This window comes from Falco peregrinus, chromosome 5 (genome assembly GCF_023634155.1).
Source record: "Falco peregrinus isolate bFalPer1 chromosome 5, bFalPer1.pri, whole genome shotgun sequence".
Classification (NCBI taxonomy): Eukaryota; Metazoa; Chordata; class Aves; order Falconiformes; family Falconidae; genus Falco; species Falco peregrinus.
This window is the reverse complement of record NC_073725.1, coordinates 52,992,724-53,561,952: the sequence shown is the minus strand read 5'-3', so window position 1 is coordinate 53,561,952 and position 569,229 is coordinate 52,992,724. Positions and strand designations below refer to the sequence as shown.

At 40.1% G+C, this 569,229-nt stretch overlaps 2 protein-coding genes across 12 annotated transcripts; one reads left to right on the top strand and one right to left on the bottom strand.

The window, feature by feature from the left end:
• The first annotated feature begins 119,368 nt into the window (after positions 1-119,368).
• Positions 119,369-225,790, top strand: ZMYND11 (zinc finger MYND-type containing 11). Of its 8 annotated transcripts, none has more exons than XM_013296428.3 (16): positions 119,370-119,591; positions 164,865-164,999; positions 182,384-182,543; positions 195,784-195,828; positions 198,619-198,780; positions 207,851-207,928; positions 208,316-208,408; positions 209,870-209,957; positions 211,173-211,228; positions 211,950-212,027; positions 212,568-212,686; positions 214,499-214,706; positions 216,572-216,640; positions 218,462-218,734; positions 219,801-219,986; positions 224,773-225,790. In XM_013296428.3, the coding sequence occupies exons 2-16, from the start codon at positions 164,884-164,886 to the stop codon at positions 224,893-224,895; spliced, it is 1,854 nt and encodes a 617-aa protein (XP_013151882.1). In that variant the 5' UTR covers positions 119,370-119,591; positions 164,865-164,883; the 3' UTR covers positions 224,896-225,790. The 8 variants fall into 8 exon arrangements, with proteins under 8 accessions (XP_027637581.1, XP_013151882.1, XP_005233992.1 ...); XM_055803788.1 differs by lacking the exon at positions 119,370-119,591 and adding an exon at positions 120,674-120,827; XM_055803789.1 differs by lacking the exon at positions 119,370-119,591 and adding an exon at positions 138,751-138,773.
• Positions 225,791-238,003: 12,213 nt separating this feature from the next.
• DIP2C (disco interacting protein 2 homolog C) lies at positions 238,004-563,078 on the bottom strand. 4 transcript variants are annotated; one of them, XM_055805709.1, is made up of 39 exons: positions 562,541-563,078; positions 386,223-386,294; positions 383,551-383,718; positions 374,446-374,556; positions 357,017-357,142; positions 355,968-356,177; positions 349,782-349,913; positions 348,303-348,422; positions 347,116-347,313; positions 336,987-337,078; positions 332,975-333,085; positions 322,435-322,558; positions 321,699-321,808; positions 320,255-320,357; positions 319,835-319,899; positions 317,906-317,999; positions 317,669-317,788; positions 316,738-316,852; positions 312,114-312,253; positions 310,399-310,535; positions 307,928-308,136; positions 307,017-307,131; positions 302,337-302,538; positions 300,135-300,244; positions 299,265-299,345; positions 295,422-295,545; positions 293,657-293,778; positions 290,836-290,947; positions 290,607-290,716; positions 287,723-287,853; positions 277,640-277,808; positions 276,532-276,702; positions 268,980-269,009; positions 267,215-267,276; positions 249,920-249,977; positions 248,728-248,802; positions 247,455-247,629; positions 245,657-245,780; positions 238,004-241,157 (listed from the first exon to the last, which is right to left on the bottom strand). In XM_055805709.1, the coding sequence occupies exons 1-39, from the start codon at positions 562,623-562,625 to the stop codon at positions 240,905-240,907; spliced, it is 4,866 nt and encodes a 1,621-aa protein (XP_055661684.1). In that variant the 5' UTR covers positions 562,626-563,078; the 3' UTR covers positions 238,004-240,904. The 4 variants fall into 4 exon arrangements, with proteins under 4 accessions (XP_055661684.1, XP_055661685.1, XP_055661687.1 ...); XM_055805710.1 differs by lacking the exon at positions 268,980-269,009 and having other exon boundaries at positions 562,541-563,077; XM_055805712.1 differs by lacking the exon at positions 383,551-383,718 and having other exon boundaries at positions 562,541-563,077.
• Positions 563,079-569,229: the final 6,151 nt, after the last annotated feature.

Here is a 569,229-nt window from a genome sequence, read left to right as displayed (position 1 = left end):
ACTCTTACCTTGTTTTGTTGAATAATTATTTTGATAAAACGGATGTTTGTTATAATCTGTTAATGCCTGTTATCAAATGTGATGAATGCCGAATATTTTTAGAAGGGTTAGTTCAGATCCTGAAGTTAAGTAACAAATAATAAAAAGACATGAAAACCCAAAACATTTTTGTTAGCATGAAAGAAATTCTTTTCTATTCTGAATAGGTCTACTTTCACTGCCTGAAACCTGAGATGTCACTTCTGATCTAGGATATGTCACTATTCTACTGATCTTTCCAGACAGACATTACAGTCTGCCCATATTAGAATAAAAGGGATATAGCTTTTATTTTTGATGCAACCTCATTAAACTCCATATACTATACAGAGAGGAAATTATATTTTAGCTTGTGGTTTTTTAGCAAAGCAAATCCTACAGGAAGAGATTAGGGTTTCCATAAGTATTTAATGTAATTGCTTTAATTGCTTAAAAACTTGCTACTGAAACTAGCAACAAGATTTTCCAAAGTTCCAGGGAAAATTATAGGCTCCTACCATTTTAAAATCTAAATAGGATCAACCACAAAATAATAATTGCAGGACCCATGGAAGAGAACAGTTTTTTTCAGGTTTTGTGTTTAGCTTTAGGTGAGAACATTACTGCAGGGATCTTACATGGAAGAAAAATCTTGAGGGTGGAGTGCATTCATCAGTGCCTGACAAGGTAAAGTTCCCACTGACATATATCTTGTGTTTAAAACTTTTCTAACATTTCTGTCTTCTATGAATTCTTTTCTTTGTAGCAAGTCCTGAACTACGACTACATTCTTCTCATATGCGAGAATTGATAGACTGATGGAATACTTCCCTTTTTGATTCAGCTAATTTAATAAAATTCCTGGCAACTTAGTATCTGTCTTTCCATAGTACCTAAGGTGTTATGACTTTGGGAGGTTTGTACTGGAATGCAAAAAAACATCCTCAGTATACTGTGCTGCATATAAAAGTCCACTGTAAACAAATTAAAAATGGAATTAACCAAAAATATTTTTCTGGCTATCACTCTTTTTAAGTGAGAGAATTGACTTATACTGCTCTAAGAATACATGTCCTCAGCTTTAGCTTTATTTTATTCACCTACCTTAGTTATATGATCCTAATGACTATAATGACTCAAAATCTGTGTAGCTTTTACTTCCAGAGCTCAGCTGATAGTTCAGGTAAGCCCATCCCCCTGGTTTCATAGATGAGAGGCTGAGACACAAACAGATTAAATAACAAAAGAATAAACCAGTAAAATAACAATAAAAGAAAAAAGTTATCATATGGAGGGGTCAAAACCTCACTATATGCTGCATTCTTGATGATGAGCTTCCCTGCTGCATGATACTTTGCTTCTGCAAATGTCCTGTAGCATCTCAGGTCTTCGCTTGCAGAGAGATTATCCAAAAAGCCATTCCAGAGTCACGAATTAGAAGACATATCTTCATTTGTTGCCCCTGTCTTTGATAACCTGAAAAAAAACACCAGTAAATTAATCATTTTGATTGCTCTTGCTTTCAAAGCACAGGCAGAAATTCCCCCTTTTATTCAGCAGCTAAGCATTTTTGAAAGACAGTCCTGAGTCCCCAAATGCTGCTTATGTGTTTTGTCTAACACTGCTTATGTGCTTCACCTAAAGAGCTCTCAGCTGTGACGCACGGGCAGCGCTCTGGGCAGCGGCAGAAATGGAGGGCTCCTTCCCCCCAGCTGTCAGCCTGCCATGGCAGACTCACATTTAGGGATGTCTATCATGAATCCTTGCTTTATGCAAAGCAGTAGAGCTTCACCAAGGGCACAAAGAATTCCCAGACCATACAATAGCTGATCGTTGCTAATTAGGGCACTTCCAGAGATGCAAGAGAGAGAACAGAGGAAGGAACTACATCTGGATCTCAGAGATAACAATAGCAGTGAGCACAATAACAGCTGTAAACATCAGTTGTGTTGCCCAAACAATTTTTAATGAGTTTTGGCACACCAGGTGATAGAACTAGCCAGACTATTTCTGTCTTAAGAGAGGCACCTCTCTGCAGCCCTGAGCAAGGACCTAGTGTGAGGTAGAATTCCAAATATGCTCCCTATAGCCTGTTCACTATTCCAGACAGCCCCCTGCTTCAAGTGTTGCCAGTTATGATCCTGTTTGTGCTTTCTTTGTACATTGGAAAGTGTGGCGGATGGTGATACCCTTCATTCTTCAGAGAGAAGCAGCAATACGTTTATTGGTATAAACCAGTGATTTAACAAAGTTTCATAGTACATGCCACAGTGGTTGAACAAGATTTGATGGCAAGGTACATAATTATTTACTGTGCAGAGGACAGGGTCATTCAAAACTGTCAGGGAGACCCTCCTACTGAGTCATGAGGTTCAGAAAGGACCCCCTTGCTTTCTGAACTTCTCAGAGGGGAATTCAGGTGTGGCTAGATCCAGACTTAGTCTCAGACTTGGTAAATGGTTTATATCTAAAGGATTATATGTGCACAATTGATCCTTTATACTACTTAGTTAAGATTTCAAGTTAAGATTCCTCGGGCGCCATGCTGTTGGTCGCTGTTCAGGCATGTACTTTGAAGAACTGTGAGCCAAAAGAAATTAAGTGACTTCTCCAAGATCACACAGCAAGTCGACACTCTCCACATGTATCTGTTAATACTGAGGGTAGAGGCTCGGGCTGTGTTTTTGCTGCTCAGAAGTCATAGACCCTGAAATGGCCACGCACGAAGGGTGCTTTTCCTGCTGGCCGTGTGGACCTACCTCGCCAGTGGGCACCTGGGGCTGCTGCTGTGCCTGCCTGCCCGGGCAGGCAATGCAGAACTAACCGTACATATCACGCTGCACAAATGAGCTTATTATAAAGAGCAGAAACAAGCTACAAGCTCATTTTTCATCCCACCCTATACCTCAGTATTACAATGTTATCTAATTCTTTCATCACTCTGCCCATTAGCACTTGCAACTTGCAATTACAGTTTTCAAATATTGTCAAGGCAACTTAATGTAGTTCTATGGATCAGCAGCCCAAAATCTCTCTCATTGATTTAGGAATTTTATTCCTGTGGACAACATGAAGTAACAAATTTGAACTGTCACTTTGGTCTGTTGTTCTCCGAGTTCTCCATCCAAGTTCTGCTGGATCTCAGTACACAGTAAGGATAGGTCACATGCTCAGCACACATTATCGCAGAACCATTGGAGTATTCTGTTTTTTTTCTGGATGCTATCAAGCTCTAAAAAGCTGGGGAAAATCCAGTCAGTTTGAGATGCTTGGAAGTATTTGCCTTCTATAAAGCTGTTGTATGTGTAGAAGTTGCTTTCCTGGTGGCAGAAAAGGTACTGCATTCAAAAATGCTCTTCTAGAATAAGAAAGAAGGCAAAAAGAGGGGAGAAAGGAGGATGGAAATAAAAAAGAAAAAGAAAGGAAAAGAAAGAAAGTGTACTGGGTGTGGCTGGTGTAGAGTTAATTTTTTTCAGAGCAATTCATACAGTGCTGTGTTTTAGATATGTGACAAATACAGTGTTGATATCACGTCAATCTTTCAGCTATTGTTGAGCAGTGCTTACACAGCTGCCCTGCTGGTGAGCAGGCTGGGGGGGGCACAGCTGGGACTGCCTGACCACACCATACTGCATCATGCTCAGCGATAACAGCTGGGGGAAGAAGGAGTAAGGGGGGATGTTCAGAGTTACGGCATTTGTCTTCCCAAGTCACCGTTATGCACAATGGAGCCCTGCCTTCCTGGAGGTGGCTGAACACCTGCCTGCTGGTGGAGAGTAGTGAATTCATTCTTTATTCTGCTTTACTTGTGTGTGTAGCTTTAGCTTTACCTATGAAACTGTCTTTATCTGAACCAATGAGTTTTCTCACTTCTACTCTTCTGATTCTCTTCCACATCCCACCTGGGGTGGGCAGTGAGTGAGCGGCTGTGTGGGACCGAGCTGCCTGTCAGGGTTAACCCACACTGGGAAGGAGAGGAGAGGAGAGGAGAGGAGAGGAGAGGAGAGGAGAGGAGAGGAGAGGAGAGGAGAGGAGAGGAGAGGAGAGGAGAGGAGAGGAGAGGAGAAGGAGAAGAGAAGGTCAAAAGAAATTATGCACCAAAGTTTCAGAATGGAGGATTTAAGGTTGTCTGTAACTTTCTATTGGCTTTCTGGCATGTGCATTACAATTCAGGCCTTCATTACATGATCATATTTTTCCCCCTGTATCTGCCACAATCAGTGCATGGATATATAATATTTCCTTTTATTTTTATTCAGTATGTGACCTTAGAGATCCCACTTAATTCATGCTATCCAAACCCTCCGCAGAACAGAGATTCGTCAATTTTCTCAATGGCTGTTCTGATGTGCTCACTTGCAGAGTGTTTGGACACTACACAAATGTAATGGATTCATTTTCACAGCACCCAGCTGATGTGCTGCATTATTATTAGCCCTTTTATAGGGACCTAGAGATGAAGGTCAAAAGCTAACTACCTAATTTTGTATTCCAAGCTGAAAAGCCTGGAGCCTAATGGCTAAGGACTTCCTATAGTACTTTCTAGCAACCTACAAACTGCAATTTTAAGACACTTTGGTGACAGTGCCTGCAAAGATGATGAGGGGACTGGAGCATGTCCCTTATGAGGAAAGGCCAAGAGAGCTGGGCCTGCTTAGCCTGGATAAGAGAAGACTCAGAGGGGATCTTAGCAACGTCTGCAACTATCTTCAGGGTGAGTGGCAAGATGCTGGGGCCAGGCTCTTCTCAGTGGTTTCTGGTGACAGGACAAGGGGCAACAGGGACAAACTGCAACACAGGGAGCTCCGTCTGAATGTAAGGAAATAATTCTTTACCTTGAGGGTGCCAGAGCCCTGGCACAGGCTGCCCAGAGAGGCTGTGGGGTCTCTTTCTCCGGGGACATTCAAAACCTGCCTGGACATGGCTCTGTGCAACCAGCTCTAGGAGAACCTGCTTTAGCAGGGGTTGGGCTAGATGGTCTCCAGAGCTCACTTCCAACCCTGACTGCTCCTTGATCCTGTGATTCTCTGAGTGCTTCAGACAGTCCCAAAGAAATCAACATGGAATGCCAGACAGGCATCTACCCCACTACCTTTCTACCATCCTGCAAGGGCTTTCCAGCACTTTCCGCCTCATCGCCACACTGTGCACCCTGTGACCTGCCGTGCAGCCTGGCATGGCAGGCGCAGCCTCCTGCCTTTGACATGATCAACCAGACTTTTGTGGGAGAGAGAGAGTGAGGCCAGACTGAACTTCAGCCTCTGCAATGCCACATATTTCTGCTGTACCCGCAAGGGCCCATCTGCCCCTACAGACTGCTAGCAGGAGAGGGACAAGTCTTTCCTTCATGGTTTCAGATCTTTTGAAGGACAGCATGGGGACAACTTCTCTGGCATTCTAGGCCTTCAAGCCAGGCCTACCAAGGTGACCCGTGTATGTCATCCTGTAGGGACTGGATGCCACCTCCTGCAGGAAGCTTCCATGCTTAGCTAAAGCCAACAAAACACATCAGCACCTTGCATGGTCCCTTGGTGACAGCAGTCAGGCAACCTTCCATGTGTTTTTATGTCCAGGAGATAAACTGCTATTACACTAGCTAGGACAAAACACTTCTGGTCTCCTCAGTCACGTGTGGCTGTAGAAAAAGAAGCCCTCATAACCATTTTTAAATATTTGTTGAAGATTTGCTGCTACCAGAAGCCACTTTCCTCTGTTACCTAAGGCAACCAAACAGAACCACCAAGTCCTGGCTCAAGCCTCCCTTTCCTTGTAGTTCAGCCTTCAGCTCAAAACAATGGCTTGTTTCCTTCCATAAAACTGAGGAAGAAAACGGAGCAAAAGACAAGGCAACCCACTCTCAAATAGGAAAATACTAAATAAACTATAGGACACCCACACTTCCAGCGTGCAGCAGCCTTTTCACTGCTGGCACCCTTCACCACCAGGTTGTTGCAGACACACAAACTCTTTTGTGTCCTCATCATTCATCTTGCATGGCTCTGGTTTCGGGTGTGGCATAAGGAAAGTCTGGGAAGGTCTTTTGGCCAAAATGTTTCTGTGATACATATTATGAAGGGTCCCTAAGTGATTTGTATACCTTGTTGTCTCATCGGAATGTAAGCAGTGAAATGGAGAAGAAACCAGCATAAACTTCATATAAAGGAAGGCACTTTCCCTTTCTAGCATAATGAGCTTGAGAAGCTCCAAGACAGAGCTATATGTGATAATAATTCTAAGAGGAGCAAGGGAAGAGAAGTTTGTGGGTGGAGAGTTGAAAAATGGGATGAGACCAGACCCAAAGAAAATGCAGAGATCCTCACACTCTTGCGTGTGCCCTGCAGCCAATGCAGGCATGTGGGCAAGTGCTCCCTGACCAGCGTGGGGACGGGGGTGGCTCTGGGTGGGTGGCAGGGGCCATGAGCTCTCTGCTGCTTTGCTGTGTACCAGTAACTGAAAGTCTGGAAAATGGGAGCTTAGGAAAACAGGAATGACAGAAGCACGTGGGTGTTTGGTATCAAAGCAAAGATGACTGCTGTTCTGCTTTTCCTGCTGCTTTCTGTTAAAGCATGTCACAGTTGCTTGGAGAGGCTACTCATGGAAGCAGGGGGGCAGGAGGCAGGGAGAGGAGGAGGCAAAGGAGAGAGAGAAGAGGAAGGGAGTGGGGGTGGAGAGGGAGGGAAGAAGGAAATTAAAATGAACAATAAATAGGGTTAAATGTGCAAGTATAAGGAACAAAACAGTGAGGGAATAGCCACCACGGTGATGATACAATTGCATTCTGAGTGTGGAGGTGCTTAAGTACTGGGTGAGTTCTGCCTGCTTGGAGGCTCCAGCCTCAGCACCCTGCTACTAGTGCCAAAAAGGACTTGTGGAAAACCATGGGGGAGCACAGGCGTACGTATTGCTGCCCTGAGCTGCCACTCTGTGTGGGGTGAGTGAGCTCTGTTGGGGCCATTCATTAGTACGGCAATAATTAGAATTCAGTATTAGGTTCTTCACTAAGATTTATATCTGGACCTCACCATAACACCTGTGCACATGACACCTATGCCCACCTCGTGGTTCTTATATTTTGAAATCTTGTTTTTCAGCCATTACGTAAGTTAATTTTGGATATAATTTCAATTTGTGAAAATGGTAAAATAACGTCAATAGATATCCTATAGGTAGATATCCTCAATATCATTGAAGTATTTGTCATGGATTTCAGGATGCTTTTCTGGCATGTGTTCAGAATTCCAGGTTTTGCTAACTATGCATTATTTTTATATTATACCCTGAATATTGTTTCCTCTTTCTTCTTTTTCCTTCTTCTGTGCTTCATGCAGACTCTCTTTCCCCCTCTCTCCCATGCCATTACTTTTTCTTCCATACAATAGGTATATTGAGAGAACACCAAAATCTTCATAATTATTTCAGCACCATCAAGAGAAAAGAGCAATTGCAAGGAAAGAATGGCTAAAATTGTCCAGTCATGGATTGCAGCACACTGAGTACAAACAAAATCTCTAGTGAGTTACCTAGCTATTAAATGCTAGCAAGTTTCTATTGCTGACTGATTTTTCACAACTTTGCAACATACCCAGATTTGGGAAGATTTACTAAGGAATGAAGCCAGGACAATCCTCCAAACCACAGAGGTCCCCTAATTTTTCAGTGGAACAACGGTTTTAATGTGTAATTATTACATGCACACACCCCCACACTCCCACCCCCACCCCACGGAGCCTGTCCCTGTTTAAGAGGCATTTGGACAATGCCCTTAATAACATACTTTAACTTTTGGTCAGCCTTGAAGTGGTCAGGCAGTTGAATTAAATGATCATTGCAGGCCCCTTCCAATGGATATATTCCATTCTATAAATGTTGTAGGCAGCCTCAAACAGACTCTTCAATGGAAATGCAGGTCAACATTCATCAGCTCCAACCACATTACTTTCTGCCAGAATAGCTATATAGAAAAAATATTTAGTTATGCTACTTTAGCCTTATCATCGTGACATTGATGGGCTTTTAGCAACCAAACCAGTTCATTTGCAGTATATTTGCGCTTTTATTAAATGGTTAATAATTGTGGATGTCTATGACACAGAAAGTGCTGGAACTGTTTCTTAGAGTGTTACAAAACAGTATCAACAGTAACAGAGTGTTACAAAACAGAGTTTTATCTACTTTCTGTGTATTCCTGCTTCATTTGATATTGGTGAGTTACAGAGAACTGGAAACAGTAAGTACCTTTATGAGGGAGAATTAAATGTACAGAAATAATGTACCTTTTTGAGGAAGAATTAAATTGAAACAACAAAATTTGCAGTCTACCTATTAAGAGCTTTACAGTTATGCATAGATTTATTCCGTACAGGTTTAAACATGCTCAGTGCCTTTTGAAGACTGCAGTGATGAACCCAGATTAGATGGTAGCTCTAAATAGGAGCAGAATAAGTCTTTTTGTACTGAATCTGGACAAACCGACATCCCTAAGGTCTTCAAGAAAGCAGGCATCTTCCTGTTTTAAGGGTGTTGCATAGAGCGCCATCCTTTGTTTTCACTCTGCTCTGGTTTGATCTCTAGCTGGTATTTCTGGCTTTCAAACTATTGCCATCAAATCTGTGCAGTGCCGATGAACTCAATGAGTTTGCCAAGCACACAATATTTTTAGTCAGTAAAAAATCCACACTGAGTATTTCAACCCTTTATGAACAAAGAATAATAACCTTTCTAAATTTATTTAAAACTTCCCAGAGAACACTACTATAGAGATATGATTATCTAATTAATTCTGTAAGAGCTTGAAATTATGCATAATTATTTATATTTTTCAAATTCTGTATTTTAAAATCTGTTTTATAAACCTAATTAATTGACATAATCCCATTTAATTGCAATTAAATTCTATGGAACTTTTCCATAACGATCAGTATGCTAATTCCTGAAAATTGCCTATTAATTTTACTTTCAGGAAGTAAAGCTTGGCCTTAAATGCCTGACTTCAGGCAAATTCTTATTGAGGAATCATAAATTTCTAACTTATCACTGTCAGTCTGGCCAGTGTTCTAGTGATCTGCTGCCTTTACCCTTTCCACCTCTACAGTAACCCTGAATCCATATGTATGCCTGGTGGAGGGTTTATTTGTTTTAAACCGGTGGAATATTTGTAAATATGTACAGAAGGAAAAAAACCAATGTGTCTGCAGTGTCGTGGCAAAACACAGACGCAACAAGTAGGAAATGGTGCTGTATCTGTAGTCACGATGGAGCAGCACTTTCTACAGCTCCAGGTGCCAAGCAGCAAGACTTCAAGCACTTTCTCTTACTGTCTGTCCCAGTTCTGAGCCCTGGACCGAGAGTGCAGTCAGGGATGGAAGAGGAGAAGGATGCAGATGAGCAGGACTACATGTGCACAGTGTCAATAAGAAGTACGTTCTTCCCATGAAAGTCAGCATCCTGGCTGCTTTTTATGTCCACATGGCAAGCCAAGACTTCAGCCTTCATCATTTGCCCAGTAATACCAAAAAACAGAGCTCAAGTGGTAGACTCAGGTTTTGAGTGAGCTGGTGACTTTTATGAAAGACTACAAATCGTTTTAAAGCACTTTCTGAAGTTCAATGGGCCAAGCATTTTGTACAGATAAAGCCAACGTATTTTAATTTTTTCCCTAAGTGAAGGTTTATATGAAGACATCTGTTAGCTGGCCCTAAAATTTTGCTCACACAGCCTGTCTGAGATCAAAGGAAGGGGTGTAGGAAGATGAAAAGCTGGCAAAAGGGGAATTAAAAGGGTAACCTGAAGTAATATGAGAAAGTTTTGTTGCAGAACTCATTTTCACAACTTCAAGCTATATTAATCCTTCTCAAAAAAAAAAAAAAAAAAAAAGAAAAGAAAAAGAACTGATTTGCCGGATTGCTGACTGCTAGAGGTTATTGGTTGCTGCTTCATTAGTTATATACTGTGTCTTGACTGCCATTTTGTATAGAGTAAAAAACACTTTCAGATGGTCTGAAATATTAATGTGGAATATACCAAGAAACTTCTGCAAAATCTCAGGGTTGCACTGTGATACTAATAAAGAAGTTGATGCAGCTGAGCTTTACTATCCTGTGTATATTCACAGCTACAAGATGTTTGTTTAACTACTTTTCTGCAACACAGTCATCATCATGTTTCATCTGCGACATGAAATCATGAAGAGTCCAACAACAGGCTGAAAACATCTTTGCTAAGGGAGAATTATGTTTGTCTGTAGCTAATGTTAGCACTGAATGATTTTTTCCACGAGTCATTTATTAACAAGAAAATATGCTTTTGAATAACCCCAAACCACTTGTAATTGCAGATTGAATTCAGAGAAAAGTTGTTAATGAAAATTATTACTCATTATACACTTATTGCATACTATAAAAAGTTATTAATAATTTATTTTCTATTTGTTTTAGAGCTAATCTGATCAAAACAGTGAAAAAGAAGTCATCAGTTAGATTCACAAAATACTGGGAGAAATTGTATCCTGTCATACAGCAGTTAGGCTTTTACACAAGCAATGGAGAACATACACGAAACCGCCCTTTCTCCTTAAGAGATCTGCATCCACCGCTCCCACTTTCCAGGTACCTCACTACCCTGTTGATAGTCGACTGCTAACTATAAAATACTAGTCACAGAAATGGAAGTCACTGAAGCACGACTGCACACAGGAGGGGGCAACAGCCATCCTATAAAGTCACTCTTTGTCTCAGTGACAATCTTGGTATTTTATACTTCATACAGAGCAGGGCAGGAACGTGGTGGAGAATGTGGAAACCTTCTAAAAAGAGCAGAGGAGTCAACCTCAGTGCTCTAACCAAGTGTGATGACCCACCTCCAGTTGTACAGAGGCTAACATCACACTCATCTTTTCATTACATCACAGCTGAGGGTGATGCCTGATACCCAAATGAAACATTTTCTAGCTGGACACATGAAAACATTTAGATTAAATTTTTCATAATGAAGAAAGAAAAAAGATAACTTTTTTGACTTTTCCCCCACTGATTGTTTGATTTTAGCAGATCTACCAAAAGAATTGTGCTCACAATAAGCATTTGTATCACTGGTATCTTCCCCAATTTACAAGAGAATTGGAAGTGACCATAAAGAGAGCTAGTGCAATGAGCAATTGCCTTTAGTTCAAGATCACAAGGAACTGAAAGGCAGTCACAGGGACAGCGGACATGGCAGTGTAAATCATCTAAGGGAGGTAGGAGGAAAAGTTGAGAGTATGCGGTAGCTTCTGGCTGGAATTTCCAGTGCTCAAATCCAGATACTGCTCACCAGAATGCATATTCCTTCGTTTAGTAAAATAATTGCAAAAGGATTTTGTCAAAAAGATTAACAACGTTAACAACTTAGCAGCATTTGTATTACAACAGCTCCTGTGAGAACAAAGATCATCTTATCATGCTAACTGTACAAGCAAATGTATCTAATCTGTACAGCTTAGATTCAGACACAGTAAACAAATAAAACAAATGGGGAGACTGGAGAAGAGGACAGGAGGGAAACAGTGATAAGAACACTTAGTTGCATAGACCATGTACATGCATAATTGCTGCTCTATTTATAAACTAGAACTAAACATGAGATATTAATGAGGTTATTAATCCCTGCTGGCCAGCTCCGTAGCCGTTAAAGGGAGGACAATTTGTCTATAAGGAGAAAATTCCTGCACCCCGCTGTGTTGCTGCATGGGATTTTATAAATGCCATGGGGCTTATTCAGTTTCTTAATTCTGCTGGCCCTATCTTCTTGAGTCGGCTATGCAAGGATAGGAGTCATACCTCTTATGGCTACATATTCTTTTTCTTCTGCTTTAACAATTACAGCAACTAAGGGAGTCCTTTCTCACCCCATTCTCTACAAAGGAATGGCTTGATATATCAGGATAGAAAGTACATCTGTAACAGAAGTTAAATGTGGCTTCCTTTTTACTGACGGGACTTCATTTTTAGAAGTAATATAATCTGTTATAATATGCAGCTACGTTACACGGTAATAAGCATATCTCAGTGATAAGAACTTTGGATCAAGATCAGCCAGTCTCCCCCCTTCTTCTCTGCCTCATGAAGCTTAATCCTGATTTAAAAGGCTGTAATTGCTTCTTATGGCACTGGGATTTGCTGTTAACACAGTGCTCCATGCAATGTTCCGCCTTCCATGTGGCCCTCAGCCTGAAGAACAGAGGCGCTGCTGTCCTCAAGGCTGATGCTTCCACTCCCAGGGAGCAGCAGGCGGTGGCTGTGGGGCCGGGCTGAGCTGTGCTGGTGGGTGCTGTGGTGTCAGCGTGTTCACAGGAGGCACACACATGTGCCTGACCGAATACTTTCCTGACAGGTAATTCTGCCTCTGGATTGCCATAGCTGCCTCCCTCTGTGTTGATGCCTGTCTCCTGGGAGACAGAGCTCTCTGTTTTTGTTCGCAGAAGCCAGGACCTGAATCCAGGGAGAAATTAATTAGCTGTTGTTGGCAGCAGCAGTCAATGGGAGGGAGGTTCACCCCCACCTTCCCTCTACCCTTCTTTCATTTCCCACAGTGGTTTTGAACTGCTTTTCCAGGCTGGCATAGATAAAGTAAATCTCCTCCCGTTATTCTTTGCCGGAAAGATGCTCACACCCTGCAAAGTGTCAGCTGTACAGGGAAAGATTAGCTCAGGGCAATGGGGGTTGTTTGTGCCTTATGAGGTGGTAGGTGGGCAGTGAATTCACAGGTAGAAAGAAGATGTGCAGGAACTACAATGTCCCTGCACCCTGTGGGAAAGGGCTGCATAGCCCGTCTCCTGAATAAGCATTGCTCAGCACTGGGATGCTGTCACTGGCTCAGGAAAGCCATAAACCACAGGCCACTGGGAACAGTCCCAGGGAGGTATGAATATGTGCTTGTCCTGTTCTTGTACTTTTAACTTGGCATCTACTGCTGGTCAGATACCAGGCTAGACAAATTTTTGGTCTGAGTAGAGCCATACTTGCATTTTTATGGTCTTATCAACTGTCATGCTAACTTCTGGTATTAGGGGGGTCATCTCAGATCAAGAAACTGGCCTCATAATCTGCCCTACTCCTCTCTCCTCAACTCTCTTATCTGATACCTCTCTTTCAACTTCAAGCTTTTAGGCAATCTTAAAAATTATTTTCCATCTTTGTTTTCACACTGCACTACGTCTCTTGGGACTAGAATGGGAGTAGCCAAAATACTATGAGAAAGCCTTTTCTCAGGCTATTTACAGCTTATCCAGAAGCAGAAAGAACTAAAAAAACTCCTAAAAAAGCAGCTCTCACATGACTGTCCAACCCAATTTAGCAGATAAAAGGGATTCAAATAGCTTCAAGAACTATTCAAACTTTTGGGTGGTTATCAGTCCTGATCTTTATCAAGAGTTTATGGTTTACAAATCACAATCTGTATTTAATGTCACTGTTAGGCAACCAAGATTTGTTTCTTGCTTGTATTGCCTGCACAGAAGTAAATTTTACCCTTCTTTTGGAATACAGTGAATTTTACAGTCAATGAAGAGAGATAGATGCCTAATTTATGCACATTGCATCCTCTTTCAGAGCCATCAGAGATGACACATCGGACTTGGGCCCCTGATTTAAGCAGCTGCTACATGCCTAAGGTTTAGTGTTGAATATTCCCTTCAGCCTCAATGTAACAAAATTCTTGCCTCAAAACAGCGTAAGTCATTGTGGAAAGTCTCAATACTGTGGATCCACTCAACAAGTGAAACTTGATTTTCAGGCCATAAGCAAAGCTACTTCTGAAAAAAAAGACAATTTTCAATTTTCTACATAGTGGCTTTTCAGACAGATGGCTGAAAGGCTGTCCAGAAGGTGAGAAGAGTGCTCATTTTTATACTTCATGCTTTGCTTGGAAGCTAAAAGGGAATTGGTACTGGAGAGGATCCAGTACAGATAAGTGTTTTAGCTTCTATGTTTTCCCTAACAAGAAATTTCTGATCAGATGTAACAAGATCAGATCTAACAGGGTTGTAAGACATCTACAGTCCTCAAGGTACAACACTGGTCTCAGTAAATTGAGTGGCAGAACTCCCATTGGCTTCAGCTGGATCCAGGTTTCTCTCAGATAATTTTGTCAAGAAAGATCTTCTTCCCTGAGGTGTCTTTAAAGAACAAACAAAACATATTACAGAAATTTGGAGCAGTGATGTGATTCTAAGGAGACTCCAAACCCACCCACCAACCAGACAATCGACCCCAAATCCCTGAATCCTATACAAAAATGAGCTTTTGCTCCTAAGTTTTGAGCAGGGGTATTACTGCCTACTCAATAGTGTTGTGGTACCCTTAACTGAATTAACTCTGCTATGGAAGACCTTAACAGAGGCTGATTTATCATATCGAGAAGCAGCTTGCATTGTAGTCATAGCCATCATCTTCAGCCACACAGCTACAAGTGATTAGGAAGAAGAACCGAATGGACTAGTAACAGTATGGCAGCAGTCTGTAGCTCTACAACAAAAGGACAGAATGGGAAACAGCAGTGATGATGAATTTGGGGGATTTCAAGATGAATTACAAGATACTTGGCGGAGTGCAGTGCATTACTTCCTACATCCAAAACTCAGGCTGAAACACAATCTCTTTTTCTGTTAAACTCAGAACTTCAGTATTTGCAGGTAACACTGTAGCTACCAACCAGCACAGCAAGACAAACACAAGGAGGTTATCACTATTTTTTACAGCAGCAGATTTGGGGGCCTGCTGTTTTTACACATCGCATGTGTGGATGTTTCTTTTTTGGTTATGGCATAGTAAAATTATTTTCTGAGCTAAGTTAATGCAAAGACCTCAGACAGTCTCTTTGCATAACATCAATATGTTGAGCAAAAATTATACTCTATGGTGATCAAGGGAACCTGGCAATGACAGAAGGAGTAAATAGGCTGGACAAGGTTAAGTCTGCATTTGCAAAGATCTTCCATTGTAGATACAGCTAAAAGAGAGTGAGCTGGAGCCTGGAAAGGGAGAGATGCCAGATTCAATGGAAATTCATTGAGAATTAATGGCAAATTCCCATTGGCATTCCCTGCCCCCCCTTCTGAGTCATTAGAATTGCCCTGGAGGAACAGACCATTTATTCTGGATACAGGCAGGAGTTTCCAGAGGCTGGGTGGGATTTAGGTGCAGTGGTGGAGAAGGGAGGAGTGGCAAGGAGCCACTGACCATTTCAAAGTGGGGAGGGAATGTAAGGCCAGTATGGGTGATGTCAATTAGTTGTGAAAAGATGGCAACAAAATCAAGGGGGTCATGGAAAGCTTAGGTTGCATGTGCATGTTGAGGAGACAGACATATCCCATGCCTCGCTCAAGAGGAGACTTAATTCTGTTTGCTTTTATGCTGACCCAAGAGAAATCCTTGTCTGAATGATACAAATATCTGTCCTGCTCTGTTTATAGTACTTCCAGTCAAAAATAGCAGGGACAGGAGGGAGTCATGTAAGGAAAGCAGCTTGCTTATGAAAATGGTTTTTTCCTGTTTGTATACCATTTTTATATACACCCACGCACTCACATGTGCAGAGGCACATCTCACAGATGAGTTCTTTTTCCTAAAGAGGCTCAGTAGAGCAACCATGCATAATACTTTCTCACAGCTTTGCTTACTAGCAGTGTTCAGAACAAAAAGCCCGGTTCAAAGTCCATTGGAGTCTGTGGAAAGATGCCCATTGACTTCATTGAGATTTGGATCAGGTCCCAAATCTTTCCCTACTTAGAAGTTGGAAAATAGGATGCAATTCCTCAGCTGTATATGCTGGGCTAACTGGGCCTGAAATGAAGTGCATAGAAAAGCCCGGCATAGCCAAGGTCGTACCTTGCAAATGAGTCTTTTGTTTCTGTCTGCTCACGGATCATTGAGTTCTTCAAAGTCAGTCAAACAAATAATGCTTCTAGTCATTAGATTTTCTGTCCTTACAAGGTTTGGCAGGTCTCAGAGATGTTATCTGCAAGATGTAACCATTTCTGTGGTCATGCCAAAAGATACCAATTTAGTCTTCTACAACAATGAAAAGTAGTCTTTTTTAAAAAAAAAAATGGAGGAAAAAGAAATATATTTTGAAGAAAACCTTTTCAGGTTCTCTTCTGCAAAACAGATATTCTTCAGTTCTCCAATAAGCTTCAATAAAAATAAATGTTTGCAGTTTAATCTTAGCATTAGCACTTAGCTTTCTTCCTAAAGCACAGCTTTATCAAAGCAGTATTGCAAAAGGTTTAAATGAATGACCAGTAGAATCTTTTGCATGATGAGGGATGCATTGACCATGCTGTTGATCTCCTTCTTGAAAATTAATTAATTAACTGCCTTTGTACCTTCTTTTTTCCAGACTTGCTTTCATTTTTTTGCTGTAATAGCAACTTAGCACACTGAAGTTTTGTTTTGGTTTGTATTTAATTGAGACATTAACATTACTACTTCAAGCTTAGAATAGGCATGAATAAAATAATAGGCTAGTTCCTGTCTTTCATCTATGAAGAGATCTGCAGTATTTTGAGGCTTTTTAGTATCAGTGAGAGTTTTCCCATTGATTCCAATGTGAATTTCATAGATTTCAGGCTCAGGAGAAGGGACAAAGGCGGCTTTAAGCTGGAAGTCAGCACTGTTACTTCTGTACCAGAGGAATCTGTTCCAAGTCTATTGTTTCATGCAGAGAAACATTACTAAAGTGACATTATATGTTACTAAAGTGACATTACTATGTGGATGGCATAAGATTTATGATATCCTTAATTATTCATTTAAGTGTTTGTGGGTTGCTCTTAATGTGACAGATGTACACACTTGTCAAGGCACCAGCTGAAATATCTTTTTTTTTAAATAAGGTTATTTACTGCTGGAAAAAAACCCAGATGTAGATAGTCATCTATTTTCTCAGTTTAAATTTCATTCAGACTCATAAGAGAGTTTGTTTAATTTTCTTATATTCATTATATTTTGATGGCAACCTAATTATTTTAGAAAGATTAATAGTTCTCTACTTCCCTATGTTAAACATGAGAAGAGTATTATGCACTAATTATAAGGAGTGAACTACAACTGACGTCAACAAAATTTGTGTGACTGCACATATAATAAATGAAATCAGAGTATTATACAACAGCTGGAAGACAGTCTAAGAAATAACTTCTTGAATGCCATGTTAAGGAACATGCTGACTAACACATTCATTTAATTCAAGAATCTCTACACAAATATTGTTCTTGTCTACTGTCTTTCTTGTAGCTTGGAAAATGCAAATGAACCGATTTCCATGCTCATTCTGCCCAAATGTAGTGATTCATATTTAAATACATCATTTGTACTCTGATTAGAAGTTGGCTTAAACAGCAACAAAGGCTGACATAGGCAGAGTCTGAAGAGCTCAGGGTAGTCACACCTATTGTCACCATGAGCATACAAGTAGAGAAAGGCTGGGAAGGAACCTCAGCAGCAGCTCCAGGATTTTGAAAAACAGGTGAAGTCCAACGTCCTCCTACTTGTTGTGCTCAAGAGCTCCTTTTAATATTTGGGGTAAAAAAAAGAGCACCTTGACTTTTGATCTTTGGCTGCATCTATCCCACTCCTTTCTGGGTGCAATTGATATTCTTTTTTTGCAACACTCCATGAAGCAGGCCCAGCTGTGTGCTAGGGGAGTTCCTGCAGATGGGAATGGCAGGCTCGGAAGCAACCTGTGGGAAGACCATGGAGAAAGCAGTGGACTCATTTCTAGGCTAAGGAATTACTTTAAGGGGACAAGACTGAAACAACATTTCTCCATTCATACATCTAACCTTATAATCTCATAATTCACAAACTTGCAGTGTTTGTTGCAGGCTCCAGTTCTAGTACACAAATTAATTTGCTCAGACATTGGCAGCAGACCTCCCCAAAGCCCCAGTCTATAAGCAAAAACAGAGATCACCAATAACGTCTGTTCAAAGCATAGACAGTAACTATCTAGAAATATAACTAGTCTTCTTTACTGTAAAGTCTTTATAGTCATTAGCACACTGACATTCATGATTCTGTGGAGTAATATGTTGGTAAGAGAGTGGCCGAAACCAAGTGAATGTCATCTGAGAATCAGCTCCTGTTGGACTCACTCAAGAAAATGGAGCATAAATTGTCCATTAATCAAAAGCCATTTGCCATTTGCACAAATCTTTGGTTTGATTGACAAGATTATATTTGAAGCTTATTTTAGCAGGTACCTATTAGTATTCATTATATTTAAAGTAACATCAGGGACCTTTGTTTTCCCAGGCTTTTTAGGGAAAGGTTTTCATTTTTTTGCTGCTGCTGCCCATTCTTCATTTATACCTGAAGAGGATTTACTTTGGTAGACTTTGAAGTTGTTTATGAATTTGATACAACAATCCACTCTGGAAAGAAATTGATAATTTACTCCAAAATGACTTGAGTTTTACATTCCGTATATGTTTTTGCTTTTATTAAACTACACTGTTACTCCACAAAACTGTTAAATATTGGATACCAGAAATCACCGGTGTATCAAAACAAATGAAACATAAGTATGCTTAAGTTGATCTCCCTTTTTTTTTCATCTTGGTAGCCTTGATGAAGCCATCTTGAGCCCCAAAGTTTTAAAATTTTTCCAGGTATATTATATAACTTGAACAAACAAAAGTTTATACTATTTCCTAATTCCATGCTTTCTGCACACTGGTACAGATCCAGCTGGAGCAGTTTGCAGCACTCTTTTTCTGAGCAGCTTGTAGCTTTATGGTGAGGGCATGTTCCTAAAAGATCGGTGCAGAGCTGTAAGCTGAAGACATACTTGAATGTCTTTCTCTTACTTAGGGTTGTATGCTCTGTAGTGCAAAGGTGTAAAAGTAGGAAAAGTACCTACATTTTGAGAAAAAAAAGTTTTACTCAGGGAAAAAAAAAAAAGGAAGAGAGAACTATATGTAGCTCCCCAAGGAATGGTTACAGACTATAGAACTTAAGTATATAGCAGTGCCTCTGTACAGCCCTGCAAAAAGTACTGCAATGCAGGCTGTGTTTTACATGTAACCTCAGAGCTTACTCTTGGTTTGCTCGGGGGGTCTGTGTGGTGAGTGTGACCAGCTGGTGTTCATCCTCAGGTGCAGTATGAGGGTGAGTGCGGTGGACTCCGTTCAGGGACGAGGCTTTAGGTGTTCAACATTAAAGCATCTAACTACTAAGTTTCTAAATCTTTAGATGTATCCCTAAAGCTTCAGTTTCTGCATATTTGCTTACCCCAGAAGGTGTGAAGAAATAAGGCTAACCAACAGGCTAGCTGAAGGGAAAGGGGGCATTTGGGACTGAAGTAAAACTTAAATTGCCTTTTAAGGTTGTAATAATTTGCTGTGTGGTAGAAAAACTTTATTACAAAGCAGTCAGGAATGCCTAGGGTATAATGGACTTTAGTTTTTGTTCACTACTGAAATCTACCCCGTGTGTTAAGCATATCATTTTAATTCAGTTTCTACTATATTTGATTCTTAAATGTTGTCCTCTACTATGTTTCCTATGTGAATAGCAACTTACAAGTTTTTTGTCGAAAGATTACTGCCCTGCTAGCACTGGCAGTCAGTCTCTATTTATCCTTCCAGCAACATACAATCTTTAAAAATTCCCATAGCTACCTGATATTTATAGGCACATTTATTATCCAAAGCATAATTTTACTTGTGGGAAGGCACAAAAATGCCCTGCATTGCAGAATGTCTGGTTTGGGCTTTTTTCCCCTCCAATATTTCTCTGTATTTCTTAATCTTAGATGGGATTCATTCACCTAAGAAAGTATTTGAATGAAATTAGTGGTCACCTTTTACCAGCAATTTAAAGAAACAAGCACTTAGGAAGAAGCGATTCATCTGAACAGTCTGGAAGGTCTAATTCTCTTCAGGGGGTGCCTTTGTCCCATTGCTGAGTTGGAGGGTGCTTAGATGTCATGCCTACCTTTTAAATGGTGATTATTAAATGAAATCAATTCTAGACCATTAATTTACAAAAAAACTTTACATGTTCTAGGTAGTACTCTGACTGATATCAAAATCACATTTAGCTTCTGATTACAAAGATTTAACTCACTGTTTTTAACAGAAAATTTTGCACGTGAGAACTTATTTTTAACAAAAATATTTTAATATAAGGAAAAAAAACCATTCACTTCCAGAGCTAATGAAAATAATGGGTCCATGCAGTGACTTTTATTTGCACCAACATATAATAGGAATACCAACATCTATGCAGTCATTTCTAGGTTTGGGTTCTGGCATTAATTGTGTTCAATTCCCATTCACAGTGCTCTATTCCTCTATTTTTAAATGTGAAAATGCATATGCAGAAATCTAGGTATTTTGGATAACAATAGAATTTTTGTCTACATTAGGAGTATTAACTGAATTGTGGGACATAGCAAGGAGCAGACATGCAAGTGAATGAAGCAAAATTCCATTCCAAACAATGGAAAATGATAAAAAATGTTCCTGTGTTAAGTATGCCTGTCCCTCTACTGGACCAAAACTGGTTAAAAAGAAAAGTAAGAGATGCCTACTGCAGTGACAATGCTAAAGTAAATTTTAGTGGTTCTGCAATGGCAAGAGATCAACACACAGACCTCAGCATGGACATTCTGCGACCTCACTCTGTACTGCAGGAGGGAGAATGTTTTCATTGTCTCATTCTGTTGCATTTAGGGGAGCAAACTTCCTATACACAAAATACAACACAGCAAATGAATTCCAGTCACTGTCTACAACAATGGCATTAATACAAATCACTCTGTTGCCCGTGCACCAAACCACATCTATACTGCTACTTATGCCCTGTGGTAAGAAAGGAAGAAGCAGCCTAAACACTCCAGGGAAGAGTTTCTGGACATTCTGATTATATGGGAAATTCAGTGACTGAAGCAAAACCCTGAATACTTTTTTTTTTAAATTTAATTTTTTTCCTCTGTTGTGAGCAAAAAAGTTGTAGACATTTTGTGCTGCTGAATTCCTCTTGAGCTACATTTTGCAATATATGGGGCTGTGTGCCCTGGGACTCACAAAATCTCTGACCAGGCAAGCAGTGATATAACTCAGATCTTTGCTGGTAGGGGAGGACCACTACAGTGGGTTTTCATCACTTTTCAAGTGATTGTTAAAACTCTCAGCAATCATTACTCGAGAAGCAGGGTACCCAGTTCTCATTTTGCTGTTTTACAAATCCATTAATGTTTCATACTAAATCCAGCAATATTCAAATCCCTGACCACCACCATTCTTCAACAGCAAATGGATGAAGCAAGATTTGCTGTTACCAAGACTGCATTAACTAAACAGACTGATGTACCTTGCCAAAACCCAGGAAAAATAAACAAAGTAAGCATCCAAAAAACCTGGCTGAATTTTGCTCTGAATTACCCTAATGTAAACCAAAGAGAACATGTACAAAGTTTTCTTGCACGTACAGTAGGCAAATATTTGGGTGGTATGTTTTGAGGTGCATAACCAAAATTTTGTTTTAAGTTTATAAAAAAGTCACAGATTTTGCCATACAGATGTAAATGCAGACAGTCAGTGTTCTGGGACACACAGCAGACAGAAAAACTCCTAAAACTCTTGATTTCTGTCAGCTGTCCAGACTGTCAACAGAATTACGGACATTATAAGTTGTATGAATATGTTTCTTTCTCTTAACAATCTTCATACCCCTCTTTGAGGGAAGCACAAACACACGGAACGTGAATAAAATTTCTACTATCTTTCCTCCTTCCAGTCTTCAGAAACTGGGCAAGCTTTCAGCCTGCAGCTGCCTATTAATAACTTTAGCTTGTTTAGTTGCTTTTTCATGCCCATTTAACAAATGCTTCACGCTGGCCTCAGAGTTGGCACATCTGAAAATATTTACCTCACCATTTCTTTTGTTATTGTTTAATCTCATCTAATATTTTCAAAATCTTATTCCACAGGAGATGGGCTAGTTGCCCCACCAAAATATATGATTGATATGAGAATATGCTTGAAGCATACCTAGTTAGCAATTTAGGAAGCAGATTCTTGTTACACTGATTTTTTTTGTCCCAAAAGTTTGTTACTTACCTGGATGTGAGAACTACCATGAACTTCATCATATACTTATTAAGGCTGAGTTCCTTCTGAGACCTGCACAAGGAGATGCTATATCAGCTCATGAGATGGCACCAGCATGGTTCACTTGTTGACTGGGACCTCACTGGACTTCTAAGATAAGCGACTCAGAATGTCTTCAGGATTCCTTTGTCCTATGCACTAAAGCCTATACATAAAAATATTCTGCAAATAATCTATTACATACACATACTTGCTTTTGTTTAGATTTTATTTAGATAATTTTTTTTTAAGGAAAAAAGTTTTTGCTTTCAGAAAGCCTAGGATTTACTTTTTAGACAAAATCTGTTTGCAGATTTTTTGCTAAAAAAAGGAAGCTCCGTATGATGTACATTAGAAATGGCCCAAAGCTACATGACTTGATATTGCAAACCAATATGAACTTAAATTCATTTCTGCTTGTCTGTGAACCTTCAGTTTTGGAGCATGTAGCAAAGTTTTGGATGACATATTTTAGTATTGATAAGTCTTATTAAAAAAATAAGAAATATAAGACCTTATTCTTATTTTAATTCCCTCATACTGAACTATAATACCTACACTAATATTAAAAAAAAGTTGGTTTATCTTAGAATTGTAAATTAGATCTGCCCTTAGAAGTTATTTATCTGAAGCAAGCTATCTCCTTTCTCCTTTTTCTAATCTAGAATATCTAAATACGTGAACAAACAGAATGAACAGGTTGCAGTTGAAGGAAAAAGATTGACTTGCTTATCTCTCAGATCCATACCTGACCCAGGCCATACCCATTAAGGCGACAATCTTCATAGAACCACAGAGGGTGAACAGGAAATTACGAACAGATGACTATAGAAATGTAGTAAATACAGTCGTGGTAGCTAAATGATGCTTCTGATATATTTTTTTTTTTTGGCTGGCTGAAGTCCCATTTCTTCCTTCCAATTCCGTCTCCCTCCCTCCCTTCACTTTAAAAAAGCTTAATGGAAAAGACAATAGAAGTAACAGAATTCACTTAAGCAATAAGTAATATTTTCACAGGGGAAAAAAAAATCAAAAAAGCTACCAGGAAGAAAGAAAAACATTTCAAGGATGCACTTTATGATAACCTCAATCATAAAAGAAACAATAATAGCAGGACTGGGAAAATGAATTTTCACTCAAATAAATAAATAAATAAATAAATAAATAAATAAATAAATAAATAAATAAATAAATAAATAAATAAATAAATAAATAAATAAATAAATAAATAAATAAATAAATATCATGTCTTTCCAGATTGGAAAAAGGCAGAATAGATAAATAATCCTTTCATATTCAAGCCATATAGCACAAAGTGAGAAAAAGGATGCATCCTGACAGATTTATGGTCTAAAAGCACTGGGAATTTCCACATTTTTAATGACATACAGAAGTAACTTAACCCTGGAGCAGGGTATATGTATTTTATAGATATTCCAGAGACTCTTCCAGTACTAAGTGAAACAGTAGACTACTTTTTTTTATTAGCAAAGCAAGAACTGATGCACTTAGGGCTGGCAGCAGTAATATGGAGACACAAAGCCCCAAAGAAAGTGGAAACAACACCTCTAGCTTTCTAGTCAGCAGCCTCAAGTGATTCAGTGTGCGCTCTAGGCACAGGGCTTATACAGGCATCACACTTGGGTGGCTTCAGAAGAGGCTGTGGTACCACCTTGGACCTACTCCCACGTCATTAAAAATAGGCTTGAGCTCATCTGCTTTGCTCTGTGAAAAATGTGATACACATTTCATCGTATAGCAGCGTGTTGGTATCGGTGGATGAGGCTTTCTGAAGCTCCTCTATTGCTGCTCTGACCTAGCTGGACATAAGCTTCTTCCAGGCTGGAAGTCCTTTCAAGGAGGGCATGCTCCAGCAGATCTTTAATGTGGCTGGACCATACTTACCGAAGCCAGGCCTAGGCTCATCTGCATTGACATGGACAGACATACCTTTGGTCCACCTGCCAGCTCGGGGCCTCTCAGCAGTGTGGGCACTATTTTATTTTCATTTTCCTGCTCCAGGACTGAGGAACCAGGACTCAGACCTGACCATTCCTGCTGAGAAAAGAGGGAGGGAAGCATGATAAAATGTAAGCCAGAGATCAGGGGCAAGCTAAAGAAGTGCCACAAAGAGCTGCCTGACAGCAGGAGAAGGTGGGAGCATTGGCTCTGCTCCTGGTGGAAGGAGAAGGGGTTACCAGCACCCGCTCCTCCTGACGGGTGCCCAGCGGTCTCCTGCCAAGGCAGCAATGACTGTAGGTTTTCAGGTCTCAGAGGCAAAAGAAATAAGCTGTGGTTCCACAGTGGCTTTAGAAACTGCGTGCTTTACCTGTGCCTAGAAATTACCCTGCCCACCAGGTCACCTGCCAGGGCAGCTCTGTAACGAGCTGCTCTGCGGTGCCTGGCTGGCCCTGTCCACCAGCTGAGTGTCGCTGCGGAGCTTGGGCAGCCACGTGCAACATCTATCGCTGTACCAGCACAAACAGCACTTCTGGGCTGCACGTGGGCAGAGGGGAGGGAGGATGAGTTCTTCGCTTCCAAAAATAGTTCTTCAGAAGGATAAGCTAACCCTAATGACTTTCAAAAATCAGTACTGCATATGGCAAATAGAGAAATCTAAGGACTTTCAATAGGCATTCCAAAGTGCCACTTAGCACTATAATTCAACTAGCAATTCAATTTTCCAAGGTCTAAATTCAGGATATGATTTGCAAAAAAGACCTAATTCAAAAGACATATGAATGAAATGGAAATGCAAGCGTGTGTGATTCATTCCTTCAGCATCATCATCTTTATAAATGCAGGTTCAAAATACCCAAGGTCAATATTTCTCAGCTATAAATCATGAAAATCAGCAGTAGCTTTGGAATTGTAACAGAGGATCTTGCTGCTTCTTTCAAAAATGAGTTTTCCCCAAGGCATGAAAGGTAACAACAACTGCAGAGATCTGAGTGTCAAAATAGTCAATGGTTTGGTTTTTGTCTGAATCTGGGCTCTCCCATAGAGTCAAACAAGAGCAAAAAGAAAGGAAAAAAATATAAAGCTTTGGTATTCCCATTTCATCATCCCATTTACATTCTCGAAGTTTGCCCAAACCTTACTGCACTGCAAGTTACCTTCATTGGTCCTTTTCCATGTTTTCCTGTCTGGCAGTGAGACACCCTGAGGCTTCATTCTTATCACATACTGGAATTATTGAATTTTAGGATAAATCTATGGACTTATAAATTAATTTCTGCTGAATATTCACTATTTTCTCAGTGCGCTTGCTTTTAAAATTACTGCAACATCCAGATGTAAATTGGAAATTATATTCAAGACAAAGATTAGTTTGGTCTTGAGTTTCAAAATTTGCAGTGGCCAAATTTCATTTTAGTGAATGATGCAGCTGACTTCCCAATTCATAATAGAGTTTCCATCCAATTATTTCTTGGATCTACATGAAAGCAATACTCATTGCTACATATTGTTTTTATGACTGCTTGTTAACCCATCTCTTTTTTATAGTGTTCTGATTTGCTTGCCTGTTAGCTGATTGTCTTGTATAAGAGCTGTATCATTAGCAAAACCCAAGTAATGTTCTGCTCCTGGATCACTTTTTTCTCACTTTACCTGTACAACTCCATCTTAAAAACTTATAAATTCAGTGCTAAACACCATGTTGAGAATGTCTCCGACATCAGCGCTGATGTTGCCTTGTCATTGCTTGTGTCTACTTCATCTGTGCAAGCTATATGCTGATATAAAACCATCATATTGTATTTACTTTCTTTTTGCTTATATAGCCTTCCAAGAAGGAGACTACCAAATACTCCCTTAAAATCTGTAGTGCATATTTTAAGTATTCGTTGTTTGAGGCATCTTTGGTATAGTCTTCTATGGCTAAACTTGTGGTTGAAAACTGGTTAAGATCTACGCTGTTCTTGCTAAGCTTTGTCTTTATTCCCTTTAAAATGCCTCATAGAAGCATTAAAATGCTTCATAAAAAGCATAGTTGGCCTGTTAATTCCGTTGTTGAACTTTTCTCAGGTTGAGCTTCATAATTTGTTTAGCCCTAATTACTTAAGAACATTATAGATTAAGGTAGTAGGCCTTGTGATTTACTACCATCTTTTTCAACATTTGTATCGATTTCCTTACTGTTCATGTAAACCCTCCTGGATTTTTCTGTACTGCTTTTCTTGATGTGATTTTTATTTATTTTGCTTCACATGGAAGAGTTGTGGGCTTGTTGGAGTTTTCGAAAATGTTTTTTTGAAAAAGTTTATTTTGGCTGATTTCCTTTTGTTGATCGAGCTCTGTATTTTCTCATTTACCCATGCTGAAGGACTGCTGCTCTGAAAACTGGATTTTTTCCAGAATTTATGATACTGTGAAACAGAAAGGGACTCAACATGTTAGCATTGATGTCTTCTGATGAGTCAAGCCTTGCTCCATGTGAAATCTTTACTTCAGTTTGAAAATGCTGCAGTAAATAGCACTACTCTTAGTCCATTGTGGTCAACTTTCTCTTTTAGTTTTCAGAGGTTTGTTTTCTTATGTTTCATCTGCTTTCTTATCTCATATAGTTTGTTATCTTTGGTACTGAGGATTATGATCATGGCATATCCAGATATTCATCTAAGTTTTTTTCCAATACATATATGGTACCTGATAGCTTGGTTGGGAGAATTCCAAAGTACTTCATGGATTTCTTCATGAGGAAATATAATTCACGAGCTCCCGTGCCAGAAACAATTCAAACATCTATGCATCATTCTAGTCTGGAAACTCATGCTATATTTGAACATTTATTCTGAGATGTTTTCCCAGCCACCGGGTCTGAAGTTCCTCATTAACCTCTTTGCTGTAGGCTTATGAAAATAAAGTGGGGTTGAAGTTTATGTGAAAACAGGAAAAGTTCTTGCCTAGATTTTTCTGTTTAGTGCAGATTTGTTTTATTTGTTTGTTAATTTCTTTTTTTCTAATATAAATAAAGCTCCCCACAGTTAGATTTAGGTACTATTACAGGAATGGAATGAGACACAGTCAGTCAGTAAATATTTCTTTAATTATTATCTCACCATGTCTTTGACAGTATATTTATCTATAGAGTTTTTTAAAATATAACTAGAAAAAACATAATTTTTGCAGTCAGGAGGTCGTCATATCACAATACACAATAAGAGGTAGCGTGCCTCGTTAGGTGCACCAGCTCTCTGGGGTTTGTTTCCAATAAAGCCTCTGATACTGTGTATTTTCACCCTGAGTTGGGAGTAAGCCTGCAAAATAAACTTTAATCTCTACTTGATAGGAGTAACCAATGTTGCCAGTTCTTTAACTAAAATGTAATCTGGTTTGAATTTAGAAGTAGATCTTACTTTCCTTCCAGCTAGTGACCTCTTAGGCATCTAGCTAGTTGTTATAACCAGAGGTAGGGAGCAGAGGTGCCATTACCATAACCATGTTAGTTTCAAATATTTTATATCTTTTTTTTTTACTATCCTATTGTTGATATGAACTAGGGGTTAGTAGCACATGGTTTTGTTCCTCTTGTCTCTAGTGACCAATTTGTATTTCATATATTGATGTACATGGCAAGAATATACTGCTATGTATTGAACAGAGAGTTAAACCAGAGCAAGTGAGTTAGAATGAGGCCTTTGGAATACAGTTATGTTCACCATATGGTAAGAATTATTATTATGCAATTTATAAAGGTATTGTTTTCAGTTAAAACATTTAGAAGGGCCCTCTTAAAACTCTAGATGCTTTTAAACAATTCATCCAGATTCCTAATCCCTGAAAGGCCTTTTGGGCCATTAATCAAGCCATGCTGGCTTTTGCCCTTCACATTTTTCTTCAGACCAATCTGCAGAAACAAGCAAATAAATTACGCATTAAAATTTATGAGTACAAATTTTTCCTTCCCTCTAACTAATGTGTGTGATTTTCCCTGGAGAAATTCTCTCCTGCATAAGAAAATCAGGCTTTTAAGCAAAACATAGCTCCACTGTCGGGAAGAAAAACAAAACCATTGCTGTAACCATGTTATTTTCAAACATTTCAAAATTTTGAATACTATATTGTTCATATGAATGAGGGCTTAGTAACACATATATCCATAGTTAGCTCCTGAATATTGCAGCACTGTAATAACAGTATGAAAAAAAAATTCATAGGTTAAGTAATTTTTCCTACCAGCAAGGAGATTTTGTAAGTTTGTTCTTTAAAGAAGCCTGAAAGGGAATAAAATTCTCAAAGCAGCAAACCTTTCAGTTCTTTTGATCTCCTGGCAACTGAAATCAACTGCAGAGCCTATGGACACTTTGGTTTCCAGTCTAGATTATGAACAACATTTGCAGAGATCATCTGTTTGTAGGGAATAGACAGATAAACCAGATGCATGACTTGAGAAGGCTGTCTCAGTTCAGATGAAAATTTTCATCAGTTTCTGAAGACTCAGCAAAACTCATGGATAAGTTGTTATTTTAGTCAAGAGTAATACTTTGAGGTCAAAATGAACCTTTTGAAAATCACAAAAATGTGGATGCAAGCATTTTAAACTCCTACTTGATAAATCGCAATGTTATTGCCACTGGAGGTTACTGCAGCATACTTATTAACATAATTTTTATATTGGAATGCTTTTCAAAACCAGATTATTTGTACAGAAGAGTAAGGGCTTTATCTTGGCTTCCAAGAATATATCCAGTGCAGTTATCTGCTACACTATAAATACACATTTTTGCAAGAGAGAAGGCATAATTGTCTACTGCCAGTGGAGTTGATTGTTAGAAGATAGTTATTTTCTTGGGTCACATCAAGACGGAGCCTTGATTAGTTCTATATTAAGCCACATTAGTCTATTGCAGCAAACAGTTGAGCCAAGCAGGCCTTAGTTTTAGCATAATGTATGTAAGAATGTTATCTATATATTGCTAATGTGACTTTCCAGCTGTAGTGTGGAAGGACCTGCAAAGGAAGAACCAGCCCATTGTTGCTGAAATTTCATCTGGTACTTACCGAACGTTTTTAACATCTAACTTTGGTTGTAGGCTCCCAGCAGTAAATGGTCTCACAAAACAGAGAGCTGTGGACTGACAGCCTCTTTGCAATCAACCTGTTCAATGTAATTATACCTTACTGTGCTCCAATATGTGCGTTCTTCTAAAAGGCAGAACAGAGGACTACATTACCTGGAAAACAGCTTTACTGAGATCAGCTGGGTATTATACATACAAGAAATAAAATAACATAATTTAAAAATCCTAATTACAGAATAGGTTAGAGTCAGATCTGCAATATACTGGCAAGTAGTTTTATCCTATACAGCACAAAAGCAGGAAAGTTCACTTTTTCTGAGTTACACAAAAATAGCATTAAAATACAGTATTAGAAGTTATTAGAAAGTTTGTACTCTCTCATTTTATCTTGAAGACAGCTTACCTGGGGGACTTGACTTTTCCAAAGAGGGGGTTCGGGGTGGGTGGGGGTAAGGCTGGATTATCAGACGAATTACACAAATGTTTACTTAGCAGCCAGATACCAAAACAGAATTTAGAAGGGAAATGCACCCTGTTTATAATACACAACTCCCATAAATCTTAAAACTACAGAATTCAGCATGCAACTTCCTCTTTGGTCCTGACTGCTCAGCTCCAGATTTTCAATTTCAAGGAAAAATTGACTTTTTGGTGCAAGGCAGAGGTTTCTCATGTTCCATAACATTCAGAAGAGAGCCTGCTGTGCTCCAGAAATTAGTGCTGCCATTTTCACTGGGACCACCAAGCTGTACTCATTCTATGGACATGTTGAAAAAATGTAAAGGACAAAAAAATCTGACTTAGTTCCTAAGCTTTCACCCAGAAAGAAATTTAATGGACCCGAGAGACAATACGGTTTCATACTTTTTGGAGAGAAAATAGTTTTCAGAAACAAGAGGGTTTGCTTTTGAAATAACTCAGAGGCACTTTGGGGCAGGTTGGGAATAAGGTCTTTCACATCAAAACAAAAAAGAGAAAGGTAAGTATAGCTGAAGAGTTAGATAAACCTCTTTGACATAGCTACATTGTCAGTTTGAGTAGAAAGAGACAGAATTGCAGGTTTGAAAAAAACAAAACCATGAATACCTTCATTTTCTTTCAGTCTGTTTAGATCTGCTTTATAGATTGAAGTTCAGTAAAAGCCACTGAGATTTTGGATCTTTAGTCTAAGACCAAATTAATAGCCGAAATTTTGATACTTAACTCACTACAAGTATTGGATACAAACATTATCTTGGACCTAAACTGGTACTACTTGTTCACGTAATTTAGGGGAGGAACTGGGGGGGTTGCTATTTTGTTTTGTTTGCTTGTTTGAAAACTTAAATATGAAAATTGCCAATGACTGTGGGAATGGGTACTCATAATAGCAGCTTTTTGTGTTTCTCTTGACAAGCTTAATCAAAGTATCTGATTATAACCCTTCCCTTAGCACTTCATGTATTGTCTCCTTGGGAGCACAATAGATGTAATTTCACTCTTTTAGACTAAATGATTTTCATGGTAATTTCTTTGCCATTATCCATCCCACACGTGGTGGTTTTGTATATAAATGTGTCTGACCCATGGCTTCTAACTAGTAGCCTGAAAAAAAGTAGCTTTCAAACATAATAAAAAGGTAGAAGTCACAGCAGAGCTAATAGCAGCAAGTACAGATAAAAATACGACTTGGATACAACAGATTGGCTAAATAGAAGCTGAGTTAGAGGAGGATTATGAGAGCATACCTGATTACTCTTCAGTGGCAATAATTCTTGTAAACATGCAAGTTAACGCTTGCTGGATTATTCTGCATATCAAATATTTCATTTGCATAGAAGTCTGATGTATCTCAGATGTCTCGGTGGAAGATAAGAAATGTAATGTGATTCACTTTTGCCTCTACTATTCAAGTATTACAGATTTGGAAGAAAGTAATGAGATAGATGAAATGTCGAGAGAGCAGACCCTCTCATTGACTGGAGGTCAGTGGAAACCAGTAGTCCAGCTGAAGAAATCTTAGTAGTAAGAATTCTCAGTGTTACTGCTTGAACATATCCAAGAGAATCTCTCTTCTAGTACAAACATTGCCGCCTTCTAAAACACGAAGGCAATGAAACAGAAATGTATAAACAGCAGTACAGCAGTGTATGATGAGATATTACATGGAGGTCACAAAACTTGTTTATCCATTATTCAGGTATGAAAAAGTACAGAGAATTAATCTTGCAAGGACCCTGATTACAGGGGAATTAAAAATTCAGGATTGCCTATACAATGCACAGACCAAGCTCCCCTGTGGAGCAGTTGGCCTGTGCTGCTCCCCAACAGTGCGAAGCATCGTAGCTACTTTGGGGTTCACAGCCAGCACCTGTCTCCCACAGTTAACCAGCTGTATCTGTTCAGTTCTTTCTCTAAGACAGACCCTCACCTGATGGTGAGGCTGGCACAGGGGGACAGATACCCTGTCGAGAAACTGGAGTTCTGAGGTAGCTGTCTCCCTTATCTTGGCTGGAATAGAAACTTGAACCGTTGTCTCCCACCTTGCAGGTGCGTACCATAACACTGATATATTCGGTTCTGTCCCACTGAAACTGTTCTTATGCAAAACACCAAAATAACTGCTGGTCAGAGAGCACTTGAAAACCATGGAGGGTAAGGACGCAAACATGGGCCAGAAGACACAGGGCTTAGCTTCTGCCTCACTTTGGGTTGAAATCCAACGATCTTTTTGCTCTCCTGGGACTTCTTCCCCCTCCACTTACAATGCTGTTGATACTAAATGTTTGAGGCTGTACTGAGCCCAAGTATTTTTTTCCTCTTATAATTGGTCCTTTCAACGAACAGGTAAGTTACCCTTGTCCACTGCACTGGTAAAGTTGCCCTTATTGTGTACCGGGTGGCACATGACTATGAAATACTCAAATTAAGTCAACACTGCATCTAAAATTCCTTCAAGGCCTCAACAATTTGAGAATAAAACCCACTAAAATGTAATGGTCCATGCTCATATGGCTAGAGTTGGGCATTAAGGGTCTCGAGAGAAAAGCATATTTCTCTAGTCTGTGCTAAAAAATGTCTCTTCATTCTTCCTTGGGTGATGTAGCAGGAGCTCTTCAAGCTGTTTTAAAAGCATCTTATATTTTATTTATCTATCGTTGTCATTGTTATTTTAAATTTCATTTCAGTATGTGTGTTTGACAGTTTCAGAATGATGTTGATGGGACAGGTAAAGGGAAAATTTGAAGTTATTTCGATAAGAAAACAAGTTCATTATATCTAATCATTTAACCCAGGAAGTATTAACATGCTTCCATACACATAACACACTCTTTGAATGTCATTCATGCAACGTTTGGTTCCTTTTTAAAAGCTTTTGTCAGAAAGACCAAGTCAGATTTGAAACTCAGAAAATATACCAGAATATAATTTCAATTTACTTTGTACTAACCTGATAGCCAAATCCTCCCTTCCTGTAGAGTTACAACTTACTGTATTTTAGCACTCATGATAGCAAGTGTACCACAAACGTATTCATTATTTTTCCCAAATGCATAACATCTCATGAAGGAACCTTTGCTTTAACACAAGCCAAACCTGAATTCCTTGAAAAACAAGATTAAATGATCCAGCCTCTCATGCATCCTGGGTTTCAGGTAAAGTTGCAGATCATCTTGAAGGAAGCATCACATGGTGAGATCACCTTGGACTGCAGCAGGGCTAATGTAACCTGCTTGCTGTGGGTTGTGTCCTACCCCCAGAGGATCCCTTAGCTCCTGACAGAAGACACGTGCTGGGTGGTACGTGCCAGGTGGGTACTTCGTGCCTCTGATATTCCCAATCCTAATTCTCTCACTGCTTTCCCCATGTTTAATGTGAATCTCTTTTTGTGCCTGTTTCAGTGGAACCACTTACTGTCCATTTAGGCTTGAAGGCTGGAGCGTGGGCCATAGCCAATGCTGCTTTTTGTTTATTCCTGGCCCTTCTCTTTCAGAAGACTTTGGGGAGAGCAGTCCTTGAGCCCACTCTCATGGCCTGGGTGAACACATAGGTGAGGCTCAGAAGTTTCATCAGGTGTCCCAAAGCCCCCATATTCCCATGTGCCAGATGATGGGCTGTCACACTCTAGTCCATAGATGGGACTGTTGTCATGGAAACAAAACTACATGGAAATACTAAAAATAAAGCTGGCCCAACAAGCTTGATAGTTTCTAGGCAGAAAACCGAAGTGAGGGAGCGTCATGGATATACTTAGATTTTAGACAAGCATTTGATAAGGAGGCGCAGGATAGATTAGGGAGAAAATTAAATCAATTTGGCTTAGACCACAATACAATCAGTCCAACCAAAAGCTGGCTTGTGAGCAACTGACAATGGAAAATTATAAATAATTCATTAGGGAGAGAGAAATTGGCTGGTGATGTCCCACAAGAATTGGTATCAGGCTACCTGTTTAAAATTTGGATAAATATATCTACAAAATTCTATCAAGAGTAGTGAGTTATTCAAGATAAATGTAGAAGGCAGGACAACTTGGACTGCTTCACTAAAGTAGAAAATAACTAGTATGTATCCCTGCACTATTTTCTGTGAGGTGTTTGTGGGTGCTTATGAAAATACATGACTAAATTTTTCAGCCTTCACAACCCAAACACTTTGGGCTTCTACCTGTCTGTGGAAACTTTCAGATAAACCTGATTTTACATGTCTCCTTCTAGCAGAATCACAGTAATAGTCTAAGAACTGGGCCTTAGTTTTACTGGATGGACAACCCAAAATTCCTCCACTTATCATTTTGTCACATTCAGAGCTACATTTCCCAGTATTACCTTTAATATCGACCACACCAAGCAGCAGCATAACAGACAGCCCACTGCTGCAGGTCCCTGGGCTGGTATCCAGCCACACACTGAAGAATCCACAAACCCCTTCTCCATCATCAGGTAGCTCAACATACAGTGGCAACTTTATTCAGCTGTGTTAACATGCATGATTAAATTAGGCTCCTGCTAGTGGTGTCTCTCATAGAAAAAGGTAATTATTTTCTTTTACCTTCTTTATAACAACAATATTTTTGCCATCTAGTCTCCCATGCTGACACTTTGACCGTGGAAAGCACCGTGCTAATAAGGTAAATGGACTACACAGAAACATTTGGGATGTTAGTTACCCAGTCTCTGACTCTGCTATTAATCATTTAAGTCATCCAACTTCTGCGAACTTCAACTTAAAATAAACACCAGCCGCTAAATTCATAAATATACCAGCAGTCGAGACTTGTTTACGTTTGAAAATGTGGTGAAACAGCCAGAGTATCTGTTTCATTGGAAATCTTCAAATAGCCACTATTTTCTGAGACAGCTACTTCACTTAACTTCTGAAGATAGACAACCTCTGATTTTTAACCTCTCATTAAAACTATCTCCCCTGTCAATGAACAGTTTTTCAGATAACTAGTTTTATTTTAGATCTCTTCCTCACAGTCTGCTAATTTATCTATTATTCAAGTAACTGTTTTCTTCTGTCCTTTAATTATTTAAGTTGTTGTTCATCCAGACAAACATGCTTTCCCAGATCTCCAGTAAGATTCTATTATAAGCAGATATTTGTGTCTAATCATATGCATTAGTGAACGTAAAGACTTAATAGTTCTAACATTACAACCCTTCTTGGATGCAAGCCCCATCAATACTATTTATAAAATACTTAGAGCTTTCACTTTATCTTTTATATGCTAATTACCTTTTTTGTTAAGGCACCAATCTGGCTGTGCTAAGTACATATTCTCCCAAAAATTAACCTATGGAACCTCAGGCTGAAGACAATTTATATTAGTGAGTTACCACCTTAATCAGAGTATTATTGTATTATTAGCCTAATACTCAATAATGCATTTCTTGTAGATAATTTAAACATGAGCCAATGTCAACTGATTCCCCTGAGATCAAACAAATTAAGGAACTGAAAGATGTAAATAAAATCTATTTATTTCAAATTAAAGCAGCAGCAGAAAGTTTAAAGAGACTTCAATCTGAGACTATTATGCAATTGTAATGCAGGGAAAATTAGCTTAGGAAAAACTCATCAAGAAGTTGAAGTAACCTGTTTTAAAGCAGTCGGTCCAGAAAGTATTGAGAGCACTATGTCCAAGGCTTCGTCAGCTGCAAAGCATACTTGAGAAACTGTTTTGCTATGGTAAGGAATGAGCATCCTGACTGCAAAACATATGAGGGTGGTTTGGGACTGCAGCTACACAAAGTGTGGTGGCAAAGTCTCTACGGGAGGAGAGGGAGAGGCACTTGAGCAAAGTAGAGGCGTTTATATGCAAAGTTATAATGCAGAACACCCAGTCCAGAAACCCCAACACCCCACCCCCACCCCCAAAGTGGGAGGGCTTCTTACTCCAAAAGGCAGGTTTCAGACACCGTAAATGGCTTTAAAAGGCTGGAGACCCTCTGTCTCTGTCTTTGCTGCCAGGAGAGGAGTTTGCTCAGGATAATGTCATTCAAATAATAAAGATTTTTTTGTACAGTATTTGTGGTACTGTTTTTCACAGAATAGATGTGTTCACTAATAGAGAGTCTTCATCCTTTCACTTGAAATTATTGACGGGACACTATTCAGAGGCCCTTTCAACTCCCCAAAAATCCCGCTTGTGCCATTGATAAGTGGGTTTGCTGATGTCTCCATGTGGTTTCAGTGGACCATGGCATTAAGCATACTGTTTATTCAGAGACCCTGATTTCAACTTGTTTTGTAGATCCCACACATCTTCATGTCAGTTATACCTTGGCATGAAAGTAAAATTTTAAAAAGATATCAACAGTGGTGTGCATTTGGATACTGAGAGTAAAAAGAAGTGTTAGACGAAAGAATTTATGGATCGTACTTAGAAGCTAGTATTCCACGAAAGGAAAAGAGAAATCTTAGAGACTTCTAGTAACACAGTTAATTTCAGAACTATTTGTTTGGCAAATATTTTCAAATTACAAATGAAGTTATAAATGGAGTTCTGCCTCAATGGCAGAACAAATTAACACAAAATGTTTATGAATCCTGTGATAGTATAAATACGTATAGCCATAGGATGGTACCAAACCTCCTATATAATGATACATACTTATTGATCTTAAGTAATTATTCTTGTGGTAGGATTTCATTTTCTCCTAATCTTTGGAAAGAACAGGCTTTCCTGAGTCTGAGATAAAACAGTGATGATTCTTCCAACCCCAAAAAAATTTAGTAGACATTGTCTGCAATGACAATTTTGTAGCAGCCTCAACTCACATTTTTGAGATTCATATCTTTGTATAAAACATTGCTTGAGGACCTCAGAACATACAATGATTTTTTTAAAAACTCATCAAGATTTAAACTAGGTATAGCTTTTGCTATATTGATGGTACTGGAAAGTTGCTTCAGACTACACTGCTTAACAGGTAAAAGTCCTGACTTTCAGCCTACCTGTATTCCTAGACAGTCTGGATCTGTTATCTGCCTTGTCAGTCAGATTAAGTAGTACTGACAGCACATTTATTTTTTTTCCTCAGCTCTGATATATTTCCAAAACCATGACATTCCCTCTCAGCCTTTGCTTCACTTAGTTAATGATGATGATTCTTTTAGACCTTTTTCTCCCTGGTAGTTGCCTGCATTTTTTCATGGAGACTAGAACACAGGTGATCAAATTTGCATGCAATATTTCTGCAGGGTCCCAGCTGTGCCTTGCACAAGGTCATTAAAACTATTCTTTCTCTAAAGAAAGTACTCAGCCTATAGCAATCCTACCACTGTGTTTCATTTCTGATGGGTGCGCATAACAACAGGTCATTCTGTGACCAACTAATTTAGCCAAAGTTCTTTTTATTTCAGTGCAAAGAGGCGATAAGCAGCAACAGCCAGAGAACTAGTTTGTATTATCTAAGTACAGCGCACATTCCCATTGCATCAGCTCTGCTCTCAAATTTGCTACTTCAGCACGGAAAAAAAAAACAGTTAAAAACCTGAGGACCACAGTGCTGACTGGAGCCAAACGACACAGAACTCCAAAGCAGACTAATGGAACATGAGAGAGTAAAATCAAGAACGTTACTTATAGCAAAAGCCACAACATGGAAATTACTACGGCGTTTTATCCTCACACATTATTGCACATAATAACATGATGTATCTATAATCCCCAAAAGCATATTAATGTAAATATACAACAAGATATAAAAAAAAATATTACTCTGCTAAGTATTAGCATTCCAAATCCACAGACTTGGATTCAGAAGTGTTCAAACATTTGTCTTAGCAATACAAGTAATTCGGTGTTATATAATAGCTTGCACAAAAAATCTCAGAGGAAAGTGCTATTGTAGTGTAGCAGGATAATCTGTTCCTTTATAAATAGGAAAGCATTTTGAAAATAGCTTCCTTTATATCATGAGCAGTCATGAGTCTAAAAATGGATGCATTTTGGCTTTTTACGCAAATTATGCCCTCATCTTAGAACACAAAGTGATGTAAGTCAGTCTGTAGTTCTCATGCACTTGTGTGATACTCTGAGGTATGTGTATCCAGCATGGCAGAAACAGGTTTGTTTTAAAAAAAAATTATTGTTTTCATTGATGTTTTCAAAAACCTTGTAAGTTTGTTTCCAATTAGTCCATTTTAGGAGAAAATCTAAAACTCTGGGTCTTAATGTTGCCTAAAAACTCTCTTATCAGTGTGCATGTTACTAACAGTAACCCAACTAGAGAGTTCACTGTTGAACTAAAGAAGAAAAACAAGTATTTCTATTTTAAGAGACACATGAACCTCATTGGAATTAAAATACACTGGAAATGTAACCCCTGAAGTAGCAGGAGTCTTTTAAATGGTTTTCTGAAGTTTCAATGGAGCTGCATGTGCAAGGAAATGCACTGTTACTGCAATTCTGTCAAACCCCTTTAGCCTAAAATCCAAGTTCCATGTATATTTTTTGCCAAAAGGGTGGCAGATGACAGTCAATGCCTGAAGCAGAGTTTCAGACCTGAAAACCCTCACAAGTCCCCTGTCAGGTAGGCTTACAACCAACTACATATTATTTGTAGCAGATAAGAACCAACATAAGCCTGAGTTTTGCCCAGGTTGAGGCATACCTATAGTTTCGCTCCGGATTTTTCATGCTTCCTATAGCACAAAAAGACCAGTTTACTTAAGTGCCTGGATCAAACTGAAACAAAGAGGTTTAATCATCTTGCAGTGATGAAGATGACAGTGTTATGAGATACTAGTGCTGTGTGTCAAAACAAAACAATCAATCCCTCTTACCCCAGGAGACCCAGATATTAGTGGTGGGATATTCCTTTGAATCAGCAACTGTCATTTCTGTAAAACTTTATTTCAATTTATTAATTACTATGCTGAAAAGAGAGAAACCTGATTCATAATCCATGCTGCCCGTTTCGAGCTGAACAGCTTACTTTTTCCTACTGGAAAATCTTTCCTCATTGCTTGTGACGTCTATGCTCCAGAACAGTAATATATGGGCAACATTTCACCCTAACCAGTTTTATTCCTGATGTATCTGTAATACCATCGAGCTCACACTTCACAGGACTTTTTAACTGCATCCAATGAATAGTTAGGCAATAGTATATTTTACAATTTTCCCTTTTTAGGCTGTTGCCCTAAAGACAGAGATGGAAGACACGAGAGACAGGGAGGATGGAAAAGAAACAAAGCGAGGAGAACCTTCACGGAAACACAATTGCTCATGTGCACTGTATGCAAACTATGGTATAAAGTGAGTGAATCAAATTTTGTCTTGCCATATCGTACTTCATCAAGAAGCATCACACTCTACAAAGTGTGGCCTTGGAGGAAACGGAGTACATGGATCTTTGTAACAGAGCACCTGGGGAAATGCAATAAGAAGCAAAAAGAGAATTCTGCTGAGGATCCAGAGTGGCTCTGGCTCCTGCTGTCGTTTACCTCCAGGAAGAGTATCTCCATGCCCTGCACGATGATTCAGGATGCAGTATTTGCTGTGGTCCCATTTTACAGGTATGGAGACTGAATTCTGGAAAAAAATGTGAGCAAAAATAATTTGCTCACAACTTGACCCATCCCTCAGAATCTTCCTCATGCCTGACTCTGCTTCTCACTTTCCAAAAACCCTCATTTATTTATTCCAAGAGAAAACTCTGGTATGGTTTTCCATGCATACTCAACTCATCATCTTTAGCCCTCTTTCCTGTGTTTCTCCCCCGTCTCTAGTTACTGACCTCAGTAAATAAACCCTTCTATCTCTCTAACGGTTCCTTCTGTATGTTCTTCAGTGAGTCCCTTTCTTTTTCCATCTCTCTTTGGGGATCTGCTACAGGTCTGTCTTTTCTGTATACATATTTTCTAAGTAAATGTTATCTACAAACATAAATTCTTCTACTTTTGTGCCTCACCTCTACCCTTGTATTATGTCTCTGTGGATGGGATTCATATGTCTGAACGTAGGTATTTATTTCGAAACCCCCCATTGTAGGCTCTCTCTGTATTCTGAAAATCAAGCCAATATTTCAAGAACTGTACAGTGCAATTACACCAACTGCTGAAGAACATCTCTAAAATAAGGCAGCTGAATGATGATCTAACTGTGTTTCTTTCCTTTCACTATAAAGAGCAATATCTACACTGTAGCTATATAAAGTTAGACAGGATAAATCCTACTCTGTTGTCCAAACTCAAATCCTAGTCTCTAACACTTCTTTGTAGACATTTTGGCCCAATATAGCTCATGTAAAACTAATAACCCCCATAGTATTTTTCTGCTTATTTCTTGTGGACAGAATTATCATGAATCTGATCACACTGGACAATAACCTGACCTTCATGTTCTTGAAGTCCTTACACTCATTTTTAAAGCATCTTTCTATCTGACATCTCTTAAATACACCATTTCTGGTTCGTTCACTCAGCTCCAACTGTTATCCAGGCTCTCATCTCATGCATGTGTCATGCTTTCTTGGGCCTGAGTAAATCCCATGTCTCCTCTATACACCCAGAAGACCTTTGCAATGATAATCTTCCAATTCTGTTACTTTATCCATGTCATTAGTCTCCTTCACTGTCTCTCTGAGATTCCTTCCCTCTCTCATATTACAAAAAGGCTTTTGAGGACCTTCCCAGCCAATAAGCTCTTGGTTTTTTTGGTTGTTTTTTTTTTTTCTGATTTGGCTTTGAAGCCAGCCTCAGGCTTTGTTCAGAGCATGTGGCTAGCTTGTACCTGCCCCTTGGCTAGTTTGGTAATGTCCTGGGACAACTGTCCTCTCTCCTGTTGACAGGCACTTATGTGACTTTTGTTGTTCTGCTGCCTCTTCTGGCACATTAGACTCCTGAGTTCTCAGGGCTTTCTGTACAGATCCTAAACCACCAAGGTCCCAGGACATGTGTTCAAGTAGACCACGTTATCTCCTCCAGCTCAGCAAATATGCCGTATTTCAGAAACTTTTCATATTGGAAAGATCCAACAGACATAAGGATTTTGACCAACAGGTTCATGCAGTATCTACACTATGCCAGAACTGATTTATTTATATTTATTTCTTTCCCCAGCAGAAAATATGTTGTACTTACAGAGCATAAAGACTATCAATTTAAAGCACAGTTATAAAAGTATAGGTGATTTGTCCTAAGGCATTGGGCATTAAAGGAAAGGAGGTTTAAATGTTAATGCAACTGTCAGGCATAGAGGAAAGAAAGGAAACCCCCACACGTTTATTTAAGTATTTTAATTTGGATTTATTTTACATTCTTGATTAACCAAATCCAATAACAACAAGAAGCTGCTGTGAATATTCTCAGGTTAACTTGGAAGTAAGGGGATAATACTGCAGGTGGATATTCTAATTTCCCTTGTGGAAGTAATGGTTTTAGTGCATAGCGCACTGAAGCAAAACACGGTGACAGATGCTCTTGAAGTGTTTCTTAAGTGGACAAATGGCCTTTGTAACACAATAGAGACTCAATGTTATTTATCAGAAACTGTGCAAAAGCTGTCATTCAACTTTACCTTGGGGATCTGGAGTCCCACTTTCCTCTTCTGTTGTAAGGCAGCAATTAGTTCTGAAAAATATAAAGTCAGTCCTCACATAATATCATTAAGGTGCTACATAAGTGTTAACAACAATTGCTGAAAAGGCTAGTAAAATGTGCTAATTAAAGGTGAACTGCCTGATGTAGCCAATGCAGCCATCCATTGCTTAGATAGCACCAGCTATCCAAAGTTTGAACTATTGGTTTAAACAATCAACAAAAATTAGTGGGAGACCAAAAGGAAGATGTATCTGTCATATTGGCACAAGGGAGACAAGGTGCTTCATTCCCTCCTCTGTCTACTTCAAAAGCACTATGCTTTATTAACTGGTGTGTATTTCTCCTCCTGTGCTACTTGGAAAGAACTGATGACTGAGTCGACCATATTCTTTTGGTTCTGCAACATGTCTGTACAGGTACAATGATGCTTTCAACCTTGTTACTTCCACTTCATCGCAAGACTTATTCAAAACAAGATAAATTCAAAAGAAAGCGGCATCCTGTTCTCCTCCACAAATGAAACACAGATGATAAACCAAAATGATTATAAGATAAAGGCTGCTACACAGAAGAAATTAAATGAAGTTCTTAAAAGAAATCAGAACATTAAGGCAGAAAAATGTAGAATTAAAATAATCATACATGTGCCTGGGAGAGAAATCACAAAGAGGAAATATCTACTCCTCTTTAAACGTTCAAGCTAATTTAGAAGTAAGAATTATAAAATGCTTTAGCCCCGAGAATAGGGTCACTGAATGCTGTCACAATGGTTTACAGTTGCCCTGGTACACTAGATGCTGTTTTCAAATAAAACTTGTTTGGATTTATCCTCATGGTAATTCTTACCTTTCTGAGATTTTAAAGCCTAGCTAAATAGTGATAAATGTTTTTGTCACACATACAAGGTCCATGTTCTCAAATTTAGTATCACTCAAAGTGTAATTTGAACATGAGTAATAATGTGAGCGTCAGTGCTTTGAGAGTCCTACAAGAGATGTAAAAAAGTAAATAATGGGCAAGTTCAAAGAGAGCTAGATAGGAAAGCTAATTTGTTTCTGATATGACTATAATTTTCAAAGAGGGAAGTCTGTTACAGCTATTTGAAATGCAAGACCAGCTTCTGAATCTATTAGTTTGGAAAGAAAGGCTGAGATTTAATTTAATTCTTGTAAAATAGTGTAATTACTATCCCACAGTTTTTTCTTACTATCCTTGTTGTTTTTCTTGGTGCTTATGTACAAGTAGTGAAATCTAACTAAATTACCTGGATGCCGAGAAACGGTTTGAATCTGGAGAACCACACAGTGCAGCAGTAACTTGAGAACATCTCAATCATGAAGAGAAAACATCACTTACCCTCATGCCACTCAGCTATTGCTGTTTCTTGTCTTGTGTATCAGTTTGCAGCCCTTTGGAAATATTTGAGCTGAGGAGATTCTCAGGATGCAAATTGTGAGCTTGAGCCTTAACTCTTTTTGAATAACATTTTGTTCCTGCAGGTCAGGATCAAGTTCACATTAATTTGAGGGGATTAGGCAGGAGGGGGCTATATACAAAAGCCCCCTGGTGCCAAGATGTGTGCAAGGTGCCTAAGGATTAGACAGGCACCCAGCAGGGAAAGACCTACACACCTATTTGTCTCTCCTGTGGCAAAGACACTTTTTTTATGAGTGCAAAAATTAAGGATGTCTTCAGGAATCAGAAGGACTGAAGAGTTAGATGGTTTCTTGGTGGACCACCCATTAATGCATAGATGCATGAATTGCACCTAAGCTCCTTTTACAGATACATTAGCACTGAAGCAACCAAAAGATGAAACAATGCCTGGATGAAATGCCAACTGTCAAGTCCCCAGTCACAGATCTGCATGCAAAAACAGAGTCTGAAGCTATAGAAGTATATGAAAATATACAGTAGGATGTAGCAGGCAGCAAGTCTCAGTCTGCTGTGCCCCATTCATTCAACTGTTCTTGCTTAATGTAAATGTTTCTCTTTTACAAAAACATAGATAAGCAGCTTCTGAGTGGAGCCCACACTGGCGTCCCTGAGATTGTAGCAGGCTACATGTGAATTCAGTTCTTTAATATTATCATTATGAAGCAGAGTGGCAGAAGGCCAGCAATTGCTAATAGGGGAACAATAGAGCTAATTACAGCTAACTGCGAGCTGAACAGTCACCAGACAACAAAAATTCTCTTTCATTATGGCTGAGTCCCATCCTGAATTTCATTTCAATTCAATCTGCTCTGAACAGGAAAAAGTTGGAGGGTAACAAAATCTTTTCCAAGGCAATTCCTGGAGCAGCAGCTTACAGGTTTTCCCAGCTCTGGTCTCGCACGCTGGTACACGGCAGCCAGGATTCAGTGCCCTGCATAAACTGTGCCGATATCCCGGCTCATCACCCAGCACAACTCTCCCCAGCCGTCATGGAGACACATCCATTTCAGATTTTAAAGAATAACAAGTTGCACCTGAATGACCCTTTTCTGAGCTATGTTTGAACATTCTAGGTGCTACCAGACTTAATGAAAAACAGACATTGGCTGCTAGATGGAGGTCTGTAGCATTTTTTTAAGGGAAAGAAATGGCAGGGAAATTTCATATTCCCCAAGGTCTCAACTGAAATTGTGGGGCTAGCTAAGGACTGAGCTTACTCTTGATATATGGTAGAGTTTTCTCAAGGTTCATCCTAATAAAACAGATCTGACCTTGCTTCCCACTATTGTAAAATGAGCCTGTCACCTCCCAACTACTTCTGCATTGACATACACATCACAGACACAAAATGTTCTTTCATTATACATACAAAATATTTTTTAATTGTAGCAATGTTGAAATATAGCAAATGTAATTAAACACTAGAAAGAGAACGAGTGGTCTCTCTCTACCACTACACCACTAAGTTTTCTCTAGAAGAATCCAGCAGTTTATCTGTTATTACTGATACCAAAAAAAAATATCAAAAATAGTCTCTTGGAAGTCAATCACACTGTAATTCTCAATGTCATAAAGACAACAAAACTGATAAGCAATAATAGCAATACCTTTTTAGCCCTGAAAGAAACACAGGATCAAAATAACAAAGATCTATCTTGGGCCCGTTGGCACAGAAAGCTCCACCATAAGCCCATCCTTTCCTCCACTCAGAGCAGGGACTACAACAAGCATGTAGAAATGCTGGTTTGGCACCAAACACCCTGGTGCTCCCTCTCATCAGTTTGCAAAGCTCTTTTTCACACATCCTGGTTCCACACTGGAGAGCTGGTCCCATATGTGATAATCTAGAGGATCAGACTTACTCCAGAACAGTTTTAAAATCCACAGTACTCCATAAACGCGTCCTCTATTGCAATGAGCCGTTGAGCCAGGAAGGCATCACTCTGTTTTCATCAGAACACTTTTAAACAGACACCTCTTTGCTTGGCAATCCTCTTGTTGTCTCGAGTCCTCTCTCAAGGCCTCATGAGGGACGTTGGTACCACTTCACATTGAAGTGGAAAACATTGTGAATCCCAGAAGTACAGATTCAACATCTTTTGGTGATCAGATTCTTGTCATACACATAACCATTTTAAACCAGCTAATCCACTGGTTGCAGTGGGACTGTTGGCTATGAGAATGACTATTTAAGACAATTTATATGAAAATAGCATGGGAATGAATACACGTTCACCCTCTGCTATCTTTCAGGCCACTGATCACAGCATATGTAACTGACCTTACAATATTTGACCAAATAATGTGCTTATGGCCAATTAAATTTTGGAACATAAACCAGTGATCTGGGAGCAAACCAAGTGTCCAGGAAGACCTGATTTAGGACATTGACCTTTACAAGCTTAATATGGCAACTTAACTGCTTTTCAAAACCAAATGGAAACCTCATGATTCAAAATTTATCACCATCTACAGATGGGTGACAAGGCCCTGGGGAATAGGACACTGCATAATGCAGTAACAATGGAAACTTAAAGTGTTGCAAATTTTCTGATGAATAACCTGTAAATTAGTACTTTCTTGTGTTGGACATGAATGTTATAAATCCCTGTGGTATTTTGAGCAGTGTGGGTTTTTTTTTGTTTGGGGTTTGTTGGGTGGTTTGGTTTTTTTGCATTCGGTACCCTCTAAAGCAGGAAAACTGAAGTTTTCTGGAAAGTTTTCATTTACCTTTCCAAGCAGATAGGACTGCAATTCTATAGCACACATTTTAGTTTAAATAATGTACGCAGGACTTTGCTAATGGAAGACTGCTCTCATTATTTTAAATGTTATTCCAGGTGAATTGAATCTTTCAATAGGAAATTTTGCATTTGTTTTCCTCCTTTTGCTGTGCTCCTATGCCAGGAAATGGCCATATGGCCAAGGTAGAAGATAGCATCTGGAAAACAGAGCAAAAAAGGGAAAAAATGCTGCAGGTCAGGTTAAGAGTCTTGTTCTTATGAAAATGGAATCAAAATAGCCCTCCACCACAGAAGAAGTACAATGAAGTATCTTTCCCTACATTTTTAAAGCTACGGTTTTATCTATATAAAGAAGGGGAAAATTACTGAGTTTATTTTTCTTTGTAGGAGAAACTAGATTAAACAATTTCCTAAAAAAACTAGATCTCAAATTTAATCAAGAGTCAAAAGGATTGCCTTCATTGAGCAAAACAAGCTTCCCACCACCACCCTCCCCCCTTTGTTTTGGGCTGGTGAGTGCATATGAGGTATTTAAAGATGGAAAACAGTTAAAACATAGCACTTTCCTCTTGGCCAAAGCCTGTTAGTTCAGGGACAGAGGGCTAACTTTGACCAGTTCACCTCTTGGTAAAATTAAGCCTTATTTCTTGACTATTGTCTCTTGGGCTAGCACTCATATTTCTTACAGACAATAAAAAGTTATGAAGAAATTGATAGAGCAGCTTAGCTGCTTTTGAATAATCCATTGTGTTTCCAGTTCATCTTTAGGAACTTAACTATACTCAAAAATACTTCTTTGCATACTCTGAGATTGAATCCTCTCTACATAGATTAATTGCATAAATAAACTGGAAATGTAGAGCTCAATGCAGCTTAGAGTCCATGGCAAGGGATTTAAAGAATATTTTTGACCCTTTTCTGTTTCCACAGGGCTGATGCTCAGGCTCAGTGATATGAAAGAGAATGTAACGATAATAATAACACTCACGGGTTCTCTTTTAGCTTCCCACAGCCCAGAAAAGGAAAATGAAGTAACCTGAGATGAGTTTATGTATGATTTGCTTGTACTGAGAGATGTGTCATGGAACTTGGCACACTTTCTCAAGTCACAGACTTTGCTACCACAGTTCAATGTGAGCAGTTTAACCCAATGAAGTAAAAACAATAATTTCCTATTGCTTAATCATAAAATGTTCCTAAGTAGACTACAGATAACTCCCCCAAAATACTACAGAGCAGTGGCTGTAATTTGGATTTGTTAAACCCATGCAGTAAGAAGGCACACAATTCATTGGTTTTCCCAATGAATTGGCATTTCCAAGAACAGCCTCAGATTATGCCCTTCACTTCCATAAACAGAAGAGGACCACTGGCACATAGAAAGTACTCCCTTGGTAGTGTCAACCCTACCTCAGAGCTCTGCTAATCTAGTTTCTAAACTGAAGGAGAAAAACCCACCTGGATTATTATGTAGTTTAGGCTATTTTTGAAATAATCCCTTTGGGACGCTGAAGGAAAATTGCCCTATGCTTTTTGGAAGACAGTATTGTCTCTGAGATCCTTTCCCATTTTAAGAAGTTAATAATCACTAGTGCAATCTCCTCACTGTGATTTAAAGAAAGGTTGGGATTGCAACTACTTGCAAGCCATGGAGAATGGGAAGGATGGGAAAGTTCATCTACGCTTTAATTACAGATAAAAACCTGCTAGCATTTAGAAGACCTTTAACAACGTAGTTAGTACATGAGTATTTCTGGGATATTTTTTTTCTTTCTAACAACTACTAAGTATTCAAAAAGCAGAAAGATCAGTTCAGCCTGCAAGTAAGAGGGCAATGACAGCTCTGTTAATCATCCAGAAGTCATCTGTTTGGGACAGTGTGATAAATAACAGGCAAACTACCCGGCCAGTTCTTGGAAGCAGAGACGCTGATTTGGAACAGTGTGAAAACACAAATACTATCCATGTGCAAACAAATGTGACTTACAGTTTATCATTTATATTTGAGCTGCCCTGAAAATGTCTTTCCTCTTCCTGAATCATTAACTTGTCTGAAAAAAAATAGAATCAGACACATATTAAAGGAGGTCGATAGAAGAAAAACAAATGACAAAAATTAAACAAAACAATAGACTGTTATGTTTCCATGGAAAGGCAGCAAAGGAAAAAAGAATGGCCAAAAAAAGAACAATGAAAGGATTAAACAGAATATAACCAATATTTTAGTAAACAGTGGCATGTTTCTTTTCCCTTTGAAAATGTTTCTCATGTATCAGTAGTTACAGGTCTTATCGTAGTCAAGCTGGGGAGAGCTCACTCTGCTGAGGGCAACTCCTCCCTCCTCGTTACACACTGATAGATTTATTTTGCAAGTTATTTTGAAGATTGCTTTTAATTTCCTAAGGCCTTTTCCATGTGTTCAGAATTATGTTAAGCAAAGCGAAAAAGGTGGTTATTGCCTACTTACACAAGTGATAGGCGATTACTACTGTTATTACACACAGAGCCTGCGTTTGTGGCATATCTGCCCTCACAGCCCCAAAGACATTCAAATCTGAGAGCTCTTCCAAGGAGATCTTTAGTTTACCATTATCTTTAGAGATATGGCTGAGTGAAAATAGATAAGTGGATGCTTGTGTTTATATGAAAGCCTTGACAAACAGAATCTAAGGCAGTTTTCACAAAATATATTACCCCGGTAATTGCAGAAGTGACAAATAGTCTGTAATTGAGAACATCGTATCAGTGGGTAAACACAACAGACAACTGTTGAACACGTGGTGGTGTCAGAAGAATATGAAAGCAGGACCTGACATGACCACATTTACTCTATGGTAAGAGTTTGAGGAACAGGCTTGTGCTACCCACTCTGATTACACATGGAAATCCATTTTTGCAGTGTACTGCTCTGGCTTTCTATGTAACATTAACACAATTTTGAAGACGCAGAGCACAGTTTGCATTTTTTCCACATGCACACAGTTTTGGGGGCTATTTTTATCGCGTATTAAAGCCATAAAATAAACATGATTCTAAATATTTGTAAAATATTTTTCCCATGCTGCATTTATATATATTCTTTTACATTTGATTTCCATTCTGCTGGTTTCCATTCAGAAAAGGAGCTAAAGGGGAGAGAGGATGATAAAAAGCAGATATCATACGACTTGTGGTTTTTCTTGCATTTTACTTTTGTTTTTTGGCTATGCAGAAATAACTCTGGAAATTAGGATATATTTCCTTTAGGAATTTAGATTTTAAAAAAAACCCAAACAATCACAACCCAATGCAAGTTTGTACAAAGGTGATGCCTATTTCTTGTGGGTTGTTTTCAGAAGGATAAAAGAGGTGGGTTTCATCTGCTGTTCTGATAACACAGAGATTTGTCCTGGAAAAGAGAAAATTGGATGCCTCTTAGAAGATCAGGACAAAGGTCATGACCATGGTAGTTCTGTCTAGCATTAGCATAAAAACATGACCACAAAACTCTGATGTAGCATTTTCCAGGTTTGTAACTCCAGTCTGGAGATCAAGGACCAGCCCCTGGCAAATGGTCATAAGCACAGCGAATTCAGAAATGCTTCCACAGTTTACACAGGCTGGCCTTTTGTTTAGAGAGGCTTGAAAAATACACACTTTTTAAGTAAAATGACCTAAACACGTAGGTCTGGAAAGAAAGAGGCTGCATATTACTCCCTGATACATGAAAGCCTTTGTCCAAGACAAAATGAAGCAGCTACTTTTAAACATTTGTTGTCTAAAAGGATGAACGTGCCTCCAATAGATAGCGTTATAAATTAACTTACATTCTTGATGTAATATTTGAATTTATAATAAAAGTTGCTAGACCACAAATCCTTTGCTGGGCACAGTGTCATGCTTAGCAGTTGCTGTATGAGCATAATTATCGTGGTAATTCCATTTAATTGTTCATCTCAGCAGATTAGACTTGGGGTTCTAGGATTTTGCCGCCACAGAAAGCGAGAAAGTCTTTTCTGGTGTAGCACGGGAAGTGATGATTTCTCAGTGCCGTGGGAATCCTCAGGTACACAGATTTTTCTTACATCTGGGGACTGATACTGGTATGTCTGGTTTCTGTTAAATGAGATCACACCCCTTAGCAAACCCGTGATTTTCTGTTTCCCTGTTGCAGCGCTCTGACCGCTGGCCACCGCTTCCCATCAGTCAGGGTCCGGGTCCTGTCACACCGTGCCACCCGCCCGCGCCATGGGGAATGAGCTTGTCCTCTGGCACCTGCTCTGGCTTGTGCTGAAGATTCTCTCATGTTAGAAGAAAGAAGTTAAAAAAACCTTTGGTGTTAAACTGATCTTGAAACACTACTAGGCACCTCTATTTCAGACTTTTAAAACTTGTGTTAGCTGTGAGAGCGGTGGCAGACAGCACCAATACCGATGACCAGTTGCAGTCTTGCTCTGTCCTTAAAGGCATTGAGCTCTTTTTGTAAATTATTTCCAACAGGGTTAGAATTTTACCTAATTTCCTATAGCCAAGATTCTCTAATAAGTATTTTGCTGAATATCTATCAGTGTATGGATGTATGACTTACATACATACAAAGGATTTTATGTTGCTTACCAATTAATCATGTGGAAAATTGCTTTAAATTCACCGCTAGTACTACCTATGCACCTTTTGATACTTATTTGGCCAGAGACCCATACATACTGCTGTACCACAACCACAGCAGGGTGCCAGAGTCACTATTAGAGAGTGTTTACTTAGCAGGAGACAAGGGAGTGGAAGAAAGAGAAGGGCTGTTTCTGAGAGATGCTGCCACGAAATCTCTGCAGTCACAAGCTGTGCATGCAGCATCTTGCAAAAAGCATTCAGCCTCCCAGATTCATGGTAAGGAAGCTATAAATTGCTCAGTAATTCAACTTTGTGAAGGTAGGTTTGTACAGCGCAGCTACCCAATGCCACCTAATCATGACAATTTTAACTTCTGCTTTTTGAATAAAAATACTTTAACAAGAGCCTCCAAAAACCCCTTAACTTCCTTTTTTATCTTTTCCACTGTTTTCCTTATATTCACAAAAAACCAAAAAGCAGTCCCACAGACTAGCAAAAAACATGCATTATAAAATACCTGATAAATGGAACTTTACTATTTTGCAGTTTTTACCAAGATTCAAACCTGTGTGAAACAAATGTAGAAGTCAACTGTCCCACTGGGAAGCCCTCCTAGGAGAAAGCAGAATTCAAAGGCATTTGCTGTGAAGTACCACAGCTCTCAGCAGCATCTCCGAGCACACAGGACTGCCCTCCCTCAGTGATAAACTGGTCTCAGGGTATAACATAACTGGGGATTTCACAACATTTTAGAAGCACAAAGTTTCTGATTTTAATCTAGGCAGATAGCACTTCACATGATTACAGTTCTGATGGAGAGGACAAGGATTAGTGTTTTTGTAACAGTTTTCATGATTTATGTTATCTTACTTTTTTGACTCTCTGATCCTAAAAGGCATCTACAGAGCTGTATTAGCCCTGCTGTTTCCTCTCCCAGGAGCACATATGATCCCTGATCCCTCCCATCCCCACACCATGAGCTGCTGGATGGCCCTCTGGGAGAAGAGAAGCACATCAGGACTGCTGCACCAAGGCAGAAAGAAGCAGGGGTAACTGAAGACAGCCCCAAGATGCTGCAGCACAAATAGGCTACAACAAGGCTTTACCATTGGTCAAACCCTACCATCTGTGCTGCTTCTCCTTCCTCCAGAGACCAGACCACACTTCTCCTCCCCCATCCAAACCCCTCTCCCACACTCCTGAGGGCTATTTAACCACTTAGCAGGAACGAGCTACAGCTGCACATCATCCATGTCAATCAACCCACTGCCGTGGAGGCAAGGCCACAGCTGCAGGTTATCGATGCTGATCAACCCACTGCCTTCATCCCTCTACACTGAGGCATATGGCAGGGCACTCGTCCACGGACTCAGGATGACCTGTGTTCAGGTAACTGCATTTTTCACTGCTGAGCCCTTACAGGAGCACAGCCTGCTACACGATGCAGCTCTTCAGAGCTAGCTCAGACAGTATGCATTGGCCTTCATTCACACTGTCACACCAGCACTGGGGTGCTTCTCACCAAAGCCTCTCACGCAGAGCTGCCACCAAGGGCTGCCCAGTAGCGATGGAGCCTGCCTTGGCCACGCAGCTGGAACCTGGCATGCTCCTCTCCGTTTGGCACCATTTTCTCCTACGAGTTAAACCCCTGCAACCCTCAGTGGTGGCATGAGCTGGTGGGCACTTACAGCGTCCCTTGGTGCAACACAGCCTTGAGACCTCGTCTCGGTTTAACCATGAGCACGGCCATCGAGCTGAAAGCAGGGCTGTGAGATGAACCCATGCAAGGTAAGAAAAGCAAGAACAGAGAGGTGTAATTGCTGGGACATGAGTAGCAGCTCAGTGAGCCAAGAGAATAAATACGAGTATAGCAAGGTATAAAACCCCGGGGGGGTGGGGGGGTGGGGGCGGAAAGCAGGGTATAGGAAGGTGGCAGCTCCACAGCACAAGGACCAGCAGCAACCAACCCTTCCCACAGGGCTGACGTCAGCACTGCCAGTGAAGGCTTGCAGGGTTTCTCACTGGAGATGGTGAGATTTATTAATGTTTAGCCCAGTAGGTTGTAAGTCCTGGCTTTTTGTTGCGTGCATTAGCCAACAGATAATTGCCCTGTCCTCTCAAGTGGGTATATCCCACCTAGAGTCTCTGTCTATGGCAGTAGATGTTGAAGCAAATGTGACCCACTGAGAGAGGTTTGTCACACCGCTGCCTGGGGCTGGGACAGGCTGGGGACTATAGGGACTCCAGTTCTCCCAGCTGAAGATGAGCCTAGGACACCAGGTGCCAGTCACAGCTTTCTTCTCTGCTCAGTGACATGGGCTTGCTGCTAGCTTGAGGTGCTTTCCGTAGCTGGCCCTGAAGCAAGCCTGCCTTCTGCCACATGTTGTAGTGCTGGCAATTCAGTCCCTATCATGGATCCAAGCCACTGCAAATAGATAGGGCCATAAAGAAGAGGCAGAAGAGCGCAGACCTAGCAGCGACATCGCCTCCTGGCTTGTGCCTAGCTGTGTCCATAGCCCTCCTGGGCCAGGTGTTGGGAAGGACTCCGATAACGAATATTTCTGGGAGGTTAAAGCATTGCAAGTGTCACCTTCCCTGTGCCGGCCCAGCCAGTCAGGCTGGGGGTCAGCACCAGAAAATTCACTGCAACGGGGCTGCTACACACTGTGCCTGTTGGAACCCTGAGCCAGCTTAGCCACTTTCATAGCTGACACAGCAGGAGATGATGATCAAGGTACTGCAGAGATCAGAAATACCGTGTTGACCATGAAGACTTGTCTATTTCTGCTGTTTCTCTGCTTAGACAAGAAACTAAGTCTATTTGCTTACTCCCCTACTCTCACAAACTGGACAGATAATCCTGGTTCCAGCACTGCAGACCCTGACCAGATCTGCCTTCCCACGGGACACCTTGCACCAACGGGGGCTCCTTCAGTCTGCTCACAGCTCTTCAAAGAGAAAACAAATGGACTAAAGGTTTAAGCTGCAACCTTGAGAAAGAAGATTGCTTAGTTATTTGCTTTCTACAAAGATTTTTTCATTGGACTTTAAATTAAATTTTACTGTAAATGATTTTCAAGAATATAAGTCCATAAACTCCAGTGCTATACCCTAGGATGTACATGCCCCAGAGGCTGGTACCTGCCAGAAGGCTCAGAGAAACTCTAGTACAGCTAACCACCAGATAACTTTCTCCCCGGTAATTTTTCTTCTGTTGTCTCTTTTCCAAGGAATTAAAAGCTTACTGTTGAACCAGAACGGAGCAAAACTGAGACCGGCCTCTAAGGATGATACAACTGCAAGAAACCAAGTGGCGTATGTGGTGATGTTAGCCTCTCTCAGCAGAGCTGGGGTAATTGCACATGGTCCTTGTTTTTTCATAATGTGAACTAAAATATTCTTGCTTAAACCATTGCAGAAGGCTACAGTGCATCAGTGAAGATGGTCGGTAAAATTCTTTTATTTCCCACTGCACCTGGCTTAGTTTCCACACAGTCAGTCTTCAGGGCTGGGTTGCAGGGCAGCTGCTTCCAGCTGACAGTGGCAACTTCCGAACTCGTGATGCTGACAAGATTCTGAAACACAGGCTGGCAAAGAGCCTACCCTCAGAGCCTACCCTCTTTTGAAACCTCCAGCCCTTTGCCTCAAAGGAATGGCTCTGGTTTTGAACACAGACTCTTCCATCCATTTCAAGGCAGCGTGTGAGGCAGTCACACTGGTAGAGAGGAATACTGTCTGTCTTTCTTCTCAACTTCCATCAGTGCTGATTTTGAAATTGCCATAGGAGTCATATAGAGCCATACTGCTGAGGTTCATGTTCTCTTAGCCTAGTCCAGAGCCGAGTAAGCTGGCCTTATTGTGATTCCCACATGGCCTGTGCAAGGGTTTGGATACTTTATCTTAAATTTTAAACTAATTAACTTTAGCCATACTTGACCTGAGATGCTTGTGTGTCATCTGAATAAAATAGCTTATTATTTCCAATTTCCCATGGGACACCTGCTTCAAGAGCTCCTGTCCCTGGATGATCTGTGCTTCAAGTACAGGGATAGCTAATTAAATAAATCCTGACATTAGAAGTTTTATTCTGGAGAATCTGGTTTACTGCAAAGCACCAGTAAGGGCTAGGAAAATGCTTTTTCTTCAATCTTTGTGATCTTTCTAAAGTCATGAAGTCATCTTTAGAGAAGAGAGGACAGTAGGGAAGGGGATGAGAAGGAACTGCTTAGTGCCCTTATGGGGTGAGGTCCCTTCGCTTACTTAGGCTCCTCCATCTCCTGAGATCTGAGCTTTTTCTTCTGGAATCCGTGTATGCTTCAGATGTTCCTTTCCAAATTCAGGATAGAAGTTATCTACCCTGTGGATGCATACATCTCAGGTACCAGACTGTAAATAAAAAGGCACGCTCTTTGCACACAGTAAGGACATGAGTATGCCTCCATTGACCCATTTAGCTCAGCACCTTGGTGCCAGTACCTGTTGACAGCAGATACCAAGTAAAGATTATAGGAATGGGGCAAGCATAAATCGCCTGCTCCTGTGATGTGCTCTCTTGCCTTCCAGCACTCCACAGTTTTGGAAGGTACTGACCCAGAGATATTTTCCATGTGATCACCAGGCATTACCAGATGGTCTCATTGATTCTTTTCTCCCTAGGGATCCAATCCTGTAAGAGAGTCTTAAAAAAAACCCTCAGACACCTACACGGTACATTTTGAATCTGTCACCTCATAGTACAAGAATAAGGGGGCGTTAATGAAACTAAGAATGGTATGAAAATAATTCCTATTAATCTACACGATCTTTCTGATTTTGTAGATGTTTTTTAGAAATGCTTTTCCAGACTGACAAGCCCCAGTTTATTTACTTACTCCTTGTACTGAGGCCATTCCACACCTCTGAACACCCATCACATTTCTAAGTCCTTTTCAGACTGGGACTGTCCACATGCCTGAGACAACAGCTCAAATGACAACACCACCTCAACAGCTGTAACTCTCAGGAGTGACCCTGAAGAAGAGAAAACATGACAACATCTCTTTCTTGATTTGTAGTTTTTCTGAAAGCTATCAGGTGAGTCTTCAAAGCCCACTCATTATAAGACTAGCGTTTGTAAGGGCACTCAAAGGTACACATCATTAGATCAGCCATTAGCATTGCTTCCCAGCCTCACCTACTGATAGCAGCATAACCACAGCCCTGGGGGAGCTGTGGCTCCTCTGGTGGATTCATCTCACCAGCTGTGGACACCTGCTTTACATCTGTTTCTGATTTGGCCACCAGATAACTCTGTATAGGTAACAGAAAGAAACAGGCACTACCAGGAAGCATTTAATCCAACTTAAATAAGATCCCTTTACTGGAACAACTTAAAATATGCCACCTTCTCTCCACTGACTATCTACTGAATCTAAATGAGTAACTCAGATTTTTAATCGAAGTTTGGTAAGATTAACCTTACTTCTTGTGTCCTTAAACACCTGTGAAAATTTCTAGTTGTCATTTTTATGTGTTTAATGGCCCTTTGCTCACTCCTGCCTCTTGTTTTCCACACATTCATTCATTGGTTGGATGAAAACCAATGTTAAGTTCTTCAGATGAAACAAGAGAACCTTCCCTTTTATATGTAGTATTACACTATATATATTAACATCTACGTATGCATACCATACATAATATATGTACTATACAATATTACAATATAGCAATATTGTGTATAGTATTATACGTTTGTCTTTCTCAGGACTAGTGATGAACTTTCCTCCCTGTTGTCTGTAAGATTAAAGAAACTTGGCTCAAAAGGACTCCTGATGATGGAGGGAGGAATAGGGGTCTACTCTATCCACTGCTCCAGCTTGCATTCATCCAAGGGAAAAATGAACCAATATTTCTGGATTTTTGCCCTACTATAACCTGGAGATCAATACTCAAATGAGCCATCTGCAGCACTCATGAATGACAAGTGAATTCCCAAAGAATAAAAGGAAAAGGGCTTATTCACTACAGATTTTTCAATCACATCCATTTCACTTACAGATTTAAATCATAACCTGGAATTTAACCAATGTTTCTATTAACTTAGCACTTCATATTATATCAATAAAGCAATTATTTTAACTAATAAAGATAATGGAGTATGAGAAAATAAAGAACAACCAGAAGAAGAAAGCCATCTATATAGATGCTAAATTAAAGTTGCAGAGAATATGTTTGTGTGGTTGTGAAAAAGTGGAGTATGAGTCACTGCAGAAGCAGTTCAATGTTACCTAGAGATGAGTCTTAATGGGTTACATGCTCTTAATTCCTTCCTCTTATTGTTTCTTTGTCCTGAAACAAACCCAACAGTATGTCTTCAGATCATCAGGTTAATGAAAGATGTGTGTATGTGAAGGTCAAGTAAGGCCTCTGGTCAAAGAACTTTCAAAACAAAAGCCTGAAGCAATTTCAATTTTTCTTGTGCTTCTGATTTCCTAATGCAGCCAGTAAAGAGGCAATTTGACAAACACAAAGTGCTCAGGGCTCTTTGTCCACAGTTGTCAACTGTTTTTTGCTCAGTAAAAGCCCAGTGGAAAGAACGGGCTTTAAACAGACATTTTGTTAACAGAGAACCTGGATTTAATACATGTGCATCTGTACCCAGTGGTGCTTTTTGCACTGTTCTTTGTAAACTGTAAAACCCACTGATGAGGCATGTGCAATCTGTATGTGGGAGCTCATCTGCCTTCCCCTACTGCTCATGCTTGTAAAGCAACTTCTCTTTAGCAATCAGTAGGGGAACACAATGTAAAAAGGTTATTAAGAACAAACAAGCAGATTATTTTAAGTGTTTTCCTTGCACTTTTCCTAAAAAAAATCATATTTCTGATGCACACATTAATCTTTATGCAACGCTTTTCAAGTTTTATTTAAAAGCTTAAATAGGATTATGTACCACCATGCAAGGGAAAAGCCCTCAACCTAGAGCTCCATGAACAACATTTAAATCACTGGGTTTACGTAACTTTCAGTAGGAAGGAAATAACTCAGTGTTTTGTTTCCTGTTTCTTTTTTTCTAAAATCTTTGCTCTCTGGTTCCATTCGTGCAGAAAATAAAGATACATAAGAGCTAGTCTATCAAGTAAGACTAGTGGTTCATTAAACATACTTTCCTCTCTTCCAATTGTTGAAAATGCTAAATGCTGGCATGAAACTCCATGACAGATAATTATGGATTTTTTAATTTGTGTGGGTATGTGTACTAACCAACTGCCAGGGAAATACCGACTTACTTTCATACTTCAGTGGCATCTATGAAAATGTTCAGGGACTTCCCAGGAGCCCAAGGCAACTTGGAAACTGTAGAGTCTGCAGAGGTTGAAGACAAACTGCAGGAAATGGATGGGCCTTGGGACTCACAGGAAAAAGATAGTCAGGTACCTTCTCATCATTACAGTTATTGATCTTTGAAATAAAAATTAACATGTAAAAAGTGACTGGACTTTTAAGAAAAAGTACACTGGTGAGTCCAGCTGTCGGTCAGATTTGCAAAACCCCTTAAATTATTAAATGCATATTCTTAGGGATACAGTTTGACTTTGCTGCTTCTTGGATTGTTAATGATTAATTTTTTTTGTTTTCCAGAGGAAATTAATTTTGCAAGAGCAAATTGCTGAAACTTGCTTTCAGACCTTCTAGCTCTAGTATGTGAAGGGAGAGACAGGATGGTATCAGGTCGCATCAATAGATGATAAAACCATTATATTTTAAAAATGCTGGTGAAAATCAAGGAGTGGAAATACAAGGGAGTCCATTTTGTGAAAAGAGAGAAGAAAACTGACTTGATCTCTAGGTTTTCTCCTTGCAGACACTTATTTAAGATTTTTGCCAGCCAGAACCATTCAGAAGATTAAGATTCTCTCTGAATATCAGATCTTTCATATATTGTAGCTCATTAAACCTACCTAAAAAGTGTGCACCAGGATCTATTCCCATAGAATAGTGTCCTAATTTTTAGGCTTCTTCTCCTATGATGTCTTTTTCTCTCCTTTCTTCCCGCATGATTCTGATCATATAGTACAATCTCCTGGCAGCTCCTCACCATTGCATGTCTTCTGTATGTTTAATGAGCATCCTCCTTTTCTATCCTTCCATTGTTAATGAAAACAGGCTCTGAAGCATCCCCCTTGATTATCACTGCAGAGTACGTATTTCCAGCCTGTTTTACACCTCAGCCTGTTGTAATTCCATTTAGAAATAAATTTTCAAAACCTGCTTGTGAGAATGCTCTATAAAGCAACGTGAAAAGCCTTATTACAGACACCTCACAGGGTATCTTCCGCTCCTCTTTCTTTCACACAGCTGCAGAAGGAAATTTGAAAGGTCTGACAATATTTGTTCTTTCCAAGCCAGTGCTGGCTGTCACCCCGCTCTGTCTTCACCACCCACCATTCTTCCTTTTGCTCTGGCTCCTATGCAGTTGCTCCCACCTCTACAGCTTTTCTGCCAGCACGCTAAGGTCTCTTCCACTGACAAAATTTTCTGCTGTCTGTGGGATGCAGTTATTATTCCCTTGATTTGCCATCTTCAAACTTTGATTTGCATTTCTTTTTCACCCTCTTTTTTCCAAATGCTTTGATGTTTTTCTATCTGTGGAGAAAACTCACAAAAAGGCTTTCATTCTTCTTTGTCTCATATATTCCACCTTTCTGGATTCTTCCTCAATTTTCTTCTCACTGCTGTGTCTATGTGTTCCCCTCTTCCTCTAGTTCTTCAGATCACTCTCTAACTTCCTCTTCTTTCTCCTCTTCCAAGAAGCTGCACAGCTATTTCTATCATCTTTAAAATCTATCCTTTACTTGCCATTTTTGCTAATTTGAAACAACAAACAGAAAACCCTTTTCACCTCACCTGCATCACATTATCCTGCACCACTAACAGATAGAAACCTTTTAAATACCTTTGTAACTTCTGAAAATGAAGAGGAAAGGTTAAGGCACTTTTACTGATCTCATTTAGGACCCCTGAGCAGTATGGAATGTAGGATTTGTTTCTCATGGTTCTTTTTTAAAGCATGTGTAACAATATTCCTATTTGCTAGTTTGACATATCACAACAACAGTTATAACTCTTTACAAATTGACAGCAATCCCAATGCTTCTGCCCTCCAAACAAGGCCATTCTGAGTTTCCAACTCTTATAAAGTAATTGCGTTTTATACTGCATTTACAATGGAAATGAATGAATTCAGTCTAAAGAAATAGGACTTTTCAAAGGAAATCAGACCAAGGGAAAGTAGCTCTGCCATCTGAGAATTCACACAAAGCAAGCAGCTGATCTTGCTTACATACACTGGGAATTTCTTTTATAAAGGAAGATCTAATTACAACTGGCACTGTGAAACCAAATAATTCTGCTTTGCTGAAAAGTGACATAATTCTTCTGACACTGCTAGCATGGGGTACAACGTGCAGCAGTCCCTATCCTCTCACCTCCAATTAAAAATAAATAAAATATAATAGTATTTTGTTTAATTTTTAATGTCAGAACTTCAGCATTTTCCATTGCAGCGCTGTGTCAGGGAAAAGGTTTAGAGAAAGAGCAGGCCAGGAAAACTAATGAAACCAAAGGGCTTGTTTAATTCCCTACACAGTGGTAATAAACTCAGAACAACGGTATTTATGCTGCAAAGGTATCGTTTGAAGAAATTGCAAAAGGTATTTTTAAAATGTGACAGATGACCTCAAGAGGTAAATCCACTTGAACAAATCATACTCTTTTTAAATAAATGTCATTCTCCCTACTCACAGCAACATCCTCCATTCACTTATCAGCATTTTCTCTAACAATTCAAAAAGCTCTTAATGCTGCCTGCATCAGTAATGTGCCTCATTGCTGGGGGTGTAGGAGATAGCTGTATGCTCTGAAAAAAAGGTTTCTGGCAGGTGAGAAATACAGTTGGACTCTTTGGATTATTTGGGTGGGAAACAGGTGAGGGCTGTCTGCCTGGCCCCAGTCTTGGGACAGGAAAACCCATCAATACCGAAGAAACATGAGGGGAGCAAAATCTACCCCTGCATTCATGAAGGATGAGAAAGGTTCTAGGTAATTTAATCTAGGATCATTTTCTAAATCTCATCAACTATATATTAGAGCCTGATAACCCTATTTAAGATGCATTTTTTATCCCAGTGAGTTGTGACCTTTCTATCACTTGCTAGTCTAGACCATCTCTTTCTCAGGTCAACTCTTTTCACATCCCTGCCATCTTTTATTTAAAACAGACTATTTCACCAACGTTTACACTGTAATTATGAACTCAAATGTTTCCAACACTACACAGGGTCTTTAAACTCATTCAGGTGTTTTCACACTTCACAAGAACTGCCTTGTTCCTTACAATATTTCTAATGTTGACCTCATTTGTGTTTGGTTTGTTGGTGAGGTTTTTTTTTCATTTATCTTACTGCTATAGACTCTGAGAGTTGTTACCCTGTTAATTTACACCACCACCACAAAGACCCCTTTCTAGCATGAAGGTAAACCTCTTGGTGTTTCTGAGTCCTCTCTTTACACTTGGGTTCTTCTACCTGCGCTCGGGTTCTTCACCAAACACTGACTTCCATTCCGCATCGATTATTGTGTCTCAGTTTAAAGCAGCGTGAACAGCAGAGTCAGCCTATCTCTGCAACCAGACTGCTTCTGAGCTGACTGAAAAGCAATCAGGAGCACATTGTCTGAAAAAGTCCAGACTTTAAAGTATCTTCTTGGTCTATTACAGTCAGACCGTCAAACAGCTGTGCCGCATTAACACAAGTGAATTGCAAAAGTTTATATTCTTTCAGGCTGATGACAACAAAAATTCAGTTTCTTCCCCGTCTGCCAGATTTATCAGTCATGAATGACAAAGTGAAGGGGGGAAAAAAGAAGAAAAAAAAAAGACTGAAAAACAGAGAGAAGCCGCTTCTCTCCGTGTTTACCACCGGGCCAAATTCTCTCACAGCAAGGCTCACCCCCTATATGAGAGACATTCGTTCCTGGCAATGCAGACGCTACCTTGGGACAGGGCACATCAAGGAAGGAGCTGCTGTTACTTTCAAGCCTTACACACAATTTAAATTTGAACACCACACTTAAGTCTCTCAGGCAGGTCTATAAAAAGGATCAGTCCACTTGCTGAAATGGAAAACATTTATATGTCTGTTCAGATGCCACATCCCCAAAGAAGCAGTGTGTTCCTTAAGTTTCCTAGTTCTAAATAAGGAAAATTTGGAATGAAATTTCCTAGTTTCCAAAAGCTCCATAGCCTCAAAGCCCACGTGTGCTTTGGCCATGCCCAAACAATACGTCTTAATAGTTCTGAGCAACCAGGCATTTAGCTGATCCCAAAATTTTGCAAATATCCACAAACACTTCTGAGGTCTGATTTGGAAGTCCTGCTCTGTAAACCCTGGCCTGGCTGGATTCGTGCAGCACTTGGCTGTACGCAAGTGAGGGCCATGGATTCGTGCAGCACTTGGCTGTACGCAAGTGAGGGCCATGCTGTGGGATGGGAGGTGAAGGAGAACTTCTCTGCCAGGACATCTCAACCCACCTCTTCTAATTGATAGGCCTAATTCACCATGTCGGAAGATAGACTGGGTTTGTGACCTGGCCTGTGGAAGAAGTGCTTTGTTGCGTGGAAAAATTAAATGTGCATCATGCATATGATGAAAGAAAGGGGAAAGAGGGAAGAGGAAAATGATTTTTCACCTTTACGGTTCATCTGGGACCAAGAGTGCTATTCAGTCCCTGCTCCAAGGAACATGTACACATTCTGTTTCAAGATACTGATGTTCTAGTTTGTAATGAAATATGGTTTTAAACCCAACAAGCGTTGGACTGCACAGTGAATATGCACTTAAAATTACTGCATTTGGGGTGTGATAATTTTTTAAAAAGATAACATCTGTTTGAAAGCTGAACAAGAATTGAGCTCATGCATTTGCGAGAACTTACTAAATAACGTAAGACAGATTTTCTTTCATACAGAACTTTTTTTTTTTTTCTTGAAAAGGAGAACTACAAGTACTACACAAAATGAAATCTAAGGCTGTTAACACTTCCGCTATACGAATAGTGTTTACTAGTAATTATTTGCTTGTAATAGTGCTGGTGTGTCCCCGCTGAAATAATAACCATGCAACTTTTAAATCATATATGTCACTGTCCCTTGTCTCTGCAGCCTTCTTTAGCCTTACACCTTCCTGCATTAGCAGAGCTAGGGTCTTCGCACACAGCTGGCCACATCAGGATTTCAGCCTCCTCACTATGTTATTTTTAAAACTCAGAGGTGTTTGCTTCACACCTGTATCTCAGTTGAGTTTTGCAGGTTTGAGTTTAAGAAGGGGAAAGAGCGACGGTTTCTGCATCCTTATTGCAGCTGGTATGTAAGAATCAAAGTTTCTTTCTCCCTCTTTAGCCCTGATATCTGAGGCTTACAAGTGTTCCAAGGTAAACGATGTGCAATAAGTAGCTCATGATCCATAGTAGACATAGTAATTTGGATCTGTCCATCAGACACGGTGTGTGCCCACATTGCCTTCCATACAGGGAGAAAGACAGACACCTTTGAAGCCTCCAGAAGGACATCCTACTTGCCTAACTCAAATACTTATATTTAGCCCTAATTACATTACAGAAATACATATATATGTAGTTACACATGCAAACATACAAAAAAGCCTTTCAGTCACGGTAAGGAATTAGCTTATTCTTGTAAATCTCAAAATCACAATAAAACCGAACCTGCCCCAGGAGGAGACTCTGTTGGGTGGGGGCTGGAGGAGACCCAGGCTGATGGCTGCAGCAGTGTGCTCTCAAGGCAGGCTGCACTGCCTGGCCAGGGGTCTCCTGCCGCTCCCCATAGACAATATGCACACAAGCAAGTGAGGCACATGGGGTCTCCTTCTGGAGGGGTTAGAGGCATCTTCCTGTCTCTGTTGAAAGCACAGGGAATTTGCACATTTCATTTACGTCCACTAGAAAACTCAGTGGGGGAGATAATTCGTTACTCAAGCTTGTAGATGGATCTCTTGGTAGATGAAGGTTATTGGCAGTAGAAAAAGATGCATTTTGCCACAAAATGAGGAAATAGAATAACCATTGTTTTATACTAGCAAGACTGGACTTCAGTAACTCCAAGCCTATTTATTTGACTTACTCATGCTGTCTTTCCTTTTTCTCTTTCTTTTTTAACCTTATTTCTTTAGTATTTCCACCCAGAATATTTTTCATACATTCACCTGTCTGCCTGTGGATGCTGTCCTTTTCTCTTACGTCAGTTTGAACCAAGGTATCAGTACTCCACTATTTTTTAGGTTTCTTCCTCAGTAGTCACAGGCATCTCTGGCAATGATGTGCTCAGCAGCAAGGTATGCAATGACTCCTCATCATGAGAAGCTGGGGGTGGGATAGGGATTGCAGTCTAAAAACCTGCTGGGAATTTAGCTTAGGAGCACAAGCTCTGCTGAGACCCACAGCTTCAGTGCTGGTGAGAGATCTGGGGAGCAGGAGTGATTTGAAGGCAGGCAATGAGATGGCTTTGAGTACATTGATGATCAGCATTAGTGGAATGAACACCCTTTGAGGGCCCAGGTCAAGCAGAAAAGGACGGGATGAGAAGACGTGGCAAAGGAAGGAAAGCAAAAGAAAAAAATTATGCAGTCAGGCCCACGTAATAAAGTTTCTGGTAATCTCCACCCCTGAACATGCGTCAGCACCAGAAAAATTCATCATAATCATGTAGTAGCACAATGATTCTTCATATTGTATAATAAATGCTGTCAGCTGCACAAAGTGACCACATTTGCAACTCTCGGGGAGAACTGGACTATTTTCTCATCACTAAACAAAGATATACATTGGATAAGAACGAATATGGAACTTGGAAGTATTTATTTAAATTTGTTAAGTGTTATTTTATGGACTTGAAGGGATTTCCTATATAAAAATACTAATCACTGGGGAAAACATTTTTTTTTTCCTGGTAAGTACTCTACACTGCTAAAAGTTTCTGCTAGCAACATGCACAAGCAAATCCAACAGTGACTGTTTTCTTTCTCTCTCAAAGGCAAATCTCTCCTGCCTTTTTCCTTTGTCAACATGACTAGCAAGAGCAAGCCAAAAGATTGAGTTTCCTGAATAATGCTGGTCTTCATTAGGTAGTTCATTAATCACTGAGGACCACAGGCATTACAGTTTCTGTTAGGCAAGTGTCATGTTAGGTTATATGCTAATTCTGGGGCAAAATCTTTAGGACACCTAAGTGTACATGGAAGTAGAGTCAGGCATGCAAAAGCAATATCCAGCATTATTCAGGCTGTGCAGAGGAACAAAAAGTTGGCTTACTGTGAACCTGTCAATACTCTGAATGTCTGAAATGGTCAAATCGTCAACTCAGGTGCAGAAGAAAGCAAATAAATCCCCCTCCTCTAAACTACATGCCCTCTGCCTCTGTTATTTAAGCCCTTTCTAGCCAAAGGAACTAAGCTATCCATTTTAGAATGTGTTAGGCTTTGCCTTGTTAGCTTTGTCATAATTCTCTTCAATGGCAGTTTGCCATTATTCGAGTTCTGAAGCATCCTGAAGCACATCACAAATCATAATACAAACTGTTAACGGGGGTTACTCGATTAAGCACACAGAGGCATCTGTCCCTAAGGCTGTTCACTGTTTCTTTTTTGTTATGTCTATTTTGACCTCACAGTTGTGCTTTTTTAGTTATTATTCTGAGCCTCAATATGAAAATACTTTAGGTATGATGAAGAAAATTCAGTCTCTAAACATTAGATTAATATGTACCACTGTAATACTATATCTTGAAACACGCATTTGGAATAAAATGTACTTACCTGCTAATATAAACACCAGAAATTAGTTCTCCAAATGTATCTGTAGATATAATTCCCTGGATAGACATAAAGGAGTAGAAATGTCTAGAAATCTCTACCCACATGTTCTCTTTAAACCTGTGGGGTTGTCCCATTCCATTGACTGCAGACATTTTCTTATTTTTCTTTCACCCATCCCTGCAATAATTCAGTACTTGAGAGCCAAGGGGATAACTTAACCTGTTTTTCTTTTTAATAATAAAAATACAACTTACTTGCTACATCTGTGTCATAGAGCAGGTATGCTCTGTTTAGAAGCCTTACCTCTACAGGTTTATTAGTAGCAACTTCTAAGGTCAAGACAACTCAGGAGTTCTGTAGTTCCTCCTGCCCATGCTATGTTTCTACTAGTTTTCACTACTTATTACTCATTCAAAAGTCACAATTTTCAGTACCAGAACTACTTACCTCTCATCACCCTTTCCAAAACAATAAACAATTCAGAATTCCTGAATTCCTAGTGCCTTGCTCTTACTCTTTCAAACAAGTTACACTTACTCCCTTAGCAAATGTGCTGCTTTTGCCAAGTAACCACTCCATTTGGATGCAGGATACAATTATTTTCCAGGCAGTTACATAAATGACTGAAAACAGTATCATGAGTCTCACCAAGCTGAACCTATAAACTTATTTCCTAAAAAACCAAAATGATCGAATTATAAATGGAACATTATATTATATGATATGTATCAAATTATAAGTGTGTTATAAATGGAGATAACTTTTGAATCTTTCTAGGCTGTGAGTGCAAAAAAAAGCTAGCCTGGCACTGGTTTGATGTTATATGGCACCTGTTAACAAAGCATCAAAACTCAGTCAGTCACTGGAAAAAAAAGGAAATGCATTTTACCTTTGTCTAGATAACTGCATTTATAACAAAGGTGTCTATCTATCTATCTAAAACATATTGAGGTGTATGTCCCAAGCAAAGAATTTTCACATTGGTTTGAAAACGTGTCTCCTCGCAGGGCACTCTGGATCACAGGTGTCCTGATAAGAATATCTGCAATCATGATTTATTGGAGTCTGAGTCATTACAGGTCTATTATTCAGAAGTAAAAAAATAAAATAAATAATCTGCATTGCGGAACTGATTCAGGACCCATGGTATGGGAGGCATGAACTTCAGTGAGCAGAAGGTAAACATGCACTGTGCAATATGAAAGTACTCAGAGGCAATTGAGAAAAGTCTTGAATTGTGTGGAAACCTGTGTGGAAGGGAGAAATAATTTCATCTGCAGCACTCAGCTTAGCATTTTCTACCAGCTGATTTAATTTGCATTTGCTCTAAATCCCTTTCTTTGCCCCATTTAATACTTCAGGCATAGCAATTTAGGTGTCCATCAAAGCATTGTGCATTCTTGATGCCAGACAGATCACATTTAGGAGTTGGACCACTTACTATTTAATTGGATTTTTGATTCTTTTCCCAAGAGAAAATGTTGTTTTGCTACAGAATGATGTGATCAGGAGTCCCATAATTAGTCCTCCCACAGTCATCAGTTTCTCTAATACAAAAACGTGACCAGCAGACTGTCCGCCTGAGCTTTTATCATCCATTTTGATTCTGTGACCCTACTGTTGTCTCTATGAGGACTGCATACCGGGCTCTATAACTCCCCTTGGCCGCATGCCAGATCAAGAAAAGGGGTGGTTACAATGTTTTGTATAGCTCCATGACCTCTCTGAGGCTAACAGAAAATTGCCAGTGCAGCTGTCAGCTGGGCGGTTTGTGTTTGGCTAAAAGCAAATGTCAATAATAATCAGCATCTGTTGTGGGTCCTACACTACTGGGCATGTCTTCAAGTGTGCAGCACAGCTCCAAGTGAAGTCACTTATTTAGCTGCCTAAATCTGGATCCAAAGTGCCCATTTTTTTGTTGTTGCTGTGGTTTTGCTGTTCGTATGCATGAGCAGTGATGCTTCTCCCTGCCTGTTCCAACCGCCTTGGACTAGGGATGACTAACATGTGGCTAAGAGGAAAAGTTTCTCTTAAAATGATTAAGTTTTAATCCACATTAATTCCTGTGCTACATAATTCTGAACTCTAAGGTGCTCACTCTGCTGCTTATCCTTCAGTTTAAAATCTCATAGAATTTCTTGCAGTTTCAGACTAGAAGAAACTATGGTATCAGTTGGTCTGACTTCTTGTATAGTGCCTTTTGTTAAAGACTTGACCTATTGAGGAATGAAATCAACTGTAGGTAAAGGCCATGGCACAGAAATTACAGAAGACACCCAAATGCCTACAGTGACAGAGAACCAACTAGGGCATATCTGCTTAAATTACCTTGTAGACAGTCCACACCTCTTGGGTAAGACAGGAAAAAAACCCATGGTTACTTCCAGATCAAGAAACTGCACTCAAGGTCAATCTGGAAGTAACCAGCTTGTGTGTCCCAGAGAGTCTCCCACCATGCAGGTACATCCCAGGTGACTCCCACTGCCCTCCAAGCAATAATTCACCATCCCCAGCATTCACAGTCCCAGAAAAGGTTTTATATAGATTCCTGGATCACCACAGTTTGAAAAATATACCAAGAACAGAGCTCACCTTCAGTTACAGTGATCTATTGTTAAAGTAAGGAACAATTTCTGGAGAAATTCCCTCAGTTCCTGTGAACTTCCATTCACCCATGGAAGTCCAGGTAAATGCAGGATAGATCTCTTTATTCTCGTTTCTGGTACCAAGGATGACAATATTACACCTGGGGATGAATGGGAGTAGGTTACTCTTCATATTCAGAGTGCTCCCAGTGCTTTAGCAGTATGCTGTGCTTGCTCACTCTTCATTGCCAGGAATTATGGTTATGTAGCAAGTTGCCTAGACAAGGGTTCCTGTGATGTTTTTAGCCAGTTTTTCTTTCTTTTACCTCTCCTTTGAGGCCAGAGATTCAGAATATTTAACCTCAGGGTAGACTTTCTCACCGTATCTTTCTCATTTAGACAAGAACATTTCCCTTTGTTTCTTTTGTCCTGCCTGTTGAACAGTTACTGCTGACAGGGTATGTACCCAGGAAAAGGAGGAGGCTCTGGGAACCTTCTGAAGACCCGCTCAGGGCAGAGACGTTTGGCTCATGACAGATATCACTGAAATTTGCGGAAAACTGAGCACCTCATTCCTCCAGCCTCCTTTGAAAAACCAGTCTACAACTTTTCTAAACAGCAAACTGTGCTGAGTTCAATCTTTCTGCTGTTGTAGACTTACTCTACAGTGTGAGATACAGATTGCAGACTCACTGCCAGCCTACATGAAGACTATGGAGGGTAGAGAACATGAAAAATCATTTGATATTTAAGCATGACCTGTATTTCTCAAGATAGTTTAAGAATCAGCATCCTGCCAATATTTTATTTATCCTTAGACCTAAAATTTCCTTCCATTTCAGCTTTTTTCTTTTTTTTTTTTTTTTTTTTTAAATATTACAGTGTAGTTTTAAAATGGCCAGTTTGGCTGATTATCAAAAAATAAACATCTCAGGATTCATTTGTTGCCTGAGCCTTCAAAATCAGCATAATAGATTCTAAAGGAAAGTAAAAGAAATGTCTGTAGCTGACTCTCCATCAGTGTGCACATACCAACCTTTAATACCAAAGGAATTTGTTATGATCTCTGTTATTCCTGAGACTGCATAAATTAAAATAATATGACAGCTAAAATAAAGTGTTACCAAATCTTAATCTCTAAAAGTGGTATGAAATATTTTCCAGTAAATAAAAGCAGAAAGAACTAATGATCTAGAGCTTTTAGCATTTTTATGTGAAAGACTAAAATAAACGCAGATTCTAAGTTTTGATCAATAATAAAAACGTGTGGTCTAGAAAATAGTCAGCCTAACAAATGCATACATTAGTCTCCAGCAGAAAAAGTGGATCTTTGTTAGTCAAATATTTTGGTGGGGGAGATTCACTGCAGTTTTGGGAGCGCTGTGTTAACTTCAAAAGAAATGGAACTATTTCTGGCTGTTATTACATGAAATCATTCATAAAGCTAGACCTCTTTGGAAAGAATGCTAAAAATTTCAGATGTCATAGGCCAGTATTGACATGGGCTTTGAAAAAGGATCACATTCAGTGTAAAGTATAGAGTCAAGAGATTTCTTTCCAGGTGTAGGCATTAAGCAATTAATATTTTTTTACTTCTCATTAAATAATGCAATTTTGGAAGAATAAGCAAACTCACCTTTTCAACAGTCAGAAAGAGGACGAGGTTTTGGTTCATGATGAGGCTTTTGTGCCTTCTTTGAGAATCCTCCCTTAGCTGTGCAGGAGATAGGGACAGAGAATAGAAGATGCTTAAACCTTGGATGCTTGCAACCAAGAAAAAAGTCACAATTTTCTCATCTTTTCACTTTGTATTGCAAATAAAAGTACCACTGTTACAGTTTTTTCCTAGGATATGTGCTGATCGTCCCTAACATCCATGTTAGCATAGTTAACTCATAAGTGATTAGGAAGGGGAGACAGTGAGGCCATCTTCTCCAGAAAAACCACTGCATCCACCAGGGAGGTGCACCACAGTCCCAGAGGAAGCCCTCTAAAAGGGACTGTGCTGCTTTACACAGAGGAGGGTGTTTACACAGTCAGGCTTTACAGCCTTCAGGACATCTTCCATTGAATGTGATGGGTACTGTCAAAAATGCTTTGGCAATCTCTGGGCCAAAGTGTTCCTGAGCAGCACCAGTGTTGTACTGAATCTTCTAATGTCAGAAAAAAATCCCCAACCCTATGCCCAGTTACCGTTTTCCTAGTCTAAATTCAGGACACAGCTGAAATCTGTAGCTGTGTACATCACACAGTGCACATGGTGGGAGCCTCTCAACCCTGAGAGCCAGCTGCAAGGGTGGCATGGGATTGTGCATTTGCCTTTGCTGGACCAATCTGGATCTCACAGACACCATTTAGGCATGGGTAAAGTGGCATCCCCTGTTCCCTCCCCCACCCACCCAAAGCCTCCGTACCTGAACAACCCCAGGGCAGTGGGTAGCTCCTGGCTGGAAACATGGGGAAATTAGGGCATGGGGGAGTCCAGGAAATCCAGGTGACATCTCATGGTCTAACAAGATGGCAAAGTCGCCATGATACTGTGCCTAAACCTCATATTTAAAATTTAAACTTTTATGTAAATTAAGTATAAATTTAAAATTATATATAAAAGCTGTACATGAATGTTACACTTCTACTGTATTATCATCAGGTGTTAAGGCATGTTAACATTGGCTCCATCCCTAGATACTGATAGTGAATGTCCACACTCATCTGACCAGTAGACATTTTGTCATGGGATCTGAGATGCTCCAGGGCACCCAAGTCATCTGTGTGGGGCTGGAAGGACCAGTGGCCTACCCATGCCCTTCTGGAGCCAAGGGGGCCCGTAGTCATGGGGCATCTCAGACATTGCTACACACCTATATGTAGGCAGCCGAACTGAACACTGACTGCCACTGCTTTAGATATAATCAAAAACTAAAATAGGTTTTATTTTTAAAAATGTAGTTGCAAAATATTTTTTTCTAAGTCATGCACTTAAGAGTCTTGGAGGCTTTGTCTGATGTCAACTGAACATCTTAGTGAAACTAATTCCTTCTCTTGTCCCCTGCAGTCACTTGCCAATCTTTGCTGCCTTGCCAGATTTTGTACTTTTTGTCATTTGTTCTTGGCTCAGCAGATGAAGATTAGTTTAGAAACAAATGAAAGAGGAGTGAAATGCAGATGCTAAATAAAGTAATGCATGTTAATGGATATCCTACAATTTCTTCCACTTTAGCCAGAATTGTCTCTAACGGTGAATGAAAGGAAGAGGATGGGAAGCAGATGTTTCTACTGTCTGTAGCAATTGATTGTAAATTGGCCTGACACTTCCCCCAAAGAGTTTGTCAAGAACATTTGATTCAGTGAATCTGTCCCAAATCTAGAGTTAAAGCACCAGCATCTCTGCCAAAGTGATCAACTACTTCAGCCTGATGCAGGGAAAAAACAACAACCAACCAATCACAGAAAATATTTCAGCTTCATATAAACACATTTCTTTTGCCACAGGCAAAGCATTAAAATACTAAAGTAATCCTGTAAGGTAGCTACACCTCATATTGATAGCCCTGGGAGTTAGCTATAGACCTCTGTGAATCAAATTTAAGCTTCAAGCAGAGGTGAAAAGAAAACAAAAATTTGGTTCACTCTAGACCATGTTCTGTTGTAAAATAAAACCGTACTATTTCAGAGGAGCTGTCACCTTGGTTCAGATACAGCAGAAGACAGGAATAACAGATACCTCAAAGTCAGTTGTGGGGCATGTGCTGAGCTAAATGGAAGAGGAAAATGAAGAGAAAAAAACCCAAACTAACTGTTCTCAGTTAAATTTTTACTGAAGTTTAGATGTAAAACTGTATTTTAGTCACCAGAACTGGGTTTAACTGAAGGTGCAGAAGTCCTATAATGAGATAAAAGTAGGCTCTAATGTTAGATCTGAAACACAAATCCAGGCATAAAATAGAAGAAAATTATTTTAGTGCAAACAATTATTTTAATGCATAGCAGTGAAGATGAATAGAAACACTATAGCTGGTCAGAAAAGCAAATTGGAACAACAGTCACACTTTCCATACAGAGAACAGAAATAAATACACTCAAAAGAAAACTAAGAACCATATGTCCTCATTTTGAAGGATGAGGAAAAAGTAAAAAAAAAACTGAAGGAAGGATAATAGAGAAGACAGCATGGAAATAAAAATATTAAAGAAATGGGTTATAAATGCTGTTGCCAGCATGTTGCATAATGATCACTTTTGTGGACAAACAGAACTGGAAATGTTGCCCTCTTGCTTTCCAAGAAACTTCCAGCAAGTCAGGAATGTGACATGATTAAAAAGGAGTTTTCTCCCTCTGAAGCCGTGAGTGTTGGGCACTTTATGTACTCTTTGGGAAGTACACATGCTGTGCTAGCTTTTCAACACGTCTCATGTTCTGTCCATTTACTGTCAGCCCTGGGGAATTGAGCAATACGCTTTAAAGATGATGGAACTTGAGAGTTCATCAATTGCAGATTTCTAGAAAGATAAATAATATCTCAAACAGAGTGTGGAATTATATATATTTTTCCTAGGAAATCTGGGAAATTTCAGCCACATTGTATTTTCCTGGATTTTCCTGATCGCCTTTTCTTTCTGAGATAAGAGGGAAAAGGCAGGCTCCATGGTGGAAGGAGGGGTTGATCTACTAAATAAATATTTAGTAGTACAAATTGGTGTTTTTCATCCCCTGAGGTACAATGACTGAGGGAGCTATAATAAAATCTAAAGAAGATTAAGGTCTGCTAATAAAAGCTTGCAGCCATTCCGGTCCCAGCCAAAGGGAAAAGAAGAGATTATCACTGCTGGTGCAGGTGCAAGCATATGTTCTCCCTTCTACTGCCCCTTCTCACCTCCTTGCGAAGGAACTTCTGGCTGGAAAACATAACTCCCTGGCAGGCATGAACATTACAACCAGTAATTAGGGGCTGTTCCTGGACAGTAATTTCATGCGGTAGGCTGTAGTAGCCCTGCCCCTACCTGTAGTAGCTTTATAGTCAAAGAAGTGCCCTCTGCATCCACACTCCTCCGCAGCCCAGCTGTGTGCTCCTCTGTGCATCCCAGCTCACATCCATCTTCATGTCTGGACCAGGAGAGTCTGTGCTGGTATCAACATACCCCAAAATGGTGGTTGTAATGATGGCAAAACAGTCCTGTGGTGGGCTGAAATCTGAAGAAGAGAGCGAAGTCCTGTGGTGGTGGGAAAGAGGCAGTTAAAGGAAGACAGATGAACCAGAGGAGCCAATATGGATGCAACACATCTTAGGATGTTTTTCTTGCCTGGGTGGGAAGAAGGATGCTTTCTCATTATGAAAAATTTCCATTTTCATGGCTGACTTGCCATCCCATAGTGGACTTCCAGTAAATATTAAACAGGACAGGTAGTGGGTTGATTGACATGGATGATATGTAGCTGTGACCTTGCTTTGACGATGTGCAGCTGTAGCTCATCCCGCAAAGTGGTTAAATAGCTCTGAGGAGTGTGGGAAGGGAGGAGGAGTCTGGAGAGGAAAATTTGGATGAAGCAGAGACAAGGAGCAGTGTGGGCTGGCCTCTGGAGGATGGAGAAATAGCACGGACAGTGGAGTTTGGCTGGTGGTAATTTTTTTTGCCGTTTGGTAGTTTATGTGTGTTGCGATATTTCCTGACTGCTGGAACTTAAATTGCAACAAATGGTGCCCCATGTGAGGCAAGCTGATGAGGATGCAACAACAGGTCATTGAGGTTATTTCCATATTAGTCAGCTAACCATCCACAGTGGTAAATAATATGGACTACTGCTGGCTGTGAAGCTGTATGGGATCTGTGCAATTGTCCCCTGCCACCCACCGGAGTAGGCAACTGCATCCAGCCCCTTTTCCAGCAAGATGCCCCAGCCTGTACTATGTCCTGCATGGTGCCTGGGCATCTCATGGTGGAAAACTAATGGGAGTGAGCTGCAGCTATGCCAGGCCAATCTTTACGCTTAATGGCTGGGACAATTGTAGTACTGGGGTCCTGTCCCCTGAACCTGCTTAGTTTGAGTGAGACAAAGCTAATAAGGCTAAGAGGTAGCCATTAAAAATTCTTAACATGTTTTTGGATCACCTTAGGCAAGGTGTGGGCACAGGAAAGAGTAGGCAATGGTATGAGTTAGCAGTATGGACCAGTATGTGCCAACTGCAGTCAAGGCCTAATGATGTATTAATACACATATAGTAAGTGTGCAAGTTTGTTTTTTCCTAGGCTTGGAAGACTAATGGCCCAGGGATTCCTGCTGACAGGACTATGTTGGTTCTGCAAACTTTGAAGAAGTCTCATTAATATTTTTCATAGCTGAAGGGAAACGCTTCAGATAGCGTTCCTCTTGCACAAGGAAAGTAAACATTTAAAACTCGGTCTGAGGGATGGGATGGAAACAAACATGCAAATTTTAAGTCTTCTACAAAACAGTAATTTCACAAAGGGAAGAGTTTCTGGTCAAGCTACTAAACAGCAAGATACTATGCTTTGAGAAAAAGGCCAAGCTGCATCAAGAATACTCTATGAAGTTTTATTTTACAAGAAGTGCCAGTGAGATTTTGTGAATTAATCTAGGATCATGTCTACATTAAGGTTTTAGTCAGGAGGGTGTTTTGTTTCCATTTCCCATGATTTGATTCACTTCATGGGAAGGTCTCGGAGAGCATAAAGAGTTTGCTTTGGAAGTCCAGGCACATTCCTCATGGGCTCCAAAAACAAGGGGCAGTTTAGTCCTGGGGGCCCACCTACAGCTAACAGAGTAAAACACACTGAAGTATGTATGGTGTAGGCACTAAGACCAAATGTTATATGTATCTGCTCCCTGTATCTGCCCTACTTGATGGTGTAGGCATACCCTATAGTGCTTTCTGTCTATAGCCTAGCTATTAGTGTCTTTTTAACATTTTGAATAATAGTAGATTAAAGAGGCAGAACAGAATCTTAACATGCTATTTTGAAATTTTGGAAAGAAGAAAGCCACAAGCATTGTACTATAACACATCTAAAGAAAATTCAATCCTTTCATATTCATAGTGGGGTTTGTATTGTTTATACTTTTTTTTTTAGCCTGAAGTAATGGATTTGGCATTGCATCCAACCAGCAAGCTGCCAAAAATTTAGCCCTAGCATTCCACTTAACTGAGCCATATTTGGCTTAGTCAGATACCCTGTTTGTATATGTACAGTGCTATTTATGTACAGTGCTTCTGTATCTGTAAGACATATAGATTACCCTCATGATGTAATATTTAATTTCTGCAGAAATACATGATGCAGAAGTTTGTGAAGTTGTGCAAAAAGCATAGAGCTTCAGGTATTCACCATTCTAATTTCTCCATTACTCAAACATTTCCACTGAATAGTAGTAAAAATGCTTAAAACCCACCAAATGGATAGTAAGGGAATTGTCAATGGTCATGCACATCTGAAATGACAAATCTTGGAGTTTAGATTTTTATGGCATTTTGAAGTCCCCAGAGGAAGTCACAGCAGGCGCCCCATAGGTAACCTTCATTTCAGTGGCTGCACTTGTTGGTTTTGTACTGACCCAAAGAATCTGCTGCCAACAACTGACAGTTTCCTAAGTTAGTTGTAAACTGAATGAAGAAAAATAATTTCTTTAAATATCAAGGAGTTTCAGCTGTAGAAGCAAGGACAGTCACAGTGGTTAAATAGTCTCTTGTGACTTTCTAAATAAAGGCAAATGCATCACTGAGTTTTATTTCTGTACAAACAGGATACCACCTGTGCATGGCACAAGTGAATCTGCTAGTCAAACACTAAATGCTCACAGAATACATCTATCTGTGAAGAGAGGTGTTATGTCCTATCCACAGGCTCTATAAAATAAGAACTGTATATGGAGTCTATTATACTGCCTCACGTCACAGTGGAAGCATATACTCTTTTATAAGGGCATGATAACACTTGAGATGATAATGATGCACAGTTATTAACATGACATGGATGTACAGTATTATTCTTTATTTCTAAGCAGGAAAAAAAAGTAAAAATAACTGAGATAGACCTTAAATCCTTTACTCCCTTTGCAGATCATCTAATCCTTTGAGTATTTCCCCATCTATGCACATACAGTATTCACAGTCTGGACCCAGGTTACGTGAGCTTATGTCTGAGAAGATGGAATAGTCAAAAGATAAAATCTGATCCAATTGAAAGGCTCTATGTGAAAGGGCAGATGAAAGTGCAGGAGGTGCAGAGAAATGAAAACAAAGCAGAACAATTTGGTTGGAAATGAATTGGTGATGAGCAGTGTACAATGGTTGAGGTGTTGAAATAAGCTACCACACAGCATCTACAAGAAAGATATCCTGTGTGCAGGAGGTCAGAAGAAATCAGATGAGCATACTGAGACTGGGGTCTACTTTCCACCTAATCTGTATGCTTATTTCCTAGTAACAAATGAACCTTTCAAGAAAGAAAGAATATACCCTGGGTTACACTTTTCCAAACAAAGGAGACAGCTGAATAGAAAGCTGGAGGACAGAGTGAATCAGTTATGGCAGGGGAAAGAAAAAGGAAAATAAAACTAGAGTAGGCAATGTGATAAATGCAGTGCAAAGGCAGCCTGACTAGAAAAGTCCAAATGATGCCAGATGACTTATTGAACTAATGTGAATGTAAATAAAAACCAAAGTCACTCTTCAAGATATAAATACAACAGATACGTACATTAATGTTCCCCAGCTGTCGTGCCATAAATAGCATAGAAAAGGTAGCTGGGGGTCAGAAACCAGTGGGAGACATCCAAGGGAAGGATTGAGGCTGAGAAAAGGCCAGACTCTGCAAACTACAAAGAGATGAATTTGAATAAACACAGGAGCACAATACTGGCATCAGGAATGAGCTGTTCACAGGAGGGAAGATGACGGTTCCCCAGCACCCCTTTGTCACCATGTCCCTTGGAAAGCCTCTTCTTACACCAGCACAACAGGTACAGCTCTATACTCTGCAGCTGTTTCAGATTTGGCAGTATCCTCTCAGACAGATGTTTTATCCATAATTCCAGTTTTAGTATTCCCAAAGTGAAGTAAACAAGATTTTGCTAGCTGTTTTCCTGCATCCCAGATCCTTTCATGAGATCTTATGGCTTGATCATTTCACAGCTGCTTTAGGGGTCCTGTAGATTATTACACAAATACTTATTTTTTAGGAGAAACAAGTGCATTAGACCCAGGTCTCAAAAGCTTTGTTTCTTCCAGCTTCCTCCTGTGCAGATTTGACAGGCTGAAACAAATGAGAAAGATGAAGATGACACCACATATAATGCAGAGTGTCATTAAAAAGTCAGAGCATCACCTGTAGCGCTGCAACATCCCAACAGCCAGCAGAGCACAAGGAAATGATGCAACTAGCAAATACCATATGGAGGACATCTCCAGCCCTAATAGCTAAAAGCAATTTATGGTGGTCATTTGGGAAGCAGTCTTCAGCACAAGCCAGTTCAGCCCAAGTGAGGCTCAGACGCCTGCCTTCCTCTGTATGAAGATCCATTTGGATTGGCAGTGATGTGACTCCACTGGTCCACTTCCTTGCAGAAGAGCAGGGCTTGAAAATTTTCAAAATCACTGTGCAGCTTAGGAGCTCAAGTTTTGTCTTCAAGACAAGGTTTGAAAACAAGGTCCAAGTTCTTCCATCATTTAGGCAGCCTGAAAAGTGTTGAGGGGTACTCAGAATTTTGGATGTGAGGAGCTGGGCACTTTTTCATCACTGAAGACAACCAAACACAAGCTCTGAGAAAGCAGGTCCCATTAAAGCAACATGAGATTGCTCAGACCCTGAAGAATCTCACGTTACTGATGGCCTTTTGAAAAATTGTGGCCAAACTGCTGTCTATTTTCTGGCTCATACATCACATAAATCTGGATCTCAAAAAGATACCACACAGAAAGTGTCAGTCTGGACTGACTCCAAGGGCTACATTTAGGCATTTCTTTTCATTTAAATCACATGAAAACAAAGTGATCTCAAGTTGCTATGAATAAAGACAATCCATAGTATGCAGTAATGGATATATGGAAGGAATGTCAGCTGGTTTTCTTTCTTAGGTAGAAACACTTAAGTATTTAAAAATAGATAATACAATCAAGTAGCTTTTATTGGCTGTTAAAGGCTATGTAAGAATAGTTCTATCTTACTATAATATCAATATTGTTTCAGGGAAGCCAGATTTGATTCTGCTCTGTGAGTAATGGTGTCAGGTACACGTTAGTGTAATCCTGAGGTGGTAAAAATGAGAAGAAGCCACACGGCGATTTTAGGGGGCTTTACAGTGGTTGCTTTCAGAGGAATAATTTTCAATTTGAAATGTCAACAAACTTCACATGGAATGATCTAAAGAAACCCCTCCCAGCCCTTTTTGTTTTAACAACTCTACATTGATTAAATTCATCCTGTAAAGGTATCATGTTATACTCTGTAGACTCCTCTAAATTAATTCCTTGCAAAGTAGCTTCAGGCATCCAACGTTTATACCAGTAGAATAACTAGCATATTCCAGGCCAGGATGCCTACTTCACCAAGAAACTAGTGAAAACAGTTTAGCAGTGGTATCAACAATTATCTTCTTGGGAACCAGCAGTGCCAGACACTCAGATTTATGTAACTTCACTGACCTGGATTTTGAAGATTTCAGCTTAACAGGAAACTTTATATGAAAATACTGGTGTACTATATGTCTTTAAAATGGCACTAAAATTATCACCTTTCTTTATTAAATAGATTACATCCATGTTGTTTTCAAAAGTGACATTCCTGAGATCTCCCTTTCGTGGCGTGGTGATATGGCAGGAGGAGTAGATCATGGCACTGACTTCACTCCTGCCAAATAGGCTTGCTGAGGGGGCAATGGATTTCCCACAGGAAGCCCTTGCGAAGAGTTCTCCACCCAAATAGCTTGGGCTGAAAGTCACATTGTTTTGATTCCCAGTTAGTTGAGAAGGACTGGAAACAGAACTCATGCTGCTGAATTCAGCATGGAGAGAAAGACCATTAGTCAGTCAGCTGTGAAATGTAAATAATTTTTGCCTTTCAGAATATCCTCCCTGATTCTGTCAAAATCCATCATGCACAACTGCTTATTCAAGCAAAAGTTAACACAAAGTAACACTACAAAATTGGCCAAACTTACAGCCTAGCAGTGAACATCTTCATTTCAGTCATTCTTCTCAGTACACTTATGCAAAAAGTACTGTTTTAACCATATCAGTCTGTCCTGAGCAATTTTCAACTAAGAAAAGCTAAATCTTTTAAAAATTAGAGGTCCAACTTCTGGTCTCCCAGAGGACAGAGAACTGAGCTGAGGGCAGCTTCACTGGCCTCATGAACCAATTTACTTAATTCTTAATTGCAACCAAGACTAACATTTGGCCCACAACAAGCAAAAAATCGGCAAAGGCCAAACCATATTTTTGTACAAGCACAGGCATTTTGTTGGGTGTAAAACACACTCGCTAGCAGGCACACTCCTTTGAACAGTCTCCTGATCTGCTTCCCAGGAGGGCAATGACCCTTCTGGGAGTCTCCCCTCTGCCATTGCAGGCATGGGAAAGGGAGAAGAAGAATCTGCTTCAAAAATCAGCTGTTGTCTGGGTCTTAAGTTCTTATTTCCCCCTTTGGATTCCCAGGTTGGTTACGTGGGAAGCTGAATTTGATTGTATTTCAAAGATATGAAGTGGTATGATAATGCACACTCGGATGCTTTCAAAGGTCTGGTCCAACTGAAGCAAGAAGGTCAGGCATGTAGTCTTTAAACACTTTAGTCTGCTGAGTTAAGCACATATCCAGAAGTATGTACCAAAACCAACACTGAACATCTGGCTTTCCCATCACTGCCAGACTCCACCAGGAAGAGCATGACCGTGAGTTGTTCTTCAAGATCTTTGTAGATGGAAACTAATTTTCACAGAACATTTGTATAAAACGTATTGATTCTGAGCAAAAACTAGATTTCTTGAAGCCAAATTTGGATTATTTTTTTTTTAAATAAAATAGTAGCATTAGCTGAAAGTTAGAAGGGCTATAAAATCAAATTAAATGTAGAGGCTGTGTCACTTCACTAACAGGAGAAAATGAATGCATAGAAACGTTGAGAAACAGCTAAATATGTTAAATAATTCTTTCAAAAGACAGAAAACAACTTGATCTGCATATCTATTGAGATATTAAAGTTGATAAAAATAATGCTTGCTTTTAACAGGCAGATAAATTGCACTCAGGCATAATTGCAATATTATGTCCATAAAGACAGTCTTCTAGATGTCAGGACTCAGCCTGATTTTAACCTTTTGCTTACCACTTTTATCTTTCTCTCACATACTGGGTTGTACCCTAGAACATCTTCTCCAGTTACTGAGACATTCTGACAGGGGATCTTTACAGAAGCTGTCAAACTTAATGTTTTGGTCAGCGATAGTGAATGCTTTCTTTAATCTTGTGCCATCAGAAAGAAAGCAGCTACCACGTCCCATGTTAGCAGCAAAGAAATGGCTGTTCAAAGTAAATGTGATTGCTGTCATCAAATTTCAGAAAACCACTTCTATCCTGATTTTTATATATATATGATTTTCCTCAATGTCCATAATATATGACCTGCCAATAATCCAGAATGTCATTTTTAATTAAGAATACTGTAGTACTGATGAGCATCGGAAGAAGTATGGTGATTTTTTTAAACAAAGAAACAAGCAATTCACACCATATTTCCTTTTAGGGATTGACTCATCAATTCATTGGTTAATTTTAGAGACAAATCTTCCCTACCCAGTCTTGTATGTCTCTTAGCATGAAAGTAAAATCAGACTTTGAACCCAAATCATATTCTTTCTTCTGCTCAGTCATCTCACAACTCAAAGATGTCTAGCCACCTTGGCAATTGCCTAAAGCTTCTTAGAATCATAGAATCACAGATTCATTTAGGTTGCTCTGTGAACTAAAGTAACCTTCCAGCATCCAACTTCCCTTTATTTTGTGTTCATAAACTTTTTCAGACTATATGTTACAATTCTATTTTAATAAGAGCTCTTACATTACAAATGCCAACAGTTTTGTCACTAAGATAATTAAATGCTCAGGTAATGCTGGAGTTTGGCACAGAACATCTCTTGCTGCATAAAATTAAAGCAATTCAATCCTGCTGACAGACTTCCAAAAATAATCTGCCAAAAGGTCCAACTGTGTCAAGTTTGCCAGTGGTGCTACAGGTAGCTACTATTTGAAAGAACACATACCATGCAACTAAAGACAGGCATTTTCCCCCCAGAGGTGATTAGATTTGTTCTGGGAATCAGATTCTTTAAACAGAAAAATCCAGTTGGATACTCCTTTTCAGCTAGTGCTGAACAACCAGATTACAAAATAACTCTTGTTCCTGACTCCACTGAGGCAAATTCTACTTAGCCACGGATGAGGTGGTGGTGTGCAGGCAAAGTTGGTAAATTAGTATTTATTATGGATTTTTTAGAATGAAGAAATAGTATTTCTACCCGTACTGTAGTTAGCAGCTCCAGTGAGCTTGTGAGAGATCACTTTAGATAGCGGCTGCATGGTAATTCATCTCAGTTGTTTCTGAAAATCATGTTTTTTCTTCCAATTCAGTAGCCTTTGTTAAAGACTGCAATGGAAATCGAAGCCACAGCACCAGCAATACTATCCTGTGATACACAACAGCCAGAGGCCAGACTGTGAGTTTCTAACAAAGGTGACCAACCAGTTATTCACAAAAACAGTTGTGCAGGGTTTAGTGGGGCCATTTGCATGAGGTTTTGCTCATTAATCTCACCCTAGAATATCTCAGGAGGGCAGGAGAAGGAATGGCAGCACTGGGTTACACGTGTTTTTAAGTCTTGTCATAGTGTAGCGAAATCATCATGGTAGGAGGTCTGATATAGAGTAGCTTGGAGGCATTAAGAAAAAAAAAGTACTTTCTGGATATCTTTGTCTTTAGCTCCTATTCAACATGACACATGGATCTTTCAGAACAAGTCCTGATGTTGCACACCACTGGGTGTACTCACCTCATTTTCTTTTCAGGATAAGACAGATGTATTTCTTAATTTCTAACTTTCATGCCAACATATGCTACACCTAGTCTTCTTTATCTCCTTTTCCCCTTATTCACATGCCACTTTTCCCTCTGCTTCTAAACAGCCACCTTTTGGTACACATGCGTCATCCTGCATCCAGGATGATGCAAGGGCTGCTCACCTTCAGCTACAGTCTGGGCACTGCAAGAAGGATGGACTCAGTGCTCCAGCAGTGTCCTCCAACTCCCTCAATCTCTGCACTGGGTCAGGGAGTCAGGAAGAAATCACCGTATTACATTGTAACACATGAGTTCCTAGTACCAAAGCATGTAAATTTGCTTTTTAACCCTGAAAAATACATAAGAAAGCAACAGATGAGCATACAAACACGTGAAAACACTTGGTGCAGAAAGTAAGAGGGAGAGAAAGATGCATCTCTTGCATAAAGCTGCTAGTCTCCGGCAAAAGTGGCTTAGCAATGTATCCTCTATGCTTATGAACAGTGGAACGTAGAAAAACAAAGTAAAAGCAAACTCTTTGGTGGGTTACTTTGAATACTGCAGCCTGCATCTAGGTTCAGCGTAGGAAGTGTTTGAGGGCATCCCCTTGCTTTCCCGATTCCCTGGTCTGGATATTACTGGAGCCAGCCAGGAGTCCTGGTTTTCTGCCCATGGAAACCAGGGGACAAGGAGAGGCATGGGGCTGGGGCACGACGCTGTGCCTCCATGTGTCCTCCAGGCTGGAGGCTCAGACACTACTGCATCCAAAAGTGTGGCACAGTCATCTCGTGCTAGTATCTCTTCCAGAAAGCACTGCAGAAAACACAGGCTGCTGCTCATCACACCATATTCTTTTTCCTTCTTCTGCATAAGTAAGCATTTGTGGCGATCCAACCACTATTACTTACTCCGCAGTGTAGGTACCATAGTATCTAAAATACAGGGATGAGTTCTTGTCCTTTCTTGTTGCAGCTGCCTTGCAGTAATATGCTCTGAAATAGTAGCATGCTCTACAAAGCAAGGGTGTCGTAACCTGTGCATCTTACTTTTAATTAAAACTTAATTTTAAAAATTACAATTTTTTCCTTAGCTTAGATATACAATTGCAATCAGAAATCAGCTACTCTGAAAGTACCACTTTTATGTAATTTGCAATTAAAAGGCCATCTACTTGTGCACCCATGTCAAACCAAGGAGCTTCAAATTCGTCATAATGATGTTCAGCATTTTCTGTTTTGCTTTGGTTTGTTTTTTTCCCAAGTGTTGTGCAACCACTCACTAATTAATCCTCATAACAATGAGAAACAGAAACGTTAAATTTATTTGTGATTGTACAATGAATCAGACCACAGAGCTGTGAGTAGGATTTCTGGGGAAGTGATTCTTAGCCTTGTGCTTAATTCATAGTTTCTATTAACTTTCCACATATAATTCACTTGCTAATTGTGCTCCCAGTTCTTTTTCTTCCCCCCCCTCCCCCCCCCCCCCCAATTACTATTAACTGATTTAGTGTCTGCAATGTAGTCAACAGTTTCCAAACATATAACCAAGAAAGATTATTTTTACAAGGCTGCCTGTAAAAATACATTGCATGTCTGAGATCACATTGAATTAGTGAGGCTGGGAGATTTTAAACATTGGCATGTGCAATGTATTTGGTTTAACTATGTAGATTCGGAATAACAAAGTTCACTTTTTTCCTCTTGCTTGTGGCTATAACTTGTTGCTCCTTCCAGTTACTGAGTGCAGCCTGCTCCGTTAGTAAAACTGGAGTTTCACTGACCATGGAAGTCCTTAAAATTATGGTCTTTTCCCTTTCAGAGTCTGATCCTAGTCTCCTTTAATGATGGATTTTAACCTGTTAACAGTAAAGATAAAACAAACTTCTGGTAATGAAAGTAAGAAGGGGATTTAAGTCAACTATATTGGTATCCTTGTTATTCTCTGATTCCTAGGAACAGTAAGGCCCATCCAAAACTAAAACCAAAATTTTTTTCCTCATACTTATAAGATGACTATATTTATAAATGCATACTATATAGATATACACACACACTATGCACATATGCATTTATACTATATATTTATATTTAAACACTTCTAGATGTTTGCATATTTTAATAGACAAATATAGAAAGTACTTTACAAAAGATCAGAAATTAACTTACTGATTCTCTTAAGTCCAGCTGTCAGGTTATGTCTGCAACTGGCTGTTCTCTTCTGCCATCATGCGGATATTACTGAAGTGCAGAAATACAGTAGCTGTTGGGAGAGGATGCCCCTCAGCCTCCGAGTACTTTGGGCAAACTGCTGTGGCTGCCTTTTCACTTCAAAACTGTCCAGCAAGATGCATAATGCCCTCCATACCTTCAGCAGTTTTACCATCTAGAAGTCTACAAACTAAAAAAAAAACAAAAAACAAAAAACAAAAAAAACCACCACAACCCTAAAAAAAAATAAATCTAAAAAATAAAATAAAATAAAATAAAATAAAAATTTCATTCACTTTCCTGCAAAGCTGTTTTATTGGAATGAAACACCATTTGGGATAATTGTGATATTCCGGGTGTTTATCCTAAGGAAGCCAGGAGCTGAACCCCTCTGGACTGTTTTCTGCTTGTTCTCAGGGACCATCCACTTCTCCAGTGCTGCTCCTGTTTCACACACCACCAGAGACTATGGAGCTGTTATATGGATATATTCTAAATACACTTCTTTCAGTTTAGTGTATTCAATCCTATCTCCCTGTGATTATGCTGCAACAAAATATATCAGTTGTAAGATGTATACAATACAGCTACTTCAAATAGAGTTGAACAAAGAATTATCCATCTAGCTCCTGACTCAAGGGTGTTCTGCAAGTTCTTGCTCCTCTTAGTAAAGGCCTAAAAGTGATAATAAAATTCTATTAATATTTCCATTACTACAAAATCATTTAAAAGTCACCATCTCTCCAGAATTCCCATCTAATGGCATTCAGGTTGCTATAGTTCCCCCCATAATTAGCAGGAAACGAAACTGATGCATCTTTTGGATGATGCTGAAGGAGTGTTAATGCAGTACATGGTAGCTTTTAAATACTGCATTTGAAGAGTCAGTGTGTGGGGATTTCACCCTCGCATAAACACCGATAGATACTCTGAGTAAGTGAATATTTTGTCTTTCTATTGAAAATAACAAAAGAGGGAAAAGTAAACTCATGTCTTTTCATTAAACAAAGGATAAAGTAATGCCTTAGAAATGCGCTACAGACGTGTGGGGTTTTTTCCCCTGGGTGTATCCTAAGTTTGTAAATAGTTTGTATTATTTTTTTTAACACCAGTTAATCTATAAATATCTTTTTGACCTCTGGATAACAGCAGGCTTCATACATCTGCATGTCAAACACTGCAAGTTTTACTTTGATTCACCCACTTTAAGATAAGTCATCATGTGCGCCAGACAGCTGTTTTTTCTCATAGCTTCCCATGTAACCAAAACTTCTGCATAGTTACAAAGCAAAAAATGACACAAAATCACAGAGATATATGTACGTTACTCAGGACTAAATGGATTCTGCTTACTTGCTTCAGCCAAGTGTAAACCATGAAAAAGTACACTAACTTCACTTCTAAAAGCAAATGTCTTGTCAGAGTGTTTCACTCCAGTAGTAAACACTCCATCTTCAGAGTTTTCCTCCTTCACCGAGTATCTGAATCAAATAGTAAAAACTGTACTTTTGTTCAGGGTGGTAAATACAATTTGAAGTAATAGCTCTCTCCGTTACAAAGACTGCTTTTCATAATCTAGATTGTTCAATATAATAAGTGCATATTTTAATGCTAAAAAATTTGCAGCAAAATTCTCACAGAATATAGCAGAGCCCTCTGTATCTATTCTTACATACCTGCAAGCACTTTGTAAACATTAACTTTGATTTTATAAACATGTTAGCATTTGAACAGCCCATAAAATTACACAGGTGTATAATCACCATCTTATATCTATTAAGGACAAGAAGACTCTTGGAAGCTTATGCATTTCCAATTTGGGAACTGCAGTGCCTAAAAATTCAGTGGTTGGGGTCAGAGGATAATTTAAGAGAGCCAAAGGCTGCTCTGTACACTCAATGGGAAGAGTCAAGTCCTTCCAAAGGCCAGTGCTCAATGACTGAAAAGAATTAGGTCCCTCTAAGGGGTGTCCAACAGAAATTGCTTACAGCTAGAAAATAGGAAATGGAAGGAAAACAAGATAAGGAGTGCAAAGATTGTGTTAATTGGAGAAGTGTAGCTAGGAAATAATTTGGCCTCTGCATGGTCTAGAGGGTTGTAACAGAAGTAGGGATTACTTTGGAGAAAGCAAGAATGGTTCGTTAGAATGTAATAGCTCAATTTAGGTGATCATGAAGTTTCAGGAAGACTTTATTAGAGCACACTATTTTGAAAAGCTATTATCAAAGACCTAAATGATATTAGAAATACAGCAAAATGTAATTGGAAGCCAGAAGCAAAACTATTCCATGTGTACCGTGTACATACAAATAAGTACGTAAAACAGTTTGGATTAAAAATAGGTTTGGTTTTTTTTAGAGCTTTCACCAAACTGGTAGATATTACACCTCTTCATCATCTTGTTATGCCAAATAGGTGGAATGTTTAAGATGGAATGCTTAAACTGTTGCCAGGGTTTACTTAGCAAAAAATGCTTTGCCTGTTTTAGCATAAATAATGCTCGCTCTACCACGTTTTCTAAGCAAGGTTGTGACTTCCTTTCATCTCCGGTGAGAGACAAACCAAGAAATATTAATAAGGGTTAATTAGTCCACGTGTAATCTCAGCAGACTCTAAAGCTCCACAGGAAGCCAGAAGCAGCCTCACTGGAGAGAGAACACTTGGGCCCTGTTTGCTGCCAGCATCTTAGCTCATGCATTTTACATGCAATCAGCATTATATAAAAAGTACGGTGACTAAGAAACACGAAAACAATTATTGCAAGAAGGAACATAGGGCCAAACCTTCCATCAAAAGGAGGCTAGAGACAGTTCATTCATTTTTGTCCTTTTACTTCACATTCCTTGTGTTTGAAGTTACACCATGGCTCAATTTTTAGTTGCCCTGTGAAGCCTCTTCCACAATTTGGTGGTTTGGGTAGGCTCCTGCAATCCCCGCTGCATGGAGAAAGACTGGCGTTTTGGCTTGCTTGGCACGTCTGTGGCACTGCAAACCCACAAGGTCATTATGAAAAGGCAGGCAGAGGTGCCTCCTCTGCACCTCCTGCGGAGAGAAATCAGCAGCAGCTTCTGTGTGTTGCATTGGATTCAGGCACCCTACAGTGTGTTACGATGCTATGCGTAAGACTTGGAGACCTGGTCTTTGATGGAAAAATGTAGGCACCTCCCAACTGGAATTGCAGCAGGGTTTTAGCTCTGAGCAAGTCACTTATTTACCCAGAGGACTATTTCTGCAATTACTGACACGTCTGACTCTGCAATCCAAAATGTGAGAACCCAAGACATTTGAGGGTCTCTGAAACATAGGTTACTTGAATGTTTTGTGGATTTCAGACAAGAACTGCTGTGGGCAGACTCTTTTGTTCCCACCTTCAGTGATTTGTCCTTGTCTGTAGGATTTAACGTTGAGTTTGGATGGCTCCTGAATGTCATTATCTTCCTTTGCTTACTTACGTCTTCAATTTTCTTACTCAAGTTTAGTTTTCCATGATGTCAACAGATTGCAGGGAAGCTGCTCTGCTGATCTCCTCATTCCAGGACTGAATAAATAAGTCAAACTTGCTAATGTTACATTATTATTATTATTACTATTTCTCACGTTCCCAGAGCTATGGAGACTTCTGACAACTCATGCAGAGCACAAGGCTGTTAGTAATCTTTCAATACAATACACTAATGAGAAAATTTCTCATCAGATCTCTACAAGTGTATTTTGTTCTTTATAATGTAACGTTGACATATTTGTGGGCTGCTGTTCTGGGCCTGGATGTCAAAGCATATTGGACTTGTACATACAAGTATTCATTAATTCGGTTGGTAAAAATAAGTTAACACTTACCTTCTGTGGTTCCAGTTGTTGATTAGGAATTTTCCATTCCACTGACAGTGTATTTACAAGAAAACATCTGGAAGAATATTGGCATAGATCAGCTGAGGTCATCTCCCTTATCTGAAATCACCAGGTATCTCAAAATCCAGCAAAATTCTGAAGTGTATTTGAAAACAGACCGAGTTCAACTACAGGTTCCTATCCTAACTCTTCTTTAATTTATTAAATACCTGGAAAAGCAATGACTTCAGTCATCTCACTAAATATACAGATTAAAAAAAGGATTTAGTCTGAGTTTAAACTGGCAACTATGGATGTTTCAGCCCTCAGCCATAAACTTCATTTCAGAGTTTCCCTGTCTTTTCACCTTGGGCAGTAACCCTGAAGGGACTGGGCATGCAGTGCTTACCTTAAGTGTATTTATAACATACATACAACCCTTCACAAATACAATGAGGACATAGCATGTTGTCAGACAGGTACATGGTAACCAAAGCCGGGATCTACTCCAGCTGACAGTAATGAACTCTGACGGTGAAGCAGTAGTTATTTCTGTCCTAAATGACAAACTGCCATGTCCTCTTATCTACAAGCTTTAAGGCCTGACACACTCTATTTCATCTAATGAAAACAGTTTAAAATGAAAAGACAAGTTAACATATGCCAGTGGGAATGGATATGGAGCTGTATTTCCCCAGCTAGCCAAGAACTAAATACCGGTGATTTTTCTAACCATGGCAGTGTTAGTTGGTTCATTTTATTTCATATATGTGTTTAAACTTCAAACTTCAAACAAGTACTTGAATTAGCGTCCCAGCATCACCTCTGCTGGACACTTTTCCCAGAAGAAGATAGAAAAAGGCTGAAGTTATCATAAGTAACTACAGCTGTTTGTATATTATATATATATAGTTGCTCTATATTATATATTGTATAACTGTACATAGTTATAACAAGTAGTTATGAGCAGACATTTTACCAAAAAAGTGACAATCACCATTTTTCAAATGGAAGAGACAGTGAAAACTAACACTTTGTTGCTTCTTTCTCCGTTAGGGATGGGTGGTTGTAAAGTAGTGCAGACTAGCAACATCCCTGCAGATGCACCTCACAGTACACGACCGTTACCTTTTCCTAAAGGTAATTCCATTTAATATTTAGCTCTGAATCTGCCTTTTGCCTCTTGTCTAATATTTTTCATTTTCAGTGCTGTAAGGCAGTGACTGCATTTCTGCTTTGGATTTATGCAGTGCTTGAGTCATGATTGGGATTCTTACAGCAGTTATCACTACCACCATTGCATACCCAGACATTCAACGTGCCCTTTCCAGGGGCTCCTCTGTCAGATTAATATTTCCAAAATTCAGCACAAAGGCAAGAGTTTGGCCCAGAGACTTAATTTCAACACAGTATTATCATAAACCATGGGAGTACAGCAAGTCCTAGGAAGACTACGTGCCCTGGTTCATCTTAAAAGACTCACACTTTTAATGGAATTTTATCTTCCCAGACATTCTGAAATTCATTAAAATGAAAAATATCTCTTTTCCATTCCTGGGAGTCATGTATTCATTTATACTTTAAGTAAGGATAGATATTGTAGTAACTGTAGTTGTCAAAAAGGATGACACGTTGGAAAGGATTAGGAATCACAGGCTGCGTTCCTGACAGGCAGCTGAAGAGCTGCAGGGAATTAACAATGCTGGGGACATCACATTCTTTTATATCATACTAGCAGGGACCAAGGACCCTGAAGCGTGATTTAATGACAGAATTAAAACTTTACAAAGCTTCACAATTTCCTTTTCAAAATTGCCTAAGTATTTGACCAAGAGGAGAATATGACTCAGTTACACAGAGGTGAACTAAGTATTGCCACACTTGCCAAAACCAAAAAAGCTTGCCCACATACTGCAAATGAGTGAAGTGTCAGGCACTAGATGGGCAGTCTTCAGACAGATGATTAAAATTAAATGTACACATGTAAGAAGGTATTAAATCCTGTTGGTTGAGTTGCAGGCAGAAATAAAAAACATTTGGTTCAGCTCTTTGTGAAATAGTCCACCTTTTTTAGACACCCACAACGAGATTGAAAAAAAAATAAAAATTATTCAGAAATCAAGAAAAAAATGCTGTCATACACTGTAGCAAAAAATTAATCACATAATTCTCACTGAACATCCATCTCAGTAACAATTCAGTTGATTTCATTAAAACTTTTAGTAACATGAAAACAACCCAGCTGAGAACCTAAATGCAGCAATGCAGCATGGCAAATCACCATGTAAATCATACAGTAAACACCTTGAATACAATAAAAAATTCCTCTACAACTTCTCTTCTGGATCTATCTGTATCAGAAAGGGAAAAATTGGAGTCCACAAAAATGTAGGTCCTGCAAATGGGATGAACAAGATGGTCCAGGAATACTGGGTGGCCAAAATATAAGTCCTTGCATCAGGATATAAGTCTTCAAGCTGTTTTGTTGGGTTTTTTTCCTTTATCTGTAATAGAAGGGGCAAGTTCTGTCTATCCAGGTCGCAGTTTTCAGAAACTCTTCAAATGTTTTTGAAAAGGAGACTATTACTTCAGCTTTGCCTTTCACAAGCTCTACACACAACCACACTTAACCATGAGGTTTCCTTACTGGGACACTGATGTATCTTTCTATCTTCCTATGTCCTATGTGCTCTTTGAATCCTTTAAAAAGATATTGAATCTTCAGGTTTGCGTTATTAAGAAAAACGTGTTTTGTTTCATTTTGCAGATACCAGTGTTTTTGCCTCTGTTTATGTCTGTCTGTTTATGAATATAGTATTTTTGTTTCTATCTATAGATATTCTGGCTTAGAACAAATTTGGCAGCAATGCTACAGAGACGGTGTTAAGGTATTAGCATGCTGAAGTATAATCTACATCCTTCACACATGTCACAACATCTGAATTTGTAGCTCTGAGATTCTGGTGGTTTGAGTTTATTCTCAGTGTCTGGATTTGTACACACTTTGCTGGAGGGACACAATAATACAGCAGTTCTGAATCTGAAAATAGCTTTACTAGGTTTTCTTCTTGCATTTTACATTTAAAGTAACTAAGATTCTCTGTTGTGTAACTTTCATATTTATGTTTGCTAGCTGAGTATTAACAATAATTCAGCACCCTAAAATTGCAATACATGTGCACTAATAATAATAAAAAAATGAGCACAGCTGATAACCTCACTATTTATCTGAAAGATGAGCCTAGATCACAACATCTATATCCAGATCTCAATTTCCCTGTTTTTCTAGTGGTGCAGGTGTACCGCTAGCTTTGAACTTACATCCCATTTAAATAGCCTTTTCATTTGTGTGCATACTTCTTGTTTAACAAGACAGTATAGACATCTAGATTTCAAGAGCCTTATTTTTTTTTTAGGGATTCATTAAAGAAGAATAAAGAATACATTTTTATCAGATACAATGAGGCTGAGCTGAGGAGCAGGTGTTTGGAATGTACACAGAGCAATTCCCTTGCTGTCAGTGTGTTTAAAGCTCACGGTTCCCACCCTGGCGAAGGCGGACAGCGCTGTGCTCTTCGGCTTCCAAACTCGGGTTGCTGATGTGATGGGAAACAGCGAATGTTCTGCTTACAAATTTGGACTCTTCATCCCAAGGGGTCCTGCTAGATCCCAGGCTCTGGGACAAATCCAGGCATTTTTTTCATGCTCTATGTATTTCAGAACAATAATTTAAGACATATGCGTTGACCCGCTGAAAGCCCAGAAGAAAGCTGTTTCTTTCTTGTGCAACTTAAGCAGCCCTTTCAGTCTCCATCCACATCAGTTGCAGGGCTCATGGGGAACCAGGAGGGAATAAATGAAGGATCAGAACATATATGTTATTATTTTCTGTATATTGCTCTCACTGGTTTGTTTATAAGGCTTCTGCCTTCCCAGATTGTATGTAAATATAGATATAGGTATAATAATTGCTTAAAAATATATTATAGATTGTCTAGAGTCTAGTAGACTAACAGAGTTGAAATCAGAGTTCCTCCAGTCTCTCTGAACTGCCTGGCAGTGAGCAATGGAATGAGAAACTATCCTCAGTGACATTACTAGTGGCATTAATACATATAGGAGTAATGACTACAACACTCTTGCTTTTAGACCCTTTTTCTTTCTTATTTCAAATATGTAAACAAACAAACAAAATTAATCCAAGTTTCCCAGATATATTCTTCATGGTTTGATAAGAGCATGGAAGAGGAACATAGGATACAGCAGAGCCATTGTCAGAGAAGCCTGCAATAAGAAGCAGACACCAGAGTTTGCAGAAACTGCAGAAGGCAAGGTATCTTGAGACAGCACATATATGAGACTTCTAGTAAGGTAAATGGTGCATGGCCGGGAGCAAAGTGGGAGAGGAGCTGCTACAGGAGCATGCCTTATTCTGCCAGTGAGACAGTTTGAAATAGACAGCAATTATCTTCCAAAGAAGCAGTATGGATGGGAAAAGTCCAGAATTACTAGGATCACTTTTTTTCTCATGAAATTTCATGATAATGAGGGCAATCAGGACAGGAAATGCCACAAAAATAGCTGTTGCTATGTACTCCATAAAATGGTGCTTTTTGCACTGACCCAAGCCAGGAATTAAAGAATCATGAAGGGAAAAAAAAGGAAAAAAAAATTAGCAAAATTTCTTCCAGCAAAACCAAAACCTGAAGATATGAGCTAATGACCTTATACTACCAAAGCTGTGTTTTAACCGACATTAGTTCTTTGTCACATGTTGGTTTTATTCTGACTTCTAGAACAGCTGGAATAAATCACCCAAGCAGCAACTGCTTAAAACACAAATAAAATCTGATTAGTTGACCTGATGTATTATAGTGTGGCCAGCAGGACAAGGGCAGTGATCGTCCCCCTGCACTCAGCACTGGTGAGGCCGCACCTTGAACCCTGTGTTCAGTTCTGGGCCCCTCACTGCAGGAGGGACGCAGAGGGGCTGGAGCGTGTCCAGAGACGGGCAACGGAACTGGTGAAGGGTCTGGGGCACAAGTCTGATGAGAAGCAGCGGAGGGAACTGGGGTGGTTTGGTCTGGAGAAAAGGAGACACAGGTGACACCTTATCACTCCCTACAGCTACCTGAAAGGAGGGTGTAGCGAGGTGGGGGGTCAGTCTCTTCTTCCAAGTAACAAGTGACAGGACAATATGAAACAGCCTCAAGTTGCACCAGGGGAGCTTTAGATTGGGTATTAGGAAATATTTCTTCACTGCAAGGGTGGTCAAGCATTGAAACAGGCTGCCCAAGGAGATGGTAGAATCAGCATCCCTGGAAGTACTTAAAAACTGGGTAGCTGTGGTGCTTAGTGACATGGTTCAGTGATGGACCTGGCAGGCCGGGGTTAATGATTGGACCTGGTGATCTCAAAAGTCTTTTCCAACCTAAATGATTCTGTGATGTCATGATTACGAGAAAGTATTTTGGATCCTGAAAAAAGTGGCAGTCATGATCACTTGAATTCACAAACTCTCAGCTCCTTCCAAGGTGCAAGCTTATATAGCCCCAGAATAAGTTCCAGAAGAAGAACATTCCTAAGAGATTTTAGCAGAATATTTATGAAATAGATTACTGGAAAAATTATTGTTGTTCATTTTATGTAAAGGAAGTTTATAGGTGTAAACTTGTCTAATTTCTTATATATATTACATGAAAGATAAGTGATTTTTTTAGAGACGGATTGTGCAAACACTCTAATATTTTTCATATCCATTTAGAAAAATAACTCTGATATGACAGTGCCATTAACTTCACTGTTCTCCAGAATGGCTTTATATACACTGCAATAAAAATTAAAATTTATAGTATACATAATGATTGCAGTAAGGTTATGAATTTTACATTTTCAAACATTCACTAATTCCAACAGTATTCATACATACTTATGGTGGACCTTATGGTGGAGTGTCTCTACCAAGTGAACTTGGGTTTAAATAGAAACAAATGACAGCAAAACATTTTATAGAACACTGAGGATTTGTCATGCCAGGCATCAAGACAAAACCAGGGCTGTTTCTCAAAACTACGGGTTTATTCTCCCATGAGTTGAACCTTGATGGAAATCTTTACAAGAGTTATTATCTGTTATTGCCACTTGTCCTTCCTAAAAATATCTGGTACTTCTTGTATGCACATAGAGGACCAAAACCCTTACGAATTTGTTCTGATTGTAAAAAGCACAAAATTGGGGTTTTGGCACAATGTCAGTGGTAAGGAGGATGTTCAGGACAAGCAGAGCCAACATTGACAGGATAAGGAAAAACTAAATTCAATCAAACAACGTTCCAGTCCTGACAATGACAACATTGCAGGCTGTTTACAGCTCACGTTAGAATTTCAAAACTCAGAGAGAGAAAGGAGCAATTCAAATGTCGAGCTCTTTTAGAACTGTGATACATATTTGGAGTTTAAAAGCTGCAGATTTTTATCCAGATTCTGTTCTCACTGAAAGATGTGGGCTGTGAGCCCATCATTTACAGGCATTTCTACCATCCTCTTACCCAAACCTTAACAACATGAAATAGAATCACAAAACCTTTGTGAGGCACATAACATTTAATGTGATCAGCGTAGGGAGCTAACCGAGGGTCAGCCCATCCGTGACGGTGGTAGCACCTCTGGGATAATGTATTTAAGAAGGGGGAAGAAAACCTGGGCAACCACAACTGCAGCTGGAGAAGGGAGTGAGAGTATGTCAGAAGAACAGCCCTGCAGCCCCCCAGGTGGGTGCAGGAGGAGGCGGGGGGGCTCCGGGCCCCGGAGCAGAGGTTCCCCAGCAGCCTGTGATGAAGCACATGGTGAGGCAGCTGTGCCCTCAGCCCAGGGAGCCCATGGACATGACCAGGTGAAGGTTGCCACTTGCAGTCACTTGAGGCAATCTCCAGAGATGATAGGTTGAGGCCTCTTCTTGTAGCCGGCCTCAGGTGTTCCCCCTGTTCACCTCACAGTACAGGAGATACAGGTGTAATTTCCCCAAGGCAGCTGCTCAGGGGTGGGCAGGTGGGGAGGAGAGCCCAGAGTGATTAGACCAGTCCTGACAACACATATGGTGCTGGAAACACCACAGTGCACATGAGCAATAGCATGTGATGACATTAATCATTGCTTTTAGAAGTCTCCAACGGTGTGTCTGAGGTAGAAGGAGGTTCTCAAGCCTGTCACTATACGTCAGAGATTGCAGATACACACCAGTAAAGCCCTGTGTAGCATGGGGGCTTTCACACAGCACTTTTCACTTGCTCCTGCCTGCTCCATCTGCCTCTTTTATGACTTATCTGCAGCCACAGGCATCCTGTGTCATGGCCATCCCTACCCTGGTATGAAGATACTTCTCTGTAGCTAACAGACCGTTACCTCCAGAGAGCTTCCTAAAGGTCTGACTTCAAGAAACGAGGGACGATGTGCCAGGCGGGTTCCCTGTTACAAAGCTCTGAATTCTGAATTTCATAAAGGCTCCGTGTACATGCGTTACAGTATCCCTCAGTCTCCTGGGATGATCAGCAAACTCTGTACCCATGCGGGATATGTTGTGAGGATGGAGCAGATCTCTGCACACCTGCCCTGCCCTACCACTAATGCCACATAAGTAGAGGGGTCTGCAGAGGTGTCTGACCATACACCACACTCAGCTGCCAGCATAACCCCCTCAGGCAGATCATAATGAGACTGTTTGCCTGGGTGTGTAGGTAAGTGTGGCAGGTTTTGGTGACAATGAAAGCACTCAGTAAACAAATGCAATATATGTTCTTACAGTGCCATCTTGTGACACCCAAAAGTAAAATCTGTGCACTCAGAATTGACAAATAGATTTTTTATAACTATTTTTACATGGAACTTGTAAGCAATTTGCAATTTCCAATAACATACTACTGAAAACGGATGCATGCAATCAGTCTTCTAATTAGCTACAGGTCATGCATTACTTTTAGTTTATTCATCTGAAATTTTGAAAATCCATGCACCATAATTTTGAACATTTTTTCAAACAAATTCAATGGCAATAACAAAGTCATAGAGTCTCCACATGCATCTGTATCCCATTTTGGACAAGGATCAAGTCTGGGAACAATGGATACATTTTGAAAAAGCCATGTCAATTAAAAAAGCCGTTTAACTTTTTTTTGTTTGTTTTGCCTTTGAGGGTGGAAAGCTGGCAGAGTTTGACGACTTTGAATGCCCTTCATTTGCTGAAAAGGATCTTTCAGAATGCAGTGTTTCTCAGAAAGAATCAGTCCACTACATTCAACCGATCTCTTGGAAGTTTATCTGGACCTTTCTAGTGGCCAGTGCTTTACTTCCAGCTCTCAGATACTAGTCCCACAGTCTGTGTTGTTCTGATGGCACATTCCTGGTATAATAAAAATATGAAGAACTCCTACTTCGAGAAGGTGGGGCCACGAGTCTTAGTCTGACCGTATTGAAAAGTAACACTAAAACCTTAAACCGGCGTTGGCTGGAAGCCAAAAGAGGGGCTGTAACCTGGGGCTACTGTTCTTACTGTGACCTAAGCCAAGCGATGGGAGACGCTCTGTACCAGCTTCTCAAAATGGTTCAAACACGAGTAGCCTGTTTCAATTTTTTTCATCAAAACATCAGCAAGGCTGAGATGACACTTTAGGTTAAAAATTAGAGTCAGTAGAATAGCAATGATAAAAGGCAGTTCATGAGATTACTGAAGTGAAAAAGATACGGTTTCATGGAGCAGATGCTGACTTCCAAACTATTTTGTCATATAGGACTCTGTGCTTCTATTCTGAATTAGACAAATGACCTGCAAAGGTAAACAGATACACTCAAGAAACCAGTTCCGCTCATCAGGGATCAATGCACCTGGATTCTCTGAGTTTTCAGAGATCTCCAGCTGGTAGCTTTCTACAGCTGCTCCTGCTTCCTCCAAAGATCTTCTTTTTGTCCATTGCCAAAAAGACCTAGAGGTGATACACAGTGAGAAAGACAGTGATGCAAAAGTGTGCTGCCTCTGCCCCACAAACGCAAGTGGAGGGAGTGCAGACTGCTAAATGGAATTGCGGAGGGAAGCAGAGGGGAACTACGGAGCTCAAACACCCTTGTGAAAGGCGCTGATGTAAAGCCCAGACTGGTGAGGGCTGAATGTCTACCACTTGTTCACAGTCCCATTTGGAAGCCCAGTCTGGATAATTTAATCTAGAGATCTTGCTCCCTTTCTATTTTTCAACTAGAAAATTGTTTCGTCTGTATTGTAATGATTTGAGACATCTTTATTTTGAGACCTAACACTGTGGAAAATATAAATTTAAAGGAAGAAACAAAAGATTTACTTATCTCTGCATTTACATATCTCCGGTAATATAAATTTCAATATCCCTGGTTAACTTTTTTGTGTTACTGATGTTTACTTGTATAATACATCACAAGTGTGATTTCTTAGCTGTTTTCTTCTATGCTTGGGTTTGACATATAGTTCCAAAATTAAGTAAACAAGCAAGCCCACATCTATGCTTTAAAATTTTCAGCACACTTTATTGATATAAATAACTTGTAAAGTCATCTATATTTTTACTGACAACATCCACCTTTCCCTGATATGTGACTCGTCATAAAATTTAATATCTGCTACAGCAGAATTTTGTATTTGTCTCTTCCCACGCTTCTGGACATTTAGAAAATTTTTGGTTACTTGATGTCATTTCACTGCAAAATAGGGAATACGTTGTCACATACAAAGTCCTAAACTTTCAATAGAGAATACTTCTGAATAAGAAAATTTTATTCAGCCTTGATGTATGGCATTCACCTCATCTAACTTCGGACATCAACAGCATAGATATTTACAGCTAAAGAAGTCAGTCCAGTGTCTCTTTATAGGGAGTTAAAATATGTTTTGGGATGATGTTCTTCTGATCTTCTTTAGCCATCTACCTGGAGAAGCTGAATTTATTACCTAGGTTGTACTGACAAAAGCAACTGCTCCTCCACTGACTAGGGTAACTAGCTCAAATGTAAACCCATCTTTGGTTAGATTAATGCCAACCCTGCTGTAAAAAGACAATTACAATGCATTAATAACTATCAATTTAAAGAACTGTTCTCAGACTTTTTAGTCAATGTTGTATTATGGTAACATCATTCCATTTTCTCAGGGTTTGTTGCAGGGTTTATATTATCTGCATTGATTGGAGTCTGATATACAGCACAGCCACCCTCTCAAAGCCTTCCCTAAAGCTTAATTCTGTAATCTACAAAGGTTAACAACAGTCACTGCACAGTCTATAACATTTGCCTGCATCTCAGCTAACTTAGAAAGTTGTTTGCATGGTATGATACTGGCTTCAGTAGAGCAGGTGGAAAATCTACCAAAGATTTCTGTTTCTTAGCGAAGAACTCTGTCTCCTACGGTGGGAGGGGAAGGGGTAAGGGAATCTTTTCCTCATTCTTTGGAGAGAAAGATTCAAGCAGATAAATGATGGAAAAATGGTCGAATCTCCTTTTGATCTACTATGAGATCTTGAGCATACTACAAATATTGTTAGATAGAATTTGGCAGGGTTTTCAACCATATTCACTGGTTCACAGAGAAGTATCTAGAAATTCCTACAGAAAAGTTCCGCCATAATAACCAGAATATCAGACTCCAGCTGTGGAATACAGTGGATTTATAGGAATAAAATACTTAGAATTTACTGAATGATAAAAAAAAAAAAAAAAATAAAACACTTGAAAAATTTCAACCCCAGAAACAGTTTGTTTTGTTTTGTTTTTCTGGAAACTTACTTCACTTTAAAAAAATACACCAACCTTCATCTACCATTGTAATTAAGCTAAAACTGTTGCAATATTATGATCCTTATCTAAAAAATTACCAAAATCATCCTCACAATTTGTACAGCCCAATGGTAGTTGTATTGTCTTTACACAGACATCCAGTGCTGAAATTCAGTTTACTAACAACACCTACCTTTATTGATTTTCTTTATGGTACTTTTTGATCAACACTCTGAAAGTTAAGCAAACTTAATGAATTTAGTTTAACTTCTCACTTGCAACCAAAATACTGACCATATTCTAGAGAGTGAGAAACTGAAGTACTAGTGTCTCATCTTTACAAGAAAAAAACTTGAGTCTTCATACTGAGTTAGGAAGTTAAATAATGCAAGGTAACACTGAAGTCCATGCAGTTTGCAACCTTGACATGAGTTGGCAGGTCAAAATAAGCTCATAGTAACAGTTTTTACTTCATCTACTAACCGATGTGAAAACTAAAAATAGAGTTTAGCTTTCAATAGAATTTAATTGTATCTGAGATGATTCAATTAAGTATGGCTGAAATCAATTTTTCCCAGAAAAAAATGCAGCCAGAGTTGTTTAAAAAATTACATTTGTGATGTGTTTATTATCTACAATTCAAGTTCAAATCACCTGATACAATAGTGCTCATAAAAAGATTAGCTGAAAACCTAAGACACAATTAGGAAGATTCTGTCCAATTTCCTGAAATCCAGTTTTTCCCCTAACCTGTGTGAAGCTGGCACAGTACTGCACCTGCTGAAAGTTTTCAGCTGAGTGCTATTTTTAAAAAAAAATCAATAACTGAACTGCTGATTATGAGAAAAACGTGGTCTCCTCTAATCTTTGAGCAGCCTATTTTCCTTCCAGCGCACATGCCATTATCTCAGTAGTGCTAATGGGATTTGGAACCATGTGTCTAGAGACCATGTCTGTCTCTGGGACCTCTCTGAGAGATATTGAGCATTTGCAATTCTCATTGACCTTAAACGGGGCAAGTTTGGGGTTTTAAACACAGCAATTTTTTTAGGTTACATATAGCAGTGTGTTGTGGCAGAAAATCTGGACTGTGAAAAAGAAAGTGGAAACTTTTTTTAAAAGATATCTGAGTTAGATCTTTTGAACCTTTATGCAAGCATGGTCTGTACGTATACAAGTAAGTCACACTGACATAAAGATTGCACTATCAGGCAGTGTTAGAGAGAAAAAAACCAAAAATAAATTACAGTAAAGAAGAAATAATCACAACCCTCTGAAAAATCATCAGTAACATGTTTAATGATTTTTTAAAAAATATTTATTTCTTCACATTTTTGTTTGATCCATCTTTATTTGCATCCCATCCAGTAAGGTCTCCCTCCCACTCCCCACCGCCTGGAATATGAATCTAATTCTTTATGTACTTTCTCTTCAACTTACTTTTCAACTCTGTCCCCAAAGCTCCTGAGATTTCAGTGATTAATTGAACAGAAACTGGAATACTTCCAAGCCTACCTTGCCCTCATTGGTTTGACGATGTTCCTGTGCTCTGGTCATTAGTACAGCTTGACCCTGCAGAACTAACTCAGCCATGAAGCAAGTTAATCAGTAAAAGAATAGAGTTCTTGAACAGAGAAGTTTTATCCTGAGTTCACCAAAGCAATTACGTGTTCATTAATTCTCTGCCAGACACAAAGTAAGACAAATATAGGAAGTATGATCTTCGGAGAAATCATTTTCTGGAGAGAAGGTCAAAACCTAAACTGATGTAAATTGTCAGAGCTTACTTTACTTACATTGAGCTGTTGTGATTTATAGCTTCTGAGGATCTGGCCCTATTATAAGAGGATTCACTATTTTAATTTTACTCTTAATCCTAATAACCAATAGCAAATCCATGCCAGCTGAGCCTTTCTTCAGATCATTAATGAGTTTCCTCTGAAAAAGTGCTTCATAGGACTTAAATTATAAATAACAAATCTGGTGTATCTCAGTTTTCTAGATATATATAGATGCATCTCGTATTAGACAACATGTAAATACATGTCTAGATCCTGAGGTTTTTATGTTGAGTTCCTTACAAATGTATACATTAACTTACTAAAAAGAGATAGCATTAAAATCCCTAGTAATATGCAGACTAAGATTTGAAAGAAAGCTTTGGACTGTATATTTTCTTATATTTGAAAAATAGCTCCTATGAGCATAACTCAACTATGTTGTTCCTGTTTCTGTAAGATATTTATCATTGATTTAAATGGGAACCAAAGCAGGTTTTAAGCCATGTGACCTCTTCATTATTTAGAACGCATTTTTTAAAAAATGGACACTGACTGGGGTTTCCCAGTTTTCAGATGCCCCTTTTGTAACCCTTTGAAGGGGTTTAACATTCAGCAGACTACAAAGTTCAGCCAATAAAAATCTCAAGGCACTATTATCTCCTGTCACTTTGGAAAGAAGAGACCATCTAATCTACCAGCAGAACGCTGACTGTACACATCTTATTAATCCTATGGCTAAGAGTCTAAATAGGAATTGATCTTTATCAGATATTTTTTTGAAATTAAAGCATTTCATATGCTGACCACACCAAAGGTGCTGCTCAGTGTGGTTGTCCAGGCATTGCACTTTCTCAAGAAGAAAAATGTCAAGTCTTTGTGCTCTGTTTCCATCAACGCCCCATTTCACTGTCCTCAGTTGTGCTTTCAGTTCTATAAACATACTTATGTGAGAGAGAGATGAGAAAAGCATTTCACGCTGGACTCAGCTGAAATGCACAGGTGTAGCTGAAAGCATACTGCTTCATGCCGAACCTTCATATCAGATGTGCTCAAGGGTTTACTGTTAATATGAGCTTCTCAGAAGTGTAACACTGAAATGTCTTCACTGAAAAATTGATTATAATTCCTCTAAGCTAAGCCAAGTCAGACACTATATATCTCATCTATAATCATCCTATAAAATATCTTATTATCTTTCAATATTTTTTGCATTCCAGATAGTCAAACGTGAACAAAATAGTGGTGATAGATGTGTCTTCTCAGAAGCTGTTATTATTTCCAAGCTCACCAAAGTGCCCACAAAGAGGTACTTCTCAGATTCTTATCTCTTCAGGACAACGGCATTCATATTGTTTGCAGACACAACAGAGTGAACAGCTGAAGGTGACACAGAAGGGTGTAATATATGCCTGTAGGCAATCACAATTAACTATTACTAACAGTCCTAACAATATGCCTGTTGCGATTCCTTGGATTGCATGTGACCAGCTGGGTTATCTGGTTATCTCCCGGTGATATTCAACATGTAATATTTATCAGTTACTATGCTTCATCCTTCATTTGTGATTAACCTCTTGCAACAGTGTTTGTTAAGGAAAACAGTGTGTTCTGAATTTTAAAGAATGTTTTTAAAAAATCAAGTGCCCAGATGCCCTAGTGCTTATCTAGGTACCACAGTTCTTTGTGCAGACATGAAACTGCATCTCCCAGACAGGTGCATGACTGATCTACAAATCCACGTTACACGCTGAAACAAAGTGCCAGCAGAGAGGAAGTTCACCAGTAGACACAAGCAGTTCTACATATGGCTTTTTGTAGAAGTGTGGGTCTGGATCATCTAATAAAGGGTTCTGCAGACTCTCCTCTATCCATCATACTACATATTTTCACAAAACTTGTAATAATTTTTTCTCTCTCTTCCTCTCTCTCACACAAACAAAATACGACGGCGTGTTTCCTTCATAAAGAAGGATAAAAAGAAAAGTTGGGATTCAATTTTTTAAAGGAACATAAGAGTAAAAGGCATGAGGAAGTACCCAAAGAGGGTTTGGGAAGAAAGACATTGTAGAATAAAATAATGAAATTATAATAATAGTTTACATATAACCCAAACAAAATCCAAAACTAAAGTTGCACGCTGAATTGATATTTCTACATACATACTGCATCTCTTCTCCCTGCCTTTTCTGTCACTGTCCCTAAAGAAAACAGAGTAAGATCTTCAGGGAGGAAAAGCATTTTTCTATTTATCCTTGCAGAATTTAGCACAATGTGGGCCTAATCCCTTTATGGCTTTTGAGAGTTAAAATAACACATAACTCCTAGCTGTCACAGTAGTAAAGTGAACTGAAGCCAAAGAAAAGCCAAGAATATCTACACGGACCACTGCAAATAGGAATCAACAAGTTTCTTGGAGTTCTACCTGCTAATACGTGCCAAAAGTTCATGTTCCTGCTTGTTTATAGTTTGCTTAATGCAAAATTACTTCCATTGGGTTTTTCCCCCATAATATTCTAAAATGACATATCCCTTTCATGCACAGACTAGCCTGCTTTTGTGATAACAAACTGCCATGGTAAAGAAATGAAAGGCCAGGAAGACTGTCTTCCAACTGCAATGTTTGTCTAAGGAAAGGTAGTAGATTACTGAAATTCATTGTTACTCCTCTATAACCCTGTTACATTATCAAAACAACTATTTTAGCTACTTGCCTATAAAGAGTAGGTTAAAATATTTTTTATGTTCCTTTTGCCCCTTGACCATGCCATAAGCAGTCTTTCACAATATTTTTTCAGAAGAAAATATGCATGTTTCTTCCAAAAAATATGTCAAGTTTTTCCCTTTAACAGATGGTGAAAGTAGTTCTTACCATATTTCCTCATCCTCTTAGATTTCTAGCAAAACATTTTGGCAAATCAAGAGGTATAAATAAAGATTCAGATGTTTATTGAACAGCACATAATTTAAATAAATCATATTTATGAATGTCTGGTGGAGCAGAATTGATTGCCAACTTATACCCTTTGGGCTTCAGTTTGTTAACTGACGTTTATCTCGGACTGGAAAACAGAGTGTGTGAATCATTTATCCATTTCTGTACTCTCTCCTTATTTTTTTAAATGTTCCAAATCACTATTTAAAGTAAAAAGCTCCATTACTTTGTAATGTCCTAGCATGTCCAATAAGTTTGGCATCTGGGAATCCAAAATAATTACAGAATAGTAATTCACAAATAAATTAACCAAGTAAACCCTAACTATTCACCCCATTCCCTCTCCAAATAATCAGATACAAAGAAATTCTTACATTGCAACATTGGACTTTCAAAAATTTGGCATCCCACCCTGTCAGAAGCAGGCTGCAGAAGTACAGACCCTCTACTGAACAAGCTCTGAATTCTTGAGGGGTGCAACACTGGCAACATGCTGGACCACCAAACCAAACAGGCATGATTGCTGTGAAAGAACACAAGATGAGCAGTGAGTGATCTTTCAGATGGCCAGACCCGGGGCAATTCAAACTCTGCAAACCATGCTGGCAAATCCAGTAGCTGTTTTCATGTTGTCACCATCACTGCTATTTTTTTCAGACTGACCCTGATGACTTTACTCCCATCCGTACTGTCAGCAACCGATGTAATACAGCATTTGGAGTGTCTGGAAGAAACAGAGAAAAAAACATTTTCAACACATCGGGACTGCCACTGACGTGGCACTTATCCTTGTAGGATAAGCAATCTATAGACCTGAGAAGGAACTGCAAATACACCTCAGTTTTCTCATGTTCTCTCAAAGAGCAGAAAAAGAATCCAAGACTGTATAACTATCCCCACAAGATATCAGAAATAAATCTTAAAACCACATAGTGAATGGATTTTTATACCTTATTTTTATAACTGCGTTTGTAATGGAACTTAGTAGGAAAACCTAGCAGTCTTCTAAGATGCCTATGCAAATAAGGTACAGCTAGGTATTTTAGCATTGAATGATATGTTCATAGATGGCAAACTCATACCTCCTGATGTACAGGTGTTAGTATCCATAGCAAGACTTGATTTCCTTCTCATTTACATTTTGATATACGTACTGAAGTGGATGGAGTACACATGCAGCAATGTCTCAGCCTATTTAAAAATTTATGTGCTGTTTCTGCCTCTGGTATGTGCCAAGTCTGAAGTCCTTCTCTCTTACAAAGCTTTCATAACAGCAGTTAGGTATGTCTCCTTTCTCACCTCCTCCTAACATTCTCCTTCATCAACTCCTGCAATCTCTTATTACATTATCATTTTTATATGAACACTGCTACTAAAGGCTTCACTCTTCCCACAACAGAATTTCATCTTTTTTCCCCTGCTTTGTTTCTGGAATACTTTTTAAAAAATATTTTAGATAAGACCATTTAAAAGAAGATCCACCTCAAAATTAATGTATTGCCATTGGTTGAAGTTGTTTTAAAACTAGATGAGAAGCAATTTTCTCCAATATTTGAATCTCCAACCAGCAAAATTAAATCACATTGTTCGCAGCTTCGCATTGCCAAGCTAAATAGGAGCTGAAAAATAAAATGGTGACTATGCCCTGGGTAGTAACAAATAGAAGCAACTACTAAAAGACATCTTTTTGAAAGTATTTTTAAAGAGTTTAGAACATCATGAGAATCTGATTACCTTGGTTAGCAAACTAGTCCTAGAGTGACCATCTGCACAGATGAAGAGGTCAACACTGATCTTTGTCAAAGAGATCGGAGGAGCACAAGCGCCTGGTGCTTATGGTAAATACTTCATCTAGCAAAGATGCTATTGACGCCCCTTCTCAACAGATTTGAGTTACATGATGAATTGTAATAACATAATCTCAGGTACTGGTTTTGGCTGGGATGAAGTTAATTTTCTTCATAGCAGCCCATAGGATGCTCTTCAGATTTGTGGCCAAAACAGTGTTAACACAGGGATGCTTTAGCAATCACTGAGCAGTGTTTACACAGCAGCACAGCCTTCTCTGCTCCTCATGCTGCCCCACCAGCAAGGAGGCTGGGGGTGCACAAGGAGCTGGGAGGGGTCACAGCCAGGACAGCTGACCCTACCTGATCAAAGGGATATCCCACACCATACGGCATCGTGCTCAGCAATGACAGCTGGGAGAGGAAGGAGGAAAGGGGACACTTGGAGTTATGGCATTTGTCATCCCAAGTCCCTGTTACATGTGACGGAGCCCGGCTTTCCTGGAGATGGCTGAACATCTGCCTGACAATGGGAAGTGGTGAATGAATTTCTTACTTTGCTTTATTTGAGTGTGCAACTTTGGCTTTACCTATTAAGTCATCTTTATCTTAACCCATGAGTTTTCTCACTTTCACTCATCTGATTCTCCCCTCCTTTCCAGTGGGGTAGTGAGCAAGGGAGCGGCTGTGTGGGGCTGAGCTGCCTGATGGTGTTAACCCACAACATCTCAAAATGACAAAATCACTCATTATGATAGAAAAGCATGCCGCCATTCACAGACAGTATAATCAGGTCAGCTTTCTATTTTCAGTGCCTCATCAGTACATAGCATACAGTTCTTTCAAATGAAGACCTGGCTATAGCTATTCATACTTAGGAGCTGGCCCACGAGAATGATACCTTAGACAGTGCACACCAGAAGCACCAGTGCTTTAAGGCCCATAGCTATGGCAGTGAGCTTGAGCTGCCCTTTTTCTCTAAGATGCTCCTTCTTATTTTGCTGTTAGCTGTTCTTGTTTGAAAGTCTCGTGATCTTCCCATCAAACTCAAGCAAAGGGGTTAAGAGAATCATATTTCTGTGCAATGAAGTAGAAAGCGATGGTTTGAAAGCAATCACCAGTTTACTGTGGCAGTACGTACTCTACATTTGCCTGCCAGGCATCTATTTTACATTTTGCACAAATATACAGGGCTGAGTGTTTTGTGCAAAGGCTTAACACCGCCCCCCCCAACCCCCCCCCCAAAAAAACCCAAACCAAAAACAAAAAACAAAACCACAAACTGATAGCTTACAAAATATTTTGAAGGAAATATCTTAGAAAATAGAATACTGACCCAGGTGCACACATATGTTTCTAGTATTGGAAATTATAGATTCAGTCAAGGCCACACCAGCATAATGCTGATCCCCTCCTGAGCAATGCACACTCAGATATAAAGGTTTGTGCCTCCACTGCCTGCCTTCCTCCTTTGAAGTTCACGTAAGTTAAGTCCTTCTCTGCGATGGAAGATTCAATCAGTGAAGTTAAGGGAGCAATATGAAAAGCAGTAAGGAAAAGAGATAAAATGAGAAAAAAATAAGCAAGACAACAAGGTTGGTGAAAAAAAAATTACTCTCCCGTCCTCTCTTTTCTCTGGTGTGTCTCTGTTGACTCTGCAGTTGCTGACCTCTCCAGCGGAGCAGGGTCTCAGGTGCTTCCTCGCTTTCCGGACTGTCACCAATGCTACTCCATGACAGACAGAAAATGAATATGACTATCCCCAAGTACATGGGCATATGCTTGTTTCTGCTTTAAGAATCAGTCTCCTGTCAGGTACAGCATGAGTTGTGTAAGTGATGTGTAAGTGTGATCTGTTACCTCTTCTCTGTTGTGTAAGGCAGAGGACTCTCTCCACACAGTTTCACTGGAATCCAGATTAGGCTGTTACTGTATCATAGAGTTTTATTTCTTCTCACATTCATTTAAGCATTTACAAAAACTTCCCATGGTAAGAAGCAGGCCCCGGCTCATCTACAACTCAGAACTTCAGCAGGCTTTGAAACTCAGTGGAACATGACAGATTTATTGAGTTTACTAGAAAGACAGAATGGAGTTTCCTGTTCTGCCTGGCTAAATCACTGTTGTAAAGTATCAAAAGTGGGCTCCTATTTCTCTTTTGTATGCATGCCTGTAAAAACAACCTCAAAACCTATGAGATTACTTTGCTAGATTTCAATGTAAACAGAAGAACTGGACAACACTAAAGGCCTCACTCAAGCTAAATGTTCTTGACTTCTAAGGGGCTTTAAATTCCCTCTGAACTCGGAGGTGTAGAGTGTGGTTTAACAGAGGGTCCAACAGCACAGATGCAATGGAAATATGAAAGCATAAGGAATCATTCCTGATCATGTTTTTTTGGCTCTCAGAGTTACACTTACAAATTTTGGCATTGCAGGGACTCTTACTATATTTTACAAAGAACATTCAAAAGTCTAAGTATTTACAAATGGTTCTCAGCGGGTAACAGAAAGTATTTTAAAATGGCATCATAACTGGAATTTTCTCAGTGTCTCTTTGCCTGTGTATCATGTTTAAAGATTTAACATTTTTTTGTGGCCAAAAAAAAATGCTATGTGATTTTTTTAAATGTATACTGTTATACCTCTGATCAGATACCTAACTACTACACTCTTCATGGCCTTAATAAATGAGAGTTGGATGCACTATTACTTGATCTGTTCAGAACAAGGTGCTGGGGATCAGAACACTTTTCTTCCCATTTCCCCTTCCCTGAATTCCAGTGATGTTAACTTACAACTTGTTGTGCCTTCTAAATAGTAGCACAAGGAATACGTAGACTGTCTGAAAATAAGCATTATTTACCAATAATAAACTGCAAAATAGGAAGAGATCAGCAATAACTCTGTGTAACAGAAATAATCAGTATGATGTGTCTTCTGCTGTTGAATTAGAAGATTCACACATATGCTCCTGTAAACCACAGGCATACTGAGCAAGTCTTTTGGAGTTCAGACAGCTTCTATGGTTCTAGTAAGACAAACGGCAGTGGAGTTCCACTATCCCCTCTCTACTTCATAGTACCACAGGAGGAATATTATTTAATAATGCCAAGATTTTTCATTATAAGACTCAATTTAAAAAATAAGTAATTTGTTGGATGAAATCTGTCATAGCTGCTTCCTTTCCAGGGCAGGTCTAAGGAAAAGTTTAATCAATTCTGTTTAGCCATTTCAATATCCAAGAGAGACAAAAATGAATATGTGACAGCTGTTGCTATTACTACAGGCCCTACTTTTTCAGCTTCTAACTTTTATTGTTTTCTTGTGAAAACTAGGACATAAGAAGCTTAAGGTTGTCTTAACTTTTCTGACTTACAAAACTGATTTTTATACATTTATGTTCAACATTTCTAATGTTGTTAGTTATGATAGCATGTACATGTATGTTTAAATAAATTATTCAGTTATTATTGTGCTTGCTAACTCAAACATGTCTTGACAAGTTGAAAAAGCTGTTTAAGAAGTTCCTAAATGCTTGAAAATCATGGGCCTTCAATACACAGCACCTATGTGTTTCTATTTTTTGAATGTATGTTGAGAACTAAATAGTAAACAATCAAATTAATGTCTTTCACATACAAATAGGCACTAGACATAATGTACCTAAATCTAGTAATTGTAAACTGTATTTCCATAAATGCACATTCAAATCCATCTCTCATTGCTTGCTAGGCTTGTTGCTTTGCAAACAGTTTGCTCACGTTAATAGTAACAAAATTATTTGTCTAGGGCAACGGTTATGGGAATTTTGTTTTGATTTCAGGGTTGTCTGAAGATGATTTTTTTTTAAGCATACTGGATTCACATATTTTTCTATAAATTGCAGTATGCAGGTAGTATAAATGAAGAAGCGATGTCTGTATGATAAAATAAGCAGTTCTATGGCCTAAGCATAGGCACTGGCACTAGGTCACCAATTTTGTTAAATGGTTGACATCGTTTCTGGAGAAGAAAAAAAAAAGGTTAAGCACGACTTAAGGGGCAGTACAAGCCACACACTATTCCCAATAGGCTGTTAAATGAGAACATTGTATTTCAGAGGTAACAGAATTAAGCCACCTGAATGTAAGCCATGTTGTATAGGCTAGTGTCAGGGCTAGACAACAGGCAGGAACATGTTTTATTTACTAATCAGTGTTGCTGCTTATGATCAAAATAGTAATCCAAGCTTCTATTGAAAAATTTTACAGAGGGCATTTTATTCTGGCATTTTGTTCTTTACTACCTCTTTTTGAAGCCTCAGCTATGACAAATTCATTTAACTTCTCAACGGTGTCCACATACATGATTTTAATCTTAAGTCATTGGCATAACAACCTTCCTGTAGACTTCCTGGTGTAGAAATAGAGCAAAGGCTTTTTATTTTTAATTTGGTCTTCAACTCTTTATTCCTCCTCTAATCCATTCTACTTTACCTTACTTATTGCAACAATATCCTCCTTTCATTAACTACACAAGTTCAGGTTCAACTAATTACCTGGCATGACCATCAGCTCCTTTCAGAGTTACTAAACTACCGAGTCATGTCATATGTTCTCTAGCCTTATACCTCTGGTCTATATTCTTCATTTCTGGAAGGAAGAATGATTTTTATTCTGTTTAAGAGAAGGGCTCACCTTTGAGAATGGTTGGAAACATCTCTTTGTAACACTTTTGGCAGCTCATGAGCTTCCCAATTTTTAAAGTCTTCTTTTATATATTTTTCAGTATCATATTTGATCGGGTATTCCCATAAAGATACTGTAATTAAATTGCTGTCACATATAATGAGTTCAGGTTTGACTTTTACACTTCCAGGAACAGTAAGCTAGAACTCAAGTGCAGATTTTTGTAGGTCTGTATTGTGCCATGTAAACTTAGTAACTGAGACAAAAAACATCGAGACTCCAATACTCCAAAGGTATGTCTCCTTATCACACTTTGTTCTCATGAAGGCATTCAAACGAACTGCCGCCATTACTTTGTGGCAAGTTAATTGCTTACAAAATAGCTCATACTTGCCCAGGTTCCCTGAGCCTGGGAGTTCTGCAGGACTGAGTGAAAATTCTTGCAAATAGCACAATTTAACAATTCAATTAATGTTCCACAAGGGGGTTGTAGATTATATTTTTTTCCTTATGGACATCATGTTATAAAACACTGTGCATAAATCTGTTTTGGTTTATCTTTTTTACCATCATGGGGACTTGAGTTCATTTACTGTGGTAATGAAAAGGTAAGAGAAGTACACTGCTAGCATTATTGTCACCTGTCATCTAGGTGGCCATACTAACCAGTAAAACACAAATGCGGATACAAATTTGGGACACTTGACTCCAGAAGTCACATACGTTAAGGTGGAGAGAAGCCAATCTGCTACCACAAATATACTTTGAGTTTATTCTCCAGTCACTAAATTCCTGGGGGAGGAAAGATTTTACTTTTATAATCCTCGCTTCAACATGATATTCTTACTCATTGGACAGTACTTCCAACCTGACAGAAAGGGTTAATTTGTCTCTTCATGTATGCTTACATGTATATAAAATATTTTGAAACGGTTCAGTCTGTCTTCTGGCTGTTTGCAACAAAAAAATATTTTTGTCTTGGTCTTAAAGGGGTTTGGGGTTGGGGTTTTTTGCCTCTTCTAATTTTTTGAACATCTGTTGGAATAATCTTGAGTCCTATGATTTCCAGAAGACACATACTATCTTTTTTATTGCTCATATGTACAGTGTGCACTACCACCTTATATGCTCACAGTTCAGTACTAGGAGGCAAATACAACTTCATAAGTAAATTCTCATGTTCTCAGGAAACTAATAGATACAATGTTTTGTATAAAACCTCTGCAAAGTTTTCTTATGGACAAAATGAGTCCAGGAAAATAATTCAACCACAGGCTTTTCTGTGAGTCAATTTTTCCTGTTTTCATATAATCAAGTTATGAGTTTGATTCTAAAATGAAGCATATTAAATAAGAGAATTGGAAGGAACTCTGCCCCCTTTTCAAATCAAGAATCCATTTGGCAATTCATATCACTTTTCCAATAATAATATAATAAATGATTACAATGCTTTGCTGCTTGATGTTTATTACAGGATCCCCTTTGAAAATTTTTGTAAACTTCTTGCAATTTCCTGAGTTTTTATTGGCAGAACTGTGTTACTGTGTTGGTCTCTACCAGGTGTACACCTACCATTTTGCAACTTTTCTGAATAGCATTGGAAAAATAGTGTTAAATGTAAGTGTAGTGTGATTGTATAACATCAGTTCTATTGATTCATTTTCTAAATACAATTCTTTCTATTTCTGATATTTTGCAATTTTTCTACTTACTTCATCCACAGATTTCAGAATTAACACTCTGCTTTATTTTTGTTTAAAAAGTCACACAGAAACTGCTTAGACTTTAAAAAGGTACCAACACTTCATGTTTACCTTGATCTTACATAATGCAGAATACTTCTAGTCCAAAACCAGCATCGCTGCATCTTTTTGAGGAGTTGAGCTAAAGCATAAAATGTCTTAAGTCCTGTGCAACTGCATCTCACAGAATGGAGACAGGAAGGAATCAGAAGAATAAATATTTGGCATTCCAATGATTTGGAAATCCTGCTTGGTCCAGAATAAAGAAAGTTACCTATGTTCTGAACCCAGGGTTACCAAAGTCAATGGGAATCTTTCCAGAGACTTCAGTGACCTTCATAGGCTCTGCCCAGCCTCTGCTCCTCTATTTGCAGTTTTGCATACAACAGGCTTCAGAGCTCAAATAAAGGAAACAGGAGCATTTTATTCACATGACGCTTAATAGTTTTAACAACAGTTTTTACACTGCAAGCATGAAAGAGTGCTTGCAGTATTGTTGGCTGCATCCTACTCCCTTCAAATGTCTGTATTTGCTGAGGGACATACTAAATGGCTGACATGGTCCAAGGAAACTTAAATATATGGACCTGCTTTTGAGTCACAAACAGTCTTTAGAGAAGAAATTTGCATAATCCCCAACTAAAGGCAGTGCTTTTTTTTTTCTTTAAAAAAAAAGAGAGAGAGAGAGAGAAAAGAAACACAACATTTATTTAACTGGCACTTGAGCAGGACTCCCTAGATCTCTAGAGACTTATGGGAGAGTTAAAATGTGACTCACTCTGTCCCAACACTTTGGTGCTGTGTTAAACCATTCAAAGGCAACACTATTTCCAAAGTGAATGCAATAAAGTTGTCATCTAAAAGGGAAAATGTTCACATAAATAACTGAGATGAAAAGTAGCATGACCTACAGATAAGAACTGAAATATGGGTATGATAAATCTTCCTTTCTATGTTAACAAATGAACAAAATTAGCACCAGTTCAGCATGAAGAAGAGGCTATAAACCATGCAAATACTAGAAATAAAATATGTGGATTTATTTCTCAGTGTAAAAAATTTAGTAAGTGCAGGTATCAAACACAAAACATATTATCAAGATTGCCCTAAGTGATGCGTGGATACAGTTCAGCATGTTATAATGTGATTTTTTTCTTTTTGTGTTCAGGACTGAGGAAATTCGGTGGAACTTTTTCAGTTCAGCAGTTTGGGATGTTCAAAGTTACTGTTTCAATGGTAACCGTATTTTAGTTATTCTGCTAATAGCTATCCATGACTTTTGAATAGTATGCCTGCTAAATTTAGGAAATATGTCAAAACCCCAAATTATTCTTATTAAAGTTAATAGGGTGTTTATAATTTTTTTTTTAATGAGAAATCTTTTAAGTGATTGCATTGCCATCCACTGAACATAATGCAGCTATTAGATAAGATAAATAGACATATAAATAATATCTATTGCTTGTGAATTATACATAATACATATCCTACATGACATATACATGACAATATACAATCTATTTGTCCCAGCACTCTTTTCAAATCCCATCATTTCAAATAGTGCCAGTGCATAAGTTCCACTTTGCTTAGCTTCTCATGGCATTCTCTTCCAATCTTGTCAGTGTAAGAAGGTTGTTAGTGGTAGGACAATTACACTTGAATATTACAATTAGTTTTGAGCAGATGATTCCTTACAGAATGCAACGAAAATTAAATTGGTGATGCTGGATCAAAACTAATTTATCTTACCCAACATGTTATCTTCAGCTCTGGATAATAGAAGATGCTTTAAATAAGGGGTCAGAACCACAGAATGGCAGATGTGGGGTTTATTTTTTTCCTAGATTAGCTTTCATCTTGGCCATAATAGTTCAAAACTGACACAAATGTTGCTGTTGTTTACACCTATCCTGTACAGCCAATTGGTGACATCTCTAGGAGGTTTATTCAAGCTGCAGATGACATCAGGAGACAACAAAGCTGCAAGCACATCAAAATGGCTTCATGCCAGCCCAGCTTCAGTCTGGTGGGGATTCATAGCTCTGGCAATGTGTTAGATTTGAGAGCAACTCTGTTCCAGAAACAATTTTGTGTAACATCACAACAGGCATAATAATCTGTGTAAGACTGGATCTAATGCCATGCAAAACACTGTGTTCCTGGAAACTGGAGCCTGGGAAAAAGCTGTGCAGAGCCACAGCTGGGTAGCTCTGCATATAACCAACTCAGGTCCACCAAGGCTTAGTAGCTTCAGGTAAGTACTAGGGATAACGCATTAACTCTTTCAGAAACATTTGGATGTCTCTGCTCTACACATGACAGAAGTCTGTTTACTGGAAAGACTTGTTAATCCCAGACAAGTGCCACATGAATGCACGGAACAAGCCTGGGTCCAGCATTACGTCAGAGCTAACGAGCAAACTTTGACCACAGGAGGCTTTGAAGCACAGGGCAGAGACAGAGTATTTCTGCAATAATTAGCTCAAAGCCAGTGCTGGACCAAAGCTGGTCAAGCCTGGCTTGTCACGAACCGACTCAGAGCAAAAGCACTTGGACATCTCTGCATGCTCCTAGTGCATGCTGTGATACCTCCGTTACCCATATATTTCCACTGTCCTGGGATGATGGGCTCCACTTACTTTAAATATAGGGGTTTTTTTCTTATTATTGGCTATATGGCGTTTAATATGATGTACTATTTAATTAGTATTTCCCTGCAATTATGACATTCATAATGTCTCTGTAGAAGGATGAAGCTGGGTTAATTAGCATTGATAATATACAACTGTGGGCTGGCTTCAGGGGTGTCAGGTTGGCCAATGTAGATAAGGTGCAGCTGTGGCTGGTTCTGTTAAGTGGTTGAGAGCCAATGAAGAGAGAGCAGCTGAGGAAGAAAGAGCATGAGCAAGAAGCAAGAGAAGAAAGAGCATGCCCTGGATGAGGTGAGACGAGGAGAAGACAGCAGAGGGACTGACATGAAGAGTGTGCTGGTACGTGATAGTAAAAGACCTTGTTGCAGCTTATTAGTTTGGAGAGTGCTGCGACAATGTCTCCTTAAGTAAAAACTCTAGTTTTATAATTATTTTAATAACAAAAAGGTACTACTTGTTTTCTCATAATCCTGGTAAACTATGTATCTCCAGTCACTGCATCGTCATAAAATAACAACAGATCCTATGTCAGTCTAAATGCAAATTTAAGGTTTGTGGATTTATTGTGCATAGATTTAAATTATTTTAGGTATTACATCAAGACTGGACAAACCTGCGTGAGGCAAATTCGGTGTATACTTGAAAGCAGATGTTAAAACTTTTTTTCATGTTACAGCATCTCCTCTTGTATTGAAAATATAGTAGCCAATGACACAACACAAAGTCTGAAACCGGTACAAGCTCATTCTGTTGTTTTGAATTAGATAAAAAAATATGGAGCTCAGTTTCCTTTGACAGACTGTGCTGAATCAGGCATACAGTTTTCATGAAGCATAATGCTGGCGTAAACACATGTCATATGTCACAAACATATGTCAGTTTACTCACAGGTAAACTTTTTAGGATAAACCTCTATTCCCAGTTGTGCATGAAAATGTAAAGAGAGAACACAGTGAGAAAAAGATGTGTTTTGTATCTTAGCCTACATTTATATTTGACAGGCTTTTCTGGTTTCATTACTGCCAGTTATTACACCCACATGTGAGTACTGGCCATAGAGGGTCAGACCAAAGACCCACCTCCTCACGATGTACTGTTTTCAAGGAACATCTTTAGAAATTCTGCCTGTACTTTTCCTTCTACCTTTTTATTTACACCCTTACTTTCTCAAGCCCCACCACGTCACAGAACTCCTCATCAAGCTCCTCAGAGCATCAGAGCATTGTGGCTAACCAGCACTGGACGGCCAGTCTGCATGGCCAGGGCCATAGTGGGAAGGAAGCAAACCTGACTGCTGCAGGGTCTGCTTCAGTCCTCATCAGATCAAGCCTGCAAGGACAGCACCTCTGGGTGGCATGAACTTGTTCCTTAGCTTCATAGAGCAGCAAACATTACTGGAAGTTCTCTGCTCTGTGTCCCCCTCTTAAGTTTGGTATTTTCTGTTCAGTGCCTGAGGGGGGAAAAAAGGAACGGCATAAGTTTCTCCCTAAGACTCTCCCCTCCTCCAACTGTTTTCAGCTCCGTGGATTTCCTGAGCCTGTTGCTATTAAGGCTTTGTTCCCTTCCCCCCAGCTTCCTAAATTAAATGCATTGCTGAGATTTTTACTGCAAAGAAAACTATGTTGATAAAATTTGCTCTGATGAAAAATTTACACTAATTTTCTGCATTAATACTTCTATGATCACAACACAGCAGACCTGCCTCTCAGGAAACGCATCCAAATTATTTTTGTTTCAGTGAGGCTGGGAGCAGAGCACACAGTAAAGTGGGTTGGCACTAACAACAAGAGACAGCTATGTTACAAAGCCAGATAAAGACTTGAGCACTTAGTGGGTGGGTTTGGTTCAGCCAGGAAGACGGTAGAAAGTCCTGGAGAAGAAGGCTGGGCTGTGCATTCATTAGCCTAACACAAGTCCCACCATGGAGAGGACACAATGCTCCTAGCTCTGCTAAGGGCAGCATTCAACTGATACTTTCACAGTCCTGAGTCTGGTCCCTACAACCTGCCAGCAATGATGTACTTCTTCATCTGCACGTTTGACGGTTGTACCACTGAACCAAGAGAATGAAAAGATCATGGCAAGAATAGAAGGGCATATCCGCACAGGACTGTGCTATTCAGCATTGGAATTAAAACTATCTTTTGTAAAGGAGGAGGGGAAGAGTATCATTTAAATGGGAAATGGAGGTGTATTTACCAGCCTGCATGTTAACAGGCAGGCAGTCTTCTCACACACACAAAAAAAAAAGTATAGTGGACATAGTACTCTCCATACCTTGGGAAACGCGGTAACAGTGAGACACTTGGGGTATTTGTGTCCCAGCCTCCGACTGCTTTCAGCTCAGGGATTCCCTGAGTCATGGTTTGTGTGTCTCCAACCTGCAAGGGGATTTCCTTCCTGTGAACCCACCTGATAGCCCCTTTAATTCATGGCAGTAGATTATGTTCTTAGTTTGGATGCCACTTATTCTGGCAGAACTGTGCTTCTGCTTGTGCAGCTTCTTCTCCTGCCCTCCCAGCCCCTTTCCCAGGCAATCAAACGGCACCGACAAACCTACTGCTTACACGCCCGTGCAGCAACGCTGGCAAAAGCATATAGCACACACGCAGCCTGATGTATTCCTAGGGCAAGTACTTTCTGCTCCAAAGGAAGTAACTTTATCACGTTTTCTTACTAATGCTGCATTAGTGGTGCGGTTTCTTTCCCCACAACCACGTAAGGAAGCAGATGGCCGGACCCCTCGCCATTACCCGCCCCCCCCCCCCCCCCCCCCCCCCCGAGCTACCGGCTGCAGCTCTACAGGCGTCTTTGCCAAGCAAACTCGTTGTTCCCCCCCCCCCGGCAGCGCTACTCCAGGCCGAGGTGCCCGTCCTACGCCAGGCACCCGGCTCCCCGCCCGACCTTCCCGGGACCTTCCCGGCCGGGCAGGGGAGGAATGCCGGAGTGCACCCCCCGCACCGCCCCCAGCCCTCGCCCGGGGAAGGGACGGCCCTGAGCCCGCTTTTTGTTTTAACAAACATTTCCCCCTGCCTATAAGGAAACCCGCGGCTGCCCAGGGCCGGGGGAGGGTGGGATTTCCTTCCCATTGTCTGCCGGGCTCGGCCCTCCCGGTTAACTGTTTAGCGCTCCCAGCGCCAGCTCCATGAGGAAGTTAATGGCCAAAAGGGATCCGCGAAGGGCCCCCGTTCGGTGTCAAACTGAACAGACAAATGCAGGGATCGGGGCTCCCCAAGAGCTGCTAGCAGGGCTGCAAACCTGTATATTGACGAGCGTTCAAAAGTCTTTCCAATGCAGATAAAAATAAGTCAAAACGACAAAAAAAATATGCATCTTTTTTATTCTTAAATGTGTACCCTGAAGGCTACATAATGCGAACTGTTACCCAGGGGCCCTAATGAGGGTAACAAAATGTATTCCAACAAAGCCCACAAACACCCATATATAAACTATATGCCTGTCTTTCTACACTTAACTTGATTTACTGCCCACCAGCTCAGACAAGGTAACGTGGCAGACACTCCCTACATGTTTGCTTTAGGATACCTTGTTCTTGCCAAAATCAAATATTTGTATCCTGAAACAAATATTTGGAGATGGTGCAGACTAGCCTTTACAAATATGTTAAGTACAGCAAATTGTCGGCAAGCAGTAGACACCAGGTAAAAACCTGTAAGGTAGGCAAACCATAAAGCTTCAACCCTGAATATGCTTCCGCATTGGTGAAACTGTGGCCTAAATATTTATTTGACAGCTCTCTACGAGACCTAAAGAGATAAAGAGCTAAAACCTTTTTATACTGAAGATAGCTGAACTTCTGCCTTAAATAAATATTTACAAAGGTAAGGAGAAGGCACTGTGGCAGAGCAGTAAATCTTTGTGCTAAAGAACTTGGGACTGGAATTGGAGCTTTGTTTTGGAGTTACGGCAAATTCCCCCAGCTGACCTATTTGTAGGGGGTACCTGGCTGTTCCAGCTGAAGAATTAAAGATGGTTATGTGTGCTGCCAGCTATGCTTCTCCTCCGTTTGCTTCTGGATGCAAAAAGCGGCGTGCCTTCACCACGCCAGCCTGAGCAGAATTGATAGCTTGACTTCATGGCAGAAACAGTAGAAACCATAAGGACTTTTTTTTCTTACATAAATATAGCTCAGATGCAATTTGTACAGAGAAGGTTTCAAAGAAACCTAAGACAGCCAAGCCAGTAATATCCCATGGAAACTTGGCATATATTTCTATCAAACTTCTTTTGAAAATTACATGCCTTAACGAAACCAGAGCCAAACATCACAACTAAATGCTCAACATAAGGTAGCCTTTCTGTAATTATACTGATGGTAAATCCCTTCTTCCTTAAGGAATTGCTTGTAAATTACATTTGCTTTTTATTAATACAAGAAATATAATGCAGTTAATAAATGATAGTACCACTGCTTGGTATCTGCCCAACTCCTCAAGCACCTTTTGAAAGCAGATTACCAGCACTTTCTTTCCTATCTATTTATTTTAGATCATGTAAGATGTTCTTTCATGCAACTATGTTACTTGCATTTTATTTGTTAAAAGAGGACATAAAGTCCTCATGCAGCAGTCTCAAACAAAATGTGGTTTTAGACACTACTAGAAATCTTATTTACTGAAGACACTGGAGAAACTTTCGCTGTTCAGTGCGCAAACTCTGTTAAATCTTTCACTGACCGGGCACAATGGATGCATCTTTTTCAACATTAGCAGTCCAAAACTATTTTAGCAATACTAACGATTCCTCACATGACTAAAACTATTTGCATGCATAAATGTTTATAGAACTAAGCTTACAGTGTATTTTAATAAAGTATGTCACATTTCTATTCAAGATTAATTAATTGTGAAGTGTTACTTTTTTATTAAATAATTCCTGAAGAACTTCAGAAACTTCAGAATGTATTTGCCTAGACATTTATTAGTAATAATATTTATCTCACATTCCATATAAAAACAGGATAAAATGTACATGTTTTCTTGCTGCTTACATATATATGTGCCTGTAAAGTTATGTATTTCACATTACCGTGTATTTCCCAATCCTGCAGTGAAAGGATGGTTAATGGTTGGACTTGATGATCTTGAAGGTCTTTTCCAACCTAAATGATTCTATGTTTCTGTGATCTACAGGTTGCAACACATAGCCAACTCTGAAACAGATCACTGATTCTGTATGTTTCAGTTTGTTGCTCAGTGTGACTATCTACTTTCAAAGACGTTAACCAGAATGTCTCCAAGTTGACTTCATGGTAGGAGGAATTTGCATGTATGAGGGCCAAAGCAGCAGCACGTTTTTCCTCTGCAATAAGATAGGGTCCAGACCTAAAAGTATGATAAAATACCTATATGAGAAATAGTTAAAGATCCGTTTCAAATGTATTATTAAGAAAAAAAAAAAAAAGAAAGAAAAAAAAAAAGAAACAAACAGCAACTCCAGCAGACACCACTAGAGTTCTCCTTCTCCCAAATATCCCTAGCACCATCCTAAACCCTGTTTACCCCAGAAACCTGAACTGTGGACAGACAGAAGAGGAGAGAGAGAGAGAAAATTCAGACACAATAAAACTCTGAGGGGAAAAATATGTGGAAGGAGGAGGCAGCAGCGGCCTGGGGAAGGGATTGAAAAGTTTCCCCTGGCTTAACTTCTCCCCCCCTGCAGCAGCAGAAGCAGCGCCTGCAGCACAAGGTGAGAGAGACTTTTAAGTCTGGGGAGGAGGGGTGTGTGTGCGGGAGGGGGGTGGGGTGGGGGTGAATTTACAGCCCTGTGGATATTTCTGTGTCTGCCTCCGTGGCTTTGGGGTGCGAGAGACGCCGTGTCTCATGCTGGGTGGATTTTTTTTTAATATGATGGAGGATTATAAACATGGCGCCTTAAAAAAACTACAAAATCATGTACACACTGTTCCAAGGAGATGGGGGAGAGGGGACAGGGGAAGGGCTGGGCACCAGAGGAGGGGGCAATCCTGCCCCGCGGGGTGCCATATGGGGAGGGGGGGAGCAATTATACTTGATAATAAAATGTGTGGGGCTGCGGGGAAGGGGGGGGATGGAAGGCGGGATTTTATTATTATTATTATTATTATTTCATTTTTCGGAGTGGGCAGGATTATCTGGCAGCCCGCTTGGAAACCGAGGAGGAGAAGGGGACGGCGGCAGAGCGCGTGTGATTATTAACGGCGATTATTTTTGTCCCCACATCTTCCCCGGTCGGATTTCGGCTGGGAGGCGGCGGCGGGCCCCCCGCGCCGAGTTGCAGCCAGCCCCGGGGCCGGGGCGGGGGGCGGTGGGGTGGGCAGAGGGGCGCACAAGGGAATCGCTGCCTCCAGCGCTCCGCGCGGGCCTGCAGGGAGCGGGGGAGCCGGGGACTCGCGTGAGAGGCGAGGCCGCGCGGGGTGTGGCGCAGCCTGGCTTCGGCCCCGTCGCCCCCCCCGCCCGGCCCCGCTCTTTCCCCACACGCGGGGCGACCGCTTTGCTCCCCACTCCCCCCCCTCCCCTCCTTTCTGTCACGCACACCCCCGCCGCCCCCGCATTTCCTCGCAGGGCTGGGGGATGTCTGCTTGGAGGACGGGTCTTGGCCCGAGTAATGGCAGCTGCTCGACAGCGCCGAGTCTCCACAGGAGAGAGACGTCGGGCCCCCGCAGGCCGGCCGCGGCGGGAGAGGGGCCATGGCCCCGCTTCCCCGCGGGGGGGCAGAGGAGGGGACGGGGAAAGGGGTAAACTTAGAGCCCCATCCCTCCTCCCCCCGGGCGGCTGCAGGCGGGCTGCGCCACCCCCCGCGGCGGGGACGGCCTTACCGCCCGGCGCTGCCGAGAGGGCCGGCGGGGGACGGGGCCCCCTGGCTTCCCGGATCGCCCTGCTGGCGGAGCGCCTCGGCCCCCGGCACAGCCCCGGGGGCTTCCTCGCCTTCCCTATCTGCACCGGGGTAGGGCGCGGGGCGGGGGCGGGTTGGGGAGGGAAGGGGCCAATTTCTCCGCCGTCCTTCCCCGCTCCCCCACCCCGCTGCGGGTGCGGGGAGCCCCGCGGGCCGGGGCCCTCCCGGCACTGCTCACCCGACGTCCGCGGCCCCGCAGGGCCTGTCCGCAGCCCCGCCGCACTCGCGGTCGGGTGTGAATGTGAACTGTGGAGGGGCTTGCTTGTGGTGTTCCGGGAGGGGTGTGTGTGTGTGTGTGTGTGTGCGCCCGTCCCCCAAACCGCGTCTCCAGATAACTCCCCCGGCTCACTTCGTGAGGTGTTTTCCTTGCCCCCGCCTCAGGGGTTGTCCAGAGGCCTGTCTGCCTCCTCTCCTCTCCATCACGGGCAGGGATGCACGCGTGGGTGTGGGGTTTCCTATGGCGAGGATGGTAGGGAGCTGCTGCGCGCTGTCCTGGCCTGCCGTGCGTTTCAGAAACCATCCCCCCTGTAAAATCCTGATGTTAAGGACTTGGGAAACTTTGTGTGTCCTTTGGGGCTCATCCTGAATATGGCAGACTTCGGGAGTTATTTGTCTTCTGCGAATATGGCAAACAACTTTACATAAGCTAGAGCTGGGGTGGCTTGAGAAGAGGAAAAGGGATGAAAAACTGTTTTAATTTGGTGTTGGTTGGTCTTATAATTGTATAATTTGACATTTTAACACCCTGGAATCATCTGCCATGGTCACTGTATTGTAGGAGTAATAATATTTGTTGTAGTTTTGAGAAGATCCTATTCAGTGGAAAGGATGAAAAGCAGAGAATGCTTTCTTCTCCTAGAAATGCTGAATATTTTTTTTTTATTTTATTTTATTTCCACTTCTGTTGCTATCCTTTGTAGGAAATTGTTTATTTCTTTAGGGGTTATCACTGAGACAGGTGTCGGGAGGCGGGAAGAGTGGGAGTGGAAATGCCAGTTTGTGGTTCAGGTTGCAGTCCCTTGGGTTTTTCTAGTCCCTCATCCTTCAGCGTGAAGGACCTGGCATCTCTCCACATTTTTTTTACTTTTTTTTATTATTATTTTATTATCAACCCTTCTTAGTGCACTACGGAAAGTCTTTAGGGAAGTAGACCATTTGTTGACTGCTGTTTTGTATGAAACTGGAAGTACTCACAAAATAGTTACAAGTACAGATTTATGTTTAATGCCAGCTTTTCCATGCCTAAACAAACCCTCTTTGCTTTTGACCAGATATTTGTATTAGGAAGGGAATGGTTCATGGGCTAGGTAGTGTAACAAAGTACTTTATCTTTCTGATAGTGAGTTTGGTTTTAACGAGTGGGGGAAAAAAAGTTATTGTGTTGGTGACTCTTTGATAGTGCTATGGATGGTGGTCTCTGCCCTCAAGAAGTGGCATCTGCAACCGATCCTTGGTATCGGGTTCAGCACCAAAGGACTGAGTGAGAAAAATCACTCCTCATGAGCTGGGCACTGTGATGGAAGTTACTAGTGATGAAGTCAGCTATGTAAGGGGAGTTGTGAGTGCGCGGATGTTGGGTAGGGGTCTTAAAACTTTGACGATTTGCTAGAAGATGCTCTTCTTCCACAGTTTGGAGCTTTATAGCACTTAATTTAACATGGAAGTGCCCTCCATACCAGTTAAACTAGTGTATTTTTTTTTTTTTAATCTAAGCAAGCACCTGCAGCTATTATTTTTAAATGCAAACATAAAACCAAATTGAGTTTGTTCACCATGAACTAAAATTCTTAGTAGTTTGTCTTAATCCATATGCATTGTGAGCCAGAGCAAGTACTTCTTAACTTTTCAGGAAAGATTGAACACTGCAGAAGCAACAAGAATTTCATGACTGTAATTGCTGTGCATGCAGTATGTGCCTGCTAGGTTGTTTGCTGTGATTTGATGCTGTGTGTCCGTACTATTTGTAGGTAATAGGCCGTCTGTATGCAGCTAGTGTTCAGATTGCCTGGGAGTCCTGCCTGCCCTCGTAGCACAGAGTAGAAGGGATTATTTAGGAAAGACATGAGGCTTCTGCTGGGGAAGAGCCTGCATCACCTTTTCAGCCTAATATCATCTCAAGAACAAATGAGATGGTGAAAGGCTGGGAAGTGTGCTCAGCATTTCCACGTCACAGGTGAATATAACCCACTGGGTGCTCATAGTGATGTGGTGCTCCTGGAGAAGACAACTATGTGGATGGGCAATAAATTTCGCCTGAAGCTGACCTTGAAGTGGCTTAGGCTACATCTAGACTGTTGTGCATTTCTACCAGTGAACCACAGCTTGGGGACTGCTGAATTGTGCTATCTGCAATCTCTGAATTAGGATGAAATACTTCAAAAAGAAATAAAGCAACATTTGAAGATGTTTTCTTAATTTTAGACATCTAAAACTCTCCATAAATGTCTGCATTGTCTAATCTGTTAGAAAGTTGTCTCATTGCACGCAAATTGAGAGTCAGGGCAAATTTTGGAATTAAGAGACTTGTTTTGGGATTGAGTACCCAACTTCACTCGACTAAAGTTCACAAATTTTGGACATACCTGTAACAAGCTTTCATAGTTACTGCCTTCCACAGCCTTTCAGAGCATTTAAGTATAGAAGTGTGCAAGGACTGCAGGCAGTGAATCTGTCCAGTATAAAAGTTATGAAAGAGGGAAGGGTGATGATGATGTCTTCAGTAAACTTCTGAATTTTCTTCTTAAATGGCTTTTTAGCTAGCTCCAGTGTGGCATAAGTGTTGGTAAAATAAGTCTTTTACCCATAGTGTAGGTTGTTAAAAATGCTAAGTAAGACTATAATTTATGCAAGGTATAGGTGTCTCACACCAGTGATGAACTTGGTTCATAAAAGGCTTAGTTGTTCAAAATTACTGGCCAGAGGCATACAAGAGTTTGCCTTCCTTAATAAGGTAAAGTTTTGTTTTTTTGCAAGAGTTACGTCAGAATTGTTGGAGCAATTTTTTTCCCCTGTCTATCCAGTAAATACATGTATATTTCTTTCAAATCCTGACCCGTGATTTTATTAATTGGGATGGGTTTCCTTCCATGTAGTAGGGCTTTCTTTAGCCATTCTTCTTGTACTGATTGCTTAGGAGTTAATCTCAGATCAAGTTCTTTATCTGTATGTTTTTTTGTGTGTTGGGGTTTTTTGGGTGTTTTTAGTCTCAGGATGTGAACACTCCCATAGTACTTGCGTACTACTTGGAGCATGGTGCCCTTGGTAGCTGGGCAGTGCAACGTATGTCATCTTTTACATAGCTCATACATTTTAGTCTGTCAGTGTTGCTTGCGCTAAATGTTGTGAACAAAGATTGTTCTTGTCAGGTTCTGGATGATTTTTGATCAGTTGCATGTAAATTTAGCTCATAATTGGGTTATTGTTCTAGGGTTTAATCTGCCAGTCGGGAGAATATAGCTGCAAAATAGGTAGTTTATAAGATGAGGTAATGATTCAGTTTTGCAGGAATTTCTTAATAAGTTAACTCTTACATTCCTAAAAAAGTTTTCAGTGATTTTCAGTGCAGTGTAAAGTTGCAAGTTCAGTAGTGGTGAAGGAGTACCTCGTCATCTATACAAAATGCAAAACAAGTGTGGAAAACTTTTTCTTGACATAAAGCTCAAATTTGCCATTAAATGGTGGAAAATAACATTTCTGCAAAAAAATCTTCATTCCTGAGTGTAGTGGAGGTGGCTGGAAGTAGATTGATAGACACCGGAGTGGCTGTGTACAGTATAATAAAAACTGTGGCCTCTAACCTGAATGGGTGAACTCCTGTGGCACACAGAGCTGTCTGATTTCAGAGGCCTCTCTACATCATCTCCCTGCGACACCAGGGCTGAGTCAAGCTGATATTTTTTCCCATATTTTAAATTTTAGTCTTTAAACATAGTTTTATCATCTGTTTAAACCAATGTCTGCCATCAAGTTAATTGAGGAAGCCTGAACTCTTGTCTTACTATTTATTTTTAACTACGCTGTGAATATTGAATTATATGAAGAATTTATTTTTAAGGGGTAAAACTAGACAAATAACTATATAATGGATTTTTAACATAATTTTTATTTCAAAAGGAGTAAATAAGCTGCTTGTTCCAACTATACTGTTTCACTGATTGTCTGAAGTCATGCTAATGCTCACAGTTGGCTTGAGATGCTTTTTGATGTAAGATGGCTGCAATCAATTTCTTTAAATACACGTTATTAAAGGGTGAACTAACTTGAATCATAAGCTGTGCTAGAGGCTTATTTTTTCCTTATGTTTCACTAAGATTTCATTCATATTTTTTATGTCTCCTTTTTTTTTTCTCCCTGAGACAAACAGTCTTTTAGCCTTGTGGGCAGGCAACAGCAGGCACAGTGGTGATACTCTGTGACATGTCCATGAACCGAAGGTAAAGCTCATGGTGTCTAATTTTAGGTCAGCCAGCTTTGGTAATATCCTGTCAGAGCCTGATCCTATAGCTGTACCATGTAGATAAATCCAAAGTGTAGTTACTGAGAGTTTTGTGTATGAAGAGACTGGTTTTGATTTTCTTCCAGTCTCTCGTTTTTGCACTTCACTGAAGTGCCCAAGTTTCTGCCATGAAAGTATAGAGATATGTAATTTGAGTTTAAAGTATGTTGTTATTGGTTAAAACAGCAGGATCCTAATATTTGTAATTTCAAAATTACAAAAAATATTTTAAAAATGTAAATAAAATACTGTTACCGGTGTACCAACAGTCAGAGTATCTTTGCATATACCTGTACATTGTATTCAGTGTTGAATTCCAAGATTAAATAATTGCAAAATAAAACATTGTGAATTAATGATTATGATTTTTTGTACAACTCTCCATTGCAATATTTGTTAAGAATTAGTTTCATATCATAATTCTAGCACCAGAGACAGTGAAATCTGAAGTGCTAAAATCCACTTACTGGTTAGAAAATGAAGTTGAACGTACCTACAGAACCACCAGTAACATCCCATTCACCCTTTTTGTGGAAATAGCATTTTTTACATGCAAAGAACTGGTCACGCTGTGTTAATTCATTTTTGTCCATAATAGGATACTATGGATTTGAGATCTAGTGATTTTAAAAAAGAAGTTAAACATTTTGCTGTTTACCTCTCATTTCTCCTATGCTTCATTTTCTTTCACTTTGTTAGTACGTTAAACATGAAACCAGCTTGCCTTATATTCAAAAATATGATTTTAATGCGGCTAACTAAACTATAATGTTTTGGTTACAGACCGTAGGAGTCTGCTAGTAGGTGTAGTACTCAAAAGCCGCATTTTGGAAAGTGGATATTTGTGCTTTGATCTCACGCACTTACAGCATGGCATTATTATCTGGTCTTTTAAAGATAGGTGGATGGGAGTCGCATGCAGTGACTCACGGGATATGGTACTTAGTTCACTAATTTTAGCAGAGCGATTCTTATCTTTCAGCATTAGATTTTATTGGATCCTTTTGGAAAAGCGATGAAGTGAAACAAAATGGAGTTGAGAGATGATTAGCAGAATCCCAAAGTAGATAGAAATATTATACAGCAAAAAATAAATTAAAAGGATGTGAGGTATGTTTATTGCTCAACAAATCTTTGACAAGATCTGAGAAAGAAGAGAGCTTTATCTTTCTTAGCATGCTATCATCCTTTTCTATTAAGTCTCGCACAACATTTATGCATTCAGTAAGACGGGATCTCACACTACAGATACCTGCTTACAATTACAGATGCCTCTCAGGTCAGAAACCAAGTAACAGCAGTCTGCACTGGCTGTGTGTGCCTTCTTACTATTTTCTTGGTGTCTTTGCCAGTGAAAGAAAACTTCCAAAGAGGAGATAGTCTGTGTCTTGCATAACATTGCAGTGCATGTGATCACACACACAAATTAAAGAAGTTTTACCCCAAAATAGTGGGGGTTTCGTTTCTTCAGTTTTCCTTTTGGTCAGTAGTTAATTTTGTTATCAGTATCATCTGAGCTGTCATTGACTTCAGAGACAAGTTTAACCCAGTGTTTATGCATAATCCCCTCTCCCCAGCCAATTACTTAAGATTCAGGTTCAAAATTCTAGAAAATCAAAACAAAAGAATTGCTATTTCATAAATGTAATCACAGGCCACTGATTGTTCACTGATGAAAATTGATGATGTTCACTGCAGAAAATCCATTGTTACCAATAGATTAATATTAATATAATGATAGAGACCTTGATCATATAAGCACTTGTTTCCCATAGGCACAAAAATGCATAGGCCTTGGAGCATACTGATGAATCAAGTTTATTTAGAAAAAGTATTTTTTAAAACTAGAACTTTAGATTCAACTCTAACACTCAAGAACACAGTTACAATTTGTTTTGTCTGTATAATTTTATGTAATGTTCTATTTTTGATTCTTCTACTGGAGTATGCAGTGTTACATAGGCATTTTCCATGCCTTTTGAATATCAACAGTATGACTTGTTATTTTTGCACATACTAAATTTTATGTTGAGGATTGTTCCCATTGAAGTGAAGGCACTTTTCCTACATGTACATTCATTTTTAAAGGAATTTACAGTATATATGAAAAGAACAGAGGAAACACAGATAACATTTTTCTATTTGTGACTTGTAACATTTTTTATGTATCTTAAGTCCTGTATGTTATAGAAAGCCTCAATTATAAATAAAGGGAACTGGTAAAAGAAGAAATACAAAGAATCTTATGGGAAAAGCCAATACCATTATGAGAAGAAAGGTTTATTTTTACATTAGGAAACCTAGGAGACAGATACATCAGAAAACTGAGGATTTTTAACGTAACTTCAAAATTACAGAAATTATGTATGTGAAAGCAAGTTTAACAATCACAGGATTTTAGTTTAGTTTTTTTAATCACTGAATATAAATTGAAAATCTGTGAATTCTGAAAATGACCTTGACTCACCCTCATCCTTGACTCTAGCATTTACCTGCAAAACCCAGGCAATCTTTTTTTGCTCCATGCAACAAAGAGTTTAGAAAAAGTAATGTTCTCCTCACCTTGTGCTTCTGTTCTTTCTTTGTTTTGCAGTTCAGAAATCTCAGAAAACTTTTTTCCTTTCTATATTAAATAAAAGCAAAGCATTAAGCATTGTTGTTAGTTGTTTTCATAGGCACCATGCTGGCACCGGTTTTAGCTTCATATAACTATATTTGAGACTTTAGGATCTTCCCAAGAACCTACTACGTGAACCTTTTCTCAGGAAGCTGGGTGTTTCAGTGTCAGTCATCACATGCATGCTGACATGTGAAGACAGTATGGCACACAGTATTGGCATTGACACTAACATTTTCTTAATAAAAAAGGAGAATTTACAATTTTTTTCACCAATCAAAATAGCTTGCTAAAAACTTTTCTTTGTCTTGGTAAAATGTGAGGAAGAGAGAGAAGGCATGTACAATTTGCTCATCAGTAACTCATGGTGTCTGATCTCTTTATCAGTCTGACTAGAATGTGTTGTCAGGTTTAAAAGTTGCTATATTAAAATCTCGTTTGTTTGCTTGCTTGTTAAAAAAAAAAAAAAAAAAAAAGATTGTTTTATTTCACTGACATATCTTTTTGAAACAAGAGTGCTGATGCATACCTGGAAGCATTTCAGACTGACAGTGTTGGAAGGCAAGAAGCATGGACCCTCTCAATCTGTAATGGCATCTTTCAGTTGTGTAGCTTTGTCATCTTCTTCCACTGACCTGAAGTAAACAGACTTATAGGAAATACTTGTTGTAATGAGGAGATTCTTCCTTTTCCTGCACACTTCCCACTTACTGGCTCCCAGAAGGCTTCTTTATAAAAACCTCATTGGCATACTCCTAACTTCTCGCTGATTCCAGACATGAGATCTCTTGTTATTCACCTTGTTCCTTTTAGGAAATAGGGATTATCAGTGTCTCTTGGTGCCAGTTTTATTAGGTTTTCTAATCCATGCTGACATTTCTTTTTCTCAATAGTTTTTAAAAGTTTTATAAAAATTACCCATTTACAGGTTATCCAAGCGTAAGCTTAATTGGTAGCACTAATTTCTGAAGGCGTGTAGCTTTTGATAAAATTGAATGATTTTTTTTCTCCTATAGTGGTACAGGAAATATTGATAAATATCAGTGAAAGCTGATTGATGGCTCAGATGCTTTGAGTACAGGTGTGCCAAGGAGCCTAGAAGGAGAAAGTGGTTTGCTCTGCCAAGTTATTGGGTAAGCAGTTACAGTGTTTCCTGGGCCAGTGGGAAGGAATGGTATCCAAATTGCTGCTTGGCTCTTCTTTCACGAGAATTGCCTTTCTTGGTAAAACTAGCATGTCACGTAATCCAGAGTCTTGTCGCCAGCCACTGCTAATCTCAAATGTCTCCTAAAAAGGTGTCAAAAATCAGCCAATAGTATGGCTGTTTGTAGAAAGCTATAGAATACTGATGTAGAAAGTATTCTGATGTAGAAAGCTATAGAACACATTTCCCCATACTAGTGCCCTAACTAATAATTTACATTATGGTTTCAGCTTTTACATATACAGAATTTTTATTTGCTCGATTTTGGAATGTTTTAAATTCCATTTACTGTAATAACTGAACATTTTAGCGAATACTGTTAAAACCTACTCCTTTTTAGGTCAAGCCTGTTCTGTCCTCTCTGAATGCCTTGCAGCCTCCCACTGCAGTACGCTTCTGGCATTTACCGAGAGCGCCTTCCTCAGCTGCAGAAAAGAACCATGTATACCTGCCTGTCTGCACAGTATTTGATGGAGATAAGAGACCTTGAGGGGAGAGTTAATGAAAGGCCATAGCAGTTGTCGGTTGAGTACAAATAAGAGCCGGGAAACACACATATGAAAAGAAGAAAGGGAGAGTTTGGCATGAAATGCGCATTAAGAGAAAGTCAAGGTACACATGTCACAGTGTATGTGCGAGAGGATCAGTGTCTTTGCTAACCAAATTTGGTGCAGCACTGTTGACTTTAGTGGAGCAATATTAGTTTACACCTGCGGAAGATTTTTTTCCTCAATATCTGGGAGTGAGAATATATAATGAAGTGTTTATGGATGAGTGACAGGGAGAGAGAGTGTGCGAGAGTGAGAGCGCATGCACACATTTTCAGGCCTGATTGATTATATGAAAAAAAAAACCCTGGAGTTGAAAGAACATTATTTTAAATTAACATTCATTATCTTCACGCGTGAGATAACAGTTCGCTTTGGACCAGATCCTAACACCATTATGTTTCTTGAGCAGAGAGTGCTTTTTCCTTGAATGAGGGTAGTCAGTATGAGAATGGCAAAATGTAGTCAGATCTTTGACATTAAAAATATATGGTTTAGTCACCATATATTAGAATAATACTGTATTATTTCTGTCAGGGAAACATGGATTTTTTACTTTTTTTAATAAATGGTTACATTTTCTTTGAAATGTAAAATAAAAAGTAAGAGAAACCTTTTTTTGGATCTCTAATCTTATGCTTGGAGAAGCTTGCAGCCATTTTAATTCATGCTGCATTCGTTGATCTAGCAGTTAGATTATTTAATCACACTGCAGCTAGGTCATCTACCTATCGGACACTGTTAAGGAGTTCAGTAATATACTTTGGGTTATTGGCTTCTAAATGTCACTTTTGAAAAACAAACAAACAAACAAAAAAGCCAAACAAGCTACACACATCCCAGTTAACTTATAAACAGTATAAAGAAAAACAATGTGAATTCACAGTCTTATCATTCAACTCTTGGTTTTTGTTTTTTTTTTTTCTGTACATAATATAAGTAGAAAAAAATGCACATCATAGCAAACAAAGGAAAAAAATCTGCTTTTGATCTTCTTTGGCAGTTGTTTTGCTTTTAAATTCAGAATTTTGCAACATGAAGTCATCTAATTAGGCAGCAGCTTGCTATTAAATATTTTCATATAAGAGATGTAGTTTGTGAGCATAAAAAAGAAAGCCACATTTTAAAATTATAACCCCAAATAACTTTCTGAAATTAAAAAATACTCTAAAAAATTGCTTATTCTTTAAGTATAATCATGTAAAAATGTGGGAAAAGTGTGTATTTTAGGTATCCAGCAGTAGTGGGAAGCTAATTTCCTAGGCTGTAAGTGCTGCAATAGTAGAAGCCCAGTGATCTAGATATATAAAAAGGGAAATAAATGTGGTAGCAGCTAATGTGTGGCAGTGAAAAGCAGAGGAAAAGATTGCTGTGATGCTCTTAAATGTCCTGTATTTTTGGAGAGGGAGCTACTCACAGTGAAATAAACCACTTATTGGTATGCAATTAGGATAGTATTTTGTAAATTATTTGGTGATGATGCAGTTGGCAGCAGAGTTTTTTAAAGGGTCACCCACGTGCTTTTCAGTTATATTCCCTATAGAGAGGAAAAGGAACGTTTATGCTCTTCTGAGATATTATTTTAGTCTGTCTGAATGCAGGTAGAACGAGAAAGTCATGTTTCATACAAGATGGGAATTGTATTACCCTCTTGTTAAATGAAAACTAAGAATCCAGAGATTCCTTCTGTCTGCGCCTGGATCCCTTGGCTTATTTCCTTGTGCTTTCCTGATGTACATGAAAGCTTTGTCAAATGAGCGGTTATGATCGTTTTAAGTATCTCTCAGTTTACCTTCAGCAGAGAGACTAAACAGGGGAAGGGGCCAGTTGTTCATCTTAATTGCAGTGTTTTCTTAATAAGCAAATTATTCAATGGTTTCACACTCAGACTATTGAATAGCCCCTTTGCTTTATTGTATTAGTCTGTGACAATTTTTGTACAACTTCTTGTTATACTTTAATCTGGGCACTGTAGGATGTGATTACTTTCCTCAGGTAACACTCATATAGATATATATATATGAGGAGTCCGACTGTAGAGGAGGGACTTGACTAAAGGTTTTATGACTGCCATCCCATTGCTGAGTAAACCTCAGGGCAGCAAGGCAGGTTAAATAGGGATCTGATACTTTTGCTCTCTTTCTTTTGGAAGAGTGTTGAAACTAGACCACCGTGCTGTGTCCACAGTGTGTATTTCTTTACTGGTAAATAGGGACTTCGGTTATGGAAGGCAGCTCAGCAAGGTTAAAAAAAGATGGTGCTGAAACCCAGTTGCAGGGCAAAGGTGAATGAGAATTGAGCGATAATAAAAGGAAAAAGTCAGTGTTAACGCAACATACATGCAGGTTTTTTTCAGGAGCTGAAGATGCATATTGAAAAAGGTTTTGGGTGGCTGAATTACTGTTTTAGGAGTTGTCAAGGGGAAGGGTGTTTAGCTACATGGGTGAAGCAGGCTGAAGCCCTCCTGCACAGGGGAGTTAACAGGTGCCCATTGAGTTCAGTCCATTCTGGCGGGTATGGTGGGCAGATGATTATCAAACAAATAAGTGAAGTACGGTATTACAATTCATTGCAGACCTTTTCATGTCTATATTATGAAGCTTAAGAAACAACCGAGCTCTTGACAGGTTTGAAATTACAACCCTGTTTTTGAGCATTTCTTCCAAGTTCCACTGAATTAATGAAATTAACTGAACTGCCAAACTTGATGGAGAACTGCCGATTAGCCATTGTTGCAAGAACCCCACATCTCAGGCAGAATGTGCTGCTTTACAATCACTTTGTCAGGAATTTAAATGATGACCTTTACTTCCTGCATCTCAGGCTACAGCAAGTTGCAATGGGAGGTAGCCTTGAGAAGGTGTTTGCTAATGAGGCCCTATCACCCTTGACAGGTATGCTAGATAATTAAAAAGCGATAGATGATGGTGTAGTACTGCATGTGTAAATTTCATTTAAAGTATGTATTTATGTAGTGATTTTGACTCATCCAAGCCATTTGTATGACACGTTGGCACTTTCCATAAGAGTAAGGATGCTTGACCTCTTGTCCTGGCCAAGTTGCAGTTAGGGTTATTACATTCTGACTACCTACATTTCTGTAAAGTTTCATCTGGATTTTGTTACTGTTGTTTATTTACATAGTAATGCATATGTACTTGGCAGTTTACAAAGTAACAGCACAGGATAAGAAAGTTAGAAAAATCCCTGCTCCAAATTACATTTAGTATTTGTGCAAGAATAAATATTGCGTGGCATGATACAGTACACAAAAAATACAAAGTGGCACATTTGGTAATAGCATTCATAGCAGAGGTAGGTTTCCAGAGTTTATTAAATAGAAGACAAAGTGCAATCCATGACGTGCAAGTGTAAAAGAAGACAGCAAAGGGGTGATGTAGACAAAGCAGAGAGGGGAGAAAACTAGGTAGATCTAAGAAGGATGAGAAAAGGGAGGAGGTGTAATTCAAGAATGCTTTGTAGAAGATACTCCTGCAAAAGCTGGTACACCATGGGTTAAGTTACTGAGTAGTGTGCACTGTTAAACATATGATATATTGTGCAGCAGGAATGTATATAATTCACTGGTAGGAGGAATAATACCTGTTTGTATTGTAGTTAAAACTATATATATATAGTTTTACAGGGTTATTTGGCATGGATTTTACATGTGTATCAACAAGGGAAGGGGAGTCAGTTTATGTGGTGGTGTGTATACATGTCAGCAGGACTTAGGCAATCACAAATCTGCATGTGGCCGTCACGTGGCAATCATCTGCTGGTGTAGAAATGTTCCTCCTCAACATACAAAGGCACATTTTATCCTTTACCACTCAGTCACTCAGGATCCTGCTTAATTTATGGTAGGAAGAGTTTGCTGTGTGTTACTGTAGAGTAACAGGTAGGTGAAAAAAAGAACCCAAGCCACATCCTGTTGTGGAGAGGTGTTCTGTAGAAATACGAACTTCAAAGCTGCAGGCTTACTCTTAAAACTGATTGATATTAATAATCAATGTTAACCTTGAATAGATTTCCAAATGAGTTCAAAATAATCCAGTATTAGACTATATTGCATAACCATAGCGGTCTAATATTTACAAGAACTGTCCCATTGTTCTTCCAAAAATACATAAGCCTGCTTAGGGACACTTCTTCCATAGCCCAGATGTACCCATTTCACACAGATTTTAGAAGTACATGGGAAAAAGTTCTAAACAGTTTTCATTTTCAAAATGCTTTCAAGAAAAATGTTTTTGAATAGTACTTGTGAGTGAAATCATACTTGTCTCAAATAGATTGTTCACAAAAAGAGAATTTGGTGGGGTTTTGTTTGTTTTATTTTTCTAGAAATGGAAAAAAATGGTTTTGAAAATATCTTGGAGTTTGCCTATTAACATTGATGTTTCTTATTGTTAGTTGTTTTTACATGACTTCATTTGCTAATGAAAGTAGTACATAATGTACTATGTACTTACGCAAAAGATTTAGGACAATGCATGTTCTTTTGAAAGTTGTGGTTCTTTCTAATTTTATTTTGGTCTATTTAACTTTTTTTGGAATATCTGTCTTGGCATTGTTTTTGGAAAGAATTTAAACAAAAATATTTTTCACTTTAGGTCACAGATATGTTAAGCTCTTCTCTAGCAGAACTACACCGATCACTTATTCTGACCTCTTCCAGCTCCCGTGTAACCCAGCTTAAATAAGGTTACCTTTCTCCTGGATCATGCCCACTGAAAATGCCATAACAAGTCTTTGTGGTAGCAGTCAGCCTGTCGTGTGTGAGTGAAAGCACTGAAAATACATCCTTCAGCGCTGTGGGGCCGAAGGGCATCTTACCCATTTAGTGGTGTCTGTCTAGTTGGCTCTGTTTTTTTGTCATCTGTCGGCTTTTTTTATGGAAAGAAGCAGGAATACTTCAACGAGGAAAACCATCCAGCACCCACGTGCTGCGCATTCTGGGAATGAGATCCATGTGGCTTCTTACCATTGGTTTTTTGGGTTTTTTTCTTCTGTATCATTTATTAAAGCTGTTATGGAATATCTGCTTAAGGCTAAACGAGTTTGAACTCTCACTTAGCCTCATTAAGGTCTTGGGCTTTGTGTTTACTACTTCTGCTTTCATCAAAGCCACTTCCTCAGAGGCTTTTGCAGGAGATGCATATGTTCTTCTTCATTTTCTGCCTCACATCATGGTAGAATTATACTTTTTAATCAGCAGGTTTTATTTAATCTCCAAATTTTATTTCTGGTGTTCTGCCTTTAAAGCAGAAATTGTTTTTTATACTTTTATGCTGGGGGTTGTCTACTTCTGTATTCACACATTTAAACGCTTCAGGCTATTCATGTGTGTTTTCTGAAGGGTTTAACAGTGCAGCCATTCCCACACAGCCTGTCAAAGTCAATTGGAGACTGTGTCAAAATTTGCTATCAGACTGCTACGATGAATCTCCTGCTGTTACTACAGAATACTCCAGTGCACACAACATTGTTAAGAAATAGTGGAGATGCTGGGGATGACGCTACCTGGAGCTCCATCCCTACCTTCACCATGTGCTGTAACATTACTCAAACATATATATTGGTAAAGAAGTGTTAGAGTGGTTTGTACAAAAGACTCCAGAACCTCTGGTACTTAGTGACCAGGTGTAGTTGTTTAAGTTGCTGTGATAAACTGTACTTGTGCACTGTCACTTCAAAAGAGACAAAGGTGATTTACCAATAGGATATATATTTTTTTTTTTTTACTGTGTAGTTCACATTTATGTTTTCTTTTTGATTACTTTGTTCCCTCTCAGAATTTTTGGAAGTTCCCTGAGTTTTATTTGTATGATTTGGGGGAAACTGAAGTGGCACAGTCTGTATCTCATGTACTTACTCACTGCAAAGATATAAGACTAGTCTTAAGTGAAGGGACATGTAGATAGCTCATTAGTTTGAATATACATGAAGAACTCATGTCTGAAAGAATTCCGGTTACTGGTAAGCGACCTCTCTTTCTATTTGAACTATAAATTTAAACTTTGAACAATGAATGTGCTTAGACTAGTGATGTACTTATTAAGTTAAAAAAAGAACAAGCTTTTAATAGGAAAAAATTATCACAGGGCAGACAGCATGGGATTTCATTAGCATTTATGAATTGCTAAACTGCAATTTAAAAGTCACATTTCTGTCTAAAAAAATTTTCCACAATTGTCATACAAGTAACATTAAACAATGTCTTAGTTTGTTTACTTGGGGTCAGATTTTCAATGGTTAAGGTGATTAAAGTTGCAGGGACTGTCTGCAAAGGCTGCAGTACTTAGCTGCCATTGATCTTAGTGGGACTTTGAATAAACATTAGTTCTGAAAATCCCACCACGTATGGACCTCATCTCTTGTCTTCAGACATCTTTGAAAATCTGGCCCTTAGAACAGTTAACAGCATTCCCTGTGTTGTTTCAGTGGTTTTCCCTTAGCATTTCCCCATTTTACTCTGTGCAGGAAGGTCCATCAATTATAAACAGCATTTTGTAGTAATTTCTGAACTTGGCATTCATACTTGTCAGGAGGGATAGACTAACAGAAGAGACGTGGCCCTGGCTTTCCACATAGTATTGTGGTGCTGTGCTGTAGTAACATAAATAGTTCTTAGGATAATTATTTTCATCCATAGATGTTTAAGTGCTACACAAAGGGGATTAGTGTAATTAGTTTTGCATTTGGAAATGGTAATACAGAGATATGCAGTGACTTGCCTGAAGTTAACCAGCACAGGAGGAGGCTGTACCAAGTTTGGAGCCCTGGCGCTCAGTCTACTTTCTTCAGCAAATGTAGTTTCAGAGTGCTTGATCTATCCATACAAAATCTCCAGACGAGAATCTTCTAAGTGTAATGATTTGATTTGGTACTTAAGCAGTGTGAGTCATGTTCTGGGATGCTGGCGGTGTTTTTTTGTGATATTTCCGTTTCACATTCAGCTTAGGGGGCTCAGCGGGGGCTTTTGGTCTGGTTGCCATATGAAGTTCATCAGGGGTGACAAGCGAAAGCAGCTTAATGTGCTCATGCTATTTTTGCCTGTAGTAGAAATTTGTGATGGGGACTATTTCTGTTTTGCATGAAGTCACCAAAATAATGCATTGAGCTGTAAGCTAACTGGAGATGCCCAGGACTATTCACAGCAGAATAGCCTGGATATTGTTAGTTGTTGGATGTAATTATTTTGATTTCACTGGGGGCAGAGGCTAAAACCCACTTGTCAGACTTCTGAAATTGCACACCCTGGCAATTGTGGTGCTGAAGTTGGGTACCTCCGCTGGGCCTTCCAAACACAGCTTTTTGTGTATTGGTTCCCCAGCTATAAAATGAAAACATTTCAAAAATGAATCTTACAGAGTGCTGTGAGCATAAAAGCATTCAAGGCCGCAGGATCTTTAGTCAAGATGCTTTGCAGAAAAAACACTAGTAGCCTTATCCAGCTGCTACTCACCACAGAGACACCACTTTTCTCTCCTTGCTTTTTCAAAAATGTTGAGGAGGGACACTGGACCATGTTGGATGTGTGTGCTGTAGGTACGAGAGGAGCTCTTGGTCCAGCTTGTTGGCTTTTCTCTGCCCCATCACTTAGAGTGGATTACAGTAAATTTTTCAGGCAGGAGAACAGTCATGTGGTCTGTTTCCTTTAAATTAATTCCTGTAACTTCCTCAGTTGAAGTTTGTTCCTGATCCCACAGGCTAGAGACCATTCCCTCCAAGGATTCAATTAGCTGACACCAACCTTGAGAGCCTCCAAGCTTAGGACACATTTCTCCTTAGGATTCCTTCTCTTAGGCACAACAAAAAGGCTCCCCAGGGAAGACCCAGGATACTTCATGTTGTCTTCAAAGTAAAAGATTCTCAAGTTTCCTCTTAATGTACCCGATCCTAGTCAGAGTTTGATTTAGAGAAAGAACCTGCTTGAAACATGGAGGTCTGTTTGCTGAGTCAGTAAAAATGTCTAATCTTTATAACTTATTTACAGTCTGCTTATATTAATAAGATACAATTGAGATTTGTTGTGAATTAGACGTTGACATTTCTCTAGCATTCTAGGCTGAAACTATGCTGTTACCTCTTGTTGCTTTCTCCATTTTTAGCCTACGAATATCCCATGTATTTGAGTAGCTTCATGTGATACTCAAAGAATCAGTGGATGTGTCTTTGATCAGTCCCTATGGTTCTTATGATCTCTATAAATGTGTCTAGAAGGAGATGGCTATGGAAGAGAGTAAAAAGCCACTTAAGGCACAGACCAATATTGGTGTATACAGCCAGGCTGAGTAAATGCAGATCGGAAGCTACGCTGTAGTTTCTAATCATTAGCATTTGCAGGTGGAAGAACCTGTCATGATGTCTATATTAGATGCGTGTCATGTCATGGCTGCTTTTCAGTGTTTACTGTATAGGGCAAGTATGACCAAACTTGCTCACCCTATGGATTACAGACTAAAATTCCTATATGAATAAAAGCTAACCCCCCCATATCGTATGCTTGGGAGAGTTGAGGGTTCCCGCAAGTGGGTCAGGACTTGTCTCAGTGTTGAGTGCTAGGGTGATGTTTGCTTCAGCAACCCTTGTTAACTTGTTTCTTCCAAATCCAATAATTTGAATTTATTCAGCCACGGCTGCATCAGCATGGCCTTGTTGCCAGATAAATGACTGGCAGCCTCATGGGAACCACAGGTGAAATATTTTGAGCCAGGAGTGGTTCAGGAACTGTGCACTGGCCACCACTGGCTTCAGCAGCTCTGTATGGAGCAGGTGAGAATAACTCATCAGGTTTCTGAAATGATTTACCAGTCATGCTGTCTCACTTTCGTGCTTGTAACAGATTTTGAATATACTTCTCTATGGCATGATTTCCTCCCTGTAAAACAGCAGTATCAGCACTTCGCTATATTAGGCATTTGGAGTATAAATTAGCGGGGAACAGTTGCTAAGGCAAATACTTCCATTTTACTCTGAGGACAGGTCTGCTAAGACCAGAAGCAGATGGAGGTAATATGCCAATACTTCTAGCACTAGAAGAATAAAAAATTAGAAGTAAGAAATTGTGCATATTATTTTTGTGGGAGCAACAGACGGAGAGAAAGTGGTTTTGATAAAAATGAAGGTAAGTGCAAAACTGAAAGGCAAGCAGATTTAATGCACTAAATTGTTTGATGGCTCTGTAAAAATGGCTGGAATTTCAAGTTGATGATACCTCTTTACTAGCAGGAAATGAAACTGTGCCTAAGCCATATAAATCATGAAAACCACTATGATTTCAAATTAGTTTTAAAGAAAGTACTACATTAAAGGTAGCAAATGTTGTACTTGATAACTAAATTAGTGTGATTGTGAAATTGAGGAACTGCTAATAAGTTGTGAAAGAATGTCACGATAAATAGTATTGTCTTCCTCAATGGAATAATCTTCCTTAAAATCTACACCAAGAGACAACAAATCTTGCTAGCAATTCTCTTACTAGTATTCTACTACTATTGCTTTGTTCAAAGGGAATGTCTCCTCTCTGGGAAGACTGGAATGTATTTCAATTTAAATTTCCTCATAGCCCAGTCTTTACTTTTCGCCGTGGCATCAGTAGTTCTGTTGTCATCACTGACTGAGGCATCCGCTGCGACAAAACCTGGACCTCCCCTCATAGTTTTTTAGAGAACTGAATATTGTTGTTCTTACAGACACTGTCAGGTTTCAGACTTCAGCGCAGAGGGTGCTTGTGCTACAGAACATGAGCCCTACACTTGGAAACACCCTCTTGGATTTCTTTCTTGAGTGTAATTAAACAGGAGTGGCTTCTTCAGTGTTCTCTCATTGAATCTGAATACCCATCTTTCAAGAATCCCTGGAGAGTACTATAATCAAAATATATATGTTGAGGTTTTTTCCATTTTACAAAGGTGAAGGCAATTTATGAACTGCTAAAGAATACAGCTATGATAGCTTTTTTTAACTGAGGTTAAGAAACTTCTCCTGGTGTCACAGCACGTCTGTACACTGCCAGGAATTTACCTTGGACATACCTGCAGGAGAGACCTTCTTAAACAAATTTATTTGCTATACCGTTGAAGCTGGCTGTCAGCAGCTGGCCGTGCATTGTCATTTCTGCTTAAAACAGATAGGGGTGGCACATGAGACAGGAGACTTGTTACCAAAATAGTGCAGTCTTCCCGCAGCTCAGCTTTTCTATTTCTTAGACTTTTAGTGGATTCTTCTAGAGTGCTTATCAGGCCAGGCAGTCTTTTTTCTTTCTCAAAAAAAAGTTGCACAGATTTTACGCAAGATTTTCCTTTTCTGAAGAAAAACAACAAGAAAAAGACTGAGAAGAAAACTTTGTATAAGATTTTAAATTATTAAAAATAGTATTTTTATAAATTAATAAATGGAGACATACAATTATTCTTCATATTTTCTCATGAAGCATCTTGAAATGGCAGCTAAAACATTCCCAGTAAAAAGTAAAAAAAATATTTTTAAATATTCAAATTTGCTTTCCAATATGTACTTCTCTTGCTTGCTTTCTTCTAGCTGTTGCCAATTAAAAACAGAAGTGAGTTTATTTTTTATTCCTCATATTTAGCATTTTCATGTTCCCTATACGCACTAAACTTTCAAAGAGATTTTGGGGTGATTTGTAATTTATTCATTGGTACTGCTTTTTAGAAAATCTTTGGGCATTTTGAGATGCTGGAAAATGGGAAATAAAAGGAAGTAAGGACCACCAAGAAAATCAGGCAGAGACAGAGGAAATGTCCTGTATCCCTTTCCCACGACTGCAGGAAACAAGATATAACAAGCAATAGGGAGGATGTCAGGGAGGTGGCCTATAATCCATGAAAATTTATAGCAAATCAGCTGGACAACTGAAGAGTCTCTTCTTGTGGGAAAATCACTAAAATAACTGAAGTCAGCAGAGAAGTACTCAGACACTGTGGCGAAGTAGAACAGCAGCAAGCAGGTCATGAATGTTGGAGTCGTCATAGAATTAAGGGTACAAAAATTGTATCAGTGTGGTAGATTACTTGAAGGAAATTAATTGCCCCTGTTGTTTCCCTTGTTCTTTTTTTGAAAAGAAAGATTTGCAGAAAAATACCTAATTGAGAAGAAGAGAAATCTGACTTTTTTTTTTAATTACAAGTGAAAAAAATTATGTAGTCCACTACTCCTTCTGGATGAGATCCAGGAAGGACAAAGCTGAATTTCGTTGGCAAATTTTTGTAGTGATAATGTGCCTGTTGTGTAGGATTCTGAGTATCTTTACCCTATTTGCAATTAAAGCAGATCTGCACCTTCTAACATTCCAAAATTGAAAAGGCATTTCATAGTATGAGTTACATTTTAGCTGTTACTGTCTACTTCAGTCCCTTTTGTGATTACTAAAAAATCCATGTGTCTTCCAACTAGTTACCCTATATCAACAGATTTTTTCCCTTCAAGAGAAAAAATCAAGTATCTCAATTTTTTTTGTACACTTGTCTGTTTATCGTATAAATGATAAGTCCAATACAAAATGCATATAATTCTTCATGCCATTATGTTATTTCTTGTTTCACCGTCTGCTACCTCCTTTGCTATAAAAGTGCAGTCTCTTTGTAATACACTTTGGATTTTATTTGGAGATTTTTTTTTCAGATTGAGTGATTCAAAGATACTACGTGAGGGAGATGCAATTTATGTGATGTAGCTATATTATTAAGCTGTAACAATGATAAAGTAGTAACATTGCTTTAGGAGTTTGCAGTCATTTTGCTTTTGATAAGATTTGAAGAACTGCATTGCTTAAACTTGTTTTGTTCTTCACATACCATAGAAATTTAATAGTATGGTTCTATACAGATTCTTGACTGAATTATGACTAGATTTGTTTCTTAGTCTGCTTTACTGGAATACATTAATGTATAGATATCAAATATAATTTAATTCCTTGGCAGTGCTGTACATTTGTATTTGATTTATATTTACAAAGACAAAATCTTATAAAAAATAATAGACCCAAACTGCTTGCATAGTTTGGTTTTTGATCTTTCTTCTTATCTGCAGAAACATTACTGCAAGCTCCTAGGCTGATACCTGTGGTAAATAGCTGTTGGATGTTTTGTATTTCTCTTTTGTATTTCTCTACCATCTTATCTGCCTGTTTATCCAGCCACGTAGTCCAGCATCTCTTCCAGAACATGCTTATTCATAAAAACTATTGACTGTTGTCAGGATTGAGACTGGAGGGCTGTAGACAGTGATGAGATGTTAAACTTTGAACAGGTATCTTTGAGACAGCCATCTACCTGATTCGCTGCTCTACTGGAGAGAGTGTTTATTCATCATGGTTATTTTGAAATTAGTTTCTTGATTTTTAGGAGAGAGAATATAACTGGAGCTGAGAATTTAAATGAAACCCTATTTTTCTTAAAACCAAATTATTTGGATGTCATGCCAGAACTTTTGATTTATGTATGTTTCCCATATGCAGTCTTTTACAATAATTTCTGTAATTCCTGAAGTAAAGCTTTGGGGCAGGATTGTATCTGATTCATGACAGTGGAGTAAGGGAAGAACAGGAGGAGAGATGTCGCTTGGGGGTTTGTCTTTGCTATTTACAGATCCTGGGCAAGCTGTGTAACCTCGCAAAGACACAACCACCCCCACTTTAGATTGGGGGCAGGTTTTTGAAGTGCTTCAGAAGAATTAATAGAAGAAGTCCCAACTTCTTTAGGGCACTTAGAACTACACCATAGAAAATGAGTTATCCAGTCAGTATCTTTTCTTGAAAGGTTATCGATGAGCTTTGGAAATTAAATATTTTCCTGGGTTTTGGGTAAAGCTTAGTAACTTAGAGCTAGCTCTGTACCATATGGCAGGTCCAGTACTGAACGTATTGGCCAAATACATCCATTTATGGTTTGAACTGTGGGATTTTGCAGTGGAACCGGCTTGTGGCCATGGGCTGCCTGGTGCAGCAGTGGAGGATAACATTTTCTCTTGGGATTAGCCTCAGTCATCCCACGGAATATTTATTCTGCCAGTTTCTACCTGTGCGCAGCTCCTTTTACCATCCCTATCATCATGCTGCTTTTTGAGGACAGTGGTGCCCTGTTGTCTCCCGTTAAAGCATTTGGCACTCCCCTGCTTGTGGGGACCTGCCCAAGGAGTGCTCTTCATCTTCTTCGGCCCTGTCCTTGTGAGGCCCCTTCTTCGCCAGGCCTGTCCTTGCATGTTTGCCTTTATGCTCTTGAGTGGTGGTGGTGGGCATCTCAAAACCTCCTCCTTCCCTCTCAGACTGCTTTGGACATGCCAGCTTCTGTCCTGGTGTAATTCAAAACCACCATATGCAATTTCCACTGCTTTCTTAACAGTGCCACCGTGAGAATTGTCACCTTTTGCATTTAAAATGTTGTGAGTACCTAAAGTCTTGAAGAGTTGATAAGCTCTTTAACTAATCCAGAGCTTTGTGTTAGTAATTAAAAATATGAGTTGTGCCATTTTTCCTCAGAGCTGAAGGTCACAGTAGGCATAATGTATTAAGAAAATGTAGTTCATGATTTCCCTTTTCAGGATTCTTTTGCAAAAATTGAAATGTGTATGTTTGTTATTAATATTTGTTTTTATAAGAGTTTCACTTTCTTTACTCAATAAAAATAAAATGTAAAAACCACAGTAATTTTAATTTTTCCTTACTTAGAAGTGAGGAAAAATGAAATTCCAGGTGGAAACCAATGGACAGTATCACAGTGATGAATGTATTTTCACTGGAGGTTTTTATAATTTATGGGAGAGTTAGTTTCTCTTGTCTGGTATGATCTTCAGCTTTTGCATTTAGTGGATAAGCAAGGCATGCAGACACCAGATTTCTAACCTTAGGGAGTGTGCAGCTATCTGGGATGTGAAGGTTTGAACCATGTTGGAATAAATACTTAATTATTTATGCAAGTGGCAGCACTCCAGCAGGGCAGCTGAGCCCTCCTTAGCCTGGGCTCCATCAGCTGCTCCGCTGTTGGTGGGGAACACCTCCTTGCCATGAAGGGTGCTGCTGAGGGTTCTGCGAATCCCAGGTAAACCATGTAGTCGAGTGCTTTGGTGAATCACACCTTTATTAGCCAATTTTAACTCAGGTAAATGATTGCAAATAATAACCCAGAGGCTTTACAAATATTTGTTTTGAGTTGTACATCTGTTGGTTATCCTACAGCGATCCATAATGCTTGTACAGAACCCAGGTGCACACTCACAATTGTTAATCGCTTTGCGTTGGGTATTTGGCAATAGGGTAATTCAGTTACTAAAATTAAAATTACTTGAGTTTTTTTAAAAAAGACATGATCTCAGCCTGTTTAGCAGAATTGGTACATACTTACATACCCCTGAAATGCAGCCCCAGCTCCCACTGTACGAGGATCCACCTCAAGTAGTGGGCAACTATCAAAACTCCACCTACCTTTCCGTCATTTTAGTGAGTCTTCAAAATACGCTTTGTCCTCACTGAAGACAAACCTTGATTATAAAGCATTCCCTTGTTAAGTGACTTCTGCCATTCTGTCATATTTTTTTTAATGTAGGGTCAATAATGTTGGTCCAAATTCACCACCTGTAAAGAAAATCTGTCCTGGTGGTGTGTTTAGCTTAGCATTGCTTATACAGAATACTTGTGTGCAAACACAGCAGATATGTTTTTTAATTTTTTGTTAGTGTGCAGTACTTCAGAGAGTTCCCTTGTATCGTTTCAGGTATCACTTAGTCATAAAAAACCTCTTTGAATATACATTGTGGGAGCCTTAGGAGAGTGTTAATTGTGTTCTGCTGCAGTGGTAGCCAGAAGGTCAGGATCTAAAATTAATATATTTCTGAATAATTCCAATTTTGTAGCAAGGTTGATTTTTCATGGTTACTACTCCAAGTATCATGCTAATTTATGGCTAATATATTACATATTTTTCCTGTAAAAAGAAGGATGGCCGTTCCCTTCTCCTCACAGATACAGGCATGCTATCAAAACATTTCTACATTAGAAATAATTAAATGCATTGGTAGAATCTTGGACTTACCTCAGATGTGTGCAGAAACGCCATAAAATTAAGAAAAACTTTCTTTTGAAAGGAATCTATGAGGGATTTTTAGGTAAGATTCATTAATTTTTATTGATAATATATGCATCTGAAATCATTCTGAAAGAATGTTTTCTAAATAATATATTTATTTAAGGAAGATGTGTATTAGCTGAGTTCCAGTCCATTTTTATTCCTTTTTGGAGAACAGTTGAGTATAATTATCTTTAGATTAATCAGTTTTTGAAGTCTTTTCCAATGACAAGTATAGAGAGGATTAAGAGAGAGATTACCAAAGCATTAAGATTTTTTTTCTGGTTGTTTTTAAGAAGGAATCCTTGCCTTAAGTCATTTACAAAATGATTTCCTTGTAAGAAACTGTTGAACAAACAAAAAAAATTAAATCACCTGTAGCAGGGGTTTTGTGTCCTAGGGCTTGGGAGAGATGTACAAGTAGTGAGGATCTGTTTTGGTCACGCATCTTCTTTTCTAACTCTTTCATTCCTTGTTACATGGTAAGGCAGAGTTGTCTTTTTCTTTTCCAATTACAAATGTTGAAATTCTTTTCCTCTGGCTTTTCTTCTGTGAGATGAGCAGCAATAAAGGAGAGGAATAACATCCCTTCTCACATCCTCTGCTACCATTTTTTACTGGGGAATAGTTTTGGGTTTGTTGTGCTCATTTTTCATGGGTATTAACTTGCTCCATACTGTTTTCTAGTTTGACCTTTATTTTATGTTTTGCTTTGGGTTTCATCAGAGTGATGATACAATCTAAATGCAGTTCTGTAAGGTAATTTTAATTGAATGTTTGAGTAACTCTATGTGCCTCTGTAATGAATGAAATTAACTTGATCTGGAGCTTGGAAAGGCTGTCCCATGTATGATTTCATAATTAAAAAAAATAAATGAATGTAATGTTTTATTGAATAGATCTCAGATCGTTTGCTTTTGGCTTTAGGGAACCTAAGTGCAGCCACAGCCTGATTCCTGCTCCTGGAGGGTTTCTTCCAAGCATCCTGTTATGTCAAAAAATTATATGTGACATAGTTCCAGCTCTGGGAGTTACAAGCTAACCTTCTATAGGAATATGCTTTTGAGTAATGATTACTTCTTTTTGTTGCCTGCCTACAGTAGTCCTGGTTTAGTGCTGGACTGTATCGCATCAGACAAGTTTATGTGGGTATTGTTAAGTAGCTCTGTAATAGTATCTCCATTACTTTCATGCCTTCAGGGTTTCTTGTCTGGGTTGTTGGGTTTTTTCCTTTTTTCAAATTTTTTGGAGAGGCCGAAGAATGAAAGAGTTGAGAATGGCTTAGACCATGCTCTAGGTTGAGAAGAGTTACACTAACTTAATAACACAGTGTACAGGTGTGATCTGTTCACTGCTGTTCTCCTTGTTCTTCTGGTACCTCTGTATTGGTACATGTTCCAGTATGGAGGCTGTTCAGTGGGACTGGTTTTAATTTGTCTTTATTTCCTTAACAGAAGTAAGTTCTGCTTATCTAAGCCAATTCTGCTGGCATGCTTGCATCCATAGTTGCATGTGTATAAGAAGGCACAAGCTTGCCATTTTCATTCTACTTCCAAAGTGGCAAAAGTTTCTATTACAACCAGTTTTTATTATAGCTATCCAACAGTCATACCCTTCTTATATCAGCAAAATACCACCCACTAAATGAAACGGCATATTCAAGCATACCTATGTACATGTGCTTCCTAAAACCCATAAAGGCAGAAACAAAGAGCAATCAGTCATTTGAGACATCAGCCAAAGCTGATTTTTTTCAAACGTCCACTGGACTTTGTTTTGGGACGTAGCTGATCGTAAGTGCGAGCCTTAGCTCTTGTCTATAACTCATTGCTCGTGACAAGTGGAAGAGGAAGGGAACGGCTTTAGGTGAGGTTTGCCCATGGGTCTGGCCAAAACCTAGATAGAGCCAGCCGAGATGGTTAGTGAAAGGCTATATTTGAGCAGGATCATAAACCTTGAAAAGGCAGTCATAAATCATAATTAAGGTTTTTTGTTTCCTCAGAGATGGAGACTGAAGCTGTTTACCAAAGGCCATTTTTTTGTCTTTGGAAAGATGTTTAGGAAACTTGAACCGGGGTTTATTAAGCATATCTGTGGGAGACAAAAGAGGGAATTGTTGGTCTCCAGGCAGCAAGTGGCATTGACGAGCTGACTGGTGTGGTCAGAAAGGATATTTAATTTCAAAGGATAAACTACAGGATTCATTTTTTCTTTTTTATCTGAAGTCAAGCTTATCTGGTTTATGCCTTATCTAATTTAACTTGTGAGAACTGTAAATTCAGCTATGTTAAGCAAACTATTTTGTTTAAATTCCATTTTCTCTTTGTTTTAATAAATCTTGGTTTCGTTAGGATTACTGTTGTGTGGGTAATCCAATACAGATGTCTTGAAAGAGTAAAGAAAAACCTGTAACTCTTAAGGAGAGTCGCTGAAGGGGGAAGAAAACAACTCTGGAACTCTCCTTTTCATTCCTCTGTGGTCCTACCGGAGGGGTTTGGATTAAAGTGTTGTATCAGAAAGTCATCTTGCTGCAGTTGAAAACCATAAGAGAGAGCCCAAAACCTGAAGAAGAGCTAAAGAGTCAGTGGTTTCAGCCTATGAAATTTAAATTTTAAATATTTCTAAGTCCTGTAGAGTGTTGGACTACTAAATAGTGTAGAGAGGACTAACAGGTCCTGTCTGTGAGATTGCAGGGAGTAGGCTGGGGGTGTATTCTGTATTGGAAATGACATAGAAAAAAAAATAGTTTTGAGATATATAGTATATGTACTATATATGTTTGAGATATACAATAATATGATCAGGTTGTGTTGTTTTGCTCAGCTTTTCCAGCTTCATAAAAAAAGATCAAGAAATCAGATGTTTAAGAGGAGCTTGTAGTTTTGTAAGGTATAAATAGTGTTTTCAGATAGCGAGGATTTAACCTGTAGAATTCACCATGCAGGTCATATAGTTTAATATAGCGGTCCAATTTTCAAACAGGGCTTGATGATATAAAAGCTAATAACAGTGACAGCAAAGCATGCTTAGAGAGGGGTAATCAAATCTTATGATTTAAGACATAAGCGCATTACATGTGAGCATCTAGAAACATCTCATTCCTCCCTGTCACCTGCAAAGCCTTCTGCAATTAGCAAGGTTCATTGTAACTATTTCTAGCATCTAATTTTTTTGAAGTGTTGCTATTAGCAATCGTTAGGGATAGGATACAGTCTTCTGTATGTTGTCGTATCGCGTCAGACCTTGCACGGAATGTTGCCCTGCTTTTTTGTGCTGCTGTGTTGAATGACGCTAGCATGGTCTGAAACAAAAGAACCTGGTGATGTGGTGGTGCTGCTAGCTGCAAAAGCACAAAATTGCCTGATCCACCATCAAATAGAAGTGAACTTGAATGGGTTTTACATGTTACTTTGGGATTTAATTCAACTCTTTTTTAAATCAGGTGTTACAGTTCATGCAAAAAAACCCACAAAACCCTGCATGCATAAGCAGTAGTAAGGTACAAACTGAATACATGGGAATAGGTGATTTCCTCTGAAATAAAAATAAATGGAAGTGTATTTTATATCTGATTTTTACTCTTTTTTTAAAAAATTTCTGAAGTCTGTTCTAAATAACAACTGCTGAAGTTAAAATATTTTATTTAAAATGCAAAATGAGGGGTATTTACAGAGTTGAATTGTGAGTTCCCCCTTTCTAAATAAAACCTATAGGAAGTGACTTTGGTACTGTTTATTTAGCAAATTAGGGAAGAGTAACATATTTTAACAGGTAGAAGAACATGCTATTAATCCTTAATAAATCACAGAAAGAGATAAAGATGGCTTCCGAGGCTGATGGTTTGAATTCTAGTGTCAGATGAATCCTAAATGTTTTGAACTGCTTTTCCAGCACCCTCTGTAGAGAGGAATCCTTGAAGGGACTGGGGTATCGCCTGTGAGCAGGGTGGCTCCTCCGTGGGCTGCTTACTGGCCCATGGGATGTAGCTGCACATACAGCTTTTCCGGGAAGGGAAGTTGTACCTGTGGTTCCAACATTTTTCTTATTCTACATTCTATTTTATAACTTTGTGTGAAGTTCATAAAAGTCAAGGTCCAATTGAAGGAACCCTCGTGAATAAAGGGAAGTGTTTATTTTAAATTGTTGTAGACAGAGACATCAGGATTGAGAATTTCCACTACTTAGATGTTTGCAGCTTCTTTTTACAGCTGTTTGGAGGTAGTTGCAGGCAGCACATAGAGAAATCAAACTCAGACGAACAAAATACATTTGCTTAGCTGCATCCTGATAATATCAGGAGGGTGAGATAATGGTTCCGGTAGGGATATCATATAGAGGACAAAGGCCACAAAGTTATAAAAAGGGATGAGAAATTTGTACTTTACCTTAAATGAAGGTACTACTGATTTGAAATAAACAGCCTTGTGACCTAGGAGTCAAAGTTAGTGAAAGTTAGCCTCCTGAAATTACTAAGGATATTAATTTTCTTAGCTCAGTTTCTACTTGATCAAGGTGTTGTTGTGAAACACAAGAAAATTCTATGGTTACGCTTTTGCAATTTCATTTTGTCTGGCTAGATAGCCACATTTATAAAAATTACACTTCTTGTAAGAAAAATGAAAAAACGTCTTACACTGCAATTTTTTCCTTAATTAAAAACTCAATCTGTCAAGAAAAAAATAATTGAAAATATACATTATTCACATTGAAAATTAGAATGTATATAAGGCAGTTCCATTAATCAGCCAATTTTTAGAATTGCAATGATGTAACTAGGGTTATAATTGAAATTTATCTGATTATTTTTTATTTTTGAGGGAAAAATGCAGTTATTTAAGCCTTTCTCAATGAAAAACACAACTACATTTATTTTTTTTTACTTTAAACAGATGGGATAAATAAGATATCTTCAGTTATTCAAAGAGGTCCATATGGAAACTGAAAACATATTGATGACATTTTTCATCCAAAAAAGGCAAAGTAGCAGAAAAAGTCAATAATATGGTGGCTAGAGCCCTCAGCTGAGATCTAAGAAAGTCATTTTCAAGCAGGACTTTAGACTGGGTAAGTGTAGGCGTTAGTTAAAAAAGACGGCCTGAGTAGGGGGGTGTGATTTAAGTCCAGCCACATGAACCAGTCATCCTGTTCTCACTTTATCTTCCGTGGAGAGAAATGGTTAATTTTAGGCCTTAATTCATCTGACCTATTTGCGATGTCTGCGTCACAACAAGATGAATTGTTGCACTGAGTAGATCATGTCAAGTGTGAAGGGAGCGTAGAGTGATTAGCTCAGAAATAGATGTCTGCATTTAATCCGTTTTTTCCAATCTCTCTGTGATGTTGGAGGTTACATTAACAAAATAACACTCACTGTAGGACACTGGCTATATGGCTGGAACTTCTACAGGGTTCACCTATGGTGCCAGATACTCCAGATGAGGTGAAGGGATCTAAGATGCATTCCCACACACATCACTTAGAACTGGTGTGTTTCCACAAACCATCTTGGTACCAATAGAACAACATTTTTTGAAGTAGAGAGCTTTTATTAAAAAGATTTTCAGCTCTATATTCATTTTTACTCTAGTGTGACTACTTCACTAAAAGGATCATAAAACAGTTGGACTAGGAGGAGAGTAACCAAGCATGCAGCAGCCTTGCCAAAAGTAGAATAAACATTTCTTGATTTGGGGAGATGAAGTTTCATATGTCCTCCTCTGAGCAACCATGCTATGGAAAGAATATCAGTTTGTTTGTCAGCGTTATTTCCTGTTCTCGAGTTGCTTAATATGCTCTCATTTTTGCAACACAGCACATAGGGAAAAGAGTTCTTGGTCTAGTGGGTCTACTCTTTCTTTACACCAGAAATCCACTCTTTTGAGAAAAGTAAAACCCCAACAAACACGCAGTTACAGGTTGAAAACGCCTAGCTAAACGTTGCAGCAGGTTGAGGTAAAAAATGGTTTCTGTCTGTGAAGGAGGTTTGCGTGTTTCCTTGTTTCCTGCTCTAGCAGGAGACATTGCTCTGCAAAAGGGGGTTTTAATGAAGCTTGTGCTTTTTCCTTTGAAAACCAGATTTTCAGCCTTCCCAGCACATTTTGGGGGTAAATAGCTGCTTTCTTCTCCGAACAGGTTAGGTAACTTTTGTCGGCCACATTTTTTTTCCCAAGTAATTATACTTTAGGGGCCCTGTGTTACAACTTCTACCTTGAATTGTTTTTATAGAGCAATGGGCAGCGCCGCTGAATGTGGTTTCTTGGTGCTTTCCATTCTCCGTTCTCTTCTCAAGTGCTTATGCTTTTGTTAAATGCTGCGTGTTTGGCAGTTACCTACTGTAAACAAATGTTATACGTTGTCATGTGTTGGACTTTTTTTGCCTAATACTGAATATATTTTCCTGTGTGAAACTGCTAGGAAGAAAATACTGTGGTTGTTTAACCTGTATGAAATAGCTGAAAGACTATTTGTAACGTGATCATTAAGTATATTCAAACCAGGCAGCACAAAGAAGAGGAAGAGAAATGGAAGTGCAAATGTAACTGCCTTTTTTTTTTTTTTCCCCCTTTTCATTCTCTCATGGTATTATGTAGATCCCCAGCCAGATGGCTACTGGCTATAAGCTTTGTGTGGACTCACAGGATTTTAACTCCTCTGTTGGTTTCCCATCTGTCATAAACCTTGAAGCTGCAATCCAGAGACTGACATGAATGTCAGTGTCTTCTTTAGCACACTGAAACAGTTGTGCTTGAAGGCTGGGGAAGGAGCACAAATCCTAACCAAGGCAGGACAGTGTCTGGTTTAACAGCCATGCTGCTAGACTGAGGAGTAAAATTTCTTGTGGTCACTTTAAATTAGAGCTTTGAACCATGGGTGACCACTGTGGTGGCAGCAGCAGCAGACAAACACTGCCTGGAAGACTCCCCAAAAGGAGGGGTTTTTTTCTGTTTTTGGAGCTCAGCGGAGACTGTAAACCTAAAATTGGGTTTGGTAGGAAATCTCACATCTAAAAATAAAATAGCAGACTATCTTCAACAGAAAGAAGGTGGTAAAAGTCAGAATCTCTCAACACTGGAAGAATAGATGTGAAAGCTAAAAACAATACTGTGGTCTTTCATCACTTTAAAAATGACCAATTCGGGATTCCCGGCGTTTTTTGTTCAGCATATGTCATCACTTGGACAGACACATTCTATTTCTGGTAATGGAGGTGAAAACAGTGAAAAACATCTCGGATTTCATGGTATAGGGTAGAACAAAGAGATGATCACTTCAACTGTGGGCACCCACCGAGGCCTCAGCATCACTGAAACAAAGAAACCTGGTCCTCAAAGTGAAAGAAGCTCTTACAGTCTTGCTTTATGTCATGTCATACGCAAGAAAGCAAAAAGAAAAATGAAATTAAACCTTTATGAAACAGGCATGAACAAGTAAAATAGAAATAGAGGCTGAGCACATTCTAAACAGTTTTAGAATTAATTTTAGCATGTAAGTGTATCAAAAACTTCTGTGTGTAAGCCTTTAAGGAAGTCACTACTATGATGATCAAGTCTTCCCAAATTTAGACAAGTTTTCTTTACTAATGGATTTGACTATGTGAGAATAAAAGTACACCTCTGTGAGAAAATAACCACTTTCCTAAGAAGCAGCTGTCTGAAATCAAGCAGTCTGGTAATCCAGCTTCAAAAACTCTGTCATGAACAAATTAACCTCTCCGTTCCCACTTTGGGTTTGGTTCTGTAGGACAGGGAGCAGCTTAAGAGGATGATGAAGTGTCAGGTTGTGTTTCAGATGTTTTCTATAGTGCTTGGTGAAGTAGCCTGGAGTTAAAATGCCCCATTTAGCATCAGGCGTCACAACTGGAGTTGTTGCAGGCAGGTGCTTCAGCAGCACAGTCGACCGCAGGTCTTCTGCCTTCAGCCACATGACAAAATAAAATACTGATTGGAAAGACTGCCAGAACTCTAGCATTTCATTTTGTCTATTTCCTGCAGAATATTATATTTTAAATCCAAGCTTCAAGTCACATGCCCTTTCTTGTAACACCATAATGTTATGATACTCTTGCAGTTCATTTTCTTTGGGTTAGGCAGAAAGTTTTTCGCAGAAATCACAACAGGAGGCTATATTTTGTGAATGACATTTTCTGAAATTTATGTTAGATTCATGGTAGGATTAGTTAATTTTCCTGGGCTTTAACTTCTGTTGGTAGCCACAGCGATGGCATACTATTCACTTATGTCCTGCATTTTCGTGAATTTCCTTCACCCTGTAGGGCTAAGTCTCTGTGTCAGAGCTTTGGCTTATTCATCCGCACTCAGGTTGAAGGAGTAAAACAAAAACCCCGCCAAACATTGGCAGTAGAAAACTGAAATAATCTGTAAAACGAAGTCCTACTTCTGCTGACAGAATTATTAATCCTGTGTTTCTGTGTCTGAAGGAAATGTCTGAGAAGAGAACAGTATGGTCCTGTTGCCTTTAATAAACCTCAGCCCTAGATAATGATACAGCAGGAAGAGCTCTTGAGTGTTCAGGAAGTAATTTCCTCCCTAAAGGGCCTTTGCATTCTTCTCCATGTCATCACCATCATCATCAGTGCTTGAAGAAATAGGTTTCAGATGCACCTGCGAGAGGAGAAGCAGAACATCATTTTGCAAGTGAGAAGTATCATAGTCTCGCAGAGCAGCAGAGGGCCCTTTTGTCTCTCTGACCTGTAGTTCTAGCATATGCCATGGACATGCATATAACAGCAAACTGTTGGTCAAAGAGCAGATATAAAATGCAAGTACCATCCTGATGTGAGGTGGATTTCGGTATCAAAAAGGTGTGTAATTCAGTTGACCCACAACTGGTCCTGGAAAAGCCTTGAGAAGAATTCTCTACGTTAAAAAGTAAGACATGTTGTAAGTTGGCTTCAGGTAAGAGATGAGAAGTAAGAGTTGGAAGCACCTGAAAGTAGTAGAAAGTGTATCAAAAGAGATCACGCTAGAGTTCCCACCAAGATAGCGGAAAGAAACAGCTCAACAAATTTGAGACTGCAGTCTGAGGTAGCATGCATGGTATTGGGAAAAATTCTATGTCAGAAAAGCTCATTTGCCAACCTTCTCCACACCATTAGCCACACCAAAAGCTGGTTAGAAAAATAAGTGGTATATTCCTCCTGTTCTTGCTCCCATCTATTTTAAACAACTTCTAGGAAGGAAATGCTACTCTGCAATGATAAGGCAAAAGTTTTCTTGATGTCAGTTGTTACGGGGTTTGCTGCAAAACAGGTGTTATCTGAAGTAATGGCAACATATTGTCATTACCCGACCAGTTTCTTTGGAAGATCTTTATTTCTTTGAATATTTTTTTTTTTGGCTTTTAAAGTTTCTCTTTATAAAGTTTGTCATTTTGAAACTTAGTTTTTATCATTTTTCCACATTTCATTTATCAATTTTTGCAGCAAAGATAAAAAGAAAAGGATCATGATTATACACAGCTGTTTTCCACGTAAGGATTTGTTTAGTTATGAATGCAGTTGTTTATCACTGTGCATTGGTTTTCATGAAAAATGCTGTTCTCACATGTCTCTAAATTGTCCTGTAGGCAAGCTTTGTCCTTGTCCAGGCATGAACATTCTGGGGGGAGATCTGAGGGCACTCTGAAGTAAGAAAGTGCAAACAAAATAAACTACCTGCTTTTTCACATAAAAAAAATGTGAAATGTCAATGCAAAAAAAAAAAAATATCAGAATTAACTTTTGAAGTGGATAGAGATTAAAGCTTCACTAAGGAGTGATGATAGACTTGGTTTGGGGCAGGAGGAGAGGAAAGCTTTATTGGAATGTGTATAATTGGTGAGTTTGGGTACTGCCGATGAAGAGAGAGAGCATATGCTCCAAATACACTTCAGAGTGTACTTTTAAGCCAGATGTGTGTGCCCAACCTAGGAAATACATTCTCTAAGAAAAAGAGAGCAGAAAACCAAGCAAGGTGAGGACCTGGGGAAAGGCTTCCAGTTCTACAGTATAGTATTTTTTTTGTTGCTCTTGTTTTGATGAACTGTCTCAGTTCTGAGATGAACAGCTGGGGGATGTTGCATGAAACTTTCAGGTCCATTATTTCTGATATTAGCCTTGAATTTCAGAAGCAGCATCTAAAGCTCAGATTTTACAATTTGATCCTCTCCCTGCCTTAATGTTTCTTTTGATTTAATGCTGTAAAAGCCTGTAAGCTTTGGCAGTGTTTATCTTTGGCTCGTCTTACCTGCATTACAGATCAATGCATTTTAACTTGTAAATTCTGAGCGTACTTCAGGAGGTTTCCAAGGGTAAGCCCAGACATTTTGGACTTGAAGGAGCTTCAGTTTGGAAACTTTAGTTGGTTCAGAATCACACTTGCTTTCTGTATATAGTATCAGCTTTCCCCGAGATAACTGTTGACAAGGGAAAGTCTCCTCTGGGCTAACATTGATCATGGCCTGACTTCTGGAGAAAAGTGGTCGTGCCTGCATAACACACTGACTGTCAAATAATTCAGTATCTGAGCTGTTTCCGAAGTTGTGTAGTTGTACTTTTATTATAGAGAGGGAGAGGCCGACAAATGGCTTTTAAAGAAACAAGTTCAGGCAGCCTTTGTTTTTGTTAAGGAGCAACAAAAATTGATTCAGCTGCCTTTTTTCAATAAAAATGCAGCCTGGTGGAGGAATATTTTTTACCAACGTGTAAGGTTTAAGTCCTGTGGCTCACAGCAGAATCACAGTTTGCACTTTAAAGATACTGTCAATTGTGTGCAGTTCAGAGAAAGAGAAGAACCAGCAACTTGGAATCTCACGTTACACTGCAAAAAGTCAACATCAACTTATTTTACCATATAGCTTACATAATCTCCAGTGAATTTACATTTTTTCATGATTTAGTGCTTTTCCATACATTCCTAATTCTTTGACCTGGAAAATATCTCTCTCTCTCTCATTGTTTAGTGTGAAACTGACTTTATGCGGAATTACATTCCCTGCTAATATACCATGAAAAATCATTTATTTATGTCATCATACCTTATTTATTATACCTTACTTACAGATGAAGAAATGTGTTGCATCAGTTCAGTTGGGGCTTACAGAATAACCAAGCTCCTTCAATTTCAGAAAGGAAGATGATCAAAAGCTTGCTTTTGTAGAAAAAGCTACTCTTCTCATTGACATTTCTTAGTGTTTTCTAAGATGTCTTCTACCTCTCACTTTTATTAGAGAGAGCTGCAGAATCGAAGTGGCATCTATTTATCATACAAACCGAATTTCCAGCCCTTACCGTCAGCCTTTTTTGGCCATGATTTTTACCCTTTTACGACTGAGTGAGCATTGGAGCCTGTCAGGATGCATAGCTGCATTAATCATCTCTGCTCCCTACAGCCAAGCAAGTGGACAGGAAGCATCTATTTACTAAGGGCTTGTCTACATGGGAAATAGCTCAGACTGCTCATTAGGCATTAACTCCTTCCATGAATTCTCCTCGAGCATCTTCCTGAGGTTTAGGTTTAGACTGCTTTGGAAAATACAGAATTTGGTAGTGGGATGTAGTTAAACCACAGAAAGCCTGTATAAGTGTTCAGCATGGGTTCAGAACATGATCCTGTCTCCACGTGTCACTTGATCTTCTGTAACTGACCCTCTTCATGCTCTTGGTGTATGGCAAATAGAAGGTAAAACGTGTTAGTTCAAGCCTCTTACATCAAAGCATGTGTGTGTAACTTTCTTGTGTGTCTGTGTATCTGTGCATTCATACAGGGGAGCCAGAGCATCGCTGATGGCAATTTGGGTGCTAGTATTATTTGTGCTAACTCCTCAAGTAAACAAATCTGGTGAGAACTTACTATTTTTCAGTGATGACAGGGGACAAGAAGTGTGTAGGATGATCTTTTACACCTCATATGAGCCATCTATTATTTAGTGATGTTGAAATTAGTTATGTTGGACTGTCTTTTGTATAGAAGATTTTTTGAACAAAGATGAGTAGTCTTCTAGAGATGAACTTAAAGGCTGTTTAATACTAGTGTATCATCATCCTGGAAATAAGGGGCTTTGTTACTATGGCAGCTAAAGCTTATCTTCATGAGAAACTTGCATCACTCTACAAGAACTGTATTTGTTAAAGCAGTTCATACTAGTGCAAGCTCCATTGTGGAAACCTCTTCAGTGTAGCTTAATTTCATTAACTAAGCCTTAGCCAAACCACACTAAATTGTTTTTTAATTGAAATTCCATTCATTTAGAAGTCTGCTAAATACATTAATGGTTTATGCATTTTCAGTGGTGCTATAGAATAGAATAGAATTAGAAATGTAATAGAATACAATATTTTAGTTGGAAGGACCTACAACAATGATCTAGTCCAACTGCCTGACCAATGCAGGCCTAACCAAAAGTTAATGTGTGTTCTTAAGGGCATTGTCCAAATATCTCTTAAACACTGACAGGCTCAGGGCATCAACCACCCCTTTAGGAAGCCTGTTCCAGTGTTTGACCACCCCCTCGGTAAAGAAATGCTTCCTAATGTCCAGCCTAAACCTCCCCGGTGCAGCTTTGAACCATTTTTTTCGTCTGTAAACAAAAACTTGTGTGGGTGTTTATGTTCCTATGTAACTTAATTTTGTTACTAGCTATAAAAATATATATATTCTCCATGTATTTAATAGCTATTAAAGGCTGAAATATTAAGGAACATACTGCTTATTTTAAAAGATTAACGTGGAACCTGTACACATGAAAAACTGTATTGAGACAAATCTTTAGCAGAAAATACATTACGTGGTTCAGCTTATCTAGGCCTATTACCTGAAGTAAAACATGATGGCCATTACCAAAAAAATACAGTCAACTGAAAGAAGGTGGTGTAGCTACATTGCTACATAACAGATTTGGCTCTTTGCTTTCAGCCCCTTCACCTATATTACATTCTTTGGCAGCTGTGTTCTCTTCTCCAAACTTACTTTGCTAGATACAGTTCTATTCAGGGATTTCTGCCAGATGGGAAGAGAGGATAGTTTCCTTCCAATTTTTAGGATGGCACTTGCTATTGTCTGTGAAGTTTCAGGCTGGGGTTGGCTGAAGGGGCAGCAGAATATAGGATTACATTGTAGCCGTGTACATATGTCTGTATCAGATAGCAAACAAAACCACTTTGAACGGCCTTGTTTGTGGTGTATGGCGATTATTCTGTCTTTCTCAGCATCTGTTGTTGGTGCTTCATCTTAGGTTTTGTTATATTCCATTTACACTGACTTATGCTTCCTTAGAAATTCTCATTTGGGGTGATGCCTCAACATTTGTGTCAACTTCTTTCTAGCAGGGTGAGTTAATTAAACAAGAAAGTCCAGGTTTGGTTCCAAAAGAAAAAGAGTTTGTTCTACTATTTGTGTACTGATGGTTCAGAATGTCTGCACTTAAAATTCAAGTATCATATGCCTTAGCCTCAGTGAAGGACACTTACTTAATCATTTTGAATGAAATACAATACAAATGAAGTAAATGCAATATAAGGGATTAAAATAGAACTTACACATATGTGTAGTAAAAGTATTCTTGGGGCCTTTAGTTCTGTACTGTCCTTGGCTCTGGTTTCAACAGTGGCTCACTGCCATCTTGGAATGGCACAAGGTAATAGCAAGAGCTTTCTTGTATTCTGTGTACTGAAGTTGGAAAAAAATTAAATTGCAGAATGAAAGAAGCAGAACACTACAGTTTTGTATTCACATAGTCCTGTTTTCTGTCTGTACTGCACTTTATGGAGCTATGCAAAACCTCACCAAAAAGTTGTATGACATGAAGGTTGTAAACCTAGCAATCAGGAAATGCAAAAGGTGGCGTTGTGAGTAACAGCACGATTATGTCAGTTGCACATGTGAAATATTTAGGATAATTATGCTAATAAACATCTCTTTTGAATAGACTGTGTACACCTTAATCTAACAGTGAAATGAAAAGATTTTCATTAGGAATGACACACATTCAACATCCAGAAGTCTCCTGTAGCTTAATAACTTCCAAAATGACAGCATTACAGCATGAACTAATCTCTTCATACAAAGAGGCACACTGAAGAATTTGGTGACTTTTATTAATTTATAGTCTAATTTTCTGAGTTTAGTTTAATTAGCAAAGAAGTTTTTCTTTTTTCATCCACAAGCCTTCGTTATATTTTTCAGCTTCACGAACATCATTGGACACCTCCCTAAGATTTTCCTTGTGAGGATGTGGAAGAGCAGTCAGCAGTTGAAAGTTTACTGCAAAACCCTGGAAAGTCAGCAGAAAGGCATTTGTTGATTTTAATGGATTTGGATTAAGTCCAGAATAAATATCTAATGATACCAAAACCACTTGCTTTTTCTTAAACATTTGAAAATGACTTTGTATGCAAAATCTTTATTTCTAATAACCTATGCTCTTGCAAAAGAGGGTCTCCTGCTACCAGGTGCCCAGCTAATCCTGAATTATGCTCTTAGTATTGCACACTCAGGAAGACAAGTGAATGGTGAGCAAAATGTGGAATTACTCTTGCCAAAAGCTTTGTCCTCATCCTAGCAGCTACTCCCCACACTTTTGGATCACTAGATCTAGAAAGCAGATCTGAAGTTAAACTTTCTCTTGTTTTTCTCCCCACACATGACCTCCGCTGCTGCTCAGTCAAAACATGTTAATGTGCACCTTCCATGTGTAAAAATAGGATAGTTACCACTTCTGCTCTCAGTTGTCCTAGAAGGAAATAGTTTACCTTTCCACTAAACTGGTGATGAAAGATATGTTTTAACAGCAGTTTAAATTGTAAACTATAAACTTGCAGAATTTCAGAGTACAACAAAGACTGTGTATAAAGTCCAGGGACCCAAACTCTACGTTAACTTGCAAACCTGTAATCTGGATTTTAATAGGAGACTCCTATTTAATACAAGAACAAAGCATTAAACATTTGGAACTACTTGTACTTCTGATACATACAGTTTTTATGCTTACTATAAAAAGTTACACTTTAAGAAGTACTAGACCCCATATTATAATGTGCATATAAATATGAAGTTCAGTCTGTGTCCAGGCTTCCTAGCTGCCCAAACTCAGCCAGTCCCACAGCATGAAAGCCACAAAAACTAGGACTGAGCCTGGCTTCTTCCTCCTGTTGAGCCTGAATTCTCTTCACTGTGTGGTGTGGAAGAAATAACAGCAAGCCCCCATACTGCTGAAAGTCAGAAAGTAGCTGCTGAGCAGTGGCAAGGATCAACTCCTTAAACTGTCTTTCTATTGCAATTAACTGCATGCCAAATCTCAGCCAAATGGTGGCTAATAGCAGGGATGAAGTTTAACCTGTTTGACTTTGCACTGAAAGGGACGAGCGCCACAGGTAACTTCACTTACAGCAAAGTACAAACAGAAGATTTAACAAGCTACTACTTGTCAGCTCTTAATTAGCAGCTCCCATCAGAGCAGCAGCACCCAACTGTAATACCGTCTGCTGCAGTGCAAAGTCCAATTCATTAGTTAAATTTTCAGAAGCATCATATTTTGCTTGGACGATGGTATTCAACAGCTAAAGTATGGCAAGATTTGACTACCTTTCAGTTGTTTCTGTCTGTAGGGAGAGTTTCTAGCTAAACTTGGTACCTGACAGTATCTGCTAGATTGGATGCAAGCAGGAGGTCAGGAGGTTCATTGGGCTAAATCCCTAGACATGCTTCAAGGTGATTTTTGTTTATTTTGACTTGCAGTGCAAATTTCCACTTCCATTTCAACTACTGTTGCAACAGACAGCTGTACAGCATTTGATTTGGCCAAGCCCATGTCTAACAACTACTAGCCTTGCTGTTTTGACAGTGAGTCTGGTTTGCCACTGCTGTAACATCGCCACCGCATGGCAATGCACACTTTGCTGTGGGCTTTGAGAAGATAAGCCATGCTGTGTGTATTCACAAGATAAAGCACAGTTTGTTGAGCTTGGTTGTAAGAAATGTGGGTGACATTTAGCTCTTAAGGAAAGTTGTGTACAAGAGAGTGGTATACTTCTCAGAATGTTGTACGTAGGACAGTCGAGAGGGATTTAAAATACGAAATCTTGTAAAACCTGACTCAGATTGCACTGAGGAACAGTTAGAGTTGAAAATTGAGAAGGTAAATTATTTGCTTTGGCCCCTGCACGAGTGAGCGTGTGATGGAAGTGTGTGAGCTGGCATGTCAGCCACACAAAACTTCCTTTGTTAGGAGAATCCTTGTAAACTCTAGGTCCCGTGGATGTCTACAAAACCTAAGACATATCCTGATGATATAAATTCTTAGATTTTTAGCCATCTTTTGTTTGCCAGCCTTTCTCCAAGAAGCTGTATCCTGCCATAAACTTGCTAGCAGTGACAGAAATGGCATGAAGCAAATAATTTTGAATGGACAGGGGATACCATAGTTAAACAAGCATGATGGCCAGCACATCATGTGCAGGAAATTAATGTTTACTTCAGTTTTCAGTTTTTCTTTCCAGGATATTGAAATGAATGCTATAATGGAAGAGGGGAGTGAAAAACATCTTCAAGTGCTTATATGTAAATGTACATTTCAGTGTTGTGGTTTTAAAGAGTCTCTGGAGTTCAAACTTCTTTAAAATGCTGCATGGATGAATCAGCCTCTTTTGGTATTTAACCTCTCAGCCATAGATTCTTACACATGCTGACTCGCACTGGATGTTTATGCTTGTTCTCTTGTGTGCGCACGCACCCACACATAAGCAAATAATCAGGAGTGATAAATACAGATAAATATGTCTCCCATTAAATTTTGAACTGTTACTTTCATTAAAAAGTTGTGCATGTTGAAGCACTGGGAACATTTCCTGTTGCTTGGAAGTAGCACTCCAAAGCATTTTATGAACGATTAACAGTCTGATACAAGTTATCTTTAAGGTTTCATAATAATACAGAAAAATGCTTATATTTTTGCAGGAATGCAGGGAGTAGACGTTTGTGGTTAGTTTTATCATGGAGGAAGAGTGACTGCAATGAACAGCAAGAAATATGCCACAACCTTTTAATCTTTTTTTTTAATGTGAAAAGGCTCTATATTTCATTTACACTACACAATTAAAAGGTGAAAATAATGCTAAAGTGGTCCAGGCTTTGGGTGGAGTGGGGGGAGTATTTTTATATTTTTGGATGTGTGGTATATAAGAACTGCTGTTTCAGTAGTGGAGTGCCAACTGTGTAGTTTAACAAAAGTGCCCTTAAATAGTAAACAAGCAATGAAAATGTATATTCTTTGAAGGCAGAACACCTAATAAAACTGTTTTATCTGACAAAAAAAAAAAAAGAACAGAACATGTATGATTGGCATGTCCCACGTGTGCGAATTCTCCCTGTTTTTATTTCCAGACAAACGAGGAGGAGGCTCAGGCCAGCCTGGTCCCCCAGAGTGACCTCGCAATAGCGGAAGGGCACCTGGGAGGCATGTGCCTGTACTGTGGGTTGGAGTTAGGCCTGGCACAGGGCATAGCAGTGCTGGTGTGCTCCAAGCCCACAAAGTGCCATAAAGATGGGGCAAGGTGGTGGTGGGGAGGTTTGTTCCAAAAGCACACTCCAAAGGAAAGGGGGAGCCCACAAGGTCTTTGCAGGGAGAGGCCTTCTGTCCGCTGGCAGCCATCTTGGGTGCAGCTCTGCAACCACAGGGCTTCAGGAACTCCTAACTACAGTGATCTTTCACTCTCCTGCTCCTTGTCTCAGACGTGGGCTTTTTCTCGCGCCCTTGAGACAGAAGAGGGAATTCCTTAGACCCAGAGGTCCGCCTTTCCTCAGCTGCGCTGCGGGGCCAAGCTGAGGTGGCAGATGGGTTCCCTGGGGCCCTGCCCTGTGCTGGCCCTGACACCCAGGCGTCGCAGGGGTGTGAGAGAAAACCACCTCCTCCCCCCTCCGCCAGGCGCCCTGAGCGCGGCTCTCACATGGGCAGCCATTTTCCAGGCTGCCAAAAAGACCAGTTATTTTTTAAAGTAGTTGGGATAACAGGACCTGCTTCATTTATTACAAAATAAACTGGTCTGTTGTTTCACACTGATATCAGGGTCGAGAAGGATGAGTGTTTGTTTCCTCCTTGATCCTCACATGTGGATGTGATACTGCATAAGAGGCTCCATGTCCAGCCTGTCGACTGTCACATCAGCTAACAATTTTAAAGCAGATAGTGTGTAGAAAGCTATAATAAAAAGAATAATTTCCCTTTTAGTCAGTTCTGTGTTGGGAAAGGAATTTTATGCTGAGGTAGCAGTGCTGTAAAGATTGTCCTTTCTCATGTTAGTGTCTAACCTTTGTGTTTTACAGGTCTATTTTTCTTAACTAAATTCTACAAATAATCATATGTTTGTCTTACAATCAGCAATCAGGAGGTTGGTTTTTTTGGGGTTTGGGTTTTTTTTTTTTTTTTCTAACTTGTAAAGGCTTCATGGTCTGTGAAACGAATGCAGAGGGGCTCACAGGGATGCAGTGTCTTTTTTCCCACTAATCCCAACAGAGACTTTCTCTGAATCATTCTTGGGTGATGCTATCTACTGGCTGCCACTCTTAGCTGTATGTCTGTCATAGTCCCTCTTATCCTTTCCTCAAAAATGCATTCTTGGCCTTTCTTTTCTGTGAGATCCATCCAGTTGTCCTTGCTTCAAAATCCAGTGGTAAGAGATTTCTGAAGCAGAAACGTGGGGTCAATGTGTGACCACACCATGTCTCTGCGAGCACTGCTCTGTTCTGCCCTTCCCTGCTATCTCCAGCAGCCAGAGGTGCCTCATGTGCCTGGATGTGCACATATCACTTCACATAATCTCTTTTATTCTCCCTCCTTTTTTTAAAAAGACGGGCTACATAGTGTTAAGTATAATGCTGTTAAATTGTTTCTTCTCCTTAATAACAGAACATTGCACTTCATTTCATTACACCTGTAGAGTGAGAGAAATACTGGATCTGAAACATGACAGTCCTCCTTGACAAGTACCTGTACATCCCATGGACTTGAAAATTACATTGCTGCAACTGCTACTTGAATCTGGTTTAATTTTTCTGAATTTGAGAGGAGGAACACTTTTAATACTTAAATTTCCATCTTTAACATGGCACAGATGGTGTAATGTTTTTGCATTTTTTATATTATTTTGGGTTACTGAAGTTAATATTCTGCTAGCTACAAATATCTGCGTGCATACCACAGAGTTCATTTTGAGGACAGAGCTCTAAAATAAATTATAGACCTTGGTAGCAGTCATAAATCAGTCATTTTTTTTTTCATTGAGAAAGTGGTGGCACTGGAAGAAAGTTATTTAGTGATCAAAATGCATCGTTAAGCTTTTAAAAAGAGATTCTGTGCCTGTAGTAGAGCTGTAGGCGATTTATGGCTTATCTGTACTCATTGCCTCGAGCTTTTGGAAAATTTGTAAACAAAGCCAGATGCTCATTATGTTCCCGTTCAGGGTTGGTTAGATGGGTAAATGCCATCAGAATCACTTTGGTCCTGTTGGGTTTTAGCATGTTACAGGAAATGGAGTTGCTCCAAAATATTTATTTAAATATTTATTGTCCATGAAAATCTACTTATAGTTTCTTCTCATAGAGTGAATTTGGTTTTAATAGTTGTAAATTATAAAAATAGGAAAGTTACACTCTGAGGACTGTGTTGTATACTAAATGGTGGGTCCATCTTTTCCTCTGTGTTGGAGTTCATGCTTACACCATGTGATGCAGTGAAGCATCACTCGCTGTTTTTAAAGGGTTTTGGGCAATGCAGGAGCCTGTGGAAACATCAGGCTTGGGTAGCTTTTGCTTTTACCAAGTTTTAGGGAACTGAGATGTGAACTATTTGACTTTTCATAACCAGTTTGATAAGTTCAGTCATTTGGTATTGATTTGATAATTTTTACTGGTAGCCTTTTGTCTTCTGTATAGATAATGTGATGTGAAAGGTGTTCTCGTAAACTAGTTTTTGCTTTTTACTGCTCTTTAAGCACAAGAGAACATGCTGCGTACAAATTTAATTGCTGTAGGTTAACAGAATATTCCTTGTAATCATATTTATTGCAACATGACCATCATGCAATCCATTTCATAATTCATTATTAACTTTTTTGGTGTGTTTTTTCTTTTTTTTATCGACTGCAGCTGACCAAGTAAACAGGTCATGGCACGCTTAACGAAGAGGCGACAGGCAGATACAAAGGCTATCCAGCATCTTTGGGCAGCTATAGAAATAATCCGGAACCAGAAGCAAATTGCTAACATTGACCGTATTACAAAGTAAGTGATCCATTCCAAAAAAAGTCTTGATGAGGGGGGAAGGTTGATGTTGTTAAAAGCCGTGGGAAACAGAGACAGTAAACATTGTGAGAGACTGTTAAACAGTTACATGCACTTCTGTGTTACTAATTATCTAATTATAAAAGAAAACCAACTTCGAAACTGGGCACCTAAAGATCCTCTAGTGAGGTTTAATCCATTGAGTCTGAGATCTTACTGACCCTGTATTTGTTTTGTATAAGCAGCTTCAGGAAATATGCAATATTTATAGTACTTGAACTAAGTTAAGCATGCAAGAGTTGTACTCCATAGCTTGGTCAAAATACAAGTAGATTAACGTTTAAGGAGAAGAGGGCAATAAAATCTGTACATAATCTATTTCTTTAGGAAAATGTGATAGGCCAATGGAGAACTCTTTTCTAGAAGGAAAAAATAAACCTGAAATTGGGTTGTTCAAACAAATAAGAAGCCATATTTGCTAAGATTAGCATAGGACACTATTAAAGAAAACATGAGATGTGGAGTTTGCAATGTGTAAAGTTCTATCTTGAAATACCTTCTAAGATAACTTGGAGTAGCCATTGTAATAACAATTGAGGGAGGTTTTGTGCCTCTCTCTGCTTTGTTTGCATTTCTAGGCCAACATGTAGGTCGCATTTGTCAAAGTAATCAATATGAATAATTTAAAAGAGCAAAAGTAACCACTTGGCATCTCTTCAGTTGCCAGAACCAATGTGAACTGATAATGAGGCCAGAGACCACTAAAGGGAGAGTTATAAACAGTGCAGGTAACTAAAAGAAAATCATTATAACTTGGTCCACTGGCAGAGTTTGGAAGCTCTGAGGTGGAAGTGACAGGCAAAACTGGCTTCGTAAGTGGAAGAAGTAACAGTTCAGGTTCTCCAAACACAGTGAACAGTAAACAGGAGAAAGAAAAAAGATGATGTCCCAAATGGATTAGTGTGTACCTGGCTCCTACAACAAATAAAGATTCACCATTAAACTGAAAAGTACCTTCCCAGAGATAAGAGTTCCAAGTGGGCTTGAGAGGGAGATTGTATTTTAGGGAATTTAGGTTGCACTTGAGTTTCAGAATGCTTTAAAGCATACGTATTTGCATCATGTCTCCAAGGAGACAAGTGCATAAACTAATGCTATACACTTTCCATTTTAACATTTCAAATTACTTGCTCCAGGCCATATATTAGCTGCGTTTTTTTAGCTGTTTATGCTCGTTTTATACGTAATAAAGGGAGACAGGCCCATCTAGCTGGGGATTCATCCCACTCTTGTGAGAGATGCCTATTTTAAGGAAGTTTGAATAACATTTAGCTAGGTAAAGTTAGGTAAGACAAATACTATTGTTACAAACAAGGTTGAGAAAACGAGTAATTAGATGGTAGAAAAAGAAGTACTGCTCTTGGTAACTGAAGGGTAGTTTGATTTTTTTAAAAATAGGCTAGATCCAGATTCTATGACTCATCGCTAATCAGAAGAAAAATAAGTGACTAAACAGAGATGCAAGCAGCCCCAGTACTTTGAGAAAGATGTGCAAGGTGTTAGCAGTGAAGAGCAATCTAAAAAGTGCCTGGACATTGTAAATGTTCTACATGCACATCAGTGATGAATGATGAGCAGTGATCTAGTTTCTATTATATGATATTTTTAAGAAGATAACTTTTGACAAGGAAAACATAAAGACATTTGAGTTGCTTTACGGTACTAGTCATTGATGAAGAAACACAGATGACAGTAAATGGGTATGCATGTTACATAACATTCAAAATAAAGCTCTGAAATCATTAGGGCATCAGAATATCTCTTCTTACGAAAACTGAGCAGCTCAGAGATCATTTGGCCAAGTACAAAGATCAATCAGTTTCTGGGCACATGGGCAAATGTATGAATAATAAGAAAGACCAAAACCAAACAGTGGTTCAAAAGTGAAAATTATGAGCCTATGTACATAGTTGGAGCTGTAGGGAGAATTCTCATACTTGGATTAGTAACATTTTTTTAGAACTGTTTATACCTCTTGGGATTGACTGAAAGAATGGCTTTGCATGTTACAAGTGTTCACAAGTAATGATGACAATGAAATGTATGGAAGCATGTCTTACTCCTGAGTAAGGATACAGAAAAACAGAAAGATAATCTTTTTTTATAAATACATGTTTAAGGTAAGTGACAGTCATGTAGTGGATGACAAATGTGTACTTTCAGAAAACCTCACAAGTTGAAAAGATGATTCATGATTTGATTTTTTATTTTGTTTTCTCTTTGATGTAGTTTGAGGATTCATTTGTTGCTAGAGACAAGATGTCCTTTATATTTTGTGACCTGTTAATCCAAACACCTTCATAGCAGAATCTCTGTTGCTGCGTTCTTTGTCAGGTGGTTTGGTACTTTTAGGCAAATCTATTAGTTGGCTTTTCTTGTAACCGACAGCTCGTCATGGTTGTCTCCCTCTTCCTAACGTATTTTATTTCATTTACTTCTTGCTTTGCTTAGTCTTCTGGTGCCCAGCAGAAGCCATTATACATATCAAGGAGCATTTACTTCCTATGACTAGGGAGGAAATGTTTGTAATATAAAAAGAAGATTCGTTGCTTATAGAATATGCAGTGTTTCAGCTCGGTACGTTAAAAAGACAGATATATATAACACTTTAAAATATGTAAAATGTAACCTGTGCATTTTATGTGTAATTGTTAAAAAATATCTGGGGTAAAGAAAGACTTCCAGAAGATGCTGGCAATGGAAAGTATGCAAGAAAAATCTATAGAACTAGCCACGCATTTTCTGTAGAGAACATAAGAGTAGGAGGATAGTGTAGAAGGAGCCAAGAGCACTAGAAGGTACTTCTAATATTATCAGGAAAAACCTATAAGGAAAGAGGCTCTTTAATTAAAAGTATGCTTTGCTTTTTAAATTGATGAAGAGGAAAATCAAGAATAGAAAAATGAGTGATTAGAAGTGATTGAAAACTGTCTTACATTGAGGAGAGAGTTGAATACGCAAGTTGGAGCCTTTAAGAACATAGTAAGCTTACTGAACTTCTGGCAAATATTTTAGAAAAGTCATTGCATGCAGAGAAGTATTAAGAAACACAAGAAAGTTATCTATTTTTGAAGGAATTAAAAATGTGTGTGTGGAAAAACAGCAAGTATATGACACTGTTAATTGGAGTATTATATAAATACTTAGATAAAAGCATTGGTAGGGAAGAGACCACACTGCACAGACTTAATGTCTCAAAAAATAGTAATCAACAAATCGTTATATGAAAGGGATTCTGCAATTTTAGTGATATATGTTGGGGGTACATTACAGTTGGAAAGGTATTTTCCATTGGTTGGAGATAAGCATGTTTCAGTAGCTTGAAAACTAAACAAAGGACTGAAAACCAATGCTAACAGGAAGTAACAGTGTAGTGAATTTTAAGGAATCAGTACTAAAAGTGCAAACTGCCTTTTCAAGAGAACTTTAAAATATATATGTAACTTCCTATATTTGTACATAGGCTTAAGCATATTCAGTGCATTTTTATTTTATGGTAAAGCTCATTTGAAGGCAGTGGTAACATTTCTGTAAAAGTATGCAAAATAAATATTCTCACCTGGCTTATATTGTCATAGTGTATCTCAAGTCAATGAATTATAATAATCTAAAATCCAGCTACTAGAAGTATCTAACATTTTTAAACTACCAAGTTACTTCATAACAAAATGATATTTCTAAGAGTTATTTATAAAGAAATATGACTTATTTTTCTGTCCAGATGATATTGGGATAATTTGACCCTAATATGTCAATTATTTAGATGAGTATTATTGGCATTAGTTATGCTATAAACACTAGCAGAGAAATGGCTTCCCGTATCTTGTGAATTCTCTGTCAAGAGTGCAGCTTGACAAATTGTTCATCCCTAAAAGTGTGTTAAAAATTATAATTATGCTTTGACTTTCTGTTTTTTCCTCATTATTTTCCATCTGTTTTAGATTTCGGGTAACCTCAAAAATTGATTCTATGGAATGAAATGCCTGAAAAAACACTGGAAAAAAGGCATGCATATTTAAATGAGTAGGATAAATTATTGACACTCACTTATGTAGCAGATTGATAAGTATTTCTGTACAGCCTGTTTTTAAAGTTCTTTCTTTGGCTACTCCAGTCTTTCAGTTTCTTTTATAGTGTTTTCTTTATAATTCCCTACAGGTAATTGGATTCCTAAGATTTAATTAACTATTAATTAAATATTTACCCTTTTTATCACAAAGTATTGGGTTTTCTCAGTAGCAATTTATGAACATTTCATGATCTTTATGAATAGCTCAGAGTTCATTATCTATTAAGTTAATGTTATTAAAATACCCAATTGGCAAATACGGTTCTAGAACAATTATTGGCCACTTTCAGGATTTTGTCATTGTAAACAGGTATTCTGATTTCTAAACTATTTCATGAAGACTAATGTGAAGAACCAAAATATAGTTATTTTCTTCCATACTTCCTTCCTCATATTTTTTTTCTCTCTCCCTTTGATGTTTTTCATGATTTATTTAGTTGATTAGCTTCTCTCCCTGTTCCTTATAAAGGCAGTGTCTATACTGTCTTTGTGTACTGTGACAGGAAGAGCCCTGGCACTGTCTGGAGCAGATCTGCTGTGACCACATCACATTGCCTTTGGCTCATGGAATTGTTTCTTTGGCCTTGACATATTTTTTGTTTGTTTTGTATGTGTGTGTGGTTCTTCAGTTCTAAGTGCCAAAAATAATACAGCCCACAGCAATGCTGTTCTTGAACATGAAGCTAAAGGCATGATCGTTTGCCATAGGGCATGATGTGAAGGCATCTGAGGACACACAGCATGCTGGAGCAGTGTTGGAGTGCCTTTGGCAGAAGAGGCCAGTCTTGGCATGGTTTACATCTATGTTCTCTATCAGGAGCAAACTAACCTCTTGGCCATGCTTTGCCTTTTTCACAGGAGGAGCAATTTGGCTTTCTCTAGAATGGAGCCTGAGAATGAGTTAGTTTGGGAATGAAACCAAAAGTGACTCTAGTCCACAGGATAAAGGTATCCCAACTTTGGGGGGAATGAAGCTGATGGAAAGACCGTTAGCTAGGATAAAACTGTCATGCTGTAATTGGAGAATTTGTGTTAGTTTCAAATTGAGCGAAACTGAAACTATCAGTTTCATCACTCAGCTGGTTTACAACATTGGTGATACAAGAAAATGCCTTGTTTTCATGAATAGGTACAAAGACTCATCTTTTTTAATTGGCTTTCAAATGGGATGGTCTAGCACTTGGATCCTAAATGGTCATAACCATTTTTTGTGTATTTGTTCTGTCGACTCATTTTTGTTATATTCTAATACAGTGTAAGTGCAGCTAAGTCAGAACATCTAAAAGAAATGAACAGATCCCAAGCCTATACAGAGCAGACTCTGTCAGTCCCTTGTTAGCTTTGTGTGGACTGACATTAATCAGCATTGATGGGATAGCATGCCAGAAAAGAATTCCTCAGTATGAAAGATTACTGTAAAATGATGAAATTTTCTGGCCCCACATTTGAGATGAAGTCACTAGCAGTTGTAGATTGAGTATGTGACCCTCTCAGTTTGACATTTAGTACTAGGAGGAGGATTTCTTCTTTGTATACCACTCTGTGAAATTTCTCCAGCCAGTCTCTGAGAACAGTTAAAGTAAGGGCCTTTCAAATCCATAAATCGTTGGTTTTTTGTTTTGTTTTTTTTTTTGCCTTAGTTCTTCTGCTGTTCTTTTTCTAGGCTGTCTAACAGAAAACAATTTCTAGAAGCAATGATTAAAGCAAAGATGAGAATGAGCAATTTGAACAGGTAGAGAATCATCACAAGAGAGTATAAATAAGAAAATCCTCAATTTGAACAGATAGGAAATAATCACATAAGTCTATAAATAAGAATATGCAATGCAGTAGCAAGAAAAAATAATGAAAGAATAAGATTCTTACGGTATTGCGTATTCAAAGCTCAGAAACTTGTTAGAAAAAATCTGTCACTATTTATAGTACCTTTGATGAAAATTTAAATCTTCCTACTATTTTGCATGTTGCAACTAAATAGCTGTGCATAAACAAAAATAGTAAGCTGTAAGAATGATTAGGAGAGCAGATGACTGTGGATTTATAACTAGATAATCCTGTTGTTTAACTTTACATGAGCAGACATCTTGTAGCACCTGATATATCTTTGACTGAAATGAAAGCTTAGAAATGTTTTTCTGCTCTGTTGGTTTCTTACCCTTTGTCAAGCCATTCCCCTAAAATATCTGTCCTTTTTAACTGGAGAGTAGGTTTATCTGAAAACAATTTTCTGAAGTAAAATATCCTTCTGTTACACAGACAAATGCATTGGTTGCTTGAGTTCACTTTTAACCAGTGGTGCTGACTCCTTTTTCACATCTTTACATCATCCTCATGTATGTTTTAAATGTGACCATGTGAAGCAAATGGTATTATTCAAACCAGCCCTTCAGAATCTGGTACATATTAATCAAACCCTGGTCAGTTGTACTGTGGTGGAACAGGTCAGTATTGAAGGAGGTGCTCAGGAAAGCTCACATTTAGCAATTAGGAAAGGATGAGGAAGAACAGTACTGTGAAATTTTTGTCCATGCCATGGGTAATTATGCAAGGGTAAGCAAAGCAAAAGTGTGGAGTATAAGGTCCTACAATGAGATGCATGATACTACTTCCTCTGCAGGCCACATAGCTGCTTTTAGTGGCAGCCTGTTATTGAGTGTTCACCCTTGAGAAAACTGAATTCAGTTTGTATTGGGTTGGCTTAATTATAGATATATGCGCTACAGTAAACAAAACATAGAAACATGTAACTAGGTATGACAGGGTAGAAAACTCTTAAATACCTCTTCACTTCTTTTCTGTTACTAGTCAAGGACAAGACATTTCTTTCTGACTCCCCTAAATCAATCTCCTGCTCCAGTTCTTTTACTTTCCTTCTCTCTTTTCCATGATAAGTTTCAGTTGCTTCTTTTAGCCCCAAACCAATGTGGTTTTTTTTCTGTTTTCATAACACTATTTATGTTAAACCAAGAGAATGAACTAAGTCTAGACTTCTAAGGCATGGAAACCCTTAGGCATAGATAGATCATCTGGGGTGTGTGTGGGGTGTGTGTGTGGGGGAAGTCCTCTGTGCATTTTCAGCAACTTATCAATTGATTTGTTTAAAAATCATTGTATTAATAAAACAAAAGCAGTATAAAACTGATCATTTGACTCCCTAATAGAAAAAAATTTAGTAAAAGTGCTATTTTGGTCATACATAAAACCTCTGCATTATGTGTGCATGACTATCAGTTACAAGCATAGTGATACATTGCATAGAAATAGGATGGACACCAAAACATTTAATTTGTTTGATATGTTAATTTTTTATACTGATGGCTTTGCACTGAGGTTAAGTGATGCATTCAGATTGAAATTTTCAGACATTTTCAAAGGTTTAGATATATGCTATAAAGTAATAAAAAGGACACTGAAAACTGCATGTATGCAGGAAAGTACAGGGAATCTCACCAGCTTTTGCATCATAACTGATACACAATTTTGGTTCTAAATTTGTACAGAGACTGACCAGTGAGAAAATACTGAGCGAGCTAATAAGGATTTTTAACATCCAGATTCACAAAAGTCTTGAAAAGAAATTAATTAAGCTAAACACTGATAGTTTATAAGGTCCTTCAGAAGAAATGACAGATTGTCATTGCACAAGGAATTTTCGTAATGGTGTACGTTCATTAAATATCACCTGTGTTAACTCTAGGTAGCTACGCTTGTCATAAAGGATTTATCTATTTTTAATATGGTGTTTAATCTTAATTTTGTTTGTGAGTTCATGATTTTCTGTTTTGTATATTATGTAACTTTAATATTGCTGGTATTTATTAATGGTCCATTTTAAGAGCTGCTTTTAGATATTCTTGACTAAGGAGGATGGAAGCAGGGATGACAGGAAAATATGTAAACTTTTCTTGTAAAAAGACTATAAAGAACCTGGCTGCATTTGCTCTGAGAAGTAGAATTAAAATTTCTGAATTAGTAGATTTGGTGAAGGTGTGTCATCTTGAGTATTAATAATTACTTTTTTCCCATCGAGCTGTTTTGTTTAATATAGGTAATGTCTTCAATTTGTGTAATGATTCTGTTTAATCAAATTAATTAAACCAGTTAAAGGAATACATAAAAAGAAGTCCTGATATATTAAGCAGTGTTGTTTGTCATTTGTTAGGGATAACTGTTCCTCCAACTTGGTACTGAGCCACTGTCCCACCATGTGATAAATTTTAGATACTTTGCTACCTTTTTTTTGCTACTTTGCTAGCCAAAACATTGCTACCTGACTTGCTGGGTTTGCTTCTCAGTGATGGCTGTTGTAAGGCTGATTCAGTGCCTGGTGTAGAAAACTCTTCACCATGGGACTGACAGAGAGATTCCTCCAGCCTTGCCACCTGCTTTACACTAACTACATGGAATGGAGTGGATGCTGTAGCTGGCTGTGCAACCGTTAACACCTGTAGGGGTTTAGGATAAATGGCTATTTTATTGAGGACTAGATCTTGAGGTGAGGCTAAACTTTTTGTGGATTTGCTTAGATCAGAAATATTAATGCATGCAAGTCTAGTTCCTACAGTTCATCCTGCAAAATTAAATAAATAGGTGCTCAGGTGTTCTGAAGAATGTTGCTCGTTCAGTTTTCCTTATCTAATAATTTTTCTCTTAATAATGCTCTTACTTGGTATTGCTACTAAGGCAGTTTTCTTTTTTCATCTCAAAGCTCAAATGTTCTTCATTGATTTAGTAGGTGAATGCTCTGGGCTGAGCGTGAGTATGAGTAGTAAATAAAGTGATTCACACAAACAGCACAAACACATGGTTATTAATAACAGCCATACTCCTTGTTTGGTGTTTGCTAATGAGTGCAAACTCATTTGAACTGTCCTTACTGTGTGTTACTATAAAAACTGTAATGTTCAATGTTTAATACTTTTCTTAGAGAATACACGCAAAATATGAACTCCAGTATAAATACTTAGAAGGAAAGTGGTGGAAGTATAACTGACTTGACAATCACTATCCCCCTTTTTGTTTTAATGAACAGTCTCATGTATTCCATATTTGTGTGGAAGCTGTGTAAGTTTACATGGAAAAAAATACATAACAGGTTACCTTTATTTCTGATTACTAAAAGCAAACCAGTTTACTTTTTATGTCACAAGCAGTAATGATTTTTTGGTTCAATCATAGCATCTTTATAATGTTTGAAAGTAACACTTCTAGCTTATGTTTAATTTCTTTGCTGTAAATAAATGAGACTTCCTATTAGAAGTAAAAGATAAAAATGAGTGTGACATGGCCATTTAACAGGTTGTTACCTAGCCTGAAGTGCTCATCAAGGCTTTTCTGTAATCAGTAGAGAGAGAATGATCTCCAAAGCACTACTCATACTGTCTATTTTAGGCTGCGGTTTCATATTCCCATTCATTTAAACAGTATCATCACCAAAAGCAGCAGCCCTGCCCTGATGGCTTTTCCAATTGGTAATTAGGTGAACATTTGTGTGACAGTGTGATGATTTTGAAACTCAGCCAAGGTAAAACTAATCTGACCGAAAAAAACCCAAAAAGTTTTTGTTACTTTTAACCCAGGTAAGAATGGAAAAATTGGATGGAAGACTAAAAACCTGAATCATGAAAGCACTGGAATGTGTGTTTTTTAAGCATGTTTTGAACTGAGACTCTCGATGTGAGCTGACTGAATATTTCATTTGCAAGGTATTATTTAGGATGTTACATTCTGAGTCATGTGTTACGTGTTTGTCTCCAGTACATCCACAGAAAAGTGCTGGATGGAGCAGTGGCTCTGCATATACATAGGCAATTGTACATATGTGTGCAGTGCCCCTAAATGGTTAGTGCTCCTGTTTGCCAATAGTCCTCAGTGCACATAGGTGTACATTACCAGCAGCATCCCATACAACTTTTTAGGTTGGAAAAATGGGAGTATCTAAAAAAGCCCTTTTTTAGATAAGTTCCTCCTTAAGAAGATGGTAGTAGTTCTGAAAGAGATTTTATGGATAAGGACTGCATTGCTTGGTGCCTTGATTACCTGCTTTTCATGATCTTATTGGTGGGTTACACAATCTTAAGGGCACAGTGAAGTTGTGAGTGAGAATTTACATTACTGAAACAAGAAATTACTTGAGTTAAAACTACCACGGTTTTGACGTAAATGACCCAGGTGATTAAAGTTATAAAAAAACTGTGTGGTGCCTGGGATATCTAAAGGACACACAGACAAGATTACTCTTTAGCTTTGTTTTAGCAGCAGCAGAAGGAACATTAGGAAGACCTGAGTTCCATTGAACTGCTGGATCTCACTGTTTCACTATCAAGTGTGTGCGTCCTTCTTGTTTTATAAAAATACTGCACAAAATCAGATTCAGTATTCATGCAAAAGCTGGATTTCTACACTATGAAGGAGAAACAAATTTTAGAAATATTTCCTACTTAGATAGTGTGTGTGTCTTCAAAATGAATGTTGCAGATGTCAGAGAAAAAAGAAAATTCATCATTTCTCTGTAATTCAGTTTCTCTGTGTCCCACACTTGGAATTTCGGACTGCACAAAATACAGAGTGTATAATCAGTGTTACATAGCATAAACAGCAGCTCTGTCAATGCTTGCATGGTCTGTGCTGATGGTATGTGGATTGCTGTGGAGATCAACTGCAGCCTGTTCATATACATGCATCTCTCTTTGTGAAGTATAAGGACAGAGGGAGAACGTTACGCTTTGGTTGTCTTTATCTTAGTGAATTTAATCCATAATCGAAACTTGAGAAAATGTAAACATATCAAAAAGTATCCTAGAAAACAAGTGTGCTAGTACGTCCCCACTGTAAAAAGTTCTACTTAGTCTCTGTGTGTCTACATTGTTTTCAGCTCTCAGACCAGCTCTCAGTTTCTGGCAAGTAGGGAATATATATTTCAAATATATTGCTTTGAAATACAAATACACATAATGTTTAGCCCATATTTTGTGAAAGTTGATTTGTACCACAGTGCTGTATCTGGTGAGAACAGGCAACCTGCGCTTTGGAATTGAGACCTTGAGATACGACTGTGACTACAAATCTTCACCTGGCTCTCCACAAGGATAATTATTGGATTCCCAAGATTTGAGCCTGTGTATTTTAAGTTCTTACGCTATGTAGCTGTATTTGTTAAAAAAAAAAAAAATATATATATATATAAAAAAAAAAAATTCATAGCCATCTCTTCCATTTATACTTTCAGTATGACCAAGTGACCTATTCCTTGCAAATTAGAAAGTCTTAAAAGTGTGTCGGCCTTCTATAAAACTGCTGTCATACCCTGAATCTAAAGCAAAAGGCATTCCTCACCAGAGGTAGGAACACAATATAAAACTCAGAATAGATTTTTGGCTGCTTTCCTTCCATTTTATGTATTATTCCTTAAGGTCTGTCCCTGAATCTAGGACATTTTTATATACCTGTAGGTAACATTTAAAATTAATGGCAGCCTTTCAGTTGAGTTAAATGGGATGTGCTGTATTTTATCAGATCTCAACTGTGAGATGGGCTCTGCATATAAGGAAGTCTTAAGACCTCTGTTTCTCCCTGGACGAGCTGCTGTTGCCAGCAGATTGCTACTTCCCTTCATATCGTGGAGGGCGGAGACATCCAGCATAGACAGAGATAATTGATCAGACCATGACTGCAGTGTTTGTCACTAAAATTAGCATCTACCTACAGTTGTCACACTATGTGAGGCAGGTATTTCCTATATGTATTTTACTTTAGTTTTTTACAGAGATGCTTGCTGTGTATTTTTTTCAGTATTTTCCTTCTGATGAGTTCAGGTAGCTGAAAATGCCATTCCTTATAAGTCCAGAAAAACTGAGATTTTATTTTTGTTTTTGTAAATACCTGTGTCAGCTTTCCACCTTAAGTAATCTTATTCACTTCCTTCCTCGGCCAGCTTTGTTTTTTGGGCCACAACACAGCTGCGCCCATGTAAACCACTTGCTGCATCTCAGTAGACCACAGTTGACTTTGAGGACTCTCTAGGAGCAGAGTTAGTTATTTATGTACATTATTTTGTGGCCATATATATTAAGAGCTTTGGGACAGGGTTTGGCTTTGTGTTGTCTTGGTACAGCACCAAGCAGGAGTTGTCAGCTGTGTGACAGCTGTAGGCGAAAAGTTCATCATCTGATCCCTGCAAGTGCCAGCTACTTTTGTATCTGTTTTGCTCCCATGGTGATCGCAGCTTTAGAGTCTGCTTCCTTCACACCCCTTAGATCAAAACAAACCCTTTTCTTGAGTTTCAAGGTATGTTGTGAAGCACATTTATTAGATGTAGGTTTTAAATAGAAAGATATGCTGAACACTGGCTAGTTTGAGAAAATGTTTTTGAAGTTTTAGGTGTAAACAGACTGACTATGTGAACTGACAGACTATAGTGCTTCTATAATGTCTCCTGTATATAGGGCAGGCAAATGGTTTAGATGTGGATTCTGGTACTCCTGTGGTCCAGTTTTGTTTAGCAAAGGGAGGTGGCAAGATCCAGTTGTCACTTGGTGCTGGCATAAGTTACAGGAGCTTCTGCACTTTGTTGCTGTGAAGGAGAGAGACTCTGGAAGGCCATGTACCAGGTTTCCCTGCATATCATTCCTCCCCTGTCATTGCAACATGACTCAGGTGGGGTGTGCAGCAGGTGGCTGTGTGGCTCCTGGATGCCATGAGGCCTGTGAAAACTGCTCAAGTCCTCACCTCCAGCAGTGCTGACCCGTTGGGCTGTCCCCATGGTGTCTGAAAGGTGGTCAGGGTTTTAGGATATGTAACAAGAGTAAGGTATATAAACAGAAGAATATAGAGGTATTTTATCACTGCTAAATTTGAAAAGATCTGACTACTTCTTATCTGAAGTGCCAAATAAGTTTAACATTGTTGTTTTGCATTTTTCTGGTTGGTATTTTGTGTACTAAATACAGATGAGTATGCACACACATACACAATCTACAGATCTATTCATGGTTATCCTCTATTGTTCTCATTTAAATTTTTTCTTTTGTTTTCAGACAGGTATGCACATATATTAGCTATATGCACATGTGTATTTATTTACCTGATTCTATTGGCAGGATCTTGTTTCTGAAGGTCAGAACATTTACATATACTTTGGTGGTGTGACAATCCTGAGATTTGTTTTAAGGGTAGGAACGAGCAACCTAGATGCTAAAGATTCTTATCCTTTGCTTTCAAAGTGGTGTGGCAATAATTGAAAACATGCTTTAGTAGGCTCTTAGAAGTTGATTACAAAAAGTGTAATTTTGCTAGATTTGCTAGATTCTTCTATGCTAATGTCAAGGAGGTTTGCGCTGCCAGTTTCTAAATGGAGAAAATACTGACCTATAAATGCTCTAACACTGAGAAGCAGTTCAGTTGCTTCTGTATCCTGCAGACAGGCAGCCTCATTTGGTGAGATTTGGAATTTAACGTGCAGATTATCAAGCCAAACCTCCTCTTTTCATCAGACAGACACTTATTTTATGTAGAAGGGATTAGCACAGTTAAATTGTATTTTGAAATGGTTGTTTCAACCCCCTATCTGATACAGACGGGTTTGCTGATTTAGGGGATTTTACTTTGTCTCCATGTCTTATTCTCACCATCTGAGTGTATTTGCTTTACTGCTCGTGGCTGGCTACATAATAGCAGTATAGGGATTGTATTACACTTCCCAGTCTGTCGATAGGAAGGACTGGGCAAAGGTATAACAAACCCATATTGCTTCAGCTCCCTGTCTCCAAGGTAAGGCTAATCAGCTTTTGTTGAAAACAGCAATCAGGGATTGCTTTAGCTCTCTTACTTGTTTTTTAACTTCTTGGTGCCAGATGCTTCAGTCCATGCAGTGCCAGGAAAAGGCTTGCACTCCCTGGATTACTCGCGTCACGTCTGCACAAAGACATTTCAATATTGTTTTTCCCCAGTCCAGTAATGAGTCTGATGAGGTAGTTAAGAATCCAAACATCATGCTTTCTGTCTGTAGGGTGGAGTTTAACTTATTTTGTGCTTCTGACATCTTTTGCGTGTTGTGACAGTTTTTCATATTTCATTATTAAAGAACTTTAACTATCTTTTCTGGTTCTAATCCTGTGCCTTAATTGCTTCTTAGTTTAGCTGCCATCCTTCTGGCTGAAAAGAAACAAGATCGGATTTCATCCAGACCCTGCCAGTGTTGTTCTATAGTCTTTGCGAATATCTAGCCACCTACACTTTACAGGGTTTAATATAATTAAAAATTTTGGGGGAGGGGGCACTTTTCTAGAGCAATTCTACTCTTTGAAGTAAAAACATTCTCTCTACATTTGTGTGCTTTCCTATGAAAGCTGATAGCATCTTATTTTAAAAATGGAAAACATAGCCCTTGTGCATCTCCAGACTGCACAGTCTGAACATTAACTAAAGTATTTTTCAAAAAGCCACTGGGGAGTTATTACTCCCAGTTTACAGCTGGAGGAAATGAGGAGATAGTTTAGATGGTAGCAGTACTTTCACTCTGGTTGAGAACACAGATTGGATTTGAGAAATGGGCGATTCTGAGCTGTGTGCTCCTTTTCACTAGTGCACACCCTGCCACAGTTGAAATAGGCAGGTTAAATCTCTTAGCTGATTAGAGTTGGTTTAAGGCTTTTTGGTTTGTATTATATATCTGTTCTGTTCAGAGATGTGAGTGAGAAATAATCACAAAATGTGTAGCTTACAGTCAGGACTTGGATTGTAACTATGGGTGATGCAATGCAAAATACATGGTTTCTTCAGCAGGGTGTACTGAAGATTATGGCACTGGGTTAATACTTGGTTCTTAGACCTACAGCAGTTTAGTGTATAACTGCAGGGAAATCACTTCCTTGCTCAGTGCCTGATTTGTTCCATCAGTAGAATGGGAAGGATGATAGTACCTGTGCTGTGTGTTTTGAGTCCTATTAAAGACTGGAAGAAACTGCAGAAGACATGAGTGCTGTGGCTCTTGATAGGGAGGTTGTTAGTACAGAGTTAAAATGGAAATCTGCTGCAACACCAGTAAAGTTAGGATGTGTTGACAAAGATAATGTACTTTAAAAAGCTAGTTTTGTTTGCATGAATATATACATATGTGCACACACACATGAAATACACGTAACAAGAGTATATAAACATATAAGTTGTTTTCTCTATTTCAGGCAGTTTAAAAGCTTCAGCACTTTATGCCTCAGCAAACTAATGGTGTTCATTTGCACTCTGTTTGAAAGTGAAGTAATAGATCTGAGTCTCTGCCTGTTCAAGACCACCTTGGAATCTGGAGAACTCAGAAAACTCAATTAAGTGTTTAATGCCACTTGAACATGCCCGCACGTTGGATTTTGGTTCTGCAGAAGCCAGAAAGGATCAGGTTGGGAACATGAGCATCCACCCAGTGTGGCAGAGAACTGAAGTAATGTGCTTGGCCTTCAATCCTTTTTTCTAGCCAGTATAAGATTCATATGAGCTTGGATCACAGAATTCCACATAATTTTGTTCTTTCTCTATTAATTCAATTATCACTTACTTTTTGTGCAGTGGTAGCATGCAGAAATCAACCAGACTTGGACTGTGTTGTGGTAGACATTGTAAAACATAATGAATGGCAGCATCTGTCTCTAGGAGATTTTACCCTAACCTCCACCCCCCAGCCCCCAAGGATCCTGCAAACATGCTGCATTTATGTAAACGCCTCTGATACCAGGCAGAAATTTATAAATGTCCTGTGTTGCTCTCATTATTGTATAATTTTCTACACAAATATATACTTCTACTCAATCAGAAATTTGCTGTATGATTATATGCATTTAGTTTCCTTTAGAGCGAAACAAAAAGATTAGATTAGCACGAACCAGTTCCAGCAAAAGCTTGAGAGTAGGCACAATTGGGAAAGACCTTTATGCATCCAAAACAATAAGTTTGAAAGGCGTATGCCTTCAAAGAGGAGGGTTGATTGGAGGGTTGGCCACTAGAGTGGTCTTCATCCCTTATTGCAAGTTTATAACTTCTAAGGCATTAAAATTTCCTGTCAGCCATGTTACCAAAAAAACCCCAAAACCCAGAAAATACGAACTGATATAGCTTTTTTCTTTCATGTAATGCTACTGCTTTAAAAAAACTTTCCCTCAAGTTTGCTCCTGATAATAATTATAATTTTTGTGAAGATACTTTTGATGACAGTCACAAAAGAATCATGGTTGCTGGAATTCATTATGAAGCATGAAAAAGATACTATAGCTGACAGCTTTGTCTTAAAGCAGGTAAAATACATATTTCTCTCCTAGGAGACAGGTAGAACAGAGTACCTTGAGAAACCAAAAGGGAGAGAAATTCTGCTAGCCTTCTAACTGTAAGAGAGCTGTAACTAGAAAAATATGTCCACAAAAAAATTGGTTCCAGGTCAGTTCACTTATCTGATGATTGCATGTGATTGCAGCTCTCGTCACTTCTCCATGTGCAGTGGCTCATAGATACGTTCTTGGAATTCTGCTAAAAAAGATCTGAAGTGTAATGATCTTAAAACAGGGAGGTCATCTTTATTTGAGGGAAGATCATTTTATATTGTTTACTGCAAGTTAATATGTGATGTTGGTCTAGAAGTAAATTATACTGGGTAAAAGTCAATATTACACAACTGATTCTCATGTATATACACAGTGTAGATTGTATATGTTTTGTTCACACCAGTGCACTTCATCATAGTGGGGTCATTGTGGTTATCTCAAGAAAAGGAGAAAAAACACTTAGTCTATAACTAGCTGTTGAGTTTTCGTATGTGATGCATAAACTTCTGTTTTTTATACATGTGTTGTACTCCAGAGCATCACATAGATGCATTGGTACATCTCCAGAATCATTCTATAGTATATATGCTATACGAGATACTACGGAAATGCAAGTTTTAATTAAATTAAAGAAGTCTCTTTAGGGGCACAAACGGATGTGGAAGTTTAGCAGAGACAAGCCCAGCGTGTCTGTTAGTTTTGGAGTGTAATAATTTTTTCTGGTAGAAAATTACTGTGCTACTGCTTGTCTAGGTGTGTACATGATAACTTCAAGGGGAAGAAAAGATGATTTGTAGCAAAGGAGTAAATTGTATAAATTTTGAGGGTTTAAAAACAACCTAAAATATAGGCTGTGTATTATTTTAAATCATTTGAAAAAGAGTATTTTTTTTTTGCTGTCACTTTTTATAGTTTAACACTAACACTTAAAGACTTCTGTGCTTTGTGTGCAGGTATATGTCTCGAGTCCATGGTATGCATCCAAAAGAAACCACACGTCAGCTGAGTTTAGCAGTCAAGGATGGTCTTATTGTTGAAACCCTGACGGTGGGGTGTAAAGGGTCAAAAGCTGGTATTGAACAAGAAGGATATTGGTTGCCAGGAGATGAGATTGTGAGTATAAAGTCCTTGAGAAAATAAATCGCAATTTCTGGTATCTTAGCATGAAACTTGTTTTAATTTCTATTTGAACTTATTTATAGATGCTGTGTTGGTGCTTATGAACAGGGAAGTAATGCACTCTTAAACTTTTTTAACCTTTTCCATTCCATAAAGGTTCTCTCTCCTTGAATTCTGTGTTTTCTGCTATGAAACACTGTCAAAGTCCTTTGCTCACTCATCCCTCACTTGTATGTAGTATTCTCTTTTACAGCTGTACAGGAAGACAGTAAATATTGGTATTACTTGAAATCCTCAGATGTCCTCAAATCCCAAAGACGGTATCTTTAAAAAAAAAAAAAAAAAAAAAAAAAGACAACAAGAATTGTTGATTGATCTTGCTTTAATCTGAATCTGAGGAGCAAAGAACTCCTCCCTTTCAAAAGTGCAACAAGAAGTTGTACAAACAGACATGAAAAGATGTGTTTTACAGCTACTTGTGAACACCAGGGCATTCAGTTGGGGATGATTTTCCTAGTAAATTAGTTAGAGGCATCCAGACATTGTTCCACTGGACTTATAAAATAAATATTTAAATTGAGTTAAACAGGTTGAAAGTTATGTAAAGGGAAGAAAAGTATGTTTTCTCTATCTCTCCATAGCTGAGATGGAATGCACTCATGAAGTTAACTGAGAATAGTCCCATAGACAGGAAAAAGCTTGCACAATTCCTTTGCCTTGCTCAGAAGCCTGGTCTCTATATTTACAAGACCACGTTCTTGTAATTAAAAAAAAAAAAAAAAAAAAAAAAAAAAAGAGGTTAGCAAAGCTTTAAAATACTTGAACTAGGAACTGTTGCTTTGGTATGTAAATTACGTTAAATACTGGTAAAAAGGACAGCATTGTCATAGGCATAGGTAATAATTGAAATTTTGAGGAAACCCAGAAAATACAGGAAAATAAATTCTAAGACCTACCAGGATAATCATTGCATTGTTTCAGCCATCAATAAGATCCTGAAAGTGAAGCAACAAATAATTTTTTTATTTGAAGTGAGAGAAATAGGAAGTGGAAACAAGCAGTATCCGTAACAGAAAACATTACGGTTAAAATTATCCCAGTTACACTCATTTAAAGTATTGAAACATGTATTTAATGTACATTGTTTCACTATTAAGATTCTCATTATAATTTCATTAGAAACCCTCAAGGGAGCCTTTTAAGGGTATTTAGCTTTGTTTTTACTATTCTACCTGAGAGTAAACATTTCAAAATTACAGCTTAGCTCTTTTGGGTATTTCTTGTGTCAGTTCTGTCTGTTTAGAGGTCATGTTAACTGTGTAGACTCCGTATGACATAAAGTCTGAGATCTGTAGTTACCTAAGTATTCAGTATGTTTGTTTCCTCTACTGAGAAAGGGCCGGGGGGGTGGGGGGGAGGTAAGATTAAAAATGCCTCATAATAGCCATTTCTTAAGTGGTCATTCAAAAACTGTTCCTGCTACTTATTAGCAACATTTGTCTATAAGATAACCAGCATGTACATTCCCAGTGAGTCATTGGAATTACATTAATTATTTTATCTCTGAATGAAAAGAGTTGCCTTTGACTTGATGGAAAATGCTGCTTAAGTCACATTGTGAATAGCCCTTTGGTTGGAAGTATTGACTGTATTTTCAGCATGACTGCTAATCACTGATGCATTGTGCTGTGACCATACGGCTGATGGCTATCTTAGTTGTTCAGAACACCAGTGTGCACTTGACTGAACAGTTTTATGCAAAAATAGGAATCAGCTTCTGATCCAGGCCATGTTTCAACATTCCCCAGCCTCCAACTTCTTGATCCTTGAATCAAAATGCTGCAGACAGATGAAGGAAAACACACTGACTTGCTATAAAGTCATTCTCTTTGTTCTTTTATTCAAAAATTTTTAATGAGTAACAAAGTGTCATTGTCATCACTCCACATCAGATCGAGTATTCTCCATTCCTCCACAATTGGTGCAAAACCATGAAGTTTGGCATGTTCTCTACATTGGACACACTGGGTAGTTCTACAGATGCTTTGTCTGCACTTGATTGAGATGCAATTTGTAGTTCTTTGTAATTCAGTACTGCTGAGATCTAGTACTAATGACTGTTGAACCATCAGCTCGAGTTACACTTGAGTAAGGACAAACACACAGCCGTCTTTTTGGAGATCCACTTGTAGGAGATAGAACTCTCTGAAACAGGGCTGTTGATGTTGGAACAGGGATTTCAGGCTTATCAAACTTTAGCCCTTACAGACAGACCCTTGATCCAATTGTCAAACTCTCTTTGGCTGGTACTACAGGAACTCGGAAAGCTCATAATGTGAAGCAGAAAGACCTGAGAACTGATCCACCACCTATTGACAGCAGATCAAGAATGCCCTTGGATTTGGCTTGTTTACTGGCACCACAGTGGAAGTCAGTAAGGACCAGCTGTTTCAAAGAGTTAGGAAAGGGACACATTCTTGTCATCCCTCCCTCCATTATTTGAGTATTTGCTTGATGTTTCTTACATTTTTGAAGTTTTAGATCTAAATCTTAGCATTTTAAATCCATATTCAAGTAAATAAATTACTGGCCTGGGCCACGGAACTGCTGAGCACCTGTATCTGTTACTTACATAGATGCCTGACTAGACACTGCCACAAGTCCTGGAAGTACTGGTTTGAACGATGACTGTGGACTGATTGATAAATAGTAACAATAATTGAAAGTATACAGATTATGAAAACACAGCTCTATTTGGAAAAGATTCATTAGATAATCTATGGTGCTTGCTTACGTGTTTCCAAACATTTCCCCTATCCAATAGATTGACATGATGATAGATCTATGCAGTAAGGACACCGTCTCTGATAGGGTTACTCTTAGCCTTCAGAGGGATGTGTTAAAAAAATTATGCTACTTAGCTGTCATTGTTCTACCAGGATGTTGAAGCTGTGGTAAAAAAATGAAGCAAAATCTCATATTTAGAGATATACAAAAGAACAAGCTGAGGTGCAAAGACAAAACAGTTTGAGGGTATCAGGAGGTCCTTCCAAAATGAATATGAAAGTTAATATTCTGAAAAACTGGGGAAAAGAATGATCAGATTTAAAAAGTATGAAATTGTTCACTTTTTCTCTCAGATATATGTGGGAGAAATATTTTTATATAAGTTACTAAGTTTAAAAATTTGGAGTCTGTTGCCAAATATACTGTGTTCCAAGTGATATGTAAGGGTTGTTACCGATACAAGAACTTCGCTGCAGATATTATACCTCTGGTTCTTGTGCAGGTATTCACTTTGTTTGCTTATTTGCCGTCTGTACAGATGTATTGCACATTTTCAGAATGTGTTCTCATCTTACAGACTTCCTTATCATGAGAGAAGAAATTATTTTCAATTGGTATCTAGGATTTTAGTTAGGAATTTTGCATTTTCACAGTTTGTCGATGCCATTATTATGCAATTCAACAAATTCTCTGCAGCTTCTTGCCTTGCAAGGGAAATATCAGTCCTGAAATCTGGTAATGGAAGTTTACTTTCTCTTTCTAAAAGCCTTATTTCTATTTCTCACAGAACTTGCGGAATTTGGAGGCGTTATTTATTATCAACATGAAAGAAAATATCTCCTTGCTTTTCAGGTTTAGGAAAAAAATTGCAAATCAGTGTTGTTAACTATGTTTTCAATGCATTTGATAAAGTAGAAGAGAAATGTAGTTCTTGAGGAAAAGAATCATGACTCTCCTTACCTATTTGTTTCTATTTTCAGTTATGTCATGATTTTTACGTATTTTTATCTGTGTAAAATAGTGCTCAGTCTAATCCCAGTGAAAGAAATCAAATTAAAGCACCAATGTAATGTAGTTTTATGGGGGGGTAAGGTACAGTTCTTAGAGTTAGTCTTACTCATTTACATATTTTGTGATTTTTCTACAGTGTGCATGGAGCTATTTTGAGCATTTAACATACTAATTCTTCTCCTCATGATTAAAATCATAAAACTGCACTGACCCAGAGAGAGGCATTATGAATGTATAATTTCAATGTGCATGTATTCATAAAGCCAAACAATATTGTGCTCTTCTGAGATGGAGATGTGTTAGTAACACGGGTTCATTGTTTGCATCTGAATCCAACATATCTCATAATACTGCTGTGGTTTAAAGTTGGTTCACAATGGCCAAATTCTCTAATGAGGTACAAAGAGTGAGGCTTCATACTTAAGGCACTTTGAACTATTTCTTCACTAACAAAATACATACAAAGTTATGATGCTTTCAAGAAGTTACTCTTTTACAGATTTCTATTTTCTGATCATTTAATTGATTATGTAAAGAGCCAGTAACTCTCCTGGCTAGTTAAGTTTGACTTTGAGGTTTAGTTAGTCATTTTCCTGTGCATTTGGTCCTCTCCATGTCTAAATGAATTCTTTCCAATTCTTTCCAATTTCCAATCCTCTCCAATTCTTTCCTCTAATTCTTTAGTTTAGTGGAGCACGTGCTATTTGGAAGGGTAGTTTGCTTGCTTTCCTGTTTTCAGAAAACATTCAAAATAGAATCTGCTTTTTCCCAACACACCCATGTATTCATAACTTGCGAACTGATTACTGGGGATTTTCTGATATTTTATATCTAGAAAGTACTGGTGCATGCTCAAAGTGATTCCGGATACTTTCAAGTTGCAAGGCTGCCTGAATAATCCATCTCTTCACTCTGTCTGCTTTCCCATCATTTTAACCTTTGTTATAACCCACTGCCAGCACTGTGAGTTTTGAAGGTGATTTTGTTAACCCTAGTGACCTTAGGCTCACACCCAGTAATTATTGTGATTTGATGTATTGCAGGTTCAATTTTGCTAGGATCAATCTATGAGAAGGGAGTATTTTGGCTGTTACATTTCTGTTAATCTAAATTGCTTTAGATTGAACAAAGGCTGGGTTCCTTACTTGCCATGCTTTATTGCTTTTGTAATTATATTGATTTTTCCATGCTAGGTCAGTGTTGGTAGCCAGGAGCTGTTTTTTGAACTGGCTATGTCATCTTGAGTCTCCATAAATATGAAGATAATGGTAAAAAGCTTAAGAATGGTCATTGTGAGGGTTTGAATCTTTTCTGAACGTAAAACACACTTTAAATAAAAAAAAACAAAACCAAACCACAAACCAAAAACAATCTGCATAGCTACCAGTTACTGCTAGCAAGCTAGCGGCTTCTAACTAACTAGGTTGAGGAATGGTTTTAATGTGCATCCCATTCATTTCTGTTAGGAGCAGAAGGATAATATGAAACAGTAATAGTGACAGCCAGTGCCTTCATCTTGAAAGCTCACACAACTAGAGTGCACAAAGAGGAAGAACATGTCACACCAAATGAAGAAAAATCTCCTTCAGTGTTTAAAAAATTCTCCATTTGTCTTACCCATCCGTATTGCCTTTAATCTGAAGTCCTGTGTGAATTCACTGATCCAAAGCCAAGCATAGCCCAAACCGTGCTATTTACTATTTCTAACGTATTGTAACAAATCGAGGATTTTCCAGCTGCAGCATTCCAGGTAGATTCCTAATTACTGTGAAAGTACCAGTGTTCTTTACATTTGGTGATTCACTGATGCAAAGAGTTAATGAATGGTCCTGTGGGAGAGAAAAGTTCAGACTGATTCCATCTCTTATTCCACACCTCAGGGAGAGTATGAGGAGGCTCTGAGGGTCAGGCCACATAACAGTCTGGTCATGTGCGAGCACTCAAGGGAAATGAGCTTCTGGAACTCTTTGAATCTTTCTTTTCTACCTTTCCATCCTCTAAAGTCCCATCATTCAGAGCTTGTTTTGCCAAGAGGCTGCCACCACGTTAACCCACAGTGTGCTAATAGCAATGATTTTTCTTGCAAGTTACTATCACAACAGTGCACTAGTGTAAAATTATTGTAATTAATATTTAAATATTTAAATACAATTATTTGAATAAATGCTTATATAAACAAAAAATTAGCGTGCACTGGTGTAATATCCTGCTGTGGATTTGTGAAAGTTCAGAAAGCAAATATTTTCAAATTGCCAAATCAAAGCATAGGCTATTTTGTCCTTGAGAAACAAATCAGAATTCTGAACTCCCACCTTGTGGATGAGAAATTCTTGCTGTATTGAAGCCAAGACCCTCCTTTGTCTTTGCATTAAGGCAATTAGCATGCAGCTTATGAGAATGGCTTCACTGCTGTTTCAGTGGATTTTCCTGTCTCCAGATGGGTTGAGAGTCATGAACAATTCTCTACATTCCTTTTCTCATCTTGTTTTTTCTCTTTGGGAGTATTTCTTCCCTCTCCTCTGCTCATCCTTATTTTTCATCCCCTAAAAAAAGGAGCTCACACTGTTTGGAGGATCTTCATATTGCTGAGGATGACACTAGTAAAATGCATCTTATTGCATACATCTAAGTGATGATGCTTCTTTTAAACTGGTAAAACAACCTCATCAGCATCTTCATTTGGCTCTTTCAGATTTGCCAACTTGACTTTCAAAAATTCAGTCAAGGTAATGCTGTATTCTTGTTTGAGGCTTTCAGTCACTGTTCTGGAGTTGAGATACTGATGATGTTCACAGATTTTACAAAATTTTTCTTCTGATTGAAAGCATGTTTTGAGGAATGATAATTTACTTACAGGTTTGAAGTAAAATAGTCAATAAAGCTTCCATCTTGGGACTTAAGTTATGCTAATAGACTAGATGACATATTTCAGTCCATCTTGAGTTTGTTCCAAAAACATGCATCTTGGGTTTTTTCCACCTCTTTTGTGCCAACCCTGACCTAGTAGTGTAGTTTTTATTAACTTTTTGGGTTCAAAATGCTCTGCAACTCTGGCAACTGTTTTGAATCTTCCATTATTATGTCATGCTGGTCACTGAATGAGACTTCACTGATGATGATAGGCTTATTGATATTCATGTTCTATTCACAATAAATGTAGCCCTCATGCCACTGACAGCTGAAACAATACCAGCCACACATGCAGCACAGGGAACATGGACAAGAAGTTGAAAATTTAAAGTGTGTAGGAGGTTCAACTGTTGGTTCAGATAAAATGTTTCTGTGTGGAGAAGCATTAACCTAGAAAAATACTACAAAATCCCATGAAGAAAATAAGGCCAGAGAAGCAATATAAACATTTTAAGAAAGAAAAGGGGAGGGAGACCCCCTTTGGGCACAAGTCTTGGAAGGACATTTGGAACTACAAGCAAAGACATGGTTTCTTTCTGGTGTGGATTCATCCTCTTTCTAGGGGAACGAAACCTTCATGCATGTAATGTGGAAATAAAAAGGCATTGCACTGAATAAATACTTCACTGCGTCACTGATTTATCTCCCTCATCAAAATAGCCTACAAACCTCCACTTGGCTCAATCTATGTAAAAAATGGTGATGTTAACAGCAGAAGCGAATCCAGTTTCTGAGGAGATCAAGTTGAAAGTTCCTATTAAGCTTGAACTCACTTGGAATGCGAAGAAACAAAAAAGAATATGTTCATTGGAAACTATTTGCTATTTCTGATATCCTGGAGGAGAATACTTGTATTGTCTCACCTCAAATAGTGTAAACTACTGCTACCCAAACGTGATCTTCTTGGGAGGGAAACTGAGATTTATTCATTACTTCACGAACACAGCTTGTAGGCTGAGGAGATAAGCATGACAGGGGGTTTAGCAGTCATTTTGGCTGCTGGCATGCTACTACACTTATTGAAAAATTTTACTTCTCCTTTAGCTCTGGGAGCTAGAGACTGGCTCTGTATTTTGGGTTCTATCACCCTGAATTGTCCAGAACACAACTGCAGGGTAGGAGAGGGAATAAAAGTCTACCTGTCTTGGCAGGGATCCAGAGAAAACTTTGGTGGTTTCTGCCAGAAACAGACAACTTCTAAGATAAACTGGCAATAAATTAATTAGACAACCTTAGGCTTGCAGACTAAACTCAATGAAAGAAGGACAAAAGTGTGCTGAGAGGCTGTGGAATTCACTGCAGAACCTGAGTCTTCTTGCATCAGTGCATCAGAAGAGGAAGCTTTTATCAGTGAAGAAAATTGAAATGGATTATCATGAGCCTATAAATAGGTCTGTTTGATATGCACTACAGAGAAGGTGAATTTGGTCTGTCTCCTGACTGATGATCTTGTGTTGGTTCTTTATAGAATAAAACTGATTTCTGAGATGAGAGAAATCAGAAACAATGTAAAAAACCAATTGTGAAAATCTTGGCAATAATAAATAAACAAACCTGAAATTAAGCAGATGTCTAGGTAGTTGTAAGGACATATGAACTCCTAATTGCTTTGGATTTCTTTGTGATAAAATATGAGTAATGAATACCTGCTAAGTGTCCTACAGTCAGTTTATGGAAATCCATTTTTTTCAGGTCATCAAAGGAAAGGATCTATAAAGGCAACTGATTTACAATGGATAGATTTTCCTGTCTGTAAGAGCACACATCGTTGTAGCTACCTGCTGTGGTAGTTTTCTAGAAAAGGAAGGAAAAAATGAAGTGAAACAATTTTCATAAAGGATTTCTAGCTGCTGAAATCTTTTTGGCTTTGAAGGAGAGATGGATGCTTGTTTATTTGCTGAGCACTTTTGATGAGCAAAAGCAGTAGGAAAAAAATAAATGCAAAACAGGAGGCAGTGTATCTAGTAAATACATACATGCAAGGAAACTACAGGGGAGAAAATAAGCTTCTTTTGATGCTGGATTTACTCTAATGCATTGCTCTAACATTAAATGTAAAACATGGGCTGATCTAAGAAACTTTTATCATTGTAAAGCAATCATCCTGATCAAGTATGGATCCTGTACAGCAATGACAAAAGGGAAAGAAACAGCTAGTTCACATTTACGTGCTTCAAAGATGGAGTAAGTTCTCTGAGCCATCAAGGAATTAATTACGCCTTCCTCAGTTCGGAGCCTAACCTGTCATTCTGATGAAAAGATAAAAGCGGATTCAGTGGGCTACTGAGAGCAAGTTTACAAGAGGATTCATGCTTGCTAAGGAACAGGTGGAGCCAGGGATGTTGTGGCATGAAGAGAAGGCTGACCCAAAGGGCAGGAGGAGGACTGCCCTCACAGCAGGCACAGAACTCTGGCAAAAAAACATACACAGTATCCCCACTGTGTTTGAAAAAATACTGGGAATGGTGTTCCGTGACACATTATGTTTGTTTGACCCAGGTAGTATTTGATGCATGCTAGTGTCTGAGTGAAAACCAATACTTCTGCCAGAGATCCATGATAAGCTGAAGATTTCTTATTAGCTACTGTACCCGACAAGACATAGTCTGTTTAAAAAAGGCCAGTGTGCACGTACAAGGTGCACGCTAGTCTTCCTCTGAAAAAGCCGTACTCCAATCTGTCCAGCTCTACAGATAAACAGCCACAGTTTGTAAATCTCTTATTACAGAGTAGTTACTTGGAAGTTCAGCAGGATTGCAAAAGCAGTGGATAGGTGGGCAAGGAGAGACTTTTCAAAGCTGAGCACAGTTTAGCATTTCCGTGGTTCTTAAGGACTCTTACAACTGCTCTTGTCTGAGCCTGTTTAAGACTGTGTTTTGGATGGGGCACAGATTCTGGTATTTACACTTTGAGAGAAGTGTTGGTGAACAGACAAGTAATTTCAGTGTGCAGTAGCTATTTACAGCAAACGTGTAAGTAAGAAGCATTTCCTTCAGGTTTTGTGCTGGAGAACGGGAGTGCACATAGGTAGTGCATACCCACAGCAGTTCGTTATATTCGGGAGTCATAAAGACTGCAAAATGCACTGCAAAGTTTTAACAGTTAGCAATAGTAAAGCTTGTGTCTCATCCAGAAAGCTTTGATAGGAACATGCTGCCTGAAAAAGACAGAAAGGAACTGATTGATTAGGAATAGAGAATGTGTTTAGAAAGAAATAGATGCTGCTTTGTTTAATGCGAATGGGGGCATAGGTTCCTGTGACATATTCTGAGACCTCTTAAGGAGACGGCTCGGATATGAGACAAAAGTGATAGTATGGTTGATACACCCATGCTAGAATGCACTGCCACCACTTGTTGTTACAATAAAGGCTTCTCATTTAAAGCAGAAAGTTTGAAATACGGAAGATTAAGTACAGAAGATAGCAATTACTTCCCAACAGCAGGTGATGATAGATGCAGGTTGGAAAACCCAAAGCAAAATTAAAGATGTGAAAAAAGTAATGTGTAATTTTTGTGGGAGGCATTTCTTTCAATGTGTCTGTCTACTTGATATGGACCAGTAGTCAACTTTGTTGGGTTTCAGTGAAGAGTTACTGAAAGCCAGCAAAGAAACCTTAACAGCAGGATCCAAGATTTTAAAAGTTTCCCTCTTAGGTGAAGGTGGGAAAATTGGAAGAACTCTGATATTAAAACTGATGAAGGTGGGGAGAGGAGGAAGAAGTGCTCCTTATGGCTGTTCCCAAATCCTAAAATACAGAATCCAGAACATTTGCCTCAGAAATGGTATCTTCAAATTGGGCATGGCCTATCTTATGAGATGTCAAAGAAATGAGAATCTGAGAAATGGCAGGAACTCATTCTTTCAGATCCTTTTCAGTTTCCTAAGAGGTTATGAAATAGTCAGGAAAGGATTACACTCAAATTTTGGGTTGGTGATCTGAAAATGTCTTGAAATAAATGTGGCATGCAAATACTACTATAAATACTACTATTAATACTACTATTAAATAGTTTATATTTAGTAAATGTATTTTTCTGCCAGCATGGACCTTGCTGCCATTCTGGATTCCACCACTGTGTCAGACCAAAAGTGTTGTTATGATACAAAGTAGGTGAAATACACTCTGTATCTGCTAATACTCTTCCCTTTAGACTAAATGTGAAAAACTGTTCTTTATCTGCTAGACAGCTAGAGCTCTAGGATCTGTTAAAGCATAGACACTACACAGGGCTGACCATGAGTTGCGCACAGGTGTGTCTGAATGAAAAGCCGGTGATCTGGAAGGAGCCGTGTGTGGGTGAGTGTGGATGAGAGATACAGAGAAACACCACAGCAGCATGTATGTAAGAAGCAAAGAAACTCTGCAGAAGGACTTGAAACAGAACACCTGGGGGAAAAAAAAAAAAAAAGTCTAAAGAGTGCTATGGAACAAGTGCCACACAGGAAATGCTGGGAACCATGAGCTCCATGGAACATGCTTTCCTTCATTTGCGTCATGTTGAATTTAGGACAACAGAACTGTATGTATACTGTTCATAAATAAACATGATTGTGCCAAAGAGATAACTGACTTACAATTGTTTTTCCCATCTATGTGATCCTTTTCTTTTTTTTAGCTTACTGGTTGGGTCCAAAGGATATCCATAATTTGGATGGTTTGGGAAATCTAATTCAACAGTATGAAACCAGCAAATCCCCGTAAAGGGGAGTTTCATGAATAGAGTTTTGCCTTTTTCCCCCCCTCCCTTTTCCTCTCTCCGCCTGATAGTAGAGTGACTTAATACCGAGTATCTGGGCTACCATTAAGGGACTTGGAGAAAACAGATTAACAGGTAAGAAATGAGCTATGTTAATGGAATGTGCATTATGAAAAGGCAAAGTGGTCCTTCTAGACAGAGTCTGAGAAGGGAGGTTATAATGTTTTCATGTGCAATGCCTACATGTAATTTATAGGTAAACAAAAATTTACTAATTGTTTTTACATCTTTTTTTTTTTTTAATAATGATTATGGACTTCTGAGGTATGGAAGTGACTTAATACTTACAATTGTGACCTCTAAGTTATTGTTAATTTTACTCCTAGTATGTACTTCACATCTCCTACTTAATGGTATGCTAATTGTACAGCAGGATGTCACATTCTCCAACATACAGATTCCCTATTTCAATTACAGCTAAGTAAATCTCCATTACTAATGAGTAAGCATTTCTTTTCCATGTACATTTGCATTATAATGGACATTTTCTTTATGCAGTAAAATTATTCTTTCCTTGACAACAACTATATATTTTATTCTACAGTAAAGGCTACGACATGATGATTCATTCCTTTCTGTTGGGTTTATCTGTATTTAAATTGTCAAATGTTCTTTCTGGATAGCCTGACATTTTCTGTCCCATATTATTTTTCTGTACTTTCAGAATAAATTTAGGTATTTGCTTTAAGACAACCTACTTAAGCCAAATCACAAAAAAGTAAGCTTATGTGTCGGTCATAAATTAAGCTGTATTTTTGAAATTATTGCATTGTTTCATTCATGTTGCTGAAAAATGTCAACTATTTATGTCAGTGCAAAGTGACCTTTGTGATAAAATGTTTGACTGATTTGAATATAAAGAGCAAGTGACCACAAGTGACCCATATCACTGCAAGATCCCACTCTGCTTAACAGAGCATAGCTCTTTGGCTATTAAATCCAATCCCCCAAACAGGCATTTGCTGCCCTGCTGATGCATCTATCTACGAATGCAACGGGCAGCTGAGTAAAACGAAGGGGAAGGCCTCCTGTTACATCTGAGCTGTGCAGCTTTGCTGCCAAATCCACTCCCTCCTGGGGCTTGTGGCCAGTCGCTGGGTGCCGCTGAACTGCTGAACTTGGGCCACCGGGTGCTGCTGGCGGAGGATTCCCCGTCACCTGCCAGCACGGTGATCCAAGAGGCTTTCCCTGCCCAGCATCAGGAAATAAGGATATTGACAAATCGAGGCGCTGTGGGGGAGATCTTTCCTTCATTCCACATGGCCCCAGGAAAATACATCACCTGTTATACACAATTAAGGAGCGTGAGTTTTATTGATAAAGTGATAGCTTAATCTTTGATAATATGCAGCGAAGTGTACCTTTGCTTTTGGTGGGGCCACTCCCTAAGCAGTAAATTATGTTACAGGGATCTTTTTTAGATGCCCAAAGAAGGTTTATGTATCGAAAAGAGTGCATTAATTAACAATCATTAATATTCTTGACAGTTTTTAAGGTGGCCTGGTGGTGGGTGTGTGTATGGGGAAGAAGATGGGTGTTGGGTTCTTGTAATGATACAAGTACATGGGATACTTTAAAGAAACAAAATGTGGTTGAAAGTGTTAGGTAGCATTCCAGAAACGCAGGAGGAAATGTATGCAACCAGATGTTAGAAGTAACAGATTTCCTGGTCACTGTGCATGAATTCTTTCTAGCCTTGTGTATATCCTGATAATCGGATGGCTTACAGTATAGATACAAAGTTTGTTTTGTTTTTATTTTGAAAGGCCTACGGTATGCAGCCTTTTTCCCAGACAGCAGCAAAAAACAAGGTGAACAATTTTTGCACTATGTGGTTTTGAATTCTGTCATATTTTCTATTCCGTTTCTGTCTTCCATTAGGATAGCTTAGTTTACTATATTAACCACCACCATCATCCATATCACTTCCAGTTCTGAGTTTAGTCTACATTATGTATGTATGTAGTTGGATGATTTTTTCTCTCTCCCGGGGGCTGGAAGTGGTTACTCACATGTTACAGTTCAAGCTGTTACAATGGTCGCCCTTTAATCAGTCCTTTTCGGAGTGGCTGGTGACACCTGGTGGTGTGTTCTGTAATTGCAGACTTAACCGTGTTTGCAGCTGGCGGAGAATTTTGACCTGTCCAACCCCGAGCACTGACAGGCAGTTTGAGCTATTTAAATGAATCTGATCTCCTGCATGAAAGAAATGTGTCGGGAGCAAGTTATGCTCCCATCCAAACTTATGTAAATCAAGAGAAGCAATAACATTTCATTGCTGTTGGAGCAAAATTAATGCTTCTGACCTTGCTATTGAAGTCAATAGGGTAGTTGTTCACAAGGGCTATGTACCTTTTTTATTGTCTTTATTAACTTTTCAAATATATTGCACAAATGAATGTTTTGTATATACGTATGCACTAAATATACTGCATTCAACTAAAAATCTTTTCTGTGAAAAACCCGGGTGATTACATTTAGAAATAATGATGTTTTCAAAACTTTACAGTGTGAATACTGAAGGAAGCTTCTTCTGGTGTTTTATTTAATGTCATGGTTTCTGGCTTGAGTGTATGATTTTTCTTGCCAGCAAGTATATTTCTGTATGTTTATGAAATTCCACATATCTTTGCCAGCATATTTCCTAACAATGGAATATCTGGGATATACCAATAAGTAACCAGTATGAGTAAAAATTAAGAATCCTGGAATCCTGATTCTGTGGTGAAATTCCTCCATAGCCAGGACCTATTGGGGTCTTCTTTGATTTTTATCTGGATAGATCTTTAATCAAAACTGATTCTTTTTCTTGCTTAATTGGCCCTTAACTGCCATCCGATCTTTTTTTGTTGTTTGTTTGTTTCATAAAGAAGATAACTATTACAGTTAATATGAAAGAAATATAAAGCAATACTTTATTCTGATTTTTCTCAGTCTACAGGAAAATCAAGTACATTGACAATGCAGTATCTTTAGTTGTTTCTAAAATATCATAAAGAAAGGGGTCCCAAAGTGTACTGCCACTGGACTTTGTGGAAGGGGAGAGATTTTGGTGAAATGAGGATGTGTTCTTTATAGCCGGATTTGGTGGTATTATTATGCTATTCTGACATATACAGAATTGGCAAGTAAAATTAAATGAGGAGACGTGATAGAAGCTACACTACTAATCTGAACAACAAAGGAGGGCAGAGTTCTGTGTTCAAAAATCATTGCTTAAGGGTTGTTTGTTTTTGTTTTTTTTTTTTCCCCTAAACTTACTGCTCCTGCGGTCCAGCATTCATGGTATATAAAAGCGTAGGCGATCTGGATTGAGGCTGTCCCTAAATCTCTTATATTCATGGGAGCTCTGGTCAGTTGAATTATGTACACAACACAGCTGCTCTTCAGCGTAAGGGGCTAGAAGTGCCACTTCTGTGTAGCACTTCTTACACTGCTCTGTTGGAGGAGTCCTCTCACACAAGGACTTGAATGACCCCAGTTCCCAGGCACGGGAAAATGAGAATCAGATAAATGCCAGTTCTGGCAGTTGGTAGGAATTACTAAGGCCACCTTTACAACATGATGTTAAAAGTAGCTTGATCAGATTTTTATCAAGATAATTTATTGAAGAATAGGAGTAATTTTTTTCAGAGATCTGAACCCATTGAAAATTAACATGTGACATGAAAAGGCATTGGGAGTTTTATCTGAGATATGACAGCTGTTTTGTCTTCTAAGTGTAGGGAAAAGTGTGGCATTTCAGGCAACAAACATGTATTGGTGGCCACTGGCAATTCTGCTTGGATTTAGTACTATAGATTCCTAGAGCAAAATTCTGCCTCCAAATTATATGCATGCTGCTCTCATTTACTTCAGCAAAGCTTGTGCACATGTTTCAAAGGTCAGAATTCGGCCGTTGGGGCTGAATTTTCAAGGAAGAGTGTATTAAAGACATCTGTGCATCAGCAGAACCATATCCTTTGTCTTCTGTAGAACATTTCAGAAATAAGCCTAGTGCTGTTGGGCACTGCAAGTGAAACATTTTCTAATTTTTTTGAATTGCATTGGGATTGCTTCACAGAAACATTTCTTGCAGTAATAGGTTCACTATTTCATTTATTTCTTGTAACTCAACACTTTGATGCTGAAAAGTTGTCAGTTTTAAAAGAGTAAAGATTGGAAGGGACCGCCCTTCAGAAAATTACAGTTGAAAATATACTGTAACAATCAAAACAAGGGGATAGTCCTAGGAAATAGGTATGGTCTGTTGAGGTGCACAAACTTCTGTTTGTAGTCTAATACAGAGAAGTCAGAAGTATTTTCACAAAGCTAGAAAGCAAACCCACTTTTCATTGTGGACAGAGCTCATATTTGAAATTGTTACAAATCAGACACTTGAAAAAACTAAAACTTGGCATTCACTTCTATTGGAGTTAGTATGTATTAAATTGATAAAGAACTTGAAGCATGTAGGTTTTCCCCTGTTTTTTAAACATTATACACTCTTAAAATGTTTATAATGTCTAATTGCTGCTGGATTTCAAGACATATCAATTTTGTTCTTAGTTCCTGCAGATTTTGACAGAATGTCATACCAAAATATTTTGTATTTTTTGTAGGACTGGGAAACAGAAAATCATGACTGGTATTGTTTTGAATGCCATTTGCCTGGAGAGGTGTTGATATGTGACCTGTGTTTTCGTGTGTATCATTCCAAGTGTTTGTCTGATGAGTTCAGGCTTAGAGACAGCAGTAGTCACTGGCAGTGCCCAGTTTGCAGGGTGAGTACCTATGAGATTTCATGTGCTGATTAGAGGATTGATATTCATTAATAGATTCATTAAGGTGTCCAGATGGTCTGGCCAGGTTAATGGATAAAGAACTGAATATTGAAACCATGGTACATACTTAGAGCATCTATACAGAGATACCAAAATACGGTGCATGTAGCAGATGGTCATTTTTGAAGACTTCAGCAAAGTTTACTTATGCATTTGAACACACACAGCATACTGTGTGGGAAATGTGTGTACGTATGTATGCTACGTGTGAATGCAGTATATTGTGAATATCTTCAACATGAGTAAACAAATTGCTGTATAAGATGCTACTGGTTTTACTTAACATCATTTTAATGAATCATAATGTAACTTTTTTGTATTTTGATGACTGCATTCTTAATATTTTGTTGGAATAATAATTTACATTATAGAGCCACAGTCATGTTACTGATGAGGGCAGTATCAAAAAATACAGGGTGAAATCCTGCTTCCCATTTACTTCTGTGGATTCTATTGCTGCAGAAAGGCTAATCTGGATTTCACCCATAGCATCCATATCTGTATTGTTTTTTCTTTAAAACTGCTATTTTTATGAGTATGGTAGGGAGACAGCAAAGAATATTTTTTCTATACTTCCCAAGAATCAGCAGGTATGTTGTCTGCATGTTATTAGAAGACTTAAACATTCTAGCCAAAATGGTGTTTACTGGTACCTGGCCTGGAATCAGCCAGATACTTCTCCTTACTGTTGTCATCTCCACGTCACCTCCCCCCGTGCAGCACATTCTTAGGCTTCTTTAAATGGAGGGAGTAAGGCATATGAATGTTTAAGAGAAAATTATTGCTATAGAGTGGCATAAAACTGCCAGTTGGATTGCTGAAGGGAGAAGAAATCCCATGCTAAAAGCTCAGATCTAGCTTTAGAGCCGCAGACTGACCTTCAGATGATCTGTGCTGCCAGGAGTGTAAGGGTTCAGGTGCTTCATTAGTGTGGAGAAGTGGTTTTTGAAAACTTGTGGATTGTTTTGTTTCAAAGCAGTGCTTTCTGACTGCTGTTACCTTAGAACCGGTTGTAAAAAACCTGTTGCCTGTTGCCTCAGACTGGGAGCTCTCAGGGTTTAGGGAAGTAGCAAGGAAATAGAGCCTGCCTCAAGGAAGTGGAAAGGAATGGGGAAAAAAAAAAAAAAAGCAGTGGCAGGGAAAAAGCAGTTAAGGACATGTACTGTATGTCTCCGTATTGAGTTACTAGTATTTAATTTAGCTACTCAATATTGCCTCTGTTAAAAACAAAAAATGACCATATATAGGTGAATTGCTTTCAGATTTTTAAATAAATCTCTTTAATAGTTGCTGGTTCTTGTAATAAGTTTTGATAGTTCTTAGAAATATTTAAATTTGGGTAAACTGGATCCAGTCTTTTGTTTACCAATAATTTTAGATGACACCTGGTGAAATTAGGGAATGTAAATGGTTTAAGCCACCTTGAATATGAGGTGGCTTATAACATCTAGCTTGTAACATGGAAGTAGTCAGAGAAATGCTGAGTAATCGCATGAAATACGCAAAGGTATGTAGGGTGGTCAGCTTTGAGAACAGTTTGACTTCCATCCTAGAGCCCTGAAATTCTTTATGGCAATGATATTAAACAAATACTTACTTCGGAAAAAAATTCCGTGAAACTCAGACCATGTGCACTGTGTCTGTCTTTCTGCCTATTTGTTCCCTTTTTGTTTTACAAAGGCTAAGGAGAGGTTTTGGGGGGCTCTTAAATGCCTCCTGCCCCAGAGATCTTTGGCTTGCTCAGTGCCTCAGGTGATGATCAGCCTATTTTGGTGAATATTGCCATTTTAAATGCCATGGCATCCTTTTTCCCCCTGTGCTGGCAGCTCCTATTTTCCTTGTAATTAATCCAAATCAGTTCAACCCCTAATTCTGCAAACTTGGACTAAGGAGGCTTGCACAGTCTCTGTAAGCAAAGGAGGACTAGTTTGGCCTGGGAGTTAGTATCCTTTCTTCCATTACTTTCACCCCACCTTCCTAGGAAATGACTTCTCTAATTTAATTTTAAAAGAAAGAGAGGGGCCTATATTAAAAAAACTATGGTAATTTGGAGAGCCCTGGCTGATGTCCAGAGGACATAAAAGAGCTTAACTATCTTGCATAAGGGCAATGGGATTTACTTTGCATTATCAGCAGTAAATATGTACGTGCAAGGAAAGTAATGGTTGGGACAGAAAGATGCATATATTTTCATACTTTATTCTTGTAACTGGACATAGCACTTTTTACCTGGGGATTTCAAAGCTCTTTACAAAGGTTAAGTAAAAGTATGTTTGAAACCTAATATACTGGGAGAAATAATCTAAGAACACTTCATTCTTACGTAAAGATTGCTTCTGTAACGCTGCCAAGGTCAGCAAGCCTTTGGATTACTCATTTCACAATTGCTGCTTGTACTAGTTCAATCAACCTGTGCAGCTTTATCTTGCACACTTGACTACTCAGAAACATTTCATAAAGGACATTGCCAAGGATTTGTTCATAACTTTAAAATATTTTTCCTCCCTAATATTTATAACAGTCCCTTGCAAACCCCTGCAAACCTGAACTCTTGTTTCCCTGCTGGTGTTTTTCTGCCCTGCATCCATAAGCGAGAATGTTCAGTTCCTGGCTATTTTTTTTTAATTTGATGGTACCAATCTGAGTATTTTTTACATGGCATAATTCACAGCAGGAGTCAAACAAAGTTCAATTCAAACCACATTGCAGTGACTGAAAATTTTCCCTGATGACTGATGGACTAATCATTGTCCTAAGTGAAATAAATTGGTATTATCAGCAAAATTCCTGGTAGACAGGTCACAAGAGAAAGACTCGAATGAACTTAGAGATTACATTCCCAACTACTGGAATGGTCCATTCAAGACAGGGTTAATCAACTCGATCTCTGAAGGATGCAGGAGACTTGGACATTTATGGCTGCTTTTTGGTTAGATACAAGGAGAATATTTTCTCCAGCTGTTAATTTAGCACCTAAAGACTACAGAAAGTACAGCAAAAATACTAGTGGGTTTTTTTTGGGGGGAAATAGTTATATACAAAATTCTGAATAGGAGAATGTTGATCACGTGTCAAGGTAACTGACTATTATTATTTCTTTTTTAAAAGAATTTTAGAGAAAGGCAGAATTATGTAGTGTATATATATATAGTATATAGTTTATATAGTTTGTATATAGTTTGTCCCAGAGAAACAGGTTTTGATTTGTGACAAAAAAAAAAAAAAAAAGAATTATTCATATGGTTTCACTTGACTCCTTAATTTTTTACAGTCATTTGATCAGAGATCGATCTTTCATGCATGTGTTCTGCAAGGAGTTATGTCCAATTTACCTATCATAGTGGGTGTTTCAGTATTTCTGGGTTTTATATATATGAAAGTGAAGTAAACTGTAGAGCTCAAGATATTTAATGCTGTGCTGATAAATATTCTACAAATAGGCCATTTCTGAGTTCTGGTACTGTACTAAGCATTTCATGGAGTACATAAAAATACACCATCATGCAGTTCACAATCATCTTTAGACATAATTTGACAAGTGAGAATGATAAAAAGTAGACAGAAGCACAGAAAGATGAAGGTTACTTAAGTAACTCAGGTACTTAGATAAGGAGGTTTTAGGTACTAGCTGTCAGTCAAGATAGTAATGTAAAATGCAAGGAAGGAAGGAAGAGTATGGCTCTATTGACTTACTTTATGGGGTGTTACGGTAGGAGTTTGTTAGACAACTGTATGATGGAACATGTTCTATAAACAGAATTTGGCATAATCACACAAATAATAGCCATGGATTTGTGGGTGAAGGGAAGTCATGGTATGGGACTGATATTAGCACCACATGGTTCAGTGTGCAAAGCCCACACCTGGGGAAGTGTTAGTCCTCAGCAGGTCCCTGCCATTCACCTTGCAGCCACACGCACCCCTGAGTAAATCAGGAAGCTGGCAGAACTGGGCACTGCATAGGGTCTATTTAGTAAAGTATAAAGGAATGTGTCAACAGCAGTGAGAAAACTGGGAAACCTCCACTTAGAGCCTCCTTCCACCTTCTTTGTGCATGTAAAAGCATATTTAATTCATGTGATGCTTCATATTCAGAAGGTGCTTAATGCACCATACAAGTACAAACCAATTTGTGGTTTCAGCTGTAACATTTTCAAAAGCGCCTAATGTTTTGAAAAGTCTCATTGAACTGCATGTGGTTTTGAAAGAGGCAGGCCTTATGCCATATTCTGCTCATGCAGGTGCTTTTCTGTATGCTGCTTTGCACATACAGCGCACTAGTTGCTCTGAGAGCCGTCCTGTGTGCCTGCGTACCTTTCTTAATGGTGCAGAAAACCTGAGGACTGGAGGGTTTGAAGAGGGCATCAGAACAGTCCAGCTTTCGATATGCAGCACCAAATTCCTCTGGAAGTTTTAAGACCTTCAAAAATCCGAGAGCCAGTGGGTAAAGTAAGGAGTTTCTAAACAGCAGCGGTGAACGTATGTTAGATTCACGTGCATAGTTCCCCTCTGCAGATATACCCCTGGAAAGATGTATTGCCTCTGAAAATGGAACTGGTGCCTTAGAAGCATGTATCTGTCATTGAGCAGCCTTCACCTAATCCGTCACTGAACTGAAATGCTGAAATGAAGCTCTTTGATGTACGTATACACATGGCAGTTGAGAGAGGAAGGAGAGGGGGGAAATACTAGTTAATGGGAGATTGTAGGGAAATGGAAACCTCTTTACATGGAGAGCTTGTAATTTAAATGCTTATAGACAGAATGCTGGCACTAACACCTTGCATTTCTTAGAGTTTCACTATTTTTTTTCTCTTCAAATGAAAGATTGCAGCAACTGCAGCACAGTACCGCTGTCCCCCTGGGAGCCGAGAACTGCATGCCAACTTGGGGTGCAGGGGATAGTCACTTCCATCATAAATGGTGCTCCTGCAGGATGGAGTGTTTCTTGGCAGTACCCCTAGCTGCTGCTAACCTCGTGTGGTTCATAAAGTCTTGTAGTGAATTTCTGTGCAATAAGCGTGTCAGAATTGCTAAATAAGTCACACTTGCACAGTGCGATATTTTGCTACCCTCTTTAGCAGCTAGGCAGTATTATTAATCTGGAATATTGAATATAAACAGCAATGTAAATCCAACCTTCAGGTACCAGCCTCTGAGAAATAGATGTGCTGCAGAGAGTAAGGCATTATGTATAAAGTATTTCCTGCACCCATAAGCGAAGAGTTAGGTTGCAGCCTTGGCCTTCCACCTACCAGATCTCATTAATCTTCTACATGAGGATCACTATTGTGAAGGTTATTACTTCACTCCTACATCCTCTGTGTAAGCACATATGGCTGACCAAGCCTTTGAGTTTACTTTGATTCAAAGTAGAAGGTTTGCAGGTTCTCTAAAAAATAGTGTGACTCTAGGAATTGTTCTTGTTGTGGGTTAACACCAGTAGGCAGCTAAGCACCACGGGGCTGCTCTCTTACTTCTCCCCAGCTGCCAGCGAGACAGAGGAAGAGAAAAGCAAAAGCCGGAAAACTTTTAGATAGAGATAAAAATTGTTTAATAAGTGAAGAACTGGAAGAAGAGAGAAAGAAAACACAACAAAAGAAGTGACGCAAAGGCCATCACTCAACACCCATCATGGATAGACTGATGCCCAGCCTATTCTGGAGCAAAAGATGGCTAACCCCCTTAAGCCTCCTCCTCTCCCTTTCTATTGCTGAGAGTGATGGTATAAGGCATGGAATATCTTTTTAGTTAGTTCAGGTCATCTGGCTAATTGTGTCTCCTCTCAATCTCTTGCATACCCCCCAATCTATTCACTGTGGGGGCAGAGCGAGAAACAGCAAAAGTCTTGGCACTGTTCAGCAAGAGCTAAAACATTATTGTGTTATCAACACTGTTTTGGTCACAGATCTGAACCACAAAACCATATGAGCTGCTATGAAGACAATTAACGTCCCAATACAATCCTATGTAAAGTTAATTTATCCTACAAATGGGATATCTGCATATATAAAGATCCTGATAACCTTTTGGGGCTGGATTGAATCTTAGCAGTCTCTTTGAAAGAAACTTGCACTTTAGCAAGTTTTGCAGTAGCGTATCTTAGTAGATCTGACTGTGGGAAAAGATGCACAGTGGATCTTGCCACTTTTACAGATTAACAAGCCACCATCATTGTTTTCATTTCCTAAAAGTAGGAAATTAAAACACCTAATTTTCATTTATGCTTGCTTCTATATCACTCTGGCTATAAAGGGACCTGAAAGTGGGAATATTTTCTTGTGTCAGAGCAATATAAATAGATTTTATGCAAATCATATCCCCTACCTAGTATCTTATTTTCTTGCTTTAAGTGGCTCTAGGTTGACTTCTCTGAGAACACTATAAGTCTTCAAAATACAAACTAGAGTGTTTTTTTATTTAAAAAATTACACATTTTCCATTATAGCTTCCAAAGAACATGTGAGTGGTACCTCCTAAAGCACTAATCTTGTTGAAAAGTGAATGAAGCAGTTGGATTATAACTTGCTTTCTACAAAGGGTGAGCAACTTTGCCATAAAAAGACATTTTGCTGGCTCATAGGCTCCAATTCCCTAAATTTATTACCTTTCAACATTTAGTAGAGGAACCTGGAGATCAAATTTTTCTTAAAATAAATCAGGGTAGGGAATTGAAGGAAAAGTGGAGAAATTCAAGTTTGCCTGAATTGGCAAGTTAATTATATCATTTTCATTGATGCTTAAGATGATATTAATTGCTGACATCAATAACGATACAAAGCCAGCTATCTATCTTTTCTTATGATCTGAAGGATGACTGTAAACCATCTATCTCAACACAGTCTCTTACAAACTGTCTTGCCCAGCAGGGCATGAAAAATGGTTTGCGTGAATTCTGAAATACTTTCAAAGGATGATAAATTCAGAACCATGTCAGAAAAAGACATATAGAAGGACTAGTAAGTGCAAGTGAGTTTTATTGTGTCCTAGGAAGTTTCAGGCTTTTAAAATGCTGTGTCGTTAGCAAGCATACAGCACTCCAGTGCCTAAAATGACAGCAGCATTTCATAATGCAGATAATTTAATGCACATACGGGTTTGCATCTGCAGTAGCAATGTTGGTTTATGCAAAACTGAATGGGTGAATTGAATTCCAGCAGAATGCACGTTCTCACGGCAGACAAAGTAAAACATGAATATACAGAAGGTGATTCACACATACAGCGCAGGGTCAAATTCTGTGTCATTCCAGAGTTCGGAAAGAAGGTCAAGGAGCCATTAATATTATGAAAATAATGCTTAAATGCACTGTAAGTGTTAGAAATGTTAGAAAGACTTGGTGCTGGCCCTTTCCACAGTCATGAGTCTTAGGTACCTAACAGTGGTAGTGTCCTGTCAGTTATGCATACGGTGGCATCTATAAAGGTTTGTGACTGAGCTGGTATTTCAGCACAGTTTGTAATGATTCTGTGCATACTGTCCAGCAGTCAAATGAACAGCTTCATTGGTTGTGCTGTGTACAATTCTGATTTAAGAAGGAGGTAGCAAGTACAATCCTGAGATGTATAGGTTGCACACTTGCTGTAGCGCGAGGTCCAACCTGTGATTTTCAGGGTCTTCAGGGTCTTGCAGGAGGAACATAAGCAGAGGAGACACAGTCAAATCCTATCAATTTTTTTTGCGCTAATGTGTCATTTTTTCTCTTGCCAAGTAAATATGTAAAAGTATTTGCTCTGTACTCAATGTGTCTGCTCCCTCTATATGTTCAGAGTCATATATAAGTAATTCAGTAGAAACCAGCACACTTCTGGTGATTAATAATTCATAAGCCTCATACCTCTTTAATCTACCAGTTATGATATGGATTCTGTTTTTTCTTGCGTTTGCTGAGCAACAGTCATCTGCACAACTATGTGGATCTTGCTAAAGACCATCAAAACTTGAGGGTGCAGGTGTAACTTAGTCCATACAGTTTGCATACAGGTGGTGATGTGAGGCATGAGAAGGGCAGAACTCACCTTGGCACTTGGTGCATTTGGAGGTATGAAGAGTAAACATTTTTGCAAGAGACGTGAGCAGTTAGTGATCACTTTGGGATAATAAACTTGGAACCCATGCTGTTGTTTCACTGTGCTTCTGTTTTGGGGAACTACTGTAGGCCAGAGCAAGGAAGAGATAGCACTTTGCAGCCAGCTGTCGTAAGGCCATGTGGAACTGTGCACAGCTGCTGTGATCTGGAATTGGAAAGGCTGGTTTGTAAGAGCACACCAGGCATTGGCAAAGAACCGCCTTCTCCTTAGCAGCGTGTTTTCTGTATGCAGTGCTTCCCACTAGCCTGGATTGACTTTGAAGCGTGGGGATAAGTCTCTGGACTAGGCTAAGATGAAGGGAAAAGCTCTGGATACTGAACTGCTAAAAAGAAGCAGTCTGTGTTCTAGAATCTGGGTTAGATTTTGTGAAGGAAGAACCACAAAAATCAACAACATCTATGTTTCTTGAGCAGTAAAAATTGCTCTGCGTTTTTACTGGCTAGAGCCTATTTGACTTCCTCCTAGACAGTATCATTTTGCCTAGTAAGCACATAATATGTAGATAGTACAGGATATTCTTTTAAAATAATTTCTTATTTTACTGGAAATATTAATGCCTTGCTATAAAGAAGAACATCAAATAAATTTTAAACTGCTCCCTAAAATGCCTTTCTTCATTACTTTATTCTAATTAGATACTTTTTTACATGAGAGGTTTTGACGAAGTATTATGGATACAAGTGGAAATAAAACCTGTAGCTGAAGTCCTTAGCCCAGACATAATTCAAAGCAACATATATAGTTGTTGTGATGTGTTAGTGTTGCTAATTTCCCAGAAAAGATTATAGGTAAAAAATTGTGTGGTATATGATTCAAAGTTACCTTTCTTAAATAATGTCATGATGCAGAGAAAATTTGTATTGGATGACCTTTGAAGTCAAGTTTAAAATAATAATATGATCCTGTTTTTCTTTTGACAGAGTATCAAGAAGAAAAACACGAGTAAACAAGAGATGAGCACATACCTGCGATTCATAGTCTCTCGTATGAAGGAGCGGGTGAGTCTGAAACAGGGAAGTTGATCGAAGTGTTGGGTTGCACTATAGAAGATGCATTACTAGTGGCCATGTGTGACTGTGCAGGGAGGAGGGCTACAAGAGGGTGTCATTTTATTTACGCTGTCATATTTCAACGTACACTTATCAGGTCTTATTGCTCGAATTAGTATCATTCTGGCAGGAGTGGTTTATGTCATGGGCCTGTGACTCCTCTGAAATGGATATTTTTGAGGTTTGAGACACATGTAGCCTGTCAGACCGGATCCAGTTTTGCCCTGTGTATTCCCCACCTGAAATATTCCAAACTATTGTATTTTTTAAATCTTTTATTTATGTTTTAAGCAGATTCTAAATACAATAACTTATGCTGTCTCATGGTCCTTTCAGGCTATAGATCTAAACAAGAAAGGGAAGGACAACAAACACCCAATGTATAGAAGGCTGGTGCACTCAGCTGTTGATGTTCCTACTATACAGGAGGTAGAGTGACTTGCTTTCTAACTTCCACACTGTTTATGGTGTCTTTTAACAATGAAGATAAAGCTTAAGGACTAAAGCACTAATCCTGTTTAATTCTTCTTGTGATCGGTATTTCAGAATTGTATCCAGCATTGGATAGGGGAGCTTCCTCATAAATAGATAACCGAGTAAAACCATTTTGAGTGGTGCCTAGTTTTTAAACACAGAGTATCCTCAATTTGTTTTGTACTGGGGTTTTACTAGGAGCTGTAGGTAGCTGAAATCTTTAGAGAAGGTACTCTTTATCTAAGTCACTGAATATGGACTTGAGTGCCTATGTTGGTATATCTGGCCCAATGGTTTTGACCATATTCCAGTTTTAGTCATTATGCCCTTGCGTAGGTGTCAACTTTATAAACATCTAAATGATTCATAAAGAACCAATCATTTTGTTGATCATGAAAAAACAAGACTCACTCAAAACATGTTTTGCATTAATTGTTCCAAAAATTAAGTATTAGTAAATACGTTGTCCTTTTTTTCTGAACCAAAAGTCTGCCCATGACTCATGTAAACCAACTGCACATGATCAAAATGAACAGCATATTCATCCTTATTCGTTGCTGCAACTGGATTACTATGCAGTGCCATAGTATATCTTGCCCTTTACAACCCAGAAGTGAAAAGCCTTTGCTTTATTATTGCTATTGAAACACGTGGATAAACGATAGCTTCGCTGACAGTTCTGGAGACCAACACTGCTGGCTGGCTTGAAGTACTGGCGACACTGTTTGAGCCTGAAAATAGGTCAAGAAGCTTTCCTTTCACTGTCACCTTCACCTGCTTCCACAGAAGGTCTTTTGACCCTGATGACATCCTAGAAACTGATGATGTTTTGTTAGATGATCGGAATTCTCATAGGTGTTCTTCACAGGGCACAACTGAAAATGCTGCATCCCTTAGCAGACAAAAGACCATACTAGGAAAACGAACTGCAAGTCAAGTTTGTTACGAGTTTGGAAGACTAAGACAATCAACCTCCATCAGAAAACACTGACTGTCAAGTGAAGATCCTGGAAGTATAAAGGCAGTCAACACTGATTTGAAACTAGCTGGTATTTTAAGGCACAAAATCTTCACCTCAGGGAATATATTTTAATTTGAACAAGTGTTCTGAGCCATACCTTTATGACAAAGCTACTCCAGATTCACCCTGTTATAACCAAGAGAATATTTTTTTGTAACTTGGTCACATATCTAAGCACCTGTTTTACTTCTGGGCGTTTCATAGAGGGACCAGTGCAACCAATGTTCAGGTACTAGCAAACCATGTCAAAGAGTTGTAAGTATTCCTTCTGTGTGCAGGAAAGGCAGTGTCTGATCTGTGTTGCATAATGCAGATTTCTGTGAAAGCTTCTCTGCATTAAACAGGTGCAGCACTTTCAAAGTTTTTTTCACAGTCCTGTGTTTTCTTTTGTGTAGAAAGTAAATGAAGGGAAGTACAGGAGTTACGAGGAGTTCAAAGCAGATGCTCAGCTGCTTCTACACAACACAGTGATTTTCTATGGAGGTAAGATACTACGCTTATCACTTGCTTTCTTTGATTTATCTTTATCTGTAGGAAACTCACAAGTTCAGGATTGAATTTGGTATCAGGTAATCTTAAATGTGGATGAGGTCATTTGAGAGCCCTTAAAAATCAAAGTAAGCTGCAAGAGGACTTTGTAGGGTCTTTTTTGCCCCACCTACTACACAACTATTTCCATCCTCTCTGACTAAACCTGTCAGTAGAAATTTACTCCTTTGCCATGTCTGCTTCTGCAGCCTAAGTCATAAGTCAGTCTATACTGCAGATTTCTGCCAGTATATATATGTTGTTTTACAGTGGAAAGAGATCTGATCTCTGATGGGCTGTGTCAGCAGAAACATGTACTATAGACACGTATTTTTCACTTGTGGGCAATATCTGCTATATTACGACAGCAAATATAGCTACATCCAGACTAGAAATGTCCTGGTGGTGCAGTGTGTGGAGGCACAGCCATCAGAGAAGCTGCCAGCCACTGGGAAGGTAATAGGTGACTGATACGGTGGGATAGTCTGATGGCAAGTGGAGAAATACCACCACTGTGTCCAGAAGCTATAGCCAGGTCCTGTAACAAGGTTCTCCAGAGCCATCACTTCAGGAAGGATGTGATTCTCCCCTGCAAACACAGCCCACATCAGGGAAACTGGGAGGAGGGTGGGATCAGTCTATTTGCAGCAACAGGAGATCCACACTGTCCTTGGTAGGAAGAGAAGAGAATGTGCTAATAGAGAAATGCACGGCTGTAAAGGGAAGCACATAGTGATAAATAGTCTGTGAAGCATTGCTCTGAGAAGAAATACTTCTGTGATTGTACCTGTGTTCCTGTCAAGTGGTGATAGCAGAGAGCCGTGTTTTAGGACAATCAGGGTGTGTCATTAAGACAGTAGCGAAGAAAGAAACTGGATCCATGCTAAGAGCAATTCTGTCTCCCTGCTGCTGCTCCTCAGATGCGTACTTGTAGTGTTCAGTTTAAAAGCTCCCAACGGTATTTTTGCATATAAATATGAAACAGAAAACAAATATAGAACTGATCATTAGAAAATTTTAAGTGGAAGGGTTACCCAAGTGACTAAATTATGTTTTGTGTTCTCAAGAAAGACAAATATAGCATGAAAGTCATAGCATTGACAGCTGCAAATCTTTGTGAGCACTGTGATCATACTGTGATTGTTCATACCATTTATTTTTAATTTATAGCGGACAGTGAACAAGCTGATATAGCAAGGATGCTTTACAAAGACACGTGTCATGAAGTAAGTAGTACCAAGTAACCAAGTTACGGATATTTGATTTTCATTTCAGAATCTAAGAAAATTTATTCTTCATATTACAACAATAGCAGGGGTGTGAAGTTTGTTACATTTTTTCCCCTAACTTTCTAACAGCAGCTTCAGAATTCCTTTTTTTTTTTTTCTTTTTGCAACTAGACTATCATTTCAAAAATACCAGTATTCAAATTTTAGTTTTGAAAATACTCTAATAATACATAGTTGGCCTAGAAATAATTGTACTTACTAGTAAATATATTGAACCTGAGGTGAGATTCCTACCAAATTCTGTAATTGGCATTGAAACATTTCTAAACATTCAGAGGAGACCAAAAAATAAAACTAGGGGAGCTGTCACGCTTTCTCCATTTGTATAGTTGAATTACTTCTTTCAGAATGTAAATATCATTAAATATTTGATGAATTTAAGGAGCTATTCTTTGCACTTTAGCTATAATAAATCATTAAGGTGTATATTAGTCTCTTCCCACTGCCTGTTTTTTTTAGAATATGAATTATATTTCTGCAGCTTGTCTTTCATCCACTCTCAGCTCACCTCAGTTTCACACCTAGTTTTTACAGACGGAAGTAACTCCACCAAATTAGCAAGCAGGGCTGAAAAATTTTACTATTTAAGAGATAGGGATACTACTGAAGTCACACAAATAGGATTTTTTGGGCTTATTTACCTTTTTTTGTTTTTCAGCTGGATGAACTGCAGCTTTGCAAGAACTGTTTCTATTTGTCAAATGCGCGACCTGACAATTGGTTCTGCTATCCTTGTGTATGTTGCTGACACAGACTTTTATTTGTTTGCTTTTCTGTATGAAAGCCTGCAGTTTTGGTGTCATTAATGCATTGAATATTCCATTTCAGAAGGCTTGTTTCAAAAGCTTGGTTAAGACTCTGTAAGCCTAGATATTTTACACAAGTGAAATGTTGATTGAAGTTCAAAGCTGTAACAATATAGGTTGTAAAACTTGGTTATCAGCCAGTTACAATGGTTTCACAAGAAAATAAGGAGCTTACAGAACTAAAACTTTGCTCCTGGATGAAGCTATAAAGACAAGTTTAATTTTTGGGCTGCTTAAGATCTGTTTTCAATAGACAGTTACACCCTTTGCAGACTTTGTATTTTTTCTACTTTGATCCAAGCAATACGTCTAACAGGGAAATGCATATTGTAGGAAGATAAAAATGAAAATAGCACTACATAAACAGCAACCATGTTCTTAAGATACTAGTGTAGTATTACAGCAAAATATTTGTGGGAGATATCAGTATAATACTTCATATCCAATAATAAATGCAACATTTTTTCCAGATACCTAATCATGAGTTGGTTTGGGCCAAAATGAAAGGCTTTGGGTTTTGGCCAGCTAAAGTCATGCAGAAAGAGGACAATCAAGTTGATGTTCGCTTTTTTGGCCATCATCACCAAAGGTAATTTATTAATTCCATGTGCTGCTTTTTACAAATGATACTTAAAAGAATTTATCTCATCTATCATGTTGTAAATCCTGGCTCAGCTAGTTGCCAACATTAGAAAGACTGAGTACTTTGCCATAATTGTTTCAGAAAATGTAAAGCGCAGTCTAACACATCCAAAGTTGCCAAATGGCTCAGAGATTCCCTTTCCACAGTTGCCATAGGGATGTTACTTAATGCCATTTTAATTAAAGAAAGGAAGTGAACTTCCAACTGTTTCTTCAAATCAGTAGCAGCCTGCTAATCCAGGCCAAGGTAAAAATTGGACAAAAATGTACTCTTACTACCAGTAGTATTGACTTTGTGCAATTTTCTCTTCTGAGCAGGCACATTGCAATTTTGTGTTTTGGTAACATAATATACATCACAAATGTTTCTGTCTTACTGCTAGAACACAGAGAGCTCCTGCTGTGAGCCAGTTGGCAATTTCAGAGAATAACTCTTTACTTTGGAAACTTCACTTTTAGAGATCAGCTTTTACTTCTGTCTCCAGTTGTTTGTTCAGCGTTTGGGGAGGCACATGGTTGTTACTACAGTGGATTTTTTTCTCTGTTGGACTTATATGCCTATAATGTGAGCAGAGGAGACATTTGCAAAGTAATTCATGATTGTTGGGAAGGGGGTCTATTTTGGTGCATCCCAAAAGGGCCTAGACAGTTCAGTAACAGTGTTGTATAAGGCTGTTTATTTAAGTTGCTTTTAGTGTAACTAGTGCAGTATATAACATGGTTTTATTTGTTACATGAACTACCAAGATTTTCTAATAGGCATAAAGTGGGTGAAGGATTTTTATTTGTGTCTCAATCACAGAATCTATTTGCAAATACAGTTTGTCTTATGAGTAGTTTTGACATTAAGTTCGCACAGCTTCATACTGTTTAATAAAGTAACATGGCACTTGCGGGATAAGGTGCTTGCAACTTCTTAAACATGCTGATCGAAAAGGCAAAATACATTTTACTGGAGTGCCATTGCTTAGTTACTGTGCTGGATTTGGACAAAAGGCCAAATTCCTGGTTGATGTAAATTAGCGTTGTTTCTTTGACTTCACTGAAATGCAATTTGTATTGCAAGATCTGAGAATCTGTCCACAGACATTTAATTTGTTAGTATTTAATCTGCTATGTAGATGTGCATGGCAGTGACTCTTTTTCTTTAATGTCCGATGTTGCTTGGTATAACCTTTTAAAATGTCAAGCACTGCCCATGGAAGTCTATGAGGATTCTGAAAATATTTAAGAGGACAAAGTACCTCTGGAACCAAGTCACTGGCATGAATTCGGTCCAAAAGAGCATGACAGTCCCCATGTGAGTTCAGTCCTGATAGAGGTCCAAACTACAAAATGTCGCTCTTCAAGGTCGTCATTTGGTACGTTCCTTGACAGCTTTAGCAAAGAGGTCGAAGGCTAAATTGGATTAGCATATGAGCCTTCAGTACAGATGTGTCTGACTCGGAGCGTTTAGCGAGGAAGCAGGCGGAAGGTGTGACTGCTGGTGGTGCTGGGGGGAGGTTTGTGGCTCACCAAAAATGAAACAGACTTGCAGCTGTAGCATCCACAGCTAACAAGTGCTTATAGTAACACAAATGTCTAGTGGTGTGCAGTCTTATTTTATTAAAAATGTGTTGAATATACAAAAATTCTGAGTAAAAAGGAATTGTCAGTGATTGGCCACTGTGAGAAACTGCTTCTGAAGTCAGTTTCTCACATCACGATCCTTCATCTGTATTTAATGTTTCCGAACCTGTCTGTGCTGTGTATTCAAAAGGGCCTGGATCCCCTCTGAAAACATTCAAGATATCACAGTTAACATCCATCGGCTGCACGTGAAACGCAGTATGGGGTGGAAGAAGGCCTGTGACGAGCTGGAACTGCACCAGCGTTTTCTTCGTGAGGGGAGATTCTGGAAATCAAAGAATGAGGATAAAGGGGAAGAGGAGGCAGAGTCGAGTATCTCTTCCACCAGCAATGAGCAGGTGAGTGCTGCCACAATGTTAGCAATCAGAGCAATTTATAAACGTTAGAAAGATTACATATTTTTGATTGGTCTGCTATTAAATTAGCCTTGTGCTCTGTCTACAGTTTTGTGGTGACAAGAAGAGGGTTCAAAGACTTGTTTTCCCTATGTTTTGTAGCTCAGTAAAAGCAAGAATATAGGGGTTTCCTCTTTCCTCGGTTTATTGGATGACCTCTGGGAAGTTTCAAAATGTTTGTCACCTATAGCACCTTGATGAGACAGACCGAGATTTCTAAAGTTAAATAGGAATGTTCAAGTTAAATGTCATGGATATCAGATAGACTGCAACACTGCTTTCTTGGACTCCCATCAAGGGACAGCCCTGTAGCTGTTCAGCCTTGTCACAGCTGGAGCATGTTCGCTTTGGACAGTATTCTACATTACAGATCCCTGAGTGACACCAACCATGACATTTTCAGCAAGTCCAACTGAAGTTAGGTTGAAATGTTGCGCTTGAGAATCATGTGACCAGCAACTGATTAAAGTAATGAAAAATAATTGTGCGAAACAAGAAAAATTATATTGCTTTAACAAAAGTGAAAAGCACAAAGGGCCAAGATAAAAAACTTTGCATTGCCATATGGAAATTCCCTTATCACAACTGAACCTTGCTAGTCATTCATTGTCCAAGAGGGTGTTATATATTCACTGTTACTGACTTGGCCATAAGATTTTCATAGGTTGCAGGATGCTTCTCTGTAGTTTTGGCAGCCTTTTCCCTGACAACATCTTTCTTCATTTAAAACCACTGTGCTCTTTCTAAGCCTGTGTTTTTAAAAACCAGTGTGTTTTGACCCTCTTCCTTTGCCCTTCTGTCAAACAGGTCTGCCATCTAATTTGTAGCTAAGAATTCAAGCTTATAAAACTGGATGTTGCATTAAGGAGATGCTGCTTATTAAAGTGGTGTTAGGTATTTTTAGCCTGGTTTGCTCAGCTAACCCCTTGTAGTCCTTTATTTAATGTTGTGTGTGCAGTCTTGCAACAGTGTATGCTGAAGCAGGAAAACAGTCACACATAGCGTTTATGAAAGATAACAGTGGTATTTTCCCAGTTTTTCAGAAGTATCAGTCATAGGGTTTGAAGTGTTCATTTGCAGATTTTCTGTTCCACCCCAATTGCTCATCCTTCACCTGGTTAGTGCTTATACCTGCTTCACTGGTTTCCCAGATGCAGGAACCTAAGAGCAGCTGTCAAACTTCATGCTCTGCAGTAATCTGCAAAACTCTGTCACTAACACAAGCTAGTGCTGGATGCTTCAAAGACAGGAGTAAGAACTTTTCAGTAAGCCATATACCATCCACTTTGATCTCACCCTTGTTTCTGTTGGTGGAGATTGACTTTTAGTCTAAAGCATGAAGTTTTGTACCCCTCCAAGCATACAGTTATAATGAATTATAGCAAGTCTATAATGTTACCATCTATATATATATATGTACATTTTCTTTATAATTATTGCTGTTTTCTGGCTTCCAGCAAGATCTGTTGCCTTTTTATGGCTCACTGATATCTGAATATTCCAGAATACAAGTGTTTGAACTTGTTTGTGAAATGAAGAAAAGAATGGTTAAGAGTATTTTAGCAAATACATATTGAACGTTAGAACTTGTTTGTGAATTTTATTTCTTCATGCAATCATAGTTACCAGTAATATGGAAAGTTTATTGTATGCACTCTTCATTTAAGACAGTATTTAACTTTATATTTGCTAAATTAAATAATTGCAGATAACCGTAAATAAAAGGTACATCAGAGATGTTACAATTAATGCTACTTATATGACATGGGGTTTGGACTGATTCAATACACTTTTCTTAATGTTCACAGCTGAAGGTTACTCAGGAACCAAGAGCAAAGAAAGGACGACGTAACCAGAGTATGGAACTGAAGAAAGAAGTAAGTTACCTCAATTACCATGTTTGTAGAGATAGCAGAGTACAAGAAGGCTGAAATTTTAATAGACACCCCTTCAATGTCTTGTCACCTTTCACTGATTTTACAGTATTAATTAGGGAAGTTCCAGCCCCATAGCTTGGTCTTCCTTGCTAACAAACATAGTTATACCTCCCACATGCAAGGCACTGGTGTCATCGTGGTAATATTCTGTATCATGAATAAGTCAACAGTCAGCTTACAACTTTTGCTTTGGCAGGAACGAGAAAGTATTTTGCACCATCAAGAAAATTCAGTTTATGAAGTGTCATATCCACCTTTTTCCATGGAATTTCCTTGTTTATCCAGCTTGCACACTGAATGATCATGTAACCGAAGGACTGTATTATGATGCTTGTACACAAGGGGGCAGTTACTAAGACAGCCATAAATCTCCTATTTCCTAACTTTTGAGTACTTCTTCCTGGCTTTGTTTCAGCTGCATCTTGAACACTAGGAAAAGTTGCATGTATGCAATCCTCTGAAGAGGACTTGTGACTCCATTATGGAGGAGGGTTCAGGTGTGTGGGATGGCCTTGGTGCCTGAAATACAGGCAATTGCCAGTCCACATATCTGGACACCTGCCTGCCCATTGTATCTGATGCTGCAGGAGGCACCTTCATCGACGGAGACATTGATACGCAGTTTGTGCTCCCTGAGGCACAAACTGTATTTGAGTGCAGGATAGGGAGACTGCAGTTGAGAATGTCTCATCATTTTTACCGTGTTTTCTGTCAAGCAAATGCTTTAATTTGCTTCATACGTATGTCTTAATGTTTGCCATCTTAGGTCTGCTTATATTTGATCCAGAAGTCAATCACAGTGACCTATTAGAGAGTAACTGCAAAAGGGAATACACGGTCAGACTTTCGGTTGCTGTGAGCAGTGCCCCATCACACAGACAGGCACAAAGTCCACTCCTGAGCAAGTCTGGTGTTACAAGGACACTGTACGCTGTCAAATGGGCTTTAAAAAATTTAAGTTAAAAAACCCCAAATAATGTCCATCTGTGTCTTCAGACACTTCAGATGTCAGTAAGAGCTTGCAGGGATATTATTTCTCTGTTCTAAAGAGCAGGAGCAATTGGTGTTACAGTGTAATAACATAGGCAGCTAAATTCAGAACAGTACACTGCAGCACCTATGATTTCTTTCTTGATAATTATGTAATTACGGAAAGCTTCTGTGGTCATCCAAGACTAGTTCCATATTAGTGGAAACAAAACTTAGATGCTCATTAGCCTTTCATCTTCAAAGCACCTTTGAAGTACTAATCAATCTTTGCAGCAGTTCTATGAAATCAGTGGAGTAGTACAGATTCCAGTGGAGTCTTTTGGGCCAGAGGAAGCCCAGAGTTTGCCAAAAAAATTCAGGCACCTTGGCCACACAGCTACAGTCTCTTCAGGGAGAATGGTAGGGGGGAAGCTCTACAGCAGAATTCAGTAATTCCAAGGGATCTGCAGTAATTCTGCACAGCCTCTTCTATGTAGTACTTTTTGGGAAGCGAGGCTGGTGAGTGTGGCATATGTGCGCATTGATGCCATGCGTGTGCTTCCTTCTGGAGAGCTCCTAGCTGAAGTCAGAAAATCTCGACCAAAGACCCTACCCACTGTCATGCTCGTTCTCCTCAGGGATCCCACATCCCATCATCACTGAAGGTCTTCAACAGACACCTTTTACATTAATTGCACTGGCATTAGTCATGTAACACTTCCTCCAGGGGGAACTGAGAGTTCACTTGTTCTATTTTGATATCTGGGTTTACGAGTTTGTTCTTCTCTGTAGGAGCCAGAACCTGAAACTGAAGCAGTAAGTTCAAGCCAGGAAATTCCCACAATGCCTCAGCCCATTGAAAAAGTTTCAGTCTCAACTCAGACCAAGAAGTTAAGTGCCTCTTCTCCAAAAATGCTGCATCGGAGCACCCAGACAAGTAATGATGGAGTGTGTCAGAACATGTGCCATGACAAATACACCAAAATCTTTAATGATTTCAAGGACAGGATGAAAGCTGATCACAAAAGAGAAACTGAGAGAGTTGTGCGAGAGGCAGTAGAAAAGGTAACACTTGTCAAACACCACCTACACTCTGGTTTGAGGAGAGGAGGAGTGTGGATTTTTTTTTCAAATTCATTTCTATTTTTGTAACATCCATCCTTAAGAAAATGAATAAAAAGCATTTTCTAAAGAGACCACCTAAAAAATAGTCTTTATTATTGCTTTTTAGACCATTTATATACTGACAGACCTTAATTTAAACAGAAAGCTCCTGCTTTTGTGATTCTTGTCCAGTGAAATTGGTTTGTGATCCAAAAACGAAAGTAATTGTTCATTCATGAGTATCCCTTTCCAAAGCCTTTTTCTCCATTGTCAGTGTGATTGTAAACAATGGCATTGTTTAAATGCTATTCATAAAGAATTCTTCTTTTGTCAGTCTTCTGACCTAAACATTGAATAGATTCACTGACATTTGTCTGATATCTAATTAAAATTCACTATCGAAGCCTGACCTGGTCACCTTTCACTGGAGAGGGCAGGACAATTTAGAGGGTGATTTCTCTGACCTCTTTTAAATACTTGTCTTAAAATGAGTTCCCTTCTGAATGAAGGACTATGGAATGAACCTAGAGAGTTTAAATGTTAATTCTGTAGGATTAGGATACCAAACTTTCAGATACCTGAGCAAGGACAAAGGAATCCCACTGACAATGAATACTAAAAGGTATCTCTCACTGAACTGAGGGATGTCCTCTCTTGTATTTTCCATCGTGCCCTTGCAGTAGATTTATATGCAGTTGTAGATTCAGAAAAGAAAAACTTTGTCTAAGATGAATTCATAAATTTGTAAACTGATCGTTGACATAATATACATGGAAGCTTTTCAGCTGGTTTTGTAGATGCCTAGCAGAATAGAAATACAGTGACATTTTTATTTTGAACATTTCTTATGAGATGGAAGTTTTGTTATAACTCTAAAGGAGATAACTTCTTGTTTTCTAAACTGGAGAAATTTCTATGTGACCTCCACCCACATCAGTAATAGAGGTTTAAAGAGTGGAGGTCTAAAGAAGACACTTTTATTCCAATAGCTGTCCGTTGACTTGTTTTGCTGACTTTCTTATGGCAGCTGCGTACAGAGATGGAAGAAGAGAAAAGGCAGGCTGTAAATAAAGCTGTGGCCAACGCACAAGGAGAGATGGACAGAAAATGTAAGCAGGTAAAGGAGAAGTGCAAAGAAGAATTTTTAGAAGAAATTAAGAAGCTAGCAGGCCAGCACAAGCAGCTGATTTCCCAGACCAAGAAGAAGCAGTGGGTAAGTGTCAAAAATGTATTACTAAGCAGAAACGTATAGTGCATTCTGTGGGCCAATTGAAGGTTCGTTCTTCCTTACTTCTAACTGCACTGCTCTTTCACTGGTCTTTCAGCTTTAAGGTTTCCCCCTTCATATTATTGCTTTCAAATTTTCTGAACCGCCAAATTTCAATTGGACGTTCTGATTACTTTCCCTCTTAATTATGTAGTGTTAACATCGTCGTCTTCTTGAGTCCAATCAGATGTTAGCATCAACATATTTTTTTCTAAATGCAGTTTTACCCCATATAAGACATGTTTTGCATTGTGTTCATAGCCCTTTGATCTCAAGGCCCCAGAGGGTACTACACCTGGCTGCATCAATTTGGATTCCCCTGCTAATAATGCTGGTAGTGATACCCTTTTGGCCTTTTCCTCTCCTAGCTTTTTCTGCAGCTCTTTCATGTTCTTTTGTATGTAAGACGTGACTTTTTGAAATACATTTCTCTCCCTTGTTCAGTCCTTAAGCCCAAATCTGCAGCATTGCCTACAGAAAACACGTTTGCATGCCCTTTAGAAAAGTGAAAACAGACCTCTAATTTGCCATCCTATTACAGGCTGCAAACTTTTCCCTGGTTTTGTTTGTGTCTTGCGTTTTCTTCTCAAGTCAGAAGCGTGTGCTTCCACATGGCTGTACAGCATCTGCTCAGACATTGCAAGGACTGTAGTACTGTGCTGCTAGCCTGTAACACAGTACAGGTGGAAACCGTTAGGCTGAGGGGCAGTGCGCCTGGAACACACACACGCTTTGCTATTTCTTTGCTAATTTTCATAGAACACGGAAATTAAAGCCGTCGTTCGGGAAATCACACTGCACTGTAGTAGTAGCTGTCTATGACATGCAGGAGGGTGGCTACGAGATTTGCTGCTCTCCTGAGCTCTGACATTGCCAGATGTGGCTGAGAAGCCTGCGGTGCCTTGCCACAAGATGGCACGCTGGCCTGAGCCACGGGGGACCTGTCCCACGGCCACGATGCCGCCTGCCTGGGGAAGGCCAGCCCTGGCTCCCTGCCGCAGCTCCTGTTCGTCTTCCAGGCCAAAGGGCTGTTTGTTTATGTTCAGCCTCATTAGTCCTTGTTCTTACAGATGAAACGGTGGTCCCTGCAGAGAAAACTGCTCTGTGGGAGAGTGCAATAAATACGAAGGCGAGACAATCGGTTGCTGACTACCACAGTTAGGAGTTTGGGTATGCTTAAAGAGAAGAATGATCTCAAATGCTAGAGCTCCTGTATAGTCTTAATTTCTGTTCCGGGTAGAGATTTTAGTGTGGGTGTTACTATACTGCAGTGCTTGGGTCTCTGTCAAGTAGAAAATTCCTCCCTGTCTACCTGTCTCTGCAGACCAGAGAAGTTATTTAGGTCTCCGACTTGATCAGGTTACTGTGTTTAATGCATCACCACCTGCTGGTGCCTGCATGCGTGCTTTTGCCTGTGGCACTTGAGAGGGAAATTGAATCGCCTTTGCCCGCTATAGGACAGCGCCAAATGAGCTCTCTTCTGTCAAAACTTAAGAGTGGCGCATGTCAGCTGTTGCCACCATTCAGCTGATAGGCAGTAGTCAATCACTGTAACTTGATTGTGAGTCAGGACTCTTAGCTATAGCTACTTTTTGGTGTTTTTGAAGGCAGAATTTATGAAAGAGGCTCCTGAGACTTACTTTCATCTGCCTCAATGTGCCTTTGCCACATCCTTTAGCCTGATCAGAGAGCGCCCCGGTACCACATCACTGCATCTTAAGATCATGTGCATAAAGCCTCTTTTCAAGCAAAACAGTTACAAATATAAAGAGTATTTGACAGTCTTGCCTCTTTCTGTGGCCCTAGAACTATCTGTCAATCACCACCTTAAATGAAGGCATCATACAGGCAGCTGATTTGCATGTGGTAAGGGAGGGAGGGTAAGGATAAACACCTTTGCATTCGAGCTGATGGATCTACCTGCCAACACACAGCCTCAGGCAGCTAGAGTTGGTCCAATTACAGAGCTCCCCAGTGATTTTTCCTTGGGTGGTACTAATGACGGTCCCTGGTGTGTAGTACCGCTCTTGCATGCTGCTATTATGATGATACCTCTTTACCAAAATCTCATGTAATTAACAAACATACTAAATGAGTTTTGGTGGCTTTGCTTTTTAATTAGAAGCAGAGACCTCTGGTTTTGCATAATGCAGATGTCTAGGCTTGGAGAATACAGCTGCTGTTATTCACACTGTATTTGTCATCTTCTCCAACCTAAAAAAGAAAAATAATCCAGTGAGGGTGAAGAGATTGTTTTACTGGTGGTGTACAGGCATACGCGAAGATGCGCTCCCAGCCCTTCAGGAGCCTAAGACATAGTTAAAGAATGTTTTCGTTTGCTCTAACCAGTCACAGTCCCCTTGGCTTAATCAAGTTTTACTTTTATACCCCCCAAGAAACTGGATTTAATACAGATACCTCAAGTGAATAGCAAACAAAAGGAAGAAATGGGAAGGCAGGGATAACAATCATGAGATTATGCAGTTTGATGGCCTCCAGAATACAGGCTGGAGTGCTAGTCTTGACAATGTTTCTTTTTTTAATTTCTCCCAGTTCTTTTATTTGCATATAAGCCTCATTTAAATTGGTGTATAGTTCACTTTAACAGATAATTTTAATTTCTGTCTCTTTCAATTATATTTACAAGTATATTTATTCTAACTTGCAGCAGCTTGATTTTAAGTGAATGACCGTTGTTGGTGATGCGTAGTGTCTGAAGCAGAAACCCAAGTGATTGATAATGTTTAGAAAGAGGAAAACACAAAGAAGAGACGAGGCCTGAGGCCAGCTGGCATTTTGCCTTCTCTGCCACATGTGCTGGTACCAGCTTAGATGACACTATTTTCCTTTTGTAAGTGGAGATTTGCATCCCACACTTATGGCCAGCGTATGCAAAGGGAAGTGCAGCACCCACAGATCAGTTATTCTCTCCTGTCTTAGCTTTTTTTGAGCTCTCCAAGCAAGCAGATGTGAAGCTGGTCTCTGGGCTGAGGCCCATGCTGTATGTAATGGAGAGACACAGCTGTTCCCTGCACCTTTCCAGCGGATGATCCTAATGGTTCCCACAGGCTTACGGGGAGCCAGCAACATGAAAAACCAGGAAAACAGCTCTCGAGAGGACACTTGTTTGCAGACATTTCTACAAATAAACTTCCCTGGAGCTAAGTTATAAAAGTAAAAAGGAGAGGTTCCCTTCCCATGCAGCTAAGGCAGTCTCTTTATCGCTGATGAAAATAAAGGTACCAGTTTAGCCAATGTAAATGTGGGCTTTCTTGGATCTGTCTTTTAGTAGTGTGTAGGGTTGTTGTTTTTTTGTTTTGTTTTAAGGCAGTTTGTTTTGTTTTCTCTGTAATTCTCTGTTTTATTAACAATGCTGTAGCTAGGCAGGAACATAAAAACTAAATTGTGTGTTATTCTGTGGTTTGATAGCACCCTGCACAGACTGTGTCATATCCCTCCCTCTGTTCCCCATCATGCAATAAGCATTTCAGACTGGATTTGTAAAGATATTCTCTGATTTTGAGCAGTCCAAGCTCAGAAAGACAAATCTGAGATCATTAGAACCTGGCTCTCAAGGGCACTGAGTGTAAGTGGTTCCTTTAGCAGCAATGCTACCTTACTTCACAGGATTTTGTCAGAATGATAGTTAATGCTTTTGCAGCAGTGTCTTAAGGGGTATAAAACCACCTGGAGAGAAGGCACATTGCCCATCTGGGTGCCGTACCTCCTTGTTGACCGCGTGTGGTGTTGACCAGCATGTAGATTCCTTTTTTTTAGTTCCTTGGAAGCCATGGGGTTATTGTTGAGGTAGCTCTTCCAGCTACCAGGGAACTGGGGGCATTGTGTGTGTTCCAGGATAGAAATCCTTTTTGCTGCAGCATTCCCCAGAACCAAGTTTTTCTGCAGAAATCACAGTCTGTACAACATCTCTTCCTTCCAGGAGTTTTGTGCTGTCCTGGCAGGCATGACAAGGGGCAAAAGCCTGTGTAGCCATCCTGTGTACGACAGGTCTTCTCTGATTTCTGGAAGACTTGAAGGAAAAGGCACTTTCTTGATCTTCTCAGTAGCAGTGATGTAGCACGAGGTTTTCTTTTCGTGAGATTGCAGTGCTGTCTGGCAGCAGACCCCAATGACTGGAGCCTCCTTGCTGATCTACCCTAAATGAGCTATAACAAACCACTTGGTAACAAATTATTCGTTTCTCCAGTGATGTTCTTGTTGTGACTTTTGAGATCTTCCTAGCCCAAAAGGACCTTCCCCAGCAACCTCTGGACAGGTCAGGCTTGTAAAGAAACCTCAGTAACACCAGTTTTCAAGCTTGCACAGAACCTGTTCACACCAAAAGTGCCTGTTGATTTATCATGTCTTCTAAGAGATAGATCAAGGTGCTATTATACAAATGCAGGGTAAAAGATGGTTCCAGCAATGTGTAGCTGAAAAATGTCATTCCGCTGCCCTGAGAGATGAGTTTTCTTAAACGAGCGATGATTTTTTCAAAAGCAATAATCCAGACTCCTGAAAATAGGAAAGCATTGTGCAGATCTGCTAAAGATTGCGGCTTTACTCAGCATGTGTGAAAAATGCCCTCCTGCCTCGGGATGCCCCAAGCATAAATAAGAGAGAAGTATTGCTCTGCGTGTGCTGGTGCATCCGTGAGCAGGTGAGAACACTTGCGCGTTGGTAAGGAGGGATCCTGCGGGGGTGGTAATCTCGTCTCGTTTGTTCTCTCCAGTGCTACAACTGTGAAGAGGAGGCCATGTACCACTGCTGCTGGAACACTTCCTACTGCTCCATCAAGTGTCAGCAGGAGCACTGGCATGCTGAACACAAACGTACCTGCCGCAGAAAAAGATGAAAGAGTTATTCCTCCCCTAGAAAACCACCCCGATGATTGCTATTCTCAGACACAGCGGTTTTTGTTTCCAAGAAGCCAAAATTGTTTAGAATTTGCTTCCCATTTTGCACCAGCCTTTAAACACTTTTCGTAAAAGAAATTTTGCACAGTAATTTCAATCTTCTGTTTAATGCTCCTCCAAAATTTTGTCAGCAAAATGAATTTAACATCTGTGGGAGCAGGTTACTTTAAGTAATTTTAAACTAGAGGATTTGTTGCATTTTCAGCAAATTTTAAAACATTTTTAGGTTTTACAGAGATTTTAATCTTTAAAAACAGCAGATCTAAAAATAAAAAATCATGCAAGTTTAACAAAAGGAACATTTAAAAACTAGATCTGAATGTAAGAAGTATAGAACTGTTTCAGAAAAACAAAGCATACTACCTTGATGTAACATTTATTTCTTAACCTTGTTGAGCTGGTTTTGTTCAGCTTAATTTTACTGTTTAAAGGCATTATCTATTGGTTATACCAGTGGGTACATGATTGAATTTAGGGAACAGGGTTGACACAGCAGGTGCTTGTCCTGCGTATTTTTTCTTAAATATTTCCCAACTGTGTTTTATTTTCATTATTTCTTTTCAATATATAACTTTTATAACAAAATATTAGCTTTGATCTTGTAGTTAAAAATCACAGGGAACTGGGGTAATCTTTTACTGAGCTGGATCTTAGAGAAAAATGAATATTTAAATTTTGAAGTTTGCACATTTCATCTTTGTCCTAACATGAGTGCTTGTAACAAGAATAAGAAAAGCCAAAAACCAAGAAGAAGCAACTACCTTTATACATACACGGAATTATGAGGCATACAAATTTCTTTATTGTGCCCCTCTTCAGCCTCCCCAATCCAACGTCATTTGACTGCGATCTGGTGTCACCTGGTCCATTGTAACTTGATAATGAAAGGAGAAAAAGCACTTAAGTTTCACAGAAGCCGTTATGTTTGTAGTAATGGGTCATTGCCTAATAATGAGCTCCATCACTGTACTCAGAATGAAGAATAATGCATGTTAATTTTCTTGTATTAAAGATGCCGTGATTTGTAAAAAGTCTGTATTTTGCGGAATGTCTGGATTAAGAAGCATTACCAATAGGAATGGATCGATAGTTGAAAAATTATTTTCTTTTTGTTTGTTTTATATATAGATATATGAATTGCATCCATGTTCAGAGACAATTTTTTAAATAGATGTAAAGCTTACTTAAATAGCTTTTCTTTTAAAGTGTCTCCGCATTTTAGTTTCTTTCAAAGATTGGTCTTAGACTGAGTCACATGCCCATTAATCATCCAGCTATTTTTTGAGAAGTTAGAGGAATAATTTGTAAATATTTATTTAGATCTTTGATATTTATTGAAAGCAATTACATGATGGAACGATGGAAGCTGAAGAATCAGGAGGAAAGCCTTTAAAAAAGTTTTCTCTAGGATTTGTCAGGGTCATTGTAAAGATGAAAATATAACTAAGACTTCTGTGAACTACCACTGAAATCCTGATCTTTTTTACTTACAGTGGTGATATAAGTTAATTGACTAGATACTGCCAAATAATGCCCAATATGTTGCAGAAATTAAGCGGTAAGTTGATTGGAAAAAATAGTAAGTAGATGGTAACTTGTATTACCACAGCTGCATTATTGCCTGATAAATGTGTAATTAACTTTTGTCGCCTCTGTGTTGTGACTGTAAAAGACTTCACAACTAAAAATCAATCTTGTTCGATTACTTTTACAAGTTCCAAAACTTCGATCCACCCCTATGAAAGCAAGTTATTGTGGAAATATTTTTGGTGTAAAATCATTCCAGAATATGTAATATTTAACTGATAGCTGCATGAAAGTAAGATTCGTGTTACTTTGGCTTTTTTGTCTCTGTTGACACGGTTGCACATTTCCAAGTTACTACAGCGTGAAAACTGTGTGTTTTAAAGAAAAAAACAAAACAAACAAAAAAAAAAAGATTGTGGCCTGGTTTTGTATAAGTTTTAGGTAAAATTACAATTGATTGTTTTAGGATTCATGATTTAAAATTAATTTTTCTGCAAATCATAAAGCTATATTAAAGTGTTGAGCTTAGCCACTATGCACATTGTAATTATTCATTGTGGCTGTCCAGTTTATGATGCATTCTGGCATTTTGTAAGCTGCTCTGACTAGCAATATATAGAGTCATTTAATGTGTTAACATTGGTTAATAAATGTATTTAAAAAAAAAAACAAAACACCTTACTGAAAGTGTCTGTGTTGATCATGGCCAGTCGTCCTCACGTCCTTGGGCGGGCACGAGGCTGCTCTTGTACTTGTTGTCACCTCGGAGGAGCGGGGCTGTGGATGGGGAGCTGCGCCTGAGCTTGCGGGGACCTTGCCTCTGACTCGAGGTGAGCCGGTGTGTCCATGCAAGGGCTTGAGCATTTAACGCAGCTCTCGGCACCAGAAGTGAAGCTTTCCAGCCCGCTCAGGGCCAGCAGCCTCCCAGGGTCGCATCCCTCCAGTTCTGGTTTCAACGGCGGGTCCTGCGCGGCCGGCAGCCTGCCTGGGGCTCGCAGACCCCTTCCCCTGTGCTCCTCTGGCCTGAGGCCCTGCTCTGCCTCCTCGCTAGCCCAGGCGCCAACCCTCGCCTGCACCCGTTACATGCTTTATTGATAAAATAATTTTATCTGGAGGGGCTGAGAGGACTACAAATCCAGCTCCAGCCTGAACTGCGGCAGTGTTTCTCTTCGGAACGCAGCCCTGGGAAGCAGTCTCCCCCACTTAAGTTAAAAGTCAGGACTTGCCGCCAGCGAGGTGCCCGAGGGAGCAGAGGGCCCATGCTGGTGCTGCTGCCCACGGGGCATGTCCCACAGCTGCCTCCAAGAGAAAGGCACATTTGGGGACGAGTAGCAGGCAGGGCGGGTTGTCCTGGAGCCCCACCGTGACTTCAGGGCTGCAAGAAAGACACTCTAGGAATTGCTTTTCTCTGTGGCAGTTAATAATTTCCCTGTGGGAATTAAGACCTGGCAAGACCTGCTAGTCCCAGGGGGAAAAAAAAAAAAGTTAGAACCCCATATTGTAAATATTTAGAGATCCCTCAAAAGTATCTAATATATTACTTTGCTATCCAAACTTTTCCGTTCTTACACGAGTCATAGCATTTTATGCAAAAGTGCAAATTTTATTCATTCACCTCAATGAAACTCGGTTAAATACAAATAACCAGCATAGCACATGTATTTTAAATGAATCGTTTACGCTGAATCAAGCCAGCAAGGCAGGATCAGGAGGCAGCGGCGGCCCCTCGAGCTCCCCTTCCCAGGCTTCCTCCCCTTGCGATGAGTGCGGTCAGCGCCGCGCACAGCACTGCTCACCAGCACCCCGCTGGCAGCGATCCCGGCTGGAAGCACTCCCCCCACTCCCCTCCCTACCTGCATTTGCCAGTTCAGGTGTCACCAGTGGGGCCAGTATTAGGACCAAACCAGTTAAAAGCTTTAGAAGTGCCACGGCAGCTTCCCACCCCCACTGCTCAACACAGACCCTCTGTGACCTGCCGTATCCCATCACGTGTCCCACGCTGGACCCTGTCACTTCCACCCCTGCAAAGCCAAGGAATTGTCCTTGCAGTGCCCCAAATCTGCAAATTTCCTTCCACCAGCAGCCTTGGGATGAGCAGGGGTTTCTCTGAGCTGCTTCATCTTCACCGCTGCAGGCAGGGGATGTATCTTGGTGCTTTTAGAGCATCGGTCTTGAAGGCATTATTCGGCTTTTTATTGTTGGCTTTCCCTGGCTGTTATTATTATTGTTGTTGTTATTGTTAACGTTGTTGTTGTTATTATTACTTAATCGTTTTAACTCTGGCTTAACTGGAGGAGCAGTGGTTTCTGCCTCCTGCTTCCTTTAGGTGGAGTGAGCTGCCCAGCTCAGGGCTTGTTTGCCTTCCCAGATCTTAAGTGACGAGTATGTGAAATATGTTTGGGATTTGTTACCGGTAGTTAGGGGCTACCCTGCCAATTGTAGCCTCACTGAGCGAGAGCACATACGCAGCCGGTGCACATGCTTTCCGAATGGTTTCTGAATACTTTCATAAATCAAATTGGCGTGGGGTATCTAAGGCAGAGAGGCCCTTCTTGCATTGTTTTACGTTAAGGAAATTCAAATGCAAGAGGAAAGGTCTATCCGTTTATGAGAATAATAGGTATTTTTGATTTTAAGTGGAAGATGTTTATACCTAATGTAAAAGGAAAAAAGCATCTGTCTTGGACCTTCCAAAACCCAGAAAAAACTGTTATATTTTATCTTAATAAAACCCATTTCCAGATGTCAAAAGGCTCCAAGGTACGTTTAGACTCAGAGTAATGGTCTTTAAAAAAAGAAATGCTGGGTTGCTAAAGGTTCAAAATTATAAAATCAGAAAGAGAACCCAGAGAAAATTAACTTTAAATTGCCCTTCCTGCTCCCCCTGGCCATGCCTGCCCTGGGACCTCTCCAGCCCCACAGCCCTGGAGCTGGTGGTGAAGTGCAGAAAGATGCCCACCGGCATGGCAAACAGCAACGGAGGGGCTGAGATTAAATACAGCATCTGCTTTGCAGATAATTTTTACATAGAAGGGGACTAATAATTGAAGATAACACAGCAGAAAGGGCGAGAGGGTGAGAACGGGCCATGCTAAAAGGCAGAGGGATGTGTTTGTTTATGAAGCCATGGGCTGGTTTCTGTTTAACTCCCTGGAAGTGAAAACTAAGCTGGTGTAAAGCTTCAACAGAAGCAGGGTTTGCCCCAGAGGTGTACCTAAAAATAAACTGGAGTTCTGCATAGATAAGACACTGTGAAGCTGGTTATACAAAATGCTTTACTAGTGTTTGGAAAACGGCTTCTGCAGCAGAAAACAATGTTTATTTATAAAGTCAGAGTACTATTTTATTTTTAATCACTTTGTTAACATGCAAAGAATCTTTTGCAGGTGGCTGAGGACCCGGCTTGCTGCCACGTGAGGTCTCTGCCTCTCCTCGGCCCGTGCTCCCGAGGGATGAGCGTGTGGGAGCCAGCTCTGCGCCGGGGTGGTGCTGAGCACGATCCCACCGCGCTCGGCCACAGCAATGCGCTTTTGTCCCCTGTAACAGGGCCTTCAGGGTGAAAAATGGCTTCATTAAAAGGAAAACGGGAATCGGTGCCTTGCAGACAAAGCTGCTGTCATCAGGAAAGAGGGGTTTACATGGTGTGGGCCACCCACGCACGCCTGGGCTGATCAGGGCACCCCGTTACCTGCCCTCATGAGGGGCTGCAAGAGCTGTTCCCATGGGAGAGCGGCACGGCTCTGCCGTGCTCTCCGGAGGGAGCGCAGCCAGTGCCCAAATGCCAGCAGCACGGGCAGCACGGCCTGGGCAGGGAGCTCTGCTGCTGCCAGCCCCCGGCTCAGCCCCACCAGGAGCTGTGCTGGCTCTTTCGCCAGAAACCCTGCCATGCGTGGCGTATGCGCGAGAAAGAGAATTTCTTTGGCTCTCACAACGCTTGACTAAGCAAAATAGCCTTTCCCTGTCTTTTCACAAGTTTGTAAAGACCGTGAGTGCTGGAAAGGCTTTTCTTTTCCCCCTGAAGATACAAAAGATGTGCAGCTCAGTAATGCAATCGCTTGTTATTTTTTTCCTGAGGATGCTGGAGCCAGCAGCATTTTAACTCTGGGCTCCCTAATGTCGGTGGCGGCCGCGGCAGCAAGCAAGCTGCTCCATGCTAAGCCAGCTGGCGGGGAGTCGGCGCTGGATGTGGAGCTGGAGCCCAGGACCACTCGCCCCTTCCCACAGCAGCGTGGCCGCTGCGTCTCTGTGCAGTATTTGATGGGTGCGATGCTGTGCTTGCAAAAAAAGACTCCAAGCCTTGGAATTGGTATTTCACTGCAGTCGGTGGGGTTTTGGTGCCCAAAGAGGGAGCACGAGCCAGCTCACACAGCGGGTCTCTGCCACCGGGTGCTGGATCTGTCCTGCAGTGCCACACCAATGCGACAGCACTGCCACCAGCTCCAGCTGAGAAAGCTCTGAGCCACCTCACGCTTGGCCTGGTGCAGGAGCCTCCACTCCAAACCTATTGACAATAATAAGCATCAACTGCTGCAGGAAAAACCCACGCAGGGAAAAAGCAGCCAGGAATTCAAGCTTAAAAGCTCCAGGCCTCCCCTGCACCTCTCTGCACAGGGGTGAGCTGCACCTTGCGGCAGGGCTTGCTCCCAGGCAGGACCCCCAACCCCAAAGCCTTCCTTTTTAGCAGGAGTCTCCCAGGGACTCTAGCCTCTGTACAGAATTAGCTGCAGAGATGTAACCTATTTACAGGCTTTCCTGGTAACAGCTTTTTCAGAATTTGCTGATTCTTCATCTAATCTTCATCTCTGCTCAGGACCTCCCTGGGCAGGGGGAACGTTTCCATCTCTCCCGCCTGCTGCAATCACCCCTTGGTGCAGCAAAGTGGTGTCCAAAGCCCCCTGTCCCACAACAACCCTTGGGGTTTTTTATTAAAAAAAAAGAGGTTGAATTTTGATTTAGGTAGAGGAATTATAGAGGAATGAAGGCAGGTTAATTAACAGCTGGGGGCTGGCTTCAGGGGCGGTGGGTTGGCTGATGTGGACAATGTGCAGCTGTGGCTGGTTCCTGCTGAGTAGTTAAACAGCTCTAAGGGGGGTGGAAGAGGAGCCCTGGAGGAAGAGAGACCTGAAAGAAGGAGAGGGAGGAGAGACAAGAAGAGGCCCCAGAAGAAGCAGGGTGGACTGGCCTGAAAAGGATGGAGAAACTGTGCAGATGGTAGGTGAACTTTTGGAACCTTGTGGGGCATTGGTGGCTGTGCTGGGGCAAGGTGCAGGAGCTACTTATTGAAGTTAACCTGGTATGGGTGGTAAAAGCCTTGTTGCAGCCAGCTAGTTTGGATAGTGCTGTGACAGATTTAGAAAGCTGTTTCTGTACATTAGCATTCAGTGCTTGGAAGCAGAAATTGTTGTGACATTTTTATGGTGGTTTGTGCTCCTCCAGCTTGTTGAATGATTGAGTCACCAAGCCTTGAGGGCTCCTGGAGCTTGGAGGGTCTTTGCTAGATGGTGACTGCTATGGCTGGAATTCAAAGCAATGTGTCAGTAGCGTTTGGAAGACAAGGCAGCAGAGGAGGAGGAAGAAGAGGAAAGCCATTCTCACTTGCCCATTCGGAAGCTGCAGTAGGAAAATGGGGTGGCAGTTTGGTATATGGGTAAAATGTGTCCTTTTGCATGTTGGTACCATAGGGCTTTTTAAAAAAGTCACTTTACGACATGGTGGCAGTCACTGGGGACTCAGTGTGTGCAGGACATGTAGCTCAGCTGTAGGATTAGAGACACCCCTTGGGACACTCCTGAGCATCCTTTATGTGGGCCGCTCTATATTCCTATGAACATGGCTTCACAAGGGCTGACTGGATAAAAGACATGCAGAACTGTTTCCAAAGGAGTAACCATGGTGTCACACGGAAGGGCAGGGAGAGATTTGCTTAGTCCTGGGTGACTGATCTGTCTGGCAGCACCCCAGGAGAGCAGAGAACCTTGTGTCCAACCAGTTCATCAGCATCCCATTACAGGGACCCCTCACTGAATGGCCCTGCTGGATCGGAGGGCGATGTGGCTGCCTTGTCCAGGGAAACACACCAACAGCATCAGGGGGAGCCCTTGGCGGGTCCTCACACTTTATTCCAACGTGTTACCCGCTGTCAGCAGCTGCTAACGTCCACGAAGGACTAACACTAACAGTCCACAGGATAACACTCTTTATTAATATAAAATCGTGACGGAGTAAGGTTCAGAGATTGCTGGTGATAATACGGTGACTGCAAAGCAAGCATAAAACAATATATGTAATAGCAGCGAGCATAAGTTAGTCACAGGAAAAATTCCTACCCGATAGGCATCCCTAGGGAGGGGAAGACGGGTTGAGCCTGCTGACTGATCCCAGAAGTTACCATGGGGTCTTCCCTGCCTTCTCCCCTCATTTGGCTGCTTTTTATACCTCCCAGTACATGGCATATTCATTCCTCACACCCCGGACTGGTCACCAGCCCCTCGTGTCTCACGTGGAGCACACGCACCCTCAGACAGCGCTGCTGCCAGTCCCCGCTGACTATGCGTGTCCCCCCAGTGGGGTTTTTCTTATTTGAGGGGAGGGAATTATCTCTGTCTTATTTTTTGACTAATTTGCTGATGATGTCAGTGGACTGCAGCACCTTCCCAGCCTGTCTCCTCTTACAGCCAGAACTTTCCTCACTTGAAGGCTTCTTTCTGCGTAAGGTAGATAACGGTGTTCTTCTCACTATCTGTTCGTGGTGTCTCGCCCTTCCCAGGGCTGACTGCCTTGATTAGAAGTCCCTTCATTCATAGCAACTTAGAGAGTCTGTCAGGTTGTCCTAAATTAGTGAGCACTGCATCAGAGATGGGATTGGGGCAGGGGAGGGATTTTTTTTTTGGCTTGGATTTTCTTTTATCCTCTACTTTTTTTTTTAGCAACCTTTGAATCCATGGTTCATTTGGCTTGGCTCTGTGTTCAGAGCAGAAATGCTCCTGTAACAAAGGACAGAGGAAGTTTTCCAAAGGCTTTTTGTGGAGTGAACTGTGCCCTGAAGGCAATTCTAGACAGCTTTCTTACCATTTACTGAACTAAACTTCACTGCATGGTCACATTCCTCCAGCCTCGGATGCCGTGTGTGAGCTCACTGGTGCGGCAAAGGGGGCTCCTTGCCTCGCCCATCCCCCATGGGGCACCCTGGGATCAGGGTGCTCCTCCAGCCCAGCATTCCCCCATGGAGCGGGGCGCAGGGTACCAGCTCTGCGTCAGCGAGCAGAACTGATCATGCCGAACTTCAGAAGAGCCCTCCAAGATGCTCGTGTACTTCCTAATGGGAACCATTTGAGCACTGCGAGGAAGCTGTGTAATTCCTGCTGCTCTTTAAGGACCCTAATGAAAAGGCTCTCCCTTGGGGGTAAAGTCAATTCATATTCAAACCCGAAGTCAGATGTGGTCTCGGGGATTTTTGTTTTGTTTTAAAGGGTGTGACTGGAAGTGCAGGTCTGCACCGAGGAAGTGCTCTCGATGTCCCCTAAATGCTATCCTTCCTGTGGCTCAGCATTTCCAAATCAAAACTGGGTAAATAGAGCAAATATATTTTACTTTAAAATTGAGTCAAACTGCCAATGAGTCCAAGTGTAACCTGCACTCCTGGTTGCTTTCTCTGGCACTTACGCTTTGTCCCTTGCACTGACACATTGCATCCTGACTTCATTTTTCTCCTGCAGGTGCTCTGGCTTCGTCGTTCTGGAGATATAAATATTGCTGTTAGTTGTAAGCAAAGTGCAATGAAAGTGCACGTGTCTGCCTGCATGCACAGCAAAAATGCAGTCGCGCTGTTTTCTCAGGGAGGCTACGGGCCTATTATGTGAGCCCCTGGAAAAGGGGGCATTTTAACAAAAGCTTTCATTTAAGCAAATCTGGGTTTTCTTGGAAAATTTTCAAAACCGAGTGATCTCTAATAGGCATTTTATTATGACTTAAACCAGCAGTTTAAAGCCTCTTGTTCTGTCAAAAGGCTTTGCCCCAAGATGGAAAAATACTTCCATCCTTTTGCATGAAAAAAAGTTACAGCTGAGACTACACTTCATTTGCTTTTCTCTTTCTCTTTGCTAACCAAAGAGCTGTAGGCAGAGGGAAGGGAAGAGATTAAACATCACCCACTCAGTTTTTGCTGGCTCCACACCCTGGACTGGCAGTGTGGGCTGTGGGTTTGTCAGTGCCCCACTGCGGGCAGCTGCCCCCTGCACGGCCAGGCAGGATGGGCGCCCGGCTGTGGGACCCTGCAGGTGCACAGGGGTGTGTGTCCTCACCCCATTGTGTGGTATGGAGAGAAGGGAGCATGAAAAAAAAAAAAAATCCTTCTGTGGACTTCAGGACAGTATCTGAAACCAAATGTTTGTGAAAGGCATCCTAGAAATGTTAAGGCGCATGTGTGTCTGCAATGGAAAATTTAATTCCTTTGTATCTCCTTGGCCACTGACTTCCTTTGGGCAGTTGTCAGCTCAAATTCTCATCTTCCTCTGCTCTGTGAATACTGGCCGTGCCATACTCCCTCCCAACCTTGCTTCATGGAAACGTTATTTTCTCCTTGCATGCAGCTGCTTTTCTTGCCCCAGCCTTCTCTCAGCACTCCCTGCCTTTCCCCCGATACAGACCTGGGGTTTCTTTTAGTTTCCCGAACCTTTTGGGTTGGGAGAACCTCTGTCCTCATCTTGCACCACATCTGTCCTCCTATCTCCATCCATTTCCTCTCTTGGGTTTTACCCTAAAGCCCCTTGGCTGAATTCAGCAGGTGGTGCTTCATCTGAGCCTCCAGACTGAGCTGTGTCCCAGCACCTGCAGCTGCCTGATCTGAAACGGGCTCACCTGGGTGAGAAAACTAGTGTGCAGGTGCCCGATACCACGGGGTTAGGCAGTCTCAATTGCTTCACCCTTACCTCCACATGCACAACATGCTCTTTTCTGGCCCTTCTACACCAAATGCTCTTTCCAGACCTGCCCTTGGTTCATGGCTTCCTCCACTGGTGTCCTTCCTCTTCAGCCGGGATGCTCAGCACAGCCCTCTTAGTGCCTCTCCCAGCATCTCCAAACCTTTCCCATGTGCTGCCACTCATACCTGGGACCCTGTCGTGGTGCTTCCACTGGCTTTGTCCCCTCCTTCAGACCGCTCCACCAGATGCTCTCTCGTGTGGAGCCTGCCAACGTCAATCCACCAAAGAACAAAATTAAACAAAACGCCCTTGTGCCTTTAGGAACAGCCATTAACTGGCTATAGCTGCACAATATTTTGCGATTTTTTTTTTTTATTAGATATGTTGTGGGATCCCTGCGGCAAAGATTTTGGTGTGTGGTGTTTTTGTTCCCCCCCCCCCCATGTGGAACATACAGAATGCAGTAGTGCCTTGGCTTTGAAGAAATCTTGTCCACGCAGAGCAGAATGACAAGCACTCACAGTGCAGATCTGGAGTGGCACGATGCAGCAGGGTGTGCTTAGGGATCTTATGGCTGGTCTTAAACGCCATGTGGTCTCTAGCATCAGGGTGCATGCTAAAAATGTATAGAAATGGGCTGGTGCTGGGTTGCTGGGTAAAAAAGGGAGAGCTGCTGTTCCGGAGGTGGTGACATCGATGGAGCAGAGCACAGAGTCTTGGGAGTATTTTTGGAGTGGTTTTAAGGTGATACTCCCCAAAGGAGAGCAGACCCACCCCCCCCACCCCGCCCCCCCCGGAAAGGAAAGCCTGTTTATCTAATTTCTGGTAAGCTGCATGAGAGCTTTTGGGAAGGTGGGCTGCCAAATGAAGCACTCCAGATACCAAAAAATAGCTCCGGTTGAACTTTTACATTTTAACCCCAAATTAAATGATTCATGACTACTTTCAGAATGTAGATCCAGGTTACGGTGTTCTTCCTCTTCAAACCTCATCCAGCTTTAAGCAAAAGGCTCTTCTACTAAAACAAAAAATTCAAAGCTGGGGCTGGCTCATACCCTGGGGCCAGAGGGGTCCGCCCTCTGTGGGATGATCTTTCTGGGCTTTACTTCTCGCTGTGCTGCCCACGCCAGCGTCCAGCCCGGACCCCCAGACCCACCTGTGTGCCCAGTGTGGGAGCCATGCTGGGATCTGTATCCCCAGGGCTGCAGGGGGCAGCTGGTGACGGCTCAGGCTGGCTGCAAAAAGCTGTGCTGGAGAAAGTTAGAAGTTCCCCCAAACGCAGCTCTCCTGTGAGTTTGTTCATCAGGTGACTGGTGAGAATTTGTTGTCCATCTCTGTGCATGTGTCCCATTCCCCCCTGGCTTAGATGATAATGGCACATAAAGCAAATTTTTCTGTTGAAAAGCACACGAAAAAGGCTGCATGGCCTTTTATCAAGCTTTTTTCCTGTTCTTACCTTGTTAGTATCAACCTGATAATGAACGATACTGTTCCTATGTGCATGAAATCATGCTTCTAACCCCCCTGCAATTTTTTTGGTTGAGATTCCCCACTAGCTTGTCAGTGTTATAGCCACTGTTTGCCAAAATGATTTTTAAAATGTGTACTTGAAATATTTTGACCGTTTAAAAATCCCTACCACATTAGTATAAAACGCCAAACCCCTTTCTTTTTTAGTAAGACTATTTGTTAAAATTGAATGGGGAACCAATCGCTGTTCTGCCATTGTCTTGGTTCTGCAACCCCTGACTTGCCCTCTCCCTTCCACTATTTTTGGGTTGCACTCTAAATTGTGGGTCTGCTACCCTGCACCCACCTCTTGTGATCAGCAACCTGAAAGTGGACATGGGATTTTATACCCTGAACTTCTCAGACAGGCTACCAAAGACACGAAGACTGAGAGGTTCACCCTTTGAAATCACATTTGGAAAATCAGAGCTAGGGCCGAACCTCTCCTCTGGGGATGCTGCTACTCTGCAGCTGGCAGCCAGGTCTGAACTCAAGGAACTTTTGGAAAAGGCCAGTGGAAGAAGGCACACAACATTTCCTAGAGGTTTTACCTGGTCGTCCAAGGCTTCTGAATCAATATGGAGGTTCTAGCCCCATGTGTGTGACCAAGCAGTTACTCATGGATTTCCACTGGCAGAAAGCTCCAGCAGAGATGTAACACCTGGATCAGTAACTTGCTTAAGCAACTGATTAGCAATATGTTGGCAGCAAGACCTTGCAACAAAAGTGATAAGTGACAAATTTAAGGAGTTTTACAGTACTAATGCTTGTTATTGCTTCTCACAAAATGTTACCAAGCTTACAATAATCTTTACACTTTCAGCAAAAATGTGAACAGTATATTTGAATATATTAAAAAGAATTAAAAAAACATTTCACAAAAAACATTTGTTGCCATATGAAAGTCTTTCAGCAATAAATGCCCACACCAGTATTTAAACATTGTTAAAAGTATAATGATTTGTACTAATAAATTATGCAACAAGAGAGGTAAACAAAATAAAATTACAGTATAGCTCTCCATGTTCCTCCACTGAGCATCCGCAGCTCTCGGAAGATCCATTTTAGATGACTAATTAAGAAACCGATATTTTCAGAGCAACAAAAATAAAAGCTTTTATTTGTTCATTTGAATATAAAACAGGCGTTATCACAGATGTACAAAGCGTACTGGTGGTTTAACATACAAGGTTGCTGTCCTTTGCACATAAAAATTTTTGTTTGAAACTGTGATTGGCTGAGTTACATGAATTTCTCTAACCAGTCACCACACTCTATGAAATAACGCTGCTAACATTCAACTGATAAAAGGGACAGTCTTCCCTTGGGTAAAGTGTCAAGCAGGATTAAATATATATAATAAACAAGCACCATGAGGAATCTGCTCCTGTTTGATTAGTTTTGTGTTTAAATGTTCATTGTGTACCCTCTTTTTTTTGTGCATGTGCATCAAGTTGATTACATGGTTTTGTCTGACTCCAAAAGCACAAGGTCACAAGACAAACATTTTATACATTCTCATGAATGGTTTATCTACAGTACAGTTTCTAATACAGAACAATCCTTCTTTATTGCTCAGTCTGATGGTGCTTAAATGTTTCCTTCCTTTTGCTTGCACAACAAAACCAGAAACTCAGTTTATCATTTCTCTTAACTCAGAATTTAACAACCATGGATGACAGGTTGCAGAAGAGAGCTGTTATTAACTGCGTTTCACAACTGCATTGCAGTTCTTTTATTCTCTACAAATGCAAAGTTGACTTCGTGAAGGTTAAAGTGATGCTTTGAACGACGAGGTTTGTTTTGCAGTACTGAGATCAGCGATAGCAGGAATTCACAAGTTAGTTCACACACTGCAATTATGTTTGTAATCAATCAACATCTTGTCTGAAACCTTACAACAACTTGCCATAAAGAACAGATTTTATTCTTTTCAGGGAGCAGAAAATGAATTTGACAAAATATAGGATCGGTCTGCAGAGCATGAATAGGGCTATTCACAGGACAGTGAAGGCGGAAAGGATGGGCTGAAAGAAAACGCGTCTGACATGGCAAGATGCTCTGTACTGTACATGCAGACTAAAACGTCCCTACCCTTTAAAAAGATTTTAAACACCCAGCATTGAGACTTCCTTATACGTGATATAAACATGATTACATTTGCCCTGCAACAATCTTAGTCATGCATATCCGGTAATGAGAGCCAGCACATGAACGTCATTTGGGACAATAAGAAAAGCATTCTTGGACTGCGGCTGGTAAATCCCACTCTGGATCACGAACAGGTCAATTCAGTTACAACCACATGGAGGAAGGGGAAGGTTTTAAAAAAAGGGGCATGGGCTGCAGGGAAGACAACAGAATGGGGGAATCAAACCTCTCTTTTATCCAAAGGTAGTAAAATGAAGGCAGCTGTGATGCATGTTCTCGGACTCTTCTCCCGCGATGGCCTCGTATCGGAGACCGCGGGACTCCTCCGTTCTTTCAACAGGCAGATCGGTTCCTCTGATGTTTTAATGCGTTTAGGGACTAGTTAGCAGATGCACGATTCGTGCCAAATCCGTTGTAGTGACTGTATGCTCCTCTCTGTTAAGGAATAAATTAAAGACCATCGAAACAATCGTTTCCTGTAAATGTAAACTGGATGCATTGGCCACCGAGCTATATGTCCTAGCTGAGAGGCAAATTGATAACTCTGTGCAAATAACCCCAAAACTTTTCCTTATAGCAATAAAAACACCAACTAAAACAATGAAAAGAATTGTGCAACAAAGTTTTGCAGCTAGACAACAGTGCTATTCCTCAACCTGCCTTTTCTAAGTCTAACAAGTGTATGCACATGCCAGCACGAATATTTATTGTTGCCTCCATGGCAAAGAAAAGAAAATCATTGTAGTGCATTTTTAGTCTTAAATTCATTCACTGCCTTAAAGGCAGCAATAATTCCACTTGCTGGTATCTAGAGGATTCTTTTTGACAGGGATACTTAGCAATCCAGGATTGCTTTTTTTTTTTTTTCCAAAAAATTTGTGAGTAACATTTGATTATCTACAGTGGGAGACACCATGCAAGTGACAAGTACTGCATTTTAAACTTTAAAATCTTTTGTCATTAGTGAATTTATATTTCATATATATATATTTGATGTGATACTATCCACTCAAGATAATACAACACTTTGTTTTTATATTAGCAAACATTTCAAGAGTTTAATATTCTTGAATGTTTTTTCTCTTTTATACTTCTAAAGAGATCAAAATAAATTAAACGTTTTGTACATAATTACAGAAGAAGTAGTTAACTTATTTTATCTTTTTAGTTTAGTACAAAGATATTTGCAAGTTCATTGCCGAAATACACCTTATTTATAAATTTCTTCCATTCTAATGCTAACAGCAAAGGCTCTCTGGCCTTTGGGCTTTCAGCATCTCTGACAGAAAGCTGCAAGATTTCTAATTGAAAGGTGCTACTTTGGGTATTCTCCTCGTACCACTACATAGTTTCCTAAGGTGTGGGATCTAAAATGGCTTAAGTTAGTAACGGATCTGTATTCGTCAGCTTTTTATGACATATCAAAACAAATGAAGAAAACAATTATTTGTATTAGTTGTTTTAAAAGAATCCATTTGGAGGGCAGAATAATAATAAAAAAAAACATCTACTTCAGCTTACTTAATGTAAAATACAAAGCCACATTTACTCAAAAAGCAGTATTGTCCAATAAGCAAAAAAAAAAAAAAAAAAAAAGTTTAAAATGGGCTTTTCCAACACACTGAAGGGCCTTACCCCATAGTCCTTCTTTTCTAAAATTTAGTGGTAAAAGAAAACATTTCACATTTTATTTCCCGCCAATCGTGACTGCTTTTGAAAGTTGTAATAGAAACAGTTCCATTCTGATGAGTGTCAGCATCTTATCTGCACACTTTTTTAGTGGACACCAAAAAATTTTATACATCTATAGTAAAGTCCATGGAAGCTTTAAGGTACAAGACTACATGTTGTAGGCCACATAGATAGGATCTAGCTGGTCTGCCAAAAATCCATCTCGTAGGTGCATACGTTGTTTCTCTCCACGGGAGTTGATAGGAATTACACCAATGTCCACAACCACCACCACCCCTACAATCAGATAGTGTTCCTCCAGGACCACATTGGTGACCAGAGGAACCAGGTCCAAAGCTTCTTGCTCCGATCCATCCAGCTCAACTACAACGACCAATAAATTTGTCCAGGTAAACACCGCACTGGAAGGAAAGAGAAAATAATATTAGCGGTGGGGTTTTTTCGGGTTTTTTTTTTCCCATTTCCTTTTTTATCCTTTTCATTTCACCTTGGTTACTTTTTGTTTCAACTCCTAGGGCTCCTTCTGTATGTTCACCGTAAAGCATAAGTAGCAAGAGAGAACATGTCTGCAGGCAGGGGCAGGAAAACAGCTGCCGCTAACTCTCACTTGTAATATTGCTGCAATAGTAAGTAGTGGGCTAATCGTCACAGAAACTCAAATCTAATCCTCGCCTGTCACGTACGGAGGTAGTAAGCCAACGTGTGCTTGTCTCTGCAGCCAGAGAACTGTCACAGCACCGCTGTGTTCACAAAGGCATGCGTGAGCAATGTGTGGGTGGAGGTGTCTTCTCGGGGGTTTTTTGAAGAGCAGCCAAGAAGAGCAATGGAGGTTAAGAGGAGGCACCAAAAGCAACAGCAGGCACACAATCTGAGCTGAAAGCTCTTTGGGATAAACTCTGCCTACCGAAGGGGTGTGGAGCCCTGGGAACATTTATATGGCACACTGCAGGCTGCACAGAGGTCCCCGGCTGCCCGGGGAGGGGGCTTCCTTGCTTGGATGGTGCTAGGTGAGCATGGCTATGTGCCCTCTGGACTGGGCTGGCTGCTGTCCAGGCAGGTCAGAGCTCAGCACAAAAGAGCTGCAATTCTTCTGGACCAATTGGTTTACACAGAAATAAGCAATGTCTCCATCTGTTTTATCTCAGCTGTGTTTTATTTCTGTTGAATTTAAGGAGACAGGAGTTTTTACATTCCTTAGTAACAGGTGAGATGGTCAAGGGAACATCATTATTACCAGTATCTCCTCTTTACTAAAATAACTTTGTAAGACCCCAGATTTTTGGTTAAGCCTTTGAGCTGAAGCAGACAAATTTTGGTTTTTGCTACTGGGCATCTTTTCTGGCTAAGGATAATGTATTTATCCTTCCAAATGTGGAGGCTGGGAGGGTATGAACGTCTGGTGTATGCTTCCCTCCATCCTCTTCTCCACGTCTCAAATGTCTCCAAAGCCTGTGAAATCTCACAGGAGGTCAGCAGGGCTGAGCCTCCACAAAGAGCAATCTCATTCTGCCTTGCAGGTGCTTAAGACACAGACCATGGTTAATTCTCCCTCTAACTTATTCCATAGCATAAATAATAATATTCTACACATGCAGCTCTTATATCAAGCCCTCTATTTTATCTTCTGTTACCTTAATAAAGAGAGGGCTAATTTCTCAGAACTGTCTTGAGCATAAGCATCTGAAAGTTAGAATATATTAAGTATACAAGCCAACTTCAAAAAGAGGTACCTACCCTAAAGTTAACACTTGATTGAGACAGAAGGGCACTGTTTTAGTCTACTAAGACATGCTGAAGTCCCTGTACTTTGGAAACATATCTTACTTTGCCCAAAAGTTAGCTATGAAAATGTGATCTATGTTGATGATTAACAGAATGGATTTTAGGAGAAAAGTACTTACTATTTAAAAAAAAAATGCATTTTCAGATCCTGCCAAATCACTATTTGATGGAACTTTTATGTGCTTATTGATCTGGAAAACTAATGGGCAGCCAAAGCAAGGCTGTGCAGGCTCATTTTGACTTTGCACTGCTAGGAAATGAATTTTAATTCGTAATTATGTTTTCACAGACCTTTTAGTAAGTTTTGATTGATGCTGGATATTAAAAAAGTTAAGTATCAGTCTGCACAGGGACCATCTCCAGAGAAGTCCTAGAATTTTGATGGATTACTGTACAAACATCTAAATTAGTATTATATATATTTTAACAAAAAATCCTGGGGAGGTTTTATAAAAATATAAGTTAGCACTTGAAACCATGCCTTAAACCTGCTGTTAGCTTGTTACTTGGGAAAGCAATTAATGGCAAGATTCAGGAGCAGGTCCCGAGAACATGGCTTAGGAGTAGTTAGTTTGAGTTCAGAAGACTGATTCCCAGAACTTTCCTGAAGCTTCTATATTATGTCCTAGAGCGACTGACATGCCTAAGAGAGTTTCCATTTAATTTAAAACTCACTTCATATGTCATGATTCTAACTCAACAATGACCACTGTAAGTAAAAGGAAATATTGCCCTTTATGTTCTCACCGGTTGAGATGAAGATGTATTAGCCAGCATGTATCACTTATGAATACAGTAGCTTTACAGTCCTGATGAAAAAAAAAACCTCAAAACCAAAACCCCAAACCAAAAAACTAGGGATGCAGGAAGGCTGCACTTTCTCAAGAAATTCACACCCAACAGGAGGCACAGGAGGTCCAGAGTCAGAGGTTGTTGATTTTGCACTAACTTTTTTCAAAGACAAAAATACTTCTAAATAACTTTTTAGAGCTGATCCTCAAAGACAGAAGTTGTACAGCAGGATCACATGTCAGTCAACAAGTCACCGCTATCCTCAGTAGTGTTAAAGGTTACAAAAATGAGCATGTGTGCCTTGGACACAGAGGCTATTTCTATAATCTAGCAACTGCACGTACCCACTGTCTTTTGTTTGCAACAGGTACTGATGCAGTTAAATCCTTAATGGGTTATTGTAACTGAAACAGCAGCAGCCTCCAACAACAGAGGCTCATGGCCCCGTCCAAAGAAAGGCATATACAAAGTATATATAAAAAGTAATATTTAACTGGCTATTATTTTGTGTTTCACAAAGAGAAGAGGAGCACCTCTAAGAGAAGCTGAAAGAGAAGTTGAGATAAATCAAGGACAGTCAGGACTAGGACTAAGAATGAAAACTCCACGCTGGTGGCTTGAGAGAGCTCTTAGGCAGAGCACTGGTTAGGAAGAGGCTGGGAACTGTGAACAAACCAGATGTTGTTGCTCTGAACTACTGTGTGTCCATTTTCTGCAGGGACCACATCAGAGCAACGTCTAACTCATCGGCATTCTCTCTTCTTTGAGAAAAAAAACAACCCTGAAGACTTTCAATTTTGGCCTTTGGGCAAAGGGTAGTAATAGTATAGCGTGTCTTCTGAAATCTTGCTCACGTGCCTTGCACATTATCACCCAACTGCTGGGAAGAGTTAAGGCACCAAGAATTACTCTCATGTACTTCTACCTCCTTGCAGAAATACACTGGCCTTTTTCTTCAGTCTTCCCAGCTTACCCCAACGCTTTTTTAGTTGCCACTATCCCACTCAGGATTTCAATGATAATGGAAGGAAAAGGATCCTCAAAGTGCTCTCAGTGGTCTTGGAAAAAGGAATATAATTTAAGCATTTTTGGCCAAAGAAACTCACGATGACCATTTCTGCAGGGTGAGAGGGCTACTTCATTTACTGCCCATGAGTTCACACCTTGAGGACACACACATCTCTGACAAACAGGTACTGCTGAACACATCGATTTATGAATCTGTGGCCATCTTCTAACAGAGCTAAATACCTTAATCTGAAAACTCTCCATCCACTGCTGATACTGATCTGACACATTTAGGAGAATTTCACAGCATCCTTAAAGCGTTCACACTGGTCTATATCAGGACACAGAATCCACCGCCCTGTGTAACGGCTAGCTGGCACAAGACCATACAGCAGGGATAACACTCTATGGAAGAGGGAGTAAGGCAAACCCTCAGTTATAGTCAGCCAAGCAATTAACTGCCTTAATTTTAACAGATATTAAAGAAAAAAGCAAGGTGTTTTGACTAAAGAAACCAGTCCAGTCGCTGTGCTTCATTATTAAGTTCACTGCTCCAGGTTACACCTTTGCAGGCAGTATTGAAAAGAAAAATGGAGAGTCACGTCTTATCCCCACTAAATTGCTCTGGCTGTTGCGACAAGTTCACTGTGGATGAAAGGAGAACAGCCGAGCTGAGGTTATATCAAAACAAACTACCTAACTCAATCTTCTGATTCAAGAATAATGAAAAGCAATTTGTTCTCATGTCGGCCTCAAGAAATGATTACCTGCTGTATTCATTTGATGATGTGATACATCGATTAAGACAACATCATTATTAAGTCATTGATTTACTGCTTCAATTTCCATTGTAACCTGGATTTGATCACTGTTTGATTTATTAATAACCAATTCAAAACTAACAGTGTGTTCACTAATAAAATTTATTAGTGTGTTCATTTATTTGAAATGTTTGCTTGCTTACTCCTTCTAATAACAACTCCTAAAGCTTGAACTCATGCCACTTTGCTTTTCCTGGTTAGAATATAAATCTCTAACTCCAAGAAACAGCTACTGACCTACCTGAGAGCTGCTTGGGTCTGTCAAATTACAAGTTTAATCCTTCACTTGTGAATGACCTTACCAGAAAACAGTTCCTCCTTATTAGATCTGTTTGTAGAAAAGTTTCATCCTAAGGACATATTTACAGCTGAGTTATAAATCCTGTGACCATCCTGACAGGCCAGTTCCTGGATCAATTGCAATATCCAAGAAAAAACTCCAGACGTTATAGATATTTCAGCTTTATATAAGGGCCATGGTGTTATATAATCCTTACCATTCTGTGATGCTCTTGTGTGCTCTAATTACAGAGGTTTCAATATCGATCGGATGGTACCTCATCCCTCGTAACTCCATGGCTTCATCTAATGCACCCACAACATAAAGTGCATCATGGCGTTCTGGTTGTGAGGAAAAAAAAAAAATATATTCTGTTCTCCAGTACATTAAAATAAAAAAATGTTCACATTAATAATTAAGTAAAATAAGTATAGCATTTATAAGTTATCCTTGAATTTCTGAAACCCCAAATTCCAGACTGGTAAGATTTTTCCATTACTAAAGTGGGATGCAGAGCAGAACGCAGAAGGAAGGCAGAAGCACTATTCCCATTTGAAGAAGAGAAAGGTGGAAATCTTTATCCAAAGACAGTGGCAGAAATTCCTGTTTTTCTCCCAGGTGGATGCAAAACAGACTCTTTTTATTTTATTTTTTTTTAAGGTGCCCTAAATAGACAATAGGCTCCTTTTTTCTCTCTTGTTTCTTTTGAAAGAAAAAGGATGGATTTGACCCTAACAGTATAGATGATGTTTTTTCAGTAGTTTAGAGATGGTCAGTACTGATGCTTAAAGTGTCTTACAAAGGTGTTTATCAATAAATTAGAAATATGAGCTATATGCCAGATAGCAAATTGCTCATTCAGGCAAATGGCAAGCTCTTTACATTAATGTAGATAGTTGCATGGTGGCAATGCAATGGCAATATAACCTCTACTGGTAATTAAGCGCAGAGACCTTTCTGCACTGGGAGCTAAAAGTGGGAGGAGAACAGGGACTCGGCAAATCTTTGCCAGAAGATTTAAGCCATTTAGATGCTTAAGTTGCAATATCCTCAGAGAATCCCAAATTTTCTCAAGGCTGGACTATCATGAAATGAAAAAAGCCTGTGCAACAGAAAGTAAATCTCTTCTGGAAGATGCTAACATAAGGACACCGGCAGCAGTCATAATCCACAGTGATTACTAGGATGCTTTCAAATTTGATGAATTGACTGGTTGGCCGAATAGCAGCTATTCTAACCGCCCTGCCACCGGGGCCCTGGGATCACTCCTGGAGGCACTTGCAGCATTGCTGGAAACCATCGTGTGCTGAGAGCCTCGCCTGCCGCCTCAGCCAGCCAGCGGCGGCGCACTGTGCTCCGCATAAGCCGCAGGAACGCAACGTCTGCCCAAGCAGAGCCACTGTGTGCCTGGCAGGGCTGGCTGGCTTACGGGTGTACACGAGACAAGGGATGTCATAAAAACAATTAACAAAATCCTGTACCTTCCCGACAGAAACCCAGACACCCTGCAGCTTCTGCTGCAGGCTACTGCTTGTATTACATTTCTGTAACTATCCCCACAGGTTTAAAGACAGGGAAATTGGAGAAATGGACAGCTTCTGTAAATAAGTTTATAACACAATAATTATCAAAGAAGGTGGCTGTCATCGGAGGGATGGCGATCACACTCACAACAAGGCTTTTCCTATTTCCACAGATGTGTTTCTGCAGGTACAATTGCGAGAGCAAATGATGGCATTTTAAGCTGCATTTCCTATTTTTCAAGCTGAAGCACTTGGAACATTAACAGTGCCAAAATGTCACTGGTGGAGGGCATTTGTGGCACCTGAGGTACAGCAAAGGAAAAGCAACTGTCTCAGCAGGGAAATCTTGCCCTCTGTTTTACTTTCCGACTATTTTAACTAAGGCTTTTTTGCAGTTCTACAGATTTCATACACGGCAGGCAGCGCAGACCAAGAGACACAGTGTCAGTCTCAAAATATATGCACAGACCCAGATGACGAGAAACCTCTTACCTCCGTTTGCATCTGTGAGTTCTGTTCTTCTCAGGAACCCCAGATAGCCAGTTCGAGCCCAGATAGTCTGTGTGTCTCCGAAGCTGAGTCGTGAATTAAAATGATCTGATTGCAAAGATTCATCTCCGTAGATGGTAAAATACCCACTGGCATTGTGAGTGCTGTGAACCCATATCTAAGTTAAAAGCAATTATACTGGTATTAATTAAAGTAGCTTTCCAGAACGAAGCATTGTTGAAAATTTTTGATGTGAATGTTTTTATAGCTAGATAATACTATAACGCTTTTTAACACTTGCTGAATTTGTAGCTGACCCAGGTTTAGGCACGGAGACCCCAGTGTGACCTTGCTGCTGTCGGAGTGCAGAGTGGAGCCGTGCCTCAGGAGAGACATGCCGGACTCATGTCTGCGGGGACACCTGCCTCGCAGCCCTCTGGCTCCTGGAATGGCTCAGCTAGTTTGGAGGTCTGCTTGGTTATGGCAATTTTCAGAAAAGCCCAGAGACCACAGTGCTGTTTCCATAGCCTCCCCGCCCCGTTTCAGTGTATTTACACCAGCAGCGCATCCTCCATAAACACCAGACAGATTATTTTAAAGGGTGCAGCCAGGGCCCTTCACTTCTGGAGGATTCATCTCTTCTAACTCAAGGCATCATGGAAATTTTTACAGTTTCACGGTAATGAAATCTTACAGATGAATCTCACATATTAGATTGTCGTTTTAATTATGACTAAGCAAATTCTTCACGTTGTTAATTAGATCCTTAATTGCTCATTGAAAATAGTATTTTTTTTCTCTCCCTAGAAACATAAAATAAATTGGAGAAACATACAGCCTTGCTCAACTCAGCTAATGGGAGTACATCTTTGTGTTTAAGCACAATGATTATAAAGAGAATAGCACTAGAAAACCATCTAGGTGAAATTGGACTAATCAATAAACTGATTTTTTCATGTAAGATTCCAATAGAATTAGTGAAGCACCAAGTAGAAAATAATTAGGAAAAGCAGATTTTTTTTTTTAATTTTTTTAACAAACTTCAGCTATTATTAGCATTTATCAGGTTATATTATTAACAATTTTAACAATTATACAAATACCATGCTGCACAGCTTATATACTATAAAGATCTGTAGAATTCACAACTTTCTTAACTGGGCTTTTGAGAAGACATACTATAGGAAGAAACCATTGGCCCATTGGCATACACAACAATAGCTTTATCTCTGCAATTTAGTTCAGAGCATATAAAGGTTAAGTTTTCATGACTCACCTCACCAAGATGAGAATCTCCTAAGGGTCCCTTTGTTTCTGGATTAGCAATAATGATACGTACTCCTGGGAGGATCTATTGAAAGAAAACATGAGGCAGTAAGAAAGCAGATACCAGTTTATGCAATCATATGCTGGCTCTTCGTCCCCCAAAAGACTTCATTAGAAATAAGAAGAAATCCTTAAAAAGTTAAAGTAGACTTATAACATGAAAAATTAAAATATTCTGTAGATGTAATAAATTCTGAGATATCTGGGAAATGCTACAAACCCTCTTCTCTTTGTGAAAGCTGTTCCATCATGAAAAACTCTTCAGAAATCAAATGTTCACCTACAATATAAAGATCCTACCAAGTGGCCCTGTCTTTCTGAGAGTATATACTAGAAGAGAGAAAAAAAAATGCTAGTCACATGGCACTTTGTCCTGAAACAAAAAGAAAGCCAGCGGCATCATGCAACCTCCCCAGAACAACGGCCTGCAAATGACTTCATGGAAGGGACACTCAACTGCTACAGAGGTGGGCAGGTGTTGAACTCCAAAATAGAAAAGGGAACATCTTATGACCATGAGTCTCTGCAAAATGATGGTTACTGAGAGCTTTGGATGAGCACCCACAGCACCGAGGGTGGTCAGTGAGCAGGCAGTGCCCTGGTGGCTCGGTGCAGCGGGGATGGTACCCCTCCTTTTGCCTGGAGGCAGAGCGCACTTAGACCTCGGCCACGGGCAATCGGCCAGACAGCGCAGCCAGGGACAGAGCTGAGAGCAGCATCCCCATCCCTGTGAGCCAGTCCTGTGTCCTCACCCTGCCCCAACCGCGATGCCGTGATCAGTAGATAGCATCAGTAATCTCAGACCAGTTCTCAGTGGAGGTGGGTCTCCATCGATAAAAAGTGCCTTCACGAGTGGCACATTGGGTGGCTGTTTCAAGAGTGAGACGCGGAGGATGAAATACCTTCTTTTTGCAGGAAAGTAGGAAATGCCTCTTGTGTACAAGAGGGAGGCACAGCCCCTGAGGGAGCAGTAACACACCAGTTACTGCCATCGTGCTGTAAACTCAACAGCAAAGAAAGGTCTTCAGCCTACACAGTTGATAAAGCCCTTCTCGACACTACATGTCAAAATAAACCGAAATGGAAATTTACTGAAAAGATGTTCCACAGAAGGTATCTTTAAATCTTCTTTCAGTACTTACTTTTCCTGACTCCATGAGGGGCAAACTATGTGGAGATCCTCTTTCAACTAAACGAACTCTGTAAAATACATGTAAAAATAATATGCATAATACACAGTTGCATTTATTTGGTTTTCATTAATGTTTATTTCTAAAAGGAAAGGTTAATGGTCACAGAGATTAATGTTATTTTTGGAACGGATGAAGCTTATATCCTGTAGGTCATAATCAGGCCCAATATTTAATCTTAATCAAGACTTAGGGCTGGGAAAATAATGAAAAAATGCTGTGTATGAACATTTCCTTAAATATTAAATTCTTCAGATGTAGTTGGTGCCTTTTATTTGTTTTTGATAGACTTTTGTAAATGGAATTCCATGCACAAATTTATTCACAGGAAGAAGGATCTAAAATAATTGATTTCCCACAAGAACATTATAAATGCCAGGGCACAGACAGAAAAGCATGTGAGCTGAGTGAGCAACCACATTCCACGAGTAGTTAACAGTTAAAATCAAAGTCATATTGAAATAACTAATAACCTGGCCTCGGCTTTGAATCCGCATTTGCAATCTTTTAATTATTTTCAATGGACAGTGGTTGATTAACATTTTAATATAAAAAAATAGTTTTAACGAAAAACATTATTACTGCTGAGGTCAGGCCCTTTCTCTGAGTGTGGCTCTCTGGTCCTTTCTCTTCCTTTCCTAGATAATTTATTTTCCCACTAAAGGAACATGAATGGCAGCTATCCTTCAGTGGTATGGTGGTCTGGACGGAAATTCCTCATTTAACCTTAGAAAAGTACTCAGCAGGTTAGAACGAAAGAGTCTTTAAAGTCCTAAAATAGCTGACGATCTCAGCCAGTAGATGAAGAAAATTTTGGTAACGCCTAGACATTCCTGTATCCTAAGTGAGATAACTTAAAAGTTCTAACAGGCCATGAAACCCTCAAACTTCCCACTCCTGAACATTTTTCATAATCCACTTCACCAAGCTAAATCTGGACTTCTGTCAAAAGAGCTGCTCTTACCTCTTTCCTCCCCTCAGCTGTGATCAGAAAGAAAAAAAGCGAGACAAGATGCCCTGTAAAAGGTAAAGATGAAACATTGCAAGAGAGGAAGACATAGCTAGGAGCAGGTGGGTGGAGAACTAGATCTGGTTAAACTGATCATAAACCTGCAGCCTGTTAGAGGCAGTCACAATAGATCTTGTTCAGCCTGTTTTGAGGTCTTTTATAGGCAGAGTACTACAGTGCTCAGTTTGGGGAAGGAGCGATGAGACACAGACACCTCAGCTAGAGATCCCTTTGGAGAAGAACAAAGCCTTGGGAAGTTCAGCCCCTAACCATAAAGGAGACAGAAAAAGATTATTTTTTTTTTCCTATTTCTTTGCTCCAAAAGTCTTCTATATAAAAGCTGGGACTGTCGAGGTCAAGGCAGGAATAATGAAGTGTTTTATCTGCAGTTCTGGGAAGTTTCTCAACCTTGATGGATGGGGCAGGGCTAAGCCCTGAGGCACTGCACATCACTGTGAACAGCTCCTTACGCTAACAGAAAGAGATACCCAAATACCCAGCAATTTCAGACTGCTTTTCCAAGTTATTTTGAGAAGGAAAGTATGTAAAGTGCCTGCAAGGGGCACTGCCTGGAGCAGGCATGGTTAGGCAGCTGCAGCCTGACCTGCTCTCTTGCAAGGTGTGAACAGCAACCACCTTCCAATGTTTGTTCAACTGCCACAGAACTCCCAGACAGAGCCCGAAGCACTAATTACCACTTCTGTGTGTAACCTGTAACGGTATACTGTCCTTTTTCTACACCGTACTGATCTCTCAAACCTCTGTTTTGTTACAGGAGTGCACACACACCTGTGTGTTCTACAACGTTCTCTGCTGAAAAGCAGTAGGGCCACCACTGGATTCAACTAGAGACACAGAAACGGGGCAGCAGAAACCCAGGCAACAGAGGCTTCACTATAAGGTGTATGCGCAAGGTTAAATGATTGCTACTTTATAAAGGGTATGTCGATATAAGCCATGTTTGCCTTGCTGTTCAAATGGCAAGCTAAATCATAGGTACTTAGGAATATGCAGCAAAGGCTTTAAAAATAATCCTGTGCATATGGAAACAAAAAAATATTGCAAACCCCAGTTGTAATAATGCCTGTATATCTGGCTTTATATATATATCTTTGTTCTGTAAAATCCATATTAGTGTAGAAATAGAAAATGCCTTAAACTGAGTTCTTCCAAACAGCTGACATCTCCAATCTTTAGATCTGTATTTGCAGACAGGTAGCTGCTCTTAGAAGAACCAGTCATCATCTCCACCACTTGGTATCTCCTTTAACAGACACAGTTATCTTGTTTATTACTTACCAACATTTGTCAAATACAGAAAATCTTAAAAAGGAGACAATTTAAAAAACCTCAGCCATAAGCACTGCTAAGAGTGATGGTGTAACAAAGGTCAGGAAGTACTTTATTTAAATTTAAGACTGGTTTAAAAAGAATCCGATTTGCGTAACAGTAGCAAAAAACCTCTGGGGCAGGAGAAGTGTTTGTCAGTGTTGTCCAGCTGCCCAGGGTCACTGCTGGCCTTTGCTCCCTTCCCATTGTTAAGACATGCCTCGGTGAAGTGTTGCTGAACTCCAGGCCTAGCAGAAATCACATATAATAAAGCCATACTACTGGAAATGAATCAACATTCATAAATCTGACAATCTTTTTCTTCTTTGCTTTCAGCATCTGTGCTTCCCACCTTGTTCTTACTATCACTAGCATATTCTTCTGGTTCCCTTCACCTGTTTCCTCCAACCTTGTCTGGTTTTTTAGCACATGACGATCCAGAAGGCGTAATTTCTCAGCTTCCAGTTCTGTTAAACCTCTCCCACTCAGTGCTTTCTGCCTCAATCCCTACAGATTTATCCCAGCAGCGCACTAAACACAGAAATGGCATTTCCTGGAGGCTTTCTGCGAGGGCCCTGTTAGCGCTCAAAAACTTCGACTCCTTTTTAAAAAGTTTCTGCTAAGCTCACAATGCAGTTGGGAACACGCTGTTAAATCTCTTAACAACTCTGAAATAATAAAAGATATTTTGCCCCAAAGAGATTTCAAAAAAATAGAAGTAAACCATTACACTCTGATGTTACCAACTCCTATGTGTATACTTAATTTTAAGTGTGTAATAGTCTTATTAATTCGACTGGGACTAGTACTGTGAATAAATTATGGACATCAGGCAATAATTTTTAAAATTAGTTTTACTGTGCCTCAGCATAAAATAATTCAATTGTTCCCACTCTTCCCTAAGAGATATCCATCCTTCCACTGACAAACACAGACAGCAGACACAACTGAAAACTTCTTTGCTTCCCTCTCGGGTGAGCAGCATCACTCTCGAGGCTGGTCTGGCAGGCAAGGTAAAAAGGCAGAGCACAGGGTCCCCCAGACCCCAGAACACCTCTGAATTACCCAGGTGCTGCTGGCAAAGAAACCCAGGGCTCCTCATAGCCTTCTCAGGACAATGTTAGTGAGCCTTCTCCAACTTCACAGCTATAATGTGCTCCCAGACAGCAGGGGTCCGGCATGGGCAAGTCCTGTTTCTCTGCAGTGCTCCAGCCATTCCTTGTTGGGAGCAAACCCGATCTCTTCCGAAGTGAGTACAGAGCCTTCCCGCTGCCTTCTGCTGCCTTCCAGCCTTGCTGGGAAGGGCAGAGGCGAACGTGGCTGTAGAGCCAGCCTGGGCAAAGAGCCTGAAAATCAAGTGGATGGGATAAAAATGCTGCCCTTGGGCGTGAAAACTACTTTTGCACCTTCTGGTGGTTTGCAGCCAAGCTGAGAGGGAAAACATAAAATGAGTGACCCACTGTAGAGCAGACACAGGGTTTCTCTCACACCAAAATGTCACACTGGAGCAGAAAACATTCAAGAATCGTTGCACTGTTACAAAGCTCTAAGCAGTGATGATACACGGTGAATCTGTAGCATTTATATACTATAGTATAGGCAAGTACGATTTTTATATTTTTTCCCACTGGTTCCTAAAAATTAGTCTTTTTTCTTAAAAAAAAATCTCTAACTGGAGTTGTACAGTTGAGAAAGCTGCCTGTGCTTCCAAATCTGGCTGCTGGGATTTCACAGGGAATGAAGCTACAACACCAGTATGTGCTGAACTTTTTTTTTTTTTTTGGTTACGATTTAATACGTTGGACAGATTTCATCTCCTTTAAATCAAACATTTACTATAGAAAAGCAGGATTGAAATGACTTCAGAATGAAAACTGGCAAGCTGTAACTAACTGGGCACTGTAATCGCTGTGCAGCAAAGGGGATATCGAAATACTGTAACAATGTCTTTCTGCCTAACTATCTCACATGAAACTGCAAGTTTTGTTTATGCTTCTTTTCAGATCTGGTCCATTTGGTGATGAAAACTCTCCAAAATACGTTCTGCAGCCTGCTAGTATTTTGCACTAATCAGAGAGTTTGTCAGCTGAGCTATTAACTATTGCTTTGGGAATCCGCAGGGGCTGAAGCGTGCAGAGTGGTACTAACTGGTGTTACAATGCCAAAACTGGGCAAACCTTCAAAGCTGGCTGTGCTGTGGCTCTGAGAAAGACTTTGGATTCTGTGATTCTAATAGAGATGGAAAGAAGCTGTGAGGTTATCCAAGTCTCGCTCCCTGCCAAAAAAAGACTTCCCTGCAGTGCACTTTCGAGTGCTTTGTCTACTCCTGTTACAGTATCTCAGATGATGGGGCTTCTTCCACTTCCCTTCAGAGTTTATTTCTCAGCTGAATGTATTTTATATTCAGGAATCTTTTTTCCTCTGTGGTGCTTGGCACAAACCGTTCTTAGCTTTCCATTGTTATTTCTAACTAGCTGTCCACGTCCAATTCAAAGGAGTTATTCCGACTGTCCCCTTTCTTTTAAAATATAACTCAGCTAAAGAGTTTATCTTTTCCCCTAACACTTGGTCAAACCCCATATCTTGAACTTTTTCCTTTCCTTTATAGCCATTTACAGAAGCTGAGCCATGGTAACTGCCCTCCTCCTCCTTGCCAGTGTGCCAGCATCTTCTGCTGTTAGCCAGGTTTGGGCACTGAAGCGTGGCACCGTCCATCATCTCAAGCTCCTATTTGTCTGTTTACCCTCCTGTCCCTTCCTCCTGCCCTAAGCGGTCTGTTCTTACACCATGTCACTTTGCAGCCATGCCAGCTTGGAAGTCCAGCTTTTTGGTTTCTTTAATACTAGCTATTTTGCACACTGATTTCTTTCGGTAGCTATTTTGAGATGCTGCCACTCTTGAAAACCTTCAGCAACAAAACCTAGAGGAAACCAGATAGGATGTGATGCACACACAACCTAATATATATTGAAAATTCACTGTATGTAAGTCCCCTCCTTGCCTATAGCCTTTCCATGGCAGAAAGAAACAGCTGATGCTCTTTTTGGTTTCATTCCAGTTCTATTTCTTAAATTTTCCTGCTGATTGTCATCTTATGTTAGCAGTTGAGCTTTCGGGGAAGAAGGTGGGTGTTTTCTTATCCTGCAAAGAACTGATGCTTTGAAAATTTTTGCATATTACACTGGAATAAAAAAGCGTAATATAGAAAGAAGCTGTAAACAGAATCTGAAAAAAATAATGTCACAGGTCAGAAAGAGATTATTTATGTTTACTGTTTCAGTTTTTTGGTTTTGTTTTGAAATGTAAGTTAATTAATTCTCCAAACTGAAAATGCTTTTACTACCACCACCATAAACAAAAATTAAAAGTTCAAGTAGGGTGTTTTGACCACTTTGAGAATTCCATCTTTTTCATTAAGCTGAAAAAGATCTGTCAAAACTGACTTCTGATCTCAATACAATGGTGTTTTCTGGTGAAAAAAGACAACCACCTAACTAGGAATTTTAACTAACATCTATTTGTAAGGCATTTAATGCCAGAGAGCACATATGCTTTCGTGTTGCTATATCCAGAGCGCAGTGACTTCCCAGTTCCAACTCAAATGGCCAGGAACTATTGTCATGACCTATTGCCATCACCAACACCTTTCAGATAGATATATAGATATAGAGATATATATATATATATTGCTGTCTAATGTTGAGATGGTGCCTGGGTAAGACTGATGGTGGGAAAGGGCTGATGCAGCCTGTTCTGATTTTCTATAGCAAGAGGAAAGATGGGCACTGTAGGTAACAGTGGGAGCCTGGACTAGTGTCAGGGCTCTTTGACACTCAAGACTTGCAGTGCATCGTCTCTTTACTCAAATACTAAAATATTTATACATAAACTATTCCAGAATTTACAAGTCAATGAGCTAATTCTACCAAAAATGGAAAAACAGAAAACATAAGCTCTGCCTTCCAAAATGACATACACAGATCAAATAGCCAGATCTGAAAAGGAGGAAAATGGCATTGCTGAACACTTAGGCTGAAGGGAAAATCTAGCTAATGAAGAAGAGTTTCCCTGCATCATCCTGGTTTCCTCAGAGCAATTTTCCGCCCATCACATGACCAATTCAGATAATGGATAAATTCACTGAGACTGAAAAGGGGAGTTTTGGATTGAGGCAAACTTTATAGCCAACAAAATGAACAACCATTAAATGTTCTATATGTCTTGGACGTATTTCAGTCCTGTTAATTCGATAATCAACAAGTTCAGTTAAAGAATCAGCACTAAATCACTTCCTTTAATGTAAAGACTTTTCTTCACTATAAACCTAAATTACACTTCATGTGGCAAATTCCCTGAGGTCAAAAGCAAACAGCTTCCAATCCTTCAGACAGCTGAACAAAGCAGCAGAAAAGGTTACACAAGGATTTAAGATGCTTTGGAAAAACTGGAAAGGGATTGAAATGGGGCAGAAACTCTGGTTCAGGAAAGGGATATTCAAAACTTCATAGAATAAAAAAGTAACAGCAATTTTATCATATAAGACTATGGGAATATGTAAAAAAACTAAGCTATGTTTATGTCTGTTTTCAACCTTGGAGTACTTTAAAATATTCAGCTCTCATCATATGTGAACCACATTGAACTTGCTTGAATTAACTTTTGCACATCGTGTATAGCACAATACGCAACCATGTCAAGTGAACGCTGTGGACTGGGACTCTGGAGAATTTGCTGTCCCTCCTGGCCCCACCTGACACCTACTGTGCCCCATCAGGCACAGCATCACCCTGCTCTGTGCCTCAGGTTCGTATTTGCAAGAACAGGCATAATGCTGCTCTCAGCTGGTATCTTTTTATTTACATGACAAACCTCCCAGGACATGGTGTTTATCACTAATTGTCTTAACAGCACTTTTCATAATCACAGTTGTGATCTGATGATTCTGTTTAATTCAACATGCTTTTTCTACTTCATAATCATCTTTATCTTCCCAGTTCTAATCGAGAAAAAAAGAGACTCCACACACAGGGAAAACTTTCATGATAACAGACTTGGGATCTGAAAACATCTGCATCTAATTGAATTAGTTTATATGGTGTTAAAAAATGATGGAAACAATTTTATCTTCCTTGACACAATATTCATATTCTACATTCACACAATGTAATCAAAGGTGGAATTTCTGAAATCAACTCATCCTCTTTCACTTGCCCTCCCGTCTTGCTGCAACCTTCAGAATTCACCCTGCATTTATTGGGAAGAACTGGCAGAAAGTTTCCTCTCCTTAACAAGCACCAGAGACATTTCCTTTGCATGGCAAACTTCAACACACAGAGCTGTTTTTTTAGTTGAAATAAAACTGCAGATTACCACTCTGAAGAAAAGGTCAGTGGTGCCAGGAGCAGCAGTGCCTGGTACACCTGAAGGGACTGAAAAGGAACTGTCCTTTTCCCAGGGGACTTACTGGGAACCCTGGCTGAGCTTCAGACTCTTCACATAGGTAAGCTCATCTTCTGCAAACAGACACTTAGTATACGCAATATTAAGGATATGTGAAGCTTGAAGCAACATATTAAGAGCTACTGAAGAGAGCTATTTAAGAGCGTATTACACCTCTAACCAATTTAGTGTTGGATCCTTATATAAATATAGGGTGCTTTTACTGTTTTTCAGGGCCCTCCTTCCCAGCCATAACCATTTAGTATTCCTACAGCCAGAGACTCCACTGCCAACAGGAGCCAAACAAGTGCCTGAGGCTAGCAAAGCTGGAGTGGGTCTCCAAGGTGGCAGAGCCCTTTTCCCAGGGGTAACCGCCAGCACAGCACCCTCTGCTGAATTATTTGTTGCAAGAAACTGTCAGCGTGTGGGACAGCAAAGGTCCTGTCCTTCTGCAGAGGCTGGCAAGAGAAAAGGGGAAAGGAAAGAGGGATGGAAAGCACTTAGGAAGCTCCATCTCCTACACCACACCACAGCCTGCGGCTGGGTCTGGCAGCAGCTACAAAAGCTCACTCCAAATTTTACATGTATTCATTCAACATTTTCCTTCCAGAGCAGATGTCTCCATTGTGAAATGCACTCTAAGGTAGCAATATGGCAAAGCAGCACTGTTTCCTCCACTACTGAAACAGTAAACGTACTCTATGTTGATCACTGTCCGCATTTTAAAGAATCACTGTTTAGTGCTCCATTAGTGGTATCTACCAAAATGAGGGAAACAAAGCAAATTATGCTTCAGCATACACTACCTGCAAAAATCAATTACATAAGACATTTTAATTGTAAAGAAAATGAAATAATGAAAATTCCGTTTTTTTAAGACATTCCTGTATGGTTAGACTCATGGCAGACTCTGGGAAGAGAAAGAAAGAAGAATGGGAATAACTTTTTTTTTATATATATATATATATATATATATACATATATATATATATGGGGAAAAAAAAGGAAGATTTTCTAATACATCTTCTCAGAAATGTAAGCAGCCAGCTTGCTTTATCAATTCCCAGCTTCTGTAAGGAGCATGACTGAAAGAGAAGGAACTATAACACCAAAGAAACGCAGTATATTCTGATATGGGAAATCCCTTTTTTAAGAAACAGCATCAGACGTTCTTCAGGAATAAAAATGTTGGTGTATTTTAATAAGCTGAAATATTACTGGGAAATTTCAAACTGGTTTGTCAAAACAAACAAAAATTGAATGATCTTCCATTTAGTTCTTCTACTCATGGCTGAAGAGTAACATGCACATGAATGACAATTGCAAACAATCAAACAAATGTCCAACTGCAGTCCGCTGACTTTCCTGGAAAGCTAGGGCTTTTTATTTTGCCTTTGTTTTTGTCTTACTTGGTACACATGACAGTATCCTCTTTCCCCTAAGCCCTCCAGGGAAATATAACTGGAATTTCTTGATTTGTAGTTAAAAGTATACTAAACCACATCCTCTCTCAAAACCTGCACTCAGAGCCAACTCTCATTGTCCTGTTCCACTGAAATCATAATATTGTAATCCCTTGAAGATGACTTTATCAAGGAAGAAACAGACTTGTTTCAAGGGAGGAAATATTTCAGGAGCTAGTAGTCTTGCCTTAGCAAGCACAGAAATTTGCTTTGTAGGGCTCCCACCCCCCTAGTTTAATTTCACAGCTCAGACTGACTGGGACAAGAGGGGGTGACTTACTGTCTGAAAGTCATTGGATGTTCATCCCTTTCTCCTGCCCTGGAATAAAAGTTGCTTTATGCCTGGAAACATGAAGCATCCTCACAAGCTCTTAAAACAGGTATATTTACAAATTTTGCTGTAACTCCGGATCCTCATACGTAAACAGTGCAATCCCTTAGATGTTATTTGCTCCTCTTCGGTTTCCCAGGTCATCAGCTTTGTCCCTAACCACTGACTATCCAGCGCACAGAGGTTCAACAAGTCTCTTGGTTTGTCCCCTGACACAGGCAGGAACAGCAAGAGGGAATCTTTCCTCTAGACAGACTGGGACTTCTCCTCTAAGCCAGAACTGGAAGTGCTGACATGATGCTTATCAGCCCAAATTAACATTTTTTTCCTGGGAGATTTGTTTCCCATAGATCAGGAACAGCACCAAGGGGATTTCTGAGACAGCAGGATCTGCATGGCAGAAACAAAACAACGTTGCTACAAGGCCAAGGCTGTATCTCCTCCTGAGCAAAACCATGAAGAACGAGGAGGATTTTGCCAGTACCATGACAGCTTAAACTCACTAATGAGATTCTGCAAGTTAACGGGCAAAATGCCTGAAAGCCAGACGTTTCTACAGAGACACCTCAACATGAAGCTGCATCGTTACGTATCATACTTAAAACTCTGACGGATTTCGGTTTTATTTTAAAGACCTCAACCCTTCCTCCTCCCAACTGAGCTACCTCTTCTACTGACTTCACAGCAGTGAAAGTCTTCTCATTTTTCCATGGGAAACCTGTTTCTGTGATAAAAGAAAAAAAACCCCAAGCCGCTAAAGCAACAGATAGTCTAAAAAAGAAAAAAAAGCATGGGTGATGTCTGAAACTTGGAATTGGAGGCACCCAGATGAGAAGATCCTCAAAGCTGGGGATGACCAGAATGGCACTGCTGGAGGTAGCACTTGACAATTCAATTTGTAAACAAGCTTACTACATATAAAGCACTCACCGGTGGCTTTCTGAGGCCAGTGACTTGTGAGGTTTATGTTTTGACCAGTTTCCCAGGCGTATAGCACTTCAAACCTCAAAATACTCTACACACTTTGCCTACTGAATCTTACCACAAGGGAGAAGATGGCTGGTTGTCAAAGGGGGCAACAGTAGATTTAAACTACCCTTCTGGATCCCACACAGAGTGAATAATTGAGGCCTGGTATTTTCTTTAACCTGCAGCTGGGCTCTGTATGCTGTAACTCATTACAAGAGCTGGAAAAAGCACTGCTCCCCAGAGCATCAGGGAGCACTCTTCGAAGCTCCTCTTTCGCTACCGTTGGAAAACGGCTTTCAAGTATGATTAAGCAAATGAAGTTTCACAAAAGGTAACTATTTCACTGTCACTTGCCGTTAGCATGTCTCCTTCAGACGTATCTCCCCCCAGTTTCTTTTCCCTACTACGTGACTATAAAATGGTTATCCTCCATGCTGTGACTGTACTACAGAGCACTGCTACGGCTATAGCTTAGATAATAATTTACCTAAATAGCTTTTCTTTGCCTAGTAACCCAGTAATAAGAGTATTTTTCAAACTAGATGGAGTAGAAGTGTTTGACAATTAGGAAAAAACCTCCCACGGCTTTGTTGCTTGGTATTACCCAAAACAAAAAAATATATACAACATCAACGTTTCAGTAAAATATGGAGAAGGATAAACATTTGACAGCCAGAATAAAAGGCTATTTTTCTTTTCCTGCATGAAGTCTGAAATGCTGAAATATATTAAAATGAAGCCAAAGCCTTAACTCATTCCTTTTGATAGAGTCTGCATTTGAGACTGGGCTCAGAGTATAAGCAATCTATATAAATAAATCCGAAGTAACTGTTTTCACATATGTTTGAAATGCTGCAAGTGTGCCCTTCTTTTCTTGGGGAATGTGATTCAGAATTTCCAACCTCTGAAATCACCTTTGTCAAGGAGACAATGTCTCAGCAAGTCTGATGAAGTTCAAAGATCTCTGAATACCCCCGAAGATCAAAACAAAAAAGAAGATTTAGCACAACATACAAGTGACTGCCTAAGAAATCAAGTCTGCTGATGACATAAATATATACAAGGGGTACATTTTTGTAAGAGAGACACTAATCTGCATCACTCCAAGAAGATGCCAGTGATCGCATAAGAAGAGAAGACACCTATTTGTACAGCTCCACAAACTGTTTCTTTAATAAATACAGGAGGTAATCAGGTTAAAATAACTGTTCTAATGATGGAGTGGGAGTATTTCAATGAGAGACTATGGATACCACAAGCCACCCACTGAATGACAGCCAGACTAAAAAAAATTAGTAACTTAAACCCAAATACATCTTGGTGCTTCTAGTCTCTTTGGCAATATCCCACACCTGGATCTGGCTCCCTGTCTGGTGCCAGCTGCCTCACCATGCCTGTGACCAAGAACCATCCAAGCAGCTCACCATTACATGTGGCTCAAAAGGAAATCTAGTAAACCACAGCAGGGTTTAATAAATTAAACTCTCAAGTTTTCTAACCCTATGGAAAAAACACAGGCTCAACTAGATGAAATTGAATAATTTAAATGACCATTTAATGCACCAATTATTTCACCAAAAGGAATACTGGAATTTAAAGACAGGATAGGAAGGATATGAGAGGTAAGGGTGCCTGCATATATGAAACTACAGATGGCATCAAATAAAATTGAGAACATTGTTTACTAGCACAGGTTGAAAGTCTTCATCCTTCCCTAGTTTGGTACAGAATGTGGGTGTAGTTCAACAATCAGCTTAATCACAATTTGTAATCAAAATAAGGGGAAACTTTCTACTACAAATGCATGCAAAATGCTATCAAAATCTCCATCAATACATACCTGACTTGACTAGTAGCTCTCTCCCCCTGGAAGTCTAAGCCTCCACTCCACCAGAGCTCCCAAGCTGTCACTCCCTGCTACTGAACAAGAGGACTGGTGCCATTCTTCCCTGCTTTTGGGGGTGGATATAGATTGACTTTGTTCCTTTTTACTTCTTTGTAATTTTAAAATAAATTCCAATATCAAAGCAGATCTTTCCTTACCCAACTTAGGGCAGGACAATGATTTTCGTAATTATTTTTTTTCTTTATGGATAAGATTTTGTAATAGAAGAGAATATTAGAATGCTGGAGGATGTTTATCTTTACAAGATTTGCAGGAACTTTCAACTTTAGGGGATCAATGATCTTTCTCAGCCATCACCAGATGGATCCTTCAGCTCACTAATTAAAACTTCTGAGGAAATCCTCTATACAACATCTTAAATGTGAAAGATACAGAAATGCAGAAAAAAATGCCTATGTTAAAATTTTGAGCAAAAATTCAAAGTCAAAATATTGTAACATTTTAAATGACATTTTATTTCTTATTCATACCAGCTTAGTTTCAAATTTAAGGTAATTGCAGAATTTAAACTAGCAGGTTAAAACAGTAACATTTTGAAAAAAAAATTGAATTATTCTTAAAAAATATGTTTTAGAGTATTTGCAAATATATTGAGACATTTGAAATTCAAGCCTGACCTGCTGAAGAACACTTAAAAAATATTTTTGCCTGTCTATGTGAAAGGAAGATTTATTTTGGAATACATGAGGTCTATTCTCAGTTTGATGAAGTGGTTTGTTTTGCCAACAAATAATTTTTCTACCGAGAACTAACCTGCTGTTAAGAATGAGGAGGCTGTGGCATTTGTATGCTATTATCAGATGTATTTTTTGTTGGGACATTTTTAATTTTATAAGCACATGTGCATATTGTTTTATAACACCCTGGATAAATGGGATGCTTGGGTTTTAGATTTACATCTTTACTGCTACAAAAGCATGTAAGTGTTATAAAAGCCAACATCTTTCAAGTATATGGTGTTTTGGTATGATGAGAAAAGAGGCTCACTCTCTCTCCTTTTTATCTTCCAAGCACTTCTCAGCTTTTAGCATATTTAGGTGCCTTGTGTTTAACCACCTGAAAAGCTCTCTGAGGAGAACATCACTGATCTAAAATGATGATGGATCTGAAAACCAGCAGTTTAGGCAGCAGGACAAGAATATGAATATATTCATTCAATTTCTTTTTCCTTTTTAGGGGGAGGAGATAAAGTTCTTTTCCCAAAGGCAGCAGCAGAGAAATGCAGCCAACAACCTGACAGGGTGCTCATGCCTGGAGTTTTGTTGCATTTGTTCTCCCTGCAGATGCACCCAGGCACATCTACATGACCTGAGTTGCACGGTGAGTCAGCAACTGGGACCAGCCATGCTGTGCCAGCACAGCCTGCTGTGCGCCAGCTCACGTGTGGTGAAGCATTAATCCACCTGTTTTGCCTTTTGGGTCTGAGCTAAACTCTCTAAACAGCATGTCAGCCACTTGGTGCCAACTCAGGAGTCTCCTGTTTTTTTTATTCAACAGCCCAGGTGAGACTTGAGTGTCTTTGCTCACTCTTTCTCGGCCATCCTGGGGATACTCTTGATTTTTTAGAATATCAATGAGATGCCGAGTACAATACTGATGTACTGTCACCAAGAGCAAGCCAGAGTTGTATACTCCTGCTATTAGGATGTTACTCAGTTTCCAAAAAGAGGTGTCTAACACCCCATGAGATAGCACAGGGTGCCTGGACATCTCATTAGTGCTAGCAAACACAACACGAGCTCTATGGGAGACCCTGCTGCAGTAGGTATAGCATCTAAAACGGCACTGATGCTTGCGGTTAGGCAATCACATCTCTTCCTGGTATCGTAACTGATGCCAGCCACTGGCACAAGTTTCCTAAATCTCCAGGTGAGCCCGGCCCCAGCCATTTCCCTCAGCTGACAACTACAGCCAGAGCTGCAGAGTCCCAGCGGCTAAACCAGTGGGCTGGTGGCTCAAAACCACACAGAGGCACACAAAAAAGGTGTTTGAGAACCTTCAACCTGACCTAAGAAGCAAACCATCCAAATAATGTGAAAGCTGGGAGGACATGTCTAGTTTGGTTGATGGACCACCCCTAGATCTCTACCCAAATCATACATCACACAGGCATTTTGATCTAAACTCCTACCAAGCAACATTTCTGTAAGCTGTGAATTGTGCACACATAATGTCCAGATGAGCTTGAAATAGTTGTATTCAAACTAATTATTAATTTTTACAGATGTGAACAGGATTTGAATAATCTCAGAAAGATGAACTACAGCTGCTTTTGCAGCAACTAGAAAGTCTTATCATGGCAACTAAAAAAAAAAAAATAATGTTCAGTCTTTTCCAAATTCTGTAAAATATCTTCTAAAATACAAAATCTGAAAAAAAAATTTCTCACACTTTTTATGTTGTTGGGGGACTGGCTGACCTGCAAAGACTCGGTGGGTTGTTACTATACAGTCTCACAGCTATGTACAGCAGTCTTTCAGTTACTGTTAAGCAATAGTGACATTCAGTTCCATAAAAATGGTTAGAAACAGCAAGTGTGATGACACTATGTCAAATAAAATTGTTTTCTCACCTAATTTATGACCCATGAATCTAATACCAAATTCCACAGGACTGAGTAAATGAGGCATGGCTTTAATCCATAAAACTAAAATCTACATTACCACAATCTGAGAAACCAACTCTAAAGATCATCTTCCGTGCTCTGTAGAATTAGTCAGTAAATATAACTAATATACTACCAAGTCTGATCCTGATAACAATGTCTACTTCTTAATGACATGACAAAGGCAGAGAAATAGTATGCCCATGATTTATGCAGCTTTTATTAACAGTAAATATTATTTCCTCTATATAAATATAAATGATTTTATTGTTTATAATTTTTATTAACTGTGAATGTTATGTTCTCTTTCTATATATGTTTCTAAATACTTACCTTCCAATGAATAGTCTATAAGTGTCTTTCTCCTCTCAGAAAAAATAATTTCAAATAAGGAATTAATCTACATTTGCTTTTTTCTTTCCCCTCTATAGCTACAGCTTTATTTTTAATAATTCATTAGCTCTTTCTCCTGCACTTGAATGATGCTTACATCTATCTATGTACATCGTGCTCAACTTAAACTATTTCAGAGCTCTTAGATTAGAGCAAACACTATGGGTAAATATGTCTTACCTTACTGTGTCCATTAAAAAATAAACATTTGATTTCTAAAGTTAGAAATAAACATTTGATTTCCAAAGTTAGTCATGTAAGCTTCCTTCCTCACCAATAAAGAAATAAAACTACCTTAAAGGTCAATTCCTCCCATGCTGGTGCATGTCTGAGATAGCTGCAATACACTGGTGGGGTGTGTGCCTCTCCCGTGACTGCCGAAGGAGCCTGGCAGACCACTTCAGGCTGGATGAGATCTGTTCTGGTCACAGGGTTTGCTCCGCTCTTAGGTAATGATATGTTCCATTTCTCATTTCTTTTTTACAACATAAATCTTTCAACTTCTCAGGTAAATCTCCTTTTGAAAGTGCAATGCAGAGATGGTAGGCTTACATAACGATAACACCTTTTTACAAAAAAAAAGGCCTTTATTTTGCTTGGTTGAGTATGAGCATGGACTGTGCTGTACACAGCAGCCCTTGCAGTTGCTTGGCCAGGAAGACCAAGTTTTCTATGGCTGGGTTATGCAGACAGTAGCATCCCAAAGGATGGATCAGACATAAGCATTATTGTTGGTAACATTGTGTGCAAAGGAATAAAGAAATGGTGAAAGTCAAGTATCTTGCAGTTCCTTTCCTCCATCTGCCAAACTCCACGTGCTAGAAGAAAATAACTGTATGTGAAAACTATCCAGAGGATAATTTGGGCCTGCAGTGCCCTGAGGTCTGCACCCTGCAAGCTGAGCCGGTCACTTTGATATAGCTAAAGTTGGTATTCACCTAAGGGGGACAAATTCTCTGTTAAGCTTTTAAGAAGGATGAAAGAAAAAGAACAAAAAAAAAAAAGAAAAAGAAAAAAAAAAGGAAAAAACCACCCCTATCTGAATAATGTTTTTTTAAAAGAACCAGGACTGTTGAACACTGTCAATTAATGTTCACCTTTCCCAGAGTTAATAGAAAATGTTTTGTTTTGTTAAAATTTTGTAAAGAGACTACTTGCTGGCCTTTTGACCAGAGTACTAGAAAACTGAACTGTATGTGAATGGGTATTTTCTAAAATAACACCTAAAATCAGAAGTTTCCCTCCAACTTTAAGATTTCAGACATCTCCTTAATGTTCTCGCTTCTTGTATATTTATCTAACATTAAAGACAGAACTCGAAAATACCCACAGTTACAGAATGTGGTTGCTCACAACGGCTGAAGCTGACAGTCTATTCCCTCATAGTCTTGCAGCATTAAGAATTGCAGCAAAATTCCCCCATGGTATCCCCACTGGCTAACAACCGCTAGCCCAGGGGAAACACCTCTGTGCAGCTAAAAGGCCCAACGGGACTCCATTTCTTAGGGACCAGCTGGGCTGCACCCCCAGAATACCAGCATCATGAAATCCTGAAGGCAAGAAAAGCAGGGCATCTTCTTAAGTCACTGCAGCGCTGATGTCAGATGCTTCAGTTTTATCAATGGTAAAATTAATTAAGCAACTAATAAAAATGTCTACGTCTGCTGGCTGGTAGGAGTTAGCACAAATTATTAATGAGGATTACAAAGGTTTTCAGGGACCGCGAAGTGTGCTGAAGTAGCTTTCTTGCTAGTAACTCTGATAATTGTGTGTATTAGAGAAAAAGAAAAAGGTGGTTCCGACCTGTCATGCCTCAGTGCCCTCATATCAACATACACTGTGGTGGGATCTGGTCCAGATGTTCCCTGTAAACAACAACATCAGCTAATGAGAACCTGAAGTCTGGGAAGAGGAAAGAATTTTACCCCCCCAAATAACTGAATGTTCATTTCACTGCTAATTATGCTAATCAAATGACAAGTTATATTTAAGCTCTTCATCAAACAAAGCTCAGCTTTTACAGAATCGGAAAGAGCACTGGAAAACATACCTACCGTCAGGTACTTGTTACCTCGGGGATCGGAAAAACATCAAGTGGTCATACTACTTAATCAAACACATGTCAACATAGGTTTCATTTGCTACAGAAGGCCAAGTAATCAGGACGTGGATACATACAAAAAATGTTAAACACGTTTTGCCATATAAAGGAATGCTGAAATTGCTGAGGAGACACAGTTTAATGGCAGAAGCACATGGACAGGAATGTGAAGCATGGTTTACTGAGAGTCTTCCATACATGCAACAGAGAATATACTCGAAGCTAAAGATAGTAAAGGTAGCACGCATGACACGAATCAATGTGGACTGAAAGTCTGTAAGCAATTATTCTGATCCTTTCCAGTCTTCCACTGCATAATTTACATCCTTGCTTTATGTCACAATATTTAGTTACTTGAGAAGCAGTAGACTAATTTTAGTTTCCTTTCATGCAGAGATGATAAGAGTCTTCTAGGCCTTTCCACCCACAGCTTTGCTGCAGTTTTGTAACCTGCTATGATCTTCCCTTATCCAAAACCTCAAATTCATCACCACTGAACATCATGTGAATTCCCAATGCTCTAGTCTAGGGCTCTTCTCTCGGCTGCGTACCTCACGTCACTGCTAAGCAGAAAGCTAGAAGAAAAGCATAGCTTCATTTTCAAACACTGCAACTTTGGAAATTTTCTTTTCAGCAGATAAATTCACCTAACCTTTGTAACCTACAGGTGCAGGAACTCCTTTATCAGTTATTTAGATGTTTACTACTTGAAACAGCAGGCAACATCAACTCCCAATGAGTTCTGTCCCATTTGCCATATATTATAGAGTATAATTCTTCATATTAGGAAGGTCTAGGGCTAAACTTTGCATTTCTGCAATGCTGGCTCCTAGTTCCACTGTTTTTTGGAGCACTAAAAATTGTGATGGAGTTCCACAAATGGATAATTTTTGTATCTAAAGGGGAAAAGAATTAGCATTACCAATTGATACTTACTGTACAGATACTGATAGTGACCCACCACCAGAGGAGAAAAAGAGTAATAGAGCTGCACATGCATGTTAGCCTCTTTAGCTTGTTATACACAATACAAGATACAATATCCTCTCTAACTATTAACGACACAATTTTCAGTCTACTAGTAAACTCAGCAGTGTAACAGACTAGTGCTGAGTGGAGAACTTATTTGAAATATATGCAACATTAAAAAAAACCACCAAAATCAAGAAAAGATTGGTTATCTTCAAAAATAAAACTAAACCTGAATTGATTAATAAAATAATGAAAACAGTCACGTTTGAAAATCAAAGACAATCACTATAGCATTTGTTATTTTCAGTGTGAATGAAATAGTTACAACAGACAGCTAATATCTGATGAAACCTGCATCCAGATACAGCTATACCGGACTTGTTTACAATTTCATAGAAGGATCTGAAAATCCCCAAATCTCCAGACTCAATTTCTAGTCTGTCCCACTGTTGGAAGCTGATAGGTGGGTATTGAGGGAACATGAAAATCCCCTACCTGCTCAGCCAGCTTCCCCAGCCTGTGAGGCTATAGCAGCAGGAATAGCAGGGATGAGGAAGAGAAGGAAAGAAGGTAACACAAGACAAAAATAATAATAAAAAAATGGGAATGAAGGGTGGGAGAAAAAAAAAAAGAGGAGAATGCAAAAAGCAGGGAGTAAAATAAAAAGAAAAACAATGTCAAATACAGGAATCTTACAAATTAACCATTATACCATTAAAGGTTAAAAAAAGTAAAAAATGAGGTGTCAACATTTTAGTAGAGCAACAGAAGAGACAGCTGTAGACTGCTAACCTTGGACAGACTTAAATGGTTTTAGGACACTACAGACAATGTTGTTAGTGGAAAACATGTGTCTAGCATACTGATATATTATTTTTTTGTTTGTTTTGGTGAAGAAGTCAGTAAACATTATGGCCCTGTTATTTTAATGAACATCCACTGAGGCAGGGGTTCCAGGTATGCCATTTCACTACTAAAAGAAATTTGTAAGCAATGTCCTCTGGAAATGAAAAGTAAGCTTTCCTTTTGGAAAAACAAAATATTAGTATACAATGAAGAAAGATACTTACACCTTGCTTCATACAGATTAACCTGCTCCTAAAGTGAAATAAAATCAAGGCTTCATGCACAACCTACTAGAAGACCCTAAGTAAATAGAGTAACTTCATAGTTCATAGTTCAGTAACTCTTCATTCTTAGCCTATTTGTGTTGATAAACGGTGTAATGCATGTAAAGAACAGTAAAATTAAAAGCTGATGAAACCCCATCAGTTCTGCACCATGATCGATAACACAGCAAAGAGACAAAATACAGTGGTGACTAATCCTAACCTGTTACTGTCACATGGAGCATCTAACACCAGATGGCTGCAGTGGGGCTTGCCCTACAACTTGTGAAAATACACAGCTCCGAGACTACTGCTATCCCACATCCCTCTTACCGAACTTCTGAATTCCAGCGAAGTTAAAAGACTACAGGAAGCTGCCAGAGCAGCATCTTAAAATAGGTTTATTTTTGATGTGGGGGAAGATGAAGCATTTAAGAAAATAGGATGGATCTACTTATTAAAATTGATGCCCCAAAATAGAAATATTACTAATAATCCAGGCAGAACGCTGCAGTGTAACTGCAAGAAAGCAGAATTGCTGAAATCCGTGAGTGATATAATCATTGCCTGTGACCATACTGCAGGTCTGGAGAGGACTTTGAGAGCACCAGAGCCTCATACAGCTTTTCCCTAAGGAAGGACTTGAGAAACAGCAGTTGAAGCCTCAGCACCGTCCTTCTGCAGCCAGCTGCAGCTGAGATGCTCTGAAAGTGTTTCAAAAGAAGCTGTCGTAGCCAAGCCCAGACTGACTGACTCTATCTGCCTGTGCACATTTATTTTGCGAGACAGAGATAGAGAGCATCTGGAAAGCTGCTAATAGTTAAAAAACGACACAACTTCTGTTCTATCTGAAACTTACTAAGGACATGCCAGGTAGTGTTCAAGGAAATAAAATGGGCCAAACATAATTTTCTGTTTGCAAACAGGTGCATCATAAAGTCACATCCCTTGGACTAAATAAATAAATCTCCTGCCCATGCATAGGCTGCCACCACTGAACCAGCCCTGGTCTGTGCAGACCTCTGTAACACGCCAGGCTTTTATTTTCTGGGAAAACCCTGCAGGTCAACACTGCATGGAGAACCACCCCAACAAGTCAGCAGTACGGATGACTGTGCCAGCACTCAGCCTGTACCTAATTTCCACTGAAGTCAAAGGCCAAGCTGCATGCTCTCCCCTGCTTCCCTCCCCATGGTTAAAAAACAGGAACTAGGCAATCAGAAGTCCTAAGAATTTAAAAAACCTGTTGTTTGGGGTTTTGTTTTGCTATCTAAGGATGTGGCCTCAGTGTTTACTCTGAGTGTGCTTCTGCTCCAGTGATGCCCAGAAATGGAATTTTTGATGCACACTTAACGATCTCATGTACGCAAGCACAGCAGCTGGAGCTGTGAAAAGAACTTCATGGCATGACTCATAGTAAAGGTGGGAAAACACAGAATGTGAGGGAACTCATCCAGAGCTGTACTGTATTGCGAAGTGTGAATCATACTGCTGATAAAGTGCATGGTCTCCTGCTGCACTCTTCACAGAGCGATCCCTTATTACTTTTAATATGGAAGATCCTCAAAAAGTGTGATCTATCACTCAGTAAAAAGAAACATTAACTGTATGCTTTGGTAGACAGTGAGGAAAGGATTTATTTCATATAACTTCAGCCATCAAAGAAGTAAGTGTGCAGTACGAGGTAGGAAGTATCTCCTGATGGTGATGGGACAAGATGGACACCTGAGACAGGCTGGAAGAAGCTCTCTCTTGAAGTACTTCGATTCTACTGACTATAGATGGATATTGGATAACTCACTTAGCCTTGCTGTCTCACGTAAAAAAGGTGACATAAAAGAAGCAAGATGAAGCCTGCCCTCCTGCCATAGCTTGGGCAGATTTGTTAGTATATTTTCAGGGTTAACTAAGGAAAATGAACAACTTCTAGAATTCCTCCTCAACTGGAATTGAGTAGCAGGTTGAATAAAATAAAAATATTTATTTCAAGTGTTTAAATGGAAATTAGATAAAATCCTAGAGAACCATCTGTGCTGTTGCTGTTGTAAGAAACAGGCTACTTTTCATATCTACTTTTCTCTCTCTCTTGAGAATACTAAGATGCTAGTTAATGAGAATTAAAATATGCTGGATGCAATCTTTTCATCTCAGAAATCCCTGGATCATTATCTGGGACTATACAGCCATAAAAGGTCAGATATTAATGGTATTTAAGTACCTAAAGATGGAGAAAATTATTTATTTTCAGAAGCACACCTCTAAAAACCTAGTCCAAAATGACTACATCAAAAGAAACATAGGAAATTTGCTCTGAATTTCAGACAAAATGAATAGAAATGGCAATGCATTAGGCTGTCAGTGACCTTAACGCTGAAATTAAGATCATTTGGTAGACTAACGCTGTTTTGTACTAAAGGAATTATCACAATTATTTCCTTTTAAAAGTAATCTTCAATGAAACATCAAATTCTGCTAGAAAGTTTTTAGACACACACACTCAGACACACAGACACATACATCTCCCTCCATCCCCCCTTCTTCTTGGAAGGAGGAACAACAGTGAAAGCTTTTTGGAAAAATCAGGATACCTTCCCCTTGTAAACACTTGAGTCTTAAGTTTGTCCAAAAAACTGGAAATCAAGTGAAGAAGTTATCAAAGATCACATCAAAGTTGCATTAGAGGCAGTCCATAAAGAAAAAAGCCTGGGTAGGTTTTTTGCTGGTGTCAATAGCTGAATACTGAGATATGTCTAGAAAGGTGATTAGTAGGATATGTATTTTAGAAAGACCGTAGAATAGACTGGATCACAGTTATCCCTATAGAAGATGCTGTTCCAGGAACCACATGCTGATCTCATGGATGACAAAACTTGTAAGAAAAAAAGCAAAGGCAGATGTTGTTGACTCAAACATCTTCATAAGTATTTTATTGCAGTGTGAAGAATCTAGAAATCATGACCCATTTCTGGAACATATTGGAGACAATGCTAATTTCAAGAACATTGTTGATCAAGGATTAAAATTCATTCTGTTCCTCAGCCCACAAGCTATTCTGGAATATCACTAGCCATAAACTTCCAGACAGTCTGGAAAGAGCTTTCAGTCTAATTCAGTATCCAGTCTTTGGCAGTGTCTAATACCAGATGCTTCAAAGGATGCAATCCTGTATCTTTATATTCTCTATCAAAATGACGTATTTTGTGGTGATGCTTGTAAGTAACATCTTTAGTAATTTTTCAAACCTCTTTAAAATTGCCAAACTACCCTCGGCTTAAATGCTTCAAAAATCATTCTGCTTGGAAGGGTAATGTTACTAAATATAGCGTGTTCTGAAATGGCTTTTCTTCATTCCAGCCACACCATTCTTTAGACAGTGTATGGCTTTTAGTTTGTCTAAGTTTTACTAAGATGCAACATATTAGTAGATCTCAATGAAGCCCAATACAAAGAGAGATGATCAGCCAGGCTGTTAACCACCCCACTCAAGGCTTTCATCCTGTCCTGTTCTGAAATTCATAGTCAGTATCATTAATAATATTCTTTCAGAGTTATCCACTTTAACAGTTTGATTCAATAACTCCAGAATTTCTGTAAAGAACCATCTAAGAAGCAAACGTCAGCTAAGTAGTTAACACAATCAAAAGGCAGATATACCTAGTCAAGCAAAAATCCAGCCTAACTCCATGCTGACTACAACTTCCAGTTTCTCTGAGTGTACTCAGCTCTCCTGCATGTTTGTAGTGGGCTGACCAAGACAGCAGCTAAGTACCCACCCAGATGCTCACTCCCTCCCCTCCCAGCAGGAGAGGGGAGAGCAAAAGCGAGAAAACCCATGGGTCAAGATGAAGACAGTTTAATGAGTGAAGGAAAGAGAAAAAAACCCTAGGTGATGCAAAAGCAATTACTCACCACCTCCCACAAGCAGAACAGTGCCTAGCCAGTCTCTGAGCAATGGCTACTTTGGAAGACCAATCCCCCCTGTTTAATGCTGAGCATGACATTACATAGTATGGGTATCTCAGGTCAGCTTGGAACAGTTTTCCTGGCTGTGTCCTCTCCCAACCTCTTGCTCTCCCCCAGCCTACTTGCTAGGGGCAGTGGGGTGGTGGTGCGGTGGGCAGAGTGAGAAATGGGAAAAGCCTTGATGCTGTGCAGCACTGTTCAGCAATAGCTAAACCACTGGTGTGCTATCAACATTGTTTCAGTCACAAATCCAAAACACAGCTCCTACAGGCTGCTATCAAAAAAGTTAACTCCATCCCAGGCAGACCCAGTACAGTACTACTTCCAAGGCCGCATGCTCGAGCACTGAACTGGCTTACTGCTGCTTAGTGTCATTCCCTGGTTTTATTATTTGTCCTGAATAAATGACTTGATCTCGTAAATGAAGCAACCACCACAAACAGTCCAGAGATCACTGCAACCCTGAAATGGAGATTTTCATTAGTGGCAAGCAAACTTTTGCGGCTAATTTTTCCTTTTTGTCTACAGCATCCTTCATGTCTGGTCTCCCCAAAGACCAGAAGCCAGAGAAGTTCCGTTATATGTCAGTAGCTCCACCACAGCTGCAGGGGTGGGCTGGTGGGCCCCATCCTGATCTGTCAGCGAAGTCAGAGCAGTGGATGTATGCTATCACTTCCCTCCTTCCCCTCCTCTGTAAGAGACATCCCATCATCCCATGGGCACTTCACAGTGTCTAAAGATACAGGAGCAAATTAGATAAGGATTGTTACCAAGTAACCAGCTCATCTCTTTCTCCTCTGTTTTCTACTTGAGGGAAAGTGGTGTCCTTGTTGCCTGCTGTGCCCCTCCCAGCCAAGGTTTTAAGCTTGGTTAGGTTGCTGACTGGGTAAGCAGACCAACCTGCACCTGCTAACTGGCACCATCCAAACTGTGCTGTCTCATGGGGGGGTGCCTAAAGATTTCCTAGATGTTTTCCGAGTTGTCCTCTCTGCCTTGTCATCACTCAGGACTCTAGATATGGAAAAAGAAATAAAGAGGCCTGTATTCTTGCAAAGAAATTCAGCAGGAGAGATTTCAAAGCCTCAGTCAGTACTTTTTGTATCAAATCCATGACAGAAATACAGGGGAAGATACTGCTTGGGTTCATACATGTTTAAACTACAAGATGCATTTTTCTCTCATAACTATAAAATTTCATTAGGGTAAAACTGTTTTGAAGGATTCAAGTGCCATTTTTTAGACTACAGGAGACTTTCTTAAATTTTTATTATTGGAGAATGTTTATGACAGCAATTACAGAATGTCAAACTAAAGAACTCTACCTCTGGGACACAGAATGACTTTTAACCCTGCTCAGCTTTGCCTTGTCATATGTTTGATAATAATAATTAAAGTCACCCTGGGCTGAAGGGATACTCTGCTGGTAGTCAGAGAGAAAGCAAGCAGTCCTGGAGACGTGTCATACCTCCTGTATTCATATTCTGGTAACACGCTGAACTACAAGGTCACTTTTAGACAAGGTCTGATGAAAGCCAGGATTCTTTAGTGATGTCGAACAGGGCAAGAGGCTAAGACAAGCATAACATACAGACATATTGGTCTGTGCTGAACCCATAAGCTGTATTTGTCACATTTTTTTGATAAAATAAAAAATCTTCACATTTACAATCAGGAAAAAAAAATAGCAAGTCCCTTATTTGCAAAGTCACTGAGAAGATCTGTTCTGGCTTCCACACCTAAGCAATTATGCAGGTTACATGCATGAGAAATCCTTTAATGTGAACTAGGGGTAACTGCCAGATTTGAAGTGTGAGATGCACCATATAGAGTGGAGGCAAGTTCTGCTGAGGAGACAGTGACTTTGAAGAGGTTAGAGACATGGTAGGTGACCAAATGGATATGGAACTTTACAGTCGATGTGGCTGCCAATGCAGAAGATGATCCTTGTGTTATTTAAAAAGATTATTAAGTCCAAAATCATATTGCATCTAAGTAGGACACCTGTGGCATTATTGCAGGAATAGTACATGAATTCCTGATACCAGATTTAGACAGAAAGAGATCAGGAGTCATTAAAAGCAGACACAGATCAGGAAAGGCTGTCTTAAGATTCTTTATCTATTTATCAAAGACTAAGATGTGTATTAGAGTCATGATATGAGATCCTTTATTCTAGATTAGAAAAATGTAATAAAATAAAAAGTGATTGAATCTAATGTCAGATAAATTTAAACTAGAAATAAGGCAAAATTAATTAAAAATTGAACACCTTATAAAAAGGCAAATTAACGTTCAGCACTTGAAGTTCTGAAAGATAAAACAATATACTGTAGATCAGCCTAAAACTATTTGCTTGGTGTAATCATCATTGGATGAAAACCTAGAGGGTATTCAGAAATTTGGACCAGAGAGCTACAGTGCTCCATCTGTCCTTAAAATCACGACTCAATAAAGATTCCTGGAGAATGCAAGTTAAATCCTGCATTATTCCTGGGTACTTTCTTCCGATTAGTGGATTAAAACAGAATGGAAGTGATGTAGCAAAACAATTTTCCACTGTAAAAGATAAACTGTGTGCAGAAAATATCTAGTTAATTAAATAATGGTTGGAATTATTTTACAAACAGAAGAAATCCATTTTGTAACATGCTAAATTAGCACTTGGAAACTGGATTTTACATTACATGACTAAATACTATTTTTGGAGTACAGAGTATGCATTCTGTCACTACCATGCACTTCTCTGAATTACTGTATTCACGGGCAGAATAAATGCTATGAGTGCAACATGAGAGGGATGAATAGTTGACAAAGTAACAGAAATTTACTACCTGGATATGCAAGAACATGAAGTACCACATGCATTTTTTTTATTATGTCTGTAACCAAGCAGCCAAAGGAAATGCAATGAATGCTTTTTTTCTGAAAACTGTTTTCTTAAAATAATTTTGAGCTTAAGGAGTGAAAAATCTTACCTGCAAACATATTGCCAGGTTAACTCTACAGCCAAGTGATGTGCTGACAGCCCGTGGATGGAGACCAAGGTCTTTAAATAATTTTGAAAATGACTGAGTAAGAGCTATCCGAGGTCGTTCTTCAGCCACTACTACACATGTCCGTACACGTGAAAGGTCCAGTCCCCTTGCCTAAAAAGAAGTTAAAATGTAACAAAAGCCACAAATGGACAGATTTAATGAAAAAGTTAGTAGTACTTAAGTGTATTGTGATTCAAGAGGAATAGCAGAATACAGGCCAAGGTGCCAGTATAATTTACAGCTTTCCTGGACGCCGGATGGCCAGATGACAGCCTAATAGCTGTAGAAGAGCAGACATACCTGCTTGTCATCTCAGTGTTAGCACATAGGAAGAGATGGGTATGCTAATTCTGAAGGGAGGCAATGCTATTTCCTAATATTAATTCAGAAAGCCAGTGAATAACAGCAAACAGGAAGCAGTGTCTAGCCTTAGAAAAGCTGATTAGGAAATTATTAAACGAGGATGGTTAAGGGCTGGAGACATTGTAAATATCAGTATCCTAAGATATAATTTATTTCAGTAGCATACTGGAAATTCTAGATCATTTCATCAATGTAACTGGCCACGTGGCTTTTAATTTTGGGGGGGAAAAAAAATGCCCACCCCATACAATGACAACCCACTTAAAACAATACAGTACTTTTAATAAGTGATTATTGAACTACAGGGGCCAAAACCAAACTAGTACTTCATACAATCAAGGAATTCATAAAACATAATATTCAACATAATATTCTTCGGGTCTCTTGCACGTTTACAACTTTGTTTTCCAACACTTGCCTATCAACATAGGCTGCAACACAGAACAGAAAGCTTAGGTAAATAAAAGCCTTCCCTTGATGTTTAAAAGCCTCGGGATCTGAAAGAGACTGACTGATATTCGACTATAGACTTTGGCACGGAATAACACAGGTTCTGCAGAAGCTGCCCTCGCCCTCCGATGCCTTTCTCTCGCTGCAGACATTTAGCACAGCCCTTCAGGGCAGGAAGGGCTCTCAAACCCCACCCTGCAGACGCCAGTTTGTGCAGGACAGCAGAATTACTCACCTTCAGTGACTCTGTTTGCGAACCGAGTCCCTTAGTACAAAGCTCCATGACTGAATAGGAACAAAAAGTGTCTCTCACTTTGTACTGACTCACGGCAAGAAGCCACAGAGCAGGATTTGTCTCCAGTTCTGAGGGGGGAATCAAAATAGACTGGTGTCCTGAATAAACGCTGTAAAGACACAAGATTCGTTAATGCATGCTAAATGCCCGCGCCCGCAGATGTTAATACAAGCTATGGGGTACTAGAATACAAAGTTTATCACAGTGCTGGATGAACCATGTAAAGTCTCACAGTGCTCTACAGGTCCAGCAGTTTAACGTGAAGTTTAACTGGTTTTTGCTTCAGAGTCTACGAGGAATCATGAGGAATGCAGACAGAACATGCTCCTAAAATACTAATTTATTCAAAATGCCTGTAGACTTTGCTGTTAGAACTGTACTGAAGAGAGCAAAATAGCTTGGTTATTAATGGTGCTAATAAACAGTATTATAATATCAACAAAAATTATGTGTTGCTGACAAATAATTAAGATTGGGCAATTACCATTTTAAGATACCTTGATTAGAAGAGTACTTGATTACTTAATATGGAAATAACCTCTCTCCTGCTGAGGCAAGTAAGAGGTTTGCAATCACTTTCAAGGAGTAAACTTGGCCCCAATTTAACAATCCTTGTGGCTTCAGATTTCTTCTGTGGAAGTTTTATGAACTTTTAAAACCCAAATATACTACCTCTCTTGTTTACTGGATACCCTGTGAGTATAAGTGTTAAGAAAAGACACTTATCAGGGTCCCTGAAGGAAACAATTCTGTCCGAGCTAATTTCCCTGGTACCAAAGATTGTCCCCAAGGGAAAAAAGTATTCCCAATTTGATTTTATTTCCCATGGGTCCTATGTTGTTCATTCATCTCAGACAGGCAGATTTACCATCAATTTTAAGGTTCCTTCACATCTTAATTTGTGATTTGTAGCTATATCAAATCAGAATGGTCATAGCATAAAACCCCCAACACAGAAGTTCTGAGAAAGGACCATAAAGCCCCAGAGATTTATGACGCACATGGGAGAAATTAATTTGTGACTTGAAAACTTGAAATGCCGGCTTGGTAAAGTACAGCTGACGTTTTCAAATCCAAGTGCCCGAGGTAAGACACGAAATGGAACTTTAATTTCAGGAGTACGAACATCTCTCTAACTAACACACTTTTGCAGTTCTCGAAGATATGTTGCTCACTAGCTTCCCTCTTTGGTGAGTGCTCCCACTCCTCCCCCAAACCCAGGTGAGAATGCTTTCAAAAGCTGTGCAATTTAGAAGAAGGTTTGTGTGACCTGGATGCCTTTACTCGGTACAATAAAGGCATAAAAGGTGTACAAGCCCAGCCACAATGGCAGTTAATAATCCAAACAGTTTAGGTCTCTGCTGGAGTATGAGCCAGAGGTTGTCATGGAATATGTATGAACTACAGTTAAAATAATTTCATTTATCATACAATAAAAAAATTATCTTTGACTGCCTGTCCACATTTACACCACTCCTGGTGATTTATGACCAGTGACTTACTACAAATTGATCTGTTCTCAATATGGCTGACATAACGACTATAGCGCAGGATGGTCAAATGAAGCATTATGCTTTTATGTTGCTTTTACAGAATCAGAATAAAGGATGACTGAACCCTGAGCATGTGCTTTATAAACATTTGAAAAAATATGTTGGCAAAGTTACCTATGCCTGCAAGGAGTATGCCCTGAGCTCAAGTGACAGATCAAACCCAGCTAGGGAGCAGCAACAGTTTATACTATAAATACTACTACACTCTTTCTTTCTCAGCCAATTCTATTAAGTTTTTCAGAGAAGGCCGAAAGGTCTTGGTTCTTTGCAAATTTAAGGTTAGGGTCCCACAAACAATCAAGGTGTGTGGTATGTCTGGTAAATATCTAATTCTTACAAACAGGTAGCTGTAACCACTCGAGTAAGAACCTGGGATGGGCTGCAAACTGCATGAATATTGTACACAGAGATTCAGCATCAAAGCCTTCCCCCTGTCCCTAAACTCCTCTTGTTGATGCAACCAATAGCAGAAGAAAAAAAAAAAAAACAACAACTACAGAATAATAAACAAGCTGCCAGGGGATCAAATGTGGGAGAATTATTACTCAGAACCATATAAAGACCCCTTAAGTGCCACTTATTCAACATCCCAAAATAAAAACAAAATCAAAAGAACAAACTTTATCCCTGTACTGAAAAGTGCACACAAAAACTCCACAGTAATAAGGGAGGAAAAAGCTGTATTGCTTTTAGTGGAAAAAACCACAGATTTGATTCCAAGGAAATAGTCCAAAATGGTGGAATCTGAGAATATGGATTTATATCAAAGACAAATCTTTTCCCCCTCAGTAACACTAATCAGTGGGAGTGAACTGTCTACCTTTCTTGATCAGCTTGGGCTGGACAAGTAAGCAAGACGTTTGTATTTGCTTTTAACCTCCCACCAGCAGCCATGCAGCAAAGCATGAGGATCTGGGCAAAATAACCCCGTCTTCTCCAGACTGAGGGAAACAAAAACCCTTACGATCAGACTTTGACTGAAAAATCACTCTGATTAGGCAGAAATAAATCAGATGTTGCTAGTACCTTTTCTGATCTTTATGATCCCTAAGAAATACTAAAGAGTCCAGAATTAAACTGTAGAGCAGCAGAAAATATCTAGCAGGAAGGAAACTTTCTGTGGTGCAGAACCTCAGATGTGTGTTGCTCTCGTCCATAGTACATACATCTACAGAAAGATACCATGCCTGGAAACTTGATGACCAACACAGGCTTTGGCTACCAAGCTACGGTTTAATAAACCACGCTTATCAACTGATTTGCTAGAGCAGCTGGTGGAGCTAGAAGACCTACAAAGACATATGTCTGGGGTGAACGTGCCAGTTTCAGAGCTGAAGTGGTTTGCAGCACCCGGCTGCCACTTGGCTCACCTCCTTGAATCAACTCAGAAGCATTATGCAGGTTTTGTGAATCACTCCAAGCAACAAAATGTTCCTGGTAGCTGCACATCCTTGCAAATCCGCATATTTTATACTTCCATGTTGACCCCTGCGAAGCTGTATGTCACCAATGTTTTGGTGGAGAGAAGCTGAGGAGAAACAGCTACTCCCTTGTATAGCTGGTTGAAACATTTCTACAACTCTGGTGGTTTCGAATCACTGTTAGATGTTAGAGGGTGTTTGCTTAGTTTTAATGCCACCAGTCAAGCAGAGGACCACACACTTGAACAGACTGCAGCTGTGGAAGGCTGCTTTGGAGACGCTGGATATAGCTAGATGTGGTCCCAAACCTACTGGAAATTCTGTCAGTGCTGCCTCTGTGTAATTCTAGGTATGGTAGAGATGTTTGGTAGGCACATCTAGGTACGGTACATTCTAGATATGGTAGAGTTAATCCCGAAACTGAGGCGCTAAACAAATAAGACAGTTACATCTCACCTTGAAACGTGATAGTCATCAAGAGATGATTAAGCTGTCAGCTCTGCTACTCTCATACTGGAAGCAACAAAACCATGGTGAACACTGTGGCATCAGGGGGATCAGATGGGATATTAGGAAAAGTTGGGGGTTTAAATATAAATTGTAGAAGCTAAAATTACCATTCTGAAATTGCAGCTATGTATGATATATTGGAGTAGGTGCAAGAATTCAGTTATATAAATATTGGGAAGGAACTGAAGCAAGATAGTTTCTTCCATCACTGTAGAAACCTACTGTCACAAAAGTAACTCTGTCTCCTGACGGAAGTCTTGTAACGGGAGTAGACACAGTGCAGAACTGCAGAGACTAGCTGACAGACCTGGACATCTGTTTATCAGTCTCCACCATTTTTAGGAAATACAAAAGGAGCAGACAAAAAAGACGACAAAAAAGGAGAGTGACTACAGAGCACCCCTGCATCATCTTGTCACGATGACATTTAGGATGCAGATGCAGAGTGAAATGCTGCGGTAGTTGAGGTGGGAGATCACCTTTTAGAAATGCTCTCTTCCTTTAGAGGACTGCAAAGCAATCGGGGGGAAAAAAGGGTATTCACATGGTGGACGAGTCTTGGATTTTGGCAGTAAGTGAAGAGCCTTGTCTGCCTGCACTAAGCAAGGGCTGCCCAAGGACAGGAACACTCCAGTTAAATGCACCAGGATGTATTTTGGTATGACGGCACCATCTGATCACAACACCGGTACCACCGCCTGCCAGGCTGTTTTGGCAGTGTACCTGGAAGGACATCTTGGCACTTAACTGTTCCACTGAATCAAAGATTTACCCCATGCTGTGCTGATGCAGATTAACAGTCAAGTCTGAGGTTTTATTATAGTTCCAGAAATTTCAGCAGGGCAATAAATGCTGACAAATGGCAACTGCAATTTGCAATTGCATTCTGGCACGCTGCTGACCTGCCACTGCCCTTACTTTTGGAGTCCTTCTCAGGTGGTATCAGCTGAATTCCCACTTAACTGCAGGAGGCAGGTAGGTACTGCTGAGTCTTGTAAGTATATGCATTTAGTTTCTGGATTTCTAGAGATAATACTTGGGATTTGGTGATGAGGGAGAGGTACGGGAACTGAGCAATTGGCAGAGCCCAAAATAGCTGAGTTGCCATGCCTATAATTCAAAGTCTGTGAAAAGAGTCTGCGTGTCGAGGAAACCCGAATGGGACTGAACAAAAGCCTTCACAATTAGCTGGACCAGACCTTGTATGAAGGACAGTAGAGGTCACAGAGCAGAGTATTTGTGCATATGTCTGCCCTAGGCTTCACAGGACTTGGGCCAAAATTAAATCTTCAGTTCTGCTGCAGACCCACTACACACACCAAAAAGGGGCTTTTGGAGAACAAGTAAAGGACTTCGCACTACCTGCAGAATCCAAGATGTGCAGCTGGCATACAGTGCACTAGCAGCAAGACTGAACATGGTAAGCGGATAAGCAACCAGTACTGAAGAGACACAGGTATCTCACAAAGAAGTTTAACTAATGCACAGTGAAAGACATTATTGCATCAGGCACACAGATTTTCCCCAAAAGGAAAAGATCTCACCCATAAATCTTGATAGGCTTCCGGTGCTGAGAATAGGTCCAGTCTTTACAATTTCCACATCAGAGTACTGGGAGCCGGCGAAAGTGGTGCTCCAACCCAGCACTTTGCTGTAACTCAAGCTCTGGTGTTGGTACTCCAATCAGATACCCCCAAGTCACTGGTTCCCACTGAAATGGCAGTATTTTGTCCCTGTAGTGCCTGCACCACCTGCTGGGACAGTGTTGTCTGCCCAGAATGACAGCCAGAGGTTAACTCCAACTTCTCATCACTGGCACGTCTTCAAAAGGCCTTAGCCTCCCCCTTCCAGAGACATGTTTCAGCAATCTCTGAGCCTCACAAGGGAAGCTTTCTTAACACGGCTCCAGGTTGCTCCAGGGCACTTCTGAACTGTTGTGTAGCTTTTTATTGGAAAGTGTGTTGCTGACTGCTCCTGAGCACAAACACATCACCTGGCAGCACCAGGAGTGGGAATCATACACTCTGTGGAACTGGAGTGCTCAGGGCCACTTCAACACAAAGTCCCTTTATCTAAATACGTAAAGCAGGTGAGCAAGTGCTAAAAATTTGGCCACTGTTTCTATTTCGTATTGAAGAAAAAAGAGAGATGTCTTGCCCTGCATGGAGGACAGCCTGAGGTAAACTGGAGGATGCAGATGGCAGTGCCATTTCTGTTGTCACTGGCATTAGAGACATCCTAAGGCTGAATGCATCCAGCTCAGTTCATTATAGCACAGTTTGTAAGCCCCTGCTCAGACCTGAGGACCACTCAAGTGGTGTCTTAGCAACACTCCCCCCCTTGTCCCAGCTACTGCCCCACGTACTGGCAGGTCTACAGAGAGGTGGAGTTAGTCAGTCTGTCAGCGCACCTCAGAACTTGCATATCAAGGTAACTCAGGGCTTTCAGCTGCCCTTGAACCTTCTAGACTTGAGGCGGGTTTAACAGACCTATAGTAATGTGGAAGAAACGCAGATTGCCTCTTTCACAGATTGCCACTGGCTAAAGACTCCACTGGAAACAGGCACATGGCATTGTGTGGACAGAGGCACCTTTACATTCCCCTGCCCCGCTTACACACTTCACAAAACAGGAGAGAGATGGTTATGTTCATGTCCTTCACTTCCCATGTCAGAATTACCCTTTTCCGGTGTGGCATTTAGGCTTCTTTATGCAGTCTTACCTTTAATTTGCTATAAATAGGCTGAAATTGTGTGAAATGCTCATGCCTACCAGATATCTTCAAGTTTGCCTGAAACCCCTAACAATAATTAGTTAGTTGTAGCACACTAAAGTTTTCTAAAATTCAGTTCTCATGTTAATGCGGCAATTCCTTGCTTACTTCTTGCACAGTTCCACCTGTTCGGTTAATAAGAAACCTTGCAGTCTCTTGCTCCAGAAGCTCTCTGGCAGCAAGGCTGGGGACTTAAGCTTGTGGCTACAGAACAGAGACAGCAGGAGCAGGACAGGAGAAAGCCACTTCGCTGCACCTTACCTGGAAAGCCTTCCCAAGATCACTTTATAGCATTCATGCTATTTTTTATGTAGCTACTGTGGACTTGAAAATTCAGTTATTTTAAATCCAGACTGAGTCTTACTGACTTGCACTATTACAATCTCACTTTGTGAGAATATGTATAAAATTCATTATAAATTATGAATGTACTTCATTTTAATTTGAGCAAGGACAATTCTATCTTCCAGTAGTAAAAGCGGAACTGCAATATGGGTTGGCTTAGCTGGCCTAAAATGGAGGGAAAATTCTTATTCTATTGCACCACTCAGCAACTATCGATGAAATAAATCCTCACTAACAAAATGCAGAATGCTCTATTCTGCCCCACAGTGAGCACCACTAAGATAGGGACATCTTAATTTCAGGAAACATTTTTGAACAATGAGATTTAGTATTGATTTTTTTACATTGGAGGACACTTTTATTTTTTTTCTTTTAAAGAATGTAATAAATTTTAAAATGTAATGCAACCCAGGTCAGAATACCAGGATCACCCTCTTAGAATGGAGAAATGACATCATTAAAGAGAAAAACACAAAAATAAGGTATTCTTTTATTGAGCCATTAGTAAGAACCTGTTAAAATTAGTAAGTTTGGAGTTTGTGAACTCACAACAGGGCTGATGACTGCTGCCGCACCCAGGACGTGCTGTTCAATGACAAAGGTTCCAAGGAAACCCTGCTGGAGCATGCAGCCAGTTTAGAGGCAACATGGTAAATTCCATTTTTTAAAAAATGTATTGCTCTGCTTTGCAAGGTTTCTTTTCTTTATTATTTCATGCCCTTTAGGTCATAAAATAATAAATTTTTTTTAAAATAAAAACTTTGCAAAACTATGCAATATATTCTAAACTTACCAAAGGGCTCCATGCTCCAGCAGCTTTCCTAAGTAGCTTTGACCTCACAGAATGGGGCATTCTGGGGCACCGCAGTGGAGCAGCCCAGCACAACGTCTAAGCACCTACAATGGGGGATAAAAGGTTAGTTTTTCTTTTATTCCTTAGTCAATGCCTCCTTTGGTCTAGTTAATAAAGGGTTTAAAATGTACTTGTCATTTTAGCTGCACCCAGCACAGGAGGTTGCTTTCTCTTCCTGCTGGGCTCCTAAAATGTTGTTAGTTCCTATTTAACGCTCAAAACCCCCTAGCTGATCAAAAATTGAAGATCTAACTTCATTTGCATATGCCATTAGAAGTATTAATTTAGTTAGTGGGAGTGGTGACACAGAATCATACTTTACAGTAGAATCCTCTGAGGTAGAAATCTGGGCTGTGAAATGTTGGGGAGGATTTATGTTAAGCTACAAAGAGTAAAATGCAAACTTGCAAAGCTTTAAGTTACAAAGAGTCCAATAACATCCACAATGTATTTTTTGCTATCACATCCAATAATACTAATTTCTAAAATAGTAATGGAAATTAAGTTTGTAAGTGGAATTAAGGGAGCTGTATCTGATGTCAGATTTCTCTAAAAGACAGTCACAATTCAAGCAACCTGCAATTTTTCTGGTTTTATAGGAAGAGGACATCAGTGGCAAGGAAGAGATTGACATGATGGTTCATGTTGCTGGCCTGATCTCAGTTCCTTCAACTCCCTCACTTCTTTTCTCTTCTTTGAAAATGGTATAAAATTTTCTATTCCTACTACAAGCTACAGACAAGCACAGACCTTGATTGATTGCTTTCTCCCAAAGGCTTGCTGCCTTAATTCACCTGCCAGACATAAAAAATCTTCTTCTCCTAAAAGGCTGAATATTAGCAGTATTGGTAAGGACCTAAGGGCAGCAAATGCTTATTTGTTGCAAATACGGTTCTGGAAGAACCAAAAATTCCTGTATTCACAAGAGTCATGAGCACCACAAATTACTTGGATTTTGGACAGGTCAATATTTATCTGTATTTTATGGCTCTATCGTGATGGTGCATGGAAGTTATTCTTGGATGCTCCATGTATCAACATTATTCCATACAATAATACACTCCTCAGCTGAACTCTCCTGTGGTGCTCTCAGCCCTTCCCTAGTCTCACTGAATGCACCATTGCAGATGTGGCTTAGTTCCCAGCCTAAACAGTGTTGACATCAGGACATGCTGGAACTCATATGCCTATATAAAAAATTTTCTTAAAATTTTAAAAATCCTAAAAAAAATCAGCACTTAAAAGAATTAACTTAAAAAGAGTGATTTGTTTAAAATTTCAAAATTTCTGAAAGGTGTCTTGATATTTTTTTTGTAGCCTCAATATTTTTATTTATTTTTGTGTTGGGGAAATAAGACATTGGAAAGAAATGATTTTTCAAAATGAAGAAACCTCTAATCCCTACATAAAATCTGAAACAATATCAAGACAAGTATAGTTTAAATCAAGAAAGGCTGATCAAGAATGAGTAAGATAATACTGTTAATCTTAGGCCCATTTAATATTTAATAAGAAGTATTTTAAAGGGGCAAAAAACCAGACCAATAGCCTTCCTTCAAATAAACAATAATCACCGAAAACAAATTGTTGCAGTTGCTTCCTTCAGGTATTTAATAAATTGGTAAAATTTTATCCAGGGTGTGTATATAATATATATAAAAATATATATAATTACATAAATATATATAATTATAATTATTTATATATATATATATAGATAGATAGATAGATAGATAGATAGATAGATATGTAATCCAAAGTATTTCCCTGGATGATCTTCATTTTTGTAACTAAAACCAGCAGCACTGCTAGTGCCAAAGAATTTCCTATGGAAGGAGCAAAGATGTCAGACTTCTGTGACGCTGAGATGTCTTCATAAAAATGTGTTCCATTAACATTCCAATAGCTCTTTCCCCTTGCCTCTGCATCAACCCAGCAGACTTAAAAAAAAATAATCGACAGAACTGCTTTCAGTGCTGAACTGTAACTTCCCTGGAGTATAGAGACTGACAGAACTGTTAAATTCCTAAACTCCTTGTTAAAGAAAAAAGCTGATTCACATTTCACTAGAAATGCCTTTTTCTGACAGCTTTGGTACTGCCATAGAAGTATCCTGCAAGAAAACATACTTCCATGTCTCTGCAAAAATCACATCCATAAGTCCCACAAATGAGGAAGTCCCCAATATCTACTTGTGCTTTCGGATTAGAGAATAAAAAAAGAGTACATCACGAAACCACTTCCTTGAGGTAGTATTGGTAGAGCTCTGTCTTCATCAAACAAAACTAGCCAGACTCTGCAGAGACAGCAGTAAAACAGCAGGAGGTCAATGAGCAGCCTTTTTGATGCTCTGCACTTGTAAGTCTAAATACCTACGGCCATGCCCCGCTCAAAGAAAGCATATTCTCCGTACAGCACTCTCCATACAGCTTCCAGCAATTCCAATTGCCTATGTGAGTCCCAGAGGAACTGTCTGTTCTTCCTGTCCTTTTATGATTCACATCATCCAGTTTGTTGTGTTATAGTACAACAGAAACAGTATTTTAAAAGGTTGAGAAGAAATCTCACCTGCAGAGGCACCAGAGGACAAACCCAAGTCCACAGTAGGGGTCCAAGCAGATAGCAACTTCTCTGGAGGGATAAAGCTCACACTGCAGCTTAATAGAACGACAAAAGGCACTAGTGGCTGCATGAGACATCTGAAAGACAACAGCAAAGTAATTAAAATGATCGACTATGTCATTCAGAAGGCTCATTCCCAAACTGCGCCAAGTGCTTAAATCAGTTACAGGATAAAGAAAACAAATAAATATTGATGTTGTGCTCTATGTGAACACACGTGTAATTTATATCTAAGGAAGCATAATTCTCCTTCAAGAGGGCATCCAAATAACTGTGAAAGGGGAGGGGAGACAGAATGAATAAGTTTGAAGTGATTTAGGGAGAAAGCTGTGAGTGGTTTAAGTATGTGCTCCGAGCTTTATGCAAAGCTAATGATAACAAGCTAAATTTTCTGCAAGAATAAAGGAATAAATGACTGCAGGATCTCAGTGAAGTATTTTGCTGATCATCAGTAATATATTTCTAAGTACACGTTTCATAGTACAATAAATAAAAAATGCCAATGCACTTCTTAAACTGAAGAGGATTTTGCATGTGAAAAGGTACTAAGGACCTCATAATTCATCGATAAAGACCCTTGGTAAAGTTAGTAAAGTTTCTGTAAAATGTCTTCATGTTATCCAGCTTCTAACTGAGAAACAAGCTCTTAAAATCTTGGTAGGAAAGCTCTCAGAGATAAAACATGCAGAAAATAGAAACAACAACAACAAAAAAAAGATCAAAGGGAAATTCTGAATATTTTTCTATGTTAGGGTGTTTCCCACACTCACCCATCTTGGCTTAGAAGTTCTAACTACAGCAGGGACAGAATTACATCGTTCAATCTTTGTCCTCTTTGTTAATAACAAAAAAGATACCTATGTTAGAAATACAGCCTGGATAGGATTTAACTCATCTAACCTTTGATCTCTGCCACATACTGAGCTACCTGCTTTATATACTGTTAGAGTCAATGGAGTGGAACAGGCACTTGGGAGGTAAAATTTATTTGATCTTAAGGTAAATGGGAATAAAGCTCCAGAAGTGACTTTGTCTCCACTGCCAACGCGAGCCATAACTGAGGCTGGACATGTTCCAAGTGATGAAAAAGGACAGGCTCAAAACAGGTGCCCGTATGCTGTTAACTCTAACTCAATCAAGACTACTTTTTCACAGAGGACCAAACTGAACTCTACAAGTCCAGAACTAGTTTCATACCGTGAATTTTTGCACCACACTGGGTGCAAACTATTGAAAAAGTTCAGAGTAAATGTAACTGGAATCTACTACTTCCAGTGATTACAAAACAACAGCTTTTCAGAAGCCACATAAATTGTTTAGCCATCTTTATAATTTAGCATCACTGTGTTATCAATATAAGCCTTGTGACTCTTACGATCCTTCTATCAAAAATTAATCACTAGTAATGATCTAGTAGATGGTAACTGTTTACACAAACCTGCTGAGTCAGTGATCAAGAGGCTTTTTGACCCAGATATCAGAAGTTAATTAATTCCTTGACAGATTTATCTGCATTTCCCTTTAGCCACATTAAGAAAAAGTTTGTCGACTTGCCCTGCCTTTGACCATCTTTGAAACTCTCCAGAAATGGACTCTGCATAGTTAGTAGTCATTTCTGCAAGTCTGATAAGGTGGGATTCAGACCTGATTTAATATTGATGACTGCATCTGAAACAATCATTTAAGGCCCCCTTTAGAAGAAATGAAGACTTATGTGACATTCACCCCACTCAAAAATAGATGTTTCAGGCAACTCAGATAAATTACACCCTAAAAGTCCCTGCTTCTCTCTGTTGTCTATTGAGGAGTCAAATGACCAGTCCACATATGTAGGCATTGTAGCTATTTGAAGTTAGATGAAAAGAATCTTCCAGATGAAATGAATCCTCCAGGAGTGTCCAGTATGTGACCATCAGCCAGCTCAGCCATTTAACTGTCAGTTGACTTTGAGCTGGCCACTTCACCACTCTGTGCTTCAAATTCTCCATCTGAAAACTGAGAAAATGATGCTTTCTTTGTTTATAAAGTATGCTGACAGCTTCTGAAAATAGATGGATGATGCCAAAGAGTATGAGGAATTCAATATAGGACATAAGTCTGATATGTCAGCAGAGATTGCTGAAGGAATCATAATCCTTGGATATAAACCAGACAGGCCTAAGGAAGTAAAAGGTAAGAATAAAAGAGTGATTTTGCCTCTGCCTGTGAGTAATATGTAAGTTAGCAGCTAGGTAAAACACTTTTGATGAATAGTGGCTAGGGGGTTGGAAAAAATGGTAGAACAGAGATTTAAAGAGCTCAACATGCCTGAGCTTATCAAACAAATGCATCAATTAATGTTTTACTGCTTAATCTAGTATTGTACCAAGTGAATATATCAGAGACATCAGCAGTTACCTCAATTGCATGAAGAAGAGAATACTGAAAACCAATAGCCAGTAACTGAGTTGTGATAAGGAGGAAACAATGAATGGGCACTGGAACAAGTAGAAAAAGGGTGACTAATTCTCATTTCCTTCATTAAATGGAACCAGTGGATGCATCAGTTGAAGAATGCTTCAGGCAGGCAAGCTAGTAGTCTATCCACAGGGGTACTGGAATGAAATTTTTAGTCTGAGGAGGAGGAAAGGGGCTCAATTCGCCACACACAGTACCATAGTGAGTACAGAAGAACTAATTTAATGTTAACGGAATCAAATAATGACAGCAAGGTAGGAAGCAATTCAATGTCTACTACCAAAAATCAGGAGGAGTTATAAATCAGGAGCAATGTACCACCTGCCAGCCAGGAGTGACAGCAGGAATGCCAGCTTTAACAGCAAGTCCCTACCTTTACCCCTGCTAGCATGCCAGTTGTGGAGACACTGAAGTCAAGGTAAGCAAGCATTTCAGGGTTAGAAGGTTTGTAGATCTGTGCAGGCCGCTTCTTTGGCAAATCATCTAGTGAAAAGAGAGAAAGAAAATGTGTGTATCTTACTCCCACGACAGATAGACCTCTGAGTGCTTGACAAATACAATGATAAAAGAAGACACAGAGGTCCCCTAGCCTTAGTACTCACCTGTATCTAGTACTGGAGGCCATGTTCTGACATCCACTGCTGCTGCTGCCTCTCGCGACCGTAACAATTTACATATTAATTGTGTAGTCATTAAGCAGGCAGAGCGGCTCACCTAGGAATTTAAGAAATAAATAATAACGCAATGGGATACTGATTAATTCTCCCATGAAAATGAGCCAGATCATGATTTATTTTCTGCCAGAACAGGACACAGGTATATTAGCCTTATGTTTTCCAATCAGGAGGTAGAAAGATGCACAAAAAATGCAGCTCACAAAGCAGACAAAGTCATGTGAGTTTTACAAATTACATGAAAATAGCACTTTCAGAAGAGCATTGTAATGAAACTGAAGGCACCTTAATAGTGAGAATGTGCTTTTCCAACACATTATATCAGTTATGAACCCAGAATGCCAGTGCACAAGACTATGACCAAAACACGTCCTATGTGATGGTAATATATCTTGGTTGATAAACAATATTTTCACATAAACCAAAACCTAGCCTGACATTTATATGAATAATTTTACTATCTTAAGTCAATTTTATGTTAGCCATATATTTCCAGTTCTTGTGCTAGTGATAAACCACTGGGAACTCTTCTGATATCAGCATGAGTAGCTCTAAACCAGAAATTGTGCAAATGGCACTAAGAAATGAAATGGTGAGTTTACTGCAAATACCATCTGCCCTGAATTTTAGATGACACATGCTGAAGGTATTCTCCTTCTAGATTTGCTATTTTAAAAAAATCATAAGTAGCAACTATAATAATATTTCTCACTGATTACAAAAATTAATATATTTAAGGAAATATTCAGACAAACATAAACATGAACACTATTAATCACTGAAGGTGGTACAGAGGACAAACTGAAAGGCAGCATCATTATTCTTTTCCCTGAACTTTGAGAATCTGTGCAAAAATTGTTAAGAGTATTTTTTTCTTTAAGGACTCTGAAACATTTCATTGCACACTGAATTGCCAGTGTTCAACCTAAGGAAATCAATAACCATATGTACACTAAATTTTACCATGGAGCAGAAAAGATCAGCTTCTGTTGACAGTAATCTCATGAAGGTCAACTTTATAGAGCACGTGAGGAAATCAGGAGCATAGAAATACTGACCCAAGCTCTATTTACTTCCTCTAACCCCATGATTTTCCTGAATGGACAAACTAAATACTTCAAGCTAAAAATGAAAACAAATGAAGCCATTGCAGCATCCCTCAATGCAGTCATGTCACTGTCATGGCAAGGAAAGGCAGTTCTTATGTAGTTAATCTTAATCTATGAAAATCTTGATTTGGGACATATGAAGCAATAAAACAAAAGGAATTTCAAGAGCTGGTGGTTACCAGATGTCTCAGGAATTACATTATGTTGTATATCAGGAGGTTCACTAAAATACAGAATGTCTGTGCCTGGATAATAGCAATTCAGAGGTAAACATGTAGGGATGGTAGGGCTGATGGAAAGGAGAAAGAAGTTATCCTAGCTACAGGGTAGTAGCTGCTCTAGATGGGGCTCAATAATGCTCAGTTGTGTTTTACTACTACCAGTTCATCACCAGGACACAATTATGTAGGCCAAATTTTACTCAGAAGTCATTCTTACTGACTTCAAAAGATGCTGTGTAGATATATAGCATGTCAGCAGGCTTTTGACTCCATCACATCAGGAAACTTGTATGGCTGAATTGGCAATGAAGGAAATGCCTCAATACTTTGATTTCTACAAGGTCATCCCTCTCCAAAATGAAAGAAAATCTTGTGTAAAACAGAGCTGAGAGGATTTTAAGTCAAACTGGCATTAATATGGCTAATAAATGTCAACATTTCATTTAGTCTATCGAAGGGACAATGATTACAAGGCAGATTAGACCTGTCCTAGTTTTTCATCATGAAACCAAACAGTTATAGTTTGGCTATTAAACATCAAAGGAAAAATGAAACAACACATTTTACATAATTTCTGTAATTTCAACAACTGATACTTAAAAACTGTGAATGCCAAAACACTAAAAAATGAGAAACCAGGGGACAATAGGACTATTTCTCATACCTCTACTGATCCTTTGTGGCATCCGATGCCATAAGGAAAGTCACAAATTATAACTACCTCTAGTAGTTATTACTTGAAAATATCAGCATTAATTAGAAATGTTAGTATCATGTTTGTTTCAACTTGTTTTTTCAGAGGCTCAGAATTCCATTCAATAGATTAGAGACTGCCAGATATAAAAGGTTATCTCTTGGCAATCATTTTATTTCCCTCAGCAACAAGCACAGCGAACTTATTATGTGCAACAAAGTCTAAACTTCAACAGATAAAACCAAAATATCAAAAGAAAGCACTGAATGAAAAACTCCCAGTAACACTTCTCTGGATGAAACAAAGTACGATCTTCACAAGAGAACTTTGAAATTGCTTCAAACTGTGAAACAATTAGATGTACAGAGCTGAGCACAAATCACCATCGGGTCAACTAAGCTTTCCACTGGGATTTTTCTCAATGGTCAGTGTAGTGTTGCCAGGTGAGGAATCCTACCATTACTGGCATACAGCTAAATACAAGAAAGTACTTCAAATGTATTTCTTGAAAGGAGTAGCATAACTGTGGCAAAAAGTGACAGTGGAAGTCAGAAGGCTGTGTGCTGCCAAGCAGTGTTGACTCTGCAACACACTGAAGTCCTGAATCTTTGGAAGGAATACAACTCTTCAACCTGCATCCCCACTCAGATCAGTTACCATTTCTAAAGAATACACAAATCCATTGTTCATCTAATCTGCTTGTGCACTTTCAGGTGTCTGCTCACCTCCACAATCATCTTCACTGTAGGTAACGTGGTAGCTATGTTCTGGGGATGCGGAGGTCGAACCGTTATTGGCACACAGCCTGCATACAGGCATCCATAAAATGCGGCAATCAGGTCTATTCCTGCATGAAGAACAAAACAAAAATCCTCCCCTGAAAATCAAATCATTTAATCACAGACACCCATGTCAGCATAAATATTACTTGAAACTCAACTCAGAAGGTTAAATGAGCGACTAAGCCCTTTAACAGACTTCTTTTTTAGCCCCTTGTCAGTATTTGTTCAGCTTCACTGATTCCTTTCAATCGTACTGTTCTTCTGAGCATGAAAAACCAAAGGCAACACACAAAGCTGCCAGCAGATATCATCATTTAGGCGAATTCCACTTTATGAACTGGAAGTAACCTGTTAAAATGACTGATTTCTACAGATTAATTATCTTCCTAAATTTACATTTATAGACAAATGAGAGTCTGCAAGAAGAGGGATGCCCCAGAAAAAGGATGAGGTAGAATGATGCCTGTTCCTATAAGCTGCAGAAAGAACATCTGGAGGTTTCATTAAATACTCTCTTTCTCATGTCATTTTAAACCTCAGATATGCAGCTTTGACTTATCTACCTGAAATTTTACAGTTAAAAAAGGAGTAATGATTTTGAAATCCTGCTTCTAATATAAAATTAGGTGTTGTTCTATGTAAATGTTGACTGCAGGTGACAGATTGTGGACAGCACACTCTCTAAGGAGGCTGAACAGACAACAGCACAAAGATCTGTTGAATACTGTTGTTTGATAGCTCCCTGGTGCTGTACACAGGCTGTGATAAGATGACAATGGGCACCATTTTATTCTTTCAGTGGAAAAGGATCTGCAGTACTGGTAGGTTATTGTTCCGTCAATAAAATGTTTTATTCATGGGAACTGAAATACAGAAAAATACCGAAAATACAAACTTACGTTTAAAATATTAGTCTTCTTTTGTGAAGACTTTTTCATGTTAACCATTGAGAAATTACTCCTATAAAGATTTTAACCCGTAGCTCGCAGCTCTTACAAACCAAATGTCACAAAACAGAGCTTAAATCAGACTGTTTATTTCACCAACACACATGAAAAGCTAAACACAACCAACCAGCACTGGATCAGAAATAAGTTCAAGCAAATGTCAAACATGGTACTGTTAACACGAGCTTAACATTTTTACGTCAAAGGATGAAAATCCAAGCCACAGAGAGCCATCTAGGTTAAAGATCTATAGAGAAAAGAGTGATTATAATTTGGATTTTCTTGATAATCTGTTATTTATTCTTCATACTTCTACTCTAAAAAATCATGGGTTACTTCTTAGGTATTGCTGCTTTATCTTTATGAAATGCAGCACTTCCAAGAGGAAATTCAACAGGTGAATCTAAGAACAATCAGCAGATGGAATATTTTAGCAGAAAGTGTGTGCTCATAAAATAGCGTTATTTCCAGCAAATTAAAAGAAAAGCAGCAACTAAATTTGACTGCTTATAAAAGACAGGTTTTAAAACCACAAGTTATTCTTAAACTGAACACAAAGAAATAATATCTATGTGCACATGCTAAAAGAAATTCTTTTAAATACGTTTGACTAAGTTCAAAGAAATGCAAGCAAGGAAAATATTTTGTGTTTTACCAATTAACATCATTTACAGGTTGCTACCATCACCAGTGTAGCACTGTCTAAAGGATCTTGATAAACTTTTGGGACTACCAAGGTACAGGACATGTCAGTTCTTTACCTGGTGGGTAAACCAAAGCCACATGGTCTCCATCTTGTAAATGTCCCCGTTCCATTAACATGACAGCTATCTTCTCAGCTCGTTTATGTAGCTGGACACATGTTAGTGAGTTGGCTATTGTTCCCTGCACAGGAAGAAAGATAAATATCACAGAAGACAATACAATGTGCTGAAACTCTTTTCCTCTGCACCTCAGAAGTTAACTAGATGAGGTGCAGCCACAATATGCCATACAATCAACTCAAATATGGAAACCTCCAGCCTTATTCCAAACTGTAGTTGGAAGGAAAAAAGATGTTTGTAAAGCAGAGGAACATTCTCTATTCCTTTCTCTGTCCCTTCTGCCCCCACCAGTGTGGTTGCTCTAATCAAGGGAGTACAGTAGTATGCTAATAGCCTGCCCATGTAACCTATACTTCCCTTGCTGCACAGGCAGCATTCCTGCTACAGCCAGGAACGTGCCTTTATGGTCTCAGCAGCAAACTGGAGAATCTGTGGAGAGCAATCCTGAAAATTGCACTTTGTTGTCTACACGCTGGAGTAAAGCCAAATGGCACAGCAGAAATAAAAGACAAGAGACAAAAGACACAGGAGAAAACAATACTTTGTGATGGGGAAAAGAATTAGCCTGGAACAAAAGCTAAGCAGATGCATATAAAAGAAACAGAGAAGAAAGGCATTCCTTGAATTTGAGCATGAAAAAAAAGGGGAAGAGACAACATACTACAGTTTGGCTTTTGGTACCACTTCAAAAAATGCTAACCCAAAAATATCAAACAGATACAGTGTTTTAAATTGGATGAGCATTACAGCTCTCACACTTCCTAAATATATATACGTGTCTATGTATGCACACACACAAACACACATTTAGAGAAATATATACATCTCTATCAAAATATTCCCTATCACAGCTGACACCGCAGAAGAGAACTCTAAAAATGAACGTGCAGGACAGACTGACTGTGCCTAGAGCTGAGCTGGCCAGGTCTGGGCTGAGATAAAGGGACAGGGCAGTATGGGAAGGGCTACACCTCTGCTTGTGCGCCCGTTCTGTGGAAAGAGAGGATTTCAGACTCCGGAACTGTTGTGATACACCTGGCACCTATCACAAGCACTAAGTTCACTTAAAAATAGGGAGTCTGAAAAAACTGGTGTGTGTGCGTGTGTGTGTGTGTAAATATATATACACACGCTTAAAAAGAATAATGTATCAAAAATGCAGTGCAATGCAATCAAAAATATTGTATTGCTATCCTTATTAAGGGAGAAAGCAAGAAGGTCTACCGTTTTAAACAAATATTCTTTACACTCTATTTTAACAAGGCAAGGAATAATATTTGGCCTGGTTGCTGGCTTCTATCTACCATCCCCATCCCCATTCCCCCCCTGCAGTATTGTTGACCACAAATTTCAGAGAGGAGAGAGCAGTTTGACAAAGGTCTAGTACTGGAAGTAGTGGCATGTTACCAGCATCACTTGGCATTCGCTAACTTAATTATAAACTGTCAACAAAGAGGACAATCCAACTGAAGATAAAAAGGACAAAGTCAGGGCTTAGCTTTCTTCTTCAGCATCTTCAGCAACCATACTTACTGAAAAGCAATTTTAATCAGTCTTCTGAACAATGCGGAGATCATTTCACTAAGAAAGCTTCCTCTAAAGACACATTAGACTATATGGATGCTGGACTGGAGATGGCTTCCATCTGTCCAGCCCTAAATATGGCCAAGGTCTGGGTGTACTTGTCACTGTAGATCTGCCAGTAGGAATGTGCTTAAACTCTTCATTCCTTCTTTCAAGAAATTGCCTGTTTGCATAGTTATGGGAAGAAGGACCCTTTATATCCCCACATACATTAGAAGCACAGCCCTCACTGACAAAGAAAGGGAATTGCTGCAAATCATGTAAACTTAAGAAATCATTTAAGACTTCTGGCACTTTACATATGAACCAGTGGAAAGACAGTGTTTCTATGAAGTGCAGGGAAGGAGAATCCTGCTGTTGGACAAGAATCATTGGCAAGCACCAGGCAACTATTCCCTTTAGGTCTTTTATATGAGCTGTCCTGCACTGTAAAGGTGTTGCAATCCTTTGTGACACACACTAAAAACAATGTCCTGCGCTGATTTTGAAATATTCCAAATTCTCAGAAAGCTTGGGTTACAGGAAAACACTAATCTCAGTGGATTTCTATTAGTCATCCACTGCAAGATGCCTGGATGTTTTAGAACAAAGTGTACAGACAATGTGCACAGAAGAGAAAGAGGGAAAAGTCACAAACCAGAACTAAAATTCAAGATGGGTAATAAAACTTGTCTAGGTTAAGCCCCATCAAACTTGTCACTCCTTTCCATAAAATATTAAATCTCTCCTCTCCATGAAGCATTATATATCTCAAACAAATTTCACATGTTAAGATGCTCCACACCGAGAGTAGTGGTGAAACTGAATTTCAAAATTCAACTATTTCTCAATTCCATGTAATAATAAATTATTTTGTTAATCCTTGTTTTGCACGTTTTGTCTGTCCCTCCTACTGTCTGAACCCTTCTGCCAGCAGGGGAAGTCTGACTTTATGTAAAGCTCAAAAGCAACAGCCTGTGTGGAGGAGATGGGACATTACGTATCACTGACTCTCACAGCATCTTTGCTCCTAACTTACAGGCCAGAACAATGCACTAATTTAATGGTGTAATATAGAATATATAAACAGCATTACCTCTCAGGTTTTCTACTTTGCCACAGACAACTACATTAGTACTTTACCATTATCTGTCAAGTTGCACATGTTCACATAATGTGAGCTATTAATCTGGATTTAAAAAAGGTTATTTAATGACTTATTGGTAGCCTCAAACTGAACTTTGGTACCAGCACTGTAATCTGGGCTGGCAAAGCATACTCTGTAAACACAGTAGTGGTCATTTTGAAGAGGTTCACAAATTACTGGAGGTTTAAGAACCCACCCAAGTTGCGTAGGGACTACATGGGCTGAGACAACACCAGCTACTCCAGGGGGCCCAGGGGAGTAGCACTGTTCCAGGCCCCTCCTCTCCTGGAGACCCTCATACATTATGAATGTTTCCCAGTTTAGACAGATGTGCCTAGATGTATTGTGGTGGGATGGTTTCAAATCAGACTTTCATTCTCTACAGCAGTCTTGGGAATTACTGGTTTGTTATCTACAATCCTCTAGAAAGTCTGTATCACCTGCTCTTAGTAAAGACAAGTTCTGTACCACATGACATGCATTAATTCCTTTTTGATAAGCAATGAAATGCTGTGCCAGGTTGGCACCTCAGGTAATCTATGCACAGAGATTTATTAGTAAACCTCTGCAGCCCTGGATGGATTCTGGACATACTTCTCTTTACCTCCTTTCCCCATTCTCACACCCCTCCCAGATGGTTCAGTCTCAAAAGCAACAATCACTTTTTTACTTTGGGAAATGCTTTGATTTTGCCAAGGTTGTGCTTTTCAAATTGGAAATCAGGATGGTGAGCAGTATTAAATACTATACTACTCTTTGGTTTAGGAATGAACAGCATTAAGATAGATTTGCAGTGTCAGCTCACCCACAACACATATGTGGTGGAAAAAGAAATGAGAAATGTGTAAGGCATGCTGTCTGATACAAAAGCAATCTATATTTTGACAACTGGCAATGATTATTCTCTTTTTCTTTCTGCCTCAGTGAACATTAAATATAACAGCTGAGTATTAATGGGAAAAAGAAACAGAAAGGTCACGCTCAGCCATAGCACAAGGAGGTACAGCTGAAATACCAGTGCGCCACTTTCCATACCACAGCCTGTCAGAGTAATGGTCTGAGCTTATTACCCTGCAGTTGAGTAGAGTGTAAAGCACATGGTCAGGAGTGGTCTGAGCTCTCCACTGCAACACTTCTGAGAGGAAGAGGAACTAAAATAAAGCAGAGTGATAGTCATGACACTAAATGACACTTTTTGGCTTTAAAAACCAGGTAACTATTTTTGCTAATTTAGCTATGTCTTTCTTATTTATATGCTACCTTTTACATCATTACCCAGAAGCACTAAACATGAATTAATTCTCTTGTCATCACACATTTAAAGCAAGGCGCTTTTGCATGGTAGCAGTGCCCTCTCTGGAAGTAAAGCCACTGCTGTTATTATGATATATTGCTACATACAGTTTCAAAGCAATAAAACATTTCTTACAGATCTCTCTGAATTTAAGCATGATTTCTTTAGCTTCCTCTCTTTTTCTTACTATAAATATACAAATATTTATACAGTTTAGAACTTACTAATTTAATTACTCACATAAGCCCCCAAAAGAGCTGAATTTCAACTTAATTTTACAGGATCAAAATAACAACAAAAAAGGTCAGGACCATATATGCAAAGAAAATTCCCTGGACTACACTTGAACTAGTAAAAAAGATGTAATAGAGGGTGATTTGCGGTAGAAGCCCCATTAACACTTTCCACCATGTTTGCTCTGTTGTCCCATGCAAATTTGTAAAAAAAAATCCATACAAATGAAATGCAGTGATCCACCCTCACATCTATCTTATATATATCTCTAAAGGGGGGTCTCAAATATTTTAGTGTGAATTAAAAAACCCCCACCAACAAATTCTGCAATAGTAGTAATACAACCTATGTATTGCTAAGCGTCTGAAGCTAACTAGCTAAATATAACCCATATCAGGAAAGTTTAGCTTACCTTTCTGGCTTGGTCATTATCTTCTATTTGCCCCAAGTCTCTACCACTGGCTTGTGCGATTCTTTTTCCAGAGACCAAGTTCCCCACCATCACAGAGGCAGGGCCAATTTCTAGAATGAAGCAGAAATGTGCTAAGTGCAATAAAAATCCTTTGCCTGTGGATGAAAATTCTTTTTATTTCTTTTGCATTCCATGATATTTTCCTCATTGCTAGCCACAACATCAAACCTTGAGCACATCTCTGTTGATACAAACTTTGGTTGAAGTAGCTGGAAGATACGTAGGCTTGGATTCATCCTCTCTAAAGGTATCTAACTGAGGAGCCCATTTAGCATGGGCTTTCTACAGCCAGAGACACATCTTGTCTGCCTTGCTATTAGCAATCTTTAGAAAATTCAGCTCCTAATTTAGGCATGCCCATTCCAGTGCCTAAAACCATGAGACTTATTCAGGCTGCAAGGGACAATGTTCCTATTTCTCTCTTCTGTTCCCTGGGCTAAGTTGCATCTGTACTAGCAACTCCGTAATGCTATAGACATGAAACGACAAGGACTAGGAAGGCAGATGGTGCATATAATAAAATATATTATAGCACAATTATTTAGCACAAGGTAGAGACAGAAGAAAAATAACTTAACTTTAGAAGAAAGGAAGATGCCACAGGTGACACTTCTCCATGAGGTTGATTTCACTATGTTTTGTGGCTGCCATTAGGGAAAAATACCCATCTCACAGATAGCATTTATGCTTATGTTAACATTTGTTTTCTGCTTCTCCAGCATGGATTGCTGACCAACTGATACCAGGCTTTACTTCTATTCTGTGATGTCCAAGCTTTGTCACAGTGATGGTATGTGGTATAAGTGTCAAAATACAAGATGTGAAACTAACCAGATAATGCACAATTAACAATATCTGCAGACTACTCGACTTTAAAAATAGGAAAGAAATGTCCTCTGGGTATGTCACAACTAAGCAAAATGGGAGAATGTGATGCTATCAGTTTGGTCTCTGTGTTCCTGGCACTGGTTTTAACGTAGTGATACAAAATGTGTACATAATGTATCTATAAGTATCTTCACTGCACTGATCCAAATTAATTGATCACTTTGTGAAGCAGCAACAAGGAAATACTGAAGTGAGCACTGCAGTTAAAGGCTTCATTGCTTTCATTAAGTTAGTGGAAGTCACTGTTAACCTCTGGCACCCAGTATCCACAAATTGAGATTATGGTTTTGACTTCTGAGACATTTGTCTAAAGGTTTTAAATAAAGAAACAAGCTGATGGTTTTGGCAAACTTGCACTGAAGTCATGATGGATAGCCCCCATATTTGAGATCCAGAGGATAAAAGCACTTCATATTCCAAGCTGTTTTTCAAAGTGGAAAGTAATCAACACTTGGTCTAATATAGCTGAATTCAGGTCTTAAACTTGAGGCTATAGATCCAGAAAACTTTGAAATTAATTTGAGCACTAAAATCTGCTTTTTTCAAAGTAAAAAAATTGCTGAAATTAGCTTGTTCATTGGGCATGAGTAACCAGTGACTGGACTACAGTAGGCGACAAGGGCTTTCTCAGTCTCTTGAGTCAGTGCCTTGCTGTACCATTTCATCCAATATTCTTCATAAAGTGTGGCAGAACCATCTCAAAACTAGTTAGGGTTTTCCCTCAAATATACCTGCTGTAAGAATAATCCAGAACCTCCCTACTCAGGTAAAAACTTTTATCCTCATTCCTGGGTTTAATTTATTCATGACCAGTTTTTAAGTATCTGGTCTTCTTCCAACACTGTTATTTAGAGTCAACAGTCTTCTTCCTCTCTATTTTTACTTCACAAATTCAGCCTTCAAATAAGCCAAGGTTTTATCTTCCTCTGTTTTGATCTCAGTCCATCCTCTTTAAATAAAATTGACTCGGATTTTGCGAAACCTCCAGGTGTGGTCTCAGCAGTGCCTTGTAGAGTGACAAAAATGTCGTCATTTTTACTGAACTTAGATATGTGAGGCATTTTTCCTTGCACTCTTTGTGAAAGTCCTACCCTCTGCCAAAACCAATGATGTCCTTAACACACCTGGAATATTTAACAGGAACAGCTGATTGAGTCGATTCTCACCTACATTAACAGTTACTTGATTTTGCTCCATACAGTACCATGAACACATACCATTAAGTCATGGTCCCTTTGCCTTCACTTGTCTTACCTGGTTGTTTTTGCCTTGGTTTAGGCAGGTTTGTTACACATGTGTGGGGACACATCAGAACATTACAAGGATGCAGCGATCCTTCCAAGAAGAGCTGTTTGGTTTCTGACAGGTGTATTCCTCCCAGTGGTGTCTTGGGAAGTGTGTTTGCTGGTACGAGCGCTAAGCAGTAGACTCCCACTTGATGAATACTGTCAATAGCCTAAAAAAAAGCAGGAAGCAATTTTAATGAAAGGCTAATTTTTCATCATTCTAATAAGCACATGCTGTACTGAATTACTGCATAAAACAACCCTAATAATTAACTGGCAATGGAAAGACACTTCAGTAATGTCAGTGATAAGGAGGTTCTTTTCAGTGGGAACAGGTGGACGGAAATGTAACACTGATGTTATTATACTCATTCCAAAAGATAAAAAAGCAAACAAAAACCTGGTCATAAATACACAGAAATCTATTAAGAAATGCTACCTAGGCATTCCTCCTAGGCACACATTAGTGGCACATATCCTGGAGATTTATTACTAAGATGGGCTGGCAGCCCATGTGAAACTGATTTTAACCTGTGCACTTCTCGGAATTAAAGTTCAAAGGATTCCTATCAACTTAACATCTACTCTGTCTTGCAGAGCAAAGAAAAATTTCAGAGGCTGCACATCTATCATCATACACCTACTGATGTATGTAACTTACAAATTTTTATTTTTTTTTCTAAGATAGTAACTGTTCCACTCCCTGATTAAGGTGTAAACCATTGTCAGGCAGGAATGGGAAATAACAACAATATAAGGGAAAACTATGAAACTATCCATTTGAAAAAAAATCTGTTGAATGAAAACCTGAAAAAATAAGTATCTTTGAATCTTATAGTAATCATGTTCATTGTCTGACAAGTGGAGTAAACTCCATCACTTTCAAAAAACCTGTAACGTACAGTATCTATGTAATTTATTCAGGTAAACATGAATATCCATGCACTTAGATTTTATTTGCATACACATTTTAAGTGGTTATTTTCCTTACATCAGTAATAAAAAGAAGTGCAGCAAGTGAGTCAGAAAAACAACTTCAGACATCCATGCAGACTGAGAAACAAATTACAGATAGCATCTCTAATGAGCAGTTAAATGTTCAAAAATATAATTTACTTAACTTGCATTTTAATTTTTAACTGTGAGAGAAGTTAATGCATATGTCTATTGCCTTGAAGATACAATCTGTGTTCTGAGAATCAAATAATCATTTATAGTTATGTACTTAAATGTAGACCAATAAATTACTGATTACTTCTACAGACACTCTAAGTAATGCTTTGCTTTTGGCTTCTGTTTGCTTCATTTTTTATTGATTTGATTGCAAAATTTCATCAGAAAGAATAATAAAGCAGTTACTCCTTTTACAAACATTGCAGTTGTAGTAGTGGTAGATCTCACGGTAGTATCGGAAGACCTCTCTGCTGGTCTACAAGACACCTTACCTGAAAGATCAGCAATAGCAAGATATATATGACAGACAACACACAATGCCTCATGTTTCTGGCAGACACCAGCATAACCTCCTAATCATAATGTTATTTGTAGGTTCTGAAAAGCAGTGATAAATCATAGGATCCTCACCTGACATCAGCTTGAAGGAAAAACGTTACAAGGCAACTGACCACTCTTACTCAAATGTAAAACAGTGTGGCTCCTAGAGCTGGTGAACGGAAAGCAATACCCAGCTGGGGTGGGATGAGGGTCGTTGTATATAATGATTACCCAGTGACTTCCAAACTGTCTCCTTTGATAGCTGTATCTGCAGCGCAATGCCTGATAAAATGTCATGGGTCATTCAAAATTGTCACCTTTCATATTGGCCTATTTCTGAGGCAGGGAATGACTGTTTCACAAGGATGAGCACTGATGAACCGAGACTTAAAATTTTGAGACAGAAGAGTACTTTAATACTGCTGGCATTTATGCCTCTTGATGAGATGGCTTGGTTTTTTGAAATTTCTTTGTCCAGCTGGAAGTAAAGAGTACCTGAAATCTCTGTCTCTCTGTTTCATTCAGAAAATGGACTAGAGATACCAGAACTTGCAGAAAGTCCAGACTGCTATGTTGTTCAAGCTGAGAAAACATCTCATTCTGACATAATTCTCTGGGCAGACACTCTCCATTTCTGCAGTAGATCTCCTAGCTTTGCCTAGTCCTGTCGAGTCCTGCCACTGCACTGGCACTGGTAAAACTAACATCCAGCCTGCCAGGTACAGGAACCACAAGGGTCAGAATAGTTTGCAGCAGCCTGGGAGATGAATAGAGTATCTAGATCCATCTGACTGAATTCCTGGGTGGCCTGGGATCTTCACTCACACTGTCACTAAAACACCCTCCTCCTCCTCCAGTACTCTCAAGAAACTCTATACCCAGCCTGATCACTCCCTCCCAACCATGCCTCTCCTAAAACACACAGATGCAGTTCAACATAGTCCTGTACGTACAGCAGCTCTACCATCCTTCAGCATTCTACTGAGGTGCAGGAAGGGTCAGGGAAAGTCAGAATATGTGCAACCCACTGGAAAGAAGTTCTGCAAATAGTTGCAGCTCAACTCTAGAGAAGAAACGCCGGAGACACATCAAGGAACAGCAGAAGCAGGCAGTGCAGGGCTGGGCTGGCACAGGGCAGCACACGCAAGGTGCCAGACAAGTCTCACAAATATCAGAAATGAGTAGCAACTTGGTCAAGTTTGTTATCATCGTCGTCACTGAGAGTCATGACACAAGGGTAGTATCACTATGTTGCCCATCACTAGCAGACGATTCAGATACAACTGGTTACCACTTCCTGACATAAGTCATTAAAACTGTGATAGGGAAGGAGGCACAAAGCATCCCACATGTTCCTGGCTTCTGTTTTCCATCTCTGCTCTCAGCTGAAGTGGAACCAGAAACTTCTTGTTCACATAGTGAAGCATGCCAGAATTGCAGACTTCACACATGGGTGATGAAAGCAGCCACACATGTGTATACTTTGATATATGACCTACCATTCACAGACACTGCTGTGACTTGATCATCTCAGAATAACAGAACTGTCTTTTGGCAGGAGTAACTTGACACAGGGCTCCCACAGCGTTCAGTACTGAATTCTACTGGCTATGATGTTGTAAGACATGATTTCTGTAAAAGTCACAAAAACGCTCAGCTGACCAAACAGGAGAAGTCCAGAGTTTCAACCTTTTCCTTAGGAGCTTGCTACCTGATAAAAATTACTGAAACCGGCAATCCAAAAGCCTTTCCTTCTACAGCCATTGCCCTAGGTGCTACTAGGTGCTTCAAAGGCTTTCTTGTGTGATGGACAAGCTAGACATTCTAGCTTTTCTTGGTAATAATTTAGATGTACTGTGAATATGAAATGCCTCTAGCTGTATGAAATGTAGCTATCTTTTAAATCAAGAGAGCAGATAAAGCTGTCTTGAGATGGATAAAAACTTATTTTTCAGTTTCTTCAAAGACACGGTAGACAGATCCCCTTTCTTATCCAGAAAAAAGCAATAATGAATTAAAACATCTTCTCTGAAATGTGTGGGATCTTCTTCTTTGGCTTTGGGTAAAACAAAAAGGATGTTTGCAATATATTTACCTGAGAAGAGTCCTTGAAGAGTGACAGAAAGGCAGGTAGGAAAGGGAAATGGAAGTAACAGGTGACCAGCTGCAGACAGAGGTGGGACCATTTCACAAGGTAGCAACAGACAGATTTAATTTGACTACATCTCCATTAAACCTATCACTTTTGAGTAAGAATTGGCTTAACTGTGGAGATGGAGGAGATGGAAGATGACTGCTATCTAAAGTATCTAAGTTTTTGTGTGTGGACATTAGAGTTGAAAAAACTTTGATTATGGTAATGATACTGCCTTAACTTGGATTGCTGTATGTAAGGAGAAGATCAGAACTTTTTAGCATTCAGTAGCTTCTGTCTTCTGGTCAAACTGTCAAACACCACCACCAAGGTGGGTTTCAGCACAGTGGTATGTACCTTACATGAACCACCAGACAGCTGGAATGGGATTCCTTGCAATAGGTGTCCTCTCTGCAGTTAACCACATTGTAGATACTTAGATCTGAGCTAAGCAATCACTACCCTTCATTTCAGTGGAGAGAAATCAGCATTTTTAGGCTGTGTTTCATACCATTTATTTCAGCTATCAACACGGTGCACTAGAAACATATACTTCTGTCCCACTGATTAAAAAAAAGTAACTGGAGATCTGGCTTAGATACATATATCTACTTTTGATGAGGTCAGCTCCATGTCAGTGCTGATAATTAGTAAGAGACTGTGGTAGCTTTTGACAGTAAGAGTATATAATATATTTATTCATTACCCTTCTGAAGTAATGAATTACTATATCCTTATAAACCATATGCTACTCTTTCCTTGCTACTGCTTACTTCAATTCATCCCTGTTTTCTTATAGCATTTTGATTAGGAAAAGGATCGCTTTCTGGATTGTGCATCCCAGATAGGAACTGTCACTCAGAAGAATCTAATTTTGTGCTCATTAGGTGCAAGTGCAACTGAAGGTGGACTTACAATTACTCAAAGACAAATGTCAGTGACCTTGGGGGCCTGAAAGATCAATACAAAGAATATAAAGCAGGAAAAAAATAGCATCCAAACATACATAAAGAAACTTACCTGGAGAACTCTACTCATCCATTGAAAACTGTCTTCCTCAGTGGAATCTGGCCTTTGCTCAGCAACAATAACTATTCTTTCATCGTGCAGCACGCTCACTGAAAACACTGCTATTCTATAGAAGAGAAGGAGAGAAAAGTATTTAGTGCCAGGACAGATGGAAAAAACTTTCTTCTAAGTTAATCCTTCATAACTGACTTTTTTATTTATTAGTCAGACAACTAGTGCATCAATTAGTATTTTATTAATGGGGAAAAAGCAACAAGAACAGTTCTAGGTAATTTCTGGAGGACAAACAGGGGGCTTTGTTCTAGAATCATGTAAATACAGGCATAATGTCACAGTAGGGTTGCAGAAGTGAACCTTCTTGGGATACGAAAAGCACTAAATTTGGGTCACACCAAGGTTAAGCTGTTATATAACAGCCGACACAGGCACCTTCCATCTTAGAACTGCAACATCATTTTGTGAGAGGTCTGCTGTGTGATAAAGTAGGAGCGCATGTTACTGCATTAGGCTCTTCAGAAGCTTTAGATGTTTCCTGCTCAATTTCAGCACGTTAGGAAAGTCACACAAGGAACTGCTGTCATATTCAAGAACTTCAGTGTTATGTGTATTGGAAATGTTCAACTCGGACAGAAAGGGTTCTGTTGAGTCAACACCTTTAGAATTAACCAGCTGTTCAACTGGAAATTTTTTTAATCACAGTTTCAGATCTTGGTATCTAAAATCTGCCTCAACACTGTCTTAGGCTCCCACCTGTTGTCTCCTCGTTCTAGCAAAATGAATAGCAATGGAGGGAAACCACAGTGCAGATTAGGCACTGCCCTCTGAAAGCATTTTGGCTCGCTTACACCTGGTCTAAGCAAATTAAGGATTTCTAGATAATGTAAGAAAAGAAAGGATCAAACCTTCCCCTGTAGACAAATTTCATTGGTTCCACAGCCAGTGCTGTTGCTACAATGTCATCAGCGTTATGTCTTCTTCCACTGACAACCATCAAACCATCCATTTTGCCAATAACAAAGACAAGTCCACCTGGTCCTATAAAGCCTAGCAGTCCAGTCCTTATAAAAGGATACTCAGTGATCGGGCCACCAGAACTGGTCATAGGAAACACCTGTAAGACAAAGAAACACATCCTGAATTCTATACACAGAGATCATGCTGGGAAATATTTCAGGCATACTCTCTCAGATGGCTCTTCTGGAATGAAGTAAATAGGTCGCTAGTGATGCTCTTTACTCTTCACTGACTGTAAAGGGAGTGTCAGGAAACTCCTAGACTAGTGTGTGTAATTTTCAGTACCTGAGTTCCAGCAAGTTCAATCACACTTTGTTTACCATACACGTTTTCCCTAATCATGGCTCTGTAAATCATTTATGACCTTAAAAAATATATAAATCAACATAAACAGTACTGAAGAATAATTAAAAAAAGTTGTGCAGAGTGCAGCTAACCTGAAGTGCTATGCATATGTTACTGAGAGATTAAATCATAAACAGTAAATCATAAACAATCTACAGTACAGCAGAGCTTCTTTTCAGTACCTCATCCTCGTTTCCAGTACAGTATAGAAAAATAAGCAGGCTAGAAATGCAGCTATATTAAGGTACTGTACATTAATGACTCTTGCAGCTCACTACATTTTTATCTAAGGTCAATTAAGTCCTCACAATACCAGTGATAAAACCTTCTGTAGCATGTCTAGAACTGAAAATACAGCCCTATACAGAACCTCTCTGGATGTCTGAACACCAGACGCATACATGACTTGCGCAGGACAGGTTCCTACAGCTTTTGCTATTCTAAATAGCACAGTGTTACCCTTCTGGCATGCGAGGCACTTTGAGCTGCATTCTGACACAACCACAGTTTCTGCTGTTGCTTCTTTAAACTGAAATAGTCTAAAGGCAAGTTATTTAAGAAAATGGCAAGTGGAAGACCACGGCTATATAGTGTCCTTCAAGGTTCATCTAAAAAGGAAGGCCAAATTCTGCTGCCAGATGCCCATGGGTGACTCTTACTGAACAGAGTTAATATTTATACATCCTCAGCAATAATTCATTTCAGGAACACAAAATCTTTTGACTCTCTAAGACCTGCAAAATGAATTACACAGTAGAACAGAAAAGAGGCCCACTTGGAGAGGGCTCCTAAGAACATACTTAACTTTAAAAACAAGTCATCCTGTTCACTTAATGGCAATTTATTTGCTTACCATCAGGAATAAGTCTAAATCAGTTTAAATATGCTGTTAAACTGCAGACCCTGTTATGAATTATGAATGATTTTATAATTACAGCAACTGCAACAAAATGAATGTAAGAACTTTTCTTTCCTGAAATATGTCAAATGTGGGATTATCATTCACACTGAGTATTGCCAATTGTACTTGTAGCACAGTAATCAGCTACCAACAAATTTCAGATCAAATAGCATAGTAGGATTCCTGGCTTCAATAGTGGGATGGAGAATTGTATCCACTAATCTCCATTAATTATTTAATGTATAGTGTTTACAACATTCAGATCTGCATTTTGCAGGAGATATTAGTCATGTTTGGTCTATTAAAAGTGGAAATAGCAGAGCATTGGTTAAGGGAAATGTAAATGTATTTTTCTTAACTTTCTTCTCCAATATTAAAAGAGGAAGGGTTCAGAACTTAATAAAAATCTCAGTTCAAATTTTTTCAGTATTTCTCTGATTTGTTCAGCCTGTCATATTGGCTTCAGCAGATGTTAATGATAACAAGTGAGCAGGTACAACAGAGCTATCAATACAGCTGTCTGCACTGGAGCTGAAACCTACTGGAAAACAGATTCCACAAAGTAAAAAGGCTTTTACATAAGGCAATTCAAACAAAAGCAGGTAGGGACTAATTAGGAAAAGGTATCTTTCCTATTCAGATACCTCTTGGAGAGTACATCTGTCAGGATTCTGTATAAATGCAAGCCTTTAATGCTGGCTGCATTGTGGAAATGTTAGAAACTGTTTTTTAAAGACACCCAGCAGCCTTCCTACTGTTTGCAACAATCAAATTCTGCATGTAGCTAGCTCATAGACTTGTACAGTATTACCTTTTAACTTTATCTTTCTTGCTGCTTTCCTTCTGATTGTTTCAGTCCGTGGTATCTTCTTTCAAAATTAAAGTAAAAGCTCTTCAGAGCCTAAACTAAACCCACATAAAGATCTACTATCGCACTTAATGAAATGGGCTTCAGTGCAGATTATCTGGCTAGAGTACAGGTCCCAAGCCACGAGCATTGATTATTACTGCTACACTGATATTATTACTATGAATATTTAATGTCAAATACTATCTTGAAATAGAAAAAGTAAAAAAGGAAGGATTTTATGTAGCATTTTTTGGTCAGCTTACCTCAAAAGTATTTTTGGTCATGCCCGAGAGTCCATAATATGATGTACCCGTTGCAATAGCGCATACACAAAGTTCTCCTATTTCATCTGTTTTACAGAGCTGAGGAATTCCATCTGGCTTCACTGAACACATTATAGCTAGAGGGAGAGAAAAGGACTTTAAAAAGTATTATAAAATGAACTACAGAATAACATAAATGCTGTGGGAAAGACATTGCTGTGGAGCTGACATAAACAAATAAATTATATGCAGACTAATGTCTAACAACTGGTTTCTCAAACATTGTGTTCAACATTATCAAATATTATTTATATTATAAATAATATTTATACAAAGAATGTAAAGATCTTTATGTAGACTCAGTTTTTACACTGATAACAAACCCTAATTTGCCTTGCTTTCTACAATTTCAGTTGATCTGTAATATCGCTGTGAAATGTGATTGTGTTCCCAGGTTTGCATACTGAAGACCAGATTTGCCGCAGTCAGTGCAAAATGAAATATCCTAATGGAGTTCTTGATAATAATTGTACTGCCAAGGAGGCAGGCAACCAGGAAATCTACCTCTCTCAAAGTAGTAAGTAACAGCATATGAAAGATCAAGATATTCTAGCAGACTAGTACAGTTGGTTTACTAAAGAATTTATCAGAGCTCAGACTCCCTTTCACCATTCTTACAGGACTGCAGAGACAGCAGGAGCTAAACAGGAGGGATTAGAAAGCACTGGTCTGAGGAACAAGCACTATTTTATGTGTCAGCCATGTGAATAAGAAACAGGTATGCTGCTTTAGCTATAATTCCTGGACTGGACTACAGCATGTGTAGATTTTGGAGTTGGAAAGAGGATACAATGAACAAGGCAGACCAAAAATGAATCAGCACGTCTTTTACGTACAAGGATAAAGAATCTTGAATGACCCTTCTCTCACTCTGAAGATAAACAGGGGTGTGTACTTTTATTAAAATGATCAGAATGTAGTATGAAGTGCAAGATGGCACATCTATAATATCTTACACGCAACCAATCTTATCTCCCTTTATTTTCAGTTGTTCAACTTAAATTTTATAAGATGCATCATTATGTTTTATTCCTTTGAAGCATAACAGCATTCTCTTATGAAAAATTACAGTATTATCCTTTTCTAGTGTCTGTAACATCTCATTTAAAATCTAGCTCTCTTATGAAAAATCTCATCTTCATCTTTAGAAACAATGGTTTCAGCTTGAATTTATCAACAAGAACTGTCCAGTCATACCTCCTTTTTTTAATAACTAGGTGATAGCACAAGATCTTCGGAAAAACATTCTGCAAGCCTTCAGATAGCAATTTTGTTGATTGTTAGCATAGGTTATGAAAATATGCACTACTGAGTCTCATCTGGGTCAGGCTTACGAGTATTTATAGCTTCCAGACACCACGCTCCAACTTTCTTATTTTCTCTACCAGTATCTCACAGTTAGGGAACGGATGTTCTGATGTAGTGGCAGGTTGTTCAAAACACGCTACTAACATCAGCATGGACAGGCACTGGGGTAACCAGAGAGAAGAAACCTTGGGATTTCCAAACCATTAAGTTTTACAAGGTAATGGTTTTGGACTAAAATGTTTTCAAAACACAAGTTTGTTTGACAGCAAAGTACATCCACCTATGATGTTCTACAGATAATTACTTAAACTGAGGAATCATAGTAAGTTTCAAAGAAAGTTCCTTACCTCCTGGCATCACTAAGCCAACATCCTGGACAGTCAGAACGGAAAGCTTTTCTTCAGAGTCCACTCGAATTACTCCGTAAGTGAGACCATGCATGGACAGAACTCCTCTTCCTGGTGGTTGATTGCTGTCATCTGTTGGCCTGCAACCATGGGTTATAACACCAGTGCACCATCAGGCAGATGTAAGCGTTTATTTATTCTTAATGGACTACTATTGCAAATACTCCTCTGTTTGAAAGGTCAAAATTTCACCTTCTATTTTCCCCTACTAGACCTGACAGAATGCTGGTTTTCAGTAATTTCTGAGTACTTAGGTCTGTCAACTCTCCCATTCAGTGGCCACCCACATATACTGGGGCTGCAGAGATGAAATCAACACTAACATTTACCTAAACCAGCTTGTATCTGATTTTTAGATAGATTTACAAGGATTGCTTGATTATGCAAGTAAAGGCCTTTTGCCTTATTTTAAAAACACTAAAGGCAGTGCAGATGATGTGGAGTGAAACTGCACTCTAAATATTTGGAACCAATCAGTAAACAACTTGATAAACTCTCTACGTTACCTATTTTGAGGCAATCTAGAACTAGGAAACCAAACTCACCTGCCAGAATAAAAGTCTACCTCTAGCGCACTGGTATAAAAGCCAAGATGAGAATACAAGCATGCTGTGTTTAAACCATGAGATACAATTTTCCACTCCCAATACTTAAGCATTTAAAATTACTAAACAGAAGAAATTAGATTGTAATAGGTTCACCGCCAAGTATCTGTGGAAGCTACAAGGACTTTACCATCTTTAATTTAGTGCACATAATTGAATTCTTCCCATTCTAATCTACCACGTGAAAATTAAAACAAATTACACCTTCATCAGTCATGGTCAAAATGTTGTGGATGCAGCCTCTTTGTAACGCCTCAGTTTGCTTAGATTCATTGCTGACACACTGTACAATTCCACAGCATCAGCACAAGCTGTCTGTCAAGTTGTTTCAATATAAAACTGCCTGATGTATCAGTGGATACAATTATACATATGTAGAGTGTGGCTTGAGTAAATGAATGTTGACGTATACAAGTTATTAAGTCAGGGGAATATGTCAGGGTTTTTCATGTCTGGGAAGATTCTTATACTGTCCTGCATTTTAAAATGCAAAGCTGGAAGCCAATGTGATGCTGATCTGAGTGTGGATAATGCATCCATGCAGAGCAGCCAGACTCCTGCTATTTTCAAGATGGATAAAACAGCCAATATTTAGTTCACGATTCTGCATTTTTCCTAAATACTCCATCATAACACAACTGCTTTTTAACAGATTATGTCCTTTTATACGACATTTCTCCTCTACTATGCTCAAAATACTCAATGGGCCTTAGCCAATCATGCTCACATAAAGCCTTGCAGTGATCAGCATTATAAATTTCAATTAATAGGTTTTGTGAGGCATATTTCTCAAGTGACGTTGTCAACAAAGAAAGATGTGGGCACGCTTGAAAATGCATTAGAGCATAACAAATGGTGCTAGTAAACAAGCAGCTGTGATAAACAACATTCCCATTACACAAAAGGAACTTTCAGCGACATTATTGATCAACTCCTTCTCATCCTTGCTCCCCAAAACACACATTTTACTGCTCACAAGAAGAAAGGCTTCCTGCAGGCACACAGAGCTTCTCAAAAGCATCTAGGAGCAGAGGCCATCTAGACTTTTATCACATACACTGTCTGGTATTACTTATCACATCCAAAGATTGCTAAAAAGAAGAGCAGGTGTCACTTTGAAAGACACTGGCTGCATACGGGACAGGGGTGCCAGTGAGGGAAGCTGGAGGCAGGAGACCCGCTAGGGTCACGCTGGAGAACTTGTCAACAGAGCTCCACTTGCTGTGGCTTGGGCTGAGGGAACAGCTTTGCCTGGGTTAGCAAGAAGTGCCGTGCAATGGAAGCAGGTGTGCAGAAGGAAGGAGTCGGTGCCGAGGGTGGGGGCTCCACAGGACATGCATTTCAGGGCTGCTGTTTCAGAGTACTTCTGGTATCCTGGTACTCTGAGGTGGATCCTTGAATGAGACACCAGTTAACTGTGCTCAAGGCTCTTCTTGCAGGCTTGACATCGAAAGGGAATACAGTCAGGAGACCAGGATGCAGAAGAGAGGTAGGGAGCTAAGCACCTGGCAGCACCTATATATCCTCTTAGAAAGTACCCTGTCAGCAACCACCCTGCAATATATGGTATCTTATTTTGTCCTGTGCATGTTATCCACATGAAAACAACACTAAAACAACTACCTCTGCCAAGCAGGACAGGAATCACTTGGAAAGAAGATGAGATATAAATAATCCAGTTCCAATGTATTTATAATTTATTTTAAAGTTCACATTTTTTATTTACTTTACACGTTCAGTATTTCTAATACTGGATTTGGAATTCTGTAAGGCTGCTTGCTAGACAAAGATAAATCCTTTGGTTAAGGGAGGAGCAACTAAACAAAGGTGTAATTCTACCTACTTCATATACTAAGTAAATTTAGCTTAAACTACCAGACAAACCTACCCCTTTAGTTTCCTTAACCATGAAAGAGGGACAATGAGCATCTACTTCAACGCTGATTTTTCATAGTGAGTAGCTGCAGAGCATTTTGAGAACTTACTACTACCACTTACAGATACAATCTACTTCGCCACTATTTTCTGCCAGTTGTTTAAATGGGAAAAGACCTGTTCTTAAACTTCTGCATTCATTTAAACAAGTGGGTTCAGACTAATATGCAATGAACCAAAAGGGAATACCATAAAGAATTATTTGCATGACACAGTCACTTAAATATTAGGCTTCCTGATTCAGCTCTAAGGCTAAAGTACCCATTAGTCTATTACCGACTGTCTTTTTCTAAACTATAAGGGTATTTCAACTGAGAACTGGTTTTGTTACTTTTCCTTGTAGGAAGATCAGTAAAAATACACCATAGATTTTGAAAGAGTTGGAGCATTAACAGGGAGTTCTCTGGATCTGTGCTCTGCAGGGAGTCATTTTAATGCATACTTCAGCTGTAACTCTTTGGAACTTGTATGATAATGACTTTACTGTCAGTGGAGATGGCTTGAATAAAATGAAAAATACTAAAGCTCCCAAGTTCAGCTGGTATTATCCTACCATTAAACAGACTTCAAAAAAAGGAGATATGTGTTCAGTACCATACACTGTAGTGAGAACTGCTCTGTAATTACACAGTAAGGCACTGAAGATAAAAATGCTTTTTTTTTTAATTATTCACTGTTTTATGGGCTAATTTTTAAATTTTTTTAAATGCAAGCTCTCAACACTAGTTATTTTGAAAATGAATCTCTAGTGCTTCAGATGGCTATAGGCATAGACTTTAAATCTAGAAGGGACGTGCCAGCCATGGCATGTTGAGATACTGTGAGTTCTCCCACTACATAACCTGTGATCTGGGGCAGATTTTCCAGGGCTAGCAAGGAAAGCAAAACGCTCTCCTGTTAATCAGTGCTCAGTACAAGCAATGTCCACTGCTTTTCCACCTCCTCTCTGCACTTACAAGCAACAGCTCATTCCAAGAGAGCAAAGGTCTGCACAGCCTATGGCAGGGAAACCCACTGCAAGGGAAAAACAACATACAAGGGAAAAAAACCAGTTGGTGGAGCTGAATGAAGGGCTCTGTGAGATCCTACAGAAAGACAACTAACCTGGGCAGGGTAAGTCCCTGATGGATAGCTTTCAGATGTTTTAGGCTAATAATGAGATGGCTGAAAGTCAACCACACTCTTGGCCTCATGTCTTTCTTCCTGCGATGTTTTGTTGGAAAGCTAATTGAAAGTCTAGTTAACTTTCACTTGGACAGCGTATTATAAACTTTGTGGCGGAAAGTATTTTACTTCATGCTATTACAGTGCTTTATGCTTTTATACTGCCTGTTTTAACATGTGAAAATTATAAATGGCTGCCGAAATCCGAACTTAAAACCAAAGTGCCTACTGTTCAAGGTACAACTTTTGGAACACTCTGCTAAAACAGACAACAGTTATGCCATTTACTGTATGCCACAACTGTCATGACAGGTGACTGCTGCATACTGACATTCATGTACATAAGGCTTAATAGGTTTATCAGTTTTATTTCTAGTTACAAATCCCCTAGTCTTAAAGGGCATTTCCAGATGATTACTGAGAGTCTATGAATGGTTAAAAAGCTCAAGGCAGCCAAAACAAACCTGCAGAATGTCATCATTCTCATTAACCAGGCTATTTAAAGCATGATTTTCCCTGATAGCAATGCCACTTAAATTTCCACATTTTAATTGACTTTATACTTACAGTGGCATTTTTCCACTCCTTTTTACAGAATTAGTTTTTGCATTTCAGTCCATTTAATTTAAAATTAGATAAAATGACAGAAATTGAAACTATATTATAAAGCACTCTAAAGTTAAATTATTACTCTACAAATTCTTCTTATATGTCTGCTTTGGACATAAACAAAATGAAAACAAAAATGTCATTCAGAAGTTAAGTATACAGATTCATACTTGAATAAATTTTTCATTTCTTTTTTCAAATTACCACACATATTGTACAGTGGGCCTGTTTCCACTGGTGTAGCACAGTACCTTCGAATAGCCACAGTGAGAGCTTCTGGTGAACTAGCGCAGGGACAAATGACCTCCTGTCTTAGACCTTTACTTTGGAAGACGTTGAGAAATGCATCACAGGAAGAAATAGACCCTGGGGTAAAGAAAAAAAAAAAATCAGAGGAGAAAAATAATCTGATTTCTGAAGTGATGCCATTCAAACTGCAAACTTACTATTGAATGTATAGGCTTTTCAGGAGAAAAAAATTACAAAGAACCATGTTCACTGGGAAAGAAGTCACAGCTGCTAGAACTATACGTATGCATATACAGTTGTGTATGCATGCATAGAATAAAGATTAATTTTTGAATCCTTTCACTTTGTTCATGTAGAAAAGCCATCACTGCTAGATCTACAATATGAATTCCATTACGGTTTTCTTTTTTAGGATGAGGCAAATCAAAGATTGAATTTAGGAACTCAAAGCAAACTACTACAAACAAGCAGAACACCTATACATTGGTATCTTAAATAATACACAGAAATGGTTCTTGCTATTTATTGCCATGAAGTGATCCAGATGTGGTTCTCTAGAGTAGTGTAAGTATTCCCCTAAAATTCAGTTACTTCTGCAACTGAGCACCATCACTTAGAAAAAATGATCTGATCCTTTCTATAGCTTACAGTTATTTACTTCTGTCTTTATACATGACTGTCACGTTAAACAAAACTGGATTTACTGCAGCTTATGTTATGTGCAACATCAAGTTTGCATCAGGACCAACTAATGAAAAATCTGTTTTAAAAACTTCCCAAACTAATTCCTGTTTCCATAAATATCACATAGTTTGCAGTAGACAAACCCTATACTTTCTAAATGTTTTAGCTAACATGACCGAAGACTGAAACTTTAAATGCAAGATGGCAAACACTTCCCGTTCTCTACTGGACTACAGAAGCATAGCTTACATGGGTTTGCACCATCAGCCACTATGAGCATACGCAGTGAGGAAAGGTTGATGTCTCTCTGATCTCGATGCGCCACTAATGCCCAGTGCATGTCTCTGGATTTTACGCAGGCAACTTTTGCTGCAATAAGAATGGGTAGATTTCTAATACACCATATAAAAGCTATACAGCTGTATTATCAATTTGTACTTTTAATGTTGACTATCAAGCATGCTTTTGTATATTCTTGTTCCTTACCTTTGTATTGACAGACTTTTTGGATCCAGGACAGTGGATTCACTTTCATTAAGGAGTATGGAATACTTATAACATGCATCATGTTCATGACACTCTGAAATCAAATCAGATAAATTTTATACAACAATGACGGTAATTATTTATATTGTATTATGGGCAGGGGCATCTATGCAAATCACTCTATGACTGTTTTATCGTCAGTGCTGGCATTTATCTTTTTGTATCTAGCTACCTACATTAAGATGAAGCAGATCCCCATTTTCTAATGCTTTAATTAAGGATTAAGGATTTAGACTAATCAGATCATAACTTTGAAGTGGTACTGGGAAAAAAGAAACTGATTTTCTTTCTATTTATACTCCAGGTGATTCACTTTAAATAGAAGAAAAAAATACCAGATGATCAATGTCTGTACGTTTGCTATGTAGGCTAATATTATCCATATGCCTGCTAAATTTCAGTATATATGAAGACTCGTTACTCAAAAGGACAAGTAACAGCAACATATCTGTCTGAAGAAATCCCTCTCTATGAAGACTGAAAAAGTACTAAAGGTAGCAGGGCACAAATTATTTAAAAGAGAGTAGACAGAGAAATTGGAGTCATAAATTAAGCAGAGATCAACTTATTTTAACAGAAAATAAATGAAGGAGTTTTTAGTCCTTCTCCAGGTGGCCTAATTCCAGTGTTTTCAACAAGGCCTCAAAAAGTTGCAGGAAGTTTAGAAAAAGTAGTTGTGTGAAACTGATGACAGATCCAAAACCGATCTCCTAGTTTGAGGCAGTCAATTGCTTTAGTGATCTCTCAGTGTGACTATGGAACAAACAGCCTGTAAATGACCTGCTGCTTTGCTTCTGTTACCATTTAGAAACATCTTCTGAGGGCGTCACATCTCCACTCATAGCAGCTCAGGTTAAATACAGGATTTGTTTCAGAAAACCTAGGCTTAAGAAAGGTTAAGTGTCCCAGTCAATTAGTCATCTAAACACTGGTAGAAATGTAAAAGATAGTTCTCCTTTCAGTCTGGCACAAGTGTAGGTATAGGAAAAGTATTTACAGGCAAGTCATGAAGAAAATGAAGTTCATATCAAGATTAATAGCAAAGGAAGGCACAGAAAACCTCCATTAGACACTTGCTTGCAACTTCAGTGATAAAGATCGTTTTTTAACACGAGCTACTTACAGGCATTAAGCCCAATAGATCGTTTCTGTTTCAGAAGTGTTATTACTGCCCTTTGATATTAAGAACAGTATTGCACTGCATGGGAAAAGTATATGGGATCCCTGTGAATCATAGCATGTAAGGCCTGTACATCCTGGGACCCCCAAACAACAGTAACCCTTCTAATCTTGATATCTGTTCTTAAAATGATCAGTAAGTATTTTGTCAGTCACTGACTGCAGCAGCACCTTTAGAAGCAATTCTTAAAAATAAGTCAGTTGCCTCCCATGTCAATTGAGGAAGACATTCAAACAGCAAAGAGACAATTTATGCAACTTCAAGTATCAGAAATGCTTTAATGTTAGCAAAATCATCTGTTGGTGAGAGTTTTGACAGAGGAGCTAGTCAGTGGCGATATAGCAATGCCATTGGATCATATGCTTACAGAGGCAAGTACTGATTTAATTCATTCCTACTAGAAAGACTGATCTCAAAGTCACGCATCAGTAAGATCAGAATAACTTGGTAAGAATGGGGCCAGAGTACTTGACATGATGCATTAAACCACAGTGGCATCTTTACCATGCTCATTATGGGTAAGCACACCAGCAGAAGATCATGAGTTTAAGTCACATATTTTTTGCTTTCAAAGCAGAAAAATTTGTACTAGAAGAAACTATAGGACATTCCAGTTTCTGACAGTAATAAGCATATTAGGTTAGTTTATTTTCAAATACTCACACAAAATAAAAAAAAAACATACTTACTGTAAGAATCCCATGCCACAAACCAACATCCTTCTTGAAATCTAATACATTCACAATTGTTTCAGCTGTCCAACAAAAACAAAGATGAGTTTATTTTTTAGAACATGGCACTGATCCAAGGCAAACCCGCTCAAAGGAAGAAAGCTTCAGTATAACATGACTGATGACCTCAAAGCTTAACTTTCGTAGTAAGTCCCCATTGCAGGATTTCTATTGGCTAGGACGTTATTTGTACCTCTCACAAAGATATTCTAAACGTATACATATTTTCCAAAACCAATAAAAAAAAAACAACAGGTTGTTAAATCTAGAAGCCTTTGACACAGATCTATGTAAAACATAAGACAGAAGCCTGATGAGAAACAAATTACAATTCATTCTTGATCTTAACGATAAAGCAAGGGAAGTGTACTTCCATACCTTCTGTGTATCCACATGCCTGGGTCAGAGCTTGGCAGTGCGTCAGCAGTGCAATCCTTGTCACGGTCACCCCAAGCACACTTCCATCTTTACATGTTTTGTACTAAGAAGAAATAAGCATGGAAAGTCAATGTGCAATAGTTGCCCTATTTCCATTATTTAATAGCTGCATTTGAAGCTTTTCCCAAGTAGGTGAATGATGGACACATCTAATGACTATTTTAAGGGGGCAGCAGTATTGAGGAGTTTGGGAGGCTTTTTTTTTTTTGTTAAAAGACACTTTTTTCATATAGGCTCTTTTTGACTGAGGCTTCCCAGGCTTGATAACAGAAATCCGTCTGCTGTTTGAACACAGCATTATGGAAAAATAATTCTATCAATTCTGATCATGTTAATAACTAAAGGACTGGTTAGATTTAGCAGAGAAAAGCCTACTTTGGTCTGCTCAGTGTTCACATTATATTTTATAGGCCAACTCATAAACCTGAGCTGCTTCTGCCTTCTGTGTCTTATAAGGCATGGGATAAGAGCTGACCGCAGAATCCTTGCTGGGCGCTGTTATAATAATCTATATGTACACAGTCTGAAAGACACCAGTTCTTTGATCAGAAGAATATGAAAGAGTCATGAGAAAGCAGCATAAAAAAGAGACGGGAGATCATTGCTGATGAATGCAGTAATTTCTGCAACTTTATGCAAGAGTCTGAAAACTATCAGTGGCAATTAAAGTAATTTAAACATTTATCTTTTCCATGATGAAGATAATCAGCAAGATTGAGAATGGAGGCATCTCTGCTTCTCTAGCCCAGTGTTCTGACTGCACACAGATAGGAAAAACCTTTGCTCCATTCACTTGAACTTATTCCCTTCGCATAATCATTTAAATTCAATACAATCACTGAATTCAAGGCATTTGAGTCAGTGCAGAAATGGAAAAAAAGAATGGAAAAAAATGAAAGAGAAAAATTAAACTTAACAGCATTGCTAATTTCCGCTTCCTGATGCTGGTCTTTTGGGGGGAGTGTGACTCACAAAGCAGTAAGTGACAGGCAAGCATTTGAACAAGAAGTTCCTTCTCTTTCAAAGGGTCTGAAGGTTGTGATAAGAGAACTGAAGCTTCACTGTGAAACTTGCTGCCTATCCATCTCAAGGCTAGTGGGCAAGCCTACAGTGTGGATGAGATTGAGGTTGGTCAAGGCAAATTTCATATAAAACTGTGGCAGCCACATAGATGACATAAAACCATCTATGTTAAAAAACTCCAAAATATACTTGAATATTTCATTAACTTTTCTGAAATCAAAATCCAGTATAATTTATTAGAAAGTATTACTTATTAACAGGCTAAACCAGGATGTTCTTTGCTTCTGTGACTAGTGAATGAATAATGATGCTTACCTAATACAGAAGTGCCGTATGCAATGATGCATCTTTATTAACTCACCTCAATGTAAGCTGTGTCATTGTTTGCATCCTTGATGTGTGGGAACCAGTCGCGAGGCGGTTTGGAGAGGTGTTTAGACTCTGTGACAAACCACAGCAGCTTTGGCCAGCCTGAGGTACAAAGAAAAATCAGCTTTGGTCGAGTTTCTGCCATGTAAGACAAGACAAACCCCTTCTCTGACAGAGGTTTTTTCCCAAATGCCTGTGTCACCATTACCTAAACATTGTTTCTTTTAAACCTCAGTGTAACATGGGAAAGAAGATTTTCCAGAACTACTTTCTTAACACAGGTATCGTGGCCTTCTTAGGCAATCCCTGAAGAAACGGCTGGGCAGTTTAAGCTGTTATTTGACCCAATTTTTTACCACTCTGTCAGAGGTTACTGCCCCTACCACTTAGCTATAGGACTGAAATGTACAAACTCTTCTCATCTACTGTGGTCCTAAGCCTGCTGGTCTCATTTTGCTTGTGGCCACAGATGACACCGGCAGCGCAGCAAAGCCAGCGGAGAACCAGAGCGGGAGCGCCAGTTCTGCTCGGCAGCCATGAGGCGGGAGCAGCCATCTCTGCCAGCCAGTGACACACAGCAAGGGCAACCGCGTCCCAGCGGCCTGCCTGCTCCCCCGGCCAGGGCTTCACCACAGGCCTGGTCCTTGCCCACCACAACTAAATAAGTGCAATGGCTGTTACTGTAGTAAATAAGCTGTGATATCCGCGATAAGCAAGGGTTATCTTACCTTTAAACTGTGGGATCTCCCCTGTGGGGCTTTTAGGCAGTCCTTTATGGCATGCATCGCTAGTCAAGGCCACAGTAACTCCGCAGCTTCCAAGCAAAAAGCCTATTTGTTGACTTCCTGCATCCTAAGGGATGACAAAATAAAAGCAATGCACAGAATTGATTAGAGGCGATCACAGGCTGAAAACATTATTGTCCTTTGGAACGTTATCTTGAGAGGAAAACAGTCTCTCTCCTTTAAGCAACTTAGCTCATTAGCAAAACTCATTCGTACATCGACAAAGGAATTCCACAACCTAGATATCCTCTTGTTTGTAACAACATAAATCATGAAGAGAACTGAAGACATTGGATGGCGCCTGCTCTCATGTATCTTCAGGAACGCCAAGAAGTGGCTGGCAGGAATGGCTGATAGGCCACCATCTTGTGCCACCCAGAGGGACCCCTGGAGAAATGGGCCGACAGGAATCTCACAAAGTTCAGCAAAGGCAAATGGATAGTCCTGCACCTGGGGGGGCACAACCCCCTGCACCAGCACCGGCCAGGGGCTGCCTGGCTGAAAGGAGCTTTGTACTAAAGGCCCTGGGGGTCCTGGTGGGCACCAAGTTGAATGTGAGCCAGCAGTGTGCCCTTGTGCAACAAAGGCAAATGGCATTCTGGGCTGTGTTAGCCAAAGTATTGCCAGCGGGTTGAGGGAGGTGATCCTGTCCCTCTACTCAGCACTAGTGAGGCACATCTCATGTGCTGGGTCCAGTTCTGGGCTTCCAAGTACAAGACATGGAGCTACTGGCCCATGTAGTGATAAGCTAAAGACCACTATGATAATTAAGGGACTGAAGCATCTCTCCTATAATGAAAGACTGAGAGAGCTGGGACTGCTCAGCCTCAAGGACAGGAGGCTTAGGGGGGAGCTCTTCAATGTGTACAAACATCTGAAGGGAGAGTATAAAGAAGACCGAGCCAGGCTTGGTGACCTGGTGACAGGACCAGAGGCAGTGGGCACAAACCAAACAGAGGAGGTTCCCTCTGAACATCAGGAAACACTTTTTTACTGTGAGGGTGACTGGCACAGGTTGCCCAGAGAGGTTGTGGAGTCTCCATCCTTGGAGATACTCAAAAGCCACCTGGACACAGTCCTCGACAGCCTGCTCTATACAGCCCTGTTTGAGCATGGGCACTGGACCAGGCAACCTTGAGAGGTATCCACCAACCTCAACCATTCTGTTATTCTGTGACAATTCTAGGAAAAAATATGGGTTATAGATGCTTCCACCCAGAAAAAGCTTTCAACCCTTAAGATGTTATGATGGGCACACAGTGGTGACAGTATGACTATTTATGCTGATCTAACCTGATTTGTCAATAACCATTTCATTGAGTAGTTACAGACACATTTCAGGAGCACTACAGATAGTGAAGTGCCCATTAGAGAAAGCACATGACATTTTACTTTCATCAGGGGGATATAGGCAGTGAGGCTAAAAAGTCATGTAATGATTTTCAAGTCCAGGCCATAGCTGTTCTTTAAGAGATGCTGTGCTTCTACAGCATTATGTCTGCTTTATGTATAGTGCCTTGTCATGATTCTTTCATGAACTTTACATCTATTCACTAGGCTCTTTGAAAGAGCAAAGCCCTAAATGCAAATGCACATAAAAGTATTAACCCATTCTTCACAGAATGATTCTACAGAAAATAGCCTTCACAGTCTTTAAAAATCAAATTAAAAGGTCTCTCAAATCAACCATAAAGCACACTTAACCATGGAAGCAACCAGAAATATAGAACAGTTGCCTTAATCTATTGATTTATTCAAAGCAAAACTGTATGACAGAAAGAAAGCCCCAAAGCCTGACTAATTTTTGGTGCAATTTTTATGTAGTCAAACAAAGCCATCTAAAATGGGGAAGCAATGAGATCAGAGGGAAACCAAAAGTTTACTTGTTTTCCATACCACCTCAAAATATGTACATTACACCAATTTTAGAACTTAGCTGACCAAACAATGTGGGACAATAAACTGATCTGTCAAAACTACGCTATGTAACTCCTTCCATCCAGAATCACTGCATTTGGTTTTCCTTACCATAGCCAGAATACATATAAAAACAGGAAGAATTTACAAGGTACTTTCCCAGGAAGGATTTTTAAAGTTAAGCTTGAGCATAATTTTTTTCCAATTAAAAAAACAGACAAGGAGAATACCCTTTGAACAAATGAGAATAATATTGGTGTATCCATGAACAACATTTTGGGGAGTGTGTGGCCAACTTCACTGTACCTGCACCATGGAAGCTCCCAGGGCATAAAGGGCTTTATCAAACATTACTGTACTCACTGACTCTTAACCAGTTAAGTGTTAACTGGTCCATATCTATGTTGTCAAACCCCTGGGACAAGTAGTTAGTCAGATCAGATCCTGGTTCCACATTAGGATGAGGTCTGGCATCTCCGCTCTTGGAGCCTGCTCAGTGGAAAGAAATGGGGGTGCCTGAACAGTGCAGGACAGATGGTTCTCCTTGGAAGTCCCCCAGCAGGAATGGGAGGAAGGTGAGAACTGGAGTGCTCCATGGAGAACATCACTCCTTGGACAAGACATAGGCTCTGAGACCTGCTACTCTATCATAAAAGCAGACCACCACTTTTGTAAAATACCAGATCCATACTACATTACCCACAATTTGCCACTAAATTCAATCTAAACATTGGTTGCCAATGTATGTATATGTATGGATTTCTAACTACCAATTTAAAAAGATTTGCATACAAATTTCATAAATGAATGCAGCAACCGCATCACCCTCAATTTTAAATTAAAATTAAAATGCTGTTGTAACTGTATGACCTAGAGAAGACTGCCAGCAAACTGTTTCACCACTGTACCAAGAAAATGTAAATTCTCAAGCAAACAAAATCCATTTAATGCAGGACTTTGTAAGCAGAAACTAACCTAATAAATTCCATTAAGAAATCTAACATACATAAACCAGTAGAAAGTGTGGAACTTAGAGCATCAGTGTATCACAGCCCTGGAGGATGCATGAGTTAAGAAATGATCTGTCAAGCTCTTCTCATAGCAAAACAAAATAACAGGAAAAGGAAACTTGTATTAACAGTTTGAGTTTTTAGATAACACAAGAAAAAATAACTATGCTTCCATTTAGTGCCATATCAGCCAGTTTAGAGCATGTCCATGTAAGTATTATTCACTCATTTGTAGTAGTTCACACACAAGCAGAGGGAATCATGTAGAGATTACTTAATACAATCTATTTGCATGTCATTTTCTAAAAAAAGACTGTTTCACATCAGGACAACCCCATCTCAAATAGCATTAAAATCTTCACCTCATTCTTTCCTGTAGAGTTAATTCTTTATTTGAAAGGACAACATAGCTGAACAATTACACGATGCAATACTACCACAGGAGGCTGGAAGAATTTCATCATGCATGGGCAATATCCAGTGTGTTTTACAGACTTTCAGATCCTGCACCATGCCTTTGTGTCCACACTAAATCCTGCCTTGCAAGAAAAAAGCGAATCAAGACACTGAAATACAAGTACTGCGATATAGACACTGTCATCAATGGCCACAGGAGCTCCAGCTGAGGATCTTACAGTATGAACACAATGAAGCTTTCTGGCAGTCTGCTAAGCTATGTCCATCATCCCCACTTTCAGTCCCAGTCTTGCACTTCCTAAACAGTTATCACCTCCTTTTGCCTGCTTCTGGTGGCTTTATCCTGACTAGAAGCAAAAAGTACTGCAGAGAACAGAGACATGAAAAAGGGGTCAATACCCCATGCCCCATGCAGGTGCCCCTGTGATACCTGCTGCCCCTCAGAAGCAATTGTTTCTAACTACCAAAGTGGTGGATGGACAAGCAGAAGGTGGAAGGAAGATCTGAAACCATCTCAAGCTGAGCACCTTATACATCCCACAGACACACCACAACATCACATACACATTCAACAGCATTTCGCTGTTCCTCATACCTCAGCATGACAGCCTCGCAGCAGTGAGGGCCTTGGGTAAAACTTCTAGTTTGAAAAATGAAGTTTGAGTTGAAAGTGCAGTCACTTGCATGAAGCAGTCAAAGCCTCCATGTGGGCCAGGAAAAAGAATACTGACTTTAAAGGCATTGATTATTTCGGATCTCAGAGACAAGCTATCGGCATCCCTTTTGAGTAATGTAAAATTAATGTCTGCAATGCTGAAAACTGCTTTGTAAGTAGAAAAAAAAAACCCCAAGATATCTACTGCTGAAAAATAAAATAATAATCCTCCCCACTTAAATAAAATCAGTATCCTGCCTGTAAATGGAATAGATTTTCAGGGGACACTGTTTTGTCAGCAGTGTTACCTGCCATTTTGGTAATTTATGTTAATCTGCTACTCCGGCAACCCTCTACTTGCCACGAAGACTTTATTTTGCTACATTTTGGTGAGGTAGAAAAAACCTCTGGGAGACAGTGGAGACCAGGTGAAACAACCAGTGCAGTCCCAAGTGCAGATGGGGACAGGCTTGCCGGCAATGCTCATTGTCAAATTCTCCACAAGTCACAGTTTGAAATGACACGTAATGCACGTGGAAGGCAAAAGATAGAGATGAGGTACTATAGCATGAGGTTTGAGACCAATTGCTGACTTTGGAACTATCATTTTACATTTCTTGAAGGCACAGCACTTGCTGAGGTACGAAAAATGAGGTCTGCATAGCTTTAGACTATGTCTGCACACACCTAGAGAGATCAATCTTTTGGATGAAGCCAGTCGGAAATCCTCTCTGCTGTAGGTAGCCATTCAAGGTTCTCTAAAGACTTTTATTAAAGGTTCCCTAAAGGTTTTCACCAGTACCTAGAGGCAAATTGTCTTCTTCCCGCTGCAGAGAGTGATAATTCATTGTCAGGACAAAAAAAATCCCACGTGGGGTTGCATTTCAGCATGCTGTTAATGTCATTTCTATAATGCTTTGTGAGAGTATCCGTGTGAAAGGAAAACAATTATGTTTCTTTCTCTGTGAGTGAGAGTGCATGTCCTTATCTAATATGGAAGGAAGGAAGAGACAGCCTGTGCAAAGGTTGGCCTGATAAAGGTTACTCCTGTCCACCTGCAAAACCTAGACTGCTTTCAAAAGGAGAATTATGTGGCAAAGCATTGCAGACTGAACTAATCTTGTTTTCTGTTATGATGCTTATTTGAGCTCCACCTGCCCTTACTCTAAGAAAAAATTGCTGGTAAAGAACAAACAGGGCAACCATCCAATGTAAAGGCCAAGCATTACCAGTTCTGAACTGAAAGTGAAAAGGCATCAAGGAAACCCTCTATTTTGAAAACACAAATATCAAAGATCTTAATAAAAATTAAAAGGTAAAGCAGCTGCAATCTTCATAACCAGCTTTAAGATGTTGAGCTCTGTTCTCACACAGAGCTTTGATATCTGGCTGCAATTTGCACGTAAAATCTGCAACTACGAGCAGTCTTAATGTCCAAAAGTTTTAATGAAAGCAAGACAATGGTTACTTTTGGTAGGGGACACTGCACGAAATGTGACATGCTGTCTAGGAAACTATCATTTTCTAAACTTGAAAACATAAAAAGAAAACATACACTTTAAAGGACCTGAGATATACTGTGGCCAACTGAGCAAAGACCTTTGCTCAGTGCCCAGCTGCTGAAGTGCATGAAGAGGGAAGGATGGGCACCAGGCTTACAGAGGTCCAGCAGTGTGCAACAGCGGCTCATGTGGGGCTGAGGGAACTTGTATTCTTTGGATGGACTTAAGACTATGTCACCAAAAAGAAAATTCATAACATTTTACACATAATTTAAATCCAGTGGAGAAAGAGATGCATTGCCAAAAGATGTCCAAAAGGATGCAGAGCTCCTGTGTTTCTGGCACACTACAGCCCAACAATGACTAAAGCTGAGAGAAAACAAAGCTCATGTTATCTCAGGTCCTGAAACACTAGGAAAGGCATCAAGGTGTATTTCATTTGGAATACAATTCTGCCTTCAAATGGAAGGCAAGGCTGGGACAATTTCACTGTCTTTAATGAGATACATCTCTCTGGCTACTGTTAAAGCTTTAATAACCTAACTTCTCAGGATTTCATAAAAAGAGCTTCTGCAAAAGCTGTACTTTTTACCCTGTATGAAGTATCCTTTAAAATACCCCAAGTGTCCTGGAGCGGGTATCTCCAGATTTCCTATTACAATACACAGGCACATTCCTCCAATCACACTGTCAGAGCCAGCGTATGGAATAGCACAGAAATGCCTGCTGGAAGCACACATAGCATTAAATCTAACAGGCTACAGGCTAGGAAATACAGTGTTTTGATTGAGAAATAGATTTTTACATACTTTCATGTCATACTCTGATACAAATCCTCACTGCCTATGATAAGGAGGCCAAAAAGATCTATGTGGGATTGCTTTGTTCATGTTCACAGCATGTGATTATGCATAACTATGATAATGCTTCGCGGACAAAAATGTTATTTTAAGATTAAAACTGATTAGCTCCCCTGACTGTATCAGAGCAGAATAATAATAATTTCCATGGCGCCCATCAAATGGAGTAAAACATTAACCCCCCCAAAATCTAAAGAAATAAAATAAAAAAACCCTGTATTTTTCAATCTTTTTTGTAAGAGAAATAACAAATCACTATTTGAGCTAGAACTTGACATGTTGAAAATCCCTTATTATCTATTTTGATGGCACATTCTATGATATACAGTTTGAAATTCCCATCACATCACACAAACAATGAAACGATTTGTAATACTCCAACTTTAGACAAGGTTAACAAAAGTGGCAGCTCCAAAGGAAGAGAAGTTGTATAGAACATAGTATTTGCTAATGTTTGGGAAACAAAATATTTGGAGAGAAAGACACTATTCTGAAGGAATTTAGTCCATAATCCAAGGGATGAGGATTAGTTATAAAAATCGTGTGGAGTGTTCATGATATAGGCATTTCAGTGCTATTAATGCAAGGAAAGAGGAAGAAATTAAAACATGCTGTTTGTTCTATTGCCACAATGACCATGGAACCCCTGACTGCTGCTTCGAGAATTAAAAGGTAGTTCTGATGTACTTCAGAAAAAGCCTGGGATTTCAGTTTTTAATTTTAAATCTGATTTCCAAAGTCTAAAGAGCCAAAACCATGCTGATGTGAATGCCAGCTCCCAGGACCTTGCTGAACATTAGGAGACATTCTAGGAATAAAACTAAACTGGAGAAGGCTGCGTGGTTGCTGGGTATTCAGGCAATCCATCCTAGATGCTACATCAGACAGGTCTCCTGAAGTCCTTGGGGGAAGTACAATTAATTCTAAGTATTCTGTCAACACAAAGGTGGGATATAGAAGGTAAGAGTTAGGAGAGATGGATCCTCATCTAATAATGAACCAGAAAAAAACCCCGCCAGAACCTTAAAAAAAGTAACAGTCATGCTATGAAGAAAAGGGAATGCACCCAAAATCTATGGGCTGGTAAAGCAAAAGCCTTTACTTCCACATCAATAGAGATGTCTGCATAGCAGTATATAAGCCAAAAGGTTATCTGGCTGCAAAGGTTACTGCTCAGTTTTAAGATGGCACACAAAATCTGCACAGAGCCATGAAAAACTCTTCTTTATGAAAATGCAGAACAGTATTAAAGCTGCTAATGCAAAGTTTTAATATTAAAAATGTGTTCATAATATAACTCCCTAAAATAGCTCATCCTGTACCAGCTTATTATTCTGTAAGTCTGTATTAGCCTATAATATAATTGATGGTCTATTTGTTAGTTCACACCTCTGTCTTCCAAAAAGCAAACCAAAAAATGTCCAGTGCCAGGACATACCGAAGCATGTAGAAAAGAGCACAAATAATGGGAAAGCATAAAAGAACAGTCTAGGCCATTGTGTGATGTCACAAATGACATCTTCCCACGGATGCCAGAAGCAATTCGCTGCCATTTGACCAAACAGAGGTATTCCTTCTGGGACTAGTCAGAACACAATTTTCATCTCATTGTTTCCACTCCAGATCCCATTCCATATAAACAAATGCAAAAATATTTGCAATAGTATATGCTGTGAGATTGCATAGTTTTATTTATAGATCATGTTGCTTTTTTAATTATACCACTGACATTTCTGTTATTGTTTTATTAATTTGATATTTAAACATTACAGAATGATCTTGGCAATAGTTAATCAGTCTAAGTCTATAGATATTCCTTTATATAAATATATACATATGTATGTGTAAGTGTGTATTTATATATCCATATATACACACATATTTTAAAAAAAACCAACGCCCACCCAGGAGTTTCAACCAAATTAGGGTAAGTTATTAATTTGACATAGAGTGTTTACTTGAACAGCTGGATTTTATAGTTTGCTGGATGGATGTGGTATCAGATGTTCCAAAATAAATCAAATTTACACTCATCCATGTACTTTAAAATGTCATTAAACCTTGAAAAATAGTAACAGGGAAAGACATATTAGATTTTTTATCCCTCAGAGCCGTGTTGCTTCTTTTTTTTCATAGATTGAACACAGACCTACCCATGTGAGCACTCTGTATGATCTTAAAGTGTACATAGTCTGCTCACCATTTTTTGCTGATGCATTTAAAATCTGTTTTATATTAAAATAATGCACCATGTTATGCAATTGCCTCAAACTGTCTTAAGGTACTGCACTCATATGAATGCATGGCGATAGCCTGATGCAAAAGTGCTGTATTTCTACTAAAATAATTATCCTCATTCTATACTCATGTCCACCTCCCAGAGCTCTCATCATTTTACAAATAAAATAGCATAACCCTATTCCTCAAAGCAGGTAGACTAGTTGAGGTCCCATTTTCTCTCCTTGCATGGCCTTTCTAGCTTGCCTGCACCTCTCCTCCAGTCTCAGCCAGTTAAGCTGGGGCACCTCCTGTCTCCTCTTTCCCTTGGTTCCCAGTGTCCTTCCTTCTACTCAGCTACCTCACATCTGCTCAGCTGGATCATGGCCTTTTCTTCTCTAATCCACTCGCTTTCCCCCATTCTCTCCACTCCTTCCCCAGTTCACCAAACAATCCCTTCCTCCAGCTACCACCACTTCTCTCCCTGTCAGCTTCTGGTTTCATCATGGCAAGGGCTCACCACAGATGTTGGCCAGGGCATGTGTGAACACAATGCAGAAACGATGAGATTAACTCAGCCTGTCAGAGGTGAGGAAGGTTCCAACATGTTCAGTTAGGAAGGAATCTCCAGATATTTTTAGCTGTTAAATTGTTACGTGAGATGTGCAAACTGCAGTCTTTATGTGGGCTTAGAAACTTGTTTTCATGATTTTTCATTTGAAAGGCAGGCTACCTGTTCATGAAACAAAGATCTGAGCTTCTGCTCCAGGGTGCTGTGACACCAGAGCATTTCAAAGAAAAGCCCTTGGCAACTGAAAAATTGAAACTGTGAGCAAAGCAATAAATTTCCCCAGCCCCTTCCTTGGGAACACTTCATAGCTTCAGTCAACACTATCCAAAAGAATTTAGTTTAACAAAAAAAGCTTCTAAGGATTAAAGAACACACTTTGTGTGGACAATTCCTGACCAAATAATTAAAGTAAGGTGTTATTAGTGCCAGCTAATAAAAAAGGCATTATATAAGCAGATATTTGGGAGAACCTTACTACAGGCATTGCAGCCAGCCATGGTGAAATTAAGGGGATATGACAAAAAGAACTTGTAATGAATAAATACATTTTGTTGCATTTACAGTCTTCGAGGCATACATCCTCAGAAGAAAATGCAAATTCAGCAACATCAGTGTAAGCTTCCCAGCTGTGGCTCGCCTACACCACCAAACCCCCTCCTCTCATTGCCTCCAGGCATTCTTTCTGGCTGGAACTGCTGTACCTGTCTGCTAACACTCCCCTAGGATGCTGCTGAATCTCTGATGCAATGCTGGACATGAAAAGCTTGTGATTAGCAATGGCCAGTAACCTCTATGAATGTATGCTCTGCGGCAAAAATTCCCAAGCTTTATTTGTTCAAGTGCCACCCGTGACAGAGATGACCATGGTGACAGAAGCTTCAGGATACATATGCACATACAGACACAGTAGAAGGCATTTTCATAACTGCTTTGAAGTAGCATACACAGCGCTAGTGGCATTGTAACATAGCTTGCGTTGCAGGGACAGGTGGAAAATCAGCAGTTGTTGCAAATGATTCTTTGTCAGTGGCAACACTAGAATGTTTTGAGAGGCTACAAAGATAATCCATCTAGGACTGGTAGATCTGTTCTCTTGGAAAATTTTCCTTTCCTTTTCCAGACAGACCTGCATTTACTGAAACTGCAAGCGCATCCTCAGATTTCCATCACAGAAAAGAAGGATCTATATATAACTCACCACACAGCACTGTCTTTGTATCCTCAGACACAGAGCTAGTTAACCACAAAAATGTACTCAGAAAGCTATGGTCAGTTGTGATTTGTTCTGATGTAAGTTTTAAAATGCAGTACAGAGAAGAAATTCAGTCCCTTACCTTTCTTGTAAGTGGCACTTCAATAGGGACAGGGACAACTTCTGCAAGCAAGCAGCCATAAAATGCTACCATGAAAGCAGCAGGATCATTGTTAGGAAATACGAGTGTTACCTGAAACAGAGAGACATATGTTCAACGTGTTTTATCCCAGCTTTCAACTAATGATAATTGGAGTTTCCATGCTTCCTTTTGGAGAGAGATGATTACCAAAACACTTCTATGATAAACTATTCAAATACCTAATGAAAGACAAATGAGGAATCAGACGGCATTTATTCTGATAGGTATTCCTTTTGTGAACATTTCTACTCAGGATATAATTAAAATATTTTCACACTGAATTGTTTCCTACACTGACAATACCTTTCATCTGGCTCTCAATTTACTGATTGCTTTACAGATGTTAACTAACCAAGTAAATGGAATTAATATAATTCTGCGTTCCAATTTAATAATTTGCTTGAAGTTACCAAAAACTAAGTGGATCTGTGACCAATTCAGATTACCGAGACTTACTATGCCACTATGCAAGTTTTTAACATATTATGTTTTGCCTCGCTATGCTTTGCCTCATATAACAGTTTCATTTTAGGACTGGACTGTTGTCCAAGTGTAGAAGTTTCTGTGTACTGTGTGAACACAAATACCTGATATCTAGAGAAGCAAACATCACATCCAGAGCTGGCATACAGCATGCCAACCTAGGCTTCGATTTTTTGAACCTCACAGCTTCAAGGCTAGGGCTACAGAATTACTTAGATAGAAGAATGCCAAAGAAAAGACCACGGAAAATCATCTGTATGCTTCTTAGGTGCTCTTCTTCACCTGGTGTGCTGAACTGTGCAGCTTACTTTTGTGGGCACTGCAGAGAATGTCTTAGATCCTGCAGGGGCAAAGGGGAAGGAGAAGAGAGAGCGCTCGGTCTCGCTGAAGATCCAGCGAGTTGGGCCATGACCCTCCTTGCAAAGACAGAGAATGCTACTGCTCTCACTGGTGAATGACCTCAGTGGCCAGATCCTGTCTATATTTTTGTTTTGGTTCCATCAGATGGACGTTTTCAGTTCATGTCTTAAACAGCTGTAATGCAGCTGGTAACTACCCTGCACAGTCAAATGAAGTGGCATGCAAAAGGCGTGGTGAGTGATTTCAGACTTGATTCCATTGGGCTTGCATACAGCATCCCAGTGTACTATTACAGCACCTTAAAATTTGCTGAAACTATTCAATAACTCTTGAGTTTTGACTGTTTTGACACCCAAGGGCTTCTGTGTTTCACTTTCTCAAATTAAAATCAACATGTTTTTATATATGCACCAAGGTTTAGTTATTAGAAATTATAAATGTTTCCAGAGTTTTCACATGGCTTCAAAGATAGTTGCCTTCCATTTATTTCTTCAAACTACAAGAAATCTAACCAACCTTGTTCATCTGGGTCCAAAATATCTGGTTTTAGGCTGAAGACTGTAACTTCATAACTGTTTAGAGAAACTTCAGAGAAAGTACATTGCTACTTTATCTGTTCGCTTGCACATGAAATAATCCAACTGCTGGAGATGGCTGAGTGGAGCTTACTGTATCCATCTATATGCACATACCATAAAGAGCCTCAGGGGGAAGAGAAAGAAAGGGATTTTGCTGGGTGCACTGACTAGATGGTAGAGTTTGCTAAGCCCAGCAAACATCTGAAAGATGTTGAAAGATCCCAGTACTCTGAGGATTGTTGGGTTTTGTGTTGGTCTCTGCTTACATAAAGGCAGCGAAGGTTTGGCTGGGAATCTTTGCAAAGCAGCTGATGGAGGTGAAAAAATCTGACTGAAGTCCAGTGGGAATGAGGCATTAACTTCTCCTCCAAAAAAACATTAATCACTAACAGACCTATACCAAATAAATAAATAATGTTTGTAAAAGCAAAAAGGGATAAAGCTGAAGGAAATCAAACCATACAGTGCCTACTACCAGATGAGGATCTGGTTATCTAGTAGATATTTCAGAGGGCAAGCTTGATTTCCAGTCAGCTGTCTGGGGTGACACAAGGTTAAATTTCTGAAGTTACTATAGAAGACAAATGCAGTTCGTCATGTACTATAATAATACCAGAAACAGGGAATGAAATGCAGGCACATTCATTTATTTTTTGGCTCAGATAAAGAACCAAAGAGGTGATGTAACGGTAGTCATGAAAAATAGAGACTGTATTGATAGAAAATGCTTTTAAAGGGAAAAAGGTCTTTCTGAATTCTATATAATATCAACATATGGAAACAATTACACTTGCATTTAGAAAACACCAGAAATATATGCCTGCATTTCATCTAGTATTTAAAAAACTACCTTTAACTGTTGTCACACAGATTACATTACTTAGAATAAAAAGCCATCTTCAAAGAGGTCAGAAAGCTTTTACGTTATTACAACAGGGGCATAACAGCCAGAATAAGAGCCTAGAACATCAGAAGTACAGTAACACCTCATCTTCAGCACGAAGCTGCTTCAAATGATCATGTTTCTGTTACACGGGGATGTTTTTACAACACAAAGCATATGCTTTCAGCACTCAGCTATAAACATTTTTTTCACTGTAATCTAGGTGGACTTATTTTAGAAGAGCTGCAATTTGCTCTTTATGTGTCCTGCACTAGCTAAACTTCCAGCTTTCAGCCTGAATCATCCACAAATCCTTTCTTAATGTTAGAAGATGCCAAGGACTGCTGTAGTAAATGAATACGAAGCTGGGCAGTTAGCACACAACAGATATGGAGAGACGCACACTGCCCATATGTGAACTTCATTCCTTTCGGAGCCTTCTGGGTGGATTGTTTTGATGTGTACACTTGAACAACTTGTTTCTTCTGCTGTTGCTTAGAGACAGACATGTAAGTCAAGTAAAAAAGATTCTTCAGATCTCACGCCTGGCTGAAAGCCATTGTAGGAAACAACTTAGATAAAGGATCTCGAGATCCTTTAGTTAAATTCTTTATGATTTATTTGAAAAAGAAAAGTAGGAAGGACTGTCAGGTTTCACTTTTTAATTTTTTTTTTCTATTTTCTTCTGGGAAGCTTTATTGCATGCTTTCACTTTTGAAGCCCTAAAAAATGTGTAATGCAAACGGGCATGTTTCTCACTTGTGGCACAAAAGGACCGAGTGAACCAACAGTCTCAGAATTACTGTCAGACCCTGGGGGAGGAAGATTTAATTCTACCCTCACAACTTCAAGCACTACGGCAAGACTACAATTTGCATTTCTGACACATTTGTTCTGGAATATCCATTCCACAGTTTAAAGCCAACCTGGAATGGGACCTGTGGAAATTTCTGTGCACGCTTTGGCAGATAAAGGGGTAGCAGGCTTGGCCAGCCTTGAGAGATGAAGGGGTAGGTGTGTAAGTACATCATTAGCAAAATCACAGGATGTTCTTGTCATCATTTAACAACTTCAAATGTGACCTCTGTAACCCCTGCTCTCTACAGATTTCATCCACTCACCTAAATTCAGCATTTAGCAATAGCTGCATCAGAGTCAGGAACTATGAATGGAAATATCCTCCATGTTACCAGTCAGCGTAATTTATTTATTTCACTAGCTGCCAAAATGTGCTTACTTTGCTTGTCTTTGTCCTCCGCAATGCTTCTCTTGTTTCTACCATCTCCACAATGACAAAGTCATTAGTAAGTAGGTTTTTTTACCCACATGACACCTCCAGGCTCCATAAGCAAGCTTTTGCTGAACACTGCTGTTCTATGTCCAAAAATGACTTTCCATGGGAATGTTTATTGTTGATGTTGCCACAACTTCCAAGTTACTATTCAGTGAGTACCAGTGCAGGTTAGTTATTACGCAGTTCAAAACACCTGTCTGAATGATCATTCTTTTTCTAACTAAAAGGCAGATTTCACACACACACCCCAACAGTTCATTTATTAATTCCCTCTGACCACCCAAATACCTCATTCTCTCTTAGTCAACGTGGGATCTCAATTATTAGTAATTAAAAAATCATTAACATACTCACCCTGTCTCCAGGTCGTACCATTGGTTCTTGTTTTGTGCCTAATTTATGTAGTATATTGTAAGCAACCTTCATACTTCTGGTCCAAAGTTTGCCTATTAACACAAAATTTGTGAAATTAATTTTAAAATTCTTTTTATGTTTTACCAGCTTATAAAAGAGAAAGAATACCTGAGCAATGAAAAAAAAAAAAAAAAAGACTAGGAACATTTATAGTAGTTCTTCAACTAAACACAACACCACTACTGGGACTAGGGGAAATATTTAAATACTTATCAGAAGCTTTGTTTGAGCTTCTTTTTTTGAGAGAGCAGCATTAAAAAAAAAAAAAAGAAAGAAAAAAAATAGTTTTCTTCATGGCAGAAATTTCTTACTTTGAAGAAAATTGGATCTTTGCTCCAAAAGTTAACTGTTAGAGAATGGCTGGGACATCACCAAGTCCAGACACTATCCTAGCACCCTTAGCTGTAGCAAGCTGGACAAGTTGCATTTCAGCCCAGACTGACCTCCGAGGGTGTTGCTCAAGGTTCTTGATGGCACTTCTCTCACCCCAAGCCACAAACAGAAAAAGGAAAAAGGTCCCAAGAAGCAGAGACAAAGAAAAAAAACCCCAGCAAACAGAAAACACGCCACAGCCAAAGGGGCACACAAGCAGCAGGGACCCTCTGATCCTTAGGACATCCATATGGCCGTGTTTCACTCTTAATTCTGGCCCTTCCTCGACTTAACCTGGCTTTTTCTTCTCACCTATTCCCATACTCTCCCTTCTTTCAGTTTCATTTCACTTGCTCCAGGTACCCTTCGTTTTTACTGTCTCTCCCTTGCTTCATCTCTCCAGATCCACACTTAGTTAATCCTTACCAAGATTTCACCCCAATACTCACTCAGTTTATCTCACCAAGACCTCATTGGCCATGTTACACGTCTTTCATTAATCTTTCAAGCGATCAGCATCTTCCAACTATGAAAGCTCTTTCAGATGGCCTTTGTTTAGAGACCTTGTTACTTCCATTTGAACAATACCGAGTGTAACAGTCCTTGTTCCTGGCTGGCCCCTAGGTACTGTCTTTAAGCAGTATTCAATCTGACAGTAACAAATCTTTAATTCATGCCCACCAATAACTTCAACGATAATAGGTTCTGACAACAGATTACCTATGGGGTTCAGCAGTTGAGGCTCCCAAACATACGGTATTGCTATTTATAACTAAGCCAAGCAGTTGTTAGAGTAAATTCTTCCACATCCTGGTTATAAAATGCAATACTATCCAATTAGTTTCCAGTGCAAATCTGGTGTAAATACAAAGTACAAGAAGAAGGCCAGACTTTCTTTTTTTCCTCTTAAGGGAAACGGGAAGGGTCACTGCTGCTTGTTACTGAGAAAGTACTAAATGCAATTACTTCTTATGAAAATGGTAATATTGTATCATCAAACAATGTTTTGCAAAATTTTTGTTTATTTGCAATTACTCCAGTATTTGCATGCTGAACTGCCTCGGTGCTCAGAAATAAACATAACTCAATTCTGTTCCACTAGAAATTCAGCATGGATACAGGAGTATGTCTGCAGGATTAATCCTCACAGCACTATGACAGAACTACCTGCATTTGATGGAAAGAAAGTCTTTAAAAGCATCCCTGCTGCACAGTCAACACTTGAATTTGACAAGTAAGCTGGAAAAAACCAAGGATGCCTTAAGAAAGCAAATATTCTTAAAGGTTTCCAACATTAAAGTTTCAGTGGCAACAAACTTCAAAGAGCAATTAGTAATGATACAGAAAATTGGAGAATGGAAATCAAAAGCCTGGCAAAAGTTCTGAATTGCAAGAAAGAACCATCTTTACACAAAACACTTTCAAGCTTGAAATGAACATTGAATGTTTAATTGCTTTTCTGAGAGACATAAGGGGCTGCTGTGAAAAGTTCTGTCTGAGCTATAGAGATTGTATCTGTTACAAGTTTTAAATTTGCATTTATGACATTCACACTAATTTTTCACCTATTAAGTGCGCCATCTTACAATATTTTCTTCAAAATCTAAGGGCTATTCATATTGAAGTATTTAGATGCATTCTTTCAGAAGTACCCAGGTATGCAGCGCAACCATCTCCACATAAGTGATCTGAGTAAATGCAGAAATTACGTTGTCTCAAAGGCTAACTAAATTTAAAAGGGTACTTTCTAGTAAAGTTTTAAATAATTAAGTCTTCAAATACATTTTGTCATAATCCTCTTTTATTGCCAAAATTTTATTTCAGCTTCTGAAACATAAGAGCATATATAATGCTGCCTCCCTAATTCCTCACCTTTCCATTTAAATACCCTTTGAACTGCACAGAAAATGCCCATAATACTTCCTAACTGTCAAAGACTTCCATTTTCTGTCACCACAGCCCTTTCCTGCTCTATTTACCTGTGCAATATCAAACTATGTTAATTAGCTGAGCTAACTGCATGTGCACATGTGTATGAAACTGTGGAAAACCAGAACAAAGAAGCTAGTTTGCATTCAGCTGGGAAGGAGCTGGAATAGACAGTCTCTCCTGAAGCCCTTAAAGCTCTATACCTTCACCCCAGCCCCTGCCTACTCCCAGCTGCTGCTGCCTCTGCTCCCGTGCAGGCAGCCCCCGTGCAGGCAGCCCCCGTGCAGGCAGCAGCAGCCACGGGCAGGCAGAGCCCACGGGGCAGCCTCGCCAGCAGGCACAGCAAAGTCCATGCGCATCTTGAACTGGATCGTGTTCAACAGGAAGCCCATAATTTTTCTTCCAGGGTATATCGCTGTGTTCCAAAAAAAGTAAAGGGCTACAAAAGGAGCAGTAATCCAGAAGCTGGAGGCAGGAGTGTATGAATGATCAGGGCCACATCTGTGGCTGCTGCATGGGGTACCAGCTTCTGACCAGAGGTGCACTGAACCACACATTTATTTTGCCATCTTGGCTGCCTGGCCCCCCCAACATCACTGACAAACACAAAGGACTTGATGACTGCAGGATAAAAGCCCTCGGTAACGGAGGATGTTACAAAGAAGGAAATCTTTGAAGTATTTCCTTCCTTGGTTCTGCCTAGGTTGCAATTCAGTGTAATTCTTCCTTTGCAAACTTGAGAGATTAGACATTGCTGGGAAAAAGCCGATTGCTAAAACCTCTCCCACAAATCCCAATGCTGCGACCTTGCTGTGACCTCCGTACGGTGCCACATCTGTGCAGTGGGAGGGGGAGGCCTTGGCAAGGAGGCCAGATGTGCTTCGTCCAAGGCTTTCTCTCTGAGACAGGGCTTAGGGCTGCCGGGCCGATCCTTGTACGGGCTAAACCGTCCTCGTTACACGGGCTACAGCAGAAATCTGGCTGTCTGCAGCTGCTCAGGATATGCCCTGCTGTCCTCAGCCGGAGTGCAACGAGACACTGGTCCTCCGCAAATAAACACGCTGCCATTAATCTTCTAATAAGTTAGTTGGCTTGAAAACAGGACGGCAGATGTAGGAAACTCAAGCAAGAGTTTCATTTAGCAGTGAGTGGACCAGCCGATGTTTCAGCTCAGTGCCAGAGCTCCTTTCTTCCAGCCACACTGCTGCAGCAGAAAGCTGCGGGAACTGCCAGCAGTGCTGCTGCCTTGCCACCATTTCCCCGGGGATAGACCGGACCCCATCAGCCCTCCTCTTCCTCACCTTCCTGCCTGCATCCCCACTGTAGCACCATCCTTTACAACTGCCCTACCTGCCTCACCGGGGACAGGATTTGTCCCTGCTGGTCTCTGATCTGCTTACCAGCCATACATGAGCAGCTACTTTCTTGTATTTAAAAATGAACAAGTGGTAAAAGATCTACAGAGATAAGTCATTAGTGAGAGATCTGAGTCTCTAGTGGTGGTCCAGGCACAAGGGTACCCTCCAGAAGGGGCCTGGGCTCTGCAGACCCTGTGCTGTGTCTGCCAGTCACACACACGTTGTGGGTAACACGGGGCACTAGGTGTTTACTAGTACCTAGATGTTTAAGTACTTGAATTACCACTCAGTTTTCAGGTCACAAAACTATCTCCTAAACAAAGCAGATTGGTAGGTGCTCACGGAAGAGCTTCCCAAGTTGATTTGGGAAACAAAACCCCAGCAACATCCAGTTAACACATAACTTGCTGCTACTACAATTTACAACCTTGTTCCTACCTCCCATCAAGCCGCTAATTGTGGTGCTGCTTTCCAAGATCTTGTATAACGCTGTAAGATGGTAAGAAATTAAGCTTTTCTCCACATCTATCATTGCCTAACTTATAATTGCTTAAGCATTTACTGAAATAAATCTTCTTTTTCTAAAGATGACTGCATCTTCCTCAGCCACTTCTGTCACTTGCCCGGAGTGCTGCTGCCAGGCTTGCACGCCCTAGGCGCAGTGTTTATACAAGGAGGCCTTTAATGCTCTTCACATAGTTGCAAACTAAACTGCGTGTTCCCACTGCCCAGCAAGTATCAGCAAGTACTGCTATGCCTCTGAACCCCAGCCATATCCAGCAGCCATCGTGTACACAAATATTCTCAGTAGGACAGGATGGAAAACAGCATCTCTCTGGCAGCTGTGACAAACTCTGTTAACACCTGTGTGGGGCATGTCCCTGTTCCTTTGCCGCCGGAATCTTGGTTTAGTTGAACAGTAGCAACTCTACTATAGTAGCAACCACATATTTTACATTTAATTTGTATTCGGTCTTGTTCTTTTTTTAACAGTCTATTCGGAGAGCAGTATCTTTTACCAACTGAAATTTAGCAAGCTAGAGTTAAAAGCCAGTTCCATCTGGACAAGCAACACATTATGAGAGTAAAGGAAACCACCAGGTCTTAAAATCCACATAAAAAGGGATCAGTTAACAAAAATCAGATGTTTTCCACGTGACACCGAAGTAAATGCCCTTCCTCTTCATTTGCCAATCTGTAAAGGGACTATACATTTGTGTTGAATGTAAAGAAGGTTATAAGAGAAAAGCTGTATCAGGGAGAAAACTCGAGAGAGAAAACAAACCACAGTCAAGTTCCTTATCATCTTCAGGATGCTTTTCAGAACCACACAGCACTAACTCAACAAAGCCAAACCAGTGGTTGCTTACCAATCTCCGTGCACAGCAATTGCGAGACTGCCAAAGTTTAACTGCAAATAATTTTGTCAAATATTCATTTTCTCAGTATCATAGTAGGACATTTCTTATATTAAATAGAAACAAGAGTATTTATTAAAACTGGTATAAATGGCAAACTTCCTAATGCTATGCAGGTAAAGCAGCGTTTTTTCTGCTTTGCAAAATAACAGTCACAGTTATGCTGCTCTGTTAGCTCTTTTTTTCACAAACCTTTTTTAGATCCATCCAAAGCAGCAAATGAAGTTGCTGCTTTTTGGGAGAAAAAATCCAAAGAAAAAGAACAAAAATATTCTGTTGCAGAGAATAAAAGGCTCCAGACATACTCAGAATTGAGGTAACCTTGCTACTACAGTGCTTGATATCCCAATCTTAATCATAGATTGTAATACAGATTTTTTAAAGTCATTTTCTGTCTTTTTATTAAAGAAATAAAGGTTTAAAGTACAAAATAATCACAAGATTGATATCTTTGTACGGACTTGAACCATGACTATCCATACCTCTGCAAGCACTGAGTTATTTCAGATATAAGGACAATCTGGTTATGTAGCTACTTGGTTAGGAGACACTCAGTTCCCCCTCTCCTCCTGACAATCGTGAATTCCTGGCTGAGTTGATTCTCACAGCCAGAGGACATAGGAGGAGCTGGGTCGTACACCTTGTGTAGTGTGGGTTGGGGTTGGCTATTTTCAATCTGTTATTAAGTTTCAGCCACCTCAAGGTATCTCCAGTATAAGCTAAATCACCTCTTCTAAGGCAGCATGACTTTGGCCACAAAATGTTTCCAGTTGTGTCAGAGTATTATTTTTTATTGGCAATTAATTTGAAAAAAAAAATAGCTTTTTTCAGGCATTTATTTCTCCACAGAATCCAAATGGATAAAGAAAAAATACTTCTCTATCCACAGCACCTCTTCTTTTTTGCTAGCCTTGCTGTCTCCAACAGGCTTCTGACATGTGAAACAATACATCAGAGCTACTGAAAATGGTTTTTAAAAAAACATGACTACAGACAGTGTTGGATAAAGAAAATGAGACTCTTTGAAGCACATGTAGTTAAGTGGTACTCATTTTGTTGTTTTTAATAATGGTTAAAATAAGAAAGCTCAGAACTTGCTCATCCCAAATTACTTTCAGCTTTTTACTTTTTCCCCAGTCTTTCTGATTATTCTTAGAATAATCATTTTAAGCAAGAAAAGTAACTGTGATAGTGTAAGTACTATATAGGATTTAACTGTCCTTTATTCACATTTTTCCTCTAAGAAATAACTAAGCACTTCATTATTAATACCGACAATACCAAAACCAGATGCCTGACTACTCTGATTAACTTTGTCTGAGCCAGAAATTGTCTTCCTCTTCCTCAGAGCACATATTAGGTTTCTAGTCAGAGTTCAGACTTACATAAAACTCAGTAAAGACATCCTTCCTTCCCATATCTCAGACATTTCAATTTATGCATATTCAGTGATTTGATTTATAAAGGGATTGTGAATAACTTAACTATGATGTTCTCCACTTAACCAAGTTCCCAGAGGAACAAAATATTTGAGAAATAAGTAATATTCAGTGTTTCATTCACCAGAAGGAGTTTAAGAGTTTTGAGTACATTAAATAAAGATTACAACTGAGGCACTGAGAAGAACTTCAAGAACTGAGGCAAACCACTTCAAAAACTTGCTTGAAAAAAAGATGAAGTCTACAAGTGCAGGTATTCGTTTCTTCTATCTACAGTAATTTGAGACACATGGAGGAAAACAGTCCTGACATGCTATGAAGACAATAAGCTCAAAAAACATGCTAAAAAAGACACAGGAGATGTAAGGCATTACAGATTAGATGAATTCCTGAAGAGGAATGGGAAGGCAGAGATGATTTTAAGCAACAGCTGAAAGAATAACTTCTTTAAACTAGTTCTCTTTATGGCACAACAGCATATCATGATCTAGAGCACTCACCACTTAAATCCACACCAACAGTATCATACCCACATCAGCCGCTGTTAGGTAGGGCAATTTATTCCAATAAATCACACAAAGTAGTCTTACCACACCAACCTACCAGTGTCTGTCATGGCATATCGTAGCTTGGCCATTCGTCTGACCACTCTCAGACATGTCTGGGCAAGACAGCAGAAGAGTTGTGAGGAAGGTTTTGGAGAAAGAGAATTTTGAAGACTCTCAGAGAGCTCCTTTTCAGCATGCAAAGCCACCAAGGGGAAGTATGAAAGCATCCTGGAGAGATGCAACAGGCCAACACTGCATTTTTCAGGGCCAGAGAGAGCCTGCTGTAAGAATCAAGACTAAGGTGACAGATGGGATGAGACTTCACCATGTAGATGCAGCAAAAGGTCTGCATTTGAAAAGATTTGCTCCCAAAATAACCTGCGAGGTTTGGACACAGAACAGCTGTAACAAAAGTAAAATGTCCAGGTTGTGTACGATACTCAAGCTACAGCATGAGTATCGGGCAGTATGGCAATATTGCTTACGTGATCCACAAAGGAGGAGATAAATATGCTTGAAGTTATGAGAATAAGTTACTACTACTCAGAGGGGCTATGACCTAGCTGACAGCTGGAGACACTCCTGGAATCCAGTTTGCAAAGATGAAAGAAGTCTGGAATAAGCAGGCAAACCTGCAATTCATCCATGCAGAGACAAGAATCTGGAGAAGATGCTGTGTATGAAAAAAATAATGACAAAAAGACAACATGTAGAAACCTCCTCTTAACCAGAAAGTTGGAGGATGAATCAAGAGGATTTCCATGAAGACATAAGAGAGTGTGAGACTGAAGCTGAAAGAGTAAACAGAGGTAAGATATTCAGAAAGAGTTGTATAGTGACCATCTAGGTAACATGCCAAAGACTGAACCTCTAGAAACTTAGAATTATTCTTCAAACTCTTTAATGTTTCTCAAACAGTGAACATACGAAAATTCCTGGTAATAGTGTTTACTTAAATTGGCAAAGAACCTAAAATTAACTGTGAGATACAAACTCAGAAGCTACCAAAAGACTTCAATGTTGATATTTTAAAGTTTTGGTCATCTGATCATAGCATGCACACAAGGAAATTAAGTGTCATATTAATACCATGTGGTAGGATTATGGAATAAGCTCACCTTTTCAAAAGTTTATTACCTACTGGGGCCAGTGGAAATATGCACAAGGATAAAAATTAATGAATAAAAGTGTCTTTGCTGAGTTTAAGCCTTAATGTCTATTAATATTCAAGTTTTAAAAAATGCCATGCCCACGATTGCTAGAAAATACTAGACACGAAAGATGGACTAGCCACAGCAAAATCATTCATAAAGTCACAAATAAAATGGCAGGTGGCTGTAAAGTTAATGATATTTCAAAGCAGCTGTCATTTAAGAAAACTGCCATGGCACACTGAGTGGACATTTCCCATGAGGAAGAATGTCAGCTTGAAATCTAGCTAGCAGAGAAGAATTCACTGAATCTCTTACAAATGTTTTGCTTTGTAACATCTTTTATCAATTAAAAAAAAAGAAAAGACAAAAGAACTGATTTTTTCTGAACTCAGGAAACTACAGAAAGGCCAAATGGAAGCAATGAGAACATGAGTTTTAGTCCCATTTTTCTCAGAATTTGGACAATTCACAAGAGGGGTTGGGAAAGAGTTATGTTAGGACAGAGAAGCAGGCTAGGTGGCTCCATGAGCCACATGGATGAGTTCCTCAGGTTGATTTGCTCAGCCTACAGCCCTTTGGGCAAAGCAGGACATATGCTCAGACTCTCTGGACAGAATCCCATATTCAGGAAAATGGTCTGACTCTCACTAACATCTTAATTTCTTTTCCTGTCCAATTTATTTAGGCCATTCAGTAGATGATATGAATTGCTCTTCCGCAAGCATGTAATTGCAAACTCAAAATTCTTCTCTAGTTCCGAGTAAATGTCCTTAAGGAAGAAAAAACATTGATCAATGGTGAATCATAGGTTTGCCTCCTAATTTAAGTAACTTCTTTACTCCGAGTACCTGAAGGGAAAATGTTTCATGCATGACCTTCAGTTGCAAAGGTTCTGTTATGCTTTGAAAGCCTTTAACTACATGTGCAATGCCAAACTTGCAGCAGACATCTTTCTGGCCAGGGACCATCACTCAATCTGATTGCTGAACAGAAAGGAGCATTCAGCACTGAACAAAACAGGCAAACCTCTATATCACAGCATGTGAAAACATTCTCTGCACAGAACTCTAGGCCCCTGAGAAGGTAGAAATAAATAAAAAAACCAGAATAAATTCTTACATCCATATGAAAAAACATACATAAATACTCCAACTTGCTTTCAAAGTTGGATGGTTATTCACAACAACTCCTTTGAACATTTCCCAAATGGCCCCTGAACATCTCAAAATTAGAATATATTTGTCAGAGGTATCCTTATGTTTATTTTTATTTGGTCTTTCTTGATTGCAATAGATTGTCAGGCAGTACCTGTTGAATTATATCAACATACCAAAGATCACGCTGAAATATATCCTGGCAAATCTATTTCAGGGGGTATATTTACTAGCTGTACAACTATGTATCAGGAGGAATAATTCAAAACACACTTACTAGAGTGTCAGTAGAACATAGGAAAAAGTCCTATTTTAATTTCTTCAGGAAGCTGGTGAGTTTTGTATAGCAGGTTCTGCTTTTGCAGAACAAAGCCTGGGCAATATCCAAGGGCAATGGATTTAGAAATTAATCTTCAGGAAAGTCTTCTCTAGGATGTATGTAAAAAGTGGTCTTAATTTATAATCTGTGATTCCATGGGTATATGTACTCAGCTCTTTTCCTATTTGTGAAATAAATCATACTGTAACATCTTGGCAATCCGTCAGACACCAAGAGCTTCAGAATCATCTTACCTTACTCAGAAATGGAACAGATGAATCCTTAGAGGGCTTTTTTCACTGTGTATTTATGCATTTACTATACCTGCAGACACTGTACACAATATATAAAAGCACAAGGAGTTTGAAGAGCACTCACCGTAAGTGAGAATATACAGTGGTTTTCCATTAGTATCCATAGTGGTTAGGCAAGGAGCTTTCGGTGAGATGGTGCCCCATCGCTGCAAAGCTGCTTCCAGAGAAGGCGGCCAATTTGTAACCACACCTAATTGTTCCCCACGCATAGCCAACATCTGAGCTCCTTCTGGCTTTGGCTGGTTTGGATCTGGCTGTTGAACTTATGATTATGAAAAGATACACAGTTACCATGTAAATTCTATACCTTGTGTACACCTGTGTAACCAAGAGAATAAGTTACCTTTGCAAAATATCCTGAAAATAATGTTAGAAGGTATTGAGAAGCAACACAGAAATACAACAGAATAATTAACTTTTAACTTTAAGAGAGATGAAGCAACTGAAACATCTCAGGAATGCACGTGCTTATCCTTACACTAGCTCTACAAGCAGGGAAAGAAACTGCTGAGGCAGCATGCATATATTTATCTCTGAAATAATCAACTATCTTTATTCCTAAATAGGGATGGAGAATACTTCTTCCTGGCAAAAACACAGTAATGAGCTGAAACTGCAGAACTACTGAAAAAATGTACTTTAACAAGTCATCAGTAACAGACTGATTTAAGTCATGCTCTGTTACCATACTTTGTTATAAACTACAATGAAGACTATTTAAATCTCCACATCCTGGCAGATCTTAATTCTCAAAGCACTGACCTCCATAAAAAAACCCAAAACAAAACAAAACAAAAAAACCCCAAAAAAAACAGAAAAGAAAAATTTCTTCATTGACTTTATCCTTGTTTCTATCTTACATTTAGTTCATTTTTTCAATGCTTCTCTGTTACACAAAGGATGTGTAAAACATTTAACATGCTCCCTCACTAACAGTTTTTCTCATATTGGTGTTCAAAAGCAATGGCTGTAACCCACAGCTGAATGTTCATAAAGCAAAGCTTCCCTCCACTCCCTTCTGTTGTTTCTTTGCAAGCAGAACCAGGAGCTGCGCAAACAAGAGAGACTTTTGACTCTACAGCACTACATCCAAGCTCACTACGAACAGATTCAACTAAATACCGATGCTTTTTGGTACTTGCCAATACAGCGAAGGCTTACTTGGCTTTCTAGAAAGTCAATCTATGAGACAAACATTTTACAGAGTTTTAATAAGAGATCCCCAAACCTTTTGAAAAACAGTCATTTTACCTTCTAACAATTCCTCAAAGTCATCTACAAAGAACTCTCGTAATGGTGGTCGTTTGGGCCGTTTTAGTGTATTGACCAGCTGCTGAATCTTTGCTGACACTCTGCTGCTCACTGGTACTCCTGCAGGACAGGGATCAATGGAGACATCAGTCGACTGCTATGCTGAACGCCACCAGATGTTAAGTGGGGTAAGAAAAGGTCTAGGACTGCAAGGCCACCACCACTACAGTTTCATGCCATACCGTGACTCAAGTATTCAACATTAAGACATAAGATCATTTCAGCAAAAAAGAACAATGACGCCTAGAGTTTAAATAAAAAACAGTACAACAATGTCAGAGTGAGGTTGCAAAATTAAGAGGGGAAATGGCACATAGACTGAGGGAGAGAAGCACAGTGAAAAACCCCTCCCTACAGCCAATACCAGTAACCTTACAGAACTCTTCCCTAAGCATTGGCAGTGGTCAGTGAGAAGATGGGCAGTGGCACTCCCCATGATCACTGGCCATACCGATACTGTCTGACTAGACTGCAGCTCAGCGAGGAGTATGGGTAATAGGCTCTGGCCCATCATTCACTCTGGTTTGCTCTTTACACTGTAGTGGACGCCTGTCCCATATCCACATGAAACATGGTTCACATCTTTGTGTTACTTCAGCATGACTCTGTATTCTCTGAACATCCCTACAGCCAATCCCACCAGCCAGCAATCTCCAAAGGGAGGCATGCGTGCCCATACAGCATTTTGAAAAACACAATTCTGGTTAGGAGTATGGGGCAAGGGGCACTTTTATAATATAATCCCATCAATCACCTCCCCTTTCTTTTTCCCTAGTCGAGAGCAAAGCCTCTGCATCATTCATGCCAACTGTTCCTGAACTAATGGCTTTCTGTCACTGCATTGCAGGAATTTCTGCTTCCTACCCTTCCACAAGGTTGGCTCCAAAACTTTTACCAAGTGTTTTTTAGAGCTGAAGCTGCTAAGTTTGGATGTGATACACTTGGTCAACAATTCCACACCCTGCTGAAATATTGTTTAGTAAGTTTTAGAAAAGAGGAGCAGTAAATAAGAAAGGGTTTACAAATAACTGTTTTTCAAAAAAAACCAAAAAACAAAACTCAGAAAATAAAACTTCAAACACATCACTTTTCAAGATGTAGCCATCCTACCATGTCACGTTCTTTGTAATTTAAAAAACATACTAGCTGTAAACAGGCAGCATGATATAATCAGATGTAAAGAGATTCACTGCTTTCTTTTGCTGAACAATTTCTGTGGGGAGTCAGCTCTGCTGATCAAGAAATATTTCTCTGTTGGCTTTATTTATACCAGTTTGGTTTAGGACTGTAAAGATGCTGCAACTTTGTACATGTTTATAGGTGAAAAGTGCCCAGAAGAAACAAAGAACAGATGCATACAGTAACCACTAAAAATGTTACGATACTCAAAAAAACCTCCAGTTTTGCTTTGTGACATACCATCACCAGTCTCCATAAGTTCAGCATTTCCATACTTTGGTGCCACTCGTGCTGTTGATCCTTGTGGTCTTTCTACTTGTATTGAGTGTTCTGAGGTGTAAGTGGTAACATCTGGAGGGGCAGAATGATTTTCTGTGAAAAACAAGGTAAAAGGTTTAACCATGAACCTCTAGTGTTGAAGAGCTGAAAAGCAAAGGGGAAAGGATACCATTTGATTTTTTTCCCCCAACATCTGAACAGGTGTTAATGCACAAAATGAATGTATAAAACTATAATGTACAGCATGATTTTCATAAATAAAGCTTCCACTGATTAAACCAGGGGCTGTATATCTGCAATCATGTAAGCAACAGGCTAAAAAAATGATACAATTAGGTTGTAGGTTCTCCACTGACATTTAATTTTATACTAAGCTAAAGCTTGTGAACAGCTTCAAATAGAAAAGATGCCAACAAATATACTTCTGATATATTATTGCGTAGGTTTTCTAAATAAAAAGAACACAGCATGTTGTCAATCACTTGCAAGTGTCAATACAGATCAGTTTTATAAGCTCTGTATTCTGTATGTGCCAATTTTTGTTAAGAAAGGAATTTATTCATATATATTAGGAAAAAAATCAATCACAGCAGAGTTGAAACCCAGGAGAAAGAAATAAAATTTAAAGAAACATGAACTTTGCATTCTGCATGGACACTTGCTTGTCCACTATTTTTAGACAGAGTTATTTTAATTCTTCCGCATTACAAAGACTTGCCTTCCAGAAGGCAAACACAATTTGGTCTGACTCATGCCAGCACTGCTAAACAGTTCCACAGAGCTAATCTTTCTCTTTCATAGCCTGATAACTCAGCAAGCTACCACAGTTTGTTTTCCTGTGTTTTCAAGTCTGAGTCTGTATTACCTACGTATTTGTACTATTTTTATGGGTTGTCTCATAATTTTTTTCCAGGTTTTTATCAGCATTAGAGTAGGTGGAGATAAATACCATGAGCAAATAACAACTTCTCTTTCGATTGACATAAATGATCCCCAGCAGCCTCCGAGACACAAAAGAAGGCAGGTCTTCATTCTGCTGCCACTGAAGTGAAGAGGAATGCTCTCTGTTTTACAGTAGGGTAAGACTCTTTAAAAAGGCAACAATTCTGGGAAAACTTCATCTTGTCCTAATACTATTTTCAAGATGTGTTTTTTAATAAATATGTCCTACAAGCATTACGGTGACATAACTCTACTAAAACACCAACTTCTACAGAAAATTTCACCTCAAATGTAATTATAAAGCATTTTCATGAGTCTTGAGCTTTGGATCACTGTAATCCTTGTGCATTCAGTCCCAAATTCATGCACCATCAACACACACAACTATTTTTTATTGCTACACGTACAGTAACAGGATGCTGTATTAGATGCTTATTTTGCATACTTCTCATTTAAAGGTGGCATTTGACAATCATCATGAAAAAGTAAGACATGGCATTAATGTTTGTATTCATGAACATCATAAGGACTCAACCTTATCACTCAATCACAGTATGTGGTTGAGGAAAACACAGGATGCTTTTATCGTGCAACTCAGAAACACCTCGCATCCTGCAAATGTCCCATTGAGCCTTTTGATTTCGATCACATCCACTGTTATCATTTTACTGTAACAAACATGTTATATTGTGCTGTAAGTGATCAATGGAAGTATAATAGCTTGGACAACGAAGCTTACGCTGGTAATTGTTTGAATAATGCTGTCATTTTAGATGTCTTGTCATTATCAACCAAGTTAGACTTAGCACAATTTTAGCCCTTTCTTGCTAAGTAGCAAGAGCTTTTTATAGATCATGATTGAACTATTCGATAAGTCAATTAAAAATGCTGATGTTTATCTTTTTATTTTTTACTTATAATGCAGTTTGGCTATGCAAATAGGAGAGATCATGACTAAGAAAATAATTGTACTTAGTCAGCTATTAGCTATTAGTAACATGAGAAAGTATTTTTAAAGTTAGCTATAATTGTTTACATCTTCCCAGTGAAGTATTTCCATCTTTTCAGACTTTACAAGGCAAATTAAATTTGAGTTAAAGTATCCTCTTTCAGATTTTAGCACTGAGATGGTATTTTTTTTAATGCATGGGAGAGAAGATACATGATCCAAAGCACCACAGAGCAGAGGTGCTCTCCCTTCTGATGTATACCTTTGAAGCCAAATACTTCTTTGTAACACATGGTGCTGGGTAGGGAGAAAAAACATGAGAAAGACATTTCCTGCTCTTTAGTAAAAGGGCATCCTTTTGAACAAGCAGCACTGGCAATTGAAATCACCTAGAAGAAACTCCCTTCCCTAGGTGGCCCCCACTGGCTAGCCAGAGAGTGGGGTTTTAGCCCCCTGGCTGCCCATTCGCTGTTTAAATTTCCATTAAGAACTCTTATACAGCAGAAGAGGAACATTCAGGTTTGTCTTGCCATATTCCTTTAAAGTATCTGCTTAACAGATGTCTTATCTGTTGGCAGTATCTACAGCTGCAAGTTTCAACCATCACATTCACAAATCCTCAGTTGGTTCCCTTCTCAGAGGCAGGTTTGGAGAAATGAGAGTCATACCAACAAAAATTTAGTCTGAATGACTTCTAAAGGAAAAGATGAATTGTTATGTGAAATGTACCCTTTTTTGTATAGAACAGTCATTCCAGGTTTAGACCATGGACACAATTGGTACAGAGCTGGTTGGTCTCGTCAGGTAACTTGAAGCATGGTTTGAGCTTTAGTTAAGAAGAACGATCCTGACACATCTGTTGACTAAGAAGTAGAAACTGTGACAGCTGCATGACTTCAAAGCATTTCCTCCATCAAACATACATATTTGCATCACCTCCTCTTCCCATCTCTTCCAATATTCTTGCATTAGAAGATCACAGACAGAACAGCTGCTTCCAGTTAAGGCGCTCCGCATTTCTGCCACTGCAGTGAGATAATTCACCCATTTCACGAAAATCAGAAAGAACCAACAACGCAGAGCACATTCACATAGGGATAGAGCATGTGCAATTGACAGACCCCCATGTATGAGGAGGAGCCAAGAGGTGGGGGAATATTTTCAGTGGAAGCTTGGAAGCACACGAGCACCATGTATTTGAAAAGTCTCCAGGATCTCAAAAAGCACTTCTGCAATACTATACTTGAAGAAAATGCAGCTTTTTCTCCCAAACAAGCTGGCTCTTCTCATTGTTAGGGGAGGGAAATCCAGAGTCAGAGCTGTAGCTTCTTCCATCAGTTAGGTTCCTGCCATACTGAAGTCCAGGTGACAGGATTTTAAACTAGTCCCCTGTATTAGGAGTTAATATTCCCCCTCAGAAGACAAGAATTTTAAGGTTGTCTGAGAATTCTCAGTCATGCTTTATGGCACATGTTTTTATATTTACTTAATAAGAAATCTATGTAGCCTTTAATGTGGATAAAAGCCTTTGATTTTTAAACAGAAACATATTTGAAGCATATAAAAGAAACATTAAATGCATCTACAGGATCAACATTTTGTAGTGAGATGTTTATATCAACTTACAATGATAGGTAAGTGCCATATGATTTTCATTACATGAACTTCGGGATGTGCTTCCTCTCCTTGATTTTTATATACATATACGTCCAAAACATGTAATACAGACAAACGAAAGCACAGATGCCGGAGCATCTTAAAGCTGAGAATAAACATTTAAAGGATATCTATCCTAAACTAGAACTTTGGCCATAATAAAGCAGCAGCAGCCAAATTAAATTAACAGTACAACATAAAAAGCATATAATAGCTAATGCAAATTATCTAAACGATCCACAAAGCTGAACTCTGCTTATATTATAGCCAAGGCCTTTTATCAAATCCCTTCCCAGAACTGCATTACAGTAAATTGGAAAAATCTCCCTTTGATTCTGTGATGCACTCTGGAGGTCAAATCCTAGTGGATATCAGAATGGAGGGGGTTTATTGGTTATCATTAAAGGTCTTTCTTGTTGCCCCTTAAATTTGTATTTATCAGAATTGGTATCTTCAGAGCGTGCCAATACGTCCTTACATATTTACAGATGATTTCTCGCTTGCAGGCCGATCGGTCTCTGGAGAACAACTCCTGGACCAAACAAACATCAAGCCATGGGAATACATGTTCTTTGTGATCAAGAACAAATTGTTTCCAGTAGCTGAAGAGGTTCAGAGAACAGGATTATTGTTCTCCCTTGCCTTCTCCCCTACCAAAGAGGATTATTCATCTATGATCACTGGCACACTGCCTCTAAAAGAGCAAGGCTATCTGTGGGAATACTTGAAATTTATTACCTCTTAGAAAACAATTATATGCAAAATCCACCTTCTTGGATTGAAAAAGAACACAAAAGAGCCATTTAATTTCAAATTCTAACAGAAAACAGCTCACCCATGAAGAAATACATCCTATAGTTATCATCTATGCAGCTTCTCTTACATTTCCAGTTATTTTAGCAACAATGACTGATGGTAACCTTAAGATCACAATCTCTGTTAGCAGATATCACTCATATTTTGTATCCAAATGACCTTTACACTACTATATCACAACTACTGTCCAACTAGAGATGTAATTTAAAGTATCTTATTGTCAGAACAAATACGCTGAGATAAGCTTAACTGTTTCCTTCAGAGGAGAAATCTTTCTAGTCAACAAGGCAAAATAAAACAAGTAAAACAAGTAGTATTCTTCCTCTTCTACAGAATACTGCCATCTTAATTTAGTTCTATAAATGCTGTATTATTTACTGCAAACTCAGTGATTACAAAAGGAGACTTACTGTGCCAGATTTAAAATTACTGAAATGTCACATTATAAAGAAGCTATATTTAAAGACACATTAAGACTTGGTGTGTGAGTAATGTAACCTTTCAGAGTTTGGATAAATTTAATTCTCTATGCTATAATTTCCTCTAGCATTTCAAGATGAAGTCACAGAAAATAACCAAATGCAATGATTAATGTGTTCAGAAGTGTATGTGTTTCTAAAACAAGGTTCTAAGCTATTCATTTAGCATGAATTTAAGAATACAATACAAATCCTCCCCCTGACTGCAATCCAGCAATTCCAGACCATGGTGAACGGACTACTTATCTGAAAATACAGGTGTTATATCAAGCTATACTCAAAAAAAAAAAAAAAAAAGGATGCAGACTACTGTTCCAGCACATAAAATCAGGAACATTTAAGAAGCTTCATGTATCTTTCTACATATACTTGAAAAGGAATGATCAGTTGAGGAACAGTCGTGCAAAACTGCATTTCGTATGTGTAGTAGAACAGTAGTGAAGTAGTGAGGTTGCTTTATCCGTTCCAATATAGATTCCAACAGATTTTCAGTGAGACAACCCAAAATACACAGCCCCAGCGAGAATGCACCCAAAGCAGATGCCTCGTATGATAAACAGTTACTGGAGAATGAAGGGAAAACAAGCCTTGCTTTCCACATGCCTAATCGAATAGCTGCCTCATTTTAATGAAGACTAATGTCAATGGCACAATATTCAGAAATAATTAATGTCTGTGAAGCTTAGCCCTAATGGAAATAAAGCTCTGACTTCCTAGGATCTTTCCAAAGGATAAAAACAAACAGCTAATAATAACAGCTCCCTTCTCTGAAGGTATATAATAGTCCTTCCCAAGGACTATAATAGCTAGATATCCCAGCCCAAGTATTTTAGATTCAATTAAGGGCAGAAAAAACATACATTTAAGAGGACCTACTGTTAACAGAATTATCAAAAATCACTCAAGCTATGTAATTAAAGTGGTGCAGCAGTTGGGGAAACTCATAGGCAAGCAACCCCTAATGCTGCATGCACTGATTTTTCTTAATGATGGATTCTACAGAGACCTTTTTAGTGCTAAATAATGGAAATCATGCAACTGCACGTTTTAAGATATTTGGCAGCCAATACCTAGACCCTGTTTGGCACAACCTAAGTCTACCTCTAAATCTAAATTGCTACTTTTTTTCTTCCCTTCCTGAAATAAGAACATAGGGCTATCTCTCCATATAACATGGGTAAACAAAAAAGGAAAGAAGAAAAAGCACGTGAAAGACTTCTGTAAGATTTCATAAGGTAATAACAGCTGAACGTGAAAGTCAAAATTCATGTTAATTGGATATGCTCAAAACATCCATATACTAACCTATATGCGTTTGAGCCATAACATCAGCTAGTCTGTGTGCAGCACCACTGCCTCCACTTTGTGTCGAGGAGGATGAAGTGGTTGACGTGGTAGAGCCATGGATCGCTTGACTGATCCAATGTTCCATGTTTATACTCCCCTGACTTGAGGTGGGAGTTCCCTGGGAGTCGCCCTGTACGGAGCCTTCATCTTCTGAACCAGAAGAAGTATCTAGTAATTAAAAACAGCCTGTTAAAGTGCAGTACTTTGGGGATTTCTTAATAGAAATAAGGCATGTTGATATTACAGGTTTAAAGATAAGTGTCATTAAGAAAAGCTCACGAAGGTACACAAACTTAGTAAGAAAAGCCTGTAATACTGAAAGCCCTGACATGAAGTCAAATGCTAACCGTGCACTGAGAGAGCTTTCCTGTTGTAGGGCCATGGCTCCTGTATTGTACAAAAATAAGATTGCAAAGGAGTCTTCCTTTATAATGTGGCTTGAGAATATTCTGAAGATCTCCAGCCGTGCATTAATAGTACAGAATATCCAAAATACTTTCCCAAGCTCATTCCACAAAGTCTGTGAAACACTTTCCCAATTGTAGAAAGTCCACCCCTCAGTGAGAAATGGAGTCCCATCTGGATTCAGTGAGAATGGAAATGCATGAGATGTGGGGCATTTTCAGTCTAGTAGGTAAAAGAGCAGATAACTTTGAAAAGGAATGGCATGGCTAATTGTAAAGACAATGTTACATTACAGTGTTAGGGAATAAACCAGAAACTTGAAAGCTTTGACTCAAATAAAAGAAGACAAGCTGGCCATAGTTAGGTCTTCATAAGACCAGAAGGACCAATGCAACCTGAGATACCACCAAGGGCAAAAGCAATCATGCCAAGTGCCCCGGCTGACTTTCCAACCGTTCAGTTCACCTTCTCTTCAAACTTACCTCAAGGCTCAGTGTGTCTCAAATGGCATTTCCATTTCTGCCTACGCAGGCAGATTCTTAGTTCATAGCAGCATAAAGAACTGTTTCTAACATTGTCATAAACTACACAGAGATGCTCACCTGGAGGTGTATAGGCATCCATTGATGTCTGCACCACCAACGAACGTCGTTTCGAGGGCATGGGGACTGCCATTTTCCTTTCTTTATGTTTAGCGAGGGCTGCCTGAACTGCTTCTGTGTGGACATCTAGAAGGAAAGAGAGATTTCAAGATAGCGTTCAGTCAGAAATGAGCCATTTGTTTGTGCATTCAGGTACGTTGTATGCCAGCTAGGCTGACAACACATATTTAACCACGAAAGGCCAGGAACGCACAGCATCTCAGAGGAACTGCATGAGCTCTCTTCATTGTAGAAAAAACAGCTATAGTGAAAAGTGCTGTACCAACAAACAAGCCCTTTGAGCTGTATGCTATTTCCAGAACAGTGATGCACTATTTGAGGAGCAGGAACACCGCTTCCCCAGAGCAAATCTCTGTTTAACCAAGAGCTGTTACTTCAGCAACCATTCATTACTGTTTTCAGTGGAAGTGTGGTGCATTAACATTTCCCATTTTTTCTGTGAATGAGGTTTCCAATTTACACTAAAGTCACACAGACTAAGCAAATAGGAACATTTGCTTGCAAAGTAGTAAGAGGTATGTGAAATGTCACAACAGAAACGGTAGCAGGTCCCCCATTCCCAAATCCTCCTCCTGCCTCTGTCACTTGGCATCATTCACAGAAAAATAAGTATTAGGTAGGGTTGGCCTAGGGTGGAATGAGAAGTAAAAGCACCCTGAGCACTGGCCTGGTGCTACACAGCTCACACCAGCCCACTCCAAAGCATCCAACAAATCCTGTCGCTGTGGGGACATCCCCATCCCCAGTGAAGAGCTTCTCTACCTTTCATATTTTATATATATATATATATATATATATATATATATATATATATATAAAATTTGTCTGCCTCCCAAAGTTTGGAAAAGGCCATTTATCATGTCTAAAAGATGCCAGTGACATGTTTTGATAAGGACTTTGTTTTGTGCAAATTATTTAATTACTACCATAACTACACATTGAAGTAAGACTGCCTTTAGTTTACCATCTTGCACTGTTTGTCTGCATATTTCTATGGCTTTGGGACAAGACGCACATGAGGAGACTGTATGCAAAACTCATGGCAGGCAACAAAAGTCACTTGTGGTTAAAGAAGCTGCCACATATTGACCATCTGGTACACAACTGGAAGCACATTAGATGTTGCCTTTTAACCAGTCACTGCTAGTCAGCTGTAGAAACTGCAGCTAGTTGTGTGCATGATTTAGCTTTTCCCGTTTGTAAAGTAGGAGCAGAGTGAAGCAGGTTTAATCCAGAGTGATCCCACTTCTACTGCTGCTGAAACTGTTTGAAGACCACCCTTGCAGGCTGCGTTGGCAGTACGTAGCCTGTTTCCTACTCCTGTGTCAATGTGGTGGCAGCTCTGAATGGGCAATGTTCCCCAACAAAAGTAACAGGAAAGAGAAGAGTATACGTATCTTTATTTAAAGATGTGTTGGTCGGATCACATCAGCATAAACAACTTGTACGTAACAACTGGGAAGGATGACTAGAAGCATTAGATGATACACTCTGCTGATAAGCTGCAATGTCTCATTTTTCATAATGGTGTTCCCTATCTTCTGCCAAGGTTTAAACACCTTTTAGTGGAAAGACTGCAGGGAAGAGTAAGTCTAAGAAAAAGAATGTTATCAGCTGTTCCTCCGAGTTGTTTTTTTGCTTTGTTTTAAATCATGAAGAGGATTTGCACGTCGGTGAAAGCAAAGTAAGAAAAGCAAACAGCAAAGCTGGAAAAGCATACTCAAAAGAGCCGTGTGGTTGATCGACCACAATGGAGGCAAACTGCGATGCTAACCAGAAAGCAATTTCTCTCCTGTCAAGCCACTATTTTAAAGTAGAAGAGTTAAGGTCTTTCTTATAATTAAAACCTGATGAAAAGTTTATTTAAAAAGAATCATCAGCCTAAGAAAATAATCTAAGTTCTAACAGTATGTCCCCAAGATAAATTCCTACCTGCTCACTCCACACCAATGCCAATAATGTATACAGGACCGAACATGCTCACTAATAGTTTGTGTTTCTTATCCAACAGGGTAAATTCTTGGTTTTCCTTCAAAGGATAGCAATTAGATATCAATCAGTAAAAAATGAGTTTTCCCTTTAAAAACAAATCCCAAACTCTACAGCAATTTTGGGAAGAGCATAATTTTTGCTGATCAAGAAAGGAGGAACTGTACGTATATTACTGTACTTAGGCGTGGTTTTTACCCTAAGTGTCAGGAGGGAGATGAGCTGTAACTCAAATTCTTCCGAAGTTTTTTAAAGGAGGACAGCTGACAGAAAATCATTATTAAAATGCTTAGTGACAGCTGGACACTGAATCATAACTTGTGAATTCTTTGATTTCTTTTTGGTGCTTTTTTGATGTAAGAAGGTAAACTCATCAGTTTAAAAAAAAAAAAAACAACAAACCACTCTGCAGGGTTTTGATTTTCAAATGAGACCACAGGAGTCCAGGAATTGAATTGTTTTCTTAATAAAGCACATTCCTGATATGTTTATTTCTAATGGGTTACTGTGGAATAAACCAAACCATAGATTCCTAAAAAAAACCAACACAACAAAACCCCACAGGAAAGCAAAAACAATGGAAAAGATAAGAAACTGAAAAAACATAGGGAAGCCGACTGGGGAGAAGGAACATGCACACCTGCTTCCAGCCCAGCCTGCAAGGTCAACTATTCTGAAGGCATTACTCAGAGTATGGAGGCTACCAAAAAACCCAGGACACATATCTGGAAAAGGCTGAGGACAGACAGTCCAGAGATGGTCCTGGGACTATGAGCAAGAGCTTATAGGCTTTTTTTTTTTTTTTTTTTCTTTGGGGGGTGGTGGTGGGGTGGGGAAGGCAGCAAAAACAGTTAAGCTTGGATAAAAAATCTTTTTACAATGTTCTCTCCCAGGAATAAAACTCTTGGCTAAACCAAGTGTCTCTAAGCATAGCAAAACAGGCTAATGATGAGGTAAAGAATGAATAATAGCCAATGTAGTTTGTATGGTCTTCTTTTTGAATGAAAGCCTATTGATGGTTTCTGAAGATGCTCTTCAACCTATTTTGAATGTCTTGTACAGAGTTGGACTTGCTAAGCTTTGAATGAACAGCATTCAAGCCATTCATACCTAGAGGCTAAGTCCCAAAGTATATTGAAAAATCTGGAGAGATGAGGGAGAGCCAGATGGGTATTTACGAATTGCACTAGACAACACCACCTATCCTGTCACCACAGCAAGGTAGAAACAGTAAGTAGGTTTGTTCCCACCAAATATCAGCTTCAGGTATGCACTTGCCCTACACATCCTTTGCTTTCCTCTAGGGTCTAGCTTTGCTTTTCCGTTCTACAAGTGAACTTTGCTGATGTATCATAAGGAATGTTAACCAAAACAGAACTAAGAACCTCTTTTCCTACTTTTATGAAGTATGGATTCAAACCCACACTGAAACATCCATTCTTCACCAAAAGGTGACTGGTGATTTGCGTCTCATCAATGTGAGCAAGAGCATGGCAGCTCTTTGCCTTTATCTTGGTGAAAGATGGGCTATGGAGCCCATCAGAATGTATGTGACCCATTCTCTCCCACTGCTTGCCCACAATCTGTCCCTAGCAGCTACTGAAAAAATGCAAGGAGACTTGTAATAGGAATTTATACAACAGTAACTGGAAGCTCCTTGTTCACTAAAGGAAGGAAACCACATTTGTGATACACACTGGGACAAAGTATAATGAGGGTAAGAAGACATATCCAGGTTCCCTCAGGACAGAAAACTGCTTATCCCCCTGAATCCTATTTGTATTCTCCACATACCACACAGAGCATCAGTTTAGAACACCACATTAGAATTTCAAACTGTCTCTGGCAGGGTGATGCCCCTTGTCTTGCAGGTCTGACAAAAGTGTCTGAACTGTCTTCTCAATCTACCCTGGCACACTCAGGCTAACTGAATTCATCATATTGTGATTGAGCACTGCTTTAAAATACAGATTTCTTGTTAAATTTTCCTGAGAAAACCTGTTCAAGTATGAAGATTTTGTCCAGAAATGCCACACAGTTAGGAGCTATCATTAAAAAAAAAAAAAAAAAAAAAAAAAAAAAAGCCACAAACCCCCCATGTGTCCTCTCTTTCCTCACCGTGTGGCACGCTACAATTTCCCACCTACTATAAACTTCTGATAGAGTTTCAAACACAGATATACCTTGATGTAGTTGCACTCAAGCCTTCTGAAAAAGTCCCAGGTCTAAGTGGAAAGAATATACTTTTAGGCGAAATATTCTTTCATGTAGGAGTCTGTGACATCCTAACTACCCTGTTACAGCTGATAAAACCACTGCAGGTCCTGACCCTTCAAAGTACGCCTATAGGTAACAAAACCTTTATACTCTTCCCACCTGGCTTTTCCACAAAAGTCTCAATGGAAAATCTAGGGGATAGAGTGATGATATTTTATTATATTGGTAGCAGGAACCAATGTGCAGTTCCTTACCTGCTGTTGTCCACTGTTTTAGGTTGGCCAACTGTTCGTTGAATCCAATTTATGAGTTTGTACTCAAGGAATCCATAAATGGGGAAGAATAAAGCAAATGCTTGGAAAAGCTAATCGCTCAGCTTGTGCTACTGCAATCAACCCGGCGTTCAGTAATCAACCTGACACATATTTCTTACAGGCTGCCTGATAATACTCAGCACACTTCAGACAAAACAGCTCTGTTCCCAGTCTTTTGTCTGTTGCATTCCAGAATTTTTATTTGTTTATTCTCTCCCTTTACCTTCTCTGACAGGATAGAGAGGGCGAGCATACTTCTGGGAGCAAAGCCAGTAAGTAAAATACAAAAATCTGGAACTTAAAAAAAAAAAAGCATATGATAGAAAGGTGGTTTCCCTTCAAAGATTTAACAATGTATTAAACAAGAGATGAGGCCTCAAAACAAAGGGTAGAGAAATTAAAACTGGCATAGAGAATGATGGTACATAAGCTCAGACTCCCCGAGTGATGGCCCATGGGTTTGGCCATTGCACTCCATAATCCGAAACTCTCATCCATTGCAAACAGAGGTAAATCACTCATTCCATCAGCAGGACAAATTGCCCAGCTTTCCCAGGAGGGGCTCTGCTTAGCGCAGTCCCTATTTTCATCTGGTTTATCTGATAACTTGGCACACTGTTGTGCTCCTTGTTTAACTGAAAAGGCTTAGGAAAAAAACCCAACCCACTAACAGACGTTACTACACAGCACCAACTTGATACTGACACCATGTTCTCCAGCGTCTTTCCCCTCTTTATCTCTCAGTGTGATCCAATGGCTGTATGATCAACACTGGTGCATTTGATTGTCCACGGAAAAGACGACGAGCCCACCTCTCTGTTTCTGTGGAACAAAGTGATGTCCTACCTGCGCTGGCATGCTGCTTCGATGTGATCTCCCCTGGCACAACAAACCGGCAAGAGACAGGAGATGGTGATCAGTACACAGCCCAGCCAGAGGGATGAGCCCCTGCTCAGAGACTGCTTTTTAAACACGTGGTGACATGTGAGGGAGCAACCTACTCTCAAGATGAAAAACTGGGTGACAGAGGTTGTTTGGGGGAGAACTGTATTAACTGCCGATAGGTGCGCAGTGTTCAACGGTTAAATAATAATGCTCAGAAATACAGAAGCAAACACTGCTAATTACAGGTTGCTCACACTGTTGACTCCTTGTTCACAGTGTTCTTTGACCATTTATTCCCTATGCTGTTGAAGACCTGGAACCTAATCCTCTTTTCACAGGGGGACACAACAGTTTTTTATCCAGTCAGAAGTTGGGTTGGCACACAGAAAGAGAGGCTGGCCAGGAATTTTAGTCTGGTTTGTACTGGTTCTGGGATAAGAAAAGTCTTCTGAACTTTTACTGAAGTCTTTTCTGGAGAACATACTTTCTCTCCTCCTTGCACAAACACGTGTACTTAGAAAAAGTGGCGACTTTGCTCTATGACAAGCTGTCCTCTCCTAGCCCATTACTTTGGGGGAGACAGTACGTATGATCCTTCTAGGCTCCGATGAACTCCACGAGCAAATCAGCCTTCCTTTCCTGAAGCAAGAAAGCAACTGTGTGATGAACAAGGTCACCCATTTCCTGGTCCACATATGGAGCCACGCGGCGGTATCTCGTGTTTCTCTACAGCTGCCAGAAGAGCACTCTTCTGAAGTGTGCATCCTCATTTGGCATGGCGCATAACCCTGATGCGCCCTTCCCCTTATACCCCATGAACAGGGATGCCCCATTCCTTACTTGGGCCAGATAGAGTGTCCTGGAAAGCTCTGAACAGTAACGGAGACATTTGAAATATGCTGCATATTCCTAGTCCTCCCACAGACTTCTGCAGCTTTTAGCAGCATGAGTTTGCTCCTTTTTGTTCAGCTCTTACTTTTTAAAAAACAAAAACATATTCAAAAATTACAGTTGCCTTCTTTCTCAGTGTGGAGGGGTTGTTAATTTTTTTTTTCCTATATAAGTTTAACATGCCTCAGTGGCTCCCTTTATTCAGCATTAGCTGCATTTGCTCCATAGGCATGTCAAACACTCAACATATTGTAAGTAAAATGATACCTCTTTAAGGATCAGGGATCTGGGTGTTAGTTCTGCACGGATCATGAAACAGGGTGCTCCTCCCAGGAAAGCACCAGCTACATTAAAATTTCCCACATTATAAAACTGTTCTTCACACTCCTTTCATAAAATGCTGCAGTACACAAAAGAAAAACAGTGACTTCTTTTGTACTTAAATCAGGTCTTGCAGTTTTGTGTCAAGTAGTTATCTTGTATCTAATTTATCACACAGCCCTGTTCCTTTTTAAGACAAGAAATTAGACTGGCTGTAGACAGGAGTCATGCATTGCTAGAATCAGGATAGCAGAAGTCTGTTTCTACCTGTTTCTGATAAAATATATTCCTTCTGTTGGTTTTACTCACATTTTCAGTTTCCCAGTAATTATACAGCCTTGATACCCCAATCACCAGCTGTTTAAGAAACACAAATATGGAAAAACAGGCTGTTGCCTAATTTTTGTTGTACAGATGCAGAATTATCTAACGGAGTCCTTATCATCTTCTGCAGCCTGGTTTTCTAGTTCTGAAGTAATGGTACTTCCATCCCTCTTTTCAGGGGACTGATTGACCCCTGGAAGAATAAAACTGCTCGGAGACTTACCTAGATGTGATCTGAATGCATCCATTTCATCTGTTTATTCCTTTTGTCTCATGTAATTCCTCTCCCCTGAGCTATTCTTGTCTTTTTTTGATTTAGACTTTGGAAGCAATCTTTCTTCCTTTGCTTTAGTAGCCAATTCCCAGTAACATGACGATACAGCTGGGAGCAGGACAGGCCCAAGGATTCTGAGAAGGTTTAGCATCCTTGCTTTTTGTGGGATAGTCCATAAATGCAACTGACTTGCTTGCAGAATGGCAAATTATTAAGATCAAGAAGGTTGATGCTCTGCTTTAACGAGTCGAGAATGCCAAAGGATTTTTAAAAAGAGGTTATTTATGTACATATAATATATACTTAGGTCTTATTTATATTGCGGTAAAGGATCAGCTCTGAAGTCAGACATTCAACAAATAAGCAAAACTACAAATAAATCTCTGTCTCAGAGAAGTCAGCAAATGGGGCGGCATCAAGGAAAAGAGCTGGAAGAACAGGCAGAGAGGCGGCTTGCAGGAGGACACAGGAGCGAGAGCAGTCACTGCTCCATCAACACACAGTGTAACAGCTGAACCCTTTCAGCTTCTAAGGAGGCAACTGGTACTATGGGAAAACAGCACTATCAAAGGTGAATTTTGGCTGAAAATCCTAGATAAGGTAATGCTAAGTATAGCAATAGTATGCTAAGTAATTATACAGAGGAAAGGTTGGCAGCTGCTGCCTTACAGGAAACTAGTAGTTGAAAGCACGAAAGTCTCTTATGAGTTTAATCAGACCTTTTTCTTGTAGCTACCATGGAAACAAAGGATATACTGAGAATTCATTTCCTAATACATGGCCTGTAAATACTCTGAGTAGAGATAATTTGGTAGCTACAACTATTGGGAATGCAATCAGGACGTACTAAATAGGGTGAGACACAGTAAATGTGGTATCATCAGAAGAGATTACAGTTAGGCTTTGTCTTTTGATTGTCTTGGGCTGACAACACTGACTTAGATTCAGGCAGACACAGGACAAGTGATTTCATAAAAATTGCAGTGTTCATCCAACACAGTTCAGTCCTTGGAAAATCATCTCACCCCTGGGAATGTGAAAGTAAGTGAGTCCATATAATAACAGATCTTTGCTGTGGGTGACGCTATAATGCAGCAGTGTCAGAATGCTTTTGCAATCTCTCTGGGTAGTAAGATAGGAAAGTGCAACGTCCGAACATTGTGACACCTAATTTCGCTCCAGCTGCAAGCAGGTGTGCTATTAATTCTGAAATAAGGCATTCACAACAAACACAGGGAATACTCAACTGAATGCAAGAACATCTGCTCTAAGATGACACTCATTTATACAAGGGCCGTGGATGTTACCAACAGAAATAAACTGTTCCTTACATTTCAAAGAACAAATAAGTGTGGGTTTTTTTTCAGTTTTGGGGCTGTTTAAGCTATATATACTGGGTCTCTGGATTTACTGAGAAAGGGGACACATGGATATGCAAGGGAAAGTTCTGCTGACTTTTCATGAATTCTCAGCCAGATTTTGTTGACCTGAACAATTTTTGACAGTGAAAAGTCAGCATTTTAGAAAACATCTGCACTCCCACGAGCATGCGACTGCAAAAGGCCTGGCTCTTCTAAGATGCTGCAGCCAACAAACTCCACTGATGCAGGAGACTGCGCTCCGGGCACTCGGCACAGGGCTGTGCTGTGCCATCCTTCAGCCGCTGCCGAGTACCTCCGGGGCACCTGGTGCCCACCTCCTGGGGCACACATGAAGAAGCTAGAAGCATTGTATGTTCTCAGGTGGCCAGAAAGCTTAACCCTAAAAAAGAAAAGCATGGCTGTCACTGCCCACTTTGGATGGCAGTGGTGATAACCCGTAATTCTGGGTGGGAGGAAGGTAAAAGCTAAGGCGCGGTTGGGAAAGTTGTACGGGCAGGTTGTGTGTACAGAGGTTATGTGATGGAAACAGAGGACACCAAAACAGAAGATTGAACTCTTTATGACACCATGGCTAGTTTTGCTGGAAGGCATACTTTTTGCTTTACTTTGGCTTCTTCAGATATTATAATAAAGATTTTAAAATGTTTTTCTCTAAACTCTGAGATTTAAAACTATATAACTCCACTCATAAGTGAAATAATAATAAAAAAAACCCCAGCATGCAGGCCTCCCACTAATAATTTCCATCCCTCCATTTATTTATTATCTCATTTGTAATGCAATCTGGAAGTCAGCTTCACATAGTGACTTCATCTCAGGCCCCCTTATTATGTGATCTGAAGTAAATCAACTTTCTATTTGTTTCTCTCTGGAGATCCTTGAGTAATTTTCCTCAGGAGTTCTGCAATTACCCTTACAAATTTTTCTGCTGGGTCAAAAGCAAGGATGTGGTCATATAAATTACATCTCTGCAGAAGTTTTTATTCAACCTCTGTTTTGCCCTGATTGAGCTGTAGCTTGAAATTGTAAGTCAGCTAAATCAAATATGAGATTAATTAGGTGTGTCTACAGCCAGGTTAACTAATTCAGATCAACTCTTCTAAATGACCCTTGCTCACCTGAAGGTTTAACAAGTTCTTTGGTTTATGACAAGCCACCTTAACACTTATGTGCAGTCCCATTTTGACACATAGGACATTTGTCATATTTTTTCCTTCTCCTTATTCCTTGGAGAAATGCTAAATGATAAGGGTTCAATAAAAACGATTCCTCAAATCTTCCCATTCCATTTTTCCCTCTACCACGCACTACAACTCTTACACTCTCATAGTGTAATTATTTTTTTGTCAGTTCTGGCGAGATTGCAGAATGAGATCTTGAATGTCCTTTCAAAAACGCAAAATATAAGCTACCCATATATTTTAAAATCACCATGAGGTAAGCTGTAAACATGCAAAATGTCGGCAACCTTTGTTACAGTTCATACACACCCTTACCTCATGGTAAATGAGAATAAATACATCGTAAGGCACATACCGATGCTCCTAGAGCAGAACAGCTCAGCTACTTAGGGCCTGGTGCCAACTTCTCCTCTAGGATTTGGGTCTAAAGGGAATGTTTTTTCATTGCTAGCTCCCTTATTTCACATGTCCCTCAAACCTAGCCTGGGATCATTTGTTTTGACATTTAATGACTTCACGCTCAGTATAAGCTGTTCAGTCTTTTCCCTATCGAACCACAGTGTGGGAAAGGTGGCTCAGGAATTTGAGCTGGGAGAGTTGTAGTTAGGATGCGTTTGTTTTGGCAGTATCTCCAAAACTCTCCTGTATGAAGATGTCTTCTAAAAGAAGTGCTGAGTGTGCTTGGAAAATAAGCTGCTCTCTGCAGCGGTGGGATCTCTGGGGCAGGGGTTGGCAGCCCCCCAAGAATGGTGTACTAGACTGATGTTTTCGTTCTCATCTTCAGAAGTTACATGTGAAAAAAAATCAGCAAGCGTGAGTAGAAGTGAGGTGCTCCCCGCCGAGAGTCCAGGTACCACAGCCACCTTTCCAGCAGTACCCTTTCTCTATACTACCAGCTGGGAGATGCTGATTTCACCTACAGTATTTCTAAAAACACACCATTTCTCAGCTCCCAGCTCTATGCTCATCTACTGCTATGCCTTTTAAAATCTGTCCACATAGTTCATGTAACACATGTGCTCTCATTTGCTGGGCTTTCCTCTAGGACTCTGTGAACCCTTAGCCACAGAGGCAGTGCAATTTCACTTACACTACTACTTCCCACACCATTTCTGACATCTGGAAAACTTGCTTTTAGAGCTCACCGGTCTCATTTTTCTTAAGCCTTACACTTGCTCCAGGCAGTGCAGAGCACTGGTCATCTTCAAGACCTCTTAGAGAAACAAGGGATTCAATAAACTTGGCCCAACCCATCTGTCATATCCTCATCTCATCAGAGGAGAATTCTATGGCAGAAACCATAGAGCCAAGAGTCGTTATCTCATTCCTAACACATGCATGTCCATTTGAACATATTACACCCTATGATTTAATGTTGATTTTTTTCATTTTTGCTGGTGCATACTTTTTGTGCATTTACATAACCCTTGTTATTTTTTATAGACAGGCATGGAAACAGTAAAAGCTGGGGCCTGGCATGTGAGAAGGTGCTCTGGTTTCCAGCACGGGGATGGAAAACCTAAGCTTTTTGTTTTGGTGTAATCTAAAGGCCACAGTGGCGCCCCTTCAGAAAAATGAAGTGGCTAAGGACCTGACATTTCATGTTTCCATGTGTTGAACACCCAGCTGAGGAGGATAACATACTTGTTCTCTGGAGAGTGAAAATGGGTGCTGAAGGGCTCTGAAAGGAGAGCTGCTCTCTGAAGCCCGCAGGCCATGAACAGCTGAGAAACACAGATCTGGGGGAGATTTACCGTGACCAACAAAACAACTTCTGATCAGGAGGATCTGCCCAGTTCACCCATGGGGTGTTTCCTTAGAACTGCCACCGTCTCTGCGCTGCAGCCCCTCTGCCGCAGCCGAGCCCAGCAATGCCTCAGGCCCCCGCACGCCAGCCACAGTGAGGGGCCAAGCTCCCCCAGCAGCGATAGCTCAGGGCTTTGCGGTGGAGAGGTTACAGATCAGTATTTTAAGCACCAAATCAGTAAGATCATTCCTCCAAAAGCAAGACCGCCTACATGATGGTATTTTAAATAACGGCGGCAGAAGCTCCAGGTTTTCCTATGAGGGATTTCAATGTTAGCAGGAGCAGGATGTAGCCAGTGCCAACCAGCGAGCCAACAGGTCCCTAGTGACTGCATGAAGACATCAGGGTCAACATCCTCTGAAAATCTTAGGATTTGACTGGGTGAGTTCATTTAGACAGCATGATAAGACTGTGAAAGCTAAGCCATTCAGGTTACCGACCTCTTTACTCCACCACATAACTCCTGTCTCCTTATCTCAAGACACCATACCAAATCCATGGATTTGCAGCTTCCAAAACCTGAGAAACCTAGGTTCTAAACTGCACAAAGGAAACAAAGCTGTATGTCCAACTGCAGCTACATCTACATGACCACTATTAACTTGGTACTTAAGTCTGTGCTTGATTTTGCAGTCACACCGCTGGAGCCAGGTCAAGCCAGATGCTGACATCTATTCTGCACGCAGAAGCAGAAGTGCAAGCCAGTTCTCCTTTGACTGGGTTTTCTTGCCTGGAAAGCCACTGGCCAGAAAAGCCTCTTGGCAAAAGTTACTGATTCAGCGGACAGCAACATTTGGCTTCGGTGTCATCTTGAGCCCCCAGATAATGTTTTAGTACAGGCACTGGCACAGGAACGGCAGCTGCTCAGAGAAAAACATCGCCACGATCTACATTTGGCAAACCTTTCCAAATACTAAGTGAGTAAATGCCGAGAGGATTTTTATATTCAGTAGTAAACAAATAAAAAATGCTTTGAATTAGTATCAGCTAAACTAGCTGCCACATCTGTATAAAATCGTATAGCTTAACCCTGTACTGGTTCAGTTACTACACTTATAGCACTGTTTCTTTAGACACCCAACAAATGATCAAAGCAGCTGACATTTTGAAATAAATATAGTGATTTCAGGATCCCTTCCTGTATAAAAAGAAGCAGCCAGGAAATTTTTTTAAACTCTTTTTTTAAAGAGTTAGGCTAAATTCCTAATGTAGGCTGAATTCTAAAATCAAATTACCTTAACACAAAATGTATCAGGAACATTTAAGAAAAAAAATAACTTCCATAAACTCAGAGTCAATTTTATTTAGAATATAAAAATCATAGAAACCAGGTTTTGAAAATTATAGTGCTGAAAAATTCTGCTACAACATTAATGAAATAATAATAATAAAAAAGACTGAAGTGAGAAAATAGGTAGGGATTTAAAATGTCACATTCTGACATTTTCCATAATATAAGAACATAAGTTGAAGGTGATATTAGTGGCAGCAACGATTTTGAGTCTCCAAAGAGAGTTCATTAAACAATCTTCGCTGACACCTAAATTTATGTAAAAAACAAAGGCATGGAAGGAGAGCTGGATGACTTTCAGGATGTTAGACTTCCAATTAGGAAAACCTTACCAAGAAGAGACAGAAAAGGACTTTGATCAGAACTGGAATAGAGGATTTGCTTACAGATGTTAATTGAAATAAATTGTGCAAAAAAACTAAGGGAGGGAAGTATTTTCCTAGAAGTGAATTACTTACTGGTTAAAGACTGTGCATTCATCTTGTTTTGGGCCTTTTCCAAGAAGATGTGCCAAATATGATAACAAGCACTGAAAGCGGGTAACAGCTAGGATCTAATAATCACAATGTGATCAGAGCAGAGAGGCTGAGGTATTAAGCACAGCAAAACAACAAGCAAAACAAAGGCTTCTACCTGAGGCAAACCTGAACCTGAAGACGAGATAACCAAAAAGCAATCTGACTTGCAAGTTTGTAACCTGCAGTAATAGAGTATGAGCCAGGAGACCAAGAAAGAAATAGACTTCTGATCTCACAGGGGCAACGTATAGAAGGGGAGAATATAATTCAGGATAGGAACATTGCACTGTATCTTAGCAAAGCTCCTCTGCAACTACATTTGAAGAGATGATCTGATAACTTCTCAAAATTGAAATGGAAGTTTACTTTTACCTTCACTGAATTTTCTACACACTGGTTTCTTTTGAGTGAGTGAACATGCAGTAGCTGTTCAAACCAATTTGCTGGAGAGCATGGTGACTTGGTGAGGAGTCAGGCAATACAGCAATCAGGAATCAGGAATTCAAAGCCCTGCCATAAGCCCCCAAAATACTGTGAAGCTCTCCAGTTTTAACACCAAGGACATTTTCAGAGCAGCAGAGAGATCTGAATTTATAGACCTGACTCTCCTGAGACTCCTGCACTAGGAACAAGCAACCCTTTGCACTCAATTCCTTACTTTTCCTCTCAGCGACAAAGTTTGTGTCTTTAGTATTTTTACATATCATTACAACACTTTGCCCCATTCCTAAGGCAGGACCTTATGTACCATTTCTCTGAACAAACACCTTTCTTTTAAGGCAGCAGGCGGTGACTGAAACCAAGAGGCAGCGACACCAACTGAGAGCACTCCTGGGGTATCAGGAGAGGCACACAGGGAAGATGTGCACGATGTCTCCTTTTGCCTGTCGCCTGACTGACTCAGCATCTTAGTTTACAAATGGCAAGCACAGCTCAAGCAGATGACTTTCAGCACACGGCCAAATACCCATGTTTTTAGCAGAACTGCTCTGGAGAGTCACAGCTTGGAGCTTTCAGGACCATGGGTTGCACACCCACAAACTAGACAATTTCAGGAATAGTATTTTTACCTGTTTAAAAAGACTGGTTAGAAATCAGACAAATTTTTGTGTGATGTGGGAGAAGCTTCTAGGAGCTTATATATCAGTGAATTATTATGCAGATCCCACAACCATTATTCAGTGAAAAACTGGCAGCGTCTACGGTGTGAACCCAAGGTTTCTGAGGGGAGAGGGGAGTTTTTCAAATTTATCAGAATGCTCTGGACATACGTGAACTTTTCCTGCCAACACTTATAATTTCATTTCCCTTTAAATAGGACTGGCAAGCTCTTTGACTAATGAAATGAACCAGAGGTATGTTACAAAAAGTTTAATAAGGAGTTCTCTGTCATTTTCCAGTTGTGTCAGCACAATGAGTCTGACTGCGTCCAGCAAGATGCATCACTCAAATACACCCAGAACTTCCACAGCTGGCTCCTCAGCACCCTCCACACCCATCAGTCCCTGGCTCCTGACTCAGCTTGCAAGGGTCTCCCTGCCACAACGGCTGATGGGTTCTGCTGTCTACCGCTCCCTTATTCTGCAGCTGCAAAAGAGGCAGCAGCAGATAAAGCAGCTCATGGCTTCTGGCTGTCATCTAAGAGCGTTTGTACTGCAGCTGTCCTCCTAGCAGTTGGAACAACAGCTGGGCACACCTATCCTTCATCCAGTTAAGGTGTAGTACATGCAGTTTGTGCCTTCAAAGTTGAGAGCAAAGATGTTTCAGAGCTCACTTTTCCTTCAGTTATAAACAAATCACTTAACTTTGTGTTATATCTGGAAGCATCATGAAGAAACTTGGATCCCATTCATTTGGAAATGAGATTTTACCCTTTTGTTCAGCTCAGAAATTAATTTTATCTTCCCTTAATCAGTGCTTCTATTTAGGGTATAATGATGTTCCAAACTTGCTATACTTTAAATATTTTTCTTATGATATTCACCAAACTAGAATTGGTACAATAAAATCTATCTGTGCCACGGAACCAGAGATTGGTGGAGGTCAGCAGGAACCTCTAGAAATCATCCAGTCCAACTCCCTGCTCAAAGCAGGGTCACCTACAGCAGATTGCTTGGGGCCATGTCCAGTGGGGTTTTGAATATCTCCAAGCCCGGTTACACCACAACCTCTCTGGACAACCTGCGCCAGTGCTTAACTGCTCTTAAGGGTGAAAAGAGTTTTTTCTTATGCTTAAATGGAATTTTCCATACTTCAGTTTGTGCCTACTGTCTCTTGTCATGTCACTGAGCACTGCTGAGAAGAGTCTGGCTCCATCTTCTTTACTTCCCCCCATCAGGCACTTACACACTTTGATGAGACCCCCCTAAGCCTTCTCTTCAGGCTGCACAACCCCAGCTCTTGCAGCCTCTCCTCACGTATCAGAGGCTCCAGTCCTTCATCTTTGTGGTCTTTTGTTGGACTCACTCCAGTACGTCCATTTCTCTCTTGTACTGGAGAGCCCAGCACTGGACCCAGCACTCCAGGTGTGCATCACAGTGCTGAGCAGAGAGGAAGGATCACCTCCCTCGACCCGCTGTCAGCATTCCTCCTAGTGCAGCACAGGGGGCTGTGGCCTTCCTTGCCATAAGAGCACCTTGCTAGCTCACATTACAAACATGACCACCAGGACTTTTTCCAGCCGGTGGGCCCGCTGCCTGTCCGAGCGGAGGCGGTTATGCTTCCCCAGGCGCAGGCCTTTGCATTTCCCTTTGTCAAACTTCACTAGGTTCTTGTTTGCCCACTCTTCCAGCCTGTCCAGATACCTCTGAGTGGCAACCACTTCTCCCAGTTTGGTATCATCTGCAGATGTGTGGAGGGTGCACTTTTTCTCACCAGCAAGGTCACTGACGAAGCTGTTAGGTCAGTATTTACCCCTAGAGTACACCACTGGAGACTGTTACCCAGCTGGATTTTGTACGGCTGATCCTAACTCTGAGCTCAACACTTCAGCCAATTTTCAGTCCACCTCACTATCCACTTATCTAAAAAGTATTTCACCAGTTTGTCAATGAGGATGTTATGAGAGATGCTGTCAAAAGCCTTACTAAAGTCAAGGCATACAACATCCACTGCTCTTCCCTCAACCTTCAAGGTAGTCATCTCATTATAGAAAGCTATTAAGTTGATCAAGCATGGATTGACCAACCTAAAAAGAGGACTTCATAAATCTATGCTGACTACTCCCAATCACCTCTTTGTCCTTCATGTATTTAAAAAATACATGAAAATTTAATGGGAAAAAAAAAAAAAGGATTATTTGCTCTACTACTTTCTCAGAGACTGAGGTGAGACTGACTGGCCTGTAGTCTCCCACATCCTACTTTGCCATTCTTGAAGACAGGAATGAATCTTGCTCTCTTCCAGTCCTCAGAAATCTCCCCTGATTGCCACAGCCTTTCAAAGAATTGAGAGTGGCCAGACAATGATGGTGGCCAATGCTGTATTCCATCATGTCCCATCGACCTCTACATGTTCAGTTTGTTCAAATGTTCCCTGTCCTGATCCTCCCTCATGAAGGGTAGGTTTTCATAGCTCAAGACTTTCCCACTGGTCTCAGGGGCCTTCAGTCCCTAACACAGATCTCACCACTAAAGACAAAAGGAAAGAAGACATTAAGTATCTTGTCACCAGGTCCCCTGACCCATTCAGCAGTGGGCCCACATTTCCCCTAGTCTTCCTTTTGCAGCTGCTGTGCCTGCAGAAGCCCTTCTTGCTGCCCTTCACATTTGTTGCCAGATTCAATTCCAGATGTACCTCGGCTTTGTAAACTCCACCCTTGCATGCTTGGACAGTGTCTCTGTATTTGTACAATGAATATTTCCCATGTGTAGCTACTACATTGAGTATACAACAACATTCTTTTTAAAAAAGCAATGAACAGAACTAACCATTTCAAATTTTCATTCCAGTTCCGTGGCCTTCAGTTTTACTTACCCGATCTATAGCGCTCATCCCGTGACCCTGAGGACCTGCGACGGTGATATCGAGAGGAAGAGGACGGAGTAACAGGAGTTCGACGTTCTTGTGGTAATGCCTGGTCCACCCCTGCATTAATCAAAAAAAACAACAAACAAACCAGCTCATTCTGATTGAATTCCAGAAGCTTATTAGTGAGGAGGAGCTCAGCCTACATTAGAAGTAGAAAATTAACATTCAGTGGCTAAACCATGTCATGTCCATAGTTACATGGTACGTGCCTCTGGTCAGCTTTTCTGGTGTGGTTATTTTCCTAGTTCTCTCCAAGACATTCGTTTTCCAGGATCATGGACTACATAAGAACAGGATACAGACAGTAAGCTTGGTGATGGATTTTTTTGTCCTAGACTGGTGACCTTTCATAAAGGAGTATTCTGGAAATATTTTAATGTGCTAATAATGGCAGACACCATTGCAATGGCTCTTGAAGCTTTCCTGCAAATTGGTTAAAAACAGTTCCTAAAAAGACTTAGCCCACGCATATTATCTAAATCCTTACGCGGTTGGGTGGTATCAGCTGGTGACAACACAATACTAACTTATGGAAACTAGACACCCTGTGGGAACTACCTTAATATCTATAGAAATTTTCAGCTACCAAGGGCCAGAAATTAAACAATAACTGCACCAAACCAGGCTGAAAACAGTAATCTGTTCCAGCAAAACAACTAAAGTAACTCAGCCTTATAATATATATATACCTGCAGCATCTCAGAATGCTGGGTCTAAACATCCAGCATTTAGGAGTCAAACCTTGTATGCATCCCTTTCTCATAGTGAATTTCCTGTTTTAAAAAAATAGGTATTTTCTTGAAGGCTCCTTAAATGACACTGTTAAAATGACTTAATTAAATGATTAATAATTAAGTATTCAAATGGATGACTAATAAATTGAAATTGGATTCAACAAAACAGAGGTTGGAAACATGTTCATATCTTTTTATTAAGACACAATGTAAAAACTCTCCACTACTATTTCTGAACTATTCAATGCCTGCTTATTGGAGAGGCATAAGACTATACATTCGTGGAAACAAGAATTTCCATGTAGAATACAGACCAAACAAAAATGCTACCTCTCAATTACGTTTCAATGGACTCTTTCAAAAGCAACTTTAAAAAATAATTAGCATTGTACACTTACTTCTTTGTGAAAACAAACTGAACTCACAATAGAGCTTCTCTCTTAAATCTCTGGACTATCAGCTATGTCCACTCTGCTTTGATTTTGTGGAGAAGTGGCTAGTCGGCTAAAAAACATACTTGGGAGTAAAATCTCACTGGTGCATAAAAGACTGAATCCATAAATTTTCTTCTACTCAGACTGTGATTAATAATTCATACTCTTAAATCAAATAAAATGTCTTCATTTAACTGCTCTGTCTCCACACTATAGTACTGTGTAATTTCACTTGCCCTCAAGCCTTTATATTCTTTAAGGCAGGAGAACCTAACTGCTGAATCATTGATATCATCAGAAGAAATACGTTCTCCTCATTTGTATATTTAGAGTTTTTCTTTCTTTATTGGGTCACTCTGAGAACCAGCAATGCAAAGTTAAAAATAAAATTAATTTTGACCAAAAATTTTCAAAGAACGTTTCGGTCTGTACGAGATGCTAATTCATCTCAGTCCCTATCCATATTGTCAGGAAGTAAATACTTTCTGGAAATGACATGCATTTTCAAAAATCCTAAAAAAAACACCACCCCAAAATCATGCACCTAAAATTGCTGCCGTGTGACAGAGGTTTTGTGAAGAAAGCAGTGTCACAACTTCCCATGGCAAATGACTTGTGCAGAGCAACGGCGTGTGGAGAACAAACAAAAATAATTGAGGTGCTGCTGCTGAAGTACAACATCATGACGATACAGGAAAAGGGGATTAAAAGCATCTTTCCAACAACAAAACCACATGCAATAGGCTTTAGAAATACTAACGGGAAATGGAATTGTGAGGAAAATCATCGGTTTCAGAGGTGCACAGCTGCGGTGGGAGACCTTTCAGGTAGACCTGAAAGCCGTTGGGCAACATGCATTCCAGTCTGTGGTGTCCTTCTGCTGGCCATGTGGCTAGGAGACACCTCAGGTGTCTCAGTCTCTTCTGCAGCTGCGGGGGCACCGCACAAAGCTCCTTTTCAAAATGTAAAAAAGGCAGTGCTTGTAAGGTAACCTCAAACACTGACCCCATCGTTGCAGAGGACAGCAGGACAGCCAGCTGGCCAGGCAGTGCTGCTGCCCAGGATGGTCCCCAACACTGCAAAGGGCTCGTCCCTCCTCTGCTTCACTACAGAGATTATGCTGCTACTTGCTCTTACTGCAGGTAACAGGAATCTCTCATCTAATCTTAAAACTGAGACACTTCAACTAGTTTACCTCCCTCCTACTTTGTATCTGTGTGTTTGTTCTTTTTAAGGAAGCCTGTTCTGACACAACAGCTAACACGGAGTTCCTGCATACAGTTTGGAAAGACACAGCCCCAGCACCCTGCACTAGCAGTCATTTAAGGCTATAGCAAACTCAAGGACAGTATCAAACACTCTGCTTTTATGAGGCCTGGGGATCATTTGATGGCTTTACTTCACACTTTCCCGTAAATATGAAAACAGCGAATAAACCTCTACCCAGGTATGAAGCAGGAGATGTGAACTTGGCTGCTGACAGCACTTGATCTACACGAGGAAGTCAGTTCGGCACTAAAACACAGAGGAAAAGCTCTCCATCAGCAATGTGTGGGGAGAGCTCTCTTTGCACTAAGTTCCTTCAAAGTGAGAAAACACAAGGCATCGCCCCGCTTCGGAGAGACAGTAAGAAACCTGGTGATAGTTCCTCACTGAAGGGGCCAAGGCAGGAATTAGCTGGCACCGCCTGGACTCAAGCCTTCGCTTCCCGTGCACCTGCTCCCTCGCACAGCACCGACAATGGTGTGAGACAAAGTACACAATAGCGAGAACCTACACCCTGCCATTCCTAAGCGATAGGTAGGAGTAAAAGCCATACAGACTAATGAATACCATGAAATCAGTGAAGTGGTGCCATAAATAGCAAAGTGGTGTTAACAGCAGAATTGTTCACCTCCATGAAGGCTCTAGCAATATAGTGCAGTAACAAGCATCCCTTTTAACAAGCATCCTTTTTTTTTTTTTTTTTCACTTCTACTTCTGAACATAACTAAACCCAAAAAATTGATAGCTTTCACAGCCAGCACATGGGGTCCATGAGTTAAGTGCTAATGCTTGTTCAAGTGCAGCTTCGCCCAGATGCATTTGTGAATCAGTGAAAGTGGTGGCATAATGGGCTTTGAGAATTCATACTTCGATCAATTCCTAAATTTAAGGAGGCAGCAGAGCAATGAAATGAATGGCTTTCATAAAAGAAAGGACAGTGTTACGCCAGTGCCCTGTCCACAGACACAATCACAGTCACTGTCAAACCGGCATCATTCTTAGTAACGCCACAGCCTACCCCAGTCTTGCAGCTAAAGCAGGACTTTAAAAAGTAAGCATAATTAGCGCTAAAGATTGACTCCTACAAGTCATGAAGAATTTTAGCAAAATATATACACCTGGAACACAGTTATTTTATACAAAAGGCTGAGAAATAGGTGCTTTATGCTCATCACGTTACACAAGCACTACCAGGTGCACTGGAGCAAACAGCCATGTTCTTAATACAAGCATTAGTTCATTTATCTAATGCTGCTAATGTGGGATTCAGCCTGCAGATCAAGACACCTATATTTAGGTGTCTACAAGAAGGTGCTTAAGCTAAGCTCCTGCTATGAAAAACAGAGACCTAGGCCAGGGCTCAGGAGTCTAAACAGTGGTGTCCAGTGTCTTTTGAGATGCTGTGCGCTAGGATACCTGGCTTGAGCAGAATGGCATATGTCCCCTTTAAGACCTCTTTTATATACGCTCGCTCTGTCCAGATGTCTCCAGTACCATAGTAAATCCTGAACAGTATTAGATACCCATCTTCAGGTAACTCCATGAGCCCAGTGAAGCCTTGAAAGCCACGCAGGTGGTCAGTGGTGGTATCTGCTTTGGAATAAGCTGAAAAGCTGTCTGGGTTTCATCAACTGAATTAACTGTGTCTCTTACCAGGTTCACAGACGGACAACTTAATGCAGATACATGAATCTACAAATCCCAATCGGCAAACTGGATTCTGCCTTGACTGTATTTAGCTAAAAATGTAAAAGCCTCCGTAAAGCTATTTAAGCAATACCACAGCAAGCTCTATAGTTGTATTTTTAAGTGCATGGAAAGCACAAAACTGTCAGCTGGAAGCAGGCTCCACCTCCTTTTTTTCTTTTTTTTTTTTTTTTTCCCTTCACCTCTTTGTTCCCCCTTTATTACTTCTTCTTGTAGCTAAATTGCAGTGCTCTGTGCTGATAACTGGCAATAGCTGCATTGCCCTCTCCAACAGAGGACAATCGTTCCCTTAATGACAGCTGACAAGTTGCTTTTGATGTGTCTCTTATTCCTATGTTTGTGTCAAATTTTTCAATCTAAAAATACTTAAAAGCTGAAACATCTAATTGACGAGAAATAGAAGACATTCTTAGACACTGGTTACATCTATTGTTCTAAAACTATCTTATGAAGTGTGTGCCCCCAGGAGAGAGCTGTAGGGTAAATCCAGCAGCTCCAGGACTAGTGGGAAGGAAGGCAAACAGTGTTTGAGTGCACTTTTAAGAAACAGTATTTACCTTCCTTTCGAAGTTATTTCCTGAGCTTCTATGCAATGGCTGGTGGCTCAGCTTTTAAAAGCAAAGTCAGGTGATAACATACTGTATTTTGTAAACAGGATAAATGTCACACCATCCCCACGGAACTTTCATTTCACTCTTCCCATCAAATGTGTATCTAAGTAATGAATTTAATGGATAAGCCAAAGGAGATTTAAAATGTGATACTCCTACCCAAAGATATCCAGGAAAGTAGAGCCACTTTATGCCAGACAAATCTGAGGAAAATGGAATTTCTGATTAGATATGTTTAATTAACCACCTTTTCTTCACAGGTGTGCTTTCACACTTCCTCCTGCACTTGGGTCTGATTTCAAACAATGCACATACTTCAAACTGATCTTCTTCTTTGCTGATTACAATCTCGATCTTGCCTTCCAGCATTTCCTTACAAGCTTTAGCTATCTTGGGCTTCTTTTTTCTCTCCATTATCTCAGTGATGGCGGAGATCACATTACAGCTCCAGTTCACATGCAATGTTTGATTTCCATTTTTATCTAGATAGTCCCACAGCTTCAGTGTACCATTTGAAGATTCTTTTAAAAGAGTATGTAGGAAAAGGCTACCTACCCCCATAGCACATTCACCAATGTGTTGGTCAACTTACACTGCAGAGAAATTTGGGCAGTACTGTGAATTCCAGCAGTTTCTCATTTTGACAGCAGGACCCAGTTCTTCACATGCCTCCACTGGCTTCACCTCCTCTGCTCCATCACAGGCAAGCTTTATTCCAAGGTATATTTCCTTTCTACCCTCTACCACTCACCTCTGACTGAGCCATCTTTTCTCACCCCTTTGCCAGATTTTTAGAATGACATCTTCATGTTTCCTCCTATGCCCTTATGTTTCACAGATGGTCTCCATGAACATCAACAGATATTTCATAGAAATTCTTCAAATCCTTTGAAAAACACCCCGACTCCAATGTGTGTTAAAAATATCCTCTCCCAAAAAAAAAATCACGCCGAGTGCTGAAACCACTACCTACATTACAAACTGATTTCATTGTGTACTCATTTCTTTCTTTACACCTGTTTTTTTGCCTTACTATTAGGGTGTAAAGTCTTTGAGGGAAGGTATTTTTTGCTGTGTTTGAACAAGATTTAATATTTTGAGGTTTTACAGCAGGATAGGAAACAGAGGTGCCATCATAAAACAAAGAATGCATAAAACTGGGCTCTCAGTCAGCATGGCAAAAGCAAAGATGTAACCATCATACTTTAAGTGATGGCATCAAGGGGTAGTTTCTCAGATGCTTTCAGAACCTAGGCTCTGCAAGGCATCCACCAATTCAAACCAAAACTCTTTTTTTAAAAATAAGACTTACTAAGCATTCGTCCATGTGCCATAGTTTCTCATCTGCGAAACATCTGTCACACTGTCTTCAGAAATGTGTCCATGAGTTGTGCGATGCATATGCCTTCCACAGAGACCCATGTTCTCAACAACACATATATGCTTTGAAATGCCCCATCGTGGTTATCCCTTGATAAGATCTTTAAGAATTAGGAAACCAGATGTGATAGGAATACTCAGTATTATTAATAAAGTGAATACATGAGGGGGTTTTTTCAATTCCAGAATCAAGCTTTGTTTAAACATTTCCTTGCAAACTTTGCAATCCAAATAATGTTGCAATCCAAATGATGTCTGTGGAAGAGAAAATGAAATTGTAATCACCAGGTTTACTTTGACTGCCCAAAGGGCTAGCAGCAGGAACAGCTGAAAGCAAATGTATGCACGCATACACACAGAAAAGTATGCAAATGTATGCACACATTACATATATATAAATATATGTGTCTTGTTAATAGCAGAGGTTATGAAAATCGGCTCCTGCAATTCTACAGAAAATTACTTCTTCATACGGTAAAGGGATCTTCTGTGCAAATGTATTATCTTCTCTGCACTGCATAGCCTGAAATCTCCCCGTGCTTGTGCTGTCGGGGCTCCAGCAGCAGGAGATGCAGTGATCTGTCTCTAGGCCTGTGAAAGCAGCAGCAGGTGCCTTTTAAACACTGCGTCTCACAGGTTTATTAGCCATAATAAATAAAGCACTGGTGACTGGTCTACATGGTTACACTACAAATAGAGCTACACTGGTGGTACCAATGATGGGAAATTACAGAAAGTAATCTAGTGTAGACACAGCACTTGATTAAGAGAGAATGAACCTCCCATGTCTAAGCTGTTAGAAGCAAAGCTTAATTGATAACAACATTGTCTCTGTTCTGTGATTATTCAATCACATTTCCTGGCAAAAGTCTGGAAGCAAACTGGGCAAAAACACAGCTTATGGGGGATGCAGGTAATTTAGTTATTTTTTCATCTAGGGAGGGTTTCTCTTAACAGTGTGCATGCAGCTGTCCACATGTTATCTTACCCAGAGCTGACTGATCTAATCAAGACAATCTTCAGAAAGATATTTGCAAATAAAAGCCCGTTTAAGTGGTTATTCTTGCAGCTCTTGGCTGTCATGGCTCCTCTACAGAGGCAGTAAGAGAAAGGTCACAGCACAAGAGAGAGTGGGATACATGTGCAGATATAAAGTCCAGAATCACTATTATTTTTAAATATCTGACATACAAGCAAACTGAGAAAAGAAAACCTACTCGGCACACAGAACATCTCCAACTACAAACTGAGATCCTGAGAAGGCATTCTGAGGAAACAAAGCTGTACCTTTGTCTCCCTAAGTTAAAGCAGGTGGGGATTTAATGAGAAAGAAAAAGGGGGCTCCCCTTATCCTTTCTCCCATTAACACTGCCAAACACGGCATATCCGTTCCGGATTTCTGGATGTTCAACAGCCTGAACGGAACAGTACAAATGTCCTTTGCATATGTGCAGTCTGTGCAGCATCTGGATGTGACAGGCCTATTGTGCATTCACTGCAGAGTCAACCTGCAGATGTGCAGCCGATCCAGCATGTCCCCTGTGTGTCACACTTGCTGCACGTTTGCTGTACTCTCTGGGATTGTCCTGTCCAAAACAGGGAGCCTACGAGTGAACTCACATCACCTGGCAGAGTATCAGCCGCATCGTTGCCCAGCTTCACCTTTCATTAACCCCATTACTGAAAAGTAACAGCTCTCCCTTTCTAAAATGACAGCATCCCAGTGAGCACAACAAAATGACCATGTATGTATGCACGTTTATATACATATATAGCCAACCCTTCTACTGCCTACATTTAGCACTTAAGTGATTTTATATCATTAATTCTGTTAAACCTGAAATTGCAATTTAATCATTCCCATTTTGCAAAAATCTTAGGCAGAGGAAGTTAATCATGTCAGATTGAGAGAACCTGACTTAGAGCCAGTCCCGTGTAAGAGGAGAAATACAAACACCACAGTCAGAATCCAATACAGATCTCTCCCATAGTATTACATCAAATTGGTTTGAAAATGAGTGGGGAAGGTTTCTCAAAGGGAACATCTTTTTACAGGTATGTCTTGTCCTGACAGAACTGCAGATCTTATCTTCCCTCTAGCCATTTCTTATACCATGTCTGGACTGCCTTGTGGGAGCGTGGATAAGCACACAGGCAAGAGTGTGATATCGTCCATGTGTCAACATGGCTGGCAAGAGAAAATCTGATGTCTTGAGGGGCTGTGAATCCTCTGCAGCCTTGCTACAAACCCAGGGAGTAGGAGCAGGCTGCTGGCCACCAGCCTCTGGCCACCCCCAGCAGGCAGGACGGGTATCTGCTGAGGGGCACAGCTATGCAGGCAGGGCTGGGCTCACGCCTTGCCAGTCCACACTGCAGACACGTGGCCCTGCGGAATGTTCTTGCTCCAGCCTGCTCTACCATCCTGATGCTTGTTTCTAAAAGTCAGCCTGCTTCAGAATGGTTTGGATGTGAATGGAGCTCAGGCAGGAATCTCTACTTGAAAATAGCATGGAATTAGGGGTGCTTAGTTTTATAGCTTCCTCCAGATTCTGGTAGGCTCGGATCTGTCCAGAGCCCTGTAAAAAGGCAGTGCCAAAAAGGGAATTAGAAACACATGCCTTCCTCTGTTTTGCCAGTTATTGTTTGAAACCTCCTCTGACGCATCCACTGTATGGAAGCTAGAGAGATGTTAACATTCAAATGACAGTAAGAAGGACCGTTCCTTCTCCCCTCCCATCACTGCACTCCTGGGCACACAGAATTCGGTAACGGCCTTCCAGATGTTCTCCTTGGGTTGTCCTGATTTGTCCCTGGCAGCTCCTGGTCTATCATATTGATGTAGGTGTCTACCAGAGGCTTCCAGATGAGGCACGGTTACAGACAGATATGGACTGGAAAAGATACATTCATTGTGCTCACCAAACCGAAAATAAAAGAGAGGCCGGTTTCCTGCTGTGCTGGCTGCTCTCTCTCTAGCGGCCGCTTCCCGGATGTCACAGACACCAATGTTGGCAGTGCGGAGCACTCTTCTGGCAGCTCCTTCACTGTGTTGCAGTCTACACCGTACCGCGGCAGCTCCATTCGCTGCTGTAACAAGTTGAAAAAAACTAATTAATTCAAGTTTAGTTTTTTTACATTTGTTACAGCAACGAATGGAGCTGCTGCCCCCATGCAGTAGAGCACACACGCACACGCACACACAGACACCACAGGACACTCACGGAGCCAATGCGGGTCAATGTTCCACTCTGCCAACATGGGCGTTAGTAATGTTAGCAAAGGTGCAGCGAGGGCTGGATGTCCCAACAGAGGGGAACTGCCTTTGGATTTCCTTTAGTTTGTTGAACACCATCACAGAATGCAAATCCCTGCCCTTCCCCAACGCCTCCAATCCCAGCAAAAGCACAGTGTCCATTTCCGTACCGTTTTAAAATACCTCCAAAACATCTACTCCCTTTTAACAGCAAGATCCAAGACCAGCAGAGCTTATAAATTCTTGCAGTTCCCCAGCAAAACAAATTACAACAAAAGTCCAAATGAATAATTGGTCATGTATGTGGTTGTTCAGATATCAACAGAGGCTTACAAAAGGCAGCATCTGTTTTGTTATCCTGTTTGTTCTTGGAAAGGATTCACCTCCCCCAACCCCATGAGCAGGGACCTCAAGCCATTCAGATCAGTAAAGACTTAGAAGGAGAATATCAAATTGAACTGTTTCAAGTTCTGTCCAAAAGGTAACACAACAAAACAAACAAAAAGTACAAAGACAGCAAAGACCCAAGCACAAATAATATCAGTTTCTGGAGGAAAACACTTCAATACAGAAGAAGCAGTGTCTTCCACTATAATAAAATAATTAATTTAGCCATCAGCTAAATGATTGAGCTTGATGTTTGTACAAGAAAACAGTGGACAATATTTCAGTACTTTTCCTCTTCATCCTATTATAATCTTCCTTCACTCATCCATATCCCACATTATTAGTGCAGGATTTTCTGGGAAGTGGCAGAGCAGAAAATGTTCACTTCGTCCTATCTTTAAAACAGACCTAAACCAGCTGCATCTTCAATCATGACCTCTTCAAATTACTGAATGGACCCCACTATCGGACTGAGTTACAGAGATGCCTCTGCTTCTCTTTACACCGGAGAACTTTAATATCACTACAGAGACCTTGAAAGATAAACCTCAGAGGGTTCTTCACCTTCTTCCTTTCATCATTACATGCATGATGAATCCTCAGCAGTTTCAGCCATGGAAACAGCTTGACCAGAAGACTATGAGCTTTCTGGGGAAAAAGCTGTATTTTCTTGTGTGAAGGAAAAAAAGGCACAACTGATAGTATAAACAAATACCAGCACCAACTGCACCGCTGTGTTGAGAATTACTGTGAGGCAACAGTCACTCCATAACTCAGTAAACCTAAGTAGGTCTCATGAGAACATACTGTGAAAATATTGTATGTCTGATAGTCTGGTCAGACCAAAAAACACCCAGAAATTTAATAACGGCACCTCTGGTATTCTAATTCTATTGATTTGATTTGTTTCATTCTCTAGTGGCTCCCAATGGTTAGGAAATGTCACAGACACCCTCAAATCAGGCTGTATCACTTCAGAAAACAGATGTGTCTGTAACACTGATCTCTTTTGTGGAGTTCCCACCAGCGGAGCAGACCAAGTGAAATCCAAAGGCACAAAAATACCATTCTGCTATGGAGCTAGCTAATATATGTACACCTGCAGAAGAGAGAACAAGGCAGTGCCTCCACACATGAGCAGTTTAAATAGAAAACCATCAACTCCACCCTAAAAGCATGATTTTGTAAAAGGAGGAGGAAACTGGTTCCCAGGCCTGCAACAAAAACGGGACTCAGAGGAAAACTGAGGCCAACACCAATACCTGCAAATACATATTCAACTACACGATCCAGTACCTCAGAAGAGTGAAAGAACTCTGAAAAGTTCTTATAAATATTTATGAAAAAATTTCAATGAAGCGATACATTATTAAACTCCGTTTGAAGATATTTTTATACCTTTTGGCCGAGTGCATGCAACCCATCCCTCAACACTGAGACCAAGTACGTATAAAGGATTGGTTGCCCACATGTTACGGGACAAGCTGAACTCTAGGGATGCTGCTGGTCTCTCTAGCATCTTCAGAAGGCAGACCTGGACAGAAAACCCAGAGATGTTGGAAGGTATCAAGCTCTGAAGTTCTCTTCCACTCTTGTGTATGCCTCTGTTCAGAAAGCTTTACTTGGCTGAGGTCTTAATGAGTTAGGACATTATGTTTTCACCTGTATTTTTGGACTGCTTCTAACAAACAATGCCTCTCTAACAAGCCTTGGCTGACTTTATTATCCAGACATGACTGCCAAACCCACAGCAACGTATGTAAAAAATGTACGCACACATCAAAGCAGACATATATATATATAAATACACATAAAATGGATGGAATAAGCTTTTTCTGCATAAAATAGCTTTGTTTCTGCCACATATATTTCTTCAGAGATGCAGATTTTTATAGTGGCAACTATCAGTACACTTGACATCTTCATATATTGAAAGCATAGATACACGTACCGGGAGGCTGTGGCAGGTAGGCCCCAATTAATTTTGATCTCTTCTTTTCATATCCCTTCTGTGTGATGTCACCTGCCAAGAAAAGAAAATGAAAATCAATAAGACGTGGATAAAAACAGTATCTAGCTGTTTAATGGCAGCACCATCAGCTTAGCCACCACTGCACTGTTTGTCTGTCTTGACAATTATAATGAACAAATGAAAAGCACAATATGATAATTCCTCCCAGAAAGAACTCATCTACGCCAGAGCCATTCTGACAAGTAAATACCCAGTCTTGATTAATTCCAGCACTGGAGTCCAGTGGCACAGAGTTTTAAAACCATTTTGATATGCTGTTACACAAGCTTTCAAAAGCTACAATGACCTTCATTAGGTTAATAAACAATGGATTACACAGAGTGCGGGGGCCTGTGGTGGCTGGCAAAACACATCACTGATTAGCATTTTCTATCATTAATGGGATTTTTCTAATAAAGCATGTAAGGCACAAAAGACTTGAAACTGCTGCTATATCATTTCTGCAATATAAATGTTTTAGCCGATTTCTAAACAGTACTGAGAGGAACAAAACCAAACCAAAACAAATCTATCACAGATCTGCTAGAAAATAGTACCATACAGACTCTTTGTCTGACTTTGCAATTAGATCTCCAAAAAAATTTTGGAGACAAATGTCTGAATTTCTTAAGTTCAATAATACATTACCCTTCACTGTGTCTGCAATTTCCTCAGGTAAGTTTCTTTTAATGTAAAGATTAAAAAATACTTTTCTGTAAAAGCTTCCTAAAAAAAAGTGGTGGATAATTAGATATGTTAAAAAAACCATATAACTTCAGTCTTATTAGAGTTCAGGAGAGGTTTAGCACCAAAACTGGGATACAGTCCTGGCTCTGGAGCTTTAGAGCTACCTTTAATAGTTCAAATAGTTCTTCAAGTATAATTCAAGTATCCAGATTCTTCTTTCCAAATACGTGAACACGTGTGCACACACATAAAAGTATGTATTAAATTCAAGACAAGCTGCTTGGGATGCTAAAAAGAGAGATGGGGTTGACAATTATAAGATCTTTGAAGTAACACTGTACTCCCTGCCCGTTCAATAAGCGTATCTGCTACTGTGAGACTCAATCACGCTGTTATCGCTCAGCTGCAACGCTGGACTTGTGTTTGTAAAACGTTGAGGGCTTCGGAGGGCAGAAACCACAAAAAGAAGGGGAGCTTTGGCAGTAATGTCCTGCTAGACACAGTAATGCATTCCACCCCTGCGTTCAACCTTCACCTAAAGAGACCATTTGCCAAGAGAATGACATCCTCATTTCAATCCCAGCCGCTTGGGTAAACGGATGCTAAATTAGCACCAACGTACAGATAGAGCTTCCTGTGGGCTTGTCTGAAATCAGTAATTACATTAAAATGTCTTCCAATGTTCCTCGATGAAAGACCTTTTCTTGGGGATGGTTCCAATAAGCAATAAGGAGGCAAAATTCTCCAAGCCTCTCTGCCAGTGTCCTGAGCCAACCCCTCACCCCTGGTTGAAAACAGTGCTTAAAATAACACCTATCCTCTTCACTACCATATCTCAAACTGCTCAACAAAAGAAGTCCACTAAAATATCTGTGTTTTTAAATGATGGAAGTGAGAGTGAAGCACTGCAAGTGATAACTGTCCCATATTTACCCAGGAAAGAAGTGGCAGACTTGGCAAGAAGACCCAAACCTTTAAAGTTCAAACCCAGTGACTCCTGCAGCACATTTATTCCCATTTTAAATACTTCTGGCATGTGTTCAAACTAGTGAAACTCTCCATTGTAATCACCACCTTCTCACAAACCAGACAGTAACTATAGATACCATTTCATTAAAATGTTTTAATGAAAAATGTGTTTACTTCTATTTGAAAATTGTAAAATATGGACAAAATGATCTTTAAAAGTTTTGCTAAAGAAATTACCACTGATTTCCTGTGTTCCTCAATACCAAATTCTTAGGTATTCCAGACGTATCTCAATTCGAGTAAAAATTTGGTTTTCTTATTTTATTATTGCTCTTTAATGAGAACAGAGATGTCCTATGGAGAACCACAGCTCCATGGTGGTACACGCAAGTTGGTAATGCCATTTTAAATAAGAAACTGTTATTAAGAACAGGTGCTTAACTACCGGCTCCTCTTCCACACACATGGTAGTACATACACATGGCAATCGGTGTCTCAAGCTATACATTCTAGACATTGTTCGTGCAGCCTGAACCCACTCGTGCAATATAAGATTTGTCCACCACTTTCTAAACCTATATTGTCCTTAATGGGAAGAAATGCAGAGAACAAGCAATTTCTTTGGCACCGAAGTGGGAAAGATAAATATCAAGTGTTCTCTCTTGTCAATACTAAGTTTTCATTCAAGTTGGTATCCAAACTTACTTTTTTGAAGTTCACCACATAAAGGAATTATTCTGAGAAGAAACAATGGTGACTTCTTCCTCAGACCACTGTCTCCACCAAAAAAATCACCAAAAAAATGATTCTTTGAGACAATTTAATATCCAATTATTTCTACTCCCAGGAGCAAGCAGCCAATTCATTTAGAATTAACACTAATCTTCCTATAATCATGTCCATCATTGCCCTGGTAACCAAATCTAAAAAAAGCCATGTAAAAGAAAAATAGAAAATCACCAGATTTTCATTGTAGTATCACTGTTACCATTCTGAGGTGGAAGGAAGACGACTGCATCATGTAGTCTGGGAAAGTACTATGTTTTATTGATCAGGATTAATGGTATTTGTACCAATTTGTATTTTTTCAGGTAGATTGACTTCAGGATACCAACAATAACTGATTAACCATTAAAATATTAGTACAACATACCATACGCAAAACTATTGCATTTCAAAGCTCTGTTGAACTCATTGTGTAAGCTCCTACTATACAATTAACACAGCTCACCAAAAGTTAACTGAGCTTAAACTCTGCCTTTATCATAAATTACCATTCACTCACTTTTCTAAACACAATATTAAGACCTTTGGTCTATGTCCTTCATTCCTTTGCAAACTAATGCAATAATTTTAGAAGTATCATCTGAGGAAAAAAAAAACCTCTTCAGCTGTCAGTGCAGCTAGATCATGTTCATCTACAGTACAATATTGAATTTGGGCTTGGCATTTTGGAGAATATCAACAGGATTACAAGAACTACACTTCCTTGCAATGAAAACAGAGGATTTATGCTACAATTCTGTTTTTCATTAACACTTCTTCTCCTAAAAAGCCAGCAGACTCTTGGGACGTTGCTGCATGCATTCAGAGTCCACCTCTAAAGACAGGAGGGAAAAGGGTCTCATCCACAACATCCTTTGAGCAGACAGTACATGCTGGGTTTTCCATTTATTACATGAACAAAACGCTCAAAGCCCCTGCAAATTTAGACCTCCTCGTTGCATCCTTCTCTAGCTTTCCTCTGATGGCTCCTTTGCCTGCTTCTGTGTGGTATCTCTGAGCCCGGTGGTGATGCTGCACAGCCCAGGTCCGGGAGAGACGCCGCTGTGAGCAGAGGACAAGGCTGGCAGTGGGTTCAAGGGAAAAGGCCAGGCCACGGACTGAGGTGAAGAAAAGACTCCAGCACCAGGGATACGCAGGAGCAGGCGGCTGCAGGGAGCTTTGGGGATGGGTCTCCCTGGGACAAGGCACCATGACATAATGCTGGGCAGCCAAAAGGTGGCACCTCCATTCAGCAGCTCCCTGCAGCCCTCTGCTCTGCCCGCCTGGCTCCTTCCTTGGCTCTGGCCCCAGCCCCTGGCCCTGGCTCTGCTCCCAAGCACTCTGCCCTGCTCCGCTACTGCTCAGCTTCATCCCACAGCTGGTCCCCAGGCCCTCCTCCTCCTCGCTCCCCTCCTCCCAGCTGCACACTCACTTCACTGCACCCAAGGACCGCAGCCTTCCATCTGCACCAGCGCTCTCCAGTTTTGGTTTTTTTTTTTTTCCTCTGGACACGTCGTTCTTCTCCGCCTCGCCTCCACTAGGGATCTGATGGGTTCCCACCCTCGGAGGGCCACAGACGTGCACTCTGGAGGGTACTGTGCCGGAGGGTCAGCGGGGAGAGCAGAGCACAAGCCCTGGACCCTGAACTCACCAACAATGAGCAGATTTCACCCTGATATTTCCCCCATCTATATTTCAACTTGACTGTCAAGGACTGCTCTGTAACAGGCAGGCAGTACAACAAGCCTCCTTCCACAAGACCAAGTTCATTTCTTATTTCTGCTCTTCCTGAGACTCTGCAGGCACAGGAGGGAAAAATGCCCCTTCTGCAAGGGAAGGGACAGGACAAACGGAAGCCCATCCAACCCTCCAAGGAAGAAGGCTGCCCAGAAGAGCAGAGTATGTAACCAGCGCTCTGTCACTCTGTAATCCTACTGCCATCTCTCTTTATTTGTGATTTGTGCCCCTGTTTCTGCAACTTGCCAAGTTGCAGATGGCAATGCTCTCCTACATCAGCACTCACAAACAAGTATTTTGTAGCTATATTTAGCAAAGCAGCTCTGTGGTGCGAGTTCATTCGACTACGCTCACCACAACTGCTACTGTTTGCATTATACCCTCCATTTGCTTTGAAAATTTACTGTATTTTTCTCTTTCCTTCAACAGTGTTGGATTTCTGCCTCTTTACAAAGACAACGGGGACAAGCAGGGGGAGGCAGGTCACAGCAATACAACCACAGCACATGCTCATCACAAGCCAGGAAGGAGAGAGAGCCCCTTGGGATACTCCATGTTGCACAAGACATTTTGAGGAGTAAGAAATGCCTGTAAATGTTGAAGTCGTTCCTATTACCCTATCCCCTTTCCTGGCCCCTCCATGAGTCAGCTCCATCCATTTGTATTTCATGTCCTAGAATGATCATGGAATCACACCTTAAAATGAAAATAGTAAAAAGGCACATTTTAAGTAATCAGCAAAATACTGACTTTTTAGCTTTTTGTTGAGGAGAAGGTTATTAAATGTGAAAATACTTCCACATGAAAAATATCTGTACATTACCACCCTCCTTTAAAGCATTTACACTTTAAAAGCTGAGCAGCTAGAAATGCTGGTACCACAGACAAGCAAGGTGCTGTGCTACTTTTGTGACAGTAAAATGCTTAGAGTCAATATAGTATAAAAGTTTCCTGTTCAATTGAAATATAAATTAGCTGATCTATTATCACTCCCTGAACACAAAAATGTCCAGTCCTGATGGACTGCTACCATGATATAGGAAGTAAATTAATTCAAGCTAAAGATAATTGCATTATACCTGGGGGAAAAAAACATAACCAAACCCAACAGAAGAAAACTTAACACCAAATTTTTCCTTTTTCCTGGAAGATGCCAGCACTTCTTAAGTGATCTCAGTCCTTTAGGACACAGCACAGGTGCAAAGCCAATGATAAAACCAGGGACTACAATCACCTTGCTTAGCGCGGTGAAAACTCAATTTCATATTCAGTGATCTCGAAGCCTGACTGATGCTGCTGGTTTTTGCTACACATGTGTGTTTTGAAATGAAAAGTCAGGCTGGGACTTTGAATTAGTTTAAGGCACTTACAGAAAAATTCACCACAGGGAATAACGCAATCAATAACTCCTCTCAAACACAGACTAACACCAAGCTCGCCGGTGAGTGCCTTTCCTTTGCCCATGATTTTCTGCCCTCTAAAGATTCAATTTTCTGTACGACTTGTTTATTGCTGATGACTCAAATTCAGTGTCAGCATCTTGGCAGGAGGGACTTGAATGAAACAAAGCTCCTCATAAGAGAACTGTGACTCATTTACTTCTCCCACTCATGATGCAGACAGTCTCCCTGTCTGGTCTTCCAAAAATATGCCAAGAGACAAAGGATTTCATTTTGGATGGTGCAAGTACAGAGATCTCAAAATCGCACAAATACATCTCATGTAACACGTACATGAACACAAAAATATCTATCAGGAGCCACCTTCTTTTCCAATGTCTTTTAAAAAAGATGTTTAACCTCATCAGCAGCACAGAAAACTACTCAGAACTAAGACAAAGAAACAAACGGTAAACTATGGCACCGGGCAAAAAAATTAATGTTATCCCACACTTCAGTGCAAACAATACCATAAATTACAGTACTGCTCAAGTGCCTGTTAAGAGGAGAATGCTGTAGCTTGAAGGTTTCAATGATAATATTATCCACATATAGCTGAATTCTTTTTTTTTTCCCCCAAGGATACATTTTGTTCCTGTATGTCACAAGCAAAGCAGAATATGGCTGAATTTCAATGACAGATAAGGAAGAGTGCTCCATGTGTACTTTACAGCTTATAATGCTTTCTAAAGTGGCTTCTAATTCAGGAAAAAATATTTAAACAGATTATGCTGTTAACAGATAAGGTAAACTATATTGGCACTGCTAAAATAAAAGATACAATGTCTTCTGAATGTTGAAAGTATTACTGTTCAAAATCGGTACTTTCTTCCCATTCTTTTGATAGACAAATATCTGTTGCATAATCTGCGAAATTCTTAAGTTTTAATTCAAATTTTACATTTTTAAACAAGTGAGTAGTAAATCAGTTTACATAGAAGACACTTTTGAGTACCTCCACCCTGAATCCCAGAGGACCCCTTGAGTTCCCCCACTTCCTTTCTGCTCCCAGAGTCTTCAGCACATTTTTCCAATACCCAAAATACTCCCGGGTTTCAAAAGAAAGAAAGTAAAAAAAACCTCCTCCAAAGAGAACCCCAAAACTCCTAATTTAAGCTAACGAAAACAATCCTGAGGATTTTCCGACTCAGACGTTCTCCCTTTCGGCCGAGCTGGTGTGGCGGTGGGCAGGGAGCGGGTGCGCAGCCGGAGACCCCGCGCCACTGAAGCCAGTTGACCTGTGCGGTCCTCAGCCACACCGGGGCTCCCCAGGAGGGAGCATCTCTGCGGCACAACTTTTATGGCCTGAAATATTGTAAAGTAAACAGAGGCTGGCTGAACAGTAAGGATTTCCATTCTCAGAGTCAAGAGTTTGTTTCGTTATTTAAAGCTTTAACGAACACTTTATAAGATGAAAGCAATCCTTGCCATTTTTGGAATTTTATGGTCGTTAGGACCCTTCATAATGTTGTTTTCCTTCCTTTATTGCTTTATAAGGCTTATAGGGCACCCTTGAAGTGTATATCCTTTTTGCAGCTGCTGGAAGCTCATCTTTCATCTCTCCACTCGCTTTCCTGCTGCCTATGAGGCATTTGCCTGTTCCAGTTATTCTCCCTGTCTCTAACACAGACTGTGCAGAGTCAGATCTTGCTCAAGATAAAAATAAAACACAATTCTGAAAAGTATGCCTAAGGAAACAGTCCTGATAAATGTTATTTAATAGACAGGCCTGATATTTCAAGTTATAAATGTTCCCTAAAGAAAGATAATTACAGCAATAATTCCACTTATCATTATTTAGAATTTACAGTTCACAGCAAATCAAACATTTCCATAAATGCTGCACTGTGCTGGGTACTGCAAAATTGTGTCCCGATTTTTTTCCCAGCTCTGAAAATGTCTGGAAAGAAAAAAAAAAAGAAAAAGAGGAGGAGGAGGAATCCTAAAGGAGGAACATATAATGGATGTATGAAACAAAATCGAGAATACATTATCCGAACCAATCTGTAAGCACATTTGCTCCTTTGGACAGAAAAATACACCCAGGCTTTCCAGAAGGAAAAACCTGCAATATCAAAGTAAAATGATAAAATTGATTAACAGGCCAATGTCTTATTCTGCCAATTCTCTAGGAAACAGCCTATGAAAAAAACTCTCCTGCTTGTGCCTTTGTATTTTTTAACTATTTGTTTTTTCACTACTTTGGCCATTACTAAGTTTAACCAAAAAGTCCAAATGGGTTAACCTTCCTGGCAGAGAATGCAATTCTTCCAAAAAGCAACAGATTTCCAAATCTGTCATCCATCATTGTGCTTCCAGTATTTTGATACAGCACAGTATGACTGCAGCGCTCTTCCCAAATTTCATGTAAAAATAGAAACTGGAATTCCTATTTTCATATGCTGGGAGAGGGGGAAAAAAATGGCTTTTACCTCATGTATTGCAACTTTTTCACTTTTGACTGGGGTTCACATAAAGCTTTTGTGTTTGAGATTAGTTATGCTAGTCAACAATCAAAGTGTTTCAGCACTACCTAAAATAATTTTATTTTACCGTAATGTGGGTTATTATGTTGATTGAAAAAAAAACTCAGGTATTTAGAGCAGTTGTACTACAGTATTAGAGCACCAAAATGTCCAAATATCTTCCCACAGTTTTTGTAAAAATAGAACCTCTTCTGGGCAAAAAAAAACCCTTCATGCAAATGCAAATTTCCATATACTTTGACAGCTGGATGTAAATGCAGAAAAGCCCAGATTTCTTAACTACCAAGGGGAAACTGAAGCAGGAATACTTTTTTTCAAACAATTATAAGACTGCTAATGGTTGTGGAAGAATATTGAGAAGTTGTAAGTAGTTGTGAACAGGGACTTGAATTACCATAATGACTATGCTGAGTGACCATAATGTCTTTAAAAATGCATCACTTGGGAGACCATCGTGCTCAATAATCTGGTCTACCATTTTAGTACATACATGACACATACGATTTTGATTAATTAAAAAAACATAATCATCTATGAAGGGAACATAAGTGTCTTCCATAACAATATTCACATTTTTCTCTTGAAATGACAGTGGTTAATTTACTAAGTCCAGTTAGGAAGTTACTTCCTACTGCTTTAAGTCCAACCCCTCAATCACAAACTTCATCGCCAGTGCTCAAGAACCATAAATGCCTTGTGCCCAGAAACACCTGATACACCTATCATCTGCTTTCATATTTCCAACAGCTGAGACACAACCCTAACACAAGCTCAGAGTGCCCAACCCTAATTTGTTAAGTGATGCTTGAGGAAGCCTCCAGATACCTACAAGTTCTGATAAGCAATCCTCCCGAGAACCTAACTCGCACCGCTGTTACCTCTCTTCCAGTCCCTAGGAACTCCGGTTCGCTTCTTAAGCTTCCAAACAAGAGTAAAATAACTTTACTTAAAAAAAAAATAAATCTTAAGCATGGAAACATATTCATTTTAAAAGCATACAAAAGGGAATAACCCCCTCAGGCACCATGTTCAACATCCTGCTCTGCAGGAAGAGCAGATCAAAGCCAACATCCTTCGAGTGATGAGCACTCTAGCAACAATGTTCACCAGTTGCTCACATCTTCTCTGTCTCAGCAGATTTTTAACATTTCTGTGCAAAACAGGACTACTTTATTTAGAGTTTTCTTCTTAGAATGCCCTCTGCAAGATGGTTAATGATGGATTTACTTAAGAGGCAAGATGTTGCTCCAAATCTTCTCTGGAAGATAAACGTGCTCTAACATGTGCATTGAATGAAGACATCTTCCCCAGTTGTATTTTGTGAGATGGACTGCAGATGGTCCAAATCATAAAGTAAGTCACAGAGTTTTCAAAACCCACACCTCTTTCTACAGTATTTCTTCTCAGATTTCAATTACATTCTTGCTAAGATGGCTGTGATGGTCCCTAATGCTATTTGCCTGGAAACCAAGGTTTCAGCAAGCAGAAGAGCTCTCACAACTTAGACACAGCAAGAATTAGCATTCAGGGGCATTTGACGGATCTAATCAACATTCCCTGACCCACAGCCCAACAAATCCAAAACAGGTACAAAATTGTGTTACCCTTCTCCCTCTCACGCAGTTGAAAAACAATTCTGGTGTTACTGGTAGACACAGAAAGCACTCCACTCAGGAATTTCTGAACTGTAATACCACAGCACATACATACTGGTGCTGACTTTCGAAGAAAATCCATTCATCATTTTGCATCTCGGAACTTCACTTTAGCACAAAATTACACCCCAGCTGCAGAGCAAATGCTCTGAATTACTACATCTGTCCCACTGCAGGTCAGGGGCGAACTGCCGACCGGTGAGACAGAACACGGAGGCTGCACACAGAATAAATGGAGCCACCTGCAAGTGATGCCTTCACTGAAGCAGCATTGTAGGGGGAAGGACTATACTTTTATTCACAAACCTCACTGCTCACTTTCACTTGAGGAAAACCTGACCTGCTGTTTTACTAACCTTATCCTTCAGGAGGTCTTAAAAGGTGTCATCAGACGGGTACATGGCAACTTCTGGGTCACTGAGTCCAGCCCCCTGTACTGCAGCAGAGCATGTCAAACCCTTACAGAAAATAATCCACTTCCATCCGGAACTAAATTCAGCTGGACTCAACTTTTTATACCAAGATATTATAGCACCCTCTTTACCTTTTTTTGCAATTTTCCCACTGGTCTGCATCTTTTCATCTTGAAATAATTCTTTTCCACCCTCTCCTGTACGACAGGCTTTCCTGGCCTCCATGTAGAAAAACTTTGTTTGTCTAAAAAAGTGAGTTACCTTAACAAAGCAAGAGTCTTGATCACACCTGTCTTGTGCAACCTATCTTATCAAAGATAACTCAGGTTGTACTTTATCAAGTTTTCCATTTATCTCCTTGTCTTTCTCTACATTGCCTTCAAAATGCATCTGAAGTACCCCATTCCATTAAAATTATACGTGTGGCTCAGATCACCTTTTCTCCCCATTCCTAAACGTCATTCCTAGTCATGACTCGTAAGTCTCGTAATGCCACTTATTGTTTGAAAATTACAAATTCTTACCACTGGACTTCCCCCCACGAGTATTTTTGCTTTTAATATTCCAGCACTGATATTACCTAGGTGCCTACTTCAGCAAACTGAGTTTTTCTCCCATTGCTGTAAACATATAATAACCACTATCCAAACTATTTCTAAAAAGATGAAGGCTTCCCAAACTGCACAGTTACTGGAAGTATTTATTTTCCTGCTAACATAACTAAATATTCACTGCAATTAATTTGCAATTCAAAGAAAACCCAGTTTGGATTTTTAACCAAATCTGGGGCTCAAAACTAAGGAAGATGTATGCAGAACAAACTGATCTATGTCCAACTATAAATGTTAGAATATGCCTGTCCTGGTAATGCAGAGTAAAAGAAATCTGTCTCTGGTTTCAAGAAGTAAAAAAATTAAACCTTGTTTCACAGCCTGCAGATGTAATTTAGGATGGTTTTTCAAAATACATTTTGTTGACAGCTTATTTGATCTAACAGGCAGATACAATAAAACGAAAGCTATTTAAAGGCACTCGCAATACGTGAACTGCAATGCATGTTAATAAGGTACCCAGATCACTTCATCTTTTCTATGTAAAAAACAACATTTGAAAACTGTCACTAGCGTAAGTTCTGTATGCACCTAAGTACTGAAATTCCACTCTTAAAAGAAATAACTTAAAATATATTCATGTCATTTTCCCGCTTTGTTCCAGAAAGACCTGAAACAGCAAGATGAATTAACGTCACCTGGTTGCTCAACTCGATTCAAAGTGTGTTACTAAAAGAACAGAAGAGCCCAAAAGCAACTCGCTGTTCTCTGTTACGGGGCCAGGTGTTTATGAAGTGCTGAAAATACGCATCCTCTGACTCAAGGACTTCTGTTACCCAAAGGCCGACTCAGATCCTACTCTCTTAAGCCTGCAAAACAACTCAAAAGGAAAAATAGTTGCATGCCTTCAATTACCTCAAGACACAATCTGTGTCCCTGTACTCCACAGCTTCCACAATATTTGACAATACCATTTTTTCCCTGCTATAGCACCTCTGAAGGCTCCTAAAGGTCCAGGACATTATTACAGACCCAATGTGACAGCTCATACTGATGTTAGCACACAGCACCTGTTCTCACAGGAGGCATTATCCTCTTGTGCCTGTGAAATATGGCACTTGGAAACCTGGGACTTTCTGCTAGGTCTGAGGCACACACTTCTGTGCGCTTGGAAAATCAGATCTCCCTATTCTCACCCTTCTTATTTTTCTCCACATCTAGCTTAGAACAACTCTTGATCAAGATACAGAAATTTGCTGCGGTAAGACAGATGCACAAACATTTTCTTTTCTTCCCCTGTTCTGAGTTTATGATTTATTTCATATGTTAATGAGGTTATGCCATGATTTCTGTATCTTTTTCCCTCAGATTTCAAAAATAACATAGTATTTCAAATCTGAAAGAAGGTACCGCTTTCACATCTTTGTTACCTTCTTTCATGCAGTACAGAGTTATTTTAGAAAAGAAGCTGGAATTAAACCATAGCTATACTTAGTAAAATAAAAGCAGCAAACTTTCACTGAGTAATGTTCATTTTCATCGGTACTAGAACCCAAAACTAGAAATGCCCTTCTCACAGGCGTTATCAAAGGTCATTTCCCATCATGATAAAGTTCAGCACTTCAGTTTGGCTTTCATGGAAAGGACTGATGGTTTGGAAGTAGATGCTTCTGAGAAAGCCCATGAATGCATGTTTGTATCAAGATGTCAAACCCAACACTGTTCTGTCCTTGTTTCTCAATTGTTCACAAGGTGACAGGTAGTTAATTACTATCAGAAATGTTTCTTAATTCACTGGTTTGTAGGAACTGCCATTGCGGCTTACTTCATTTTGTGCATCAGTAGGTAAACTGGCAGACACGCAATGCCTGAGGTCCAAAGGAACATGGATCACATACCTTACAAAAGCCATCGGCCCATTTGTTTTTACAGTTACAATACAGCTATACTTTAGAAGTGCCAACAAAGATTACTTAACATGCAGAAAATCAACAAGAGACTTCATTTCATACTCCGTTATGAACCCCTAGCTGGGAAATAGGACTAGCAGAGCCTGGCAAGTAGCTGTTTTTTGGGTTTTTTTAAGAAATGAACAATGCAAGAATTAAGGTAGGATTTACATCCTCTTATGAGTCTACACAAAACACTGACTTTTCAGCATAATTCTGATGGAACGTACACGTAGACTGCTTTGGACAGAAACGCCTGTGACCAACACGCACACATTGGCTGCCAGCCTTCAAACCTGTACACAGAAATCCAGGATTCTCAGTCCTGCAGCTGTGTCTTCAAGCAGCTGCTTGGCCCCCAAATGTTGCTGATCCAAGTGCCCAGCATGAGCTGACAACTGTCCACTTAAACCTGACAAAGCCACAGATGAAGTCCCAGCTGAAGTTGTACCTCTGCTTGCTGTCCTACACAGGCAGATCCATACATCCAAACAGGTCTCCTCTGACTGCAAGTCCACATCAGATCACCTGGTGGCCTGGGTAATTACTTAGAAATAACTTGATAACCCTGAAATACAAGGCATGAGCCATGCTTTTATCTTCTTCTGCTTATTTCTTACCCAGACTTGATACTTTACCCATTCCTCTCTTCTTTCCAGTGATGCTGCAAGGCTGGGTGAGAATCACATTTGCAGTCACCTTCGTTCCTTTCTGCCTTGCAAAACAATGAGCTGCTCGGCTCTGCTTCAGGTCATGGGTGCCCATGTCCCAGTCTCCATGTGCTACTCGAGCACTGGCTGGCCACACGCAGAACTGCTGATCCTACAGCTGCACTGCAACGGTCTTTAACCACCCCTGTGCTGTGTAATACTTGCAAGGCTTATGATCTTTTTTTTTTATTATTTATTTACCTTTATTAATCATCTACAATCTCAGATATTGCTCATCCTAACATCCTGGTGGATCAGCGGCTGTCCAGCTAAGGCTTTCCATGGCCAAGGCTAACATCAGACCTCACAATTGCTCCCTTCTGCACGCAGCCTGGGGTTCCACTATCCGGCCCCCATAGGAATGCCTCACCATTGCCATCTGATGTCACACCTACTGGATGATTTCATGTCACGGTAAGACTGCAATGCCTATCTCCCCACCTGAACATCCCAGATTTCACTACAATCTTCATTTTTAGAATTCAAACATGGACAGCACAACTAGAATCAGATGCTTTCATCAAATAAAATGTGATTCCCACCCTATTATGTAATTAAAATAGTGAGAGGCATCTGAAAACTTGTACAGGTAAGATGGAGAGGGACAGCATCTTCGTGTCTTCCAGCACACAAATAATGGCTTTTGCATCTTCTCTAATAAACTTCATGCTTTGAATGTCTGAAGAGGTAGTTACTAGTTTTTATGGCAGGAAGAGTGTAAGAAACACAGGCACGACCACACCGGATTCTGTCCAGAGTCAGAAACAGAGGAGTGGTCACACTGGATCCCTCCCAATGCTCCTTCATGTCTTTCAGCGCTTACAGGTACTTAGAAGACAAAGTAAGGCAAAAAGTTTGAAACAGAAAAAGTAAATAATCTATCCTCCTTCTCTGCACAGTGTCATTTGATCAAAACTGTTAGAAACTCACCTAAACCTCAGAGCACGACACTATAGAAAAACTTCTGGGATTCACTGCTAGAGTACCTTTTGCTGCCCAAATAAAACTGAAATCCTGTTCTGAATCTTGCTGAAGGCTTGGCTAGAAGTCTTGGCCTCAATAACTTTCAATGAGGAATTAATTCCACAACCTAATTACAGTCACTGTGAATTTGCCAACTTTTAAGTTAATTAAATATCCCCCTACCCTCTGCCATGAAAAGTTCATGACATACCTTCTCTGCAGCATTCATTATTTGACACACTTTTGTCAGTTCCTCCTCGTTTGGCTCCTTGCAAGGTAATTAATTCCAGATTTTCAACATGCTTTAGATACAGATTTTTTCCATGCCATTCATCATTCTCATCCCCCTATCACCGCTCCAGGCCAGTTCCCCCACGGGTAAGGTGAGGCAGTGGGTAGCGCAGGGAAAAGCACTCGGCACGATGCTCCAGTCCAGGGTTTCCCAGTGCTCCCAGTCCATGGCTCCCAGCTGCCAGCCCTGTGCAGCACTGCTCACCTACCCCAAGTGCCCACACCAGTGTTCACATCTCTATTCTGACCTGACTGTTTCCATCTAAAAAACTCTAAATACAAACCTTTATCCCAGAGTGAGCTCCCAAAAGCAGAGATTAGCTACACTTAACTGAGAAAACTTGACAGATCTGATTTTATAGTGAGGTTAAGACTCAGGTGGTCCAAGGCCAGAGGTTTAAAAGAAAAATAATAATTATTCATCCTGGCACACAGATCCCACACAGAACACATCTGGAGTACCTCATACATCTGAAGAAAACCAAAACTTCTTAAAAATTTACAATATTATTATTTAATTCTACATCACATACACTTGTGTATTAATAAAAGCTTTCCTTATGATGTTTGCGACTTTAGGACCATCAATCATTATGTTGTCATTAGGACTGAGTTTTTCTGTTGGTTCGCTGTGTTTTTCTGCTTTGTACTTCCCCCTCTGTTTTCCTTGGCCGCCCAGTACTGACTTTGAAAGGCTCTGATGTAAAACCCACTTTTTCTTCAGGATGGCACAACTTCAGAGGGTTGAAGAGATTGCAAAGACGAAGACCTATTTTTGCGTCCTCAATGTTACAAAGAAGACTTTAGCTAATAAAAGAAAGTCGCTTTCCCCCTTCTTTCTTGTTAGGATTCTGTTCCAAATCTTTCAACAACAAAAAACCACATTGCATGCACCACACTTAGCAACCTCTTCCCTACAACTTCTTTCCAAAAAGTGATTAATGTAATTGGCAAATGTATAAATATTTCTAAGTATCTTAGTAGTCTGTGCTTTTAAATCAGATAAGCACATACAGTTTCCTTTCCTTTATTTGTCTGAAATGCAATACATATATATAAATATATATATATAAAATAGAGGGGACTGAAACTTGAGATACTTGAGAGCTGCAACTAGCGAGAGCAATGTAGCAGTCCAAAACAGACTAACAGCACGTCTTCTCCCCAGGGGCTATCAATTTATTTCTTATTTAAGACGCTGGAGAAAACAATCCCAGAACAGTTTCCATTTTAATTCAAAAAGCAATGCAGCCAAGCTTCTACACCCAAATATTTGCTGATTTCTTTATACATGGCTACTCCTATACAAGAGATCTGCACAAATACAGGATTACTGTGAAAAACTCGAATGCAAATGTCCTATCAATGAGCACCAATGTGAAAACAGTACCCATCTCAGTAAACTAGAGCCATAAATTCCTATAATCTCTAAAGTCCTTCAGTTTTCCACTTGCATTTACACTGGTATTTAAGTATTTGTCGCGTAAAGGTTTCTGAGACTCCTTTTGCACAAAATTATGGTACAACATAAAATCACTCTTTGGCCTTGTAAATACCGAAAGGGCTTGAGATAGGAGAGGATGCTAAAGCTGCAGCTAGGGTTGTGATTACATGTACACTGCAGGCACGTCCAGGCAAGACTGGCTGATGCTCTGAAGAACTTGGGCAAATTCAGGAGTGGCTCTATAGGTATCTTTACCTACCAGCGGGCCACCACTGGTAAATAGCTGACTACAGGAAAGTGCATGAACAAGGATATGAGTCTAATTTTTTAAAAAAAAATATATTGGCTACAATGGTTTTATTAGGGTAAGTTCCTGCCTGCTGAAAGAGCTGTAAAGCTAACAGCTCCTAGGAACAAACACTGACATACCTTCCTGTTAAATTGTATTAAATTGTATTAATTTACAAAACTGAGACTCCGACTTCTTTAGACCAAGAAACCATCCTGGTTTAGTGTTGACTTATTCTGCAGTTTCAGGTGCACCGGCAGAGCCGTATTAGGTCACACAGAGCCTCAGAGAGCACTCTCCTCTGCAGCTTCTAAGTACCACTGTAAAATAAATAATGCATAATAACAAACAGCACATTTGTACCTCCACCATGAAAAAACACTTGCCCTGGGTTTTGTAAATCAGGCTGTGTATACATTTTTACTCTTTAACCTCTGCGAGCTGTATGTCAAACAGCCCCTTTAAAAAGCACAAGTTTTTGCGAAGTCAGGCACTGCATAATGGCTTATTCCAGAAGTTACACTCTGCATACATATGTATGAAGAATTTACAGGAAAAAAAAGTAGCTCAGCTTATTTGTCTTTTGGTCACCTAATCAAAAAGGTGATTGGATTCATTTTTACCGTATCAGTGAAGTCACTGGAGTGCAATTGCAATTTTTTTTCCATCTGACAGATGAATGACCTTCGCCATGGACCTAACGTAATGAATGACAGGCCCATGTTTCTTCCAGGTACATGAAGGCCATGGTTCACTACTTCTGCTTGTATATGTAGGGAATACCAGATGTATTGCAGTAGCATTCACTCTTCTTTCCACTCTCAGCATGTATCTATCAAGAGGCTTACTTAATTTCTTTCTACTATAAGCAGAGGAGGTTGGGAGGACACTAGCCAGATAAAAAGGTAAGCCAAGAAAGATGCTTGCTGTCCATGATTAGAAGGAGATACAGGAAGGTATCCTTCATTTCCCAAGGGAAATAACTGCCCTAATGCAGCCGAAGTACTTAATGCTACATGTGAAGATCACAGGGCAGGACACAGACCTTATTTAAAATACAACAACCCAAACATGCATCCCCAAAATCCAACTCGGTAATTCTATTGACCACAGAGTATCGCAGATCTGTCCTGAGCCTCACCACTGCCTTCCCTCCCCCCAGAAACTTGTTCGATACTTTCCTTGTAATTTTATGAATTCCCTTTCCTGTAAGAGTCATTCAATGCACTTTCTTCAAGACCCTACCAGACTCACAGCTTGAGTCCTCTCTTCTTGACCGTACCTATGTCCTACAGAAAATGGCACTGCTTGCTTTTATCTCAGAATCCGCCAAGCCACTGCTGCAGCCTGCCCTGGGCTGCAGTGATGTTATTACTACCAACTGCACAGGAGCTGGACTTCCACGTCCCAACCTGCAGGCAGGCACTGCTTGCAAGCACGAGTTTTCCACACAAAGCTGAAGCCCGGTGACCCGACTGCCGTGTCACCCTTCCTCCCCTTCTTCTGTCCTCCTAAAGCACGAACCATGGCAGTTCTCTCTCCTCACGCAGTGCCTGCAAGGCATGGCTAATCCACTGGTGGATCTTCAGAGATGGACTCACCAGGTATTGCTCCCACTGGTAAATACTAGAAAGATCCTCAGGTCAGCAGGCTACTTATTTATCTGGCTACCCCGCCAACACAGGACTAACAGAATCTGTTAAAACTTGCCACCTCCTGCAAAGCCGTGGGCTGCAATGGCTATCTGATAGGAGTGGAAACTAATATCAGAATGGAATATTATTATATTACTATATAATATTCCATTATGTATTTATTTTTATAAAAAGCAAGTATATAAATCCATCATAATAAATACATTATTGATAACAAATGGAACTAAGTAAAATAATGGAAAGTCTCTGTTACATTTGTCAGACACCAAAATACAGAGCCACAGTAAACTTTGAACAAAACTACCTTACGTTCTAGAACAGGGAGGAAAGGAGGAACACGGGGAACCCAGATGGAACATTGGGACCCAAATGGCATTTAAACCGCCTACAGCTTCTTCTTTTAACCTCAACCTGTTCTCTTTCAGCTACGGGCATATAACCCTCATTGTGCTCCTGCTGTACTCCAGGCGGTGCTGAGACGGCCAATCTGAAAGACATTAAGAGCAGAACTCTGCTGCTGCTCCCTTCTTAAACTTAAAACCAAGACATGGGATGAAATCTTTGGTTCTGGCTGAGAAATACGAGCTGTACGGGGACAATGTTCAGAAAAGTGAAGGAGATAGACTGCAGATCTGTGAACCTCAGCAACCAACACTTTTCTTTTGTTCATGAAAATTCAAGAGGTTGCAAATCTTCAGTAACAACATTACATTGGACAACATGGAGGCTGGCTCTGTTCTCATTTATACAAACCTAATTTAGTATTACATTTCCTCTTCTTTCAGCCACAGCCTCCATTTTTTGCAAGCAGCAATCCCAGTACAGACACAAGAAAAAGCCTCTGAAAGCTCAGCTTTCTGCGTATTGTTGTATAGTTACTTGCATCTGCAATTTGCTCTCACAGAAATAAATGCTAATGTGCTTGAAAAATGTGACTTGATTTTATGATCTGAATGAGTTTTCCTATGTAAATCTCTCTCTACAATTTATATGTTATTCTTTCAAAAAAAAAAAAAAGAAACTACTACTGCATTCTAGTTCCAGTTCCAGAGTGAATACTGAGATTTATAATCCAAATTTTACCACAGCATGACACAAGGGAACCACTCTAACTTCCCCTCCCGATTTTACGAACAACAGAAGTCTTTTGTCCATGTCATACTCAGCATTTAAGATGGATGCAAAAAGATGGATGCACTTACTAAATGTGAAATAAAGTTAATGAAACACCAGGTACTGAAACAACATTTCCATGTATTTCACAAACCCACGTAAGAAACTCTTGGTCATAGGTGCAGAAGGCTTTGACGTGTTACTCATCACAATTTTACCTCATAAAAGGGAAAACAAGGAACATGATTTATCCCCAAACTCCTACTTCTCTGGCACCCAACCACAGGCAACCTGATGGCAAATCGCTGTTTTACATAAATCTTCCTTTAGATGCTCCAGAGAAAGAACAGGGAAATTCAGAAAAAATAATAAAAACCAAAAATAAATCATTCTTTAAAGAAAAGAACTACACTATAAATAATTATAGATATACATTCATTTCAGAAAGCAATACTACACAAGGACAGCTTTACAGAAGCAACAGTATCTGAGATTTTGCCTTCTTAAAGCAGCTAATACAGAATACTTTTTTATATTTGCACACATACATAGGTCCTGCCAAGTGGCACAGGGATGGAGTTTTGATGAAACTGTTTCCAATACCACATGCCACCCACATATTACAAAAGCCACGGAAATGAAAAGCTCAACATATCCATCTACCCATCCATCATTTGAGGTGTCTGATATGCAGCAGCTCTTGTCTCCTTCAGTTTGAGGCCAGAATACAGGATCATTTTCATTGCTCTTCTGCATACGACAGTGGCAATATTCCATTTCAAATCTTTCCATGTAAAGCAGTGATTATCGACAGCATCATAGCATCATATCCTCTTGTTATACTTATTTTAGTACATGAGGAAATAAAATAAGTGTGACTTGCCAAAAGTCATGTAGGCAGACCACGGCAGTAAAGAGAACTGATTGCCAGCTAGCGTATTACCCATACTATTAAACTACCCCTTAAAGAAAAGTAGAAGATTCCTAAGAACATGATGTTTTCCTTCCTTTCTGATGATTAACTGGATCCTGTGTTCCCTCTTTCTTGCTTTCATAGGTCACTGGGCTATGCAAACGGCTTGTTCCGAATGAGAAAAAAAGACAGCTCAGTTGAATTTGGCTGGACTGATTATACATCTTGTTTAAGTACAGAGGCTGACAAATGCTTGGGCCCCACCGATTTTCTTTATGATTGATGTGGCCTTTTTGATTAATATTGGATAATGCTCTCCTGCAGTCCTGGCAAGGTTGGTTGCATATCATTACCAGCTCACTCATGCTTTTGTTGGGGAAAAGCTATAGGATGAAGAGCAAACCCATTAATGATAGTGATTCGCATCTCTGAAAGGAAGAAAGGACCTGTCCCAAGACATTGCATCCCCCATAGAATCATATTAAATACTGAGCTGCGGTAAACATCACAGCCTGGCAAAAGAACATTAAAACAACATGAAAAAATAATCTCTGCTCTTCTCTTTTATATAATAATGTACATATCCAATTCAAGACAAGAAAAATGTGTGAATTATTGGGATTAAGCCTATGAAATATGATTAGAAATAACGAGAAGCCAAAAGCAAACAGATTATGGAAATAATATGAGAGAGTGGGAAACTACATACCTAGAACACCATCTAAACTCATGGTGAGCCTCATCCTGCAGTGTATTTAGTGGTAGTCACCCCAGCTTAGAGAGGATATATCTGGGAGATAACAACAGTGAGGGCGAAGAGACCTGCAGAAACATTTCTGTATAATGAAGGTCTATGAAGATACAGTCTCTTCAGGAGATATGGTAGATTTCTATATAATCATGAATAGCAGACGCATGGCAATACAACGGTTTCCCATTTAACAAAATAGGAGAAACGGGTACCCCAAGGAAACTTATCAAGCAGCAGATTTAAAAGAAACTGAAGAAAAGTACTTTTCTACACAGCATGTAACTCCCATATGGAACTGATTGCTCCAGCATGTTGTAAAGGACAAACAGCAAGATCAGCTGCAAAAAGGGATCTACGGAAAAAGGGGGTCCAGACCTATGTTGGACCAGATATAAAATGACTTATCCTCTTACTTTCAGGAACTAGAAGGTTCTATGAGAGGCTGAGTCATATTATACCTAACTTGTGCTATATTTTTCCCTTAATTATCCATAACTGGTGGCTGATGGAGCCGACACAGGCGTCTGATGAGATGAATGATTTCAACGATGCAGTACATCTGTTGTGGTGGAGTTCTCAGATATCCTGGCTCCTCTCCTCTACTGAACCTTCTTTCATCCATGGGCATGGTGCAGAAGCTGCTGTTTGCACAGGCTCATCTTCTCCTTAATGCGGATAAAGATCAACTGCTATCAAGCAGGGAATCTCATCAAGAAGTCTCATCTGCAGCCTCCAGCAGGTACCAGATGAATCACTGCTAAGCGGATCTCAGGCACTGTTTGGAGTGCACGAGGAGGTTGTCACCTGGGGCCTCCTCCATCACCCCTCCTATCACTGTGTGTGTGAGGTCAATGGTGAAAGGAAACCAGTCACCTGGCTACATAGACACTGATGTCAAACTGCCAGGGCTCAGTTTAAGAAGCAGCAGGAATGAACAGCAGCCTGTTTTCTCCAGGTTTTCTCTAAGAAGGAATAATTTCTCCCCTTCCCTTGGAGATGACATAATTCAAGCTTTCAGTCTTCCAAGAAGTGAAGAGTTGGAGGGACGCGTGGCTATTCATGTCAGTCTGGGCACAGTTGTTTCATTAGGCAAGAAGACAAATCATATGAATTAGGCACAGGAATTCCTGCTACATTTGTATGATTTGTGTTTATGCATGTAAAGCACTAGCATGGGTATTTCTGGCAAATGAAGGAGAACATAAATTAAAGATCGTATTAATCACACACTGTATCTGCAATCTAAACTAGCAGGTATGTTCATTTTATATATGAACATGTTCTTGAAGCTGCAGGATACTAATTTAAAAGACAAGCAATTCAAAGCTTCTTTGGTTGACAGTACAGGTAATGAGATTTTTTTCCCCTGACATCTTGTGTTTCATCTTACCTCATAACTAAATAATTTAGTGTATTTTTAAAAATATATATATATATATATATATATAAAAGCATTTTAAACAGTAAGCTGTGTATGACCTACTTATTTTGAGTTTCCAATTTAAAAATAGACATTCCAGGAAAAAAGTATTTCCTAAGCAGTTGTCAACAGAAGGAAGTTGATTTAATCTACGAAACAAAGACTTGTGAAGGTGAGACACACGCACCACTAATCATGAGAAATCTTTTGAACTGCAGTACTAATTCTAAGAAATGAGTTTTCAATTAAAAACCCAACATTTCCCATGTGACCATCAGCCGCTAAAGCACATGACAGCTTCAGCTGGTATCAGTGTGCTGGGTGTGACAGGTCACCCTGCAAAGGATGTTGAATGTGCAACTCGATATGTGATTGTAGGTATTTGCATATATATAAAACATGGGCTGATGTGAAGACTTCATCAGCATGAAATGGAGGTGGTTGCGTTCTCCATGCATGACCAAAGCTGGGAGGACACTCAAAGACTTCAATGTCTTGAGTATCTTTAACTCTTTCGCCACCTTTACTGAGTGCACAAATACATTAATGGGACAATAATGGAAGCTGGATCATCTGCAGGTTTTATTATTGCTACATATTTACTCTGCCCATGCCCTTCTTCCTTCTCCTACTGGAGAAAAAAAAAATAATCAGCTGAGTCAATTGTAAGGGATTTAAAGGCTGTTGGAAAATGGTCCAAGTGCTTAAATTTCAAAGGGCTTCTAAAAGACCCTTTGAAGTCTGGGGAGGAAGTCTGTGGAGCCGCCATGGCAGCACCTCTGAAAGCACACCTGCAGGGCAGGGAGCATGACCACTCTGGAGGGAAAACCACCCAAGGAAATTCTCAGAGGGTTGGAAGAAAAAGAAGAAAAAGCAAGTAGCTAAATACAGTGGGTAGCCAGTCTGGAAGTCCCCCTCTCCCTCACTGCTGAGCTACCAGATGGCTCAGGATAAATACCACTCTACCTCTGAAATGCTCACAAGTCCCATGTCTGATGAAGGCATCCCCTAAGAAAACCTCCTTGCTGTTTCCAAAAACAAGGGAGAGCTGGGAAAGCCTCTTTCTGCTGTACAATTTCAGCTTAAACCACAAAATTGAGCAAACAGGTAAGAATTTATATGAGTATTTTAGCAGGCAACATAAAGAAGGTATAATTATCTTCAGCAGGTGTACAGAGCCCTGCAATGTGTGCAGAACGGGCTTCATGGGTACCACAGATTTAGAATAAAGCTCTGACAAGGAGAAGAAATTCTTCCCTTGTTGCTTTATACAACCCAGTGACATGGCTTTTTAATTTTCTGGAGATCCACAAGCCTCCACGCCCACATGCAAACACACTATTCCTGCATATGAAGCACAAGTTCAAGCATCTCTGCACCTGGCTGCCTGTGCCAGTGTCCACACGAATAGTGTGTGAGTTATTGAGGGCAGAACTATTCAAAAAAGGGAAATAACTGCATATAAACTGACAGCATTGAATAGTGTAGAGCTAAGGGTGAGAATGTTTAAAAAGCATAGATGTGTGCTCAGAACTACCTGAGACTGGAAACATTAGAACTAGAAAGAGTTAATAATGGAGTTGGTTTCACTAATATTATAGTACTTTAAGAAAAACCCTACATCTCCTTCCTGCATGTAGGATAGATGGTGTTAAATCAGGATGAAATTTTTCTGCATTACAGAACTTAAAAATGGTGCACCTCACAAACTTAAAATCCATGGGATTTGGAATATTTCTAGAATATACAGCTTTGTTTGATATTATTTGCCAACCCCTTTACCATTTTACTTGAAAACATAAAATACAAGCCACAGAGGGGTGGGCAACTAAAGTAAAGTAAAATGAAAATTACAACTACTGCCAAGTTCAAGAGAGTTTGATTTTGAAAAATAAAAGGCAGGAACCTAAAAGCCCATTCCTGGGTTTTCTTGTTAAGAAAATTGAGTGATTTTCCAGGCTGCACTGGATTTAAGATTTTAACAAAAATATTCCAGAGAGCAATTACAAGGTCACAGTCAGGAACATTAAAGTTTTTAAGCAGGCAAAAGAAAGTTATAAAGTTTTACAAAAATATTTGTCTAGAAAGTTTAAAATGGACAGCATGCATTTATCAGACACTGAAGCATAATTTCCAGCCTACACTTCCGAAACAAAATGGTAAAGCATTTCCAAAATGTCTCACAGCTGACACCTACCAAGAAACAAAAGGTGAAACCATGCAAAGGGATACCACCCTATCTCTCTGCATCTCTGAATCAAAAAGCATGGGGAGTTATTCTAAGACAGACATTTGGATAAGAAAGCAATTAAAATAAATGTTTTAAATAAACTTTTTGGAGCCAATCATTTCAGAAACATAAGTTAAATGACACTTCAGAAGTTGTCTGACCTCCCCCATTCCTGTGCAAGACTGAAAGAGAAGCTTATGGTTTCAGAGTTGTCTCAGAAACATTCTTTTGCCTACACAATTTTTGCCTTTTCATTGCAATGCAATAAAAATAACCCCTTATCTAACGCAGAAAAGGGTGCAAAGGTATTTCAGATAGTCACTAACCCTTCTCACAAGTGGTTCACTGCCATAAAATGTTAAAATGGGAATACATGCTGCAATTTTACGTGGTGAAGAACCAAATACCTGCCAGCACCTTCTGCAGACAGGGAGGACCATGGAGTCAAAACGATGCCCAGGAATTTTGCAGGGGGGGAAATCAACTAGTACAGACTGAAATTAAAAAATGAGTATGTGTGGCAGCCATGTGTATCCACAACGTCTCAAGCTCTAAGATTCCTTCAATGAACGTTCAAAAGTGCAATTTCACTCTCCCTCTTCAGGCAGTGAGCTGGGAGCAGCTCTGGGTTCCCTTCTCCACCGTGATAACCGGGGTCTCACAAACACACACCAGAGCCTGACACAAAGGCTTTGGGCGAACCAGGCAAACACCAACGCGGGCCTTTGCTGTATGCTTGTGCATGCACATGCTGTTTTTCTGCTGGGAATTTAAATTCAGTAAGAAGTTGAGCGTGTTCTGCCTGTGAAGCCTCCAGCAAACCCAGCAGTGGCTGCAGACCAGCAGTCTCCAGCGGCATTTGCAGCGCTGAGCGTACAGTGTGAGGGCATGAGCTCCAGCACAGGGCTGCTGACGGTGCCAGCTGGCAGGTTCTGGCACAGGGGCAGGGATGGGTGGCATGACAGCATGCAACAGGGCTCACTTCCACCAGGCGCCAGGGAGAAGCAGAAGGTTTTGCTCCTTCAGCGCTACCCAGCACCCTCACCTGCCCCATGCCTTGTGCCAGGGTATCAAACGCACGCAAAATTCCTTCCTTAACCGTCAATGCAGCCCTCATGTTCCACCGCTTCGGACTGGGGAAGACCAGCAACACAGAGCCGCACAGAAATAGCCCTGCGTCGGGACGGGAGTGCTGGAGGAGGCCAAGCGCTATGCACAGGAGATGGCCAGCCAGCTCCAGGAGCACGGCCCCTGCTCCTGCCCTCATTCTCCAAGCAGGCAGCAGCCAGAAAGGATCGGGTAGGAATTTACAGTTGTTATCATGGAAATTTCCCACTGTAGCTTTCACCACAGGGTAACAATAGGGTCCTATGAGAAATTAAAGCTTATTCGAGCTGGGTGATTTGCCAGCTCAGAACACAATGGACCTCTTTAGCAAAGGCGAGGTGTAATTTGCAGCTTTCTGCAACCAGGAAGGATGGTCCTTTCTCCACAGCCCATGTGTAACTAAGGGCACGATAGCTAGGGGATGCAAACAGCCCTGGCAGGAACAAAAAGCTCCCTCCATCACTCACGAGGAGCGACCTCAAGCCATAGGCTGGAGAAACACCAGCTTCTGCTTGGAAACAATGCTGCCTTCATGGCGCCAAAACTGACGGCTGCCTGTGACCCAGCGCAGGTTTCCCCCTCCCTGTCACATGAGACAGAGCCCCAGTGTGCCCGTTGTTAGCACGACCTTTCCCAAACAGAAGACCAGTCAACTTGCGGAGTCCCTGGGTCAGCTGCCTTTGCTGAGGGCACGGGGAAAACAGGGAAAACACCAGCTCCGGGCCCCACTGCGAGCGCCTGATGTCACTGGTGGGATCTGGCCAGTGCCCGTCCCTCCTGGCTGCAGATCTGGGGTGTCACACCATGGAATAGAAGCGCACACATGGGCACGGAGGTGTTGCATACTGAAGCTAGCGAGGACTGGAGCTGCTTCCCTGCAGTACTGTAAAAGCCCAGGTGAGGAGAAGAATAGGAAAAACTCTCAACATCTTCCCCTCCAAAATCCTCCTCAGAAAAAAAGTCCCAAACTGTCAGAAATGTCCAATGGAAATGAGATGATGGAGAATTATGCGGGCATTTAAACCCAACAAATCCAAACCCAGCAGTACTCAGTTGTGTTAGAAGAGTCCCATCTTCTGCAGGAGCTGAGATAGGCACGGGGAAATTATCACAGACTTTTAACGAGTTTTCTGCCCTTTGGTTTTTCCCTGTCCTTTCAACTAGTAAGAACACTCCAAGACCAACATTTGTATACCAAATAGGTATGCAAATATAATTTATATTTGCTTTTATTTCTCCTGGGTAGGTGGCCTTTGCTTTCCCCACCTGACAGGTGCCAGAGGCAGGGACTGCTCACTGACCTAAGGGGCAAGTCCAGCAAAGAAGGGGCAACGCAGTGACGACAGGCAATTGCCCCAATTCTGCTCCCACGTACAACAGACAGTAATTCAGTAGAATTAAACTCATCAGAATCCCTACCAACAACATCCAAAACCTGTCTTACATCACTTGGATTGATAGAGATGAACCCAAAATTGAGGCAAGGCCAACCAAAGGTTTGCAGTCTTTCCTGCCAAATCTGAACCCCATACATTCCAACTGTGCTGTGTTTGGGTTCTCTACCAAAACCACACAAAAGCTGCAAGTTTGGGAGAATTTAGATTTGTGTTCATTTAATTCCACAGCGAAAGAGCAGATAAGCATACATGCAGTGGAAATTATTCACTTCCAAGCATCCCATAAGGGCCGCTCGCCCCTCCAGCTGGCTCTGCTCAGAAACCCCTGGGAACTACCAGGACAGAAGTCCCGACAGGTGACACAGCCTGCATCAGCCACAGTCTCCCTAAAGCAGTGCCTCCAGCTCACTTCCAGACAAAAGGTACTTTCAGTACAGCTCTTGCCCACCAAGTAAACTGGTAGAAACCAAATAAACTTGCAGGAAACTGATTTGGAGAGAATATAAACCCGTTTGTCAAAGTCGCGTGGCAGTGCCAGCAGCGCCACCAAAGAGTGACCCTGACATCCATTACGCGCTCACATTTGCAGTTTAACATGCATGGCTTCCACAGAGGTCAATTACTCAAAGGCAAAATGTACAGTGCCTCTGTTCTTCAGTTATTGTTTTGTTTTAAAGCATTTACATATAGTACACCATCAACCCCATCCCAGAAAAAATCCATTCTCTATTAGCAAGAAGATGCATGGAAAAGAATCGCAGGCTTTGGCTCTCTCTTCTGCCTGGGTTTACCTGCTATCTTCGCAATTTTACACCTTCATTTGTGTAAGCCTGACTGAACTAAGTATTATTTTGGAAGTCACGGCTGAAGATTTCTGCTTTTGATTTTAAATGCCAGTGCTTTGATTTACTGGGCATTGCTATGAACAACAGTTAATTGTCATGCTGCTACTTACTTTGTGTGCGGTACTTGAACTATTTTAACGACTTCAATGTAATATACATTCAAATAGCCAGCGATAAGCCAAACACCTATAAGACTGGTGCCAAACCGAACAACTTTTGGCCTTAAGCCAAAAATCTACTTGGTCTCCATAACTTACTGCAGTGTTTATTTAAGTTCAGTATTCTCCCATCAACTTACAATTGGGATGTTTGGGTTTGGGGTTTTTTTTTATTATTATTATTATTTTTAAATCATTCTTTCAGATCAAAAGGTTTCATCAAATTCAACAATGGCTGAAAAGATATGGAATTAACATCTCTTGAATTTCCAAGTGCTAAAAAGTGGAATTACGTGTATTATTTGAGTATCTGCCTGCTTTTTCACATTAGTGTATCTGGTTTTTATCAACTTTTGTATTTTGCTCATTTTGCAAACATTCTACGCTTGCTTAATAGTTTTTAAACAGAGGCAATTAGTTGACAACAAACGTGACTGAGGTTAAGCATGCGTGAAATTATTTTCAAGATTGGGGCCCAAATTGGTTAAGCTTAATTCAGGCCATTGTTAATAAAATTTTAAACCCCCACTATTTTTATGGCTGTCTTTGAAGTAAACTCTCTTACTTCTCTTTGATCTTCTTTGTTCTCTTCACCCTACTGCTTTGCTGGTGACACTCAAAAGCAGAAGTCTGCATTTTTTAGGTAGTAAGACTGTAAAATTTATCCACAGTTTTCTATACTGAAAAATAAAATTATTAAAATCATGACTTGGAACTTACTGCCCTCCTTTCCCCATACTGCAATAAAAAGCTTTTCCTTAGAGTAACAATATAAAAGCAATACAATTCCTTATTTTATCAAGCCGGCAGCTGCATATATGTCTTTAGACTGGTTAAGAAAGAAGATTCTTGGGGAAGTGGTAGCAATATATTCTTATATATTCATATAAGAATATATATATATATATAAGAATAGCTATATTCATAGCACACAAATGTCTATGTGACAATACTTCATTACAGCAGGACAATGATTTTGTATTTCTATATGTATCACTTCTCTCAAATTTCTACCCCTCTTTTCAGACCACATTTTTGTGTGCACGTTTATTACATTTATGTTGGGTGTTGCATAGCATTGCTCAATTTACGTCTGTCTAGGTCTGTACATATGGCAAGCAAGTGTATTATTGAAAGTTGTATTTACAGTTAAGATGAATATTGAATTTATTCTTCCTACTACCGAGCACAGCTTGTGAAATCTAACATTTCTCCTCCCACTAACTGCTAAGACATTTGTGCTCCAAATCTTCTGTCCATTTAAAAATAAATGAATGACAGGAAATTGCAATGTAATTATTACATGAAGTCTTCTGTTTTAGTAGGAGGGAAACAACATGGGCGTGCCAGGGCCGAAAGAACACCACAGGCAACTGTGTGTAGTACCCCACAGCCCAAAGTATCTATACCGCAGATGTTTAATGAGAACGGTCTACAAAACACTTACCCCACTCCCTGCCCTGGTCCATCAGTCTCATCCATGCTTTTTAACCTTTTTGGCTTGTTTAGAAACATCGCCTTCAAATGTAATTCCAAAAAGGTCCTACAAGAGCTTCAGGAATGAATAACACTAAGCCAAAACAGATCCTTTCCTCATCACCTCTGTAAGCACTGCCATGTCTCCTCTTACACCTCATGCAGTTTGAACATGAAGAAACCATTCAAAACACTTTTTTTAGAGGAAATGACCTCTTAGGAAGGAAGCCAGATGACCACGTGGGTTTGAGGACTCTTCAGACCCATTTCCCTGTGCTATTCTAGCACCTGTACCCATTTTTGTCCTGTCCCTTCTGCAACAGCACTGGCAGAGGACAGTAGCTATTCTCCATCACAGAAAAGACAGAGCTTACACAACAGTAGAAAATCCATATAAACACAGTTCCTCAAGCTATTAAAAAGTAGATGTTATTACTAAAGGCATTAGAGTGAACATAAAAAAAAATAGAATATGTATACTTAATTAAAAGGCTGCCCCTCATTCATGAGGTTTGAAAGCAAGAAAAAGCACCTTCCTCAAGGCTAGGAAACATGTTTTATGGAACAGACACATTAATTGTGTACAGAAGCACCACGTGTTCCTCGCTGAAAGCTGGTAGTGATAACTGAGTGTAGATCCAGACGCTCCGACAACTCGCCACAGCCAAAGCAAACACTTTCAAGTTGAGGATTTCTGATACAGCCTATACGCAGGCTGTGCATACAGCCTTCTGGCCCAATCCCCCCCCCCGGCCCCGTCATTCCCACTTCAAAGCACATACAAAGCATTGTTCAAAACTCTTTGCATATTTGCAAAAAATACAAGTTCATTATGCATCAAAGATTGCTTCCACCATGCAATTTCCAACCAAATGTTAAAAGAAAAATAAATTTTCATGTAGCTAGACATTTGACCCGTGAACCGATATTTTAAATTGTAGCCGCTCTTCTTTTTAAGTAGCTTTACAAGCAGCAAACTTAATCAGAAAACTCTTTAAATACACTACAGGTGTCACTGAAGAAACCTTTACATTTACCCTTGCGCTTCAAAGCCACACCAAGCAGTGGTTCAGAGCCAGCCACTGTTGTTTTGGTCCAGCTGAGCAGGACTGATGTTACTCGACCCAGTGCAAACTGTACAGCTGGACAGAGAGTGCTCTGTCTGCTGGGAAAAGCAAAAACAAACCCCTTCATTTTTAGTTGAAAACACAACACCCAAGAAATGTTTATTTGGCAAAAAAAATAAAAATAAAAAACCAACCTTCGGGGTTTTTTTTCATCTTGTACGTCTTGCCATCTCAGCTGGGAAGCATTTTGCCCTACGCAGGGTGTGAGGCTGCTGCGCTCCCCTGTGCAGAGGCAAGCCAAGCTGGTCCCCGGTCATTGCAGTGCTGCTCCATGGAAGCATGAGGTACGCAATGACAACCTTAGACAACTCCAAAGAAGAGATCTCCATGTTTAAGACCCAAAGGCAGCCATCAGGCTGCCTTTCCTCCTAAGCCGTGCCAGGAAGGGAAGCCTGCAGAGGAGTTCAGCTGGAGATTTGCTTCTCCTCCCTCACCCTTTGGCTGGGGCGAACATACTCCAACTGAGAGCCAGACCCTCTGCAATGTCCACCTGGCCACTGGACTTCTCCCAGGCAATGGAGGGAGGCTCCGGGAGCAGGGCCAGACCCTGCTGCTACGGGAGAAGGCAGGACCGATACAAGGCATCGCCCCGGCTGCTCAAGCACACTGCCCCCACCTTTCCACCACACGCCTCAATTTAAAGCTTAATGCTTAAATTTAAACCCATTTTTCTCCCCCTGCACACATCATTTTGAAAAGCACAAACCCATTTGCAAGTCCTTCTGCGTTTTTCTTTCCATTGTCACAATTTAAAAGGATGGAGGGGAGCGGGAGTGCCTGTGTGTGGGAGGGGAGCAGGAGCGGATGCTTTGCCAAGTGCTCCCCAATTTTGTCTACCCCACACTGGGATGTCAAAGCCAGTGATATATATATATCTATGTAGCAGGACAGGTTTCTCCAGGGGCTCAGCCTTGCATGCATTTTTCAGCAGTTTATGAGACAAAATCAGTAAGAGCTCTCCCTTGGCTCTCCGCTCCCCTGTATGCCAGCCTTGCCCTCTAAAGCATATATACTTATGCAAAAAGCACAGCCCTTTGTATGATTATCCCCCCATGAAAGCCATTACAGTATCTGAACAGTGGAAGGTGACATCGATAACTAAAGCTACAGAAATAGCTTTCATAGCTTGGTGAAAGAAATATAGGCAAACTAAATATTTCAGCTAAGCCCCATTTTATCATTCCTGATGCAGAACAGCGCCTGGGCTCTTCTGATTATAGAAGACTGCATGCACTTCTACATTTTCATGTTGCTAAATTATCAGATGTGATGTCTAAACCAGAAAACACCCTTTCCAGCGGCAGAAACCCAGTAGTCATCAGAGAGCTACCCTGTCACACTGTAGCCTTTAGATAGTGGACTCTGAAATGCCAACACCCCTCCCTCTTATTCTTTCCACTGATATTTCCCATAGGGTGCCTTTATCTGCTGGGACAGCTCGGTATTTTTTCCTGAAGAAGCTAATATTGTTTATTTTGTCATTTATCTTTATCCTTTTGAAAACAATTTCTTTCCATTACGCGTTTTCTATTGACATTATTCTCTATTATAGCCATCATACGGTCAATAATAGTATTTTTCTTAGTCTTTTTAGTAATCCTATGTCACTTCAGTTTCCACATTCATTAGGCCTTTCCTATTTTTCAGTAAGTTCTAGCATCGGTATCTCTACATATTCCTTGTAACATATCTGGTGCAAAATGACACAATTCCAAACAAAACTTGTTCAGAGAGATACTCCTGTTATTTTTTTCTTTGTCCGTCTCTAATGAAAAAGCAGGTAGAAGTAGGAGCCACCATGGCTGGGCTGATGTGATGAGACAAGCGCTGGCCAGCCAGTTGGCTACCGGACAGTCACAGAGGCAGACAAGGGACAAGCAGCCTGCACATCCCCGTAGCCTTTTTATTTTGGACATTCAAATAAGACCCTTCCTTCCAGTCAGTTTCTTTCCTGAAGTGCAAAACTAATTGAGAGGAAGAGGACCAAGCATATGGAGGAGATAGCCTGGGCTCCAGCCCCACAGAGGATGGGATAGCTTGGAAAACAGTGGATGAAACCCAGAACAAATCCTATTCCTTGGGCCAGTGGCCCTGCAAACCCAATGGGGGAGACAGGCTGCTCACAAAGCCTGAGGTTCGGCAAGGCAGGCTGGCTGTACAGCCTCTTCGATGTATTGATTCTATACTCTCTGAAGGGAGGATGCATGTGCTTGCAGAGGGAAGAGAATCTGTGCACCAGGAGGAGGCAGGCCCCGGACAGTGCTGTATTTTATTTGCTGGATTTCTTTAGTTCAATCCAACCATATTCTTGTAGGTCTGCACATTTAAAGACAGCTGCCTGCTGATCTGTAGCAATTATAGCTCAATTATTTGTGAAGTCTAATAGAAAAACCTGGTAAAATGTAAGCTTCTTACAAAAAAAGTTCAGCAAGAAGAGTAACTTGGCAAATATCTAATGACTCCAAGGGGTGACGAAAAAAGAAGTTATCAGTTGGAAGGTAAAAGTATTAAGCAGTGAAAACAAATTGTAAACTTACTTCAGTATTGTGGACACACAGACAAAAGCCAGATGTTGGTACAATAAACACCACAATCACTGGAATTAGGAGCAGAAACATTCGGACTTCAATCGAAATGCTAATGTTTTACTTCACCATGCAGGTGTTTAACCTTCCAGGCTTCACCCCGTTTTCATTTTGTCTTTGGAAGGACAGAAATGCTAAGGGAGAAAGCTTTTCTGCATAGCCAGCTTCAAAATGTACTTGTTCAACAGTCCCGTTATGCAAAAGTTTGGAAAACTCATTTCCTTGCCAGCAGATTGCTGGTAGCCGGCTGAAAGGATTTAACCTCTCTGCTGCCAGATATGTGATCCCAGTATTTCCAGGCAGAACTGGTATGTCAAGGGACTGCTCCCAGCCACCACCGTACTTGTTCTTACTACATCTCCAACTGCAGCACAGTGACAAAGATCGATGCATTCTGACTTACCCTGGGTTTATTCCAAAATTACAAAATTTAAAATGTGGCTCAAACTCGTCATAGATCTGTTACTAAAATCATTCACAGTCCATCAGGAGAAGAAATCACATATTTTACTTCTAAGGCTGTGAATCAACGTATTTTATGCACGTTCAAACACTTCATTCCCACCTCAGAGAGATTTCAGCTTTACTTGAGTAACTCTGGTACCCAGTTGGGTTCCTGCAAGCACCCACTGCCTCTAACCACCGCAGTGAGTTCTTCACATCAAAAGAGATGCTGGGGGGGGTCATTTCTGAGTGCTTGGTACAGGGGCAGCAGCCACCCCCCAGCCCTGCCTGCTCACTGCCAGACTCTCAGCTGAGGAAGCCAGCAGGTACTTAGAAAATGTAAGTAATAATTTTAATTCAACCCAGACGTTGCTTTGCCACATCACTTCCTTGAACAGTATGTCCTAGTGTGGTGCTTTGTTCTTCTCTCTTGTTCTTTATCCCGTAAAGAAATCTGTTGCAGGAGACGCAGAAACCCAAAGCATAGTCAAATCAGTGTATTTCTCAGCTGGAAGGCATACTAGGTGCATCAGAGATGCAATTTTAACAAGTCTAGATCATTTTTCAGATTATATTTTTTTCACTCAAGAGAATCTCGTACATCGGTTAACATCACTAGAAAATTAGAAGATATTAATTTGGTTTCAGGTGAAAGGGCTGTTGACATGTTTTCTTTATAGAGGTTTCATTTAATGGTTTTATAATTTGTAATCAGAGAGTAAAATTGTGTTTTATATACTCAGGGCCTCAAATTACGATGCATTGTCTCGACAGCAGAAAGATTTGAAGGAGATGCTGTCACCTATCACTGGTTATTTAATGCAATATGGCCACAGGGACCAAAGAAAAGGCATTTTCCCACTGGTAGTAAATGGTAGAGGTTGAACTTTAAAGTTTGCTAGGATAATCCTCTCTGTGCAAGCTCTGGTGGCAATCCACTGCAGGTGTGTACACCTTTGCTGCCTCACAGAAAAAGCAATACCTGCGTGGGAAATGAAAAGCAGCCAACAGGGAAAAAGAAATAGACAGTGTTTACAAAACTATTAAAGGCATTTAAAAAGCCATCTAACAAAAAAGTGGGAAAATCTGCGCTAGCTAACAGTCATAGCAACTTGTTTCAAGTGGCCCTTTCAGTTCTATACAATATCAAAAATTAGGTGCCACGGTACCATAAAAATTAATATCTCACCAAAATAAATACCTTGGGAAAGAAGCAAGTAGATCTATTAAATGGTAGTGAACTAAGCGAGTTCTCTTCTGAAACTCTGGAAGGCAAAGGTTGCCTGTAAACATGAAAGCGACACAGATCACCAGCGAGTGGCAATGCCATGTTATTTGCCAGTTTACAGTTACGTGGACCATAAACACATTACAGAAGGAGTACAAATGCCTGGTGAGATGGTATTCAGTCAGAAAGGCAGAGCTCCACCGCTGAAGGAAGGCTGAGAGGTACCTTGGGCAGTGGGACTGCAGCCACCTCGCCTCGGGGAGGCTTCATACCCATGGCCATTGTGACACCTAGGTGGGTAGATGGGATTTTACAGATTGTACTTTTCAAGTAACCCTAAATTTACCCTCTGTTGCATTTCAGAAATGAAGATGTGATTTTTTTTTTTAATTTGGTCCTGAGATCAGATTCATTTTAGCCATATATATGCTTGACATTTGTTCTGCAGCGATGACTGATACTTCCTCTAGAATGAGCAGTAAAAGACAGGCACTTTCAGCTAGTGATTCACTGGATCCTAAAATAGGTTTATAAAACAGGAATCTCCAAGGATGATTCAATCCACATCCACTGACTAGGACTGAACTTAGCAGCTAAAGTTAAATGAAATTAATTTACCAGCCGCAGCACAAAAATATCTGCCAACTGGAGAATAAGAAATAAAGCTGAGGAAAGGAGGTATAGTAAAAAAAGCCTCATTTCTGGGCATGCTTCATCTGCTAATATTTAGGATTTTTTGATTCATGCAGCTACACTCCATGTAGAACAACCATGTGATTTCTTTTCTTTCTGATAAACTGTCTATGAATCTAGTTTTCTTCCTCAAAATAACCACCAGTTCCTAAAGAAGGTGTTATATTATGTACTACTTCCTCTTCTGAAACCTAGTTTTAACTGGCAAGTGTGTGTTTTGCTCCTGACCGTAGAAGAAACTACATTGGCAGCAGATGACCCTTTCCTTGGGAAACCTTAAGAAGAAAACCCACGTGCACTCACTCAGCCTAATGTCTACCAATGCACAAATGCAAAGATGTCTGTTTAAGTCTAGTACTCCAACTTCTGATAAATTAGTGGCAAAATAAATAGATCTCAAAATAAATAACAAAAATATGAAAATTTATTACTAAAAGTAGACTATATTCAACTACAGATACCTAACTCAACAACGAAATTACTCTCTTTATGTAACAGGGTAGAACATTTCATTAGGAAGGTTTGTTACACAGAAGTAGCATTCATTTCCTCTTGAAAAGCTAACTCTTTAATCACACAATATATGTAAAAGGCCATAGGAAAGATAGGAAAATAAATAACACACTCACATCGCTCATAACACAGCATGTATTTTAAATTTCTAGGGATACGGTACTATAAATGAAGCCAGAAAGCTTGTACAAACGCGTAACTGACTTCTATGCAACCAAAATGAATATACTGAAGTATGTAACAGACTATGTAATTTCAGGGGGCTGCTTCTCTACGGATGTCCATGGAAAAGTCAGGCAGACATGCAAAGCAACACAAAGCTCTCCATTTTTCCAAAGCTCTCCATTTTTCTTCCTTTATGTAAATTTAGGCCAGACAGATTTTGCGCATTTTCTTCCTTTCTTAAAAAAAAAGAAAAAGCTTTGCACGTAAACAAACTCAGTAATAAGTCTGAGATTAACAGATTAAGCAAAATAAAAGGAAGCATTAAGTGCCATCAAAAGACAAGAAACTGTCAACAACAATATTGTGAAGTGAGAGATTGTTCCACCCGATACTGGCAATGGTAAATATCCACCATCGATAAAAGAACTCCTGGGACCTACACTAATGGAAAATTAATGGGCCTTGCACAGACGTCTCAGCTGCAAAGGCAGAGCATCACAGCAAAGAATCTTCATTCCACAAATGAGACACATCATGCAAACTCAAAGGTCTCATTGTATAAACTCTGGCAGACAAGACCTTTACGGATTATTTTTTAACATGCATAAAATGTTTCACAGAGAACACTGTAGGGATATTTCCTCAAAATGCCACAAAACAAACCATTTGAAAATGTGCTAAAAATTTCCCATCTCCAAAAAGAAAGCCAGATATACATAAGAAAAGAAAAAAAAGCTCCGATAAAAAGATTACAAGGCAGTAAAATATGTATATAAACTGAAGCCAGTTACACACTTATAAGGAAAAGCTGTATCCTGCAGTAGGGAAGCATCCATCCCCCCTGAGCCCCCCAGGAGCACCCCCAGCCAGAGCAGCCTGGCATGGGGACCTAGTTAAACATGCCCAGCAGCATTCTTCGAATGCAATGAGATGTGGCCAGATGGCTTGAAGGCATGTGTAGGATCCAACAATTCTGCTTGCTAGAACCAGAAAATAACCTCTTCTGAGAGGTACATAGCAATCGCAACTGATCCAGAGAGAAGCGGTGCTGCTGGAGTATAGAAAAAGCATTTCCCACCCTTTATTACCCTGTAATGCCATGTATTTTTTTCCACACTTTGGAAAGTACACCCTATTCAGGGAAGTAACATGGCAGCTGTTATTACAATTTGACCGCTGTGATATTAAGATAATAGTTTTTGACATAGCCACACTAAATGCCATTCCTCATTCTTCCATGTCACTACCAGTAAATCAATACCAGAAACTAATTTATTGCTGGCAGAAAAGTCCTCCTGTCTTTTGACTGACATAAAATAACGAGCTAAATAACATCAAATTATCTGAAGTCAACTGCTATTTGCATTAGTCCTACAGAGGTCACCAAGCAGATGGTATGCATACCTGGCAAAGCCCCATATCAACGGCAAAGTTTAGTTTACATGTAAAATATAAAACAGGCTATTTTTATTACCAGGAGTTTCACATTCCTCCTCTGCTTCAACAGGCTGGTGCTGTTCTGGCTTCACTGGGGCTACAGTGACACCATTGCAGTCAACAGCGTGATGTGTGAGATACAAATCATACCAGGAGGAAAAAAAAAAAAGAAAAAAAAAAAAAAAGTCATAAAATGCATAGCTAAGGGCTGAGTCTTGCGGAGGGGTGGAGGGGATCATAAGGCTGCAAAGGATTGGCAGTATTCCGCTGAATTAAAGCTGCAGCTCGCACTTGCAGTTTGGCTATCCATAAATAGCAGAGCAGCCGCGCCAGGCAGCCACGGGAGACTTTCTCAGACAGCAACCGTACACTGTCCAGGCTGAATAAATTAAAACCCTTTTGCCATTTCCAGCTCACCAGAGCTCCTTCTCCCCTCCCGCAGCTTTGCTGACCACCACTAAGGTCTGGCCAGCCAACTGTCAAGTACAATCCTTCCCCATGGTGGGATAATAAACACCGTAACCCTCCCGCAGCCTTAAATATCCACTTTTATATAAAAAAAAGAGGAGATGTTTTGTAGCAGGTGACTAGTTGATTTGTTGGGAGGAGTGTATGACAATCTTGAAGCTACAAAAGCAGCTTCACACCCACCGCCTGTCCCTAATTAAAGGAGAAATAAGACCTGTCACATCGCCCCAGCCGCACAAAGCACTCCTGTGTGACGCAGAAGACAGCACACTCTGGTGAAAGGGAAATTCAAAAGGCAGCACAGCTCTGTTTTCTTACTGGCACCATTAAAAAGGAAGGAAGAAAGAGCGTCAGAGAGCAATGGCATTTAGAGGCAGAGATCACCAAAAGTATAGCTTTCACAAAAAACTTGCGGGTCCAAAACCTTCTTGGTTCCTTGCAAGTATTTTGGTTTAGTGCAAGTTGTTACACCACCCCACAAAACATCTCCCAACCTTAATTTTTTCTATGCGATTTAAAAACAACTGACAGAAAATCCAACTAATAGTCTTTTTTTTTTTTATTACTAAACCTCAAACTGAAGGATTTTAGCATATTAACGCACATTAAAACAGAAGTATTGCAAGTAAAACTGAAACTCATGCTTTAAAGTCAGCATGAAGCAGGTCTACCTAAAATAAAAGACGATACCACCTTGATTTAGCAAGCACTTGCCTCTGGGTTATTAAATTACAGGGTTGTCTACGCAGAAATACTTCCGTAACCTGAAGAACTGCTTGTTATATCTAACTACACCAGCTGACCAAACCTTGACGTCCTTGGCAATTACACGGCCTTTGTTAGAATCTATTATAATCTCAGTTACGTATTTTGGCAAAACACCCCAGAAGTCAATGCAGAGAGGAGATCTGTATACTTCCACAAATCAATCCATTTTCTGTAGCTGCTCGCTTTGCTGACGCGTTATTTGCCTGGTTTTGCTGTGTGGCACCTTGCTGTTGCCCTTGCAAGAGCTCACTCTGCCCAGCACATCCATTTGCTGCTGCCTGTGCAAACAGAGTTTCCCAGTTTCCTTCACAAGCTGTAGGTTGCATTCCGGGGCTGGTTTCTGCTTTAAATAATGCAGTTTTCAGTTGTTTCATTAAAAGAGAACTGTTAAAAAAAGTTAAAGTTAAAGGTTTTCTCCTCCACTTGGAAGCTCAGAGAAATCAATGTATATAAATCTAGAGGCTCACCACAAGTGTCATGTCTGCAGAAAAATGGGTGGAGGATACTATGTCCCGCACACAAACCTACAAAAATTATGCAGTCCTTCAGCAGCTTCGTATGAGCAGGAAAAAAAGTACAGAAGAGAAGAGAAAATTAAGAAAAGCATGAGTCTGTGTCAGGAAAGGCAGAAACAGGAGAAACGGGTCCCAGAAATGACAGCCAGCACCACACAGTGACAGAACGGAAGCTGAGGGAGAAGGTGGCAGCCGCTGGGGTGCTGCCGGGGGTGAACTAGAACGGTTAAAAAAAGAATTTTCTCTCTTAAATTAAAGCTGGAACGCATGGAAGGCCCCACAACAGAAAGCATCAGTTCTCACCCTGGTGCAGGTCCCATGGACCATCGTCTCTAAAACCCTTCCCAGACAAGTCTCTAACCAGTAGTGGTGATTTTCTTCGGAGCAAATTAAAAACAGAGCCTGAAGCACTGCTGCCTGCAAGCTCTGAGTATAGGAAACATGCCTGATACTGGTCATGGCTTTTTCACCAGCAAAAAAAATCCTACAGATATTTAATGGAGTAATCATGTGTAAGCAAAACTTGAAAAAGGTCTAGATGGTCTAGTTAATTTTAACTCAGAAGAGTCAACCTCCACCAAAAGAATCACGTGCTTCTCAACGGCTCTTCCCCTCCCAGCAGTCACATCTTTTCCCAGCTCCCTCTGCATGGAAGTAGCCTTAAGCCCTCATGCTTCCTGAATGCCTCATCGAATATGAGTTATTCTAGGACCTTTACACATCATATAGCTTAAAATGTCATCAAACTCTAAGAGTGAGCTTTGCCAACCGTAGGTTTCTCAGACGTGCTGTGTTCAGTACCAATGCTGAGCAGGTAGCGCTGAGCAGGGCTGTGTACTAATAAATTTGTTCAGCAAGTGTTCAGTTTAAGATCCAAGTACCAGACGCATCATTCATTACTCCAAATGAAATTGCTTACAGAACTTAAAAATACGTGCAAGACTTCTGCAAGAGACAGCAGAATATAGCCCGTCATTTGCTCTGCATGCTAAATTAATAATCTGCACAATTAAATGCTTGCAATTAACAGGCGTTTATTATTTTTGCAGTGTTATTTCTGTAATTGCTAATGTAGTACAAAAATCCTGAAAACTGTCTGGGGGTTCATTTGAGGGATTTATTAAAATTCCACAGAGCCTTATAACAAGTACCACCAAAATGGAACAACAGCTACAGGAGAAAAACTACAGACATTTAATTACCGAGCAAGGTTTTAATCAAACCTTTCTATTTTCCTTCACGATGACAAAAGAGACGTTTCGGCACTGGGCCAGGAAAATAACTGTAAATTTACGTGTTCTTTGCTTCTGAAGAAAAGAGGTTAAAAATTCATTTTTAGCTCAATGTAGTAATTATTTAAAATCTCTGACATAAACTGTTGAAATGTTAAAATGCATTTAAAATTTAAATGGGAAACAAGAGGGGAAAATGGGATAACAATGAAAAAAAAGACCATTTCTCTTCCCCACCGACTCTTCATGGATTACTATTTTTTGTAACATCAGGTAAACTGATTCCTAAAGTACAGTCAAAATGCGGTATGGTTTTCAAATCCGCACAGCTGGATCTCTCCGGGTTATGGATACCACAGCCATCCCAGCCCGGCGCAGAAAGCCTTGGCACAAACGCTGCACTCCGCTGCCTTCCAGTCAAGGACTTTTCAAGTGAAACGTAAAACTTTTTGTATTTCTTCTGTTGCAGAGCAATTTAACTCACTGGCTAAGTTAAAGCAATCTTTCCGATAGTGGGAATGGCCTGAACCCTACCACCCAATTACACGATATACTGCAATCCATGACCACGTTATCTGTTGGCCATTTAAGTACACGTAGTCGTACATATTCAGCCACATCTGGCTGACGATGTTGTACTCTTCCATCTGCAGCCTCTGTTTAAAAAATGTATGCGCTACGCCAAGTAATGCAGAGCTCTTTTCTGCAGGCACTGTCAGCACTCCAGACCTCCCCCCCACCCCGCAGACACGGCTGATGGTTGCAACTGGTACAGAGCACAAAAGCTTCCCCAGATACCAACTTGCTCAAAAAATTTTGCAGTGCTGTTCCATTCTTTTTAAAGGATACAGATTCAGTATAAGTACCATTCTATTCTTCCATTCTTGAATCACCAAGGTAACATTAGGCTTTTATTTATTTGTTCATTCATTTTTCTTTAGGAATAAAGTGAACTTTTTTCTAAGTAGGGTAACGAGGAAGAAACTTTTAAGAAAAATGAAGGGAAACATTTGCCTTCATAATAACCTGAGTTTACACAATTTTTGACGATCACCTTGTACACATCTGAAGGATTTTAAACAATTCAAACAAAAATGATGCTACTCCGAATGTAACACGTACCAAGAATGCAATGCTTGGCCAAAGGTTTTAAGAAGAAAGCTCTAAGCTGTTATCTGAGTTGTGAAAGCAAGAAAATCAGGCAAAGTAATATTACAGTGATTACCTTTACTACACTACTGCCTCCCAGAAACCTCCAGCAGTTACACCTTGTGCATTCAAGGGAGTTATCTCCACTCTCATGACTAATTTGCAAAAAATGACTGAGGCTCTCTTGGGTGAGGAGAGACTCAGTCGCACAGATCATTTTTCCTCTGCTACTGCGCATTAACCGTTTTGTACACTTAAATGCAGAAAATAGTGTAATCTTTAGGAAAGGCAACCTATGGGAATAAATCTCTAAATAGGACGCCTGAAGTAAACTGAGTCAATCACCTCTGTGAGCATGACTGGCAGGACAGCACTCTGCGGAGCCCGACACCGCAGGCTGTGCATGTCCTTCTCTCCCAGGAGATGCCGGTCTTTCTTCAGAGCAATTTTCCACTTCCAGTCTTAACTCTCCATTTCTTTGCAGAAACGCCATCATTTGGTTGTTCCCATGACCTACTTACTCAATAGCACATCTTTTCCTTCTGGAAGCAACTTAACCATATCCACTGATAAAAAAGCTAGAGGTAGGCAAAGAATGCTCTGTACAGACTGCAGGTGAAAAGATGTTCGGATATAAAAATAAGACAGGTTTTATGAATCTTCTAATACATCTGCAGCAAAATGGCGTATGCCTACATTCAGCTAACAGGAAACCAGCTGCAATTTATTTTAAAATAACAATATTGGGAAAAGATTAAGAGATGAAGAAGCAGAAGGCCAAGTGAAAAGAGTTACATTTGCAGTGTTTTAAAAAAAGCATACATGAACTGCACGACAGCCATCCTGACAGAGGCCATAATGCTCCAGGGCAGTATTCCCACTCCACGCTGGCACCAGCAGAGAAAGATGCTCAAGCTCATGCTTAACTTTCAGCCCTCAGCTGACCCTAGTGGCTACGGTTTATCAGTTTGACAGTCTGCCATACCAACTCAGCTGACAACAGCCAAGTACAAGCACAATATTCACATGCTTAAAATTAATCGTGCTCAAGTGCTTCAAGGTATTGATTCCATAGCCCGTCTCATCATTTAATTAAACCACCACGTTGCTCAGGTCATAGGTATTTCTGAGCACCAAGATAGGTGTAAATGACTGTCATCGCTTGTTCTTCTGTTCCTCAAAATATAGCAGGAAGATGCTTTAAAATGCCAAAATGTTACAAACAGTTTTGATCCATTTACCAGTTCTCACTATTTCAGCTAGTTGCTGTCAACCCGAGCCTGAGTGTATCTGCCAGCCAAAGCGATAGCAGGTATCAAGGCACCATGGAAAATCTTCTTGCACGCTGCTATGGATGGTATGTATTGTGCGCCACTGTTACATCTCACGTGGTTAGATAGGACACGTCAGTACATTTAAAGGTGTTAAAAGTTAATAGATTTGTCAAATATCACATGGTGGTCTCACTGGCTGGCTTAGCTGTTGTAAAGCCATCCTGCCTGCAAAGTGACTTGGTTTAATGTTCTGCTTTTTACATTGGCATGGTCTGAACTCCTACAAGTTACTGTTCGTGCCTGTGTAAATTTATTCCTGCAAGTCCAGAAGACACAGATGCATGTTGTGGGGAGGGGAGAGATAAGCATAGTCTAAATTAGAGCTTATGATCGCTGCTAGCACTGGATCAGGAATGAAACTCCATCAGTCACATGATTTGAGTTTAACATCCTGCAGGACCTGGTCCTTTCTTTCCTGAAGGGGCAACAAATCAAAAATTACTGTGTCATCCCTGATTAAAACGTATTTCATCAAAACACACTGAATCTAAACTAAAAAAAAGTATTTAAGGGTGCTAGCAACAGTTCATTGCTGTTGGAATAGGGGTGAAAGTGGGCCAGAGCATGCTGGTGAGCTGGTTGTGTTAGGGCTGCACACTACTTGGCTGTGCATAGCTATATTCAGGTCATTTTATGTGCTTTCTACACCTCATAAAAGAATTTTTTTCTGTTTTTTCTAACTTAAAGCATATTAATACAAGGTTTTTTGCAATTCAGGAGAAAGTGTAATAGTCAAGTATGTGCTCACTTTATAAGAAAGTAGTTTTGTTTCTGCTACTATGTATTTTAATTTCATCAATTCTACTAGAAAAAAAGTTTTTTTCCAGTGAAAATTTTTATTTAAGTGAAAAACTGTATTTAGAGTTGTTTATTAAAATTTAATTTTGCTGTAATATTATCACACACTACACCAATAAAATATAATAACACCTTGGTCCAGCACTAATTTTTGTTTCTAAAGTAATCCTTGTGCGGACCTTTGATTTGTAACTCGTGATTGCTTTTTGCCTGGAATAAATATAGAAACCGCTTAAGAGCTCAGAGTTGCTAACACTTCGCGCACTTCTACCAAGACCATTTGAAGATGAAGGCAGGCTGGCTGAGTCCGCTGCCCTGAGCTGGCCAGCGGTCAGGCAACTCTACCTGAAGACGGGGTAGCCACGTTAGCGCTGTGCATCACAGAACACCTCCAGCTGCCTGGCAGCAGGGTGTACAGTCAGCAGAGAGTCTGATCCTGCACCCCTAACACACCCCCTGACGCAGCTCTCAGCTAATATCTATTACTAATAGTTATTGCGCTGGAAATGCATTCCTTGGCTTACACCTCCTACTCTGAAATGAAAACCAAATTTCTTCTCTTCCACAAAGCAAAGTTTTAGCAGAAAACCCCCTAACAGAACCATATGGAGAGCATAAAAACTGACCACAAACATTTTTTCTTAATTCAGGATACCACCTAAAAGATCAATGGGATATAAATTATTTGTGAGCCTAGCTATTTCTGTAAACACTACTGAATGTTACATCAAAGGCAAAGCAAAAAGCCCATGACAAACAGTACAAAATAATTTCCCCTGACCTACTTCAGTCACTGACTTCTTAGGTGTTTCTCCTAATGGAAATAAAGATATTTCTATGTGCACCATTTCAAAACTGATGTTGACAATTTAAACTCATCGTTCCTTATGTAGTCAAGATAACTCCAAAAGCGTCACAATATTTTCTATATATACTATAGCACACCAGCAAAGTGTGGTATATTAAAACTAGTAAGTATGCTTCCCTTTATTACATCTTTACTTCATTTTGGTTTAAAATTACTTTCTTTTTTTTTTAATAGGATGCTGTTCACAGATATATCCAGTGCTACGTAATTTTCAAACACAAACTCCAGGGAGAAGCTCTCAAAATGCAAAGCAAAGAGTCAGCCACTAGGCTGATGTTTATAAAAACACACCAATTTTATGGAAAACAATCAAAATGGGTGGAAAAATCACTGTTCTGTGTGAAATAAACATTCCTTACTCTTCCTCAGGCAATTCCTTCGCCTGCCCAGAATCTCGCCATTAGAGGCATTTCCAAAGATGAATGGAAAACTCGGTTCATGCAGACCGTATGACTCTTTCTCCACATGATGCGCAGTCCAGGGCTCTCAAATGTTAAGTAAGGATGGTGACCAGCATCTCTGCTGTGGCAGAGGGAAATGACGCATTGAGTATTACACTGTTCCCCTTACAAGCCATTTTTTGCTAAAACAACTTTAAAAATAACTGGACACTTATAATTTGAATGTAAAGCAAGCCAATGACCCTGGAAAAAGCACACAGGCAGGTAATCTGATACACTAAAATATGTTCTCTCTTTCCATGCAAGTGCTCAACACACTTTTGCTAAAAATATGAGTTTTGCTGCTTATCTAGTTCAGACACAATAAGATTATATTAAGATAATATTTTTTTTTAATGATCAATAAGAAGTGAGATATAGTTACATTTGATTTGTTCACTTGTAGCTGAAAAGGAAAGGACATTTGTTTTTAATTAGATTATTGGCCTTTGTCAAAACTGGCTAAACCAATTCTGAATCCCCTCCTGCTCCCGAATGCCTGAAGGCTCTCTGTAATTAGTGTACTGCTGGCATGCCGAGGGGCAAAAGGGAAATTGCTGGGTTAGAGCACCCGCACCCTTAGCCAAGGTCCCTTTTCGTGGCCGTGTACAGAAAATGCATCATCTTACTTTGTCATCCACATTTCGAGGGAATAATATTTGCAGAAATGTGTGCAAAAGTCCAAAATTTATTAACTTAGAAGAGATACAAATTTAGTTCTGTTGCGCTATAAACTGGGATTCCCAACTGCAGATGGACCTGGACATCCCATCTGCATCCCAAAGTGCTGCGGTACCTGTCCGCGTTTCTCCAGCAAACAATATATTACAATTCTGGCCGTTGCCATCTGGCAAAACTGAGTCTCAGTTTCATAAATCACCATCACTCTTATTTATTTGGGGCATATTCCATAAGCATACAACTTATCACAGCTAATAATATGATTTACTATATCTACATCAGATTTGTTTGGCTGAGAAGTTTTCTGTACTGTTGGCAGTTATTTTCCCTTTAGCTTCTTTCAAAGTTTTACAGGAACAGAAAAGTTGGAGCTCAGCTTTGCCTCTCACCACTCAAGAGCTACCTCTCCAGCACACAGCTGCTTCCACACATTCTATGTCTATATTTGCAGTTATATTTGTGTATATCTATTTACACTATATTTAATAGAAAATTTAATACTAACATGAAACAATAAACACCATCTTGAAGATGTGGACATCCTCGACTTAGGGAAATTTGACTTCTTGTGATGTCTGCACACTTTTTAAGTGTGTATGACCACCTAACTATCGTTTTCAATTTTAATAAAAGCATGTATATTAGGATTAGGCTGTTACGAACACTGCAGTGCAGATCTAAATAACTCAGTCTGCCAAACTAGTGTTACTATGGAAACAAAACTAATGTACTGTGACCACAGCTCTGACTGCATTACTTAAGACCATCTGGTTAAAACAAATATTTCTGTGGCACAGTATTTGTTCTTAATTGTGCCCTGAAATTATTTTTTTTTTTACCATACCCAAATCTATTTTAGGTATGTTTGGTTTTTTGTAGTATTATACTCTGTTCAAATTTTCGCAGCACTGTGTGTGATTTTAGTTATATTTAATATGCTTAATGACTAAATCTGTAAGTCTCTAAGTTAATCGAGGATGGATGAAAGTAAATGGTCTGAAGTTCCCTGTTCTCTTGCACCGTGTTTTAGATGAGGTACCCTTCCATATTTCTGCACCACAGTACTGCTGTATAAACGCTTTACACCATTTCTTTTCCACTGGGAATGCAAGCCCGTCGGAAAGGGAAGCCTGACAGCGGGCGGCACAGCTCCCACCTGCCCAGTGCCAGCCTCTTGGCTGCCCTGGAGGTGAAACAAGCACCTTCCAGGTCCCTTGGCAGCTCCTCCAGCAGCTTCTTGCTAGAAAGGGGCAAAGCGCTTCCAAACTGCTTTCTTGCTCTGAAGCATTTTTTTTTCAGACTAATAACTCCTTCCCTGTCTCTAGCCCGGAGAAGTTTAATATTCTGAATTGAGATGTGTCATCACAGATAACTGTTCTGATAAGAAAAGAAGTATTTTCAGAGCTAGATGCTGATTGACCACATCGTCAGCAATTACCAATACAGAAAGGTGAGGAGCACCTTTCCAAACAGTTTCAAAAACTCGAAATCTATTTTATTCCAGGGAAAACATGAAATTAACGAACACCTGAACTAGGAAACAAAAAGATCCGTTTACTACTTCAGTGCTTCTACAGAACTGCAATATTCAGTTTCTACTTAACAGGGGCAGGGAATATATTATTATTATAATTATTATTATCATTATTATCATCATCATTATTATTATTGGGGGGGAGAAAAATTCAGCAAAAGGCTCACAGATTGTGATAAGGAAGATAAGGACAGGGAGAGATCACTCACAAAGTACCATCATGTGCAAAATTGACTCGACTTGGGAAAATGAATTTAATTTATTGCCAATCAAATCAGAGTAGGAAAATGAGAAAAAAGAAATCTTAAAACACCTTCCCCCCACCCCTCCCTTCTTCCCGGGCTCAACTTCATTCCCGATTTCTCTCCCTCCTTGGCACTGGCCAGCAGCGAGTCCCTCTCGGAGCCGGCTGGCATCGGATCTGTCAGACATGGGGGACACTTCTAGCAGCTTCTCACAGAAGCCGCCCCCGTAGCCTCCCCACTACTGAAACCTTGCCATACAAACCCAATACAATCTTTTTTCACATGTATTGTACTTTTTAATTCAGATCTATTAAAATAATCGGGTGTCCACAAAAAAAAACGAGGAAGCCCCACAACACAAATTTGTCTGGGTTTTGCAGGCTCTGCAGAGTAAACCACATTTTGCAAAAGACAGGCTTCCCGGCTGCATTCGTGAACTGCATTATTAGTTTGAGGACATACGACTTGAGAAAAATTGAACACAGTTGGTTTTTGAATGATGAAAGGAACTAAACGTTGTCCATTATGACAACTAAATATTAACAGCAGAATGATTTTCTCCCCGCCACAGTCCCTGGCCCTAGAGGTACATTCATTTTCCTGGGCTCAGTTTGAGTGCTCCTTAAAAAGATGACTTGAAGAAGCAAATTTATTGTGGCATGAATTTTACACGCTGCCAGAGGTGTGAAAAGTGCACAGGTTAATACCGGCCAAGTGACCTGCAATCTTCTTTAGGTGGCTTTGTTGCATAAAGCCTGTGAGACCTGCGGTCAGGGAGGGAAAGGGGCTTTGCCCAGTGGCAGCAGCAAGCCCCAGAACTGACACCAAGTGCTCCATCAACGCCGCTGGAGAGCACTGCTGGCCAGAGCTGGGCTAAACGCACAGCAGCTTTAAGGAATTGTGGATATTTTAAAGAAAACACAGAGCAATTAATCTACTACATTTGCTTGCACGTCTATCTACACGTTCTATCTAGACATACTATCGTGCTCTGTGGGAACGCGTAAGGTTTCAAATTCTATGAGGTGTTGTATATACATCCTAAAACTACCGCAGGAAGTTAAGAATTCAGCTAGAGCCTCCACCGTTTTATGAAATATGTATCTATGGAAAATACTAATGTCCTAAATTATGTGCTTCTGAATGCCACCACTGCAGACAGAAGAAGAAACGCAGTTCTCAGTACAGAGCTCCTCCAGATCCCCCAGGGCAATACTTTTTGGAACAACCTTTACTCAGTCCTGCCACTATTCCACTTTTTTTCTCTAACTGAGAAGACGACTGGGAGAAGATAATTTTTTTAAAGCTCATGAATGTTAAGGAAGCATAATCTTGCTAGTTCGTAATTACAAACGAGTATCAGATTGCCAGCCACTTATCAGTCAAGCATTTCCCATCATGAAGAAATCAGTAACTGCAGCAGGAGATGATTAAAGGAAATCAGCCAATGTCTCTAACAAAAAAATTATGTCACCATTTATCAGATGGATACAGGAAAGTGAACATCAAATTCTGGCTAAAGGCTCCAAGAAAACATGTTGGGAACTAAATTCAATATAATTAAGAGGTGATTACACAAGAACTTTACCTACAGCGCAGCGCGCAAAACGCCGCACCTCCCCATGCCACACGCAGATCATCCTTCTGCCAGGAGCTATTCATTCGGCTGCTGGGAAGGTATTCTCCTTGGGGACATTCCCAAAGGGATCTGCTAGCGAGGTGGGAGCTGCCAGCCTCCCTTCTGCAGCCAAGAGCTAGGCAAGCATCACACCGTGTGCAGGGAGCTGGCTCGGGACATCGGGGCAGCAAGTACCACCTGTGGAGCTGCCCCCGCCTTCACTCCATGCCTCTTGGGTGAGCTTCAAAGAAGACATTAAAATAAACTTGCACCCCCATCACTGATAATTAACGATGGAGTTGCTGCCATCTGATGGCTTAGTAAAGAGAAAGAAAATAGGAGAGAGCAGCTACTCCGACTGCAAGACAGTGTTAAATGCTGAATTATGTTTGGCTGACAGAACAAGAAAAAGTAAAGTAAGTTCTGTGATACAGGTGGTCTGAGGGTAGGCAACCAACAGAGCCTTCCTTCACAGCGTGGGGAAATGTCCAGCAGTCCTTACGGTCTTTGCAAGGCCACATAAATACGCAATATACTTAACAAAAGAAATCTTGTTACACTTAACTATGTTTCCATTAATGACAACACAGTTCATGCAAAACAATAGTGACCTAATCACATCACCTCTTTGAATGAGCTTTGCAAAATTAAACTATGATCAGCATATTTTCCACTACTTGTCCAGTCTCAGTTCCTAGCAGAAACCTCCTTACAAGCTCTATTGAAATGAAGGAAGTGGGGAATAGCTGGTGCCTGGACCTCACAGTGGCTGAAAAATCATCCAGGGGCGTAGGTTACTTTGGGGTACAGCACCTCGATGTCCAACGTGGTAGAAGAAAGGTATGCAGGTGGAAAAGCCTCCATCTCCCCACTCACAGCAAAGCCACAAGGTGACAGACTCACCTTCAAACTAAATATATAAGATCAAATTTCTTTAGACTTATAATATCCTTCAGATTCCTCAAGTCCATTAAAAGTGTATCTATCTGCTTTTAGCATATCGGAACGTGAATGTGACTGTATTTATGGTCCGTTTTGGCATGCATCCCACTATGGGTGCGATGACAAAATCAGATCAGCTCTGATTCCTGCTTCTGACACTCTGCTTTGATGTGATGAGCATCCATACAAGTCCCATATTTCATTCTATTCAGTATTTCAGGTGACCTCCCCTGTCACGAGGATGGCAAAAATAAGGAAGCCTGTGGGCAGAGTGTGGGGCAGGCACAGGGACCCCCCTGGCCTGCCCAGGTCTCCTGTCCCTCCCATGAAGGGGGGGTGGCAGGGCAAGCCGGACCCCCCAGCTCTGCCCACTGCCCAGCCCTCCAGCCACATCTGCAGGTGGCCTCTCCAGCAGGGAGCTTCGGCTTCCCTGGAGACAACAGAGACAACCATTCCCCCATCAGCTCTACCACCTCCAACCCTTGGACCTGCCACCTTCCTTCCCCTTACTCTGGCTCTAAAACTCACTCCAAATTCCTTGTATTTAAGGGAAAATATTGCCAAAAGCATCACGACCGCAACTCGGCGTTCACACCTTCATACCGGATGGAGGTGTGAGCATACACTTACATGGATGAACACACTGCATGACTTCAGCATCATTGCCCTCTCCTTCCCTCTTGCCTGCTGCTTCTCATTACCTAAATTTAGATTGCAAATCCTTCAATCCAGATAGCATGTCTTGTCATGTCTGGGACACAAACTTACTTCTGTCCCACTTCCCATTTTCATGTACCTTTCTTCCTCTTTGCATACTCTTGACGTGCACACCAGTGCCGACACCTCGATTAACTCCATTCCTGACTGCATTTTTTTTTTCCAAGGGATAAAGACAAACAACCCAGTGTAAGTAACGAGTATCTGCACTAAAAAACTGCTTTGTAAGATTAGCATTATTGGATTTGTATTTGAAGGATTTCAGACACTACCATATTACGGTTGCTTCCTTTGCAAAATAAAAAGTGTTTTCACCCAACAGCCAGAACCCAGCCCTCCGCCTGGACTGAAACTCAACTTCTTCCTCTCCATCTTATGTCAAGAACAGTACTACCTGCACAGAATATCCCTCCAGTTGCACTGGGACATATACGCAGCCCTAAGGGTTTTTAATAGGATTACTATGGTGTTCCTGGGGTTTAAAGAGAATAGATGAGAACTCAAATCTACTTACAGATAAATAAATAAATAAATACATCAGAATTCATAAATATCAATTTTATAAAGAGTAAAACTTCTTCATAAACAGAAGACGTGTTTAGAAATTACATACACATACATTAAATTACATATGCATACTCCTCTATTTCCACTTTTTCAGGTATATGCAAATATCTGCAGATTCCTAACTGAAAATCACTCACAATTTCACAGACCAGCATATGGAACTCTTCCTTGTTTTAATAATAAAATGGGAACACCAAATTTCTAGTAACTTCTATTACCTGTAAGTAAATATGGTAAGTACAGTCAGTGCCTGTTTAAGCAAAAAACTCTAGATACCCTAACTCAGAAGCCTATACTTGGACCACTTATTATTTAATAACATGCCTTTGGTACACACTGTTGAGTCTTGTTCAGAATACTTTCTTTACAATAGAAAAGGATTTTTAAAAGTCCAATCTTCAGTGCCTGACGTGAAGATCACCAAGGAAACTGTAATTATTTGACTCAAAGAGAAAAGTGCTTAAATCTAAGGACAAAGCATGCACGGGATTCTTTGGGAACTTTGTTGTGTTCACATGGAAATGCAGCATGTCCAAATCCATCTCTCCAATTTCTAAAACCTATTTATTAAATAGTTAATATACTTGGGCCCTTCAGTACATATAAAGACGACCCAAACATGTAGATCCTAATGAAAACTATTTATGACAGTCTTCCCAAAACACAGCTTCTTTCTCCCTAAATCACATATTTGGGCCACCACTTGTATGCTCCTACTGGGAAACTCTACCCTCAGCAGCCTGGACCAGTGCTCCAGCTCCACCTGAGGGAAAAGCAGCCACATTAGTCTAATTAGTCTATATTTCTCTATATGCCACTGCATTCAAATATGTTGTCTTTCAAAACACACTTTTTTTTTCTCTTTTTTTCTTTCCTTTCAAACAAAACACTTTCCGAATGGGTTGTGAATCTAAAAGTTCATCAGGCCTACCCAAATTTAATCTTCATGTAAATTCTCTGCTGTTAGGTAGACAATGTAAATGTCTTTTTAAAAGCAATTTCACTATTTCAGCATTTGATGCTTAAATTGTACACACTGCACTTTATATTTAAAAAAAAAAAAAAAGATGCCTCTTCTTGAACCTCTCCGTTAAATCCTGAAGTGACACACCCAGGGAGTTACTTTCTTGAAGGATGAAACACAATTTGGGTAATTACAGGCATGTCCAAGTGTCCAGAGGTATCTATTTCTGACTGTTAACATTCCAGAGAGCTTTTGCTCTATTATAAACCTGAGCTCTGCCACTTAGTTACCAAGTTACTATAGTAAGCAAGAACTATTTGATATCATAAAATGCAACAGCATTTTCATTTTGCAAGAATCATCCAAAATGGCTCCAGCAAGCCCTGATCTGCAGTCTCTTATGATTCAACTAAAGTTTTCATATTATTCTAAATTAGGTTTTGAGTAGATCATTAACAAGAAAAGTAGATACCTGCCCTCAGACTATCTCCATGGTTCGAATACCTAAACAGCGAACAGCTGCAACCCTTCCACTCATAACATTAACAGAATAATCTGTACTTGAAAACACACTCTGTTCCTAACAGGAGTACAACCCAGTGGCAGAAGTAATGGAAAGAATAATGGAAAGAAAGTGGAGATAGGGAGTCAAAATGACCAGAAGGAATAAAATGTATGCAGATAAAGGTAATCATCAGCAATACATTTAAAACAGACTGAAATAAAACACATTACTTGTTTTTTCTGAACCCTCCTCGGCCAAAAATTTCTTACTCGGTACATGTAATTCACATACGCTGCATAAAATAGTCATGTAATCATCATCCTATCATACAGTGTTCAAGGTGTCCATGTGGGTATTGGTCTCAAAGCTTTTCCCTCCAGTGCTGGGCAATCACACCTACTTTTAGACAAAATCCTGGCCACTTATTTTGGCAAAGGAGATTAGTGATGAGCCTCAGCCCTGGGAACAGCTGCTAAAGGGAAGAAGTGACAGCAACAGGAGCCCTGTTCCTGTAATCAACAGGATAGACACATGAACTCCGGGGTCATGTTAGTGATGAACCAGATCTACCGATTAATGACTGCCAAAATAACCTCCATTTGCTAGATGACACATAAATTAGTATTCACCCAAGAAGAGGGAGATCAAACTGGGGTGGGTGCATCCTCACACCTGAGCTTCGGAGTTGGGCCCTCTGATGAAGATCTTGGACCTCTCAACCAGAGAGTACGGTGACCACAGTGTACACGCTGTATTTGGAGCATCCCACCATCAAGCATGTGACATGACTACAAAAGGAATCATTTCTCTAGAGTTATCTTTCTCATGAAATTGAACTAGGACTTTTTCTTACTGTTTGGAGGAGGTTTTGGGAGTGGGAGGAGAAAGGCAGGGGATTAAAACCCTCTTCTTTGAGACAAAGATTTTTTCTTTAAGATGAGTGAGACTTTAAACTGGTAAGACAAGGACTAGAAAAGTGGGCACGGCAGGTGGAAAATGTATCCTTGACTCAAAGGATGGTCACCAGTGGTCCAAAATCCAACTAGTGGCCAGTTTCTAGTGGTATCTCTGACGGACTGATGTTGGGGCCAATACTGCTGAATGTCTTCATGCCTAGCCTGGGCAGTGGGACGGAGCACGCCCTCAGCAAGTTAGTGGGTGGTACCAAGCTAGCGGTCAATATGCTGGAAGCCAGGCTGTTATTCAGAGGGACCCCAGGAGGCTGGAGGAATGGTCCGACAGGAGCCTCCTGATGTTCAGCAATGAAAAGCGTGAAGTCCTGCGCCCCATGTGGTATAACCCTATGCAAATATATGGAGTGGGGACCAACTGGCAAGGAAGCAGCTTCACTCAAGAAGACCTGAGGGCTCTGGTGAATCAAAGTGGCAAACACGAGTCAGCTGTATGCCCTTGTGGCAAGGAAGGATGACTGCATGCAGGCTGTACTAGCAAGTGTAGCCAGCAGGCTTACAGAAATTATTATTTCCCCCTATCTGGCATTTCTGACAACATTTCTAGAATACTGCGTCCATTCTCAAACAAGACTGTAAGAGGAGTGCCACCGAAGGCTAGATTGAGTCTGATGTTTTAATATGATCGGCTTCACTGCATCAATTAATGATATTCAGCCGACAGACCCACATAAGGAAAGAAGGCTGCTCTATGGAACATTCAGAAAAGAGTGCGTTTGGTACTGATTGCTCAAGATAATATTAAGGAAAATCTTTTCAAGAATTTAGTAATTTTTGTTTTGATTTCTGCAACACTTCAATTTACTTCTTCAGTCTGTTTGTACTGAAAAGTATTCTATTCAGCTGTTTGCGCAAAGCAAAAGTGAGCGGATGGCTATGGTTTGTCCAGTCACAGACCATAAAGTGTTACAGAACAACCATCTGATCAAAAGAAATAACATGCTATTTATATTATCACACATATAGCCAGCCTCTCTGAACCACAAAGATTAACCATCCTATGGAACAGGTGTAATGAATTATTCCTGAGTTATTCCCAGGATTTAAACTGTGTACAAAAATGTGTGAAAAACAATTACATGTGGCAGGCAGGAAGGGAAAAGGTTGAAAATATTTGGCTCCTATACTAATTCTGAACACAAAAATGGCCTGAATTCTATTAATTAGATGTTCATGGTAATTCCTTCATGCAAATTGATTCATAACACTGTTGCCAATTCTTTTAGCCACAAACGGGTCATTCACATAACAGCACAGCTCTATTTATCTTGGCCACCCCACCAGGATCAGAAGCACAGGCAGTATAGCCAAAGCTGAATGAGGATTTACACATTTTTTATTGAGAAACTTAATTTTTAAAATTTCCTTCACATCAGTAATAAGAAAGCAATTACTTTATTTTATGTGCTGCAATACCACTACTGTCAGCATTAAAAAATAATCTTGGCTTCAACTTCCAAATTATGAGATTGACATATAACGGGCTCAAGTTCCTCCTCCCTTGCTTCTTAACTTATAGCATATGCCCAAGTCCCATTTTCAACATTTTCTCCACATCTTGAGGATTACTGATTTACTTAAAGGGGGATGGGGGGGGAGAGGTGAGATTGTCACATAACCACCAAGCACAAAGAAATAAACCCAAGAGGAAAAGGCACAGGGTCAACCCCCCCCTACTGAAGTCACTGGGCATTTGCCACAAGGATTGCCCTCTAAGCAAGATCAGGAAGGTTGCCAATGTGACATTAAATACAGAAGCAGCCGTCATCAAGGATGATCCTCCATTACCTACCTAGTGCTTACATACACACTCAATCCTTCTGTTACCCACTGATCTACAGTAGCTGTTCAATGGCAGTGAGCATCAGTACATAATACTCCAGAAGAGGAAATAATTAATTTGCTGTGGCTCACTAAGAGTTTTGCCAAAACATTGGTCAATACTCTGTTACAGTCACTGCTGTGTAAAAAAAACAAATGGTCCTCAGAAAAGACAAAAAAGCAAAACCATCTTCCATAAAAACCATAAATAACATACTCTAAAAATTACTTTTTCTGCTCCAGTTTAAAAATGTGATTAAAACTGTATTTCTGTGTACAAGTGAAGAGTGAATGCACATACATCAGTACAGGATTTGTTGCGTTGAATTCATGAGTTCTGCAACACTTCAGTATACTGCATGGTGTGGCAGAAACCAGAACACAGGCAAAAGAAAACTCACATTTTTCACAGGGCAGAGCATGTTCTCAGGCAGCTCATTCACACGTCGGCTGTCTACACCCTAGCTTACCTCTCAACAGCATATGCCTAAACCTTAGCTGTAATAAATACAACTGAACTGAATTAAGACCATTCCTAGTGCATCCTGAAATGGATGGTGAGCTTTCCTTGACAGTGGATAGGATTAAGCCTTCCTCTCACAACTGATCTAGAAAAGGCTGATACAAAATTATCAAAGCTAGTTCAAACCCCTTTTCTTGCATGAACATCCTGTGCAATCTTTAGAAATCACATCACCTCTCCTTTGGACTGTGTGAATAACAGCGTTTTTTCCATTACCTGAGCTCCATTACAACAGCAATTACATTATCATTTGCAAGATGCTCACATGCTACAGAGACATGGGCCAGAAGAGCAGTACATCTAGGGAGACAGCTGAAATGTTTACAAAGGAACATGCCCTCTCTTCCCACAAGAAATAAACAGCGGTTGTCACAGATAAATTGAGGAGTCATTCCAATTTCTGTTCATTTGCCACTGTTTTAACAGTAATAAAGAGATGCTGTGTGAGGCAAATGAGTTTGATATTTATTTGCTCTGATTTGGGGGAGGGGGGGGAAAGAGTTACACAAACTGGTGATTGATATTGGGAAAAGGCATTGAAACAATTCCTGGTAGACATCAGGAGACTCTGCCCATCTGGCCCTGGCTCCTCCAGTGCATTCAATGCTGCCAGGAATCCAAAACCGTAATTACAGCTACCCAGTGCATGAAACACCCATGCTCCTTTACATTCTATTTTCTGTATTCACAAACTAAAGCTTGTCCTGCAGCTGGCTGTTTCCTCCAGAGCCCACAAAGCCCGAGCCACGTGCCATGTACGTGATGGAGCCCCCAGAGCCTCGGGGCACCAGCGCTGAGATGTCCCACTCTGGCACCTGTCTCCTTGCCCGGTGCCTGGCTGATCCCCGCACGCCTGCCACAGCCTCCCCCAAAAGCTACAGGGGCAGCACAGGGCCGGCCCCCCACAGAGACCGTGCTCCTGAAAATCTAGCACTGTGCAAGGCAAGATGATGGCCTGTTATTTCAAGTGATCCAGCAACAAATCATTCGTTATTATGGGGCAGCCCAATGCCAACAGCGTACTGCAGGCACAGCGATCTCGTGCCAGATGGGCCTAGAGCAAACAAGGAGCATGAAAGCATTCTGACCAGACATCTGAGATGTAGCAATGATGGACCGCAGCTCTTCCACTTAGATTAACTGCCAGCAGCATTAATGAAATGCAAGTATGTGTGTAATTTATGGTACAAAACACAGCAAGTATTGAACTGACAAAGGGAAACATTTACTCGGTCATTAAGGGCTAGAAATACAACTGGGTGTGGAGGGTTGACCTTGGCTGGACACCAGGTACCCACCAAGCCACTCTACCGCTCCCCTCCTCAGCAGGGCAGATGGGGAGAAAAATAAAATGGAAAAAAACCCTCATGGGTCAAGACAAAGTCAGTTTAATAAAGCAGTATCAAAGGACACGTACGGAAGCAAAGAAAAACAAAAGATGCTACTCTCTACTTCCCATCAGCAGGTGATGTTCAGCCACCTACCAGGAAGCAGGGCTTCAGTGCATGTAGTGGTTGCTCCAGAAGACAAACATAAAAAATGAATGCCCCACCTTCCTCCTCCTTTCTCTGAGCTTTTATTGCTGAGCATGATGGCATATCCCTCTGGTCACTTTGGGTCAGCTGTCCTGGCTGTGTCCCCTCACAGGTTCTTGCTCACCACCAGCCTACTAGTGAGGGGGGTGGAGATTGGAGAGACAGCCCTGACGCTGTGCCAGCACTACTCAGCAGTAACCAGAACACGGCTGAGTTACACCTTCTAGCCTCCAGTACAAGCACAGCACTATGAGGGCTGCTGCGGGGAAAATTAACTCCACCTCAGCCAGCCCCAGTACACCGGGTTCTGTAACACAGAGTACCTAGCGCTGAAGCGTGACTCCTTGGTGACACTTCAACTTGAAGAGCAATAATTTAAGTTACCTATCAGGTACCTGCAGACCATGCAACAGCCTGTCCTCCTCTTCTGCAACTCCTGGCTCTGCAGCTGGCCCCTTTGCTTTTCTGGTACAGCTTCCAAAACATTGGGAGGAATCCCCTTCCCAAATACAAAGCTCGCAGCTCAGGCCTAAACTCACCTGGAAATCTGCTCTGACTACACTCAGTAGAGTATCTGCTAAATGCCATAATTACAGAAGGCAATTTTTTGTATTTCTCTGAGTTTATCTGTGCAAATACCCATTTTGTTAAGATGCATTCATTGTTGGAACCTATGCAACTGCAGCAAGGGTCACAGAAGCAGTCTGATACCTAAACATAATCTTAGACGTTCCTGATAAGTAAGTGTATCTGCTTCTCCTCAAGCCTACATTCCTCTCCTGAAAAAGGGTATATGAGATGGAAAAGCCAGGAACACATGAACTACAAGTTATATTGCTAATAGCTCTGAGAAATGCTCCTGGGAGGAACAGCAATGGATGTTCGCACTATCTCAAGCACACATAAGTGCTTTCTGTTGGTCAGATTCTATAGGGAAAATATGTTTTACAGGGGAAGTTTCTTCAAAAGAATGCAGCAATTTGTGGATCAGGAAAAAGAAAATCCCAGCAAAAGTAAATTTCCTACCTTTGCCAGTAGAAAAACCTGGCTGTTGCATTACATTGCAACACTGTCTGCGGAGTTTGTGGTATTATATTCTGAAATTCTATTTTAAGTCTTTGCGTTGCCACAGACGCCTCAGCTGGTATCAAGGCCCCACTCCACAGGATGTTCAAATACAAAGAGACATGAAGTTGGGTTGGGGAAAAAAAAATATAGAAGTTACGAGGAGAACAAATATATTGGTGACAGGACATAAACTACAAGGACTACTGTAGAACTGCCTTGGTGCATCAAGATACTCATCTTCACATACTTCATTGGCATATAACTGTGTGATGTATGTTACAGTATGATATCCTGTAACTCTAAGGTTAGAGAATTCCTGGCTTCAGCATCTCATCACATAAAATAACAATGCCCTAAAATAAAAATCTATTCCTGATGTTTGTAAGCGTGGCCATAAGCGTGTGTTTATTTCCTTCACTTCAAACTTTGCAGAACAATTGCTGCAATTTTCTCTGTGAAGTAGTAGAAAACAAAGAATTAGTATCCAATGTTGGGAGATCAATTTTCACAGAACCCATTGCTTGATAATTTAAATGCTAAGTACTGCAGCCAATTAGTCTAGACTGAAGTATCTGATGGGGGCAAAATTTAGGCTAACAAATACAGCATAATATTATCTAAATAATATGGAGCAGACTTCCTACAAAGATAGATTTTGAATTTGCCCATTAAATGAAACAGGTGCAAAGAGTGTGTGGGAGAGGTGAAATCATCTCTCCCCTACATGGCAGTATAAAATAAAATTAGGATATAAAATTTGGGGGTGTCTCACAGGGCAGTTTTTAATTATATACTTAGCAGCATCTTTGCATATAATCATTACCTCAGCCTCCTCGTTTGCATGTATATATTCTTTTGTGCCATGATCAAAGAACAAAGGTTAAATCCTTCTGAAACTCTATTCAAGCAGTGAAAATTGAAAACAGCTATTTTGAGGCTTTGGGCTTTTTTGTATTTTTCAACTGTCTGTATAATCTGCTTAAAATTCTGGTTCCTTATGAAATCATGTATTTGTAACGTGACACTCAGACAATTGCAGAACACAGGTGAACTAGCAGAGTTTTAAGGAAGACCCTTTCAACAGTACCTCCCATGAAAGAGGGAGAAAAAAAATGGGGTCTCCAGCTGGGACCCCGGCTGGCTGCCAGAGGACTTCCACCAGACCTTCACTCCTCCCATTCTACCCCCACACCCAGTTTTGGTTTGCAAGGAAAGGTTTGGTATGGAAAAAACAGAGTCCTTGCCTAGTCCTCTGTTGCCATACTCATGGCACACAGAGTCCCTTCTCTGTCCTGACAGCAGTGGACAAACACCCAGCCTTGGTGCCTGGGGTGGATGAGAACTGACGGCGGGGAACAGCTCTCCACGTGGCAGCGAGGAATGAGGAGACTGTGTCTGCCAGGGTGATGGGGCTGCCTTGAATCAGTGCCTCTCTGCTCCAGAAAATGTCTGTTTGTGAGTTTTTCTTCTTCCTCTGTTGCTACTAGCTGACCTGTATGTACATCAAGCTGCATGTTACGGCCATTCAGTATCCCTGGCTACCTCTGTGGAAGTCCTCCATGCACTCTTAGCATTCCTGTTTTGTGTTTGGGCTTAGGAACAATGGTGAAAACAACCCACATACTAAAAACGCCCTCCTTTTTTCTAAATAGAAGCTGGCAGGACCTGACCAAGGGTTTAAAACTCTGGAGTAAGACATGGGGAGATGAACTACTGAGTAAATGAAGCCCTGCCAAGGTACATGGTATGGAAACAGCTCAGCAATTCCTCATACTGATAAAACCCACCCGGATGTATTTCTGGAGCACATCCAGCTGATCCTTGTGACACATCACCAAAGACAAGAGAATATTGAGATCTAGGATGCTGGCACTCAAATACCACATTCACACAGGCCACAGCACCAGGAAGTATTTCGGGGTTCGTCTAGACACCAGATACCTAAATTAACCTGCCATATCAATCTCCCAAACTGACTCAAATGCCAACTGCTGGAGAAAACCTCTTCCTTCTTCTAAACACAGGTTCCTGAAGTGATACCCACTGAAGGCTAGGGAATATTTTGTTCCTGGGCTAGTAACCACTCTCCAGTAAAGGAATTTATTAACAGCTTAAACTGCGCTACTTTGCAGCCCTGCAGAAATTCTGTCACTGAAAAGTTACCAGGTCAACTCTTCCCTCCAACCTCCTGATAAACTGAAATCATGGAATGAAAATACTCCCTTTCTATCCCAGACACACAATCCTTAATATCTGTTATAAACACCTAGACAAACCCTAGTTGTCTTCAAAGAAAGAAAATGAGACTTAAACACCGCATACTCACTTCTAAACCTATGAAAATATTGTAAGCAAGCTGTAAGGGTTGCCCTTACTGTGTGACAGCAAAAGTCCAGGTTGGCACTTCTGGAGACTGGTACTGTGTAGTTTATAAATACACTCAGAAGGGATCAAAGGGATATTTTTTTTTAAGTTTAATGTTTTGCAACTCCTCGCTAAAGCTACTGTAAAGCTCTGTGTCCCCTCACAGTGGCTATTAGCACTATGCAAATTAGGCCAAATCCTTCACCATACTGTAAATGTTTTCAAAATCTTTACATTTTCTTTTTACCTCTGTTTATTACTAATTGATATCACTAATGTTCAAAGTAACACCTGATAATGACAGAGAAATTACAAGCGTAATGAAATCTTTCAGGGAGGTTTTGCCAACAGTCCATTTTAGAAACTGTTCCTTCTCCTTCCCTCAGCTTGTAATTTTCACGTCCTGCTAGCTATAAAACGAAGATAGGCTTAATTCCCAAAGGTTTTCAATCTTTCCACTCACTAGAATTGAAAACTTCAAAAGAAAGAAGCTTTATCCTAAGTTACAGTTTTCTGAAGCCTAGGCTCACACTGATCAATGATATATGGTAGAGGGGGCAGGGGAACTGAGTTTGAGCCAGATCGGGAGTTAAAGTAATGAACATTTAACATCAGGAGTATTTGACCATTTTGCTGACATATATATATATATATATATATTTTAAATACATAAATGCTGATTTATCTTTATACTGTCTTTTCAAACAGATGAATTTGCTAACCATTGCTTATATTCAGCTAGTTTTATAAAACAATCCACAAGAAAGATTTGTTCGCCTGCACACACTGAGGATTTTTATGATCACGACTTTAAAGTAGATTTAGAGCCCTCAGCACCCCAAGTAGTACTGCAGTCATGCAAACATGTTTTTAAACCGGAGAAGACACAGAAGCAACCCAACAGCACAGCACGTTTGGAACAGACCCCGGCAAAAGCAAGGGCACCCGGACGCTCTCAGGGTGACCCCAGCAAACCACGCTTTGAGCTACATCAGGAGGAGCACAGCCAGGATCACAGGGCCATCCCACTGACTCACCCCACCTGGGCCACACTGTGACCATTTTCAGGCATCAATCAGTTCAAGAAGCACAAGGAAGAAGGGAAGAGGGCCCAGGAGATAACTGGGGCCTGAGGCACATCATCAGCAAATGGAGAGGGGAAGATGAAGCTGGGGTAGCAGCCTGCAACTATTCCAAAGGACCTTATCATGCACACACATATGAAGAGATGCATAGAAATTGTATTAGCCCTTTATAAGTTAGAGAAGGAAAATGAAGTTCTAAACCTGTCAGGAGGCCGCAAGGGCTAAGAGGAATCCTTGCTTCATAAAATCATTGCATTAATAATTACATGGCATTAATATTAATTCCATCCTAAGCACAGGAACAGTGTGCCAGTGGTGTGTGCTCCAGGACTGGAAAGCTGCAGCAGCTACTTCTGCTGCACCACAGGCCATTACAAAGAAGATGCCAAAGTTCAGCCTTTCTCAACAGACCCATGGCTTAGGTTTGCCATGAGACGTATCTGAAATTCCAGTTACCAAAGGAGCTATTGGGATTTTCACTGATAGTTAACTGTTTCCCATTATGCACACATAAAAAGCTGCATAATGGGTGAACTGACTGGAAAATACTGTAATACAAGAAAAAAAAATGTTTTTTGACTAGTAATATGCTCGAGAGCTCTTCACTGGACATGTGTTGTATCCTTTTACAATGGAAGTCTTCTGGCTAGATTAATTCAGTTCAGGTTTAGCCTGCATCAGATTTGCTGGGGATAAAGTGAGGATGATTCAGGAGTGACACTGTGAGATACGTCGTTCAGCTTCAGCCTCTTCCACAATCTTCCATTAGAACAGTTGGCGAGCAGGAAGAAGCAGCAGAGAAGGAAGCCCAGCAGGGCGTAAACACCAGGTAAAGGCTCTCCATGTACAATGCCCAACATTAATAGTTTCTTGGAAAGAAAGAAGAATTTGAACATCCTCCTCTTTCTGTCATGCTCTGCCAAGGTACTACTTTGGATGGGGATGTTGGAGCACTTCTTTTTACTCCACCAACTCTGTCCTCCTTTCAAAAAAATGTTTCTACCATATGGTAGAAGTAGTCACTTTAAAAATCACAGAAAAAGACATCTGGATATTCAGTCAACTGCTGTTTCCAGAAATGATGGCATCCTCAGTCATATAGGAAAAAGGTAGGAAAAAGTAGGGCTTCACCTGCAAGTCCAAAGCCGCCCTGGCATCCTGGCCTCTTCAAGAGTGGCTGAAACTAGGTTAAAACCTTTAATTACAAAATGGCAATTCACTGAATATATGGTCTATGAGGTTAAAGAACGCACCGTTGCTGTATTTGCCCCTTCCCATCGCAAACCAAAGGTCTGATTTTTACAGTTATTGTGTCCACACACAGACAGAACCCTCCACCTGAAAGGGGACTGCAGATGCTTAGTGACATCTGAAAGACTAAACTATTTATCAAAGGAACAGCATCTAAAACAATAAGAAAAAAGTTATCCAAAGGGCAGCACACCATGCTGTTCTACACTACTGCAATACTACTGTCACCATGAATCCTCTTCCCCTCTTTCTTCCCCTTAACCATTATCAGTATGCCTTTCCCTTGATGATGGCAAAGGCATACAGGCATGCATCTCCTGTCTTCCAACACCATGTCAATAGTTCAGGTTTCTTATGCAGCACCTGTCTGAGTTCAGTGCATTGCTCCTGCTTCCTTCAGCACTCGCCTCCTACGGTCAGAGGAAGAGCAGCTCAACTACAGCGCACCACAGCACACAAATTTTATACAACTGACAAATTTACTTTACATGGAATAACCAAGCCCTGACACATCCCCCCCAAAAATGGAGAGAATAAAGCCAAAGCAGCTGACATTCTAAGAAAGCAGAAGTTTACAAAATACACTCTCACTTAGATACAATTTAAACCCCTTCATAAAACAAACAAACCAATCCCTTCATAAAACAAACAAAACAACCCTTTCATAAAACAAACCAACCAACCCCTTTATAAAACAAACAAACAAACCCCTTCATAAAACAAACAAAAACTTTCAAAGTGATACAATGCACTATAATTCAAGCCTCATGCTGCAAACACTGAAAGATCAGCAATGAAATGGATGCCTCATGTGGCTGTTTCCCTATCCTGTGCATAGAAAGTGACTTAGAAAAATATGCTCAAAACTTGCACTTTTTCCTCCTTACAGTGGCAAAATTTTATTCTGATGATCTTTCATCATTTCAGAAAAAAGCAAGTGTCAAAAAACGCATAGGAAAAGAAAACTAATTTGAGCTTGTACCTATGTAGAAAAGAGATCTCTTAAATAATTAAAGGTATTTTTGAAAGGCAGCTTTTCTTATCATTATCCAAAAATCAGATTATATTGCAGCTGAGATTAATATTTTTAGTATCTGAATGGAACCGAACGTCTATTAAAACTGTGTGATGGCCTAAGGCTTTATAAATAACTACGTTCCCTCTTTGCCAGTTGCAGCGATGACTACCAATGCAGCATGCTAAGTTATTCCATCCCCAGTCACACGCTCGCGGGAGCACTGCAAAGTGAAGATCAAGGTTAAATAGTTAGCAGGAATTTCTAAGTGGGAAGATGGCCATGTGACCTTGCAGCTCTGTCAGGCTCTAATTGAGGAAAATACAGTATATAAGTCATTGGATGTTACCGATGTTCTTCATGGGAGAATTGTTTAAATTAGATACAAAGCATTTCACATGTAAGAGGCCAGATAGAAAAGCCAAGAGTTCACATCAAAAGGTGTGCTGTTTCTAAACCCCCCCCCCCCCCCCCCCCTTAAAGGTCAGGGGATACTGTACCCCCAAATCCCTTGCTTGTCTCCATCTGCTATGGAAATCTTTCCTGCATTGAAACCCGAATTCAGGCAGCTTTTAAAAAGACTCGATACAAGTATTTTCATAAGAAGGTGTGCAGCTGCTTTGCAGTCTTTCCCTAAAAATACAGCACCGTTCTCACAAATGGTTTCCTGATGTGAGTCGATTAATACTGCCACTAACAGTACCGTCCCAAACTTCGCCTGGCATTTCCTCCCACGGAGAGTCACACTGAAAATGCATTTCCATAATCCAGGCACGAAGGTGACTTCTGCCAAGCAAAGGAAGCGAGACCGGAGCCTGATGGGGTGCCAGTTCCCCTTGGCTCCATTCAGGGGCAAGAAAAGCAACTCGGCGAGGCCACGTCTTACAGAGAGCTGAAGGGAAGTGGCCAGGACACTTCATACTGGGATTTTTCCCAGGTTTAACTCCATATATTCAGCTGCAGCTTCCCACAAGTCAAGGTAAAGCCCAGACTGCCTGGCGTGGCTGCAAACCTGGTAGGAGGCACAGGTTTGTGTTCTGTCCGGGGGTTTTCCTCCAGGCTGACTCCATCTGTCCTTCCCGCCCCGCCCGCCCCCCCCCCCCCATCTCCCACCTTATCCAAACAGTCCCACTATCTGCTCTGAGCAGCCTGTGTACTCCCTCCCAGAAAGGTACCTCTTCAGAGGTTTAAAAAATTGGCAAACATTGGGCTAGACTTTCACAGGAAAAGAGGCGGGGGGGGGGGGGGGGGGGGGGGGGGGGAAGGTAAAACACTGTTATGGGTTACCGATATGTCAAAAAAAAGCACGGTTTTAATGGGGGGGGGGGAATTACAAAAATCTTTCTTGCTCTTTATTTCAGAAGTAGTTCGAACAGTTTTGGAAGCAGTTTTCACACTGGAAGTTGTTACTGATGGAAATTTTGGGGTAGCCAAAATTAAAGGAAGCTCTATTACAGCTTCCAATGGTACTCCCATTAGTTTTATTACCCCTATCTCTCTACCTTAATGCCCTTAAAAATTACTAAATACATTAAAATGCCTCTAATTTTCCATCTGTGTCTAAGGAAGCACACATTACCCAAAAACAATTTCTTTAACCAAAATGACACTTCGGACATCTCATTATAATTTGACAACCACTTAGTTTGTCTTCAAATCAACACCCTCTACATTTCTAACTACACATAACACAACACAGCTGGGGATGACCAATGTTTACATTTTCCAAGCCTAATTTACTCTGCTTTCTGGACTGCTAGAAACAAGAGCTTCTAAGGACCTAAAAAAAGAAGTTATTATTCCTTTCTAAATGATTATCAGATCAAGACAAGCCTCAGATCACTCCAACGTTAATAACTGCTGCCAGACTTGTTTCCACCTATTAGCAGTTGTGAACAGATTGGTTTTACTTAACTGGCAGCCTCACTCAGCTTCACTGAACAGCATCTCCCTGGAAAAGAAACGTCGAGTTTGCAAACCTTCATGTGAAGAACATTAACACGATGACTGCAGTAATACGCATTTCAAAAATGAAAAGTAAACTGCGCACAGAACTTCAGGATACATCTTTGGTCTCCTGCTTTTTTAGCAATTCCTGTCATCTAGCCATGTATTCGAATTGGCAAGAACAATACAACCAACATCCTGAGACAGCAGAATTTTGCATTAAATATCTAAATAAAATTAGAATGTTGAAAAATAACTTGAGTTGGGTTTTTTTTCCTAAGTATAGCTCCAACTCCAACTCATTTTCTAAGCAGATCAAGAGTAATTTAACACTAGAGAATGTAATAAGACATGGAGGAAAACACCTCTTCAAAAAGAAAAAGAAATCAAAGCATCCCAGACCTCTCTCTTACTTGCTCAGGTATTTATTTAATAACTAGAGCAGAGCAAAGGGTTAAGGAGTCAGGAGCGCCAAGCTACACTTGTGATTTTGCTCATTGCTCTCGCTGTGACAGAAAGCAACTGGAAAATCTATGGCAATTTCTTTTACCCCCTAATTAATTCCAAAAATAGATTAAATTGAAATTAAAGGAGGAGAAAGATTAAATGAGCTATAGCAGAGGTATCCCTGCCCTTTACACATCCTGCGGCCTGGGATGCCTTGCAAGCAGAAGTCTGCCCAGGCTTTTGCACAGCAATACGGATGCCTGGCACCAGGCTGGAGACTGATGCTCTAGTTAGGTACCCAGGGTGGGGGGTGGGCATGGAGCCTCTCCCTCTGGCTGGGGATGCCCGGTAGTCAGAGAGGAGACAGAGGTACCCATCATGGCACAGCTGTGCACAGGTTTCTCTCAGTAGCCTGAGCAATTGCTGTTTTCCCCTTCTATTTTTAATCATTTTTATTTTTGGCTTCTGTTATAAACAGTGTTTTTAGCCTCACGAACAAAGCCTGGCATGAAGAAAAGGGAAAGGTCTGGCAGAGGAGGATGCTTCTGGGGTAAAGGCATTTGATAGCTGGACCACCGTGTGTCTGCTATTAGTACACACTATCATTTATATTAAAAGAGGAAATACAACCAAGCCAGTAACACAGCAATTAGTGGCTACAAGGAGCACTGTGCCCAGGCAGATGGAGACACCTGTCCTGCTTCATGCAGCATCTGCGGCTGGGCTCAGAAGCTTGCTCAGAAGGAAAATAGCCTTAGTTCCCTCCTCTTGCTCCACGTACGCCATTTCTTTACAGAAACAGTGTCTGCAGATGAACATTGGCTGCCAAAAATGTGATAAATTCACACAGACAGGCTCTTATAATTACCAGAGAAATCCATATACAAAGGAGGAACATGAACTGTGTTCCATGAAAAAACCAGCCCCAACAACATACATGAAAACAAGACAAAGGAAACTGTTGTTGAAACAAGACTTGCCAGCTCCCAAAACATTTGATTTTTTCTCTTCCCTTAGGCTTCAGGAGTGTAAATGAATACCATTTTCTGTAAAAGTGAAATCATTCTGTCATTCTGGGAGAGAAAAATAAAAAATAAATAAACTACCCTCTCCTCCAACCCCCTCCCACCCCAAGCAGCACACATGAAAAAAAAGGGAATCGCCCATCTGAAAATACCTGCATTCAGAAAAAAAAAGTACTGCACAACTACTAGAGGCATGTAGTTGTCCTACTGCACAGCATCTATGCACCAGCAGTAAAAATTAATAACCGAAAAGCTGTTACAACCTGCTGCCTCAGAGTCACTGTACAGAACTTGTTGTTGCAGGCACGGAGCAGCAGGGCAGCAGGGCGGCCTGACAGGCCACATTCCAACTCCAGCTACCATGGAGGAGTTATCTTTAAATGAACAACACCGGAGCATTTTTATCATGTTCCTTAACCCTCTCTCTTTTGAGGATTGTGCACTTCGGAGCCGGCGGTGCTGCCCTGCCCTGCCCCAGCATCCTGTGGCAAACTGCGGTCCCAAACACGAAGGCAGCAGCATCCCATTCCCACGCTGCCGGACACACTCTCCCATCATCTTGGCAACAGTCATCATATCGCACGCTTATTGTTTGCCGTTATCTCTCCATTGAAAGCTGATCTGAGTAAAATTGCTTTTTTACCTCTTGGTTCCTTCCAGTGTAAATCACCAACAGTAACTTGTTATCATGTGACCTTATCCAACTTTATTTTTTATAAACAATTCCTTCTTTTTAAAATTATACCTTGAAGTAACTCAGAATCTAATAGCTGCCATTTAGCACCTCTGTGAACAGCAGAAAATAATTATATTGCCATTTCTCTCTCATGAAGTTTTCCGTTTTATTTCAGACTTGTAGTTAGGATTTTCACGAGAATCCCCCCCACTCCATAGATACGTGTACAGGTTTTACAGGCGTTTTTGTTATGAATAATGTACCTAACATACCACTTCAAAATGATGCCAGTATGCCAAAAATGCAGTGCTATGGAACTTGGAAACTATTCCATAATGCATTCATGAAAGAAACTGGATCACAAAAAATGTTATTGCTATTACCTGTGAAAGTCATTACTTCGAGGCCTAACGACTGCATTAAAGCAGCATCACACGCTAACGGAAAACCTTTCAAATACATTGGCTGCTAATAACAAGTCAGCCTATGCCAGCACATACCACATAGTAACTACAATGATTTCCTTTTCTCGACAGAGATCTCTCCACAGAAATTTGCCCTACACTAATGCCTAAAAATGAGCTTATCTTTTCAGAAAAAAACATTTTAAGGCAAATCCAGTGGTTTCAAGATGCATTAGAAAAGAGCTAGTTCTGCAGATGCAATTCCTTTTACTCTGCTGAGTTTCAGAGGAATGCTTTGCTGACATTTCTAACTTTCCTGCTTGTTCTTCGACTTGCTTCAAAAACAGTCAGTCAATCACAAAAATCACTCTGTTTGGAACCTGTAATCTTGTGATGCTCAAGACACAGGCAGGTTTGCATGCTCCCAATTAAAAGACTGGCGCATTAATTTGCCAGGTCTACAAAATCTGGAAATCTTCTGACTGACACATATTGCACAATAACAGAAATTTTCTTTAAACTGATTACATCATATATTGCTCAGGCTCTGTAACTTGCCCTCAAAATGACAAATTTCATGACTTGGTAGGAATTATTTCTATCACATTTGTAGATAAAACAAAAGTAGTGCCGTTTTCTCAGAGCATAAATTGGTTAATAGCACTAAATAGGATGTTTGGGTACATTCACACAAGAGCATCAAAGGTTGACTTCACTTTTTTAATATTGGAAGGGCATGTTTATTAAGTTGCTTTGTTAAAATATTTTGGCACATATCTGGCAGAAAACTGAGATGAAATGCATAACATTGATATAATGACATTTTCTGTGAAACATAAAATAATCTGGCACACTCTTCTCTCCACCATACGACAAGAAATTCAACTAAAATATCTCTACTAGATATATAATGCTCTCTGAATTAAACATAAGTTTAATTCAGTTTGAAATCTTTTTCCTTTTCTGGTTTAAAAAAAAAAAAAAGAAACTAAACCAAGAAATCTAATTTATGTTGCCAGCTTTATAATGTTGTTTGGATCTATTACCAATTTCTCTTCCTAGACCAACAGTCATATATTTTAAATCTTTAGGAAAAACAGCAAAGGAGTAGTGCAAGAAATCCACAACTGCAGAAAGCTAAGAAAGTATCCTCCAAGGCAGGAAACTTAACTTCCAGGGCTTGTCTGGTTCTGACGGTTTTCAGCTCTGCAGAGCTTCCCATTTTTCTGTTCTCTCATTTAGCCTTTGGAAGCTGGTGTGGGAGGTGTTATCTATTTGAAGGAGAATTCATTTTCTCCAGATTGTAGCCAAAAAAAGAGAGTGAGATGGAAAAAAAGAAAAATCTCATGTAAATAGCCTCAGAAGATGTGATTTACAAAAGAAGAGACCTGCTCGCCACAAATTAAACCACACCATGTTTATTCTGAAACAGAATTAAAATGAATAGCATCACCGACTGCATCTGCTAAGAAGTTAGCCAGCTTCCATATAGAGTAAGTTTCTGCTAAGGAAGATTCCTTGCCTCCTGCATCTTGTCCATGGGGTCTGTGTGACAAAAACACACACTGACTGGTTTCTCATTTCAGACAACTGAAGAAGTCAAAGACAGAAACATACTAAAATGGGTTCACCACAAGAAAAGGATTACACAACCTTAAATATAATTTATACACTCCATGAAGAAGGAGAAAAAGAGGAATGAAGGCATTCAACAAATAACTCATATATATATATATGTGTGTGTGTGTGTGGAAAAGCTCACCACTTCAAAACCCAGTAATAAACAATTTACTCCCATTATATTATATTGTCAGGACTGCCAAGCAAGTCCACAGAAATTAATAAAACTATGTAACTGTTTAGACTGAAATGAAACACAGCAATACGTAAAATACTTCACAGATGGGATCCAAGACTATTAAGTCTGCTCTTGATTCTAAAGTCTGTTCTCAGACACTCTGACCAGGTGTCTAAAATCAAACAGAACAGGCTTTTTATTTAACTCATTCTTAAAATCTGTTACTATAAAGCCCAAGTAAAGCAAAAGGAATACAAACCTACTCCCAAATTGCTGGGTAGAGAGGGAGGGCAGAGCTTGTCTCTATCTTTACATGATTCCTGAGTAATTGAAAAACAGCCCTTAACAGGTTTTTTGTTTTCAGAGCTGTATATGACAACTTCAGTGTTGGAGAAAAATCGACGCATCTTTGTCTACACAGCAATGAAACTTCAACAGTGTCCTGTACCTACCCTACGTCTGTGCGATAATAAAGTAAACCCAAATTTTTTTAAAAAGTGCATCTTTGACAGAAAAGGAAGAATTATTTTAAAATTAACATTTGAAATTTCAGTTGAAAAAATATGGTCAGCAAGAAGGACAAAGTGCATTTCTTCCCAGACAACAGAGAACCAACCGAACTACTGAACATCTGCTTCACAGGCAGCAGAACAGCAACTGCGTGTCCCAGCGATGAATGACCAATGCAAACTTTTCCGTCATGTCACTTAGCAATAGCTTATTCAATCTCCTCTTTGAATAAAGAATGCTTGTCAGCAATCAAGGGGTTAAATTCCTCTTCTCATCTTCCTCCTCTCCTCGACTTCCCACACAAGACTGAACCTACTTCATAAAATGAGAGCTGTCCTCCTACGTAAGATTTATATTAATAAAATCACTCTTTGAGGATTGCAGGCTCCATCTATCCCAGCACATTAAGCAGTGCCAGGGAATGTTCCCTGGAGAAGGAACCTGATCGTCTACACTCTCACAGTGGGAGATGGTCCCTGACAGTGCCTGGCCCCAAACCAAGCAGTGCTCTTCCAAGCCAACGTCTGGCCCAGCTCCGGAATGAGCTCTGCCCATCCATGAGTTGGGATGTGACCAACCTGTTCTGGAGCGTAACGGATTCAGTGGTACTGGCCGGGGCTCCTCTGTGCCAGCTGGCCCCACTGCCAGAGCAGCCGCAGCGTTTTCGTGCACCGACAAATCCCAACAGCAGGCCACCAGCATCACACAGGGCACACCAGCCTTGGATCTCCAACTGTTTTACATTTCATTGTCTTTAACAGTCTAATGTACAGCCACTGAGGAGCAGAACCAGCTCCAATGGTATGCGGTCCACACAAGTTAGCTTCTGCCCCAACTGTGGACCCAAATCCCCGCCAGTGTTTCCAGCAGACAACACACCGTAACACTGGGAAGTGATCTCCTGTGGTCCAGGGAAAAGTATCTGTAACCAACTTGGTAGCATTAAAAACCCAGTGAGTTTAACTCTGGGAAACATGTTCTATTTCTGTTAGTATACAAGTCTGAGTGATATAAAAGTAAACCATTATTTAAAAGGGACTTTATGGTTGCAGAACACAGGCCGTAAGTACAGTTCCCTTCTACAGTTGCACTGAGGTTTCAGCACAGGCACTCCAAAATGCCTAGAATATAACTCTTTAAAATGACAAATTAAGCTCCTTTCTCTACCTTCTTGCAGCCCAAAAATATTTTGCTGTACATAGGAAAGGTCAGACGTGCCTTTAAACGTGCCAATGGATTTTATGTTATTGTTTCAGTTAAATACAAGGGTTAAGAGAGTAAGCGGTCCAAGGGCATTACTCCCCTCCCCAGCCAATGCTCCACGTCATGGAGCTCCCAGGACTCAGACCCGTATCACTCCTAGGTCCCTCACCCATCTCCTGCGGTCAGAGGTGTCTACAAAAGCTAATTCCAATGAAGCTTCCAGCAAGTCTGGTTTCAGCACTAACTCTGCCAGCATTTTGCTTAGCACCTGAAGTGAGGTACAGGGGGGAAGCCACATACACAGGGTCCTCTAATACAGTAGAGGATGGTGCATAGTACACATTCCATCTGTGTTTCCCTCCCTTTGGACCCAACGAGCTGAGCACCAGTGGTACTACAGACAGTCAGGAAAAGACCAGCATTTCAGCTGACTAGCTCAAGTATTGCTGGTGGTTTAACTTTGCAAACTCAGGCCACAGGACAAGCACCGGCATATTCTGGGTTATGACAGATGAGATGCAAAAGTTGAAGGTGTTACCACTAAGTCTTACCATTGTTTCCCAAAGCCTTCGTTTAGCCCTTCTGCTGGAGGTGGTGAAAACACGGTGTGCACCCAAATGCACCAGTACCTCAAACTGTCCCTGTGAATTTTACCGGAGCTCGGCTGCCACTAGCCTTTCTTAGCTCTGCAGAGCATCCGACACTGGCCTCCCACCTCCTGGGCTGCAGTGCTGGCAGTGCCTGGTCGGGCTGGTTTCAAGGAGAGCTGGGTATCTCCTACCCAAACCCACCCTCTGTGATCAGCCAGTGATGAAGATGCAGCTCTCAAGATAGAGAGGGTAGTTAATGACCAAAATCTATCACACCCAGCATGTATTCACAAACACCTTTTCTTTAACACCACACCATGTAAAAGGCAGCACGATATTATATACTTTTGGATCAGAATGCTCAATCAATACAAGTAGAATACAAGAACATTAAGTAAAAGCAAAGATAATCTGAAAAACATGATCTAAAAATCACACTCAGAGTGAAATGGAGTTTTCATCTTCCAGATGACCGGTATAACACGAAGCGACTTAACTCATCTGACAAGATGGATTACAGCTGGCCCCTTATCTCTTGGCCTGCTTAGTAACATGAAAGGAAAAGAAAAACAATACATTAATTGATGGTGGAGAACGGTTTTCTTCCTAATGGTTTCCAGCCAGAATTTTTGAGCTCGAGCCATTTCCCAAATAATGGCTAGCATTTGTGTACACATTACTTTCTTTCATGTGACAAGGAAATGTAATTTTCCTTTGAAAACATACTCATTAAGGAAGCAAACCCCTTCCCCCCACAGAAGCCTTTGCACCCCATTCATAAGTGTGACACAGTATAATCACTTTAAAAGTCTGGAGGAACCGCAGATCCTTTGAAAACTCCCACAGCAGAGACACAGCCTCGCGCCTGCTCTCCAATGCCCTCTATTAGATCAGGTCTACCCAGTATTTTAAGGTTATTTGCAATGCAACAACCATCAGAGATCTCAATTAGGTTGAGAGTTATTCTAGGAAAGCACACACACAAAAAAAAAATCAAAGAAACTAATGATTATCGCAAATAATTGAAAGAAGCAGGCATCATTAATACAGTCATAATATTACATAGGTTGATTATACGTTCAGAAGTCACTTGGAAGTATTTATTTTCTCTGATAGAAGCTTTTCAGTTTCACAGAGCTCTTTCAAGAAAAGGAAATGCACAAAGGGAGTTGCAAATGACTGTGCAGTACTTTTTACCAGCCTCTGTGCTTGGGGAGATGTGAACTGCAGGGATGATGGTGGATTAGACTCAGTAGTGGGGGTAAGCAGCAATGCACCCTGGCTGAGGCACCCGGAATTCTCCTGTCTACTGCTAACGTGTAGATCCTCAGGAGACAAACTCAACTGCAAAAGGGCTCAGTGCAAGTCTCCAGCCACTGCATGCTATGCCTATTAGAAACAGAAAACAAATACCTAGCAAAAAGATAAAACCAAGATAGTGTGTCCTGTAAGTTTGTGCCACACTGCCTGTGATGCCTTGGGTTACATGTATCTGCTTGAGCCTCATTTTTCTCGCCCTCTGTTGAGATATGGCTCAAAGCACAGAGGTCCAGCAGGGAGCACGGTATCTATCTGACACAGGGGCCTGAGCTGCGGCCAGAACAGAAACCACTTAGCACAAGACTAGAAGAAATTACAGGGTTTTTTTCTGTTACAGCAGAAACTGCCCAGTCTCCCTGCTTGGGCTGCACCCCAGGAGAGGCTTAGTTAAAACAAACAACTACAGCGGAGTTCCCTGCCTGACATAAAGCTGGAGTTCAGTTTTTACGAGTAAACAGACTGATATGTTATGAATGCGCAGGCATACATACGTCATTTTAAACACACCCTGAAAACAGGGAGCTGAAAGATGCTCCATCATGGAAACACTCCCAGCACTGCTGCTGTGACAAGCACTGCCTACCTGACCGGGCACAACAAGACGTTGAATGCCCATCATTTAAAGCGAAGACAAGCCTGATGCTATACATCAAGCCCTGTTTATAACCCTGGTACCGAGATGCACACTAGCTACGCGTGGCAAGGTACACTTGCCTACTCCCTTTCTTGTGATGTATCGATGGAAAGCTGGTGCTGCAGATTGCAGCGATCATCCACAACTATCACCTAAGGCTGGAGGCAACCCATGAGAAGAAGCAGCCAAGCAGACACACACTCTTCCATCATGTATGATCAAAAACTGGGGATCCCAAAAAAATCCAGTTGTTTGCTGCGGTGGATCCCAGGATCCCACAAGACATTTAAGTTGGGAAGGCCTCGGAGAGTGCCATATTTTCCGGGTGATGGCAAGGTATCTAAAAAACGCACTTACTCCTGTCAGCAAGTCTCTGAAATATTTAGAAGTTCATTTTCAAGAGTAATAAATATATTTCATAACCATCCCAAAGGAGTGTTTTCTCTTCACTGAAGCTACCCTACTTGGCAAGAAAGCAGTGTGACATTTTTTCCCCAAAGGCTTTGGAATGATAAATGATAGCTAAAATGAAATTTCTATTAGACTTAAAGCCTCTGCAGTGCAGGCTTTAGGAAGCAAAGTTTGGATTAAAAAGTCCAAAATTTAAAAATCCTGAAATGTAAAATGTTTGATTATTTGAAACAAAGCCATGACTGATTAACAAAGAATAAACTATTTTAAAACAAACTCCCAGACGACTCTTTGGTATGAAAGAACAGAGGGATAAGAAACATCCTCTTACTGTCTTTCACATATTAAACGTCCCTATGAAGATGCACCATAAAATAAACAAAGATAATCTTATTAAAATGTTAAGATATTTCATAGATATCGATTTATACGCAGATACTGATACCAAGTTCAAATGCCTTTCAGTCCACGCTAGAAACATGCTTGTTCTTGAATGAGTTCCCTTGAGGTATACACAGAAAGTAAAATTATCAGTTTGAGGGGTTTGCCATTTTGAGAATCAAGTTGACCCACAAAATCATAAGTTTAGGTAACCAAATTATAAAGGTTTGGGGTTTTTTTGATTCAATTACTTCTCTTGTGGTTTTGAACTGTTAGCTATATACTTCAGTCATGTTTTTATTAAAAGTTTTAATGTAAAACTATTTTGGTTTGGTTTTAATGGAAACAGATGTAATTTCATGATTTACCAGGCTGGCTACATGCTGAGAAAAATGTTCCAAAGCGTCACAATTAACTTCTTGACAGCTTGGTGTGGAATTTAACTATATTGAAAAACTGCATTGACCCATGACAACCTTATTGAAACGGCACTACCTAAGTCTCCCAAGTTCCTGTGAAAAAAGTCTGACCTACATGTGCTCTGAGCCGCATTACGGTCACTCAGACTAAATTTAGTTCTGGATCTGGAGTCTCACATTTTCTTAGAGTGAAGCCTTGGCTGCAAACTGGATGCTGGTCAGTCATTCCAAAGGGCGACAGCAGCTTGTGATAGCGCCCAGCGTGAGGAAATTTGTGAGATTTACCTCCAGGTCTGAAGCTGAGGATCAGGACTACAGAGCAACATGGGAATTCATCTCTTCAATACCCTCTAAGTAAAATAACAGGATAGACAATGGTTGATTACACTGGGAAAATGTACCTTTAAAAACATTTCAGCAAACGTCTCAATATATAGTCATTTTTAAGCGTACACAACAAATTTGTGAGTGGCAAAATCTTCAGCTTTGACTACCGTAGTCACCAATATCCTGAGCTGCAAATGGGGAATCAAACAATTAGCAAAAGAAAATTACTTTTTAAAAAATCCACCAAGCTAAACAGAGCCTTACACCATTACATACAGAAAAACAAGTACTAACACATTCTTTTGTTCCCATTTGAGTAATGCTAGAATAAAAAGTCAGTGCCTCTACTATCCATTTGGATTCATTTCATGGGTATCCCTTCCACTCCCATTCCTAGCAAAACTCATGGGTATCCCTTCCACTCCCATTCCTAGCAAAACACAGCAGCTATGAAAATAACTCAAATGTTTTCTGTTTTTTAACCTGTAAACATCTGTTAAACCAAGAGACATTTTCACAGGTGATTGAATGGCCCAGGGGAGCAGTTAATCAGAGCATTTCACAACTCGGTCACTGGTTCCAATCCAGACCCAAACTGACAGTGCATGTTTAAAACAAAACTAACAAAAAAAAAAAAAAAAAAAAAAAAAAAAAGCGACCCAAAAAGCCCAAAGTTTCCAGCAGCTGTTCAGCAGTATTTATTATCCACCCTGGTAACAAGCAACTATTTGTACAATCTCCCTGTACAAAATGTGGCATTAAAATAAAACCTCAGCCAAAATTACTAACATTTCAGTCCAGACAAGATTATTCACATGTTTAAAGTCTCCTGTCTTGGAGAATGAAGACCAAGACGTGTTTCTTTCCAAATGGCCACAATTTCATACCAGAAGCTGCTGAACTTCAGCAGCATTCAGGCTGTGGCTCTGGGCTGCACCCTTCTATTAGTTATAATCTGTATTTTCACATGATACACATCATGAGGGTCTAATGCACACAGCCAACAACAGATTGCGTTCATCTACAGTCAGACTTACGTGCTGAGTCCTAGGGTCTCTGTTCAGTGGAAAGTCCTCCTACAACTTAATGCCGAACGTAAGGCTGCTACTCACCTGGCTCTCCAGGGGCTCCACTCAGCTGCTGCCTGTCCCGGTCCCTGGCTCCCGTCCCCTGTGCCTGCCTTCACCAGTACAGTAGTGATAATGGTTCCCAGCAGTTCCACCAGAGCCCAATTATGAATGCACGTTCCTAAGTGCTGCATCATCTTGTACAAAGCACGGAACAGGAAACACACCTTAGTCACTGTCTGGTATTTCTAAGTGGTGAAGAGCACCTGAACTCACCCAGGTAAGCATCAGGAGAGCTCATGAATTTCTGTCAGTGCTGTGCTTATAAGAAAAGGCAGGAGTCTTATTCTAGGGCAGCATTCCCATTACCTTCAGAAGTAGGTGGAGGTACCATGTACAGAAAACACCTGATACTTGACAATGAATTACTGCGGTAACTGCATGGCATATGCAAGTCAAGCAACTTCAAAAATTGTGCCTGAGCACTGGTATCCCGCAGAACCACCGCGCACCGTACCTGGGGACACGACCGGCAGCAGCACTCACATGCACAGCCCCAGCACCCCTCAGCAGCTATTTATTTGTTTGCTTGGATGGTTGGTTTTCCAGAAGCTCAGAATGACTAGCTCAGCAGTCCCTGTTTGCAAGTCAGTGTTATAACAGGGCTTGGAAGCATGAACTGCCCATTTAGGTCAATTTTTAATTTTTTTTTTTACCTGGGACTTCAAGTAACATTTACATGCCCTAAATATGAATTCCTTAGTATACTTTAGCACAATTAGGTGACCAAGCAAAGCTACAGCCATATATTTCAGCTAACCAGCCATTAACTGCTGGGAGCAGCAGCATTAGCAGCTGGGAATTTATTTTAAGGAAGAATGCTAACACCTTTCTCGTGACGCAAACAATCCCATTGGAGAGTATATATGAAAGCAGAGATAAATTAATATTAAATGAGAAATCACAATGAAACAAAAAAAGATGTGACATAAATAAGCAAAAATTTTAACCAGAAGATAAACTTACTGAATGTGAGAGAGAAGAAAGAAAGAAAAAGGGAAGCAGAAAGATATCTAGAATTCTTTAAAAAAGACCAGAGGCATTTTGAATTGTTACATTTTAATGAAGTTAGAAATAACTGGATGAAATTCTATGACTTGTGTGATACAAGAGAGCAGGCTAGAGGATCTAAAGTTGCTTTCCAGCTTTAAAATCTAAAAGCCTATGAACAGAAAAGGAAAGAAACTGGAGAGGTAGAAATGGAGAGGGGCTATACAAAACTTGTTATTTCAGGCAGAGAAAACATACTGCCAAAAATAGTAAGAAAACATGTCTAACATATGCATATACATGCTCTGTACTCCACTACCCACACCAGTACTTATGTACTTGACGTATAATTTGGCAGGGAAAAAAACAACACAAAAAAGGATACACTGGATCCCAAGGGAATGGCTTCACAGGTGCCAACAAACTTACACCATGTGGAACAGGAGAATCCTCAGCTGAGGTGGGTCTTCAGCCCTGCAGACAGCAAACAGCGAGGGCACAGCCCACCAGCCCCTTGGACTGACGGAGGTACCTTCCTCAGCAGCCTCAGCCTCGCTCCACCCCGCGCAGGGTGTGCAAGAGCTGGGCAACACCAAGACCAAGAAGCCATCCCCAAGTTGGGCCCAAGACCAAGTTGTTCCAGCTACTCACAGCTGCTGGATACGCCCTTGGCATCCAGGGACAGCTGGCACAGGCTGGGCTGCCAGCGTTTCTCAGTAAACAAAGAAAAATATAAGGGGGAAGATAAATACCCAAGATTTCTAATAAAATCATGGCCAGCTTCACTGCTCACAGCAGCAACTGGCTCTGTCGTGTCACATCAACCAGAGAGGAGCACCAGGCGCTCCTCTGCAGAGTTTGGACATGAAAACTGCTACACAAGTATGAACTGTCACTGCTGAGTACCTTCAACTCACTATTTTTATCACATATTATGAGCAAATTTATCTCTCAAGTTGAAAAGAAATACTGCATGAAAAGCAACACTCACAAAGCTCTTTTGCTGCTGGCTTTGGTGGCAACCACAGCAGACATACTGATATAATAAAGAATGAGGCATTTTGAGGCGTGTGCTCCAACCCTCATAGCAGATGCTCCTATAGGGCCAAGACGGAAGAAGGTCCAACATCAAGCAGAAGTGTACACCAAGGGCTGTGCCCAAGTAAATTGCCACGGTACAACTACAGTGATAACACCTCACTGCTTACACCAAAGAGCTCTGATATTCCCTCTGGGTAACCTATCTCACTAAGAAATCTCTAGCACCAAGTCTTCCTCTGTGAGGCTCCTGCTGATCTCCTACACCACCCACCACAGTACATGTCTCCAGCTGTAAGGTTTGCCATAGCCTAGTTCTAAATAAAGTAGCGAATGTAATACCTCAGAAATCACCCAAAATACACAATTAAATCATCACAGCATTTTATTAAATCACATCTTAAGATTATTATTGTGCTGTTCATTGCACAGCAATTAAAAGCAAGTGCCACGGAAGCCACTGCTTATGCTTGTGCCTACATAGACCAATCTATGCAAAAGCCTGCGACTCATGAAGGTACAGTGATAGGAAAAAAAGAAAACAGAACAGAACCAAGAACCAAACTCCCACATATTTGCATTTTTCAGCTACTTGTGCCAATAATAGCTCAATTGTTTCCTTATAGAAAACTGCAGGGAGAGTTAATTATCAAAGTAGAACTTAACGCTTCTAAGACTGAGGAAAAAAAAACCGCCTTCCTTTATTTCCTGGGCTTTAGCACAAAGGTTTTACTTAGAGATCTCAAATTAAACCTCTGGTGTCACTGGAGATTTTAAAGCTATCACTCTTCTTTGTATTTTTTTCCCAGATCGCCCACCACCACCACAACACACCAGCTCCCAAGAAAAGAAAGCAGTTAACTTCTAAATCATGAATGTAACTTTTTCTTACAGTAAGAGGGTGCCATTAAAATCCAGGAAGAAGCCTTGACTCTCCAGTGCCTGTACTGAAATTAAAGTGCCATTCACAGACAACTGGTCTTCCTATACCTTGGTCTCCATTCCTGGAGTTCCTCAGGCACTCACCAGCAGAATGCATAAGCCATCTTGCATTCAAGTTATTTATCTGAGTACTTCAGATGGTGGAACTAAGATGTGGCAACCATAACTTCAGTTTCACATTCAGAGTGTCACGGCCAAAGCTGCAAGACACTCAGTACAGTCAGCTGGTACAGTACTGTTAGTCTGTAATAACGACAGTAAGACCAGGATCACATTAACCTTCAGACAACTCTAAAATAAAATATAAAAAAAAAACCCCAACCCCCAAAAAAAAACAACCACGAAGGAGTTTTTCCCCTTTGGTTCTAGACTTAAAACCATTAAGCCACAAAATCTATAGAGGTGGGAAAATAACTTGCTATTATACACTTGGAAAGTCAAGAATTTAGATGGGGTTCTGAGGCTGAGCTGTATTTAATTTCCACCCACATGTCACTAGCTCTGGTGTTATATGTCAATACTGACAAAAAGAAGGCAGCAGATTTCTACTTTCTTTCTATTGAAAAAGAAAGAAATTTTTCCCATGTTCTTGAGCACCCCATCTATGGAAATGCACAAGTAAACAGTAAAATAATTATAACTAACAGTAGTAGTCTTAAAATGACTCATTTATTTGTGATGAATAAAACATGATGGAGAGCTGTCATAAAAAAACACAGAGATCTAATCTCCTCAGACACACAAGTGCATTTCCTGTTCATGTCGGGAAGAATAAACAGCCCTGTGCAAAACCCAATGAATTTACTGCGGCTTAAGTGTCTCTTGCAAGAAAAAAATTACTTATGATTCCATGTTTCACATACAAAATGAAGGAAAGGCGGAGAAGAATGAGCAATGGCAGAAAATACGAGGAACAGTCACAAAACTGAATTCTAATTCAGAATTACACTCCATTGTTTTCATGTAAGTTTTCATGGATAAATGAAAAAAATTAATATTCCTGATCCCACAGGAAAACTGCATAGAGCAGGGTCTTTCTGTTGAAAAAAACTGATTCTGGAAAAGATCTCCATGTGCTTTCAGCAAAGAGGAAATTCAATGGATATAAGGGGTTGCTTATATCCTAAATTTTGTGGTACTTGATCCATTCTTAGCCTGTTATTTGTTTTCTCGAGTTCAGAGAAAAGAAAATTTCACACACAAAACTATAGAAGGGGCAACAACTGGTTTTCTGCAGAACACATATTACTAATTCCACGCACTTGGACAGCAGCTAAATCACCTCATTTTGGACATACAAACAGGTGTTTCGCCTACACAGTACCCCAACAATCCTGCCACAGTGTTCAGCTTTGCTAGACCTCACGTGAAACCAAGTCATCAGCTCTGGGCACTATATGTTAACACAGCACCTATAAAAACAGTCTGGAGTTACTCAACAAGGAATGGCAGAGGTCTAGAAAGCTTCCTCTGTGCCCTGTTTAGTGTCCAGGTGAAGCTTTGTTATTTTGTTACACACACACACACACAGAGTCGCGTACACACACACACACACACACACACACACACACAGAGACACACACACGTGTGTCTCTGTGTATATATATATACATATATGAAAAGCAAATATATGCAGCTGATTCCAGGCAAGAGAAGGCACAGGCTGGACAATCTCTCCAGGTCAATCCAAACCATATTTCCTAAGAACGTTATCAGTAAAGTCCCTTTCTGCAATCCCAAGTGAATTGGTTTTGACCTAAGGCCTTTAAATCTCAACAAAACCCATTTTCTATTACTGCTATAAATTCAATGTCTGTTGCACTGTACCTGCCCAAGGATCTCAGCAATACAGCTGTAGACCAAGCAGTTGCTAAAGCCCAACTTCCTGAAATGAGGAATTACCACACAGTGTATGAGATAAAATACAGAACTGCAAAGACAAATAGTGATGGCTCCAGTAACATCTTAGAGCCACGCAAGGAGCGAGATGATTGCTGACATCTGAACATCTTTTGACAAGCAGCTCCATGTAAGAAAACTGAAGAAGGAATTATTTTAATATATTCTAGGGAAAAAAAACCCAACCAAACTATTTCTTAAATTCACAGTTAGCAAAGTCCCTCTTTATTTGTGAAGGTTTTCTCCTAGCACAGCAAAACCAGTCTCGTGGTCTTAAAAGTGTGCTCATGTTCAGAAAAGCAGCTATGAGAAAACCACCCTTTCTTAATAGACATGCTCTGCATGTGACATCCATATTAGCTCTAGTTGCTTTAGAGAATAAAATTACTTTTCTACTCATTTGCAGCTCTTTGCAATGCAAAATCAAGCACAAACTGAAAGCAGGAACTAGACTGTTTCTGGCTCATACATCATTGGACCCGTTAAACTCCAGCTGCAGAGCTGCTATTCCTGGTTGGAATGTGTTGAGCCATGAAAAACATGGCCCAGCATTCAGTTTATAGGGTTGGCACTTTGGTGTCTGGAGACAGAGAAAAATGTTCATAGATGATGCATATTTCAGCTAGAAGTCATTAAACAGTCTTGAATAAGGAATGCCATTTCCAATGAACCACTATTCAGAATTTTATCGCATATTAAGCATTTCTTTAACCTACAAAATTTCCCCAAAAGTGTTTTTGGTTTGTTTGCTTTTTTTTTTTTTACAATCTTATGTTCAATTTATAGAAAGGGGCAACCAAGAAAGCACGCTGGCCAAAATGCTCTGTTTTGACAATAAACCAATAGCTGTTAAAATAGAAACTGAACACACAGGTCTCTAGACACTGTTCTATGAATCTTAAAGCGATCTATTATATGAAAGAAATACTTTAACAGATAATTAAACTTCTTACTCTGAACTAGTAAAAAGAGATGCAGTAAAAAATCAAATGTGGACTCATGTCTGCAGGGATGTTTTCAAATACATAGTTTCTGTAGAAAATTTACGTACTTACTACACTTACACAGGCTCATGACTTCCTTAAGGAAATTGAAATATTAAATCGTTTCCCCAACCGGTTCTAGTTTCCATTATTTTTGACTGCTCCAAGAGAATAAACAGGTGACTTTGCTCATTGCTCCAGCCACGTGACACCATTAGACTGACCAAAATTAATAAATAACGAATGATTAAATGAGGAAGAAAGAACACAGGAACTGGCTTTAATTGGGATCACTATGTTCTGCAGAACTGAAGGAAGGCTATAATGTAAGAAATGGGTTGAGAGGAAAGTACAAAGGAGTCAGGATCTGGCAGGCAAATGTGATGCACATGTGGTGAGGCAGCCTGTCATCCATCTTCCTAAACGGAGATCTCTTTGTTGCTCTGCTGGGGCGGTTTGTAGATGTCCAGCTTGTAGAGTGCACACAACGAAACTGGCGCGCATGTAACAAAAACAGTTGTGTTCATAAAATTTAAAGTGATGCAGGGACGAGCCCTGAAAACAGGGATGTTCTTGGTTGTCAAGGTAACATGATCACCCCAGACAACACAGCAGGAATCTGCAGCACACACTGGGTACCCAAGCACATGAGCCTTCCTGCTTCCCTCTTGTAGTTAAGCCACGGAGGGATGTAGGCAACTGTTGCTACGGTGTGGCCCGGTGTTTTACTGTATGTTAGAGGAGTCCAAGAAAACCAAGAATCTGGCTGATGCTTAGAAAACTCTCTTACTGGTGTTACCCATGCAACTTCCCAACATAAATGAAACAAATCAACAGACAGCAGAAAAACAAAGTAAAACTATAAGGAACAATCCTTTTGTTAATTATAGCAGTGTCCAGCAAATGTGATCAGATCCAATGATACACAAAAGACTACTATTACTTTATTTTTCTTTCGGGTACCACTCATGTAGCTTTGCTTTCATGGAATCAGATGCCCACTGCGTACATTCTCCTCAGAAGTTAATGCACAGTTTTCCAGGTTTCCAAGATGTTGGAATAGAGTAAGAACACTGCCTTCTCCGTCAAACCAACAGACTTTAAATCACCACTCCACTGTACATATGCAAAGATTCAGATATAAAACAGAATAAATGACCAGACAAACAAGTTTTGCTTCTGTGCCTTGCCAATGGTCCCATAAACCAAATAAAGTGAAGTTATATGACCAACTAAAGCAAAAATGTGCCGTTTTCGAGGAATTTTTACTAATGAAAGTAGTTACATTTTCAAACAGTCACTGATCCCCACAGCATTATCAATGTGTGTTTATAGATCACTCTTCTATTGCGGTCTACTCTGTGTTTTGGACAGACCATCGTGGTTTAACCAGCAGGTAGCTACACACCACACAGCTGCTTGCTCACTCCCCTCCTGCAGGGCAATGAGGGAGAGAATTGCAGGGAAAAATTCTAAAATTTGTGGGCTGAGATAAAGACAATTCAATAGAAGAGAAACGGAAGGGAAAATAATAATAGTAACAACAACAATAATGTGATGATGATGATAAAATAATCAGAATATACAAAACAAGTTGTGCACAATGCAATTGCTCACCACCTGCTGACTGATAGCCACCCAGTTCCCAACCAGCAGCTCCTGGCCAGCTTTCCCACTAGTTTATATACCGAGCATAATGTCACATGGCATGGAATATCCCTTTGGTCAGCTGGGGTCAGCTGTCCCAGCTGTGTCCCCTCCCAACCTCTTGTGCCCCCCAGCCTGCTCGCTGGTGAGGTGCTATGAGAAGCTGAAAAGTTCTTGACTTAGCATAAACACTGCTTAGCAACAACTAAAACATCAGTGTGTTACCAACATTATTCTCACCCCAAATCCAAAAAACAGCATTACACTAGGAAGAAAATTAACTCTATCCCAGCTGAAATCAGGACACTCTGAAAACATTTTCAGGAAGCTATCAAGATGAAAAGAATTCCCATGGAGTAGAAAACATTAAATATTCTGAATTTTGAATATTAAAGTTGACAAGAACAACCTCATGGTTTTTTAATCTTACTCTGTGTCACCACTGTTGTTTTCTTTAAAGAATACCTTCCTAAAAAAAAATTATTTAAACCACTTTGTTTAAATCTCTCTAGAGATTAGACCACTCTAGCACTATTCAGCTATTAAAAACATTCAGTCACCAAATAGATACACATTAGTGGTTGTGCAGGAGAAGGAAATAATACGATTTAAAAAAATATTCAAGTAGAACTAAGTTTATTTTTTCATTGTTCTGATATTAGAGAACAATTTATACTCAGCAAGGATTAATGCGAGATAGAATTAAAAAAAGTATATGGAGCAAAGATGAAGGAAAAAAGGTGGAAAACATCACTCAATTTTCAGAGTAGCAAACTGTACCATCAGTGTAGGATAAAATCTATTCTTTTACTCCCAGCTATGACTGGGACCTATTTGTAGCCAACTTTGCAATGCAGCCTTTCCCCAGCTGGCAAAAGATTCTGATTTTTCACTCCTGAAGCCCAAGAAACTTAACTGTGCTTGCCTTTCCCTCTTTCCGCCCTTGACACATCATAATCTGGCTGGTTTGCATTTAGGGCTAATAAGGCACATACAGCACATGAAAAGTCTTTCCACAGTAATTTCATAGTCAATAGTAAGACACCAGTGAACTTTCTCTGGTTTACTTGAAACTGAGTTGGTGTTGCTAGCATAAATATTTACTTTATATCCATAAACACACATACACTTTCCTCACACACACCCTTGTGACCATTATGTAGCTACACAGCCCGTACTGCCCATCTACATATAAAGAGATTTTTCGAGTTATAACTTGAAATCTATTAGCAGATGTAGGAAACCAACAACATGAAACATCAGCGAGCACTGAAACTACCTAGAAAACAGCCATACCCTCAGCTAATATCTTGCTTCACATAATTTACAGATCGTTAGCAATCTCAGGTTCGCTTCACCAATACCAGAACGCCACTTCCCACATTTAGGCAGAAAAATCCCTTGTTCTCCCAGTGGTGTGTACATCCCTCCCTGCATCAGCTCTGCGGGTCCCCCCTCTCCGAGCCACGTGCCCCCAAGCTGCTGCTGAAGAAATCCCCTGGGTTTCATTAGCGTTGCTGCAGAATTAAGCACAGAATACTCACAATAGCCACAAAACATCGACGGAGTTAACACAGCAGTCAGGTAGCAAATGTAAGTTAGAAATAATAACAGTCAGTTTGTGGTTTATATCAATCATCATATGCATTAAAAACAAACAATAAAAGAAATAGTTTTAATATATCTTTTTGTGCTTCATATTAAAAAGCTTTTAAAATCTCTTGCAATTACTGCTCTACCCCGGGATCTAAAATACAAACCAAAATCAGGCAAGGCCAAGCATCATCTTAAATTAAGTTTAAAATCTACATTAAATACCTCTCTGGTGATGTATAGTCTTTTTTTAAAGCATCATATTATTTTCAATACCACTTGATCAGACAGGAAAAGTGGTTCAGCACCTTCCTTAGGGGAGCTCTGCCACCACCCGGCCCAGGGCACGTGGGGATCAGCCCAGGGCACGTGGGGATCACTGACGGTTCGAGCCAGAGCTCAAGATGCCCCTAAAATAACACAAAAGCAGAGCTGGATCTCAAAAGCCCACTGTATTCCTGCCTGCCCTCATGACTTTGTATCTCAAGTAAAAGTAGACCTTTGTCTCCATGCTCAGCTACACAAAATGAAGTTACTAGACAATACTAAGACGTTACAGTTCATTCAGTTCTTCATAGGAGAAAAAAAAAAAAAGTGAGAATGAAATTACTTCCTTAACTGGGAGTTTTGGTGAGCTTCCCTGAAATTGTTTTTTTTCCTTTCTTTTCTGTGGCAGAATAGCATTTGAGGAAGCTGAAGTTTACCTATAGGATGTAAACATGTAGGCAACTAGCTCAGAAAACTCTATAGGTGATCTCAATATTCATTTGTCAGCAAGGTCAGCTATGACTGTCATTTCTTCCTGAATTCTTAGATACCTACTGAATTCCTAAATAAGAATGCACAAGCTATAACAGCAATTTATTGAAGTCAAAGAACTTGAAGCTAGACGTATTTGAAGGAATCAGATGGTTATGAAGCTTATACACAGAGTCAGTGATACAATGACTTTCGTGACTCTTATCGTAAAATCCCCAGGCTTCAGTTGAAGGACATATGCTAAATAGCTCACTGCAGAAAGACCCAGAAGAAAAGAGTAAGTCTGATAAACTTGCACAGACATAACTCAGGCCAGGATTAGGCTAAATATATCTAATATTGATTTAACAAGTATCTACCATCAAATCTTGATTTGCATCAGTCTTCACTAATTGGCTTACATGAATCCAGATTCCTCTACGTGTTGTAAGTAACTGTCCTCAACTGTTGAATTTATTGTTTTCCATTAAAAAAATTACTCCTGGCACAAGTGGTGGCAGTGACCCGTCATATTTTTGTTACTGGTTGCAGAAGGGTACTAGTTGGGAGAGCTGCAAGGAAAGCAGGGTCTGGCCATTGCACTGGCTCGGGGTTCTAGTGTTTTCCATCGCCAATCCCTCCTCCTTCTACCCACCAGGTCTGTCCTCCTCTCTCTGCTATGGACTTCACACCCTCCTGGTTCTGCCAATTCTTGACTGCTCAAGGCTTCCCCTTTTCCTACTAAAACCTCAAGAGCTGAAAGTTAATTATCAACCATTTATCTCTGCGACATTTTTACGTATGCATCCAAGTATGTCTGTATGACACTCCAGGATCAAGGATGATCTCTGTGCCACTCCCCCCTCCCCACCCTTTCAAACACAAAAATAATCAATGCAAATACTTTAATAGTAATGCCATGGCCATTCATCCTTCCTGATCTTAAAACTAAGATTTCTGCTTTGAAGTGAGGATAGGTTAAATGACACTACCAGCCCCCTCAGTAATTATGTCCCTTTTCTGGCACGTTTTCTGGTATACAACAGCTGGTTTTATTATTATTAATGCTGCACATTGACTACAAAAGATCTGACCTGAACGGGATAAAACCAAACCAGCTGTTTCATCTCCTGTCATCTATCCACATCTCAAAGGGGGCTTTGCGCACTATCAGTTTCCACCAAAGAGCTGAAAAATCACGTCACAACAGGGGCCCGATGTATGTGGGTCATCTAATAACCAGCAACCCAGAGCCCCGCCGACAGAAATCTCTGCCCAGCCCATCCTCCCCCACTTAATCTCACCAGGCTGGATTGGCATGGAGGAAAACAACAAGCACGCGCTCGACTTAATTTCTCCAGTGAATAAATAAATAAACCAGACAACCAGCCTGTGCAGTTGTAGAACCTGCCCTGGAAGTCCAGAGGAGCAGGAGATCTTGGGAGGGAGTTTTAGTCCGCAAAATTGGAAAAACAAAACCCAAATGCTATCTTAGATCCACTATGTTGCTTCTGCACACAACAGAGAAATCACTTTTTACACTGCAGAAAATTATTTCTCCCAGCCCTCTCCCGCACAGCCTCCTTAGCTACCCTGGTTTTGCATACCATACTTCTGTCACCAAAGGAGATACATCAGTACTGCCCACCAACTCCAGATGATAAAAGCTCAAAAAGAGAACATTTTAATTACAAAACTCTTTTAATTTCACTTGCCAAGAATACTTAGAGAGCAAAAGAAGCCCACGCAAAACCCAAAAACTTCCCACAGCCACTCCGTGGACTTCACTGAAGTTCACTCCTAGCTCCCATCTAACGATCCCAGATATGACTCCGGGTAAAGCCTGGAAACAGAACAATTTTACAGAAAGACGTTAAGTACAAACTTAGCTCACTAAGAAACTGCAACAGTTAATTAGCGCAGCTTTGACTTGAGATGACATTGCTAGTACCAGAAGATTACACATGTAAAGTATGTTTTAAGGTATTACTTAGCCATGGCTCTGACATGGCTGACTCTTTTCAGGAGTCTTCTCAAACAGCAGTAATTACATTTTAACAAAAAGTCATTCAATGCATCACTTTTTGTAGTCTGAAAAAAATGAATCACTCAAATAGATGTTTATCTCCAGTGGCAATAATTACTGAAACAGGATGCAAAGAACACGCATGAGCAGTTATTATACACACTGCTGTGTTTCCTATATTTTAAGTTGTTGCTGTAACAATTAACGATACAGTACCTCATATGTCCTTTAGCGAGTTAAGGAATCGGTCAACTTTACAATGAATCCCAGCTATTAATTGAATATATTTGGTGTGCCAGTAGTTGCACGACGCACGGAGGGCAACCCTGACTTCAGGACTACACTGAGAACCCCACAGCCCACCCCAGCCTGGGGCTGCCGGGGCCAATCCAGAGCACAGTGTCACCAGGTGGATCTCCGCTCCTACACCAGCTCCAGTGGGACTGGCCAGATCTCGGTAGCCTTTGCCCATGGGAGCTTCTGGAGCACGGGAGTGCCACAGAGCCTGGCAGAAGTGAGGTGCCTTTAATCAGGGAGCACCCTGGCGCAGGTTCCATAGCCCCCAAAACTAGGTGAAAGTGAAGAGCCTGGAGGGAAACAGTGGGATACTGAAGCACAAACACCCTGAAGAAGGTGAGGAGTTAGCCTCAAGAGCAAATCGTGAACCGAAAGCCTCCCTGCTCTTCAGCCCAAGACACACAACACCAGGGAACCATTCCAATGCTGCAACGCAGCACTTCCCTCTGCACGGAAAAGGGCCTGATCAAAAATATTCCTGTAAAACTTCTACTGTGCTGGTCCAAGGCTCAACACCACAGGTGCTCCAAGTTTTATTTGGATCAGAGGGCAGGATTTTCCTCCCTCCTCTCTATACCAAAGTGCCACAGCACAGAAGCTTTCCTCAGAGTAACAACGGGACATGCTTGCCCGTAAATGAAGAAAACTGCATTCACACCATTATACCCATGAGAGAACCACATGTCTTTGTTAATTAGCATTATTGACGTAAAATGCGATTTCAGTAGCAAGTCAGCTTCCCACAACTGGCCTTAAATTAACAGGCCTGCCACAGCGCAAGGCAGAACTTCACACTGTTCAAGATCTCTACATCTCTGCATTTCAGCACGGAAACTATCAGGCGGCCAGCTCACACTGGACGTGGCATCAGCATCAGAAGCGTCCTTAACGGGACAGAGCTGGAGCACAACAGCATTCAGACTTTCAATTAAAATATTTAACGTGCAAGTTATTGTGCATTTTTATCAGTTGAAGCACTTCTACACAGTCTCTCATCTCAAGTTTGTTGTTAATAGTTCAAACAATAATTACAAAAAATAACTGATCTGGGAAAAGACATGATAAGAAATGATGAATAACTTCTTTGGGGTACTTCTAATGCAATAATAGCTACAATAATAGCAAAGATTAATCCCCAAGCAGGGAAAAAACAAAGCAAAGCAAACCACTTGCACAGCCCCGCTGGGGTAATTCCTCTGCAGTAACCATTCTTTGCAGCATCAAGGATTTAGTGTTATATCTCATAATGTTCTATTAAAAGCCTTGGAGACAGCAGAAACTCTCTAAAATACAGTCTATTATAAAAATTTCAATACTACAACTAAAAAAACCAAACAAAAACTACTTGTGAGGAACTAGCCATAAATTTGCATCTGACTATTCAAAACCCCCTTGTTTTTAGCATTACATAGACAACGAAGGTGCATGATAAACTGCAATGATATCAGAATACACAATTAGAAACAAAAATATTTAAAAGTATCATGAAGAGCCACTGAAGTTTTGATGATGGATATAAAGATAACAGTAGACGATTTCCAACTTGGCAGAACAACTCAACTCAATCTGTTACGGAGTTTAAACACTTGGAAGCATATCTGCACATACCTGTATTGCCACATAACAAAAACAAAAACAGAGATGAAAACTTCTAACATCCAAAGTTTTCACTAGCTGCTTTTATCTTACATGCTGTGTCATATGTGAAAGCATTAAGGATAAAATACGCAGTCCCTCTTCTGAAGGCATTACCATTCAAAAGTCAGATTTTCATAGCTCTAATACAGTCTTAAAGGGGTATATAACCGCACCAGCTATGTGCGCATTTCCCTCTCTAACCTTCTCAAGTCCAAGCTACAGCCGTAGGAAATGGGGATTAAAGAGCAAGGCAGGCGCCAGCTTCTGCTGCCAAGAGGTTGGTGGAGGCAATGGGTGAACCCCAGGCTCCAGCTCAAGGTAGCCCCTGAGAATGTGCAGCTGCCACTTTCTTCCCCAATCCTCTATGCAAATGTAACGAGTCAGGGAAAAGTGAGCCTCAGCACGTCTGCACGGTCAGAAGCACACTTGCGGTGGCTACTGCTGGCCATCTATGCTGGAGCTGTACACCCTGCTGCAACGGGGCCACCATGGAAGAGCCAGGTCTGCTCCCAGTGCCACCCCAGCCCCACGGCGCAGGCTGAGGCAGAGGTGAGTCACCCTTGGCAGGCGCCTGCTTCCCTCCAGTGACCATAAATAGAGCCAGAAGGACCGCTTCAGTCAGGGGCATCTCAAAGCTGGACATCTGAGTGAAGGTAGATGCATCCTACTCATCACCTCTGAGCCATGGTTCCTCCCCGGTTTTCCACCTGAGGCTGCACAACGATGCAATGCCCACAGGCAGGACTTAATATCACATCCTGGCCACGAGCGATCTGTAAAACGGAGGACACAAAATTTGACAGTTCTATCATAAACAGTCCTTAGGCCTTCTAAAAGGAAGTCATGCAGGGAAAACAATTACTGCCTGATAACTGATGTTTTAATGGGAGTGCAGACCTCCTCTGAAAATTAACTTCAAAATGGTATTGTAGGGATATGTTTATTGCTCCTCAATGATAAAAATAAAACTATCATTTAATTTGACCGCCAGGGCTGAAACCTCCATCAAAGCACCAAAGCTGCAATCTCCCTGGTTTGCACAGCACCGTCAGACCCACCACTAACACCACGTTAGCTTCACAATCCTGAGAGAGGTAAAACTCATGCTACAAATTGCTTTGGTGATCAAAATAAGTAGACGATACTTGAAGCTGCAGAGAGAAAGCATTTCTGTTGTAGCAATTTTATGCTGTCATTTTAACAGGCTATAAATAGATTTAAAAATATTTACCGAAGGCCAAATTCTGCAGAGCTGAATTTATCCAGCGGCATTACATAAGAAAGGAGCACGGAACAGAGCACTAAATGGGGCTGATAATACAGGCCTAGAAACAATGTATTCCATTTTCATGCCTTCTACCTTTTTTTTTCAGTTTCTTCAACTGATAAATTTGCGCTGATATTTTTCTCTTCAGATGGCATTCACAGATCTCTAGTATTTGATCATATAAACTCAACCAAAAATTACAGAAGGGCAGATTTAACTGAAATATTCCTCAAAGATGATGAATTAAACCTCTCTGAAATACTTATATCATTGTCATTTAATTTCACTGAAAAGATTTAAAGTACTTGCAATATTTTGGTAAGTATAATGGATTAGCGATCTGCCAACACGAAACGGAGATGATCTGGGTCAGGCATTTCTGCCAGCTGCCTGTCCTGCCTGCCTGCCTGGGGTCCCGCACTCCCAGCTCCCCAGGCTGCAAAAAAACCCCAAATTCTTGAATTTATCCTGTGCATTCGGGTGCAGTCAAGTCAGTAGCACTGACAATGTAACAGCAGGTTGCCCTTGTATACCGCATTTTATTTTTAAATCAAGACAGCCCTTGCTTTTAGGCCTACAAGCAAGCATACCGTAACTTCTTTAAGAAGTTGGCAATAGGAACTCCATGACACAGTTCATTTTTCTCAGGGCACAGGGAAGTTTATCCTCACCCACACAGTTTCCCACCAGTACAGAAAACATGTTCAATGGCACAGGTGGAGAGAGTCTCCAAAGCCAGAGGAAAACAGAAACAAGACCCCTCACCATTAACTCCCCCTTTACTTCTTCTACCTCCATCAGTTACAGTAAGGGAGCAGGGCAAGCAGCCAGGCAAGGGCTTACAGCAGCAAAACTTCCCTAAGGTGCAGGATCCAAGACCCTGTCCTGGGAGCTCCACAGGGACCCACACGGTTTGCTGGCCACATCCACCGCCCCCTGAAAAGCCACAGATGCTCCCAACAGAGGAGGGGGGATGCTCCCATCCTCAACTCTAAGGGTAGTTCTAATTCTCATCCAAAAAAATCCCTTTTAAACCTCAGTGGTGGTATTAAACCACCATGATTTCCTTGCCTACAAGACAGAACTTCCAGGCTACTCTCCATGACCCACCATAAATGACAATGTGTATTTTTACATTGTCATTTATGGTTTATGCCTTCTGGTTTATGCCTTCAGGTGAAACAGCGTTTGACTGAGAAGGATCGAACACCCATCCTACCCTCAGCACTGAAATGCTGAAGTGCAAATGCCCATCCTGAGACACTCCAGTTTGGGGGTTTTGCCTTGAACAGATGAACATCTAGCTTTTGGTATGGTGTTTCAGCTAGTGGTGTTATCACGGTCAGATGATGCCAGGGAATATAATAAAAACCAGAACATATTTCTAAATCACCATTTCACACAACAGCCTATTGAAAGAGGATATAAAGTCTGACTCACTGTAATCTTCATATATTTAATGGATTTTTCCACACTCCAGTTGGGCTCCATACCAACAGGAAGAAGGTTATTTTCCTCAGTGAAGATCATTAACAATTCATATACCGCATATTCTACCATATGTGGCTCATCAGCTGACTGCCTTGATCTGTTCACCAGTCTGGTGGTGGGGTTCTTGTAGCTTATATAAGGATCACATTATTTTATACTTTTAATAGTATTACAGAGAATGATACTAAAGTCATTTGCTGTGAAAGAAATGTTGCTTTTATTCAGAAACATGGTTGTTTAATCACCCTTTAGCTAAACATGTTACTCACTTTTTTCCCTTTCTCCTGTATGCTTGCGGGGGAAGAAAGAGATGTGGGAGGACATTTGCAAGACATAAAAAGCTTCAGAAGTTTCCAATTGGTACCATGCACTGATAAAACCTTGTTTCAATTGGCTAGAAAACAAGACAAGAGAGAAAAGGGGGAAAATTCATAGTAAAGAACAGTTTTTTCACTTCCTTCCAATCACTGCTTAGTTCATCGAGAAAGGGGTGAAAATGTCTCTTTCCATCAACCGAGAAATGGCTGGGATTTCATCAAATACTTTAGAACATTTACAGATTTCAAAGCATTTTTCTACAAATCTCAGCACTACCTCTACTGCACTTCCTTCCCTGTACTGAATCACCATTTTTTAAGTATCCAATTTTTGGTTAAATATGAGCAATTAGAGGAAACACAGCAAAAGAGGAAATCACGATTCCACATCAGCCTTATGCAAAGTTAGTTACCAAAATCAATGGAATTATTATTGTGTGGAATGAGAAAAAAAAAAAAGTGTGATACATTTCTTCAAGATACTTACATTCTGTGCCCAATATGAGACAAAAGATACTCTCACCAGTACACAAGACTCTGGTCAACTGTCCAGCAAATTTATCAATTAATGATGGTACTCCTACTCCCACAGTCAAACACAACATGCTAAAGTATCTGCTGCATTCTGGCCATTTTGTTGCTACAGTACTGACTTAATACCTTTCCATAAATATAAATTATGGTCATTCACTCAATGAAATTATATTTTAAATGTGCACTTCAAATCTGTTCAGAGTCCCAGAGCAGTCTGTATATATCACACAAGCAAAATCTACCTTGTCAAGGAAATACAAATCTCTGCAAAAGAAAGCACCAAGAGCAACGAGAGCATTCATGCATCAGATGGTTTAGCCCAGAACAGATCCGTTTTCAGAAAACAGTGACGGATCAAACATGACTTTCGATTATTACTTTTACCATCCAGATTCCTAATCCTACTCTATGAAACCTACATCTACTTCACAAAGAAGGTAAGCTGTATTATTCCAAACCTGGTATTTAATGGTCTCTGCACTAACAGGAAAACACAGGAGTTCTTAAGCTATATAAAGATACTGCCAGAAAATAAGTAAAGGAATTTTGGCCATTTTACTATAACATTCGTACAGCCAGAAACACATATTTTACAAACACAGCAAAGGGCCATGAAGAACCATTCCAGTTGTGTTTGGTATGAAAAGAAAGTTGTTTTAAAATAAAACTTAATCTTGCACTCACAACCAGAAAGACAGGGGAAGGTCTAGCACAGGCAGCTCACCTCTCCTGCAGTTTGGGGCAAACTATTAACCTCCACAGCATGCTTACCACCCCTCACTTTTCATCTGCCTATGGGGATCTGAAATGCAGCTGCAGAGCTGAGATGTAATAGACAGCATTTTTGGTTCAGTGCTCCTCTAAAAGAAGTCAAACCTGAGATTAAGATATTAGAATTCTATCGAGATTCTTCCTTACAGTGTTCAAGGGATTGGTCCACACATTAGTATAAAGTATTTTTTCTGCCTTAGATACCAATAGATTTGGGTATACCAAAAATCTGTGTGGTGTTGTTCTAACACTTCATTGGCATAGACAGCTGAATTAAGTACCTGCATTTTTCAGGTTTTGTTCTTAGATGGCACCAACAATAAGCTTCCTGTATTACCAAAGGCCTGTCTTCAAAATAAAGAAATAAATTCTGACAATCTGGGGAAGCGGCATATCGCTATTATAGCAAGACTTAAGGAATTTGTTTTATGGTACAGTAATAACATGGCAAATTGTTAGTAAGTAATCAGCTTAGTGGACACAGGAACAGAGGTGAAATCAATTAAGATTCTTTCTGTGAAAGGAAAAGATGACTTGACAAAGACAGTAATCAAGAGTTATTTTGTGAATTGATTGGGTGATGCTTCCAAAGGCATCAAAATGCCTTAAGTTATTTAAGATAAAAGATCCTGGTTAAATAAAAATTATACTGTTTCATTTATAAATCCTTTCTCAATTTCATTTCTAACTAAATTGGATATTATAATACACACATAACATACAAGAAAATATCTTCTGGTCTTATTTCTGGGAAAATTAAAACCTGTTCCTCTTTCTGACAAATGAAAGGAAGATTTCTGTCCCAATAAAACATGATCGATTTGTAAAAAGGGTAGAAGATTTTTGTGGTTTGTTCGTTGTTGTGTTTTTTTAATCTCTTAGCACTGAGATTTATTTTCACTTTGACTGAATATTCAGGAAACACCAAAGAAATTATTTCAGTGGGACTGAGGGAAGGAAATTAACCAAGAACTGGGGACCAATTTCTACAATGGTTTCATGGATTTGAGTTTTCTTCTCTGATGGATGGATGCTGATACACTTTGAACCCACTTAGAACCCAGTCTTCTTTTGTCCTTCCGCAGCTGAGCAGCTTCAGCTACAGTAGCTATCAGCTTCTGAGCTGGAATCAGTAGCAGGCGAAGGCAGAAGACTATCCTGCTCATGCAAACAGCAGCATGTTTAAATCAGGTATGATCAGTACTGTAAATATAGAAAAAACGTGAGCTAGTGGCAGCGGTATTTTTACAGGTAGCCAACCTCCAGAAGGGAAATGCCATCCTGAGATCTCATATTAGACAATGTGCTTGATAACAAAACGGTGCTTACGAGTTGCCAAAAATCACAAAGCCTCCGAACCTTTACGCGATATTGTTGCAGTATTTGCAAGATGTGATTCACTGATGCCAAGTGCAACCCCCTTCTGCTTCAGCTCACCAGCTGAAAACATATCCCCATGACAACCCGGGAGGCGCGGAGGAGAGCACAACACCCAACCCACTGCGAAGCAAGGCTGAAGCCCTCCAAAGTAAGAATGCACCAACACACAAGAGCATGTTTTATCTCACTGCTATGGGGCTCATATACATGTGTGTCACCCTGGCTTAGAAAATTAAAATGAGAATGGCATTAGGTGCATGCCAACAACCTTAACACTCAGCTAACTTTTTAAGACATTCAACAGTGACAATACTATTTCTGCAATCTAATATATTGCTCATGCGTGCGCAGGCTTAGCAGCACAAATGTCTGCTGCTTGAGCAGGACCGATGACCAAGCCAAACTTGCAGTATAAATCCATTACATCTCAGACCAGGGAAGCTGGTTTTCCTTCTTAACAACATGTAAAAGAAGTCTGCTAAGGTTTTGGTTGTGTAAGGTTTTGGTTGAACAAAACATTAGTTCTACAACTGCATTTGTCTCGATCAACACTGCAGACAGATTATATTAATTTCACCACTAAAAGCAAAATAATTAGCTACATTTATCACAAATGACATCAAGTGCTGTGTATCTCAGCAGTTGTACTGCTGGTTCAATCATTCCGCCTCTGTTACATAAGCTCCACTTTGCAGCTCCAGGTGATACAGGGAAAACCCATATTCATGCCACTTTTGTAGTCTACATTATAGCACAGAGACAGAAAAAAGTATGCTGGGAAAAATCAGGAGAATCACCTGCTACGATATTTTGCAATAGTTCCCCTTCAGTCATTTCACAAACGTAGGTCTGATGAGCTACTTCGGGCAAGGAATAAATGGGTTTGGCAATCAGAGTTACCCAAACATTGAAATGATCCCCAGTTAAAATAAAGTATGATTGTAACAAGCTCAAGGTAGTTGGTACTTGTGTGCACTATTTCATCCTCATCAAATACAATTAACTCCCATGGTGAGATCCCAGCTGAAAAGAAACCAAGAGCAATACCTCATTACCTTGAGGCCACGGTGACCTTTAATTCTCCTAAAAAGACTCCACAAATCCTGTTAAAACAGAGTCCCTTTATTACAAAATTATGATGAGCACATACGACGTGCCACATTTTTTTCCTGACTATTGTTTCCAGAAATTGGTTCTGGAAAACAAATCCGACCAACATAGCCTTCAGGGGCTGGCAGGCTCACAGCGCAGCTCTTCCCAGAGAGCATAAAATCACAATCAACAGTGTTCAGCTGGCATTTAGTGTCAGCTACGCAAAGACAAAGCTGTTGTTCAAGGATTGCATAGCTATCGCTGCTTAGCGCTTAAAAAATTCTTGTGTTTATAACTAAAATACAAGATTGAAACCTGGTATTTTTTAATCATCTGTCCTGGCAATTTGTTCCGGTTTGCGTGTATCGTACTTCTTATTTCTTAATTTGGTAATCTGTTGCTGAGTAAGTTCACAGCATTCATAAATTCGTTGCAATTACACAATGGCAACAATAGCTCTCACTAGGAAATCGGGCTCTAGCTCTTCAGATTCTTCCATATCCCTTATCCTTTCCTTGTCCGTATCCATATTCATCACCTGCCGCATGAGCCAAGCAAGGAACGAGGATGCTTGGTGGGCCAACGCCACTTGCAAGAACAGTCTGCCAAAGCTGGTTACTGCAATTTAGACTGACATTGCTATACATGTGCTCTTCACAGGTCTTATAGGACACACCAGCTTAAAAGTCGACAGGCACCTCAAGGCACCTGGCAGGAACAGCACGGGGCCAGCACCCACAGCATACCTGCCACCTTCTGGGAGCGTCCCCGCTCAGGGAGAGCCCACGTGCTACCTGCGCCCAGCAGCCTGCGAATCCCATCTGTCTCCTTCACAGGCGATTTCACATTCGTTCTAGGAAGGATTTTAGGACAACTGCCAAAACACACTTCTTCCAGTGTTTCTGCCTCGTGCTGTCACCACAAGGACACGTGGGATGGCTTAAGATGGGGACCTACCACAGAGGAAATGCACGTACCTGGCATATCCCGGCGGACATACAACTGGTGCTGTTTGACATGGCAGTACACGCAGGGAAAACAGGCCATGAAGCCAAGAAGGGAAAAACAAGACCAAGAAGCCGCCCAGGGACCAGCACTGCTCCACACCACAGCAGGGAGTCGGTGCTGCCATCTCACATGGCGCATTCATCCCGCCCCGTCCAGTGCCGCAGCCTGCATGGGCTGCCTTGAGTGTGGCACCAAGTGCATTCTGGGGTGAAAGTCTAATTTTTCAAGGCAGATTAGACACACAAGGACTCACATTAATTACAGGTTCTGGGCAGTAATCCATGAAGACAGGTGCAGAAACCACAAGTTTACTGCTGCTTCAAGAGTTTTGTGACAGCAAGCCAGAATCAGTACACACTCCCGTCCCAAGGATACAAGCTCTTCTGTGTCTAAACAAAAAGAGGGAAGCAGCACAGAATAGCAAACATTCGCATGTGAGTGCTGCTCAGAACTCAACTCCGAGAGAAATGCTGCTGGTCCCCTTACAAAGCCCTCTTTTGGCCTTCTTCGTACTTTGTGTTACTTCATATAGTCATTCTATCACAGAAATAAGAAATAAGCTTTCCCGTTGAAATGACCAGTCTAAACACAAGCTTTTTTCAGAGAAACTTTCTATTAACTCCTTTTAAAGAGCCAGAACGGGCTAAAATGGCATTCCTACTGATGAGATGTGCTGACGTGCTGCTTACCACTTTGCTCTACCAGATAAAGCCAATACCTGGCACGACCCTTGTTCTGGTTGAGGAAACACAACTCCCTCTGAGGCCAAAAACTCTAATTTGGATCCTTAGGCATAGGTATTGTTACCGAAGAAAGTAAAATGTTTCTCTCCTCCAGCAGCTGAGCTCAACGCCACGTTCCCAGCCTCTCCCAGCTCAGAAAATACCACCCGTTTCAGGTCTCCAACTGACTGGCAAGACAGACACACAACGCAGCCTTTATTTTGAAGGTAAGGCATGCATGAAGGCCCCACTCCCCCAGCACCCATTCCTGCTGCTTAAACACATCCAAGATGGAGAACAACAGGCACCTCCAAGGAAACGTATGTAGCTAAGGTTGAATAATACCTATGTTTACACTACACCAAAGCAACAAATACCAAACTCGCCAATGTATCTTCAGAGTAAACCTCTCTCTTCCTCCACGATAATACTTTTGTGAATCCTAGACACGTACATCCTAGAATCCTATTTTACAACTCAATGTTCCTCACCAGACCTTTATGGGTACCATTAACCAATTACTAGGCACTTGAATGAATTCCCACAGGTTTCTGAAGGTAAAAAAAAAAAACAGTTACCAGTGGGAGAACATATTTCAGAATCACTGAATCCCTTTTCTCGCCCTCCTGACCCGCAAGCAAGACCTTGGAAGTATCTTCAAAACAAAACAGTATCAGCGCAAAACCTAAAATGAATGATTTTTCAACATTATAACTTCCCATACACCCTTCCCTCAACCAGCCCCTTAACATGTTTTCAATTATGTAAGTAATTTACATAATTAAGTTAATTCAGTACAGCTTTTTCAACTGGACAGAATTAGCATTAACTTAAGAAGTTCTGCTGTCACGATGATTTCATTTCTGTACTAGCAATTAAGGCAACCCCCTAAGCCTCTCTGGTTTCAATAGCTTAGTTTGATCCATCTAGGGCAAACCTAGGGCAAATTTTATTGTAATTTGGAACCTAAAAGGCATTCTGAACCCACCATTTTTGCCAGTATTTCAACAGCATGGTTGGAAAGTGCAAACATACAAGACATACACAAGGTCAAGTCCAAAAAGTCTAAACTATATACAACCACTACAATTCAGGCATAAACAATCCACTGTGCTGCAGCATCTCTGATTCCAACCTTTCCTTGGCAGGGAATTATATAACATTTCTTCATCCAAAATGTATTCTTCTACTCCTTTTCCACCTGACCATGCCCAGCCCACTGCAGCTAGAGTTTGCACAAACCTCGTAAGTGCTCGTAAAGTGTAACTTGGTCTTTTTGACTTCCCCTGTTCCAGTCCTCCCCATCTCACTTTTTAGGATATGGGCCAGAAGCTCTTAAAAAGGATCTAGTTACTTTACAACAGTTCTGTTCAAGTCAGGAAGAGATACAGATGGCTTTCAGTGATTTCTTGTGTTCAGGGGATGCCAGCCCAGGGAACAATTGTGAATGGTCAAAAGACTGACTTAAAAACATCTTGATAAACAATACACCCATAACCCTTAAATGATTTTGTTTGCCAATAAGTAAATGCTTTTAGCTTTCCAAAGCTGAAACACCAAAGATAAAAATGTTCATTAAAATCTAAAGGCACTATAATCAATACAATACACAACACTCATTAAATTAGCATATTCTAGAGCTCAAAAGGACAAATGGATCTAAGATTCCGCATTTTTGTTTAAATTGCATAGCATCTTGAATTCAGCTGCTTACAAGCCAAAAACTGTGTGCCTCATTGATACGATATTGTCCCAATGAAGTCAATAAAAATATTTCTGTAATAAAATAAAAATAATTTAGCTCTATGTTAACAGATAACTTCTCTACATCTAGGGGAAAATATTTTTTTAAATATCACATCAAAATGGAAATTAAGCAGTGGGTTGGTGCCTGCCATGTACTTTAAATGAAGACAGCTAAGGGAGATTTCATTTTGAATGCAAAGAAGCCAGGATGCCTTTTGTAGATTTGAGAAAATACAATACCAAAGCACCACTACAACTTACCCAGTGAGTAACTGGGTAGATACTGTAGGCAGTGCTGATGCTACAGAAGTGTTCGGGAACATCCTTACAAGCACCTATCCAAAACAGTACCTTTTCTTTCAATGGTAGCAGCAGCATCAAGGTCTCACATGTTCTCTGGTTCTTCTCCATCCCCCTAAGGAGTTTTGGAAGGTGAAATGTGTGTGACCCTCCCTCAGCTCCACAATACACGCTGCTGTGACAGTGGGGGTCTCCGAAAGGCTGCAACAGATGCCAGCTCTCAGAGTAAACAAACAGGGTCTGTGGGAAGTACAGCTACTGCAGTGCAAGTAGCCATCTTTTTTTTTCCCTTCCAGTGCCCGTCAGCATGTTTCACCCCTGCAGCGACAGGCCAACGGTACCCTTTAGGATGACAGGGATAAAGAGTTTCTGCTCTCCCAAATTAGTCATTGAAATCAGCAGCTAAGAGCAGGGCAGCATGCTGGACAAAGGTCAGTGGGCTCCCACTATATTGGTGCTTTACAAATCTGTGATCCTGTGCCAATACTGAAGCAGACAAAGAATACTGTTTGCACCATGATGAAAACAACCTTGATGTTCAGTGGGAAAGCTGTTCATTCGGTCAGTGGCACTCTGTTACACTTTTCAGTATCTTTTGTGTTGAGATCTCAACTGACTACAGCTGAAAGCAGCGATGGTACAGTATGGTCCATATAGTAAAATAAAGTAAAATCTTGGCTATGTCCAGGAATTCCTTTATTTTCTGAGGGACAAGTGTGCCCCCATAAAGTAGAGAGGCAGGCCAATTAACTTGTACACGGCAATGAACTCTAGTCATATCTCAGACCTTATCCCCGTATAGGGATGTTTAACTCAGTGCCTGAAGTTTCATACATTTCTGGGCGCCACGTGAAACCATTAAAGAGCAGGTCTTTTGAGTTCCAGGGCAAGTGCACCGAGGTCCAGGCAAGGATGGTCTCTCTGACCAGCACATAAATACGTAAATAACTTGTAAGAAACTTCCATTCCTACAAAAACAAAACACAACCCCACAAGCTGAAAGGGTTGTGAAATGGAACTTTAATTGCAAAGGCTGCCCTCTTAACTTCAATAAGCAAAGACCTTTGGATGTGGGACTGGAATGGACATCAGATGGAAGCCCCTCTGGGTGGAGGAAGAGTTCCCCAGATGTCCTCAGTGTGGGCCCAGAGGTGGTGGCCCACGGAGCCCTCCCTGCCCATGGCACTCATGTTGACAATGTTGCCAGCATGTGGGTGGCATCCCAACCTGGTGCACCTTGGGTAGCATCCCAGATGTTTTCTAGCTGTACGCTGACCAAAACAGCTCCCAGCAAGTTTGGAAGTGGGAATATGCTGGTTCTTTTCTTTTCCTTTCAGGACATATTAAGGAACCTAGGAATAGAAGAACATACCTGGCAATGTCCCCAGATGCAAGTCAGCCATGAACAAAAATACTCCTTTTTTTGTTATTTTCCCTTCTAATAAGCAAGTCTTGTAAGAGAATCAGCTGTAATGCATCCCTGCATTGTAACTGCCTGTGATACATCTATCCACAGACTATCAGTCTGAAGTTGGACAGCTGTAAAATCTGTAAAGCAGCTTTGGGAATTAAAAGGCCCCTGAAGTCTGAAGTAAAAGGACTTTTTCTCTATAACAAACAAATCTTATTCCTGCTGCAACAAAAGAATTCATTCTTTCTTACATGAAAAGGCATATATATTAAAAAAAAACCCTTCTTTTCTACTTTTCTGGTTATATATACAGTACTTAAAATAACTTTTACTAATATACGCTTATCAAGTTACTTGGATTTCTAGAATACATAAAAGTTCCAGTCAGAATTCACGTCCCATTTTTCCATTGTTTGGCAATAGAAAGAATCACTGAGTCGATCCATCTGGGGCATGATCAGAAACCTTATTAAAATCACTAGTGCGATTCTCTGGTTAGGATGTCTCAGGTTTGTCAAAAGAATCCATGTCATTAATCTGGTTTCTACTCCTAGACAATGGATAGAGACAGGCACTCCTAGCCTACAATTCACTTGACCCTCAGATGTCTAAAAGAGGGATCAGAGGAACTGTGTCCAAGAAAAAAACCTATACTTCTCCCTTGATTACATATGGATCCTAGTACAATTTGATCAGAGGCAGACACTTAAACTGCTATCTGATGTTATACAAGATAATTCACAGCTTCAGTAGCTTTGACAGAATTTACATCAAAACCTCCGTGCAGCCATTAGCCAAAATATACCAATACCTTCAAGTGCCAGGACCCAGCATGGCTGATCACACTGCTGGCTGATAAAATAAGAAGTAAATATACTCTTACAGTTCTACTGCTACCTTGGGGCTGAGTTATCACAGCCAGATAGGAATCACAGCCCTTCGTCCTAAGGTAAGTCTCTTGTGTTCTATATTAAAATAACATTTCCAAATGTTACACAAAAGAGAAATGCCAAAACAGAAACATTTTGTTTCAGATACCATTTTTTGACATTAAATTCTACATGGAATCCAAGCTCTAATGCCCTGGAGTGAAAATTTCTGGCTGAGTAGCAGGAACACATGGAAATCCCAGCTCGTTACAAAACACACTGTGGTCCCTTCATTTGTGTGATCTGGGTGATCCTATAGCATAGCAGCACACAGGCAGGCTGCCTTCAACAAGACAGGCCAATAGGTACCTCCCAACTTAAAGCAGCCTGCCTGCATCTTGCTCGGAGACTCACCAGAGCCTACGCAACAAGGTCTCCTGGTTAGATCTGGGGGGTTTCTACCTTTACGAAAAAGTCACCCTTCTGTTTGGTTGGTAAGAGTCCTATGGCTAAGTACTCTCGTCTCATTCTGAAATAAAAGTGCACTTGGGCAAAACCATGCAGGATTAAACCCAACACACAGCACTAGCAGAGCAGGCAGGAATACTCGAAGAGTGGCTGAGGGAACTTTTAGCCTGGAGGAAAGGTGGTTGAGGGGAGACCTTATCACTCCCTGACAGGAGGCTGTAGCGAGGTGGGGGTCTGTCTCTTCTCCCAAGTAACAAGCAATTGGACAAGAGTAACTGGCCACAAGTTGAGCCAGGGGAGGTTTAGATTGGATATTAGGAAACATTTCTTCACAAGAAAGGGTGGTCAAGCACTGGAACAGGCTGCCCTGGGAAGTGGTTGAGTCACCGTCCCTGGAGGCGTTTAAAAGACTGTAGATGTGGTGCTTAGGGACATGGTTTAGTGATGGACTTGGTAGTGCCTAGGTTAATGGTTGGACTCAATTATCTTAAAGGTCTTTTCCCACCTAAATTATTCGATGATTCTAAGAGACAGGAGACACAGAGACAGCGAAATAAATACAGGATACAGTGACAAACTTCGATCAAGTTTGGCATGATACTGATTAATGGGACCAACCTGGGGCTAGCAGAATGCTAAATACTGGGTTCATTTCAACAGCAGCATTAATAAACATATTTCACTTTTCTTATCAATTCTTTATACAGTGTTACCATGAGCTTTTACCAACTTTCAAAGTCTAAATGCAAAATGATTTCATAATTGATGCAGTTTGCTTTCACACAGATAACTTCATACAGAAGCACTAGCTATTCTTATCAGGCCGTGCTTCTAGACACATCTGTATGGAGAACAGTCCCGTCAGAAGCTTCGGCAATTATGCTTCTGCAATGTCACAACAGCCAATAGGATAGTCAGTATACGGCATACACGTACTTTTTAAGGAACAGGTGAAAGGATGCACACAGGTTAGATAAACTAAACAGTTCAACAAAAATCATAGGCATAAATCTCCGTTTCATTCTTTCTGAATACTTGAAAGATGCTAAGCATCTGCATTTCTTATCAACAGCAGCAGAGCTAGAGTGCACTCGAAAGACATTTATCACCTGGTGGAATAAGGAGTATATTCTTTGCATGAGGACCTGAAGAGGCCTTATCTTGCAAGATGCCAAGAGCTTCCTGTGGTTTGAAAGTTACTTTTGCATAGCCATGAGGTCTGTCAGCACCGTGATACACACACCTTCTCTTCCCTGCTTCCCCCTCTTGCAACATCTGCTTGCTAGGACTTCCTCTGAAGCTGGAATGTAACGTCTTTGGGGTAAAAATTGTTTCTTTTTATACATTTGTATAGTAAACTGGAGAAACTGAGCCTGATGCTGACTGTATTAAGCATATATATCAGCACTACACATTTATATGGCTCCTCCAGGAGACATTAATTAGAACAATTGATATTATGACAGGGCTCTGATGTCTCCTGTCTCACCTCAAATGTCACTAAGGTGGTTCAAACTAGATAGATCATTTTACTTTTTACCCTGTGAGTTCATACCTGGGGGAGATAATAATGCATCTCATGTACCAGCTTTCATTTCTCATGTCTATTTATATTGTCAACTCCTATGACAGCTTTGCCTCTTACTTTCCACAACACACAACAGCAATGGTTTGAACTACACACTACTGTAATTAATTAAGAATCTACACCATTTATTATCTCCATACCAGAAAAATGCCCCAAAACAGCTCAGCAGGACTAGATGTCTTACACAACTATGGCAGCATACTCCAACAGAGTACAGAGCCTAGATAACACCATAAAAGATAGACCAAAAAGGCGGGGTGGGGCGCAGAGAAAGAGTATGATAATGTAATAGCCAGTCAACCTGAAAGTCCCCTGAAGAACTGTTGACACTGGCGATGACAAATGTCACTTTGCTCCAGAAGTCCTGGCAGAGGTCAAAGGAAGCAAACACATTTTTTTTCATTTAAATTCTCAGATTGCACATAAAAGTTCAGGACATTGGAAGATTTCTCCTGTTGGCTAGGAACACATCCATCACCATGCACCAGGATTTGATAGCATTAAAACAACGGGTCTTGCACTGGCTTGAATACATTATAAAAGTAACAGCTCCACTTAAATAATGAAGTGTCATAATACCCCTGGCGAAACACTAATCTATGCAGTGAAAGCCAGGCAAGAAGAAAAATGTGTCTTACCGCATAGTAAATAAATTTTAAGTGTTTAGTAAACTTTTATAAACAACAGAATCTGAATGCCAGGACAAACCCGTAACAATGAATTGGCACCAAGGAATGGCAGGCTGAGGAAGCACATCCCACCTGGGTGCCTGAGGGCTCACCCTGCGCAGGGACACCACCCTCCGGGAAGCCAGGACCGATGACTGGGATGCAAATAGCACAGGAGGAACCGATGACAGCCCTAGGCCCTTGGCCTGACGTAAAGAGAAGTGGATGGCGCTGAGGCCACGTTCTCCTGCATGGGTATAAAGTCCTGAAACCACCTGCCACGGTTGGGGTGGGGTGGGGTGGGGTGGGGTAGGGTGGGATGGGGTAGGGTAGGGTAGAGTAGGGTAGGGTAGGCAAGGCAAGTAAAGCTTTCTGGGTGGCCCAAAGCAAAGGAAAAGAGGCCGGGTCACTTGCATCAAGGCCTACTGCCCAGCAACCCTTAAATTTAAAAGACATTTAAATTTCATGACAAGGGCACAGTCAAACAAACTAGCTACAAACACAAGGGCCCCTTGCAACTATCAACATAATACAGATAGTAAAAACTGCACAGTTAACTATACATAATTTTAAAATTGGGGATCTAATTGCCAAAATGACCAAAAAGGTAAAAATTACTCTTTATGAAACATGTTTCAAGTTCCGTTACCTGGATCCAGACAGCTTTTACCTTGGGAAAACCTGTAACGTCTCAATTACGAATGCCACAGAGACCAGACCAGCTTCTCAGCTGTAAAGTCTGGCCCAAGACCGTACCCGTGGTGCCAATATGAAAATTGCCTGTCCCATCGCTAATGCTATCTAAATGCTAAAAGGCAAGTTAACAAAGATAATTTGAACGATATATGTTCACACACTGGCACAGTATGCATTGTAACCCCACAGGCACACTGGCAACTGTATGTTAGATTTTTGAGATACTCCTTTTTGCATGGTTGAAAGGTCTGAAAAAATACACTGGGACAGAAGCTATGATCTGTCTTACATGAAAATGAGGTTATTTGGACTCCTCCAATACAGTTCTTATTAAAATAGATTTTCATAGAAACATACATACTGACAATTCTTGGTTGTATTTAAATAAAATCCAGCTACAACCAAACTGTATAGTGGAGGTTCTGTGAAGAGCTTTTACCACCATTTATGGTATTGTTTCTGCATCTCACAACTACAACATCCATGAGAAAAAAGAAAGACATATCTAGGTCCTACTACTAAACTTATCTATCAGGATAAAGCAGCTCTGATCTCAGGGTGTATTTTCTGATTTGTTGATCATTTGAATGCTTTCTGACTTGACTTTAGCTAAAATATTCTCTCTCGAGCTACAGAAACTCGACCTAAAACTGCATGTGAAGTTGTGAGCTGTGCTGCACCATCTGTTTCCTTCAGACATTAATCGGGAAAAGGAGCAGCCACCCGCGCCACATTTCCATTCAGTTTGACTCAATTGCTGTAATACAAATTTTCATGCCTGTGCTTGAGGAGCTCTGACCATTCTGGCCTTTCTTAATTACCACATATTTTCCAGGCCACTGATTAGGTTTTGCAACACTCAATTCTTAGAAAAAGCATTGCCAAGATCAATAACTTTACAGATCTCCTGCTCCTTTCATATTTGAGCTTTACTTAATCAAGGTTTTCCAAGCTTTCTTTTGAAACCATTTCCCTGAGAATGCATCCAGAATGTTATTACTAAATTCTGGATTCCTCCTATAGTTTAGCAAAATACAGTACACCAATTCTCTTTCTTTAAATAGTGTGAAATCAAAAGAGGACAAGCATACCTCCTAATACACAGAGTCCAAAACATTTAATTTATGCCCAGCATAAATTAAAAAATGGGAGATTAAAGTATACGCACTTCTAGATTAAATATATATACATACAACCAGAAATTTCATGACTATTTAAAACAAAGGGCTCCAAATAATTATCAAATGCCCCATTCTAAAAATGCAGCTTTTAATCTGATGTGTGCAATGGTTACAGTTTGTGTCATAAATTGTTGCTATCAACTTAAACATGCAGTATTGCTTGATCAAGGTGGTTTATGTTCACCCTACAATTAAATAAACTGCAGTTGTTAGTGCACTGGTTACATTTTTGAGAGACCATACTCCCCTTTTTAGCATAAAACAATAAATGCAAGAGGGCATTTTCCATTGTATTCCAGCCCTGCAAACTCCAATGCCTACGTTTCATTTAGGCATGGGCAGTCTCATTTCAGCCAGCGGGAACAGTCACATGTTTAAATTTGAGCAGGCTCATGGCTTAGCTGTTCACATGTAATAGTCAGAACATAACTCAGATCACACTAAAAAACGCCTGTTAAATTTCTTCCTTTTGCCAAAATTGGCTATCATTGCAGCCTGCTGACCGCAGCCTTGAACTTAACCCAGACTAGATACCATCGCCTTTAGGCCCAAGACTTGCTTCAGAGACACATAATGATTCAAACGTGTCGAAAGGCAATGTTTGCCTTCCAAACATTGTTATATAAACCCTATGGTGAACATATTCTTCAGGTTTATTACATAGACCCACTCTGTCAACAAATGTAATTAGAGAAAGAAAACAGAAGTCAACTAGCCAAGGAATTTAAGAAGTGTTTAAAAATTGGCATAGAAAAGATGGAGCGTAACACACCACCCCATTGGGAACACACTAGCACTTGTGACTGAATGGATGCCTCAGTTTCTAGCCCAGCTACCACCTCATTGATTAACAGCAGATACCCAACACATGTAAGGAATGACTTGCTCAAGCCCTGATCCGCTGCCATGGAATGTGCAAAAAAATCCCTGTCCCTTGAAGAAGCACCTGAGAGCCCCTTGTTCTGGAGAATCACCTGTCCTGAGGAAAGCAGAACCATAGAGAACCCCCCAGAGAACACCGAGTGAGCAGCAGTTATAAACTGAAATAAGGGGAAATACATTTTTCCTTCAATTCTGGACCACTATGGAAGCGCCCCTGTGAACACACATGGGCATCCCGTTCTTGAGGTAGCTTGTATGAAACAAAAATGCTAGACGCATTTGAATCAGACTTGTCTTTTACATTCTCACGATAAACTGTTCTCGTTTTGTTTTTAAATAAAATAACTCTTCAGTGCATAGTGACACAGTAATACCTAATACCCAGATAAGATTTTGAGCTGGAATACATTATCGCTCAATAAGAACGACACTAATCACTGTAATTAAGACTGTATTTAAACAATTATTTTGGTATTAAAACTATTTTCCACAGCCTTAGTTTCAATGCTATTAATCCACCATGAAGTTCTTTATACTGAGCAAGAACAAAAGTTTTGTTGAGAAACTTCTAAATCTCACAGTAAATATTTTAGTTCTAATGTTGATGTTTAAGTACTTAACAAGAAAATCTGTTTCATTTACTCTGGATAACAAGGAGACTTTTGACACCGTTACATTGCACCACGCCAACTATTCTGCTTTGCAAAATACAGAGAATTCAATTCTCATTACAGCCACCTACACTTGAATCCCAAGTAAATGTGTGGTCCTGTACATAAGTAAATACGGAAAGAATGGCCACAGTTTTTAATTTCTCCATAGAAAAGACTGCATAGCTCTGCTTTGGCCACAATGATGCATCACAATCAAGGCAGTTCTGAAAACATAAGATCGAGTTTGCCCATCAGTCTGCCATCAGCAGTATGTGAGGTCTAGTTAAAATCATCACCATAAATCTTTCCTTGTTTTCCTGTCATTAATCTAAATTAAAACCAATACTGTAATTTCCAAAGTGTAAATAATACCAAAAAGGAGGCAGAAATCAGAAAGCATTTTGCTGTCTGAGTTACCGACTGTTGCTTTCCAACCCACTCTCATTTTTTCAATGCATTTCAGTGCATTAAAAGAGTATATTCCTTAAGTACTGATGGGTTCTGTCTGTGGTTATGTTCCTACTAAAAGATTACTGCAATAAGCTTTTCCACATTGAATTTTGCCTCCACTGAAAAAAAACTAATCAGTCACACACTAAACAGCATCCAAAATTCAGAGGTTATGAAGATTCAAATGCTGTATAAATACCTCTACCACTTTTTAGAACCCACTGAAGCCTTCTAGTTAACTAATTCCTTTCTTTTGCAGTGCATGCCACATGCTTTAGACACATTATCTTCAGTAAATTTTTCCATTTCCAGTGAGCAGTAGTAGAGGCTATATTCAAAAGATTAAAATGTTTATGCCTCCTTAAATTATGACCTTAAAATGCAAGATCTACTAAGTTACATTATCTTTGGTTGCAGCTTCTGATTGTTGTCTTGATACTTCTATTATGACCAACAAGTAAGAAGGCAGCAATATTCTTAATATAGCACTCATACACAATTCTTTACATCCCCAACCTACTGAAAATGTCTTTATTAAGTGTGAAACGCCATTCAGAAAAAATCACAAAATAATTACTAGTGGGAGTGCAATATGTGCAAGGGTAATGAAAAACAGAACGAACATTTGCTTTATTACAGCTGCCATTAACATTCAGATGTAGTTGCAACCTACTTCATTGTGTGTTGTGAGTAAACTAACCCCTGAGGGGTCCTATTACAGTCAGGCTTACAGAGAGCAAAGCAGAGGGCTCAAAGAATTTTAGACATCAGGCAAAAGTGAGTTTGACAGACACGCAGCACTTCAACAAAATCCAAGATGGAAAAAGAAGAGACAATCCTCCTTTGGGAACACTATACAGAATTTGCTTGCATGTACAGACTGCATTTGAAACACTTGGGAAAAAATAAATAATTAAACTATGGCAACCCCGTACTAATTTAAAATCTAAGTTCAATGTAAAAACTGATTAGCAACAACTTTCACTATAGTTACAGAAGAGGAAAATAGAATAGAGCAGAGCAGAACCGAGTAGAGAGTGGAGAGTAGAGAGTGGAGAGTAAAGTAGAGCAGAGCAGAGTAGAATAGAACAGCAGTTCATTTGGAAGGGACCTACAATGATCACCTAGGCCAACTGCAATGTGCCAGTTTTTCCAGCAGACCTGGAAACTGAAGGTGTTTGGTAGATGATGCATCAGTCATTAAACCTTGCACACCACTAAAGAGACACCGCTGCTTTCCTTTAATGAAAATTCTTATTCATCACGGTGAGTAATTTTAGGCTTCAGCAACCTGCATCCTCACTCTCAACACATCTAGTAAGTAGTATGTCCAATTTTACTTTCAAAAAGCAGTACAATGTGATGAACCTCCACAGAAAAGTTATTTGAAACAGAAATCTTGAGTTGCATTAGTACCATCACCACTGCCATAAAGGAATGATCCTCTCAGACAGACACACAGTAGGGGCTGGTGCTCTCACGCCGCGCAGGAGCCTAGAACAGCAACTGCCAGGCTTTAGACTGCTCCTGTTGTATTGGCAGTATTTAATTCATAAAGCTTTAACACCTCTAATGAGAAGCGTTAATAAGGGGTAGGAAGAGAGAGAGAGAAAACTTTGAGAAAATGGTATTGTTCAGGTGTTACTGAGTGGGAAAGCAATCACATGTATGACGTCTGAAGTCCTGGCGGGGGGGGGGGGGGGGGGGGGGCGGGGGGTGACAGCAAAACCGTTACTCCTATATTCAGATGTTTACAATGCTACCAAACCCAGATCTGTAAATCCCAAAATAGAGTCACAGATCTACTGAGTTTTGCCTTGCCAACACGAGGAATGACATCAGCGTGACTCACAGCGCACAAGCTGAAGCGGCAGTGAGACAGCTCAGAAAGGCAGAGAGCAGCCACTCAGCTACCCTCCAGCTCCACATCACAGAAATCATTTACACATTCATGTTCCTGAGCCCTCATTTTCAAATGAAGAGGACATGCTATATTTAGCTCAAATCTTTCTTGTGACACGTTTTAAAGTCTTGGTGGCAAGCTGTGTGGAAAAGCAGTGCAATTAGATGTTAAAACTCTAAATGTAAAAGGTCTGTGCATACACACAAGCCTGAAATTGCATGTTATGGATAAATAAATCTGTTTTAGAAAACCCAGTTGGCTCATGTTAACCTTGTGAACTGATTATTTTATACAGAATTAATCTAGCTGCTTAATCCCATGCTTCAAAACACTCTTGAAAACCTAACAGTTCATTTTCTAGATACCGTATTCCCATACTAAATGGAAGCTGTAACATCATCATGATCAAACTTTTCTCACACTGTTTTTACCCTAACAATAACAGTGTAATTCCATCTCTGGCAATCACCTTATGAAGCACGCTTTTCCTTTTAGTCTTCTGTTGTGCCATTTAGATTCTCTGGAGTCAATACAAAAACCTTACAATTAATTATACAGGAAAAAGCTGCAGCATAAACATTGGTTATTCTTTTGGAGAAAGCAGCAGCAGCGTTAAAGAAAAAAAAAAGGAAGATCCATTGACCACAGGGATGACATACCTGTTAAAATGTACACATCACTAAAAATGTGTACCTTGCAACAGCTGAGCCATATGAAGTCCCGCACCAGCTTTAGGAGAATGCTATTTTAAACATCCATCTGTATCACAGCTGTAAATAACTTCACATGTAGTCTTCATGAAAAAAACGGCTAGCTGAATGAAATTACAAAGTATAATTGAATTTGAAAAGGCAACAGATACAGTTTAAATACTCTGTATTTCTTTCTCCTACCATTCGAGAGGAAGGTAAACGCAAGTACTACACAAACCAATAGACTCAGCTAACCCTGACAAGAGCATACTTGGGGGGGAGGCTCTGGGTGGGAGGATGATGAGAGGCTGGAAGAGGAGAGCTGTGTTTCCTCTCCCAGACTTTCACCAGTTTTTCCATCTGCAAGTCAAAACCAAAAACTAGGACAGTTCTATTTGTTTATGATCAGATAACCATAAACTAAGACTCTTTTGTTATAACAGAGATATTCCATCAAATGTGAAGTTTGTTTTTCCAAGACTGTGAATAGATTTTCAACTTTTTCAAACCCTTACCACCAAACTACCCTTCTCCAAATAAGCCTAGGTATTTTTTAGTAAGAAACAAAATCACCTGCTTCAAAACAGGTTGCAGTAAGACCCAGACGAATTCCCTTCCTGCTGTCACTGCTGCTGAACTCCACCTGGTATCTGGTTAGTATAGCTTGTTCTGAGTGTGACACTCTAAAAAATCTCATCAGTTTTAACACAACATTTTCATTCTTAAATCTGTAAGACCTCTGTAAAAGGTAAGTAATAAAATACCTGTTAAAACTATGGAGAAGAGGAATGCATATGCTAAAACACATCCCAAAGAAAAGAAAGCAAACTGCAAAATTTGCAGCTCCCCTTTTCGGATGAGTCTGCTCTTAAATGCCTTTTCCTGATCTCCTGTTCTCATTTTATTCAGCCATTCTCAAGTTCGAACAGAAAGAGACGAAGAGCATGTATCTCGATTTTTTTTAACCTTTGAGATATCTTATAACTGTATTAATTTCTCACTCCACCTCTTCACATCTCAAAGTCGATGTAGAAAGCTAACGAGAGAAACAATACAGAGGAAAATGAAGCATTTTAATTCTCTGTTTTTCAAATGAAGCTTGAATACTTCAGATATCTGTACCCCATTTCTCAAAACATAGAGCTCTCCTGGCTATGTGCTGATTTTTCCATACTCCTAGATACTGTTGCCTACTGAGATACTTCAGTGCTGAAGAGTAGCTAAGGCAAAAACCGGTGAACATGAACATACTCTCAGAAGAATAAAAAGTCAACGCGAAGGCTGGAGCTGCCCAGTTGTCTGGAGTTATCACTTTCCTTAAGAATTACTTACAGGACTTTACAGGAATTTTACCTAATCACTTACAGGAACACATGAATTGTCATACTGGATGAAGCCAAAGGTCCATCTGATTGAGAATATTTTCTCTAGCAGCTTCGTTTTTTATCTAACTTTCGGAATTATTATTCCTTCTCTTGTAAACACAGAAAGCTCATGGGGACTCACAGAAATTATCATTCAGCAGGTTTAAAAAAAAAATTTCTAAAACAAAAGGATGGATGTTTCCACACAAACAAAATCATTAGATTGTGAAACTCTATGCTGCAGAGGCCAGAAGTATAAATGGTTTTATGGAAAAAATTCAGGGGAAGTAAATTCATCGCTGACTATTGAACAATGTGACCAAGCTAACGGTGTAGCTCGGAAAGTCTCCGGCTGGCCAACTGCAGGAAATTCAAGGGATTCACCAGGGAAAGAACTGCCCTGTGCTGGCCCCTTCCTGATACTGTCTCTTACTGGCCAGGAACACGCTGGGCTTGTCTGATCCCGTATAGCTGTTCATGTGACTGAAAACAGCAGCAAGGAGTCTGCTTCTCAAAGGACTGAAAATCGATTTCATTTTACACAGTCCCGGGCCATGGGTTTTTTTCCCTCATGTTCTTAATAGATAACGTTAGCCTGTGTGGTAATGTGTGGGCAACCAAAAGGGTTAGAAAGGCCTAATGAGTCTTTCACAAGGCTCTTCAATCAACCCATTTGTCCAAGTACAAAACCACCTAATGGATATATATCCAAAAGTATTTCTATGGGTGCAGCATCTCCCTAACTTTGGGCAGTGAAAAACAATTCACATCCTGAAACACATGAAAGAATTTTCCCATACCTGCTTAAGCTGACTTTATACTACGGACACCTCTCAAAGTAATGGACAATAAGTAAAATGCTTTTAGGGGTGTCCATACAAATAGTCTGTATCAACCTAAGCTGCCAACACACTTACTGATATCCTTGCAGCCGTTTTGGTCAGACAACATCTAAGTGAATGCTACAGTCACATGCACAGCGTCTAGTACCCTCCACATCAGCTCTCACCAATTCACAGAATCACCAAGTAGTTGGGGTCAGCAGGCACCTCCCAGGACCATCCCAGCCCATGCCCAAAGCTGAGTCACCCTGCTCAGTGCCATGAACAGGTGGGTTTTGAACACCCCTAAGGATGGAGAGTTCTCAGCCTTGTTTGTTGTGTTTTAGCAGAGTTTTCTGTATGTCAGTTTGGGCGCATTGTCTCTTGTCCTGTGACTGGACACTCTGAGAAGAGCCTGGCTCCAGCTTCTCTACTCCCCCCACCAGGTATTAGTACATACTGACTAGACCCCCCCTGAACCCCAGCTCTCTCCACCCCTCCTTATATGGCAGATGCTCCAAATTACTTAATCGTCGCCATGGTCCTTCATGCATGCCTATGTCCTTTACAAAACTGGGGAGTCCAGCCCTCAACCTGCTCGTGATGCTCTTCCTCAGGCAGCCCAGGATGCTGTGGGCACACTCTTCCTAATACAGCCCCACCTTCCTCGTTTCACAGACAGAAGCCAAAATTCAGGAAACCTAAAAGAATGTAAAAATACAGCTACACTGCCTGATCCCGGGCCAAAAAGGCAGTGGTCTTAGGTGCCTGCCTCAGGCATCTTACCACCGCAGTTTGTATGGCCGTCTCATTCAACAGCAAATACTACAGAGGCTGACCAGCTGCAAAGCAGTGCAGTTGTACAGGAGGAAGGGAGCAGAAAAGTCCTTCTCAAGCAGAAAGCATACAGCAAATCTTATAAGATAGTTAAAACTCCAGGCAATCTATTAAGGTACAAAAATCAAACATCAGCAAGAACTTTTAACATCCCCAGAAGACAGACCATTCAACACAGAAAGACGAAATTACTGCTGTATGATATTTTACTCCTCCCATAAACTATTTATAATGTAGTCCTACAATACCACACGATATAAAAATACACCCGCTCTTTCACAAATGCAATTAAATAAATAAAATATAAAGCAACTCAGTACCCTCCGGGCGCTCACAACAGAAGGCCCAGATTCTCCCCATCACGGTCCTTTACCGTAGCATGCTCACACAACCACAAGCACACCACCCTTCCGTGCTCATGGAGACCCTCTCTCAGCCATCTGCCTCTTGGACGGACACTTAACCAAGACCCATTTGTGTCCCAGTGCTTTCCTGAGCCTTTTTTGCTTTATTTCTAATCATGAATGGCAACTGGTAGCGAAATACTAATGCTGTCAAACAGATCTATCACTTTCTTGAAGCTGGGCTGGGCAAGATGTTTTCCAGCTGTTTCAGTGCAGGTAAGTTTTTTAAAACTGAGTTCCCTTAACCAGCCAGCTCAGCCGTCAAACATACCTGTTCTGTACCAAAGAGCAACGCTGCATCTCAGAGGTACAAACGGTGGCTGAAAGAAGCCAGGTGGCAAAAACACCTAATCCAAACCCACTAAAGAACCCACTTCAAACTAAGAAGTTGGCCCAGAAACACAGGGTATAAACCAACCTGGAGGAAAAACTCTAGAATTTGAAGTTTTTCATTTGTGCTCCCTCTTCCAACCATAAAAACAAGAATTCATACTGAAAATAGGAAACTGAATACAGAGAAAGGATGGTGCAAAAATTAAAGAGGAACATGCCTGCAAATTAGCACACTGACAAACTTATGTAGCTAAGACAAAGTAAAAAGAAAATGTGGAGGCTCCAGTGCACTCCTCTGTACCATTAGACAGCCTCCACTGTAAATTGTCATGTGGTGTCAAAAATCGTTGTAACTTCTGAGCAATGAGTTATGCTAGCATAAGCTTTTTTATTCAGAAATAACCTTCCACTGGACAACTTCAAATCTATAAAATTCTTTTTCCTCTTTGATCACAGGATACTGACCTATAAATTGAACAAACTAGATTAGAAAGGGGTTTTTTTCTACAAACCCAAATTTCTGCATTGCATTCAAGGCAACTCTTCAGGGCATTCCCAGTTCTCCATCCTCCCTGGCAGACAGGACAAGCCTCTGCCTGTGTGGGACGGAGTGGGTGCTCGGTTTTGCTGCTCCCCTGTCATCAGAATAGCTCCCACATGCAAAGAGCTTGTCAATCAATGACCAATTATAAAAAAGAAGTGAAATGTCACATTCCCGCAAACACGTGGGGACAAGGAGCTTACCTAGAAAGCTGGCATAAGCACAGCTACTGGCATGTGAAGCCAACGAGGTCAGAAAAAGCCCAAGTCCCTTTGCCTACAGGCAGACTTTGAACAGTTTCATGCTTCCCCTTGGCATTTCCAGGAATGGCCCCCTGAGTAACATGTCGATGAGAGGGATACAGAAGAGGGCGATTTATTCTCAGACAACCCTGACCCTCTCCTTCAGAGTAAATGAAGTCCCTGTATCATGCAATGCAGTGCTAGACTTGGGTGGGACACAGGAAGGACCCTAGCCAAATCCCTTACAAAGAATTTTAAAGCATTATTTTTGAAAACCACAAATTTTCAAATAGGACTCTGGCCGTCAGCAACTGGAATGTGAATGGAAGGTATGGAAGCAGCTGAGGTAACCCAAGTTGCCAAGTAATCTGACTTGGACAGGATTCAAGGCACCTAAAATTGGTCTCACTGATTTTACATTCTTGGCAGGAGAAACTTGATTAAGAAAACCATTTTTCACTAGCTACTGCTTTTAATAAATAGCCTACCACTTGTAGCCTACAGAAACTGGTATAGTGACTAAGAGTGGGTGAAGCAGAAGACAGCAGATGACTTGCTAGGGAGTTATTATTAGATATCTGATGTCAGAGCACTGACGGACACCTCTGTGCAATCGCTGCTCCCAAATGCTACAAGGTTCTTCAGAAAGTTCATCTCTCAGTCACTCCAGGGAGGGAAAGAGCAGGTGGAGACATCAGCAGATCCCCCTGCTGTCCCCTGGGGAATATTAATCCCTCCTCCCGCTTTTAAAACAATATTCAAATAATACACGGCATTGTACCCCTCTATGGTACCTACAAAACCATACAAGTAGGATACAGCCCAAAACTGCTGTGATCGTCTGCTCTGACATGGCTGCAGGTGATCCAAGCCACTGTTGCAGGGCAGCCTGGACATATCCTCCTATTTGCAAAAAAACTTCATTTTTGACAAGGGATCTTCTTGTGAATGCATCTTCTCACATTTGACATTATCTGCTGACATTTGCCAAATTACAAAAAACCCACCAAACAAACAAAAAAATACCAACCTGACTACAGGACAGAACTGCGGCTCTAGGAAGAGCTTGATCCTCTCAGACACTTGGAAAGCATACTGAAAATCCAAGAGCAGCAGGATGGAGGGTTTGTTAGACAGCCATTACGCTGATAGAGACCACCTGAATTTCAAGAACAGCACATAAAGCCTAAACTCAGGTACTCTATTAGAAATGAGAAACCTTCTGAAAATGGAACCCAGACGGATCACAACATATTCATTTTTCTTCCACACAGAGCACAGAAAAAGTAAATCTTGGCAATCATTACCTCTGTACAGAATCTATACTTTTCAGGGGAAAAAATACAATGTAGTCAAAGAACTGAAGGCAGTAATACCCCAGGCTTTAGCCAGACAGACGCCCACCTCTCGAGCACCATCCTGGTCCACGCACCTCAGCCACCCATCAGGCACAGCCTGCAGTGCCCACATCCCCTAGAGCCGCCTGGCTGCACAACTGCCAACAGTTTCCCTCTTCCTATCACTTCTCCAGCTTCCCCCCACTCCCCTCCTCCCCCAAATTACAAACAAGGTCCATCTGTCAGCATGTACTGAATTAAGCAGTCAGTTTGGTATCTCATCCACACATAATCACGCATTTGTCTTCAGCTGGAGACATGGGGTGAAGTCAAAGTCAGGAGACTGGTCTCCACGGTCAAGTAATCAGATAATTTTAGCTCATAAACTGATGTTCAGCTCTACTCCAGCCGACTGAAGAAAATTTTTAAGCTTTTGCATCAGTCGGAAGGCTGGGGACTGTCCGTGTCCTCATTTCTGCACTGGAAAGTCACTCCCGGACCAAGTAGCTGGGACTGGCTGTGGCAACACAGGGACGTCAGCAGCCAGCCAGCATGCCCTCTACATCAGGGAGTTTCTTAACTGTCCCTTGACACTTTAAGCAGAGTCAGGTCACTGGCTGGCTTTGACAAGTTACTCAATACTTCAATAGCTTAAATTCTACTGATCTGCTGGAGTCATTTTTGGCAAGTAGCAGAAACATTGAATCATCCTACATTATCCCAGAGCGACTTCATAAATAAATCCTCCTATCCGAGGAGAACTTGCTGAAGGCTTTTTATATGAAGGAAACTATTTTGGTCCTGTAAATAAGTAACAATGATTCAGTCCAATAAATGAGCCATTTGCTTTTTCATGTTGATCTTTACTAGAGAATGACAGAGCTGGTATACTGCTGTACACCTCCAGATTTCATTCATTTCCCTCCAGCAACCTATCAAAAGAGAGAGAAAAACGGATATAAATTCTCCTCCTACATGTTTTTAACCCAGTCCTATGTATCCCTCATTTTTATTTTAAAAGCCTCCCAAAGCAGAGGTGACTCAGCAGTCATTACCTCAGACTTCAACATAAAATTAGAGATGTTATAACAATTATGTCAATTAAATTAGCCAGACATCTTTAGCAATTCTGATTATAACCAGATATTAAATTTCAGACTAATTTGAATTGCAATCATAGCCCATATTTACATCTTAGATGAATGCCAGATAGCAATGTCAATTAATTTGTATATATTGTCTGAAAAAACAATTATGATCGTCAGACACAGTCCTACACAGTATCGGTACAAGTGGTAAACAATCTGATTTCTTCTCAAAGGATGAATTTGCCAATTTCCCTCTTTCTGATAGATTTTGAATTATTATTGCTTATTATTCTGGAGGCGGAAAAAAGGAAAATATACCTATTTCAATAAATGGTCTTGGCTTTGTTAAGAATGTTAAAGAAACTCTCAAATCCAGTAAGCCTATAATGTGCATTGCTGACAGCATACAACTCTAATAATTAGTCTTTATTAGCAAAGTAAGCTGTATGAATTTTGCTGAAGTATAAAAGTCATTAAACAATGAGCATCTGTCATACAACGGTACAATAAATCATGTGCAAAATCTCCAGTCTGTTCAGCCAACGGTAAAGATCTTCTCTGTCTATGATAGGATTTCTGAGTAATGAATGGGGCTTTCTTTTCAGCATAATCCTTTCCTAATTTAGTGTCAGGATTTTATTATGTAATTCTTCCTATTCTGGAACCGAAACAACTTCCAGTCTCTCTTAGCAAAAATTAAACATTAATAACTGTCTCATTGACATGCGAGTTTTGTAAACACTGAATTGCTTTTCTTTCCAGAAGACAATACCAGCACTTTCTCTTTGCCATCTAATGTCCTTATATACTTAAAGCAGTAAAGAGTATCTATAAAATTGCAGCTGACATACGAATACCACGTTGGAAGAGCTCACACTCACTCGGAGCTTATGGAGAACTAAACAGGCTGTCAAGCTGTTTAGCAGCAAATTGGATATCTTATTGTTCTGAACAGGATTGAAACAGGACCTGTATTGTTGTACAGAATTAGGAGCGACAATGCACATTACTCAACTGAAAAAAGAAGAGAAAGAAATAACTGGACCCGAAACAAAAAAGAGGGGTTACAGTCTCTCACCTAAAAACCTTCCATGAGCAGAGAGGCATTTTTTTTCCTTATAAATACATCCTTTCTTTTCATATATACAGGTAGATTTCCTTTACACAGGTAAGGACAAAATTATGTCTGCGATATTTTTGTAAGAAATTCATTGTTGGAGAATAACTGGATGGGAATATTCTCTCTCTGGTCAGAATTCACTGGCATAAAAGCTCACTCCTACAAACTCACAACATGTCACTGATCTCTCCAGTGTGCACAACACCTCGGTCACTGGTCAGGAAAATCAAGGATTTACACACAGGGCTGCAGTTCTGCACTGAATGGGAGGATGGAGGACAACCAACCTTCCACATACGCACTCCAAACCACTGCCATCGGCAACACCATGGAAGTTTTCAAAACTTCCAAGTATGAAATGACTGTAAAACAAAAAAAAAAAAAAAACCACACACTCTAAAATATCACTAGTTCTAAATTTGCCAACTTTATTCCCATTTCTGTCCCTAGCATTATGCAGATAACCACTGCTCAGAGTGCAACATCACCTCACAAGGTAGCAGCCCTTACTAACTGGCAAAGCAGGTGACCAGAGCTAAGCAATGCCCTGCATATAGATTTCACTGTACAAACCTATTTTTCATGGTTTTTTACATAATTTCAAGTGCATAGCTTTATGTGCATAACTACACACGAAGATAGTTTTGGATAGTGAAAATACTGCTTTGTTACATGCAGTTTTAAAGGGAAAGAGATCTATTTTCACAACAGGACTCAAGAGTGATATTTTTAGAATTCACATACGCTACAGCATCTCAGCAAAAAAAGAAAGCAGCAAAATATTTCAAAGCTGAAATATCAGTGTATTTCTACTCTGTATTCCTGACTCATTAAAATCTCAAATCACTTAACTTCAATCTTCCACACAGTTAAACAATGCTTTTTTTGCTTTATGCATTTTCTTATCTGCAATAAAAATGCTTCATTCCATGTTCTTCCTGTATGAGCCCTAAATAAGTTTTTCATTAAAAGCAATTTTCTGCTATCACAATTTACACTGCAGTATCTTTCTGCTCAGCCCTTTTTTTTTAAGTAGATCTGGAATATCAGATCAGAGCAGTCAGCTATTTGGTTCAATATCCTATCCCTGACAATGGGGACTTATAAATACTGTAATGAAGGTTCAGGAAACCACTACACAATAATCTGCTCTTGTGGAAATTTCTCCATACGACTCATTCATTTACAACTGCTCTTAGCCCCTGGGCATGACAGTTTATATCCATAATCTCCACCACTTACTTTACTTGCTATAATTGAAGCCTCTTTTTGCTCACTTCACCTGAGTGTTATTTCCACCATGTTCAGTATGTATATTTTCTTGGACTAACTTCACAAAACTCACAATGTCACTTCAGTGCAGTTTTTCCTGCTTTTTTGTTGAGGTTATACACACCTCGGTGATCCCCGTGTGATGCTCCCACCGGTCACAACCATCACCTCTATGAGCACGTTCTCAGGACTTGCATGCTCAGGCAGATCTAAGGGATGCCTTTGAACAAAAGTCTGGAAGGGTCCTAGACTGTACACAAGCAGATGGCACATTTGCCACCAGATTTAACCAACGGCTGAACTACGCACTGCTAATGAGGTCTTGTCACAGATGAACTGCAAAACCGCCCATCAGCCCTCGGCTGGATTAGCTGGCCTGCCCACATTTCTTAGATGCACACAACACAACTGCTGCTTGTAACATTTCAAACACAACAGTAAGAAATCCAATGACTCCTAGCTCTTGGCCCTTCCCAAAATCATTTTAAACACTCACTGTCCAACCATGTATAAAATGGCCTTGAGGCCGCAAAACAATTGATGACATGTAAGTCATATGAGTGAACAATATTGAACATGATCCTTTTACTGCACAGGGTTTTCTGGATAAGATACACCACTCTTCCAATCAGGTGGAAAGCATACCTCTAGTTCGGAAATGTCCAAAACACATTATTCTAACTTCTACCCAGTGTAAACAGTACACTATAAAAAGATTTTCACACACCAACTATGAAAGGCAGATATGCTGGAGATTCTTTCATTAAACAAAACAAGATAATAACTAAAATACCTAGAGAGTGTGACTCTACTTTCCTTACTTGTGAACTGAGCCTCTAAAAGCAAGAGAAAATAAATCAGAATACTATCAGAAATTATAATAAGGTATTTTACAAACTATTAAAAATGTCAATCCATGATCCATGCTGTGGCATTAGATAAGAAAGATAATCTGAAAGACCTCCATGTAAGGGGAGAATTCAGCGTTTAAGTAAATTTCACCTCACCACTGAAGGCATGCACATGGAAGTAATTAACCAGATCTCATTATCAAGGTTCACTCTAATTTATGGTCTTTGCTTTCACTTTTTACCTGAACCTGTTGAAGATAAGGATTATAAAAGGAGGTCAAAGATTCTAGCCTTTTATCCACAATCCATTTTTCAGTAAAATTAAAATGGGACAAAAGTGCCATAGCTGATGACAGCCATTCCAAGACAGCCCAAGACTCCACCAACTCAGTTTAAAGCCATTTTCTAACCCCAGTTCCTCCCTGAATACAGTATAATCCATCACCAGTTCATTTTCCAAAACAGAGTGTGATTCCCCCTCAACAAAATGCCTGAATGTTTTCATTTCAGCTTTCACTTTTTCTATTAGGACCAGTAACCAATGTAACTGAGGGAAAAAACTCTCAAGTGCTTTAAAATGTAACAGTTTTATTCAGGCTTTGATGACAAAGCTCTTGAAAACATGATGTATTGTGTTCTTTTTTGCTTTATAAAGTTATACATCAAGTGTAAATGGATTATAAAAATTTCACTGTAATTCTGAACCACTTGAGCAGATCCTTTCTATGAAATTGCTTCAACAGATCCTACTTCCCCACACAATGGCCAGGACTAAGAACAACACGTTGGGCATTTCACGGGAAAGCAACCGGCATGACGCACTAGACTTTAAGTACTCACAACAGATTAACCAGCTCCTTCTCTCTATGACACTGTTAATTATTCAGTACAAAGAGACGGTATCTCTGCAGTCTCTGCACTACCATTTATCTCTTCTCACCTCATTACTGTTTTCCAACTAAATACACTGAAAGTTTTGCAAGTCTACATCTAACTTATTTTGCTGTTTCCAAAGGCAATGTCTCACTATGACACCTGCTACAGAAAGTGAGCACACACAGCTGCTGCTTGGCAAAGCCTGGGACGGACACCAGAGTATATGCATTGGCCACGCTTTCACGTTTCAATTTTCCTTCCACTCTGCTGTACCTTTCCTGCCAAAAAAAGGCCAAAACCAAAATCACAACCTCAGAGCCTTTTAATCGGGGGAGAAATACAAGCCTAGTTCATTAACTTGATTAAACTCAGTATGATTCTCCATTTATGATCTTGAAGGTGATACTAGGAATGATTTTTTTTTTCTGAATTTGGTTCAAATCCACAGAAAACCTAAAGCAGATCTCTAGGAATCATCCAAGACTGGTTGCTGAAACCACCCTTTTCCATTAGGAATACATGTTGACAAGGGGCTTTTGCTGGTCGATTCTTGCTCTTTGCGTTACTTGATTCTATCCATTACTTCTGCAGTACAGAAGGGCACAAAATTTATCAGAGAGAAATGCTGTGGTCTTTATAATCCAATGGTAATGTCAATGAACATCAAGCAAGGAGAGATTCTGCACACAGCAATCTGTGTGTTTGAAGCTCAAATGTTCCAGTTCTTATTTGGAATCATTACAGGCTTGTTCCTTATACAATTATTTGCTCTGTTAGGCCCAGATTTTCCGATGGCTTTCTCAGCCATTACAGCCAGCATTCGCTCGAAATAAATGGCAACATTGCCTAAGTAATGAACACAGAAATTCCCTCTTAAAGTAGGTGGCATCGGCACACATTATACACTCAAAACCTGTTTGATGTTTTCAGTGATCCAGAAACAGCCAGTGTGAATGTCTGGACCCAACCTTCTCCTTTCAAGCAGGGAAGTGCCACCGTGACATTTTAGACCTTTCAACCTTTGCCAAAGGCTTGCCATCCCCTTGACCTCAGTCCACTTTTCCTATGTTTGGCCAGTTCAGTCATGCTCCAGACAGCTGATCCCAGTACACAGTGAGCTTGGTTTACACCTTTCCTTTCTCCAAAACACAGGCATGTAACTTTCTTCCTCACAACTGAACTTCTTCATGCTTCCCTGATACGCTCCACTATTCCCTACACTTTTAACGCTCGTTCTTCAGCTAGTCTCTGCTGTGTGACCATGGAGCTCATCCAGTGGTCCCTACCCCATGCAGACAAGTGACAGCTCTCAACCTCACTCCGCCAGCCAGCACGTCCGACACAGACAGCCTGCCTGTGCTGAGAAAGAATAGCCATGACCCCAAAGTGCCTCTCCTAGGAGAGCTTTACACGGGGAGACCGAGCCCTTTAGCAGTAACACTGAGTCAAGGATCCTTTCACCGTGACCTGTCCCAGCATGACAGAGCATAACCTCACGACCTGGAGTCTCTCAAATCAGTCTGCTGAATTCTGAGCATCCAGCTCTCAGGTTTGGCGTGACTTGTGGGAGGAAGCATCCCTCATTCCCTTCTCCTTTAATTCTGGTTCTGTGTTCAAAACGTGAAAGGCCAGAGCCAGTCATGCTATTGAGAAGCCCTGAATTCAATCCCAGTGTTGTAAAAGAAAGCCTTTATACCATTATGTAGGAAAACAAAAGAAAAAACACTTGAAAGTATTCCTCCACTTTCCTTGGGCAGAAAAAAGTAACTCTCTTTGTCCCCAGGCTCCATTGAATTCTGTCAGATAGGCGCTTTCTGAAAACACTGCCGCCCCATACTGCACATGAACTACTGACAGAACAGGCTGCAATTAAGAAAGGAAAAACAAAGAAAAAACTTACTCCTGTTTTTTAGTGGGTTTTGAAATCACAGTCAGGCATTTTAGCTTGCAGACTCAGGTTTAAACCTGGATATCCAAACAGAAATACAGCCCTAAAATTGGAGAGACACTCGTGCAGCTGGCCGCTGGATGAATGTGAAGAAAGGAAAACATGCGAACCCAAAGTCTGCTTCTCTGAAAACAAATCCTGTATTATTTCTTTGCAAACTAACCTCCAATTGGGTTCTGGCTAGCACGTTAAGCAGCACACCCTGCATCTGCCAGCTCCAGTCAAATTAACACAGAGCCTCATGACAGTGACTAAGAGCAAGCATGGAAACTGGCCCGAATACAGAAGTGCTCACAGTTTTTAAAGAAAGGGATAATGGGTAATTTGTAGGAGTTGGTTGTCAAATTATATATTTAATTTTACATATTTTTTTTGCAAGCTAATAATAGGCTTAAGCTTGTAACTTGCACTTGGAATTATGATTAAAGCAGCAAGCTTCAGCAGTTTTTGTCTGTAGGACTCTCTCAGCTGAACTTCTATAGTCACAGCAAATCCAAAGAGATAACTTAGGAGTGGATAATATGAATCACTGCTTTTTTAAAGCAAGAAGGATAATACAGATTGGCAACATTTTTTTTATTTTTTTTTAAGAGCTAAAACTTGTCATGATATAAAATCACTACTGACCCACAGGAAGTCACCAGCACAGCCACTAATTAAAAAGATCTCATAAAACACATCAGTAATGTGACATCTTTAACTCTGAATGATTTTTTTACCATTTTAAATGATAAACTGTGCTACAGGTTAAATTCCCTAACTTCTCCAAATAATTTTTGAAAGTGTTTGAAAACATAAAGATCTACTTAATCCTTTTAGTGATCAATACCACTATATTACACAAAAGAAAATGCAGCAGATTTACTGAAGTTAATACAGAGCTATTTGTGAGTCTGAAATGGTGACTTGCCTGGATGTATCTAAAAAGGAAATTAATATTAAGAGGTGATGTGGCAAGCTGAGGACTGGTCAGGTAGAAAAAATTAGCACCCTTATAGAAAACAATTTTCACTTTCATAAAACCTTGATTGATAAAGCACTGTCTGAACATCTAAACCATGGGGTGAGAGAGGCAAAAATTCAGTCCTGCACCTAATTTGAGCCTTGTCCACACATCAAAGTTGCATTATGGTAATAGGATTGGTTTAGAAAGAACAACCAACAGTGAACATGCTGAAATTATTTCAAGAGATCTTGATAGCAAATTACCTTCACTGTATTTTTCCAGCAATTCAGTGGTCATGCAAGAGCTTTTTTCCCTGTTTTAAAGATACTGGGGTTTAACATCATTAAAGGCTCATGTTCTGTCAGAGCTGTGTAGAATCAGAATGCTGTGTACCGCGGCTCCCCAGTAACCTCCATCTGTCTTTTACCCATTTCCAGTACAGTGGACAGTCACAGGGACTAGCTGATTTTTTCCCACCGGTTTTTCCGTAAGCGCAGTATTCAAAGCACACGAGAAAAGGAATCTCAAGAGAAACAACCACAGTGGATAAAAACAGTTTTTTCTAAAAGGAATCCTCTTCCAAAGGCAACAACCAGGCTTTAGACAAATGTTATCATCAGATTAAGCTTTGGTTACTTCACATAAACGAATCTATTCATCACAAAAAATCCGAACCGTAATACTTAGCATCGGAAACAAAGTGTGAATCTTAGTGTGGAACTAAGCCATTATCTCTTTCAAAACACTTTCTCCATTCAGTAAAATACCTGCTGCCATTTTAAGTTGCTAAAGTGGAAAAAGGAGTCAGAAATGAATGCACACAATTTTTACAGTTTTTCATTTCGTTGCCGTTAAGTACAAACATCTTCAGCCTACAAGCAAAAAAATAACTTACGTCAGGGAAAGAAAACAGTAAGAAAAAACCAAATTAGGCCTCTGTTCTTTAAAGAATATAACTTTCATAACTTTGATATTTAATTCTTATATATAATAAAACATTTCAGACCATTGCAATAATATCCCTACTTAAGTGATCTATTTCAACTAAATTAAAAGGTTAATTATAAGGTTTGAATAATTATGCAAAATGAAAAAATATATAAAATCCCATCATTAATCTTTAAGATGACATCTTCATTGCGGACTAAGAAATGAACCTTGTTGTTTACATCTTACAAACAGTTACGTGTTTACTTCATGAGATTGCTCCAAAAAGTTCATGGTTATAGCAGTAAGGAACCACTAACAGTAGTTAGATTCTACTTCATTCACATCAGAAAGAAAAAATGAATGTAAACTAACTTCATCCTTCAAGCATAGAGGTTACTTCAAGGACATTATCATGAAAGAAGTGCATGTTTTCATCAGAAACTTGATGAGTAAAATGCACTCGGTCTGTCACATGCAGAATCAAACTTACAACTGCTTGACACCATTATGAATCAAGTAGCTAGCTTATTCCCCCGTGCAACATTTTTCATCTCAAACTGAAAATCAAAAGGAAGCAAACCAGGAAGGTAACTCAGATCCTTCATTTAAATGGGTACTTGTCTTTACTTATTCATAAGCTTGCTTTTGTTTACCTTGCCATGCATATCTTTTGTCCCAAATAGGGGCAGTCCCAAATGTCCCAAACACAGCTAGTCCAGCCATACCGATTCCAGTGGGTTTTCTTCCCATTTGCTAAAAGCACAGGGCTCAGATTCTGTGGGGTCAGAGAAAAGTAGCTCAGGACTCAAAAAAGGGCAACGTTGCTTAAGCCTTACACTTCAGGAACGCTACCTGTTCACTTGCTACAGTGGATGCTCAGTCGAAGAAAACCCGTAAGAAATTCCAGTCTCCAAGTCTGGAACCACAGTAAGCCAAATGGTTACAACTGGCCTATGAAGGAGGACTGGCTTATGCAGGAAACAAAGCAGGATGAGTAAGTATTGGAAGTTTCACTGCTTTGACACTTGGCTACAAAAGCCCCAGCCATGTGCAGCAAGGAGCCCTCCGCAAGAATCACGGCAGTTTAACACAAGCAGCCCTCCGAGATGCAGGGATTGTGTTCCTTAGAACATACCTACAGCTGTCATCGTTAACACAATTTCACACTGCCTCTAATCACATTTTAATTTTAAAATAACACATTTTCAATGGTGAATTTCTACTCCTTCCCATCTTACATGGAATTTGCATTTCTTAGAAGCAACTGCCTTCTCTGGGCTCACACACTTCATTTGAGTCATACATTAAAACCTGTTCTGCCGTTAAACAGCCGTTCCCTTTTAATAAGATCCAACAAGAACCAGAAATGCGGACGCACCAAAATAAAAAGAGTAGGTTTGCATCTAATTTGATGCAGACATAAAATAAAGAGCAAATATAAATGCATCAAAAAGTACTATTGAAAGCCACTTCTCTTCCAAGTCCAAGCTCTCATTCCACCACACTTAATTGCCTAGAAACTATGATAAATGAAGCTCTATGAATACAATACCTAGAAAAATAATTGCAGCACAGAACAGGTAATTTGCATTCTATATTTAGCATGTATGCATTATTGTTAATGCTGACAAGAAAAGCTATTAGAAATGCCTGAAAACACCTCAATCTCAGTTTTTGCAAAGAGTTTTTCATGGTAAACGCAAGATGAAATACTCAGCTCTTGAATTTTGTATTTCGAAGAGGCTTACATCTCAGACTGTTCATCATAGCTTATCACAAGTGTGCTACGGGTTTTACCTTAGCCAGTGGATGGAAACATCTTGAAGCGACAGCTTTAGAGAAATGCATAAATAATTGTTTGTATTTAAGGAACAAATTGAGATATATTCCTAGACTGGTAGATTAAAGATCCTAGATTAGAACTTCCCTTTCCTCCCTCTGGAGTGGGGAACACAAGACAACTTGCCAAGGGACAGATAAATCAATATTACTTTTAGGAGAAAAGCACCAAGCTTATACTAGTAAGGAAGAAGCTAGAAAATAAATGTAATTAAGTGATCTAGCATGCAGCTAAGATGGAAAGGTACTGGATTTCCATAAACTTGGAAAGATGCTTGCTTTCTGTGGCAGGAGAGGGAGCCCTGCCACATTTCTTCTCCTTGCCACATCTCAGACAAAGTGGGGAGTAGGACAGCCTGCAAATCCAAGCCTGGACTGGGCTTCCCAAGAACTTGCACTGAAGACATGGAGGTGAGGACACTGATCTTGGCAGCAGTCATCCCATGAGACAAGTGCTCTTCCCTAAGAAACATATAGCTGGGTTGAAACTGCCTCACTGCAAAATAGCATGGTCTCTTAACACAGGAAAAAAATCCAATGATATATTAAGAATCACTTTAAAAGCAGTCCTGAAAGATCAACAGATGAGTCTTCTCAGCTGAGAGAAATACCAAGACATGAGCCTACATAATTATCATTGTACTAATTCCTTCAACTGTGTTCCGGGCATTTAAGGAGAAAGCAGAGAAGCGGCACAGCACTGTTTGGAGGGCAGAATCCAGCCGAGCGAGCTGCCAACGCTGAAGCCTGGTCCCCTGCCATGCCTTGGAGAGCATGAATCAAAGCAGCATCTCACCAGTAAGACCCCCTGCCGCAAAGCCCCCCGCCGTGGGAAGCCCCCCTGCAGGGGCAGGGCACCGGCTCACTGTGCTGGGCAAGCGCCACAGATGTCCCACCAACGGGGAAGATTTCCAGAAGGGCCTAATGTTTTATGAGCTCAATCACCACAGCAAATCAATGAGCCTTGTCTTTCCAAGCCATTCGAACAATTAAACATAATATGGTGTCAAGTACATCAAGAGAACAAGCAGGAGAGGAAAAACAAAAACTGAACCATTTTCTCCCAATCTCTTGAACCAAAATAACCTAAGATACTGCCTAGAACACACGTGCTGTAGGCTGAATTTAGGCAGACCTTGCCGAGATTTAGAATGATGCTATTCTTCCAATAGGACCTTCAACAAAATTTTTCTGATGTCTTTTTCTCGTTAGGTAACCAATTTGCATTGCTATTAGCTAGCCACACAGTTCAGAAAACTTCACGTCACATTTCAAATTCATGCATCCTGCCAAAGTGTATTTGAAGTGTAGGCGTGAGGAGAGAAAAATACAGCCTTTTTGAATTTTTAAAAGAATGAAAAGAAGAAACAGGAAAAATATGACTTTAAACTGTGGAACATAATCAGGTTCATAAAAAAGGTGAAAAGATACAATATAAACAATTCTCCACATATATCCATTTTACTTTATATAAAATCACTTCCAGATATGCCCTTCCCATTTGCCTTCAGATTTACTACCAGCTATGGCTCCTAAAACTAATGAAGTGAGGAGGAGAAGGAGATATTGTCACCGTACTACTTTTTACGGAGGAACTAATACACAACATCAATTAATGACCTCTCAAAGAAGCCTCAAGGAGCTTCCAACCTTTTATCAGCCTGGTTTGAGTGTCCCATTGACACAGCAAGAAGTGTCTCTTCCAAGTGCACATGAGCCTGTACCTGAACCACAACAGTCCTTTGAACACCGGAGGTGACCGTGCCTCTGTCAGGGCAGTTTTGCTACGATGCGGTGATCTGGCATTCCTCTTGTGCTACCAAGCAGAGAGCACAGCTGCTGTCAACTTGAAGACTCTTCCTGGACTACTACAGACAGCTTTCTAAGGGCAGTAAGTGGAAATACTTAAATGTGACTGGTGTCTGATTTAGAGTAACTGAAACTATCTTACTGCATCCACAGAAGAGGCAGAGCAACAACTGAATCACCTTGGTTCCACCCAATCCAACCACTTGGATTATATGATTCACAAAAGGTGCTTTTTCAGGCTTTTGATTTCTGCTGACTAGAAAGGTTTGTAACAGTAACATCATGATACAGAACCTAACAACAAAGAAATAAGCAATTGACATTGCCCACCTCTTACTTCAATCACTTTGCTTTCACTTAGAACATCTGGATGTGAATATATGAGAACCTACAAAATACGGACAAGATTCTTCCCATTCTGACAGGCAAAGCATCCATTTAAAACTTCCATAAGGAGTTTCCTACTGCACCGTGATCCTGAATATACATCTCTTAGAGCATTCTGCTGCTAACTTCAGAAGTATCATAAATACTTCACCAATGAACTAGTTACCAAATCTTCACCACCACGGTATCAGAGAAGAGTAGTCATTAGTGGAATTTCTACTTGAAAGATTATACTGAGCTAGAAACTGGAAAAAAACACCACAAATAAAACAAGTCCTGCTCATGAAGGATGTCTATGGCTCAGGCAAGAATTGAGAACACGTTTATGAAGACTCTCTATCCAGGTACCTTTCCAGGAATGTAATCTTTTTTATGAAATATGTGATTCCCATTTATGCTCTACATTCAATGAGGATGCCATCTTCAGAAAGAAATGGTAGCTTTGGTAAGGTACAGAAAGAGAAATCCAAGAGCTCATCCTGACTACCTGTTTTGATCTGCCTAGAGTTCCTAAGATGCAGGGCATTTTGTCGTCCTGACGGTATTTTTAAGCAGAAGCTGTATGCATTTTCCATAGGAAAAAAAGAAAAATAGAGAAAAAAAATGTATCATGTATTTAATGACTAATTAAGGTAAAAATTTGAAAGAATTTTCACACCTCATTGGGTTAAGGACCTTTTACAGAGTAATCCCTGGAAGTTTTATTTGGAACAATTACAGAATTGTATTACCCTTCTAGAAAGTCTATAACTGGGAATCTGCATGTAATTGGTAATGGTTTCAATGCCTATTCATAAATAACAGATTACTAAATACTATACCTCGTGCTGTAAGGAAACACCCTGTTCATTTCTGAATGATTTGAGTAGTCATTGAACATCCACCCTTTGGTAGCATTTGTACCAATAAAAATGGTATGTAACAGCATATGCAACAGTTCCTTGCTGATGTTAGGGGGGAGAAAAAAAATATTACAGACCCAAGTTATTATTACAGTCTCCTATTTACAGGAAAGGAAAGCTAACTATTTCAGAGTTGCAGCCTGGTGAAACAGCCTAATCAGCCTTATTATTAGCTACACACACAGATTTGGCTTGGAGTATTTCCATTTTCTCCAGTAATGCTCAGACCTGCCAGCGAGTGAACCCACATTAGCACAGTTGGTGTTGCTAGGATCTACCAGGATCATACCACTTCTTAGCAGTACTATTCAAATGGCATTAAGACTGTACATATTTCTCCTGGTTTAATATTTGCTGGCAGGTGACAAGAGAATGGATTGAATTTTCAAATAAAAAATTAGTAAAGACAGCACCATTGAGCTGCAGACACTTAAATTCTACATACATACTAACAGCACTGTATATAGCTGGAAAAAAGACCCTGTGTTCTCAAGCTTTCTCCTCCTGTTCTGCATAAAAAGTAAAATATCTATGGAATCTAAAACTGCATAGTTAACTTATTTTAGGACAACTGAATTCAAGGTCTAATCTTATGTTTCAAGTAATATATTTTGGAGGGAGAAAACCAGAATTGCATAGTAAGCTAACTCATCACTGCACAATGCACAGAAGAAGATAATAAAAGGAGGCAAACTGCTCTGCAAGCTATTCTCTGCACTCTTTGTTCTAGCATGCCTACCTTGTCTGTATAGCCCATTACAGAGTGGTTTACTCCCATATACACTAGGGCGGATTGGGAATTCATCAAGCCACAGACCAGAACTCCAAAGCTATCAAGGCAGTGGAAACCAGCAGTGCCAACTGTGGATAGTAGAGGAAAGCGAATACAAAAGGTACGGAGGATCACCACCTGCTACTTTTAGTGTACACCTTCAGAGAGCATGACCAAACACCTCTTGGAAGTAAGAGCTGCAGACAACTCAAGAAGGAAATTAAGATGTTGATCCAGTAGGAGTGAGGCATCTTTGTATCCCCAGCAGAAAAAGCACTACAGAAGAGCTGGAATTTCAGATATACTGTTTTGTTTAGTCAGTAACAAACAGTATTTATTGTTTAGTCAATAAAGGACACTATCTGCAGGGTAAGATAAAACCCAAGTAAGCAGTATATAGGATTTCTGCATTTCTTTTTAGGTAACATGTAAAGGCAACTTCGTCTCATGCAGGACCTGGTTGCATGTGGAGGGAGATAGCTCTGGTTCTGCACTCAGCTACGGGGGTCAAGCACCCAAAAATGACGTGCTGTCATGCCCACAGACCTCCAGAGGTTTCTCTCTTGATTTGTTCATAAGGCTATGTCCCCCAGTGAAGCAAAGACACCAGCATTTCCCTACAAGAAAGAGCACTACAAGGGCGCACACACAGGTAACAATGCTATGGGAACTGGGCCAGGTCAATGAATTGTTTAATTTTTAACAGGACAGAACAGTATTTTGCAGAAGATACTCTACAGGTTATCAGGTTTTTGTTATGTTCAAATTGAAGTATCTGTTACACTCTTTGTAATCACACACTAGAGTCATTTGTTTGCTTGACTGCACAAACAGCAAAGCTGTTAACTAAATTAAGAAGTTGCAAAACCAGTATAAAACGCAATGGGAAGAGTATGAAAGTAGTTTTACCATCTCTGAATTATAGATGCATCCTGTGGTTTTTCTACCATAAACAAAAATTAAATTCAGCCTAGAATCTACCCTTTATTTATTGACTGATTTCTTGATTTATTTACAAAAGGTACTATGCTTAAATAAAGTATGCTTTCACAGTCAACACAGATAACCAAACTAGCTATAAGGCAGTGGCTTCAAGGCACTAGTAGTCTCTGTAAATTACATATAAATGCTGCTGAAGGAGTTAAGTTTCATTAATAATTCACACTAACATCACACACAAATCCAAGGCCACAAAAATGAAGCAAAAAAGAACTGCAATGTATTTCCTAAACACAAGGCAGAGGATTCTTATAGTAAACTTAAAATCAACTGAAATAGCACCAATCTCACTCATCTCAGTAGAGAGCAGCCTCTTGGGAAAAGAAATCACCATAGAAACATACAGTCGTAGAATCATAGAATGTTTTGGGTTGGAAGGGACAGTAAAGATCATCTAGTTGCAACCACCCTGCCATTCGCCCAGGTTGCCCCAAGCCCCGTCCAGCCTGGCCTTGGGCACTGCCAGGGATGGGGCACCCACAGCTGCTCTGGGCAGCCTGCGCCAGTGTCTGAGTGAAGAACTTATTCCTAATATCTAATCATGTTACATTCTTTGCTCTTTTATGAAAGCACCAAGGTGGGAAAAGGAGCTCAAACCTGAAGAAGGCTTCACAAGTAGTAATACTTTTAAGCATTAAAGTGCAACTCCCAGATCTTTCATTCTGTCGGCTAAGAAGTCAATATTAAGTATTACCAGTTACCTCTGTAGGAAATGCTAGAGAGTAAACTAGTAACTCATGCTCAGTCTGGCAATAAGAAAAGGAATTGGAGAGCAGTAATTCTAATGCCTGATTTCTCCTTCCAGTCTAAACAGATATCAAAGCCGAGATTTGTGAAGAGTTAGGAGGAAAATTAAGCTCCACAATAAAGATAAGATACTCCCATGCATTCAATCAGCAACTGACCCATTTATTATCCAAGATCCTCATATTCTGAGGTGTTCCTCTCTGCTCAATGCACAAGTCACACCATTACTGCAAACACCTGGCAACACTGCTAAGGCCAGAGAGGAACCCTCATTTCTGTTCTGCACACGAGGAACTCATGTCAGAGCTGTCTGCAAGAGAAACCCTGCCTGAGGCTTTCTACAGCCTCAGCTAACTTACCGTGCACAGAAAATCCCTCCTTGCTAAGGAGACCTGTTACAACACCACACACGGTTTCTGGCATCACATTATCTGAGGGTTAAAGATCTCTAGGTAATACAGGTCGCTTCAGTCTGCGATCCAACACCTTTGCCAGGACAGATTTATTTTCTAGCTAACACCAATTAACCCAGTTAAACAGAATGAATCCATTGGGAGGCATTGGGGGGGGGGGGGGTAGGGGGTGGAATGTAAAAAGAAAACAAAATACCCTCAAGTGTTTTCTTCTGGGATGAAGTCTTTCAAGGCAAAAACATAGGATGCACCAGAGCATGACAGCATCACAGGAACAGAGGCCAAAACATTAGCCATGGCATACTGATTTAGAAAGACAGGCTATGATAATTGCTTTTATACAGACACTTTGGCATATAACTATTTAAGATTAATGAATAGAGGTAAGATTTGACAATATCAGTTCCACCTGTTGCCCTACCGTGGCTGAAACACACATTTAGAAGAAGCTGCCTCCAAACGTAGTGAGCACTGAGGGGAAAAAGGACCCCTGCAGTCCTAAACCTGCCAGAAACTAGATGCAGATGGAAAATTGATCTTCTGTCCCTCATCCATTTGACTGAAGGTAGAAACTGACTTCCTGCAAGTTATTAATCAAACTTACCAAGCAAAAATTAATCCTTTGTGTGTGGCTATCACATTATCTTTCATTATTCAGAAGACTGAAATCATACTGTTCTAACTCACTTCACCTTCATTTCCTCAGCCCTGGAAGGAGTACTGAAGCGCTACCCACATCAGGCTAAGTCATTAACAGTGGCATCAATTATTGCTACTATTCTTGCTTCTGGGTTAATTCCTCTCAGACCTAAGATCCAGCTTTCTTAAAAGCAGCCATTCATTACAGAAGTTCAGACAAAGCAAAAGAGACTTCATTCACGAAGTAAATACAAATGAAGCATAGACCAGCATGTGGGCCATGTCATCTGTAGTGAATTAAATACAGAAGGAGCTTCAAAAATAGGAGTACTTTAGATAACTACTAAGGACTTGCCCTGGAAGCAGTTGTTGACTGTGTTGGAAAATGCCAAGTGCACCTTGCTGCCTCCCCCTTGGATGCAGCTGGGGCAGCTGCCATTGCAGAGGAAACAGCGTGTGGCCAAGAACTGGTCCCACGCTTGGGTTGGAGGGGAAGGCTTGGACTGGAGCTGCTGCTCCAAAAGCTCTTCCCCAGCAAAAGGTGTTCACAGCCCGCGACATCCGTACAGTGTAGAAGGATGGGAAAGTCACCACCACAGACTCCAAGAGATGCCTAGAAAATAAATGCCCAAATTTTTCAGAGATGAAAATCATGACAACCAGTCAGTCTATCGTACACTACCTATGAAGATGTCCTCAAGTACCATGAGAAACACTAGTTTAAAACTACAACAGACACAGGCACATGCACATTATAACTGCTTTATACACCCTCGCTGGTGGAAAAGGTTGTTGTTACCATCCCACTTTTCAAGGAGATAATTACACTCATTACTACCAGCCACCGGAAATGACTCACTTGGGCAGAGGAAAGAGAAATTTGTAATAACAATTTCACTAAAAAGAATCCTCTCCCTGGACATTTCCAAGTGACCAAAGACTCTAGAGGCTCAGTTCTGCTCCGTATTTCATGAGGAGCGAAATATCTGAGAGGACAGTTTTCACATGTTCCCCATTTGTCCATACACAGCTTCACACATGCACCCTACAAATGATGGCATGCCAATCACTCACGCTTGCAAACACATTTCTTTTCGGCTGGCCCAAGCAGGTGACATGCAGCTGCCTTTTCTGTGCATTGGTGAGTGTACAGAAAATTTATAAAAACATATCCCTCACATTAGAAAACAGACTGCAATAAAGTAAGGATTGAATTGGCCGATTATCTAAGTATGTGGTTTTAATTACCTCTAACCCATGGCAGTCTGTTCATTTGCATATTTCAGATGAGACCTTAAATATCCATAACCTGTGGGCCTGTCTTGGACAAAGAAGATACCTTGGGGCTTTTTGGAAAAAAAAACAGATTCCTGCCTCCTTGTTCTTGGCTGCTTACAGTCCTTCGAGGTGACTGCAATTCAGCAAAGAAATAGGCTTGCAGTCTGGGAATTAGGATGGAAAGTGTTATATGAATACAAACATTGTTCTAGGTGTTTTCTTAAAATATTGGTTAAAAAAAATCATAGAATCTTACCAAAAAGCATCTGTCTATTCACCACCCCTTAAAAATGAAACAAGGTTCTAATAAAGCACCAATAAGCCACCAAGAAAAGACTTGACAAGAGTATCCAAAAAGATCTAATTTAAGATTAAATATATCAAATGACTAAGTTATCATTTAAAACAAAATTGATTAAAAAGAACCAAAGGAATAAAGGGAAGATGGTATAATTTAAAATGGGTTTAGGGTGAATCAAGAGAAAAGCAGAGAAAATGGAAGACAAGGTATAAGACTCTAGCCACAGGAGCTGATTAGAGTTTATTATTGTCTGAAATCCCACTTTGTTTTAACAAAAATGCATAGTTACAGTCTGAATGTGCCTGACTCTTTCTAGGGCATCCAGAGAGGATTGATCTTCTGCCCCCACCTCCTTTTACACAGTAGCCACAATCTGGCCCTTCAAGTCTGACTACAGCAAAAGGCCAATCAATTTTTACGGGAAGTGTCAACTTCCAAATTATATTTCACAGCATCTTCTTACTTTAAATACAACAAACAGTTCATTTAAATACTAAAAATCAGACATACTACACAGCTGTTTTTAAGCACGTGAATTAAATGTTTGAAGTTACTGGTAAGACACTGCTGCAGCTTACAGCCAAAGCATGGTAAGGAACCAAACACTGTATCTGAAATCCTGTAATTTTAACCAAGTTGTCATTTCATCCTACAGCTAATCAGCTTCCTTAAATATATCTCAACTGTCTATCACATCTGCAGAAGTCTGAATCCTTTGCCTTTACTTGTTCTTACAAGAACCCACTCCCAAGCCACAAGCCTGAGGATGAGGACAGGTAAAAAGTAAGCCAAATACTTAAGAAAGGAAAATCACTTTTAATTACCAGGCCTGTAATTTTGATCTTTGCCTGAAGATATGCTTGGCACTAGCGCAGTCTTTAGTGACACCGGGCTGTTTTAGACTGCAGGGTGGCAGGAGGTTGACAACTGCAGGGTTGTGCAAGTGGGGAGCACAGGAGGAGGCTCCAGCCCCCAGCTGGGTCAGCCAGCAGCCCTGACAAGACAGCAGCGCTGCCCATCCTTATAGGAGACTGCGCCTCTGAAAAAGTTTAAATCACCTGAAGATCTGCCCAATAAAATCATCTCCAACTCAGAAGAAATAAATCTTAAATTCAATACTAAAAGCCAACTCTATTTCCTTCTTGATGGGAGGAGGATTTTTTGCGCTATTTCATTTGAACTGGTTAGTCACGCAGCAGGAGGTAACACCAGAGACAGTTAAAAAAATAAATAAATGTATACAAGCAACAATTAATAGTTTTAAATAAATCAGGGTGATTCCATAAAATGCTAGCAGGCAGTGAGAGAATTCAGAGAGTAAAAGCAGCAGGTGAAGTCATGGGCTCCAGGCTCAGCTCTACCCTAAGCAAAAAGTTTGTTTAGAAACAAAGCAGCAAATACCTTTGCCATCACATGTTTATTATGTTTTGACTAAAAGGTTGTTTTCAAAGGATGAGCAATTTTCAGCACAACCTCGTTCAATCCTCTGCTACTGTTCTCATGAAAAAAGCGCACAAATGATACATCCTACAAATTCCATTTCTTTGTAGTAATTATATTACAGAAAGAGCGTCTTCATACTAAATATTGGCAGGGCAGTTCTAACAGAATCAATAGCCAAACACTGTACTTAACATCTGCCATTTTAATATCTATATTCTACTGAACAGGCTTTTTGATTTAATAGACAGTTGTAAAATTCTAATAAATCTTGAGACTGGCATCCATCCCTCTCTATTCTTTCTCACGTTAGGTTTCTTGTTTACTATAATTTTGCAGAAATGGTAGCTTTAGTTTTCCAAAAAACAAATGAGCGTTTGAACTTGAAAAAAATAACGATACACACCCCACAGTTTCAAGACAAGATAACAAGCACCTCCATTCACAACTGTAACGACTGTTCCTACTCTGAAGGACACTTTCACAGCGTAACACCCACCCTCTCCTCTTCTTAAATAAGGCCGCAGTTGGTCTCCAAGAGGTTCTAAATTAATGCAGGAATGCAATACAAAGTGCACGTGCATGAATTCAGATCTCTCCACACCCACTGAAATGCATCTTCAGAGAAACAAAAGGACAGTACAGCAAGGGATGGAGAAATCTGCGCTTGCACTATGTGATACTAACCTTACAAAACAACTGCTAAGTGTGTTTCAGGAGTTAACTAGTTTACCTTGGTAACTCTTAATCATCTTTGATTGGTAAGAAACTTAGAATATTAAATAATATGTATTTTATTACAGCTTGTGTTCTTTCATAGAGCAATAAGGTATCATAAAAATTCAAGAGAATACAAAGCTGGAGATTGCAAATGATGCTGATAAATTTGTAAGTAACATGAAATAAAAATAAAATAAGATTAGAAAATAAAATAGTCTTTTAAAAGACTGTGGTCTCAAAGTAAAGAAGAGCAGAACAATGTTCAGAAATAGATAATATTTATCTCAGAACACCTTCACACGTTGGAAGTTAAAAGGTCAGATTAATGCCATGTGCACTCCATAGAAGTCCAAACCCAGCAACCAACACCCAGTTTCTCTACTACCTGTGTGCTCTGTTTTTGACTTCTTATTCCAGGAGTAAAACAACAGCCTCCTGAAAGTGAAGTGAAAAGGCTTTGCACCTCCTGTGTATACTTTCATATATACAGTAGCTGTCTCTGTGTTTCTCACACTTCCAGTCCAACCAGACATAGAACACGGACAAGTACCTGAGGAAAGATGGAGCAAGGTATTTCACTAGCCATTTGCCAACTGACCATGTATATTAACTTCACAGTCTGAGCCTATGATCCCATTTACCTCCCCAGGTGTTAACCTCCCTTTTCACTTCTGTCCTGCATACACCATAGGCTTCCATTTCTCCTCTTCCTTCTTGCTGCTATCGTGTCCCCTATTTCACCAGTAACTTCTGGGTTTGCATTTGCTGCCAGCCATGGTTCACCAGGGACCTCCCACCTCGGCCACCACTAAGGCTCACCCTCTGCCTTCCTGCATTTGGTACCCTCTGTGGAGTTGTGCCGCTAACTGCACCAAGAACGGGATCCAGCTACAAAATACCTCTGCAAAGTTTTCAAGCCTGACCAATACCCTGGTATGGAGAGCTCTGCAGGGATGGCACAACAGTGAGTGCTTGGGAAAAGAGAACAGCAGGAATCGCTGCAGAAAGCAAGCCTAACATCCCACTGCGGCCTTAGGCTGGCCTCTCCCTACACCCACCCTCCTAGTGTTCTTGCTGTGACCATCACCCCCACCTGGCAGCACTGGCAGCTCTTACCAGGAATTCCTCATCCTCCATGGTCTAAACAAGTTTCGCTCAGCACTTTCCCAGCAGCGACATGTGCAGGCCAGCCCAGCTTAAATCTCTTGTCCCAAGAACTTCCACTGAAATGCTGTGGCTCAAATACCAGATTTTAAAGCTTTTTAACTCATACTTTATGTTCATTAAAGAGATCGAAGTGAAAATACACTTCGATGAAATCCGGAGGCATACTCTCATGTTACTCATACCAGCACGTGTCTAAATCATCATTTATTTCTGTACATATATAAAGTGATGAAAGATGAGAAGAATGTGGTGTTTTTTAAAAAAAACTTCCTATTAAAAATGAACTAGTGAAAAATTTCCAACTTACTAAGCCATTATACAGTCTGACTCAATAATTTTGAGCTATATTGATTTAATGATATTACTTGGAGTTAAAACTAACTTATATGTTATTATGTATTTATAGAAAATAAACGAACTAGAAATCTAGTAGTACAGGTTAATCAAACTGTCAACAAACATTCATTTGCTGCATAGCATAAACCACACAGCAATCTCAGAATACACTAAAGAGAATTTTATAAACCAAACAAACTTTGCAGGTTTTGTTTTATAAAATAAACACTGTCACCTCTAAGGAACTACAATGAGGACAAATGAAAAAAGCTTCAATAACACCAGAGTTGGAATTCTGACTTGGGATGCTGCTGTACATGTTCCAATCTGGGCAGAGTTCAGAGAGATCCCAGACATTAACAGCAAAGCCCCTTTTGTGAGACGAGATGACCAGGAGCTCAGCTAAAACTTCACTGTTGGACCCACATCCTCAGTGCAAAGCTGCTACCGATCATTGCTGTGCCACAACGTACAGGCCACGGGACCAATCCGACACGACTGGAGATTTCAAAAGCTCATTTTACTTGCAATTTCCTGATGAAGTTATCTAGAAAAAATCCAATTCCATTCAAAGCAAGAGGTAGCAGGAACTCCACCAGATTAAACATGGCCTCAGTCATACCACTGCCCTAACACTTACACTGGCCCAACAGGTCTTACACCAGAATTTACAGCTGAAGAGTAAGAAAACAAGAAATAGAGCGATCCTGGTGTCAAAAGCTACCAAAACCACCTCAGCCTGCTCCAAGGCATTTCAAAGATGTACAAATCCTTGCAACCGTTACTACATTATTTATTTACACACACAAATTCAACTGAAATGGGGTCTGAACCCAGCAAGGCCTCTTCCAGAGGGGGGAAGCTGACAGTCTCTAAATAGGTGGTTTCAAACACCTTGTTGCAGCCCATGGAGGCTGTTTTTATAACCTCCCCAGACTCGTTCACACTGCCTAATGACAAAACTACCATGCTAAGCATTGCATGGGCCATGAATCATAGTGTGGCAGCGGTTACTCACACAGAAAATGCATGACATACTGATTCAACATGCTGAACAGAGTAGATCCCTGTACTATAAGGTAATTTGAATTATTCATTTAAATTAAACTTCGTCCTCAAGGCAGTGGGCTAGTATTCAAATTTCAGGCAATAACATAGACACCGGTTTCAAGTGCCACTGAAATCAGTGGAAAGATTCAGGAACGCTTCCAAAGGCTTTGGATTGAGTTCATGGAATGCAGGAGGTCCCATTTGAGCCTACTCATCACCCACCAGCAATCCCGAGGGAAGAAAAGCAGAAAAAAGGGACTATAAAGGACTCAAACTACATAGCATGGCTTCAGGCCCCAGCAGCTAGTCATCCAGGCTACATAACACTGAGTGTTTGACCATTTCTGCAATCCTTACTTGGAATTCCTAAGACTGGAAAGGGTACTGGATCTAACTTCAATCACTTCGGCCCACAGTATCAAAACACTTAGACACATTCATACTTCCCAAGTTCTTCCAAAGTTCACCTCCACAGAAGCTGTGCAACTCTTACATCTCCCAGAAGTCAGTGATGCCTGGCAACATCAGATCATAGGAAATCTTTTCCCAAAACCACTAAATATGCATAAAATTCTGCTGATATTCTACACAAATTGGAATTTCTCCTATGGGATAAAGTGCAATATCTTAAGATTTAATATTTGTAACATTGTCGCACTCTCACTTTAAAGAAGCCTAAACATCAAAGTGGAAGGTACCATCCTAGCTACATATTTTGTAGTTAAAATTATCTAATCCTCCTACAATAGTATCACCCAGAGACCTCAACTGACATGCTGCATTCTGTACCTTCTGCAGCAAAAGGAAGGCAGAACGGAAAATAACAAAACATGAAAATGTGTTGCTAGGATAAGACGCCATGGAAACCAAATGCAGTCCACTTAAATAGTGTGCCATTCTGTATGTGCTCTAACACAGAAATACTTAATTTTCTCCAAAGTTTAATCTTTTCCCTTTGATAGCTTTAGATTCTATTTTTCTTTTTTTGTTATAGCTCACCTGAGTTTAAATCTGAAATGTGTTAACCAAATATTGTCTCAGATCTTAATCTGTAACACTCAATAAGGATGATGGGATAGAATGGATCCAATTCAGGCAGATTTTCTCTGCTAAAATCTTGCAGAACTGTATTGCTAAACGTCATGGAATTATCGCTTTATATCAGATGCATCTCTCTTCCCTCATCCTGTAAGTTTGCAAAGCCCCAAGGACACTCTGAAGGAAAACAAATGGAAATGAAAAATTAGTTGCTGTGCAGAGCCTCAGGGGGGGTTCTATTGATGTCTCCGGAGAGCAGTGAGCTAAGGTGGGAAAAAGTTTTCAAGAAATAGAATTTTTCAGCAACGTACTTCAGGCACAGCCTATGGTTTTCTTGCTGCTGTAAAAAAATCCATTAAAGGTTCAAAAAAACTTCCAGTCTTTCAAAGACTCTCTCTGCACACTTGAAATTACAGTATCATGGGTTTCTAAACAGTAAGCCGCTGTTTGCTAGCTACATCGACAGAATATAAAAAAGGCACACTGCCACTTTGTAGAAGTACATCTCACTATGAAGCCACATACGCGGTATACAGTATTTTCAGGGTGCTTGCCCATTTTGAGAGCAACCCACGACATGGGTTATATGACCTCAGAATACCTGAGCACAGTCTCCAGAATGTCACGCTGTCACTTTACCAGCTAGGGTACTGTATTTTTATCATTAACTAAATACATTTCATCACTGCAAAAGTGCAAAGACAACAGTTACAGCATTTTCCTATAGTGTGATCAGTATAATAGTTTCCTCTTGTCATAATAATAACAATAATAATAATAATAGTAGTAGTACAAGTGATTGCGCTTGTTAGAATTTGGATGGCAGGCACTTCATAATGTCAGAAAGATCACTATTCCTTCGCCTGCTGCTCTCTGATGAAGAGCAAATGTGTCACTACGATGCAACCTAAAGTCTTCCTCTAAGAATTCAGGCTTTGATTAGGAAAAAAATGTTGGGCTGTGTTAAAAAAATATCCAGATGGTTCCATTCCATGCATTTCAAAACAGGCTTTTTACTTTGCCAGAATACTGGGCAAAACTGTCCTTGTGCAGAATGCGTATCTTTTGAAAAACAAACAGATCTTCCAGACAGGACAAGATATTATTTCACAGAAGTATACCATAGGAATCAACAGATTTGCATGTGACTTTGGGAACAGCATAAGGTCTCACAGTCACAGGCTTGCAGCTTGCAGAATTAAATGCACTAGGCCAGACATGAGACTGAAAAGGATTTCATGACAAGTCCTTCATTAGTCCTGGCAGTACCGTAGAATTAGTTTAAACATTTAGCAAGTTTTGTAATATATTAATATGCATCTATATGACTTAAATATATCCAAGAGTGGCATTTTCATGACCTCTTCTAATCCAGCTCATTTTGGGAAACATTCAAAACAGGCGTGGAAACAAATGAACTGGAGTTAAAGCATACCGTAAGACAACTACAGTCTACCCCAGAATGCAAAAACTCCGTGGAAGTTTAAGAGATTTTCCTTTGGAATAATTTTCAGATATTACCACCTTTCTAAATGGAAAGATGACTGCAAGTCTGACTATTTGCTATCAGAATTTCAGCATTTCTGCAGCATCCAAGAGCTAGGAAGGGCATTCCTTGATCCCTTGATTAATAGGGAAATAAGGGCACAGAGAGTGCTTTCTTCAAAGAAAAACAGCTGTATCAATAAAAACTATTTGTGAAAGAGCTGAACGATTTTCTCAACAGAATTATATTTAAGCTCTTTAAGCTGAAAAGGGAGAAAACCCTCTAGTTTAACAGATACTGCCGAATCCTCCTTATGATGAGCAATCACTTACAGATATGGAAGTAGTTTGCCCACACTTTCAATCTACTACCCTCACACAGAGCCCTGCTAGATCTCCTGGGGGAGGTCTCTGACTAACATCTTATGACAGCAGAATAGCTTATGTGGCATCTAACTTCACTGTGGAAGGTCAGTGAGGAAAAAAAGGGATAAATACCCTTATGGGCACAAACTGGGAAAAAGAACCCTTCAGGATAAAGTCCGGCAGTAAGTGTGAAGCAGCATTTGCTTTCTTACCAGTGATGTCCAGGGAGATTTCTAAGCAGTTCTTTCATTCTCCACAGCTGTATCCTGGGTCTGTTGCTATGTGCCTTCTCAACACCTAACCCATGGTGTTTGCATGCAGGCTGCCAGATGAACACAAGAGGAATGTGGGAAGAGGAGGGATGTTAGCTCACTACCAGCACTAGCTGAATCCCAGGTAGGATGTGCATTACAAATGTGCGATTCCTGCAAGAGAGCCTCTGAGCTGTGACAACGGATCAGCAGAGAAACTGGCAACCAACAAGCGCTTCCAAGGCACGAAGGTCAACAAGGAAATCAGTCTTTGATTTTGGTTTCTGCTACCCACCGCAGCACCCCTCTGCTGTCTGCCCATCCATTTGCTCTGGAGCCCTTCAAAGCAGGGGTTATGTACTTGTGCAATCCTTGCACAACAGCACCCTGATCGTAGCTCCTCTCCGCACCTTACTGTAGCAATGACAAATCAGTCTTTGTCAAGTTCAATGACGATAATGAAGCAGAGAGTGAGAATGCTCTGACGCTAGATTTAATTTGTTAAGTGGCTATAGCAAGGCCCTTGTTACTAGCAAGGATCTTGAGTACTTCTTAAACAGCTTTGCTTTGTTTAAAGTTCTGTTTCCTGGATGTGAATAACTAACAAATAAAAAAAGGCCATAAATAACTGTTCAAGACATTAACTCTTTTCTCCCCTGCTGTTTTTAAAAGCACTGCAAGCTATAAACTACCCTATAAATGTATCTTGAGCTTCCTGTGACAATGCAATAGTATGTTTCCCATTCCCATTCTGCCTACAGATACACTTTTAGTCTCAAGTAGAGCCTATTTTACAAGCCTGCTCTTTTATTAGGTCTCTGCTCCGATTATCTTAATATGATTCATTTTATACTGCTTATATTTATTGTACAATATTGTGTTGTACTGTTCACATACTTTCACGGCACACAGGGTGTGAAATACTGCTCTATGCAACACAGCATTTCCACTTGCTTTTGCAATTTTACATAGAGAACACTACCAGGCTACAACACTATTCTGAAGCAGCGTACTTCCTTGCATAGACAGTGTAACAGATACAAGTTTATGACATGTTAATTATAATTTTACCTTTTATTTTACTTAATGTTTCCCTTCTCTACAAAAGATTCTTCACTCATGATTAATTGACTATATATATTTATGCAGCACATACACGCATTATACCCACCACCACTTCAAAGACTACTGCTAAAAAACCACAGTATTAAAAAAAGTAGTCACACAACACGAAAAAGAGCTATGTATTACTTAACAAACACTAAGCTCACAAACCTCCATCTGGCCAAAAGGCATGCCATAACAAAAAATTAACAGCTGGAACTTCTGCTGTAAAGTTCTGCTTTGCCTTTTTTTTGTTGTTTTTCCATATATATGTAATTTAGCACTTTCCAAAATCATCTTAGCAAGAATTTTTAAGATGAATAACAACGTCATCACTATCAAACACACATTGTTTAACTACTTTCATTGTATATTTCAAGTGCTTTTATTATACCTTTCAGCATTGTTTTATTCACATCAGTCAATCTGCCTACAAAAAGCCACTCATCAGGAATCCTTAAACTACTGATCAGCCAAGGCACAAGCTACCAGCTGATACCATTCCAGTCCTCTCTTACAGAGAAGGCCACACCAGCAACGAGGCATCCAATCCGGATAGGAAGATTTTTATAGATCTGGTAATTTTAAGTAAAGAAAAAACAGAAAAACAGATTTGCAAGCCATGGTCTTCAACCAAGCTTGTTTAGTGGCAGACGTTTACTGTAACTGGTGTTTAGAGACTGAGATCTACAAAATGCTCACAATGATATTGCCTTAAATCTCCCCTGCAGTCCAAACCCTGGAGTAAAAATACAGAATGAGCAAGCAGAGAGAGACATACCGATGGTGTTAATGTATTCATCTTCAAAAACAAATGCATTATAATTCTGCCTGTTTGACAAGGCAGCAAGAAAAACATCTCTAGAATAATAGCCCATTCAGTGATATTCTTACATTTATATGCTTCTGTGATTTTGACTATTTTTTAGTAGATTAAAAAATTGATACTAAAACAAGTAACTATTTGCTTTCAGTGTCCAAGTGTCAAAAAAAAAGTGAATTTTGTTAAATGAACATTCACTTCTCTAGACTATTCAGTTAAGATTTAGTAATACACACATTCTAGCATGAGAAAACACTTTTGCATTTGAACCACACTTCTGCTATATACGTTACGGTGCATATGGTACCCTGCATGGCTCCCAGGCTGCTGGCAAGAAACGCCTGTGCAAGCAGCAGTAATCCTGACAAGGTTCGCACCAATTCCTCTCTGCCGTTACCCACCAAACCACTGGGATTAAACCCCGGCTCCACAGGAATGGATGAAAGCTTTGCATTGGCTTTGTCTGGGCTAAGACTCACTCAGAACTTTTTGCTGGGGAAAAATGTGGTCTATAAATCTTGTCTGGAAGGGAGACAGGGTGTTTACATAATTCTGTAATACCACTGACTGATCCTTGCACTCACCAAAAGCAAGGATGCTCCCAAAAAGAATAGCCAAAGAAAAATACTTCAGTCTCCATTTCACAAATTTTGAAAGCTTCACACGCTATCACCCAAAGAATGAGCAAGGAGCATCCACACCATCTCCCCATGCATCCAGAGGTAATACCTAGGAATATGACATGTCTGCCTCTTGTTTCACACTGGACCAAACCAGTATCTTCTTCAGCTTCCTGTTGATACAAGCTATTTACAATATTGGACACATTCACCTTTAAGTCTCCGTTTCTCAGGTCATCAGACCATAACATTTTTGCAAGAAGATTGAAAACAGACATTGACGTTCAATCTGCTTTGAAGTAGTTTGCATAAGAAGTACATCACTGCTATACAGTATGCAGTAAGTTACCATTTTTCTACAATACTACTTTGTTAGTCCAACAGACCTGAACTAAAAATAGAAATATAATTTAAAAATACAATTAAAATTTCCCCATACTACTCTATTGTTATAGCAAAAGCCACAAATGTGAACTAGATACAATATCTGAAGGTCAAACACATTTTTACACTACATTTTAAGCCAACAGTCACAGAAGGCTTATAAAATCAATAAGCCATATAAAGCTGATTGCAACCTTATAAAAAGCCTCAAATCTTTATCTTGGGTGACACAAATATAGCATTTCACACTGTAAGCATTTCTCAGCAATGTAGGCCAGTTTACCTTTACACTATGAAGGGGCTTTCGCATCTCTAGACTAGGAGTAACTGCAGTGGTTATTTTGGATGCAGACAACTCCTCCATAAGGCACCATAAGAGTAACAGCTCATTGCTGCTAATGGGTAATGTCGAAAATGGGTCCTCCCACACCTTGTGCAGAAAACTGCCTGGCTTTGCTTTGAGGATGGGATTAAATGATTTTAGCGTTGTCACATAAAGCATCTATGAAGCCAGTTAAGAGACATACTAAAAATAAATAAATAAATCAGCTAGCAACAGAACATATGACTAGGAAAAGTAAGAGCGTACATGAAATATTCTCCAAGAAACACAGTCAGAGTCAGAATTTTCCAGTTAACAGCTCCTCAGTATTTCTTGGTATTTCTCTCCTAGGTAAAAGCAAGTAAAATGAAAATGAAAGATTTGTCTATTGGGGAAAAGGATGCAGGGAACAATAACTTAACAGAAGCTTTTGGTTTTATATCTAGTATCTGATGTAAATATTCAATCTCAAACCCTTGTTTCCCCAGTCAACCATTTCTGAAGACCTTCCCAATACTCCAGATAAGATGGCAAACAAGTAGAGGTGTTCCAATTTCTCTATACCTAACTGCCCTCCATGTACGGCCAAGGTGTACTTCTACAGCAGCAGGCTTCCACAAGGACAGTCTAGTAAGATCCACGACAAATGGTCTAGAGTTGATGTCAGAACATTCTCATGCCTCCAGCAAACCGCTGCTCACGCTCAGAGGTGCAATCATGCACCCAGGGTATCACTCAGAAGAGTCTCAGCCAGGTGACTCCAAAACCCTTAGGGACCTCTTATATTCAGTTTGCGGAGTCTACACTACATCCAAAATGTTCAAATCACATAAAGGTTCTCGATTGTTTTTAGAGATTAAACTGATAAAATGGGCATGTATGCTGTTAAAAATTTTAATAACTTTTTTTTTTCTATAAACAGGCAGATTAACACTTTCCACAAGTCTATTATCTTTGACTAATAAAGATTTAGAGGAAATTCCAATGAATGCCAGCTAATCCTAAATCTTTAAGGACCGTTCCTTTAAAACTTGCAGTTAAAACATGAGCAAGCAGATGCAGCTGGTAAGGAAATTCTCACATTGGTGCTGGGGGTGCAGGCAGCAGAATGCTCTTTCAAAGAATTCAAGAATATCTTTGATACTTTCTGCATCAGAACACCAAAGTTAGAACACAGACATTTAATCTTGTGGCTGTCAGCGGAGCTAGGACACAGCTAAATTTGCTTTGTGGATATGCCCCAAGCAGTAATCTGTATAGGAAGGGAAAATAGTAACATAGAAGGTATATATATAACACCATTAAGATTTTGAAGATGTACTGAAATAGGAAGGAGACGATATGAAATCTTGTCACATCAGATCTTTATATAGCTAACCCAACAGAAGATAATGTTGCCCAGAACAAGTACGGAAAACGTGAAAGTTGTTAAGAATTTCTTTCCATCTATAGTTCTGCCTGATACTGTATGGCACTGTTTTCTGCAACACAATGCACTATTTCATACACAAAAAGAAACACTGTCCACTGAAAAATTAACATGTGGTAGGAACATTCCTCTGCAAGACGTACATGATGTAACAATGAGATTTGGGATTATGTCATCTGACCATACTGTTTCTATGGTCTTTAAGACAAATTAACTAACTTGCATTTCCAGCACCACAGTCAGGCCTACAGTTTTTATTGCAGGTTGATATGCACACACAGATGCACTAAGAATTAATGAGATCCACTAAACAAATATCACTGTTGTTAAAGGTGCTACTGCTTCAAAAGATATTTTGCGATGTCGCATTTTTGTACACCTGGAATAAATTTTTGCAAGTTCATGCAAACAGATGTGGCATAAGGATGTTCACAGGTGTGGTGGCATGATACCACTGAAATGCATGAGAGGCAACCTCACCCATCTAGGGCTGAGAACATTAAAAGAAAATTCAGCTATATACTTATGGGTTGCTTAGTCTGTCACTCAACCAAAATCAAAAAACAAATGGAATTCTTGGCAGAACATGATTAACTATTAACTTTATTTATCATTTTACAAAGCAAACTGTAATAGTTCATAACAACAAATATCCAGAATATCTGAAACCACACATTAATAATAATAAAACCCCGAAACTGCAGATCACAGAATTAGATTCCATTAGGCACATTGTTGCGGTAAGTGGAACCCAATTAGAAGACGCAAGAGAGCCAAAAAGTCTTCTATGCAGAGATCCAACACAAACAAATGGAGCTAGATTAATACAGCAAATTCATATAAATCTGGGATAAGAATGGAAACCAGGCATGTTTTTCCATTGTTATTTTTTTCCTTTTGCTAAGACTGAAAATATTTTGTTTGCAAAAACAGAGAAGATTTATGAATCTAAACACAAACAAGTAAATAACAACACTGAACGATTCCGTGCTGTTACCCGCGCTCCCCGAAACAAACACACTGGCATATACCCTGACAATCACTGTCCTTCAGTGGACAGAGCCCAACCTGTGTTTAACGGACAGAAATTATTTTAAATAAGAAAAAGCATCGATATACGGGGTAACTTTTAAATATGCTTAAATAGTGTCCTTCTTATGGCTTAATGTAAGCTTATAATGGAGTATTTTTTTAAATCATGTCACAGTCAAGGGACCGAAGAAATGATGTGTGGTAATATGAACACCCTCTTTCACAGGAGATCTCCTGACCTATCTTGCCTTTGTTACCTCCTTTATTTGGTCTTACTGAAAATAGAGCAAAAATCAAAATGCTAGCCCCAGATAGTTTCAGATATTACAAATTCTCTTTGCTACCAACAGCTGGGGTCCAGTTATTCTGAGTGGCAGTCAACCTCACTTCTTTTAATTTAAAGATGGGACACAAACCAAAACAGGAGAACGTATCAGTGTTATGATGCAAGAGAAATATTTTCAATATCCACAGACGTAAACATTATTACTTTTTAGACTGAAAGATTATGATAAATAATTTCTCAAATCTGAATGCTGCACCTTCTTATGACAGTCATTACTGTCATTTACTGGTAACTCTCTTCATGATTATTTCATTTAAAACAGTAGGAAATTAAGACTTCACACTTTCTTGATGGCAATCCTACACGGTCAGGCACATATCTGAGAGAATCCCTTCCCTCTGAGCATAATTGCACCCTCTTAGAAAAAAGTATAGAAGCAGTCTAATATCCAGCTGGTGAAGGGTCTAGAGAGTAAGTCTTACAAGAAGCAGCTCAGGGAACTGGGGGGATTTAGTCTGGAGAAGAGGAGGCTGAGGGGAGACCTCATCACACTCTAAAACTACTTGAAAGGAGGTTGCAGTGAGATGGGGGTCGGTCTCCCAAGTAACAAGCGACCGGACAAGAGTAAACGGCCTCAAGTTGTACCCGGGGAGGTTTAGACTGGATATTAGGAAAATTTTCTTCACCAAATGGGTTATCAAGCATTGCAACAGGCTGCCCAGGGAAGTGGTTGAGTCACCCTCCCTGGAGATATTTGAAAGACAGTGTAGGTGCAGTGCTTAGGGACATGGTTTAGTGGTGGACTTGGCAGTGCTGTGTTAATGGTTGGACTCAATGATCTTAAAGTTCTTTTCCAACCCAAACAATTCTATGATTCTATGACAGTTTCAAACTACCTACAAGCATGTGGCTGGCTCTTCATTTTTACTATAAGCTATCCTTGTTTTTAATAATACATTCTAAACCCTAATCAAATTGAAAAATACATCAATAACATGCAACAATATGGACTGAAGGGTCATCTTGTGTGTATTTTCAGAGATGTGACAAGGGGGCAGAAGGAAATGGGTGATAAAAAACAAGAGGAGGCGACAGCATTTTTTAATCAATGTTCTTCCATACCCACCTATTTCCCGCCATATTCCCAAACCTTTGGAAACGCTCACACTAAATACAAGCATAAAATTGCAGTTTCCAAAAAAAGTACCCACTGAAGTCACAAACAGCTTGATTCCAGCTTGCTTTTGTTTCTACAGTTTGCATTGCTTAAAACTGATGTGATTTGGTTAAAATGGCATATCTGCTTACCGTACTAAAACAGGCATTCTGGGTTAAAACTGGAAAGTTTTAACACTGTGATGCAATCTAAAGCAGTATTTCTGAAACTGCATGGTGGATCCAGTAATGACATCAGCTCATGGAAAAAAAAAAAGGGGGGGGGGGGGGGGGGCGGAATATATTTGACCAATATAGAGGATGTCAAAACTTAGAAAAAGTATTTATTAGCATCTCTGATTAAAAGCAAATGCTTTCAGTTCAGAAACTATTTTTCTGTCAGTTCTATTTTCTTCTTCCTGCTTCTCACTAACAACCTCTCCTCATAAGGAAGCCAAGTAGCCACCTTCATGCCAAGTCACCAACTACAGGCTCATAAATTCTGAATCGACACCACACAGTGCTCAGCCCAGACTGCAGTAATCCTTTGTGTGATGTTCCCTCTTATTGCTTTCAACAAAAGGTGTGCATGCCAATACTCGAAATCTCCATATCTCAAGGCAAGGCTATTTCATCCCTCTTATCCTTCTGTTAAATAGATAATTTCTAGGAAATGTAAGTTCTCTGCTGTTCTCTACTTACCCCCTTTAAGGAAGAAGCAAGGCAAATACGATGGCAAAAGCCCCACACAGGGCTGCCACAGGACAGTATTCAGGCTGGCTTGCAATCTTCCACTGACTTTCTTTTCTTTGGGAAGAGCTTCAGTTTTGAGGTTGTTTTCATGTTATCTTCTTAGAAACAAAGGTTTTCATTCACGGTTGAGAAACCCAGGAAATACAACCGGGCCAGGGCACAGGGTCAAGCACAGACCCACACTTCTTTTTAGTAGTTAGTGTTCTCACTGACACAGTTTTGGCCCATGACAGCCAGCACTGTCCCAGATAACGCCCAGCCACAGTTCAGGGAATATCACAGACTGTTCACAGTAGGCAGTTTGGATATGACCATACGCTGCAAAAAGATTTAGACAGTTACATGTGAGCCAGGCTGAGCCACTCGGTCACAGGACCAGGTTCCTCTCCCTGCAAGATTTTCAGTGCTGGCATTGTCAATCAGGGCTTAGGCTTTCAGGTGTTACTTTTACAACACACACACACCCCAAAATAATATTCTGTGTAGGAAAGACAACAGATTGATTGAACTCTTATGTTACATATCAAATCTTAACTATGAGAAATTGTGCAGCAAGTGGTCTACGGAATTATTTAATCAAGTATATATTGCACTTACAAAGCTCATACAAACCTGAACTCTGGAACAGAAACCAAATGCTGTTTGGGTAAACTGTTGCCTGATTTTCAGATCCTAATCTTTCACAGCTGAATGATGTGGATATCTCATTTAAAAGACGACAAGCGGGCGCTCTGAGACTCTACCTAAACTAGCTGCCTCTGGAGGTCTGACCTATCATCCTTCATCCTCTTCAGTATGCTCCAAACTCCCTACATTTTTTTTATTAACTGAAGAAATTCTAAAAGCTTCAAGAACACTAAATGGTTTTGAGCCATGATAAAAGCTTGTGATAAACTACCATGATTAAGTCTGAAAAATCGAACTTTTTTTTTTTTCAGTACTATACCCAGCATGAAAACTAACACCCATAAGTATATTTAAACTAGAGACGGGCTTTAAAATCCATGAAGAACAGAGTGTGAGAGTCAAATAAGTCTCTTGGAACACCAACCTAAACATTTCCAATCCTGCTGCATCTTTTGGGGTAAAGTTAACTGCAGAGACATGCTCTCATTCTTGCTGGGATTCAGCTGCCACCATTTCCCTCTGAATGAAGCCACAAAAGCCAGGGTATATGTGGCAGAAGTGAACGTGTGCCACCAGGTCCTTCAATCCACAGTTCAGTACATTAATCATGATATTAGTGAATGTACAGAACTAAGCAGTGGCACAGCTGGGTACCACAACACATCTGGTACCTGCCTCAAGCTTCACCCACAAGCAAAGGGACAGTGCAGACTCCAGGGGCAATGCCACCCTGAGGGATTCCCACCTCAACAACAGAACGTGTCTGAAGGTAAATTAAGTCTTGGTGCTGAAGAACAGATGCTTGTTGTTTCATTGCTAGAATGTTCCAAATTTGTATTTTTCCTGTTGTCCACTGGACACTACTACTGTTTCTCCTTCGCTGCCTGTGCCAGATATAAAAAAGGGCAAGAGAGAATAAGAACCATGTGTTTCCAGGACTACGGTTCCTGCCTATTAAAAGAACATTTTTTAAAAATTACAGCTACATCCAGAATACTATTTATCCAGCCTTAAAAGTGGAAGCATCTAGTCCAGTAAAAGACAAAATTTAAAGGGCCTTCAGGCTTACTCCTTCTTTAAGACTTCTCTTGCAGCGTACAGTATTACAGTATTATAATCAAATATTGTTTAGATTATTAAAAAAAAGTGAATAAAACTATTCCAGATGTGAAAGTCTTTGAGGCTGAAGAACTCCACATCACATCAATACTGGAAATATCATGGGGCAGAAGCAGGTTTTGCAGTCACTACAGTACTACTGGAACTAAAAATGCTGGACCAGCTTAGTCTCCCAAAATGGCTGACATGCCTCATATAGTCTTGGGTCTTCCTCGTACTGAATCCCTTACATCACCAGTTGAACTCTTTCAGGATTTTCCAGGTATCCTTTCTTTTTACATGCCCTTGTGGAAGAATTCTTCTTCTAGCTCCAGGTCTGTAATCCATCCCAAAACAGCAGAGTCCTTAACCATCCATGCCCTAAGTATATGCCCACTTTTAACCATGTGTCGCAGTTCTTCAACATGACTTAAGCCCGTAATAAAAACAGTATGTCCCACACAACTGTTTGGACCTACACACTTCCATAAACAAATAAAATAATCCATAGTTGCACAACTTCACAACACTATTCCCATATAAATTTCTTCTACGTGAATGTCATACTGCAATTTCCAATCCAGTCAGTTTTTCACAGGACAGTCCACAATAAAATGCCCCACAGCCTTTTACAATACACTGTAAAGAAAGATGTAAGTACTTGCTCTTGGCTTTAAGCGGTAGCACAGTGCTCCCACAGCAGCAATTCCATTTCTTAAAAGTATAATAGAGTCCAACTTCAATATAATAAGTTATATCAGCCTCAAGTTTGTCAATAATACATAACTTCACCACCAAAACTAATACTTTTTTTAAGAAGCCATAAACAGTACTGGTTTCCTAAACATAAGAGCCTTTTCTAAGACCTGAGGATGAATCACTGCTGGAGAACTTCAAGTTGGAAACAAACCACAGTTTTTTCCCCCAGCACAGGAAAGGATGTTCATCTAACAAGAACTGTAGTTCATCCACAGGATATTAGACCCAAGGTATGAATTAGTGGGATAACCTTTTCATGTGTGTGTGGTGTGATCTGCAGACATACTAATTTCTTCTGACCTGAAAGAAAAACTCAAACAAAACAGCTATCAACTTACAAATCCCTGAAATATCACAGGAAAAAAAAATAAAAAAAGAGAGAAAAGATAAATTTAAAAATCCCTGCTCATGCCTTGAGCTACTGATACGTCATTATTTATATGCTGGAGCAATATGCTGGAGCACTTACTGACGCGTTGGCTGGAGACATAAATTGAAGGGCACATGTTCATCCAGAGACATTTCAGAAGAACTAGTCCTGGACATTGGCAAATTAAGCTGCTGTCGGTGCAGCCACTGCTTCACAATGTGAAACCACTGAAGCTTTGCTGCCTATTCTGCCTATGCAAACACTGCTTCTGTCGCTGACAGGGACGTTTGAGCGCCTACGTTCAGCCACCACCCCAAGGACAGAGGAAGGGCTCCTGCTCAGAAGCTGCATTCACCTCTCCTATGGTTCAATTCTGCCTAACGCTGCTGAGAAGTTTTTGAGCCAGCTTTGGATTTCAAAGCTCTTTTGCTTCCATCCAAAGACTTTCTGTACGTCTGTGTCCCCGTCTGCCAAATTGATCTTTCCTCTCTCATTATTTTCCCAACCAATTATAAGGGTCTGAATTTGCTCCAGTTTTAAATCTGGTTCAGTGGGAGCCAAAGTATTTTGTAACAAAATGCTCCTACAGAGATCACCAGATACAGCAAGTGGAAAGGCGCAATGTGTTAAAATAAGCCTCAAGATATATACAATAGGGTTTTACTTTATTCACTCTGTATCTCGAGGTACCAAGGGTTATTATGGTTAACTGTTCTGAGCCAAAAGACATTGCTGTAAATTCAGCAACAGCAGCGTGTAATTCATTTCATGTGACCGAGTAGAAACATACACATCACAAAACTAACTGGAATAAAGATATTTCTTAAGTCAGTTTAACAACAAAAGCATCGGTGACTCATTAGAAAGGGTGTGAGTCAGTATAAAACCCAAAACACTACTGTGAAGTGATAAATAAAATAGGATTAAAATTATCTTCTTGTACCAGACAGTTGAGACTGAGCATCAAGAAACCCCACATACCCTGGTGTGATTTAGAAGGCCTCCCAGTGACAGTGATCTGTCCCTTGCCCTTCCTGACCTCAGCAGTTACTTAAGGAACTGGGAGTGTGGTGGGGAAGGGGCTTGCACATTTGAGCCACAAAGCTGAGGAAAAATCCATGACTCAGAAGGGGGTAACTTGTACATGCCTATGCCTAAGGGAGTTGCTGCTTCCCATAACATTCCCTGAAGTGGGAAGATTTGTTCATCTGGGGAGTCAGTGCGTGAGGTTTTTCCTTCCCCATCTTCTCTGCACATATATTCTTTTACATCTTTAAATATGCCTGCACACACACACAGCGCATGTAAAAATAATGACGTCTGTGTACAGATTTTTACAATTTCAGAAACTACTTCCTTAAATATCACTGAAAATAAATCATTGCCTCAAGAGACGTTTCCACAGCTAAATTCTTAGGTTCTCTAATGTGTCACATTTAACCTTTAACAGAATACACAGTCCTTGTCTAAGTAAGTTTTTATGCCTAAATTTTAGTTATTCCATCACGGTGACAGAGTAACTCACCTTCCTCACCCCATAGCAGTGGGTACAAACAAGAATTTTGTACTGGACTTTGCAAACCATTTCTTTTACTGCACGATCAAAAGCTTCTTTCATTACTCAGACCTTACAAAACACTGTTAACAGAGGACTAAACCACCATAAACGCAGGATGTTGCAAGAGGACCAAGCACCTTGCAGCCCCTTTGTTTTCATACAGCTTAATGAAGCAAAACAAACTCAGTGCGAAACAATGAACCCTCAGACCAAGTTCAGTAGATCCCAGGTACACTGAGGAAAACACCATGATGGATGGTAAAAGGAAGGTGAATATAAAAATGCAAAACAAGTCATAACCGTATTCTGTGATCCTGAACGGAATCTTTTCTTTCATGCCCTGATCATAGTAATACGCTATCAAATTCCTAAAACTTACACAATTTATGCTGCCTTTACCATAAAATGTCAAAGGATGGAGATACCTATCACTTGGTCTCTCCCATTCTTTCTTTGACCTTTTGAAAATCCAGAAAATGAAAGAAAAAATATCTTCTCACTCATCCCTCAACTGCCCCTTTCCCATAGGAAAAGTCCAGGGCTTGAGTATAGTCTTCGGGAAAGCTACCTGCTTGGATCTATCTCTTCCATATGCCTGAGCTGCAAACTCAGCCCTGGAAAACAGAAGATAGGCATTTTTGTCTTTGGCTGGCGACGACAGTAATTGACCTATGAACCACTCTTGTTAAGGCAGTACTAGAAGAAAAGTAACAGCTCCAGCCTCGCTCTTTCTTCCTTGTTTCCTCCCTCTTCCTGCCTTGCAGCAGAAGCTAAAGAGAAACACACTCAGAAGATGGGTTCCAGAAAATGGGTGCCTAGATCTCCTTGCATTTAGGAAGAAAGGCAATTGCTGTAAGCCCTCATTCGCTCACTGTCACTCAAAGGCACCAGGTTTACAGAATGCAAGGACCTGCCTTGGGCTCTGAAGATGACTGCACTCCTCCGGCTGCAGACAGAAAGCCCCTCTCCGTGACACATGGCTCCTGACAACGCACTGCACGCATATGGAATGTATTCTTCACCAAAACATTTATTATATTATATTCCTCTGCTGACGTGCACCATCTCATGGAAATAAAAGTAGATTTTCTCCTTGTTATCTGCTTAGTCTGATTTTTAAAGCAGGTTCTCAAATATCACAAGACTTCACACTTTCCTCTCCTGCCCGTCTCAGAACTGGGGCTACTACCGTAGCCTGCAGTGCAGGGTTTTGACTTACTTTCATCAACCTGATTTCAGGTCTTGAAATCCAGTACTGCCACACTGACACCTGCAATCACTGTCTTTACCCTGAAGGCAACCAAAGACACTTCTTGAGACAGAACATGGGTGATACAATTCTGTTTCAGAGGCTGTGGCACAGAAGCAAGCTAAGTTTGAGGACCTCCAGCCTCATACTGTAGAAATGCAGAATGTCATCACCCAAAATCTTTTAAATCTATGAATTCAATAAAGCATGGAGAAAGCAAACAAAATGAGAACCAGATATAGGAAGTTCTGTTGTTCTTCATCTAACAACCTGACAATGTTAAATATATAGTGGAGCGTCATTTAAAAAAAAATGTTTTTAAGACCCCTAACTTTTCACACAGTAATCCCACAGAAAGATTGCTGATCCTTTAATTAACACTGAGTCTCCTTTTTAGGCAAGCAATGAAGATGCAAAGATTTGGAAAAAAACAAGATTTGTTTTTTCTGTGCAGGAATCAGATATGCTCGCTCTGTTTGTGACAATTTGGTTTAAGTTAAACTGGCAGTATCAATGGGACTGAAGCACATGCTTAAAATGCTTTGCTGAATTGGGACCATACTCTACATAACTTTCTCTTGCAAAAGCTATGTCCAGCTGCTCACTGAATAGTCAGGAGACGATGTGGATATGAAGATCTTGCATATTTAAAACCTGTGTTCATACCCAAAAAAATACAGTCCAGCTTCCCTTTTTATAGACAGGAAAAGCAAGCCTGGCGGCTGGGAAAGAATTAACAGCGTGAGGCCAAACTTTCAGGAGGGGACCACAGCCACCAAAGCAAGATCTTACTGTGGGTGGTTCTACAACACCAAGTTATCTGGTGACTGCTTTCCAGCTCAGTCAGGAGGATTCATTATTGCATTACTGACATAAAACTCTGAAAAAAATATGTGATATTTAAATGCATTATTACAGCTGCATGCAACTCTCAAAACAGTTTTCAATAAAAGATCTCATCAACATTCTAGATATTGTCATCTCTAAAATTGGCATTAGTAAGTAATCAAACTGATTTTCAAAGCCTTTCAGTTCTGTTCATTTCCCTGCTCCTGACAGAACCAAAGAAATTACTTTTTCACAGATATAAACAGGCATATACTTCTAGTGTACAGAAAAAAACCCTAGGAATTATTTAATTGGCAGTCATATACCTGAGCGATGATCATAATGACAGTATTAAAATCATCACAAGCAACCTTACCCACACTTGAATTCTAGATCATTTACATAAGATGTAAATTTTTTGCCATTATGAAGTTTTGCATATAAAAAACAGTAACATTATTTTAAGTGAAACTGTTTCAAAATGAAGTATCTGTTCAGTTCATTATGCTTCACCTCCCATGTTGCGTATTTTTCTTGCCTATCACTAATGTGCACATGACATAATTACAACCGAAATTTAAAAATGCAGTGTTACAGAAGGTGTCAGCTAGGGAGCCACTGATGTAGCAGGTATGAACATACTGCAGGAGAAGCTCAGCACGTCATTCCAAGAACCACATACACTGTGAAATCCAGGAGAAATGTACTGGGACACACAGAATTATTTATCAGTGAAAGGGTGGAAATTTAAGGGTTTATGACAGAACGGTTGAGGCTGGAAGGAGTCTCTAGAGGACATCTTGTCCAACCCCCCCTCTCAAGCAGGGCCACCTAGAACAAGTTGCCCAGAACCATGTCTGGAAAGCTTCTGAGTATCTCCAAGGATAAAGAGTCCACAACCTCCACGGGCAACCTGTCCTAGTACCTCACAGTAAGAAAAAATTTCCTAGTTATCAAAAACATTTTATTCAGCAGCAAAACTGGATTAACATGTTTCTATACACACATCCCTCCCCAATGCATTCATCTTTGCCTCCACCCATGCTGTTGAGATTGCTGTTCTCAGTAGAATGCAGTTATTTACGAAGCTGCACTATAGAGCAGATTGCTGAATTGACACAACTTCTAAAAGCTGCAAAAGGAAATTTCCTTGGGGTGGGGAGAACAACCCACAAGACCTTCTTCCTCTTCTTGTTTTCTTGTTTCTTTTGGTTTTGCTTTTTTCTTTGTAAACCCAAGCATCACTGAAATCATGACCCACCTGCAAAGAGCAGCACGGCAGCAGCAACCCCGGGTAGGACTTTCAACAGGCAGCTTCACCCCACATCATGCAGCACCCTCAGCATTGCTGTTGCAAGTTGAGCTCCCCAGGGGAGTATTTTGTGGGTACTCAAATTAACACCAAAGTCTAAACTGAGCATAACACTTGCACTGAGCAGGGAAGAGGCGCAGGATATAGCAATCACACACTCCCCAACTCTTCCCCTGAATACAGGCTGTGCTTGAAAATACATGCAAGTAACAAGACTCGGGAACGGAGCTAGGAAGTTAATACAAGCCAAGAAGATGGTTCTTAATTTGTTTCTTCTTTTCCATATACAAGTGCAAAAGGAGACACACTTGATTATTTCAGGGATGTTTTATAGCTGTACTGCATGCTGAGCATTGTGCTAAATGACAGTGCCGGGGAGGGGCAGGGTGGGAGCAGGAATCTTTATATAGAACAGAGAGCAGTAATCCAGCCACTGGCAGTCACATGAATACAACCCTGCTGAACACAAAGAGTATCTTGCTCTGGTATTAGGCTATTGGGCAGATAAGGCTTCACTTTGGATTTAAAAGACTAAAACTGACAAACGATCTTGTTTTTCTTCACCCTGCTCACCATGGCACAGGGCAGGGAGAATCTCAGCATTTCCCACTCCCTATGTAACAGGTGTACTCATACATATGCAAAGATGGTTTGAAGATACGGTCTCTAATCCATGATATATGCCTGAACAATTTAAATGAATTTTATGTCTTCATCATGTAGACAGTATTGTCGGCTCTTGCAAGTAGTTCCTTTATAATTTCGGGCTCTATAAGTTGTATAGTTTTGTTCAGTGTGGGTTTCATGTGAATTAAAAAAAAAACAACAAAAAAAACAAACAAAAAAACACAAACCACACTGGGGGTATTATTAAGAGAAATGCATTTTTAGATGGAAAATAAATGTCATGACTTATCTGCAGACCAGACTGCAAGACTTTTAAAATGCACGTTTCTCCATAAATGCCTCACACTGCATGGAGAAAAGCCTAATCTAGCTCTAAGCAAACATAACAAAGTAGAAGTAGACAGCAAAAACCAAAAAAGCAAACATCAAGCATGATTAGCAGAACACATATACTTCACCTAGTATCTCTACAGTCTTTGAGCTTCGGTAGTTAACAAGTTTGTTACTCCAAGACAAAAACCTGTTTTAAATCAGCTTAAGAATAAAAGATTTCAGTTTTCAGCATGTTGGTCCTGACATATCTCATGGGCACTCTCTCATGTGAAAAAAAGCAGCTATTGCAAAAGGAGCTATCACATGAATTATCTACTTCGTGATCCTGCACACAAGTCTGCTGTTTAATAGGACTGGTGGAAAGACAGACGACCAAGGAATGGGAAATACATGGGGCAGGACAGAGGACTAACCCTGACCAGCCATACAAGGTTCAGATGCTAATGGTGAGAGTCCTCAAAGGTCAGTTTATGAGGGGAAAAGAGAGGTGAGAAGAAGGAAAAACTGAAAACAAAAGGAACATATGCTGGCTTTCTCTGTCTGTCACATATGAAGAGGTAAATAACGACCTTTCACGAAGGACCAGAAATGCTACAGAGCTTTTGTGACAACTGGTTGCATCCTGCAAACTGGTAACAACTTCTCTAAATATGGACTGGTTTTCCAGTCCTGAGTAGGGTCCCTATCTTTCCACCAGGAGTACATCCTGGCCTGTTGTTCCATATATGTAAATGCTCTGTCTGAAATGCAAAATGTTCTCCTAGTACCAGCAATGACTGGACACAAAGAGAGGAGAAGAAAAAGTATCTGTTTCTTCCTACCATACTCCCCGGCACAGATCCTTAAGTACCACAGATTGTTTCTGACTATTCACAGACATAGCTTTAAGTGGAAGTACACCCAGTAGTGCAGTCCTGATGCCAACATAGTTTTTGCCATTTATTTTTAGGTGACCTGGACTTGATTCTGAGTGAAAAAATAAATACAAGAATATATTTTGGCAAACCTTAGACTCCCACCTTCTTTAAGCCCCTGGAAATGAAGCTTCAGCTTTTAAACTGAGAGCATTCCCATGCTTCTAGTTTGGGGAGACTTCAATCACCCCTTTGACCGCCATTCCTATTGTAATTTTATTGTAATTCCTATTGTGCACTCAAAGGAGCCCAGCTCCAGGAGGCACGGCTACTTTATCGTCCTCGCTGGGCTCAGGGGTGGAATGCAGAAACCAGTGAGGGGGGTGACCCAGTCCATGACAACAGTCATGCAGTATGTTCAAAAGGAGCCTGGAGTAAAACAGATGCCACGGTATTTCAGAAGGATATGGTTACTTAGATGCTCTCCCTCTTAACCCTAACATACCCATGTGAGCAATTTTTGATGAAGAAGCATACATCACATGTTTTATCATTACTTAAATAAGACATTTAGACAGCATCTATCAGCTGCCATTTTCAAACTATTACTTTTCACAAGGCCTCTACCAGCAAAACAACCTTGTATCTAGGGAGAAGTCAGGGAAGACTTCTCTGGGCAGCTGAGTTAGACCAGATTTATGACAGAAGTAAAAAGACTGTGTAAAATTCAGATCACTAAGCTGTTCATGCTAAAAAAAACCAACTCTTCTTTAGAGTTGGCTTCTTTCTTCTTAATTCCAGCCTACCATAGTCCTAGACACTCAATTTGCTTCAGTCCTAAAAAAGTACAGAAGAACAAGCTAGCAGATGAGGACTGGAGTTATTTCTAGTATATCCTGAAGCAGAATGTCTCATAAAGGAAGTTAAATCTGAAACTACATTTATTATTTACCAGAATTAACCAATTACAGTCACCAACAGGCAAAGTGCATCTGAAGCAACATACATATGCAATTTGACATTTTGAATGATGTGCAACAGACCCAACACTGCAGGTAGTATTTTCCTACCAAAATACACAGAAAAGCATTGTGCAGGTCAGCCAAAGCCAGACCACCATCTAGGAATGACAAACAGCATTATACAATACCGGGACCTCAGACTGAAATTCTTCAAGCTTCAGAGATGCTGTGGTCTTTGCATGATCTTCGGGACAGAAGAAAGCCCAGCCCATTTCTTGAATGGTACAAAAAGCTGGTGCATGAACCAGCCTAGATTCCTCCCAGGAGGACAGAGAAACTGGCACTGATGAGAAAAGAGCCCAGGCTTCACATACTTGTTCTAAAAGTATACTATGGAGGGAAAACTGTTACAGACTAGGTTACCAGCAGTTACCAAATGTCTCTAAAAGGTCCAGCAGTCAAAGATGACATTTAACACCACTGTGCCTATTTCTGCTTCAAGGCATCCCACACACAGCTTCTTCACTCTTCCACAAGGTGACCCTCATCATCTCGCTCGGCCACACAGCATCCATTGTGGAACAAAAAACAGATAGGAGGCTGACCTTCAAAGCTGAAGAAGAAATATCAGACTTGCCAGGAGCCCTCATCATCCTCAGAATTACCATCAGCAGGTGATATCAGCCAAGGCATCATTGTGCTCAAGAAGAAAAACGATGTCTGGGCTAAGCCAAAAGGAAATACATTACTTCTCCCACTGCAGACAAAGGAATATGTTCTCTCCATGTTGAACTGTGCTCCAGAAGTAGTTGCCTCTGGAGGTCAAAGTTACCAGCTTTGTGAAACTCCCAGTAAACAAAACAGTTTTCACAGACCTTCCAATGGCAGCACAAAAGCACAAAGACATTTTCACTGCTCCTATACCTTTCACCTCTAACCAAGACATCGAAGTTACCGTGACTGGTCAGTGAGGCATAGGCAAAGATACCAGAGCAAAGAGCAGCTATCCTGATGAAATCCTCCAGTGACATCTGAGTTTGCCTCCAAAGTAGGAAGGGGCTTCTCATTAGCTGCAACTTAGCATGCTGGAAAAGCATGGATTCAAGGTGCGTTAAAATAAAATACAGAATTACAAATAATTATAAAAAATTCAAGAAAAACTGAAGGGGAATGAAAGAAACAATATTCATAAATCTATTAACTGAAAATATATACCCCGACATATATCTACTGTAAGAAAGCTAAAAGGAAATATACAACTAAAGCAGGAAAATAATACACTGTCTTACTGCGACTCATTCCATTGTTAAGTACGGACCTCACCTCCCTGAAGTACTGGGGTACAGGATGAAGGAAGGATTAATCTTCAGAGGAAGCAAGTTCTTTCTCACTCTTTATCCAAATGATTAAAAAGGACAATACCTTCACGTAAAATCCAACGATCAAGCTACATCTAAGAAATTGTAATGGAGCTTTTAAAAATGTTATTGTTCTGCCACTTCGTGCTTATACAGAAGTCCCCTGAGCTACAGGTCAGTATTTAAGCAAGTATTATCAAAGCAACTGCATTTGATATCCTCTCAAACTGTAGTGTATGCACATCCTTACGGTGTTCAACATTGATTTAAAACAAATTACTACTGCAAGTAAATGTCAAGCCATTGTAAAATACCAAAAACATACTAAAACTGAAATTTTCAACTGTTGCAGTGTTTTTTGAAGTTACCAGGAAAATATATATATCATAATATTGAACTAAAACATTTATAAAATGCCACTACAAAAGCACTTAATCATACTTAAAGCGGTATATTTCTGATCAAGGATGGATTCAGTGGTTTAGATATCTACATATACAAACTTCTTACATTCAGTATTTCTTAGAAAGGAGCCTTCTATCAAGTCTAGTAGAGGGTAATTTTTTTTAGAAAGCTGTTGAGTCTTCTTCCCTATGCAAGTGTTTTAGTGTTTATCTAGCCTTATCAATATTTTCTGTCTTACCTCCAATCTGAATTTGTCTAATTTCCATTCCCAGAAGTTGGATCTTCTCATGGTTTGTAACACTAACATTGCACTAACTTAGCGCTATGAGAAGCAAAGCATTCCTCCTGCCCCAACACAAGGTTTGTCAAATAATCAAAATTAACTTCCTATCTTTCTCCTGGTTAACAATGTTTATTAGGACTGATTTAATCCCCAATATCCATGACTCTACTCTTGGTCACTCTTCAAGACCTCTTTTAAACTGTTTCGTCAAATCCTCCTCAGTCTACGGTATGGATATTTGTACAATTAAAGTCTGAGTTTGTAAGAGACACAGATAAAATGTTATGACTGGAATATGTCAAATGCTTTAGCAGAATAAAACTCATAAACATAAATGCAATACTTTTGTTTCATCATCATAAAAAAAAATCATTAAATTTAATTCCTGCTAATCCACTGTTGCTGCTCAACACAGTAAACCAACTTTCTCCATTACAACATAAAGCTGATTAAAAGTAGAGCCAACTAAAAATATTGTCAATCTGTTATTTTCCCTCTAAGAAGTAAAACTCACTCCACAATCCAACAGTATTTTTTCGTTTTTTCCTTAAAAAAAGTTAAATCCTCACTTCACAACACATAGAAAAACTTATGCCATCTTCTAAACAATGTATTCTTTTTTTTTTTTAGACTTAAAAACATGCCAAATGAAACTGGGCTGTTCCAGCGAATTCAGCAGAGGGGTTTGCCGTTGTCATCATTCAGGAAAGAATAGGGAGGTTTCTGCATTTTACTGTTTTGCTAGATAACTGTTGTTTGTTCATCCTCAGGCATCTGTCAAAGAAGTCTAGCATTTCAAATGCAATTTCCATTTTAAGATTCCTTACCAAAGTTGAACTGTTTGCATGTCACCGCAATGCCATCATTTTATTTGTTCAGGCATTCATCAAAAATATTATCCCATTATTTGAATAACATTTATTTCAACAAGGATAAGAGAGGCATGGCATGCAAAATCCTAGGTTTTGCTCATTCTCCTTGCAATTATAACAATGAAAAATATGAGTTAATATAACGAAGGGTATACCCTCCAAAAAAAAAAAAAAGTGAATTTTCATTATTTGTTATGAACTTTAGGCATCTAGCTGTATGAGACTGTAGTTATAGAGTATATGGATGCTAGAAGGAAACTTTCCATACAGTTTCAGAAGCATTCCGTAACAAGAGACTAGAATCCCAAAGACCAATTCGGCCAGTTTTCTCATTAAATGGTAATAGATGCAATAGCCTTGTAATCATTCTGCTAATACCATGTAACTCTATCTGGAGAGGCCACACAGAGGGGATAATACAGGCCTGCTTTCTGCAAAGAGATTGTTGCTAGGGCCTTTATTTTGCCAGGCTGTTTATGGACATCCACACACTAGGAAAAAAGAGCACCAGCAAACTTGGTTTAGGTGCCTAAGCCAACCAAAAATCTCTAAACTTATGCTAGTCTAGGCAGACTCAACCACCAGTCTACCAGCATTACTTACATTTCAGTATTTCTCCCAGATTTCATTAAGAAACCTTTTCCTGGCTTCTGAACAGCACCTACCAGACCAGACTTACAAGATCTTTTTTTGATATTTTAATCTTACATATAGATCAAGCCAAGAGTTGAATGAAGAAACTGCAGATGTCATGGTTAGTGTGGTGGTACAGTTTCTGGATGCAGAGAGAAATGGGAACAAACACAGGTCCTAACATCCATTCTTACTTCCATATAGCAGACAACATCTGAAGAATCCCTTCTTCCCCTCAACTGCCACCATTCTGCAGACCCAGCTGCACACATAAAAGCAAACACCACCTCAAGCATCCTAAAAGATGGCCTATCCATGGTCCAGTTCACTCTGGAAATCAAACGGCCCCTCTCAAAGTCATCGGAAACACCCTCCCTTCCAAGTTATCAAGATACTTTACAAGAATTCTTTCTTTCTCTAGTCACTCAACCATTTAACACCATACTCTTTTTAAGAGGTCATCAAGACCAGACATCATACACTTTTCAATGTTAACTTCTGCTGTAAAATAACATGACAACTATCCACACCCCAGCACTTCATGCTGCTCTAAGCACTGCAGGTTATGTGTCACGTAGACTATGCCCATCAAACTGCCAAGAATGAGCAACCGCATCAGCTCCCAGAAAAGGGACTACAAGAAGCACCATGGATGTCTTTGTCCATCCTGCAAGAGCCATGCGCTGGCTGCCCTGGTAGGACTCCATAAGGCTTCAGGGCAAAAGCCTCCTCTTCTGCGGCCAGAGGCTCCAGCCAAAGCCACAATTTTCCCAGCATCTATCTCCAGCAGAACTGCTTTGAGTATTTCTATTCCTGTATGTGCTTTTTTATTGCAGAAGAGCATGATGTCCCCCGGATGTTTTATACATGTTTCAAAGTTATACTTAATCCTAGTGTTAAATAATACTGGCTAGCAATTAGAAGCCCTAGCTAATATTACTTGGGGGGGGGGGGGGGGGGGAGGAAATTGATTGATTTACACAGGCCTCAAATGAGCAATTCTCTGATGCATTCTACCCAGCTGAGTTAAATGAAACCAGTTCCAGTTCTTTAGTGTATGTTTACCCTAGTAATACAAGAAAAGACCAGAAATAACCCTACAGAGCAATCATGTCTTGGAAATGCCCCACCACCACCACCACCACCACAGTCAAGAAGAGAATCAGGGGCCGTTAACAATCTGGAAAGGCTTCTGAACAAGTCAGGGAGAGACTGCTGCACCCAGACCCTGCGGCTGGGGCTACTGGCAGCAAGGAGGTTCTCAAGAAGAAAGGGGCAAAAAAAAAAAGGAGGCGAGGGAGGAGAGCAGGCAGAATGGGATTGTCAGGATTTTGGCAAAAATGAAGCTCACCCACCAGGAAAGTAGGGGAATATACATACATAATTTTACACAGATTAAGAGTGTGTGTCAAATCTGTGATGTGCTGTGGTGAATTCTTACACTGCAGTGAGTCATCTTGTCTGACAGTTGCCGGGGAATTAAAGCAGTTATTTTTAAAAAATTATATGTCCTGCTTGACGCGTTATACAAATAGCCTCTTAAAAAAATTAAAATGCAGTCAATGCATTTTTAAGCATAGAAGAGCTATGGTACATTTAGGATTCTCTGTACCACACCACAAACATCCATTCTGAGCTATGAAAACCTAAAGGAGCCTATTGATGTCCCTTCAGAGAAACATTGATCTTTCTGCTGCTCCCAATCCAAACCCTGCATCAAAAATTAGTTTATTACATCTGCCTTTTATACAGCATGGAAGTATTTTTCCCTGAGAAAAATTAAACACAAAGGGAAGAGGTGTGCTAAATCTGTATTTCTTCGATACCAAAGGATATTTAGTTTGCTAGAATAAAGACTATTCAAATCAAAATGACAGCACTCCCCTTATAATGGAGTAACGAAGGCAGGTCAATACCCTTCTAGAGAAAAGCCGCACGTTGACTCGCAGCCATAGGTGTACATCGCGCTGCTGGCTTCTGCTCCATGCAAAGTGCAGCCGAATCACCCAGATGTACCCTGAAGCTGCAAAAGGCAGCTCCTTACAGTGCATGTTCTCGTTATAAATACGTTGCTTACTGCCTGTTTTGCCTATAAAACTGACACCCCGTTGGCAATTTTCACACATCCTTGGGAAAAGTTTTTCCACGTATGTCTGTTGTGTAATACAGCAAAGATCATCTGAACGATCTATTAAGTGTAACCCTTGGGCATCAATGCTGCTCAACATCAGCTGGCAATAAAGGTATATTTACAGTATGCCTTCAGGACAGCAGGAGCATCCTGGAGATTTGCATACTCTATTTCACAAGGCATTACAATGTACTTCAAGTGAATGAGTGACAGAGAATGCTTTCAACACACCACCACCCATTAAAAGTCTTTAAGTCCAAATAGCACAGCAAAGTGAAGTAGGCAGATAATAATAAAATAAATAAAAAAAACCCAGAACAAAACCTTCAAATTCCAGTGCTTTAAAATGCAAATGGTTAGCAACTCATGAATGAATTTAACCTGTTTTTAAAATAAGTACTGTCCCTCTCCCACTTGAGCACCAATCCAGAGACAAAACAGCTGATGAGAGGAGCTCATCTTACAAAGAAAGAAAAGTTGCTGTTGCCAGCACTCTCAATTTCATCATAATTCCCGTGGTATTTGGGAAATTTTCTTTAAGTCTTAGATCTTGTACGCAATTTACATGTAAATTTCAGCTTCATGTATTTTGAGTAAATTAGTCCTCTCATTGCCAGAAAAAGAACTTAAAACTTGAGCCAACTGCACCCTAACAGCTCAAAAAAACAAGAAGCAAATGTGACTACATAATTTCTTAGTCTATTTCTCACCTAAACTCAGAAAGTCTTAACACTTTGTCATTGCACAGGTAATATCCACTTGCTAAGCAGAGCACTATCTCTCAAGGAGTGAATTAAAAGGATGATTTTGTGTCCCAAATCACAGAGGTGTGCTAGTTATTGAAATTTTCACACCTTGAAACCTCTCCACAAGTGAAGAGTCAGCTGGCAAATGTTACGGAGAAATAGTAACTAGCGGAGCTAACTCCCGTTCTCTGGCCCCAACCCAGTAACTCCATGCAGACAACAGAAGACAGAACTTATACCCAATAAAATAATAAACCTGGCTAGACAATGACCCAATCAACGCAAATACTATTACGGAATATAATCGAGCCACTCAATACAACAAAAGCTGAGGACAAAATTAATTAGCTGAGTGGACGTCCAGTGCCTTTGGGAATAAGTAACCACTCATTAATGATCTGCTGATACTTTTTTTTAAAGTGCTCTTTGGAGAAAAGTCCAGACTTCCGAAAAAAAAACCTAAAACCTGTTATGCCTCATATGTTTAAAATGGAAGAGGACTGGAAGTACAGTATGGAATATAAGGAGAATAGTTTCTCAACAGGACAGTTTTCACATTTTCCATGTGGCCTCTGTGGATCTTTAAGTGTTTCTGCTATGTTATCTGACTCTTGCATAAAACACTGGAAGAACTATACAAAGAGCATCTTTTCCCAAATAATTTTGGTTCAGGAAGTAATTGGAAGGGCAATATAACCCTGTATACCCTTAAATTGAGGGGAAAATGAGAAAAGTATTTAGGAGGCTTTTTTTTTTTTTTTTTAATTCTTAAGTGCTTTTAAGAATGAAGGGGTTAGAATTAGATTTTTTTTTCATAAGACAGCACATTTCAGGACTCCTGGCTTTATTAAATCCGTTCGTCAGTTAACAACCCCCAAGCTATTCTAAAAAACAAGATGATTCATCTATTTCCACCCAGTACAATTTTATACATCGTTAGAAAACTAAAGCCTCGTAAAATTCTAAGCAGCCCTAAAGAACAACTACTGCAGAGTGACACGTTGATTGCATCAGCCTAGAAGGGTTATAGTTTTGAACAATGCAAGCTTTAGTATGCTCAATGGAAACTTACTAGAGCGTCAAAGAACACACATGTAACATACCAGCATCACGCACATTCACTCAAACACAGCAAAACAAATGTCTTCAGAAGATTTGGTGGGATAGGGAGATAGGGATGATTTCACAACTTCTAATATTCATAAAATTTAAACTGCTGCTTGCACGCCTGTGTTCTGAGAAACACAGAAGCAATTTCCCCCTCCCAAAATTAAGTCAAAACACTGTCAAGAAGTGTGCTATTGATGCCTTAAGCTAAACATAACATGCCAACACATCAACGTGAAAGTCACTCTCAGCACTCATCAGAGCACTAGGCTACCTCCGTCACTCACTCCTTGCGTGAGGCAGGCTCCCAGCACGCAAGCACGGAGGACGCTGGTAAACATTTCTGATTCTGACTGATCTTCACCTTCTAAATCATCATAATGAAACTAACGAAATCTAAAATGGTTTTTCTCATTTGCATCCATAGTACCTTTTAAATAGCTTTGCCTAAAACAAAAAAGCCTATTCAGACCACAACAAAGGGGAGGTAGAAGGCATGTGGCTTGCCCACAATAACCAAGGGGTTAGGATTGCCACAGAGGCAATCTTAGCAGAAAACCAAGTAAACACCTTCCTGATGAACTGCTCCTCCCTCTCAACCAACAAGCAGCGCAGAACTGCCTAAACACTCCCTCCCCCCCCAAAAAAAATAAGCACTTTGCTCTATCGTCTAAAAAGCACAAGCTACCTGTCCGGCAGCCACTTCCTGAGGTTCTCCTGCCAGCATCCCTGCCGTGAGTGAGGCTATGCCTAGCGCACAGCTGAACAAGGAACTCTGAATTTGGCTATAAGGTGGGGGGGAAATGCCACGGCCAAATGTAAATGTATGCTGACTTACCAGTGAAGACTGTAATTACAACATCTGCACAGTGCCCGCTGTGCTAGTGACACAGTAACTAGCGGTCTGATCACGCAGACACCAGTTATTTTATGTTCAGTTTCGAGATGCTTCGCGTGGGCAGGACCCACGCTCTTACACAAGACACTTCCAAGAGCTAGGAAGGAGACGGCTTTAGGTCACAGCCAAGAAATGATCGTGCTGGTGGCTCCTCTCTTTGCCACAAAGCAGCAGCTTCTTTCAGAAGCTGTTCCTAAAGCTGCACTGTCTGTAACAGGTTTTGGCACCAGAGAACTGGGTTGCTTGGGTACCAGCCATAGCTGTAAGACCCACAGCATTCAGCGGCACCAGAACTGAAAATCTCATGCTCACAAACCAGATAAACCGACCCAGGCATCCAGCATTTGAAAAACATTTTCCCAGCAAGTCTGGCTCAGGGGAGCACTTTACAAAGGGATAGAATCTGCAGCAGTCACTCAGTTCCCAATGTTATCAATGATACCCAAACACATGTTTAAGCATGCAGTTGCCAGTCTACTGCCTTCAACAGTTTCCTGCTTCACGAAGGCAGCAGAGACACCCTGACACACCACAAGCATAACACATGGTAAAACCTCAGTCTTCTGAACTTTTATGTACATGCCTAACTGTACCTCAGTGAATGCACTCAGCTGAAGCCAATGGACTGGCGTAAGTTAAGCACATACGCAAGGTGCTGCATGTTCAGGGTGTAAAGACGCACAGCTGCCTTGAAACCCATTTAGCCCAGAGTCAGCATGGCCAGAGTATGCCCAGTCTTCTATGGCGCAACAAAACTCTACAACTTACTGATCCCGCTATTTGCAGGGATTAGTTTTGAGAACAGGCCAGGAGTTGCAACATGGGTGCCTAAAGGTAGGAGCTTTAAGCGGTGAATTATTTCATTTTCTTAGGCACTGCGCACTGTCATGTGCTTGACTAAGAGCACATCAAGAGCAGCTTGGAGGAAGACACTGAAACCAGGATGCTGACCCTTCCTCCACTGCTTCCCAATTCCAACTGATCTTCATTCAGGCTGCCACAGTCAGAAAACACGAGCCATCCCATCTGCTGGGTGTAACGTCAGTGGCACAGAAGGAAAGATATTGTCAGTGGGCTAAATTCATTCCAGCTCTAGCTGCAGGGAAGTTACAGCAGTGCAGATACAGATGTCCAATTGCAAACCACATCCCGCTTCCTCAGAGCCTTCTTGGATGATGCTTACAGCAACAGAAACTACACCGTAAAACTGTATCACAACTTCAGTGCACTGAATTAGCGTATTTCTTATGGAAGGTCTATGCCACTTTGATTTTGGTCTGCTGCAAGCATTTACTAACAGCTGGTTTAAATAGTATCTCGTTGGTGTGTAGACAACGATGCAAGACAGACCAAGAAGCATTTTCTGCATAAAGCAAGACCGTTATGTATACCGTGATATAAACAGTCCTTCCTCCCACCCTCACTACCACAGAGAAGCGCCAATCGACTGGCAGTGCATCACAGAAAAGCAATATTGCATTTAACTCCTCTTATTTCAGGTTTTCAGGGCACCCTTAGGGAGGGGGAGGCACAGAAATGAGAGCCACAAGCCATCCGACCAGCTCCTTCTCCTCTTCACCCTCAAAGCGTTAAAAGGAAAATACAATGTCAACATCAGCTCCTCCCTGCTGATGAAACCGACTGGAGCGCATTTTACTTTCTGGCTCGGAGCCCTTACAAACCGTTACAAAAAGACAGAAAGACAGACAGACAGCTCAATGTATCGACCATTTCCAATCACTAATTTGGGACACGCTGGGTCATTTGCCCCTCTGTTAAGTGCTGTAGCCTCTTGGTGGTGACCATACCCTGATATTTGGGGGGGTTTATTTCCAGAAAGGGGAAGCTAACAGCAGATTTGCATTTCAGGCAAGAGCTAACCCTAGCATCGGTATATATAAATATTCCCCAGTCTCTTCCACTGGGAGGAACAGATTACATCTGATACACTAAAATTGTCTCCAAGACTGATGGACGCTCAATCCCCATCAGCGAGGGATCCTGACAGGCACTAATCGCCGCCTGCCTCTCGTTCCTTAACCGGAGCTGACACACATGGAAACGGGGAGCTGGAGCCAGGCTGTGGGGAGGGCGGGCTGGAGCTCCTGCTCATCCTCCCAGCCACGGCAACAGCAGCATGGGGGCTGCAGGAGAGCCCTCCCAGCCCCGGCACCGGCCGAGCATCTAAACCCACCACGCCAAGAAAACCACCGCAAGCTTTCAGTTAGACATGGAAACAAATAAATAAATAAAAGCCCGCAATTGGGGGCGCGGGGAAGGGGGGGCGGGGATGTTTCCTCTAGGCGACCTAACTTGTATTGTCCAAAACGACCTTATCGCGGGGTGCTCCGCTGCAGCCCACACACACGGCGTGGACCCGGCGGCGAGTCTCCCGGTACGGTCAAGGAGGGGCGTCTGCACGCAGGTACCGGCGGTTCCCCGCCGCGCCGCGTTCCCCCGGCAGGGCAGGAGCCCCTCCGGGCCAGCCCTACGGATTTTTCCACCTCCCGCACGGCAGCGTGCGAGGCTGGGGCGGCCGCGGAGCCCCCATCCCGCCCCCGCCGGCGCCGCGGCGGAGCGGAGCGCGCAGCGGCAACGCACCGGCAGAACAAAACCCCCGCGCCGGTACCCTCCGCCGGGGCGGCGGCGCGGGGGCCGCGGGCAGGGCAGCCCGCCGGGGCCGGGCGAGCAGCGCGGCAGGGCCGCAGGGCGGAGGGGTGCGAGGGGAGGGGGCCGGGGGCTGCCGCTCCGCTGCCGCGCGCCCGCCGCCGCCCGCGCGAGGGCCGGGCCCGCCCCGCCGCCCCTTTACCTTCGGAGAGCTCCAGCTCCAGCTCGGCCAGCCGGGCCCGCACCTCCAGGGGCAGGGACACGCTCTCCAGGCTGCGGTCCGCCATGCTCGCGCGGCGGGGACGGGCTCTCCCCTCCTCTGGCTGCCCCGCTCTCCCCCTTTGTCCGCGGCGGAGCGGGGCGAGGGAAGGCGGCGGGGCCGCGGCGGGTGGCTGGGTCCTCCCCGCGGTCTCAGCCGGGCATGCAGGGCGGGGGGGGGGCGGGCGGTCCGCGCGGGGGACGGGACGCGGGGGGAGGGAATGCGGAGGTTTCTCCTCTCCTCTCCTCCCCTCTCCTCCTCCTCCTCCTTCGCCGCCTCCTTCAGCGGGGCCCCGCCATGGCCGCTCCCGCCGCCCGCCCGCGATCGCTCCGCATCGGCGCCGCGCCCGGCCCGGCCCGCCCCCCACCCCCCGGCACCGCGGCGGCGGCTTGCGCCTCGCCTCGCCTTGCCGCGCCCCGGCCCGGCCCGCTCCTCCCGCCCGGCTCGGGCTGGCGGCGGCGCCTGGCGCTGCGGTGCCGCTGCCGCGACTGCTGCCGGCCAGGCACAGCGCCGCTGTCACATCCACGTGACCGCGCCGCGCCGCGCCCCCGCCGCCGGCCCCTAGGGGGCGCCCCAGCGCCGGCCGCGCTCCGCGGGGCGCTCCGCGGCCGCGCACCGGGGCCGCCCCACCGCGCGCTCCCGGCGCCGCGGCGGCCTCCGCCGGCCTCCCCGCACCGCCGGCCCGGGGCCGCCCGCTCCCAGCGCTCCGCCGGCGTGCGGCGGCTTGGGGCCGAGGCGGCGGAGCGCTGCCGTTCCCCTGCCGGCTCCCGGCCGGCCGCTCTTCGGGTGCCCGTGTTCCCGAGGGAGCGGGGCGGGGGGCGCGCCCCCGGGGCGGGCAGCGGCCCGGCACCGACCGGCGAGCGGCTCCGCACCCCCTCCCGAAGCGGTGTCAGTGACACCGCTCCAACGGGAGAAGGGCCCGCTTTGAAAACATTCGGTAAAAGCCCTTTCCAGATCAACAAACGAATTTCTCAGGGAACACCTGCCCTCCCCGCTTGTTCTCCCTGTCCATGTTCTCTCCCTTTGTTTTCCCCTTTGGGTCGGGTTTGGGTGAGTTTTTCTTCACGTCCCTCACAAGACGGAAGGACGAGACACCACAGCACCTGTCGGCTCAAAATCCCCTGGGAGTCCCCATGGTAGAGCGGGTCCTGGTGGGACACAGCGCCAGCAGCAGAAAGGCGTGATCCTCCCCAGGCCGGCCGCGGCCCACCGCCGCACGCCTCAGTCGGTGCAAGAAAAGCGGGGACGCAGGAATTTCTTCAAAAAGTAACTCTTAGGCCGTGACTATACCACAAAATATAATTTTTTGATACATTGTGGAATGAAAACAAATGATGTCATATTACCAGCTGTGCGTCAACGCTGGAGCAGTTCCTGCAGCGTGTGCAGGGCTGGTGGTTTTTCCTGGTTTCGCTGGTTACTAGCCCCAGACCCAGGAGAGCTGTTTACACCCAGATCGTGGCCAATGCCAGCATCGCTTCAGCCAGACCAGTGGCAGAACTGGTTGGGATACTTTGGTGAGCTTGCCTGCCGTAAAAAAAGCTTGAGCAAAGTCCCTTGGTTTTATTGTGCTACTATTTTTTTTTTATTGTCATGTATGTGGATTTCTAGCAACCGTTCCTGGGCCACCCTTTCATGCACTGCAAGATGAGAGCCACGTGTCTCGCTTCTCTCTAGAGGGCCATCCCTCGTAGCAGCACGGTGACACGCCGTCTAGGGCTGTGCAAACACCTCTCCCCAGCTCTGTGCTACGAAAGGGTAAGATTGTTTTACCTTTTGTTGAGCACTGCATGTTTCAAATACAGACATTAAAAAAAATTATCCAAGTCTTTCTTGTTCATTACATCAAGACCTAAACAATGAAAAGCAATTAAATCCAAATATGCTTCAGGGTTCCTACCTGAGAATCAGAGCTTTGTTTGTTTGTTGTGATGTGTGGGATGAAATAGGCTGAAACTATCAGCCTTCTGCAGGAGTGGCTTGTTCAGGAATGATGGAGGCAGCCAGAAGGGAGGCAAGGGAAGGCTTTGCGGTGATCCAGCTTCCTTCGCTTACATGTATCTCTGAGTTGCACCTTCAGTCCCCCAGTCCTGATAGGAGCTGATTATTGTACTCGTTATCTATCATTACAGAATCTGTACTGGTGGTGTTCACCCTGCTTTCCAACCTTTTCCTTTTGTGAAGTTGCATAAAGGAACCTAAAGGGAAATATTTGAACATTCACATCATTGCACCTGAAATTTTCTTGGCGCTTCCACAACAAGCCCCGCGTTTCAAGCGTCAGGTCCTTCTCAAGGAAGAGCAGTCACTTGGGGTTGGAACTCATCTGGCAGAAATGGAAATGGCTGAATTCAGCAAACTCTCTGCCAGGGCAATGTGCTGGGTGGTGGCTCCAGTGGAGGGCGTTTGGGGGGGCTGTGGGGGCCCCCTGGGCAGTCAGGGCCATCCCACCACCTGGGGCTGGGTGCAGACAGGAGCAAGAACTGTGGCAACCTTGACCTGGGGCTCTGGATGGAGCCGGCATGGGGATGCACGCGGGGCCATGGCAGCCTCCCTTGGAAAGCCCATTGGTTCCCCTAGGGTGATCTCAAAAGGAGAGATTTCTTACTTAGGCAAAGCATCAGGGCCTAAGCTCCAGGAATGAAACCTCAAGCTTATAAATTTGCACAATGATTTTGATGAAACACTGAAATTCCAGTGAAAAAGAAGCAAGTCAGGAGATTTGACTTAGCTGGTCTGAATTCATGGATCCTTTCAGATTTATAGGTAAGAGGCTGCATCCTAATTATTGAGGGGTAGGAACGTGACTCCAAGAAAAGCAAGATATTATTTGTATTTTAGATGGAGTGACTAATTAGCATGGTCAGGATCTGTAGAACACCTTTCTATCAAGACATGCTTTTTGATAGGCATGGTGATAGTTGCATGGTGTATGGTGTCATCTGCTTTCAAGAAGAAGAAATGATCAGTGATGCCTTTCCAACCCTGGCCCTGGTCAACACAGCTTACAAGTGACTGTACGCAAATGCTTTTGTTAAAATTATTTGTGTTATTTGTGTGCAATGATCCATTTGAACACGTGTATCTTCATGAAAAAAAAAAAAAAGTGTACTTTTACTGAACAATATTTACTGTAGTGGTCAAATCCTATTGGAGACTATGCTCCATACAGGTCACCTTATGGTGTTGGTAGCCGAGCGAAACCTCTGAAGGACCACACAGAATTGTCCTTGACTAGATAAATCCAATGTATCCAATTTTGCAGATATTTAGCCCAAAGCCAGGTCTATACTAGAAAATGTTTCCAGCATCATAACTTTAGGAAGGGAGAAAGGCACTAAAGACATTTAGAAAAAAGAAAAAGTTCTCATGTAGGCATTGTTACCTTGACCTAAAGATCCTAAAATAATGTGTGTGTCTTCTGGACACCGAGTTACAAGGAGAGATTACAGGAGTGCTTGCTCAACTGGCAACAGCAAGGGATGGCCCAGATAGCTGCCCACGATTATTTGAAAAGTAGAAGCACCGAGGAAGTTGAAGAGGGAGAAAAAGCAGGGAGAAGAGGATACAACTTTGAATAATCGGATGGAAATAAGAAAGGGAGCTGAAACATATCAGGGAAAGCTTCCAAGGGATGAACAGCATTAGACTGCAGAAGAAGCTCTCAAAGGAAATGGTGGAATCCCCATAATTTGAAACATTAAAACCAGAGCAGACAAAGCAATCATGAATGTGCTAAGGGAAATAATCCTACTGTGGGATGGGATGAACATGCTTGTCTGGCATTGCTTATGCAAAGATGTAATGCTGGTGGTGGTTTTTTTCCCTGTTGAACTCAATCTGTTTTTTCCCTTCACCTCTCCACTCCCACTCCCTCTATCTGCATCTGACTGCTTCTGTCTCATACGCAGGTTGTGAACTGTATTATTCTTTTACAGTGTCTACCACAAATGTGGCTGGATGGCTACCTGCTGCCGTGCCTCAAATAGCAAAATATAATTGATTAGATGCATTAATCAAATTACCTCCGAATGGCATGCAAATGGTTCTTTAATTAATTCCAAACTGGATTCTAATTTCTTTTAACATGTAAAAATTAAAGCCAATCTCATCTTCTAATTCCTCTCCTGGGGAAGGGGAAGGGAAAGGGAAAGGGAAAGGGAAAGGGAAAGGGAAAGGGAAAGGGAAAGGGAAAGGGAAAGGGAAAGGGAGAGGGAAAGGGAGAGGGAAAGGGAAAGGGGGGGCAGCTGCTCAGCACTTCTCACCTATGATTTTCACTCTGTGTTGTGCTGCCTGGGCAAAAGCCCAGTGCCATTTCTCCAAGCTGTTTAGACACCCTAGATCCCTTTAATTACTGTGGGTGTGTGACAGATGTAAATCATTGCATATCTTGGCGTTTATTTCTCTGCCTTAATACTTTAAAATAATGTAGATGATCCTGTCTTAATTCACTATGGTTTATGAAAGTGAATGCAAGGGAAGCCAAATGAGTACTGCAGATAGACTGATCTACCTCAGTGTACAGAAAAGTGTGCAAGCAAATCCCAGACAGCTGAGAGGGACTATGATCTTCAGTTGTTTTCTTCCTTCGTGTTGTTGCAGGTGAGCTCTGATAGTGGGGGAACTGAGAAGTTCCTTTTTCTGCCTGTCCCTGTGCCAGAGCTTACTGGCCTGGTAGCACAGCTGGCAGCAGGGAACATAAATTCATGCCTGAGCTCCTTCTGCACATAGTTTGGCATATTAGTTCACATGCTGATGAAACTGGATTTGAGCTAAGATGCATGAAAGGGAACTTTCTTGGCTAGAAGTGAGGTACTGCACAGGAAAAGGAAGGAAAAGGAAACCTTGGGAACTATCTTTTTCCCTTAATATATTCTTATGATTCTCCACTTTGCCTTTCCCTTGTTCTTAGAGGAACAATCTGATTACTATCAATTTAAAAGTATTTTTTACAATGGTATTTTGTGCATTTTAATAATTCTCCTACATCTTTCTTTTTATTAAAAGAAAACAAATATAATAAAAAGCCTTTACTGGCACAGTTTAAATTAACTTTGGTTTGACAGTTAGCCTTGCATACAAAGTGTTTATTAGGCTCCTGCAGTCTGGCGAAGTCTGCTTACACAAAAGATCCTCTCCACTGCTGCATTTGAGGTAGGAGTTGAGAACACATTTCAAAAGTTCAGAGAAATCGAGGGAACTGGCATCTGGAGATAGGAAATGTCCCAATATTCTACTACAAGATCCCAACACATGCATACACACAGCTGGTCTCACTGCACTGTGCATCTTACAGGAATAATAATTGTACACCCCTTCATCTAGGTTTGAAACTTCAGTGATGCTGACAGTTTTCTGAAAAGTCAGCAGTTTTTCTTCAACAAAATTTCTTAAACTGGATTTAGTGAATTTTGCAATCTACTGAAACTAAAATGTGAAATTGAGTATTTGAGAACAATTTTCCTGCAGTAAATTCCCTGAACTAAATTATTTTCCATTTTCCTGTTTTCCTATCTTTTTTTCAAGTAGACTATACATGTATGGAAAAGAAACTAATAATTTTTTATAGCTTGTCCTCCAGTAAATGCATATTTTTTAGCACAAAAAATCAGATTGTTGCTTTAAGATGTTGTCACACAAAACTGTTGGCATACTGTAAAGGCAATATAAGTAATATTCTGTCACTTAATAGACCTCTCTGTGATGCCCATCTTCACCTTTTCTGAAGAACATTAAATTTACAGCAGGTCAATGCTCAATTAATGTACAAAAATAACTGTTAATACCTGGAAAACATTTTAAGATTCTTTCTACTCTGTGGACTACTCAAGCTCCTCGTTGGACATGACTTAATATTTTTTGGTTTCACAGCAGACAATGTAAAATGTCCTTTACAAATGTGAAATTATTTGGGAAACGAGGAAAAAATACTGGGTTTTTTTTTATTACAAACAAAAGGTTATTTTAACTTGAGCATTTTGCCTGGTTTGCACTATCTGAGATAGGTTAAATCCATTTCAGCTTGATTGTTGTCACCCAAAGTTAGGATTAAGTTTTGCATCTGCAATGAAGATGCATTATAAAAATTCAAAACGTTCCACTTTTGAATACTTTTGATGGTTTGAGATAGTTCTAGCAGAATTCCATGCTTTCTTGAAGATAATCAAGGAGATGACAGCTTGCTCTTTGTTAATGCAGAGTAACAGATATATATCCAAAATATTTGAATAACTCTCTGACTTGAGATATCAGTGGTTACAGAAAAAAATACACTCTTCTTAATCTTCTCTTGTTTTCCTACCTGACATGGAAGCTAGTTTACTACTGATAAGACTTGGAGCATTTATGCCACCAAGGTGTAGCATTTGAATTACCAGTGAATCTTGGAAGCAAAAATAGTTTCTTGTTGTTGCATCCAAATGACCCTCTGAGCAATAGTGGAAACATTCTGAAACGCTTTCACAATGTCTATGGCACCTCCTTTACATTTTCATTTTTTTTCTTACTTAGCAACCAAAAAAAAAAAAAAAAAAAAGTTTGATTTCTTTTCTGAGAAGCTGTGTTATAATTATCTTTACAATCTGCTCCAATTGCATACTATCTTACGTCTGACATCTACCATTAGCAATTTG

Excerpts from the sequence above, each read along its gene's own strand:
- DIP2C (XM_055805709.1), bottom strand. The coding sequence starts at position 562,625 with ATGGCGGACCGCAGCCTGGAGAGCGTGTCCCTGCCCCTGGAGGTGCGG. Across the intron at positions 307,132-307,927 it reads AAATTTGTCTACAGGGGAAG|AATAGCAGTGTTTTCAGTGA; the intron begins GTTTGATCCTTT and ends TCTCTTCTATAG. Across the intron at positions 287,854-290,606 it reads GCATGCTAGCAGGGGTAAAG|ATGTCTCATGCAGCCACTAG; the intron begins GTAGGGACTTGC and ends GTTGTCTTTCAG.
- ZMYND11 (XM_013296428.3), top strand. The coding sequence starts at position 164,884 with ATGGCACGCTTAACGAAGAGGCGACAGGCAGATACAAAGGCTATCCAG. Across the intron at positions 165,000-182,383 it reads AACATTGACCGTATTACAAA|GTATATGTCTCGAGTCCATG; the intron begins GTAAGTGATCCA and ends CTTTGTGTGCAG. Across the intron at positions 195,829-198,618 it reads AGACAGCAGCAAAAAACAAG|GACTGGGAAACAGAAAATCA; the intron begins GTGAACAATTTT and ends TATTTTTTGTAG.